This window comes from Mastigoproctus giganteus, chromosome 3 (genome assembly GCF_048544385.1).
Source record: "Mastigoproctus giganteus isolate SK-2022 chromosome 3, ASM4854438v1, whole genome shotgun sequence".
NCBI lineage: Eukaryota > Metazoa > Arthropoda > Arachnida > Uropygi > Thelyphonidae > Mastigoproctus > Mastigoproctus giganteus.
The window spans coordinates 219,630,183-220,206,898 of NC_143577.1; the positions used below are offsets into that span (position 1 = coordinate 219,630,183).

Genomic DNA, 576,716 nt, shown 5'->3' on the forward strand with positions numbered 1-576,716 from the left:
TCGCGGGAAGTCTCTACGTACTGGAGATGTGCAAATGTATCCTTTATGCACAAAGAGGATTCAAAGGGTGACACGAGTGATTACAGACCTCTTAGTTTGACTTCTGGTCCAGGGAAAATAATGGAGTCACTGGTTAAAGAAGCATTGCAGAATCATTTGAACAAGACAGCAGTAATAATTCAGACACAGCATGGGTTTGTCAAGGGGAAGCCTTGTCTGATCAATTTGATCGGATACTGTTATGTGGCCACAAAGGAACTGGATGCAAAAAATAATTTTGATATCATGTACTTGGATTACTACTGTATAAATTGGAGCAGTATGGCATTAAGGGCAAGTTGCTACAGTGCATAAAAGGATGGTTGAGTGGGAGAAGACAGAGTGGTAATCAATGGATACTGCTCTATGTGGACGAATGTTATTAGTGGTGTCCCTCAGGGTTCAGTGTTTGGCCCATTGTTTGTTTTTATATATTTATCAATGATATTGATGAAAGTATATCAAGCTTAATGTCCAAGTTTGCAGATAATACAAAGGTTGGCAGGGTTGTTAACAACATCAATGACAGTATTCTGCTGCAACAGGATCTGGAAAAGTTGGGCAGATGGGCTAAGAAGTGGCAACTGAAGTTTAACATTGACAAATGCAAAGTACTGCATATGGGTAGCAGTAAACCCAGAGAAATGTACCAACTGGTTGGTGCTACACTCAGAGTAGTGGAGAATGAAAGAGACTTGGGGGTTTGTGCAGTCAGATATGAAGTTTTCTAAGCAGCGCAGACAGGCTGCCAGAGTAGGTCATGGGGTTTTGTCAATGATATACAGGAATGAATTTTGAAAGCAGGGATAAGGAGGTGATTATCGCTTTTGTATAAGGCAATGATCAGGCCATACCTTGAGTACTGCGTACAGGTCTGGATGCCTCATTTTAGGAAGCATGTAGAGTTCCTAGAGAAGAGCAACAAGACTGGAGAAGGAAACAAAGGGGTACTCTTACGAAGAAAGGGTTCAGTTCTGCAAATTGCAGCTTCTGGTGACTATGCACCTGCGAGGTGATCTGATTGAGGTGTATAAGGCCTTGAATGGATTGAGCAGGCTCAATGCTGATGGGATTCTTCTTCTTGCTCAGATTACAAACCTGAGGGGGCATAAACTGGAATTGAGAAAAGACAGTTGTAGAATAGATGTGTGGAAATTTGCCGTTAGCCAGCAGGTAGTTGATTGCTGGAGCACACTTCCATCTGTTGTTGTTGTGGAAGTTGATAGCTTAAATAAATTCAAGGCAGAACTAGACAGACATTTAGAGTGACCAGATGGGTGATATGGGAAGGGTTTTTTTTTTTTTTTTTTTTGGCTGATGCTGTATAAGCTTGCTTTCTTGCATCATATGTCTTTACTAATGCTAATGCTAACAGATGGAAATTTATTTCAAATGTCTTTCCTCGATTTGAATCTATGTCCACTCAGGTGAGTAATATGAGTAAGAGGAAGGATCCCATCGGCATTGTGCATGCTCAAACCATTCAAGGCATGATACACCTGAATTAGATCGATCACCTCGCAGGTGCCTAGTCTCCAGATGCTGCAATTTGTAGAACTTAAGACTTTCTTGGTAACAGCAACCCTGTGTTCCAGTCACCAATCCTTTTGCCCTTCTCTGTACTCGTTCTAGCAGTTGTACATCCTTTCTAAAATGAGGCCTCCAGATCTATATGCAGTACTCAAGATGTGGACTTACCATTGCCTTATACAAGGGGTCAATAACTTCCTTATCCCTGCTCTGCACTGCTCAGAAAACTTCATATCTGACTGCACTCATATAAACTCCAGAAGGAAGGGGATGAATCAGACTGGTCCACTTGACATCGACGGTTCGATTGTTGATGAACCTGCTGAGGTAGCAAACAAATTGAATGACTATTTTTCATCTACATTCACTCATGAGGAAGTCTGTAGGGAAGTGGAGTGACCAGAAGCTTATCAAACTCTGGGAGGGAGCTAAATGATTTTGTAATAACTGAGAAAAAAAGTGGAGGAGAAATTGTTGAAACTGAACATAAGAAAGGCATCTGGAGTGGATGGGATCTATCCAGTTGTATTAAAGGAAGTAAGCAAACCGTTAGCCATAATTATGAAAGATTCCTTGGACTCAGGGGAGGTCCCCATGGACTGGAGATGTGCAAATGTGTCCCCAATTCACAAAGGGTGATACGAGTAATTACAGACTTGTTAGTTTAACTTTTGTTCCAGGGAAAATAATGGAGTCACTGGTTAAAGAAGCAATGCAGTAACAAAGGAACTGAATGCAAAAAATAAATTTGACATTATATATTTAGATTTTAGTAAAGCTTTTTGATACTGTTTGACACAAAGGTTACTGTAGAAACTGGAGCAGAGTGGCATTAGGGGCAAATAACTGCTGCTGTGTATAATGGGATGATGAGTGGGAGAAAGTAGAATGGTTATTAATGGATATTGCTCTTCATGATCAATGTTATTAGTGGGGTCCCTTGGGGTTCAGCACTGAGCCCCTGACTGTTTTCAATATTCATCAACAATATTGATGACACCAAGTTTAATATCTACTTTTACTGGTGACACAAAGGTTGACAGGTGGTTAATGACAGAACTTAGGGTGTACTACTCCAACAAGATCTAAAGGAATTGTCAGACAGGCTGAGAAAAGGCAATCGAGGTTTAACAACATTGATAAAGGCAAAGTACTGCATATGGGCAGCAGTAATCCCAGAATAACATACTAATTAGGTGGTATTACGCTCAAGGTGGGAGAACAAAAGAGACCTAAGGGTAGTTGTAAAATTAGACATGAAGTTCTCTAAGCAGTGCAGCCAGACTGCTAGGCCAGCTCATAAGGTTCTGTCAATGATAAACAGGAACTTTGTCAGCAGAGAGGAACAAGTGTTTATCCCACTGTATATGGCAACAGTTGGGTTTTTTTTTTTTTTTTTTTAGGAGCATTAGCAACTAAGGCCATATTGCTCCGGTGATATGCGGTGGTCATTCCCTGACCTTTCCGCATCTGCCGTATTTGGTGGTCACAGGCTCGAACCCCGGTCTAATCAAGAAGCGTGTGCTGCTCCTGCCCACCTGGCTACGGAGGCGCCACACCTTGAGAACTGCATACAGGTCTGGAAGTCTCTTAAGAATATAGATCTGTTGGAATGTATGCAGAGAAGTGAATCAAGATTAGTCAGGGGACACAAAAAGGCACTCATATCAAGGAAGACTACAGTTTGCAGGAACTGGAAACTAGACACCTGTGAGGAAACCTGATTGAAGTGTTGCAGGCTTTAAATGCTGATGGTATTCTCACTGTTTCTCAAATGACCAATGTAAGGGGATATAAATTTAAATTGAAAAAAGCATGCTTTCATACACCATTTGCCATGACTAACACTGAAATTTAATTATGATTATGATATTACAATGCAGCAGTAATTTTTTATTAAAATAAATTAATTTATAACAACTGTTTAACTCAGTGCTCTGCATTCACCCTGACAGTATTTATGTGATATCTGTTACCCAGGGGATCACATCTGGTGAGTATGGGCTTGGCACACCCAGGGTCCTGAGCTGGATATCATCATTCTTCTCTTTCTTGGTGATTCCCTTCTAATTTTGACTCTCTCTCTCTCAGGATAACTCGGGAATTTTTTTTTTTCCTGGTGCAGCATAAACCTTAGGCTTCCTTGCACCATATGGCCATTAATATTAATAGTAATATCATATCAACCTAGTTCTATAATTCCACTTCTTTGCCATTTAAGTTTCTAATGCTCATGGTATGGCATTAGAAACTTAAATGACAACTATATCAAATTTCCAAAAATTTTACAAAATCATCAACTTGTATATTTATAGGTGAATAGTAATAAAATATTTCGATTAGTTTATCAAACTGCCTGTATATATTGTAAACTATATATTTAAGCGCCAAGTGTATCTTTTAATATGATTAATACAAATATCTATGAAAAATAAAAGGGAGAATGCATTCCCCCTTTTATTTATTATAAACATTTCTTATACTGAAATTTTTGTGGTGAAAAAATAAGAAATTTTTAGAAATTTAAAATTTCAATGATTTAGTTAATTTATTGAATATTACATCAATGATAAGTTTATACAAAATGTACTCATTTACTATGAAATCATGATTTTTGTTTCTCCCACTGTTCTGGAGTTAGTGTTTTTTGTGTAAAGGCATGGATACTCTTCATTTCTTCAGCTAAAATTGTGTTTACCAATCTGCAACAAAAATAATTTAATTAAATTTTAAAAATATTTATCATTTATCATTTATCATTTTAAATATAGTGGACACATTTATTTATTGTAGCACATATTAAATTTAACTATCAATCTTGAAGTTGAATGCTAATACCTCTATACACTTATATGCAACACACCTGATTATTCATATGTATTGATACACCAAAGAAAATAGAAACTGGTTTCAGAAAACAAAATTTAATCTGATATGGCCAAAAAGGACTTCAACAACTATAGCAATATTGATGGATATGTGCTTAAAAAGATTTCTACAGAAAGAAATCTTGTTATGCACAAGACTCGCATTCTGCACTGCTCATTCCTCAAGACATCTCAGGGGTGCTACCTTGATTTTAACAGAATACAACATTGTACAGCCCAATCTATTCTCACCCTGATGGGATATAATAGCAGATGTTCGGATATGAAGTTATCCAGAAGTCATCCCTTTGGATAACCTCATATCACTGACAATTATGACTTGCACGGTGCCAGGAATGCTGTGATTAGTGCAGTGACAAAAAAAAAAAAAAAAAAATTATGTTCATTGCTAGATTGGATGATCAGAATCTTTATCACATTAATATTTCAAGAATAACATTGCATCTTTATATCTGCATTAATTGAATTGGTTTATTCTGGAAAACTTAACTGAACATTAATTTTGAAGGTGAATCACATATTTCAGTATGATTAAACTGAGAATGCCAACAGCGCAGATAAAATCTTCATATGCTGGAAACACAGACCTACAAAATATATGATCTAATATAAAACAACGCTGATATGGACTCTTTTTTTATGTATGTATTTTATTTATGCAGAACAGACTTTTCCTAATTGAAAATTTAATGATATAGTTCCATATAAAATGCTAATATTGCTATTGTTAGATTTATTTTTCGATAATTCTTACAGTGAGAAGGGCACAGGAAGGAAAGCAATTGGCCAATAAAATTAGAACATAACATGTGCTATTTATAACATTCATTCTAAATGGTAGCTGCCATTTAGAATGAAGAAAAGCAGAGTATGATAGTAAGTGCATGGAAAATGCTGTTAGATGATAAGCATCAAAATGTGTTGCATAACAGCAGCAAAAAGGATATTAATTTAAAAGATTTAAGATTACAACTAGAAAAATCAGGAAAAATGGTAATGGAAGAAGAAACAGCAACAATAGTTCACGGAAAAAAAATCTGCAGGTGAAGCAGAAGGAAAAGTTAATTATATGAGAAAAAAATGTTTCTTCGATACTCTTATTATCCACATTTGGGGAAGGTGAACTTTTAGAGAGGGGCATAACAAAATGTATAATAGTTCTATTTAATTTTTCCTTTCTTTACATAATTACAATTTATAATACAATGCCCAAAGTTATGTCAAATTATATACAAAAAAGTTGGTTTGCTGGCACGATTTTTGTTATGTCAATGATACCATAGGTCCCTTTTTTCCAATAAAATTATCTTTTCCCTCACAATTATCTGAATTTTTATACTGAATGTCTATACTACATGAGAGATGATGGGATGTACTACCTATAATCCCTTTTCTTTATCATCGTGCCATAAGGAATTGATGGGGGGGGGAGGAGTTCCAATGCATTGAGTGCTTTCTTGCCATGTAAACAGTGATATAAAATCCAGGCATTGGTCACAAACATATCTAAAATTTATGGAAAAATGGGTCAATACTGTTTTTTACCATTTTCATCTATACTCCATATTTTCCTATCAACCAGTCATCACGATCAACTTTGTCCATATTGTTATTGTAGGAATGGAGTATTTTGGGCTGAGTGACATCAATTCTCTCCTCAGATGAACAGGAGACCTTCCCAATTGATTTTATATTGTCATAGTTTCCCACAATAAACAGTATCTTGCCAGTGATCAAATACTTATTATCATGGAATTGCAGAGATAGCACCTTGTCATTTATATAAATCTGTAATTGTATAAATGCTTGGGTTGGGTGGGTTGATTGATCTTTTTATTTTATTTGAGTGGATATCTTTCAGTTCTATTTTCATGAACTGAACTGCTAGCTCAAAAACTATTTTTTTTTTAATGTGGATCAGTAAATCTCAGTTTGTAAATAAAAAAAAATAAAAAAAACTGCCAAAACAATCACTCAGATTTTCCACACAGTTGAGCAATTCAATAATGATTCATGATGGAATATCACATCAAGTTCCTTTGCTGTATAAAGCATAAATTTTGAGTTCCTTTGCTTTGTAGAGCATAAAGTTTTAAACCGTAACCATCTGCTTTGCAAAATGCTCAAAATTTAAAACCAAATCTGACTGGCTTTCCCCCAGATAAATTGTTTTAATTTATGATGTCCAGAGTATTTTATTATCATTTCATTAACAGATAGACGAGTTGCAAATGCTAGAAAGAATGAATTTTATTTTCCTAATAGTCTTACTTTATATGTCCTCTCACCTTGATGGGTATTTTATGTTTTAGTGTCTTAAAAATAGAACAGTGATTTATTTATTACAAGAAACCTATCAACAAAATAAACAATTTTAATGTATAAATACCAAGTCTATACTCCCCCATTAAAAGAAAAAAAAAAAAGTAATAAGATCTATAAGCAATCATTGTTTTATTTCAAAAACATTGATAGAACCTCAGAACAGTGAAATTAAATAGTGTTCAAAAGTGATTATAAAATTTATCATATATTTTTAACACTGTAAATATCTGATTAACATATAAGCAACACATAGAAACTATGGATTGAAATACAGTGAATGTAACATTTTTTTATAAAAATTATGTTGTGCATATCTTATAAACATATCAATAAGCATTAAATGGGTTAAAAACAATTTTGTTCATAACGACTGCAACGATACTACACCAACCATTATAAATTTTTATTGAAATAAAATAAAATAAATTAAAATTGTTAATAATAATAATAAGATAAAATAAGTAAAATGAATAGTATAATTAAGCTGGATAAAACTGATAAAATAAGATACACTGTCTGTACAATAAAATAAAAATAAAATATAACAATGTAGATTACGGGATAAAAGCGATTAAACACTGAAGCTTTCAGAGGTGTCCGCCTCCTTTATCAACAGTAAAGCTTAACGTACAGTACATCCATCCTTAATTATCAGCAAGCTCACAGCATGTGTTTCCACAGGCGCATGGGTAGTACTCTCCATATGTGCACTGGAATGGGAAATGGCTCGGGAGCGTGCCAAGCAGAACCATTCATCCTGTCCAAGAAAGTCCAAAGTTTCGAAGAAAGGATGAATGTGGACTTCCCTATCTCTATTAATATTGTTATGCTCAGAGGAACAAATTCGCAAGCTCTCGAGTCACTTGCGGTCCCAAAATGTGTGACTGGATGATGATAACAGCTTCGTCAAGAGAGATTTGATGGTTCTTCAAAAAATGCCCCACCACAGCAGACGTCCCATAACCCACGGTCTTTATCACACTGATATGCTCCCCTATACGGTCTTTAAACTGATGCTTTGTTTCACCAACATAACATTCCCCACAATCCAGGCATTTTATTTTGTATGCCTGAAAAATGAAATGAAAAACTGAAAAATGTGCAATGATTCAATTCACTATCATGATACTTCTTTCCCACTCAGGGGAAAAAAAATTAAGAAAAGTTTTATTTTGAATTACAGCACTCCAGCTCAGGCTGTGCACTGTGTTCTACTGTTTTATTTCATATCCAAGCAAAAGCTTTTTTAGTCTCAATATGGAATGAAACAATCCTGTAAATATCCGAGAGGAAACTTTGTATCTTTGCAAGAGATCAGCTAATTTAGCTTTGCTTGAAAAGGCCCCTAAGTTCTTTGTCATCAATGCAGTTCAAATGCATACTTTTCAACATAAAAGTTAACTCTTTCATTTTCTTGAAATAATTTAACTATTTTTTTTTCTTCCTATAGAAATATGTTAAATTGATGCATCATTATGATAAAACTGATAAAGTATTATGTCAAAATGTAATAAATTTCATTAATATTTGCAATAGATATTGGTCATGTACTAGGCAGGTAAAAATTATTTTATCAGTTAGACTTTATAAAGAGTGCATTTCACTCATAAGTAACAGGATAGTGAGTGAAAATCCACATGATCTATTTATATGGAACAGGAATTAATGTACAGTTTTAAAATCAAAGAGCACTTATGAGGTCTGTTACCAAAATAAAGACCACTGCTTGGGACTAAGCCATTTCACAGTTACATATACATATATAATAATTGCACTGTTTTACATTAAGAAACTGCATAAGATTTATTACCTGTGTCTTTCCAAAAGAGATTTTCCTTCAAATCGTGAAGAAACAATTACTGCATTAAATTTAGCTCCACAACCATCAGAAAAGTCTTCTACTAACTGTAAGGAGTGAAAAATAAATAATAAAAAATTATATCACCTATATATAATTCAGTCTATTAACATTAAAATTACTTGCAGTTTCCAGTAAAAAAAATTCATAACATTAAAATTTTGTTGTTTAGTTGTTAGAAAATGTTTTTCAACTCTATATCTTTCTTTTTATAACTTATCACATTCATCATACAGGTAGCAATAAGATCTACCCTAGATATCTGATAACATTTTCTGTTTAGCCTGCAAATGCGAGCATGAAATTCTAAAATATGTGTGCATGGAGTAAAAAAAAAAAAAAAGCACACATATATGCTTATATAACTGTTTTGAAGACATCTTGGTGAATATTTTTTTTATTTGATCAATGCAATTTTTGAGGCTGACCCCTGTCTCATGGGGTGGGATTTTATTGGTACAGAAAAGTTGCTTTCTGGATCTTCGGGCTGTAACCCGTCAGTGCAGGATTTTTCTTAGGTGTCCCCTCTCCACTTTTTTAGTGGTCCCAGGGCAACCACTAAGAGTATCTTGTAGATTGCTTGCCACTTCCTGGTTCTTGTCCGCAGCTCTCCATTTGATCGTTGCTTCCTGGTCTGGTTAAGTGGCCAGTCAAGCAAACAGGTCAGCACAGAATATGACAGTGGATATGAAATGACTTTCAGGTACCATCTTATATTAGATACATATGTGTATGGTATTTCACTGTAACATTAAAATATTATAATCACAATAGCAACAATCTTTTCCCCCCCCATAATCTAGTCATCAGGGGTAGCATTATAAACTTTTTGAAGCTTACAATGCTATCTCGTAAAAGAATTCTGTTGAGATCAGACTGCTGGAATCACTGATTCTTTTCTGTTTTAGCAGAGTTAATAAGTGACCTAAGCAATATGCTAAATCACATATTTCATATATAATATAATAGTATGCAAGTTTTAAAGTAGTCATGCTGATCTCATGGTAAACATGTGCTGATCACCGGTTACCATGAGAAGCAAAAGGGTACTTTTTTACAAAGAGTAAACAAGTTGTTTACTCTGAGGTTACTTAAAAACTCCAGTAAGTATTACTCACATGTGAGGACTGACATTCCTATTGAGATAATCAACTTCTAACCATTTGGGAGCCAAAATGTACCTCAGACTCACCTATGGATAACAGTAGTAAAATCATACATCCAATATAATAATACAGTGGAACCTCACAAATACAGAAACACTCAGACTTGGCTGTTTCAAGATTTTTAACTTTCATATTTTCACTTCATTGCTCCCAAGTGGAGTGACAAAGCAACATTGCCATAGCTACAATTATAGACTGGTAAAGTTTTCCAAGTGAGGAATAAAAATATTGCAAATATCTATAAAGGCCAAACTATTTCACAATAGCCATCTGGGATCCTGAACCCTTACAGCTTCTGCAGAGTTTCCCACTGCTGAGGAGCAGATTCTGAATCTTGTAGAGGAAAATCCAAATAACAGCACACAAAGGAGAGCAGTGGAAGGTGTAGAACACATAATTATGTACAGAATTTTACAGACATACCAGGCTTATCTGTATCATGTTCAAAGATTATACGGTTTTACTGAAGCTGATTTCCAACCACAAGAAGCTTTTTGTACTTGGTTCATACAACAGTATGCACAAATCCTCTTTTTCAACTGCATGTATTGTTTTCTGATGAGTACAGATTTAAGAGAAATGGTATGATCAATTGTCATGACCTATAACTGGGCAGAAGAGAATCTGCACATCATCATCCAGTCACGGCACCAGCAACAATTTAGTATTAATTTATGGGCAAGAATTATTGCTGACTGCTTAATCTGCCCTTTGTTTTTCTTGGAAGATTAACCAGAGAATCCTATTCCTTTTTTAAGGGACGATTTATGTGATTTACTAAACAAAGGTCTTGCTGTCTGACATCATATGTGTTTTATGCAAGGTGCTCTGCCTCATTTTAATTGGGTGGTCAAACACTATTGGGATAAGCATTTCCCTGATAAATGGATAGTGAGCAAACCAACAGGACCTGCTCACTCTACAGACCCGAACCCACTCAATTTTTTCCATGGAGAGTCATCTGAAATCCAATGTTTGTGCAACATCCAAATAATATAGTTAAAAAATTATATTATAAATATAATTTCTTAAAAGCTACTTTCTTTGATATTTAGTAAATTTAACAATGGTTGTGACAAGATAAACCTTGAACACTCCATAAGAGGGTATCATGACTCATACAGAAAGAGCTAATGGCAATTTCTGGGTGAAACATGATTTCATCGTTTGGAGAACCTGTGACATTCGCTCAAAGGTCAACATAGCCGATAATCATAGCTCACCTGGTGATTCTTTTCTTTGTCACTGTTGTACAATAATTCTTTTAGTAATTATTGTACAACAGTGTTAAATAATTTTTCTAGTTCTTCCTTGAATTTATTCAAACTACCCACATCCACAACAACAACAGATGGAAGTTTGTTACTCTTATCAAGAAAGACCTGTTTTGCAAACTAGGTACCTGTGAGGAAACCTGACCAAAGTGATGAAAGTTTTAAATGCTGTTTTTGAAAGACACACATAAGGGGGACATAAATTTAAACTGAAAAATGATGATTGCAGAATAGACATGCAAAAATTTGCTTTTAACCAGAGAGTGAATGTCGGAACAAACTTACAACTGGTGTTGTGAAAGTGGGTACTTTGAATAAATTTAAAACGGGATTAGATAGATTAGAGCAGATAATCAAATGATGTGGGTAGTTTTTTTTTTTGTTTTGTCTGGTGCTACATATGCCTGCTTCCTTGTGACATTTTACACTACTAATACTGAAAACATTTATGGAAGTCTTCTTTTCTGAATGCTTTTAGGTGTCCATTGTGATTGAATCAATTTCTTAGATTAACTCAAACAGCTTTCTTTCCATGTCTGGTCTAATTTTGGATGGCTAAATGTTGCATGGCACCAAATCAAGTCAACAGATGCCAATTCACAGGAACAGTGTCCACGGAAGTATCCATTGAAAAAGCATGCAGCAGAAACAGAACATCTATGAGACAGAGTGAAGAGACTTTGTATGAAATAGGTCATTAATTAGCACGCATGCCCTCTTCTGAATGGATTCTAGAAGCTTGAGAGAGGTTTCGAAGTCACTGCGGCAGATGTGGAAAAAATATTCCATGGTAGGACAGATTTGAAATTTGTACAGAGTGATGGCTGTTTAGAAGAAAAGTAAAGCTAAAGGCAAAAAAGAAAACCCAATTTTTCTGATGCAGAAGAAGCAATATTTGTGATGTGTTTATGCCAAGAGAGATTAGAAGTAAGAGTAATCCCTAATAGAGATATGTTATCTTGTCTAGCAATCTGACTGTCACTAAAGAATATGCATAAGAGCAGCAGACTCATTTTTGCAAGATACAAGACGGGGCTGAGTTTAAGGACTGAAATTAATTAGATTTCTTTGTCCCATTGGAGAATTACTTGGAGATCAGCATTTAAGGAATTGGAGGGGAATATTCAAGAAGTTGAGAAATTTTTTGTGTAGGGCAGGGTTTCTCAAATTGGAAGGTGGGATGCAATGTGCTATCATCAGGAAAACTATAGATATATAAATAGATAGGATTTTCAGTCAGTGGAAGATCATTAATATACAAGACGAAAGGGTGGAAGAAAACTAAACCTTGGGGAATACCAGCCTTAGTGGAGAAGCTACAAGACAGAGAGCCATCTACCATCACCCAAAGAGGGTGGGTGGAGAAAAAATTGGATACCCAACTACAAAAACCAAGTTGGAAATACAACTGTTTAGAAGACCTTTAAGCCGAGTATGATTAGACAGATGTCAGGAGTAAATGCTTGAATTGTCAAGAGCAACTGCTTGAGTTTTCACTTGAAATTCAATGGAAAAGTTTCTGTGAAACTTTTCCATTGAATTTGTCCACTGATGGAGGGTGCTGACTCTCTTTAAAAATTACAGCTGTAACTACAGGCTCCAAAAAAGCAATGTGTTTGCTATTTTATTTACCTAATTGTTATTTTATATTGTACTTTATAAGTAGCCTTATAGTTCTAGTTACGCTGGTTATTTTTATTTTAGATAAGAGTTTTTGTAGATTACTACTTAACATACGTAAAACCGTTGTTTCATTCAAATTTTGCAGCCATTGTTTTTGTATAGAGTGGTAGGAAATTCAAATTTTTAATTGTGGTAACTAGGTAGCTCTAACGTAAAAATATATAGCATAAACCGCATCACTACATTTAGGATTCTATTAAATAGTGTAGTATTGACAATTAATTAATTAAATTTATTGCTTTTATTAATTTAAATTATCATACCCCAGACTAGAGCAGCAAAGCAACGGGCACAGAGTGGTAGGAGGAGAACTAAGGGGGGGGGGATTCTCCAACGCATCACAGTCTAAAAAAAATGTGAAACTTGTGAAATGTTTGCCAAACTCTCTGGAACGGAACATGATCTAGCCAAGGAGGATGTCTTTGTGTGTGCCAGTTGCAGAGAGTGTCTAGAAATTAGGCGTCGACTCAGAGTTCTAATAGGAGTCTATGAGAGCTTGAGGTGTAGGGTAGATTCCCTCAAAGAAATTAATATGAGGGGCGCATCAAGCTCTCAGCTGCCCAACTCAATGCCAGAGCTCACTCCAGGGCATCAGGAAACACAGCGGCAATCTCCAAGGCAGAATAACTGGTCCCACAGGAGTTAGTTATTGTTGGTGACTCTATTGTCAGGAAGACGGGGAATATATTGTGTAAAAAGGATAGATGGAATAGGACCAAGGTACGTCTGCCAGAGGCAAAAGTTGATGACATTGGGAAGCATATATCATATTTTAAGGGTACAAAGGGTGATACTGCTGTACATGTTGGCACCAATCACATTAAGAGTAGGAGATCCACAGATTTACTTAACAAGTACAGGTCAATGTTGCAAAAAAAGTCTTGAGTTAGGGTTAAATTTGAAAGTGTCTGCAATTCTGCCTAGACATGATAGGAAGGAGTACATGATGAGAGCCTTCTCAATCAATTCGGCCCTGGAGAGGTTGTGCAGGGCTCATGGGGTAGAATTTTTCTCAGTATGGTCTTCTTAACAGGAGGGACTGCTTCTACATAGATGGAATACACTTAAATAGAAAGGGTGCAAGAATATTTGCTGATGGTATCGAGGCAGTTTTAGGCAGGTCGGAAAACTGCTAGCTTGGGGGGATTCACAGACTAAAAGGTTAAAAGTAGCTGCAGGCAGAGGTGAAAGTGATTCTTGCACTACTTCTATTAGAATAAGCAGTGGCCTGGAGCGAGGGGTGCTGGGGATTTCAGGGACTGAGGGCAGTCATCATGAAACAGGTGGATATATGGGATGTGTTAGGGTAACTAAGAATAAGAATAGGTGCATGTATACCAATGCTAGAAGTATAGTAAATAAATTTGATGAATTTTAAGTGTTGGTCAAGACATCAAAGGCGGATATTGTTGGGATATCAGAGACGTGGTGTCACACAGATATTAGGAATACAGAATTGGAATTTGGGGAGTACAATGTGTACAGAAAGGATAGACAGGGAGGAGGTGTTATGCTGTTAATTAAGAAAAACAAAATCAAAAGAAGTGCATGTAGTTGATATAGACGAACGGTATACTGTTGAGTCAGTTTGGTGTGACAAGCACTGTGAAAGCAAAAATACGAGTAGGAGTGTGTTATAGCCTAATGACTCGAATGAGTACAATGGACAATTGTACAGAGAAATAGAGTTGGCTAGTAAATCAGAATGTCTTATAATGGGGGATTTTAACTTCCCAGATATTGATTGGAACTTGTGTGAATTGGTCACTTGTACACTAGTAAGACTTTTGTGGATTTATTTGATGATTGTTTTCTGCAGCAGCATGTTCGAAAGGCAACCAGGGAGGGTAAATACTCTTCATCTGGTTATCAGCAGTGTATTGATGTGGGATTTACTTAAAGATATAATTACCATCAGGAGTAAAGGAAAGGGTTTTTGTTTCCGTAAAGGTGACTACAGTGGTCTCAGACAGTTTTTAAATTCTGCACAGTGCGATCAACTGATGATGTTACCAACAGCAAATTCTAAGTGGGAAGCATTCAAGGAATTAATTGTGGAAGCTACTAAAAGTTTCATACCTATTAAGAAATATTGTTCAAGGTTTAGGCCAAAATGGTTAACAAATGAACTGAGACTCGTGGCGGAGAAGAAAAATGCATGGGATGCATATAAATTATCAGGCGACACAGAAAACTATGGCAGATATAAGCTAAGTCTTAATTAAGTCACAAAGGAGGTTAGGCAGGCAAAGGCAGATTATGAGAAATCTTTGGCAAAGCATGCTAAGAAAAACAGCAAGGATTTCTTTACTTATATAAACTCTAAAAGGAAGGGGATGAATCACACTGGTCCACTTGATATCAATGGTTTGACTGTTGATGATCCTGCTCAGATAGCTGCCAAACTAAATGAGTATTCTGCATCTGCATTCACACATGAGGAGTTATTAAGGATTGAAAATGCCAGAAGGTTATCAAATTGTAGCAGGGTGCTTAATGATTTTGTAATAACTGAGAACAAAGTGGAGGAGAAATTGTTGAAGTTAAACATAAGAAAGGCACCTGGGGTGGATGGGATCTATCCAGTTATATTAAAGGAGGTGGCAAATGAAGTAAGCAACCCCTTAGCCATATTTATGAGAGCATCCTTGGCTTCAGAGGAGGTCCCCACGGACTGGAGATGTGTAAATGTATTTCCAATTCACAAAGGGGGATTGAAGGGTGACACAAGTAATTACACAACTGTTAGTTTAACTTCTGTTTCAGGTAAAATAATGGAGTCACTGGTTAAAGAAGCATTCCAGGATCATCTAGACAAGACTACAGCAATAATTCAGACACAGCATGGGTTTGTTAAGGGAAACTCTTGTCTGACAAATTTGATTGGATATTATGATGTGGTTACAAAGGAACTGGATGTAAAAAAAAAAATTTTGATATCACATACTTGGATTTTAGGAAAGCTTTTGACACTGTTGCACATGGAAGACTACTGTACAAATTGGAGCAGAATGGTATTAAGGGTAAGTTGCTACAATGGATAAAAGGATGGTTGAGTGGGAGAAGACAGAGGGTGGTAATCAATGGGTGTTGCTCTTCGGGGACTAATGTTTTTAGTGGAGTCCCACAGGGTTCGGTATTGGGTCCACTGTTAGCATTAGTAGAGGAATATGATGCAAGAAAGCAAGCTTATGCAGCATCAGCCAAAAAAAAAAAAAAAAAAAACTTCCACTTTACCCTTCCATTCGTTCAAAATACCTGTCCTGCTGAGCCTTAAATTTATTTAGGCTATCAACTTCCACGACAAGGAATGGAAGTCTGTTCCACCAACCAACCACCCGGTGGTTAAAGGCAAATTTCCGCACATCTATCCTACATCTGTCTTTCCTCAATTTCAATTTATGCCTTCTCCGGTGATTATTCTGAGCAAGAGGAAGAATCCCATCAGCATTGAGCATGCTCAAACCATTCAAGGCTTTGTACACCTCTATCAGATCACCCCGCTGGTGCCTAGTTTCCAGACACTGTAATTTGCAAAACTTAAGCCTTTCTTCGTAAGAGAACCCCTTTGTCCCATTCACCAATCTAGTTGCCCTTCTCTGTACTCGTTCCAGCAGCTCTACATCCTTCCTGAAATGAGGCCTCCAGGCCTGTATACAGTACTCTAGGTGTGGCCTGACCATTGCCTTATACAAGGGAATAATCACCTCCTTATCCCTGCTAGAAAAATTCCTATATATCATTGACAATACACCATGAGCTACTCTTGCAGCTCGTCTGCACTGCTCAGAGAACTTCATATCTGCCTGCACCACCACCCCCAGGTCCTTTTCATTCTCTACCACTGTCAGTGTAGTACTACACATTTGATACGTTGCTCTGGGGTTGCTGTTACCCATATGTAGTACTTTACATTTGTCAATGTTAAACTTCATTTGCCACCTCTCAGCCCATCTGCTCAACCTTTGCAGATCCAGTTGCAGCAGCATAGCATCAGTAGTGCCCTTAACAACCCTGCCAACATTTGTATTGTCTGCAAACTTGGACATTAAGCTTGATATAACATCATCAGTATTATTTATAAATACAGAAAACAATAATGGACCCAACACCGAACCCTGAGGGACTCCACTAATAACATTGGTAAAGAACTTACATAAGTTCTTTACATAAATTTACATAAGTAAAGAACTCTTTGCAGTTTTTCTTTGCATCCCTTGCCAAAGATTTCTCGTAATCTACCTTCGATTGCCTAACCTCCTTTGTAACTTGGTTACAGGTCAACTTATATATATCATAGGCTTTTGTGTCACGTGTTAATTCATATGTATCCCATGCGTTTTTCTTCTCTGCCATATGTCTCATTAGTTCATCTGACATCCATTTAGGCCTAAACCTTGAACAATATTTCTAAGTTGGTTTGTAAAGCCTATTAGCTTCCAAGATAAGTTCTTTGAATGCTTCCCATTTTGAATTTGCTGTTGGTAACATCATCATTTGTCCCACTGTATAGAATTTAAATACTGTCTCAGACCATCACAGTCGCCTTTACAAAAGCAATAACCCTTCCCTTTACCCCTGATGGTAGTTACCTCTTTGAGTTAATTCCACTTCAGCACACTGTGATCACTGCCACCTAGTGGTTCCTTTATCTGCAGATTCTTAATGCATGAAGAATCACTGCTGATAATCAAATCAAGAGTATTCTTCCCTCTAGTTGCCTCCTGAACATGCTGATGTAGAAAACAATCATCCAATAAATCCACAAAAGCCTTGCTAGTATGTTAGTGACCAGCCCCCAAATTCCAGTCAATATCTGGGAAATTAAAATCCCCCATTATACGACTCTCTGATTTACTGGCCCACTGTAAATCCCTGTACAATTTCTTATTATACTCATCAGAGTCATTAGGCCTATAGCACACTCCTACTCTCAATTTTGATCTCCCAATGCTTATGTCACACCAAACTGACTCGACACTGCACTGTCCAGCGATGTCCACTGGCTTCACTTCCTTGGATTTTATGTATTTCTTAACTAATAGCATAACCCCTCCTCCCTTCCTATCCAGTCTATCCTTTCTGTAGATGTTGTACTCCCCAAATTCCAGTTCTGCATTCCTTATTCTGTGTGACACCATGTCTCTGATATCCCAACAATATCCGCCTATGATGCTTTGAGCAATACCTCAAATTCCTCAAATTTATTTACCAAATTCCTAGCATTGGTGTACATGCAAGTATACAAGCACCTGTTCTTTTTCTTAGCTACCCTAACACAAACCCATGTGTTTACTTGTACCGCAATGACTCCCAGCAGTCTCTGAAATATCCTGCATCTTGTTTTCGAGGCTTCTGCTCATTCCAATAGAAGCAGTGCAAGAATCACTTTCACCTCTGCCAGTGGCTACTGTTAATCTATTAGTCCTTGTATTCCCCCAAGCTAGCAGTTTTCTGACCCTCCTAACACTGCCTCGATAGCATCAGCAAATATTCTTACACCCTTTCTATTTAAGTGTATCCCATCCCTGTAGAAGCAATCTTTTCTGTTAACAAGTACAGACCAAGCTGAAAAAAATTCTACCCTTTGAGCCTTGCACAATCTTTCCAGGGCCAAATTGATCAACAAGGATCTCATCATATACTCCCTCCTATCGTGTCTGGGCAGAATTGCAGACACTTTCAAATTCAACCCTAATTCACGGCTTTTTTTCAACAGTGACCTGTACTTGTTAAGTAATTCTACCGGTCTCCTACTCTTAATATCATTAGTGCCAACGTGTACAACTATATCACCTTTTGTGCCCTTAAAAGATGATATCCGCTCTACAACGTCATCAACCTTTGCCCCTGGCAGACATACCCTGGTCCTGTTCCACCTATCCTTTTTACAAAGCATGTTTCCCGTTTTCCTTGACAACAGAGTCACCAACAATTACTAGTTCCTGTGGGATCAGCACATTCTGCCTTGGGGGTTGTTGCTGTGTTGCGTGATGACCAAGTGCAAGATCTGGCGTTGATGTGGGCAGCTGAGAGCTTGATGGGCTCCTCACTTTAGATCCTTCGAGGGCATCCACCCTGTCCTTCAAGCTCTCATATAGGCCTATAACAACGCTGAGTTGTCGCCTGATCTCATTACACTCCTTGAATCACGCACACACAAAGACATCCCCCATGGCAATATCATGTCGCGCATCCGATTGCTCCACAAACATCATGCAAGCAGTGCATTTTAAAAGGCTGTGATTCAGAGGGCAACTGCCCCCCTCAGTTCTCCTCTGAGCCACAGCACTCCTATTAGCTTAAGCCTTTTGCTTTGCTGCTCTTGTCTGAATCATGATCTCGATTTAATTTCAATAAAATTTCAATTTCGGTGCAAAATTATAACCCTAAACTTGTATCCCAACAGTTATAACGGTATATATATTTTTCAGTATCAAATATTATCTGCGAGTTCTGTTTATATAACTTCCATATCAAGTTATGTATTAATTAATTATGTTACGTTTGTAATCTAAGTCGTTATATGAATTTGTTTAAAAGTACAATTTAATTGACAACGAAGTTTAACAAAATTAATAGATTTTGCTGATTAATTGACAATATTATATTATATACTATACTATACTAACGCTATCTAGTTCGGGATATAACATTGTAACCTATAACAATGGCGCAAGTTACGAACAGTAAATCTATGGACACTTAAGTATTAATTAACTTCCAAATCTCACTGTCTCAATTCAGAATAATCTAACGATCCTGACTAGGTCTATAAGCTACTTATAGAAAATAATTTGATGTATCAATTGATCAATAAAATGGCTAAATATGGCTAAAAAACTACTCGTTCAGTGGAGCTGCAACTTGTAACACGTGGATATGATATCTTACCGATACATTTATGCAATTACAAGGCCGAATAAAGAATAAATACACCAGATTAATCAGAAAATCACAAAATAATGCTATACTACTGAATTTAAATCAAAAGTTTTAGAAAAACAATAATTTCAAATCAATAAATAAGAAAATCCACTTAGCGGCTTTGAACACGTCTAACTCCCACTAGCCTCGCCAGCAGACTGTCATTTTGTATATTTATCAATGATATTGATGAAGGTATATGATGCTTAGTGTCAAAGTTTGCAGATGATACAAAGGTTGGCAGGGTTGTTAATGACAGTAATGGAAGTGTGCTACTGTAACAGGATCAAATGCAAAGTACTGCATATGGGTAGAAGTAACCCCAGAGAAATTTACCAACTATGTGGTACTACACTTAAGGTGGTAGAAAATGAAAAAGACCTGGGAGTAATTGTGCAGTCAGATATGAAGTTTGCTGAGCAATGCAGACAGGCTGCCAGGGCAGGTCATGGGGTTTTGTCAATGAGATACAGGAATTTTGCTAGCAGGGAAAAGGAGGTGATTGTCCCTCTGTCTAGGCAATGGTCAGACCACGCCTTGAGCACCACTTCATACAGATCTGGAGGCCTCATTTTAGGAAGGATGCAGATTTGCTTGAGCGTGTACAGAGAAGGGCAACAAGATTGGTAAGAGGAATGAAGGGATCCTCTTACCAAAAGAATCTTAAGTTCTTCAAACTGCAGCGGCTGGAGACTAGGCACCTGCGAGGTGATCTGATTGAGGTGTATAAGGCCTTGAATGGGTTGAGCACGCTGAATTCTGATGGGATTCTTCCACTTGTTCAGATTACGAACCTAAGGGGGCATAAATTCAAATTGAGGAAAGACAGATGTAGAATGGATGTGCGGAAATTTGCCTTTAGCCAGTGGGTGATTAATTGCTGGAACAAACTTCCATCTGTTGTTGTGGAAGTTGATAAGTTAAATAAATTTAAGGAGGAATTGGACAAACATTTAGATGGAATAGTTGTGTGAATTTTTTTTTTTTTTTCGCTGATACTGCATAAGCTCATACACTTGCTTTCTTGCATCACATGCCATTACTACTACATAAGCCAATATATCACCAGTGGATTGATACTGATAAAATCCATACTGGCAATCATTGATATGATAAGATGGAAGGTTTTGAGATTAGGAGTTTGCAGTTAATGGATTTTTCCATTACTTTTAAAAGAATAGAGGTAAGTGGAATAGGTCAATAATTGGTTGGGAATGATTTGTCATCCTTTTTAGCAACTGGCTAGATATGAGCAAATTTCCAAGTTGAAGAAAAAAACCCTGGTGGAATATGAAATTGTCAAAAGGTGAACAGAACAGGACCAAGCTCAGGAGAACAGGTTTTCAGAACAAGTAAAGAAATGCCATCAGTACCTGGAGGTTTCTTGGCATTCAAGATTGTTCAAAATTCTTTTTACAGAAGACCACGGGAGGCAGTGGGTGGGGATGTAATGGGAATTGCAGGAGGTGGTTCACCAAAAGGTTTTTGCCAACACAACAGTTAATAAATAAAATATGATGCTATTAAGTTGGCTTTATCTTTAGTTAAGGGGGCAGTAGAACCATTAGATTTTAACAGCAGTGGAAGTATAGATAGGCAAAAGTTGTATCCAACAGCTTTGGCGACAGCCCAGAATGGTTGTTTACTGTTTGGATAAGAAGAAAATTTTTCACTCTTAACCTCTTCAAAACCTATTTGGATTGGTTAATAACTGCTTTACAATTGTTGAGAGCTTTAGTGTAGGCAGAAAATGAACCTGGAGATTTGGATATGACTCAACTGTAATATGCAACATTCTTATCTTGAACAGCCTTAGCACATTTATCGGAACTCCACGGTTTAGCTGAGTATGAGATTTTAAGTTGGAATGGGAATAAAAGATTTCATCCATACAGAGATAATTTAGCATTTATCAGAAATCCAAGGTTTAGAAAAAGTACAAGGTTTTAAGGTGGAGTGTGAGTGCGGAATAAAGGATTTCATCCCTACAAGAATAATTTCACTAACTGAATCCAAACAAACATTGACATCAGAAGATTTAAAACAATAATCCAGCCAAGGAAAAGAAGAACAAAAATCTTGCAGATACAATTTTGCATTCTTATAATGCCAAACAACACAATGCTGAGAATGACCTCATAAGAAAGGCTCCATTCGAGAAGAGACCATCACTAAGTTGCGATCTGAAGTGCTCAGAGGACCACTTGCTTTGACTGTGTACTTTGAAAGGTTGTTTGTGAGAAAAAGATCGAGAGTGTTACTATTATTATAAATAATTTTTTCTCTTTTATGGGATTTTTTCCGCCAAGTGATGGGTACTAGTAGTAAGTGCATGGGTAGTTGGCTGTGTCCAGTTACTATTATTATTACTGTTGGTCAAGGAACTCTCTTACTATCCTACAGCTGTTCAGGATTGCAGCTTTCTGGAGTTCCATGTATGTGTTCTATGGAAGGCCTATTGCTGCTAGATTCTTATGAAGGCTCTTTGGCACCATGACAGTGGTTGACATGGTGATTGGGATGGTTCTTACTTGTTTCATATGCCATATTTCTTTGACTTTCTTTCCATCTCTTAGGTATATGTACTTCCTGATCTTTTCTTCATAGGTTTTCTGGAGGTTGTTGGTGCTGGGCACTGCTCAATCAGGTAGGTAGCTTTTTCCTTCTTACCAATAAGGGTTATGTCTGGTCTGTTGCGTGGGATCATCTTATCCATTATTATGGCACGGTCCCAGTATAGTTTGAAAGTAGGGGTTTCTGGTACAGCTGTGGGTTCATACTTGAGATATGGTATACTGTCTTTGATCAACTGGTATTTTTGCGCTAGCTTCTCATGTATTATCCTGATTGTGCCTGTGAGTATATTTCATCTGGGTGATCACCCTGCATCCCGTGGTGATGTGCTGGATTGTTCCTGGGGCCAGGTGATATTGTCGACATGTGTCATATGTCACTTCAGGGTTCTTGGCAATGTATTTCCTGGCATTGATTACCTGGTCTTGGATGGTGAGAATGAATCCTTTGGTCTCGGAGAAGAGCTTCTGTTCATGAGTCAAGTGCTGGAAGCCATCTTACCTATGTAGTCTTGAAGGAGTCTCCTTGTTAAGGTTGAGTGTTACATGCCATATATCTATCTTTCTTATGGCTTGGTAGATTGATGCTGTATTTTGCTGAAAGTAACTCCACAGGTTCTTAATTATTTTCTTCTCCTCTTGTTCAATGAGGTCAGTCAGTCCCCTCCCTCCTTTTTAGGCTATGGTCAGTCTCTCAATGGCCAAATTCGGGTGGTGTTGGTGGCTCTTCGTCATCATTATCCTAGTCAATCTCAATCTCCTCCAGCTTGGTGTTGGTCCAATTATAATCTTGAAAGAGTACGTTAGTACTGGAACTGCTATTACTATTATTGTTATATTATTTCTCCCTTATGGAGGGTTCCACCCAATGACAGGTGCTGGTACCAAGTGCAAAGGGTGGTTGTTATGTCTGGTGTTACTGTTGGTCGAAGAACTCTCTGACGATTGACTATATACATATGACTATTCTACAGGTGTTCAGGATGGCAACTTTCTGGAGTTCCTTGTATGTGTTCACTGTTTGGAATCATGGCAAACATGTACCTGACTACTTATCTGCTCAAATACAAACCTACATATCGCTTAGCAAATTACACATATTAATTCTGCATTAGCTAAGTGTAAATAGCCCTTTTAGTAAATAGATGTAATGTTCAAACATCAGTTTGATGCACTGTTATAATTGCCTTAACATCTGTCATTTACAGAATGTAAGTTCAGGAAGGATGTAGATTTGCTTGAGCATGTACAGAGAAGGGCAACAAGATTGGTGAGAGGAATGAAGGGATCCTCTTACCAAGAGAGGCTTAAGTTTTGCAAACTGAAGCGGCTGGAGACTAAGCACCTGCAAGGTAATCTGATTGAAGTGTATAAGGCCTTGAATGGGTTGAGCACGCTCAATTCTGATGGGATTCTTCCACTTGCTCAGATTATGAACCTAAGGGGGCATAAATTCAAATTGAGGAAAGACAGTTGTAGAATAGATGTGTGGAAATTTGCCTTTAGCCAGGGGGTGGCTAATTAGCATTAGTAGAGGCATTTGATGCAAGAAAGCAAGCTTATGCAGCATCAGCCAAAAAAAAAAAAAAAAAAAAAAAAAAAAAGTAACATAAATAAATAAAAATAACCACTTCCACTTCACCCCTCTGTTCGTTAGAAATACCTGTCCAGCTGAGCCTTAAACTTATTTAGGCTATCAACTTCCACGACAAGGGATGGAAGTCTGTTCCACCCACCAACCACCCGCTGGCTAAAGGCAAATTTCCGCACATCTATCCTACATCTGTCTTTCCTCAATTTGAATTTATGCCCTCTCAGGTGATTTTTCTGAGCTAGAGGAAGAATCCCATCAGCATTGAGCATGCTCAAACCATTCAAGGCTTTGTACACCTCTATCAGATCACCCCGCTGGTGCCTAGTTTCCAGACACTGTAATTTGCAAAACTTAAGCCTTTCTTCGTAAGAGAACCCCTTTGTCCCATTCACCAATCTAGTTGCCCTTCTCTGTACTCGTTCCAGCAGCTCTACATCCTTCCTGAAATGAGGCCTCCAGGCCTGTATACAGTACTCTAGGTGTGGCCTGACCATTGCCTTATACAAGGGAATAATCACCTCCTTATCCCTGCTAGAAAAATTCCTATATATCATTGACAATACACCATGAGCTACTCTTGCAGCTCGTCTGCACTGCTCAGAGAACTTCATATCTGCCTGCACCACCACCCCCAGGTCCCTTTCATTCTCTACCACTGTCAGTGTAGTACCACAGAGTTGATACGTTGCTCTGGGGTTGCTGTTTCCCATATGTAGTACTTTACATTTGTCAAGCCTGTAATTTTGTTAAGCATTTGTTAAGTTTGTTTTGTTTTACATTTGTTAAGCCTAATTGCTGGAACAAACTTCCGTCTGTTGTTGTGGAAGTTGATAGCTTAAATAAATTCAAGGAGAAACTGGACAAACTTTTAGAGGGAATGGTTGTGTGAATTTTTTTTATTTATTTTTTGGCCAATGCTACATAAGTTCATATGCTTGCTTTCTTGCATCACATGCCTCTATTACTATTACTATAATATTGCCAGAAGTAACTGGACATCTGAATGTTTCAAAGAACCTTTTATTGATCAATGTCAGCCCACCTTTAGTGATACTTTAATCTCAACCCACTTTTGACCTTAACTGCACACCATATCCTCATTAGCCAAATATGAACCAATTTTTGATATCATGGAGGCAGTATTCTGGTCCATCCTTCCTTCACCATGGTGGTCAATTCAACTAGTGATTGTGGGCTTCTTAGCCTACATGAAGCCAATGTTCCAGTTCATCTCAAAGGTGTTCAATGGGGTTAAGATCAGCATGCCCATGCCTTCAAACCAAGTCACTACAGGCTCTCCAGTACAATATGATGTACTGTTGTGCTGAAACAGAAAAGATACCTCTCTGTATTGCTGCCATAATTCTGTTAAGAGCAGAATTGTCCAGACTGTCAGTGTAGTATATGGCAATCACTGTTCAAGAATAACAATATACGTCCATGAAAAACAACCCAAAACAGTTAAAGCACCTCTACTAACCTTCAATGCTGCAGTGAATAACGTTTTCCAGATATCTGCCAGATCTAAACACATCTATTAGATCATAAAACAGTATACCTTGATTTGCATTCCATAAGACAGTTCTCCAATGTACGCAGACCAGTTACAATGGGTTGTATATCGGCCCAGTTGATGCTCTGTATTATGTGATACAGGTCTTCTGTAAAATCTGATACTAAGCAGTTCCCTATATATTTGTACTAATATCAGTTCCTGTGACCTCTCTGAACTCTTATAATGTCTTATAGAGTGTCTTATAATGGGAGATTTTAATTTCCCAGATATTGACTGGAATTTGGGGACTGGATACTCACACACTAGCAGGGCTTTTGTGGATTTATTGGATGATTGTTTTCTACATCAGCATGTTCGGGAGGCAACTAGAGGGAGCAATACTCTTGATTTGATTATCAGCAGTGATTCTTCATGCATTAAGAATCTGCAGATAAATGAACCACTAGGTGGCAGTGATCACAGTGTGCTGAAGTGGGATTTACTCAAAGAGGTAACTACCATTAGGGGCAAAGGGAAGGGTTATTGCTTCCGTAAAGGCGACTACGATGGACTGAGACAGTATTTAAATTCTATACAGTGGGACCAACTGATGATGTTACCAACAGCAAATTCAAAATGGGAAGCATTCAAAGAACTTATCTTGGAAGCTACTAGGCTTTACATACCAACTAAGAAATATTGTTCAAGGTTTAGGCCAAAATGGATGTCAGATGAACTAATGAGGCATATGGCAGAGAAGAAAAATGCATGGGATACTTACAAATTAACACATGACACAGAAGCCTATGATAGATACAAGTTGATATGCAACCAAGTTACAAAGGAGGTTAGGCAGGCGAAGGCAGATTACGAGAAATCCTTGGCAAGGGATGCAAAGAAAAACAGCAAAGAGTTCTTTACTTATGTAAACTCTAGAAGGAGAGGGATGAATCAGATTGGTCCTCTTGATATTGATGGGTCAAGTGTTGATGATCCTGCTCAGGTAGCTAACAAACTAAATGAATATTTTGCATCGACATTCACACATGAGGAGTTATTCAGCGAGGGGAATGCCAGAGGTGTATTCAACTCTAGCAGTAAGTTACAGAATCTTGAAATAACTGGGAGTAAAGTGGAGGAGAAACTGTTGAAGATAAACACAAGAAAGGCACCCGGGGTGGATGGGATCTATCCAGTTATATTAAAGGAGGCAGCAAAGGAAGTAAGCAAACCCTTAGCCATAATTATGAGAGCTTCCTTGGACTCAGGGGAGGTACCCATAGACTGGAAATGTGCAAATGTGACCCCAATTCACAAAGGAGGATCAAAGGCTGACACAAGTAATTATAGACCTGTGAGCTTAACTTCTGTTCCAGGAAAATTAATGGAGGCACTGGTTAAAGAAGCACTGCAGGATCATTTAGACAAGACTTCAGTTATAGCTCAGACACAGCATGGTTTTGTTAAGGGGAAGTCTTGCCTGACCAACTTGATTGGATACTATGATGCAGTCACAAAAGAACTGGATGCAGGGAATAACTTTGATATTATATACTTGGATCTTAGAAAGGCTTTTGATACTGTTGCACATGGAAGACTGCTACACAAATTGGAGCAGTGTGACATTGGAGGCAAATTACTGCTATGGATAAAGGGGTGGTTGAGGGGGAGAAGACAGAGAGTGGTAATCAATGGACACTGCTCATCGTGGACTGATGTTATTAGTGGAGTCCCTCAGGGCTCAGTGTTGGGTCCATTATTGTTTTCTGTATTTATAAATGATATTGATGATGGTATATCGGGATTAATGTCCAAGTTTGCAGACGATACAAAGGTTGGCAGGGTTGTCAAGGACACTACTGACACTATGCTGCTGCAACAGGATCTGGAAAGGTTGAGCAGATGGGCTGAGAGGTGGCAAATGAAGTTTAACATTGACAAATGTAAAGTACTACACATGGGAAACAGCAACCCCAGAGCAACGTATCAACTCTGTGGTACAACACTGACAGTGGTAGAGAATGAAAGGGACTTGGGGGTGGTTGTGCAGGCAGATATGAAGTTCTCTGAGCAGTGCAGACGGGCTGCAAGAGTAGCTCATGGAGTATTGTCAATGATATACAGGAATTTTTCCAGCAGGGATAAGGAGGTGATTATTCCATTGTATAAGGCGATGGTCAGGCCACACCTAGAGTACTGTATACAGGTCTGGAGGCCTCATTTCAAGAAGGATGTAGAGCTGCTGGAACGAGTACAGAGAAGGGCAACAAGATTAGTGAATGGAACAAAGGGGTGCTCTTACGAAGAACGGCTTAAGTTTTGCAAATTACAGTGTCTGGAGACTAGGCACCAGCGAGGTGATCTGATAGAGGTGTATAAAGCCTTGAATGGTTTAAGCATGCTCAATGCTGATGGGATTCTTCCTCTAGCTCAGAATAATCACCTGAGAGGGCATAAATTCAAATTGAGGAAAGACAGATGTAGGATAGACGTGCGGAAATTTGCCTTTAGCCAGCGGGTGGTTGGTTGGTGGAACAGACTTCCATCCCTTGTGGTGGAGGTTGATAGCCTAAATAAGTTTAAGGCTCAGCTGGACAGGTATTTTGAACGAACGGAGGGGTGAAGTGGAAGTGTTTTTTTTTTTTTTTTTTTTGGCTGATGCTGCATAAGCTTGCTTTCTTGCATCAAATGCCTCTACTAATGCTAATGCTAATGCTCTTGGTTAACAGTATTTGATGAGGAATGATAGGATCTGCTGTCACTTTCTAAGAGCCTTCCAGCCTCTTTCTGTAAATTTCCATAGTCCACCCAAACGTTTTCCAGCCATACAAACACCATGACATTTCCATTTGGGGATTATGTCAGCCACTCTTTATCTATGGTGTCACAGTTTTGTTGCAATGGCATGAACAAGATTAACTGCAAATGGCAATCAATTCTGATGATCTTCCATTGAAGTTACTAAACCCATTGCCTCAACCCATTTACTGTATTTCACAAATATGCTTACTTTAAACATGAACACAGTTGTTTTATACTTTTCTTGAAACATGAATAGTAGTAGATGTGGTTTATTTTTCCCAAATATAAAGGGCATATGGGTATCTTTTGAAACACAGAATGTGTGTGGAATACATTTCCAGGGACTCTCCAGATCAAATGATTACTGGTTGAAACAGTGAAAAGAAAAGATACTCCCCCCCCCCATTTCTCTCACCAAAAGGTGTGCATTTCAAGAATATAGGAAGGTGGGAAAATAACAAATTAAACAGTTTAAGCACTATGTTACATTGTATACACAAATTCTTTCCCTTTTAAATTAATATTTTTAAATAATTAATTTTGTGTGCCATCCTAAATAGTGTTAAGAAATTTAATGAAAAATAACCCACAATATATATTATAAAAACTTTTGGACTTTTATTTTGTCTGTTTTTAAGAAAATTTTGAAATGACTTGACAAATGTTTTTAAAAGAGCAAAATATAAAATTTTGTTGAAATTCAAAGGAAATTGAGTTATTAGGGGTAGATAGAACATGCTGACAGTTAGGCAAAAATAGCTGTGATTAATTGACTTTGTTATTATTATTTGATTAAAACATATAATAAAGAAAATAGAATGGGGGCGTAAGCAGGAGTGTATTAATAGCAGAATATAACATTGGATCATCAACATGTTCAAGTTTTTATATGCAGTTAATAAAATTACATTCTTAATCTCTGTATTTCTTATTTAGCCTCATTATTTCTGCATTAAATATATTAAAAATAAAACTTTCTAGATAACAGAAAAATCAAAATAATGGCACCTTGAATCCCCGAAGGTGCCGTTATTCTGAAAGTCTACTGTACAAGGGGATAATTACCTCCTTATCCCTGCTAGAAAAATTCCTGTATATCCTTGACAAAACACCATGAGCTGCTCTTGCAGCCTGTCTGTGCTGCTCAGAAAACTTCCATATCTGACTGCACAATTACCCCCATGTCTTTTTCATTCTCTACCACACTGACTGTAGTACCACCTAGTTGATACATTACTCTGGGAGTTACTGCTACCCATATGCAGTACTTTACATTTGTCAATGTTGAACTTCAGTTGCCACCTCTCAGCCCGTCTGCTCAACTTTTCTAGATCCTGTTGCAGTAACGTACTGTCATTAGTGTCATAAACAACCCTGCTAACCTTTTGTACCATCTGCAAACTTGGACATTAAGCCTGATATACTTCCATCAATATCATTAATAAATACAGAAAACAAGAATGGACCCAACACCAAACCCTGGGGGTCTCCACCAATAACAATCTGCAAAGCAGCAGTATCCACTTATTACCACTCTCTGTCTTCTCCCACTCAACCATCCCATAGAAGCAATTTGCCCTTAATGTCCTATTGCTCCAATTTGTACAGTAGTCTTCCCTGAGCAACAGTATCAAAAGCTTTCCTAAAATCTAAGTATATGATATCAAAATTATTTTTGCATCCAGTTCCTTTGTGAGCACTTCCCATTAACAAACCCATGATGTGTCCGAGCTAGAACTGCAGTCTTGTGTAAATGATCCTGCAGTGCTTCTTTAACTAGTGACTCCATAATTTCCCAGGAAAAGTTAAACTAACAGGTCTGTAATTACTTGTGTTGACCTTTGATCCTCCTTTGTGAATTGGGGTCACACTTGCACATCTCCAGTTTATTGGTACCACCTCTGAGGCCAAGGAAGCTCTGGTAATTATGACTAAGAGTTTGCTTACTTCCTTTGCTGCCTCCTTTAATATAACTGGATAGATCCCATCCACCCCAGGTGCCTTTCTTATGTTTATCTTCAACAACTTCTCCTCCACTTTGTTCATAGTTATTACAAAATCATCTAACTCACTGCCAGAGTTTAATTCACCTCTGGCATTTACCTCCTTGAATAACTCCTCATGTGTGAATGTAGATGCAAAATACTAATTTAGTTTGTTAGCTACCTGAGCAGGATCATCAACAGTTGAACCATCAATATCAAGTGGACCAATCTGATTCACCTCCTTCCTTCTAGAGTTTACATAAGTAAAGAACTCTTTGCTGTTTTTCTTTGCATCCTTTGCCAAAGATTTCTCGTAATCTGCCTTTGCCTGCTTAACCTCCTTTGTGACTTGGTTACAGACCAGCTTATATCTATCATAGGCTTCCACGTCACCTGTTAATTTATATGTATCCCATGCATTTTTCTTCTCTGCCACGAGTCTCATTAGTTCATCTGACATCCAGTTAGGCCTAAACCTTCAACAATATTTCTTAGTTGGTATGAAAATCCTAGTAGCTTCCAGGGTATCCTAATATAAATACTAAAAATAAAAGTTCTTCACCTCTGTGAAGTTTAGGATCTATTACTTATTACTAATACTGATGGAACAAATGACAGAAGCAAGACCTGAAAATAGCAAGAAAGCAAACTTATAAAGCAAAAAAAAAAAAAAAAAAAAAAAAACCCCTTCCTGTCCATCCTATCTCAATTTGAATTTATGGTCCCTCATGTGTGCAGTCTCAGCAAGAGGAAGAATGCCATTAGCAGTGCAGTGGGTTTACTCAATCGGATCAAGGCCTTAAACAACTCGATCAGATCCCCTTGCAGGCACGTTGTCTCCAGATGCTGCAGTTTGCAGAACTGAAGTATTTCTTGGTAAGAGTACCCTTTAGTCCCTTTACGAATCTCATTGCCCTTCTCTGCATCCATTCCAGCAGATCTGCATCCTTCCTAAAATGAGGCCTCCAAACCTGTATGCAGTATACAAGATGTGATCCAACCATGGCCTTGTACAAAGAGATAATCACATCTTTATCCCTGCTGACAAAGTTCCTGTATACCAATGACAAAACTCCATGAGCTGTTCTGGCAGCGTGTTTGTACTGCTCAAAGAACTTCATATCCGACTGCATAACTACTGCCAGGTATTTTTCATTTTTCTTGAGTGTAGTACCACATAGCTGTTACATTAATCTGGGATTACTGCTATCCATATGCAGTACTTTTTTGTCACTGTTAAACTTCAACTCCCATTTCTCAGCCCATCTTCCTAATTTTTCTAGATCTTTTTGCAGTAGCTTACCCTGATTATTGTCATTAATCACCCTACCAACCATTGTATCATCTGCAGACTTAGATATTAAGCCTGGTATACCTTCATCAATATCATTAATAAATATAGAAAACAGCAATGGCTCAGTACTGAACACTGGGGAGACTCCACTAATAACATTATTCCACAAAGAGCAGTGCCCATAATTACCACTCTCTATCTTCTCCCACTTAACCATCCGTTCATTCAAATCAATAGCTTTCCCTTTATGCCACCGTGTTTCAATGTGTTAAGCAGTCTTTTCTGTGCAACAGCATCAAATACTTTCCTGAACTTCAAATATACAATATGAAAATTATTTTTTGCATCCAGTTGTTTTGTTACCCTATCACTGTATCCAATCATATTGGTCAAAAAGATTGCTCCTTTAACAAATCCATCCTATGACTACAGTACAATTGCGTTGCTGTCTGCATGGTTCTGCATTACTTCTTTAACCAGTGACTCCATTATTTTCTCGGAAACAGATTTAAGCTAAAGGGCCTGTAATTACTTGTGTCACATTTTGATCCCCCACTGTGAATTGGGAATACATTTGCAAATATCCAGTCCATAGGGACCTTCCTCTAAATCCAAAGATGCTATCATAATTATGGCTAATTGTTTGCTTACCTCCTTTGCTGCCTCCCTTACATAAGCAAGTATTAACCAGAGAAATATATATTGGGAATACTAGGTACAAATCAATTTAACAGTGTCAAACAATCCTAAATTCTAAATTAGAAGCATTCAAGGAATTAATCTTGAAAGCTACTAGGCTTTTAATACCAACTAAAAAATACTGTTCAAGATTTGGACCTAAATAGATGTCAGATGACCTAATAAGCCATGATCCCAAAGAACTAGAGGAAAATCTTAATCAGTTATGCACAGTTAGTAAGGATTTTGGACTAAAGATGAATATGGCTAAAACAAAAGTAATGATGAACAAGTATGCCACAGAAAGGGAAATAATGATCGAAGGAGCAGTAATTGAAAAGGTGGAGTCATATACAGTACTTATCTGAGACAAGTTATTAGTTGTAATAATGATAAATGGCTGGAAGTCAAGAGAAGAATAAACTTTGGATGGATAGCATTCAGGAAATATAGTCACATACTGAAGAGCAATATCCAAGTTTGTCTGAAACGTAAAATAATGAACCAATGTATATTCCCCCACCATGATTTATGGAAGTGAAACTTGGGCACTCACCAAAAGAATGGAAGAGAAGCTGAGAACTACACAGCGAAGAATGGAACGAGTTATATTGGGAATCAGACTGTTAGATAAGAAGAGAAACACATGGATTAGGCAGCAAACTCAAGTAAAGGACATTCTTATCAAAACTAAAGAACTAAAATGGTCTTGGGCAGGACACATAGCTCGAAGACATGATGACAGATGGACTAAGAAAATAACAGAATGGTACCCAAGAGGAGCTAGAAGAAAACCTGGAAGACAAAGGCAGAGATGGATAGATGAAATTCATGAGTTTGTGGGTAGTAAATGGATGGCCAGTGCTCAAAACAGAAGGAACTGGAAAGTTGCTGGAGAGGCCTTCATCCTGCAGTGGATTGAAAATGGCTGATGATGATGACCTAATGAAACTCATGGCAGAGAAGAAAAATGCACGAGACACAAATTATCAGGAGAACACAGATGTCTATGGTAGATAGAAGATAGTCTGTAATCATGTCACAAAGGACGTTAGGAATGCAAAGGCAGATTATGAGAAATGTTTCGCAAACAATGCAAAGAAAAACAGTAACAACTTCTTAACTTATGTAAACTCTAGAAGGAAGGGCATGAATCAGATTTGTCCACTTGACATTGACAGTTCAATTCTTGATGAACCTGCTGAGGTAGCTGACAAACTGAATGAGTATCTTGCATCTACATTTACACATTAGGTCTGTAGGGAAATGGAGGCCAGAAGGTTATCAAACTCTGGCAGGGAGCTAAATGATTTTGTAATAAATGAGAGCAAAATGAAGGAGAAATTGTACATAAGAAAGGCACCTGGGGTGGATGGGATATATCCAGTTATATTAAAGGAAGTAAGCAAACTGTTAGCCATAATTATGAGAGCTTCCTTGGAATCAGGGGAGTCCCCATGGACTGGAGATGTGCAAATCTGACCCTAATTCACAAAGGAGGTTCAAAGGGCGAACAAGTAATACTGACCCATTAGTTTAATTTCGGCTCCAGGGAAATTAATGGAGGCAGTGGTTAAAGAAACACTGCAGGATCAGCTAGACAAGACTGCAGTTATAGTTCAGACACAGCATGGGTTTGTTAATGGGAAGTCTTGTCTGACCAATTTGATTGGATGCTATGATATGGTTACAAAGGAACTGATGCAAAACATAATTCTGATATCATATACTTGGATTTTAGGAAAACTTTTGATAGTGTTGAAAATGGAAGGCTACTGTAAAAATTGGAGCAGTATGACATTAAGGGCAAATTGCTGCTTTGGATAAAGGGAGGGTTGAGTGGGAGAAGACAGAGTGGTAATCAATGGACACTGCTCTTGATGGACTAATATTATTAGCGGAGTCATTCAGGTTTCGGTGTTGTGTCCATTGTTGTTTTCTGTATTTATCAATGATATTGATGAAGGTATATCAGGCTTAATGTCCAAGTTTGCAGATGATACAAAGGTAGGCAGGGTTGTTAATGACAGTAAAGACAGTACGCTACTGAAACAGGATCTAGAAAAGTTCAGCAGATAGACTGAGAGGTGGCAACTGAAATTTAACATTGACAAATGTAAAGTACAGCATATGGGTAGCAGTAACCCCCAGAGTAACGTATCAACTAGGTTGTACTACACTCAGGGTGGTAGAGAATGAAAAAGACCTGTTGGTAATTGTGAAGTCAGATATGAAGTTTTCTGAGCAGTGAAGACAGGCTGCAAGAGAAGCTCATGGTGTCTTGTCAATGATAAACAGGAATTTTGCTAGCAGGGATAATGGGGGTGATTGTCCCCTTGTATAAGGCAATGATCAAGCCACACCATGAGTACTGTATACAGGTCAGGAGGTTTCATTTTAGGAAAGATGTAGAGCTGCTGGAATGAGTACAGAGAAGGGCAATGAGATTTTTTTTTTTTTTTTTTTTTTTTTTTTATGTGAACCCCAAACACGAGAGGTATTAGAATCTATAGTACTAAGTACTGTGCTCGGGTTGGAGGTTGAGAAGACGAAAGAAGATATTTGTTGACATTGGACTTTAACTTCTGTAGATTGTAATTTTCAGGAAATACATATGAAGGAAGGTTGTTCCAGAAAATGGCAGTTGAATGAATAAATGAGAAGATGAAAAGTTGGTTCTGTGGGTTTGAAGTTGGACAGTAAATGGATGTTGGCTGGTGGCGGCACGCGTTCAGACTGTTTTGAAAGAGAGAGCGGGAATTATAGAAGCCAATTCAGAAGAATAGTACCCATGGAAGTATCTGTAGAAGAGGCATGCAGCAGAAACAGTACGTCTATGAGAAAGTGAGTGGAGAGACTCTGTTAGAGATGAATCATTAATTAACCTAACTGCCCTCTTCTGAATGGAATCAAGAAGCCTGAGAGAGGTTTTGGGGGCACCACCCCAGATGTGGGAACAATATTCCATGGCAGGGCGGATTTGCGATTTATACAGAGTGAGCAGCTGTTTGGAAGAAAAGTAACGCCGAGAGCGAAAGAGAAAACCAAGTTTTTTATATGCAGAGGAAGCAATATTTGTAATGTGCTTGTGCCAAGAGAGATTAGAAGTCAGGGTAATCCCCAAAAGAGATATATCATTTTGCCTAGAAATCGGAGTGTCACTAAAGATAAGCATAGGAGCAGAAGAATCCTTTTTGCGAGATATAAGAGAAGACTGAGTTTTAGAAGGGTTGAAATCAACTAAGTTGTCTTTGCCCCACTGGAGAATTACCTGAAGATCGGCATTTAAGGAATTGGTAGCAGATTTTCGACAAGTTGAAGCTGATTGAGCAGGACAAGGTTTCTCAAAATGGAAAGTGGAATGCAATGTGCTATCATCGGCAAAACTATGGATAGGATTTCCAGTCAATGGAAGGTCATTAATATACAAGAGGAAAAGAGCGGGAGAAAGAACTGAACCTTGGGGGAAACCGGCATTAGTGGAGAAGTTAGAAGACAGAGAGCCATCTACCATCACCCTCAGTGAGCGATCAGAGAGAAAACTGGATAACCAATTACTAAAAACAGTTGGCAAACCATAAGATGGAAGCTTGTTTAGAAGACCTTTATGCCAAACACGATCAAAAGCCTTTGAGATGCCAAGAGCAACTACTTGTGTTTCACTGAACCTTTCCATTGAATTAGTCCATAAATGGGTAACATAAGCCAGAATATCACCAGTGGATCGACACTGACGGAATCCATACTGGCGATCGTTGATCAGACGGAAGGTTTCTAGGTAGTTTAAGAGTTTGCAGTTAATTGATTTCTCCATTACTTTAGAAAGAGTAGAAGTAATTGCAATGGGACGATAATTGGATGGGAGGGATTTGTCACCCTTTTTAGGAACTGGCCGGATATGAGCAAATTTCCAAGCAGAAGGGGTGCGCCACCGTAGCCAGGTGGGCAGGAGCAGCAGTGCGTAGCACACGCTTCTTGATTAGACCGGGGTTCGAGCCCGTGCCCACCAAATACGGATGATGCGGTATATTAATGACCTTCTTCCACCGCATATCTCCGGAGCAATATGGCCTTAGTTGCTAATGCTCCTAAAAAAAAAAAATAACAAATAACCAAGCAGAAGGAAAAACACCTTTGGAATAAGAAAGTGAAAAAAGGCGGCAAAGAATAGGAGTAAGATCAGGAGCACAGGTTTTGAGAACAAGTGAAGAAATACCATCAGGACCTGGAGCTTTCTTAGCATCAAGATTCATCAAAATCCTTCTGATATCCTTTTGACGAAAGACCACAGGAGGCATTGAATGGAGCGTGTTGGGAATGGTGGGAGGTGTTTTACCAAGATCATTAATACATGAGCTGGAAGAAAAATGGGATGCTAGCAGGTCAGCTTTATCCTTGGCTGAAGTGACAACAGAACCATCTGGTTTGGACAGAGGTGGGAGCAGAGATGGGCAAAAGTTGCGGCCAATAGCTTTGGCAAGAGACCAGAATGCTCGGCTACCATTAGGGCAAGAAGCAAGTTTTCTACTCTTAGCCTGTTCAAACTCTAGTTTGGACTGATTAATAACTGCTTTACAATTGTTGCGAGCTTTGGTGTAGGCAGAAAATGACACTGAAGAATTAGAAACAAGCCAATTACGATATGCAACATTCTTTTCTTGAACAGCCTTAGCACATTTATTGGAAAACCAAGATTTAGATAAAGGATGAGATTTTAAAGTGGAGTGTGGGATAAAGGATTCCATTCCTGCTAGAATAATTTCACTGACACAATCTGAGCAAACGTTGACATCAGAAGTTTTGAAACAATAATCCGACCAAGGAAAAGAAGAAAAGAAGTCTCACAGGTCATCCCATTTTGCATTCTTGTAATGCCAAACAACACGAGGTTGCGAATAGCCATGAGATAAAGGTTCCAATGGAGAAGAGACAATCACCAAGTTGTGATCTGAAGTGCATAAAGGAGCTCTGACTTCGACCGTGTACTTAGAAGGGTTGTTTGTGAGAAAACGATCAAGCATATTGGCTGTATGATTAGGATTGTCCGGTATTCTTGTAGGTAAATGAACAATCTGTGCATTAGTAATTGCAAAAGCCTCAGCATCTCAACCTGCTGGGTCGGTGTGACTAGAAAATGGAAGCCAGCTAGAGTTGTGAACATTAAAATCGCCAAGGAAAATTACCTCACTGTTAGGAAAGTTGGACTGGAGAAAGTCAAGTTGCAAAGAGAGGAAGTGAAAGAACTCCAAGTGATTCGTGGAGTTGGGAGAACGGTAGAGACAACAGATGAATTTGACACAATGACGTAGAGAGATTTTAAGCCAGAGAAGATTCCAAATTGCCAAGTCTCTGACGGGGGATATCAGAACGGACATATGCACAAGTACCACCTTTGAGGCGAAAGGAATCATACAGCGAATAATTTGGGCATCTGAGATGAGCAGTAGTTGAATCAACCGATAACTGAGATTCTGTCAGAAAAAGTACATGGGGTTTGGCAGACTGCAAGTGGAAGTGGACATCGTTGAGATTAGAATTGAGACCACGTATATTTGTGAAATGAATTAGGAAGTGCTTGGGAGGTTTAGATCTTTTCGTAGATAAGCTTGCTCTATTAGTTTGACAAGTCATGGTATATTCAATGGTAAGAAAAAGTGGGTGGGACATGCTGTATGAAGTAATGAAATTTTTGGATATGGCATACACGTGGTAAGACTATACCCAGATCCTTGACATAACGTGGCCTCGACAATGCTCCCTGCATACACTCTACTCGGACTCCCTCCAGTCACTATCTGGCAGAGTAGAGGTAGCAAGATTATTCACTAGCTGATCTGGAAGCCTCCTAGAGAGTTACCAATAGGTTCGGTCCGGTGTACTAACTAGTGGCCGGCCTGCGAAAACTGTTTTAGAGCTGTACCCTCGAAATGTAAGGAATATTGGATCTCGCCACGACGTTCATCATAACCTCAAAAGTCATCAATCATACTGCATGATGGAAGAGATAGGGAAGGGTTGACCGGAACTTAGCTCAAGAGACTAAACATGGGTTCCACCACTTCAATCCTCCAATAAGCAAAGTGGTGGTATTTCACCGGTTGATGAGAGTCATCTACCACCTTGTACTGCCTGGTAACATAGAGGGTTGGCGTTCCTCCATGTGGTGTGGGCGCCACACCTCGACCCCTGCTTACGTGGGTTCACACCTGGATGGTCACCCACCATGTACTTGTGCATGGAGGTTATACCCAGGATTACTAACAGTCCCACCATCATGAAGGTGCAAGCAGAGGATTTGGTTGTCACAGACCGTCCGGACTTCGCCGAAATTGGGTCCACTTGACTTGAATGTCACCCGAATATCAGTTCTATCAGCGTTTTAGACTCCCAGGTAGCAAGTACAGCTTGTCTGGCATATCTGAGAGAATGTCTGTGACAACCTCAAGGACCAGATTGGTAATGGAACAAAGGGATGGCTGTTACCTACCAAGAAAGTTCTGCAAATTGTAGCTTCTGGAGGATAGGCACGGCAAGGTTATTTAATTGAAGTGTATAATAAGGCCTTGAATGGTTTAAGCAAGCTCAATGCTAGTGGGATTCTTCCTCTTGCTGAGATTACTCACCTGGGAGGACTTAAATTCAAATTGAGAAAAGACAACTGTAGAACAGATGTGAGGAAAAATGTCTTTAGCCAGTGGGTGGTTGATAGTTAGAACAAATTTCCATCTGTTGTAGTGGAGGTCAACAACTTAAATAAGTTCAAGGCAGAACTAGACAAACATTTGGAGTGATTGGATGGGTGAAATCGGAGGTGGTTTTTTTTTTTTTTTTTGGCTGATTGTATATAAGCTTGCTTTTGTGCATCATATACCTTTACTAATGCTAATACTAATCCCTAAGATTCGTTGGTAAACTCAAGAAAAATGCAATTTGTCACTAAGATCAAAGTCCTCTGATATTATCATTCCATTAGTATATAAATAAAAAACTTGAGGTTTTGGTACATGAGCAGGATAAAAATCATAATCAAAATCACTCTCTGCACAAAACTGTATTAGTTGATAAGTTAGGAAGCTATCAGTTACAATATATATATACTGGATAAGCATTAACACAGTGATAAGCAACAAATAATGGATTCTAACTGGATTTTACACTGCATTAAAAAAATATTACAGGTAACCCTCGTATAACACAGTAGTTAGGTTCAAATAAAATCTCGTGTAGTTCGAAACCATGTTAAATGGGACTAAGAAATAGTACGAAAAAGAGGGTTACGTTCCAAAAGCTAACAAAAAATACACAATTTTTTTTAATTATCGGAAACTTCATTTGTATTAAAAATAGTAATAACTGAACAAATGCTTTACAAACTGTGATACATATATGTCAGATAATGCATGTTCATTTAATTTTCTTACTCTTTATTGCTGCTAAACACAATCAAACAAGAACAGTTTCTCTGTTGCAGAATATCTTCACCTTCTGAACTTTCTTCAGCAACCATCTAGATTTTGTGTATCTTTTGCTCTCTCTAAAAAATCAGTAATCTGGGATTGTTTGCTTTTGCTTGATAGATCTTTCTTGCATGGTATGGAGCTAAGCATTTTTGAAACTCCCTTTTGAACTTTGTGCTTCTTAGTTATGCCTTCCCGTATTCTTTTTAGTGTAAAATTTGGAACTTCAGAATTTTCGTTAGCACTACCATCCTCTGAATTGATTTTGTTTACCCCAATGCCATTTCCACAAAATCTGCTTTGCCAACCTCTTTCTACCAATAATTCGTGAACATCTTTAGTAGTCATATAATCAAAACCTTCCCCTCCTACTGACTTAGCAAGTTGTACTATTGCACTGATTCCATTTTTCTGCCGGTTCGGCCATATTTTCTGAACGAACTGACTCTGGCCATATATTTTTCCAACACTCAGTTAATGTTGATGGTTGGTTTTACTTTGAGCGATAAAGCTATGATTCCGATAAAGTCCACAATTGAAAAATGTTTTCACGCCTCCATCACGTCGATAGATGAATCCATTTTTTCCAAAATCCAATATAATGATTTTCTGATGTAATGAGTTTTAAAGGTAAATTAAAGAAGTTGTATTAGGTGGTAGGAATACAGTATTACTTCAACGTTTGAAGGACTTAAATCTTTTGGATGGCCTGGAGCGTCATCCAATAGTAATAAAACTTTGGAATTTAGACTTCCCATCGTAACATGGGGATTTCCCATCCCGTGTCAGGATGGGAAATTACAAACCCCCGTGTAAGGGGTTTGTAGTAACGAGGTTTGTATGGGGGGTTTTGACACTTTTGGGGGACCTCGTTACTATAAACCCCCATGTAGGGGGTTTGTAGTAATGAGGTCCCCCAAAAGTGTCGAAATTTTACTGTGTTTTTTTTTTTGGTACATACTGTATACCTAAGAATAATAATAAATAATAATAATATCAAAAAAAAATTAATAAAAAAAATAATAAAAATAAAAACAAAAAAAAAGCCTTGTCTAACAATACAGTAATAGGAATAACATATTTTTTAAAGATTTTATTTTATTTGTAAGATAAACTAAGATAAAAGCAATATTAACAGAAATGAAAATATTGTACAGTATATATTTTGATATATAACAATCTTAATATAAAAGGAGACATACAAACCATTAACTTTTTAATAAATTAATCTAATTTAAAGAAAGAATCCAATGTTGTTTGCACAGTTTTGTCCTATAAAAAAAAAAAAAAGGTAAACTGCAGCCATTATCAAACCACTGCAAAATGGAAGCCTCCTCAACAATTCATGCTGAGGGAAATGGACCATAATCTGCCATGCTTGTCCAGTGCGGGTTGGCAGATTGACAGTATTTAGCAGTCAGGGGCTTGAACCCCGGTCTACTCAAAGAGCATGCGCTACTGCACTCCTGCCCCTGACCACTCGGCTACATGCATTTTTAACTACAGCACAGACGTTATCAAATGCAATAGTTGTTTCTTTATCAACATTACTGCAGGCCATCACATTCTCTATTGTTCAATGCATTTTGGGCATCTTTTTTAGATAGCAGTGTGTGCGCTTCTTCACTTTCGCTGGTAACAAAAACATCATCGTTTTGTTTGGTACCCAGCAGCTCTTCTAATGTTGGCATTGAAGTGGCAGCAACTTCATTATCCACCTTCACAAACTCTTCAAATTCGTTAACAAAATCCATATGCTCCTTCAAATTCCTCACTGTTGCTATCACATTCGTCTGCTGGACCATGTTTTTCGATGATGTTCTCTCCAAAGAACCACCCTTTCTGAAGCAGTTGATTATTTCACTTGATGTAATACTTTCCCAAGCAATAACAAGATTACGGATAGCATCCAAAGACATTCCAATTTGGCCGCAAATTGTTCCCTCCTTCTATGTTGCAGCTCAAGTACCTTATCAGGCGGTCTCTATATGTTCTCTTGAGGTTATAAATAATGCCTTGATCCAGTGATTGCATTAAACTGGTGGTATTGGTGGGTAAAAACAACAGCCGTATATTTGTTAAACTTAAATGTCTCAGCTGAATGTGCTCTACAATGGTCTAGAATCATCAAAATGTTCCTTTTTTCTGAAGCCATTCTTCTGTCCAATTTTGATAACCAAGACTGAAAAATTTTGACCATAAGCCAAGCGCTTCTATTGGCCTCATAATCACAGGGATGATGGTTAACTGTGTTAAAACATCTTGGCTTGGAAAACTTACCAATCACAACTGGGTGTAGTTTTGTGCTGCCATCTGAATTGCAGCATAACAGAACGGTGAATCTTTGTTTACTTAATTTTCCACCATTACAAGACTCTTCGAACAGCAAATGTTTTGTTTGGCAGCAAATTATAAAATAAACCTGTCTCATCAAGATTAAAAGTATCCTTTGCCTATTATTTTTCAAGGATCAACTGTACAGAACACAACCAGTCTGTAGCCTTTTCTTTGTCAACTAATCCAGACTCACCACAAACATTTCGTGAAACCAAGTTATTCCTGTCTTTAAATCTTTGGAGCCAGCCATTGCTGCATTTGAAGTCGCTAAACCCATGTTGCTGAGCTAGATAATTTGACTTTTCTTGCAAAACCGAACCCTATATTGGCAAATTAGATATACGCATTTGTTGGTGCCACTCGAAAAGTTTTGTTTCAAGCTCCTCGTGTTTTGCACCATGAATTTGTTTCCTGTTTTTCATCGCTGCTCCAGTGTCATACACTTCAAGTCTTTTTCAGTTTTTCAGTATTGTATATTAAAGTAGGTAAAGGGATAGGGGCTCACATCTGGTGAGTATGGGCTTGGCACACCCAGGGTCCTGAGCTGGATATCATCATTCTTCTCTTTCTTGGTGATTCCTTTCTACTCTCTCTCTCTCTCAGGGTAATAGGAAAATTTTTTTTTTTTTTTTGGCCAGTGTAGCATAAGCCTCAGGCTTCCTTGCACCATATGGCTAATAATAATAATAATAATAATAATAATAATGTTGTATTCCTTTGCAATGTCCATTTTGCTTGTAAATGTGTGCGTCTCCCCCCTTCACCTGGTAGGTTCCCCACTGCCAGCTAACATATCCCACCCCCAGAGCGGGATGGGCAGCTGGACCTTCATACCGGATTCGACACTCCTTGGACAAGACACCGACGAAGACATTCTGCGGCTTTGCTGCCAACACACCATTGGCGATCCGAACTGGGTACTCTAACCTGGTTCCCTTTAAAACCCCATCCCCAGGCAGGGAATGGAGGAGACGGATCTCTGTCTCCTCTCCTCCCTGCCTACCCCCCATATTTCACCTGGTGGGGCTCGTCTCCACTGACCTCTTTGGGGATGCCTACTCTATCCGTCCCTATTCTTCTATCTGTTTCCTCCCCAGTCTTCAATCTCCCCCCCTCTCTCTCACCAAATCGACCGAGTACACCCCTTAACAATGCCGCCAAATTATAACCAACGTCTAAATTCTACCGGTTTTGTGCAAATCTCTAAGATATCTAACACTATCAGCTTTTATAAGATATCTAACACTATCAGCTTTTATCTAGCGTTACATGTCTAAATTTAATAACATCAAAATTTTGCCCGACCTAATTGGCCTTTAACACATCTCTTTAGTGTTCAACCCTAACCAGCGATTTCCTAACAGCAATCCCATTAAGCATTAATGTCAAATGCATAAACTTTTATTTTATTTTATTTATTTTTTAAATAGGCCCAGGCCACTGAAATCCCAGGAAACTAGGTGGCAGGACCTGCCAGAGCAAATTGTTGTGATACTGGATACACCCGGCTAGCCTCCACGTGGCAGGGTATGGGCAACGTCGGGCCCCACTAGGGGCCTGGCGGCCAATAAGCCGGATAAACAATGGGCACAACATATCACACTGCACAGACACGACCCACACACTTTCAAGTCTCTGGCTTGACAGTGTACTGTCCTCGATACAGCGAAACACACGCGGAGATGGGAGAAATCCCAGGTGCCGTCTGACACGAACATACCTTATACCTTGTCCATTTTGCTTCTTTCTATCTTATTAGCCTCTTGCATAATTTCTAGTTTAATTTCCAGGCTTAATTCTGTCCGTCTATGTTTTGTCGCCATAACACTGCTAGATAAGATTTATTATAAACAAATTTTAAATTAATTTAGAGATACAAGTTCCGAAAAAGACATCAGCTCAGATAAAACAGCACAAAAAATAGATTGCTGTATACGATAGCAAAAGACTCTTTGAATTGGGATAACAATTGCAACTAACCTTATTCCCGTGTAGAGTGAGGGAGTGCATGTAAACAACTTAGAAAAACTTTTTATTCTTTTGTTAATTTAACAACTCATCCTTCAGAAGGATGTTTTTCTGAGTGCACTTGACGTTATAGCTACCATAAACTACTTTTGTTTATACAAAACTAATTTCTAACAAGTCAGTGCCATCCTTTGGGAAGTAGGGAGCCAGGTCGCCGGGGGGTAATAATCGGATCACTCTGCCAAGATTTGTATTAAACATACAAAATGACAATATTTATTTCTCATGGGGTGAAAAAGAACTTTGTAATACATAATAACCGAATTTTGTAATAAACAAATATATTTACAAAGAAACTTAAATCGCAATTACAACTTTTAGTAATTTCTGCCCAGCCATTATTAATATTTAAGATGGCGTGGTAAATATTGTAAGATTTCCAAAAGTCTCTTAACGTAAAATTTTTCTCATTGTCTACTGCAGACAATCCCTCAGCAAATGTGGGCAAATAGTATGCTTTTAAATTCAAAATAACACCCTGATCGATAGGTTGGATGAATGAAGTCGTGTTTGGAGGTAAAAATATGACTGTCACGTTCAAATTGAAATCATCTAGATGCGTAGGATGTCTAGGAGCATTACCTAATAGAAGCAAAATCTTGAAAGGAATGTCGTTGTTTTCACAATATTTTTCAACCATGGGAATGAAGCAGCATTTAAACGAATCCTCAAAGAGAGATATCGTTATCCATGCTCTCTGGTTCGATTGGAAATGCATGGGCAGGGTGGCTTTATTGATGCCCTTAAATGCACAAGAATTTCCAGAATGATACACGCAGTGGTATTGATCAGTAATCTCCCGCTGCATTAGGCCCAAGCAAGAGTGCGGCCCTATCTTTTGAAGCCTTGAAACCTGGCATTGTATTTTTCTCTTTGGAAATGTATGTTCAATCCGGCATTTTTTCCCAATACAGTCTTGTCAATGTTAAAAATTTGCTGCATTGAATAGCCACCTTCATCAATAATTTTTTCCAACAGATCACAAATTTTCTCTGCAGCTGCAGAATTGGCCCTGGCGACTTCACCGTATAGTTGTGGAAACCAGTGCGATGCTTGAACCTATTAAACCACCTGTTGCTTGCCACACTTGGGTTGGGATTTGCCATACTTATCCTTAATAATTTTATAAATACTTCTTCCTTTTGCTTGAATGGCCATTGGACTCGGGGCACTTGCTTCTGAATCTGATTTTCCATCCATCGCTTTTCCATCTTCAATTTAGCACCTGAACGCTGTTTTGTGATCATTGTTGATCTTAAATGCATTGATTCTTTGACATGGTCTTTTATATGTGCACTGTCCTTTAAAATAGTATTCAGTGTTGAAGCAACGAGATCTAATTCCGTGGTGCCTCCGTAACCGGGTGGGCAGGAGCAGCGGTGCATAACACACGCTTCTTGATTAGACTGGGGGTCGAGCCCGTGGCCACCAAATACGGAGAATGCGGAAAGGTCAGGGAATGACCACCGCATATCCCGGAGCAATATGGCCTTAGTTGCTAATGCTCCTAAAAATCAAATAACAACAACCTAATTCCGTTGCAATAGATGACAAACTTTGTCCTGCTTCGTACTACTTAATCATTTTTATCTTCATTTCTAAATCAATTTTGTTTCATTTCCTGGCACTACCACGACTTGCACTTTCAGTTGGTCCCTTTCCCTTCATCATTGTAATACTTAAATAGGAATGAAGAGAAGAGTTTCTGAAAATTTGTGTTTTATATGAATGAAGATTTCAGTGAAGGGCAACACATTTCACCATGATACCGTACCGTAGTGTAAAAATCTACAACTTTTCCAGTTATCGGGATAACTCCAAACTCAGGGAAATCCAAAGGTAACAGTCTAGTGTGGTATCATATATCACCCACTGTTGTATGGACCTTTCATTCTGTGAGACAATGAATGCCAAAAGATATCTCAAAATGTTGCAAGATCATGTGTGGCCAGTTATTTCACAATGGAACAACATTGAAACTCTTCATTTTATGCAGGATAGAGCCTCATTTTTCAAACAATGTTCGTATGCGGATACAATCATATTCCAGGGTGATAGATTGACAGACATAAATGGCCTGCCCACAATGCTAATCTGATGCCTTGTGATTTTTTGTATAGGGGTGGGCCAAGGAAGAAGTTTATTATAAAAAAAGCACGCAACTTGGATGAACTGGCAGATATACATGGAATTTTATAATGTACTGTCAAAAGATTCTATCAAGTTATAAATCATTTAACATTAGTTTCAATAAAATCAGCTAAAATAATTTAAAAACAGGGAGTGACTTAGACACCCTGTAGAAGAGACAGTTGACTCATTGGACAATTTTTCATAATTTTCATTAGAAAACTTCATTTTATTGGTACTTTCAGATGCAGTCCATAAAATATATTACAGTTATGGGATAATTCCAAAGCATACTAGTTGACAATGAGTAAATAAAACTGTTTATTCTAATAAGTCAAAAATATTCAAATAAGAGATCTTTTCTTCCTTCAATGTTTGAATTTTTTTATAAATCTTTACTTTCATGAATATGGCCTATAAAGATAACTGCATATGAAGAAAAGTTAGCTTCTTTTTAACCTAAGTTTTCTTTTTTGTTTCACTTATGTGTTCTATTTCTTTATTTTTAATGTAATAAAATATAATGCAGTTCTTATTTCTAAAAAGAAATATTTCTTCAAAATTGATATATATTACTCATATGTTGGAAACCAATATCTTAACACTTTGTTAAATGCACATAAATATTGAACATAGATGGTTCCATGATGAATATCTACAAATAATATTCTATTGATTCATAGAATAATCATCATAGATACAAATTTTCATTGCTTTTTCTCCAAGGAACTTAAAACTGTGTATTGAATATATCAATCACTGCGACCCTATGTGCCGCCTGAAAGCGAAATAAAATTTGCTGCCACAAAATATTTGGATTAAAAAAATAGAATAATTATTATTAATTTATTGAAAAAGAAAAGAATTACAACATACACTGAGTGATCACGGAATTATGACCACCCCTATGAAAACTGAATGCTACCTGTTGACGACGTGACGTACGAGAGTGCAGAATTATTCGACCTACGTAGCATAGATAAGGTGTCAGTGGTTCAGTAGGTAGTAAAATTCTGAGTGTGATGGGTAAAAGGAAGGATTTATCGGACTTTGATAAAGGACAGATTGTGGGTGCTCGACTAGCTGGTACCTCGATTCCCCAAATGGCTGAACTGGTGGGGTGTTCGAGAGCCGCCTTATTTAAAGTGTACCAGGACTGATGTCAAAATGGTCAAACAATGACTCGACAGCAAAACTGCAAAGGTCAGTGAAAGGTTGATGTTAGAAGTGAGTGCCGGGTCCGATGACTCGTACAGGCACAGCACCGTTGAAGAAGTGACTACCCAGTACAATATGGGCCAACCTGAAACAATATCTGGCATGACCATGCATTGCACGCCTGAATGTATGGGCTATACCAGCAGATGACCCCTATGGCATCCTCTTCTAACCAAGGTTCATCAGAGTAGAAGACTCGCCCGGTGCAGAGAGCATGCAAGTCGGATGTTAGAAGACTGGAAGAAGGTGTGCTGGTCAGATGAGTCACGTTATTTACTCCACACCGTGGATAGTCGTGTACGGATTTGGCATCAACAACAAGAGGCTCTTCATTCATCATGCATGGTATCAAAAGTGCAGGCCGGTGGAGGCGGTTGTATGGTGTGCAGTATGTTTCACTGGCAGGAACTTGGACCACTGGTGCATGTGGAACAACATATCAGTGGTCTCCGCTATCATCAACTGCTTGCTGACTGTGTTCACCCCACTATGTTACACTTTTTCCCGAATGGCGATGGTGTCTTCCAAGATGATAATGTGCCGAGCTATCGGGCACTTGTTGTGCAGGAATGGTTTGAGGAACACAGTTCTGACTTCCAGCATATTGATTTGCCTCCGAATTCCCCCGATATCAATCCCATTGAGCACTTGTGGGACACTATGGAAAGGCATATCAGGCGTTTGGATACACCAATCATCTCCATTACCGACCGCATTACACACAGCTTGGTTGGCCATACCTCCCGAACGCTTCCGACATCTTGTTGAATCAATGCCACGTCAGATAGTTGCTGTCCGACCTACGAAGGAAGACTTACGAAGTATTAGATAGGTGGTCATAATTCAGTGATCACTTAGTGTATCTCACATATAATATAATTAAACAACAAACAAAAATAGAAGACCTACGAAATATTAAGTAGGTGGTCATAACTCAGTGTATTTCACATATAATATAATGAAACAACAAACAAAAATCATTGTGAAATTCTGGAAATGAACTGTAAATTTTAAATCACTGTAATGTACCCACAATAATAAAATTTAAAAAAAATTATTATGTTAAAAAAAAAATTTAACATTATAATTTTCCTTGCTTTAAAATGTGCGAATTTATTAATTATTCCATTTATGTTTATTTGTTCCCAAAGATCATTTTCTATTGAAATGATTGCAAAATTATAGATTCATTGTTGAGACATCATTGATCGTAAATAATTTTTGATTAATTTAATAAATTCCGTTTACCCGAGACAATTGAAACTGGTAAAGTTAGAAAAATTCCAAATGGAGCAGCTTAAAGCAGCTACTCCATTTGGAAAAGTATCTGTAAAATTGTTTTTAAAAATATATTGTAAACTTGAAAAGGAGCAATACTGTCTTTAATATAAATCTGAAGTACTCTAAGTTCTTCAGATAATGCTAAACCATCAATAATCAGACTCATTACGATCAATGTCACTTATTTTAATATGTAAATCTTTGCAATGATTTAATAAATCGTCATCTGACCATTTTTTTTAATTCAGAAATATTATAAAACATTTTAAATATTTCTCTGTGTTCTTTCATTTATGTAAACCTTTTAGTTGAGAAAATTGCTGTGTCCATAATTTAAAAGAAAAAATTAATTTTGAAATTTTGTTGCGGGTTGCGAATAGCTTCTCTACTTTCATAATCGAAATGACATTTTTTTTTAATATTTTCATTGACTGCTTCTGGAAACGACGCTTCAATGCCAATGAGAGTAGACATATTTTTTGACTGCTTCCTCCATTCTATTTTCTTTAAAATATTCCGTGATATTTTGTAGACATTCAAGAGCTTTGTGTATATCACAATCCATTTTTTTTTTCTGAGCATTTTACTTACCGGATTAATTTTATTTAAAATTATAACCGAACAAGGAAATTTATAAGATGTTATTTTTAATGCTATTGATTTAACGATTCCTTGTATCCACATCTGTATTTTCGTCTTCAGTGATAATACCAAAATCATAGCAAAATATTTAGCTTCCGTAGTCATTTCTAGTATTTTATCTTCAATATTTTGTGAAATTATTTCCATAATTTCATTTTGTATTTGATCACCCAAATAACGCATGATATTTTTCAATTAAGATTTCTGAATACAGCGAATATGTTCTGCCATAACCGTATCAAATTTAGCAATTGTTTCAGAAAGTTTTAAAAAGTTACCATTTTCATGTTCATGTAGATCTTTTGAACATCCCCTGAACACTATACATTGCCTTGCTAAAAATAGTATCATACATATTATTCTGGCTGAGCTAAAGGACATGGCATCTCCGTTGTGGGTGTGGCCGAAGAACGGAGTGATTGTCCAGTCAAGTTCTGCGATTGGCTGATTATTGGGAATGCGTAATTTATCTCTCAAGTTATTTCTTGACGATTTGGTGTTTTTTGCAGTAATTCAGGTCTCTTTATACTGGCTGGGTCTGGACAAAACCTCCTCACTTAAACTGCAGTGTAGGACAAAATCCCCTCGGACAAATAATATCACGAAATGTTCTTTAAGTGCTCATTCTTACAATGCCGCCTCCAGAGCTAGGTGGGAAGGAGCAGCACTGTGTAGCACACACTTCTTGATTATACCGGGGTTCGAGCCCGTCACCACCAAATACGGAGGATGCGGAAAGGTCAGGGAATGACCACGGCATATTCCCAGAGCAATATGGCCTTAGTAGCTAATGCTCCTAAAAAACAAATAACAAACAAACAATCATTCTTACAAATACTGTAATAAGAATAAAAATTATGGTATAAACATTTCGTATTATTATTTGTCCGAGAGTGTTTTGTCATACTTTGCACTTTAATTGAGAGGGTTTTGTCCTGAGGAGTTGTCCTACACATGGGGGCAGTAGTGCCCAGAATGGGGAAAAAAAAAAAAAAGCATTTCTGTTGACGTGCATGAGCAATTCTCATTCCTCGCCCTAGTAATTATTATTATTATTAGCCATATGGTGCAAGGAAGCCAGAGGCTTATGCTGCGCCAGCCAAAAAAAAATTCCCGAGTTACCCTGAGAGAGAGAGAGAATCAGAAGTAGAAAGGAATCACCAAGAAAGAGAAGAATGATGATATCCAGCTTAGGACCCTGGGTGTGCCAAGCCCATACTCACTAGATGTGAGCCCCCGGGGTTAATAGTAATGTACGGATGGGGGGGGGGGAGACTCAGTGGTTGTATGTGGTGTTCATTTTTGTTAGCTGTTTTAAAAAAAATTACCGTTTCTTTTTCTTTCGTCATTTAAACTCCGACATATTGTGATGTCAAGTGACAAACTCTGGTAACATGCAGGTGAGGAGGAGAGGGGGAAAGCAGTGAGTGGGAGGTGCCTTTATGTCCTATTATTGCCTTCTTCCTCTTTCTGGCTGAAGTATGGGGTTATACCCATGTCTGGATATAACCCTACGAAATATAAATATGAATTATTTGCCTGCCATTGAATACTGATAAATTAACCAATCAGATGACTAGCGCGACTTCTGAGTACGTGGGAGAGGCGGCTGGATAGGTTTTACGAGTGCCCTAAGATGCAGACTAGTAATCCCTTTGGCTCTTAATTTGTGCTTAGTAGCAGCACTAATTGCCTGAATGCCAGAGGTGTGAACAATGCGTTCCCAGTAAAGTCTCTCGTAATATATGTAAATTTTCTTTGTTCTACGAAAACTATTTTAAATGTGATTACCAAGGGGAATTCAAAAAATATCGCTATAAATAAGTTTGTTAAACAGTGGTCCGACTTGTATAAATCAAAAAAAAAGATTGGCGCCCGTAAGCAAAGCTTACTCGCCTACCCACTTGCGGCGGCCTTGCACTAAGGGTTCACGAAAGAAAGAAAAAAAGAGTCGCGAAAGAAAGTTAGGACATTCTGAATACCATTCGAATACACAACCATCATGCGGTCATTGGGGTAAAGGTAATTGATCAATGACTATGATATATGGAAAAAACGTTATTGTATGTGCAAGAGTCCGTGTTCGTAGGCCAATCTGCATGTCTTACAGGCTGAAAAACATGGAATATCTTAAGGAAGCAAACATACATCCTATACCATTAGGTGGATGTGTAGGGTCGACATCAGCCACGAGCGAAAATGCCTTTATAAGAAATTCTTCGACGAGAGATGGGATTCGAATACCATAAATATATATCAGAGGAAAAAATAGTAGAGCCACCTTTTGATACACAAAAATTCATAAGGATTATAAATTTGATTCTGAGCGGTTCAATGAGATACATGGGTTGACATGCCCTTTGCCGGCTCTGAGAAAAAGAACTGAATCAGAGCCAGCGAAGAGGTCAGATCCAAGATTATCGATATCTCTTAGTAATACTAAAATAAATATCTGGATTCTCAGCAGATAAATATATCATTTACTTTTTATAATATTAAACAAAATTATAGCACTTACAATATATGAAGTGTCCAATTCTGTCTTTAATTTATTTTCAATATACTCCTTCGTATAACCAGACATTTTGAAACAACTTTCGGCTGTCTTTTCCACTCGTGGGCGCTTCGTATAAGCAAACTTCCGACGGACATTACGGAAATCTCGTTTAATACTTCCGTCACGATGCACTGCGAGAAAATTGATAGGGATACGAAGGTTAAGGTGGCATGAGCGAAGTGTTCTGTGGTGTGTGTGAAACTTGCTGAAGTGTAACTGATGTGTAGTAAGAAAGTTGATGTTTTGCTACTTTCTTACTATGAATATGTATGACACTGTTTGCACCTTCTGAAAATCGGAGCAATGGATCATCAAGTTATTAAAAATATTACATCCAGTGGTTGTTTATTGACTTTATGGTACTCCCTTCTAGTGGTATCCTGACTTTCGGATATTCTAAACATGGATAACAGACCCAAGACTTCGGCACATGGCTTAAATATTCCAGATTCTACTCCAGAAAATGGAGTTGAACCTCCCGGTTGTGTTGTAGGAGAGCTTGAGAAAAAGTTATTTAAAGCTCTAAAGCAGGTTTTTAACTTCGACAGTTATCGTAGTTTAGTTCAAAAACGGGCTGTTGAGGCAGTGGCAGAAGGAGGACAAGATGTTTTCGTATCAATGCCTACAGGAGCGGGAAAGTCGTTATGTTACCAGCTGCCAGCACTTATAGGAGAAAGAAATGGTATTACAGTTGTAGTATCACCTCTTATAGCACTAATGACTGATCAGCTACAGCATATGAGATCATTTGGCGTATGTAGCGAAACCATCAATTCGTCAATGTCAGCATCAGAACGCGAAAGGGTAAAAAAAGATATTACTAACTCTAAACCATCTACGAAACTGCTTTATATAACACCCGAATTGGCCGCAACACCCGGATTTCGTAATATTTTAGACCAAATACATTCAAGAGAATTGTTAGCACGCATTGTAATTGATGAGGCACACTGTGTTTCCCAGTGGGGGCATGATTTCAGACCAGATTATATTCGTTTAGGAGAGCTTCGAGACAGGTATCCATCAGTTCCATGGGTGGCTCTCACAGCAACAGCTTCTGCCAAGGTCACAGATGATGTACTAATTCAGTTGAAACTTAGTCAACCTGTTGCTATATTTAAAACTTCATGTTTCCGTCCAAATTTATTTTATGATGTAATATTTAAGGAGTGTTTAGATGATAAATATGAAGATTTGAAAAGTTTTGCAATTTATGCACTTGGAGAAGGATGGGAGCAAGTACATCCAAGAGAGAGGGGTTGTGGAATTATTTATTGTAGGACTCGAGATGGGTGTGAAGAAGTTGCATCAAAACTTACAAAACTAGGGTTGCCAACTCGTCCTTACCATGCAGGAATGAAACCTGTATTACGTAATCAGATACAGGCTGAGTGGATGGAAGGTAAAGTGCCAATTATTTCTGCCACTGTAAGTTTTGGCATGGGGATAGATAAAGCAACAGTTAGATTTGTCGCCCATTGGAGTGTTGCCCAATCTGTAGCAGGATATTATCAGGAATCTGGTCGAGCTGGAAGAGATGGACTTCCAGCAAAATGTCGAATCTATTATTCTCGTTCTGATCGTGAAACTATTTTATTTCTGCTAAAAAAAGATGAGAGGGGGGCAAGAAACAAACGAGAACGAGTGAAATCAGGAGCTGCAATAAAAAGTTTTCACATGATGATTAAATATTGTGAAGAATCTGTTTGTAGGCATTCTGTACTTGCTAGGGAGTTTGGAGATGATATTCCTGATTGTAGAAAATGCTGTGATGTTTGTTGCACCCCAAAAATTGTTCAGAGGAAGATTGAACAATTTCAGAATCATCTACTTTTTGTTAAGACAGGAGGGCATCGACCAAGAGACCGTACAGATGATGAACTGTATGGTAGTGGCAGAAGAGGTCAGAAACAGGAGACTGAAGAATATGAAGGAGAAACATCTGAGGATATAGAGAAAAAAGCTGCCAAAGCTCTGACAAATTTCATTCAAGCTGAATTCAGTCGGCGAAGAGGAGATAAGAAGAAAGAACAGCCTTGTAATAAATTGGGAAAAAATAGTATTGTTCTACAGCCTTTCAGTAAAACAATTCCCGAAGTATCACTTACGATGAGAGAAGACTACATGGCAAAAGTGGAAGAAGAACTTAAGTCACATTATCAGATTTGTTTATCTAATCCACAGTGCCCTAGATTTAAAGATGAAGATTTTGTGGATTGTGCGGCTAGTCTAGAATATAAAATCTACCAGTCTAAAGGAAACATTCATATGTATAAACGGGAAATTGTGCACATATTAAAATCTTTAAGAGAAGCTTCCAGACAAGTGGAAGTTCATCCAGTTATAGCTAAGTTTGATCCAAATCAATGTACAGCAAAAGTTATGAGAAATCAGTTAAAGGATTCCAAGACAAAGGATAGATTACATACAATATTGGATTTCTTACCTAAGATGAATAAATTGGCAAATGAAAGTAAGAGTGTAATGAGCATGAATTCCCATATTGTAGAAATGGGTAAGGATTCTGATTCAGGAAGTGACTTAATGGTTGATGAAAAAACTGATACCAGTACTTATGGTAGTTATGCTGGTGATGAAGCATCGTTTATAAAAACAAAGTCACCTAGGCGCATTTCATCATCCAGTTACCAGCCACTTTCTGAATCAGATCTGCTAAGTACTAGTCCACTTGATCAAGAATATGATACAAAATATTTGCATTCAGGTTTTGATAGCCAGCCAACTACTTCAGGTGGTATGATATCAAGCCATGGTGGATTAGAAACATCACGAAAAAGCATAGAAGAGGCAAGGCCTATGATAAAATATTTTTTTGAAAGTTGTGCAAGTGTAAGTGACAAAGACATTATTCCTCAGAAGCACACAACAGATGAGCTGACTAAAACTGGTTCATTGGCAGTAAAAAGACCTAGTAGTAATACATTCCAAGATGGAAGTGAAAAAGTTAAAAAGCTGGATGATGCATCATCTTCATCAGGATCTGATAGAAAATTCAGGCTGTCCTGTGACACACCAAAAAATTCAAAGACTATTGTTCAGGCTCACAATGATAGTCTCAGGAAAGCAGCTGACTTAGTGAGAAAATATTTAAATCCAAAATATAAGGAAAAGAAAATAAGCAAAGACCTTTTTAAGATAATTTGTAGAAGTATTGCTCATAGGCTAGTGGATTCTGGTTCTCTAACAGATCATGCAGCAAAACATGAAGTAGATAAACTATTTCAGCAGCAAGTGGAGTCAGGGAATCGCTAGTTGCAAGTGACCGGTAGCTCATTTACTTCATTTGTTATTAACGCAAAACAGTCTGGACACTGTATATTCTCATATACACTAAATAATCATCTTGTTTGCAACTGGTAACAGGTCCTCTAAGGATCTGCCAAGTTATGACAGGGTAAGAATTTAAAATATCATGATTAAAAACAAAAATTACAAAGAGTACTATTTGCTATACTGTATGTTTTTAACTAATGGAATTTAGAAATGTAAAAAAAAAAACAAAAAAAATTCAACAAAATACTGGACTTGGAGGTTAATGTGAAGAAATTGTACATGGAATTTGTGCATAGACTGCCTTATAAGACAGTCTTTTTTTCTTGTTAATATGTTGATTTGTACATATTGTTTGAAAAAATATATGTATTTAAGCATTTTCTAGAGCACTTTCAAAGTTATTCTGATAATCCAAGCACATATATTATTTTATATTTGCCAATCAGCCATCCTCTTGGAACAGATTTATAGAAAACCATTATTGAAATAATCTATTTTGATATCAGGTGATGCTAAAATTTTGTTCATGAAACAAGTTTTCATAAATAAATTATGAAAAAACTTTTAGTTGCAAACGTATAAGTTTGTAATTACAACCAGGATTTACTTTTTAAACGTCAGATTTTCTTAAATTCAGTTTTTAAACTGTTGGTTTTTAGTTGTTTTATTATATACATAGCAAATCATATTGAAATTGTTTTGTTTGTTGCAGTCCAGCATCCTCATTGTTTGATATTTAGGTAATTCTTTAAAAAATAATTTTTTTTAAATGCAATAGCTGTCTCATTTTTCCATGTTGCCATTTAGATGGAATCTCTGTTTTGGATATTTTACCTACAAATAATAAGTCAGTTTCTTCATTCTGGCAGTTCAAATCTGGATTTTGTCAGTGTGTTGTTTTAAGCTGCATGATTATTTCCATTGGTGACCGGTTTAAATGGTTACATTTAAATACAGTATCAAAGACTAAACAGCTGTTGTGAACCAGTCTTTATACTGTAAGTATTTAATTATTTTTGCTAAGAGGTCAGACTTTAGCATTTGTAAGTATTTGCTATAAGCAGTTAATTTTTTTCCCCTGTAATTATTGTGTGTACGTGCACACTACTTTTATCCCTTTCAGAATTGTGCCCAGGATTTCTAAATCCCTTAATTTTGAAATACAAGTTAGGTAAAGAATACCAATAAAATTACTGAAAGGAGTATAATATAACTTGGGAATTAAAAAACAATTCAAAAGTTAGTGTTGTAACTAAATTATGTAATATTAGGTATACCGTATTCAATTTTTCATTCAATGATTATATAGATATTTGAATTTGGGTTCACTGTGAATATCTTTGCAGAAAAAGATTTTGGTTTTAAGAAACAAATTATGATCTGAAATAAATGGACCATAATTTATGCCAGGAAAAGTTTTTGATTTAACTTTTTAAATTGAAAAAAAAAAAATCTTTAATGTTGTCTTAGGAGGTTGAAAACATCAAAATTACTTTTTTTTTTTTTTTTTTTTTATAACTCATTTGGATTGCTTAATCTGTCATAGTGAAATTTAATATTGACAATGTCTATATACATTATTTTCATAATAATGTATATATCTTTATTCATAATATTGAATACTATTGATGGCATACCTAACTTGCCCTTTTCATTCAAAGTTTTAGTAAACAGTAGTTTTAATTGCAACAATGACATGCTCAGCATTTCAGTTTTATGATTAACTAATTACAAAATGAAACTAGGTAAGATAAATTACAGAAAAAAAAATTAAATTTGATTAATTATTACAAGATATATTTTATAATTTCTCACATTAGTTCTAGGTATAAAATACTATTTTTTGAATTATTTAAAAATGATTTGAGTTATTATTAAATAAATGCAATAAATTGTAAAATAAATTTATTTATTATTGATAAAAAATATATTGCTAAATTCACAGACACATTAACAAATATGTGTAGGTCTGCATGCTTTGTCCTTTTACATAGTTTGAGTTTTAATTGTAGTGTTAAAATGATCAGCATGAAATATGAGAAAGAGGGAGGGATATTAATGGCAATGAAAATATTGAATTTGATTGATTATTATATATTTTAAATAGTATTTTTTTAATTATTTAACAATGAATTAATTTTATAATGGATGTGATATATTATAAAATGAACCTCTTATTTGTCAATAGAAAAAATATTACTATATTCACAGCTTAGCAAACACATAAATATATATATATATATATATATATATTTGCTTTAAAGGTTTGAAGAAAAATTAAAGTAATTTACATCTTTAGGTTTATTTTAGAATATTCAAATCACACATCAAGCCCTATTAGTTTTGTGTAGCATTATTTTATCCTGCACTCCAATGCCCTTGCCTTTGTGTGTGAGAGAGATAGCACAATAACATTACATGTCATATCAATAACTTTATTTATACTCTAAACATAAGGAAAGCATCCTGTGTTCAGTGATCTTGAATTAAAATATAACTAAAGAAATCCCCCCTGTTTACAATGTATTTTTAATGGAGATATCTGTTTATGTGTATTCAGTCTTGTACACATTATAACAAGAACTTGCTGTATAAAATAGTAGTTTGCTTTGCATTAATAACTTTTTTTATTTATGCAGTGAATGACACTTTTGAATTTATTCGAATTCATTAAATTGGTCTGCTGAATTCTGTAGCCATTATTGTGCATTTAGTTTTATTCATTGCCCATTCTAATACACATTCATTTAAAATGATAAAAATAATATTCTTAAGTTATACAAATGAATAAAAATATATTTAAATTCAAATTGAGTTAAAAATAATCCTCATTAATTATGTCAATTAACACGATACCCAGTAAGACATGTTACGGTGAACTGACTTATTTTAATCCCAGTCATATAAAAAAAACCTTTTTTTTTTTTTTTTTTTTTTTTATAATTTGAGTGTTGAAACAATGTATGTGTGTGTGTGTGTATATATATATATATATATACACACACACACACATTTATACAGTGCTTGAAATGGGGCAGGATACTGCTCTGCTTCTTTTCAGGTGGCTTCAATCACCTTAAAATGTTTTGTGCAAATTTAAGAAATTTTCAAAATATCCTGCCACTTTTTTTCAGCTAAAATATTCACAATTCATCACACTTTTTTTTGCACTACTTCAAGCATTGTAAATAACCACACAAACGTATCCTTAAACTTTCTCATAGAAGCATTGGGAAAAGGTTTCTGTATGCATATTATTATTTTATAAATGCTAAACATAAAGGGGTTAATTTTTATTGTTATATATTGCAACCATATTAGCCTGAAATTGTTGATCCTCATTTTTCATCCATGTTTTTCTTATTTATTTATTTAACAAAAAGTGTTTTTAAATGCCTGCTGGTATTGAATGTTACCACCATTTCTTTGGGAAACATCACCATTTGAACTGTATAGAAAAGACTCCTAGTTCTTTAAGTAATGGAATAAAATGTGTATTTCCTGAAGAAATTAGACATTAATTTTTTAAGTGTGTGCTTATAAACGTATGAAATGTTGTCTATTTTTTTTATTTTTTTTTATTTTAGAGTTATGAGGAAGCAAAAATAAACTCAGATGCTATGAAAAAATAACTTTTGTTGACTGATTTTCTTATATTACAAATATTAGTTATAAAATATATGTACATGTGACCTATGTTTTTCTTCAGAATTTTCCACAAAAAAATTAATGCTGCCTACTCAAATAATTAGTAATTGTACACCTTGCAAGCTAATGATATGTTTTATGTAAATGTAATTAATTGCTTAGTGTTGTCAAAGTGCAAGATGCATTTTGGAATTTGTCTGCCAAATGAAGAAGTCATTTCTTCAGACTACCTTTCCACATTCTAGTGTGCAGATGTCTGCACATGAATAAGAAAGAAAGAAATTCAGTCACCCTGTGTGTGTGTGGTTTTTTTTTTTTTTTTTTTTTAGCTACTGCTATTGGCATACTGAAATATTCAGTGGCTTCAAAAGGCCATTCTTTACCTATGATGTGTTACTCTTTTGTTGGCCTAGTGTGCTGTCATTTGTGCATTTAACAAACTCATTGTAACAGGTAGCAGAATGAAGTTCACTCTGTTACTTGTTTATAATGACATAAATCAGCATGATTACTTAATATAATATAATTTATAAAAAAGAAAATTGATAGTGATAGCAATTAAAATTCACAAGAGTGATATATTTGAACATGGGGTTAAGTCAATTATGAACTTTACTATGCTAAATGAGGTTACCTAACTTTGACTTAATAATTAGATTGCATAGGTTTGGTTAGCTTGATTAAATGAATTTCAGTAAATTGTGTAAGATGGAATTGAAAGGAAATAAAAAAAAAAAAAAAAAAACTGTGCTCCAGACAACGACATAGATTAGAATTTACAACTAATCATTAACTATATTTGGTAGCTACGTAGGCTTGAACCATGGTCAACTCAAATGTGTATATGATTTCACTCCTGCATCTGACCACTTGGCTATATTAGGCTACCACCACATATATGCATTTTGTAACTGCTGGTCTTGTCTGTCCCTATCCTAAGTTAAGCACAGAAATGTATATGATATTCTGTCTGATTGGTAGCATACCAGAATGCAGCCAAAAATCTCTTGCAATGGTAGTGATGAGGATGATTGTGGTCTTTTTTGATACATTGAAAAAAAATAAAATATATATGTATACTCCTTTTCAAGTTGTTTATTTTTATTAGAATAAGTACAAGGTACTGCTAATATTGCAGACCATTCAGTCACTATTTCAGCAAAATGCTTACAATACCATAACACTTGTGTATGGTAACTCTCCAGCAATTAAAATGAAAGAAATCAAAAATCTTACATTACAGTAAAAAATAATTAAAAATCAATTGAACACAAAAATCAATCAAAAGAAATTTAACGAAAAAATTACAAAAACAATTTTCTTTCCTGTGATCACGACATACGGTCAAAAAGCATTGTCAGCTTCGGGAAGGAAAATAGTTTTGCAATTTTTTCATTAAATTTCTTTAAATTCATTTTTAATTATTTTTTTACTGTAATATAAGATTTTCGATTTTTTTCATTTTAATTGCTGGAGAGTATCATACGGAAGTGTTCTACGTATTATATTGAGGTAAACTTCTTATTATTTTACAAATATTGATATCATCAACGTAGAACGTATTGAGCATTACAGCTTTGGTTCATACTATCAAATTACAATACCATAATATATTCAAAATGAGTGCCGTTTGCCAATAGCAAAAATCATGATGTAGTAATAATTTGGGGCCCCACGTCATACATTTTACAGAATCCTGATAGGTATTCAATTCATACCTGGTTTTACCTAAGTAAGAAGTGGGCAGGACATAGCATTGCTGAGTAGGTATGAACATAACTTTCTACATAATCAGTATTGGACTGTAAAATATATTTAAAAAAGTCATTAGTTGTGTAGAAAATTCAGTGTGTGGATGCTGCTTTTCACTCAATTGTGTACTGTGTTTTCAAGTAATGAGAATGTTTACTTTTCATTTTATGAAATGGGCACATATTAACTTGGTTGAATTAGGATTTTTTTCTTGCCTTGAATTTTACTGAGGCAATATATATGCAGATGTTGAACTGCCTTTTGAAATTGTTCTGTAATGCTGATCTGGTCACAAACTGTTTTTCCATGTGGACTATTAAAATGTCAAAAAAGTCTTTAAAATGAATATGCAATTTCATTGTTAATAATCAGGGTTATGCAAATTAAAGTATGACTTAGTTGCATTTCAAAAATTTCACTGTTCAGAATTATGAAATTTCTAATAGCTACTTCCTTAGGTAGGTATTGGTTCATTTGTTATTTTATAATTCTTAGCTTGTGGTGCCATTGCTAGATTTAAATGAATGAACTATAATCTCCTAAATATTTATAATATTTAGGGGATTATAGTTAATATGAACATTTTCTTCTTTAGATGGAACATATTAAATATATATACTGTTGGCCAGTTTATTAGGTACACCAGCAATGGCAAATCTTTTTCGCCTGCATGCTGAAAAAAAAAAAAAAGATAAACTAGCAAATAGGTTTTATTGATATTATAAAGTCAAACCTTTTTTGCTGCATAATTTTTCACACATTTACCTAACATTTTCACTGCTAGATGTGGTTGGAAATCCAAAAACAAAGTTCTCTTCAAATAAAAAAAATATATATTTTTTTATGGCATAAACAACTTATGAGTGGCACATGTGCCATTGGTTTATCATTGTTGAGGTATACCTATCATCCAAAGGAATTGACAGCTCTCTCAGAAATAATCTGTACCATATTATATAAAAAAAATGGTCAGATACTGAGGATTTGTGTGTGTATGCAAATGGTTCAGTAGTGCACTGTTGAGTACTGTATGATAGTTGGCAACAGATGTGTTATGGACACTTCCATCTTGTTGGAGTGTTTGCACACAACATTGTCTAGAGCATAACAAGAATGATGCAACAACTAGAAAGCATCCTGCCAACAGCTAGCATTAGTAGAGGCATATGATGCAAGAAAGCAAGCTTATGCAGTATCAGCCAATAAAAAAAAAACCACTCCCATTTCACCCCTCCGTTTATTCGCAATACCTGTCCAGCTAAGCCTTAAATTTATTTACGCAATCAATTTCCACAACAACGGATGGAAGTCTGTTCCACCAACCAACTACCCGCTGGCTAAAGACAAATTTCTGCACATTTATCCCAAATCTGTCTTTCCTCAATCTGAATTTATGCCCTCTCAGGTGATTATAATGAGCAAGAGGAAGAATCTCATCGGCATTGGCCATGCTCAAACCATTCAAGCCTTTATACACCTCAATCAGATCACCTTGCCGGTACCTAGTCTCCAGACACTGTAATTTGCAAAACTTAAGCCTTTCTTCGTAAGAGCAACCCTTTGTTCCATTCACTAATCTTGTTGCCCTTCTCTGTACTCGTTCCAGCAGCTCTACATCCTTCTTGAAATGAGGCCTCCATACCTATATACAGTACTCAAGGTGTGGCCTGACCACAAGGGAATAATCACCTCCTTATCCCTGCTAGAAAAATTCCTGTATATCATTGACAAGACACCATGAGCTACTCTTGCAGACAGTCTGCACTGCTCAGAAAACTTCATATCTGCCTGCACAATTACCCCCAGGTCCTTTTCATTCTCTACCACTGTCAGTGTAATACCACAGAGTTGATACATTACTCTGGGGGTTACTGTTTCCCATATGTAGTATTTTACATTTGTCAATGTTAAACTTCATTTGCCATCTCTCAGCCCAACTGCTCAACCTTTCCAGATCCTGTTGCAGCAGCATACTGTCAGTAGTGTCCTTAACAACCCTGCCAACGTTTGTATCATCTGCAAACTTGGACAGTAAGCTTGATATACCATTATCAATATCATTTATAAATACAGAAAACAACAATGGACCCAACACTGAACCCTGAGGGACTCCACTAATAACATTAGTCCACGATGAGCAGTGTCCATTGATTACCACTCTCTGTCTTCTCCCCCTCAACCATCCCTTTATCCATAGCAGCAATTTGCCTCCAATGCAACACTGCTCCAATTTGTGCAGCAGCCTTCCATGTGCAACAGTATCAAAAGCCTTTCTAAGATCCAAGTATATAATATCAAAGTTATTCACTGCATCCAGTTCTTTTGTGACTGTATCATAGTATCCAATCAAATTGGTCAGGCAAGACTTCCCCTTAACAAAACTATGCTGTGTCTGAGCTATGACTGAAGTCTTGTCTAGATGATCCTGCAGTGCTTCTTTAACCAGTGCCTCCATTAATTTTCCTGGAACAGAAGTTGAACTCACAGGTCTATAATTACTTGTGTCAGCTGTTGATCCTCCTTTGTGAATTGGGGTCACATTTGCACATCTCCAGTCTATAGGTACCTCCCCTGAGTCCAAAGAAGCTCTTATAATTATGGCTAAGAGTTTGCTTACTTCCTTTGCAGCTTCCTTTAATATAACCAGATAGATCCCATCCACCCTGGGTGCCTTTTTTATGTTTATCCTCAACAATTTCTCCTCCACTTTCCTCTTAGTTATTACAAAATCATCCAGCTCACTGCCAGATTTTATTTCACCTCTGACATTCCCCTTCCTGAATAACTCCTCATGTGTGAATGTAGATGCAAAATACTCGTTCAGTTTGTTAGCCACATGAGCAGGATCCTCAACAGTTGAATCATCAATATCCAGTGGACCAATCTGATTCATCCCTTTCCTTCTAGAGTTTACATAGGTAAAGAACTCTTTTCTGTTTTTCTTTGCATCCTTTGCCAAGGATTTCTCATAGTCTGCCTAATCTCCTTTGTGACTTGGTTACAGACCAGCTTATATCTATCATAGGCTTCCATGTCACCCATTTTCTTTTCTGCCATATGTCCCATTAGTTCATCTGACATCCATTTAGGCCTAAACCTTGAACAATATTTCTTAGTTGGTATGTAAAGCCTAGTAGCTTCTAAGATAAATTTTTTGAATGCTTCCCATTTTGAATTTGCTGTTGGTAACATCATCATCAGTTGGTCTCACTGTATAGAATTTAAATACTGTCTCAGACCATCGTAGTCGCCTTTACGAAAGCAAAAAACCCTTCCCTTTACCCCTGATGGTAGTTACCTCTTTGAGTAAATCCCACTTCAGCACACTGTGATCACTGCCACCTAGTGGTTCCTCTATCTGCTGATTCTTAATGCATGAAGAATCACTACTGATAATCAGATCAAGAGTATTGCTCCCTCTAGTTGCCTCCTGAACATGCTGATGTAGAAAAAATCATCCAATAAGTCCACAAAAGCCTTGCTAGTGTGTGTGACCAACCCACAAATTTTAGTCAATATCTGGGAAATTAAAATCCCCCATTATAAGACTCTCTGATTTACTGGCCCACTCTTATTTCCTTGTACAGTTTCTTATTATACTCATCAGAGTCATTAGGCCTATAGCACACTCCTACTCTCAATTTTGATCTCCCAAAGCTTATGTCACACCAAACTGACTCGACACTGCACTGTCCAGCGATGTCAACTGGCTTCACTTCCTTGGATTTTATGTATTTCTTAACTAATATCATAACCCCTCCTCCCTTCCTATCCTGTCTATCCTTTCTGTAGACATTGTACTCCCCAAATTCCAGTTCTGCATTCCTTATATCTGTGTGACACCACGTCTCTGAAATCCCAACAATATTTGCCTTTGATGTTTTGAGCAATACCTCAAATTCATCAAATTTATTTACCAAACTTCTAGCATTGGTGTACACTCAAGTATAAGTGCACCTGTTCCTATTCTTAGCTACCCTAACACAACCCATGTGTTTACTTGTACCGCAGTGACTCCCAGCAGTCTTTGAAATACCCTGCATCTTGCTTTCCAGGCTGCTGCTCATTCCAGTTTTACCTCTGTCAGTGGCTACTGTTAAGCTATTAGTCCTAAGCTATTAGTCCCCCCAAGCTAGCAGTTTTCTGACCCACCTAACACTGTCTCTGTAGCATCAGCAAATATTCTTGCACCCTTTCTGTTGAAGTGTATCTCATCCCTGTAGAAGCAGTCTCTCCTGTTAACAAGTACAGACCAGGCTGAAAAAATTCTACCCCTGTAGAATATTCCAGCTGTCTTATAGCTGGAGATGTTGATGAAGGATGAAAAGAACAATGCAGTCTAACAGATGGGTTACAATTGGTCAAATTACTGGAATACAACAGTTGTATGTTACAGCGTACACTGGAGACTGGCAACCTCACTCATGTCTGCTCAAAAACAAGCAACTACCAGTACAGTGGAAAAAGGAACACAGTGTTTAATGTGTGGAAAAGGTTGTCTGATGTGATGAATACCAGATCCCATTCAAAACTGACAGCTGGCAAGCTATGGCAAATATAGCAGCATGAATCAATATTCCACATTGCTAGTTGTCATCACTGCTGGCTGATCGTGGGAGTGTTTTCATCGTGTACATTAGGTTTCCTGATACTAGTGGATCAACATCTGAAACCATAGCCTACTTGATCAGTATTGTCTACCACACATATATGCATCCTTCATGCTCAACGTTATCTAACTAGTAACAGGTAGATAACATTGAGCATGAATGTTATTTAAAAGGTAGCAGTAACATGCTTTGTGTTGGTAATGCACCATCACAATGCAGTGTTCTCCCCAGAACCTATCGAATGGGCGCACCACCCGGCTAAAATTTAAGTAAAGATTGGCCATTGAAATATTGCGCTAATACAATTGTACCTTTTATTAGAAATTGTTCATTGAATAAATATTTAAGCATTTAAAGTTTTGGTTCTTGTTTCTCCGATTTCCTTATACCCCTATAAAAGTCACCCTTCCGTCCTGGACCAACAATGTGCTCTCAACTTCCACCAATGAAAAGAGTCGAACTGAGGTCTCTGTCATACAATTCTGGAATGTGAGAACAGCGACGCCATCTTTACGCTACTCTTGAGGGATGCTCATAGAATTAATTTGGTTGCGATGTGTTTATTGACTCCAATACTGTAGTTCTTGTTTCTGTAGCCTTTAATTGAATTTGTTCAAGATGGAGATCCTTATTTTCGCGATCAATTTTAGCTTTTGCTTTCATTTCTGCCTCAATCTTCTTTAATTCATTTTTATATCAGACATCCATTACATGTTCCAAAGCAGCTTTTTTCAGAGCTTCTTGTTTGGCAACTGACTCTTCTTGTCTTTTCAGATTTTCTTCATTAGCTCTTCGCTGTTTCAGAAGATGATCATCGTACCTCTTTCTGAACAGTTGATCTTGATACTGTGCCCATTGTTGATCTTGTTTAGTTTCCTCGATCATTGTCTTCCATCTCTCTTCTTGCTGGGCTTTGATTTGTTCTATCTTTGCACTCTCAATGTGAGCTTCATATTCCTTAATCTTAGCCTGGTATTCCAAATGACGAGTTGATTCCTGCAACTTAGAAAGTTCCAATGCCTCTTTTGCATGACCTGGAATCCTGTCTTTCACTAAGCCTTGGGCTGTAAGACTAAGCCAAGGAAACGCAGCAAGGTGCGGAACAGGGTCAGGATAATATGCTGGCAATCCTATTACAGTCCCATGACCTCTGCTGTGCAGAGAGTCGTAGACAGGCATCATCCCAGGTAACAAAGTCTTTAAGTCAGACAGGTACTGCTGAGTGACAGCGGTGCAGCACCCCACCAACGTGGCAATTGCTGACAGTTTCGGTTTGTTCGCACGCTGCCGGGGCACTAGGGGTTTTCCCCATCTATATGCTACTGATCTCTGTCAGTATTAATTTGAACTTACTATGTGAAGTATTACACTTCCCCAGCCACTGTGAGGAGAACATGGCAATGCATGAATTATTGGGGATATAACTTTAGGATCATGAGGGTGACTTTAACATACATCATTGGCCTGTTTAGCCACTGGATCTTAATCTAAATAAGCATCTGAGGTAAAGTGGAATGAGCTATTTGCAGCAGGGTCCATTACCACTATCTGGTGCATTGTGATGGCTTTAGGCTATCTGGGACAAAGGAGGTGGTGTTACTTACTGTTAGGTTGTAACCCTAATAAAGTGTTCACTCAATATATTTTGCTATAACAGGTAAGTGATAAATACAGTAGAACCTCATAAATCTAGCATCCTCAGGACATAACCCATTCAAGATTTTTTGAAATTTTCATTTTTTTTTTTTTTTTTTTTTATGTTATGCACCTAGTAGTAGTAGTAGAGGCATATGATGCACGTACGCAAGCGTATGAATGTAGCATCAGCCAAAAAAAAACAATTTCACACATCCATTTCCTCAAAAGTTTGTCCAATTCCTCCTTGAATTTATTTAAGCTATCAACTTCCACAACGACAGATGGAAGTTTGTTCCAGCAATCAACTACCTGCTGGCTAAAGGAAAATTTCTGCACATCTATTCTACAACTGTCTTTCCTCAATTTGAATTTATGGCCCCTTGGGTTCGTAATCTGAGCAAGCAGAAGAATCCCATCAGAATCGAGCATGCTCAACCCATTCAAGGCCTTGTACAATCAGATCACCTCACAGATGTGTAGTCTCCAGCTGCTTCAATTTGCAGAACTTAAGCCTTTCTTGGTAATAGGACTCCTTCATTCCCCTCACCAATCTTGTCGCTCTTCTCTGTACTCCCTCAAGCAACTCTACATCCTTCCTAAAATGAGGCCTCCAGACTTGTACGCAAGGGCTTTCAGTACCAGGATCCCGGTCATTTTTTTTTGGTACTAATTTTAAAAAAAATAGGTTACAATTTAATCACATAAAGGTTATAAAATCACCTTTATGTGATTATGACGTCCTTACCTCTACTAGCAGATGTTCGATAAATCATTGATAGGACACCATGCAACATTGCAACCTGTCCACAATTCTCGGACAACTTCATGTCTAACTGTATCGTAACTCCCCAAGTCCCGTTCCTACACTACTGATTTTAGTTCAACTCCACCAAGTGTAAAAGTTATTTTGGGGTTGCTGTTCCCCAGGTGTAAGACTTGCATTTTGCTGAATTAAAGCATATAGCTGACACTTTTTTGACCATCCCGGAAGTCTATCTAGGTCACTCTGAAGAAGTGACCTAGATAGACTTCCGGGTGGCGATCAATAACTACTCTACTGATCTTTTACATCATCTGCAAGTTTAGACATCACACTCTATATCCCTTCATAGATGTCATTTAAGATAATCAAAAACAGCAGTGGTCCCAATACTGATCCTTGGGGAACCCCGCTTCTTACATTAACCCAATCTGAGGAATAACCGTTTATCACAACCCCCTGCCTGGTGCCATCGTGCTATCCATTTAAGGATTTTCCCTACGATTCCAGCCTGCTCCAACTTATAAAGTAACCGCTCATGTGGGACTGAATCAAATGCTTTGCTGATATCTAAATAAACAATGTCGAAATTATTTTTTAAATCCATCTCACGAGTGACCTGTCAAAATGGCTAACCAGATTTGTTAAAACATTATTTTCCCTTTACAAAACCATGCTGTGGTTTTGTAAAGTTTTGTAAACTATCCTACAGAATTCCATTTCCATCTAATTGAACCTGAATTCCACCTTTGATCATTGCCTCCATGATTTTCCGTACTAATAAGTTAGACTGGCCGGTCGGTAATTTCCCATTACACTCCTAGAATCGCCTTTATGTTCCAATTTATACCAATCCAGTGGAATCTCTCCTGAGTCCAGTGATGCTCTCATAACTAGCCTTAATGGTTCAATGCACTCACTTTCCGCCTCCTTTAAGATTATAGGGTATATGCCATCAACCACAGGAGCCTTACTCACCTGTGGGCGTTAAAGTTTTCTCATTAAATCAACGTGAAATTTCAACATCATTAATTACATTTTTTCAACTTTGCCCCCAGAATTTCTCATTGACATAAAGGGTTTTTCTTCTGTAAATATCGATGCAAAGCAACTGTCGAGTTCATCTGCAACATCAGTTGGGGTATCTAATACTATCCCACACAATTACATGTGTCTGATCGGGGTTCAATCCCGTCACCACCAAATACAGAGGATGCGGAAAGGTCAGGGAATGACCACTGCATATCCCGGAGCAATATGACCTTAGTTGCTAATGCTCCTAAAAACCAAATAACAAACATGTGTCTGATCTGATTTGTCCTTCTCTTCTTTGCATTTATATATGTGAAGAATTCCTTAACTGCACTCTTTGTTCTCTTTATTCCTTATCGGTTCGAGCCCGTCACCACCAAATACGGAGTATGCGGAAAGGTCAAGGAATGACCACCGCATATCCCGGAGCAATATGGCCTTAGTTGCTAATGCTCCTAAAAACCAAATAACAAAACATATTCCTTATCCCCACTCTTTGCTCTCTCCCAGATTCAGTAAAGATACTGTAGTGTAAATTATACTTCGCTTAATAAAACATCTTACTCCTTCAAAAAATGATGAACATAATTCAACCTTGGAAGACCAACATGGAACAGAATAGTGTACCGCAAATTCTTTCTAAAATAAGAATTGCGACTCCAATGAGATTTTAAAAGATGAACTTGAGTCTTAAATTAATGAAATACTTGTAACTATTTTTGCTAAAAAAAGTTCAAAGCCTAGAAAATATGGACTTAGATTGTCTGTGGTTTTCTCAGTACAATAGTACCAGAACAGAATCTGAAAGGGTGTTTTCTGCCGCTAATCAAATATGTACCAAAATTAGATCCATTTTAAACGATCATACTCTTGATTGCTTATGTTTCTCAAGAGCTCACTTTATTCGGACAGGCAGTGTGGATGCTTAAACATAACTAAACTTTGCAGTAACAATATGTATTTTTTTGTTTTTAGAATAACTGTATTTTCAATGATTTTTTTTTTTTCAGAATATTTATTATTGCAATAAATGTTTATTTAAAACTTGATTCAAGTAATTATAGTACTTGTTTTATTCTTGCTTTATTGCACCTAACTCTCATCAAATTTATTGAGAAAAACGTTTGTTTTTGGAATACTAGTATCCCAGTTTCATAAATTAAAAATACTGAAATACCGGTATTAAAATTTTAACCGGTATTGTAAGCCCTACTGTGCCCAGTACTCAAGGCGTGGCCTGAATATTGCCTTATACAATGGGATAATCACCTCCTTTTCCCTACTAACAAAATTCTTGTATAACATTGACAATACCATGTGACCTGTTCTGGCAGCCTGTTTGCAATGCTCAGAAAACTTCATATCTGATTGCACTATTACTCATAACACTTAGGGTGGTAGAAATTTTTCATTTTCTACCACCCTAAGTGTAGTACCACACATTTGGTATGTTTCTCTGGGGTTACTTCTACCCATATGCAGTACTTTGCATTTGACAATGTTAAACTTCAGTTGCCACTTCTCAGCCCATCTGCCCAACAACCCTGCCAACTTTTGTGTCATCTGCATACTTGGACATTAAGCCTGATATACCTTCATCAATATCATTAATAAATATACAAAACAACAGTGGGCCCAACACTGACCCCATGCTGGGGGCTCCACTAATAACATTAGTCCATGAAGAGCAGCATCCATTGATTACCACTCTGTCTTCTCCCCACTCATCCTCCCTTTTATCCATTGTAGCAACTTGCCCTTAATACCATACTGCTCCAATTTGTACAGTAGTCTTCCATGCATAACAGTATCAAAAGCACAACAGTATCCTGAAATCCAAGTGTATGATATCAAAATTATTTTGCATCCAGTTCCTTTGTAACTACATCATAATATCCAATCAAATTTGTCAGACAAGACTTTCCTTAACAAACCCATGCTGTTGTATGAATTATTACTGTAGTCTTGTCTAGATGATCCTGCAATGCTTCTTCAACCAGTGACTATTATTTTTCCCCGGAACAGAAGTTAAACTAACAGGTCTGTAATTACTTGTGTCACCCTTAGATCCCCTTTGTGAATTGGGGATACATTTGCACATCTCCAGTCCACAGGGACTTCCCCTGAGTCCAAGGATGCTCTCATAATTATGGCTAAGGGTTACTTACTGCCTTTGCCACCTCCTTTAATATAACTGGATAGATCCCATCCACCCCAGGTGCCTTTCTTATGTTTAACTTCAACAATTTCTCCTCCACTTTGCTGTTATTACAAAATCACTAAGCTTCCTGTTACAGTTTAATAAGCTTCTGTCCTTCACTTCCCTAAAGAATTCCTCGTGTGAATGTAGAAGGAAAATACTCATTCAGTTTGTCAGCTATCTTAGGAGAATCATCAGCAGTCGAACCATCGATATCAAGTGGACCAATTTGATTCATCCCCCTTCCTTCTAGAGTTTATATAAGTAAAGAAGCCCTTGCTGTTTTTCTTAGCATCCTTTGCAAAAGATTTCTCATAATTTGCCTTTGCTTGCCTAATCTCCTTTTATTAGCAATTAGTAGAGGCATATGATGGAAGAAAGCAAGCTTATGCAGCATCAGCCAAAAAAAAAAAAAAAAAACAGCACACTTCTATTTCACCCATCCGTTCGTTCGAAATACCTGTCCAGCTGAGCCTTAAATTTATTTAGGCTATCAACTTCCACAACAAGGGATGGAAGTCTATTCCACCAACCAACTACCCGCTGGCTAAAGCCAAATTTCCACATGTATCCTACATCTGTCTTTCCTCAATCTGAATTTATGCCCTCTCAGGTGATTATTCTGAACAAGAGGAAGAATCCCATCGGCATTGTGCATGCTCAAACCATTCAAGGCTTTATATACTTCTATCAGATCAGATCACCTCGCCGGTGCCTAGTCTCCAGACACTGTAATTTGCAAAACTTAAGCCTTTCTTCGTAAGAGCAACCCTTTGTTCCATTCACTAATCTTGTTGCCCTTCTCTGTACTCGTTCCAGCAGCTCTACATCCTTCTTGAAATGAGGCCTCCAGACCTGTATACAGTACTCAAGGTGTGGCCTGACCATCGCCTTATACAAGGGAATAATCGCCTCCTTATCCCTGCTAGAAAAATTCCTGTATATCATTGACAAGACACCATGAGCTACTCTTGCAGCTCGTCTGCACTGCTCAGAGAACTTCATATCTGCCTGCACTGCTCAGAGAACTTCATATCTGCCTGCACAATAACCCCCAGGTCCTTATGAGTTGATTACAGACTTGCTTATTTCTACCATAGGCTTCTGTGTTGCCTGATAATTTATATGCAACCCATGCATTTTTTTTCTCTGCCACAAGTCTCATTTTAAAGTATTTGTGAATAATTTAAATTATGTATGTATTATTATACTAGGAAAGTGAGCTAATAGCATATTTAATATGGTTGTGATAGCTTTCAGTTGCATAATAAAATATGTCTGTGCTATGCTATGTTTGTTTTTTGTTATTTGGTTTTTAGGAGCGTTAGCAACTAAGGCCATATTGCCCCGGGATATGCGGTGGTCATTCCCTGACCTTTCCGCATCCTCCGTATTTGGTGGTGACGGCCTTGAACCCCTGTCTAATCAAGAAGTGTGTGCTATGCACTGCTGCTCCTTCCCACCTGGCTACAGAGGTGCCTGTGCTATGCTAACCAAATAATCTAAAACTGTTACTGATAATTATATTTGAATAGTTTTATTAGATAATACAGTGGCTCTGATCCCTATAACCTCCATAGGGCAATAGCTATCAGCATTAAGCCAAAATGTGAACTTGTGTTGCCGGATTGGTGTAGTGGGTAGCATGTTTGCCTAAGAAATAAATGTCACAGGTTTGAACCCTGTCCATTTCCAGTATAGATGATTGCCCAGTTGTGATTGTACAATATTTTTTAATATGAAGTATAAATAGTGCAATATGATTTCAGCAACTGAATCCCTTAAAAACTAAATATTTACTGCTAAACACTATACTGTTAACTAGTATCGAATGTCTTGCAAAATGAATGATTTTATATGTTGCATATACATAGTAACGATGATGTACAGTCTAGGAAATATGTAAAACAGAAATTGTGTTTGGAAATTATTAATGTAACAGAATGCATAAATCGGGCACCTCTGGTGGTGATGGTTTTATTTTTTTAATAAGTTCAGACAGCCTATTTTTCCTTTCTGCCCTTGTATGGTCAACTCCACTTAGAGAAATATTCAAGAACTGCTGGATTTATGATGTACTACTGTGTGTGTTTTTCTTTCTTTTTTATTTTATTTACTTTTTTTTTTTTTTTTTTTTTGTGAAAGTAGTCATTTCCACCAGGAATGCATAAGTTGAAGTTTAGACTGTAGGCTTACCATAAACAGTATTAGAGTAAACTTCATTCCATATTATCAAATGTCTGACTCATGTTAATAACAAATCAGTATTTATTGTTATAAGTTTAGAAATATATTGTAACTGTACATAGTCAAAATTAGCATTTTGGTTTTCTATTTGTTATACCATTTATGTTTACAGAACTGTGTCACAAAAAAAAAGCACTATGAATATGTATTTATTGTTTCGTTATTTTACATATGCTTGTAAAACTTTTGAAAGTTTTTTTTTTTTTAATATCTTGTAAAATTACCTTTACTGACTTAAAACTTTGCAATAAATTATTGTTATTTGGTACTATTATAAGTTTCGGACTGATGGCAACTTTTGTAGCTACAAAAAATTATAGCACATTGTTATTTTTCTCCCATTGTATAGTGGCCTTATTGTCTGAAAATATAACTTAGATTTGTGCCTTGTATATAAAATACATCTGTCCATAATGTTCCATTTTGTACCAGAATTATTTGCATACATTGAATTCTGTGATATCCAAAAATATCTATACTGTGAATGATTCAAATGATGTCCTGTCCATGACACCATTTTCTTTTTGCATATTTTATTTCATGTCGTTCTCAGATGTTTGTATTTCATTTCGATTACATATTTGCCACCTATAAAGTTTCCTTTAAAGATGTAGTCTACTTTTATGTGATAATTGATTTACTTTGTTTTCCCAAATTTTTTTTTTGTAGAATTGTATTATTGTGGTAACCATTCCATTTGTATATCAATCCTGAAATGTCTGTAATTAAAATTCTTTCAGTTGTTAGTAAGAAAGATATATACTTTTATTTAAATGTTTCTTATAAAAATCTCAGTAAGATGAGTGGTATTTTAATCTACATATTTTTGAATTCTCTTATAATTTGATGTATAAAGTATATTGAAGAGAGTAATGATCATAATAAAATGTACAAATATTAATGTATAAACAAATTCAGATATAATCAGTAGGGTTGAAAGATTATGTAATGAAAATTTCTATATAAGTTAGTTGAAAAATCCAAGATCGAAATTCTCTATAAATCAAAAATTTAGATTGTGAACATTCTAAGCATCTATTTTTTTATTTGAGTTAAAGTTTATTGCATGAATAGAGAACTGTACAGAGGATAAAGGTGGAGAGATGCAAAAGGTCAGTCTTGACTAAGCTTTTGTATAGTCCATAAATGTGAAAATATGAGAGTATTTAAGAGATAGTTTGACATGCTATGAACATTATTTTTTATTACAGTTGCTTAAAGTTGTAAAGGTAATTTTGTAATTTTTTTTTTACCTTGCAGCTTCTACAGTTTACATGGCCAGAGTAAAAGTCATTTCTGGTACAAATATCTGCTACAATGTGATATCACTGCTCTTTGTTGGGGATTCATTGTGCTCATTCCATTATTCAGTTTTGCTGCTTCACGTCTACAGGATCTTTTTTGCCTGCCCCCTACTTAATATTTTTGTGCCACTTAGTGACCAGGATTTCCAGTAGATGCTCACATCTGGTGAGTATGGGCTTGCCACACCCAGGGTCCTGAGCTGAATATCATCATTCTTCCTTTTACTTCTGACTCGTTTTGTTTTCTCTCTCTATTTCTCTCGGGGGAAATTCAGAAATTTTTATTTTTTTTTGGTTGTTGCAGCATAAGCCTCAGGCTTCCTTGCACTATATGGCTAATAACAATATTTTTAGGTGCATTAGTTATATATGCACAATGCTCCCCTTGTCTTCACCATATCTGTTTGTCTGAATGTAATAACTTGACTTTCAGGGGATGGATTTTCATGAAATTTTATAATTGGTCCTTTTTGATAGATTTCGCAAGCTATCCCAAATTTAATTAAAATCAGACCAATAGAAATCCGACAGTTATTTCTTTGTCCATCCATCTGCATGGTAATAACTTGACGTCCAGTGGATGTATTTTTATGAAATTTTATATTTTGCTCAATAAATCACTCTTTTCCAATGATTTATTGAACAAATGTCATTTATATCATTTTCTTATTTCTTCTAAACCTCTCTCTCTTCAGTTGGCACAAATGAGTTCTTCTCCTCAGTTTTTATAAGGTGGCCAATTCATCAACTGATTTGCTTCCAGTTGGAAAACTTACTTGATTATATTGTGAGTTGCAATTAATCTTTCCTATTTCCTGTCCTTTTTGGTATCTCATCGTCATAGTTTGAAAAATTCCTTTGATAAACTATCTGTTTCACAAAGCAATCTGCCTACTGTCAATTATTGCCAAATAATATTGTTGTTTACATTAAACTGCCAATCACATTACAATCCAGAATTCGTTAATCAGCCAATTTCACAAAGAAAATATTTTAAAATCTGGAAATATTAGCAAGCATGCATATCAGCACTCATATCAGTGATCACATTGGTTTTTAAGAATCCTATATAAAAAAAAAAAAAAAGTGACATTTCTGTCTTTATAAGGTGCTTGCAGGACTGTTTTCTCCTTTAAACTGTTTTTGCAACCATCAAGATTTAAATTGCATAGATAATACAGTAGTCTTAATTCTAACACTGGAACAAACTTGTCTTTGCAACAAGTTTCCTTGGTATTTTCAAACAGATTGCCTTGCCAAAAGTTTAATTGGCGATTTGTTTAAAAGATGACACTGATAATGACAGCCTGTTTCAGGACTACTTGGTCCATCAGATAGCAGGTAGTTGTTAGTATCAACACACAGACAGAACGGTTGTAAAGAAGTTGATGTGAGCTGCCATGCAGTATACAAAATATGAGTTTTAAAGTTGTGATAAAGCTAAATCTGTCTGAGCATTATCACTAGAGACACCTATTATCTGATGAGGGAATGGTTAGTCCGGAAACAGGCTGTTGTAGCTGTCGCATTTTTTAAACAAATGGCCAGTGAACTTTTTGGGAATGCCGTCTGTTTAAAAGTGGTGCAACATCAGGGCAACCCATTACAAAGGCAAGGTTGTTCTGCCATAAAAATTAAGACCACTGCATTATCAATATAGTTTTAATCCTACTGGCAGCAAAAATAGATAAATTCACCAGTCCGTAGTCATCCTTTGTATCTTTAGGTCTACCTTTATGGATTGCTGAAACATCATCACTTCTTAAATCTGCAGAGGGATCATCAGTGTAAATTAGAAAAGTTAGTTACACTGAGGAACAGGAGATGGGAATTTCAATGGATATATCTTGGAGATCATTATATTCTAGGTCCTGTAGCCATTCCTACCAGATTATGCAATTTGTGTTGTAGCATTCCCACTCACTCTTATATTAACCATTATTACAGTAAAAAAATACAAAAATATTACAATATTCGGTACAATAATAATGCAACGGCCCTTGATTTAATGGACTTTTAACTTAACGGACAAAATGAATTTGACTGTCACTGTAAATTATCTTCCCACTGATACTTCTTTGTAGTATGTACTACAATGTAGTGTCAGTGGGAAAATGGATGTCAGCCAGGCATCAATTTTCCCACTGACACTATTTTCACCCATTTCCTATTTTTTTTTTTCAAATTAGGAAATAGGTGCAAGTTTTATGGTGCTAGACCTGATGAATATGGTGGGTAGTCCAGGTTCCCAAGCCACACTTATGTAGTCTTGAGAGCAGACATGTTTTCATGGTAGAACAAGACTCCTTTGCTAAGTTTCTCTCTGCATTTGTCTTTGATGTTTTTCACATAAATGCCTCATGATGTCTATATAATATGCCCCTGTGATTGTCTGGCCTTTCTGAAGATAATCCACTAGCAATACTCCATCAGGTGACAGCATCCCAAAAAACTGATGCTATCACCTTGCCAGCAGAAGGAATTGACAGCTTTCTTTGGAAGAGGAGAAGGGACGTGTTTCCACTGTTTGGACTGCTCCTTTGTCTCTTGCTGACCTGTCTCATCCATGGTCACAAACCTTGCAAAGAAATTTGTTGGATCTGCTTGAATACAATGTAAATGTTCACTTGACAACTCTTGTGTATTTTTGATCTGCCATAAACAACTTTGGACCCATTGTGCTGACACTGTTTTCATAGTGAAAACATTATTTGGTATGCACATACAGATGATGTGCCTATGATGCTGGCAGTGTACCAAACTCTCACTCATCACCAGATCATTCAACACTGTCAACAACTGTTGGAGTGACGGATGTTGCAGGCAGGTTTCCACAGCATGCATCATCTTCCAGGCTCTCCCTCCCTCATTTAAATTGTTGCCTACTTCTTAACTATGGAATAGGAAGGGACATCCTCCCCTAATGTTGTAACTATACTATCATGAATTGTCTTTGGCATTAGTCTCTGTTTTTTTTTTTTTCCCCTAAATATTGGATGACTTTGGAACCTGTAATTTAAAAAAAAGACCTTGTTGTAACTGTATGAAACTTGGTGGGTTACTATTTGAAGTGTTATGCATTAAATACAGAAATTTTTAACACTCTACCACTACAAATATTTCAAATTCCTCTTGTATATAGCAACCGATAAAGTCAAGGCAAATAAAAACACATTTTTTTATTGTTTAACTTTATTTCAGTGTTTCTAATGCATATCATACAGAATAGCTATTTGAATTTTAAATTATGTGGAGTACAGATGGTCTCAAAAAAAGTAACTTTTGATTTAACAGACAACAACAGGACTTTTTGAATATGAAGATTAACAGGTTTTTTTTATAATTCATCTTGAACCAAAGAACTTGGGAAAATATCGTTTTGCTAGGCAAAAACTGTTTTGCACAAGTACTTCTCTATAACTGCATTTAAATAATGATTTATGAGTGCAGAACTGGTAAATTCCATTTCTGTGTAATTCACATCCATAATATTCACATAGACGTGAATTGCATTTTATATCATGTTTCCTTTCCATCTACACAAGGGAATAGAAAAGCAAACATGGATGTGCTAGCTGTTCAGTTTGTATATCCACACTGCTTTTCTTCTTCCTTCAGAAGAACTTTATTTGTCATAAATTTTAGAGACAAAAGAATACATACAAAAATGAAGAGAAAGTAGACTCAACAAACTGTCACTCACTATGAAAATCTCTTTTCTCCATGGCTAAATTTGTTGATGCAGCTGTTAACTATGTTCTGACCATTGTTGCAAACTTGGTTTGATTTTAAAAAGTATTTTTGGTTGCATTATTTTTATTTACCATATTTCCCACCATATAAGACATGCTGGGCTATAAGACTCACCCATAATTTAGCAAAGATTATTTGGGTTGGGGAGGGGGAACATTTCTGAGCAAGTGATTTATTTTATTGCACATATCACATCTAATTATTTTTAAACAGAAGCATTATATTAGATATTATTTTTATACCATACATACCCACAGTGAACCCAAAATATTATTCTAATTTATCTTTAAAGAACAATGAGAAAATGGGACAAGGTTTTATTCATCTTCAAAGAAAAAAGGTTTTATTCGTCTTCAAAACTTGGAAAACTGCCACTGCCATCATCCTTATCATGATGATCAGCACACTCCTCATTGTTGTAGTCATTGGTGCTGCCTGATATTGAATTGTCATTCTCATCACAGAATATCATCATCTGTGCCATCCAAGGTGTTACTGATGCCACACTTCTTAAATTACTTCACAGCTGTTTTGGTCTTTACTGAATCCAAAGAATTTTTTAGCCATTGGCATTCCTGAGAAATTGTTGGTCTCTGTACAACCAGTAAGTGTTAAGTTGTGTAGTGCTTTCATTCATTCTTCTTTCATGAAAGCTTTAAAAGGCTAGGTAATAGAAACATCCAGTAGTTGGCCAGTAAGTCTACTTGAAATTACAGCAAGTTGCATTTTTAACTTTTCCATCGTCCACTTTGTGGTCTCTGTTTTATGTGCACCAAATTGGTCCCCTACCAGTAAGGTTGGCGTCTTGAGAAGGACACCATGACTGCACTTTTTCCAGCCATAGTTTGATTCTATCTTCATCCATTCATCCCTTATGATGAAAATTGATAAAAATACTGGTGGGATTTTTTTCTTTATCAGGGTTTTTCTCTTGATAAATTGAATAGGTGGGCGATTCGTTCCATCACCACAAGCCAAAATACGGTGTGTCTTTTCATGACCTGATGTCTTCACAATTACCGATTTTGTACCTTGAACCTCCACAGTTCTATTTAAAGGTACATCAAATGTTAAAGGTACTTCATCCATATTACCAATTTGGCCAAGCTCAGTTTGTGCTTCTTATCATTAATTATAAATCTGTGAAATTCCTAGATTTGGTTTTCATATTGTTCTGGCATTTTCTGGGCTATCCATGTTTGTGTCCTCATAGCTAACCCATTTCAATTCATAAATCTATAGCACCAACTTGCTTTTCCACCAAAAGCATCATATCCCTTTGCTGCTGCTGTCCTGACTTTTGCCTTGAAAATGATGGTTTTTGTTGACACAGATTCTCTGCTCTATTACCTAGCGTTCAATTCTTTCTCAAGTCCTGCCCATCTTGTTGTTGGTTGATGAACGTTATGCTTGTTTTTGATTGCCATACTGAGTTTATCTTCTTATTTCTTCCACTCCCGGATCATCTTCTGTGTTGGCGGTTCTTTCTGCAGTTCTGTTTCTTTGCATAACTGATGACTTGTAACTTGTATCCAATTGTGTAAGCAAGCCTTTTCTTTTCTAGTGCCATTGTAATAAGAGTACTGATAATCTGAAATTTATAGTTCAAGTTGAATAAGTATGTGCACGTTGTGCTATGGTTACACTATGAAAACATTCATTACAGCTACACCATTGAAATATTCATTATACTACCTTAACAAAACCAGCAAGGTGTTTTTCCCAAAGGCCAAATTTATCAGTAATTTATATGGAAATTTTTAACATTTTAGCAAGAGTTTTATAAAATTACTAATATATTTGTAAAATCTCTAAAATTATTGGCAGGACAAGACATAACGACATGCTTGTTTAGGATAGCCTTGACTCTCACATTCAGGGTGATTTTTCAAAATAGATTTCTGGGGGAAAAAAGTGCGTCTTATTTGGTGGGAAGTACAGTACTTAAAAGTTAATAGTGAATAAAGAAATACAAGTTTCCTTTGTCAGTTTTAATAGTTAATAGCAAATTTATCTCAACACCTGTTTGTTTTAAATACAAAGTTATTTCCCTTTAGAAAGCACAGTTTGAGTTGGTGGCAAATAATATAGTTTTGTTGTTAACCTACCCAAGATAGTGATAAAAGTTGAAATAGTATTTAGTATCTAGAATACATTTCTCCTTTGTTTTTTTGTCTGCATATTTTTCCTGCTTAATATCTGTATGATTTGGAGGCTGTGCTTAAGGGAGCACTGGTCTTGTGTTATTTATGCAATATAACAACATTTGAACCAGATATTCAGCAGACTCCCAATTGCCTGTGAGTGAATAATCAGGAGTCATCTTATCACTGCTCTCACTGAGGGATGATGCTTTAAAAGCTATGTAGCTTGCTGTATTCACAGCAAGGTAAACACAAGGCAAAAAAAATAGACTTCATTGTTTTTGTTCTTTTTCAAAGAATTATGTACATTATACAGACATTAATATGTTCCTCAGTAGTATACTTTTATAACTATGACTGTATATGTCAATCTATTATACTTTATTAAAACTAGTCTTGAATATGTGTTTTTTCATGATATCGGCCTTGAGTTTTGCATCATTTGATAGGTCTCGGCCAATTTCGAATTTGATATTAACCACAATTTAAGGAGTTAATTTGCGTAAATATAAAATTAAGTAATTTGATGCATTTGCACAAATAACTAATTAACATTGTAAATCAGTATAAGTATAATGATGATAGTTAAATGAGTAATATAATGGATAAGAGAGTTTCACATGTATCTTTTATTCCTTTCGTTGTACAATGTAGGAATCCTCCCCCCCCCCTCTTACTTTGACAGAAAAAATGAATGCAGTGATATAAATTAAAAAGCATGTCACTTGCAGAGGGAATTTACTGAATGAATATAAACTAACCACAGTTTATTCATTCAGTAAATTCCTTCCATTTATTCATTCAGTAAATTATGAGATTCATTATATCATATAGGATATTCACATTATTTTTGATCTTGCACCCAACCTACAGCATTCTGCAGTACACTTGGATCACATACTGTATATCAAAAATTGATCACAGGATCTGGCATACTTCTGGTACTAACTTCTAACATTTATAACATGTATTCTGAAATATCTTTGAATACATCCAACTTCCCAAAAAATTATAGTTCTCCACATCTTATTACTATAAAATGTTAAGGACTATCATTCACTATAAGGTCTAAAATACCTATCTCTGGAGTGTTTTTTTAATTTTTTTATTGCCAAATTAAAGAAATAAATAAATATTATGGAAGAACTCTTGTATGCACTTACTCCTGTGTATGATGGTTAGGTCAACTTCTAAATTTACATTTCCTTTTTTTTTTCACTTTTGATTTTGTGGATTATCTGAGGTTTCAGTTATCTGAAAAAATTATTTTCAATCAACCTTGATAATTTCAAGTCTGCTGTAACCAAACAACCATTGAAACAAATTACCAATGTCTACTGCATGTACTGGTTGGAGAGAGGGGAATATACCTATTTGGTTATACTATGTAACTCACAGTACCCATCAAAAATGTGTTTTCTTTGGTTTCTCTATTAAAAATTTGAGAAATCTTTGGGAGTTATGAGTATTTGTGTGATTGCCACCAGCTTAAGAACCATGAGATTAGATGACTAAGCTGTGACAGATGAATTTATTTTCAAACAAATTCATATGAAAACAAAATGATTTTAGTAATAATTATCTTAAATTTTAACTGAAATAGGTTATTAAAAAAAAACTAAGCTTGCAAACTTAACCTACGACTGGTTGCACCACTTTTTTGGTCATCACATGCATATGATTAAATAAAGTAAAAAGTTACCACATTTATAACTTTTAAAATCTGTAAGAAATAATTCAGAATTGTTCACTTTTTGATGCTACGTGAAGTAATAGCAAGCATAAGATAAGGGTGAGAAATTTTGGTTATATGTTCAAGAAAGGGGTAGAGAAATTATAAAATTAAAATCTGATGCTAGCTAAAAATAAATATTGATACATAATTGGATATGTCCATACTTTTGTCTATCTTGCCCATATTTTTGTGGAAGTTCTACTGCTTTATTCCCCTTATTTTCTCTCACTTAATTTTATTCTTAAATTTGCTTTTCTTCCACAGGTATGGACAAGTATAGAAACACAGTTTGGATACATGATCAGGTGTAGTCCCCTGATGTAATACCTGACTATGTATCAATATTTATTTTTAGCTAGCATCAGATTTTAATTTTATAATTTCTCTACCCCTTTCTTGGACTTATAAACCAAAATTTCTCACCCTTATCTGATGCTTCCTATTACTCCATATATTAATTTAATCTTTTTTTGCTTTACAGTTCCCTTCTCTCTAATTGGCTATCCAATTCAGCCTATAATTTTGCTTGATTGATTATATCGTACAATTCTTTCTCACACCTTCAACAACTCCAATGTCTGCTTATCCTTCTCCTATTAGTTTTGGCATTTTGTGTAATTTACACATCCATCACTTGTTAATTTTAGCTGACTTGTTAATTTTACCTCACATATATAAACTTTTGTATCCTTTGCTGTTGTTTTGTGCACTAAGGTACAAATGTCATTATTTTTCTCTCTCCTTTACAACTTAACTTTTCACCCCATTTGTATACTTATAATACAAAAATAAAGAAAATAAATGTAAAGCTATCATTAGAGGCAGCAAAATGCACATTCCTCCACATGATGCCCAATGTATAACTGATATTAAATCAAAACTAATGCCAGTAGCATGGCAAAACTGAGCAAAAATAATAAATTAAACATAGTGATTAATAAACAGGGAGGGAGAAGAATAGGTAACAAGACTAAAAATTGTAGCATTTTTGCCATGCTACTGGCATTAGTTTTGATTTCATATTTAATATCAGTTATATATGTATGTATGAGGGGCATTTGATAAATTATCTACCTAAGGTACTTCCCATAGTTATATTTTAGTGATTCATGATTTATCATGTTCCTACATATCTCAACTTGAATCATACTAATTCATTTGATCCCACTATGTTTTAAGGTTGTGCTGCTGTAACAGAAAGAAGGAAGATACCTGTATCAAATTATGGATTTTCTGAAATTGGGGCAATGTTCAGTCAAGTTTCTCACCAAAGAAGGAAATGGGCCAAAGACATTCATGGAAGGATATGGTGGTTGTATATGACAGCAGTGCACCTTCAGAGTAACACGTGAAATTCTGGTCAAAACAGAGGTAGAATCCATCCAAGATGATCCACATCCAGGAAGGCCTGTGACAGCAACCACTCCAGAAGTGCGCCAAGCTGTGAAAACCATTGTGCTGAATGACAGGCTTTTAAAGGTGTCCTAAATCTCTAGGGAATGTGACATATCTGAGGGAGCAGCTATAACCATTCTCCATGGACATTTTGTGATGAGTAAGGTCAGTGCAAGATGGGTCCCAAGATTTCTGACTTTTGGACAGAAATAATTCAGTGTTGTGAGAATTTAGAGCTCTATGGAAGAGATCCTGAAACTTTTATCTCCAGAATTATGAGTGATGAAACATGGATTTATCATTGGGATCCTGAGACCAAGCAAGAATCAATGCAATGGAATCACAAAGATTCTTCCCCACCCAAAATAAAAAATTTTGTACATAACCTTCAGCTGGCAAGATTATGGCTACCATTTTTTGAGATGCTGAGGGAATTTTGTACATTCACTACTTGAAACACAAGCAGACAGTCACTGGGGAGTGATGTGTATCCCTACTGTACAACCTAAGGGATGTCATAAAGGAAAAATGGCGTGTTAAACTTTCCAGAGGTGTTCTGCTGCTTTACGACAACGTTAAAGTGCACAGATCACATGCTGTTGCTTTGAGACATTGACTTCACAGAACTTACCCATCCACCTTACAGTTCGGATTTTGCTCCCAGTGACTATTTCCTGTTTCGACACCCCAAGAAAAACATACGTGGATGTTGCTTTGCTGATGACAATGAATGAAGTCTGCTGTTTCTGCATTCTTTGATGAACAAGACAAAGAATTTGTCTGGTATTGCCTAATTGCTAACAAAATGGAACACGTGTATTGAAGTTCAGGGGAGTTATATTGAAATATAAAAATAGGTTGTTGCCTCTATCTCCTTTCCTTTGTAGGTAGGTAGATAATTTATTGAACATCTCTTGTATATGCATCTATTGTCCTCACTATGTTTGCAAGTAACATCTTGACTCCCAGTGGACAGATTTTCGTGAAATTACTATATTTGGGCCTCTTAAAAATATTTGTTGAGCCATTCCAAATTTCATTAAAATTCAACAAATAGAAATCTGGCCGTTATTTCTCTTTCCCATACAATTTGTATGTAAAAAAAAGAAATTCATAGATTAAATGTAGTTTTACTGCAATATTGATAGCTTTAGATGGCACATGCATGCTTTGATTGTATTGTTATGTAACAACCACAAGCATTAGAAGAGGCACGCGATGCAAGAAAGACACTTATGCAGCATCAGCAAAAAAAAAAAAAAAAAGCTCAGAGATTTCACCCCTCCATTCATTCCAAATACCTGTCCAGCTCAGCCTTAAATTTATTTAGGCTATCAACTTTCACACATCTATCCTACAACTGTCTTTCCTCAGTTTGAATTTATGCCCACTCAGGTGATTATTCTGAACAAACAAGAGGGAAAGTCCCATCAGCATTCAGCATGCTCAAACCATTCAAGGGTTTATACACCTCAATCAGATCACCTCGCAGGTGCCTAGTCTCCAAACACTGTAATCTGCAAAACTTAAGCCTTTCTTCGTAAGAGCACCCTTTTGTTTCTCCCACCAACTCTTGTTGCCCTTCTCTGGATTCATTCCAACAGCTCTACATCCTTCTTAAAATGAGGCCTCCAGACCTGTATACAGTACTCAAGGTATGGCCTGACCATCACGTTATACAAGGCGATAATCAGCTCCTAATCCCTGCTAGAAAAATTCCTGTATATCATTGACAATACTCCATGATCTGCTCTGGCAGTCTGTCTGCACTGTTCAGAAAACTTCATATCTGCCTGCACAATTACCCCCAGGTCCTTTTCATTCTCTACCACTGTTGGTGTAGTACCACAGAGTTGATACGTTACTATGGGGTTACTGCTTCCCATATGTAGTACTTTACATTTGTCAATGTCAAACTTCATTTGCCACCTCTCAGCCCATCTGCTCAACCTTTCCAGATCCTGTTGCAGCAGCATAGTGTCAGTAGTGTCCTTGACAACCCTGCCAACCTTTGTATCATCTGCAAACTTGGACATCAAGCCTGATATACCATCATCAATATCATTTATAAATATAGAAAACAACAATGGACCCAACACTGAACCCTGAGGGACTCCACTAATAACATTAGTTCACGAAGAGCAGTGTTCATTGATTACCACTCTGTCTTCTCCCAATCAACTACCCCTTTATCCATAGCAGCAATTTGGCTCCAATGCCGCACTGCTCCAATTTGTGCAGCAGTCTTCCATATGCAACAGTATCAAAAGCCTTTCTAAGATCCAAATATATGATATCAAAGTTATTCCGTGCATCCAGTTGCTTTGTAACCACATCATAGTATCCAATCAAACTGGTCAGACAATACTTCCCCTTAACAAACCCATGCTGTGTCTGAGCTATAACTAAAGTCTTGTTTAGATGATCCTCAGTGCTTCTTTAACCAGTGACTTCATTAATTTTCCTAGAACAAGTTAAAATAACAGGTCTATAATTACTTGTGTTGCCCTTTGATCCTCCTTTATAAATTGGGGTCACATTTGCACATCTCCAGTCCATGGGTACCTCCCCTGAGTCCAAGGAAGCTCTCATAATTATGGCTATGGGTTTGCTTATTTCCTGTGCTGCCTCCTTTAATATAACTGGATAGATCTCATCCATCCCAGTTGCCTTTCTTATGTTTATCTTCAACAATTTCTCTTCAACTTTCCTCTCAGTTATTACAAAATCATTTAGCTCACTGCCAGAGTTTAGTTCACCTCTGGCATTCCCCTCCCTGAATAACTCCTCATGTGTGAATGTAGATGCAAAATACTCATTTAGTTTGTTAGCCACCTGAGCAGGATCATCAACAGTTGAACCATTGATATCCAGTAGACCAATCTGATTCATCCCCTTCTAGAGTTTACATAGGTAAAAAACTCTTTGCTGTTTTTCTTTGCATCCTTTGCCAAAGATTTCTCATAATCCGCCTTTGCTTGCCTAACCTCCTTTGTGACTTAATTACAGACTTAGCTTATATCTGCCATAGTTTTCTGTGTCGCCTGATAATTTATATGCATCCCATGCATTTTTCTTCTCTGCCACATGTCTCATTAGTTCATCTGACATCCATTTAGGCCTAAACCTTAAACAATATTTCTTAGTTGTTATGTAAAGCCTAGTAGCTTTGAAGATTAATTCTTTGAATGCTTCCCATTTTAAATTTGCTGTTGGTAACATCATCAGTTGGTCCCACCGTATAGAATTTAAATACTGTCTCAGACCTCTGTAGTTGCCTTTACAAAAGCAAAAACCCTTCCCTTTACTCTTGATGGTAGTTACTTCTTTGAGTAAATCCCACTAAAGCACACTGTGATCACTGCCACCTAGTGGTTCCTTTATCTGCAGATTCTTAATGGATGAAGGATCACTACTGATAATCAAATCAAGATTATTACTCCCTCTAGTTGCCTCCTGAACATGCTGATGTAGAAAACAATCATCCAGTAAATCCACAAAATCCTTGCTAGTGTGTGAGTGACCAACCAACAAATTCCAGTCAATATCCAGGAAATTAAAATCCCCCATTATAAAACTCTGATTTACTGGTCCACCCTATTTCCCTGTACAGTTTATATTATACTGATCGGAGTCATAGTAGTAGTAGCAGTGGAATGTGATGCAAGAAAGCAAGTGTATGAGCTTATGCAACATCAGCCAAAAAAAAAAAAAAAATTATAAAACAATCCCTTCTAAATATTTGTCTAAATAGTTCCTCCTTCAATTTATTTAACCTATCAACTTTCACAATGACAGATGGAAGTTTGTTCCAGCAATTAACCACCCGCTGGCTAAAGGTAAATTTTCACACATCTATTCTACATCTGTCCTTCCTCAATTTCAATTTATGCCCCCTTAGGTTCGTAATCTGAACAAGTGGAAGAATTCCATCAGAATTCAGCATGCTCAACCCATTCAAAGCCTTATACACCTCAATCAAATCACCTCGCAGGTGCCTAGTTTCCAGCTGCTGCAATTTGCAGAACTTAAGCCTCTCCTGGTAAGAGGATCCTTTCATTCCCTTAACCAATCGTGTTACTGTTCTCTGTACACGCTCAAGCAAATCTACATCCTTCCTAAAATGAGGCCTCCAGACCTGCACGCAGTACTTAAGGAGGTAGAAAATGAAAAAGACATGGGAGTAATTGTGCAGGCAGATATGAAGTTTTCTGAGCAATGCAGACAGGCTGCCAGGACAGGTCATGGGGTGTTGTCAATGATATACAGGAATTTTGTTAGCAGGCAGCCTGTCTGCATTGCTCAGAAAACATCATATCTGCCTGCACAATTACTCCCACATCTTTTTATTTTCTACCTCCTTAAGTGTAGTACTACACAGTTGGTACGTTTCTCTGGCGTTTCTCTTCTACCCATATGCAGTACTTTGCATTTGTCAATGTTAAACTTCAGATGCCACTTCTCAGCCCATCTGCCCAAATCTTCTAGATCCTGTTGCAGTAACACACTGCTATTACTGTCATTAACAACCTTGCCAACCTTTGTATCATCTGCAAACTTTGATACTAAGTCTGATATACCTTCATCAATATCATTGATAAATATACAAAACAACAGTGGACCCAACACCGAACCCTGTGGGACTCCACTAATAACATTAGTCCACGAAGAGCAGCACCCATTGATTACTACCCTCTGTCTTCTCCCATTCAATCATCCTTTTATTGATTGTAGCAACTTACCCTTAATAAAATTCTGCCCCAATTTGTACAGTAGTCTTCCATGCGCAACAGTGTCAAAAGCTTTCCTGAAATCCAAGTATATGATATCAAAATTATTTTTTGCATCCAGTTCCTTTGTAACCACATCATAATAACCAATCAAATTTGTTAGACAAGACTTTCCCTTAACAAACCCATGCTGTGTCTGAATTATTGCTGCAGTCTTGTCTAGATGATCCTACAATGCATCGTTAACCAGTGACTCCATTATTTTACCCAGAACAGTAGTTAAACTAACTGGTCTGTAATTACACGTGTCACCCTTCAATTTCCCTTTGTGAATTGGGGACACATTTGCACATCTCCTGTCCATGGGGACCTTCCCTGAGTCCAAGGATGCTGTCATAATTATGACTATGGGTTTGCTTACTTCCTTTGCTACCTCCTTTAATATAACTGGATAGATCCATCCACCCCAGGTGCTTTTCTTATGTTTAACTTTAATTTCTCAGTTCAAACATAATTCAAAACTCAATTCAAAAATTGAATTCAAACATAAGAAAGGCACCCCAGGTGCCTTTCTTATGTTTAACTTTAATTTCTCCTCCACTTTGTTCTCAGTTATTACAAATTCATTAAGCACCCTGTTACAATTTGATAACCTTGTGGCATTTTCAAATCTTAATAACTCCTCATGTGTGAATGTAGATGCAAAATACTCATTCAGTTTGTTTGCTATCTGAGCAGGATCATCAACAGTCGAACCATCAATATCAAGGGGACCAATCAGATTCATCCCCTTCCTTTTAGAGTTTATATAAGTAAAGAAATCCTTGCTGTTTTTCTTAGCATCATTTGCAAAAAGATTTCTCGTAATCTGCCTTTACCTTCCTAACCTCCTTTGTGACTTGATTACAGACTAGCTTATATATATCATAGGCTTCTGTGTCACCTGATAATTTATATGCATCCCATGCATTTTTCTTCTCTGCCACGAGTCTCATTAGTTCATTTGACAACCATTTAGGTATAAACCTTGGACAATATTTTTTAATAGGTATGAAACGTTTAGTAGCTTCCACTATTAATTCTTTGAATGCTTCCCACTTAGAATTTGCTGTTGGTAACATCATCAGTTGGTCCCACTGTTCAGAATTTAAAAACTGTCTGAGACCACTATAGTCACCTTTATGGAAGCAAAAACCCCTTCCTTTACCTCTGATGGTAATTATATCTTTAAGTAAATCCCACATCAGTACATTGTGATCACTACCACCTAATGGTTCCTTTATCTGCAAATTCTTAATACAATGATCACTGCTGATAACCAGATCAAGAGTATTACCCTCTCTGGTTGTCTCTCGAACTTGCTGCTGCAGAAAACAATCATCCAATAAATCCACAAAAGTCTTACTAGTGTGTGAGTGACCAACTCATAAGTTCCAGTCTATATCTGGGAAGTTAAAATCCCCCATTATAAGACATTTTGATTTACTAGCCCACTATTTCTTTGTACAATTGTTTATTGTACTCATTCGAGTCATTAGGCCTATAACACACTCCTACTCTCATTTTTGCTTTCACAGTGCTTATGTCACACCAAACTGGCTCAGCTGTGCGCTGTTCATCTATATCAGCTGGATGCACTTCTTTTGAATTTATGGTTTTCTTAATTAACAGCATAACACCTCCCTTCCTATCCTTTCTGTTCATTAGGCCTATAACACACTCCTACTCTCAATTTTGATTTCCCAGTGCTTATGTCACACCAAACTGACTCGACACTGCATTGTCCATCGATGACTGGCTGTACCATACCTCCTTGGATTTTATGTGTTTCTTAACTAATAGCATAATCCCTTCTCCCTTCCTATCCTTGCTGTACACATTGCACTCCCCAAATTCCAGATATGCATTCCTTATATCTGTGTGACACCATGTCTCTGATATCCCAACAATATCAGCCTTTGATGTTTTGATCAACACCTCAAATTCATAAAATTTATTTACCAAAATCCTAGCATTGGTGTACACGCAAGTATACATGCACCTGTTCCTATTCTTAGCTACCCTAACACAACCCATGTGTTTACTTGTACTACAATGACTTCCATCAATCTCTGAAATCCCCTGCATCTTGTTTTCCAGGCTGCTGCTCATTTCAATAGAAGCAGTGCAATCACTTTCACCTCTGTCAGCTGCTACTGTTAATATATTAGTCTGTTTATCCCCCCAATCTAGCAGTTTTCCAACCTGCCTAACACTGCTTCGATAGCATCAGCAAATATTCTTGCACCCTTTCTACTTAAGTGTATTCTATCCCTGTAGAAGCATAAAGAGATACAATATATATATATATATATATATATGTATATATATAGAGAGAGAGTGAGATAGAGAAAAGAGACAAAAAAAAAAAAAAGTTCCAGGGAGAGAGAGTAATAAATATCCATTACTATGTTTAGAGAACATAAAAGTATAGTTTTTTTCCTTAAATTAAGAAAAAAAATTGAATGTGCCCGAAATGTAATGCACTACATACACTAACTTGTTTTATGTTAAAAGCATATTTTTAATTATTATTTTTTTTAAAATAAACTACCCCATAGCACTTTAGACATTTTAATTACCTCACTTGTTTGGGAGTTTTGATTATTAGCTCCTTTATTATCTTGACTGACAGTAAGCAAAATATCAATTGAAAAACCCATGTGCTTCAACAACAGTATTCCAGCGAGACTGTTCCATGATGTGAAACTAGAAACTGTGCTGCCATAAAATGTAAAGAGGATGTGCTTCAATAATTGGATGTAAGATGTCAGTAATTTTAAATTCGTGTTTCTCAGAATGTGCATATTGATATTGAGAATAGGCTTAACGGCTATTTTTCCTGTTTGCATGATGTCTAATTGAAATTTGTGGAATTTTCAGTGGAAAAAATCAAAGAAAACACTTGTTGAAAGGTATTGGTAGTTTCAGGTTGAAGGTCATCCTTGATGCATAAGTCTAAATAGAATAGTGAGCCATATGTTAAGAACCAGAGTTTCTTTTTATGTTCCGGTATGTTCACCAGAGGCAAGAAAAGCTTTATGACTTCAATGTTTTATTATGGTAGCACTCCATTAATCAGTGGGCTATGCATTTTTCATGGTAGCATACAGATTTCAACATAGACTGTGTAGATGAGTTCATGTATGCTACCTGAGGTCCCACATACAACCAATGATTTAATTCCTTTGCTATACATTTATTGTTAATAATAATAATTTATAAGATAATCTATCCAGCTTGCATGGGATAGAGTTACTGGATACTAAGTTTTGCCAGAATTTGGAGCACAAGATCTAAAATGTACCAAAAACACTGTAGCCGAGTGGTCAATTACAAGGATGCATAAGTAGAGGTGCTTTGGGCACCTATGGTCCAAGTCTATGTGACTGCTAAATATGGTGCTGTTTCTAGTATTCTGTCTTGTTAACTCCTCTGAGCATGCAGTCTTTCCGGAGATTAAAGAGAAAATTTATTTATTTTAAAAAATTATACTTTTATTAACTTGCCTTCCATTTCCACTGTTTTACTTTCAGATGAAGGAATGATGACTTGGTTTTATGTCAATTACATGGCATCTGTCAGATATGAAGTTCTCTGACAGTGCAGACGGGCTGCCAGAGCAGGTCATGGAGTTTTGTCAATGATATATAGGAATTTTGCTAGCAGAGACAAGGAGGTGATTATCCCTTTGTATAAGGCAATGGTTAGGCTGCACCTTGAGTACTGCATACAGGTCTGGAGGCCTCATTTTAGGAAGTATATAGAGTTGCTAGAACAAGTACATAGAAGGGCAACAAAAGTTGGTGAGAGGAACAAAGGGGTGCACTTACGAAGAAAGGCTTAAGTTCTGCAAGTTGCAGCATCTGGAGACTAGGCACCTGTGAGGTGATATGATTGAGTTGTATAAGGTTTGAGCAGACTCAATGCTGATGGGATACTTCCGCTTGCTCAGATTAAGAACCTGAGGGGGCATAGATTCAAATTGAGGAAAGACAGTTGTAGAATAGATGTGTGGAAATTTGCCTTTAGCCATCGAGTAGTTGATTGCTGGAATGGACTTCCATCTGTTGTGAAAGTTGATAGCTTAAATAAATTTAAGGCTGAACTAGACAAACATTTGGAGTGACTGAATGGGTGAAAAGGGAACAGTTTTTTTTGGCTGATTCTGTATAAGCTTGCTTTCTTGCATCAAATGCCTCAACTAATGCTAATCTGAGGAAAAGATCATTTGGGATAGCTCTACACATACAGAATCTGGAAGTTGAAAGTTAAGGCTCAGGTTTGAATCTTATAAAAACAGTTTGCTTAGAGGCGAACTAATGAAACAAATCTTGTAAATTAATTGTTTTTAGATATTTTGGGCTTTCTTTTAGCAGTTCTTGAATTTTAAAAATAGATATTATATTGTATTCTGAAATGAAACTCCTGTGTTCTGTTGATGAATAATTTTCTAATGCATATCATCCTTCAGTAGAATTTTTTTTCTTTTACAGGTATGCTGGCATTCACATGATCATTGTCATTACTGATGTGGGATTTACTTAAAGATATAACTACCATCAGGGGTAAAGGGAAGAGTTTGCTTTTGTAAAGGTGACTGCAATGGTCGCAGACAGTTTTTAAATTCTGTATAGTGGGCCAACTGATGATGTCACCAAGAGCAAATTCTAAGTGGGAAGCATTCAAGGAACTAATCGTGAAAGCTATTAGGCTTTTCATACCGATTAAGAAATATTGTTCAAAGTTTAGGCCTAAATGGATGTCAGATGACCTAATGAGACTCATAGGAGAGAATAAAAATGTATGGGATGCATATAAATTATCAGGTGACACAGAAGCTAGTCTGTAATCAAGTCACGAAGGAGGTTAGGCAAGTGAAGGCAGATTACAAGAAATCTTTGGCAATGGATGCTAAGAAAAACAGCAAGGACTTCTTTACATATATAAAGTCTACAAAGAAGGGGGATGAATCGGATTGGTCCACTTGATATCGATGGTTCAACTGTTGATGATCCTGCTCAGGTAGCTGACAAACTGAATGAGTATTTTGCTTCTACATTCACATAAGGACTTCTTTAGGGAAGTGAAGGACAGAAGCTTATTAAACTGTAACAGGGAACGTAATGATTTTGTAATAACTGAGAGCAAAGTGGAGGAGAAATTGTTGAAGTTAAACATAAGAAAGGCACCTAGGTTGGATGGGATCTATCCAGTTATATTAAAAGAGGTGGCAAAGGAAGTAAGCAAACCCTTAACCATAATTATGAGACAATCCTTGGACTCAGGGGAAGACCCCTACGGACTGGAGATGTGCAAATGTATCTCCAATTCACAAAGGGAGGATTAAGGGTGACATGAGTAATTACAGACCAGTTAGTTTAACTTCTGTTCCAGGGAAAATAATGGAGTCACTGGTTAAGGAAGCGATGCAGGATCATCTAGATAAGACTGCAGTTATGGTTCAGACACAGCATGGGTTTGTTAAGGGGAAGTCTTTTCTGCCCAATTTGATTGGATACTATGATGTGGTCACAACGGAACTGGATGCAAAAAATAATTTTGATATTATATACTTGGATTTTAGGAGAACTAAAATACAGTAGTCTTCTATTTGCAACTTTTCATACTGTTGCAAGTAGAAGACTACTGTTAAAATTGGTGCAGTATAACATTAAGGGCAAATTGCTGCTTTGGATAAAGTGATGGCTGAGTGGGAGAAGACAGAGTGGTAATCAGTGGACACTGCTCTTCTTGGACTAATGTTATTAATGGATTCCCCCAGGGTTTGGTGTTGTGTCCATTGTTGTTTTCTGTATTTATCAATGATATTGATGAAGGTATATCAGGCTTAATGTCGAAGTTTGCAGATGATACAAAAGTTGGCATGGTTGCTAATGGCAGTGTGCTGCTGCAACAGGATCTAGAAAATTTGGGGAGAGTGGCTGAGAAGTGGCAACTGAAGTTTAGCATTGACAAATGCAAAGTACTGCATATGGGTAGAAGTAACCCTAGAAAAACATACCAACTGTATGGTACTACACTTAGGGTGGTAGAAAATGAAAAAGACCTGAGAGTAATTGTGCAGTCAGACATGAAGTTTTCTGAACAGTGCAGACAGACTGCCAGAGCAGGTCATGGAGTATTGTCAATGATATACAGGAATTTTGCTAGTAGGGAAAAGGAGGTGATTATCCCATTGTATAAGTAGAGGGGAACAGGCATTCTGTGTGTTATCAGACACTCATTCTAAAACTCTGATGGATCCAATATCTTTCTATTTCAGGAGATTTAGGAGAAGTCTGGTTAGCCTGTCTCCCCAAAATCCACTCATGCATTCCTTCTCGATGGTAAGCCTTGTTACATCACTTAAGTGGCAACAAACGTGTAGAGTGGTTCTCTTCAAGATGCCTGGTCAGTGTGAAGAGGAAAAGACAAAACCCTCCAGCACATGACAGAATGACGAAACAAATGGCCCTCAGTCCCCAGCAGCTTTCACTTTCTCTCTTACGGCAGTGAGAGAATCAAAGTGATAGTAGAGGGTGCTAAGAATCTCTGGGTACGACCAGACTGCCATGCACGGAAACTGAACTTGGTCTGTTATCACATAAGATCGCTCATCGGTGATCTTATGTGATATTAGGATAGATCTGAGGATATTAGAGCTGGAAAAGGAATTAGAAAGTGTGAATTGGAATATCATCAGTATGGCTGAAACAAGAAGAAGAAATGAATCACTTATAAGTTTATCAAGTGGAAATCTGCTGTACACTAATGGAAACAGTAAAAGGAGCGAAGGTCCATAAAGATATAATGGTCCTTAAAGATATAAAGATATAATTCTGGTCCATAAAGATATAAAAAACAACATTTTGGAATTCAAAAGTACATCACCAAAGGTGTCAAGACTAGTATTCAGGATTTCTAAGAGATCCAAGCTAAAGGTTATAATGATTTATGCACCAACATCGAGCCACGATGATGAAGAGGTTGAAGAAATGTACACAGAAATTGAGCCTTCTAGACGAGCAGAAAACCCACTACACTATCATTATGGGAATCTTCAATGCTAAGGTTGGAAAGAGACAAAACAGTACAGAAAGGGGAACTATAGAAAATTTTGGAATTGGTGAAAGACTTGTGGAATTTGCTGAATCTCGAGGATTTTCGGTAATGAACACTTTTTTCAAGAAAAGGGTGAACAGAAAGTGGACATGGAAGAGCCCAAATGGATTAACAACCAATGAAATTGACTTCATCCTCACTAACAGAAGATATATTGTGAATGATGTTACCATCCTGAACAAGGTAAATGTTGGAAGTGATCACAGAATGATAAGGTACACACTTGATATAGATGTAAGAAAAGAAAAAAAAACTGACTCGAGTAAATAATATGAAGGTCTTTGAGATAACAGAAGAGGAGAAAAAGCAGTATGTACTGGAACTTAAGAACAAGTTTGAGCGTCTGCAGACTGCTCAAGACCAAGGTATCAACAAGGAATATTACAACTTTCTGAAAGTGATAAAGCCCAAGAAACCTATAACTAAAAGGAAATAAAAAAAAAAAGAGAAAAAATTAGTCAAGAAACACTTGTTGTGATGAACCGAAGACAACAAATGAAGAGCAAGATAAACACTGACAAGGAGAAAATTGAGTATACTGAGTCATGCAAAGACATTAGAAGAGACTCAGAGAGGATATAAGAAGATTTAACACAAGAAAAGTAGAACAAGCATTAAGGAAAAACAAAGGACTTAAATCAGCAGCCATGAGTAGTAATACAGAAAGACAAATGATACTGAAACTGAAGAATACCGATGGTACTTATAAATAGCAGAGAAGGCATAATTCAAATAGAGAATTATACAAGGAGCGAGGGAATGATGCTAGCAGTGGGAAAGATGGATTGCAAATTAGTAACACATACGACATAGCTGATGAGGTAGAACATGCATTGAAGAAAATGAAGAATCAGAAAGCCCAGGGGGAAGATGAAGTTACTGTACAGTTGTTAAAATTGGGAAGAAGAGACATGGCACAACAACTGGCAAGACTCTTCACAAAATGCATTAGAAAAGGTGTAATGCCTAAGAAGTGGAATAATGCAATCATAGTTTTGCTGCATAAGAAAGGAGATAAATTGGAAATTATAGACCAATTAGCTTGTTATCCCACATTTACAAGCTGTTCACAAGGGTTATTACTACCAGATTAGAAAGAATACTTGATGAGAATCAACCGAAAGAGCAAGCTGGCTTTAGGACAGTATTCTCAACTATGGATCAACTTCACGTAATGTCACAGCTAATGGAGAAAGCAAATGAATATAAAACACCATTATGCTATGCAGAGTTAGTAAGGATTTTGGACTAAAGATGAATATGGCTAAAACAAAAGTAATGATGAACAAGTATGCCACAGAAAGGGATATAATGATTGAAGGAAGCAGTAATTGAAAAGGTGGAGTCATATACTTATCTGGGACAAGTCATTGGCTGTAATAATGATAAATGGCTGGAAGTCAAGAGAAGAATAAATTTTGGATGGATAGCATTCAGAAAATATAGTCACATACTGAGGAGCAATATCCCAATTTGCCTGAAACGTAAAATAATGAACCAACGTATACTCCCCACCTTGACTTATGGAAGTGAAACTTGGGCACTCACCAAAAGAATGGAAGAGAAGCTGAGAACAACACAGCAAAGAATGGAACAAATTATATTGGGAATCAGACTGTTAGATAAGAAGAGAAACACATGGATTACACAGCAAACTCAAGTAAAGGACATTCCTATCAAAACTAAAGAACTAAAATGGTCTTGGGCAGGACACATAGCTCGAAGACATGATGACAGATGGACTAAGAAAATAACAGAATGGTACCCAAGAGGAGCTAGAAGAAAACCTCGAAGGCAACGACTGAGATGGACAGATGAAATTCATGAGTTTGTGGGTAGTAAATGGATGGCCATTGTACAAAACAGAAGGAACTGGAAAGTTGCTGGATAGGTCTTTATCCTGCAGTGGATTGAAAATGACTGATGATGATGATAAGTCAATGGTGAAGCCACATCTATAGTACTATATACAGGTCTGGAGGCCTCATTTTAGGAAGAATGTAGAGTTTCTTGAGTGTGTACAGAGAAGGGCAACAAGATTTATGAGGGGAATGAAGGGGTCCTCTTACCAAGAAAGGCTTTAAGTTCTGCAAATTGCAGCAGCTGGAGACTAGGCTCCTGTGAGATGATCTCATTGAGGTATTAAGGCTTTGAATGGCTTGAGCACGCTGAATTCTAATTGGATTTTTCCGCTTGCTCAGATTATGAACCTGAGGGGCCATAAATTAAAATTGAGGAAAGACAGTTGTAAAATAGATGTGTGGAAATTTACCTTTAGTCAGTGGGTTGTTAATTGGTGGAAAAAACATCCATCTGTCATTGTGGAAGTTGATAGGTTAAATAAATTTGAGGAGGAACTGGACAAACTTTTAGAAGCTATGGATGTGTGAGATTGTGTTTTTTTTTTTTTGGCTGATGCTACATAAGCTTATATGCTTGCTTTTATCCAAAAACTAATGTATACATACTTGTAAACAGCCACAAGCTGTGCTATCTATGAATTAGTGCATTGAACAATGTTGTTCCAGGCCTTGCAGCATTCCAGATTCTGGAGGCTATTATCTGCGGCTTTAACGTCATCTCTGGTATTATTAACTTCAGAGAGCGACTTTGGCATTAAAGTTATAATGAAATTCCTTTATTCCTTAAACTTTATTGCATTGGCATTTTTTTAAAAAAATTCTTCCCCTACAATGTGATTTGAATGGCTATGGAATTCCTTGATCAAAAACATGCAATTAGGAGGTAAATACAAGCAAACACATTTAGATATAGTGTACAAGGTAAAATACATGGCCAGTTAAGTATACACTGCTCAGGATAGAATGAGTTCTATTATTCAGAATGTTCCAAGATGGTGGGGAGGGGGAGTGCCAGATGTGCACTTCTGTCAAATTAGTTCCATACTATGTATACTTGCTTAAGTATGAAATTTACTGTGAGTTGTTTTAAAGAAAGAATAATCTCAGCAGATGTTTCTTTAAAAGTTTCCAAAATAGAAATTTCCAAATGAAATATTCTAGAGATTGAAATCTAAGAACATATTATTATTAACCATATAGTGTAAGGAGGCTATTGGCTAAAAATAAATAAAATAATTAGATAAAAATTAAAAGAAGATAACCTGTGTGTTTCCCTCCTCACATAGGTAAATCATCCAGCTGACCTTTGAATTTCACCAAGCTTTTGGCAACTATCCCTGGAGGTAAATTGTTTCAGTAAACAAAACACTAGCTAAAAGAAATATGTGGAAGTGGGGGTGAGCAAACAAATTGGAATGTCTTACTATGGAAGAAAAAAACTTAGGTTTCCTAGGGTCATTCCCACACCAAATTGCACATTCCAGGACATCACAGATGATACCCAGGGCCCCACTTACTGGGATGGAATGACCACCTCAGAAAATCTGAGTTATACTTGATTTAAGCCTTTCTTTCTCTTCCCTTGTGATATCTGTGTTCTTTCCACCTCCTGAAGTATTAGGAAGTTTCGAGGGGAATGGAGGTTTCAGCTTTCCTGGAACCCACTATATTTTGCCTACTTTAGCATAACTGACAGACAAAAACTCTTGCCTTTGTTTACTAGCCCTCTAATGCAACTGGAGTGTCTCACCTGGTAAACCTCTTTATACCTTTATTGCTATGAAATAACACTTCTGTCAAATTAAAATGTGCTTCTAAAATAAATATATATATATATATTTATTTTATATTCCAAAAAAATTGTATCAGTATTATTTTTTTTATTGCCATGAAAGACTTAGGCAGCATGAAGAAGGGTTTATTTTCTTGCTCAAGTACTACAACTATCAGGTTTTATTAGTCATTTAAAAATAATGAAATGTTTGAAGCTTAGTTAAATTAAAATTTTGTATTATTTATAGGCTATTTTCCAATGTGTTTACCACTATCCCCAGTGAACATTTTAGAAATTTGTGGGGGTGTTTGGTTTGTCAACTGATAATAGGGCACCACTGCAGAAGCTGACATTTGTAAACTAGCTGAGTCATATCAAGTTAAACTATCTTATTAGAGTCACTTGTTTAAAATTAATAAAAGTATATCATATAATGCATTTCATTTTTGAATATTTATATTACAAATACAAACTGTATATTTAATCTACCAGTGTTTCGTAGTTATAATATAAACATTGATTAAATCTGTAATGCATGTGTATTTCTTGAGTTTTCAGTAGAAATAGATTAAATAGAATATCGAAATTTGTGGACACACTGCCAAAATACTTGTAAATTTGTGTACGTGTATAAATATTTTTTCAATTCACTTTACACTGGAAAAATTATTTTGATTTCCATGCATGGGACATTAGAAATACACTGGAAAAATTATTTTGATTTCCATGCATGGGACATTAGAAACTAATACTTGGTGAAAGGAGTCATTGATCTCACAAAGGTTGGGGACCACTAGTCTAAGAGATTCTCAGATGTATCATTAAATAAATATTAATTTGTACAGTACAGTAGATTCCAGTTATCCAAAAAGTTCTTAATTTTTTTTTTTTTATTTTGCTTTTATTTTTTCCCCTAATTTCACTTAAAGAAACTTACACATTTAACTGTAAGAAACTATCACATGATATAATAAAATCATAATTCCACTTATATAAAGCATTTTTGTCTAACACCACTATGCTGCTTTCATGTATAAAATCTTCACTGTAAAAAAAAAAAACTGTACTAATTCACCATTATATAAATTACTAGAAATAAAATTTACATAATAATCAATTTGTAGATGTTTTTTTTTTTTTATCCCCGACAAAGTTTTTATGCATCACATCAGTGTGATTGGTGTTATATAGAAATGGCATGGATAATTTACCCAACCACTTTTTTTTTTTTTAACAAGCATATCAAACCGCTTAGCTTGTTTCAACACATCTTTTTTCATATGATACAGATAATGATTCTTTAAATTTTTATATGTATAGTATCTCAATTAAACATTCCAAAAAAGGCATTTTCTCTGTATCCAATGAAAAGAATTTATTACAGAATTCAATAAACTCTGTAATAAATTCTTAGATATTTTAATAGAAATGCACAAAACCAGAGAAAAAGTGTGAACTGTGCATTAGCTCCAGGGTTTGAAGTATTTGATAACCTTTAGATCATCACTTCTAGATGGACTGCATCACAAGAATTTATTGAGAACCAATTTGATGCAAATGCAAACTTCAGCAGTGGAAAAAAAGACTAACATCTTTCACATAGCAGAATACTGGTAATTATTTTTAAACTGTATAAGCATGTCGAGTATGCAATGTGTAAATAATAAATACAAATTACTCTAATTTTCTATCAATATGTAAATTTTTTTGCTGCTTCCTTTTATATAGAGAATGCATTTATAATTAATTATTTGATTCAAAAAATATCTTTGGTTCCAGTTGTTTCAGATAACCAGGATTCTACTGTACTTTCTTATATATATATATATATATATATAAGTTATGGTGAACAAAAGTATTTTTCTGGATACCATAGAAAAGGGCACGTAGGCCTTTTCCCCTGATAGATTTTTTCATATTGAAGACGTACTGCAGATTGCACTATGAATAGTCATTTTACAAAGTATATTGTTCTTTATTTGTAATGCCACCACCCATCAGCCTTTTAGAATTAACATATTCTCATCAACATGTAGGTGGGCACCCATCAGTGCATTAGCTGATGTACTGATTAGTGCAGCACTTGATAACCCAGTGATGATTTAATCATATACATAATCAACTAACCAGCAGGTAGTTGGTTGGTGGAACAGACTTCCATCCCTTGTGGAAGTTGATAGCCTAAATAAATTTAAGGCTCAGCTGGACAGGTATTTCAAACGAACGGAGGGGTGAAGTGAAAGTTTTTTTTTTTTGGTTGATGCTGCATAAGCTTGCTTTCTTGCATCATATGCCTCTACTAATGCTAATATATAATAAAGAGATGCCAAAAAGCATTTTTATTAATTTTTTTTAATGAAATCTTAATTTAAATTCTGAAATGTATAATATCCTTCACGTAACATATCAGAAACCTAAAAATTATTCAGGGAACTCCCAAACTATATTGGAGATGTGTCTCTTGAAAGTGCTGTGTAATTGAGATAATTTCCCTGTGAGAAATAACAAAAAAGAGGTAACTGCACAAAACAGTACCAAGCCAGCACATAGTGGTGGACTCTCAAGTGGTAGTCATTTATTTGTGTAAGATATCTCAAGTAGTACCAAAAATTATTTTTTTATATATTTTTTTAATGCATATCAGTACAGAAATTTTGTTTGTTAATGAGTTCTCATTTCATGTTTTTTTTTTATTTTGCAGCTTAACATCACTACCTCCATAACTCTCCGACGTGGCATGCTGATCAGCATCCATCACACAGTTGCCAACCATCTTTTTTATCAGCCACATTAAAGCAAGAATTAAGACATCCTAAATTGACAAGTGGTGTACTTGTATATTGTTTGTGTTAATCCAAAACTGCATAAATGCAAAGTGTGTAAATCAAGAAATGATTGTATGTATATATATATATATATATATATGTAAATTATATAGGAATCCGTAGGAATTATATAGCAATCTTAGGAATACAGCTATGCAAGAGGCTGTTGTGTGGGTGTGTACATAGGACATTTTCAAGTGCCTTCTTCCATTTGGTTGAGGGTTGCATGGGATTTCATCCAGCAAACTAACCACGGAATACCTGCGATTTCTAGACACAGTGTACTGACCCCATATGTAAAGTAACAATACATACCAGCTTTACCAGGACGGTACTGCATTCAGAGTGTTTGTCCCAACATCCAGAAAGTCTAAATAAAACATTATTACATAGCAGTTTATGTATTGGCTTTTCTGCATATTGATACAAGAATACAAAATAAATAAATGGCCATCCATGATGACAATGCAGAATAATACAGCTGGGTAGTGCTAGTATTTTTGTAATGCTTATTTGAATTTATAAAATCTTTATTGCCTTTAAGTATACAATAAAAGGTAGTTTTACAGTGGATAATTTAAATAGAAAGAAAGAGAAACTAACAATGAATTTTGTTGCTTATTCTGTGCCACAGTGAGATCCCTTCTGTTCTTGCTTATAATCCACTAGTCAGCTGGCTAAGTTTCTTAACTTAAAATTGGATCAAGCTATAAATAAATTAAAAATGCCCTGAATTATCATTCAGGGTCCCAAAAAGAAATATAAATTCAATACTAATTTACAGAAGTTCAATTTTTATTAGGAAAATAAGACTTAAAGATAAAAATTAAGTGCAATGTGATATTTGTAGAACAAAATTTTCTAATGTTCATGGCAGCGTGGTCTGATATTGGTGACTAGACAATTGCTAAACTAAAATCCTACCTATTATTGAATAGATGAGATTGCAATATATCAATTCTTTTTCAGTTACGACGCAGTTTTTAGTATCAATAAATTGTATGGCTTCTTAATGATTTTTTGCTTACCCTTTTTTAGGGTCTTGATTTTTACTTTCAGAATCAGATCTCGTTATGATGTGGCTACATTATAATGAGGTTTCTTATCTTATTAAAAGTAATCAACAACAGACTTCTTCTGGGTGATCCAACTACTATTGATTTTTCCTCTCTTAAATAGTCATAATTCAAAATTATGTGCATTCACTTCTGCACATAATATTCAATATAATTTTTTATTTTACTTTGCTGCTTTTCTTTTTAACTTGTTCCTTAAGTTTTGTTCTTGTTATTGAAATTGCAGATATTTAAAATAGACGTTAAAATAGGGGAACATCAAAAGATATATGTTACAAGAGCCAGAGAACTGAAATATCTTTACCATAATCAACAAAAGACTGAATTAACTATAAAAATAGTCCAAACTTCCTTTACCATTATGAAACTTGGGCCTGCCTTTGCTCCTTAAGAGAATTAATACTTAGTTCCATTTTTGAAGTGCAGAATTCACATTATATCATTAATGTTTATTGGAATTTCTTTAATGGAAGTTTAGTTTGTTTTGTGTCATATGTGAGAATGTCTGTTTGCATGTACAACCAAATATAAAACTTAAGTAACTCAGAGAACAGAATTACTGGTACAGAAGTATAAAAGGTGAAGTTTCCTGGTTGAAATGCAGCACAGAATTGAGCTATACTGTAGTTTAGTCAATTCAAGTTCAAATTTTTCTGGAGCAATCACTGCTTTAAAGAAGAATGGGTTCTCAAAGATATGTTTATGTATATTTGTAGAACAGACATGAAAGTCACTGAATCTCATTTTAAAATTCTCCGCGAAGAAATCAGTCATTTCTACAGCACAAACAAATGGAAAGGGAAGTTTGTTGGTTCATCCTTACGAAGCAAACCACAAGAAGAAAAACTGTTTTTAAAGACATTTTCCTCACCATATGATACCAAGAAATAAACTAATCTAATACTTTATACTTATATATTGAGTGTGGTATATAATATATTAGAATAGGTAATTTCTTGAAAAATGACAGGTTAACATTTATCAACTATTTTCTGAAATAATTTTACTTAATTTTAAAAACTGTGACAGCACCAAATGTAGTAGTAGTAGTGGCATGTGATGCAAGAGTATGAGTTTATGCAGCATCAGCCAAAAAAAAAAAAAAAAAAAATCACACCATTCCCTCCAAATGCCTGTCCAGTTCCTCCTTAAATTTATTTAATCTATCAACTTCCACAATGACAGATGGAAGTTTGTTCCAGCAATTAACCACCCTCTGGTTAATGGCAAATTTCCACACATCTATTCTACATCTGTCTTTTCTTAATTTGAATTTATGCCCCCTTAGGTTCATAATCTGAACAAGTGGAAGGATCCCATCAGAATTCAGCGTGCTCAACCCATTCAAGGCCTTATACACCTCAATCAGATCACCACGCAGGTGCCTAGTCTCCAGCCACTGCAATTTGCAGAATTTAAGCCTCTCTTGGTAAGAGGATCCCTTCATTCCCCTCACCAACCTTGTTGCCCTTCTCTGTACATGCTCAAGCAAATCTACATCCTTCCTAAAATGAGGCCTCCAGACCTGTACGCAGTACTCAAGGCATGGCTTGACCATTGCCTTATACAGAGGGACAATCACCTCCTTTTCCCTGCTAGCAAAATTCCTATATATCATTGACAAAACCCCATGACCTGCCCTGGCAGCCTGTCTGCATTGCTCAGAAAACTTCATATCTGACTGCACAATTACTCCCAGGTCTTTTTCATTTTCTACCACCTTAAGTGTAATACCACACAGTTGGTACGTTTCTCTGGGGTTACTTCTACCCATATGCAGTACTTTGCATTTGTCAAGGTTAAACTTCAGTTGCCACTTCTTAGCCCAACTGCCCAAATTTTCTAGATCCTGTTGCAGTAGCACACTGCTATTACTGTCATTAACACCCTGCCAACCTTTGTATCATCTGCAAACTTCGACACTAAGCCTGATATACCTTCATCAATATCATTGAAAAATATATAAAACAACAGTGGACCCACCTGACACCGAACCGTGGGACTCCACTAATAACATTAGTCCACGAAGAGCAGCATCCATTGATTACCACCCTCTGTCTTCTCCCACTCAACCATCCTTTTATCCATTGTAGGAACTTACCCTTAATACCATTCTGCTCCAATTTGTACAATAGTCTTCCATGTGCAACAGTGTCAAAAGCTTTCCTATAATCCAAATACTGTATATGATATCAAAATATATCAGAAATGAGCTTCTGTTCACCTTTAGTTTAGTTATTTAAGTAATTAATATTTTTCGCTGAAGTGGCTGACTGAAACCATCTTATTAAAACAAAATCAAGGGCCTTAGCCACCTGTCTTTGTGGCTATTGTAGTAATGGCAAATGATGCAAGAAAGCAAGTTTATATAGCATCAGCCAAAAAAAAAAAAAAAAAACCAATATGTCTAGTTCTCCCTTGAATTTATTCAACCCGTCCACTTCCACAACAACAGATGGAAGCAGCCTGTTCCAACAATCAATCACCTGCTGGCTGAAGGCAAACTTCCACACACGTATCCTGCAATCATCCTTCCTCAACTTGAATTTATGCACCCTCGTGTAGTATCAGCAAGTGGAAGAATACCATTAATATTCAGCTTACTCAATCCATTCAAGCCTATAAACACCTCAGTCAGATCTCCCTGCAGGTACCTGGTCTCAAGATGATGCAGTTTGCAGAACTGAAGCCTTTCTGGGTAAGAGTACCCTTTTTTTGTTCCCTTCACCAATCTGGTTGCCCTTCTCTGCACCATTCCAGCAGATCTACATCCTTCCTAAAGTGTATATAGACATGTATACGGTACTCAAGATGCAGCCTGACTTATCTCTGCTAGAAAAGTTTGTGTATACCATTGACAAAACCCTATGAGCTGTCCTGGCAGCATGTTTGCACTGCTCTGAGAATTTCGTGTCTATCTGCTCAATTACCCCAGGTCTTTTTCATTCTCTATTACCCTGAGTGTAGTTCCACACAGTTGATAAGTTACTCTGGGCTTACTGCTACCCATATACAGTACTTTGCATTTGTCAATATTAAATTTCAACTGCCTTTTCTCGGACCACTGACCTAATTTTCCTAGACCTTGTTGCACTAGCTCACCTTCAATTGATACCTCAATCTTCATAAAAAGCGAACTTACTACTTGAAAAAAATCAACTCGATTTCAGTTGTGGAACTATGTCATTTTCCTGGATTTTCCATACTATAACTATGAAAATATGCTTATCAATAAATAAAAATAAGCATTTTTATCATTTATGGCTATATTTGAAACCTTAAATCACACTGCAGTAATCTGCATAGAAAATTAACTGCTGCTTCTTTGAGTGGAAGTGATATAAACGTTAATCATTAAAAATAATTAAAAATTACTGAGTGTGTGAACATAACTTAATAAAAACTGAGCCGGATATCATCATTCTTCTCTTTCTTGGTGATTCCTTTCTACTTCTGAATCTCTCTCTCTCTCTCTCAGGGTAATTCAGAAATTTTTTTTTCAGCTGGTGCAGCATAAGCCTCAGGCTTCCTTGCACCATAGGGCTAATAATAATAAAATGCAGTACCAGATATTGCAATTGCATTGCAAATTTTTTTATCTTCCTGTGTCTGTTGCAACCAGAGAAAGATATTTTTCAAAATTCTATTTCAGTAAGAATTATTTAAGATTGACAGAGCTTCAGGAAAGACTGTGATATTGCGATCAAAATAGGTATTTTGGAAAATGTTGGAATGACAACATAATTAAAGAATTTCAACAACTAAAGCATGAAAAATTAACATGTTAAATTATATCTTATATTTTTCACAATATTTTTGTAAAATATTGAAAAATACAGAATATACAGTAAACCCTCGATTTAACAGACTAATAGGGGAGAAGGGGTGTCTGCTAATGCCAAAAGTCCGTTAAATTGAATGTAACCTGGGGGGGGGCATTTTTTATTGTTCTTAATGTAAAAAAAAAAAGCTTGAAATGTAATTAATGTAAAAAAAAAAAACAGTACTCAGCATGAATTGTTGAGGAGGCTTCCATCCTGCAGTGGGTTGATAATGGCTGCACTTTACCTTTTTACAGTACTGTACAATATAAAATTATGTTGCAATTTGGCCTTTAATTTACAAATATCAGAAAGTTTGTTTTTTTATGCTGTAAATTTCACAAACACATGCTACTGAGAGACTCCTTGTTCAGATTTCTCAATTAGCTGTAATTTCAGTGCCACATTTAAGTTCACATGCTTTCTCATAACTCCTCAATCACTTGATGCCATTTTAAATTGTAAGGACTGCAAAATTATTTAATAAATAACGTCACAATTCAGAAATCACAGAAACACTCTGTATACAACCTGACCACACGATAGCTTGAGGCAGACTGAGACCAAAACAAAGCGAGTCGGTAGACCTGCAGTTTAGTGTCCTGAGTCATATTCAGCTCGCAAGTTACCGCCTGCTCTTATCTGTTATTCTGGGTAAACCGCTATTTGAACACGTTTTCAGAAAGAATAAAAAACAATTTCCTGAATTTGATTATAAAAATAAAATTAGGTAATTATCAGAACAATAATGGAAATATGTAATTATTATTAATTTTTAATTAACAATAACACTGAAGTTTTGTATAACCTAAAAAAAAATATGGTCGAGATTAATATGTACATTACTGTATTATTATTTGTCTGGTCTATTTGTAAATCCAAAATCTGTTATATCGGGGTCCATTAAATCGAGGGTTTACTGTAATACTAAATATGCTTCCATTTTAATATGTTCCATTTGTAGTATTTTATTTTACAGTTCTAATTATTTTGAAATTATAAGAAAAAATTTGTTTTATTTATTTCAGAGGGTGAATTTTTAAATTTACATGCAGGTGTGTTTAGCCCTAGGAATGAGCCATCAAATTCTCAGCTCACAAGGTGGGACTGTTAGTAACCCTGGATGGATATATATCCCATTGTGCAAGGGCTAAAACTGCTATGCTGATGGTAAACCACCTAAGAGTGAACTAATGTAAGCAGTTGTTGATGTGTGGCATCCACATCACACAGAGGAACTGTGTTATGTGGATAAAACAAATAATATGAGAAATGTTCTCTAACAAAAAAAGCTCAAATAAAAAAAATTAAATTTTGCTTGTAATAAAAGTTTAGTATTTCATCTCCACGAGCGATCCTTGCTGCTATCAGAAGTCATAAACATTGCTGCTCCAAATGATGTGCTGCATCATGGGAGGTGTAGTCAAACCGTTTCACAAAAAGTCGCACAAATGGACTTGGGGATGGAGATCTGCCAAGGTTTCTTGAGCATGGCTCTTTGCACAGTTGCTGAGTTTATTTCTACCTGTCCAACTTGGACATCTAGTATCCTTCTGAAGTGGGCCATTGAAGTGGTTCACTCCTTTAATTTCTTTTCACTTTCTTTTAGTGTTTACTTGTGCAGAGAACCCTTTATTGAATCCTTTTCATAATCTCCCTTAGACTGACTCACTATCTAAGTAACCACATTATACATTCCATACTGAGCAGAATCTCTTGTTAAACTGTAGATAACCCAAGCATTCTTCTTGACTGTGATGGCATTACAGGAATACCTGACATAGCACGGTTAATTCGTGCCAAAAAATACCGTTCTATGCAAAACCGTGCTGATCGAAGTATTATTTGTATGTATTTTAATGTAATGCATTCCAACAATTCAATTATATGGGTCGAGTTGCAAAAATATATAGGTGTTTGTTTACCATAAATTGATGCACACGAAGTTTTTGCAAAAAAAAGAAATTAAAATGATAAAAATGAAAAATACTAGTAAGTACAGCAGAAATGATTTTTATTGCAGTATGTACATACCAAAAGAATATAAGTGAAGTATGTACTGCATTTTTATTTTAAAAAATAACTGATCAGCTTAGTTTGCACAGTTTTTTCTTCTTTTTATCTGCATACATCTCTTTATAATATCGAATGTCATTTTGCAACGCCTGCCTTACTTTCATACCTTGTTCAACGTTTGGATCTAGAACTCTCAGCACCATTACATTTCTTCTTTCCACTCATATTTCCATATAAAGGTGTAACGTTTTTAAAAAATCATCTTTAATAAAAATACACAGCGAAAAATATTTTGTACAGCTTATGCACAGTGAACGATCTCACCACTTGGAATCTAGAGTGTTTACTAATGTATGAATGCTAGCAGAGTCAGTATATATGGGAGTTGCGACAACAGTCAGTGTGGCCTTGAACCCATAATGCATTGGTATATGTGCTGGCATTATAATACATATATACATATCAAATGTATTGGTGTGTAACGCAGTTAATTTTTTTTCAATTTGTAAACCGCACTATAGCGAAACCCACGCTGTTCGAAACCGCGCTATGCAAGGTATTCCTGTAATTCTTTGCTCATCCATTTCAGTTTTTGCCTTGTGCCATATCTTTTCAAAGGTATAAAAGTATGTAGCATCTAAGATTTATTTTCTGAAACTTTTCTCATTTAGCATAAGTATCCCATTTCCTAGTTGCCCCCACTGACTCAAATGATGTTTAAGGCCAGTATAATCCTCATTTAAGAAACTAAAAACTGTTCCCTTAACCCTTGATAACTGTAATATCCTTTGATACCTTCTATGCAAAAACACTAATTACTGTCAGCTAGTGCCACCTTAACTTTAAAATTTTTAATGGAAGATGAATCTAGTAATGAGTTAAGAACACTGAACCCCTTGCTAGCATCCTTAACAAGCTGGTGTCTATGTGGTCCATTAACTGACTGTTAATAGGCAAGTATCCTCTCCACAAATACTCCATAATAAAATATGCTGATTGATTTGCTTGCCCTTTCCAGTTGCATATATAGTTGGGCTTAATATTCAATACATTCATTAGGTCTGCAGCCCACTCCTACTCAGTGTTTTGACTTTTACTGCAAAGATGGTTCAACAAAAAATAATTAACAGCAATTTACATTGACTGTCCAGTTTATTGAATACAGCAACTTAATAACAAGTAGCACCTTCTCTATCTCCTAGAACAGTGCAAGTCATCAGGTCATGTATTTCACAAGGATGCTGGCCCATGCAGACTTGCATAGCATAGTTGCCTCAGATTGGATGGCAGTGGATCTCTGTGATCATCCCAAATGCCAAATTGGGCTGGACTGATAATGTATGGCAGTCTTCCTCACCCTTGAATCATTCTTAATGATCTATGCCCTGTGACATTAGCATTAGTAGAGGCATATGATGCAAGAAAGCAAGCTTATACAGCATCATCCAAAATAAAAAAAAAAAAACCTTCCCATTACACCCTTCCATTCACTCCAAATGTTTGTCCAGTTCTGTCTTGAATTTATTTAAGCTGTCAACTTCTACGACAGATGGAAGTTTGTTCCAGCAATCAACCACTCGCTGGCCAAAGGCAAACTTCCGCACATCTATCCGACAACTGTCTTTCCTCAATTTGAATTTATGTCCCTCAGGCGATTAATCTGGGCAAGACACAATCCCATCAGCATTGAGCTTGCTCAAACCATTCAATGCCTTATACACCTCAATCAGATCACCTCGCAGGTGCCTAGCCACCAGACACTGTAATTTGCAAATCTTAAGCTTTTGTTCCATTCACTAATCTTGTTGCCCTTCTCTCTACTCGTTCCAGCAGCTCTACATCCTTCCTAAAATGAGGCCTCCAGACCTGTATATAGTATTCAAGGTGCGACCTGACCATTGCCTTATACAAGGGGGTAATCAATTCCTTTTAACTACTAGAAAAATTCCTGTATATCATGTAAATACTCTTGCAGACTGTCTGCACTACTCAGAAAACTTCAAATCTGACTGCACAATTACCCCCAGGTCATTTTCATTCTCTACCACCTTGAACATAGTACTACACAGTTGATATGTTGCTCTGGGGTTACTGTTACCCATATGCAGTACTTTTCATTTGTCAATGTTAAACTTCAGTTGTCACCTCTCAGCCCATCTGATCAACGTTTCTAGATCCTCTTGCAGTAGCGTACTGTCATTAACAACCCTGCCAACCTTCGTATTGTCTGCAAACTTAGACATTAAGCCTGATATACCTTCATCAATATTAATAAATACAGAAAACAACAATGGACCCAACACTGAATCCTGGGGGACTCCACTAATAACATTAGTTTTTTTTTTTTATTATTATTAATGGCCATATGGTACAAGGAAGCCTAAGGCTTATGCTGCACCAGCCAAAAAAAAAAAAAAAATTCCCAAGTTACCCCCTGAGAGGGAGAGAGAGAAGTAGAAAGGAATCACCAAGAAAGAGAAGAATGATGATATCCAGCTCAGGACCCTGGGTTTGCCAAGCCCATACTCACCAGATGTGAGCCCCCGGAGTTAAATTCATGAAGAACAGTGTCCATTGATTACCACTCTGTCTTCTCTCACTCAACCATCCCTTTATCCATAGCAGCATTTTGCCCTTAATGACATACTAGTCCAATTTGTACAGTAGTCTTCCATGTGCAACAGTATCAAAAACTTTCTTAAGATCCAAGTATATGATATCAAAATTATTTTTTGCATCCAGTTCCTTTGTGACCACATCATAGTATCTAATCAAATTGGTCAGACAAGACTTCCCCTTAACAAACCCATGCTGTGTCTGAACTATAACCAAAGTGTTGTCTAGATCAGCGTTATTCAACGGAGGGTATTCGAGAGATTAACAAGAAACAAAAATATTTTGGAACAATTGAAATATATTTTTCCTAAAAACCAAATAACAACCATCTCTGGTACTGGATTTTTTTCCACTTCCCAAATTTCCAGTGTAAATGTTCCTATGTCCTTTGGACTTATAGCTGCTTGTTTTTAGCTGACCCAAATGGAATGTGGTGAAGTTTTAGTTGCTACTCCCCATCTATCAGGCTTTGATATATTGCAAGTTCCAATGCTTCTTTGCACACCATTGTTATACTGTTATACCATTTAATTGAATGTTGCTTATCTACTTACTAAGACAGTGCACTTCATGCTTTTATTCACCTCTGTTGACCTTTCTCCTCAATAAGCTGTCTACAACTGTCACTGGCCGGATATAATTCTAACTGCTGGGCCATTCTCAGTACATTCAAGCCATTGTTGTGCATGCATTAGTAGAGGCAGATGATGCAAGAAAGCAAGCTTCTTTAACCAGTGACTCCATTATTTTCCCCAAAACAGAAGTTAAACTAACAGGTCTGTAATTACTTGTATCCCCCTTTGTGAATTGGGGATACATTTGCACATCTCTAGTCCGTGGCGATCTCCCCTCAGTTCAAGGATGCTCTCTTAATTATGGCTAAGGATTTGTTTACTTCCTTTGTTGCCTCCTTTAATATAACTAGATAGATCCCATCCACCCAAGGTACCTTTCTTGACTTCAACAATTAAAACAATTGAAATTTAACTTCAACAATTTTTCTTCCACTTTACTCTGTTATTACAAAATCATTTTGCTCCCTGTTAGAATTTATTAAGCTTCTGTCCTCTACTTCCCTACAGAACTCCTCATGTGTGAATGTAGATGCAAAATACTCATTCAGTTTGTCAGCTATCTGAGCAGGATCATCAGCAGTCGAACCATTGATATCAAGTGTACCAATATAATTCATCCCCTTCCTTCTAGAGTTGATATAAGTTGATACTTATATCAACTTATATAAATATAAGTTGATATAAGTTGCTGTTTTTCTTTGCATCCTTTGCCAAAGATTTCTTGTAATCTGCCTTTGCTTATCTAACCTCCTTTGTGATTGATTACAGACTAGCTGATATCTACCATAGGCTTCTTTGTTGCCTGATAATTTATATGCATCTCATCAGTGGTGGGAATCAAAAATTTTACGTTTTTTTTATCACCTTACTCGCCCTTTTAAAGGAGGAGTAAGGTGATAAAAAGAAAAACCAAACAGTAGCATAACTCACATGCCGTTTAGTGCGAAATGGCATATAGGGACCACTTCAGTGAACTCGGGAAATTCTAGGAACAGGTTCGTGCAGACTGGCTGAATCCCACCACTGCATCCCATGCAAAATGCATGGGATGCCACAAGTAGTTCATCTGACATCCATTTAGGCCTAAACCTTGAACAGTATTTATTAGTTGGAATGAAGAGCCTAATAGCTTCCAAGATTAATTTCTTGAATGCTTCCCATTCATAATTTGCTGTTGGTTACATTAACAGTTGGTCCCACTGTATAGAATTTAAAAACTGTCTGAGACCACTGTAGTCACCTTTATGAAAGCAAAAAGCTCTTCCCTTTACCCTTCATGGTAGTTACATCTTTAAGTAAATCCCACATCAGTACACCGTGATCACTGCCACCTAGTGGTTCCTTTATCTGAAAACTCTTAATGCATGAACAATAACTGCTGATAATCAAATTAAGAGTATTACTCCCTCTGATTGCCTCTCAAACATGCTGCTATAGAAAACAATCATCCAATAAATCCACAAACGTCTTGCTAGTGTGTGAGTGACCAATCCACAAGTTCCAGTCAATATCTGAGAAGTTAAATCCACCATTATAATACAGGAATACCTCGCATAGCACGGGTTTCGCTATAGCGCGGTTTACAAATTGAAAAAAAATTAACTGCGTTATGCACCAATACATTTGATATGTATGTATGTATTATAATACCAGCACATAGGCCAATGCGTTATGGATTCAAGGCCATTCTGACTGTTGTCGAAACTCCCATTATATATGGACTCTGCTAGCATTCATCCATTAGTAAACAGATTCCGAGCGGTGAGGTCGATTGTGCGTAAGCTGTACAAATATTTTTCGCTGTGTATTTTTATTAAAGATTATTTTTTAAAAATGTTACACCTTTATACGCAAATATGAGTGAAAAGAAGAAATGTAATGGCGCTGAGTGTTCTATATCCAAACATCGAACGAGGTATGAAAGTAAAGCAGGCATTGCAAAATGACATTCGATGTTATAAACAGACGTATGCAGATAAAAAGAAAAAAACTGCAAACTAAGCTGATCAGTTATTTTTCAAAATAAAAATACAGTACATACTTCACTGATATTCTTTTGATATGGTCACACTGCAATAAAAATCATTTCTACTGTACTTATTAGCATTTTTCATTTTTATCATTTTAGTTTCTTTTTTTGCAAAAACTTCGTGTGCATCAATTTATAGTACACACTTATATATTTTTGCAACCCGACCCATATAATCAAATTGTCGGCACGCATTACATTAAAATACATACTAATAATACCTCGATCAGCACGGTTTTGCATAGCGTGGTATTTTTTTGGCAAGAATTAACTGTGCTATGTGAGGTATTCCTGTACATTCTGATTTGCTGGCCCACTCTGTTTCTCTTTGTTGTACTCATCTGAGTCATTAGGCCTAGAACACATTCCTACCCTCATTTTTGCTTTCCCAGTACTATGTCACACCAAAGTAACTCAACTGGATGCACTGCCTTACATATTGTGTGTTTCTTAACTAACAGCATAACCCCTCTTCCCTTTCTATATACATTGTACTCCCCAAATTCTAATTCTGCATTCCTTTTACCTGTGTGACACCACAACTCTGATATCCCAAAAATATCTATCTCCTTTTGATGTCTTGACCAGCACTTCAAATTCATCCAATTTATTTACTGTACTCCTAGCACTGGTGTAGATGCCAGTATACATACTCTTGTCCTTACTCTTAGTTACCCTAACACAGCCCATGTATATACCTGTTTCATGATGACTCCCAGTTCATGCATGCATGAACATTCCTAAAAGTTTGGCAATGTCTGCAGTCAAAAAGTATACTGGTAGGGGGGGGCAGTTGAAAAGTTTTTAGCCTAATATAGATACCAAAGGCTTTTGTGAAAGACAATATTGCCAATCTGTGCTGTGACTCATGTTTGTTCCCAGAAAATTTCAGGTTTGTAACTGTATTCTTCTTTACAGAGTGCATCGAAGAGTGGAAGATGGATGACACTGGCGACTGTTGAGAGAATCGAGCACTGTGCAGTCATCGATTACCTTTATTTAAGGAAATGTCAACAAAAGAAATTCGTGAAGATATGCAGCAAACACAAGATTCGGGGAATCTTGTCCTTCATAAGTCATGGTCAAAAACTGGGTTGCAGGATTTAAGCTTGGATGAGACAGTGTTAAAGATGCACCCTGCAGTAGGAGATCTGTTACTGTGTGGATGCCATTCGTGACCTGATCATGCAAGACCACAGAATAACATCAAAGCACATTTGAGACAACATTGTCCATGAACACGCTCATATTGTTGTGATGAAATGTTTAGGATTGAAGGAGGATTCTTCAAGATGTGTCCTTAAAGCACTCAATACATATCAGAAGAAGAAAAGTGAGGTGTTATCATGAGATTTTGCAGCATTTTGAAGCTAATGAAGCTCAGTTTTGGGTACGGTAATGCCACCATGGACGAAACATGGGTGCACTACTTGAAACAAAACAACAATTAGAACAGTAGAAGCATCCCTCTTCTCTTCCTAAAAAGTTTCTGGGATGCAAAAGGAGTACTCATAGTTGATTTCCTGCAATGAGGTGCCACTATCGATGCTGAGATTATCCTAACCTACTAAGACATTACTCAGAGGAACTGAAGCTCGAGAGGCATGGAAAATTGACTAATGGAGTCATCTTGCATCAAGACAATGCACCCAGTGCACACAGCATTTGTGACTCAGTCAACACTGTGATTGTGAATTCAAGCTATTACAGCATCCACCCTCCTCACTGGATTTGGCTCCATCGGACTATTTTCTGTTTCCAAATCTTTGAAATGATAGAAATTGGACAGTGACAATGCAGTCAACAACTGGTTTGAGTCAAAGTTTTCTGAATTCTATTTGAGCAGATTATGAAAGCATTTAATGGATCATGCCAGAAGTGTGTTGACTTTAGAGGGAACTGTGTTGAAAAATCAATGGGTTTTCACAACTTTCCAGTGAAAGTTTCTTTTCTAGAAACCTTTGAACCTCCCTTCGTACATCTGGTGGACACCATTATACTATTCTCAATGTCACTTCAGTCTTGTTATTAGTCTATTCTCTTATTGAATTTCTTTGACACTATCCCTCCATATATTTGTGTTAATAGTGGCAAATAATGCAAGCTTATACAGCATCAGCCAAAAAAAAAAAAAAAAAAAAAAAATCCCATTTCATCTATACATCTCCAATGGCACTGGTCAACAAGGTTTTGTTAACATGGGTGAAAGTAAGTATTTTTTGTTAATTTTTATGTGCTGATTACAAATATGACAGTAAAAAGTTTCTATCATGTCACATTATTTAGAAAAATGCAAAAACAAAAGTTTCAAAATAAACGAAATTGTCCAACATTGCACAACATTGTACCTTTCCCAGTCAAATTTATTGTAACAAAAGAGACATATCTGTGTTGTTTAATGGTATACTAATATTTCTTTTTAGTTTTATGGCCCTGAGGAGTGACCGCTCTGAATTATATTGCTATAGTCCTTATTATTCAGTAGTACCCTACTATATTTCTGGCGGCCAGGCGCCTCTGTCAAAGGAAAACTTGTTTACATGCTGTCCTTAACCCTTAAATGTACATTTTTGGAGTTAGTTTCGATTTGTAAGATCTAGTGGTAGGTTAAGGTGTTTAAATTCCCGTTTTGGTCTTGTGAAACAGAGCAAAAACAGAGTGTGTGCATTAATTCGCCAAACAATTTTTGCTATCTATGTGGACAATTTACAGTGAAGTTGCATTGTCAATCAATCACAGACAAGGTGAAACAAGCTTATTATTTTTATTTTGGTTGTCATGGGTGATCAGGATAAAAGGTGGGCACCGCATATGTGCTGTATAATGTGCTATGTAAATCTGACTGAATGGATGAAGGGGAACAATTCTAAAATGCCTTTTGCTGTTCCGATGATCTGGCGAGAAGCAACAAGTCACCTTGAAGATTGTTATTTCTTCCTCACAAATACTAAGAGGTTTTCAAGGAAAAATAGAGTTAAAAGAAAATACCCCAACTTGCCATCTGCAATAAGACCAATGGCCACACACATCTGAATTCCCTATTCATCCATCTCGTTGTGAAGAAATCACTATTCTGGAAGAAGAGCAAGAGTCACTAGAGCCCATACCTGCCCCCCTCAACATCTGCCGATCCTAGTTACAATCCTGAAAATGACAAAAACCCCGCACTTAATTGAGCAAAGTGAACTTAATGATTTGGTTAGGGATTTAAATCTTTCAAAGCAACATGCTGAGCTATTAGGATCCAGGTTGCAACAGTGGAATTTGCTGGCAAAAACCACAAGGATTTCTGTTTTTAGAAACCGAATTGAAAAGTTTGCGGGTTTTTATCAAATGGAAGGTTCTCTTTGTGTCTGCAAAGATGTAAATGGATTGTTGTTGTTGTTGTTGTTGTGTTTAACGACACAAAGGCTACTTGGGCCATATTGTGTCTTTCTAATGGTGAATATTCAATAATAACTATATTTTATGATATAATCCTATCCGGTTTAGGAAAGTAAATAGTTCTTTTTTATTAGGATCATCTCCCAGAATCTGCATTAAATTTATTGATCTCTGCATATTAGTAATTGATTTAAAAGTGTCTAAGCGGATGTTTTGAAATCGGGGACAGTCCACTAACAAATGGCGAATGGTCAGTTGTACTTGACATGATGTACATTGGGGAGCGCTGTCATTAGTTAATAAATAGAGGTGAGTGAGATGAGTATGCCCAATCCTGAGCCTTACTAAAATTGTTTCTTCTCGTCTGCTTTTCTGGAAGCTGGAGGGCCACAGCTTTGGTTCTGGTTTTATTTGGTACAATTTATTTCCTGGATGGCCTTTCCAGATTAATGACCAGCTATTATAACATGCTTTACGGATAATATGTTTATAATCAGTATATGGAATTTGAAAAGTTTGAAGAAGAGTATTATCTGGTTGTTTGGCTGCAAGATCTGCTCTTTCATTTCCTGCAATCCCAGAATGACCTGGAATCCAGCAGAAAGTGACAGTTTGGTTTGACTCTTTACACACAAGTAATTTAGAATGGATTTGTTTTATTACAGGGTGAGAGGAGTTGGTATTACTATTTATGGCAGAGACAGCACTGAGTGAGTCAGTGTATATTAAGGCAGACGAAATTAGAAGTTGAGTAATGTGACCTAGAGCCAAGTTAATAGCATAAAGCTCAGCAGTGAAGATACTGCATCCTATGGGTAATGAGACAGAAGCGGTGAATGATGGAAAGATAGCCGCAGTGCCTACTTGGGTCTCGGTTTTTGATCCGTCTGTATAGATCTTACAGGCCTGTGAATTGGAAGCGGAGTGAGTTTCATGTAATTGTGCAATATTGAAGGGACACAAGGTGTTCTTTCCCCACTGTTGGAAATAATCATCAAAAATTGCACGGATATTTGTCCACGGTGGATCAGGCGGTGTTATGTCCTGATATATATTGCCGATTTCAATATTCCACGTTTGAGTTAGTTCTTTAAGTCTAAGTGCAGCAGGTCTGTTTTCATTTGGTTTACTGTTGTAAAATGACTCCCATTCGGTATTGTACAGACATCTCCAATTCGGGTGAGAGGGAAGACTGCGGATTTTTGCGGCGTATATCAAAAGCAATGTTTTCCTCCGAAGATGTAAGGGAGGTTCATGGGCTTCGATGTAAAGACTCTGGACTGGAGAGGTGTAAATGGATTGATGGGTGAACTAGGGTTTGAACACAATCCTGAAGAATGGAGATTATTCATAAATTCTTCTAAATTCAGTTTAAAAGCGGTTTTGCTACACAATGGTAATATCAAACCGTCGGTCCCAGTGGCTACGAAAGAAACTTATGATAGCATGTCATTGGTATTAAATGCCTTAAACTATAAGAAATATTGTTGGAAAATTTGTGGTGATTTAAAAGTAATCACTTTGTTGCTTGGACTACAAGGTGGTTTTACTAAGTATTATTGTTTCCTGTGTTTATGGGATAGTCGAGCAGTAGAACATCATTATTTTGTGAAGGAATGTCCCATCAGAGAAGAATACGTTCCTGGGAAACTTAACATCAAATGCACGCCTTTAGTAAAACCTGAAATGTGCTTCTCCCACCTTTGCACATTAAGGTGGGTCTCATGAAAAATTTTGTAAAAGCTCTGGACAAAAATAGTGAAGGTTTCAAGTACTTAAAAAAAAGCCAGTTTGTAAAAATTAGTGATGCAAAGTTAAAAGAGGGTATATTCGGCGGCTTTAAAAAGGATGAAATCTTTAAAGCTAAAGCCCACTTAACGCCACTGAATTAGCTGCGTGGAAAAATCCTTCAGAGCTGTTGTTAGTGGGTTTTTAGGAAAAAAAAAAAAGTAGAGAACTATAGAGAGTTAATAGAAGAATTGTTGCATAACTATCAAAAGTTAGAATACCGAATGTTGCTGAAAATACACGTCCTACATTCATACCTGGACTTCTTTCCAGACAACTTGTAATCTGTCAGTGATGAGCAGGGAGAATGATTCCACCAAAATATCCACACTATGGAGCAGAGGTATCAAGGATGATGTGATCCAGCAATGATGAGTGACTACTGCTGGTTTCTGATAAAGGAGGACCATTCTGCTCATAAGAAGAAAAAATAACTAAGTAGTGCAATTTCCTATTTTTGCCTCACTTTTGTGGGTTAATTGCTTACTTAAATCCAAATAGGCATTTATAAAGTTTAAATGTTATTTTTTAACCATTTGGAATGTTTACTGGTTGGCATTTATATTTCAAGCAATTAATTTAAAAGAGAAGTAGTCAAGTACATTGAAAGGAGCATGAAGCCATAACATGAAAAGGTGACATACTACGAACTTTCTACTGTCACTTTCATTTTCAGCATGCGATTTAGCCAAAATCAGTTTATTTCATTTGTGTTATTTAAAAAATAGTTTAAAATTGTTGGCTAGTCTAGTTTGTTTAGTTCTTTCTTGAATTTTTTCAAACTACTTCCACAGCAAATGATGGAAGCTTGTTCCAGCAATCAACTACCCTTTGGCGAAAGGCAAGCTTCTGCACATCCATTCTGTAACCATCCTTCCTCAATTTCAATTTGTGCTTCGTGTGAAGTCAGCAAGAGGAAGAATCCCATCAGCATTGAGTTTGCTCAAGCCATTCAAAGCCTTAAACACCTCGATCAGATCATCTCCCAGGTGTCTAGTCTCCATATGCTGCAGTTTGCAGAACTGAATCCTTTCTTGATAAGTTCACCCCTTTGTTCCCATCAGCAATTTCATTGCCCTGTTCTATACCTGTTCCAGCAACTCTACATCCTTCCTAAAATGAGGCTTCCAGACCTGTGTGCAGTACTCAGAATATGGCCTGACCATTGTCTTATACAGTGGAATAATCACCTGCTTATCCCTGCTAGCAAAATTCCTGTATATACTGACAAAACCCCATGAGCTGACCTGGTAGCCTGTCTTCACTGCTCAGAGAACTTCATATCAGACTGCACAATTACCCCCAGGTCATTTTAATTTTCCACTACCCTGGCTGCAGTACCACACAGTTGATACATTACTCTGGATTACTGCTACTCATATGCAGTAGCTTGCATTTGTCAATGTTAAACTTCAATTGCCATTTCTCAGCCCATTTGCGTAATTTTTCTAGATCTTATTGTAGCAGCATGAAAGGAGAACTCAACTCTTTGTCTTCTCCCACTCAACCATCCCTTTGCCCATAGCAGTAATTTTCCCTTAATGCTACACTGTTCCAATTGTACAGAAATCTTTTATGTGCAACAGTATCAAAAGCTTTCCCAAAATCGAAGTATATGATATTAAAATTATTTTTTGCATCCAGTTCCTTTATCAGTGCATCATAATATCCAATCAAGACAAGATCTTCCCCCCTTTAACAAACACATTCTGTGACTGAATTATAACTGCAGTACTAACAGAGATGATCTCGCATTACTTCTTTAAACAGTAACTCCATTATTTTGCCACAGATGCAAGAAAGCAAGCTTATATAGCATCAGCCAAAAAAAAAAAAAAAAAACACCTCATTTCACCCATCCACTAGCTCCAAATGTTTGTCTAGTTCTGCCTTGAATCTGTTTCAGCTATCAACTTCTACAATGACAGGTGGAAGTTTGTTCCGGCAATCAACCACCCACTGGCTAAAAGCAAACTTCCACACATCAGTCCCACAACTGACTTTCCTCAATTTGAATTTATGCCCTCTCAGGCGATTATTCTGAGCAAGAGGAAGAATCCCGTCAGCATTGAGCATGCTCAAACCATTCAAGGCTTTATACACCTCAGTCAGATCACCTCACAGGTGCCTAGTCTCTAGACACTGTAATTTGCAAAACTTAAGCCTTTCTTTGTAAGAGCAACCCTTTGTTCTATTCACTAATCTTGTTGCCCTTCTCTGTACTCATTCCAACAGCTCTACATCCTTCTTAAAATGAGGCCTCCCGACTTGTATACAGTACTCAAGGTGTGACCTGACCAGAATCTAAAGATGCTATCATAATTATGGCTAAAGGTTTGCTGCCTCCCCAAATATAATATCTGACTACCTGCTTTATATATTCTAGTATGGACACACAACACTTATAAACTGGCCACTCAGCATATATTCATTTAAATGCATTTATTTCATTTTAATGGCTTCATTTACAATTTGTTTTTTGGACACTAAAAAGCATTTGAAAGGGTATTGATTTCATGGCATAACTGAGTAATGGGAGCAGTGGAAATGTGACTAGACATGCTGAGTAAAGGGTTCTTTTACACGGAATAAAATTGTTTGTAAAGAAATTTGTGTTAAAAAGAAAATTAATAATTTTGAGTTTAGGCTCCTTTTTGAAAAATCTTTGTACTTTTATTTCTGTATAGTTATTTTGTATTTTAAATCGTGTATAAAACACCATGAAATACCAAATTTTCAGGGAATATAAATAATATTAACCACAGGGGCTCACATCTGGTGAGTTATGGGCTTGGCAAACCCAGGGTCCTGAGCTGGATATCATCATCCTTCTGTTGGTGATTTCTCTTTCAGGGTAACTCAGGAAATTTTTTTGGCTGGTGCAGCATAAGCCTCAGGCTTCCTTGAATCATATGGCTAATAATAATTAGCTATGAAACCTGTATTTGTAGGTGCTATTCCCATTATTCAGTGCAATCTTATCTACCCATTATCACTCAGCATTTATATTATGATTAATTAAAATAAGATAAAACACCATTATAGCATTTACCAGTAAATAAGTAAACAGTACATTTATTAAATTTAGCCATGCTAGGCAGTGACACAGAAATGTACATGTTTATGATTTGTATGGCAAAGATGGTTGAGAAAAAGAAGTTGGTCACAGCACTCCTTCATCCGCTATTATGAAAAATATGTAATTAATGATACTGAAATTTCACGATTATTTAATGAAAAAAACTTTTGAGCCTACAGGAAAGTAAGGCTCTGGGGGTTGATGGAATATACCTTATAGTTTTAAGGTAGGCAGCAAATGAGTGCATTGAACCATTGAGGCTAATTGTAAGAGCATCACTGGACTCAGGAGAGATTCCATTGGATTGGAAAAGTGCCAATGTACCTTTGCATCCACTCCAACAAGGATGACTATTAAAAAAATTTAATATATGTAAATAATTTTTAACATTGCCTTTTATTAAACAGATAAGTACTGTATTTCATCTTGTAATAGTTTTTTATACTTTTCTTGTAAATTTATCTTATGCTCATGTGTTGTAATGAGATAGTCGAAATCCCTAATTCATACACTGTTATTTGTATTATTTTAAAACAAATGAGTGATTTTTAAAAACTAAATAATTTTACATTTCATAAATGATTAATGAAAATATATTAATGAAACATTTTGCTGGATAGTGAAAAAGAAATATATTTCTTTTTTTACTATTCATTAAACTTAACATAGTTTAATGAATTATTAAACTTTTCATAAATTAAAAGAGAATGGTCCCTTTAGACTGGATAGTATTTAGTAATAAAGCACATTTCCTTTGCTTTTCTAATAAAAGCTTGAAATAGCCAATAATTATTGTGCTTTTTTTCCCTGCTGTTTTATTATTTTATTTATACCTGACTTTTTAGGGCTTGTAGCCCTAAAACAAAGGATATTTTAGGGCTTGTAGCCCTAAAATATCCTTTGTTTATACATGAACTGCAAAAGAAATCATTATGTAACAGCTTTTAAGTAGAACAGTTTCTGAAATTTTGTGTATATACATATAATAATGTATATATGTACACACAGTGATCAAAAGTTGTGCAACCCATAATGGTTTCATTAACTTCAATTTTTTTCATAGCATGGCAATACACATATTCAGAAAAAATGAACAGCATAAATTTGCTTTCTTTTCCTTGAAACATGGCCATTACACCACTTATGTTTAAAATGTACATTTTAAATATAAGTGATCATTGTGCATCCAAGCTATTGATACCACTTTCAACTGATGATATTACTAACAATATAACCTCCCTCTGCTGTGTTTGGTTCTCTAAACCAGTGGTCTCCAAACTTTTTTGGTTGTGCACCCTTATTTTATTAAAAGGACTAGTGCGCACCCCGAAATAAAAAAATTAAATATATATATGTTTAATTTTTTTTTCTTTATAAATCATTTACATGGAAGGTATTATATCTAAAATCACATAATTTTAAAAGATAAAAAAATACAAAACAAAATTAAATTGAAGTTCGAGGACAAAATGATATGAAATCATTAATGTCACAAGTGTAGTAAAGGTAATGTAATACTATTTGTTTTATTTATAAATAATTTACATGATATGCATTATATCTAGAATCACATATAATTTGAAAAGTCCACAATCTAATTCCATACAAAACGAAACAAAATTTAAATTAAAGCACAAAGTGATATAAATCAAATCAACAGCATTTTTTAGTGGGAACAATGTGCTTGAATATTTTTCATTATTGCTGTGTATCTTGGTTTCACATTTTGTGACACAGCTACCCGAACATCTGGTTCCAAGTTAAGTTTATTTCGAAATGTGGTTTTAATAATAGTCATTGCAGGGAAAGTCACCTCACATAGGTACTTTGATCCAAATGGAAGGATTGCATTGCTCGCTCTGCTTACCAAATCACCCCATGGATCATCTCACGCACCCCACTTTGGAGACCACTGCTCTAAACAAGGATAAAACTTCAAAAGTTGTGTAGCCTTCTGTGCATTCCTGTAGGACAGTGAGCAAGCTATTATATGACTGCAGCACTAACAAATGTTATCCATCATTTCATTACTGAGCACTGATGGTCAACAAGATTTTTTTTATCAATGCTATTGTCTCACAAAAATGACCAACGAAGACAGCTTACTGCCAAGATATTTTGAACCAGACAATTTGTAAATACATGTATATGCATTTTGTGCAAGAACAAAGCATAATGCTCAACAATAACACCACCCTTCTATATATACTGTTATATTTGCTGCTTAGCCACTAGCGTTTCAAGTATTATTATAGATGTTAAGTCAATGTATTTTTTTTTTTATGGACTATCTGGTTTCCTAGGACTTTCTTACTGTGAGAGTGGGGGTGGCGGCAACCTTGTCCAAATCAGAGTCCCAATTTTAATCCAACAGAAAGTCAGATGAGACACTACTTTAACCTTCGATTTTCTCACAAACTGTCTGACAGACCACTTTTTTAAATGTTTCTATTATTATTTTTTAAATCTGTAAATGAAATCAAATCCTCCCATGTATCTTTACCCACCAGTATAACTGATTATGCAGTGCAAGTAGTTCTCAACTTTACGAGTTAATTCATTCCTAGTGCACGCTCGTAAAGCAGGAATTTATTTCCCATAGACAATGTTAAAATTTGGGGTTACATTATCAACAATGAAATTAGCTAATTAGTTTGTTTAAACAATGATTGATTTATCCAAAGAAATGAAAACATAGCCTGTAAAATCAAGCAAATTATAATAATAGAGAAATTATTTGACTTACAAATGTTAAAGAATGTTTATTCTTCATCATCATCGACTAAATGCACACTCGTTTGTTTGTTGCACAAGGAGCCGTCTTCTTCAGAAATGCTTCAAGAGGCATTTATTTCCAAGATAATCTTCTCTTTTCTTTATAAATTTCAATAGCATGCATAAGCATTTTTTAGCGGAACGCACAAATAACACGATTTTCACGGAGTAACAAGTTTACGAAGCTTAAAAAAAAAAAGGAATGAAGAGAAACTTCTGAAAATTTATGTTTTTTGTACAATTGAAGATTTTAGTAAAGGGCAAACACATTTCACCATAATAATGTAAAAACCCACACAATTCCCGCTATCAGTATTTTCACAAATGCAATAACATTGAGTTTACTACCTGTTTATAATTGCTTGCAGTAATAGAAAAGCCCAATAAACTGGAAAGTGCAAATTGTTTTTGTTTTATGGTCGTGACTTCCAGAAATGTGCTTTAGAAAAATATCACAAAGCTGTTCAAAATTGGTTCTTATAACATATGATAATGATGAAAGTGTAGTGCATTTAATGATTTGAATTGGTAACTAATACAATTTACGCTATAAAACGACCTTTTAGGGTGTTATATAGTGAAAATTTGAACTTCTGAGGTCCTTGGAATGAATTACCAAAAAACAATGTGTTATTGGGTTCATATTACGATATTTTTGCGATATGATGGTAACGAATTAATATTGTAAAGTGGGGTACACTGTATTGTATAGCTATGCGCATGGTTTGAAATGCAGCATTTATGAATGTTTAACATTCATTTTTTGCAATTAATGTTCGTAATATTTTCGATTTTGTTGATACTTGAAAAGAAAAAAAAAACTTGGAAACCCAGGAACTCATAAAGCGAGAACTGCCTGTATTTTCTGCTTTCATTTTAATTATTAGACAAATTTTTATTTGGTGTTTAATAGATGCCAGGTGAGCAAAAGCATCTTTCTTCTCGACAACTCCCATTCCCATATGGCATTGTGAGACTTCCACGACAGGTGTCTGATCTTTCCATAGAGCTTTGGTTTCTTCGGATTAACATGAACAGCTAACAAAAATACAGATGTTCCTGTTGTGTTTGTCAGGTGACACGAGCATTTGTGTTTCAATCCAGGGGCTGAATGACCTTGAGAATGTTAAAAAATATAAAAACTTTTATTTTTGGTTTCACTTGTTTATTTTCATTCATTATTTTTAAACTGAGTTTAGAAGGTCATAATAGATCACTGTTTTCAAATCAGTAAAAAAGCTGAAAATTGTTTTTTTATAATTAAAACAAAAAGGGTGACTCACAGATGCCACCAGAGCATCTTTGTTAAATTGAGGATACGAGAGACAGAACATTAAGAAATGAATGGTTGGGAATAGAACATTAACAAATGCATCTTTGTTAAATTGAGGACACAAGAGATAGAACGTTAAGGAATGAATGGTGCAAAATTTTAAAGATGGTCCTGCAGGATATGCTTTCTTGAGAATGCATCCTGCAAGTTTGCTGCATTCATTAAAGCCTATAGTAGCCATAAGATATTAAATCTTGCTTCTCTTAAACTGCAGCCTCCCTTGACATCTCAATGCATGTTGAGAGACATTACCGAAAGTACAGTTTCTGCCAAACAGACTACTGAAATGAAGTACATACTTTATTTCAAATAAGATCCAACTACTTACATAGTTTTAAAAACCTGAGGCAAAATTATTACAGTTTGAAAATAATTTTTGTTTAATTATATTCAGTATATCATGCAACTTATAAAAAATTGGAGAATTAATGTATTCCATGATGACTATCACTTTCAAAAAGAAAGGATTACGATAAACAATATATGCCTTCTAATAAAATATAACCTCAACCTGAGATCCATTATACTTTCACATATGAAACTGTTATGGGCTACAAAGCAACAGATGACTCGACAAAATGTACTACTTTTCCTCTGCACTGCATTACATTATCTTGTATCATAGGTGTCAAAGCAATTACCTATGATATTACTGCACAGTATTATCTTTAACAGAAATATTTGTACCTAGCTCTACATTTCTGAGACAATCAGAATTTTTTTTTTTTTTTTTTCATTCCCTAACACTTGAATATAAAAGATTAAATTTTTAGTTAGGTAGATTTTTTAAGAATAAGCTTCGCTTTCTTCATCCTGAAGATACTTATTTCACTTCCAAGTTAGAGATTTGTATAACCTTTACTTACGTTGGTTGCTACTTACATCAATATCACACTTTGAACACATTTTATGCATGATTTATATACAAATAGTATTAAATATCACAACAGGTGAAAAGTGTCGATGTACACTTTAAGTTATGTTGACTGTTGGTTCTTGTTCTTCTGATTAATCAAAAACTGTTTGAATGATTCGTATTCTTTCTTTTCTTCTTCATCTGAAATGACAGAAAGAGAAATTCACTAGTTACATAAAATTATGAATTTAAAACTTTAACTTTCAAAATATAAATAAAACTGACTTTTAAACAAGGGTTATATGGTTTTTTATTTAATAAGGAGAAAATAACATGAATCAGCATTTTCCAGGCTTGCCTTTTATATCCTGTTTGTTAATACATGATTTTTTTTATGTAAACCCCAAACACGAGAGGTATTAGAACCTATAATACTTAGTACCGTGCTTGGCTGTAATTTTCAGGAAATACGTATGAAGGAAGGTTGTTCCAAAAAACGGCAGTCGAATGAATAAACGAGGAAAATGAAAAGTTGGTTCTGTGAGTTTGAAGTTGGACAGTAAATGGATGTTGGCTGGTGGTGGCACGTGTTCGGACTGTTTTGAAAGAGAGAGCGGGAATTATAGAAGCCAATTCAGAAGAACAGTGCCCATGGAAATATCTGCAGAAGAGGCATGCAGCAGAAACAGTACATCTATGAGACAGCGAGTGGAGAGACTCTGTTAGAGACGAATCATTAATTAACCTAACTGCCCTCTTCTGAACGGAATCAAGTAGCCTGAGAGGTTTCGGGGACACCTCCCCCAGATGTGGGAACAATATTCCACGGTAGGGTGGATTTGCGATTTATACAGAGTGAGCAGCTGTTTGGAAGAAAAGTAACGGCGAGAGTGAAAGAGAAAACCAAGTTTTTTAGATGCAGAGGAAGCAATATTTGTAATGTGCTTGTGCCAAGAGAGATTAGAAGTCAGGGTAATCCCCAAAAGAGATATATCATTTTGCCTAGAAATCGGAGTGTCACCAAAGATAAGCATAGGAGCAGAACAATCCTTTTTGCGAGATATAAGCCAAGACTTAGTTTTAGAAGGATTGAAATCAACTAAGTTGTCTTTGCCCCACTGGAGAATTACCTGGAGATTGGCATTTAAGGAATTGGTAGCAGATTTTCGAGAAGTTGAAGCTGATTGAGCAGGGCAAGGTTTCTCACAAAATGGAAAGTGGAATGCAATGTGCTATCATCGGCAAAACTATGAATAGGATTTCCAGTCAATGGAAGAAGGTCATTAATATACAAGAGGAAAAGAGTGGGGGAAAGAACTGAACCTTGGGGGACACCGGCATTAGTGGAGAAGTTAGAAGGCAGAGAGCCATCTACCATCACCCCTCAGTGAGCAAACTGGATAACCAATTACAAAAAACAGTTGGCAAACCATAAGATGGAAGACTGTTTAGAAGACCTTTATGCCAAACATGATCGAAAACCTTTGAGATGTTAAGAGCAAATGCTTGTGTTTCACCGAACTTTTCCATTAAATCAGTCCATAAATGGGTAACGTAAGCCAGAATATCACCAGTGGATTGACACTGACGAAATCCATACTGGCAATCATTGATAAAACGGAAAGTTTCTAGGTAGTTTAAGAGTTGGCAGTTAATTGATTTCTCCATTACTTTAGAAAGAGTAGAGGTAATTGCAATTTGATGGGAGGGATTTGTTACCCTTTTTAGGAATTGGCTGGATATGAGCAAATTTCCAAGCAGGAGGAAAAACACCTTTGGAATAAGAAAGTGAAAAAGGTGGCAAAGAACAGGAGTAAGTTCAGGAGCACAGGTTTTGAGAACAAGTGGAGAAATACCATCGAGACCTGAAGCTTTCTTAGCATCAAGATTCATCAAAATCTTTCTGGCATCCTTTTGACGGAAGACCACAGGAGGCATTGAATGGAGTGTGTTGGGAATGGTGGGAGGTGTTTTACCAAGATCATTAATACATGAATTGGAAAAAAAATGGGATGCTAGCAGTCAGCTTTATCCTTGGCTGAAGTGACAACAGAACCATCTGGTTTGGCCAGAGGTGGGAGCAGAGATGGGCAAAAGTTGCGGCCACTAGCTTTGGCAAGAGAACAGAGTGCTCGGCTACCATTAGAGCAAGAAGCAAGTTTTCTACTCTTAGCCTGTTCAAACTCTAGTTTGGACTGATTAATAACTGCTTTACAATTGTTGCGAGCTTTGGCGTAGGAAGAAAATGAAACTGAAGAATTAGAAACAAGCCAATTACGATATGCAATGTTCTTCTCTTGAACAGCCTTACACATTTATTGGAAAACCAAGGTTTAGATAAAGGACGAGATTTTAAAGTGGAGTGTGGGATAAAGGATTCCATTCCTGCAAGAATAATTTCACTGACATGATTTGAGCAAACATTGACATCAGAAGTTTTGAAACAGTAATTCGACCAAGGAAAAGAAGAAAAGAAATCTTGCAAGTCATCCCATTTTGCATTCTTGTAATACCAAAAAACACGGGGTTGGGAATAGCTATGAGATAAAGGCTCCATTGGAGAAGAGACAATCACCAAGTTGTGATCTGAAGTGCCTGAAGGACCTCTCACTTCGACCGTGTACTTAGAAGGGTTATTTTGTGAGAAAGAGATCACGTGTGTTCGCTGTATGGTTAGGATTGTCCGGTATTCTTGTAGGTAAATGAACAATCTGTGCAAGGGTCATTAGTAATTGCAAAAGCCTCAGCATCTCGACCAGCTGGGTCGGTGTGACTAGAAAACGGAAGCCAGCTGGAGTTGTGAACATTAAAATCACCAAGGAAAATTATCTCACTGTTAGGAAAGTTGGACTGGAGAAAATCACCAAGTTGTGATCTGAAGTGCCTGAAGGACCTCTCACTTCAACCGTGTACTTAGAAGGGTTGTTTGTGAGAAAGAGATCAAGCGTGTTCGCTGTATGGTTAGGATTGTCCAGTATTCTTGTAGGTAAATGAACAATCTGTGCAAGGTCATTAGTAATTGCAAAAGCCGCAGCATCTCGACCAGCTGGGTCGGTGTGACTAGAAAACGGAAGCCAGCTGGAGTTGTGAACATTAAAATCACCAAGGAAAATTATCACACTGTTAGGAAAGTTGGACTGGAGAAAGTCAAGTTGCAAAGAGAGGAAGTCAAATAGCTCCAAGTGATTAGTGGAGTTGGGAGAACAATAGAGACAACAGATGAATTTGACACAATGAGGTTGAGAGATTTTAAGCCAGAGATGATCGAAAAGAGAAGATTCCAAATTACCAAGTCTCTGACAGGGAATATCGGAACAGACATATCACAAGTACCACCTTTGAGGCGAAAAGAATCATACAGCGAATAATTTGAGCAACTGAGATGAGCAGTAGTTGAATCAATTGATAACCGAGATTCTGTCAGAAATAGTATGTGGGGTTTGGCAGACTGCAAATGGAAATGGACATCATCGAGATTAGGTTGGTTGTTTGTTTTGTTGTTTATTGGCGCATTGACAACGGAGATCATAGTGTGTCAGTTCATTTGTTATATTATGTCTTTTCACTGAGATTAGAACTGAGACCAAGTATATTTGTGAATGAACTAGAAAGTGTTTGGGAGGTTTAGATATTTTTGCAGATAAGCTTACTCTATTAGTTTGACAATTCATGGTGTATTCAATAGTGTGGAGGGGACATACTGTATGAAGTAATGAAATTTTTGGACATGGCATACACATGGTAAGAATATACCCAGATCCTTAACATAATGTGGCCTCGTCAATGCACCCCATATACACACAACTCAGACTCCCTCCAGTTACTATTTGGCAGAGTAGATGTAGCAAGATTATACACTAGCTGATCCGAAAGCCTCCTCTCTAAGAGTCTTCCGGATCAGCCAGTGTATACTAATAGGTTTGGTCTAGGAGTATAGGCTAGGAGTTACCTATCCTAGTATAGGATAGGTTCGGTCTGGCGTACTAACTAGTGGCCGGCCTGCGAACACCGTTTTAGAGCTGTACCCTTGAAATGTAAGGAAGATTGGATCTTCCTTAGATTGCAAGGAGATTCCGAATTACCAAGTCTCTGACAGGGAATATCAGAACGGACATATGCACAAGTACCACCTTTGAGGTGAAAGGAATCATACAGCGAATAATTTGGGCATCTGAGATGAGCAGTAGTTGAATCAACCGATAACTGAGATTCTGTCAGAAAAAGTACATGGGGTTTGGCAGACTGCAAGTGGAAGTGGACATCGTTGAGATTAGAATTGAGACCACGTATATTTGTGAAATGAATTAGGAAGTGCTTGGGAGGTTTAGATCTTTTCGTAGATAAGCTTGCTCTATTAGTTTGACAATTCATGGTATATTCAATGGTAAGAAAAAGTGGGTGGGACCTGCTGTATGAAGTAATGAAATTTTTGGATATGGCATACACGTGGTAAGACTATACCCAGATCCTTGACATAACGTGGCCTCGACAATGCTCCCTGCATACACTCTACTCGGACTCCCTCCAGTCACTATCTGGCAGAGTAGAGGTAGCAAGATTATACACTAGCTGATCCGGAAGTCTCCTAGAGAGTTACCAACAGGTTCGGTCCGGTGTACTAACTAGGGGCCAGCCTGCGAGCACGATGTTCATGATAACCTCAAAAGTCATCAGTCATACTGCATGATGGAAGAGATGGGGAAGGGTTGACCGGAACTTAACTGTGGAGACTAAACATGGGTTCCACCACTTCAAGCCTCCAATAAGCAAATAGATGGTATTGCACTGGTTGATGAGAGTCATCTACCACCTAGTAAAAAAAAAAGTAAAGTGCAGCCATTATCAACCCACTGCAGGATGGAAGCCTCCTCAACAATTCATGTTGAGGGAAATGGACCATAATCTGCCACACTGGTCCAGTGCGGGTTGGCAGATCGATTGTATTCAGCAGTCAGGGGCTTGAACCCCGGTCTACTCAAAGAGCGTGTGCTACTGCACTCCCGCTCCTGCCCACTCGGCTACGGAGGCCTTTTGCCTGCTAACACAGAGGGGCAGCATTCCTCCATGAGGTGTGGCCGCCACACCTCGACCCCTGCTTACGTAGGTTCACACCTGGGTGGTCACCCACAGTGTGCTTGCGCATAGGGGTTATACCCAGGATTACTAACAGTCCCACTATTGTGAAGGTGCAAGCAGAAGGTTTGGCTGTCACAGACCATCCTGCCTTTGCTGAAATTGGGTCCACTGGTTGTGGTTGTTGTTTGGTTTTTGGAACTAAGGCCATTTGGTTGTTTGGTTTTTGGAACTAAGCATTAGCAACTAAGGCCATATTTCTCCGGGAATATACGGTGGTCATTCCCTGACCTTTTCGCACCCTCCGTATTTGGTGGTGACGGGATCGAACCCCAGTCTAATCAAGAAGCGTGTGTTACGCACTGCTGCTCCTTCCCACCTGGCTACGGAGGCACCTGGGTCCACTTGACTTGAGTGTCACCCGAATATCAGTTTCATCAGCGTTTTAGACTCCAAGGTAGCAAGTACAGCTTGTCTGGCATATCTGAGAGAATGTCTGTGACAACCTCAAGGACCAAAAATAATTTAAAAATAGTTTAAAAATAATGGTAATGTATTGATAAACATTTGTCCTCATACTACATCATTTTAAAAAAATGTAGTATGAGGACAAATATTTCTTTAATGCTCAAAGGTTTCCTAAATGTGGGGTGTACCCCCCCTTGGGGGCACACTTGGTTTTGGGGGGGGAGCACTTATTGTCTTCATAAAGCAGTTTTTTAATGAAATATAGACAGAACATCCCACTAATCCAAGTACAAAGCATTTTTTTATTTATTCCTATTTGTATTTTATTTCTTTGAGATTAAATGTTTATTTCATTTTGAGATTAAATGTTTAATAATTTATAAAAAGTATGTAAAAAAGTTTAAAAAAAAAGACCTATAAACTGTTCCTACAAACTAAAGATCTACATCTACACATAAAATATAAAAAGCTTAGAGCAGAAGTCAGAAAACTAACCAGAAGAATCCGACGAGATGACTGGGATAAATTTGTTAAATCTTTACGTGATATCACGGGCCCACAGAGAAGAGGTTTTAAAACTTTTAAGAAATTACAACTAGACACAAAGATCAAATAAAAACCAACTCCATCTCCCAAGCAGAATGGAAGCAACACTATTCCAAACTATGGTATAACCCAGGCACTAGGGAAGTGGAAGATGAATCCGTGATAACCAAAGAAGAAGAAAATATAACAATGGAAGAACTAGAGTTAATATTACAAAAATCAAAAAACCGAAAAAGCCCAGGCATAGACAATTTGAATGTAGAACTGTTTAAATATGGAGGCACCTTACTAAAAAATGCACTACTAAAATTATTTAACATCATATGGCATAACAACAGATACCCAAAGATTGGGAAACAGGAATAGTAATCAATTTACACAAAAAAAGGCTCCAGAAATAACCCTAACAAATACAGAGGGATAACATTGCTGTCAACTGCTGCAAAGCTATACTCTAATATACTAAAGAATAAACTTAATAAACACAGTGAACAATTCTTAAAAGAAGAACAATGTGGGTTCAGAAAAGGGAGAAGCACAATAGACGCCATTTTCTCACTACAACAAATTTTGGAGAAAAGAAGAGAATTCAATCTACCAACATTTCTGCTCTTTATTGATTATGAAAAAGCATATGACAATGTAAACCGGGAAAAACTCTGGCAGATTCTACGAGAAGAAAATATCCCAACCCAACTCCGGAAAGCGATCCAAAGCCTATATAAAAATTCAAAAGTCTGTATAAAATATTCTAATGGCCAACTATCAGACCCAATTAACACCAATAAAGGAGTGAAACAAGGATGTGGACTATCACCAAATTTATTTAATATCTACATCAATAAAATTCTTAAAGAATGGAAACAAACAATTAACAACAGAATACAGTTGAACAACAGGAATAAAATCCAAACTATATTATATGCTGATGATCAAGTTATAATCGTAAAATCCGAAGATGAACTACAGATAGCAGCAAATAAACTTAATAAAATAGGTAAAAAGTATGAGGTGAAAATCTCCACCTCAAAAACAAAATCAATACGATTATGTGGAAAGAACATACAAAGAGTCAAAATTGTTATTGATGATAAAATAATAGAACAAATATCTGACTTCACCTATTTGGGAAATCTAATATCAAATGAAGGGAAATACATCCACACTAAACTACAAAAATATAATAAAATGAATGGAACGATTAAACGCCACTTCGGAAAACAAATGACAACCGAAACAAAATTATGACTGCACAACATCACTTCAAAACCAGCACTCTTCTATAGCTGTGAGACTTGGGTTATAAATAAGAAAGATGCACACAAACTAGAAGCAGCACAAATGAAATTTTTAAGACCATTATTAGGCTTTACAAGACTAGACCACCAAAGAAATATAGATAATCTGCGAGAAATTAAAAGTAGATAACATTGTAAATGACATAAAACGGTATTAGGAAAAATGGATCAGCCACATAGAAAGAATGAACCCAGACTGGATCCCAAAATTAGCCTTTAACTACAAACCTACAGGCAAGAGAGATGTGGGTCGACCACGACAACAATGGCGAGATCAAAACCACCCTGACAAGAGCTACAACGGAACAGGTCTTAAAAGACCTAAGCCGGACCAAGTTCATGATAATGATGAAAAGTATGTATATTCATAGCTAAATTTTATGTTAAATCTGTTTATTTGCATTTCTTCTGGAACTTGGGGTTCATGAAATTTACGAAAAATTTTAAGCGGACTCAAGGTATAAAAGTTTGGGAACTTCTGCTCTAAAGTAAATACGAGGGGGTATCAAAACGTTCGTACCCTTACCTAGAAATAATAGCCCTAGAAAGGTGAAACTTCAAAGGAACTTTAATCCTTTTCTGTGTACTCTCCATGTATAGTAACACATTTCTCCCATCTATGGCCCAGTTGTTTAATGCCCTGATCATAGAAGTCTGCAATTTTTGCCTGAAACCACGATTCCACTTCATTGATGACTTCTTGAGATGAATCAAAGCAGCGTTCACACAATGGTTTCTTCATTTCTCAAAACATGAAGTCTGACGGTGCTAGATCAGGAGAATTAGGTGCTGCAGTAGTTCAAACATTACACAAATCCAGTTGGCAAGAACACTGCATTCGACATTGCTTCTGCAAAGGCGTCAGTAATCTTGGAACCCATCATGTGCAGATGGTCGTGTAAAATGCTGTGGGCAGACCCATAACTAATTCCCAATGCATTTGTGATGAAATGAATTGTCACACATCTGTCACCCAGCATCAGCTGCTCAACCTTTGCAACCGTCTCACTGTCTGTGGATGTTGATGGCCTTCTTTCTCTTGGCTCGTTAAAGACACTTGTACGGCCGCACTGGAACTCCCATTTCTACTTTTTTACAGCACCATAGGATGGACAATTCTGCCATACACAGCTTTAATTTTTTCAATTTCCTGGACTTTCTTGCCCTGCAAATGCAGGAACTTGATCATTGCTCAATACTCCACTTTGCCAACCATAATGTCCTTCCTCAGATTCCGGTCTCCACCTCTGGTGTACGATCACATACAGGAATGAAATTTCACATATTAGTTATTGAATATGTAGACAACTTATATTAAAAATGGCATCTTCCTACTGATGTTTTATCTTGGTCAAGGTACAAACTTTTTGATACCCCCCCCCTCATACAGTGAATGGGGGGGAAAGGTGTATGTTATACATCATTCAGTTTTTTTTTTTTTTTAGGCAACAGTTTAAAACTGTGTGCTTTATCATTTTTCTTTACTCTGACACTATAACAACCTCACTTCACTAGAACAAGATCAACTGAAGATGAAACCAAAGCTCTGTGAAAAATCAACAGTCGTAGAGAATTTTTATGGTTATACTTCTCCATTTAAAAAATAACCAATGATCCATATCAAAATTGAATATCATATTGGAGGAATACAAAAATTCACACCAATAATTCTCATGAAATAAAAATTAAAATATAAATTTCTCTGTTTTTGGTTGATAAGATTCACAATATACATTCAATGGAGAGCTGATTGTGGATCATTTATATCAAATACAATTGCTAAGGAACTATTCGAAGCTAGTTATCTGGAATTTGGACAGTTTCCTAAAAAACCTATTTTGAATTTTGGTTGCTGCTGAAGAATGAATTTTCAACATTAGTCATATGTATTTCTTCCATTCCTCATTTGCAATTTTTAAAGGTGTGATAGGATTTTAAGTAAAAACAAAATACAGATCTTGATGGACTGCTGAGTGAGAATTAATTTTACCATACTGAATTGTAACCAAATCTGCAATGTTAAGCATGTATATCCATATAATTTAAAATGCAATGTTCTCTTTCATTATTGTTAGAGACGTAAAGTATAATTTTTGTTTGCTACAAAATGTACACTGCTGTACTTTCTATGGTAAGGCATATACAGGGTGTCTCAAAAATATTAGTAGAAATGTTTAGGGGAGATAGGTAACATCTAAAGGAATGTGAATCGTATAGGAACCCATAACCGGAAACATCACGGGAAAGTAGTAGCAGAGGCACAAGAAGCAGAAATGACACAAGACAGTAATCAGTGGCAAACATTTATTTGAAATAATATTAACAATGGAGTACGAGATGGATGCATTTCGTGATGTTACAACAGATGCTTGAAGGTTCCACCATGAGACACGATGCATGCGTGACACCGATGCAGCATGGATTGGCGGACAGGGTTGAACACACCTGTTGTTTCTTTGACAGTAGCAGCAGCACAGATGAGTCTCGCCAAGAGATCCATTTCCGCCTCCACAGGCGATTCAAACACGATAGATTTGAGGGGGCCCCCACAGAAAGAAATCAAGGCTCGATAAATCAGATGAGCGTGGGGGCCAGGCAACGGGTCCACCACGGCCAATCCATCGACGCCCAAAATACCTGTTCAAATGGTCACGAACACACCTTCCATAATGGGCAGGCACCCCGTCATGTTGAAACCAAATGTTGGGTCTCACATTTGCTGGAACATCGTCAAGTAACCCTGGTAGAACGTTTTCAAGAAAGAGCCGATATTTAGTGGAGTTCATGCGGGATGGTAACAGGTATGGGCCGACTAAGCAGTCACCAACCATACCTGCCCACACATTTATTGTGAAGCAATGTTGTGCCGCATAGGGGTGCACACCGTGTGGGTTGTCGTGAGCCCACACATGAGCATTGTGCTGAATGAATAAGCCTTCCTGAGTGAAATAAGCCTCATCCGTGAACAAAACATAGGCTGGAAAATTGAAGTCTTGTTGAACACTTTCTTGGAGAAACCACTGTGCAAAAGCCACACGTGCAGGATGATCTTGGGGGGAGCAGTAACTGAACCCTTTAGAGATGAGAGGGGTATAAGGAATCATTGTGCCAGACAAGCTGTACACCGCAACGAGACACTCCTAAGGCAGTGGCAATGGCACGTGTGCTGGTAGTAGGATTACTCTGGACAGCATTCGACACATTTTTTTCCATGGTGGGAGTTCGCGTTGAACATGGTCTGCCCGCACTACTCCTGTTACCTCTAAATGACCCATAATGGCACAAATTTTGATGCACACGCGCAAACAAACGATGGCCCAGTACATGTCTGTCTGGGAAGCATTCTCCATAAATTTGTTGAGCAGCTCATCCATTGCCCTCTGCTAATCCATATACTAGGTGCATGTCTGCCAGCTCACCGTTCGTATATCGATGCATGCTCTTCGTGCGGCGACTACTGCTTGAATGAGTAAACCAGAAATTTTCCCTCTCACAAACTGATGAAAAGCGCCGTCTACCGACTTACAGTGACGTTTCCAGTTATGGGTTCCTATGCGATTCACATTCCTTTAGATGTTACCTACCTCCCCTAAATGTTTGTACCAATATTTTTGAGACACCATGTATCTACACAAATGATAGTTTCTTTATACCTTAGCTTCATATTAATTTCAAACAAAATTTTCAGCCTTTATTTTACCAAAAAGTAATGAAATGCTATAAATACCAGATATGAATGCATTTAACAGCTCCTAGCATTAGCAAAGGCACACGATGCGACAAAGCAAGCTTATATAGCATTAGCTAAAAAAAAAAAAAAAAAAAAACCCTTATTTCACCCATCCATTCTCTTCAAATGTTTGTCAAGTTCTGCCTTGAATCTATTTAAGCTATCAACTTCTACTACGACAGATGGAAGTTTGTTCCAGCAATCAACCACTTGCTGGCTAAAGACAAACCTCCACACATCTATCCTACAACCGTCTTTCCTCAATTTGAATTTGTGCCCTCTCGGGCGATTATTCTGAGCAAGAGGAAGAATCCCATCAGCACTGAGCATGCTCAAACCATTCAATGCTTTATACACCTTAATCAGATTACCTCGCAGGTACCTAGTCTTCAGACACTGTAATTTGCAAAACTTAAGCCTTTCTTTGTAAGAGCAAACCTTTGTTCCATTCACTAACCTTGTTGCCCTTCTCTGTACTCGTTCCAACAGCTCTACATCCTTCTTAAGATGAGGCCTCCAGACCTGTATACAGTACTCAAGGTGTGCCTTATGCAAGGGGATAATCACCTCCTTATTCCTGCTAGAAAAATTCCTGTACATTATTGACAAGACACCATGAGCTACTCTTGTAGCCTCTCTGCACTGCTCAGAGAACTTCATATCTGCCTGCACAATTACCCCTCAGGTCCTTTTCATTCTCTACCACTGTCAGTGTGGTACCACACTGACAGTGGTAGAGAATGAAACTTACTGCTTCCCATATGTAGTACTTTATGCATGAAGAATCACTACTGAAAATCACTACTGAAATGAAGTTTAACATTTGTCAATGTTAAACTTCATTTGCCACCTCTCAGCCCATCTGCTCCACTTTTCTAGATCCTGTTGCAGCAGTGTACTGTTGTTATTGTCATTAACAGCCCTGCCAACCTTCGTATTGTCTGCAAACTTGGACATTAAGCCTGATATACCTTCATCAATATCATTTATAAATACAGAAAACAACAATGGACCCAACACTGAACCCCGAGGGACTCCACTAATAAGATTAGCCCACGAAGAGCAGTGTCCATTGATTACCACTCTCTGTCTTCTCCCATTCAACCATCCCTTAATCCATAGCAGCAATTTGCCTCCAATGCCACACTGCTCCAATTTGTGCAGCAGTCTTCCATGTGCAACAGTATCAAAGGTTTTCCTAAGATCCAAATATATGATATCATATCTAGTGGTTCCTTTATCTGCAGATTCTTGATGCATGAAGAATCACTACTGATAATCAGATCAAGAGTATTACTCCCTCTAGTTGCCTCCCGAACATGCTGCTGTAGAAAACAATCATCCAATAAATCCACAAAAGCCTTGCCTGTGTGTGTGTGAGTGACCAACCAACAAATTCCAGTCAATATCCAGGAAATTAAAATCCTCCATTATAAGACACTCTAATTTACTGGCCCACTATTTCTCTGCACAACTGCTCATTATATTCATCAGATTCATTAGGCCTATAACACACATCTACTCTTATTTTTCCTTTCTCAGTGCTTATGTCACACCAAACAGACTCAACATTGCATTGTCCACCAACATCAATTGAATCCACTTCCTTAGATTTTATGTGTTTCTTAACAGCATAAACCCTCCTCCTTTCCTGTCCTCTCAATCCTTTCTATACACATTGTACTCCGCAAATTCCAGTTCTGCACCGTTTATGTCTGTGTGACACCATGTCTCTGATATCCCAACAATATCTGCCTTTGATGTCTTGACTAGCACATCAAGCTCATCAAATTTATTAACTATACTCCTAGCATTGGTGTACATGCAAGTATATAAATGCACCTGTTTCTACTCTTACTTACCCTAACACAGCCCATCTATTTACTTGTTCCACTATGACTCCCAGCAGCGTCTCTGTAGCCAGGCGGGCAGGAGCAGCAATGCGTAGCACACGCTTCTTGATTAGACCGGGGTTCGAGCCCGTGACCACCAAATACGGATGATGCGGAAAGGTCAGGGAATGACCACTGCATATCCCCGGAGCAATATGGCCTTAGTTGCTAATGCTCCTAAACGCCAAACAACAACAACAACATGACTCCCAGCAGTCCTGGAAATTCCCATTGCCTTGCTTTCCAGGCTGTTGCTCAATTGCATTTCAATAGAAGTAGTGCAAGAATCACTTTTACCTCTGCCAGCGGCCACTGTTAATCTATTAGTCCGTGTATCCACCCAAGCTAGCAGTTTTCGAACCCACCTAACTCTGCCTCGATAGCATCAGCAAATATTGTTGCACCCTTTCTATTTAAGTTTATCCCATCCTTGTAGAAGTAGTCTCTCCTGTTAACAAGCACAGACCAGGCTGAGAAAAATTCTACATCTTGAGCCTTGCACAATCTCTCCAGAGCCAAATTGATCAACAAGGCTCTTATCATATACTCCCTCCTGTCATGTCTGGGCAGAATTGCAGACACTTTCAAATTCAACTCTAACTCACGGCTTTTTTTCAGCATTGTCTTATACTTGTTAAGTAATTCTGCCGGTCTCCTACTCTTAATATCACCCTTTATGCCCTTAAAGGATGATATCTGCCCTACAAAGTCATCAACCTTTGCTCCTGGCAGACATACCCTGGTCGTGTTCCATCTATCCTTTTTGCACAATATGTTCCCCGTTTCCCTGACATTAGCATTAGCATTAGTAGAGGAATATGATGCAAGAAAGCAGCAAGCTTATGCAGCATCAGCCAAAAAAAAAAAAAAACCACTTACACTTCACCCCTCTGTTCGTTCGAAATACCTGTCCAACGAAGCCTTAAATTTATTCAGACTATCAACTTCCACGACAAGGGATGGAAGTCTGTTCCACCAACCAACTACACGCTGGCTAAAGGCAAATTTCCGTACGTCTATCCTACATCTGTCTTTCCTCAATTTGAATTTATGCCTTCTCAGGTGATTATTCTGAGCAAGAGGAAGAATTCCATCAGCATTGAGCATGCTCAAACCATTCAAGGCTTTATACACCTCTATCAGATCACCTTGCTGGTGCCTAGTCTCCAGACACTGTAATTTGCAAAACTTAAGCCTTTCTTCGTAAGAGCACCCCTTTGTTCCATTCACTAATCTTGTTGCCCTTCTCTGTACTCGTTCTAGCAGCTCTACATCCTACTTAAAATGAGGCCTCCAAACCTGTTTACAGTACTCAACGTGTGGCCTGACCACTGCCTTATACAAGAATAATCACTTCCTTATCCCTGCTAGAAAAATTCCTATATATCATCGACAATACACCACGAGCTACTCTTGCAGCCCGTCTGCACTGCTCAGAAAACTTCATATCTGCCTGCACAACCACCCCCAGGTCCCTTTCATTCTCTACCACTGTCAGTGTAGTACCACAGAGTTGATACGTTGCTCTGGGGTTGCTGTTTCCCATATGCAGTACTTTACATTTGTCAATGTTAAACTTCATTTGCCACCTCTCAGCCCATCTGCTCAACCTTTCCAGATCCTGTTGCAGTAGCATAGTGTCAGTAGTGTCCTTGACAACCCTGCCAACCTTCGTATCGTCTGCAAACTTGGACATTAAGCTTGATATACCATCATCAATATCATTTATAAATACAGAAAACAATAATGGACCCAATACTGAACCCTGAGGGACTCCACTAATAACATTAGTCCATGATGAGCAGTGTCCATTGATTACCACTCTCTGTCTTCTCCCCCTCAACCACCCCTTTATCCATAGCAGCAGTTACCATAGCAGTAGTTACCTCTTTGAGTAAATCGCACTTCAGCACACTGTGATCACTGCCACCTAGTGGTTCCTTTATCTGCAGATTCTTAATGCATGGAGAATCACTACTGATAACCAAATCAAGAGTATTACTCCCTCTAGTTGCTTCTTGAACATGCTGATGTAGAAAACAATCATCCAATAAATCCACAAAAGCCTTGCTAGTGTGTGAGTGACCAGCCCACATATTCCAGTCAATATCTGGGAAATTAAAATTCTCCATTATAAGACTCTCTGATTTACTGGCCCATTCTATTTCCCTGTACAGTTTGTTATTATACTCATCAGAGTCATTAGACCTATAGCGCAGTCCTACTCTCAATTTTGATCTCCCAATGCTTATGTCACACCAAACTGACTCGACACTGCCCTGTCCAGTGATGTCGACTGGCTTCACCTCCTTGGATTTTATGTGTTTCTTAACTAATAGCATAACCCCTCCTCCCTTGCTATCCTGTCTATCCTTTCTGTAGACGTTGTACCCCCCCAAATTCCAGTTCTGCATTCCTTATATCTGTGCGACACCATGTCTCTGATATCCCAACAATATCCGCCTTTGATGCTTTGAGCAATACCTCAAATTCATCAAATTTATTTACCAAACTCCTAGCATTAGTGTACACGCAAGTATACATGCACCTGTTTTTATTCTTAGCTACCCTAACACAACCCATGTGTTTACTTGTACCACAATGACTCCCAGCATTGTCTGAAATATCCTGCGTCTTGTTTTTCAGGCTTCTGCTCATTCCAATAGAAGCAGTGCAAGAATCACTTTCACCTCTGCCAGTGGCTACTGTTAATTATTAGTCTTTGTATCCCCCCAAGCTAGCAGTTTTCCAACCCACCTAACACTGCCTCGATAGCATCAGCAAATATTTTCGCACCCTTTCTATTTAAGTTATCCAATCCCTGTAGAAGCAGTCTCTCCAGTTAACAAGTACAATCCAGGTTGAAAAAAATTCTACCCCTTGAGCCTTGGACAATCTTTCCAGGGCTGAATTGATCGACAAGGCTCTCGTCATATACTCCCTCCTATCGTGTCTGGGCAGAATAGAGTCACCTGCAACAACTAGTTCCTTTGGTTCCAGCGCATTCTGCCTTGGGGGTTGCCAGTATGTTGCGTGATGTTCAAGTGCAAGCTCTGGCATTGATGTGGGCAGCTGAGAGCTTGATGGGTCCCTCAATTTAAATCCTTTGAGGGCATCCACCTTGTCCTTCAAGCTCTCATATAAAAGCCCATAACAATCGCGTGAACGGGATATATTGCCACAGGCAATATCATATCCCGTTCCTGATTGCTCCACAAACATCAAACAAGCAGTGCATTTCAATAGACTGTGATTCAGAGGACAACTGGCCCCCCTTCCTCAGTTCTCCCCTGAGTCACAGCACTTCCACTAGTTTGAGCCTTTTGATTTGCTGCTCTGGTATGAGTCATGATTTCTATTCAGGTTCAATAAAATTCCAATACAAAATATAACCATAAACCTATATCCCAATGCAGTTATAACACTATATATATGTATTTTGGTATCAAATATTATCTCCAAGTTACATTATATGACTTCCTTATCCCCTGTCAACTTATATGTATTAATTTATGTTATGTTTGTAATAAATAGGGTGCTATATTTATTTAGTTAAAAAAGTACAATTCAATATTTATTTATTTAAAAAAATATTTATTTAGTTAAAAAAGTACAATTCATTATTATTTCATTGTATTATTGAAATTTAATTCAATAATACAATGGAATAATAATGAAATATAATGATTAATTGATACTACTATACTCGCTATCTAGTTTTCTGTTAAACCTTACGCTAGCACACGTTGTATCGTATAATAATGGTGGCAAGTTACGAACGGTTAATCTACGGACACGAGGTATTATTTACTTTCCAAATCGTGATATCTAAATTCAAAATAAACCAAGGAGCTTGACTAGGTCTATAAGCTACTTATAGGAAATAATTTAATCTAACAATTAAGTCAATAAAGCAGCTAAGTATAATTAAAAACTCTGCGTTTGTGGGAGCTGCAAAACCTGTCCACAAGTGTATTTGATACCCTTACCGATACTAAGTAATAACCTAAAAATCTCTATCTAAATTCAATTTAAACTAAAGTACTGTTACTAGGAATATAAAGAAACTCTAAAATATAAATTAATATGCCAATTTAAGTCAATAAAAAAGCAAAAACTTCTCTATTTGCTGGAGCCGTAAAAACTTTGCCTGTTCACATGGACTCTTGCACCCACTGCCCTTATATATTTGTCCCTTTTTTATCCTTTATTCATATATCATTGAGTTTAGATATCCCATGCCATCAATTATCTAGCGGTAAGGTGATGGCGTCTTTGTTAACGGAATAAACACTGCCTCTTGCTCATCAGCTGACAAGTTTTAAAGATGTTCTGCTGATGCTGTTGTTCAATCATAATCATATGTAGAAATAAAACCTATTCTCTCTCTCTCTCTCTCTCTCTCTCTCTTTCTCTCTCTATAAAATTAAAGAAAATCATCTAGTTAAATCATGCCATGGTTTAACTGGATGATTATTGCTATATTGAAATTACTGATATTGTTTCAACTTCCACAGATTGTGGTATTTTCTTGTTTTAACACAGGTATTTAAAATGTCCTGTTTTTGACACATGGAAAGAGCCGACCGGGATAGCCAGGTGGGTAAAGTGCCTGCCTGGTAACCCAAAGGTTGCGGGTTCGATTCCCGCCTCGGGCTTGGATCAAAGTACTTTTTTTTTTTTTTTTTTTTTTGATTTGGTAGTTGTTGGCGCATCGGCTTCTGTGGCCATATTGCACCTCCCAAGGTTTTTGCAGTACTTTGATCCAAGCCCGAGGCGGGAATCGAACCCGCGACCTTTGGGTTGCCGGGCAGGTACTTTACCCACTTGGCTAGCCCGGTCGGCGATCAAAGTACTGCAAAAACCTTGGGAGGTGCATTATGGCCACAGAAGCCTATGCGCCAACAACTACCAAAAAAAAAAAAAAAAAAAAAAAAAAACACATGGAAAGATGCAGCTGGGACAGTCATGACTCAATGATGAGAACAGACTATCAGCTACAATCAACTACATTTCAGAAAGCTGTCATAGAAATGAATGCCACAGATGGTTTAAGTATCTATGGCATCCATGGGGATGTGGCAGAACTAGATTATTGGATATTCTAGACTAAAAATACAAATACGATAAACTTGAATACAATAAATGATAAACTGAGAATACAGATCTTTGGATGCACAGCAGGTTACACTGTTAGAAAATGTGCATAAGTCAAAACAGACACATCAAAACTGACTTCTCAACAGGAGAATCAATGGTACAATAGGTGGACTCCTGACCAAGAGTCTGATATGCAACTTTTTATATATAAGAATATTAAATGATTTGAGTACATTCATTAAATACATTTTTTATCAACATAGTTAATTTTGTTTACCACAGTATTATTAACTACTTTGCAAAAAAAGATGACCTATGATTTATTCTGTGGGACTCCTTCAAACTCGGGAATAACTGTTTATCTTTCAGTTAACTAAAATGATTTCCCCCCCCCCCAGCAAAATTACTAGAAATATGCTAGGTGATATTATCCTAACAGCCAAAATGACAACTATTTGTTGACATTTTGGTGGTAAATATCAGATAAATCACACCAATCAGATAAATTACACAATTTCTCAAGTAATCGTGATGTACTAAAATGCAATTACTTCACTAAAAACCTTGCTCAAAGCTTTAGAACAGGGGGTATGGTATAGTGCAGGGGTCGGCAACCTTTTTTGAGTGAAGAGCCATTTTTGATCTAATTAAAAAAAAAAAAAAAAAAAAGAGAGAGAATCTGAAGATCTGCACCTCGGCTCAAGCTGGGGGGAAGGGGAGTTAAGAAATGGAACAGAGTGGGAAGGTGTTTTATTAAAAAAATATATATTTTTTTAAATATTTATTAATACTGAAAAAACATAACAAACATCCAATTAGGTACATATTAATGTGACTTTTTCTGCTGAACTTCTTGAGCGAGTCTCTCAACACCACGCAAGTATGCCATAATTTTCATCTTTAAACATGCTGAGAGACTTGCATCATTCAGACGGTTTCTTGATTTATTTTTAATATAGTTCATGTTCGAAAATATTTGCCCGCAGAAATACGTCGAACCAAAAACTGAGAGAAGTCCAAACTCAAATATTTTCAAATTTATATACGTGTTACAATTTTATAAATTTTTATATACATTTATATACGTTTCAAGTTTATATACGCATCAAACATAATTTGGTCTTGCATTTTCAATTCATCTATAGCCATCCATTTGTGTAGAATTGCAAGGGCAGCCTTTTGCCTCTCCAAATCCTCAATTTCAGTTTTAAGGCATTTTAGTCAAAAGTGTTTGCCTGCAGCAATACGTCAAACTATAGAAATATGTTCGAAACTACCACAGAAATATGTTCGTCAAACTACCACAGAAATATGTTCGAAAATATTTGCCCGCAGAAGTACATCGAACCAAGAATTGAGAGAAATCCAAACTCAAATATTTTCAAATTTATATACGTGTCCAGTAAATCCACGCATCAAACACAATTTGGTCTTGCATTTTCAACTCATCTATAGCCATCCATTTGTGTAGAATTGCAAGGGCAGCCTTTTGCCTCTTCAAATCCTCAATTTCAATTTTAAGGCAATTTAGTCTTGAACTCCACATGTCCTTGATTTTTAAGTCCTCTAATGCCATTTCAAACTGTGCTTCATGTGGGCTAAAAGTTAAAGAGCTGCAGTTATATGTTCAAAGAGCCACATGCAGCTAGTAAGTTGCATGTGGCTCTTTTAATTCAATTAATTTTAATTAAATGAATTAAAAGAGTTAATTAAAATTCAATTAATTTTAAGGAATATTTCTTGAGAAACCATTCATTTTTTTATCCAATTGGTTACTTGACAACAGTTGTCGTCATTTTTTTTTTTTTTTGGCTGTACTTGGCATACTCTTGTAATGGTGGATCACTTCAAAATGATTCCCCCAATATTGTCATTTGAAATGCAAACAATAATATTATTCCTGATTTTGAAGAAAGAATAAGTCATGGGCAGTCCTTTTTTGGAAAATACATTTCTTTAAGAACTGCTTGCATGGTTGCAATATGCCCACTGCCTACAGACTTCGACAAACCTCATTATGTATTATCACTTTTCTCATCACATTTCTTTTTAAAAATAAAATATTAAATCCAAAATACATAGGCATTCATATTGGGGTACAATATGAGAACTAGATTGGGTAGGAAATGCTTTTTTTTTTGTTGTTGTTTATTTTTTATTTATTTTTTTTTTTATGCAGTGCCAAAAGTGACACTGGATCAGCATTATGAAGTGAGTTAGTAACAACCTTTTTTTTATATATATATATATATATACCAATTCTGAGGATGAAATATTCAACAGAAAATGCCAAAAACACATACGAAGCAGAATGATTAGGATGATACGTTTTGGTGTTCCAACTACTGTAGAAATAAAAACATATCAGCAACATGCCATAAGTAAACTGTACGATTCTTTGTAAGATTCTACAATCCTAATTAATTTGATATCAGACTTCAAGATGCAATGTAATTTGAAGTTGGTACTCTTTACTGTTTTTTTTGCTATTGTTTTTAATCAGTCAAAAGGTTTGTCCAGTTCTTCCTTGAATCCATTTGAGCTATCAACTTCCACAACAACTGATGGAAGTATGTTCCAAATCAAACGCTCACTGGCTAAAAGGAAAATTACCACATATCTATTCTGCAAATGTCTTTCCTCAAGTGCGTAATCTGGGCAAGAGGAAGAATCCCATCAGCACTGAGCTTGCTCAGACCATTCAAAGCCTTATACACCTCAATTAGATCACCTCACAGGCGCCTAGTCTCCAGACACTGCAATTTGCAGGACTTAAGCCTTTCTTGGTAAGAACACCTCTTTGTCCCCTCACAATCTCATTGCCCTTCTCTGTACTTGTTCCAGCAGCTCTACATCTTTCCTAAAATGAGGCCCCCATACCCTGTATGCAGCACTCAAAGGTGTAGCCTGACCATTGCCTTATACAATGTGATAATTACCTCCTTATCCCTGCTAGCAAAATTCCTGTATATTATTGACAAAAACCCTATGAGCTGCTCTGGCAGCCTGTCTGCACTGCTCTGAAAACTTCATATCTGACTGCGCAATTACCCCCAGGTCTTTTTCGTTCTCTACTACCATGAGTGTAGTACCACACAGTTGGTATGTTATTCTGAGGTTACTGCTACCCATATGCATTATTTGCATTTGTCAATGTTAAACTTCAGTTGCCAACTCTCAGTCCATCTGCCCAACTTTTCTAGATTTTGTTGCAGCAGCATATCATTATTACTGTCGTTATTATTATCTACAAACTTGGGCATTAAGCCTGATATACCTTCATCGATATCACTAATAAATATAAAAAACAACAACGGTCCCAACACCAAACCCTGGGAGACCACTAATAACATTTGTCAATGAAGAGCAGTATCTATTGATTACCACTCTCTGTATTCTCCAACTCAACCATCCCTTTATCCATAGCAGCAACTTGCTCTTAATGCCATACTGCTCCAATTTGTACAGCAGTCTTTTATGTGCAACAGTGTCAAGTTTACCTGAAATCAAAGTATATGATATCAAAATTATTTTTTGCATCCAGTTCCTTTGTGACCACATCCAATTAAATTGGTCAGGCAAGATTTCCCCTTAACAAAACCCATGCTGTGTCTGAACTATAACTGCAGTCTTATCTAAATGATCGTGCATTGCTTCTTTAACTGGTAATTCCATTATTTTCCCGAGAACAGAAGTTAAACTACCAGATCTGTAATTACTTGTGTCACACTTTGATCCCCTCTTTGTGAATTGGGGATACATTTGCACATCTCTACTCCATGGGGATCTCCCCCTGAATCTAATTATGCTCTCACAATTATGGCTAAGGGTTTGCTTGCTTCCTTTGCTGCCTCCCTTAATATAACTGGATAAATCCTCTCCACCCCAAGTGCCTTTCTTATGTTTAACTTCAACAATTTCTTCTCCACTTCCCTCTCAGTTATTATAAAATCATTTAGCTTCCTGTTAGATTTTGATAAACTTCTGGCCTCCACTTCCCCACAGAATTCCTCATGTGAATGTAGATGCAAAATACTCATTCACTTTGTCACCTACCTCAGCAGGATCATGAACAGTTGAACCATCAATGGCAAGTGGAACAATCTGATTCATTCCCTTGCTTCTATAATTTACACAAGTAAAGAAGTTTTTGCTGTTTTTCCTTTGCATTCTTTATGAAAGATTTCTCCTAATCTGTCATCGCTTGCCTAACCTGCTTTGTGACTTGATTATAGACTGGTTTATATCTACCATAGCCTTCTCTGTTGCCTGATAATTTATATGCATCCCATGCAGTTTTCTTCTCTGTCACAAGTCTGATTAGTTCATCTGACATCCACTTAGCCCTAAACCTTGAAGAGTATTTCTTAATTGGTGTGAAAAGTCTAGTAGCTTCCAAGATTAATTCCTTGAATGTTTCCCATTTATAATTTTCTGTTTGTAACATCATCAATTGGTCCTACTGTATAGAATTTAAAAACTATAGATTTTTATAATGCAGAGTTTTATACGTGTATACAGATTACTCAAAATACATCTACAAAGGAACATGAAGTCTGAATTGAGTTCCATAACTTGTGTAATTCAAAAACTGCCCAAAACTACTAGAGGCAAACACCATTATAACAAAACAATGGAACTATAATGAAAGTTTGCTAGTGTATTGTGTGCAGTATCATTATACAGTATATGGCACCTTTAAATTTTATATCTATATTCAGTTATCCAAGAACTGAGTACAGACGCATGGAGAAGTCATGTTGTTGTTGTTATTTGGTTTTTAGGAGCATTAGCAACTAAGGCCATATTAGAAGTGTGTGCTACGCACTGCTGCTCCTTCCCACCTGGCTATGGAGGTGACACGAGAAGTCATGTAACTACAACTCACTTTATGGGTGCACATGTAATCCATTTTAATTACACCATGGGAGAGTAAGAACACTGACTGCTAACAATACATAATGCATGATTTTCAACAGTAGATACTGGGATCTTCAAGTTACTGTATATATGTGCTTAATTTGAGAGAGAATAATGATAAATATGCTTCATAGAAAAAAATATATAGTGCACCCATAAAGTGAGTTGTAACTACAACTCACTTTATGGGTGCACATGTAATCCATTTTAATTACACCATGGGAGAGTAAGAACACTGACTGCTAACAATACATAATGCATGATTTTCAACAGTAGATACTGGGATCTTCAAGTTACTGTATATATGTGCTTAATTTGAGAGAGAATAATGATAAATATGCTTCACAGAAAAAAATATATACAGGGTGTCTCAAAAATATTGGTACAAACATTTAGGGGAGGTAGGTAACATCTAAAGGAATGTGAATCGAATAAGAGCCCATAACCGGAAACATCACGGGAAAGTAGCAGCAGAGGCACAAGAAGCAGAAATGACACAAGACAGTAATTAGTGGCAAACATTTATTTGACATAATATTAACAATGCAGTATGAGATGGATGCATTTCATGATGTTACAACAGATGCTTGAAGGTTCCACCATGAGACGCAATGCATGCATGACATTGACGCAACACGAATTGGCAGACACACTCGAACACACCCGGAGTTTCTTTGACAGTAGCAGGAGCGCAGACGAGTCTCGCCACGAGATCCATTTCCGTCTCCACAGGCGATTCATACACGATTGATTTGAGGGGCCCCCCCACAGAAAGAAATGAAGGCTCGATAAATCAGGTGAGCGTGGGGGCCAGGCAACGGGTCCAACCCAGCCAATCCATCGACGCCCAAAACGCCTGTTCAAATTGTCACGAACAAACCTTCCATAATGGGCTGTTTGTTTGGTTTTTAGGAGCATTAGCAACTAAGGCCATATTGCTCAGGGATATGCGGTGGTCATTCCCTGACCTTTCCGCATCCTCCGTATTTGGTGGTGACGGGCTCGAACCCCCGTCTAATCAAGAAGCATGTGCTACGCACTGCTGCTCCTTCCCACCTGGCTACGGAGGCGCCTCCCATAATGGGCAGGCGCCCCGTCAAGTTTAACCAAATTATGCATCTCACATTTGTTGGAACATCGTCAAGTAACCCTGGTAGAACTTGTTCAAGAAAGAGCCGATATTTAGCGGAGTTCATGCGGGATGGTAACAGGATGGGCCGATTAAGCAGTCACCGACCATACCTGCCCACACATTTATTGCGAAGCGATGTTTTGCCGCATGGGGGCGCACACCGTGTGGGTTGTCGTGAGCACACACATGAGCATTGTGCTGATTAAATAAGCCTTTCCGAGTGAAATAAACAAAACATAAGCTGGAAAAATCAAGTCTTGAACACTTTCTTGGAGAAACCACTGCGCAAAAGCCACACGTGCAGGATGATCTTGGGGGGAGCAGTAACTGAACCCTTTGGAGATGAAAGGGGTGTAAGAAATCGTCATGCCAGACACGCTATACACTGCAATGAGACACTCCTAAGGCAGAGGCAATGGCACGTGTGCTCGTAGTAGGATTATTCTGGACGGCATTCAACACATTTTTTTTTTCATGGTGGGAGTTCGCGTCGAACGTGGTCTGCCCGTACTATTCCTGTTACCTCTAAATGACCCATAATAGCACAAATTTTGATGCACATGCACAAACAAACGGTGGTCCGGTACATGTCTGTCTGGGAAGCGTTCTCCATAAATTCGTTGAGCGGCTCGTCCATTGCCCTCTGCTAATCCATACACTAGGTGCATGTTTGACAGCTCACAGTTCGTACATCGATGCATGCTCTTCGCGTGGCGACTACTTCTTGAATGAGTAAACCAGAAATTTTCCCTCTCGCGAACTGATGAACTGCGCCGTCTACCGACTGACGGTGATGTTTCCGGTTATGGGTTCCTAGGCGATTCACATTCCTTTAGATGTTACCTACCTCCCCTAAAGGCCTCCGTAGCCGAGTGGGCAGGAGCGGGAGTGCAGTAGCACACGCTCTTTGAGTAGACCGGGGTTCAAGCCCCTGACTGCTGAATACAGTCGATCTGCCAACCCGCACTGGACCAGCGTGGCAGATTATGGTCCACTTCCCTCAACATGAATTGTTGAGGAGGCTTCCATCCTGCAGTGGGTTGATAACGGCTGCACTTTACTTTTTTTTTTTTTACCTACCCTAAATGTTTGTACCAATATTTTTGAGACACCCTGTATATACTTTCACACTGAAGGATATATAAAAAATTAACTATTCTCCTTAAAGAATTTATAACATGGAATATAAATTTTTTTTTTGATTTTGTGCATATAATAACAAATTTGTAAGTTTTGTTTTTTGCCATCATAATAGTCATGCGGCTCGACTATACAAGTGCCTGTTATTTATATATTTATAATTGAATACACTTTCTAAGCAGAGAATATCCATAAAAAAGGAGATATTTCTCTTTTCTAGCACTGCCATTCATTCAGTAAACTTGGTAACAGCTCTAAACTACTCTTCCTAACTACAGCTATGAATACATTAGTTTATAGCAGCTGAGAGTAAAGAGTGAGTGAACGCTGTGCGTGGATAGCGACAGAACTTTAATCCAGCATTAGTGACTGCTCCTAACAGGTGCCCCTCGAAAATAACATGTTAATGTTATAATGATGATTAAAAAACTGAATTTTTTTTCTGCCTTCCTAACTAGACACGAACTGTTACTGCAATAGTTTCTGAAGCGGCTTTCTTATAGTTTTGAAATATGAATTGGATGCAAGAACCTGTCAGGTGCTCTGCCACCATTTTTGCAACTATTTGGGTTTTTCTTGAAGAATGGCATGGTACTGGACAAACACCAATGCTATGTTTGTTTAATATCTAATTTTACTTGTTATTCTTATCCCACTAGATCAATAAACATCTACTGTTTTACCCTAGTTTTTTTTTTAAAGATTTATTAAGCCTGAAGGAAGCAACTAATAGTAACGAATATGCTTAAGTTTATTTTTGATAATGTTTATACAAGGAGTCCTCATTATCCGAGGATAATTGGTTCCAGAAAATTCCACTTAAAACGTATCCACTCAAAATGGGGACCAAATTTTCATAATGTTTATTATGTACTTGTACATAGTAAAAAAATGGATTGAAGGAATTGAAAAATGAGACAATTATTTTATTAGACATTTTTTATTATAATCTGTTTAAAAATGTAAGGTTAAGTAAAGTTCACTGAAGTTACACTATATTTAAATTTAGTAGGTAGAGTTGCTAGAACAAGTACAGAGAAGGGCAACAAGACTGGTGAGGGACAACAAAGGGGGTGGTCTCACCAAGAAAGGCTTAAGTTCTGCAAATTGCAGCATATGGAAAGTAGGCACCTGCAAGTCTATCTGACTGAGGTGCATAAGGCTGTGAAAGGATTAAGCAGGCTCAATGATGATGGGATTCTTCCTCTTGCTCAGATTACAAACCTGAGGGGACAAACTGAAACCGAGGAAAGACAGTTGTTGAATATATGTGTGGAAATTTGCCTTTAGCCAGTGGGTAGTTGATTGCTGGAACAAACTTCCATATGCCTCTACTAATGCTAGAATTTTAGTTTTACGAATAAAGAATGAATCCAGAGCTGGTTGTTTTTTGTTTTTTTTTGTTGTACTTTTTCTGATAAAATTGTGACATAGCATTTAGTTATGTCTTTAACTTTGTGCTTAACTTTTGCTGCACAATCACGTTCTCACAAAAATATTCAAGTGCCTGGTCAGTTTTCTCTGGGCTTCCTTTAATTTTCAGATCTTTATCCTTTGGTGATTCCATCACGTCATCATTTTCAGCTTCCTCTTCTTCTGCGGGTAGTTGGTCCAATTCTGCTAGCTCCTCATTTGTAAGTGGTTTTGCACTTGATTCAAGAAATTTTCAATATCCCCATCATCAACTTCATGGAATCCCACTTTTTTTTGCAAGACTAACAATTTTGTAACCCAGTCACATTGCTTTCTTCATATTCACGAACAGCATCAGGGTATAACTTTTTCAATGAGCTTTTCATTAATCTACATGAAATTTCTTTCCAAGCTTCTCCAATCATTTTTATACTGTATAGAATATTAAAACTTTTCCAAAAATCCTCCACATCATTTGCATTGCTTGTATCGGTTTCAGAAATTAATTCTCGTAATTGCGGGGACTCGGAAAATGAATACTCGGATACCGGGGACCCCTGTATACATAATAAGCAGAAATATATATACATTTGCAGTTTGAAATTTCATGCATGTAATGAATATTAAATTAGAAAATGGTAGCGACAGATGCTTCTGTTTTAAGTCTAATATGTTTTTTTATAATATTTAGCAAAATTAATTTTCATTTTCTATTTCTTTTGTAAATAAAAGACATAAAACACAGCTTGTTTTAATATTTTTTAAAGCTTAAATTTACATACAATGAACACTACAAATTATTGAGAAAAAATGAAATATTCAAGGTACTATTCAAGCCAATTAAAAACTATATATTTTTTTCCAAAAAATTAAAAGAAAATGGGTATCTATTAGGTTCCCTGCCACTATTTTTGCTACAAATGGGGACACCACCACTGCTGGATTTAAATTTGTGTGTTTTATTAGTTTGATTACAGTTGTGAAATTGCCACTTCATTGTGTGGAATTAAATCTACCTTTTCTTTGTGTAAATTAAGTCACTATTTACAGAGGCGATTAATCGTGAAGCTGCTTCAGAAGCTTTAATCTTATTTTCAATAATAATTTGCTGAGCCAACTTAAAAGACAAAAGATAAAAATTTGATCACATGCCTCCATGTTCAAATTGAGCAGTTCTATTGTCCTGAAATTTTTTTCTTATACATTAATTATTATAGCACAGTTGCATATAATATTTTTCTTTCATGCAGTTTCCATAGTTAATCTTTTCCATAAATAGCAATTTATATATTTAAAAAATATATATTTCAGCTCAAACATTGGGCATTTTCTGCCTACTATTCTCAGCTGTTCTAAAGTGATGTCAAGCTGGTCACCAGCTCATGAAGTGTAATTAGCAAGAGCAGTTCATGCTTCATTGTGAAGTCTGCTGAAAGCAATAATGTACCAAAAGAAATGTCACCCTTTTTTTTACTTGATTACAAGTATTAAACAGTAAATAACATCCAAAAATATGGATACTCTCTCTTTAGAAGGTATGTACATTTATACTTAATAAACAATACAGCAACTGTAATGGCAGCAAAAACAAAACTTAGCATCTTGTTACCACATGTGAAAAATTTACTGTGGCATGATTATCTTTCTCATATTGCTTAAATTAATAATTCATGAACAGATGGATTAACCATCTCATAAATGTCTACCAACAAAGCTACAGGATTATTAATATTTTAAATGATAATTATGAAAATTCTGTGCAGCATTAAAGAGTATTAACTAAAAATTTCTTGACTAATTAATACCAACATATTCTGAATCTGTATGGATATTTTGAACCCATTTAAAATCAAAATGGATGTATTTTGGTCCCTTGAACTTCAAAATTAATGAGGTTTTGCTGTATTAACTAATAATGTGTAATAATTGATTTTGTCCTATATAAAGGCTAAGTAAATGAATATGAACCAGTATGTGGTACAAATATTTCCACATCTGTATACAGAAAGTCGAAACAATATGCCTGATTGCCACTGATATTTTGTGTATGGAGTGGCAAATTCATATGCAAAACATTTTCCCATCTAAAGGAGAGAAGGGTTTGTTATTTAGAACAAATTTCTACTGCATTATGAAAGTTTTTTTGGCAAAGGTAAAGAAAGCCAACACGAGAACCATGGGAAACTTCAGGAAACTTTTAGCGGTCAAATGCATTCCCTGGTACAGCAGCTTCTCCCTGCATTCTCGGTAAACCAGATAGTGCATGTTATCGGTAATGGCGGTAGAAGTCGATAACGATGTATTGATTAGTTTTTCTCATTATTAAAAGCAGATTACTGGAGTTCGTGAGTGTAACGCCTTCGCAGCTGAAATTTACTTACGGATACACTCTCCAGACTGCTTCAGTCTTAGGGTGTTTATCCCCCCTTCCCGCTGTTTTAACTCGATAGGAAAATGACTTCTACTGCAACTACTAATAACGCGCACTGTCTGTAGAAGTCATTTCTGTATCAAGTTAAAACAGCGGGAAGGAGGGATAAACACCCTAAGACAGGCAGTCTGGAGGGTGTACCCATAAGTAAATTTCAGCCCATTCATGAACTCCAATAATCTGCTTTTAATAATAAGAAAAAACTAATCAATATATCATTATCGACTTCTACTGCCACTACTGATAACACACACACACCATCTGTTTACCGAGAATGCAGGGAGAAGTTGCAGTACCAGGAAATGCTTTTGACTGGTAAAAGTTTCCTGCGGTTCTCGTGTTGTGTTTCTTTACCTTAGCCGGTTTTTTTTTTTGTTTTCTGGAAAAATATACTGTTTTGTTTTTCTCAATTTCTTCCCAAATGTTGAACTTTGCAAAGTGAACTCTAAAATGAAAACTGATTTACATGAGAAGCTAAACCTAATATTCCTTTTTGTCTTCAGTGTAATAATACAAAAAAAAAAAAAAAAAAAAAAAAAAAAAAAAAAAAAAAAGAGAGAAAAAAAAGTAGAATTAATTTGTTAGTTTTAGAGAAGTATTTACACTGTTGACTTTGAATTCTGTATACAGTCATTTGTTACAGCACATGCAATCATTTGCCATAAGAAGTCTCCCCTCTAATTTTATATATCTAAATTTATAAAAGATTAAAGTTATTTCTAAGAAATGAGAAGTGAAGTAGCAATTTTTCAGTTGGATAGACTGTTTGGATGGCTAGAGTCTTCTTGGTACAACAACTACAATATCTACAGTGTACAAGATCTTCTGGTAATAGCAGTCATGCTATGTGTATAAACTTAAAAGGATTATATTAAAATTTTTATTAGCAAACCATGACAGATACTGAAGTGACTAAATCAGAATTATAAGTACTGATAGTACAATACACCCTTAAATCTGGTAATTTGGACTTAGCCCTGCTGAATTTTTGAAACCTATAAAACCAAAACCATATGACTCCACTGGCAGTAAATCATCAACTACTGTAGAAAGAGTGCTTTATATTCTGACTGAATGGCAAAACAACATTGTTACCACCACAATTAAAGAATACTGCTCACTTTGAAAACTTTCTGGAACATCACATTTTATGGCTTAAAGAAATTAAAAAAATAATAATAAAAAAATACAGAATAAAGAAACTGCCAATCATAGTTTCCTGATGTTAAATTCATGCTATGACATGATTTGCTGGTAATCAATAGTTACTCATAATAACTAACTTACAGCTACTGCTATTTATATTTATTTATTTTATCTTATTTAATTTAAGGCTCAGAATGGAAATTTAGCAGCCATGGAAAGTTTCCCAAGGTGAGTGTTCACCTTGGGAAACTTTCCATGGCTTACCACAAAATCACACATACAACAAAGTTGAAATGTTTGTGGACTGCTAATTTTTCAAGTTTTTATATGACATAGAGTTTGAAATAACTACAGTTGTATACACAATAAGAATTTTGACTGATGTTGGAAAACATGCCAATTCGGAAAGCTACAAAAGTTTCTGTGGTGGTCAGATAAAATACTTGATGGAACAGAACTTGTGACATAATTTCTAAATTACTGAGCTCTTTTTTGTACAAATTTTCAAAAAGTGCTGAATTTTTTTAAATTGAAAAAATAAAAAAAAATAAAAAAGTTCATTTTACAACGTTGCCTTCTATCTGACTAAACTTTTTAAAATTTAGATGTGTACCACCATCTTTTTTTACCTTAGCCTGCACCACCTGTTTTCTGTGATACTAAATAAGAATAGCAACTACTTATAAAGAATTCAGATATAAATGATACCACTGACAGACAAACTAATAAAAAAATTAACTTATTATTCAGGAACAATGTACTCTTTTCAAATTTCATAACCCGATCTTCCTATTTATATTATGAAAATATATTATGACGTTTTATGATATTTATGAGCAGATATTTATATTCATGAAATTAAATTTTTCATTCAATGAGAATTCATCTTAAAGTAAACTGAAAATTCTTAAGTTTACCTTCTTCTTCGTGTGGTGTCAGCTTACGTTCTTCATCAGAAACATCATCATCCTCATCAGCACCAATATCTAAATAGATCTCTGCACCATCCGTTTGCTGTGATACTAAATAAGAATAGCAACTGCTTATAAAGAATTCAGATATAAATGAACAACACAGAAAATATAAATGCTTGTACATGCATGCAATTACACTATTCATCTAAAATAGAATGAAATATAAAAGTACAGTCAAACTTGGTTATAAGGAGCATCAAGGGACTGACAAAAATTTTCCTCATTATAACCATTACTCACTATATCAGTGATGAGTTAAATCTACTCCTTTTTTAATTCTCAATAACTCGATAAAAAGATAGATTCAAAAAACAAGAAATATTATAGAAAAAAAAAAATAATATAAGTATATACCTACATATTATTTGTATTAATATGCTTGAATAAACTACAATACACTTAATATTAAACACAATTTATTTCTCTGTAATTAAAAACAATACTAATTAATAATAAACATGATTTCAATTAGTCTATTTATGAACCTTAAAACTGATGTCTGTTTTAAATATTTCACTTTGATATTTCTCAAGTTTCCCCTTAAAACACTCAATGCATTAAAATTCTCGTTATTTGCCACAGTTCCTTCAAAAAAACTGACTAATGTGTCTATTGCACCTTGAGCTTGGGAGATTGTCAGCACTGATTTTGGTTTCACTTGTCATCACAATCATCGTCTTTATCATCTTTGTTGAGCACAGCATCTGCAATGTCACTCTCTGTAGGAAGACCACTAAGTTGTCATCGACTCATACAAATTCATTGATGTTATCTGTATTAAAACCTACAACATCGTTATGTAGCAACCATTTGGATAATGGTAAATTGTTTTCTTCTTTTCCATCATCTTCATCTACGATTGAAATTTCATTTGAATTTAATTTCAATTTCTTGAGACAATTTGATATGGTTGTTGAAGTAACGTTGTTCCACGCATCATTCAATAAATTTATAGCATCCAATATCAATATAGACTCGTTAAGTTTCTGTTCTCTTTGACTGATCAGATGTAGAACTAGAAATCTTTTATAAAATCCTTTCAAACTCTTGATTAGACCTATGTCCATTAGTTGTAAAATTGATGTCGCACTGGGAGGCAGAAACACTAGCTTAATTTGAAAAAGAAGAATACAGTAGAACCAGTGAATATGGTAATTAAATTAATTTTCACAAGGTAAAGAAGCTTTTGTGGTAATGAACCCCTTCCTCAGCAAGTAAACATAACATAAAATGTTAGGAATGGAATAAACTAAATAAGCAGTGCGGGCTCAAATTGCTGGGAGAGCGCACACATGAACGCGAGAGTGTTCAATCATTTACTATGTCAGATCAGGTGATTGTTGCTGGTACCCAGCGCGTATATGGAATGACTGCCAGCATCATTTGTCATGCTTTGACACTACGGACTCCAAAATTGGTAAATTGTAATGGTAAATTGTTTTCTTCTTTGTAGTCTTGTACCTCTGCTGTGATTTAAAACTTTGTGACAGCTAGATATGTTTAGAGACTAACCATAGGCAGTGGGTGGTGATAGTAGTATTGAGATTGGTTGTTCACTGATTTTGCTGCTGCATCAGCCAAGTCATTGGCTCTGATACCAACATGGCTAAGGATCCAGCAAAAGCGAATATCAAAGTTTAACTCTGAAAGGGAGTATAATATTTGCTGCACCCGACATAATATTGGGTGAGTGCTTCTCACATTGAATAAGGCCTGTAATACGCTTAGGGAGTCGGTATATAACATGCACCTTTGGTACTGGTGGGTTTTTATATGATCCAAGGCCAGTTCTACTGCGTGTAGCTCTGCAGTGTATATGCTACATTTGCTTGGAATACGACTGCAGATTGTTTTGCTTGGAAAGACACAAGCAGATCCCACAAACTCTTCAGACTTCGAGCCATCTGTATAAACTGGCAAGAATTCAGAGTATTCGGCAAGGTGTGCTGCAAAGAGTTGCCGATATATACATGGCGATGTGTTAGCTTTCAGCCAACTCCTAAGAGTGAAATCACAAGACGGAGATTGTATATTCCAAGGGGGAAGAACTTGCTTGACTGACGTGGATATATTATTCAACGTGAAGTTAATATCATGAACCAGCTCTTGAATCCTGATACCAAAAGGCCGACTGGCAGTTTTACGCGTATTATACAGATTTTCCCACCGTGGCATATAAACAGATGTCCATGTAGGATGGTCAGGCAGGGATTTTATTTTTATAGCATATTGTAATGACAACTGCTGAGTCGAAGCATCAATGGTGGTTCGTTGGCTTCAATGTATAGACTTTGGACAGGCGAAGTACAGAATGTCCCCGTGGCAATCCGAATGGCTTTATGATGGATTGGGTCAAGCCATCAGAGTACAGAATTTCTAGCAGAAGAATAGGCTTGGGAACCATAGTCAAGTTTAGAGCGAACGAATGCTTGGTATAGACACAATAATGTGCTTCTATCTGCTCCCCCAAAAGTTGGAGGAGATAGCAATGAGCATGTTCAAATCCCTCATGCATTTTGTTCTAAGCTGACGGATATGGTGTAGGAATGTCAGTTTTTTTATCAAAGATAAGTCCCAAAAATTTTGTTTCTGCTACCACAGGAATTGGATTTTGTCCAATTCTGAGTTCCGCGAGGCAGAAGTGCATGCAAATGGTCTTTTGGGCAGAAAACTTAAACCCATTGGTTAAAGCCCAGGAACTAAGGTGATTGACTGCTTGTTGCAATTGTCATTCAATAACTCTCATGCTACAGGAGTGACAAAAAATACTAAAATCATCAACGTACAAGGTACTATTTACTGAAGGAGGAAGCTGTTTTGTAATGGAGTTAACTTAGACTGCAAACAGCATAACACTGAGGACAGAGCCTTGGGGAACTCCTTCCTCTTGACAAAAAAGGCAGGACACACTGGATTTAACACGAACCTGGAAGAGTCGTTTAGATAAAAAAATTTCTGATAAAAATAGGGAGGTGGCCTCTCAGACCAAAACAATAGAGGTCTTTTAAAACACCATACCTCCAGGTTGTGTCATAAGTTTTTTCCATGTCAAAGAAGACTGATACCAAGTGCTCACACTTTATAAACACATCGCGAATTGTTGTTTCCAGTCGGATTAAATGGTCCAAAGTGGATCGATTCCTTCAGAAGCTGCACTGAATCTTGTTCAAATGGTTGTTTGCCTCAAGGTAATATATGAGGTGGGCATTCACCATTTCTTCCAAAATCTTACATAAGCAACTGGTCAAAGCAATTGGACGATAGTTGCTAGGAATTTTGAGGTCTTTTCCTGGCTTTGGGAAAGCGAGAACAGTTGCCCTATGCCAAGAAATGGGAAATTGATCCTCCAAATAAATTCGGTTGTAGAGATGTAGCAACAGCTCTAGAGAGTGAGATGAAATATGTTTTATCATCTCATACTGAATTTCATCTGGACCTGCGGCATTCACTTTCGAGGTAGCAAGTGCAATGGTTAATTCCACTTCATTAAAAGGCAGGTTATAAGTTTCGGCTTTGCTTGGAGGGAAATTGAGTTTTTGTTTCTCCACTTTCTTCTTTAAAACCAGAAACTCAGCAGAGTATGAAGTTTCGGCAGATATAGTGGAGAATACTTCTCCTAGAGCGTTGGCAATAGCAGTTGGGTCTGCTAATGTACAACCATTATGTTGTAACATAGATGAGGGAACTGATGTGTATTTACCCTTCATCTTCCGAATTTTATCCCAGATGACTTTGGCACTGGTCGTCTGGTTAACTGAGGATGTAAATTTGACCCAGCATTCCTTTTGGCTCTGTCGGCATATAAATCGTGCTTTGGCACAGGCATGTTTAAAGGCTATAAGATTTTCGGTTGTGGGGTAACGTCGGAATTTTCCCCAAGCCCGGTTTTGTAACTTTCTTGCTTCTTTACAATCTTGATTCCACCATGGCTTTGGAAAACGTGGAAATCGGGAGGATGTTTCTGGAATTGCAATTGCCACTGCGTGGATAATACACTCTGTGATATACTTCACTGCTTCATCAATTGACTCCTGTTGAATTTGTACAGGATCAAATTCAGTAAGCCGTGAAAATTTACTCCAGTCTGCTTGATCATACTTCCAACGTGGAGTTCTAAATGGATGACAAGGTTGTCCATCCACTATGGTAGATATTACGGGGAAGTGATTGCTTCCATAAGGATTCTGTTCTTCCCAGGAAAGTACAGGTAGCAGAGAAGGCAAGCAGATGGAAAGATTGATGGCAGAGAAAGTACGGGTAGGAATATGGAAATAGGTGTTTATTCCCATATTTAGTAACGAAAGGCCATTATTGTCGAGCACACGTTCAACAATACGACCTCGTTCATTAGTTTCTGCACTACCCCACAGGGTACTATGTCCATTAAAGTCTCCAAGAAGTAAAAAAGGAGAGGGCAATTGCGTAATAAGATTGTTGAGATCTACCTGGGAAATGTGTGTGTTCCAGGAGGCAAATATATAGAACATATTGTAAGAAAAGACCCTATTGCTAAGCGAATGGCTACTGCTCCTAAGTTAGTGTTCAACTGAACTTGTGAGAAAGGGGTATGGTTGCCCACAAGGATTGCGACTCCTCCATGGGCCGGGCCATCCCCGTTTCTGTCTTTACGAACAGCAGTAAAATTTCGCAAGATGGGGTCATCATTTGCCTTCAGGTATGTTTCTTGCAAACAAAAGCAACCAGGTTCGTGTTTGCGCATTAGCATTTTGACATCCTCCATATTTCGTCGGAATCCAAGACAATTCCATTACAGTAATTTAGCCATTATTACTTGGAATTAGTGGAACCATTGGCTGGCTTCCGAAGTGATGCGGGTTTTGATTGGCCTGCTTTGGGTTTTATTCTACCTTTGGGAAATTGAGGGTGCCCAATATCCATTTCTTCCTCCGGATGAAGATCCAGAATAGATTCTTCCACACTTTCAGCTTCTTCATTTACCTTGATTTCCTCCTGTACCTCACTAATACCAGGTGGGGTTTTAGTTGGAGGTGATTTTTCTTTAGGTGCTACTTCCTTGGTTGGTATTGAAATGGGAGTAGCGACTGCTTTATCTTGCTGTGCTTGTGTCAACAAGTATCGGGCTTGGGGTGTAAAAGAATCACATGGCGAGACTGAAATATCAGTTTGCGTTGAAATTGGAACCTTCCTCAAAACTGCTTGTGCATAAGATTTTCCACTGTTTAGTGATATTACCTGTTTCTTTGCTTCCACATATGGGATGTTCTGTTCTGTCTTGATTTTTTGAATTTGTTTTTCACCTTTCCATCTTTGGCATGCTCTTGAATATGCAGGGTGTTCACCGCCACAATTCAAGCATGCTGGTTTCGAGGCAGAACATTCCTTTGTGTCATGTTCTTTTGCTCCACAGCGGGAACAAGCAGGTGATCCATGACATGACATCTGAGAGTGGCCATATTTTTGGCATTTGAAACATCGCAACAGGTTCGGAATGTACAGCCTTACAGGACAGTTCAGATAACCAGCCTTGAAGGAAGTAGGCGGTTTAGAAGTGTTAAATGTAAGAACCCTAGTTGGGACTAGGGTTCTTACATTTAACTCCTTGATCTCTCAGTTCGGTGCATATCTCCTCCTCAGTTGTCTCAAGGAGATCCCACTCAACAATTACACCACGCGATGTATTCAATGTCCTGTGTGGTGATATCTTAATTGGAATGCCCACAAAGCCCAATGAGGGTACGCCCACTCGTGAACTAGCAGGTATTGCGTACGCAAATGGGACGCCAAGTTCGCTTAGGAGCACCATACACACGTTACCAATAAGTCTTGATCCCGTCCCAGGACCAAAGGGAGGGACACTTACTGGAATGCAGTTGACCATAGCAGTAAAAAATCCACCCGCCTATTGATCCCAGTTGGGCCGGTCCGGGACCACTTGTCTTGTTGAAGCAGGGGCCAAATTGGTATATTAAGGGCTGGGCCCCTCACCCACCAGGACCCTCTTTCCAAGTTTCCACGGGTCGCGGTGCACAGCTGCACAACGATGTAACCCTGGAACCAAGGTAGGGGCGTTAGATCCCAGTGATACTAATCTGGAAGGCCAGCAGCATCACTGGGAGGTCCCCTCACCACGTACAGGTGCCGACGCCGAGGGGGTGAATACAAGACAATCTGTAAATAGCATTAGCATTAGTAGAGGCATATGATGCAAGAAAGCAAGCTTATGCAGCATCAGCCAAAAAAAAAAAAAAAACTTCCACTTCACCCCTCCGTTCGTTCAAAATACCTGTCCAGCTGAGCCTTAAATTCATTTAGGCTATCAACCACTACAAGGGATGGAAGTCAGTTCCACCAACCAACTACCTGCTGAGCAAGAGGAAGAATCCCATCAGTAATGAGCATGCACAAACCATTCAAGGCATTATACACCTCTATAAGATCACCTCGCTGGTGCCTAGTTTCCAGACACTGTAATTTGCAAAACTTAAGCCTTCCTTCGTAAGAGCACCCCTTTGTTCCATTCACTAATCTTGTTGCCCTTCTCTGTACTCGTTCCAGCAGCTCTACATCCTTCTTGAAATGAGGCCTGCAGACCTGTATCCAGTACTCTAGGTGTGGCCTGACCATTGCCTTATACAAAGGAATAATCACCTCCTTATCCCTGCTAGAAAAATTCCTGTATATCAGTGACAATACACCATGAGCTACTCTTGTAGCCTGTCTGCACTGCTCAGAGAACTTCATATCTGCCTGCACAATTACCGCCAGGTCCTTTTCACTGTCAGTGTAGTACCACAGAGTTGATAGGTTGTTGTTTCCCATATGTAGTACAGTCGGTCCTCGTATAACACGTGTTTACATTACACGAATTCAATCATACACGATTTATAAATAGGGGAACGCTATCTTATATAGCACGAACCGAATTCGCTTATACACGATTCGCCTTTGTGTTTACAAGAAATGGCAGTCGAACGCGGAATCACCCCAACTGAACGCCACACGATAGGAATGAAGAAGATTCTGAAAATGTATTTGTTTTTTTTTTTATCAGTGAAGGGGAAACACATTTCACCATAATAACGTAAAAACCAACACAATTCCAGCTATTGATATAATCGCAAATGCAATTAGATCGAGTTTACTACCAGTTTATAACAGATTCCACTAGCAGAAACGCAACAGGAAATTGTTTTTATTGTTTTATGGTAGTAATCCCCAGAAATGTGCTTTAGTAAAATGTGAGGTGTTAATAGCGTATCTCGGCCTTTACGGTGTTGTTTATTCAGTTGCTATACACGCGCAGCTTTGTTTATGTGTATCAAGCGTGCCTCCTCGTTTTGTAATTGTGCTTTATTCCCTAAAAATGAGTAAAATGCTTAAAAGGTGTGAAAAGGAAGCATCCTGGTGAAGCCACTACAGATTCAGAGAGAAAAAGAAAAGCAATATCGATAAACAGAGGCGGACTGAGTCAAAAATTCTTACCCGGGAAAATTTATAGTGGCCTCATACTACGGTTTATGGCCAAAATCACACCGGCCTCCGGCCCACTGGGATTTCCCGGGTAAGGCTTATGGCCAGTCCGCCTCTGTCGATAGAGAAAAAAATATGAAATTGTGAAACGCTTTGAGCGAAATGAAAGACCGTGTGATATTGCACGTGCTACAGACCTAAATGAGGCAACGCCGAGAATTACAAAGAATGCAGAGAAAATAAAAACAACTTTCATAGCAGGAACAACTCAAAGTGTAATTAAAATCCATTAGATTAAGACACAAGAATTGGGAGAGATGGAACGGCTGTCATCTGTTTGGATAGAAAATCAAACAAAAAACAAGTTTGCTTACAATAGAAGCAAAAGCAATATTTTATTACGTAATAAAATACGTAAGCATTTTATTACGACTTACGTATTATAATTTATACTTACGTATTTTATTACGACTATTTTATTTAATATAATAAATTTTTTACGAATAAAATACGTATTTTATTCGTAAAAAATACTTTTTTATAATATAATAAAAATAAATATTTTTTATTATTTATTATATTATAATAAAAATAAAAAATATTATAATATTAATTTTTATTACATATTTTAATCATTATAAAATACGTAAGTATTTTATAAAGATTAAAATTACCCGATTATTTATTGTGTTTGGTAATGTTTTGGTTCCAAATGTGTGTTCAATCTTGGGGTCGGCACCTAACCCCACTTTTCCCATAGGGCCTGTTGTTTATATTGCACGATTTTGCATTGCACGAGGGTTTCTAGGAACACAACTATCGTGCTATACGAGGACAGACTGTACTTTACATTTGTCAATGTTAAACTTCATTTGCCACCTCTCAGCCCATCTGCTCAACCTTTCCAGATCCTGTTGCAGCAGCATAGTGTCAGTAGTGTCCTTAACAACCCTGCCAACCTTTGTATCGTCTGCAAACTTGGACATTAAGCTTGATATACCATCATCAATATTATTTATAAATACAGAAAACAATAATGGACCCAACACTGAACCCTGAGGGACTCCACTAATAACATTAGTCCACGATGGGCAGTGTCCATTGATTACCACTCTCTGTCTTCTCCCCCTCAACCACCCCTTTATCCATAGCAGCAATTTGCCTCCAATGCCACACTGCTCCAATTTGTGCAGCAGTCTTCCATGTGCAACAGTATCAAAAGCCTTTCTAAGATCCAAGTATATAATATCAAAGTTATTCCCTGCATCCAGTTCTTTTGTGACTGCATCATAGTATCCAATCAAATTGGTCAGGCAAGACTTCCCCTTAACAAAACCATGCTGTGTCCGAGCTATAACATAGGTCTTGTCTAGATGATCCTGCAGTGCTTCTTTAACCAGTGGCTCCATTAATTTTCCTGGAACAGAAGTTAAACTCACAGGTCTATAATTACATGTGTCAACTGTTGATCCTCCTTTGTGAATTGGGGTCACATTTGCACATCTCTAGTCTGTGGGTACCTCCCCTGAGTCCAAGGAAGCTCTCGTAATTATGGCTAACGGATTGCTTACTTCCTTTGCTGCCTCCTTTAATATAACTGGATAGATCCCATCCACCCCAGGTGCCTTTCTTGTATTTATCTTCAACAATTTCTCCTCCACTTTACTCTCAATTATTACAAGATCATCTAGCTCACTGCCAGTGTTCACTTCAACTATGGCATTCCCCTTCCTGAATAACTCCTCATGTGTGAATGTAGATGCAAAATATTGGTTTAGTTTGTTAGCTACCTGAGCAGGATCATGAACAGTTGAACTGTCGATATCAAGTGGACCAATCTGATTCATCCCCTTCTTTCTAGAGTTTACATAAATAAAGAACTCCTTGCTGTTTTTCTTTGCATCCCTTGCCAAAGATTTCTCGTAATCTGCCTTCGCCTGCCTAACCTCCTTTGTAACTTGGTTACAGATCAACTTATATTTATCATAGGTTTCTGTGTCACATGTTAATTTATATGTATCCCATGCATTTTTCTTCTCTACCATGTGTCTCATTAGTTTATCTAACATCCATTTAGACCTAAACCTTGAACAATATTTCTTAGTTGGTATGTAAAGCCTAGTAGCTTCCAAGATAAGTTCTTTGAATGCTTCCCATTTTGAATTTGCTGTTGGTAACTTCATCAGTTGGTGTCACTGTATAGAATTTAAATATTTGCTCAGACCCTCGTAGTCACCTTTACGAAAGCAATAACCCTTCCCTTTACCCCTAATGGAAGTTACCTCTGAGTAAATCCCACTTCAGCACACTGTGATCACTGCCACCTAGTGGTCCCTTTATCTGCAGATTCTTAATGCGTGAAGAATCACTACTGATAATCAAATCAAGTATATTACTCCCTCTAGTTGCCTCCCAAAACATGTTGATGTAGAAAACAATCATCCAATAAATATGAGTGACCAACCCACAAATTCCAGTCAATATCTGGGAAATTAAAATCCCCCATTATAAGACTCTGATTTACTGGCCCATTCTATTTCCCTGTACATTTTCTTATTATACTCATCAGAGTCATTAGGACTATAGCACACTCGTACCAGTGCGTAGCACACGCTTCTTGATTAGACCGGGGTTCGAGCCCGTCACCACCAAATACGGAGGATGCGGAAAGGTAAAGAGAATGACCACCGCATATTCCTGGAGCAATATGGCCTTAGTTGCTAATGCTTCTAAAAACCAAATAACAAACAAACAACAACAAGCACACTCCTATTCTCAATTTTGATCTCCCAATGCTTATGTCACACCAAACCTACTCAACACTGCACTGTCCAGCGATGTGTTTCTTAACTAATAGCATAACCCCTCCCCCCCTTCCTGTCCTGTCTATCCTTTCTGTAGACGTTGTACTCCCCAAATTCCAGTTCTGTATTCCTTATATCTGTGTGGCACCACGTCTCTGATATCCCAACAATATCTGCCTTTGATGTTTTGAGCAATACCTCAAATTTATTTACAAAACTCCTAGCATTGGTGTACATGTAAGTATACATGCACATGTTCCTATTCTTAGCTACCCTAACACAACCCATGTGTTTACTTGTACCTCAATGACTCCCAGCAGTCTCTGAAATACCCTGCATCTTGTTTTCCAGGCTGCTGCTCATTAGAATAGAATCAGTGCAAGAATCACTTTCACCTCTGCCAGTGGCTACTGTTAATCTATTAGTCCTTGTATCCCCCCCAAGCTAGCATTTTCCGACCCACCTAACACTGCCTTGATAGGATCAGCAAATAGGGTAATGCAACAAGCAAAATGTCAATGCACTACTGTATAGCCCCCGTCCCTGAAAGGACAAAGTCATAAACCAGCCGCTAATCCGATGTGGGTGGTCATAAAAGGTAAGCCGAACTTTTCATTTTTGTTTAATCCAAGAATTGGGATTTTTGGACTACCCGAGCAATTAAGAATATTTGCATAGTTACCAAAATTTGTACAGTATATCCGTGTAGTACACTCATTATAACAGTGAGCGATTGTTTGGGAATGCACATAAATTAAAATCATTATGGCTTTTTTGCTCGTTACAGCCATAATCTCGTTATTTCCATGCTCGTTATAACCAAGTTCGACTGTATTTCTAAAAAAACATCTTGAAAATGGGTGTTTAATGCGTATTGTTGATTTTAGCAAACCATGGGACTATAACTATTAAAAGTTTGTAACTAATAGGGCCACAAGTCTATCTATTAAAGAAAAAAAAAATTAGACTGGCAACACTGTCTTTTTCCACTCCCAGGTAGAATGGCATTCTTTCATTTTATCCACCTCCCCAATCTCCTTGGGGGAAAAAAATCAGCATTTTTTTTTCACTGGGAGGGCAGAAGAGACAATGCTTGTTCTTATCAGTCTCTGGTTAAATAACTTTTAAAATCTGTGCAGTTAGTACTACTACCTCTTGAGTCTGCTACAGAGAAACACATGTTACTGGATATGGACATGCAAGCAATTCCTTCTACAGCCATTCTAACCCCTCACAAAATTCTTAAGATTTTTTGAGCGATTAGAGCATGATTTCAAGACAATTTTGGATTTTTTCCAGTAAATTCCTTCTTTTGACACACTTGCAACAAGGAAGTGGAACAGAATTCCTTCACTACTGTTTATCAGAGTTTGAAGTTTTGGTTGGAAACATTTTACACCTGAAAACAAATTAGTTTTCCTTTCTCCTGCAATCAGCTATCCAGATCATTTCATTTAGGTGAAATTTGCTAGACAGGCTAAATCCCATATCCAGTCTAAGTTAGATAATTTCTTAAACATTTCTTTTTCTCTGAAGAAAATCTGGATTTCGTGGGGGTTCAAAGAAACACTGCAACAATTTTCCTCTACTTAGCCACCTGATTTCACTGTAGTACAGACATTGGCAATCTTAGGTCTGGGTATCACCAGATGGTCCAAGGAAGATTTTCTGTGGCAAGCCAGTACCTATTCGAATTGCTATTCCAATTGGCATGCCTGTAGATCCTAATTATCGTAATGAACAAAAATGTGCCCACAAGGAAAAAGATTGCTGATCCCAGTTGTAGATAAAATACATCTTTATACTTTGCTTCAATTTAAAATTAAAAAGAGTTCTGAAATTGGAAATTTGTAATGAATATTTTCTAATTAAATTGACAGTTAGTACAACTGTAAAATTAATTAGAAAATATTCATCACACATTCCCAGTTCAGTTTTGCTACATAATGCTTGCTTCTTCAAGTCATGTATAGCAGAAAGCTGTGAAGTACTGTTTGGCTTGATGTTAATGAATAAGTTGTCAAAAGCTGCATTTGAATACTAGTGTGAAAGATGCCAATTCATTGTGATGTTACAAGAGGAAATTGTTGAATTGTGTATTTTTTTATTTTTATTATTATCTTTTTTTTTTTAAGAGGCTGCCGGATGATCGGTTGCTAACCTCTGCTTAAGGACACAAAGAGGTATTCATATGAAAAGTGATTTGACAGTTGTGTAAGTTACAGAGTTTGGACAATAGGCATATGCACCATCCCACAAGGTTTGGTTGCAGAAGAAAATACTTGGAAGTAAATACACCATATTAAATAAATTTTCTGAACACTGTAGATAGCTTCTAGGACAGCTCATGGAGGTTTTGTCAGTGATACACAGGAAACATTCCAGTATTGATAAAGAAGTGATTATTCCATTATATAAAGCAATGGTTAGGCTGCATCTTGAATATTGCATACCAGCTTAGGAATCCCATTTTAGGAAGATGTGGAACTGTTGGAAAAGGTACAGATAACAGTGATGACATCAGTTGGCACAGCAGAGACGATGGCAGAGTGATGGCACAACAGAGACGAGTTTTGTAAGATACGGTGTTTGGAAACCAGCTATCCTGTAGGGTGACTTCATTGAGGTGTTTAAGGCCATCGAAGGTACGAGTAAACTAAATACTGAAGAAATTTTTATGCTTAGTCACGTGACACTAATTAAATAAAAAGCATAAATTTAAATTGAGTGCAGATAATTGTAGCCTGGATGTCCAAAAATTTTCTTTGGCTAGAGTGGTTGATTGTTGGAATAAACTCACATCTACTCTTGTGAAGGTTGGATGTTTGAAAACCTAAATTTAAGGAGGGATAGGATAAATACTTGAAAGAAATAGATAAAATTTTTAAATTTACTTTTTTTTTTTTTTTGGCTGTTGCTATATAAGACTGCTTCTTTGCATCATTTTGACAATACTAATTACATCCATAATACTTTTTGCTGAAAACCAACAGATAATACTTTTATTATTATTTGTAATTTATTTATTAAATTACAAATACAGGTACAATAAATTAAATTACGATAAATTACAAATACAACCTAGTATTGATATAGAAATAACAACACACCATACCAGGACCCTATACTTGTTTGTTTTGTTATTTGGTTTTTAGGAGCATTAGCAACTAAGGCCATATTGCTCCAGGGATATGCGGTGGTCATTCCCTGACCTTTCTGCATCCTCCGTATTTGATGGTCAAGGGGCCGAACCCCGGTCTAATCAAGAAGGTGTGCTATACACTGCTGCTCCTACTCATCTGGCTATGGAGGTTCCCCCTATACTTGTGCAGCACTTCTAAATAGTATTCGGAGCTAGTGCAAGTAACCCACAATTTAACAATGTATTTCATTACCATAATCCCCAAAGCTATTCAAAAAAACAATTTCCAACCTCTGGAGTATACACAAAAGCCATCATTCCTCTTTACCAATCCATCCTGAAATGGGAAAAAATGGTCAGCATAGCCAGAGGGATATAATATCAATCTCCTACAAAGAAAATATCAAGTTAAAAACAGATCCTCAACTAAAACAAAGGAGCATGCTAACACCACTGGGCAAAGATAAATTCTGTGTATTGAAAGCAGCATTAAGGAGGGAAGAATATATTGAGCATTCCACACACTGCAACAATTCCCCACCTCTGTCTAGCTTTCTTTTCTATCATTAGGGGTTTCTCTTTTTCCTTCCCTACTCCTTGTTTCTGTCTCCTTTCTACCACAGCTACAAGCAATGCCTGCCAGCCAACAGTTAATGAGGAATTAATCCCAGAATTAGAGGGTTGGAAAGAATAAGGGTGGCACATACCCACCCTTATTCCAATCCAAGTGACCGATTCAAGGTGTTGCTGCAGATTAGGACATCTCTGCTTTATTTTATTTCAACGTATAATTTTTTTGCTCCCATAATATGTAATTTAATTTTTTTTTGTTTCTTTTGTAATTAATAGTGGCACTAATTATAAAAAAAAAAAAAAAAAAAAAAACACATGATATGAACCAGAACATATGGTTCCATATTTATATATTTATTTAATAATCTCATTAAATTTTCTTTCTAGTGAATGGAAGCAGAGAAGTGTTTTTTATAAAAAAAAATATATATATATACATATACAGTAAACCCCCGCTATTTGCGATATCTGTATTCGCGGTTTCTGATTTAATATAAAATGAAACCTAAAAAAATGTGAATTTTAAAGTGCCGTGAACATTTTCCGCCATAAAAAAACATGGGTGTGGCTAAAATTATCTTTCACAGTCAAAACAGCACTCAGTGGGTGGGGGAAGACGGGTGACAAAATCGCGAGCGTGGATGTTTCTGGCTAATCCTTGTTCAGTATGTGTTATGCGCTTGTCATGGAAGGTTTCATCGTTTGCTTTTAATTTATATGCTTATAAATTGAATGAATTTATAAATTCATATGCTTACAAAATTGATAAATCTACCATTTTGCAGAGTAAAACAGTTTTTTTCTAGGGTGTTAATGGAAGAAAGTGACTTTATTGCGGACAAGTTCTTTCTAACCCGTACAAAAATATGGCTACGAATAACAAGGGAAATGTGAAAAGATCAAATAAGGTGATGACATTAGCGAATAAAATTGAGTTATTAGACAAAATTTCTAATGGTGAAAGTGTTTCCTCGGTGGCAAAACATTATAAAATCAATGAGTCAACGGTACAATCAATCAAAAAATCGGCAAGAAAAAATCCACCGTACTGACCGTGAAAAAGCACTAATTGCTTCAAAAAATTTGCTCTGTAACTCGTGATGTTAAATTATAAAAAATGGAAAAGGCTTTAAATCTGTGGATAGAAGGCCGAACTCAAAATAAAATTCCGTTAAGTTCAACTCATCATTCGTGAAAAGGCAAAACTCCTTTATCAACACTAGCGAAACTGGTGATAGCACTGGCAAGATAAGTTTTTAGCTAGCAAAGGAGTTATTTTGAAAGATTTGTTTGAAATTTCTAATAAATATTACATTTAATATTAAATTGTTTCTTATTTTCATTTCGATGCCATATGCTTGCATTTCACTATGTACTGTCTATGTACAGTCATATTATGAAGGTACATATAATACATACATAGACAAAATTTTAGACTAGTTTTTCTTTATATATTTCATACTTTGGAACGGAACCCCTTTATTACTATGGGAGCCATAACCCAGTATTCGCGTTTTCGGTATTCACGGCATTTCTCAGGAACGTAACCCTCGCGAATAGCGGGGGTTTACTGTATATATATAAAATTAATTTTAATTTAATTTAATTTATAAAAAATATAAAATTTAATAAAAAAATTCTAAATATATAATTATTATAAAATAATAATAATATATTTTTATTATAATATATTTTCTGTTGTAACAGAACAGAGATTGAACTAGATTATTAAACAGCACTATTACAATACACATCATAAAAACTAAAATAATACTCTCACTCTGATGATTTAATGTGCAACATTTAATAAAAAAACATATCTTGCATAGTAATAATGAAATCATGTCTTTACATTTACATGAAGGTATTACAGATACATCCTCTCCCTGCCCGAAATCTTCCTCAAAGGCTTTCAGTTGTTTTTCTTGTTCTTGTTTCTCTGCTGCTTTCTAATACAAACAAACCAGTATTAAAGTAAGCAATCATGAACAGAATACTGAAATAACATTTACTGTCAATTAAAAAATATTATATATTATACACATATGAATAATATTTACAATGTGGCATCATTCATTTGCACATTATATCTTTATTTTGATATATAAGGTATCTTTATGATTAAAATATCAGATTTTGTGGTTTTGCACTAAGTTTATAAAAGTTTAGTAAAAAAAAAAAAAAAACTGCAAATATTTTTTAATTGAAATTATTTTTAAATGTAATTTTCCTTGCATTTTAATGCAAGGAAATTTTTGGTGAAAAAGTTTGAAGATGAGGAAATGCAAGTAGCAAACTTTTTCACAATAAGTGACATTAATAGCAGCTGTGAAGGATTTAAATTGGAAATCTGAATCTTTAATCCACTTGGTCACTGTTTGAAAAACGGACTGAATGAACTGAAATTTCATCACAGATCGAGTGTTGCAAAATGTATGGTGTGTTCACAATTATCATGGCGAGATCCACCGTCCTTACATGTTGAGGATAAGTTCTAAAATGGTATTTGCAAGCCAGTGATTAGACAGTCCACTGGAATGGACAGAACCTATTAGTAACTTGCTAGGAAGCCTCCAGATCATCATCTAGTGTATAATCTTACTACCTCTACTCTGCCAGTTAGTGGTTGGAGGGAGTCCAAGTAAAGTGTATGCAGTGGGTGGAGGGGCATTGTCGAGGCCACATTATATCAAGGAGCTGGGTATATTCTAGGAAACTAACCTATTACATTAGAGTCACCCAGAACATTAATTCAGCTACTCATGTGTATTGTGTATGTAAACTGTGTGTGTTCTCTGGTCGATTTGCCTGCTTTGCTGGATGAAAAACCTTACAATCTACGCCTCATACTGACTAACTCAGCCATGGAATGAAAAAACCCATAAAACTTCCTCGCATCATCAATGGGATTTGAATTTGGGCCTTTTCCACCCAGTGTAGAAAGGACGGTGACGATACCATGTCATGTGTATGCTATATCTAAAATTTTCATTACTTCATACATGTCCTCCCCACCATTTTTTACTATTGAACACATCATGAATAGCCAAACTTATCTGTGAAAAGATCTAAACCTCCCAAATACTTTCTCATTCATTTCACAAATATACATGGTCGGTTCCAATCTCAATGATGTCCATTTCAATTTACGGTCTGCTCAGCCAGTGTACTTTTTCTGACAGAATCCCAGCTATTGGTTGATTCAACCACTGCTTGTCTCAGTTGTCCTAATTATTCACTGTACGATTTCTTTCGCTTCAAAGGTGGCACCTGTGTATATGTCCCCTTTGATATTCCCTGTCTGAGACTTAGTAATTTGGAATCTCCTCTTTTCAATCTTTTTTGGCTTAAAATCTCTCTATCTCATTCTCAAATTCATCTGTTGCCTCTATCGTTCTCCCAACTCCACTAATCACTTGGAACTTTGACTTTCTCTCTTTGAAACTTGACTTTCTCCAGTCCAATTTTCCTTGATGATTTTAATGTTCACAACTCCAGCTGCTTCTGTTTTCTAGTCACATGGACCCAGCTGGTCAAGATGCTGAGGCTTTTGCAATTACTAATTAAACTTGCATGGATTGTTCATTTACCTACCAGAATATTAGCCAATACTCTTGATCTTTTTCTCACAAAGAACACTTCCAAGTAAACGGTCAAAGTGAATGATGCTCTAGGCACCTCTCACCTCAAAGCGACCACTACGTCTCACCTTGGTGATAGGCTCTTTCCCAATGGAGCCCTTTTCGACCTCATGTTCTTTGGCATTACAAAAATGCAAAATGGGATGACCTGTGAGATTTCTTTTCCTCTGTTGGATTACTGTTTTAAATCTTCTAATATCAATGCTCAGGTGTCAGTGAAAATATTCTTGTAGGGATGAAATCCTTTATTCCACACTCTACTTTAAAATCTCGTCCCTTATTTAAACCTTGGGTTTCTAATAAATGTGCTAAGGCTTTTCAAGATAAGGATGTTGAATATTGCAAATGGCTGGATCCACTGGTGATATACTGGCTTACATCCCATCTATGCACAAATTCAATGGAAAAGTTTAGTGAAACTCAAGCAGTTGCTCTTAACATTTCAAAGGCTTTTGATCATGTCTGCCATAAAGGTTTTCTAAATAAGCTTCCATCATATGGTTTGCCAAATGTTTTTTTATATTGGATATTCGGCTTCTGACCGCTCACTGTGGGTGACGGTAGACAGCTGTCTTCTAACATCTTCACTAATGCTGATGTTCCCCAAGGTTCACTTCTTTCTCCAACTCTTTTCTTCTTGTATATTAATGACTTTCCATTGATGGGAAATCTATCCACAGTTTTGCTGATGATAGTACAGGGTGTCCCAAAAAGGTTGTTGTTATCTGGTTTTTAGGAGCATTAGCAACTAAGGCCATATTGCTCCACGGATATCCGGTGGTCATTCCCTGACCTTTCCGCATCCTCTGTATTTGGTGGTCACGGGCTCGAACCCCAGTCTAATCAAGAAGCATGTGCTACGCACTGCTGCCCCTGCCCACCTGGCTACGGAGGTGCCCCCAAAAAGGTGTAACCAATTTTAAATGTTTGTAACAAATGTAATTTTAACGATAGAAACACAAAGCCTGTGCTAAATGTGAGAAAAACAGTTGAAGTTTTTACTTCAATAATCCGTTCTTTTCTTTTGCAGATTGTGACGGTTGTCCTGAAGTTTAACTAGAGAGGTAACAAATGGACCCCGTGACCAAATCACGGGTAGTGGAGTGGTTTATTGAAACCCGGTCTGAAACACAGGTTCAGCGTAATTTCAGGAGTAAATACGGGATAAAGTCACCAACCCGTACAGCATCGAAAGTGGTATCAGCTATTCAAGGAAACAGGTAGCGTCCATCCTAAGAAAAGCTCTGGTCGACCAGCGCTGATACAGGAAAGAGTGGAAGTTGTGAGAGACACATTCGTTTGTAGTCCTCGAAAATCCGTTAGAACAGCAGCACAGCAACTCTCCATCCCCAAGACTTCAGTGCATAGAGTGTTGCAAAGAAAATAGAAAATGCACCCTTATAAACTGCAGATTCTCCAGCACATAAACCCAGGATGATGTTTGTTGTTTGGTTGGTTTTTTTAGGAGCATTAGCAACTAAGGCCATATTGCTTCGGGATATGCGGTGATCATTCCCTGACCTTTCCGCATCCTCCGTATTTGATGGTGACGGGCTCGAACCCCGGTCTAATCAAGAAGGGTGTGCTATGCACTGCTGCTGCTCCTTCCCACCTGGCTACAACCCAGGATGACCGTGTGAAAAGTAAACAATTCGCAGAAGACATGTTGGAGAAAATGGAACAAGATGAACGTGAAATGACATGGATTTGTTTCACGGATGAGTGCACATTTCATGTTTTTGGAAAGGTGAATAAGCAAAATGTCAGAATTTGGGGGAATAAAAACCCAAACTGCATGCAGGAGTATCAGTGAGATAGCCCAAAGGTAAATGTGTGGCGTGGCATCATGGTTGATCGTGTTATTGGACCCTTTTTCTTTCAAGAAGCAACTGTGAGAGCGGATAATTACCAGGACATGCTTGAGCTTTATGTGTATCCTCAATTGGATGAACTGCCAAATGGGGTTATTTTCCAACGGGATGGAGCGCCACCACATTGGGCTTTGAGTGTGAGGAGGTCTCTTGATGACAAGTTTCCTGGCTGTTGGATTGGGCGTGATGGTCCCATTGCATGGCCATCACATTCATCAGATTTATCCTCTTGTGATTTCTTCTTATGGGGATTCATCAAAGACACAGTCTACAAGACCCCTGTTGCAGACACTGCAGACTTAAAGCACAGGATTACAAATGCAATTACCTTGATTAAGCGTGACATCCTTGAAAAAACTTGGGATGAAATTTATTACCGATTAGATATTGTTTGTGTGACAAGTGGTGCACATGTTGAATGTCAGTAAAACCTCAACTGTTTTTCTCACATTTAGCGCAGGTTTTATGTTTCTATCATTAAAATTACATTTGTTACAATCATTTAAAATTAGTTACACCTTTTTGGGACACCCTGTACATTTCTTTTCATCTTCCAGTTTGAGTAACCTTGCCCTGCACAAACAGCTTCAAATTCTTGAATATCCACCACCAGTTCCTTAAATGTTGATCTCCAGTGGGGAAAAGATAACTTAGTTGATTTCAATTCTTCTAAAACTCAGTCTCTTGTCTTACATCTCACAAAAAGGAATCTTCTGTTCCTATGCTTATCTTCAATGACACTCAAATTTCTAGATAAAACCACATACTGTATATCTCTATTAGGGGTTAACCTGACTTCTAGTCTCTCTCTCTCTCTCTCTCTCTCTCTCTCTCTCTCTGCATAAGCACATCACAAATATTGCTTCCTCTGCAGCTAAATAGCTGGGTTTCTCTTTCTCTCTTGGTGTTACTTTTCTTGCAAACAGCTGTTCACCCTGTACAAATTGCAAACCCGTCCTACCATGGAATATTGTTTCCACATCTGGGGTGGTGCCCCCCCAAAACCTCTTAGGCTTCACAACTCCATTCAAAAGACGGCAGTTAGGTTAATTAATGATCCATCTCTAATAAAGCCTCTCCACTCTCTTTTACATGGACATTCTGCTTCTGCTGCATGCCTTTTCTAATGATACTTCCATGGGCACTGTTCTACGAATTCACTTCTATAATTCCCACTCTCTCTTCCAAACCACTCTGAACACATGCCAAAACCAGTCGGCATCCTTTTACTGTTGAACTCCGAACTCAGAACAACCTTTTCTTCTTTCTCAATTATTCCTTCAACTTCCATTTTCTGGAACGACCTCTCTTCATACGTATTTCCTGAAAATTACAATCTATAGAAATTCAAGTGCAATGTTAACAAGCATCTTCTTTCACCTTCTCAACCTTCAACCCATACAGAATACTAAGCACTATAGGTTCTAATACCTTTCATGTTTGGGGTTTTGATTTTAAAAAAAAAGCATTTCCAAATGAGTGGTATATTTTACAGGCCAATTCAAACTGAAACTGAACTTAAATTATTTCTTCAGAAATGTATTGCAGCAAACAATTTACAAATATTTCCAGAATTTTATCCTCTAACATATGATATACAATTTCCTTGCATATAATGTCCTTAAAAATAACAAGCAATTTATTCGTTGATGATACAGGAGAGGGAGAAATGCTATTAATAAGTATACATAAAGAAAAAGCTGGGGAAGGGGGACAAACTGTTTTGTAAGCTGTGTTGTATTTTTGTTTCTTCTTGCTTGGTAAATCTGGCTAAGTAGGCTAAGTGATTAAATTGCTGCTTAAATGGCACTTATGAGTCACGATGCAGTATCCTCTTGGTAACTGAAAAATCACCCAATCCTGCTCTGTGAAGTGAATCAATAAAATATTCCCTCTCATACACATTTTGAGGAAACTTTCTTCTCCGCTTTTCAGTGTTACTGTGTTGAGTGGTTTCAGATATTAAGAACATCCTTGAACCTGTGGATAGTACAAAGACTTTATTAGATCTAGATCTAGATTGTAATTGTTCTTTCATGCAGGCAGCCATTATTGCTACTGATAATCGCATGGTACAATTAAGTATTTATCTTGTAATAGAGGTGAGTGTAATTACTCTATTATATATTATCGAAATCATTCTTGAATATATGTTTTCTCATGATATTTGCACTGAGTTTTCCATCTACAAAGATAAATCATATATCGTTCAAAAAGTCTGAACTAGGAACCGAGTTTGTGTTGTTAATCGGAATTTAATTAGTTAATTTTTAACTACGAAATTGGCTGATATTCATGGAGTTTCCAAGAATAGGTAACAACAGTCTTCTCTACTGGGGAAGCGTTGCCTATTTGAGGAATTTATGAGTTGAGTGGCGTGAGTTGAAGGAGTTACTGTCCCTTTCATTCTTCTACACCGTTTCTTTTCTTCTTCCACTCCTACTATAACTTTCCCTCTACTTTTTGCTTTGCTAAGTCTAATAGGGATAAGTGGATAGTAGAGTTATTATCCCACACATATACAAGCAAGACTTGAAATGGTGCCATCTGGGTGGTGGTGGTGCCCACTGAGAATAAGTAACAATAGCCTTCTCTTTTAGTGAAGTGTTACTTATTCAAGGTAGTGCAATACATGGTAACTCGTTGTGGAGGAGCACAATATGAGATACAGATAAAATGATGCCCTTCACACTACTAATGTAGTTTTTTTGTTTAAGAGTTGTCTATGGTGTGTTTACACCAATATTATATAGATTATTATACTCTTAAAGATATGATGCCTTGTTGCATTTAATTTTTACTTAGATGACACTATTATACAGAATATTCCACAAATCGATAAACTTCATAAGGTTAATTGAGTGATTTTGAGACAAAGATGTTATATGAAAACAAAAGGTACACTTGATTACCATTCAAAAGGCATAGAGAACAGTATCTTACAACTTACTAAGAGCTGGTGAAAACCTTGTCTTATGAGACTTTTCTTTTTAATGGGTTGGGTTTTGATTACTCATTAAACCCCTCTTTGTCAAAAAATAAAAAAATAAACAAATAAATAATATTTTTTGTAATAACTATTAATTATTTTATTATTTGTTAAATAATATTTAACAAATAATAAAATAAATAGAAATATATATGTATTTATTGCAATATACAAGGTGCTACCCAAAAGTTCCTGAAATGTATTTATAAAATAAATCAGACTTACCCTGGGTGTTATTTGTGAAATTTGATGCAAGCACATTGCTCTCTCACATCAGTCATCACAACAATCACAAACTACACAAAACACCGCCAAAGAACTGCACATAAATATTCAATGACTCTATCCAGCCCAATGCCACGTGGCACACTGATTCACAAAAGATGCATGCAGTGTTACTTATCATCAGAAGTCCATACTAGATGTAGTTCCTGCACAACATTCATATTTCAGGAACATTTGGATAGCACCTTGTATATTGCAGAAAAAACTCCTGGTGGTAATAGGGAGGAAGATAAACTTATTTAGACAAAACCCTTTCATTATTAATTTTTTTCCACTTGCATAGTTGAAACTCTCTCTCTCTCTCTCTCTCTCTCTCTCTCTCTCTCTCTCTCTCTCTCTCTCTCTCTCTCTCTCTCTCTCTCTCGTTATTCTTATTTTAAGATTTACAAAGTTGAAACCCTCTCAATATTCACATTTAACTAAACAGCACATAATTCAATGATAAGAAACTCTTAAGTTTTTATTCCTGCTTACTTTTTCTTTCTTTAATCTTTCATACTCTGGTCGATATAACCTATAAAAGAAACATGATTAAATGCTAAATTTCTTCCTTTTAAAATGAAATAAATGTTCCAGTAAAATTTATATCAAACAGTATTATATGAACATTGCAAAACCTAAAATATAAAAGGTAAAACAACTATATCTAAAGAAATAGGGTTGTCGGTGGTGGCATTTATTTTTTTTAATGAAAAATCAGCATCTTGGGCCATATTGTCTCAGTCTTCACGAATGTATGTTCCTGGGCTGATTTGCATGCTGTGCAGGCTAAAAAAAAAAAAAAAATCTAAAATAACTGAAAAAGAAAAGCCTACTCTTTGAGAATGACTAACTAGAGCCTCAACAGAAGCGTCCTTATCCAGTCTCTGATGGGATCTGAACTTTCACGTTTTTAACAGAGTGCCAAGTGGAAAACCACTATTCTGTATGGTGTGAGATAGTTGGAAGCAAAGGTATAATGAGAGTGAATTTATAGACCAGGTGATTGTGAACATTATGATGAGAGCCTCTACATGCAAATGGAATGGGCAAGCAAGCATGAATGTCTTATTATGGGTGATTTTAATTTGCCTCTAATTGATTGGAGCAAACAGGAAGGAAACTCAACATGTGGGACAAAATTTTTAAGTCCCATGAACCAGATGACATAATAGGGCTGACAGTACAGGAACCAGTAGCAGGAAGTGATCATGGAGTTCTACGGTGGACAATGAAAGGAAATTACGACGACTTTAGGTGCTACATGGCCTCTATTAACTGGGTGGATATCTCACAGAGAGCGAATACAATTGAATTATGGTACAGCTTTAAAACATTAATCACAGAAGCCTAGAGTGTGTATAAACCATTAAAAAAAATACTGGAATTGGAAGCTTGAAGTAGTGAAACCCATGTTAGTCCCAGAGCAAAGTTCTGCTAACCCCCATCTCTTCCATCATACAGTATGATTGATGTCTTGAGGTTATGATAGGCATCACAATGATATCCAATCTTCCTTATGTTTCGAGAATACAGCTCTAAAGCAGTGTTCACCGGCTAGCCACTAGATAGTTTACCGAATCGAACCTATTGATAACTCTACAGGAGACAGCATCCGGACTTCAGCTAGTGTATATAATTTTGCTGCCTCTACTCTGCCAGATAACGACCAGGAAAGTCCAAGTAATGTGTATAGGGCATTGTCAAGGATATATTGTTAAGGACCTGGGTATATTTCTGTTGTATGTATGTCATGTCAAAAAATTTCATTACTTCATACATGTCCCCCCCTCTACTTTTACTTTACTTAACCATTGAATACATCAAGAATAGTCAAACTAATTGAACAAACTTCTGCAAAAAGATGAAAACGCTTCCTTGTTCATTTCACAAATATATGCTGTCACAGTTCCAATCTTAATGATGTTGGCAGACTAAGTTTCTACTTACTGTCAGCCAAGCCCCACTTACTCTTTCTGACAGAATCCCAAGTATTGGTTGTTCATCTCAGTTATCCTAATTACTTGCCATACTATTCCTTTCATTTCAAAGTGGTACTTGTGCCCACTCTGATATTCTGTTTCAGAAATTTAATAATTGCCAATCTTCTCTTTTGCACCTTTTCTGGCTTCACATCTCTCTTCCCCATTCTGTCAAATTCATCTGTTGCTTCTATTGTTCTCTCAGCTATTCACTTGGCACTCTTTGACTTCCTTTTTTTGAAAATGAGTTTGTGATAATAATCAGAATGTAATATGTTAATTTTTAAATATGAAAAGTAATAAATGCATTTGTGCACATGATTAATTGACATTGTAAATCAGGTTAATATAACTATGACAATAGCAAGTGAGACTGCAGCATAATGGATAAGAGAATTTTATGTGTGTTTTGTTTACATGCCATCAGATGAAGGTGTGATTTTTGTTATTTTTCTATTCCTTGATTCTTTTGTCAGAAAAACTGAACAAAGTGATAAACAAGAGTTATAAATAAAAAGGTATGTCACCAGGAAGGGAGTTTACTGAATATGTAAACTAACCACAACAAACTTAGAAATTAAACTTGAAATACCTACATCAATATCAATAATAAATATTAAAAATAGTAAAAGGGAGTCAACACCTTTGGAACTGCACTCATCACAATGTCCACTGCTCTTCATGGACTACTGATAACCTTGCTCTGTCTCCTACCACTTAACCATTCCTTTATCCATAGCAGTAACTTTTCCCCAATGCAATACTGCTCCAATTTATATAACAATCATACGTCTGGTATGTATTAAGGTTTTACTGAAATCTAAGTATATGATATCAAAATTATTCTTTACATCCAGTTGCTTTGTGATAACCTTATAATAACTAATGAGATTAGCTATTAGGACAACACCATAATAACTAATCAGATAATGGTCTCCCTTTAACAAACCTATGCAACAATTGCCTTATAGCTCTACTCCTATAAATATTATCTTGCATTACTACTTCTAGTGACTCCATTATTTTCTCTGGTATAGAGGTTAAATTTACAGGTCTGCAATTACCCACTTCACCCTCTAAACCACCGTTGTGAATGGGAAATACATCTGTACATCTCCACTATGCAGGTACTTCTCCTGAATCTAAGGATGCTCTCATTATTATGGCTAAAGGGTTAACTACCACTTTTGCATCTTCTCTTAATATGACTAGATATATTCAATTAGCTGCAGATGCTTTGTTCACAATTAGCTGTGCAATTTCTGTTCCACCTTATTTTTTGCTATTATAAAATAATTTAACTCCTAATCAGTATTAAACTTCTGATAATCACATCCCTAAAAACTTTGTTGTGTGTGAACATATATATATAAAATATTTATTCGGTTTATCAGCAACCTGTAAAGGATCCCAAAAGTTATGCCATTCATATTCAGTGGACCAGTGTGATTCACCCTTTTCCTTCTAGTGTTAACATATGCAAACAATCCTTTGTTGCTTTTCTATGTACTCTTTACCAAAGATTTCTCATAATCTGCCTTAGGCTGTCTACCTCCCTAAGTAACTTGACTGCACACTAGTTTGTATTTATTGTAGGGCTCTTTATCCCCTGACAATTTATAACATCCTATACATTTTTACTTTTCACCACTAAGTTCATCTGTTAGTTTTATATCTATATCCCTAATTAGTGGTCTCTAAGATCCTCTCTGAGTATATTTTAACATCAGTTGAACAACTGAAAAGAGTTTTAAAAATGTCTACAGTCACTTCTGCGAAAACAAAATCCCTTCCCTTTATTCTTGACAGTAGTTATTTACTTTAATAAATCCTTCATTAATACTAGAGAAGAGGCTTTGAGTGCCAGGAATAGTCATAATGAAATAAATATTGCTTCTACTGATGAGTCAGTCAAAATAAGTAAATTTATTAAAAATAAATTAAGTACACGGACACCAATAGATAGAATAAAATATAAAAAAATAAATACACTATGTACAAATTAAACAGCCAATAAATATACAAAAAATAATAAAAGATTAAATTAAAAGATATCAAGCCACTAAATACTGACAAGAACACAGATTTTATATAATAAGCAAAGCAAGTCTTATTACAGTTCAATAGCATGTTGAACTATTATAATTATATTGTAACTTACAATTCATATTCCTCAGCAGCCTGTTGAACTGCCACAAAAAAGTCCTCCACTCCAATTCCAGTAACTGCTGATACACCAACAGCTTTCAGATCTTTATAAAACTCATCAAGTACCAAGCTAAGAGAATGGCTCAAGTTGGAAACGTAAGAAGTCTCTGAGGAAAGTGCTTCTTGGAATGCCTCAAAGTCCCGCATCCATTCCACAGCAAAGTGATGACTAACTAAATCGACCTAATAATATAAGTTATTCTTTAAAAGGTGTAATTTTATAGTTCTGCATATACAGGCAGTTTCTGCTTTATGAGTTCCCAGGTTTACATTTTTTTTTTTTCAAGTATCAACAAAATCAAAAATATGAACATTAATTACAAAAAATGAATTTTTATGTAATTCAAAATTCAATGGGTACATTGTATTGTATAACCACGCCTGTAGTTATACAATACAATGTACCCGGCTCTACGATATTAATCCATTCCAGAGACACCACTGTATCGTGAAAATATTGTAACGTGAACCCAATAACAAATTGTTTTTTGGTTATTCATTCCAAGACCTTGGAAGTTGAAATTTTCGCTATATAACTAAGCTATTTATCTCTCTAAAAGGTCATTTTTATAATGTAAATTGTATTAATTATCAATTCAACTCATTAAAATGCACTATACTTTCATCATTATCATATGTTATAAGAATCAATTTTGAACGCCTTTGTGATATTTTTCTAAAGCGCATTTCTGGAGGTCACGACCATAAAACAATAAAAAAAATTTGCACTTTCCGGTTTATTGGGCTTTTCTGTTAGTGCAATCTAATTATAAACAGGTAGTAAACTCAATGTTATTGCATTTGTGAAAATACCCATAGCTGGAATTGTGTGGGTCTTTATGTTATTAGGGTGAAATGTGTTTCCCCTTCACTGAAATCTTCAATCATATAAAAAACAAATAAATTCTCAGAATTTTCTCTTCATTCCAAGGTTGGTTTTCGCATCACTTTGTGCCTGAAGTAAAACAATATTGTGAAGATAAAAATATTCCTTTTCATGTGATTTTGATTTTAGATAATGTGCCTGGTCACCCACCATTTCTGTAACATCAACACCCTAATGTTAAAATATTTTTTTTTTGCCACCAAATACGACACCACTTTTGTAGCCAATGGACCAGGGCATTATTTTAATGTTTAAAGCGCATTATCTTCTCAAGACATTTGAAATGCTAATTAATACAACGGATAAGGAGAGAGATCTGACTCGTAAAGAATTTTGGAAAGAATTCCATATTTTAGATGCAATTAAAATAATAAAACAAGCCTGGGATAAAATTACAGAAGAACGTGAAAGATGTTGGGAATAAACTGTGCCCTCAGTTTATTGATAATTTTGAGGGATTTCAAGAACCAGTAGAGATCATACAAAATGAAACAGAAGCAGTCGTTACTATTGCTACCAATTGCAGCTTGATGTTTCTACAACTGATGTCACTGACCTGCTTCAAACACACAATGGAGTGCTCAGAAATGAAGACCTTTGAAATGGCAAAATGTGAAGAAGCTGAGAAAGAAGATTTAACAGCTGAAACTCCTGTTCGTTCCTTCACTCTCAAGGGGCTAGATGAAACTTTTCAACATATAGAAAAAGCAATTGAGATTTTCAAGTCACAAGGTTCAAATCTGGAGCATACTAGGAAAGTTGCTAAGAATTTAAAATAATGCTTATGCATGCTATCATGAAATTTATAAAGAAAAGAGAAGACTATCTTGGAAACAAATGCCTCAATGCATTTCTGAAGAAGACAGCTCCGTGTGCTTCCAACAAACCAACAACGAGTGTGTATTTACTCAATGATGATGAAGAATAAACATTCTTTAACATTTGTAAGTCATAAATAATTTCTTTATTATTATAATTTGCTTGATTTTACAGGCTATGCTTTCATTTCTTTGGATAAATCAATCATTGTTTAAGTTTAAACTAATTAGCTAACAAATTACCCCTATTTTCAACATTACATCTATGGGAATAAATTCCCACTTTACGAGTTTTTGCTTTACGAGCATGTGCTAGGAACGAATTAACTCATAAAGTCAGGAACTACCTGTACACACACATACATGCATGTATGCACACCAGGGAATGATAAATGACCAATGCAATCAGAGGATGTTTCTATCCATTCACAATGTCCTAGTATAATGATGAGATATTCACAGCATATATCTTGCAAGAATCACTTATGAACATTAAACTAAACCAATTAATGTAGCAAAGAAGATATACCAAATCACAATATCTGAACACTAGAAAAACTATCAACAAACAGAAACAACTGCTGACTGAATCAGTCATTTGTCATACCCAGATGAGTGGGCAATATAATAATCAAAACATTCTCATTTGACTTTTAATCAATAATATGACTTTAAATTACCACTTTCACCTTACTACACCCTTGATGGGCAATAAATCTTCTAAGCTGATCCATGGTTAGTTTTCATTTCAAATTTAAGCACCACATTCACCTAATCATACTACACAGCTGACAACTTTTTTCATATTTTATGATTGACTCATCCCCCACACAATAGATATACATATGTTTTATACATTTATTTATATGAAAATATTTGTAAATACTAAAACAGGTAAGATGATTATTATTTTTAATATGAATTTTCCGGTAAACATTCAATAAGTAAACATTGACAGAAAGAAACTCACCACATGCATCAGAAGTGTGAATTAAAAATGAAGTAGCAACTCATGAATGGAGTTGGCCATCTTCAAAGTTTCCAGGATAAATTTGTGGCATTTAGTTCAAAATAGCAATTTATGCTAAAAAAAAATATTCAATACTGATGGAAAACATTAACTTTGCATACTGTAAATAAACCCATGCCCCTACCACGTAAGCTCTTGAATGCTTCTCAACTGATTTCAGTTCCTCTGTTAAACACAAGTGAAACTGCTTATATGGATTTTAATAATGTTTTCCTTTTCAAAATCTGACTAAACCTTCTCATTATTTTTGCTCTTGGACCAAAGTGCATACTAACTTTACTTTCAAGCCACCGACTATTATTCACAATCACAAAAGTAATACTTGTCTCTTCTGATTTTTACATGGGACAAAACACTAAAATTCACACAAAGTTGATTTTTAGTGTTTTCTGTTTGGTAGCTCAATAAGCATTTTTTATAGAACTGTAATTGCAAAGGAATAATTTTTTTTTAATTCTTTTCAAATAGGAAGTAAATAATTCATTCTACACTGATGCACATATCAAGTTAAAAAAAAAAAAAAGTTGTCACAGGTATTGGTGGCAACGGTGCATCTGTGCACCGTTGCCACTAATTCGTTCAAAGATAATAAAGCACTCAAAACCTATGTTGATATTAGTATGTTTATTTCCAACTTGGAAATGTGTACATAATGGGTTCAAATATTTCATGGTATTTTCTGACCACCTCTTCATTGATTACAAAGACAGTAACTAAGGGTTATTATTATGAAATTCTTAAAATTTTTAGTAGCATTAAAAGTTTTAGTAAATCAAACTTAGATCTAATTTGAAGAATTTGGTTCAAAAGTAAATTTTTATATAATAAATAGCAATAATAACAAAAATATGTAAACACTTACCAACTGTCTTTGCCATATCACCATCAAAAAAAGATCACTTTGGTCACAAGAACTTGTTGATTTGTTCATAAGTGAAACACATATATACTGTGGTTTATTTAATTACTTAATATCATTACCATGTGGTTTGGTGGGAAAGAGTCTGAGGGATTATCTTAAGTCTCAATCTGAGAGGTTACTTGCGCACTGAGGGTATCATTACTGCAGGTATTGGCTTAATAGGTAATGGAGGATGTCGATACAAGTTTAAGGATACATGATACAATTAAATAAAAACAAATAAAAATAAAAAATATTTTAAATTAAAATAGAATATAAGACAAAATTAAATAAATGAACTAAATTATATAATCTAAATAATACTGTTAGAAAACTTTACCGGTTAAGATCTTCTATTTCTAGGATGGTTGAACTTTATAATTTCGGTTGGGACTCTATTCTTAAAGATGTATTTGTGGCTGTTTTTAATCTGAATTCCTTTCTTGCAGTTAATGTTATCTGTAGTTCCTATTAAAAAGGCTTCTTTGTAGAAGCTACAGTTATGGTATCTGTCATTGGCCAGTAGAGATGTTTAGGAAAATGTCAATTTGTGATCCTTTGTCCATGTATGGATGGAAAACTGGGTCTGAATTCGTTACTCTGCCTTTATCAATGTCCTTGTGTTCTTTTACTCTATGAGTTTTCTCTTGCTTTGTCCTATATAGGCTTTAGGGCAATTCCTGCATTATAGCCAGTATATATAGGGTTTTAAGTGGTGAGGGTCTTGGAAAGGAGGGGGAGATGGGGTTTTTAATGTCTTGTATGGTTGTTGCAGTTTTAGTATACCTGATAAAAAATTTTTGTTTTTTAACTTTTTCTTCACTGATAGATAGTGCGCATAGGGGATGGTGATGAATTGTTTATCCTCGTCAAGAAGACTGTTGGAGAATTTTTCTACTGTGGTTTTTATTGTTTTTGATATGAGTTTATGTGGATAACCACAGTTACTGAAGATGTGTATTATGTGGAGGATTTACTCCTTGAGAGCCTAGCCTTTCCACAGGCAGTAAGCCCCTAGGAAGAAATCCTTTGGGGCACCTATTTTCGTGTTTAAGGGTTGATTGGATAAGAAACGGATGATAGATCCAGTGTCGGTAGATTTTCTATAAATTTATGTTGTAATAGTGTTGTTGGTTCTGCTTAGTAGTAGGTCAAAAAATGGTAGTTTTTATCTTCTAATTCAATTTTGAATGATGGATGTGGGATACTGATATGTAGATGAAAGTTGTTCGATTCCTCAATGCCATGTGGCCAAATGGTAGGGACATCATCTATAATTAATCCATACTTTTGATTTAAAGATAGTTTTTTCTACAACCTTATTTTCAAAGGAATTCATAAAAATCTCTGCTAGTGAAGTGGGGGGGGGAGTGAATTGCCCATAATTATACCTTGATTTTGTTTATATAGGCTATTTTGAAGCTGATGTAACCTTCTCCTATTGACAAACCTATTAAGTCAAGAATGTCTGAAATATCTAGAGGTTGGTGGAGGATGGTCTTAGTCTCTTCTAATTAGTGACCTTGTTATCAACATAAAAGGAATAGAAGATCTTCATTACTGATGTTACTGTTTTTTTAGCTGGTTGAGTAAATGTTGAAAGTTCTTTATCATTCTAGGGCTTGTAGGTAAGGCTAATGTGATGGATTTTATAAGCTATTGGGCTACATTTAGCCCTGGATGGTTTCTACAATTAATTATGGGTTTGATGGAAAAGTTAGGTTTGTGTGCTTTGATATTTCCAAACAACATTGGAGGCTCAGGATTTGATGGTAAAAGATGTTTGTAGGTGGTGTCATTAATTTTATTCTGTGCGAGTAGGAGTTTTAATTTTGTTTTTATCTCTTCAGCTAGGGAATTGGTAGGGTCTCTGTTGATGGTTTTATAGATGCTTTCACCTGCTAATAGGAACAGAATTTTATTGTTATAATCTTCAGTATTTATAACTACTACTGCATTTCCTTTGTCATTTGCAATTCCTTTGGTTATATATGTTGCTGTATAGCTTACATTGTTTCACTACTTCCGGCGGGTGGATGACAGGTTGTTATATTTTTTGTTAAGTTCATTCATATTTAATGATATTAAGTAAACCACAATATATATATATATGTTTCTCTCATAAACAGGCACCTCCGTAGCCAGGTGGGAAGGAGCAGCAGTGCGTAGCACACGCTTCTTGATTAGACCGGGGTTTGAGCTCGTCACCACCAAATACGGAGGATGCGGAAAGGTCAGGGAATGACCACCACACATCCTGGAGCAATATGGCCTTAGTTGCTAATGCTCCTAAAAACCAAATAACAAACAAACAACTCTCATAAACAAATCAACAACTTCTTGTGACCAAAGTAATCTTTTGTGATGGTGATATTGTAAAGACATCTGGTAAGTGTTTACGTATTATTGTTATTTATTATATAAATAACAAATTAGATCTAAGTTTGATTTACTAAAACTTTTAATTCTACTAAAAAACTAAGGATTCCATAATAATAACCCTTACTAAGAAAGATATTCAGTTTGTCCAGTAAAAGCAGTAGCTAAGTATATTTAATGACAGTAGCTTTCGAGATAATGAATCTCTTCATCAGATGAGAAGTACATACATACATGGCGCCTCCGTAGCCAGGTGGGAAGGAGCAGCAGTGCGTAGTACATGCTTCTTGATTAGACCGGGGTTCGAGCCCGTCACCACTAAATACGGAGGATGCGGAAAGGTCAAGGGAATGACCACCGCATATTCCCGGAGCAATATGGCCTTAGTTGCTAATGCTCCTAAAAACCAAATAACAAACAAACAAACATACATACATGAATATATAAATATAAATGTAACATAAAAAACGTTAGGAATGGAATGAGCAGTGCGTGCTCACACTGAGTGAAAGAGCGCATACATAGATGCACAAATGCTGAATCACTTAATACGTAGAATTAGGTGATTGGCATTCAGCCCATATGTGTATATGGGCTGAATGCCAGCATTTATCATGTTGTAACACTACAGACTCCAAAATTGGGTGTAGTCATGCATCTCTATTGCAGTTTAAAACATTGCGACAACTGGATATGTATAGTGATTCTAACCACAGATGGCAATAGTAGTGATGGGATTGGTCAATCACCTCACCATTGTGACTGGGATTGAGGTCCAACTGAAACTGGGACCAAAAATGCTCTGCGACTGCAGAGTGTGTAGATTTGCCTTGGCGAATACCCTATCGTGTTCGATGAGGTGGTCCTGGAGCTTTCCCCCCCACAGTAGCTGCCACAATTTTGGCATGTGATCCGGTATATAGTACTACTACGTAAAAGAGGGTAGGGACGGGTTTTTCACCCTCGAGATAAGAGGTCGCAAACCTCTACCAGGAAGTTGCAGGCACTTTATATGGTACCCACGTAAGATCCGAAGCGCCCAGGTAATGTGGGATATAAGCAGTAGACGTTGTCTCGTTGCTACTGGGGACGGGTCTTGGATGTGCGGCAAGCTCTCGGGTTTGTAAATGCATCTGTCCAAGACATGGGTAGGGTAGCCACAGTTGGTGCGGTCAGTGCTTACCTTAGAAACTTTGATGCCCTTGGTTTCCACAGAGTTGGAATGGCTCCAAGCTCGAGAGAGAGAGAGTAGTGTTCGTGCAGTGCTGTACAGCTGGCAGGGGACATGCACTGAACTGAAATTTGTGAATTGACCACAGTACATGGGCTTTCAGTATTTCAAGTTTCCAAATGTGAGCCCACGTGCCTCACTAACATCCGGGAAAGAAAGGGTCTTGTTCGACTCTAATTTGAATGTGAACTGGATGAAGGGGGATAGGGAGTTGAGGTGTTGTAGTAGCTGTGTTTCTGAACCTCGGGGGATGATGAAGCTGTCATCGACATACCAGCACCAGAGGGTGACCGGTACCAGCAAGTTCAGAAATATGCAATCCTCCAACTCCTCCATTTTTTTTTTTTTTTTTAATTTGGTAGTTGTTGGCGCATCGGCTTCTGTGGCCATATTGCACCTCCCAAGGTTTTTGCAGTACTTTGATCCAAGCCAGAGGCGGGAATCGAACCCGCGACCTTTGGGTTGCCGGGCAGGTACTTTACCCACTCGGCTAGCCCGGTCGGCCAACTCCTCCATCGTGATGTTAGCAACGACAGAGCTGACAGGGGGTACCCATAGCCGTTTTGTGTATTTGTCTGTAGAGAGAGAGTCACCAAACATGACAACACTGCTGGTCAAGGACGGTACAGATATCTTCTGCAGATAGAGATGTTCTGTCCAGTTAGTTGGTGTCATTCTCTGAAAGTTGCCTGGTACATTACGATGGCCTGTTGAACAGGTATGGAAGTAAATAAAGAGATGTCAAAGGACGCCATGATCTTGTCTTCAGGAACTGTGAGGTGCTTGATGAGGCATAGGAATTCCTCACTGTTCGAGATGGTGTGACTGGTATTTCCTACTAGGTGTGTTACCAAACTGGTGTCATGTTTTGACAGTTCGTATGTTGTAGAATTGCAACAAGAGACAATGGGCCCAAGAGGGATGCCTGGCTAGTGCACTTTTGGTAGGCCATAGAACAGTGGGAGCTGGCAGTCTGTGGCACGCAATGCCAACGTGTGGACTTGGAAACCTTCCTGACCAATCATTGATCAACTTATTCACCTTTGACTATAATCGTCCCAATTACGGGAGGGTCCTCCACCAATTCATAGACATTAGGATTGAGTAGAAGGGAGATAGCCTTACTTAGATATTCGAGACAATCCATCACAACCATATGGCGTCCCCTGTCAGCCGGTAGAATGATGATGGTATTGTCGTTTCTGATAGAATTAAGTGCTGCATGTTGGCGACAACTGAGGTTAGGGTTAGTAGGGTGCACAAGCTGAAGAACAGAAGCTGTCTTGAAGCGGATGGAATTAGCAGTCTCTTCATGGAGGTGGACCATAGATGCCTCTACCCGCATGGCAATTTGCGTGATTGGGGGTCTAGGCAGTAGAACGGCAAACTTCATACTGAAAGTGAGAAGTTCGATCTGGTCGGTAGGTAACTGCCTGCTGCTGAGGTTTAAGACAAAATTAGCATTGTCTGCTGTGGGATCCGTGCAGATTCTGGAAGAGTGACCCTCTCGGAGTAGGCCAATGAACTTACCCTGCTGGTGTGAGCGGTAAGTTATGTGATTTTTAGGAGCATTAGCAACTAAGGCCATATTGCTCCGGGGATATGCGGTGGTCATTCCCTGACCTTTCCGCATCCTCCGTATTTGGTGGTCACGGGCTTGAACCCCGGTCTAATCAAGAAGTGTGTGTTACGCACTGTGCTCCTGCCCACCTGGCTACGGAGGCACCAAGCAGTAAGTATCAGATACTTGGATAGCCTGGGAACAAAGGATGTAAATTAGGTTTGAGAATGTTAACAGAGAAACCAAACCTCTGAGTTCCTGGGTAAGCTTGTAGAGAGTCATACTGACAATGGCTCTCTGCTGTTCTAGGTGTAGGCAACCAATCCATACTTTGAGGCTTGAAGTCCAAAGTTGAAACAAGTGCGCTTCATACGGGCATAGTTGAAGGGTGCCTTGTAGCGGAAGCCTTTAGGGATGATGTGATGTGACTTGCATTGATGCGTGAAGCGTAAGTATTGCTTGTTTTGAGCTATCGAGATAAAGGATTTCTGTAGTTCCACTGTAATGCTGTATGTATGTTGACCATAGTTAGAACAAATAAAATAGAAGAGGCCTATGGCACTGGGTTCCATAACTAAGAAATAAATTCAGTTCATCCAATAAAAGCAATAGCTAAGTATATTTAACGAACGTAGCTAAGTATAATAATGACAGTAGTTTTCGAAATAATGAATCTCTTCAATGGCTGAGAAGTACATACATACATGAATATATAAATATAAATATAACATAAAAAAATGTTAGGAATGGAATGAGCAGTGCATGCTCATGTTGAGTAAAAGAGCATGTACGTAGATGCACGAATGCTGAATCACTACATAGAATTGTCTCGTTCCTATTGAGGGTGGGTCTCGGACGTGCGGCAAGCTCTCAGGCTTGTAGAGCACATCTGTTTATTAATTCTATCAGAAACGACAATACCATCTTCACTTGTCTGGCTAACAAGGGACATCGTACGGTTGTGATGGATCATCCCAAATATCTAAGTAAGGCTCTCTCCCTTCTATTTGATCTTAACGTCTATGAACTGGTGGAGGACCCTCCCATCAGCAACTTGGGATGATTAGAGTCAAAAGTGAATAAGTTGGTCAATCATGGGTTCATTCAAGTCTGAGAAGATTTTCAAGTACACACGTTGGCAATTGCATGCCACGGGCTGCCAGCTCCCACAGTTCTATGGCCTACCAAAAGTGCACAAGACAGGCATCCCTCTTAGGCCCAGTGTCTCTTGTTGCAATTTTCTAACACCTCTAGTAGGAAATACCAGTCACACCATCTCGAACAGCAAGGAATTCCTAAGCCTCATCAAGCACCTCACAGTTCTTGAAGAAAAGATCATGGCATCTTTTAACATCATTTATTTACTTGAATACCTGTTCAACAGGGTGTTGTATGTGCCAGGCAACGTTTGGAGAATGACACCAGCTTACCATACAGAATATCTCTATCTACAGAAGATCTATATCTACAAGCCCTTGATTAGTGCTTGACCAGCAGTGTTGTCATGTTTGGTGACTCTCTCTACAGACAAATACACAGAATGGCTATGGGCACCACTATCGGCTCCATTGTTGCTAACATCAGGATTGAGGAGTTGGAGGATCGCATATTTCTGAACCTGAAGGTACAGTCACCCTCTGGTGCCAGTATGTCAATGACAACGTCACCATTATCCCCCGAGGTTCAGCAACACAGCTACTACAACCCCTCAACTCTCTATCCTCCTTCATCCAGTTTAAATTAGAATTAGAGTTGAACAAGACTCTTTCTTTCCCGGATGTTTTAGTGAGGCATGTGGGCTCACATTTGGAAACTTTGTTATACCGAAAGCCCATGTGTTGTGGTCAATTCACAAACTTCAGGTCAGTGCATGTCCCCTGCCACCTGTACAGCACTGCGTGCACACTACTCTCTTGAACTTGGAGCCATTCCAGCTTCATGGAAACCAGGCACATTGAAGTTTCTAAGGTAAGAGCTGACCTCACCAACTGTGGCTACCATACCCATGTCTTGGACAGATGCGCTCTATGAGCCCGAGAGCTTACTGCATGTCCGAGACCTGCCCCCAATAGCAACAAGACTACACCTACTGCTTATATCCCATATTACCCAGGTGCTTTGGATCGCATTTCTAAGATATTACACTGGTACTGTATAAAGTGCCTGCAACTTCCTGGTAGAGACGTTGCAGGCACTTCTCAGTTTGCGATCTCTTATCTAGAGGCTGAAAACATCCGTTCTTCCTCTTTTACATAGTGATACTATATACTGGATCACATGCCATGATTGTGGCAATTGCTATATGGGGGAAAGCTACAGGAAGCTCCAGGACTGCCTCACGGAACATGATAGGGCCATTCGTCAAGGCGAATCTACACACTCTGCAGTCGCAGAGCATTCTTGGTCCCAGTCGGACCTCAAACCCAGTCGTGATGGTGAGGTGGTTGCCCAATCCCATCACTATTATCACTGTCTGTGGTTAGAATCACTATACATATATAGTTGTGATGTTTGAAACCGCAATAGAGGTGTCCGACTACACCCAATTTTGGAGTCTGTAGTGTTACAACATGACAAATGCTGGAAGTCAGCCCATATACGCACCCTGTACCAACAACAATCACCTAATTCTACGTAGTAAGTGATTCAGCATTCGTGTATCTACGTAAGTGCTCTTACACTCAACATGAGCAAGCACTTCTCATTTCAGTCCTAATGTTTTTTATGTTACATTTATATTTATAAATTCATGTATGTATGTATGTACTTCTCAGCTGATGAAGAGATTCATTATCTCGAAAGCTGCTGTCATTAATATAGTTAGCTACTGTCATTAATATAGTTAGCTACTGTCATTATGTATTTAGCTATTGTCATTAAATATATATAGCTACTGCTTTTACTGGACGAACTGAATTTATTTCTTAGTTATTGAACCACAGGGCTCTTCTATTTTATAATAGCCTTTAGTTACTGTCTTTGCAGTCACTAAAGAAGTGGTAAGAAAATACCATGAAACATTTCACTTCATTATGTACATATTTCCAATTTGGAAATAAACATAATAATACCAATGTAGGCTTTGAGTGCTTTATTATTATCTTCAAACAACACAGTTTACCTACGCATAATGCCACTCGAAGAATGCACTAGTTTTTGTAAGAGAAAAACTGGTGTAATCCAGAGGGACTTTTCTATCACAGCAGCAACAATCAAACAACTCTGCTGTCAGCAGGCAAGTGTGGATGTGCTACCAATTTAGTAACATGTGATCATTTTCAAACCATAAATTGAAAATAAATGCAATTCATAATTAAAATAATCAGTTAGCTTAATTCTAAAAAGAAGACTTCAGATTATAAAATAAATAACTACCACTGACCAAGAAAGCATATTTAATATATTTTGTATTAAACTTCATGCATCAATTTAATGGAATCAGAGAAAAACTTGGACAGAATGCCAAAGGCAAACACCTAGAAATTTTATCACCTAGACAAGTTATGTGTATTTATTTAATCAAGTTTCATATATTTTTAAGTATCACTATAAACTTTTTAAATGGTAAAAAAATTTAAGATTCAATAGAAATTATACCTTATTCATCACCACAACAAATGGCAATTTAGTCTTGTATAAAATACTGCATGCATAGAGCATATTAGACATAAAAGTCACAGGATTCACACTGCGTGCTGTGTCCATTACATATATCACCACAGTGGGAAAAATTGAGGCCTGAAAAAAAAAAAAAATCACATAATGTAGACTGTAGCTATGTACAGAGTGATAATAAAGTCCTTAGCTATTTATAAAAATAAATTAAAACTGTAAAATGAAGCTTCATAGAAAAAAACTTTTTACAGTTAGGAATAAAATTTAATTGAGTTTTCCGAGAAACAAAAATAACAGTTTCCACCACCAGACAGCCATGGTTTTAATGTAATACAAAACATGGTTATTGTTAACAGAAATTGTCATTACACAGTATACCAAAATTGTTCTTTGGTATACTGTATACTTACAGTGGGATCAACTGATGATGTTACCAATGGCAAATTCTAAATGGGAAGCCTTCGGGAACTTAATTTTGGAGCCTACTAGGCTTTTCATACCAACTAAGAAATACTGTTCAAGGTTTAGGCCTAAATGGATGTCAGACGAATTGATGAGGCTCATGGCAGAGAAGAAAAATGCATGGGATGCATATAAATTATCAGGCGACACAGAAGGCTATGGCAGATATAAGATAGTCTGTAATCAAGTCACAAAGGAGGTTAGGCGGGCAAAGGTAGATTACAAGAAATCTTTAGCAAAGGAAAACAGCAAAGAGTTCTTTACTTATATAAACTCTAGAAGAAAAGGGATGAATCAGATTGGTCCACTTAACATAGATGGTTTGACTATTAATGATCATGCTCGGGAAGCTAATAAACTGAATGTGTATTTTGCATCTACATTCTCACATGAGGAGTAATTCAAGGAGGAGAATGCCAGAGTTTATCAAACTCTAACAGGGAGCTAAGTGATTTTGTAATAACTAAGAGCAAAGTGGAGGAGAAATTGTTCAAGTTAAATGTAAAATAGGCAACTGGGGTGGATGGGATCTCTCCAGTTACATTAAAAGAGGCAGAAAAGGAGGTAAGAAAACCCTTAGCCATAATTACAAGAGCTTCCTTGGACTCAGGGGAAGGTCCCTATGGACTGGAGATGTGCAAATATATCCCCAATTCACAAAGGGGGTTCATCAAAAGATGACACAAGTAACTATTGACCTGTTAGTTTAACTTGTGTTCTGGGGAAAATAATGGAGTCACTGGTTAAAGAAGCATTGCAGGATCATCTAGACAAGGTATTTTTCTCAGTAATGTGATGAGTGTGCTTTTTTCACATGAATGCATCAACTGTTTATGCACTTCTGAGTTTAATACACAGTTTTTCAAATTCCTCCATAATCAAAAATCTGCAAAAGTCTGGCAAGTGCAGAGGCCAAGCGTTGAAAAAAAATTCCTAAAAATTATTTTATCAGGCACAAATATTTCACACAGAGGAGTAGAATCTGGTTGAGTGATATGTGGCAGTATTCCATCATGCAAGAAGAATATACCTTAAAGGCACTGGCATCCTCATAAATTTGGTATAATCATAGTACCGAAGATTATAAGATTATAATCCTCAGTACTATTCAAGTTTTATCAGATCTAGCATTCCATGATTTCTTTTTCTTAAAATTAAAATGTGCACTGAAAGGGTAAAGATACTGTGAGATTTCTAAAATCCATAAATTGCTTTAAACAGTGACAGAATGACTGGTTTGCTGCATCAAGTTTCAAGGGGGGCCAATTCACAGGTGAGGGGACAGAATAACTAATAAATGAAAACATTTTTTAAGACTGTCTTGGAACTTTTTTTTATTACATAATTCACACTATAACACATCAATTAAGGTATAAAACTATTATTCAACTCTGCTGAGGTCATGACACAGAAACTGTACTAACCAGAGCTTCTGTAATGATGGATCCTGATGCAGACCATGTAAATACTTCTATTTGTCCTGGGGTGTCAAAAATTGCATATCTGGAAAAGCAAAATAAGAACATTTTCTAATTCAATGATAAAGTTTTGTTACTTAGAATACTGATTTACTACCTATAGAACTTTTTTTTTTTACACTAGTTGCTTAAACTGAAAGAAAAAAAAAAACAGTTCACCATACGTTTAGCAGTGCTGAAGTTTGCCATCAGCCAACAGGTGGTTAACAGTTGGAATAAACTTCCATCTTTTGTTGTGGAAATGGTTAGTTTCAATAAATTCAAGGAAGAACTAGACAAATTATTGGGGGGGATGGACAAGTGACAAAGGATTTATTATTATTATTATTAATTTTTTTTGGCTGATGCTTACTTTAAGGCTTTGAATGGATTGAACAAGCTCAATGCTGATGGGATGCTTCCTCTTGCTAAGACCACACAGATGAGGGGAAACAAATTCAAGTTGCAGAACAGATGTGCAGAAGTTTGCCTTTAGCCAATGGGTAGTTGATTGTTGGAACAAATGTCCATCAGTTGTTGCAGAAGTCTAGTTTAAATATGTGGAAGTTGATAATTTAAATAAATTCAAGGAAGAACTAGACAAACTATTGGAGGGAATGAACTGGTGAAATGGGAGGTGTCTTTTTCTTTGCTTTTATTTTGGCAGATGCTGTATAAGCTTGCTTTCTTGCATCATTTGCCATTGCTAATGCTAATTAATGCTCTTCCTTAAAAGTTATATGTTCATAAGCTAACAAGACTTTAGATGCAAGATGACAAAAATTTAAATGAACTTTATCATTTAAACTATGATCCGTAAAGATATGAAATTCAGAATATCCATGGAGGACCCAAGAAGTTAAAAAGGCAGTAAGAAAAAAAGAAAAATGTTATAAACAAGCTAGTTAATGTACATATTACATTACATTTTAGGTGCATTCAATCTATTTTCTTAAATTAAATTAATTTTTTTTTCTTTTTCTCTCATTAATAGAAATGAAAAGTAAATATAGTTATCTCCTTATCAATTAATTACTAAGATATTATTAATTAAGATATTAATTACTTTATAAAACTCTTAATAAAACAATATAACTTATTAAAACTGTATAGTTTTACATTCTTTAATATTAGCCACTCATTTTAATTACACCTGTATGATGTTGATTACTCACCTCTTGTATACTATTTTTTATTTTTTTTCCCTCTATATATTTTATTCTCTGATTGTCATGCCTGGTGTGGTGGATGCCTAGAGAAATATATCTGACAGACCATATCATTCCAACAATAAAGTTTGGCGGAGGCAGCGTGACAGATTGGGACCACTGGTTGTTTAGGACAAAATGATAAATGCTGAGGTCTATCTAAACACCACAACATAGGTAATGCATTACCTACATTGTGGCAGCACATCAGAGAAAGCCCATACCCCTGTCAGCAAAACAACACTCCGTATCATTACTGCTCATGTTGTAACAGATTGGTTTGAGGATGTGTTGAAAACCTGAACTGGCTTTTTTATATGATAAATCACATCATTTCGCACGTGTGAGGAGAGACTGCACAGAAAATGGCTAAACTGGTAGCCATTTTGAAGGCTAAATGGTAGAAAATATCAGAGGACATTTACAAAAAATTGGTGGAGTGTTCCACATAGTCTGGAGGCTGTTGTAAAGGCTAAAGGTTTCAGCAATACTGTTAGTAGTTAGTTTTCCATAAATAAAGATTATCTGTTGATATACTAGACCAGGGGTGGCCAACAAGTCGATCGCGATCTATCAGTCAATCGATCATGATGAATTTTAAATATATATAAAAAAAGATCCCCAGGGGCTAACATCTAATGAGTACGGGCTTGGCACACCATGATCCTGAGCTGGATATCATCATTCTTCTCTATCTTGGTGATTCCCTTCTACTTCTGACTCTTATTTTCTCTCTCAGGGTAATTCAGAAAGTTTTTCTTTTTTGCCTGTTGCAGCAGAAGCCTCAGGCTTTCTTGCACCATATGGCTAATAATAATAATAAATAGATTAGTCAAAATCTAAATGTTTTATTATTATTAAGCACCCCACTGCATACGATTATTACAAATCCGTTGAACCACGTGACTACTCTTGTCGCCATGCAGCCGCTAGGCTTGTCTAGTGAAAATTCATGCAGTTTGTTGTGGAGAGGATAGTGTGTGTCGAATTCTTATTTAGGTTACTTAATATTAATAACTGGACAGTACTTATTATATATTTGATGTGGTTACAAAGGAACTGGATGCAAAAAATAATTTTGATATCATATATTTGGATTTCAGGAAAGCTTTTGACACTGTTGCGCATGGAAGACTATTGTACAAGGTATTAAGGGTAAGTTGCTACAATGGATAAAAGGATGGTTGAGTGGGAGAAGACAGAGGGTGGTAATTAATGGATGCTGCTCTTCGTGGACTAATGTTATTAGTGGAGTCCCACAGGGTTCGGTGTTGAGTCCAGTGTTGTTTTGTATATTTATCAATGATATTGATGAAGGTATATCAGGCTTAGTGTTGAAGTTTGCTGCAGATGATACAAAGGTTAGCAGGGTTGTTAATGACAGTAATGGCAGTGTGCTACTGCAACAAGATCTAGATAATTTGGGCAGATGGGCTAAGAAGTGGCAACTGAAGTTTAACCTTGACAAATGCAAAGTACTACATATGGGTAGAAGTAACCCCAGAGAAATGTACCAACTGTGTGGTACTACACTTAAGGTGGTAGAAAATGAAAAAGACCTGGGAGTAATTGTGCAGGCAGATATGAAGTTTTCTGAGCAATGCAGACAGGCTGCCAGGGCAGGTCACAGGGTTTTGTCAATGATATATAGGAATTTTGCTAGCAGGAAAAAGGAGGTGATTGTCCCTCTGTATAAGGAAATGGTCAGGCCACGCCTTGAGTACTGCGTACAGGTCTGGAGGCCTCATTTTAGGAAGGATGCAGATTTGTTTGAGTGTGTACAGAAAAGGGCAACAAGATTGTTGAGGGGAATGAAGGGATCCTCTTACCAAGAGAGGCTTAAGTTCTGCAAATTGTAGCAGCTGGAGACTAGGCACCTGTGCGGTGATCTGACTGAGGTGTATAAGGCCTTGAATGGGTTGAGCATGCTGAATTCTGATGGGATTCTTCCACTTGTTCAGATTACGAACCTAAGGGGGCATAAATTCAAATTAAGAAAAGACAGATGTAGAATAGATGTGCGGAAATTTGCCTTTAGCCAGCGGGTGGTTAATTGCTGGAACAAACTTCCATCTATCGTTGTGGAAGTTGATAGGTTAAATAAATTTAAGGAGAAACTGGATAGGCATTTGGAGGGAATGGTGTGATTTTTTTTTTTTTTTTTTTTTTGGCTGATGCTGCATAAGCTCATACACTTGCTTTCTTGCATTACATGCCACTACTACTACTACTACATTAATTTGATTTAAAATGAATACTAGGAAAAAGAGTAAAACGTATCATTTTCATCAAGAGTGGGAACTAGAATACTTTTTTTGTAATGATAAAAGAAAAATGTTGTTTGATTTGCAATGCTTCCGTGGCTATACCCAAACAAGGAAATTTAGAAATGCACTTCGTGATAAATGCCAATCAGATTTTCTGACAAAATAAATTAGAACTGAAATCCAGATTATTAGCACAACAAAATTTCTTCTAAGTTACAATCTAAAGCAGTAACTGTAGCATCATTTAAAGTAAGTCATCTTCTTGAAAAAAATACAAACCATTTTCTGATGATCAATTCATCAAAGATGCATTTTTAGAAATAACAGATTCTCTTTTTGAAAATTTTAAGAACAAAAATGAAATTAAAAGTGCTCAAGATCTGCAATTATCTCGAAATACTGTGATGCGACGCATTGACAAAATTAGTAAAAATGTGAGCGAACAATTGCGTGCTCATATTGCTAATGGTGCTAATGAATCTACAGACGTCAGTGATACAGCTCAATTGCTCGTTTTTATTCGTATGGATTTCGTTAAAAGAAAGAACTAGAGGTCTTGATATATTTAACGCATTCAAAAATTTTATTGAAAAAAATTAAATTACCACTATTTAAGCTCAATATCAATAACAATGTAGTTGTAGTAGTAGTAGTAGTACTACTACTACTACTACTACTACTACAACGGATGGAGTTAAAACAACAATGGGGGCATCTTAACAGATTCATCACATCGTGCCAAAAGGATGATGAATTTCCAGATATTTTAAGTTACCACTGAATCATCCACTAACAAGTGTTAGCCAGAAAAAGATTAAATACTAAAAGTGTTATTGACATAGCTTTCAAAAGTGCAAATTCCATCAGAGGACAATCTCTTCAAAGGAGACTTTTCAAAATGCAACTCAATGAAAATAAACCAGATCTGATATTACACACAGATGTGAGGTGGCTGAGTCGGAGTAAGTTTATACAGAGATTTCGAAATTTGCTGAATGAAATTAAAAAATTTGTTGATCAAAAGGGAAATGATTATCAGCAGCTGCAAGATAGGGAGTGGTTTTGTAATCTGCAATTTTTTTTTTTTTTTGGCAGATTTTACCAGTAAATTAAGAAATCTGAATTTGGAATTACGAGAAAAAAATAAAATGTGGGTGACGTGATTAATAGTATTTATGCATATAAATATCAATTTTTGGCAGTGGCTAAGGATCTAAAAGAAAAAGAATTTGATCATTTTGCAAATATGCAAGATAGTTTGCAAAAATATCCTGTTTTTGAATGTAATAGTGAGAAATAGGTTTCTGAAATTGAGAAAGTTGTGGATGATATTAAAACCAGATTCGGTGATTTTAAAACAATTGACATTGTTCAATATATTTCTTATTCATTTAATGTTGACTTAGATATGAAAGACAGGAAATTTAAAATCGAGAAAGGAGTTCGACAAGGAGACACAATATCTCCGAAGCTGTTTACTGCTGCCCTTGAGGAAGCTTTCAGAAGATTAGACTGGTCGCAGAAGAGAGTCAATGTGAATGGAGAATACCTAAACCATTTACAATTTGCAGATGACATTGTGGTCATAAGCCACGATCCCAAAGAATTAGAGGAAAATCTTAATCAGTTATGCACAGTTAGTAAGGATTTTGGACTAAAGATGAATATGGCTAAAACAAACGTAATGATGAACACGTATGCCACAGAAAGGGAAATAATGATTGAACAAGCAGTAATTGAAAAGGTGGAGTCATATACTTATCTGGGACAAGTTATTAGCTGTAATAATGATAAATGGCTGGAAGTCAAGAGAAGAATAAATTTTGGATGGATAACATTCAGGAAATATAGTCACATACTGAAGAGCAATGTCCCAGTTTGTCTGAAGTGTAAAATAATGAACCAATGTATACTCCCCACCATGACTTATGGAAGTGAAACTTGGGCACTCACCAAAAGAATGGAAGAGAAGCTGAAAACTACACAGCGAAAAATGGAACGAATTACAGTGAAACTTCCCTTTAACGGACAGCCACGGGGAACGAAAATTTGTCCGTTAGAGAGAAGTGTCCGCTAACAAGTCTGAGGGAGAAAAAAAAAAAAGAAAAAAAAATCGTTAACGTTTAAATGTAAAATTAAATTAAAATATATACAGATTTTGAACAATATTTTTGTAAATAATATACATACAATTGTGCTATGCATATTATGACTTTATCTTAAGAAAAATACATACAGTAATCACTTATTTTCTTCTGCACCTTCTTCCGGCTGATAATTTTGTTTTCAACATTTGTTTGGAGTGAAGAAACCATCGAAAGTCCTTCAGTATCTTCTTCAGCGGCGAAAAACATTTTTAAACGATTGATTTGTATGAGCGCTTCTTCTATTTTCATCGGTGGTTCGTCGTTAATATGTTCTTCGACAGAATGACCTCCTTCCATTTCTTCATCCTCGTGAGGAACTTCTTGAAAAATATCGATGATAATGTCGTTGATATCTATAGCACCATCTTCTGTAGCGAGGTTCGAGTCTATATCTTTGTAGCCAGAGTCACTTGTAGCGGAAATATCGTACATTATCAATAGATGTTGAAGTTCTTGTTCTTGGTTTTCCACATTGCTGTTCACAACTTCAATTTTTGCGTTTGAGAAGCCAGACTTTACAAAACAGTTCACAACAGTTTGTTTTCTAATTGCGTTTACTGAAGAGGAAATCCATTGAATCGCATCTAGGATGCTGATTTTCTTTGCAAGGTCACTCGCACATGTTATATCGTTCATGTTTGCAATGAGATGTCTTAAAACACGTTTTCTGTAGTGAAGTTTAAAATTTTTTATTATCCCTTGATCCAAGGGCTGACACTCTGCAGATGTGTTTGGTGGCAGACAAACGATTTGAATGTTGGACAATTCAATGTGCAGGTGAGATGCAGCATTATCCATGAAAAGAATAATTTTTCTGTTTTGACGAATCATGTTTTGGTTAAAGTGACTTATCCATTCGCTCATGATATCTCATGTCATCCACGCTTTTTTATTATACTTTCAGTCAACATTCAAAAGATTCAACTTTATGCCCTTGAAACAACGAGGATTTTGTGGTTTTCCTATAACAAGAGGTTGTTCAAAGTCTCCCAGCATATTTGTACACAACAGTACAGTCAAGCGTTCCTTAGAAATTTTTCCGCCCTGGCACGTTTCGTTTTTTAGACTCATTGTTTTTTCAGGAAGAGCTTTAAAAAACAACCCTGTTTCGTCACAGTTGTAAATATCCTTAGCTTCAAAATCACGACATAAATCTTCCAATTTGACGGTCCACTCTGTTACAACCCCAGTATCAACAGATCCACCTTCACCACTTACGGTTTTCCAAGAAATTTTATGCCGAGTTTTGAACTTGTCTAGCCATCCCACAGAAGCTTTGAACTCATTTACTCCCATAGATTTCAGAACCTCCAAAGCCTTTTCCCTAATAATAGGCCCATTAATGGGAATTTTTTTAGCACGTGCACGACAAAACCACTTATACGTAACATTGTCAATTTGAAGTCCAACAGTTTTCGGGAATGATTTTTGAACCTGATCATTTCTGTGTTGCCAAAATTGTTTGAGCAGTTCATTTTTTTTCTTTAGGATGTCGCTTACCTGCGTCTTCCTGATTTTGAATTTTGCAGCGAGATTGCGAACACTATTTTTTTGCAGATCATATGCATTAATGAGTTTGACTTTATCTTTTAAAGTTAAATGTTTACGAGAAGACATCGTGCTCTTCACACGACACTGAACAAAACTGAAAACTGAAACTCAAAAGACGAAAGGCCGACCAAATCCCCCCCGCCCCTGCACACACCGAATTCATCAGAAGTTTTACACGTGCCTTAAAATTCTTGAAAAAGGGTTTAGAACCGCGACGTAAACCTTAATAAAATTCAGAGTATCGGAAATAGAAAATAAACACACGATTGAGGCTATATGTGGAAGAAAAGTTCCTAGAAAAAGGGCCGTGAGCTCTTCCACAGTCCGTTATGAGGAGATCAAATTAAGTGCTAATCTAAACGAAACAGTGCAGATTGCCTGTCCGCGTCCGTTACAGAGAATGTCCGCTAGACAGAAGCTGCAAACACGTTAAAACCAATAGAGGTGAGTTGGGGAATTTGAAAATGTCCGTTGTACAGAGATGTCCGTTAAAGAGAGGTGCCCATTAGGAGAAGTTTCACTGTATATTGGGAATCAGACTGTTAGATAAGAAGAGAAACATGGATTAGGCAGCAAACTCAAGTAAATGACATTCTTATCAAAACTAAAGAACCAAAATGGTCTTGAGCAGGATACATAGCTCGAAGACATGATGACAGATGGACTAAGAAAATAACAGAATGGTACCCAAGAGGAGCTAGAATAAAACCTGAAAGACAAAGGCAGAGATGGATAGATGAAATTCATGAGTTTGTGGGTAGTAAATGGATGGCCAGTGCTCAAAACAGAAGGAACTGGAAAGTTGCTGGAGAGGCCTTCATCCTGCAGTGGATTGAAAATGGCTGATGATGATAGATATGAAACAAATTGCAGAAAAATCGCTGAGATTTTTGGCATACTGCTCCAAATATTACTTGAAAATGAAATTATTACATTGTGAAATGATATCTTCCTAAAAGCCAGCTCATCCAAAAAAGACTTTTGGAAATATGTTTGCTGAGAAAATTACCCAAATATAAAAAAAAAAATGCAGTGAACTTTTAAATTCCTGTTTTGGTTCCACATATCTATGTGGATTGGCCATTTTGTATTTGAAACAAACAAAGACGAAGAATCGCTCTACTCTTACAGACTTGCATATAGAAGATTCTTTACGGTTGGCCTTATCGCAGTATATCTCCAATTTTGACAGCTTGGCAGATAACATGAAGACACAAACTTCACATAAATTAAAAATTGAAATACGTATAAATTTAAAATAAGAATTCTGAATTGTATTAAATTTTAAAATTTATAAACAACATTTTTCAATATGTGTTGATTAACTTTTTAAACCATGTGCAATGAAATTCTTGAGATGGTAGATCACGGCACATTTTGAAGAAAAAAAGTAGATCGCATCACAAATTAAGTTGGCCGCCCCTGTACTAGGCAAAAGTCTGTCTAGTTCAACTAGACAAAAGTCTAGTCTAGTCTAGTTCAATGGTGAATTTATTCAAGCTCTCAACTTCCACAACAACAGATGGAAGTTTGTTCCAGCAATCAACCCGCTGACTAAAGGCAAATTTCTGCATATCTATTCTACAACTATCTTTCCTCAATTTGAATTTATGCCCCCTCAGGTACAGAATCTCAGCAAAAGCAAGAATTCCATCACCATTCAGCTTGCTCAAACCATTCAAGGCCTTATGCACCTCGCAGGTGCCTAGTCTCCAGACATTGCAATTTGCAGAACTTAAAGCCTTTATTGGTAAAAGGCCTTTCTTCATTCCCCTCACCAAACTTGTTGGCCTTCTCTGTCAAAGATTCAGGCATCCCCCTCCCCCCCATACTTCTCCTTGAACCCATGCATGGTACTAAGTACAGTACTATAGGTTTTGATACGTTTCGTGTTTGGGGGTTTCATAAAAAAAAAAAAACATGCTCAAGCAAATCTACATCTTTCTTAAAATGAGGCCTCCAGACCTGTATGCAGTACTCAGGGTGTGACCTGACCACTGCTTTATTTCATACACTTTATTTTTATTTTATACAAGGGGATAATCACCTCCTTATCCCTGCTAACAAAATTCCTATATATTATTGACAAGCGCTACAACTGAAGCCTGTCAGCAATTCTGCTCAAAAAATTTCACATCTGGCTGCACAATTACCCCCAGATCTTTTTCATTCTCCACTGCCCTGAGTATAGTACTGCCCAGTTGGTATGTTACTGTAGAGTTACTGCTAACCATATGCAGTACTACTTTGCATTTGTCAATGTTAAACTTCAGTTGCAACCTCTCAGCCCATCTGCTCAACTTTTCTAGATCCTGTTGCAGTAGTATGCCATTCTTACTGTCATTAACAACTCTACCAACCTTCATATCGTCTGCAAACTTGGACATTAAGTCTGATATACCTTCATCAATACACTGATAAACAAAGAAAATGGGCCCAACACCGACCCATGGAGGACTCCGCTAATAATAATAGTCCACAAAGAGCAGCGTTCAGTGATTATCATTTTCTGTCTTCTCCCACTCAACCATCCCTTTATCCATAGCAGCAACTTGCCCTTACTGGCATACTGCTCCAACTTGCAGAGTAGTCTTCCATGTGCAACAGTATCAAAAGCTTTCCTAAAATCCAAGTATATGATATCAAAATAATTTTTTGCATCCAGTTCCTTTGTGACCACATCGTAGTATCCAATCAAATTGGTCAGACAAGACTTCCCCTAAACAAACCCATGCACTCTTGTCTAGATGATCCTGCAGTGCTTCTTTAACCAGTGACTCCAATATTTCCCCCAGAACAGAAGTTAAACTAACAGGTCTCCAATTACTCGTATCACCTTTCAATCCCCCCTTTGTGAATTGGGAACACATTTGCACATCTCCAGTCCATGGGGATCTCCCCCTGAGTCCAAGGATGCCCTTATAATCATGGCTAAGGGCCTGCTTACTTCCTTTGCTGCCTCCTTTAATATAACTGGATAGATCCTATCCACTCCAGGTGCCTTCCTTATGCTTAACTTCAACAATTTCTCCTCCACTTTACTCTCAGTTATGACAAAATTATGTAGTTCCCTGTTAGAGCTTAACAAGCTTCTGTCCTCCACTTCCCTACAGAATATTTCATATGTAAATGTAGATGCAAAATACGCATTCAGTTTGTCAGCTACCTTAGCAGAATCATCAACAATCCACCACTGATATTAAGTGGACTGATCTGATTCATCTCCTTCCTTCTAGAGTTCATATAAGTAAAGTCTTTACTGTTTTTCTTTGCATCCTTTGCCAAAGATTTTTCTCATAATCTGCCTTTGCTTGTCTAACCTCCTTTGTGACTTGATTACAGACTATCTTATATCTACCATAGGCATCTGTATCTTGTGATAATTCATGTGCCTCCCATGCATTTTTTTTCCAATTCCAATTGAAGCAGTGCAAGAATCACTTTCACCTCTGCCCTGTGGCTGCTGTTAATCTATTAGTCTTTGAATCCTCACAAGCTAGCAGTTTTCCAACCCACCTAACACTGCCTCGATAACATCAGCAAATATTCTTGTACCCTTTCTACTTAAGTGTATCCCATCCCTATAGAAACAATCTCTCCTCTTAACATCAAAATTCAGTCCCTCTTTCCCACCAATGGAAATCAGTTTACTTTTGGAGATGCAGAAGCTCCCCCTTGCTTAAAAGTATTGCCAGCAGTGTATCAGCAACTATAAGCTGACCAGTGTTTCACTGCAAGCCACAATAATAGCCATTTGCTAATCCACAATCTTCATTCATTAGCAGAACTACAGACATCAATATTCAAATGGCCACACATACCTAATGCAGGATCTTTTAAAAATATATATATCATATCTGTTATTTTTTCAATTTTGTGAGATGACTTTGATTAGGTTGTCCTTGTATCTGGCTTTATTTCCCATCCCTAATGAACATAAGAATGAAGTTATGATAATGTATAGGTCGTACTCTAAATGCTTTCAGTGTATGTACTTGATCCTTCTAACCTAATTCATCCATCAAGCACTAATAATGCTCCCCTTAGCTCATTAATAAGCACATTTTTTCTTCTATGAGAAGTTCTAACTAACTCAATATTTTCAGGTATGTCTATTCATCATCAAAACCATATACAGTAAAAATCTGACATGCCAAATAAAGCATAACAGATTTTCTTAATCTGTTTTGCTTTATATGACAATTGTGCAATTTTAATCTTTAAATTGACTATAGCAATAATCCACTATAACAAGCATTTTTTAAGATTTTCTCAAACATCACTATTAGCATTAGCATTAGTAGAGGCATATGATGCAAGAAAGCAAGCTTATTCAGCATCAGCCAAAAAAAAAAAAAAAAAAAAAACACACACCACTCCCATTTCACCCCTCCGTTCGTTCGAAATACCTGTCCAGTTGAGCTTTAAATTTGTTTAGGCTATCAACTTCAACAACAAGTGATGGAAGTCGGTTCCACCAACCAACCACCCGCTGGCCAAAGGCAAATTTCCGCACATCTATCCGACATCCATCCTTCCTCAATTTGAATTTATGCCCTCTGAGGTGATTATTCTGAGCAAGATGAAGAATCCCATTGGTATTGAGCATGCTCAAACCATTCAAAGCCTTATACACCTCTATCAGATCACCTCGTCAGTGCCTAGTCTCCAGACTCTGTAATTTGCAAAACTTAAGCCTTTCTTCGTAAGAGCAACCCTTTGTTCCATTCACTAATCTTGTTGCCCTTCTCTGTACCCGTTCCAGCATCTCTACATCCTTCTTGAAATGAGGCCTCCAGACCTGTATACAGTACTCAAGATGTGGCCTAACCATTGCCTTATACAAGGGAATAATCACCTCCTTATCCCTGCTAGAAAAATTCCTGTATATCATTGACAAGACACCATGAGTTACTCTTGCAGCTCGTCTGCACTGCTCAGAGAACTTCATATCTGCCTGCACAATTACCCCCAGGTCCTTTTCATTCTCCACCACTGTCAGTGTAGTACCGCAGAGTTGATACGTTACTCTGGGGTTACTGTTTCCCATATATAGTACTTTACATTTGTCAATGTTAAACTTCATTTGCCACCTCTCAGCCCATCTGTTCAACCTTTCCAGATCCTGTTGCAGCAGCATAGCGTCAGTAGTGTCCTTAACAACCCTGCCAACCTTTGTATCATCTGCAAACTTGGACATTAAACTTGATATCCCATCATCAATATCATTCATAAACACCAAAAACAACAACGGACCCAACACTGAACCCTGAGGAACTCCACTAATAACATTAGTCCACGTTGAGCAGTGTCCATTGATTACCACTCTCTGTCTTCTGCCACTCAACCATCCCCTTATCCATAGCAGCAATTTGCCTCCAATGCCACACTGCTCCAATTTGTGCAGCAGTCTTCCATGTGCAACAGTATCAAAAGCCTTTCTAAGATCCAAATATATGATATCAAAGTTATTCCCTGCATCCAGTTCTTTTGTGACTACATCATAGTATCCAATCAAATTGGTCAGGCAAGACCTGCCCTTAACAAAACCATGCTGCGTCTGAGCTATAACTGAATTCTTGTCTAGATGATCCTGCAGTGCTTCTTTAACCAGTGCCTCCATTAATTTACCTGGAACAGAAGTTAAACTAACAGGTCTATAATTACTTGTGTCAGCCTTTGATCCTCCTTTGTGAATTGGGGTTACCTTTGCACATCTCCAGATGGGTACCTCCCCTGAGTCCAAAGAAGCTCTCATAATTATGGCTAGGGGTTTGCTTACTTTCTTTGCTGCCTCCTTTAATATAACTGGATAGATCCCATCCACCCCAGGTGCCTTTTTTATGTTTATCCTCAACAATCTCTCCTCCACTTTCCTCTCAGTTATTACAAAATCATCCAGCTCACTGCCAATGTTTACTTTACCTACATCATTCTCCTTCCTGAATAACTTCTCATGCGTGAATGTAGATGCAAAATACTCGTTTAGATTGTTAGCCACCTGAGCAGGATCCTCAACTGTTGAACCATCAATATCCAGTGGACCAATCTGATTCATCCCTTTCCTTCTTGAGTTTAAATATGTAAAGAACTCTTTTCTGTTTTTCTTTGCATCCTTTGCCAAGGATTTTTCGTAGTCTGCCTTTGCCTGCCTAATCTCCTTTGTGACTTGGTTACAGACCAACTTATATCTATCATAGGCTTCCATGTCACCCATTAATTTGTATGTATCCCATGCATTTTTCTTCTCTGCCACATGTCTCATTAGTTCATCTGACAACCATTTAGGTCTAAACCTTGAACAATATTTCTTAGTTGGTATGTAAAGCCTGGTAGCCTCCAAGATTAGTTCCTTGAATGCTTCCCATTTTGAGTTTGCTGTTGGTAACATCATCAGTTGGTCCCACTGTATAGAATTTAAATACTTTTTCAGACCATCATAGTCGCCTTTACGAAAACAAAAACCCTTCCCTTTACCTCTGATGGTAGTTACCTCCTTGAGTAAATCCCACTTCAACACACTGTGATCACTGCCACCTAGTGGTTCATTTATCTGCAGATTCTTAATGCATGAAGAATCACTACTGATAATCAGATCAAGAGTATTGCTCCCTCTTGTTGCCTCACGAACATGCTGATGTAGAAAACAATCATCCAATAAAGCCTTGCTAGTGTGCGAGTGACCAACCCACAAATTCCAGTCAATATCTGGGAAATTAAAATCCCCCATTATAAGACTCTCTGATTTACTGGCCCACTCTATTTCCCTGTACAATATCTTATTATACTCATCAGAGTCATTAGGCCTATAGCACACTCCTACTCTCAATTTTGATTTCCCTATGCTTATGTCACACCAAACTGACTCGACACTGCCCTGTCCATCGATGTCGACTGGCTTCACTTCCTTGGACTTTATCTGTTTCTTAATTAATAGCATAACCCCTCCTCCCCTCCTGTCCTGTCTATCCTTTCTATACACATTGTATTCCCCAAATTCCAGTTCCGCATTACTTATATCTGTGTGACACCACGTCTCTGATATCCCAACAATATCTGCCTTTGATGTTTTGAGCAATACCTCAAATTCATCAAATTTATTTACCAAACTCCTAGCATTGGTGTACACGCAGGTATATATGCACCTGTTTCTATTCTTAGCTACCCTAACACAACCCATGTGTTTACAGTGGACTATAGTGGACTTTTCTTGCATGTATACAATTTTTAGAACTTTGATCATGCAAGATTAAGTTCTATATTATCCTTTTAAGTAAATATTGCACAATAAAAAAATTTATCAAATGTTTTCATTGAAAATGCAAAGACATACATGAATAGTAAGAATACACATATGCATACAGAACTTTTCAAGATATTGATGCCTGCTTTTAAAAATAGTTCACTTATTCCCAAAAGTGAAATCATTCAGAGTTCTGCACAATTAAAGTGAAATGTTACTGCAATGGCTTCTGTTTTTATATATTATACTGACTAAATAAAAGAGCAAAATATAACTGTATATTGTACTGACTAATAAGAGAGAAATATACATGTCTTAATGTCATCATTACATATAATTTTGTATATCTATATAATATCGGTATGGATACACCATAGATAACTCTTAAGAAAAAACTACAATAGTAGTGTGAGAGGCATCATTTCCTCTGTATCTCACATATTATGCTCATCCTTCACAATGAGTTACCATAGTATTGCACTACTTCGAATAAATAGCGCTTCACTAATAGAGAAGACTATTGTGCAATTATCTTCACAACTGGGTTCTCAAGTCTGCAATACCACGGTACCTGCCCACCCACCAATGATAGGCCAATAGCTTTGAAACAGTGCCATCTGGGTGGTGGTGCCCATTGAGAATAGGTAACAATAGTCTTCTCTATTAATGAAGCGTTACTAATTCGAAGTAGTGCAATGCCATGGCAACTCGTTGCGAAGGATGAGCACAATATGAGATACAAAGGAAATGATGCCTCTCACACTATCGTAGTTTTTTCTTAAGAGTTATCTATGGTGTATCCACACCAATATTATATAGATATAAAACTCTTACTCTTAATATATTATGCTTTGTTGCATTTAGTTATTTTAAATATAATTTTATAAAAACCGCAACTACTAACAGAACAAAAAAAAGACACTCACTCACATTCAGAGCTCCGTTTTTCAAGTAGCTTCATTACCTATAAAAATATAATTGTGAGACATTTTTTAAATTTGTATTAAGGCAGGGTTGCAAATGAGACAATCCATCAAGAAAATTTTATTCTCATTTATTCATCAAAAGAAAAACAGTATAACCTCACTTTTAAACTGTACAAAGATCCAACCTTTTTCGAGTCATGCTTCGGTGTTTAAAAAATTATTTGAGAAGATTTATCTATATTACATTGACGTAAGACAGGTGAGAAACACAAATAACCCAAGATTTACTCAATGAGGACACATTGTTGATTTCATTAAAGGAGCAGATTTTCTATCCGAGACTTTACTCCTTTCCCTCACTTTCACCTGAAGACAGGATTCCACAGAGAAGAGAATCCAGAAATATAGCCAATGTGCTATTTAGCGGTTATTTGTACTGAGAAGCAGGGTCTATGTGCCTTTCTGCAAGTATAACAATAAAGTAAACATATCTTACTTTTATGCAGATTTGGTATTTCCTACTTGTCATATGTACTGCATTTTTTTGAAACTTTCTGCACTGAGACATAAAAGATAACTTTAAAAGAAAGAATGCATACCAGATGTTTTTAGTTGTTTTATTATTACATTTACATTGATCTTTGGATAGCACAAAAGAGTGTATGTAAACAAGTTGCATAGTTCACAGGAACTGCTTAATGTATGTTCAATGTACATTTAACATATCCACCAATACATATGCCCAGTTCAAGATGTGGTATCAGGAGAAGGGTGGTTGCAACTTTGGTTTGATTTTAAGCATTCTAGTTTTTTTTGCTAATTATATAACTAATGAAAAATAAAATATATTTTCTGAAGTTTACCTTACTTAATCCTATCACACATGAGTTTCTAGATGCACATGACCTGCAGCAACACACTCTGTGGAGTGAGTTCTTTTTGGGGAATTTTGAAGCAAAAATTAACACTTTGTACATAAACGCTTTATCTCATCCATCCTTAAATTTAAAACATTTTTGAATAGTTACTGTTTATTGTTACATACACACAGTATTTCATGACATGTAGTCCATACTTTCAGGACTGATTCAAGATCTGAAAACAACAAAAGTATTTTATATAAAAGTGTCATGGTTACAGAGCTATAATTGTTTGAATTTTAAAAAATGACTATAACATTTTCTATGGCAAAAAACAATAAAATAAAAAATAATACGCAGACACATACAGTAGACTCTCAATTTTCTGGGATAGATGTAAAAAAAAAATTCCTGGATAATTCAAAAATACAGCAAGTCTCCGACATACGTAAGAGATACGTTCCAGGACTTCTTACGTAATTCGGGAATGACTAATAAAATATTGCTACTATATCCCTGATATTCTAAAATTACAAAAATCATGTATCTTCAGAAGAATGAAGAAAAATAGTTATATATTTTTAATTAGTTCAATAAAAAACTTTATCTGGGGATGGCAGTGAAGCAGCCAGAGTGGCACATAAGAAAGGAAAACATAAAAGAAGAAAAAAACGCATGTTAGTACTATAAAAACTGATACGTGTTTCATAGCTTTGGTTTTTATAGTTGACTTCATTGGTACCGATCCCTTCACCGCTTCTCGTATTCTGTCTTTCTCCTTTATTATCGTGTTCACCGTTGCCACTGACAAATCTGAATTCCCAGCAATACTTGTTAATGTTTGGCCATTTTCATACATCCATATTATTTTAATTTTCTGATCCAACTCGATTGCTTTCCTTTTCTTGATAGATTTACTAGATAGAGTTGCTCAATATGGTGAAGTATGGAAGAACATAAAAGATGTAAAGTTACTAAACTAAAAGCAAACATGAATGTCATGAAACTGGAGCAGCAGGCCATTATCAAATTTTTGACAAAAGGAGGGAATGGACCAAGAGTTATACATAAATCATAAAAACTGTATATGGTGATACTGCCCTCTAAATACCAGATAAAATTTTAGTCTAAGCAGTTTACAGGTTGAGAATCCACAGAAGATGACTCCCACCTGGGACAACCAAAAGAAGCAACAACTCCAAAAATGTGCCAAAAAAAAAAAAAAAAAAAAAAAAAAAGGTGAAGCATGGGTTATGCAAAAAAGGTTATGCAAGACAGATGTATTAAAGTAACAAAATGTAATAGATTTACATTATATTACAGAGGAAGTAATATTTATGAGGGGTCAGTAGTGACCTGACCAACCTCTAAACACTTGGCCATGTTAAAGGTCAGCTTTTGTTGGGTGCCTAGGATGTTCACACCTCTTCAGAAACAAGGCTCAAATTTGTGAAAAAAATTTACACATGAATGATGCAAATCAAGAGTTCTTTTAAGAATAGCAATTTGTGATGACACATGGATTCATTACTGGTATTGGTGATGAAACAAAACTGGAGTCCATGCAATGGAAACACCTAAATTTTTTGGATAATAGCGAAAACTGCATGGTCACCATAATTATGTAGTTGTGATCGTGCAATGGTCACCACTGCCAAAAAATTATGGATTCAGTCCTCTACTGGGAAAACATTGGCCACAATTTTTTGGGATATATAAAGAATTCTTTGATACTCTACATGCTACATAAGAAAGCAATCACTGAAGACACCTATTCTGCTGTTCTCAAAAATAAAGAGGGGAGCCACAAAAAACAAAGAGGGAAATTGAAATGAACTGTCTTGCTCCTTTATGACATTGACCTTGTACACAAGTCCCATAAAGCAATTGCTACTCTGACAGATTGCAGATTCCAGCAGTTAAACCAGCATCCCATAGTCCAGATATGCCCTCCCCGTGATTATTTATGCTTCAGAAATCTAAAGAAATACCTGCGTGGGTACTGATTTTCAAGTGATGATGATCTCAATGAACTCTGAATGGCTTATGTTTTTTTCAGGTATTTCCTCTTTGACCTCTAAATGGAGGACACATTTAACTCAATAGGATACATACTGAGAGAAAAAAATATATATATATATTGTTTCTTTAATCATTAATTTTCTTGCAATTTGCACAAACAGAAAAAATTCAAATCTGTTATGTCTCGGAGTTGGAGTCCTGAAAACTAAACTGAATAAAAAAGTTTTAGTAAAAATGATGGCCACCTACAAGGCAAGGAGTCCAATTCAAATGAATTGAGCACTCTGCTGTTAAATGGTTTATTGCTTTATTTCATGAAATTATATCCTGTTTTCATTTACCTGATCAAATCTTGTAGTAAAAAGATTTAAAGATGTGATGATAGCACCATTTGGACCTAAGGAATATCTGTTATCTGGTTATGGAAATCAATTACAAAAATATAAAATCGTGCTATTTTCAACTGTGCACAATAAGCAACCAAAAGCAATATGCATATTTTATATAAACACACACGCATCCAAAAATACAATGCAAGGTTCTAAATACCAGCGTATACCAGACTGCATAATGATCCTAGGCACCTTGATATGAAAAAAATTGATACTTTTTGATTACAAGTGCCAGCAATAAGGAATGCATCTTTAAGAAACTGAAGGATATAGAGTGAGAGACCATGGTCATGTAGCTCTTTGCCAGAAAACGTCACACATTCAGAGTGGCGTGGATAGGTCCACTCAAAAGTAAAGAACAAGCTGATCACATTTTTTTATAGTAAATAACAATAACATAGAAATACTTAGCAGCTGTCTTTGTAATATCATCGTCACAAAAGATCACTTCAGTCACAAGAACTTGTTGATTTGTCAATACTGCAAAGACAGCTGTAAGTGTTTACATATTTTTATTGTTATTTCCTATATAAAACTTAACCTTAAAACAAAATTCTTTGAATTAGATCTAAGTTTGATTTATTAAAAACTTTTAATTCTACCATTTACTTCTAATAAAAAAAAATTTTAAAATTCCATTATAATAACCCTTAGTTTACTATCTTGGCAGTCACTGAAGAAGCAATAAGAAAATACCACAAAACATTTGACTCCATTATGTACATATTTCCAATTTGGAAATAAACATAAAATAATACCAATAAGTTTTGAGTGATTTATTACCTTCAAACAACACAGTTTACCTATGCATCATGCTGCTAATTACCTTAAGCATGGCTTTTATGCAAGCTGCTTTCACATCACCCAAAGGTTGGTATGGAAGATCCTGTATGGGTAACAGTTTCTGTAAGCCCAAGAACAGTTCTGGCTGGAGCAGTTCAACATGTTCCCGGCTTATTGAAATAACTACAGAAATAAGTGGTAAATCATGGCATGGTCTTAAGCTCACATAAGAGGTGACATAGTTATTCATGGAATGACCTGTGCTGCTAAAATCTTAAAAGAAATCTTTAAATACAATAGGACCACCAAAATATGAATCAGCCATTTGTTTAAAATTTGAAGCTCCATCATGGCAGCCATTTCAAGATTACTGGTCTCTTATCAGACAATGGGTGGCCTCAATTAGTAAACAAATGCAGGCCTGTGAATAACATATTGAATTTAAATGAGAAGTCAAACAGTGCTTGGAAGGAAAACTTTCAAATTAAATACACAACAAAGGTTACGTGTAGCTTTACCCTAAAATAAAGAATGCATTTGCCCTACACAACTCAATAGTTAAAATTTTAGGGTTATACAGTGAGTGATCACTGAATTATGATCATCTACCTAATACTTCGTAGGTCCTCCTTTTGCCCTCAGTACAGCAACTATCTGACGTGGCATTGATTCAACAAGATGTCGGAAGCGTTCGGGAGGTAGGGCCAACTCCCTGACCATTACGTATTTTTAATGCTGACTGCGTGTAATGCAGTCAGCAATGCAAGTATGGAGGCGATTGGTGTATCCAGACACCTAATCTGCCTTTCCATGGTGTCCCACAAGTGCTCTATGGGATTGATATCGGGGAAGTCCGGAGGCCAATCGATATGCTGAAAGTCAGAACTGTGTTCCTCACACCATTCCTGCACAACAAGTGCCCGATGATTTGGCACACTGTCATCTTGGAAAACACCATCGCCATTCAGGAAAAAGTGTAACATAGCGGGGTGTACACAGTCAGCAAACAGTTGACGATAGCAGAGACCACTGATATGTTGGTAACCACATGCACCAGGGGTCCAAGTTCCTGCCAGTGAAACATGCCCCATACCATACAACTGCCTCCACTGGCCTGCACTCTTGATATCATGCATGATGGATCAAGAGCCTCATATTGTTGACGCCAAATCAGTACACGACCATCCACGGTGTGGAGTAAATAATGTGACTCATCCGACCAGCACACTTTCCAGTTTTCTAACTTGCATGCTCTTTGCACCAGGCGAGTCTTTTACGCCGATGAACCTTGGTTAGGAGAGGTTGCTGTAGGGGTCATCTGTTGGTATAGCCCATACATGCGTGACACATGGTCATGCCAGATATTGTTCTGGGTTGGCCCATGATGTATTGGTTAGATGCATTCTAACATCAACCTTTCGCTGACCTTTGTAGTTTTGCTGTCAGGTCATTGTTTGACCATTTTGACACCAGTCTTGGTACACTAACTATGGTGGCTCTCAAACACCCCACCAGTTCAGCCATTTGGGAAATCAAGGCACCAGCTTGTTGAGCACCCACAATCTGTCCTTTATCAAAGTCCGATAATCCTTCCTTTTACCCATCACACTCAGAATTTTACTACCTACTGAACCACTGACACCTTATCTATGCTACGTAGGTCGACTAACTGCACACTCTCGTACCTCACGTGGTCAATGGGTTGCGTTCAGTTTTCATAGGGTGTGGTCACAATTCAGTGATCCCTCAGTGTATTTCAATAAAATATATTAAACCTTCAATTTTATGGACAAATAGGATGATGATATTGTCTGTTATTGCTAAAAAGTCCACAAAATCAAGTTTTTTTGAGACCATTTGTACCCCACATAATTTAAAATTTTAACTGTTACTCTCTATTAGACACACTGAAATAAAGTTAAAGGATAAAAACAAGCTTTTATTTACCTTGATTTACTGGTTATGTGTACCTGTAATCACTAACACACAGTAGAAGATAATTTACTGTGCACTGATACCTGGAAAAATTATATTCAGAGTTGGAGCTAAGAAGCTGAAATACTGGTGAATCTTCAGAGTCAGACTCCTTAAGCTTAGCCTTGCTTTTGACAATATCTAACACAGTTTGTTTTTTTTAACACCACATTCCTCACAGACATGCCATAGTCCAACTTCCCTAATGGCTTTAATTTCTGCTCAACACTCAGACACACATGCTTTCTATTTTTACCGCTTTTCACAGGAACATGATGATGTACCGTAAGAGATTATAATAAAGAATCAGGTCATGATACGGCAGCAACTGTATCCATAAACAAATTGGAATGTTTGCTGTTAGATGCCGTGATTCATGAGTTCCTGGTCTTTCCCATCTCAAAAGTACACTCAAAATCAACCTAGTGCCAATGAAATTTTTGTGTCTGTTAAATCTGTATTCCATTAAATCAAGGTCTGTAAAATTGAGGATTTACTGTAAATGAAAATCATATGCATGGCTGTGTTTGAAGATGTTTCAGTTCCTCCAATGCCAGTGGTTAAAAGTTAGTCTGATTCAAGGACCAGGCTAATGTTCACAATGATTACTGCTGAAATCTAGCAAATGTGCCCAGTATTAGGGATTAAAGGTACACATAACCATTGTTATGTATTTAATTGGAAGGTTTTCTTCCATTCACCACTTGTCTGCTCACTTAGATTTGATACATTATTCACTGGTTGGCACAGATTCATTGATTAAGGTCTCCTGTCATATGATAAGAGACTAATAATCTAGAAACAACTGTCATGGTGATTCTTCGGGGTTTAAAACAAATGGCAGATTCTCCGTTTAGTGATGCCATTTGTTTAAAAGATATTAATTAGTAAAAAATAAAAGTTAAAAAAAAAAAAAAAAAGTAAAAAATAACATATTAGAAACATAGGTCAACCATGGATAACGGCATCATCTCTAACGTGAGGCCAAGCCTTGACAATCAAATTTTGGCTGCCATTGCTAGAGGGTCTGATAAGAGGTTAACTTTCAATTCCTTACTTCCCAAGCTGCTTATTAAAGGTGATCTCTTATAAGTATATGTTCCTTTCATATTCATTGCCTTTTATTTAAAAAGTAGTTATTACATCATGCTAGAAATGATGCTTGTTATTTCATGTAAACACAATTCATATGTGTATCAAATGCATGATCCACATGTCATTTGCATAATATGTTTCAAAGATCCTCTTGCTTCATACATAGTGAATGTCAATTTGAAAGTCATATGCATCTCTTGAGGCTTGGGCTAATTATAGAGATGACACCACTAGCCATGGGTTAATCTAAGCTGCTAATATCTATTTTTTTTACTCATTTTTTAACTTGTATTTTTTACTAACTAATATCTTTTAAACAAATAGCATTACTAAAACAAAAATCTGCTATTTGTTTGAAACCTGAAAAATCATAATGACAACTGTTTCAAGACTACTAGTCTCTCACTGTATGGCAAAAAGCTTCAATTGGCAAATGAATGCCAACCTGTGAATAATACATCAAACCTAAGTGAGCAGCCAAGTAGTGCATGGAAGAAAACCTTCCAATTAAATAGATAACAAAAGTTGTGTACCTTTAATTCCTAATATCAGGCCCATTTGATGTACAGAGCATAGTAGTAATCATAGTGAACACATAAGAATAATCCATGATTTCTAACTTTTAATTTGCACTGCTGAGGGAAACAAAACATCCTTAAACACAAAAATTAAACACAGAGATGCATATGATTTTCATATTATTTCAATGCCTGCATTGAAATATAACCTCACATCTTTTACTATTGAGGTATGGAGGGAAAATGGAGTCCTGTATTAGAGGCTAAAGTTACAAAAAACCTTTGTTATATATTTAATTTGAGGAGTTTTTTCCATTCACTACTCACTTAAATTCAATATATTATTCACAAGTTGGCATGGTTGCTAATTCAAACCACCCATTTAGAGCAAAAAAGTGCTAAAAGAACAAGTTAAAAAACATCTCATACAATTACTAATGGGTTAAAGATTAAAAAGAAAAATTGCATATGTAACTATGCAGCAGGCATAACTCAGAGAAAGTACAATCCACTAGGAACGAAACAAGTTAGTTAACATAGTAGCGCATTACATTTCAGGAACGTTAACAAATAATAATAATTCATGATTTATAAACAAAATAACAAATTTTCATTGACATGAAAATTTGTTACAGAGATTCCTAAAATATTCTAAGTAAGCATGAAACTTTGAAATGGATCAGAGCTCTGTTCCAAATTTATAGTAATATTTCTGTAGGGAAAATTGCAAAGGGAATGCTATGAAAACTGAATTGAACTTAAAACCACCCCAGGGACCAAAAAAATATATTGAAAATTTGGTAGCAATCCACAAATTTCTTGTTGATTAATGCAAAAACACTTTCATTTATGCAAATTTTTTGTGTGGGAGGGTAGGGAACAAGCGCTGAGAAAAAAGGCTGTGAAATCATAACTGTACCTGAAATTTTCCCAAGGACCAACAGAACTAAGATGAAAATTTAGCCTCAATCCAACTTTCCATTCTAGGGTAATACACAAAATATACTTTCATTTATATGAAGAGATTTCTGTGATCTTAAAAGCTTTCCAGGGACCAACGAAACACACGGAAAATGTGATATCGATTGAACTTTTTCTTATTAAGTAATGTCAACTCATCCAATAACATACTTCCATTACAAGTTAGATAATGTACACAGTATAACATTGTAGGGGCATTATATTTTTTTTTCTTAAAATTAATTGAATTTTTTTTTCAGTTGTATTTTTGAAACTTAACCATTGAGTTTAATTATAACTGTACAATATTTATTACTGTCCAGTATACTCTTTTTTTTTTTTTTTTTTTTTTTTTTTAGCCTCTTCTGTCTACATATATATCTCTCCACAAGCAACACCATGTTCATGAGTCTTACACAACAATATATCAATACATGCAAAGTGTAAATGGGCTGTGAAAAGCTGCATTAACACATTATTCAATCTATGAATTTATTTTTTTCTATACAAATTGTTTGGAAAAAAGAAATAATAATTAATGAATTTCTATTTTTTTTTAAATTTTAATGAAATTTGGGAAGGCTCAGCAAATCTTTCTATGTGAAGTAAATATATAATATCATGAAAATCCATCTACTGGGAGTCCTACTGTTACATGCAAACAGACAAACATGGTAAAGACAATAGGTACTTATGCATATATGCTAACGTGCTTCAGCATCAACAACTGGGAACATACTGAGCACAAAGTCATTACTTACCAGACTAATAAAAATGTGTAACCATATACAAGTGCTATCACCAGCACCAAAAATGAGTACACTGCTCTGTATATTGCTTATATATGGCCAATGGTAAGCAATTCCACTTACCACTGGAAAAATACAAGCTTTCAACTCTAAAACATAACGTCATGAATTGAATGTTGTTGTTATGAGCATGTTACAATGCAAAAGCAACACAGGTTACAATGCACCTATCTTTTGGTAATCAGATGAGAAAGTTTCTAATGTCATTGTTGTAGGGTTTTAGGGGCATTGGCAACATAGACTATATTGCACTGTTGTCCATTGTCTTTACAAGTATCTGTTCATGCTCTATTTCATGCTGTGTGGGCTGAAAAATTTGGAATAACTCTCAGGGATATGCGGTAGCCATTCCCTGACCTTCCTGCAATCTCCATATTTGGTGGTGACAGCTCGAACCCCGGTCTAATCAAGTAGTGTGTACTACGCACTGCTGCTCCTTCCCACCTGGCTACGGAGGCGCCACTCCTCTGCCAAAGAGTAGTTAACCACAGCCTCGACTGAAGAGGACTTTAGAAATACTGTCACAAAAGACACAAGTTTCTAGAGAAATTATTTAGGTGTTAGTTAGTTATTTGGTTTTTAGGAGCATTAGCAACTAAGGCCATATTGCTCCAGGATATGCGGTGGTCATTCCCTGACTTTTCTGCATCCTCCGTATTTGGTGGTGATGGGCTTGAACCCCAGTTTAATCAACAAGCGTGTGCTACGCACTGCTGCTCCTTCCCATCTGGCTACAGAGGCGCCTATTTAGGTGTTAGATTGCAATTTATGACAAGTTGAAAGTAAGATGTTGCTTTTCCTGCTCATCACACATTATTGAACAAAATGAGTTTAATGACCTAGTATGTGATTTAAATCTATCAAAGAAACAGGTGGAACTTTTGGGATCAAAACTGCAATGAGGGAATTTTCTGACTGCTGGTACACGATATTTCGAAATAAATAAAAACTGCTGATACTTTGTGATATGAAAATTCCTTTGTGTGTGTGTGTACCTGGATATAAATTGATCAAGGGAAATAGCGGAATATGAACAAAGGGCTGAAAAATGGCAGCTATCCAATGATTCATGTGAAGTGTTATTGTTATTTGGAGCATTAGCAACTAAGGCCATATTGCTCCGTAAATATGCGGTGGTCATTCCCTGACCTTTCCGCATCCTCCGTATTTGGTGGTGAGGGGCTCGAACCCCGGTTTAATCAAGAAGCGTGTGCTACGCACTGCTGCTCTTTCCCACCTGGCTATGGAGGAGCCTGATGATTCATGTGAAGTAAGTTTAAAGACAGTTTCATTACAGAATGAAAATACAGAGCCCACAAGACCTGTAATCCGTTTTGTTGGAATAAAACTTAAAAGAATGTGTCCCAAATACTGAATGCAACCAACTATGAGAAATATTGATTATGGTGAGTTAAAGGGCATCACAATTTTACTTGAACTGTACACTGGATTTACCATGTAGTGCTGTTTCCACTGCTTGTGGAATAGTTGAGCATCAAGGATTAGCCAGTGTGAGAGGAGCCCATTCCTGAGAAAAGTAATGTAAAACAAGCTCCACTACAGGATCCTCAGTTGGTATGTCTTCCATTTCATATAAACCTGAATTTAGGGAAGGATGGCATGAAAGCTTTGGGTAAAGGACATGATGGTTTTAAATATTTAGAGGAAAAATTTCTGAAATTAGCTGATGCACAATTTTAAGAAGAAATCTTTGTTGGATCACAAATCAGAAATAAATTACACGATAACAGTTTCAAACAAAAAATATACCTCATTAATTTAGTCTTTTAAATCCTTCATTCATGGGTTTTCAGATAATAAAAAAGTGAACTAAAACCTTAGGTTGTCAGATGGCTCTTAAAATACATTTTTCACATTCACATCTAAATTTTATTTCTCTGACAACTTGGGTGGTGCTAGGTAAGAGGTTCCACTAGGATTTAAGTATAATGGAGTAACACTATTAACAAGGACGAGATTAAGCCACGACAGGATTGATTTTTGCAAAGAGAAACTGTACATAAGAAAAATTATTTTATTTTTTATTAAACTTTAAGTCACGTTTGTATTTTTTTGTCTTAATAGTTTTACATAATGTAGGAATATGATGTTTTATTAATAAATAAAAGTTTATCCATTTTAAATAGTGATTATTTCAAATTGCATAATAAATATATGTGCACTCATCGGTCTTGCATAAAAATAAAAGATAATGTAAGAACAGAGACGGAACTAGGCAATCCTGTGCCTGGGGCAAAAGTAATACAAGTACGCCAGATTATATTCAGGTAGTCAATCTTTATGAATTTATAAAAATTTCTATTGCAGTGAACTATGATTTGCATATCTCTCTATACATTAAAAAAGTTTTCCTCCTAGCGATATTTCTTCGAGCCAGTGGGAGAAGAGGACGAGGCAATTATGTCACTAAAAATGCAATTAATTATTGACAACTGCTTCCACAACATTCACCACCTTGTGCACGTGCATCATTTGATGTTCCAATATAATGTTTGTTGTACATTAATGAATATTGTATATTTGTAAAATATACAATACTAAATACTAAAATAGTTTAGTATTTTATACAATACTAAAATATTGTAAAATTTAGTAATATATACAATAAAAATACTAAAATAGTTTAGTATTTTATAAATATTTTAAATATTTGTATATATTTCAGTTAAATATTTTAATCCTCTTTCGGATGCAACAATATTCCTCATGCATTATGGAACCTGAATCAAAAAAGCCTTTTCCAAAGTGACCATTGTAAACGCAGGTAAATAATTACATAGCAATATTTATTTGCCCTTGAGAATGCCTCACACTACAAATGCACAGGTAAATAATTCCATAGATCATTTCCTGATTAGACATCGATCATAGTGATTTTTGCCTGGCGGCACCAGGGGTCTCCTCCGACTCCACATTTTTACTCTGTGTAAGGCCAGGGTGTGTGTTTTGCAAAGTATTAGTGTGAGTTGTGTTGTTCTTCTGGCCACTTAGCCTGGTGGCCTGTGGAGAGCCAACACCCTCAGTTTCCGTCACCGCCGCAGGGAGGCAACTCAGAACACATTAGGAGAGAAGAAAGCTCTGGCAAGGTGAACCCTGGGGTAGCCTAAGCATCCAAAGAAAAGTGCCAAAAAAAAATTTTTTTTTTATTGGAAAGGAGATAATGGGAGATAGGAAGAGGGTGGGATAAAAGTGGTAGAGAACAGAGGGAGACAGTAGTTGAGGCACCCGCCTGATTTTAAAGGGGAGACAGTAATGGAACCCTTGGTACAGGATGCCCATCCTGGTCCAGAGGGTGGGAGTTAAAAGTGGGTGGTGGTGTGAGCACCAGGAAAAAGGGTGGTAGGGGCCACCCAGGGTGGGGGAAGGAGACTCAACCACCCCAGATGGTAGGAATAAAAGAACTTAGGGAACGAGATCCCTATGGTGGACCATGCTTTCTGCAGCTCTGTCCCACGCTGGCCTGGGGACAGTGGGGCCAGCCAGAATGCACTGGAATGACATTCCGGTACTTTTTTTCTAAATGTCATAATAGAAAATCATTAAATTTATACACCTAATATTATGAAACAATGGCATAATCAAAGGGGAGGGAGAAATATCTATTTTACCCATTGCTACTAAAAATATATATTAATAGATTTATTTAAAAATTTATTTAAAAACAAAAATATAAATTTCGCAATGAAACCTGAACGTTTCTTACTAAAGTACGTGTTAGATAAAGAGATCCAACGAATGAGATATACTCTGATGCGTGCGAACACTGCATTTTGATTCGCCATGAGCTGAACGCTAGAACTGGTTGTTCTACGAACAGTGAGTCTGAAGTCTGATTCAGTTACTGTACAGTCGATGTGGCGTTATCATATAGTCTTCTGAAGAACGAGTGTTCCGGTACCATTTTTTTTTTTTACGACGAGCATTCCGGTACTATTTTTTTTAGCAATACACCTCTGCCTGGGGATTACCCAAATGATTATTTGCCACGGGGGATGTCATCATCCCACACCATGCTAGCTAGTAAAAGTTACAGCATGGGATCAGCTTGGATAACCATGAGGCCCCTGAGGGCCTGCACAGCCATCAGTCTGTCCAGTCAAGAGGGTAAGATAGAACATGCAATTATTAATAACTCTCATTCACTCAACAGTTACACCATTTTACTTTTTATAGTTTTTTCTTACACTTTCTATTTCTTTTATAAATTAGTCATCGATCAGTGTGTTTCTACAGGTGTGTCTTTTTTTTTTCGCAGAAAAAATTTGACTTACTCCATCATATCTATACATATTATGTAGAAAAGAGTGTGTCAGATTTGGCAAGCAGGGGTGGAGCCCCCTAGTACTTATTAATAAAGTAATTTAAACAATATAATGAATATAGCAAAACAAAAATATCAAAGAAAAAGAAACTTAAAAATATTTGTTTATATCTACAGAGACTTTGTTCTATATAAACTACAAAGAAAATACATATAACTAGAAAGAAATAAAAAAAATCGCAGTTCATGTTTATATACAGTAGACTTTCAAAATAATGGCACCTTCAGGGAGTCGAAGTGATGTTATTTCGATTTTTCTGTTATCTAGAAAGTTTTATTTTTAACATATTTAATGCAGAAATAATGAGGCTAAATAAGAAATAGAGAGATTAAGAATGCAATTTTATTAACTGCACATAAAAAACAAACATGTTGACAATCCAATGTTATATTCTGCCATTAATACATTCCTGCTTACATCCCCGTTCTATTTTCTTTATTATATCAAGTTTAGTCTGTGCAGTAGCACAGTAGTATCGACACCGTCCTCCCCACATCGGGTGGAAAAGGCCAGAGTTCAGATCTCATCAATCATGTGAGGAACTTTTATGGGCTTTTTTCACTCCATGGCTGTGTTAGTCAATCTGAGGAATAGATAGCAAGGTGTTTTCCCCCCAGAAACTGGGGCTTTTCATCCAGCAAAACAGGCAAATTGACCAGAGAACACATGCAATTTACAGACACAATACACATGGTTATATGAATTAACTTTCCGGGCAACCTTAATGTAATAGTTTGGATTATATCAAGTTTGTCACTAAGCTTTAATGTTCTTCTTTTCTTCTCTTTATGAGTTTTATTAACTTTAGGATCCATAGTGAGGGATTTTTAATTTAAAATAATGTATAACTCTTGATATGAGTACAGAATTCACTTTCAAAATGGCAAAGGTAAACAAATACAGTAATCAAGTGACTTGCTGTTTTCTTTTTTCAGCACTGCAAGACATCTGCGCTGTATGTAAACATCTGATCTTAATGTGTTGTTAGCTCGAATGTTCCGTTATTTGGGGTGCCATTATTTCGACAGTCTACTGTATCTAGAATAAAATCATAGAAACAAAATATTGCAAAATATAATATAGAGTACTTTTAACATTATAACAAACTAAAAATATGCAATGATGTATTATTTTCATTGAATTTTTCTCTTTTGCCGAAGCAAAATAATCAATAATTTTATCTTAATTTATGTTTTGTTCAATGTAATTTTCAACAAATATGTTAGTTGTTGATATAAGGTGATTTTTAATCAATTTAAATTTACTGAAGGACCTTTCACAAGAAGCTACTGTTACAGGTAGGGTAAGAAAAATTTGTAACGCTATTTCTATATTTGGATAAGATTCTAGTACACAACACTCAGGAATAAATTGTAGAAGTTGAAAAGGAATTACAGATTTTATATCCTGCAGAAAGATAAAGTGTGATTTTAGAAAAGTTCAATTTCTATTGAAATATCCGAGGCATTTAAATCTTTGTTTTATTTTAAAGCAAGGTCAGAAGCATCCTTCTGCAAATCACATTTATTAATTAATGGAAGTGAAGTTCTAAATAGAAAATCAAAATCTGAAGAAATAGCATTCAGTTTCAAATCTAGTACTTAAGTCATTCACAGGAACATCCAAACGTATTTAATTTCAATACAAAATTGTTGTTTGGCAGATAAATTGAAATCATCCGAAGATTCGTAAAGTGTCATTCTTTTTTTCTTTCTTCTTCTTTCATTTGGAAATGTAGATGGTATATCCATTTTTTCTGCTGTGGCGGCAGAAAATCTGAAAATATCTTTAAATTCACTTTTCCGTACTTTTTGGAAATTTTTTATGAATCCACTTATTAACTGGGAAGAGTCACGTCCGCAAAGATTTTTAGCTTGCAATGCTTAATTTACACAGTCAATATTATGAAGAATTTTATTCCATATAGCCAATCTGCATAAAAAGGGATAGTCTATTCATAAAAGCAGACTTTGTGCAATATTAATAGTTTCCACATTTGCAGACATATCCAGTGTTAATTAAGACTTCATGAACTTTTGTCATTTGTAAAAAGAAAGATTTTATAGCTCTTTCTTTGAACGACCGTCTTGTGTCTGTATGTCCTTCAAGTGAAAGCTTCAAATTATTCATTAAAATTTCTCAGCTACTAGTGGAACCAGAAAAAAAACAGAAGAAAAGTAAATATTCTTTGAACAATACCAAAAAAAACTTATCACTCCAGACATTATTGATGCTGTATTTACACCAGCTAAATTAAGACTATGTCCCGAACGTGGTACAAAACATTCAAAATTCAACACAAATATACGCAATTATATTTTCTCACCATATTGTCCCCATTATCATATCCCTGCTCCCTTACATTTTTAATGTCAAGTCCATCCTTTTCTAATTTAGTAAGGATTTCTTTCACCAATCCATTGGCAGTCTTTTCTTTCTTCTTTTGATGCCATCTCCTATTAGAGGGTGGTGATCACCACGCTGTACTTCTCTCTGAAAATTCCAGTCACATAGTTCCCTGAGGAGCTGTTGTGGCCACCAACAAATTCCTCCAACTGCATCGATCATGTGCTATACGAGCGGCATTGCAAAATGTCACGCCCAAAAGTTCACTGATCCCATCCTTCCACCTAGTTGCAGGTCTTCCTTTAACAGCAGTTTTTGGATTTGTTTTTGTTATGGTCTCTGTGGCAACAGATAATGTGGTGGTATGCCATTGCCTATCACATGGCCGATTTTGAAAGGGGCCGGCTTTAATCATAGGAAGAGTCATCGTGCATCTCATGAGATGCTCTTGAAGAGGAAAGGTAACAACAGAGCCCTGCTTAGTGCAGAAGGCTGAGCACAGCTAAATAAATAACATCATTTATTGTAGACATTTCTTAGACTAGAATTTTAGAACAGTATATGTTTTATGTGAACCATACATTGCGGAACAGTAATCCCTTTTACCCTTAAATTGTGCTTTTCAATTGCCTAATTGCCTAAAAATCAGAAGTGGGAACAATATGTACAAAGTTAAGGCTTTCATAATTCATTCGTTATATGAACTCTTCATTCTACGGAAACTATTTTAAATGTAATTACCAGAGGGAATTCAAAACTGTAATTAAATCAAAATTAAGCAATTTTAAAATACATAACTGGACAGGTGCACCCTTAAAATGTTCCACCTGAGGCTGGGACCCCGCTCACCCCACAGTAGTTCCGGCTCTGCATAAGAACCACGCATGCTACAACTTTCTGCTTAAATTTTCATGATCAGCATGGCAGTTTTAATCAAAAATTACTTATTTGATGTTTTAACAAATTCTTAAAATTTGCTAGCTTGTATAATCCTTGATTTCAGTTAATAAAATAGATGGAGCCATTCATTTTATATAATGTATAAAATGAAATTCAAAATATTACATTTAGTTTTTGCCTAAAATGCAACACGAATATATGCATTAGTACGAACCATTTATCTCGTGTACAAGATACTCTAGAATGAATGGTTCTCATTCTAGAGTATCTAATGGCAAGAGGAAACTTGAAAGAGAGGAATAACTGAAAGATGACAACAACAACAAAAAGCATACTCAGAACAGAACATTTTCAGTATGGCTTCCACGCACTGTGATTCAGTGCCTACTAATGTTAAATTAGCTTGATGTTACATTCTATAAAAATATTCTTTGCTTTCACTTATATACACAGATTACGCTGTCAATGAATACCACACACAGACACAAACACCACTGCAACTTGCGCTAAAAGGATACTGTTTCATCACTTCTTTATATTTCACGGTATCACGAATATCTAGGAACAAAAAATTTAAGTGGCATGAATATTTAAGCAGCATGAAAAAGTTTAACTTCTTCCATTCTTAAATAAAAATTGTGGATTATCAGGTATCTTGGAATACAATTTATTCAGATATCTTGGAATAAGAAATCATATAACTTACATCTAAGAAAATAAAGATTACTAACTTCAGACTTTTATTCTTAAAATAAATTTGCATTAACACTGAGACATCTCAATGCACTGATGGGGAATAAATGATGGAAATTTTTTTACCTTGACATTTAATGATAAGGAATGAGGATAGCTTAATGAAACAAGTGGAATTTGCTAAGCCATAAAATTATAAATACAGGCTGGTTTTGGTTTTTTTTTTTTTTTTTTTAGGAGCATTAGCAACTAAGGCCATATTGCTCCGGTGCGGTGGTCATTCCCTGACCTTTCCGCGTGCTCCGTATTTGGTGGTGATGGGCTCGAACCCCGGTCTAATCAAGGAGCGTGTGCTACGCACTGCTGCTCCTTCCCACCTGGCTACGGAGGTGCTCTTAATAATAAATACAGGCAACTCTCAGTTTACGAACATTCGCTATAACAAATGTCACAATCATTCAAAATTTCTTAAAGTCACCAATAGATAGAGTTCCTTATAAAACAAAATGCCAAATGTATAGTGAACATAATTGTAAGATTTAAATAAATAAACTTTTAAAAAATGTATTTATTACAATAATTATCAGTAAATTGTTGAACTGGGCAATAAAATGGACCTCGACCTTGATGTGACTGACGTGAGAGAGCTTTTGGACTTGCATTTTGAGGAATTAACAACCAATGAAATAACTGAAATAGAGACGCATCTAAATTCTGAAGTAACCGAAAAACCTGATATTCCACAGCCTCCCAGAACATTTATAAGGCAGAAAATGGCTGCAGCTTTTAAATCAATTTCTGAGGGGTTGGCAATCATTGAAGAGGATGCAAATATGGAAAGAATTGCAAAAGTGAAAAGAGGCATTTATGACTGTCTAGCATGCTATAGTGAGATTTTTGAAGAAAAAAAAAAAAAAAAAAAAAAAGAATCTAACTGTGCAATCTTCTATAAAAACATATTTTAAAAAAGTGGAAAACCCAGTTGTTTCTTCATTATCAGATGCACTTCCATCTACTTCATCTGCACCTAGTGTCACTTATGTGGAAAATATTAAACTCTGATGAAGATATTGAAGAATAAAAGTTGAATACATGTGTATGTACAGTACATTATGTTAGTACTCATTTTCTTTATTTCTATTTTATAACTCTATGTTTTTAATTAAAATTAAAAAGTACGATATCTTGTTTTTTTTTTTTTTCTTTTTTTATTTTATTTTACGTTATATATCGTATACGATAAACCATAACACATATATACATTATAATAAAACGTACTGTATAGACCATTCGATGTTTAGTACATGGTTTTAAGCTTTAAAATGGCTGTTAATTTATATGATATGTATCATAAAAGCTCAGGAATGCAAGATACACATACCGAACAAAATATACAATGAACAACGTCTTGGAATGGAACTCGTTCTTAAACCAAGAGTTGCCTGTATCTAAAAACTCTGTACCTTCTTAATTTAACAAAAGTAATAGCCTTCAGATATGCAACTGTTGATAATGACTGATACGTAGAAACAATTTTTAAAGTTGTGGAAAGCATAGAGCAGACAAAACAAGCTTTAATAATAAAATAACTATAACTTTAAATTAAAATAAAGAGAAAATGCTTTTTACATGTTAAAAAAATATATATTTTTTTATACAGTTGCAAAGCATGCATCACTTCCCATAAGGCCTGACATAGCCCAGTGGTCAGGAGCGAGAGTGCATAGCACGCGTTCCTTGAGTGGACTGGGGTTCAAGCCCGTGACTACTAAATACGATAAATATTTGTATTGACGATTTATTGTAAACTCTACTGACTTGGTTGTCGTGCCGGAGTATAAACAGAAAATTTATTTATTTTTATATACTAAAATAACTTGCCAAACTAAGTGTTGCAAATCTGTAAAGAAGCAGGTACAAAGCAGGTATTGAAATGGATTTAAAAAAATAATACTATTCAGTGTTACGCTTTTCTGTCTATACTGTCTGGGGACATTATTATCCCTCGATGATGATACCTACTTCTTTACTAATTTGCAGCACTGGGCCAATGCAACTCAGTATAGGTGTTATATTATATGCACATAACAAAAAAGATGTCACTAGATAGACAATAGCATCTTCAGAAAGTATAGACAGAAAAACATAATGCAGAGGTGTGTTATATTCTGAACTAACTGTTACAGGATATGTTTTTATATTATCAGGCCAGGAATGAGGAAAATTCTATAATTAATTACATGTAAATACTAATTAGAGTCATTGAAAATTAAACACGTTACAAGGAATTAACATGTTATGTAATATAACATTAAAGAAAACCAACTTACCAAATACATCTAAGAACATCAACACCATCAAGACAAACTGAAATGTGAGGCGAAGGGAGTGTTGGGGTTGTGTGTGTTTTTTTTTTTTTTCGTAGTTGTTGGCGCATCAGCTTCTGTGGCCATAATGCACCTCCCAAGGTTTTTGCAGTACTCTGATACAAGCCCGAGGCGGGATTCGAACCCGCGACCTTTGGGTTGCCATGCAGGTACTTTACCCACCTGGCTAGCCCGGTTGGCGCTATGTGTGGTGAGAATTGTAGAGATGATGTTACCATACAATTATTATTGATAGAGGGATTGTTGCTGTTGGGTTTGTTGGTGCATCAGCAACAATGGCTATAATGCACATATTTCTGGCTAGTATATTTTTCTTGTTTGTTTTGATTCTGATATAAGAGTTCAGACAAGGTGATATTTATCAATCGATTTTAGAAAAACAAAAACGTCATCCATATCCTGACGATCTCCTAGAACATTCTGTAGTGTTAATTGATTGCAATTTTTGAAATGTGAAGAGAAAGCAGTTTTTTGTTCTCTTAGATATAGTGGGCATTCTACGACAATATGCTTTACAGCAAACGCATTATGGGGCATCTTCCTTTCTTAATAGGTAACTGTGAGTGAGGTATGCATGACCAATGTGCAGTCGTGCTAGTACAGTCGCTTCTTTTCTATTTCCTCTTAGACTGGGCTGCCACTGTTTGGGTTCTCTCTTTATTTCAAAAAGTTTGTTTGTTTCTTTTTCCCATATACATTTCCACTGTTCTTTAGAGGTCTGTTATATAATGGATTTATAGTCAACATATGGTGTCCTGAAATTGAATAATCTTCAAATCTGAAATTGATCAGATCTGAAGCACTTTTAGCAGCTAAATCTGTCTGTTCATTCCTGGGATTCCAGAGTGTCCAGGAATCCAACAAAAAATTATGCGGTAGCCACGTGTATGAATTTCCATTAACTGAGACCAGATTTTCTGTACCTGAGGATGATTGCTGGAGCATTTACATTATATACATTTCACAGCACTTAACAAATCGATATATATGATGGATTGAGTATATGAAACTTCTTTTATGTTCTCCAAGGCTAATAGGATACCATATAACTCTGCGGTATAAGTACTACATTCTGAGTGGAGCTGATTGGCGATGATAGCATCCGGCAAGACTACAGCTGTACCAACTTTATTGGCAGTCTTGCATCCATCTGTGTATAGCTGTACGTAACTTCTAAACCGAGTGGAGTGGGCCAGATGTAGTTGTCTAATACCCCACAATACACGTTGACAGATATTTTCAGAAATTTTCATTTCTGAAAATATCTGTCAACGTGTATTGTGGGGTATTTGCCATGGCTGGATTTCCATGCTAGTATCCTGCAGTATGTTATTCATGTTGAGTCCCTAGCTAGTGTTTAGAGCTTGAAGCCTAATGCCAGATGGTTTGTTGAGACGTGATTTAGTTCGAAAGAGGTTTTCCCATTTTGGTCTGAAAAGATATTGCCATATCGGGTGATATGGAAGGCTGCTGATTTTAGCGGCATTTAGGAGAATAATTTATCATCGAAGGTCTAGCGGTGGTTCATGGGCACATAAGAGATGTACGAAAGGCCCCCAGGGCAACTTGAAGTGCACTATGATGAATGGGATCAAGCCATTTCAGTACACTTGGCCTGGCTGAGGCATATGCAGGAGATGCATAGTCTAAGCGAGATCTAATTAATAAGCAGTATAAATGTAGCAACATGTAACAATCTGCACCCCATGACATAGAGGAGATTACTCCGAGAATATTTAGTTTCTTAAAATAGCCCGGACAAATATATTTTATATGTTCAAAGAAGTTTAGTTTTTTATCAAGTATTATACCAAGAAAATAAGTACTTGGCTGAAATGTAATACAGTGGATTCCGGTTATTTGGGCCATCGGTTAATCGGAGCAGCCGTTTATTTGGAGCAAATCTTAAAAAAACAGAAACCAATCGAGAAAATAGCCAGGGTTTACTTCACTTAATTGGGACAGCATGCTGTTTAATCGGGGCAGGAGACCGCAGTACTGGAGATTACCCTATGATTGTCTCCAATGGTACCACATGGTTCGGTTGAAATTCTGGAGGTCACAACCATAAAACAATAAAAACAATTAGAAGTCACCTGTTTATTGGGCTTTTCTGTTAGTGAAATCTATCATAAATGGACAGTAAACTCGATTGTATTGAATTTGCAATAACACCGACAGCTGGAATTCTGTAGGTTATTATGGTAAAATGTGTTTACACTTCCACGAAATCTTCAATCATATAAAAAAATTCATTTTCATAATCTTCTCTTCATTCCTATTTTTAAAGCTTTGTAACTCGTTACTCCTTTCTCACTTGCTTGTTTTGTGTTACTTGCAATTTGTGTGTGCCGTGTTCTTTGTTATTGATTGCTTATCTTTTTACTGTTTTAAATTTTAACCCCCACCCACAAATGTCAGTGAACAGAAATGTCAACTAGTTTGTATTAATTATTCCGATTATCACGTATATTCTTCCAATTTTCACGTATCATTTAATTTTTTAATTGGTAAAGTAATAAAAAGTAAATTTGTGCTTAATATATCTTTACTTTTATAGCCTGTGGATAAATTTCCTCCTATTTTTGCTAATTAGAATCGCCGTTTAAGAGAATTAAAATTCAATTCACAAACGTGATCACAATGACTGGCGCTTATTACACATCGTATAGTGAACGGTACTTTATTATGGTGACTCCATCATAACGTGATTTAATTGTACAGTGAACCAATTGTAAAGGGGGGGGAGGTACATTGCATTTTTAACTATTTACATGAAACTTCGGATAATTGGGGCAGCCGCTTAATCGGGCCAAAATGCACTTGTCCCGATGTGTCCCAAATAACCGGAATGGACTGTACAATGAGAGTCTAACTGATGGACTGGATCAGGAAGCAATGTACATTTAAGACAGAAGTGCACTGCAGTTGTTATGGATTTAGAAATTCTGTAACCATTGTTTTTGGCGCAAGAGACTATTCTATTAATGGTGCCTTGTAGTTGTCTCTCAATAAGTCGCATATTTTGAGAATGGCATGAGATGGCAAGGTCGTCAACATATAGGTATGCATCAACTGTGTTAGGTATACACTTAGTTATAGAATCGATCCTGATGGCAAAAAGTGTTGCGCTCAGCAGTGAACCCTGGGGGAACTCCCTCTTCTTGTACATATGTTCCAGAAAGTGATGAGTGGAAATGGACTTGGAAGGATCTGTTAGATAGAAAGTTCTGAATAAATTTCGGGAGATGACCCCGAAGACTAGATTTACGTAAGTCACAAAGAAGAGCATAAAGCCAAGTTGCATCAAATGCTTTTTCGATGTCAACTCATATCAAAACAAAGTGCTCATTTCTTAGAAAAGCATTCTGAATATTTGCTTCCACTTTGATAATGAGATCAAACATCGATCTACTTCTCCGAAAACCATATTGGCTTGGACCCAGAATGTTTTGAGTCTCCAAATACCATGTTAGTCGGGCGTTAACTATTTTTTCCATAGTTTTTCCCAAGCAACTTGTTAGGGAGATAGGCCAATAGTTTGTTGGATTTGTGTGGGTCTTTTCCTGGTTTTGGGAAGGTTAGCACATAAGAATGGCACCAGCTAGTGGGGTAATATTCCTCTAAAAAAATTCTATTATAGAGTCGTAAGAGAGCACTTAATGATCTTTCACTTAAATGGGAAATAATTACGTAATAAATTCCATCAGGACCTGGAGCACTGTTTTTCACTTTTGTGAGCGCATTAAGCAATTCAGTCATGGTCAGTGGCAGATTGTATGAATGTTGGAGAGCAGTATTAAAATTCAGTTTATACTTTTCTGTACTGCATTTTAGCAACTGAAAGGCTGGTTCATAGGCAGAAACAGCTGCGAGTGTTTCAAAAGATGAGCCAAATGCATTAGCAATTTCCACAGGTTCAGAAATTTCCTTCCCTTTCAGAAATAAAATCGGAGAAGTAGCAAGTGAGTATTTGCCAAAAAAGAAGCATAGGCAGCATAATGTGCCTATGCTTCTTTTTTACTCATTCGTCTTAGCCCTTTCTCTCTTAAACTGTAAAGGGATTGTTGTAAAGATTGTCTAGCTTTAAGATAAAGCTAGACAATCTTTACAACAATAGAGAGACAAGGTAAAAGTGCAGCCTTATCAACCCACTGCAGGATGGAAGCCTCCTCAACAATTCATGCTGAGGGAAATGGACCATAATCTGCCACGCTGGTCCAGTGCGAGTTGGCAGATCGACCGTATTCAGCAGTCAGGGGCTTGAACCCCGGTCTACTCAAAGAGCATGTGCTACTGCACTCCCGCTTCTGCCCACTCGGCTACGGAGGCATTTCTACAAGGTACTCTCTATTAATTCATGCAATAATTAATAGAGAGTACCTGGTTATAAGGCGAAAAGAGATGAAAATATGGTGATATCAGGAGGATGTCACATTACAAATATTACACATCACATTACAAAAACCTAATCGTTGAGCTCTTTCCAATGGTGTATAATAAAGTTATAGGTTATGTGGATGGACAAAAATGTGGATGGACAAAATTTTTTATCCATCCACATTTTACCCCCCCCCCCATTTCACAGACAAATTTTTGTCAACAACGATCAATATGGCGTTATGTTGGCCCACATGATGTACAAACCCTTGCAAAATTTCAAGTCAACAGGTTGAGTGGTTTCAGAGATACAATGCTGTGACAGATGGAAGGACAGACAGATAACCGAGTGACATTATAAGGGTCCTTCATTAGACTACGGCCCCTAAAAAGGATGGCTACAGGAATTTGCCTTCAGCCAAAAAGTAACTATTGGAATAAACCTCAATCCAGTATTGTAAAAATGACTAGTTTGAATAAAATTATTGGAGAAATTATTAGAAGAATTGGGCAAGTACCCAAATAGAACAGGAGGGCACACACGATGGGAGCCTTGTTAATCAATTCAGCCCTGGAGAGAGAGGGAGGGAGGGAGAGAGAGAGAGAGAGACCAATTTGATTGGATACTATGATACAGTAACAAAGAATTGGATGCAAAAAATAATTTTGATATCATATACTTGGATTTCAGGGAAAGTTACTGCTATGGAGCTTAAGGGCAAGTTACTGGACACTGCTCTTTGTAGACTAATGTTATTAGTGGAGTCCCCCACAGTTCGATGCTAGGCCCACCATTGTTTTCTGTATTTATTAATGATATTCATTAGGGTATATCAGGCTTAATATCTAAGTTTGCAGATGATACAAAGGTTGGCAGGGTGGTTAAAAGTAATCAAAGTAAGCTACTGCAATAAGATATAGAAAAATTAGTCAGATGGACTGAGAAATTGCAACTGAAGTTTAAAATTGACAAATTTTAAATTGTATCATGGATAGCAATAATCCCAGATTAAAGTATCAACTGTGTGGTATGACATTACAAGTAGAGGAAAAGGATAAAGACCTGGGGTTAATTCTGCAGTCAGATATGAAATTCACTGAGTATGCCAATAGGCTGCCAGGACAGCTCATTGGGTTTTGTCGATGATATACAGTAATTTTGCTAGCATGGACTATCCCATTGTATAAGGCAATTATCAGGAGGGTATAAGCAGGTATACGCCGTATACCCTCTGGATTCTTAGGCAATACTTATAGTTTTATTATTTTTAATATCTGTGCCATATATAGAGTAAGTAAATATGCCGTGTGTGTGTGTGTGTGTGTGGGTGTGTGTAATTATACATATATTTGAATAGTGTTTAAAATAGTTGGAAACGGAATCTTTCATAATAAAATAAAATAGTACAGCATACATCAGAGGCAGCAAAAAGCATATTCCTCTCATATGCATTTAGCATATAAACAAGAATAAGAGTTAAAATAAAATAATGCCAGCAGTATGGCAAGACAAGAGCAAAAATAATCAAAATTAAATCTAAATCAAATGGGGGGGGGAAGAGAAGGGTAACAAGAGTAAAAATATTGCAGTAGAATCTCTCTAAAATAATTTAGAAAATCTAAATGAAAGAATAATAATTCATTGAATTTTGAAAGCCAATTAAATAGAAATTTAGCAGTACCCCCTCTGATGGGTACCAGGTCCAAATTTATGTGAAATATCACCAACAGAGGTGTTAACCACTACAAAAAATAAAACAAAAAGAAACCAAAAATAGACTGACCATTATACCCCATCTCGACAGAGGAACACAAGGCCAATAATGGTCAGGGAATCGCTGTATTTCGATCGCTGGACAAATCGCCGCAAAGGAGAATCGATCGATATTTCACATAAATTTGGACTGGTACCCATCAGAGGGGGTACCGCTAAATTTCTATTTAATTGTCTTTCAAAATTCAATGAATTATTATTCTTTCATTTAGATTTTCTAAATTATTTTAGAGAGTTTCTACTGCAATATTTTTACTCTTGTTACCCTTCTCTTCCCCCCCAGTTTGATTTAGGTTTAATTTTGATTATTTTCACTCTTGTCTTGCCATACTGCTGGCATTATTTTATTTTAACTCTTATTCATATGGTTTTATATATATATATATTATATGTACACTGGTATGCATTGTATACCCTCTGGAATTCAATGTAAACATTTACAGGTATACCTTCTGCTAATTTTATGACTATAACACTGGATACAGGGCAGCTGGAACAGTGCAGAGAAGGGCAACAAGAGTGTTGAGGGGAGAAAAGGAGTGCTCTTGCCATGAAAGGATTCAGTTATACAAATTGCAAGTCCAGAGACAGCACCGATGAGATGATCTGATTATAACTTAAGGCTTTAAATGGAGTGAGCAAATTCAATACTGATGGGATTCTCCCTCTTGCTCAGACTATGCATATGAAGGGGGGGGGGACAATTTCAAATTGAGGAAGGATGGTTGCAGAATAGATGTGGAAGTTTACCTTCAGCAAGCAGGTGGTTGATTGATTGATTGTTGGATCAAACTTCCATCTATTGTTATGGAAATAGATAGTTTGAATAAATTCAAGGAAGAACTAGACACGCTACTGGAGGGGATGGACAGACAATGTGGGAAGGGTTTTTTTTTTTTTTTTTGCTGATGTTGTATAAACCTGCTATCTTCTTTCTTGCATCACTTGGCCAATATATCCACTATTATTATTTGCATCACTTGACCAATATATCCACTATTATTATTTCTCTTATATGTTATCAAATTTCTTCTCTGAACCACAATAATTCAATGTTTTTGCATTTCCATGAAGGTGCCATTCCGTTTCTTTAAACTGTGAAAATGTGCTCAGCAACAACAAAAAAAAGTTTTTCCTTCTGCTTTCTTGTCATTTCATTTAGCAAATTATTTTCAGTTTGATCAGATCAGATGTATTACTATTTTTATTTTCCAATATAACATCCCTTACACCTTCAACTAAAAGCAAGTCATGCAAAATTTATGACCTTGATATATGAAGGTTTACAAAAATTATTAGGGAAAAAACACTTCACTCCATATGCTTCAATCCCACTCTGAAGGGTCTTCAACACTGGACATAAATAAGAGGGTAATAAATTTATATTATATTAAAAATGAAGTTAACACAGATAAAACACATAAGACAACAAAGTTGTAGTCTCAACAAAAATTACACAGTAAAACAAAAAACTTTAGTTTTAACTTTCAAGGTTTGAGTGTGAAAATTGAACAAATAAATGGGTTATAATCATTAATGCCACACTGTAACAAAGAATATAACCCATATTTACTGCCCAATATATTAAGAGCAGAAAAGGAACTAGTTTTCCATTTTGATTATCTTATTCCTTCACCTAAACAATGAAGAACAGGAATAAGTAAACAGTTAATAGTTACTGTATAGATACGCTGTTAATCAATAGGCAAAGAATTTAATATCTAATATCAATGTATTGTCTTAACCATCATGACTGCTTGACTGTGAAAGCTAATGTTATAAGCAGCATTAAGAGTAAGTTATAAGCTTAATGTTAAGAGTGTTTACAGATCAACCAAAATTTTAAATCAGGCTCAGAAAGTTTACTAACTTAATAAAATTAAATTCCAGATGCTTACCAATGTTTGCTGGATATGGTACCTCAAGACAAGCAGGATCTAAATTGATAACATATGGTGGATTCTTCTTGGCATGCAGATGGGCTACAACTCTCTGCATAATAAATCATTTTTTTTTCTTTAAGTATATAAAACAAATACTTAGAAACTTAATATACACAATGAATACACATATGCTAAACAAAATACAGGGGTCATAAATGTTCCAGATTCAGGCACTATCTGCCAAATTTAAGCACCAGGATCAAAGGGGAGAACCCTATATAATTAAAAAAAAACATCTTTGATTATAAAGTCCCATATTGAAAAAAAATTAATTTTAAAATATAAAATAAAATCCTTTCTATATGCTAAGACAGTGGTTTCCAAACTTTATGTGACTATGCCCCCTTTTAAAAAAAAATCTAATCTTGGCACCTCCCCCCCCTTTTATTTCATAAAATAATACAGACACATTTTTAAATGGTAAAAAATTTATTAATACAAAAAATGAAAAAAACGTAATTGACAGAATAATAACAAGGTTTTACTATATATATATTAATTTTTAAATTAATTTGTTTTTAATGTGATGAGTGTGCTTGTTTATTAGCACAAAGTTTATCAAATCTAGGTGTCATTGAGGAGAGTGCTACTCGTAGCTCTTTTTCTACTACCAAACGGGCTCGATATTTGGATTTCATTGCAGCTAATGCAGAAAATTCCATTTCGCATAAATATGATGTTACTAATGGCAGCAGTACTTGCACTGCTTTGTTTGACAAAGTATTATATTCTTCACTTCGATTCAACCAAAATTGAACTAGGATTTCACTCTGAAATTTGTTTCAATGAAGTATCGCATGATAATTCTATCAATTTTTCCTTTTCAATAGTTGTCAATCCAAATTCATCATCTTCTTCATTGACAAATGGATTCTGTATCCATGCGAACTTTGTAAAATCAAGATCTTCGAAATAATGTGAAAAGTGCATTATCAAACCATCCAAGTGTTCAGTAAATAGATTTTTGTTTGCTTCAATATTAACTCTGGCGCAAAAATCATTTAAAGGTGGAAACATGTCAAACTTATTTTTTTGTAAATTTGATTTCCATAGCTCCAATTTTTTATGAATGCTTTCACTTTGTCTTTTTAAATCAGTGAATGCATTTGTGGTCTTTGCATTGATTTATTCAAAACACTCTTCCAAAAATTTCAACCAAATAGGCAAGTTTAACAATAAAGTTATCATTCCTAAATAAATTTGCCTCTTCATTATGATTTTCATCAAGAAAAATTGCAATCTCTTCTTTGAGTTCAAACACCCTTTGAATCACTTTGGCACGAGATAGCCAGCGCACTTCACAATAGTATAGAAGTGAGGTATAATTAACTTCCATATCTTCACACAGCTTTGCAAACAACCTAACTTTTAAAGGACTGTTTTTTTATGTAGTTTATAACTTTCGTAACTTTTGTAAAAATGTTAAGTTCCTCGCTCATATTTTTTGACACAAGAGCTGCTCTGTGAAGCATGCAGTGCGTCCAGATAACTTTGGGTACTTTCTTTTTAACTAATGCTTGAAGACCTGCCTTGTGCCCTGACATTGACTGTGCTCCGTCAGTACAGAGTCCAATGCAGTTATTCCACTTTATGTCGCCCTCATCAAAAAAAGTGTCAATTGTATTAAAAGTTTCATTGGATGTGGCCTTTCCAGGAATGGGGCTGCAAAATAATATATCTTCCATTATATTAATTTCTGCAACATAATGAACATATGCAATTAAATGAGCATCTTTAGCTACATCAGTTGCCTCATCTACTTGTATGGCGAATTTCGAAGTACGCAGTTGAGAAACTAACTGATCGCAAAGATCTTCAGATATACCATCGATTCTTATGCCAACTGTATTATCAGCAAGCGGTATTTGTCGCAACTGTTTCGCATATGATTCGCCGAACATTATTTTAACCATATCAATAGCTGCTGGCAAAACTAGTTTCCCCTATTGTGCGTGGTTTTTTACATTTCACAATTCTGTAAGAAACTTGGTACGACGCTAGCAATACATTTGATGGAACAGAAACTATTTTTTTGAACGTTTGCTTTTGTTTATTAAACTCATCTAATTTTCTTTGAAAAAATTATATGGGCTTACCAACGTATTCAGAATGCATAGTTTTAATTTGACTGGTCTCATACTATCTGCAGCCAAAACTTTCATACAAAACAAACACATTGGTTTTTCCAAGCCATCTATAATAACACTTGTGAATCCTACTGATAAATAGGATGAATCATATTTTCTTGTCTTGAGAGTTCTACCTCCTTGTTCCCTGTTGCTTGTATTCCCACTACCTTTACTTGTATCAGCATCAGTATCTTCATTATTAGTGGATTTTCTCTTGTAACCAGTCAAAAATTTATCCATTCGTCTAATTAGGATTAAATTTGTATTCTTAAAAAATACAACTTCTAAATTACTAACGATTATTATCAGTAAGTAATCACGCCAAAAACAATAAAAAACACAATCGCACACCGCTGAAACCATATTTTCAACCATGCAGCTAATGCTATACTATGCAATCTACCTATATATGTCATACATAGTACGCACTAAATTATATATATTACATTACATCATATCAATCATAATTCATCAATCCATTTCAGCAAAATATAATATATTTTTTCCAAATAAATGTTTATATCGAAGTTAGAGTGAGATAGGTGGCGGTAAATGCTTTAAAAAATAGGTTACAAAATTTAATGTTATGAAAGTTTATTTATATGTATATATATATTTTTATTTATATATATTATGTTATGAAAATTACATTTCTGTTAAACTTTTTGCACCTCCTTTTGCACTAGTCCGTGCCTCCCAGTTTGGAAATCGCTGCTCTAGGACAACACATGCTACCCAAGCTGGCCCAATAACAATCGGGTCTGTTTGGGAAGTAAAAATTACCCAAACAGACAGTTGTAAATTACATATAGCCCTGAAAACCTACCATAGCATCCCACAGCACTTATCTGTATTTCCTAATATCAATTAGAGTTTGAGTGGCCCACATCACTTTACATGGTAATCAAACTATTAATCAAATTGTATATTGTACTTAGAACTAAGGATCAGTGATTTTCACTCTGGATTTAACAGAGAATGAAAGAATATGTAAGGCTGAAGAAAGGGTGCTCAATTTTTTTGTATATAATTTATAGTAACTAAAGATTCAAACTAGTGCACAGAGCCATGTGCACTAAGCAAATTTTTGAAATAACATAGCCATACTATAAGAATGCATAAAATATTCTTATCAGTGCATGCAAAGGTCAATGGGTTGTAAAAAGCTTAGGGCATAAAATAAGTCTCTCAAATTATTTTATCATTTTCTTAATTAATTAAAATGAATTAAAAAAGGACTTTTTAAAATTATTTCTTTATGGTAATCCCAGCATGAAAAGCATCAACCTGCAATACTCTAGTACTATGTATGGGCTGAAGGTTAAGAAAACCTGCACCCATGTAGTTTTTCCATCTTACCTGCACCCATGTAGTTTTCCCAGATCCAGCCATTCCTAATACAATAATACAAATAGGTCTCTTGTGGTACTTAATGTCAAGCACATCAGACTGTATGAGTGACTTCTTTGCTGATTTTGGGCTCGGATTAGTCTTCACTGATGCCTCTGCCATTCTGAAGGTTTGTTATAGTTATCTGAAATAAGAAAAATATTCATCTTTGATTTTAGTTATCATGGCATTTTTCATGGATTGCTATCTTTTTTCTAAAAATATATGAATTGAACCAGGGCTGTGCAAATGGGGGTGCATTGGATGTACCGCACCAGGGCCCCCAGTTGAGGGAGTAATCAAATCCCAGCATAAATAAACAAGGCTCCTTAACACCTTTTGCATCCGGGCCCCCCGAGTACCTTTGCACAGCCCTGAACTGAACAATATTTCATTCAAATAAGAATGAACATAATGTCTATAATCAAAGAACTATTATTTCTACATCTTGGATAACAATATATTATTAAAAGTATTCTCTAAGAGACTGTGTATAAAACTAAGCTAAATATGCTCTTCATCTATTTAATAACTGCGGTCATTTCCTCTGCCCTCACTCTCATTCTTACAGTACAGAGGGAAACACAAATACCCCCATGTAAATTGTAACATATATATCACTATCTGGTACGTAAATGACATTGGATAGCTGTTTTTTTTTTTTTTTTTTAATTTGGTAGTTGTTGGCGCATCGGCTTCTGTGGCCATATTGCACCTCCCAATGTTTTTGCAGTACTTTGATCCAAGCCCGAGGCGGGAATCGAACCCGCGACCTTTGGGTTGCCGGGCAGGTACTTTACCCACTCGGCTAGCCCGGTTGGCCTGGATAGCTGTCTGGCATTTTCTTGTTTATACTCGATACGGCCGTCCCCAGAACAGCCAGAGAAGTATACCTCATTGTAACTGCTTATGACAACTAAGGTTCCGGCATAAGCGAACGGATTCGGTAGTGTAATAAGCATTAGTGACGATTTACTTCAGTATTCCGTAGTTCTTATAAATGGTCGTTGTCTGTGCAGAACTAAAATGGACTGAAGGGTCGGTATACAGGACAAGAAAGTGTGCTTTAGTATATTGCTTTCTATTGTTTTCATTATTCTCGTTACCCCACGCATAACTTTGTTGCAACTGTTCGCATACCAATATCATTTACCTGAAATGGTGCTGTCAGTGACTTGGTATTTCCGCGATCTCTTTTTCTCTATTAAGTATTTTTCGAGGACATATTAACACTGAAAGCCAATGAACGATACCAGCATATGTCACAATATACATACTAATCTGCATACACAACTCATTATTCTCTAGTAATAAAACAAACTACTGTAATCACTCCAAAAGTCCACACGAGTTACTACATGCTGCGTACACGTAAAACAGTACTGCCATCTGTGATGCGCAGTTCTAATTCTGCAAAACGTGACATTATTATTTGTTTTCAAAAGTGATGTATGGACTGATCGTTTGGGAAAAAAACATCCTGAACGGAAGCCCCAAATTTTGATTTATTTTCTCTTCTAATGTCCTGTGTACCCAACCTCACAATATTGTTGTTGTTGTTAGTCACAAGGAATAGGAATAGGTTCATGTATGTTTCCATGTATACCAATGCTAGAAGTATAGCAAATAAATTTGATGAATTTGAAGTGTTGGTCAAGACATCAAAGGCGGATATTGTTGGGATAGCACAGACGTGGTGTCACACAGATATAAGGAATACAGAAGTGGAATTTGGGGAGTACAATATGTACAGAAAGGATAGACAGAATAGGAAGGGACGAGGTGTTATGCTGTTAATTAAGAAAAACATAACATCAAGAGAAGTGCACCCAGTTGATATAGATGAACAGTGCACTGTTGAGTCAGTTTGGTGTGAGATAAGCACTGCGAAAGCAAAAATATGAGTAGAAGTGTGTTATTGGCCTAATGACCCGAATGAGTACAATGAACAATTGTACAGAGAAATAGAGTGGGCTAGTAAATCAGGATGTCTTATAATGGGGGATTTTAACTTCACAGATATTGACTGGAACTTGTGGGTTGGTCACCCACACACTAGTCAGACTTTTGCGGATTTATTGGATGGTTGTTTTCTGTAGCAGCATGTTCGAGAGGCAACCAGAGAGAGTAATACTCTTGATCTAGTTATCAGCAGTGATCATTCGTGTATTAAGAATTTGCAGATAAAGGAACCACCAGGTGGCAGTGATCACAGTGTACTGACGTGGGATTTACTTAAAGATTTAATTACCATCAGGGGTAAAGGAAAGGGTTTTTTCTTCCGTAAAGGTGAGTACAATGGTCTCCGACAGTTTTTAAATTCTGTACACTGGAATCAACTGACGATGTTACCAACAGTAAATTCTAAGTGGGAAGCATTCAAGGAATTAATCGTGGATGCTACTAATGGATTCATACCTATTAAGAAATATTGTTCAAGGTTTAGGCCTAAATGGTTATCAAATGAACTAATGACACTCGTAACAGAGAAGAAAAATGCATGGGATGCATATAAATTATCAAGCGACTCAGAAGCCTAAGGCAGATATAAGCTAGTCTGTAATCAGATCACAAAGGAGGTTAGGCAGTCGAAGGCAGATTACGAGAAATCCTTGGCAAAAGATGATAAGAAAAACAGCAAGGATTTCTTTACTTATATAAACTCTAAAAGGAAGGGGTGAATCTGATTGGTCCACTTGGCATCGATGGTTCGACTGTTGATGATCCTGTTCAGATAGCAAACAAACTGAATGAGTATTTTGCATCTACATTCACACATGAGGAATTATTAAGGCTTGAAAATGGCAGAAGGTTATCAAATTGTAGCAGGGTACTTAATGATTTTGTAATAACTGAGAGCAAAGTGGAGGAGAAATTGTTGAAGTTAAACATAAGAAAAGCACCTGGGGTGGATGGGATCTATCCAGTTATATTAAAGGAGGTGGCAAAGCAACTATGCAAACCCTTAGCCATAATTATGATAGCATCCTTGGACTCAGGGGAGGTCCCCACGGACTGTAGATGTGCAAATCTATCCCCAATTCACAAAGGGGATCGAAGGGTGACACGAGTAATTGCAGACCAGTTAGTTTAACTTCTGTTCCGGGTAAAATAATGGAGTCACTGGTTAAAGATGCATTGCAGGATCATCTAGACAAGACTGCAGCAATAATCCAGACACAGCATGAGTTTGTTAAGGGAAAGTCTGGTCTGACAAATTTGATTGGTTATTATGATGTGGTTACAAAGGAACTGGATGCAAAAAATAATTCTGATATCATATATTTGGATTTCAGGAAAGCTTTTGACACTGTTGCGCATGGAAGACTATTATACAAATTGGAGCAGAATGGTATTAAGGGTAAGTTGCTACAATGGATAAAAGGATGGTTGAGTGGGAGAAGACAGAGGGTGTTAATCAATGGGTGCTGCTCTTCGTGGACTGATGTTATTAGTGGAGTCCCACAGGGTTCGGTAGTGGGTCCACTGTTGTTTTGTGTATTTATCAATGATATTGATGAAGGTATATCAGGTTTGCAGATGATACTTTTACATCTGTTGTTGTGAAAGTTGATAGGTTGAATAAATTTAAGGAGGAACTGGACAGGCATTTGTAGGGAATGGTGTTTTTTTTTTTTTTTGGCTGATGCTGCATAAGCTCATACACTTGCTTTCTTGCATCACATGCCACTACTACTACTACTACAAGAGCGACTTGTACATTATATCTGTTAAAGTGTGTGTCAAAAGCCGATTTACATGTTGTACAGGCTGAGAATAAATTAAGGAGGACACCTATTTCCACCGCCTGAGATCGGCTAACTACAGACTCAAATTAAGACCTTAGAAATTCCTCTTGGCATGGATAGAATTTTAACCCAGACCTCTCGAAAGTCCTCGTTGGTAAAACAGTTGGTATAATCCCGTCTTCTTCACACCCGGTGGAAAAGACATGAGTTCACATATCATCAATGAAGTGGAAATTTTGTGTCGGTCTTTTTCATAACGTAGCTGAGCTAGTCGGTTTCATGCGAGAGCAGCATGGTTTTCCCCAGGAAACTTTACTTTTTTGTCCAGAAAACAGCAAATTGGTCAAAGAACAGACGCAATTTACAGCATATTATATACATCGCAATATAGCCTAAATTGCTCATGCAACAAAAACCCCGCAACAACCAACCAACCAACCTCTTGAAATGAGTGACAAGTTACACCTGGCGGAAAAGACCTGAGTTCAAATACCATCAATGACGTGAAAAATTTGTGTAGGTTTTTTTCATAATGTAGCTGAGCTAGTCAGTTTCAGGCTAGAGTAGCATGGTTTTCTCCAGGAAACTTTAGTTTTTTGTCCAGCAAACAGCAAATTGATCAAAGAACAGACGCAATTTACAGCATATTATATACGGCGCAATATAGCCTAAATTGCTGATGCACCAAAAACCCCGCAACAACCAACCTCTCGAAATGAGCGACATGTTAATCACGCAGGATTCCTTGGTATGTACAGTGCAAATGTACATTTCCAGTGAAAAAGGGAAATGTATCTGGTGGGTTTTCCAGTTCATCAGAGGCCGATTAGCCGACTACATACAATAGATTTTACTTTGCATTCTGTAACCGCCAAAGTTTTTTTTTTTTTTTTTTTTTCAGATATCTGCAGCGCGATCCCGAAAACCGCTCTCCTCTACTACCACACGCAAAAACGTAAGGGAGAACATGTAAAAATTAACTGCTGGTGAAGGTCGGTGCAAAAGTATTCCATAATAACCCAAAAGGTATTTTTTAAAACAATCCTCCTCAGCAAAGATTTTTCAACATAACTATCCGTTCTAGCCATTCCTCACTTCAATAAGTTACGTTTCGTATTTTAACTAGTAAATGATTTTATGTAAAGTGAGGGGGAAAGTGGTAGAAAAATTGTTGAATAAGGTATACGGAGCTGATGATATCTATTAAATTGTATCGAAAGAAGCGGCAAACGTTTATCGATAATTATGAGAACATCCTTGGATTCAGGAGAGGTTCGTATAGATTCGTAATGCACATACCTGTATGCCTCTCCTATTCGCAAAGAAATGGATGATCAAAGGAATTTAGTAATTATAGACCTGTAATCTCAAATTTTATTGCAAGTAAAGACTGTAAAGTAATGAAACGAGTGGTTAGAGAATATAAAACAATTTGACAGGAATGTCATCATACAGCAATCACAGCGCGGATTTATTATGGGAGATTTGTGGGGATATTCATGGGACCAATCTGATTAGCTGCTATAAGTAGTCTCGAAGAATTTAATTTAAAAAAATATATATTTTTGGGCCAAATGCTTAGAATTCAGATTTTTGATACTGTTACAATTGAAATATTGCTGAACAAATTGGAACAATGGCACTAGGGGAAAATTACTATATGTTAGGATATATGGTTGGTTGATTGGAAGGGGTTATTAATGGTCACTACTCTTCATGGACTAATGCCATTCGTGGATTCCCTTAGGGTGTAGTGCTTGGCCTTTAATGTTTTCGATATTTTTAACGATACTGAGGAAGGCTTACCAAGTCAATGTCTAAATTTTTTGCTGGCAGGATGATGAGCAAGAGGAAGCAGGGTATACTACTTCAACAAGACCGGGACAAATTATAAAGATGGACCAAAAAGTGGCAATTAAAGTCTAGCATTAATAAATGCAAGATTGATAAATGCATATGGGTAGAAAAATCCTAAAAGAACATTCAAATTGGGTAGTACCACACTCAATATAGCAGAGATTGAAAATGACATTGAGATATAATGTTGAGCCCATTGTTGTTTTCTACATTTATCAATGATATTGATGAAGGCATATCAGGCTTAATATCCAATTTTGTAGTGATACGAAGGTTGGCAGGTTGGGTAATGACTAATAACAGTATACTATTGCAACAGGATCCAAAAAAGATACGCAGATGGGCTGAGAAATTACAATTGAAGTTTAACATTAATAAATGCAAAGTACTACATTCAGGACAGTGGAAAATGAAAGAGACCTGAGGATAATTGGCAGCAGCTATGAAGTTCTCTGAGCAATGTAGGCAGGCTGCCAGGAGATCTCATATGGTTTTGTCTATGATATACAGGAATTTTCCTACCACGGATAAAGAGGTGATTGTCCCATTGTATAAGGCAAGGATTAGTCCACATTTTGAGTACTGCATACAGGTCGGGAGGTCGCATTTTAGGAAGGATGTACAGCTGCTGGAACAAGTATAGAGAATGGCAACGAGATTGGTGAGCGGAACAAATGGGTGCTCTTACCGAGAAAGGCTTCAGTTCTGCAAATTTCAGCATTTGGAAACTAGACACCTGCGAGGTGATCTGATTGAGGTTTTTAAAGCTTTGAATTGATTGAGAAAGTTTAATGCTGATGAGATTCTTCCGGTTGCTCAGACCACACATTTGAGGTTGTTTTGCTGCTAGCTCCTGCATTATCGATCGTATCTTTGGTTTATTGTGATCTGACTGTGGAAGTATTTCTTTAGGTGTTATTAACAGTTTCAAGGTGAAATATTACTTAGCTTTGTGATACAAAGACAGCTATCTGATTAAGTGAGTGTGGTTTACCACATCGGCAGAGCCAATATGGCTGCCATGTGGTAAAGATTGTCGTCGAAGGATCTAGTTTTGGAGGGAAACGTATTAGCATTAGCATTAGCATTAGTAGAGGCATTTGATGCAAGAAAGCAAGCTTATGCAGCATCAGCCAAAGAAAAAAAAAAAAAAAAAAAACCCACTTCCACTTTACCCCTCTGTTCGTTCAAAATACCTGTCCAGCTGAGCCTTAAACTTATTTAGGCTATCAACCTCCACCACAAGGGATGGAAGTCTGTTCCACCAACCAACCACCCGCTGGCTAAAGGCAAATTTCCGCACGTCTATCCTACATCTGTCTTTCCTCAATTTGAATTTATGCCCTCTCAGGTGATTTTTCTGAGCTAGAGGAAGAATCCCATCATCATTGAGCATGCTTAAACCATTCAAGGCTTTATACACCTCTATCAGATCACCTCGCTGGTGCCTAGTCTCCAGACACTGTAATTTGCAAAACTTAAGCCTTTCTTCGTAAGAGCACCCCTTTGTTCCTTTCACTAATCTCGTTGCCCTTCTCTGTACTCGTTCCAGCAGCTCTACATCCTTCTTGAAATGAGGTCTCCAGACCTGTATACAGTACTCTAGGTGTGGCCTGACCATCGCCTTATTCAATGGAATAATCACCTCCTTATCCCTGCTGGAAAAATTCCTGTATATCATTGACAATACTCCATGAGCTACTCTTGCAGCCCGTCTGCACTGATCAGAGAACTTCATATCTGCCTGCACAACCACCCCCAAGTCCCTTTCATTCTCTACCACTGTCAGTGTAGTACCACAGAGTTGATACGTTGCGCTGGGGTTGCTGTTTCCCATGTGTAGTACTTTACATTTATCAATGTTAAACTTCATTTGCCACCTCTCAGCCCATCTGCTCAACCTTTCCAGATCCTGTTGCAGCAGCATAGTGTCAGTAGTGTCCTTGACAACCCTGCCAACCTTTGTATCGTCTGCAAACTTGGACATTAAGCCCGATATACCATCATCAATATCATTTATGAATACAGAAAACAATAATGGACCCAACACTGAGCCCTGAGGGACTCCACTAATAACATCAGTCCACGATGAGCAGTGTCCATTGATTACCACTCTCTGTCTTCTCCCCCTCAACCACCCCTTTATCCATAGCAGCAATTTGCCTCCAATGTCACACTGCTCCAATTTGTGTAGCAGTCTTCCATGTGCAGCAGTATCAAAAGCCTTTCTAAGATCCAAGTATATAATATCAAAGTTATTCCCTGCATCCAGTTCTTTTGTGACTGCATCATAGTATCCAATCAAGTTGGTCAGGCAAGACTTCCCCTTAACAAAACCATGCTGTGTCTGAGCTATAACTGAAGTCTTGTCTAAATGATCCTGCAGTGCTTCTTTAACCAGTGCTTCCATTAATTTTCCTGGAACAGAAGTTAAGCTCACAGGTCTATAATTACTTGTGTCAGCCTTTGATCCTCCTTTGTGAATTGGGGTCACATTTGCACTTTTCCAGTCTATGGGTACCTCCCCTGAGTCCAAGGAAGCTCTCATAATTATGGCTAAGGGTTTGCTTACTTCCTTTGCTGCCTCCTTTAATATAACTGGATAGATCCCATCCACCCCGGGTGCCTTTCTTGTGTTTATCTTCAACAGTTTCTCCTCCACTTTACTCCCAGTTATTTCAAGATTCTGTAGCTTACTGCTAGAGTTGAATACACCTCTGGCATTCCCCTCGCTGAATAACTCCTCATGTGTGAATGTCGATGCAAAATATTCATTTAGTTTGTTAGCTACCTGAGCAGGATCATCAACACTTGACCCATCAATATCAACGTAAATTAGTTTTTCTTTTTTGCGTTGAACCTAAAAGGAATTGTTCAAGAACACAGGATTTAGAAGTTAGAATTATTGAAATACTGTAGTTTTTTTTTACTAATATATTTGGAAGTTGCTTATTTAATACTACTAATATTAATCTATTTGTGAGTTTTTGATATCAAAGAATTATGGAAGATAGAAATCCTAATGGTAAACGATCTTTAGACAGATCCAGCGGGGAGGGAGATGATACTTCACCCCTACTGCCACCTAAAATTCCTCAATCTCATGGCGATATACGAAGGTTAGGTGAGTTTGTATATTCCAAAAGTATTGGTCACGAATAGTAATATAGAGCGTTGAATCCATTCAACGCTCTATATTACTTACGACTACCAGAGCTTGCTGCACTGTCAGCACCCACGCGCTCCAGGTTCTGGCTGGAATTCCTTCCCTTGGACCTGGAGGTTTTGTGCTGTGGGCTGCTGTACCAAAACTCGAAAGGAAGAGCAAGTACCCACATGGATTTCACTGTTGATCCAGCAATCAGCAAAACCTTACAACACAAAAGGCTTACAGAACACCTAAAAGACACCTGGCAGAACCGATGGAATTTATCCACCAAAGGAATCATTACCAAGAAGTTCCTCCCAGATATCAGCAGGGTGTATCCACTCTCCCCGGCATGGCAATCTCCTGGACTATACACCACATTTTTACTGACTGGGCACGGCTCCTTTAGAAGAAAGCCACACGAATTTGGTCTCACAGACACCCCCATTCTGTACCTGTGGACAAGAAGAATCCTGGGAGCATTTCCTTCATGAGTGCGTCCTCTTCGAAGACCTGCGTGGACAACTATACACGACTATCCATTCACTACTCAGGAATGTAGAGCACGTCATTTTACTGGAGCAAGACAACTATAGGGCCTTCACCCACTTTGCCCGGTTGCTATTTACAAGATGAAGAACCTGTAGTTGTCTAACTTCCATAAAGAAAACGACACACCATAATAGCAGTAGGGCCCATCTTTTGGACCCAAATGCTGGACATGACACTAAGTTAACATCTTGCGACGTATAGAAGGCCGTTTGGCGCTCTCTATCCCGCACTAGCGAGGTATCTTTTAACCCCTCCCCCCCGCCGGGGTAGAGGAACTTGGACCGTTCCCTGCCTCTCCCATTTTCCTCCTGGTGGGGCATGGGCATGCTTCACTGCTAGCAGAGACCATCTACTCTATCGGCCCCTTACTTCCTTTTCTTCACCCCGGCCTTCAGTCTCCCTACCCTTCTTTCAATTCACACCGTGTCTGCCCGACACACGTCCAAATTTAATTAACACCGAAATTCTTGCTCGACCTGTTAGGCCTCAAAGCTTGATATTTCCAACGCATAACCCCATCTAGAGAAATTTCTAAAGTTATCGGCAGAATAGACCGCGTTCACCTTTTACTTCTCAGGTCCTAGCCACTGAAATCTCAGGAAAGTAGGTGGCAGGACCTGCCAGAGTAGATTTGTCTTAGTGGTACACCCGGTCGGCCTCCCCGTGGCTGCGTATGGTAACGTCGGGTCCCACCAGGGGCCCGGCGGCTAACAGACCGGATGAACAATGGGCACAACGCACTACATATCACATTATCCATACCTTTAAAATCTTTGACAGGGTGCTGTCACTGGATACATAGAACATACGCGGAGATGGGAGAAATCCCAGGAGCCGTTAGACCTTCAACATACCTATACCTATACTACTGTACTGAGACAATCCTTCCCCATGTGCCTCTGTTCTGAGGTGCCATTGGACCCGACTTCGTGTTTATGGATGATAACGCCACACTCCACCGCACTGCAGCTGTTGATATGCGTTTGGAAAGTGAGAACATTGTTCGTATGGATTGGCCTGCTTGTTTCCGCTGATCTAAATCCCATTGAACACATACGGGACGCTCTGGGGAGACGCCTAATGGCACGTCCACACTCACCGGAAAATGTTCACCAGCTGAAGATGGCGCTGACAGAGGAATGGACGATGTTACCGCAAGAATTTATCAACAACATTGTTCTAAGTATGAACAGGCGGTGCAAAGCCTGCATCGACATTAGGGGTAGCCATATCTCCTACTGAGAACCACCTTTTCCCTTTGTTCCATCGTGATGCATCTGTATCATGGCAGCTAGTGCTATGTTGCCAATTTTGAATAAAGTCTCTCTGTACCGTTTTGTTTCTGTTGTTGTGTCGGTGTTGTTTCCTTCATCATTTCTGTACCTCACGAAGGTTCCATTGGTATGCTTTTCCCATATCCAGGCCACTCCTATGAGAAGCTACAGGTGAAAACCTGACTGGTCATTAAATTTTGCACACCAGTGTAGTATGCTGATATCAATTGATGTTATGCCTAATTTGTAGTCCTGTTTGTTTTAGTTACGATTAATTTTTCTATTCTGATATTATGTTTTTAATGGTTATTTTTTAGCTTAACTTCGTATTTCTATACTTGGGCCACTTGTATATTTTGTATTTTGTAAGATTCCTCTGATTATCTGTGCATGGAATCACAAATGTATATGCTTTAACTTATTAAAGAATTTTATTTTTATCAGTGTTTCAATTCTGCACATTTCAGCGTTCCGAATCTAAGAGTGTTCTTGTTTATACTGTCGCACGACGACCAGATCGCAGGAATTTGCAAAAATCATGAATACAATTTTTAATTGTATTTAGCAGTCACGGGATTGAACCACTGTCTACTCAAAGAGCATATGCTACTGCATTTTTGCTCATGACCATTCGGCTATATCCGATCTAGGTACAACGGGAAGATGTATGTGTGTATGTGAGCGAGTGGGTATTAACAGTCAAAGAAAATAAGGCTATGGAACATCAATGTATTGTGTTTGTAAACTGCGTGTATTTTGTTGTTAATTTGCCTGTTTGTTGGACAAATCTCCCGTATTTCTGAGAGGAAAAATTATTCCATCCTGTCCTGATGCCAATTAACTCAAAAACGTTATGATAATGTCCCCGAAGGAAATGTTGTATGGTTTCAGGTCCATCAGCGACTCAGACCATATTGTCTGAGTCGCCATATACACTGTACATTAAATTTTTTCAGCATTAGCGACATCTACCTATGATACCCCTAAATGTGGTGTGTTGGCTGTATACCTAATACAGTCCGTACAGCTCTTGGCATGGACTCCAGAAGGTGTTGCAGGGTGTTCTGCGGTAGTACCATCCATACATTGCACAATGTGAGCAATAATCTCCGCACATTGTCAGGGGGACAGTCATAGTACCAGAGGTCCTTTTCGGTAGGCCCCAAATGTGTTCAATTGGGTTGAGATCGGACGACAGCTGGGCTGCCATGGAAAGACGGAGAATTCATTCCCATGTTCCTGAAACCAGTTAGCAATCTGCAGGGCCTTGTGGCATGGCGCGTTGTCTTCTTGATAGACACCTGTATGCACTTTCATCATGTGGATGGTGGCGGGAAGAATTGTCGGCGACAATAGAAAGATAGGCATTCCAATCGAGCTGTTGACTAACTGTGATCAGAGCACACAGGGCATGCCACGAAAACAGTTCTCAAAGGCATAACGCCACTGGCTCCCGCTTGAAAAACACCAACAACGCACCCAAACGTCAAGGCCTCACCTTGTTTTCTCCAAATGCGAATACGCCCATCAGCATGAGACAGTTGGAAACAGGATTCATCATCAGACAGGCGACAGAGTTTCACATATACGTAGTCCAGTGTTAGTGCTGACATGTCCATGCAAGGTGCATCTTGTGTTTCACAATAATCAGATATTGGTTTTCTTGTTCCTACCTTCTACTAGGTGGTTGGTCTCCTCTGTAGCCCTCATAGGTAGCACAGTTTGAAAAATCGCCGTCCTCTCCATACAGCGTGGAAAAGACCCGAGTTCGAGTCCCGTCGATGAAGAGAGGAATTTTTTATGGGCCCTTTTCACAACGTGGCTGAGTTAGTCGGTCTCAGCAAGGCTAGTATTGTTTTTCTCCTGGAAAAGGGGTTTTTAGTCCAGAAAACAGAAAAATCGACCTCAGAACACACGCAATTAATAAACAATATACACGGAGCAATATGGCCTGAGTCGCCGATGCTCCTAAACTCAAGAACAACAGACACAAGAAGTGTCCTCTGAAACCCAACTGCGTCGCGGCTTTAACAGAGATGAGGCACACGAAGATCGCCACGGGCGCAGAAGATGTGACAGTCCTACGGTGTGACCTTGGCTAGTTGTTCGACCTCTGTTGAGCCAGTCACGGTAGGCTCATGACACAGAAACCTGCACATCTTGTCGCCACAGTCATTTCTCGTTCGAAGTCAGAAAGTTCTTGATGCCAACCTATTCTTCCTTGCAGACATTCAAAAACTGATCGCCATGTGTGCAAATTACAATCTTATATCAGCCGTTCTAAACTTTGCGCCTTCGCCACCATCACAGACCAGTGCATTTCTACACAAGGGGATGTTTCTAATGCAATGTTAACTCAGTGTATAGCAATTTTATTAATATTTCTTAAAGGCACTGATGAAAGCATAGCAAGTGTCGAGTCAAATTTTTGCTGACGATTTAAAGTTTGGGAGAGCGGTAAACAATAAACAAGTACCCAAGTAAACAAGATGTGCTGTTTCAGCGAGACTTGAATTATTAAATCGTCTAATAAAATGGCGATTAAAACATTATATTGATGAATGCAATCCAAGATAAATTTACTACTCAGAAACAGTGGCAAACCTATTGTGCAATCAGGTTCCTCTCTGAGAATATCAAAAGCGTCATGTAGTCGATGGGAGGCGATCGAGAATTTGTAGCTACTCTGATGTAGACGGAGTGAACAAATTGATGGTAGTTTTAATTAAACTAATTTTAATTAAAGTGGCTTAGGAGCCTGACGTAGCCCAGTGGTCAGGAGCGAGAGTGCATAGCACGCGTTCCTTGAGTGGACCGGGGTTCAAGCCCGTGACTACTAAATACGATAAATATTTGTATTGACGATTTATTGTAAACTGTACTGACTTGGTTGTCGTGCCGGAGTATAAACAGAAAATTTTAAATGCTTTTCCTGACGATGCAAAAGTTCAGAATGAAGTAAGTTACTAGCTACGGCATCAACCGACATCTTTTTAAAGGCCGCCGTAGCCTAGTGGTCAGGCGCGCGGGTGCATAAGTACACGTGCCTTGAGTGACCGGGGTTCAAGCCCGTGACTACTGAATACGGTGCTGTTTCTTGTATTCTGTCTATCTTGTGAACTCCTCTGACCGTTTGGTCGTCCCGGAGTATAAACAGAAAAATTTATTTATTTATTTGAAGGATCTAACTGATATGAAAAAAATAGTAGAGCTGCACCTGCGCCCTGAGTTTTTCAAGGTTCCTATTTTCTATACAAGAGGTCACGTTAATACATGATATTTAACTGAACAATGCAACTCATAGTAGGATTTATGCACAGGTACATTAAACGAAATTGTTTTTTAAGAGAAATAGAGCTTTTCACTCATATTCAGAGACAAAGCTATATATTCTTACCCTCCAGCCAAAATATCCCAACGGCCCCACGCGATCTTTAAAAACTACACTAAATCACATATTGGCTTTCTGATTCCTTGGGCTCTGTCAGTAGTTGCCAATGTAGCGGTATGGTAGTTTCACCACTGCTCATATCCGTATCGTATGGAAGTGTGTTCACGTGCAGATTAGCATGTTGCTCTGGCTAAGAAAAAAGAAATCTTAGATGGGGGGTTAGGGTTTTCCCAATAATTCACGGGAGAACTCTCCTCCATCCACCTGAGCACCTATCTATTGGAAAGGACTTTAGAAATCCTCCAGTCATCGACAGAAATCGAACCGAGAACTCTCCAAAGGAATGGCAAACGGCGATGTATTGTGCCAACTATGATGAAAAAAAAAATAAATAAAAAACTCATCATTGATGAAAAATCAGCGATGAGAAATTATTATTATTATTATTATCATCATTAGCCATATATTGCAAGGAAGCCTGAGGCTTTTGCTGCACCAGCAAAAGAGAGATAGAAGAGAATCAGAAGTAGAAGGGAATAACCAAGGAAGAGAACAATGGTGATCTCCAGCTCAGGATGCTGGGTGTGCCAAGCCCATACTCACCATATGTGAGCCCCTGGGGGCTCACATATGGTGAGCTGAGTTAGTCGGCTGAGTTGGTCTCAGGAAAGGCTAGTATGGTTTTTCTCCTGGAAAAGGGGTTTTTAGCCCAGAAAACAGAAAAATCGACCTCAGAAGACACGCAATACATAAAATGCCTGAGAGTGCAGAAGTTTTAATAACATCATCGATGGTCGTCAGGTGCCTACTCCCCCCCAACCCCACTCCTCGCCCGATCTGGCTGTAGAACGAGCCGAAACCCAAAAATCGGAAAATGACATGATTTTTAAACAAATAGCAATACTTCCGCCCAGGAGTATTTATTTTTCTTTAAAATGCGTAGTGCGATATCAAGGCTCCCCGCGGTGAAACCTGTCCATAATGTGAGCACTCTTATTAGCAAACCTGGTTTGTCGGGCGTACAGACTGAGGTACAATTGATCAGATGAGATTGGTACAATTTTTTAATGACACCAATTAATTAATAATAAAGAATTTTTAGAAAAAAATCTCATTGAAAAATAGAAATTTTATTGCAAAAATAATACTTTTAGTAACACTTTTTTGTTCTGTGTGTCTGTGCTTTTTTTCAAAATTGCATTCGACAAGGAATGCCGAATTTCATTGACGGAGGTTAATTTGGAAATTCTGTTAGAGTTGCTAGTACAAAAGTTTGACACTGAAAAAAAAAAAAAAAAAAAAAAAAAACGAGAGTAACCGAGAGCATCAGCGATTAAGGCCATATTACTCTCTGTATACTGTCTGTAAATTGCGTGTGTTCTGGGGTCGATTTTCTGTTTGCTGGAAGAAAATCCCGAGTTCCGAGAGAAAAAAAAAAAACTATGCTACCATCGCCTGACCGAATGACTTATCCATGATGTGAAAAAAGCCCATTGACAGGATTCTAACTTGGATTTTTTCCACACCGTGTGGGAACGACGGCGATTCTAGCAACTGTGCTACCACGAGGGCCTGTTGAGAGAGAGCGAGACACACACACACACAGATTTGGGTTTTCTAAATCTGCTTTAAGCCATGGGAAACTACACTTCGATCACAAGAAATGTAGCCTTTGTTAACAAGTTAACAATTCATATGAGACACCGCGCGAATATGCTATAATTTAACAATGCAATAATAAACAATTAATCTGCAAGATGACATATATAACGTCTACAAAACGAACCACTGTTCCATTTTTAACTGCCCACTTATAAATTTTAACAGCTGGCTACAAAACATGCCAAACAAGGGCAGTCGCAAGAGTAAAAAATCTGGCGTGAACAAGCGACTGCCGAAGGTTACTTTGAAAGGTAAGGTTAGAAAAAGGGAATCATTCAGCAGATATGTGTATAAGATCCTAAAACTAATTCATCCAGAAGTAGCTATATCGAAAAATGCAATGGCTATTATGAACAGAATTATGTTCAGTTTATTTCTACGGATTACATCCGAGGCTGGAAGAATTGTATACGCTCATAAAAATGTCGTTCTGACTACACGTGATCTTCAAACAGCTGCAAGATTACTGCTACCCAACGAATTATCGAGGCATGCCATAGCAGAGGGAACTAAAGCTGTAACCAAGTTTATAAGTAAACATGTTAAGTAACCAGTAATTAGGTTCTTCTCATTGTAAGTGCAAATCCAATTAAGAATTGGTTAAATTTGTCTTCTATATTTTAATCGAAAATGACGGCCAATGTATGCATTACATAAAAAAATGGACATTTCATTCATTAGACGTGTACGTATTTTAAACTAGATCTTTGAAATAGTAAAGTCTGAAAATCCACTATAAACTTGTCCTCATTTATAGATCAAACTGTAAAAAAAATTTCTTGAAATAATAAATTTTTTTAGTTGAGAAAAACCTTTGTCTTTTCATTGCCATTCTTAATTTTAATGAACTATTTTCTAAACTAGATTATGTAGTCAGTCTCTGGTGGAAGCATAGGTTTTTAACAAAAAAATGATTTATTTTATTATCTGTTATCTTAGTGGCGCAGTTTTTTAAATATTTCTAGAATTTATTTTTATAGTCATTATAACGAGGCGAAGGACATTACAAATCGAACATTCCCAGTAATTTTCCATTGTCTTTATAATGAAATGTCGTTAAACGAAATAATTTTAAGTGAGATGTATCTGTACGCGGCTAATAGACATACTGATGCCTTGTACACCTAGTTTCCTTAGTGCTTACATTAAACGATAATACTACGGAAGAGGTAATACCAGCGGAGATAGGGGTAAATAGAGTAATTGTCCTCTAATATTATTCCAAAAGCATTTTCCTGCACGTTATTTTTTTGAATTATCTGTAAACGGAACAGTTCTCAACTGCCACTACTCTCCTATACTAGATTTCCATTAATAAAGATAAAATTTTAAAGGTTTTATAAATGACACTAGAACTAGGGCCATCAGCCATAATTACAAATATAGGCTGAAATCCAGTATTGGTACACCGATCAAAGCGAGGAAAGACGGCGGTGATTAACAGGTGAAGGCACCTCCCACTCAGTGTCTTCACCTGTCAATCACCATTGACGGTCGAGTTCTGTGATTGGGTGATTATTGTGGAGGCATTTTCCTTTTGATTGTTTTATGTCATCAAGGAGGGGGTGCATAGCTTAGGTAGGGTGTTTATCCCCCCATCCCGCTGTTTTTGAATCGGAAAATGAGTTCGCAATCTAAAAACAGCGACAAGTGGGGGTAAAAACACCCTAGGCATATCAACCTAGGACAGTGGGCGGAGTCACAACTTGTCAATCACTGCTTTCCCACTGTTTTTCTAGCCGCCACGTTGGACTGGGTACCCTAATCTGAATTTTACCTAAATATATATAAGGTGTTTCAATTAAAACGCACCGAGTCTATTTCGCTTATTTCTAGACAGACTATTTGTCGTTTGGACCTCATTTGACATATTTCGACTTTTAGAAATTTTAGAATTTGTTGTTAAAATTATACTAAGGGCACCATTTTACAATTTCTACATTTAAATTTTGCCAAATCAACTGCTTTTTGGGGAAAGTTGTTCCCCGTCGTCGGTTTAGTCTAAAAATATCATCGTCATACTTCTGAAACTGACTTTCATTTTAACATCGGTTTAGTTACCCCTTTGGATCAGTAGTGGATCCGGATTTTTCTTTGGAGGAGACAGAGCCACATTATACTTACAGAAAATTTATATTTCGTTTAGCTCGAGTCTTATTTGTAGGACTGAAGCATGGCAACTCCCCCAGTGGGTGGGTGCGCTACTGCTTTCGACATTCATTAGTAGTTTAACAGAACGCTGTGTCCTTTGTAATGCCTACCAGAGGTTTTCAAGCTCCCTCTGCCAACACAGGTTTAGTTATTATTATTATACTGTACTTGTGTTATTATTTCTCCCTGATGGGGATTTCCACCTCGTGATGAGTACTGGTACCAAGTGCACAGGGTGGCTATGTCTAGCTGTTATTACTGTTGCTTGAGGAACTCTCTGACTGGGAGGCATATCACGCAGACGGAGTACACTCAGATACGACCAGGTCGCTAAGATAATACATCAGAAGCTTGCGAGGAAATGCCAGTTGATCAAAGAAAGTGTACCCTATTATAAGTAAGAACCCCAGGTCGTAACCTGCGGTGAAGTGCCGGATTTCTGGGGCCAGGTGGTATTGACGGCATTTGCCATCTCTTATTCCAGGGTCCTTGACGATGTATTTCCTGATATTGATTACCTAATCTTCGATGGCGAGCAAGAATCCTTCGGTCTCTGGGAAGAGCTTCCCACTCGTGAGCCAAACGTTGGAATCCATCTTATCTATGTAGTCTTGATGGAGGTGATTGCAGTGTCTGCCATAGAGCGTCTTCTCTTTATTTGTTTTTTCTGTGTGAGCGTGGTCTCCTTGTGGAGGTTAGTTGTTGTGTGCCGTTTGTCTGTCTTTCTTGTGGCTTGGTATATTGGTTGGTGCTGTGTTTTCCTGGAAGAAATCATGCAAGCTCTTAATCGTATTCTTTTGTTCAATAAGGTCAGTCAGTCCCCTCCCACCTTCTTTACGGGCTGCGGTCAGTTTCTCGATGGCTGACTTCGGATGGTGTTCAGGGCTCTTTGTCATCATTATCCTGGTCGATCTCATAATATCCTCTAGCTCGGTGCTGTTCCAATCTATGATCACGAAGGAGAACGTCAGTATGTAAACTGCGTAAGTGTTTATGGCTGTGACCATGTTCCTACCATTCAGTCAGACAATTAGTATTCAACTCTGATTTTAGCAGACTTAGTCTCTGATGGTATTTCTCAGTTAGGCAGGCCTTGACCTCCTCATATTCTAACTGGTGTATTTGCATCATCCTCAGGTATTTGTATGTCTCTCCCTCTGTCATGGTTTCAATATCTTCTTCAGCTGGTAGTTTTGTCTGACTTGATGTCCTTAACGCAATCCATGGGTCTTACAGTTGTCTATGCCAAATTGCATCCTGATGTCTGTGCTGAACTCTTCAGTGATCTGAAGAAGCTGTTTTAGTTGATTCTCTTTTGCGGCATAGAGTTTGATTTCATCCATTTATGTTAGGTGAGAGGTATGTACAGATCCTTCCTGACTTCTTTTAGGGTATATCCATACTTGCTATTATTGAGCAGAGTGGAAGTCGGTTGAGTGCTAAACAGAATCATAGTGGGCTCAGAGCATCTTCCTAGAAGATTTCCCTTCTGATAGGGATCGGTCTGGTTGTGATATTGTCGACCTTGATGGTGCTCCTCCATTTTGCCATGGTTGTTTCTAGGAAGTGTGTCAATGTCGGGTTCACTTTGTAGATCTTCAGTATCTCTATCAGCCAACTATGGGACACGGAGTAGGAAAGCCTGGCAGTAGTTGATGTAGGTTGTATACAGGTTGCAGTGTTTCTTGAGTAAGTACAGCCTCATTGGAGAATTGCTCCTTGCATCCTTTGCTCATCTGCTTACATCCCTTTTGCTGCTCGGCTATGATGTTCTGGCTCTCCAAGTGCTCTGAAACCTTAATTACGTAGCTTGTTAGGATCTTATACATTGTTAGGAGACAGGTGATTGGTCTGTACTTTGCCAGATTTGTTGTCTTTGTCCTTAGCCTTCAGTCAGCTAAGTGATTCCTTAAGTCAGAGACACTGGGACTGTTTAAGGTGCCTTATTATCTAAACTATTATTATGTTAGGGTCACCTATAAAGTCACTTCAACTACCTGTGTGTATTGTGTCTGTAATTTGAGTATGTCTTACTCAACCAGAGAGTGAAAAAAGCCTATAAAAGTTCATGTTATCGACGGGATTCGGATCCGTGCCTTTTCAATCCGGTGTGGGTAGGATGGTGACGATACTACTGTGCTACCCATGCAGCGTGTCTTATTATCTGGGTGAACTGTTCTGCTATATGCCTGTGTGTGCAGCTGAACTTCTTGTACCAGTAGTTGTGGATGTTATCTATTCTTGGTGTTGCCAGTTGTGGGACTTCCTGATTGACTGTTGTACCTCTTCCTTCTGAATCTTTCATTCTGTCATCTCTTGTGCCTTTTTGGTTTTCTTCCTTTCTAGATCTATTCAGGGGCATGTTCATTATTGCTATATTCCCTGCTCCAAAGGTTTTCCCAGAACTCCTCGAGTGCTTCTGGTTGGGGGGGTCCATTGCGTTCCTTCTCCTCTTGTCCAATTTTTTCTAGAAGGTTCTAGGCTCTCTGGTCTTCATCAAATATCCTGTTATCTGTTTTACTCTGGACACTTTCCCTGCAACAGAAAAGTCTCTTGCTGAGTGCCAGAAGTTTCTGCTTGAGGGTGTCAAGCTATTCTTTGACCCTCTGATCATAGGTCGTCCTGTTATCTTTGCTGTGGATGTTACATGTAATTATGTTACTCCATTTAATTATGTCTATCCTGCTGTAACCTTCTTTCACAGCCTGGTGGTTCCTTGTAGTTCCGTTGTTTTCTAGTTTCTCTTCCGTTCATTCTGGTGACTGCTACAGCAGAACAGTAAATGGCTGAGATGATGGTGTCTAGTGTTACTTCGGCGTTGAGATAATCTGATAGTTGCCTATTGAGGTGGTCTGTGACTTGCCACAGAATTATGTTGGGCTCTGCTTCAGTATAGTTTGGACTCTTTGTAGGGGCCTTCCAGATATCGCAATCTTGTTTCCACTTCGAATACTACGGGCTGTAGTTCTTGTGCTTGTTGTTCCTTCTCCAGTTCTGGTTCCGTTCTGTCTGTATTTGTAGTTGGACGTTCCACATCTTTTTTTTTTCCAGGATTGCAAGTGCTATCAGGTTCTGCTTGACGATATCCATCTCTGGTCTGCTATTAGCTGAGTCGAACAGTCGGGAATCGTTCCAACCACTTGATGTGTAGTCATGGCCTATACATTGTCATGTCTGTCTCTTACTTCGTAGTATGCTCACATGATGAACGTATTCATTTCGATGCTCCACTTCGTGCATTGGTTTCTTCTTCCCTCCTGGGTTGTCACTAGCGCGGTTCTGTAGGAAGAACTTCCAGTTGGTTAGGCTGGATGGTATTGTCCTTCAGATTTGAGCCATGTGAAAGATAGAGCCAATCGCTCCACTTTCATCCACTGTCTCCGACTTTTCAAACCAGTCCCTCTGCCTAAAGCCTAAACACAAACGACTTTATCCTGCGCCACACTCGATGCAGTATGTTCAATATTTCTATTTCTCATTTTCATCCAGCTATGGAGGTTGACCTGTTTTAGCCTTGGCTTTTTCTATCCAGGTAGTAGTTATGGGAGTGACACTAGATGGCACTACTCCTTGCCTCAGTCGACACTTCGACCTTAGGGAAGGTAGTCCAATGAAGCGATTTTCGCCACTTCTTTCCGCTCGTGATTTTTTTCCCAAGGTGGGATTCGAACCAAGGTCCATACTCCTGGCAGTCCATTGTCGTAACCACTGGGCTAATCGTGTCCTTATTATAATAATAATAATAATAATAAAAAAAAAAAAGTCGCGATTAGCTCAGTAGTTAATTTCGCTCTTAAAAATTTTCAAAGTAGACCTTTGAAGGTCTACTTTGAAACAAATACATTTAATTTATTGAAAGTTGTCTAGTTTCCAGGGAAATAATAGCTGTTTCAATAGAATCATAAATTTTCAACCTTTTTCATTCACTTAACTAGCTTAAGAAGAAAGTTTCTAACAGGGAAAAGTTATACTTGGTTTGCTTCGAGTTTTTTTTTTTTTCTTTTCCATAATTCCTGTGGACAATATTGCATTTACAATTGTATTACTGGCTTCTCAAAGGCCTACAAACATATTTACAATGCTATAGCATTTATGTCCAGACAACTATAAATATGCTTGTAAGCCTTAGAGGAAATAGCAGTACAATACTGAATGCAAAATGCAGCAATGGACAGTTTAACAGATTTCCTGTGCAGAATTTCCATTCTGAGCTGGAAATTTGTCATTTAGTTACTAAAAGTTTTCAATATATCTTTTAAAGCTATGGCAAAGTGCCAACAAAAGCAGTCGGTTTGTATGTGGCACTTCAAAGGCACTGAAAATCCCTAGGTCGAAGATTGCTGGTGTGACCTGCAAATGGAAGAGGAGTGGTGTTGAAACCATCACGAAACCTTGAAAACATCCAATGCTAACGAAATGTGTTCACTTACATATGCAAGTAGACACATTTCGTTAGCTTCGGATGTGTCAACTTGTCCACTTGCGTGGGCAAGTTGACACATTTGAAGAAGAAAGTTTCTAACAGGAAAAGGTTATACTTAGTTTGCTTCGAGTTTTTTTTCCCCATTTCTCGTGGGCGATGTTGCATTTACAATTTGTATTACTGGCTTCTCAAAAGCCTACAAAAATATTTACAATAGTTGAGCAGTGTATGCTGTGTTACCTGCACCCAAACCTGATGAAGTAGGTACCTGGGAAAATTAAAATTATGCCTTTTGGTGTTTTTCTGTTGTGGAGAGAACTATGTAAACACATTGACGATTGCTAATTTTGAATGACAAAAATACCAAGGATGTCCAGATAACTCAGGCACTGCACCAAATATCCTAACATATTTTGTGATAAGGCATGTTTCACATAATGGAGACCTGCTAAAATGAAATTTCTGAAATCAAGGGATAAAGGAAGCAGTGATGAACATAAGGAGGATTCTTGAGTTGCTGGACTGTCCACTTCAATAAAATAAAAAATAAATTTTCTATTTATACTCCAGGATGACCAAATGGCCAGAGGAGTTCACAAGATAGACAGAATACAAGTAACAGCACTGTATTCAGCAGTCATGGGCTTGAACCCGGGTCACTCAAGGCACGTGTACTTATGCACCTGCGCACTTGACTATGGGATATTTGGACTACCAACTAGAAAATTATAACGCACAACATTTAATTAAGCAAGAAGAGTTAAATGAGTTAGTCCGTGATTTAAACTTATCTAAAGAGCAAACAGAACTGGTTGGTTTTAAGTTACAACAATGGATGGTGCTTGGACCAGCAACTAAAATTATATTGAAAACGTCACAAAGTGTTTTCAAAATATTTCGTTATGGAAGATTACATGTGTTTCTGTAAAGATTAGAAATGTTTGTCACTTAGGAAAACTGGGAGTAGCAAACATTTCTAAGGAAACAGAATATATGTACTATGTTGCACATGGAAGACTGCTGCACAAATTAGAGCAGTCTGGCATTGGAAGCAAATTGCTGCCATGGATAAAGAGATGGTTGAGAGGGAGAAGACAGAGAGTGGCAATCAATGGACACTGCTCTTTGTGGACTGATGTTATAAGTGAAGTCCCCCAGGGTTCAGTGTAATGTCCATTGCTGTTTTCTGTATTCATTAATGATATTGATGATGATATATCAGGCTTAATGTCCAAGTTTGCAGACGATACGAAGGTCGGCATGACACTAATGACAGTACGCTGCTGCAACAGGATCTAGAAAAGTTGAGCAGATGGGCTGAGAGGTGGCAACTGAAGTTTAACATTGACAAATGTAAAGTACTGCATATTGGAAGCAGTAACCCCAGAGTAATGTATCAACTGTGTGGCACTACACTGACAGTGGTAGAGAGTGAAAAGGACCTGGGGGTTATTGTGCAGGCAGATATGAAGTTTTCTGAGCAGTGCAGACGGTCTGCATGGTGTCTTGTCAATGATATACATTGACAAGACACCATGAGGAAACTTTTCTAGTATCCCCTTGTCAGGCAATGGTCAGGCCACACCTTGAGTACTGTATACAAGTCTGGAGGCCTCATTTTAAGAAGGATGTAGAACTGTTGGAATGAGTACAGAGAAGGGCAACAAGATTAGTGAATGGAACAAAGGGTTGCTTTTATGAAGAAAGGCTTAAGTTTTGCAAATTACAGTGTCTGGAGACTAGGCACCTGCGAGGTGATCTGATTGGGGTGTGTAAAGCCTTGAATGGTTGATTTGATTTTTATTTTATTGGTCCTTGAATGGTTTCAGCATGCTCAGTGCTGATGGGATTCTTCTTCTTGTTCAGAATAATCGCCTGAGAGGGCATAAATTCAAATTGAAGAAAGACAGTTGTAGGATAGATGTGCAGAAGTTTGCCTTTGGCCAGTGGGTGATTGATTGCGGGAACATACTTCCATCTGTCATTGTAGAAGTTGATAGCTTAAACGGATTCAAGGCAGAACTAGACAAACATTTGGAGCTAATGTATGGGTGAAATGAGAAGGGTGTGTGTTTTGTTTTTTTTTTTTGGCTGATGCTATATACGCTTGCTTTCATGCATCATATGCCCTTGATAATGTTTTATTAAAGTATTTTAAAATGAATAGGACTAATTTTTAAGATAGCAAGTGTATTATTGAATGATGCTTGAAATTACTCATTCATTAGGTTACTAAAAGTTTTCAATATATCTTTCAATGGAGACATGAAGATACATTAAGTTTGGTATTTTTGGATTCAGCAGGTCAATTTCCTTTGGAATCTGCAACTTCTGTTCTGGACTTAGAATAGGTATTTTTATTTATTTTTTAGTTGTCCAGAGTAACTTGTGTAGTTTTCCTTGAATTAATTCAAACTACCCACTTACACAACAAGAAAAAAGATGTTTGTTCCAACAGTCAAGTACCCAATGGCTGAAAGCAAATTCCCACATATGTATCCTGCATCAACCCTTCCTTAATTTAAATTTATGCCTCAAGTGTGTTAACTGAACAAGGATAAGGATGTCATCAACATTAAATAAATGCACTATCCTCCTCACATCAAATAAGCAACCTCGCTGTCTTCACTTAGGATGGACTAACTCAGACAGAGTGAAAAAAAAGAAAACTTTGTCATTGATGGGATTTGAAGCCAGGCCTTTTCCACCTGGGACGAGAAGACAGTGATTATATACTCCCACACTGGGTAGAGAAGGCCTGAATTCGAATCTTATCAATGCAAAGAATTTTTATTGGCATTTTCATAATGTGGCTGAGTTAGTTGGTGTTAGCCAAAGGTTTTATGGATTTTTCTTCCATAAATTATTCAGGTTTTTGTCCAGCAAACAGGCAAATCGACCACAGAATACGTACAATTTACAACCAATGTGTTGTCAACTTACAGCCTTCATTGCTTTGCATGCACATGAAGACAACTAACCTTAGTGATAGGACACACTGATGTGTATTGAATGGGAAAGAAGAAAAAATAGTGGGAGAAGTGGAAAATAGAAAAAAATTAAGATTTGTATACCAACAGGAACTAAAAAGAAAGGAAAAGATATAATAAATATGCAGGAAAGTATATATTAATGTATATTAGGTTGTTGTTGTTATTTGGTTTTTAGGAGCATTAGCAACTAAGGCCATATTGCTCCGGGATATGCGGTGGTCATTCCCTGACCTTTCTGCATCCTCCGTATTTGGCGGTAATGGGCTCGAACCCCAGTCTAATCAAGAAGCGTGTGCTACACACTGCTGCTCCTTCCCACCTGGCTACGGAGGCGCCTGTATATTAGGTTACAGAAAGTTGAAAAAGGAACTAAAGGGGCCCTCGTGGAGGGCACAGTTGGAGTTGGTATTATCATTTTCCTCCCCACACTGGGTGAAAAAGACCTCAGTTCGAATCCCATTAATGATGCGAGAAACTTGTATGGGTCTTTTTCACAAAGTAGCTGAGTTAGCCTCAGGCAAGGGTAGCATGGTGTTTTTCTCCCAGTAACTTGGGTTTCTTGTCCAGCAAACTGATCACAGACATAATCATATGCATACAGCACAATATGGCCTAAGTTGCTGATGCACCTGAAACCCTACAATCAACCTACCAGCTCCTAAAGAGTAGGTTGGTGGTTTTAATGTTTATTAAAATGGTTGTTTTAATGTTGTTAAATGTTTTTTGATTGGTTGTTTTAATGTTTATTAAAATAAAACTGAAATTGGAAAAGAAAGCACTACACATGAGAAGCATGTATGGTCCTGGAAGATGGAAAACCTAAAGAAGAAATCAATAAATTCTATAATCAATTACAAGATTTTACTAATAAGATAGTTAATAAGAATGAAGTAATGAGAGTTCTGATATAAAGAGCATACAAAGTGATGCATTTTGATGTGATAATGAAGTTCATAACTACATCACTGTAACAGATTTTTCTAATTTTGTTATCAGTGTCCTTTATGTAGCATCGCACTCCTGCTGAAAACGATTAAACATCAAAATTAAAAATAGTGAGATATATAAGCTAGGTTGAAAAAACACTATTGGAAGATGCAACTCTTTCACAATTAGTGATGGGCATAATCAAATTATTAGTTACTAACTACTAATCATTTGATTGTATCATGTGAGTGATATAATTGAATGATTGCTATAATTGAAATAATTATGACCTCTGGAACATGTAATTCATGTACCGCAGTGGTTATAATTTCCATTATCTCCACACCATTTTAAAAAAATACAGATTCAAATCCTGCCAATGATGTGAGCAAGTTTCACGGATTTTTTTTCTGCACTCTGTGGCTGAGTTAGCCGGTCTCAAGCAATAATAGCAAGGTTCCCTTCTTCACAGAAACTTGGCTGTTTCATCCAAGAAAATACGCAAATTGACCAGAGTTTATATGCAATTTATGGACATAATACACATGGGTGGATGAGGTTTTTCTCAACTAACCCTAATAATCCTAAATATGGCTTTATTTCTTTTTCTGTGAAAGTCGGAATATTTATTTACAAAAAAACCTGTTATATTATATGTGACAGTCCCATTTCTCCTGATCATAACATTATGCTTTACTTCACTCCTGTGTTGCTTAACTTGTGAATAGCCCTACTTGATTCTGAAAGCAATCATTCAGGTGCTACACCAAGTTCAGTCTGGTTTAGAAACTCTGATGCCAATAATGAATTTCTGATTGTAGGGAAGAGGGATGGAAAGGAATCTATGTGCAAAAATAACTTGCTAATTTGTATTAAATGACAAAGTTTAATTTCAAAGTAAAATTATTTTACTTTGAAATTAAGCAGCCAGCAGGTAGTTGATTATTGGAACAAACTCCCATGTGGTATTGTAGAGATGGGAGTTCAGGTAAATTCAAGGAACAACTATGCAAACTTTTAGAGGGGATGGACGTGTGATAAGGGGAAGTGTTAGTTTTTTTTTTTTTTTTTTGATGCTGTAAAAACACACATTACTATTCTTTTTGAAATAGAAAATTCCACTACTACTTTAATTATAATACTAATACAGAACTCTGAACTTGGTGCTTGGCTTCTTTAAAGTATAGGAAAAATTTGGATTCATCAGACTTCACAGCTTTCCAATCATTTAACAGGTCTAATCGTTTGCAGCTGTTCTTTTCATGTTAAAAATCATTTTTAATTTATTAGATGCAATATTCATCACCAATTATTACTTAATTTAATATAAGCAAAATTTGGATTTGTCAGACCACATCACAGCTTTATAATCATTAACAATACATACATATTAGCTGGGCTATTTTATGTACAGTTATTAACAGTAATCTGTTTTGGAGGGGCACTACTTCAGAAATGTTATGCAATTCTCCTAGAAATTGGCTGATGTGGTCTTTGGTTAACTATTTGCAGATCTTTTTTTTTAGTCACAGCTAGTAAAGAAAAAAACGATTAAAATCTTTTTTCTTTACTAGCTGTGACAATCATTGCTGGTTATCATAATTTAGTACAGACTCTCAACCACAAATGTTCCACTGATTTCTGGTTGATTTCGGCACATCATTCCATAAAAACACATATTACTATTCTTTCTGAAATAGAAAATTCCACTACTACTTTAACAGGATTTCCTTTTAAGACCTGACAAATGCTCTCAGTCCTTTTGCCACTCACTAATATCTTTTCTGTATTCCGCATTAGCATTAGTGGAGGCATATGATGCAAGAAAGCAAGCTTATGCAGCATCAGCCACACAAAAAAAAAAAAAAAAAAAACACTTCCATTTCACACCTCTGTTTGTTCGAAATACCTGTCCAGCTGAGACTTAAATTTATTTAGGCTATCAACTTCCACAACATGGGGTGGAAGTCAGTTCCACCAACTACTCGCTGGCTAAAGGCAAATTTCCGCACATCTATCCTACATCTGTCTTTCCTCAATCTGAATTTATGCCCTCTCAGGTGATTATTCTGAGCAAGAGGAAATATCTCATCAGCATTGAGCATGCTCAAACCATTCAAGGCTTTATACACCTCAATCAAATCATCTCGCAGGTGCCTAGTCTCCAGACACTGTAATTTGCAAAACTTAAGCCTTTCTTCGTAAGAGCAACCCTTTGTTCCATTCTCTAATCTTGTCCTTCTCTGTACTCATTCCACCAGCTCTACATCCTTCTTAAAATGAGGCCTCCAGACCTGTATACAGTACTCAAGGTGTGACCTGACCATTGCCTTATACAAGGGGATAATCACCTCCTTATCCCTGCTAGAAAAATTCCTGTATATCATTGACAAACACTATGAGCTACTCTTGCAGACCATCTGCACTGCTCAGAGAACTTCATATCTGCCTGCGCAATTGCCCCCAAGTCCTTTTCATTCTCTACCACTGTCAGTGTAGTACCACAGAGTTGATACATTTCCCTGGGGTTGCTGTTTCCCATATGTATTACTTTACATTTGTCAATGTTAAACTTCATTTGCCACCTCTCAGCCCATCGGCTCAACCTTTCCAGATCCTGTTGCAGCAGCATAGCATCAGTAGTGTCCTTAACAACCCTGCCAACCTTTGTATCGTCTGCAAACTTGGACATTAAGCTTGATATACCATCATCAATATCATTTATAAATACAGAAAACAATAATGGACCCAACACTGAACCCTGAGGGACTCCACTAATAACATTAGTCCACAATGAGCAGTGTCCATAGATTACCACTCTCTGTCTTCTCCACCTCAACCATCCCTTTATCCATAGCAGCAATTTGCCTCCAATGCCACACTGCTCCAATTTGTGCAGCAGTCTTCTATGTGCAACAGTATCAAAAGCCTTTCTAAGATCCAAATATATAATATCAAAGTTATTCCCTGCATCCAGTTCTTTTGTGACTGCATCATAGTATCCAATCAAATTGGTCAGGCAAGACTTTCCCTTAACAAAACCATGTTGTGTCCTAGTTATAACTGTAGTCTTGTCTAGATGATCCTGCAGTGCTTCTTTAACCAGTGCCTCCATTAATTTTCCTGGAACAGAAGTTAAACTCACAGGTCTATAATTACTTGTGTCAGCCTTTGATCCTCCTTTGTGAATTGGGGTCACATTTGCACATCTCCAGTCTATGGGTACCTCCCCGGAGTCCAAAGAAGCTCTCATAATTATGGCTAAGGGTTTGCTTACTTCCTTTGCTGCCTCCTTTAATATAACTGGATAGATCCCGTCCACCCTGGGTGCCTTTTTTATGTTTATCCTCAACAATTTCTCCTCCACTTTCCTCTCAGTTATTACAAAATCATCTAGTTCACTGCCAGAGTTTACTTCACCTCTGGCATTCCCCTTCCTGAATAACTCCTCATGTGTGAATGTAGATGCAAAATACTCGTTTAATTTGTTAGCCACCTGAGCAGGATCCTCAACTGTTGAACCATCAATATCCAGTGGACCAATCTGATTCATCCCCTGCCTTCTAGAGTTTACATAGGTAAAGAACTCTTTTCTGTTTTTCTTTGCATCCTTTGCCAAGGATTTCTCATAATCTGCCTTTGCCTGCCTAGTCTCCTTTGTGACTTGGTTACAGACCAGCTTATATCTATCATAGGCTTCCATTTCACCCATTAATTTATATGTATCCCATGCATTTTTCTTCTCTGCCATGTGTCTCATTAGATCATCTGACATCCATTTAGGCCTAAACCTTGAACAATATTTCTTAGTTGGTATGTAAAGCCTAGTAGCTTCCAAGATAAGTTCTTTGAATGGTTGCCATTTTGAATTTGCTGTTGGTAACATCATCAGTTGGTCCCACTGTATAGAATTTAAATACTGTCTCAGACCATCATAGTCGCCTTTACGAAAGCAATAACCCTTCCCTTTACCCCTGATGGTAGTTACCTCTTTGAGTAAATCCCACTTCAGCACACTGTGATCACTGCCACCTAGTGGTTCCTTTAGCTGCAGATTCTTAATGCATGAAGAATCACTAATGTTTAATCAGATCAAGAGTATTACTCCCTCTAGTTGCCTCCCGAACATGCTGATGTAGAAAGCAATCATCCAATAAATCCACAAAAGCCTTGCTAGTGTGTGAGTGACCAACCCACAAATTCCAGTCAATATCTGGGGAATTAAAATCCCCCAATTTAAGATTCTCTGATTTACTGGCCCACTCTATTTCCCTGTACAGTTTCTTATTATACTCATCAGAGTCATTAGGCCTATAGCACACTCCTACTCTCAATTTTGATCTCACCATAAATGACATAAATGCATATGTCACACCAAACTGACTTGACACTGCACTGTCCAGCGATGTCGACTGGCTTCACTTCCTTGAATTTTATGTGTTTCTTAATTAATAGAATAACTCCTCCTCCATTCCTATCTGCACACATTGTACTCCCCAAATTCCAGTTCTGTATTCCTTATATCTGTGTGACACCACGTCTCTGATATCCCAACAATATCTGGCTTTGATGTTTTGAGCAATACCTCAAGTTCATCAAATTTATTTACCAAACTCCTAGCATTGGTGTACAAGCAAGTATACATGCACTTGTTCCTATTCTTAGCTACCCTAACACAACCCATGTGTTTACTTGTATCGCAACGACTCCCAGCAGTCTCTGAAATACCATGCATCTTGTTTCCAGGCTGCTGCTCATTCCAATAGAAGCAGTGCAAGAATCACTTTCACCTCTGCCAGTGGCTACTGTTAATCTATTAATCCTTGTATCCCCCCAAGCTAGCAGTTTTCCAACCCACCTAACACTGCCTCGATAGCATCAACAAATATTCTTGCACCTTTTCTATTTAAGTGTATCCCATCCCTGTAGAAGCAGTCTCTCCTGTTAACAAGTACAGACCAGGCTGAAAAAAATTCTACCCCTTGAGAGTTGCACAATCTTTCCAGGGCCAAATTATTGCTGCTTCAGTTGCAGCTGGTGTATCTGTAGGGAAAACTGGTTAACCATATACTAATTTTGGTGCTGTTAGGAAACAGGTGGAGAAAATACACATGTTAAATCCATTATTTTCCCTAAATGTCACAAGTGATTAATTTTTCGTTTGGTGTCTGTAATTATACCATTCCTATACACCAGGGATAGTAATTTTTCAAAGGAGAGGTAGTTCAATGACAGTCATATTCTAGTAAGCTGACTCACATACAGATGCACCTAAAATTGAAATAAATTTCTCTACCATTAAAAAGAACATTCTCCAGTAAATATTTTAGCATAATCAAAACTGTAAACTATAAAATGACACTCCAATATGTAGAACACGTTCATTTTCTGTTGCACATATAAAATGGAATATCCTATAGTGGAATATCAATATAGTGCAGGGTAGCTACAACAGATCCTAGGATTGCAAGGGCCCAACAGCACAAGAGAAAATTACATAAAAAATATATTATGTTGCTCCAAGTCCAAGCTCATGATAATGCATTATTTCCCAACAGGTTGTTCCCAACTGGAAAAGCTTTCCTTTATACATATTTCCTGAAAATTACAGTTTACAGAAATTCATGTCTAATGTTAACAAATATCTTCTTTTGTCTTCTCAACCTCCAACCCATGCATGGCATGAAGTACTATAGGTTCTAATACCTCTTGTGTTTGGGGTTTTCATATAGGGGAAAAAAAAAAAAAAATGGTACTGGGACACTAAATGTAAAAATATCTGGTCAAAAATAATAATAAAAATAATAATAACAAAATAATATCAAGAATGACCTCATCGGCTTAATGTCATCAATAAACCTCTTAGAGGTACTTTCTACAAGTGTTTGCCCTGTAGAGACTGGAAATTTGGCTCACAACATTCTGAAATCTCCTGTAAGGCTGTGACTAATTCTTTGCTTGAACTAGGACATCTTGTTTTGGCTCTGAAATTTTGTTCAGAAATTCAACAGTAACAGTATTCAGATGGACTGAAATCTGGACTCTTGTGTGGAAATGGTAGCAGGGCAGCCATAACACTTGTGGACACCCATGTGCTAATGAAAATTTCTCTCCCTCTAACCAAAAAGAATGGTTTCAGGACTTTTAGTGAATTGAGTGTAATTCTTTTGGTGAGAAAACCCTTAATAGCCTTGCTTTGGCAATGAACCGGTTCATTTTATTAGCAAGGTGATATAGAATATAAATCACATATATGGGGCATAACTTCAGGAATGAGTTCCTCATATGTAGACAATAAAAAATATTTTATATCAACATAGTTCCGGAAATGCTTGGTTTCCGTGTTTTGAAGGTCTGTCTATGACACTTAGCTGTTCACATCACCTTATAGTAATTGTTCAAAATGTCCACCTTCTGCCTGAATACAGGCCTCGCATCGATGTCTCATGGAGACGATGCCAAATTCCTAGCATGTTTCATATCGTCTCACAACATGCCACAATTCAATTGTGGAGAGTTTCCACATAAGCTACTGGAGTTGAATACAACAATGACTTTAAATGGCCTCACAAGAAGAAATCTAGTGGGTTTAAATCAGATGAGAATGGAGGCCAGGCAGTTGGTCCACCTCTACCTATCCACCAACCAGGAAACCTTCGATTCACGTAATTGTGGGCTAGGTGGCTGAAATGTGCAGGAGTGCCATCGTGCATGAAGTGTGCTTGTTGACGAATGATCAGTGGCGTGTCGTCCAAGAAATCAGGCATGTTGTTTTCCAGAAAGTTTCTGTATGCCTGCCCTGTGAGTTTGTTTGGAAGTACATGGGGCTGAAATAACTTATCACCAAAAACAACTGCCCAGATGTTGAGGCTGAACTGCTTTTGGTGATGTGATGGAAGAAATGCATATGGGTTTTCCTCAGCCCATACATGCTGATTGTGAAAGTTTTGGATTCCATCTCGTGTGAACTGTACTTCATCTGTGAATATCACTAAGGCAGGAAAGTGAGGAGTTGTACCACACTGCTGCAAGAACCAATGGCAGAACATTACTCATGCAGGGTAATCTGCTGGTGACAAGGCCTGTACCCGTTGCAGATGGTAAGGATACAGTTGGTGTTCTCGCAACACTCTCCAAATAGTCAAATGTTGAACAACCAGTTGCATTGCTATTCTGCGTGTGCTGATTCCAGGAGTGGCATCCACAACATCCAAAATCTTCTCTTCTACTTCAGGAGTTGTAGATCTTGGTTGTCCTCTGTCGGCAGCATGAGGTGTAAAGGTACCATATTCACAAAGGCGGTGATGGATACCTTCAAACGTTTTCCTGTTTGGACATCTTCATTCTGGGAACCTTTTGTGGTACAAATGACGAGCCTCCAGAGCATTGCCGTCCACCAAACTGTACATAAAGTGCATATCCGCTTGCTTCTGATTTGAGTATATGGTCGGAATGGAAAACCACCAGATTCTGTCAGTACCTTGTGATAAAGGAAATCACCTGCGGGAGATAAGACATTCCGGTTAATAACTCGGGAACCAAGCATTTCTGAAACTATGTTGATATAAAATATTTTTATTGTCTACATATGAGGAACTCATATGTAGAAGTTATGCTGTGTATTTTTGAGACACCCTGTATATTTTTCCTGCATTACTTTCTCTTCTTTGAAGCAGATTACATGATTAATATTGTAAAATTTAATGCAGTAGCAATTGAGTGATAATGAAAATGAATATTTTTCAAACAGGTATAGGTCGCAAACTAACACATATTCGGAACTTAACTGCTTGTTAGTGCAATGAACCAGTCCATTGCAATATAACAGCATCGGTGCTGTCTTATATGTTTTATAATCAATAAATAAATAAATAAAAAGGACCTAGTTTCACTGTTCACATAAGTTGCTTTGTTTTAACTAGAAATGACTCCTGAAATTAACTTTCCATGAGGTAGCAACTTTAGTTACAGCTTTTTTTGAAGTTCTTAAAATGAAAGTTATTTTTATTAAAATTAGTGGTAACCTACTCAGATAATAAGTTCCTACATAAATTAAAAATTCCTCCTTGAAAAGTTTAATGCAATAGCAATTCTATAAACTTAACACTTTCACAAAGAGATAGTGGAAAAAGTGGACAAGCAGATTTGCATAGCACTGGATTTTTAATGGTCAGATGTCAAGAATATATTCTTTGGGTACATATTGACATCCTAGTTTTTATTATAAAATTAAAATAAAAACAAACAAGAAATCTTAATACTAAAATCATTAGTTTAAAACTAATTTTAAGTCTGAATTACAATAAAATTAGTATTAGTAGCAAATTATGCAAAAAAAAAAAAAAAAAAGCCATTTCCTATATAATATGTTCATCCCATCTAATGGACTGTCTAGTTCTTCCTTGAATTTATTCAAAATACCCACCAATACAACACCATATGGGAGTTTGTTCCACAGTCAGCTAACTGATGGCTGAAGGCAAATTTCCATATATGTATCCTACAACCATCTTCCTTCCTGAATTTGAATTTATGCCCCCTTGAATGTAGCCTGAGCAAGACAAAGGATTCCATCAGCATCAGGCTTACACAATCCATTTAAAGCCTTAAATATCTCAATCATTTCCTAGCAGATGCCTAGTCTCCAGATGCTGCAGTTTGCAGAAATGAAGCCTTTCCTGCTAAAAACACCCTTTTGTTCCTCTTGTTAATCTTATGTGCTCTTCTCTGCACCTAAATCCAACAGATCCACATCTTAAAATGAGGCTTCCAGACCAGTATGCAGTACTCAAAATGTGGCTTAACCATTGCCTTATACAATGGGATAATCACCTTATTAGCATTAGCAGAGGCATATGATGCAAGAAAGCAAGCTTATGCAGCATCAGCCAAAAAAAAAAACACCCCTTATTTCACTCACCCACTTGCTCCAAATGTTTGTCAAATTCTGCCTTGAATCTATTTAAGCTATCAACTTCTACAATGACAGACAGAAGTTTGTTCCAACAATCAACCACCTGCTGGCTAAAGGCAAACTTCCGCACATCTATCCTACAACCATCTTTCCTCAATTTGAATTTATGCCCTCTCAGGCGATTATTCTGAGCAAGAGGAAGAATCCCATCAGCACTGAGCTACTCAAACCATTCAAGGCTTTATACACCTCAATCAGATCACCTTGCAGGTGCCTAGTCTCCAGACACTGCAATTTGCAAAACTTAAGCCTTTCTTCGTAAGAGCAACCCTTTGTTCCATTCACTAATCTTGTTGCCCCTCTCTGTACTCATTCCAACAGCTCTACATCCTTCTTAAAATGAGGCCTCCAGACCTGTATACAGTACTCAAAGTGTGGTCTGATCATTACCTTATACAAGGCAATGGTCAGACCACATTGCCTTATACAATCACCTCCTTATGCCTGCTAGAAAAATTCCTGTATATCATTGACAAGACACCATGAGCTACTCTTGCAGTTGGTCTGCACTGCTCAGAAAACTTCATATTTGCTTGCACAATTGCAGGGTCGGTGTGACTAGAAAACTGAAGCCAGCTGGAGTTGTGAACATTAAAATCACCAAGGAAAATTATCTCACTGTTAGGAAAGTTGGACTGGAGAAAGTCAAGTTGCAAAGAGAGGAAGTCAAAGAGCTCCAAGTGATTAGTGGAGTTGGGAGAACGATAGAGACAACAGATGAATTTGACACAATGAGGTAGAGAGATTTTAAGCCAGAGAAGATCAAATAGAGGAGATTCCAAAATGCCAAGTCTCTGACAGGGAATATCAGAACGGACATATGCACAAGTACCACCTTTGAGGCGAAAGGAATCATACAGCGAATAATTTGAGCATCTGAGATGAGCAGTAGTTGAATCAACTGATAACTGAGATTCTGTTAGAAAAAGTACATGGGGTTTGGCAGACTGCAAGTGGAAATGGACATCGTTGAGATTAGAATTGAGACCACGTATATTTGTGAAATGAATTAGGAAGTCCTTGGGAGGTTTAGATCTTTTCGCAGATAAGCTTGCTCTATTATTTTGACAATTCATGGTGTATTCAATAGTAAGAAAAAGTGGGTGGGACATGCTGTAGGAAGGAATGAAATTTGGTGGTGTATATATGTCAGTTGAAGTAGCCCCGGGTGGAGGGAGGGGAGGGAAGGTGTAAAATCATAAACGTGAACTATACCCGTGTGACAGGGAAGTAAGCGATTAAGCAGATGAAGCAAAAAGCCAGCAGAAGGAGAAACAAAAACTAACAAAGTAGTGTTGAAAAGCCACTAAACTCTTGTTATAGAAGAAACAAGTAGCACAATTACCCCCAGGTCCTACCACTGTTAGTGTGGTACCACAAAGTTGATACGTTACTCTGGGATTACTGCTTCCCATATGTAGTACTTTACATTTGTCAATGTTAAACTTCATTTGCCACCTCTCAGCCCATCTGCTCAACTTTTCTAGATTCTGTTGCAGCAGTGTACTGTCATTAGTATCATTAACAACCCTGCCAACCTTCGTATCGTCTGAAAACTTGGACATTAAGCCTGATATACCATCATCAATATCATTTATAAATACAGAAAACAACAATGGACCCAACACTGAACTCTGAGGGACTCCACTAATAACGTTAGTCCACGAAGAGCAGTGTACATTGATTACCACTCTCTGTCTTCTCCCACTCAACCATCCCTTTATTCATAGCAGCAATTTGCCTCCAATGCCACACTGCTCCAATTTGTGTAGCAGTCTTCCATGTACAACAGTATCAAAGGCTTTTCTAAGATCCAAATATATGATGTCAAAGTTATTCTTTGCATCCAGTTCCTTTGTGACTACACCATCATAGTATTATTAATATAATATTATTCCTGCTAGCAAAATTTCTGTGTAATGACAAATCCCCATGAGCTGTTCTAGCAGCTTGTCTACACTGTTCAGAGAACTGCGTAGCTGACCCAACCACAATTACTCCTAGTTCTTTTACATTCTCCACTATTCTGAGTGTGGTACCACATAGCTGATACATTAATCTGGGATTACTGCTATCCCGGTGAAGCAACTTGCATTTGTCAATATTAAACTTCAATATTCACTTCTCAGCCCATCTGCCTAATTTGTCCAGATCTTGTTGTAGTAGCATACCCTGCCAACCATTGTATCATTTGCAAACTTAGACGTTAAGCCTGATACGCCTTCTGTAGTATAACTTCATTCCTGTTTAGATGGTCGTGTATGCTTCTATAACCGGTGACTCCATTATTTTTCTTGGAACAGAAGTCAAGCTAATATATTTTGCTAATTTTTGTATTGTGGTAGCGAGAAACCATTTTTGTGGGAGGAACAATTTAAATATTAAAGTCTGGGCATGAGTCCAAGTGCATTAATATTATTTGGTCCATTTTTTATTGCTAAAAGAATATTCTTGATAACTCAAAATTGAAAGAAAATGAAACACATTTCGAGTTAATGAAAATTTGACTTATCAAAGTCTACTGCTTTTCCATAAAATGAGTTATGTATAAACAAAGCTTCAAAACGATCGTCTAGAGGCTAGTTTGTGAATTGTTTCATTCAGATGTGTTCTACTCGTTCTGAAGGTTGAGGAAAGTGTCCGATCGTATCAAGAGGTTAGCGGCGGTCCTTTCAGCTGAGGTTACACCGTTGTGGGGAACCTCCTTTAGGAGGGTAGTAAGTGATTGATTTTCTTCTGTTTTACATGTCTTTGAAATTTATTTCTGCCAAGTTAGGTATTTTCTTTTTTCGTTTTGCTGGTGTCAGGCAGGATTCATTTTCCTTAAGGAACCGAGATTAATTATGGCACAGTTCTTTTTTAGAGAAAGAACAGTGGAGTTTCAGACTACAGAGGTTTGTCCAATTAGAGAGGTAATGCGGGGAGTGACTCAGGTTGTTTCGGTTCACGAGATAAAAGGATTAACTCCATTACCGAGGCAAAAATATCAGTTGGTCTTGAAAACAATAGAGGCAAGAGAAAAGGTTTTGAAAGGGTTTTCTATTAGAAATGTAATGATCAAACCTGTGCAAATTGGTAACATATGCAAAGTGGTTACTATTGACAGGTTTCCGGTAGAAATGTCTAATAGTCCTGTCGAGAGCTTTTTTAACAAGTTTGGTAAGGTTGTTAAGATTCACAGGAAAGAATATGAGGAATGGCCAGGCGTAGAAACAGGTATGGTGCAAATTCATATTGACATGAAAACACCTGTGCCAAACATCATCGATTTGATGGGTCATAGGTTATTAATAAATTACCCAGGAGTTCAGAAAGTTTGTTTGAGGTGTGGAGGTAAAGACCATTTGGGAGCAGAATGCCAAAAATCACGTTTTATTTGTAATGGCACATCATATTATGGCCAACTACCTTACACTACATACATAGTAGTATGTAGTGTAAGGACTACTATGTACTACATACATAGTAGTCCAAAAATTAATATGAGGTGTAGCTGTAAGAGACTGCTGGATGTGGCTAATATGGTGCAATCTAACCATTTAGTAGCGGTACTGATAAAATATTTTATGGGATTTAATACAGCCTTAATTAAAGGTGGCAATTATCTAGGGCTAAAAGCAGAGACAATTCCTATATATTACAAAAAAATTCGGGATATGTGCATGCAGTTAAGGGAGAAAGATATAGATCCTTTTAAGGGTGGTTTAAAACGACTCTACTGGACACTGTTTAACTCAGAAAATCCAGTAAAGCCAAATTTAGGAAACCATAATGCGCAGTTATTTTTTAAAAATCTAAAAATTGGCGGAAACTACCCATCGCGTATTGATTTTTCGTGGAGGGTTGGTTACAGAAACATACCAGTGAACGATTTCACATATAGATTTAGTCAGACAGGCAACAGATTATGCGAATTTTGTACTGAAATTGAAACAGTACCATTTATTTTATTACTGTCGATTCGCGCAGGAAGTTTGGAAGAGAATTTGTAGATTTTTGAGGATAAGACAGTTCACACTGGAGGAGGTAATTTACTTGCAATTCGATCATCCCTTGGGCAAGAAAAAAATGTTCACGATATTTTTAATTACAGAGGCAAAATATCATGTGTGGAAGCTTCGAAAACGGAAAAGGTTTGGGACCTTTAGGGGATATCTTTGGGACTTGAAACAAACAATGTCTGCTTCCATGCAAAGGTTTTTACAGTTGGAAAAATGGCATTTAGGGTCTGATAAGTTTCTGAAAAGGTGGGGAGAGCCACCTCTTCTGTGCAGTTTGGTTGGAGATGAGGTTCATCTTAAGTACTGGTTTTAGTTATTTGGAGGAAGGAAAAAAAAAAAAACACCTGGGTTTTTTTTCATTTATTACAAAATTCAGTTTTCTTGATAAAAATCTAGATCCCTTAGGCTCTCATCAAAATAGTTCCATGATGTAGGTTTAAATTTTATAACTCATTTGTTTGGTTTAATAGATCTGGTCCAATGGGTCATTTTTCAAATTAAATTCACAAATAGCTTTGAAATGATCGTCTGAATTAAGATTTTTCATGATTTAGGTTTGTATTTTATAATTCATTTGTTTGGTTTAATAGATCTGGTCCAATGGGTTTTTTTTCACATTAAATTCACACTGGCTTCGAAACGATCGTCTGAGTGGTGGTATCCTCTGAAAAAAAATAACAGTAGTCTTCTCTACTAGAGAAGCATTATTTATTTGAAGTAGTGCAATACAAACTATCTCGTTGTGAAGGCACCCACAATATGAGATACAATTAAAATGATGCCTTTTACACTACATACGCAGTTCAAATTTATGGATTAACTATGGTGTATCTACACCGATATTATATATTTAATTACCTAAATCCATAAGGAATTATGCCTTGTGCATTTCGTCTTCTTATATATATATAAACTAGTTCTCTTTATACTCTGTATGAGTAAGTCAGCAGAGTTTGTAACTAATTATTTTGATAAGAATACAATCATTACCATACTTAGTAGTCACGTGAGCTTGAACCACAGTCAACTCGAATGTGTCTGCAACTGTACTCCCATACATGTCATGCCTGAGGAAAAGTACTTTTTATTTAAAAAAAACCAGATTAGCTATGAAATTAAAAGACAATAATGTATTAAAAAATAAATATACAGTGCAGTTTTATATTTCTGAATAAAACTCATGCTAATTAGTTTCGGAAGTACTTTTATCTCTTCAGACAAGTTATGGTGATGAATAAGACAACTCAAAATAGCACAGCTTTTTAATTATATGGTGGAATGGATTTTAATTACATATTATAATTATATGTATAATTATACAGCTGATGTATCAGGTAATCAAAATAAAGGCAAGATATATTTAATTATATTAATAACAGTTTGAAAACGACAATAAATAATCCTATTAAAATTTTTATAAAAGAAAATAAAATTAGTATAATATCTTAAATTTTTTCCTGTTGGGTTTTACCAGTGATATTAACGGCTTGTAGTGTCCTGCCAAGGAAAGAAAAGAATATTTAATACTTAATACTAGGAAAATAATTTGTCTGAATAATTTTTGTCATTTTCAAGTAATGTTAAAAAGATCAATTTTATATATTAGTTAGATAACATTTGCAGACAAATGAAATTAAAGCCCCACAATTAATTATGATACAGTATCCCAGAAATTCTACATGCAACACAGTATATGTAAACAATGAAGCAGCATCTGCATAAAAAAGCTAATCAACTTTGCATTTCTAACCCTTACCTCCATGGTTGTGGCTTTAATGAAAAAAAATATTACAATCATAAAAATGCTTACATGTGTAGATATCCACACTACTTTGTGTTCATAAGCTGCTGGTAGTTGTAATCACACTGTTCACTTATTACCAGCAACAAAGTACACATTATGGAATTCAGCTGAAAAAAAATTAGTAAAAGGAAAATTTAGTTGCTAATTAGCTGAAAATTTAGTTTGCTAAAACCATTAGCAACTACAGTTGCTAATGGTTTATTGATTTGGTTTGTGAACTTTGCATGTACATGATGACTTTTTGTCTCTCTTGTATAAGGATTTGTTTGCACATATAGCAAGGGTACAATATAAAAGAGTGCCAAGTAGTATCACTTATCAGCACCTCCACCACTGACTGTTTCCAATCAGAAAGTCCACAGACTACCAGTGAGTTCATGTGTTTAGAAGACTGGTATGCATGTGTGAATGCAGACTATTGTTGCGTATAGATCCAAATATACAGCTAAACCATATAGCTATACATCTGGCAAAGTGCTATCTCACACCATACAGCAAGAGGAGTGTGAACTTGGAAGTAGCTGTCCTTTGCTGAGAATTGAAGTAGTTCTGTCCCTATCAAGTTTACTTGCTATAGGCGGGTTCTCTTGCATAACCTTAAGCACAGGGTTCTCCTGTGACTTTCAAAATCCCCATTCACTCTTTTAGGAGTGAATACATTGATCAACATTTTTCACACGTGGAGTCTGGTGAATGGCCAGACAGATCTATTTTTTTGAAGGTCATTTCAAATACATTTCAAATAACATGTCCATTTATGTATGAACTGTATTGAAATTTGTTTCCAATACATGCTTGCTGCTATCTGTTATCTATGTTTCCAATTAATAGTACACAGTTTTAATAAATGTCACTGTAAAAATAGTTTTGAAAATCAGAGGAGACATCACCACCTGTTGGCCATTGTTGTTTGATTTTGGCTTACAGTTGAAATCCTCTGAAATTCAGATCCAGAAGTTCAAGAAATTTAATTAAATTATACATAAATAGATGCAGAGTGTATTATTCCTAAAAAAAAAATCATGGTTTCATTTTTACATTAATTTTTACAATAATTTTAACATTAGCATTAGTAGTGGCATGTGATGCAAGAAAGCAAGCTTATATAGCATCAGCTAAAAAAAAAACAAAACATTTCAAATTTCACCTATACATTAACTTCTGTGAACCAACTGTGTGGAATTACACTGTGGTAGTTACTGCTATCTATATGCAGTACTTTACATTTGTCAATGTAAAACTTCAGTTGACGTTTCTCAGCCCATCTGCCTAACTTTTCTAGATTGTGTGGCAGTAGCATATTGTCATTACTATCATTAAACACCCTGCCAAACTTTGTATCATCTGCAAACTTGGGCATTAAGCCTGATATACCTTCATCAATATCACTAATAAATAGAGAACACAACAATGGGCCAAACACCAAACCTTGTGGGACTCCACTAATAAAATTAGTTCATGAAGAGCAGTGTCCATTGCTTACTACTTTCTGTCTTCTCCCACTCAACCATTCCTTTATCCATAGCAGCAACTTGCCCTTAATGCCACACTACTCCAATTTGTACAGCAGTCTTTTATGTGCAATAGTATCAAAAACTTTTCTGAAATCCAAATATATGATATCAAAATTATTTTCTTCATCTAGTTCCTTTGTAACCACATCATAGTATCCAATCAATTTGGTCAGACATGATTTCCCCTTAACAAACCAATGCTGTGTCTGAAGTATAACTGCAGACTTGTCTAGATGATCCTGCATTACTTCTATAATAACTAGTAACTCCATTATTTTCCCTGGAGCAGAAGTTAAAGTAACATGTCGGTAATTACTTGTGTCACCCTTTGATCTCCTCCCTTTGTGAACTGGAGATATATTCGCACATCTTCAGTCTGTGGAGACCTTTCCCCCGAATCCAAGGATGGTCTCATAATTATGGCTAAGGGTTTGCTTACTTCTTTTGCTGCCTCCCTTAATATAATTGAATAGATTCCATCCACTCCAGGTACCTTAGCATTAGCATTAGTAGAGGCATATGATGCAAGAAAGCAAGCTTATGCAGCATCAGCCACAAAAAAAAAAAAAAAAAAAAAAAAAAACTTTCCACTTCACCCCTCTGTTCGTTCGAAATACCTGTCCAGCTGAGTCTTAAATTTATTTAGGCTATCAACTTCCACAACAAGAGATGGAAGTCTGTTCCACCAACCAACTACCCACTGGCTAAAGGCAAATTTCCGCACATCTATCCTACATCTGTCTTTCCTGAATTTGAATTTATGCCCTCTCAGGTGATTATTCTGAGCAAGAGGCAGTATCCCATCAGCATTGAGGATGCTCAAACCATTCAAGACTTTGTACACCTCTATCAGATCACCTCACCGGTGCCTAGTCTCCAGACATTGTAATTTGCAAAACTTAAGCCTTTCTTCGTCAGAGCAACCCTTCGTTCCGTTCACCAATCTTGTTGCCCTTCTCTGTACTCGTTTCAGCAGCTCTACATCCTTCTTGAAATGAGGCCTCCAGACCTGTATACAGTACTCAAGGTGCGGCCTGGGAATAATACAAGGGAATAATCACTTCCCTATCCCTTCTAGAAAAATTCCTGTACATCATTGATAAGACACCATGAGCTACTCTTGCAGCCTGTCTGCACTGCTCAGAAAACTTCATATCTGCCTGCACAATTACCCCCAGGTCCTTTTCATTCTCTACCACTGTCAGTGTAGTACCACAGAGTTGATACGTTGCTCTGGGGTTGCTGTTTCCCATATGTAGTACTTTGCATTTGCCAATGTTAAAATTCATTTGCCACCTCTCAGCCCATCCGCTCAACCTTTCCAGATCCTGTTGCAGCAGCATAGCGTCAGTAGCGTCCTTAACAACCCTGCCAACCTTTGTATCGTCTGCAAACATGGACATTAAGCTTGATATACCATCATCAATATTATTTATAAATACAGAAAACAACAATGGACCCAACACTGAACCCTGAGGGACTCCACTAATAACATTAGTCCACAATGAGCAGTGTCCATTAATTACCACTCTCTGTCTTCTGCCACTCAACCATCCCTTAATCCATAGCAACAATTTGCCACCAATGCCACACTGCTCCAATTTGTGCAGCAGTCTTCCATGTGCAACAGTATCAAAAGCCTTTCTAAGAACCAAATATATAATATCAAAGTTATTCCCTGCATCCAATTCTTTTGCAACTACATCATAGTATCCAATCAAACTGGTCAGGCAAGACCTTCCCTTAACAAAACCATGCTGTGTCTGAGCTGTAACTGAATTCTTGTCAAGATGATACTACAGTGCTTCTTTAACCAGTGCTTCCATTAATTTTCCTGGAACAGAAGTTAAACTCACAGGTCTATAATTACTTGTGTCAGCCTTTGATCCTCCTTTGTGAATTGGGGTTACATTTGCACATCTCCAGCCTGTGGGTACCTCCCCTGAGTCCAAGGAAGCTCTCGTAATTATGGCTAACGGATTGCTTACTTCCTTTGCTGCCTCCTTTAATATAACTGGATAGATCACATCCACCCCAGGTGCCTTTCTTGTATTTATCTTCAACAATTTCTCCTCCACTTTACTCTCAATTATTACAAGATCATCTAGCTCACTGCCAGTGTTTACTTCAACTATGGCATTCCCCTTCCTGAATAACTCCTCATGTGTGAATGTAGATGCAAAATATCGATTTAGTTTGTTAGCTACCTGAGCAGGATCATGAACAGTTGAACTGTCGATATCAAGTGGACCAATCTGATTCATCCCCTTCCTTCTAGAATTTACATAAGTAAAGAACTCCTTGCTGTTTTTCTTTTCATCCCTTCCCAAAGATTTCTCGTAATCTGCCTTCGCCTGCCTAACCTCCTTTGTAACTTGGTTACAGATCAACTTATATCTATCACAGGATTCTGTGTCACATGTTAATTTATATGTATCCCATGCATTTTTCTTCTCTACCATATGTCTCATTAGTTTATCTGACATCCATTTAGGCCTGAACCTTGAACAATATTTGTTAGTTGGTATGTACAGCCTAGTTGCTTTCAAGATAAGTTCTTTGAATGCTTCCCATTTTGAGTTAGCTGTTGGTAACATCATCAGTTGGTCCCACTGTATAGAATTTAAATACTGTCTCAGACCATCGTAGTCGCCTTTATGAAAGCAATAACCCTTCTCTTTACCCCTGATAGTAGTTACCTCCTTGAGTAAATCCCACTTCAGCACACTGTGATCACTGCCACCTAGTGGTTCCTGTATCTGCAGATTCTTAATGCACGAAGAATCACTACTGATAATCAAATAAAGAGTATTGCTCCCTCTAGTTGCCTCCCGAACATGCTGATTTAGAAAACAATCATCCAATAAATCCACAAAAGCCTTGATAGTGTGTGAGTGAACAACCCACAAATTCCAGTCAATATCTGGGAAATTAAAATCTCCCATTATAATAAGACACTCTGATTTACTGGCCCACTCTATTTCTCTGTACAGTTTCTTATTATACTCATCAGAGTCATTAGGCCTATAGCACACTCCTACTCTCAATTTTGGTCTCCCAATGCTTATGTCACACCAAACTGACTCGACACTGCACTGTCCAGCGATGTCGACTGGCTTCACTTCCTTGGATTTTATGTGTTTCTTAACTAATAGCATAACCCCTCCTCCCTTCCTATCCTGTCTATCCTTTCTGTAGACTTTGTACTCCCCAAATTCCAGTTCTGCATTCCTTATATCTGTGTGACACCACGTCTCTGAAATCCCAACAATATCTGCCTTTGATGTTTTGAGCAATACCTCAAATTCATCAAATTTATTTACTAAACTCCTAGCATTTGTGTACACGCAAGTATACATACACCTGCTCTTCCTCTTAGCCACCCTAACACAACCCATGTGTTTACTTGTACCCCAATGACTCCCAGCAGTCTCTGAAATATCCTCCATCTTATTTTCCAAGCTGCTGCTCATTCCAGTAGAAGCAGTGCAAGAATCACTTTCACCTCTACTAGTGGCTACTGTTAATCTATTAGTCCTTGTATCCTCCCAATCTAGCAGTTTTCTGACCCACCTAAAACTGCCTTGATAGCATCAGCAAATATTCTTGCACCCTTTCTATTTAAGTGTATCCCATCCCTGTAGAAGCAGTCTCTCCTGTTAACAAGTACAGACCAGGCTGAAAAAAATTCTACCCCTTGAGCCTTGCCCTATCTTTCCAGGACCGAATTGATCGACAGGGCTCTCATCGTATACTCCCTCCTATCGTGTCTGGGCAGAATTGCAGACACTTTCAAATTCAACCTTAATTCATGGCTTTTTTTCAACAGGGACCTGTACTTGTTAAGTAATTCCCCTGGTCTCCTACTCTTAATATCATTAGTGCCAACGTGTACAACTATATCATCTTTTGTGCCCTTAAAATCTTTTGTGCCTATAAAATTATTTAGCTCACTGTTAAAGCTTGAAAAACTTCTGGCATCCACTTCCCTAACGAATTCCACATGTGTGAATGTAGATTGACAATAAAATCAAAATGAAAACAAAATATATTTAAAAGTATTTATGTACAATTTTTGTTTGATACAAAACTTCAAAATTTCATAAAGATGCTCCACAGAGAGTCTCCTCTCCACAGAGAGACCTTCTCATCAAAAACTCACTACAAGAAGCTCATACATGTTCAGGAAACTCACTGGTGTAAGGGTTATGCAGGGTGTGTTTGTTAGTCGATTTTTTTTTGCACCAAGGCAACTAAAGCCCTAAGGTATCACTGTATTGTATCGGAAAATTGTATGTGCTCTGTAGTCATTTTGCCAGTATTAGTATTAATATTGGACAAGTGATACAAGAAAGCAAGCTTATACAGCATCAGCCAAAAAAAAAAAAAAAAATCCATTTCACCTACTGATCCCCTCCAATAGTGTCTAGTTCTTCTGTGAATATATTCAAACTATCCACTTCCACAACAACAGAAGGAAGCCTGTTCAAGCAGTCAACCACCCATTGGCTGAAGGCAAACTTCCACACATCTATTCTGCAACCATCCTTCCTCAATTTGAATTTGTACCTCCTCATGTACCCCATCAACATTAATTTTGCTCAAGTCATTCAAAATTTTAAACACATCAGTCAGATTTCCTTGTAGGTGTAGTCTCCAGATGCTGCAATTTGTAGAACTGAAGCCTTTCTTGGTAAGAGAACCTCTCTGTTCTGCTCACCAATCTTGTTGTCCTTCTCTGAGCCTGTTCCAGAAGTTCTACATCACTCCTAAAATAGGCCAGACCATCGCCTTATACAAAGGGATAATCACTTCATTATCCCTGCTGGCTAAATTCCTGTATATCATTGACAAAACTCAATGAATAGTCCTGGCAGGCCCATCTGCACTGCTTAAAGAACTTCATATTAGACTGAAAATTAAGCCCCTGGTTCTTTTCATTTTCCACTACCCTGTTTGTAGTACCAAACAGTTGATATGTCTTGGGCATATCAACTGTTTGGTACTGCATGTTGGCACTGCATGTGGGTATTATTAGTGATACCCACATGCAGTACATTTTACCTCCCCCATTTCCCAGACAAATTTTTGTCAACAACGATCAATATGGTGTTATGTTGGCCCACATGATGTACAAACCCTTGCAAAATTTCAAGTCAACAGGTTGAGTGGTTCCAGAGATACAATGCTGTGACAGATGGAAGGACAGACATAACCGAGTGACATTATAAGGGTCCTTCATTAGACTACAGACCCTAAGAAGGATGGCTACAGAAATTTGCCTTCAGCCAAAGTGTAACTATTGGAATAAACCTCGATCCAGTATTGTGGAAATGACTAGTTTGAATAAAATTATTGGAGAAATTAGTAGAAGAATTGGGCAAGTACCCAAATAGAATTTGGGTACTTGCCCACCCCCTTCTGTATATATTGTAATCTCATATTCAAATTCTGCATCCTTTATATTTGGGTGACACCATGTCTCTGGTATCCCCACAATGTCTGCATATGGTGACTTGGCTAGCATTTCAAATTCATTAAATTTATTTACTGACAATAAACATTTTTACAGAGGCCCCAAAAATACTTTTGCCTAGTGCCCACATATCCTCATTTTAGGCCATGGGAATACATGATGAGAGCCTTGTCAGTCAATTTCTATAAAAAAATACATGAAATCTTTTCTCAAGACTAATTAGCTTCTCCGTGGTATGAAAAAAAGTGTATAAAAGTTACTCCTAAATGGGACTCAAATGTTTTTGAGTCTCATCTAGGAGTAATTTTCCTCATTGTGTAGAAAGATAGTGATTACAACTACTGTGTTAGCTGCTACTAATAAAGCAGGATTTACACCGATATAAAATAATAATAACACTGAAATAATACTATCTGAACTAGAGCACCCAAAGTATCCTCATGATGAAAATCAGATATAGTGCTGCATACAGTTTTCAAATTATTTCATATCTACACTGAAATAATCTTAACCTTTACTACTTTGATGTGTGGGGCATATGCAGCAACCTTTACTTCTATATTGTGTGGGACATACACCGATGAGCCAAAACATTATGATCAGTGAGTTGTTATGCAAATCGAAGCAACTGCAGGTGAACTATGGTGTGTGCGTGGGTCGGGACATGGTAAAAAAACACCTGATACTGAGCTCCATTAATCAGTGTTACTCTCTTGTTCTTCAGGTGGAAAAGACAGCAGACTTAAGTAAGTTTGACAAAGGCCAAATTGTAATGGCCAGACGACTGGGTCAGAGCATATCCGAAATGGCACGGCTGGTGGGGTGCTCATAGTCAGCCGTGGTTATTACCTACTGAAAGTGTTCTGAGGAGGGAAAATCCACAAACTGCCGCCGAGGTGTTGGATGGCCACGGCTCATCGATGCTCGAGGTGAGCGGAAGCTCTTCCAGATGGTATGTGGCAACAGAAGGGCAACTGTGGCACAACTTGCTGGTAATTGATTGGAATACTGGTGATGGGAGTAATGTGTCACAACACACAGTACATCGAACCCTGCTGAAAATGGGGGTGCATAGCAGCTGGCCGCTCCGAGTGCCCATGCTAACCACGGTTCACCAGTGACGGGGCCTACAATGAGCACGCAAGTATCGAAACTGAACCTTGAGTGATTGTAAGAAGGTCGTCTGGTTTGATGAATCACACTTCCTGTTGCACCATGTGGACGGCTGGGTATGTGTGTGCCATTTACCTGGGGAAGTGATGCCGCCTGGATGCACCATGGGACGAAAACAAGCCGGTGGTGGCAGTGTCATGCTTTGGGCGATGTTTTGTTGGGATACCCTGGGTCCAGTCATCCATGTGCTGGGCACTCTGACGTCTACCACCTACCTTAACATCATTGCTGACCAGGTACACCCTTTCATGGCAACGGTCTTCCCCTCTGGTAGTGCCGTCTTTCAGCAGGATAATGCGCCATGCCACACCGACCGGATTGTTCGAGACTCGTTCGCATTACATGAGGAAGACTTTCAGGTATTGCTCTGGCCTCCAAATTCCTCAGACATCAATCCCATTGAGCATCTGTGGTTTGTGATGGAACAGCAACTCCGATCTGCGAATCTCAACCACAGACCTTACAGGAGTTAAAGGATCTGCTGGTTATGTGTTTGTACCAGATACCACAAGACACATTTAGAAATCTTGTAGCATCCATGCCTCGCTGGGTACAAGCTGTTTTGGCTGCATGTGTAGGACCAACATCATATTAGGTAGGTGGTCATAATGTTTTGGCTCATTGGTGTATGCAGCCCAGTATCAATGATTAAAGGTACATATATCCTTTGTTGTGCTTTTGACTGGAAGTTTTACTTCTATTCCACTTTACTGCTGCTCACTCAGATCCAATACTTATTCACAAATCTGCATTTGTTTTCTAACAGGGCACTATGCTTCATAATGATAGGAGTCTAGCAAATCTCACTAGAGCTGCTACAGTTCTACTCTGAGTTTTGAACACATAGTGGATTTATTCTTCTGGTGATATTGTTTGTTATCTGTAGTCAGTTGTTATCCACAAGTTGGGCTTCTGGACAAAAGCTGAATCAAATGCAGAAATGATGTACAATTTTAAAATCAATTGATGAGTTGAAAAAAAGCATATTAGTAAAAATTATTTTAGAAAAGCAATACTGAATACCTTCATAATAGTACCTCTCGTTTCATAGGGAAGAAAGAAAGTTGCCATTCCACACATAAATATTACCACACCAAGTATTATAATAGCTACTTCTGGTTTTTCTAAAAGCAGAACCTGTTAGATGAGAAGAAAAATGAAAATATTAAAAATGAATTGGTCTTATTATCTCTATAAATTCAAGCACAAATTGATGTGTGTTATATATGGCACATACCTTGTTATCTAAGACATAATTTTCTTTTAATTATTATTTTTTTTAAATTTAATTCTATCCTTTAATTTAAATTCAGCTATTTTTTTTCCCCATAAAATTTAAAACTATCCCTACATATAAATGGAGTTTCATATAATAATTCCCACCATGTTTCAGACACTGGGCATTATTATATATATGGTGGGCATTATTATAATAATGCCCACCATGTTTCAGACATTGGGCATTATTATATAAGGAACGGCCAGAACACATTTTTCTGGTCCCTGACGAGGTTTCAGATCTAAGTAGAAGGAAGTATAGAAGGCAGAAGGTTCTGCTTTATACGTGATTTTTTTAAATTTACATCTTTCTTATTTAATGTATATGTGCAGTGTTTACTAAATTTCCAAAAATACACATTCAAGTGCTAATTCGCGATGGACTTTAAACACTAGCCCATTTGAACATGTGATTTATCTGCAACATACCCAAAGTTTATAACATTAAATGAAAACAGAAATCATAATGCAGAGTATGTGCTCGACATTTATGTTAAGCTTGATTAATCTCTTTTACTGTGTCCTCTTGAATTTTCTTCACATTTATCTGGGTATTTCTTCTTCTTTATCAGCTAAAAACTTTGTACTTTCCATGGGTTAGAACAAAATTTTCTAAAATAATTACTGCATTTTGTGAAAAATAGAAATATATGGTATGTATAAAATATATACACATATATATAAATTTAAAATCTAATGACTGACCTGTGAAATATAAGGGCTGAGAAGAGATCCTATGTGACTCCAACCATTACCTGCACCTGTAGCCACAGCACGCAATACTGTAGGATAGGACTGTTAAATACACAAGAACATTTTTGAAAAATTTCAAATGAACATTAATAATAAAAATAACAGTATGTAACAAACTTGTAAAAAAAAAAAAAGGTTATTTATCTGCATTTCATGCCTTTCTTTATGAATTTGATTCAGAATATGACCTTTTTTTTGCCCAGTGTCAATGGTTTATCCAGAAATGAAAGAAAAGTAAATATGCAATAATATTATATCAGATTTATTAACAATGTTTAGCTTCTGTACAGAACAGAGTATTAATTTTTGCTACAAGTAAACAACAACAAGCTAAAAAAATTACAAATTAAAATGTAAACACCCTCCTCAGATTCATCAAAAAAAAAATTTCCTTAAAAATGTATATTTGAATGTCTTTATCTTTTGCAGTTGGTGTGATTACCCCCAAACCAAGAACCAGATACAGTATCCATCACAGTTCCATCCCACTTTCCTCTTCTCCACTGACCTTATATCTTGGGAGAATGTCTCCCCATTATTCACTAACATTGCCCAGATATGGTCTGAAAAAACCTAGGTGAGAGTGGAAGTAATAGAGCTTGACTGAAATTCTTTATCCCATTTTCCTATAATGTTTTATCAATTTGTCAGTTATTTCTTTGTAATTTTCACTCTTAGTATTACCGAGGTGGCCATTCACTATAAGAAAAATGAATGAAAGTCATTTTGGCAGCGTAATTCAACTTGTCTTCCAGATCTTGTGAAACTGACATCTTAACTCGAGGACTGATAAATATGCTATCATTAAATTTTGTATCAGACAACTTTAGAAATGTATATGCTTGAAGGTGTCAACCTTGAGAATACGATGCTTTAACAAATTATTTGATCAGTTCCAGTTCAGCTGTAGGCTGGTGGAAGCAAGGCTGCTTTTTAGAACCAAGGGAGTGTTTACTGCATTGTGTGCACCAGGCTGCAACTCAATTCTGGAAGACCATTCTTTTCTCCTGTGTTGAACTACTGCCCTGCTGCCTTAGAGGTAGAGGAAGCAAGGGAACGTGAAATCACAGTGCAACCCAAGAAGGAACTCCAGCATCTTGAAGTCCCCCACAGAAATCCCATTTATACAGGTCATACTTGACTTTCTATAACATATGCTTCACATTTCTGTAGTCTTCTTTTATACAAATAAGGTGCTGTTTTCAAAAGATGCCACTCTTCTGGATTCTGAATAATACCAATTTCTTCATTCTGGATTCTGAATAATACCAATTTCTTCATAAAGACCAATTAAGTCAAAACTGTAACAGAGGGATTCCGCAACAGTGTAAAAACATGCACATAAGTGATGTGTCTTATTATGTATGTAGTGTGGAAGAAATGCATTCCTAGTTTAGTGATCTCATGCATAACAAACAAGACAGCACTAATTTCTTCCACAAGATTAAAAATAGTGATAAATCGACATTCAATATCATATTTATATTGATAAGTAAAATTACTTAGTTTAGTAAAATTAAGTAATTCTTGAAACTGTTATTTTAATGTAAATAACATTGTAAAGATAAGAAAAAATATTATTGTACTTAGTTATAAATGAAGTGTAAATATGCTTTTTCTTCTGAAAGTTTCAATACTGTAAACTTAACAGACTTATGTATAAAATGAAATATGCTCTCTCAGCATTGAAAGTTCACTGTCAATACCAAGAGTGAGAGAGGTTGGTTGATTGGTTATTGTATAGTTTTAGGCATATCAGCAACTTAGGCCATATTGTGGCATATAAAATATGTCTGTAAATTGTGTGTTTTGTGGCTGATTTGCTGTTTGCTGAATGAAAAACCCGAGTTTTCGGGAGAGAAAAACCATACTACCCTTGGCTGAGACCAACTAACTCAGTCATGTTGTGAAAAAAGGCCCATAAAAATTCCTCATGCCATTGACAGGATTTGAACTCAGGTCTTTTCCACCTGGTTTGGGGAAGACAGTGATTATACTATCTGCTTCCCACAAGGGCAAGAGAGAAAATACATGATTATCACTAGCATTAGAGCATAGTTCATGTGCTGGCATAACAGAATGTTACAATATGGAAAAAGGAGAACGTTAACTAGGGAGAAGATAACAGCTGTGATTGTTGTTAAATGTTTATCGTAAGATGAAGTTTGATATTTGGTTATTGTGTGCAAGATTAACATTGAGTTAATATTTACAAATTTTGTTTTCATTGCCATTTTTAATGAAGATCCATAAAGTAACTTCTCTTGGTGAGGAATGTGGGATTTGAAGTGATTTCGATCATTTGGCTGAAGTGCCCAGTATTCAGCAAAATTATATACAACTCAATTAGGTATTCTTTCACAACACTACACATTTTTATAGTAAAAAGATGAAAAATGAAGAGAAAAGGTATGTAAACTTTATTTCTCTAAAATTTTGCCAATCTACAAAAAAGATTAAAACCATCTGTAAAAAGTCTCTTACTTTTAGATTCAAGAATTTGCATTTATTCTTTTGAAAAAATGTTCTCTCAAAAATAAGTCATGCACATATCTCAAGGAATCTGAATAATGGGGAATAAACTATTGGATTCTTAAAATGTATTTGTTTTCATTTCATTTAGATTCAAGAATTTGTCATTTATTCTTTTGAAAAAATGGTCTTTCAAAAGTATGTCATGTACATATCTCAAGGAATCTGAATAATGGGGAATAAACTATTGGGTTCTTAAAACATACTTGTTTTCATTTCACTATTGTAATTAAAAGGGAAACACTAAGTAAAACATGTGCAGTGGAAGTCATGCAACTAGGATCCAGTAGATTCCACTCTTTAAAATAAGATGACAGAAGCTCTGCACTGGATTTGGTTATATCCAAGTCCCTCAACAAATCATCCAATAAGAACAGGCTTCTTATGTGTAATCCCAATTATTCTGTTCACCAGATTCATCATCCAATTCTGCAGACTCTTTTCTGGAAAGAAGAATGGAAATTGGTAAGTCTTCATTGCAGCATCAATGCAACAGAGGATGGTATGTCAGGATATACTATAACATTTCAATCTACAGACTTTTTAAACTTTGATGTATCCACCATATGAGCATAACAGTCATAATGATGGTTTGTGGGTTCTTACATATTTATGACTACCATACACTTATGACTACCAAGAAACCATCCCTATAATGTTGACATGCAACTGTCACAGCAGAAATGAGCTCATCATTTGTCTTGATCATCCATAAACATTCCAAAAGAGACTTCATATAAACTGAAAACATGGTGTCAGCAATAATTAGCATTAACAGTAGAAAATGATACAAGAGAGCAAGCTTATACAGCAGGGGTGGCCAGCTAGATGACCTTGTGAGCCGCAATAGTGAAATGCATATTGGAAAGAGCTATACAATAAAATGAGTATGTGTGACTCCACAAGCTGATGGCTCCATCTGCCGTGCATAGCATCTCTACGATAAAGCACTTTAGATGTAAGTGTGGTTCAATCATTTTTTTACAGTGCACAAGCTAATTTGTGTGAACATTATTAGTTTCTTTTTAAGTGAGACCCTTTAAAAGTTATTGTGCTGTCTGGAAATGTTTGGTAAATATGAAGACAAAAATAGGGGATTTAAGGCAGAGTGGGAAGAAGAGTTTGTTTTTGTGGAGAGAAACAGTAAACCAATGTGGCTTTTGCGTCAAATAACACTGTCACAATTCAAGGCCAGTACGAAATGAATCACAGTTCTTTCACCAAACAATTTCCTGCTAGAAATTGTTGACACTGATTTCACCTTAACACTGATTTACAATCTGTGTTAAGGTGAACTAAAATATTGTCTTTTAAAGAAAAATTTAATAGTCAAACTAAAGTTATGTCAATATTTATTAAAGAGGCAGTGGTAACAACAGAGGCTGGATTTATTTTGGACTTCAATATCGTTTGGGAAAAGTGCCCTTACATGGAAGGAGAGTTCATTAAGAAAAATACTGCTCAAGTAATTTCAGTTTTAGACCCAGAAAACTGCACAAAATGATTGAACAAATCCCAGTGTCCAGACATACAGTGGAAAGATCAATTTCTGTAATGAATGCTGACATCATAAATAACTTTCAACCTGATTTAAAGAAGTGCTCAGTACTGAGTCTGGCCTTGGATGAATCTATAGACATTGAAGATAAACCACAACTAGCCATATTTGTTTGTTTTGTAACAAATAATCGAGACGTGAAAGAAGAACTATTATATCTGATTGCTTTGAAGGATACGATCCGAGCTTTAGACATAAAAGGAGTCCTTGATCTTGCACTTGGCAAAGCTTCTGTACCGATTAAGAAGATAGTCAGTGTTGCAACTGATGGCACCCCGGCTATGAGAGGTGTCAATTTAAAGGGCTTGTGGGACTTTTTACTGCTGACGCATTTTATCCCTATCCATTGTATTATTCATAGGGAACACCTAGCAGCTAAATATTTTAAATATGAACATGTTATGGAGGTAGTTCTGAAAATTGTTAACTACATACACTCAAGCACTAAAACACATTGACAGTTCAAAGCCTTCGTGGAAGAAATAGACAATGATCAGCTTCCAGATAACGTATCGTGGTTCCGTTTAGTAAGGTGGCTCTCGGTAAGAAATGTTCTAACAAAGTTCTTTCACTTGATGGAGCCAATCAAACAATCTGTCAAAGAAAAAGGGAAATCTTTCCTTCAACTTGAGGATGCCCAATGTTTAATAGATATGACATTTTTCACAGCTGTTGTTCAACATTTACAATCATTAAATGTATCTCTGCAAGGACAAGGAAAACTTATTTCTGATCTAGCACAAAGTGTGTTCAGCTTCCACAACAAACTGAAACTCTTTGAGAAGGACCTGGTTTCTAAAACCTTCACTCATTTCACATGTTTGAGTAAAACTTTTCAAACTCTACCCAGATTTAGTTAGTTAATTAGTTATTTGGTTTTTAAGAGCATTAGCAACTAAGGCCATATTGCTCCGGGATATGCAGTGGTCATTCCCTGACCTTTCCACATCCTCCGTATTTGGTGGTGACGGGCTCGAACCCCGGTCTAATCAAGAAGCATGTGCTATACACTGCTGCTCCTTCCCACCTGGCTACAAAGGCGCCCTACCCAGATATGAAACAATAACTAGAGATTGTGCATGCAAGTTACAGACTGGCAGAAGAAATTAATGGTAGATTTTGTGATTTAAGAGCACTTAAACCATCATTTGCATTTTTGGAAAATCCTTTTCTTGTTGACATTATAAAGAATGGCTGTCCCATCTCACTGCCAATTACTAGGGATATGGCAGCTGTAGAGTTAGAGCTGGAAGAGGAGGAAGGACTGAAACAACTAAAAGGAAGTGGCTGCTCGACTATTGAGTTTTGGAAGCAGGTTATGGAACAAAAATATCCTAAAACAAAAAGAGTGTGCACAGAGATTAATCTCTATTTTTGGTATGACATATTCTTGTGAGTCTTTGTATTCAATACTTAAATTTATTAAAAATAAGTATTGGACTGTTCTGACTGATGAGCATTTAAATGAGCTTGTACGTACTGCCCTAGCAAGTCATCAACCAAACTTTCAGCAGCTAACTGCTAAGATGGATAACACCCGTAAAGCATTGACAAGCAAACCTAATATGTAAATATCTTATGTGAAGTACTGTCTATCAGAATTAGTATTTTGAGAAACCTGTGTATCTTTTTTATGTTTCTGAAAAAAATATTGTAACAAGAAATATGCTTGCTTAAAAAATAAAGTTATTTTTAAACTTTAATCAGTGTTATATATAAAATTTTAATATAAATAAAAATCAAAATATATCTGCATGAGAGCTGCGCTACAAGCCTGTGCAAGCTGCGTGATGGCCATTATACAGCCCCTATTATACAGCATCAGCCAAAAAAAAACATACACACGACACCTTCCATTTCACCTATTCATTCTCTCCAATAGTTTGTCTAGTTCTTCCTTGAATTTATTTAAATTATCAACTTCCACAATTACAGAAGGAAGTTTGTTCCAACAATCAACCACCTGTTGGCTAAAGGCAAACTTCAGCACATCTATTCTACAACTGTCCTTCTTCAATTTGAATTTGTTCCTCCTCATGTGTGTGTGTGTGTGTGGTCTGAGAAAAAGGAAGAATCCCATAAGCACTGAGCTCACTCAATCCATTCAAAGCCTTTAACACCTTAATCAAATCACCTTGCAGGTGCGCAGTCTCCAGACACCACAATTTGCAGAACCGAAACCCTTCTTGATAAGAGCACCACTTTGTTCCGCTCACTAATCTCGTTACCCTTCTCTGTACTCGTTCCATCAGCTCCACATTCTTCCTAAAATGAGGCCTTCAGATCTATATGCAGTACTCAAGATATGGCCTGACCATTGCCTTATACAATGGGATAATCACCTGAGCTAGCAAAATTCCTGTATCATGTTGACAAAACCCCATGAGCTGTCCTGGCAGCATGTCTGCATTGCTCAGAGGACTTCATATCTGACTGCGCAATTACCCCTAGGTCTTTTTCATTTTCCACTACACTGAGTGTAGCACCACACAGTTGGAACACTACCCTGGGGTTACTGCTACCCATATACAGTACTTTGCATTTATCAATGTTAAACTTCAGTTGCCATTTCATGGTAATATTACCATGAAATGGCAACTGAATCTCTTTGCCTTACTGCTTTGTTCCCAGTCAAGGTCATTCTCAGTGAATTGGTCTATTATTTATTTCAATAAATTTATTTTAACTCAGTTTGTTGGTTGTCTCTAGAAAATTTTGTGATAACATACCTTTATTGAATAATGTCCAGTAAATATCATGAATAAGTCATTTGAAGATTAATTTTTCATGAAATAGGAGTCAAGAGTTGACTGTCTTCTCTTAAGTTTCCTCACAAAAGGAAATCATATCAAGAGCACTTCTCTTTGCCTTACTGCTTTTCTCCCAGTCAAGGTCATTCTCAGTGAATTGGTCCATAATTTGGGAGGTTGCAGCAATAGTACCACTGAGGAATTCTGTGGTGAGGTTTGTCACTGGTCTTTCCTCCTCTACATCAGGACTGTTGTCCTTGTGGGTAGCAGAGTTGGAAGAATTACAGTCCTCCCCACACTGATTGGAAAAGACCTGAGTTTGAGTCCATTGATGATGTGAGGAATTTTAATGGGCCTTTTTCCAACGTGGCTAAGTTAAGTTGGTTTCAAGCGAGGGTACTGTGGTTTTTTCTCGGAAACTCGGGTTTTTCATCCAGCAAACATGAAATAGACCACAGAACACATGCATTTACAGGATCATTCGGATCTTTAGTTTCTCTGTAGGCACTGCTTTACCAATTCATGAAGTGTATCATTAGTTTATCATCATGAGACTGCAGTAATTCCTCAACATCGTCCACATCGACAGACACCCCCCCATTCCAGCTTCACAGGCTAGTTCAATGATGTTTTTGATGACAGGTTCCTTGTCACATTCTATACAGTCATTGCACACTCTTGGCTATAGCTTCCTCCACACTCTGTTCGTGCAGTTTTGAGTCACTTCATGCCAGACTGCTGTGATATTATCTATAGCATTCATGAAATTGTACTTTTTTCCAAAATTGCCTGATGGACTGTTTATCTTCACCATCTGTTTCCTCTATGAGCTATCTGAATGTGTGGTGAAGGTAACAGACCTTAAAATTCAATATGACTCCTTGATCCATTAGTTGGAGGAAAGAAGTGGCATTGGGTGGAAGGTAAACCACTTTACAGGAATGCAGGTCTCAAATGTGTTTAGATTCTCAGAGTGGCCTGGGGCATTATCGAGCATTAACAATGCCCTTGGTTTAAAGTTGCACTCTTCACAATAGCAATTTACTACAGGGCAAAAACATGAAACAAACCACTGCTGGAAAATATCAATCACATTCAGGCCTTCTTGTTTGATTTTCAAATCACTGGAAGATGTAATTTTGAAAATCCTTTCATAGCTTGTGGTGTTTCTGAATGATACACAAGCATTGGTTTTATCTTAAAATGACCTGAAGCATTTCTCCATAGTAAGAGAGTTAATCTGTCTTTTTCTACCTTGAATCCAGGTACTCATTTCTCTTTTTGGGAGATGAAAGTATGAGATGGCATTCTTTTCCAAAAAAGACCTGTTTCATCAACATTGTAATCTCAGGTGGGTAGTTTCCACGCTTGATGATGGCTTTCAGGGTTGCAGGAAATTGCTGGACTGCCTTTGCATTCACACTAGCGGATGCACCAGATATACGTATGCTGTGGAGGTTAGTGCTGAATCCATCAAACCAACCTCTGCTGGCTGTGAATGTTTCTGACACATCTTCTTCCTGAAGGTGTCTGAAGATGCTCCTTGCCTTTTCCATTATTATCAGTTAACTTATGGACATGTTCCATTGTGTTTGGTCCTTCACCTAAATACTAAGCCATCTTTCCATTTCTTTAAGCAAGTGGCTCCTTGAACGAGTCACCCTTGTTGCAGACAATTTCAAAATTGATCATTCATTGCTGAAGCTTTTATCTTCTTTTGCATTTTTGATAATTGTTCTAATTGTTAATGTAGCCAAGTTCAAAGAGGCACTCACATCCACCTGATGCTCACCAGCTTCCAATTGCTTCAACACTTGCAGTTGAAGGAAATGCTTTTCCTTGACACCTCAGACACATTATTAGCATTTGAACTTGTAGGCTGTTTTCCAGACATGATGAATAATAAAAATAAAAAAAAATTATGCCTAAATAAGAATGTGTACACAGGTGATTGTGGCAGAACTTGAGGTAAGAGCTTGAGAGGAGAGCATTGATTGCTTGTGAGCATGTACATATGTATGTATGTGTGAAGTGCTCTGATTGGCTATGTGAATGGATTTTATCATTTTGGCCTTAACCCACTGCCATGTTGCAGTTAAAGGCAAATGGTTGGACTCACTTGAACAACTGCAAATTTTAAAATCAGAAATTGACCAAGATGTTAATATTGTTAACTAATTATTGTATGTATTAGAAAAGAATAGCGAAAGCTTAAAAAGCGGTACTCACCTTGAAATTAATCTGCGATGGTTTACTTAGGTAGCGTGGTTAATGTTTAAGTGGAATTGTTGAATTGAAAAATTAAAAGGGAGGGAAGTAGGTAAAAGTTGACTGAGTTAAATAGGCGCAAGGAAATAGAAGTGTACACATCCAATCCTTGGTTGTCATCGAAATAAAGAGAAGAATAATTGAAAACTATGTAAGTGAATCCGATGATACATAGTTTACATAGTTTACATCCGATGTTTACATAGTTTACATCCGATGTTACATAGTTTTTAATTATTCTTCTCTTTATTTCGATGACAACCAAGGATTGGATGTGTACACTTCTATTTCCTTGCGCCTATTTAACTCAGTCAACTTTTACCTACTTCCCTCCCTTTTAATTTTTCAATTCAACAATTCAACTTAAACATTAACCACGCTACCTAAGTAAACCATCGCAGATTAATTTCAAGGTGAGTACCGCTTTTTAAGCTTTCGCTATTCTTTTCTAGTCTATTAACACGGTACTTGAAGATTTCTAAAAATTTCGTATTATTGTATGTATATATTTGACTTTTTATGAATTGCATTACACAGTGTATGAATTTTTGTAATTTCTTTTAATTTCAAGTAAAAATTTAATTTCCCAAATTGCAAGAGCTTTATAACAAAACAGTGCTAACTGGGGCATGCCTGTATTCATACATGCCCACAAAAACATAAAACCAATTTGGAAGCAAAGTATTGACATTAGAGAAAAACCAATGGTACTGTTCGATTCAATGCAAAATAACATGAGCAGCAATTAAATGTAAACAAACTTTTTTGGTACACAGTATAATTTAATGATGGAAATAAAATTGAAAAATATCTCATTCACAGAATTTTAAAAGAATATGCAGTGCTATATTTTAAGGAAAAATTATTAAGATGGAAATCTTTTTTATTCCAATAATGGGATAAGCTGATTCAACATGCATATATAGGTACAGGCAGATTTGCTGCAAAAAGATTAGTACTAATAATGGCTTTACTGTGACTTTTTTCTTTAGCTAGCATTATTCCTCTAAAAAGAAAAATAAATTCTCAAAAGATCTTAATGCCCAAAACAGACCAAATCCTTTATAAACACACCAACCTCAACACTTCTGCACCTTTCAACCTCATTATCTTTGGAAGTATGAATGCTAACAAGTCTGGACACTTCTGGTCCACTCCATTATCAATCGCTAATAACACTCGGAATAGGCTCTTGCCAAGCGGCTAGCAGTATAATTTAATGAAGGAAACTATTCAATATATCAACCCCAGCCCACCCTCTAAAAACTCAAAATATTTTTCTCAAAGGCTGAAGCAAACTGACATAAAAAGAGGACATACTGACATTCAGTCAAGATCTAAAATGCTAGCCATTGAGATATGGATTCAAAGGCAGGCATTTTGACATGACACACAGTAGCAAACAAAGGACTGCAAACAGCATTAAGTTTTTTTTTATTTTTCAGTTCTTTTGTACCATAAATGAAGATCTTGAAAAATTGACTAATGTATGGTGTTAACTTAAATTCAACTTTCTGTTTTAGTGATTATGCTTTTATAACTCTAAAGTTATTAAACCACCATTAATTACATACACTGAAGTGTTTTTCTTTTCCTGAAGTTTTCCCTTTCCCTTCAATTCTTATATTAGAAATTACCAGCAAATTTATACAGACTTAAGACCAGAAAGAGACTTTCTACTGATTATGTACTCCCTGACATGTCAGAGCAAATGTGGCACATGACTTTTATTGGGATGTATGCTGCATGATACATATGTTGGTTAGTCACAGTAAGGTGTTATAGATAAATATTTGAGACCACAGCTTTCAGTCAGTGCTTGTTATGTTTTACTAATTTCAAAATACAGTCAGTTCTGCTACATGGTACATGTGTTCCTAAAAATCTCCACGTTATGATATTTCATGCATTAAAAACAATAGCGCTTATGTTTAAACCTGTGGTAGCAATAAAATTGCTAACAAAGGTTTAAACATCTTAATTTTCTAATAAATAAATAAATATTACAGTAAATATAGCACTTTACCTTGACAAGATATGAAGTTTGATTGATATTTCTGTTCACTGACATTTTCTTTTTTTTTTTTTTTTTTTTTTTTTTTAGGATTGTAAAATTTAAAACAGTAAAAAAGATAAGCAATCAATAATGACGAACATGGGATGCACAAATTGCACAAGTGAGACAAGTTTATGAAGCTTAAAAAATAGGAATGAAGAGAAGATTCTGAAAATTTATTTGTTTTTATATGATTGAAGATTTCATGGAAGGGGAAACACATTTCTCCTTCGTAGAAGGCCGCCGTAGCCTAGTGGTCAGGCGCATGGGTGCAAAAGTACACGTGCCTTGAGTGACCGCGGGGTTCAAGCCCGTAACTGCTGAATACGGTACTGTTTCTTGTATTCAATTTATCATGCAAACTCCTCTGACCGTTTTGGTCATACCGGAGTATAAACAGAAAATTTATTTTATTTATTTTATCCCACAGAATTCCAGCTATTGGCATTATTGCAAATGCAGTAAGATTAAGTTTACTACCATTTATAATTAGATTGTACTAACTGAAAAGCACAATAAATCGGGAACTGCAAATTGTTTTTATTGTTTTATGGTAGTGATCTCCAGAAACGTGCTCTCTGCTCATGCTATCCTGCCTAACGAAATTTCATTTCTGTTCAAACAGAAAAATGTGAGCTCCTGAAAACGCAAGTCGGCCTACAATATCGTGTTATCTTGTGAATGCAGCGAATGACAACAGTGTGTCTCCGACCAATGTAGCTATAGTAAATGGGAAATATAGCTCTCACACATTCAACATTTTTTAAGCTTTGTAAACTTGTATGCATTGCTGCGCAGGTCGTTACGTTCAGGTTGGTGCTGGATTTTGTGTTCACCTAGTGTTATTCACAGATGAAATCGCGCATGAGCAAATGCGAAAATCATATTATACTCACATTGTTCCCTAATATATCAGCAGCGTTGGAGTAAATTCGCGTTGCAAAATGCACATTACAGCAGAACTGACTGTACACAGTTTTAAGCTTACAAAACTATGAACTATTTTTGAATTACTTTGTAAATTTATAACATTAAAAAATTATAAATATACAAAGTATATTTATAATTTTCTTTAAAATCCCACATTCATATTACGTTATGAAAGCTATAAATAAAAATTTTAAAACAAAAATTAAATGTGAATTCAACCATACTGATTTAACATACCTCTGCTGTAATTAAAAAAGTAAGTTGATATATACAAATTAGAAGTCCTCTCATAATGAACAATAAAATCAGAGAAATTGATTTACTGAAAGTAGAAGTACATGAAAACAGTTAAAATGTATTCAAGGGCTATATATATTATCACATTCATAAAATTTTACATATTTAAATTTGTAAATATGATTATGTAGAAATTATATTAAAAAGATTAAATGTAGAATAATTTTCTTTTCATTATAATTCTGATTATATGGAAAGGAAAGTAAACGACTGCTATTAAAACATAGAGAGTAATAGAAAGTATTTGAATTACAGGAAATGAGAGATACAAATTCATGCAGAATAATATTCCTCTTTCTCAGACTAGTCTTAGTCTGAGAAAAAGATAAGTCTCGTCGGTTTTAGTTCTTTCATATACAGCTAAACTGTTATTACTGAGAAGATGTACTACTGCTCTATACTACTCTTCGTTTAAGAGAATGTCACTACTTTAAAAGCTGTTTCATTGGTACTGTCACCAGAGATTTGATGGATTCATTATTGTACTGACAAAACTGTTGACAAAAGTAGCTTAATGACAGATATCATGAGGTGCACAAAATTTGTTCTAAAAAATATACATGTATACAGTGAGCTATAAATTCATGTTCAGGATGTATTAAAGTGCCATTACTGAGTTACCACATATAAACATTCTGCATTTTCTCTCATATTTTGTTTTGAGTTTTATTTCAAATTAAATTCTCAGTTATTTTCATGATGCATTATTGTATCATGCAAATGTATATTTGACACACCATATGAACTGGTGTGTTAAAAATGTTAAACCATTAACATTTTCCAATTAGTAGTGGCAAATGATGCAAGAAAGCAAGCCTAATAGTTTCTCTAGTTCTTCTTCGAATTTATTTAAATGATGCATTTCCACAACAATGGATGGAAGCTTGTTCCAGCAATTAACCACCTGTTGGCTGAAGGCAAACTTCCACTCATCTATTCTGCAATCATCCTTCCTCAATTTTAATTTATGACCCCTCGTGCGTAGTCTGAGCTCGAGAAAAAATTCCACTAGCACTGAGTGTCAAGTCGTTCAAAGCCCTAAACATTTCAATCAGAGTACCTTGCAGGTGCCTAGTTTCCAGATGCAGCAATTTGCAAAACTGAAACTTTTCTTGGTAAGAGCACCCCTTTGTTCTCCTAACCAACTGCATGACCGTCTCTGTATCCTCTAATTCCTTCCTAAAATGAGGCCTCGAGACTTGTACGTAATACTCAAGATATGGTCTGACCATTGCCTTATACAATGGGATAATCAACATCTTATCCCTGTTAGCAAAATTCCTGTATATCATTGACAAAACCCCATGATTTGTCCTGGCAGTCTCTCTGCTGCTTGGAGAACTTCATACGAGTGTAGTACCACACAGTTGATCCGTTACTCTCGATTACTGCTACCCACATGCAGATTAATGCTACCCACTTGCATTTGTCAATGTTAAACATCAACTGAGATTTCTCGGCCCCATCAACCTAATTTTTCTAGATCTTGTTGCAGTGGTATACTGTCATTACTGTTGTGAACCACCCTTCCAACTTTTGTAACATTTGCACACTTAGACATTAAGCCTGATATACCTTCATCAGTATCATTAATAAATATTGAAAACAACAATGGGCCAGCACTGAACCCTGGAGAACTCCACTAATAGCATTAGTCCATGAAGAGCAACACCCATTGATAACCATTTGCTGCTTTCTTCCACTTAACCATCCCATTTTCCAGAGCAGCAACTTGTCCTTAATGCCACATTGCTCCAGTTTGTACAGCAGCCTTTTACGTGCAACAGTATCAAATGTCTTCCTGAAATCCAAGTATATGATATCAAAATTCTTTTCTGCATCTAGTTCTTTGATTACTGCATGATAGTAACATATCAGATTGGTTAGACAAGACTGCTCCTTAATAAATTCATATTGTGACAGCAATATAATTGTATTCCTGTCCAGATAGTCCTGTATTATTTTTTTAACCAGTGATTCTATTATTTTCCCTGAAACAGATGTTAAACTAATAGGTTTAATTTAACATCTCATATCTGTAATTACTCATATCAAATTTTAATCTCCTTTATTAATTGTGGATGCATTTGCACATCTCCAGTCTGCTGGGGCTTACCCTGAATCCAAGGATGCTCTCACAATTAAGGCTAAGGATTTGATTATCTCCTTTGCTGCCTCCCTTAATATAATTGGATAGAATCAATCCACCCCAGGCGTCTTTTTTACGTTCATCTTCAACAATTTCTCTTCCACTTTCCTTTCAGTTATCACAAAGTCCCCATTAGAGTTTGATAAACTTCCCCCCCACAAAGAATTCCTCACATGTGAATGCAGGTGCAAAATACCTATTCAATCTGTCAGCAACCTAAGTGGATCATCAACAGTTAGCCCATTGACGTTAAGTGGCTCAATGTGATTCAATTCCTTCCTTCTACTGTTAATACAAGCACAGAAGTCTTTGCTGTTTATTTTGCATTCTTTGTCAGAGACTTCTCATAATCTGCCTTAGCTTGCCTAGCCTCCTTTGTGACTTGATTATATGAGGGGGTATCATAAAGTTCGTACCCTGACCTAGATAAAATAACAATAAGAAGATGCCATTTTTAATATCAGTCGTCTACATATTCAATAATTAACATGTGAAATTCCCATAGGTGATCGTACACCAGAGGTGGAGCCTGGAATACGAGGAAGGATGCAATGGTTGACAAAGTGGAGTATCAAGCAGTGATTAAGTTCCTGCATTTATAGGGCAAGAAAGGGACTAAAGGGACATAGAAAGGGACTAAAGTTCCTGTGAAGTTTCACCTTTCTAGGGCTATTATTTCTAGTTAAGGGTACGAACTTTTTGATACCCCCTCATAGACTAATTTATATATATCAGAGATCTCTGTACCATCTAATAATTTATATGTATCACATGCACTTTTCTTCTCTGTCACATGTCTCAATAGTTTATCTGACATTAATTTAGGTCTAAGCCTTGAACAGCACTTCGTTGGTATGAAAAGCTTAGTTGCTTCTGTGATTACTTTCCTGAATGCTTCTCATTTAGGATTTACTGTTGGTAACATCATCTGTTGGTACCATTGCACAGAATTTAAAAACTGTCTGAAAGCACTGTAGTCACCCTTATGAAAGTAAAAGCCTTTCCCTTTACTCATGAGAGTAGTCACGTCTTTAATTAAATTCCACATTAGTACACTGTTTTCGCTGCCACACAGTGGGTCTTTTATCTACAGATTCTTAATGCATGAAGAATCATTGCTGACAACCAGATCAAGAGTAGTGCTCCCTCTGGTTGCCTCTCTAACATGCTGCTGTAGAAAACAGTCATCCAAGAAATCCACAAAAGTCTTGCTAGTGTGTGAGTGACCAAACCTCAAATTCCAGTCAATATCTAAAAAGTTAAAATTCCCCATTATGAGACATTCTGATTTGCTGGCCCACTCTATTTCTCTGTATAGCTGTTTAGTATACTATACTCATCAGGCTTATAACACACTCCTACTCTCAATTTTGTTTTCCCAGTGGTTATCACACCAAACTGACTCAACACTGCACTTGTCACCTCAAATGGATGTACTGCCTTAGATTTAATATGCTTTTAACTAAGAGCATAACCCCTGTGTGCCCTTCCTGTATACATTGTACCCCACATATTCAAATTTGGTATCACTTATATCTGTGTGATGCCATGTTTCTGCTTTCCTACAATGTCTGCATTTGATGACTTAATCATTACTACCCCGGGGGCTCATATCTGGTGAGTATGGGCTTGACAAACCCAGGGTCCTGACCTGGATATCATCATTCTTCTCTTTCTTGGTGATGCCTTTCTACTTCTCTCTCACAGGGGGTAACTCAGAAATTTTTTTTTTTGGCTGGTGCAGTATAAGCCTCAGGCTTCCTTGTACCATATGGCTAATAATAATAATAATGATAATTACTTCAAATTAATAAAATTTATTTACAATGCTCCAGGCATTAGTGTACATGCACATTCACATGTTCTTACTGTGAGTTACGCTAACACACCCATGTATTTACTTGTTCTATGATGAATCACAGCAGGGCCTGAAATCCCGACACCTTGCTTTCCAAAGGCTGCTGCATGTTAGCATGTTAGAAAGCAAGCTTATGCAGCATCAGCCAAAAAAAAAAAAAAAAAAAAAAAAAAAAACGCTCCAATTTCACTCCTCTGTTCAATCCAAATACCTGTCCAGCTGAAATGAATACACCCATGTATTATTTAGCCTTAAATTTCTTTAGGCTATCAACTTCCACAACAAAGGATGGAAGTCTGTTCCACCAACCAACTACCCACTGGATAAAGGCAAACTTCCACACATCTATCCTACATCTGTTTTTTCTCAATTTGAATTTATGCCCTATCAGGTATTTATTCTGAGCAAGAGGAAATATCCCATCAGCAATGAGCATGCTCAAACCATTCAAGGCTTTATACACCTCAATCAAATCACTTCGCAGGTGCCTAGTCTCCAGACACTGTAATTTGCAAAACTTAAGCCTTTCTTCGTAAGAGCAACCCTTTGTTCCATTCACTAATCTTGTTGTCCTTCTCTGTACTCATTCCAACAGCTCTACATCTTCTTAAAATGAGGCCTCCAGACCTGTATACAGTACTCAAGGTGTGGCCTGACCATTGCCTTATACAAGGGGATAATCACCTCCTTATCCCTGCTAGAAAAATTACTGTATATCATTGACAAACACTATGAGCTACTCTTGCAAACTGTCTGCACTGCTCAGAAAACTACATATCTGCCTACACAAATAGCCTGTGAATTTAAATTCTCAACCAATGTCAGTGTAGTACCACAGAGTTGATACGTTACTCTGGGGTTACTGCTTCCCATATGTAGTACTTTACAATTGTCAATGTTAAACTTCATTTGCCAACCCTCAGCCCATCTGCTGAACTTTTCTAGATCCTGTTGCAGCAGCGTACTGTCATTAGAGTCCTTAACAACCCTGCCAACCTTCGTATTGTCTGCAAAGTTGGACATTAAGCTTGATATACCATTATCAATATCATTTATAAATACAGAAAAAAACAATGGACTCAACACTGAACCCTGAGGGACTCCACTAATAACATTAGTCCACGAAGAGCAATGTCCATTGATTACCACTCTCTGTCTTCTCCCACTCAACCATCCCTTTATGCATAGCAGCTATTTGCCTCCAATGCCACACTTCTCCAATTTGTGTGGCAGTCTTCCATGTGCAACAATATCAAAAGCTTTTCTAAGATCCAAATATATATACCAAATATATATATCTGCATCCAGTTCCTTTGTGACCACATCATAGTATCCAATCAAATTGGTCAGGCAAGACTTTCCCTTAACAAAACCATGCTGTGTCCGAGCTATAACTGAAGTCTCATCTAGATGATCTTGCAGTGCTTCTTTAACCAGTGCCTCCATTAATTTTCCTGGAACAGAAGTTAAACTAACAGATCTGTAATTAATTACTTGTGTCACCCTTTGATTCTCCTTTGTGAATTGGGTTCATATTTGCACATCTCCAGTCCACAGGTACCTCCTCTGAGTCCAAAGAAGCTCTCATAATTATGGCTAAGGGTTTGCTTACTTCCTTTGCTGCCTCCTTTAATATAACTGGATAGATCCCAACCACCCCAGGTGCCTTTCTTGTGTTTATCTTCAACAAATTCTCCTCCACTTTCCCCTCGGTTATTACAAAATCATCTAGCTCACTTCCAGAATTTATTTCACCTCTGGCATTCCCCTTCCTGAATAACTCCTCATGTGTGAATGTAGATGCAAAATACTCGTTTAATTTGTTAGCCACCTGAGCAGGATCCTCAACTGTTGAACCATCAATATCCAGTGGACCAATCTGATTCATCCCCTGCCTTCTAGAGTTTACATAGGTAAAGAACTCTTTTCTGTTTTTCTTTGCATCCTTTGCCAAGGATTTCTCATAATCTGCCTTTGCCTGCCTAGTCTCCTTTGTGACTTGGTTACAGACCAGCTTATATCTATCATAGGCTTCCATTTCACCCATTAATTTATATGTATCCCATGCATTTTTCTTCTCTGCCATGTGTCTCATTAGATCATCTGACATCCATTTAGGCCTAAACCTTGAACAATATTTCTTAGTTGGTATGTAAAGCCTAGTAGCTTCCAAGATAAGTTCTTTGAATGGTTGCCATTTTGAATTGGCTGTTGGTAATATCATCAATTGGTCCCACCGTATATAATTTAAAAACTGTCTCAGACCACTGTAGACTTACCTCTTTGAGTAAATCCCACTTCAGCACACTGTGATCTCTGCCACCTAGTGGTTCCTGTATCTGCAGATCTGATTCTTAATGCATGAAGAATCACTACTGATAATCAGTTCAAGAGTATTTCTCCCTCTAGTTGGCTTCTCAACATGCTGATGTAGAAACCAATCATCCAATAAATCCACAAAAGCCTTGCCAGTGTGTGTGTGACCAACCCACAAATTCCAGTCAATATCTGGGAAATTAAAATCCCCCATTATAAGACTTTTTGATTTACTGGCCCACTCTATTTCCCTGTACAGTTTCTTATTATACTCATCAGAGTCATTAGGACTATAGCACACTCCTACTCTCAATTTTGATCTCCCAATGCTTATGTCACACCAAACTGACTCGACACTGCACTGTCCAGCGATGTCGACTGGCTTGGCCTCCCCGGATTTTATGTGTTTCTTAACTAATAACATAACCCCTCCTCCTTTCCTATCCTGTCTATCCTTCCTGTACACATTGTACTCCCCAAATTCCAGTTCTGCATTCCTTATATCTGTGTAACACCATGTCTCTGATATCCCAACAATATCTGTCTTTGATGTTTTGAGCAATACCTTCAATTCATCAAATTTATTTACCAAACTCCTAGCATTGGTGTATACACATGTATTTATGCCCCTGTTCTTTTTTTTAGCTACCCTAACACAACCCATGTGTTTACTTGTACTGCAATGACTCCCAGCAGTCTCTGAAATACCCTGCATCTTGTTTTCCAGGCTGCTGCTCATTCCAATAGAAGCAGTGCAAGGATCACTTTCACCTCTGCCAGTGGCTACTGTTAATCTTTTAGGTCATGTATCCCCCCCCCCAAGCTAGCAGTTTTCTAACCCACCTAACACTGCCACAATAGCGTAAGCAAATATTCTTACCCTTTCTATTTAAGTATATCCCATCTCTGTAGAAGCAGTCTCTCCTGTTAACGAACACAAATGGGGCTGAGAAAAATTCTACCCCTTGAGCTTCACACAATCTCTCCACGGCTGAATTGATTGACAAGGCTCTCACCATATACTCCCACCTGTCATGTCTGGGCAGAATTGCAGACACTTTCAAATTCAACCCTAACTCACAGCGTTTTTTCAACAGTGACCTGTACTTGTTAAGTAATTCCACTGGTTTCCTACTCTTGATATCATTAGTGCCAACTGTACAACAATATCACCTTTTTTGTATCCTTAAAAGATGATATCTGCTCTACAATGTCATCAACCTTTGCTCCTGGCAGACATGTTCCAATAGAAGCAGTGCAAGAGTCACTTTCACCTCTGCCTGTGGCTCTAGTTAATCTATTAGTCTGTGTTTCCTCCCAAGCTAGCAGTTTTCTGTTCCACCTATCATTGCCTCAATAGCATCAGCAAATATTCTTGCACCCCTTCTATTTAAGTGTGTCCCATCTCTGTAAAAATAGTCTCTAGCACAGACCACACTGAGAAAAATTCTACTCCATGAGCCTCACACGCTTTCTCCAGGACCGAACTGATTGACTAGTCTCTCATGTTCTCCCTCCTATTGCATCTGGACAAAACTGCAGACACTTTCCAATTGAATCCTAACTTGTGACTTTTTTGTCATCATTGCCCTGTACTTGTTAAGTAAGTTCTCAGATCTCTTACTCTTAAATCATTAGTGTTAATGTGTATAACAATATCACCTTTTGTACCCTTAAAAGATATCTGTTTCAAGATCGTAATTTTTGATTAACTAAAACTGAACAGGTATGTAATCTAAATCTGAAGTAGTATCACAGTTTAAATGTTTGCTAAAAATCAGGCACTAGATTAATCATGAAAGGCTATTATTACACACACCAATTGTATTTTTGAAATAAACAGTCTATCTTTCATTTTAACATGAGTATAAAGGAAGATTTCTTTATAAAAATTTGAAAATGTTATAAATATTAACAAATTCCTTTAAATCACTCACATATTTGTTGGTATTAACATGCATAAAATGACACAACAGCTTGTAGCACATCCAAAATACATCATCAATTTTCTGCTAAATTTCTCTATGCAAAAGAAACATACCAACACAGCTAAAGATTAAAAAGAAAATAATAACACTTTACCATTTATAATTTAAATGCTACATATCAATCAATAAATTAAATATAAATACAAAAAAAAAAAAAAAAAATATATATATATATATATATATATACACAGGATGTCTCAAAAATATTGGTACAAACGTTTAGGGGAGGTAGGTAACATCTAAAGGAATGTGAATCGCATAGGTTCCCATAACTGTAAACGTCATGGGAACGTAGTAGCAGAGGCACAAGAAGCAGAAATGACACAAGACAGTAATTAGTGGCAAACATTTATTTGACATAATATTAACAATGGAGTACGAGATGGATGCATTTCATGATGTTACAACAGATGCTCGAAGGTTCCACCATGAGATGCAATGCATGCGTGACACCTACGCAGCATGGACTGGCGGACACGGTCGAACACACCTGGAGTTTCTTTGACAGTAGCAGCAGCGCAGATGAGTCTCACCACGAGATCCATTTCCATCTCCACAGGCGATTCATACACGATAGATATGAGGGCCCAACAGAAAGAAATCAAGGCTCGATAAATCAGGTGAGTGTGGGGGGCCAGGCAATGGGTCCATCACGACCAATCCATCAACGCCCAAAACGCCTGTTCAAATGGTCACGAACATACCTTCCATAATGGGCAGGTGCCCCATCATGTTGAAACCAAATGTTGCATCTCATATTTGCTGGAACATTGTCATGAACAACTAACCCTGATAGAACTTGTTCAAGAAAGATCTGATATTTATTGGAGTACATGCGGGATGGTAACAGGTATGGGCCGACTAAGCAGTCACCGACCATACCTGCCCACACATTTATTGCGAAGCGATGTTGTGCCACACACCGTGTGGGTTGTTGTGAGCCCACACATGAGCATTGTGCTGATTGAATAAGCCTTCCGAAGTGAAATAAGCCTCATCCGTGACCAAAACATAGGCTGGAAAATTCAAGTCTTGAACTTGTTATTTTGTTGTTGTTATTTGGTTTTTTAGGAGCATTAGCAACTAAGGACATACTGCTCCAGGGATATGCAGTGGTCATTCCCTGACCTTTCTGCATCCTTTGTATTTGGTGGTCATGGGCCCAGGTCTAATCAGGAAGCGTGTGCTACGCACTGCTGCTCCTGCCCACTGGCTACGGAGGCGCCAAAGTCTTGAACTTTCTTGGAGAAACCACTGCGCAAAAGCCACACATGCAGGATGATCTTGGAGGAGCAGTAACTGAACCCTTTGGAGATGAAAGGGGTGTAAGGAATCGTCGTGCCAGACACGCTGTACACTGCAACGAGACACTCCTAAGGCAGAGGCAACGGCACGTGTGCTGGTAGTAGGATTATTCTGGACGCCATTCAACACACTTTCTTCCATGGCGGGAGTTTGCGTCAAACGTGGTCTGCCTGCATTACTTCTGTTACCTCTAAATGACCCATAATCGCACAAATTTTGATGAACGTGCGCAAACAAATGGTGGTCTGGTACATGTCTGTCTGGGAAGCGTTCTCCATAAATTCGTTGAGTGGCTCTTCCATTGCCCTCTGCTAATCCATACACCAGGTGCATGTCTGCCAGCTCACAGTTCGTATATTGATGCATGCTCTTTGTGCGGCGACTACTGCTTGAATGAGTAAACCAGAAATTTTCCCTCTGGTGAACTGATGAACAGCGTCATATACCGACTTACGGTGACGTTTCCGGTTATGGGTTCCTATGCGATTCACATTCCTTTAGTTGTTATCTACCTCCCCTAAACGTTTGTACCAATATTTTTGAGACACCCTGTATATATATATATATATATATAAAGACCAGAGTCAACTGATTTCTGAACTGACATAGATACGCACTTCACTTTGCATTCTGGATTTCATATTATAAATAAATGTTTTCTTTTATAATCATATTTAAATTCACCTAGCCATTCTCTTTTTGCTACACAACTTTTCTATAGGTATTTCCATGGGCACTGTTCTTAATTAGCAACTGCAATTCTACCTCTTCCTTCCAAAATAGTTTCAACATGTGTATACATTCATTCTCTATTCAACTTCAAACTCACCAAATAAACTTTTCCTCTTCTATTCTTTCTACTTCTGTTCTTTGAAGCAAACTTCCTTCCTATTTCCTACAAATCACAGTTCAATATCAAGTATATTTTGTTTTCTCAACTCACTCAGAACTACAATATTTTAGATTCCAAATTTTTTTTTTTGTTTCAAGTATTTACAAATTCCACTTGTATCAAATCTGCATTCGAATTTGATAGTTATGTCCAAAATATTTGAGAGTAATTATTTAATGAAATGATTATTTATTTATTAGAAAATTGCTACATATAATATTGTATAGCCACACTGCATTCACGCAATAAAAGAGTAATTATTAATGATTAATAATTATTTACCAAGTTATTTATATCTAATACAGAACACAGATCAGAACAGTATTGAAACAATGTATCTCACAGAATTATCTTTTCCTTGTGTAAAATTACTAGTTAACTAGATAATGTAATCCATCATAAAACCAAAATTATCAGTACACAAATTTTTATACAATGTAATGAATGCATAAAGATGGTGTGAAAATAAAATAGTTCTAACTTCATCGGAGAGAGTGGAGGAATGTGGCCCACACAAGCCAAGTAAAAAGACATGGGGGAAATAAATTCCCACAGATTCACCTTTGTATTCACCACTAATATGCCCTCAACCACTGGTTTTTTTTTCCATCTAATGGATTATTTAATGTGCCAAATATTTTACAATAAAAGAAGTAAAGATTTTTCAAAAAAAACAGTAATTAAGTCACCTTCTAGCAATTTGTTCTCTGTTGCATAATTTTATGTATTAACATATCTATTCAATTCATCTTAAAGAAATTTTAATTAATTTATTTCATTTTTATTTGTCCTGCTTTTCTACTATGTTTTCTAATTTTATTTAGAAGCAGTCAAAACAGTAGACCATCTAAATATTAAACTGTTTTCCTCACATGTATATACATCTTTATTTAGCGCTGCTGAGCATATCTATTGCTTAAACTTTTTCTAACTCAATAAGTTGGCTACAATTTTCAAAGTAATCCTATTCAGCTATACTGGATTTAATTTTTTTTTCCCTCTTGAAATGGTTTTGTTGTGTAATAGTATTGAACTGCTGCTGGAACCCAAGTTTTCAATGCTATTATAATATTTCTGTACATGTCTAGTATGAGAGTAGCTCAGATACAAACCAATCTCATATGATTAACATTGAGAAATGTAATCCTGTTATTCACATACTCACTCCAAACTGTCATAACTTAGTAAAACATAGTCATTCTCTACGTTTAGTGAAATACCTTTTCTATCATTTATTTGTTGATTAAACAAGCTTATTGATCATAACACAGATTTTTCCCCCCTTTATTTACAATATTTAATTGGATAATTACTAACATCTTAGCATTTATAGAATACATAAGATAGATAATAGTTCTAATTCCAAGAACAGAATTAAAATTCTTTGCTAATTTGCAGCATTATCAGACCCTGAAGCCATCATGTAGAATGCTTTTACAGTTTATAAAAAATTAAATCATGGGTTTGTATATAAAAAAAAAATCTATAACCCTGTCTCTCATATTAGTTCAATAAAAAATATGAAACTGAAAGGAAACAAAATTGGGACTTGAAACAAAAGGTAACATATTTTTGTCCTTTTTCTTACCAACAATTTCTGCAGCAGTTGTCCACAAGAGATTTAAATAATCATAATTGCCCATAATTGCACATTCTTCTTCTTCTTCCTTGGTTACAATTGTTTTATTCCCTATAGAAATAAAGTGATTATGTTAAAGGGATGCAAAACTATTAAGCTTTTTGTACTATAAGAATAACATATTAATTTATGGTTAATGTTAATTAACCATAAATTAATGTTATTAATTTATGTTATTATATATTTATGTTATTAATATATAATAACATATTAATAATATGTTATTAATAATGTTAATTTATGGTTTCTTCACTATTTTTATAGCAAAGAAACCTCTCAATATACTAAATAAACGTTTACACCAGTATAAACTGTATTTAATGACATATACATATATTATCCAGATTTTTAAGGTTTTAAAGTTTAACTTTTAATCTGAATATAACTTTTCATATTCATTAAAAATCGGTTTCATAACCATGATTAATCCCATAATGGTAAACTTATATAGTTTAATGTACTGAGAGGATAGATTTCTCCAGTGTAAAAGCAATTCATTTATCAGACGAAAATTAATACAGAATTTGGGGGAAGGGGGGCAAAAATAATAATAAAACAAACTAAAACCAAGTGACTGGTAGATGAATCTCATCAACCAGTACAATACCACCACTTTGCTTATTGGAGGCTTGAAGTGATGGAACCCATGTTTAGTCTACAGAGCTAAGTTCTGGTCAACTCTTCCCCATCTCTTCCATCATTCTATTTGGGTTTTTTTTTTTTTTTTTTTTTAAGGATCATTAGCAACTAAGGCCATATTGCTCCGGGATAATGCGGTGGTCATTCCCTGACCTTTCCGCATCCTCCGTATTTGGTGGTGACGGTCTTCCATCATGCAGTATGATTGATGTCTTTTGAGGTTAGGATGAACACCATGGCGAGATCCAAACTTCCTTACATTTCGAGGGTACAGCTCTAAAACACTGTTCATATGTTGGCTGCTAGTTAGTACACTGGACTGAACCTATTGGTAACTCTCTAGGAGGCTTCCGGATCATTTAGTGTATAATCTTGCTACCTCTACTCTGCCAGATAGTGACTTGAGGAGATCCGAGTAGTGTGTAAGTGGAGGGGGGGGGGCATTGTTGTGGCCACGTTATGTCAAGGATCTGGGTATATTCTTACCATGTGTATGCCATATCCAAGAATTTCATTACTTTATACAGCATGACCCCCCACCCACTTTTTCTTACTATTGAATACACCATGAATTGTCAAACTAATAGAGCAAACTGCAAAAAGGTCTAAACCTCTCAAACACTTCCTAGTTAATTTCACAAATATACGTGGTCTCAGTTCTAATCTTGATGATGTCCATTTCCACGTACAGTCTGCCAAACCCCATGTACTTTTTCTGACAGAATCTCAGTTATCGGTTGATTCAACCACTGCTCATCTCAGTTGCCCAAATTATTCGCTGTATGATTCCTTTTGCCTCAAAGGTGGTACTTGTACAGATGTCAATTCTGATATCCCCTGTCAGAGAGATAGTAATTTGGAATCTCCTCTTTTTGATTTTCTTTGGCTTAAAATCTCTCTACTTCATTCTGTCAAATTCATCTACTGTCTCTACCATTCTCCCAACTCCACTAATCACTTGGAGCTTCCATTTTCTAGTCACACTGACTGAGCTGTTCGAGATGATGAGACTTTTGCAATTACTAATAACCTTGCACAGATTGTTCATTTACCTACAAGAATACCAGACAATCCTAACCATAGAGCCAACACACTTGATCTTTTTCTCACAAACAACCTAAGTATATGGTCGAAGTGAGTGGTCCATTAGGCACCTCAGATCACAATTTGGTGATTGGCTCCTCTCCAATGGAGCCTTTATCTCATGGCTATTCCCAACCTCATGTTGTTTGGCATTACAAGAATGCAAAATGGGATGACCTGTGAGATTTCTTTTCTTCTTTTCCTTGGTCGGATTACTGTTTCAAAACTTCTGATGTCAACATTTGCTCAGATCGTGTCAGTGAAATTATTCTTGCAGGAATGGAATCCTTTATCCCACACTCCACTTTAAAATCTCATCCTTTATCTAAACCTTGGTTTTCCAATAAATGTGCTAAGGCTGTCCAAGAGAAGAATGTTGCATATCGTAATTGGCTTGTTTCTAATTTTCCAGTTTCATTTTCTGCCTACACCAAAGCTCGCAACAATTGTAAAGCAGTTATTAATCAGTCCAAACTAGAGTTTGAACAGGCTAAGAGTAGAAAACTTACTTCTTACCCTAATAATAGCCAAGCATTCTGGTCTCTTGCCAAAGCTATTGGCTACAACTTTTGTCCATTTCTACTCCCACCTCTGTCAAAACCAGATGGTTCTATTGTCACTTCAGCCAAGGATAAAGCTGTCATGCTAGCAGCCCATTTTTCTTCCAACTCATGTATTAATGACCTTGGTAAAACACCTCCAACCATTCCCAACACGTTCCATTCAATGCCTCCTGTGGTCTTCCATCAAAAGACGTCAAGATTGCTGACTAGGCTAGTGGGAGCCAGACATGTTCAAAGTCACTGAATGAACTTTTTTTATTTATTGATTTGAAATTATTGTTTTTGTATAACTCTTGATTTAAATAATAGTAGTATAGTTTATTAGTGATTTACTGATTAAATTGGTGCATTTATTTTTTACTTGGCCTTGTAACTGTATAGAAAACCAAAGTCAATTTCTGCCGGCATTGTATCGATAGTAGCATTCGAATCTACTGCCATTGTTTTCATATCGATACAGGAAATACTAGTAGTTCTACGTAACTTGTAGCAGTGTAATCAGTATCAGCAGAGGATTATAAATCATAAATTATAGCACTACCTACATGATTTAATAATTTAACTTGTCAAACGTAAGACAGTAATATTTGTAGAGTTTTAGAATTTCTGATTTGGCATAGATAGCTAATGGAGAGTTCGAACCACACGGGTGGCAATAGATAGTTAAATTTATTTCTATTATAACTACTTATATTTTACAAACGTAATTTTTTAACTAAATACATATAATGACTTAGATTTTACAAACATAAAATTATAAATTAATAGCATTAGCATTAGTTGAGGCATGTGATGCAAGAAAGCAAGCTTATACAGCATCAGCCAAAAAAATTCTTCCCATTTCACCCATCCGGCCACTCCAAATGTTTGTCTAGTTCAGCCTTAAATTTATTTAAGCTGAACTAGAGATGGATTTATTTAAGCTGAACTACAGATCAACTTCCACAACAACAGATGGAAATCTGTTCCAGCAATCAACTAATTGCTGGCTAAAGGCAAACTGCTACACATCTATGTCTTTCCTCAATTTGAATCAATGTCTCCCTCAGGTTCTTAATCTGAGCAAGCAGAAGTATCCCGTCAGCATTGAGCCTGCTCAAACCATTCAAGGCTTTATACACCTCAATCAGATCACCTCGATACATATAACTTGATAGGAGATACGAAATTCATATAATGTAACTCGGAGATAATACTCGATACTGAAATATATATATATATTTGTATATATATATTATATAGTGTTATAACTGCATTGGGATATAAGTTTAGTGTTATATTTTTATATTGAAATTGAATCAAAATCATGACTCAGACCAGAGCAGCAAAGCAAAGGGCTCAAGCTAATGGGAGTGCTGTGGCTCAGGGAAGAACTTAGAGGGGTGGTTGTCCTATGAATCTCAGCCTTGTGAAATGTACTGCTTGTTTGATGTTTCAATCAGGAATGGGACATGATATTGCCAAAGGGAATGTCTTTGTGTGTGCATGATGTAAGGAGTGTGAGGAAATCAGGTGCCAACTCAGCGTTGTTATGGGCCTATATGAGAGCTTGAAGGACAGGGTAGATGCCCTCAAAGGAATAAACTGCGGGGTCCATCAAGCTCTCAGCTGCCCACATCAATGCCAGAGCTTGCACTTGAACATCATGCAACACAGCGGCAACCCCCAAAGCAGAATGCGCTGGTCCCACAGGAACTAGTTGTTGTTGGTGACTATTGTCAGGGAAACGGGGGATATGTTGTGCAAAAAGGATAGGTGAAACAGAACCAGGGTATGTCTCCCAGGGGGAAAGGTTGATGACATTGTAAAGCAGATATCATCTTTTAAGGGCACAAAAAGGTGATATTGTTGTACATGTTGGCACTAATGATATTAAGAATAGGAGACCAGTGGAATTACTTAACAAGTACAGGTCAATGTTGAAAAAAAGCCGTGAGTTAGGGTTGAATTTGAAAGTGTCTGCAATTCTGCCCAGACACAACAGGTGGGAGTATATGATGAGAGCCTTGTCAATCAATTCAGCCGTGGAGAGATTGTGCGAAGCTCAAGGGGTAGAATTTTTCTCAGCCCGATCTGTGCTTGTACAGGGATGGGATACACTTAAATAGAAAGGGTAAGAATATTTGCTGATGCTATCATGGCAGTGTTAGGTGGGTCAGAAAACTGCTAGCTTTGGGCATGGACTAATAGATTAACAGTAGCTGCTGGCAGAGGTGAAAGTGATTCTTGCACTGCTTCTATTGGAATCAGAAGCAGCCTGGAAAACAAGGTGCAGGGGATTTCAGAGACTGCTGGGAGTCATTACGGAACAAGTAATTTAGTTTTTCAGAGACTGCTGGGAGTCATTACGGAACAAGTAAATTAGTTTAGAAATGGAAGATTTACCTCTATGATGTCTTGTAGAACACTTCAGTGCTAATACTTTCCATAGTTGAATAATTATAAAAATAGATTACATGTATTCCACTCCCTCATAGAGAAGATCAGCGATCCAATGCACCCTGGAATCGGAGACCTGCAAACCCCAAGCCCGATCCCAAAAATACATTGAATCGCCGCCCCAATCTTTGAGCGAGAGAATACAAAATGTCCGTATTTTAAAAACAATTTAAATGATTTGAGATCAAATAAATACATAGTGAATCCATACTCTTAATATTTTAAAAACTAATATTAAAACATAAAAAAATTAAGAATCCTATAAAACATTAAGAGACCCAAGAATTTTGTAATTCCCTGAAGCGGACAGGGCTTTCTGACCAGGGTTATGATCACAGGAAAGTGAAACCAGTGGTAATGTGGGGAAATTTTATAGCATGGGGATTAGTTGCAATCCTGGCGCATGTGCATGAAGGACCATGAATCTGAAATGTGGTAGAGGTGATGTACATTGACTGAATTTTAATGTAATTTAATTTCAAGTGTCTCCAAAATTTTATAGTGATTACACCAAACTGTTTTAACAGTTTAGTGTAATCACGTTGGATGCTGAGAATTTTTTCTTCATTGAATAGAAAGGTGTGGCCATCACTGATTGCATGGAATGTAGTTCCGAAGCCGAAAAGCGGGATTTTTTTTTTTTTTTTTTTTTTTATGTGAACCCCAAACACGAGAGGTATTAGAACCTATAGTACTTAGTACCGTACTTGGGTTGAATTGGGATGAGAGGACAGATGTTGAATGTTGTCTCATTCTCGTATTGAGTGTAGAAAGAGTGAATCCCTGATATGAGGAGTTGCAATCCTTGCAAGATACATTGTAGACTAAGTCATTTAATTGGAATGTGGAAGAGGATTGGACTTCGTGGTTTTTTAGGGCAGCATGTAGTTTCGTTGTGGGTTTGGCTATGAGTTTGAATTGTGTGTCATTGAAAATACTATTTAGTTGTTTGAACCATTGTTCAATATACGGTAAAGTAATAAAATATTTTTTTATGTTATTATTGTTGATAATTTATTGTTGTTTATTATTGTTGATTACTGCGTAATCTGTTTTTTGCTTGTATCCTTATTTCATTTATAATAGGTAAGGGGTAACCTCTATTTTGAAATCTGTTTTTTTGTTTGTATTTCTGTGTTTAGGGCTGATTCAGATGTTGAGTATTTGTAAGCATTAAGAAATTGACTATTAATTAGGAACAAGTAAATACATGGGCTGTGTTAAGGTAGTTAAGAATAGGAACAGGTGCATGTATACTTGCGTGTACACCAATGCTAGGAGTTTGGTAAATAAATTTGATGAATTTGAGGTGTTGGTTAAAATATACTGTTGGGATATCAGATATGTGGTGTCACACAGATATAAGGAATGCAGAAATGGAATTTGAGGAGTACAATGTGTACAGGTAGGATAGATGGATAGGCAGGTGGAGGGGCTATGCTATTAGTTAAGAAACACATAAAATCCAAGGAAGTACAGCCAGTTGACATGGGTGGACAGAGCACTGTCGAGTCAGTTTGGTGTGACATAAGCAGTGGGAAAGCAAAATTGAGAGCAGGGAGTGTGTTATAGGCCTAATGGCTCTGATGAGTATAATAAACAACTGTACAGAGAAATAAAGGGGACTAGTTATTTTGTTATTTTGGTTTTTTTTAGGAGCATTAGCAACTAAGGGCATATTGCTCCGGGATATGCGGTGGTCATTCCCTGACCTTTCCGCATCTCTGTATTTGGTTGTGATGGACTCGAACCCCGGTCTAATCAAGAAGCATGTGCTACGCACTGCTGCTCCTTCCCACCTGGCTACGGAGGCGCCAAGGGGGACTAGTAAATCACAGTGTCTAACAATTGGGGATTTTATTTTCCCAGATATAGACTGGAACTTGTGGGTTCATCATTCACACACTAGCAAGATATTCATGGATTTATTGGATGATTGTTTTCTACAGCAGCATGTTCAGGAGGCAACTAGAGAGAGTAATACTCTTGATCTGATTAGTAATGATTCTTCATGCATTAAGAATCTGCGGATTCTTAATGCATGAAGGGATTTACTCAAAGAGGTAACTACCATCATGTTCCTAGGGATCTACTCAAAGTGGTAACTACCATCAGGGGTAAAGGGAAGGGTTTTTGCTTTCATAAAGGTGACTACAGTGGTCTCAGATAGTATTCAAATTCTATATGGTGGGACCAATTGATGATGTTACCAACAGCAAATTCAAAATGGGAAGCATTCAAAGAACTTATCTTGGAAGCTACTAGGCTTTACATACTAACTAAGAAATATTGTTCAAGGTTCAGGCCTAAATGGATGTCAGATGAACTAATGAAACATGTGGCAGAGAAGAAAAATGCATGGGATACATAAATTATCAGGTGACACAGAAGCCTATGATAGATATAAGCTAGCCTGTAACCAAGTCACAAAGGAGGTTAAGTAGGCAAAGGCAGATTACAAGAAATCTTTAGCAAAGGATGCAAAGAAAAACAGCAAAGAGTTCTTTATTTATGTAAACTCTAGAAGGAATCAGATTGGTCCACTTGATATCGATGGTTCAACTGTTGATGATCCTCCTCAGGTAGCTAACAAACTAAATGAGTATTCTGCATCTACATTCACATATGAGGAGTTATTCAGGGAGGGGAATGCCAGAGGCGAATTAAACTCTGGCAGTGAGTTAAATGATTTTGTAATAACTAGGAGCAAAGTGGAGGAGAAATTGTAGAAGATAAACATAAGAAAGGCGCCTGGGGTGGATGGGATCTATCCAGTTATGTTAAAGGAGGCAGCAAAGGAAATAAGCAAACCCTTAGCCATAATTATGAGAGCTTCCTTGGACTTGGGGGGAGGTACCCATGGACTGGAGATGTGCAAATATGACCCCAATTCACAAAGGAGGATCAAAGAGCGACACAAGTAATTAATTACATATCTGTTAGTTTAACTTCTGTTCCAGGGAAATTGATGGAGGCACTGGTCAAAGAAGCACTGCAGGATCATCTAGACAAGACTTCAGTTATAGCTCAGACACAGCTTGGGTTTGTTAAGGGGAAGTCTTGTCTGACCAATTTGATTGGATACTATGATGTGGTCACAAAGGAACTGGATCCAAATAAGAATTCTGATATCATATATTTGGATCTTAGAAAGGCTTTTGATACAGTTGCACAAACTGGAGCAGTGTGGCATTGGAGACAAATTGCTGCTATTGATAAAGTGATGGTTGAGTGGGAGACGACAGAGAGTGGTAATCATTGTACATTGTTCTTTGTGGACTAATATTATTAGTGGTGTACCCCGGGGCATAGTGTTGGATCCATTGTTGTTTTTTGTAGTTATTAATGATACTGATGATGGTATATGAAGTTATTACCACACTGACCACGATTTTTGCAGCTCTGGCGAATGCTAAGTTTTCATTTATATTTAGTTGTTTTATTGGCTTAATTCTTATACTAAATTATTTTCTATAAGTAGCTTTACAGTTCTAGCTAAGCTCCGCATTTTATTTTTGAATTTAGATAGTGATTTTTAAAGTTAATATTTAGTGTTCGTAGATTTTACGTTCGTAACTTTCCACCATTGTTATACGATACAGAATAGCACAAGGGTTAATGTAAAACTAGATAGCAAAAAACATAGCACTGTATTAGAAATCTGTTAGATTAGTATAGTATTATCAATTAATCGGTAAAAATTATTACTATTAAAATTATTAGAGGACTGTATACAGGTTTTGAGGCCTCATTTTAAGAAGGATGTTGTAGAGCTGCTGGAACGAGTACAGAGAAGGGAAACAAGATTATTGAATGGAACAAAGGGTTGCTCTTACAAAGAAAGGCTTAAGTTTTGCAAATTGCAGTGTCTGAAGACTAGGCACCTGTGAGGTGATCTGACTGCAGTGTATAAAGCCTTGAATGGTTTGAGCATGCTCAGTGCTGATGAGATTCTTCCTTTTGCTCAAAATAATCATCTGAGAGGGCATAAATTCAAATTGAGGAAAGGCAGTTGTAGGATAGATGTGCAGAAGTTTGCCTTTAGCCAGCAGGTGGTTGATTCCAGGCAGAACTAAACAAATATTTGGAGTGAGTGGATGGGTGAAATCAGAAGTTTTTTTTTTTTTTTTGGCTGATGCTGTATAAGCTTGCTTTCTTGCATCATATGCCCTTGCTAATGCTAATGCTAAAAGGATATCATAAGGATTTTTACAAATCTTGATGCTAAGAAAGCTCCAGGTCCTGATGGTATCTATCCACTTGTTCTGAAAACCTGTGCTCCTGAACTTACTCCTGTTCTTTGCCGCCTTTTTTCACTTTCTTATTCCAAAGGTGTTTTTCCTTCTGCTTGAAAATTTCCTCAATATCCAGTTCATTCCCAAAAAGAGTGACAAATTGCTCCCTTCCCATCCAATTATCGTCCCATTGCATTACTTCTACTGTTTCTAAAATAATGGAGAACTCAATTAACTGCGAACTCTTAAACTATTTAGAAACTTCCATCTGATCAACGATCGCCAGTATAGATTCTGTCAGTGTCGATCCACTGGTGATATTCTGGCTTATGTTACTCATTTATGGACAAATTCAATGGAAAAGTTTGGTGCAACACAAGCAGTTGCTCTTGACATCTCAAAGGCTTTCGATCATGTTTGGCATAAAGGTCTTCTAAACAAGCTACTATCTTATGGCTTGCCAACTGTTTTTTGTAATTGGTTATCCAGTTTTTTCTCTGATTGCTCACTGAGGGTGATGATAGATGGCACTCTGTCTTCTAACTTCTCTACTAATGCTGGTGTCCCCCAAGGTTCAGTTCTTCCCCCACTCTTTTCCTGTTGTATATTAATGACCTTCTTCCATTGACCGGAAATCCTATCCATAGTTTTGCTGATGATAGCAGATTGCACTCCACTTTCCAGTTTTTAAAACCTCGCCCTGCTCAATCAGCTTCAACTTCTCGAAAATCTGCTACCAATTCCTTAAATGCCGATCTCCAAGTAATTCTCCAGTGGGGCGAAGACAACTTAGTTGATTTCAATCCATCTAAAACTCAGTCCTGTCTTATATCTCGCATAAAGGATTCTTCTGTTCCTACACTTATCTTTTGTGACACTCCGATTTCTAGGCAAGATGATATATCTCTTTTGGGGATTACCCTGACTTCTAATCTCTCTTGGCACAAGCACATTACAAATATTGTTTCCTCTGCATCTAAAAAACTTGATTTTCTCTTTCGCTCTTGGTGTAATTTTATTCCAAACGGCTGTTCACTCTGTACAAATCGCAAAACCATGGAATATTGTTCCAACATCTGGGGTAGTGCCCCCAAAACCTCACTCAGGCTTCTAGATTCCATTTAGAAGAGGGCAGTTAGGTTAATTAATGACTCATCTCTAACAGAGTCTCTCCACTCTGTCTCATAGATGTACTGTTTCTGCTGCATGCCTTTTCTACATATACTTCCATAGGCACCGTTTTTCTAAATTGTCTTCTATAATTCCTGCTCTCTCTTTCAAAACAGTCCAACCATGTGCTTCCACCAGCCAACATCCATTTACTGTCCAGCTTCAAACTCACAGAACCAACTTTTCATCTTCCTCGTTTATTCATTCAGCTGCCGTTTTCTGGAACAACCTTTCTTCATATGTATTTCCTGAAAACTATAGTCTGCAGAAGTTCAAGTCTAATGTCAACAAATATCTTCTTTCACCTTCTCAACCTCCAACCCATGCACAGTACTAAATACTATAGGTTCTAATACCTCTCGTGTTTCGGGTTTTCATTAAAAAAAAAAAAAAAAAAACACCTGACCTCTCAATTTCTCCATGCTGTCAGCTTCAACCACGAAGGCAACTTATTCCAGTAATTAACAACTCACTGGCTAAAAGAAAACTTTCTAATCCAGTCCAAACGTTTTCCCCCGTAATTTGAATTTATGGCTCCCAGTTCTGGAATTATTTATAGCACTGAAAATTTCAACCTCATTCGTTTTACCTGTCCCTCTTTCCTTAGAGACCTCAATTAGGTTCCCTTTAAGGCTCCTAAATAAACAAGCTCTTTAGCCCACATATTCAAAGTCTTTCCTCATATGGATGCCTTTTTGCAGATCTTGCTAAACAGGTTACTTGCCTTTAGACCCTTTCAAGAAGCTCAATGTCTTTTTTTTTTTAGGAGCAGTATCCATACTTGGACAGAGTGTTCCAAGTGGATTTAAAACTGCCTTATACAGCGGGAATTGTAATCTCTCTCTCTAACTGTACAAGCAAATTTTTGATAACTCATCAACATGGCACCATGGGCCTTCCTTTCCAGCTAAACCCCAGGGGCTTACATCTGGTGAGTATGGGCTTGGCACACCCAGGGTCCTGAGCTGGATATCATCATTCTTCTTTTTCTTGGTGATTCTCTCTTTTTCTCTCTCTCTCTGGGGCTAATTCAGAATTTTTTTTTTGGCTGGTGCAGCATTAGCCTCAGGCTTCCTTCCACCATATGGCTAATAATCTTCTTCTTTGTCCTCGCCTTCTTCCCGCGTTCATATGGGGTCAGCAACCATATGGCTAATAATAAATAATAATATCCACACTGCTCAGAGAACTCCATGTCCACCTATGCCATAACTTTCAAATTATTTTCTTCCTTCTACTGTTTTCAATTCAGCATCACCAAGGGTGTAATTATTTTGAGGTTACTATTCACACAAATATATGACATTGCATTTTGCTGCATTAAAAAAAAACACAGCTACCACTTCTCTTGACCTCCTTGAAGCCTATCCACGTTGTCCTGAAAGAGCACTGCTCAGTATTGTTCATTAACCACTCTCCCAATCTTTACATAATCATCAAATTTTCACATCATATTCTCTATCCTGCCATTGATTCATTTAAGAAAATCAGAAACAAAAATGGAGCACCAATCCATGGGGGACTCCACTTCTTATGTTAGCCCATTAATCATAACCCTCTTCCTCCTGCCCTGCAGAGGCTCTGAAATTCATCTACAGATCTTCCCAAAGATCTCAATATGTTCCAACTTATATAAGGTATGATCAGATAGTATGAACCAGAGCTGTAATGCTCAATACATTCTACATTGATATCAATATTTGTAAAATAATAAGAGAAGTTTACCTCAATATAGTACATAGGACACTTCCGTATGATACTCTCCAGAAATTAATCAATTTCTGGAGAGTATCATATGGAAGTGATTGATTTTTAGTCGTGTTAAATTGATTAAAAATCAATTTAACACGACTAAAAATCAATTTAACATAATTAAAATAAGAAAATTAATTAAAAGAATTTAACATGACTAAAAATCAATTTAATGCAATTAAAAATAAGAAAATTAATTAAAAGAATTTAACAAAAAAATTATTTTTTGAAGGAAAATCGTTTTGCAATTTTTTCGTTAAATCCTTTTAATTAATTTTCTTATTTTTAATTGCATTAAATTGATTTTTAGTTGTGTTAAATTGATTTTTAATTACTTGTTACTCTAATGTAAGATTTTTGATTTTTTTCGTTTTAATTTCTGGAGAGTATCATACGGAAGTGTTCTACGTACTATAAATAAGGTATGATCAAACAGTTTGGAAAGCTAACTAATATTTACGAAATGATGCTTACCAGCTATTTAGGCTGATCTCTTTCAAGTAGCTCCCTGTCACTGTATACATCAATTCTAACATTCTGGAAGCATTCCTGATAGGATCCTTTTGGAAATGCAAATAGTTTCTGTGCTCCCATTCTGAATAATTGCTTCAGTCATTGAAAGTCTGCAACTTTTCAAGTGTAGCATTAAGCTTGGGAAGAAAAATAAATCATCATCAGCCATTTTCAATCCACTGCAGGATGAAGGCCTCTCCAGCAACTTTCCAGTTCCTTCTGTTTTGAGCACTGGCCATCCATTTACTACTCAAAAACTCATGAATTTCATCTATCCATCTCCGCCTTTGTCTTCCAGGTTTTCTTCTAGCTCCTCTTGGGTACCATTCTGTTATTTTCTTAGTCCATCTGTCATCATGTCTTCGAGCTATGTGTCCTGCCCAAGACCATTTTAGTTCTTTAGTTTTGATAAGAATGTCCTTTACTTGAGTTTGCTGCCTAATCCATGTGTTTCTCTTCTTATCTAACAGTCTGATTCCCAATATAATTCGTTCCATTCTTCGCTGTGTAGTTCTTAGCTTCTCTTCCATTCTTTTGGTGAGAGCCCAAGTTTCACTTCCATAAGTCATGGTGGGGAGTATACATTGATTCATTATTTTACGTTTCAGACAAACTGGGATATTGCTCTTCAGTATGTGACTATATTTCCTGAATGCTATCCATCCAAAATTTATTCTTCTCTTGACTTCCAGCCATTTATCATTATTACAGCTAATAACTTGTCCCAGATAAGTATATGACTCCACCTTTTCAATTACTGCTCTTTCAATCATTATTTCCCTTTCCGTGGCATACTTGTTCATCATTACTTTTGTTTTAGCCATATTCATCTTTAGTCCAAAATCCTTACTAACTGTGCATAACTGATTAAGATTTTCCTCTAATTCTTTGGGATCGTGGCTTATGACCACAATGTCATCTGCAAATCGTAAATGGTTTAGGTACTCTCCGTTCACATTGACTCCTTTCTGCGACCAGTCTAATCTTTTGAAAGCTTCCTCAAGGGCAGCAGTAAACAGCTTCAGAGATATTGTGTCTCCTTGTCGAACTCCTTTCTCGATTTTAAATTTGCTACTGTCTTTGTCTAGTCTAATAAAGGATGTAGCACTCTCATATATTTTCTTCAAAATCATAATATATGGAGTATCTATGCCTTGTCTTTCCAGTGCCCGAAACATTGCCTTATGCTGTATGGAGTCAAATGCCTTTTCATAATCCACAAATGCCAGGCATAATGGTGTTTTATATTCATTTGCTTTCTCCATTAGCTGTGATATTACGTGAAGGTGATCCATAGTTGAGAATCCTGTCCTAAAGCCAGCTTGCTCTTTCGGTTGGTTCTCCTCAAGTATTCTTTCTAATCTGTTAGTAATGACCCTTGTGAACAACTTGTAGATATGGGATAACAAGCTAATTGGTCTATAATTTCCAATTTCTGATTTATCTCCTTTCTTATGAAGCAAAACTATGATTGCATTATTCCACTGCTTAGGCATCACACCTTTTCTAATGCACTTTGTGAAGAGCCTTGCCAGTTTTTGTGTTATGTCTCTTCCTCCCAATTTTAACAAATCTACAGTAACTTCATCTTCCCCCGGGGCTTTCCGATTCTTCATTTTCTTCAATGCATGTTCTACCTCATCAGGAAGAATATCGGGTATGTCGTATGTGTTGCTACTTTGCAATCCATCTTCCCCACTGCTGGTATCATTGCCTCGCTCCTTGTATAATTCTCTATAGTAGTCTTCTGCTATTTGAATTATGCCTTCTCTGCTGTTTATAAGTACACCATTGCTATTCTTCAGTTTCAGTATCATTTGTCTTTCTGTATTACTGCTCATGGCTGCTGATTTAAATCCTTTGTTTTCCCTTAATGCTTGTTCTACTTTTCTTGTGTTAAATCTTCTTATGTCCTCTCTGAGTCTCTTTCTAATGGCTTTGCATAACTCAATATACTCAATTTTCTCCCTGTCAGTGTTTTTCTTGCTCTTCATTTGTCGTCTTTGGTTCATCATGACAAGTGTTTCTTGACTAATTTTTTCTTTTTTGGATTTCTGTTTCCCTATAGGTTTCTTGGGCTTTATCACTTTCAGAAAGTTGTAATATTCCTCGTCGATATCTTGGTCCTGAGCAGTCTGCAGAAGCTCAAACTTGTTCTTAAGTTCCAGTACATACTGTTTTTTCTCCTCCTCTGTTATTTCAAAGACCTTTGTATTTTTTACTCGAGTCAGTTTTTTCCTTTCCTACATCTATATCAAGTGTACATCTTACCATTCTGTGATCACTTCCAACATTTACCTTATTCAGGACGGTAACATCATTCACAATATATCTTCTGTTAGTGAGGATGAAGTCGATTTCATTAGTTGTTAATCCATTTGGACTCTTCCATGTCCACTTTCTGTTCACCCTTTTCTTGTAAAAAGTGTTCATTACTGACATTCCTTGAGATTCTGCAAATTCCACAAGTCTTTCACCTCTTTTATTTCTTTCACCAATTCCAAAATTTCCTATAGTTCCTCTTTCTGCGCTGTTTTGCCTTTTTCCAACCTTAGCATTGAAGTCCCCCATAATAATAGTGTAGTGGGTTTTCTGCTCATCTAGAAGACTCTCAATTTCAGTGTACATTTCTTCAACCTCTTCGTCATCATGGCTCGATGTTGGTGCATAAATCATTATAATCTTTAGCTTGTACCTCTTAGAAATCTTGAGTATTAGTCTTGACACCCTTGGTGATGTACTTTTGAATTAAAAAATGTTGTTTTTAAAATCTTTATGGACCAGAAACCCAACTCCACCTTCACTCCTTTCACTGTTTCCATTGGTGTACAGCAGATTTCCACTTGATAAACTTATAAGTGATTCATTTCTTCTTCTTGTTTCAGCCAAACCGATGATATTCCAATTCACATTTTCTAATTCCTTTTCCAGCTCTAATATCCTGTCTTCACCGATGAGTGATCGTACGTTATAACAGGCCAAGTTCAATTTCCGTGCATGGCAGCCTGGTCGTACCCAGAGATTCTTAGCACCCTCTGCTTCCACTCTGATCCTCTCGCTGCCGTAAGAGGGAGAGTGAAAGCTGCTGGGGACTGAGGGCCATTTGTATTGTTGTGCTATCATTGCTGGAGGGTTTGGTCTTTTCCTCTTCACGCTGACCAGGCGTCTTGAAGAGAACCACTCTACACGTTCGTTGCCACCTAAGTGACGTAACAGGGCTTACCATCGAGAAGGTGTGCATGAGTGGATTTTAGGGAGGCAGGCCAACCGGACTTCTCCTAAATCTTCTGTAATAGAGAGATATTGGATCCATCAGTGTTTTAGGCTGAGTGTCTGATAACATACAGGATACCTGTTCCCCTCTAAGCCAAAAATAAATCACAGGGAGTTAAATCCAGTGAGTATGACAGATGGGGGACCACAGTGTTGAAGTGCATTGCAAGAATTTTTTGAATGGAGAGTGCTGAGTGTTATTATGATGAAAGTGCAAAAATTTACAGAACAATGTCCTGTGAGTCAAAAAATATAACAAGCATGATCTTCATATTTAATTGAGATTATCTTGCTTTTTTTTAGACCTTAGAAGATGGGGTCTTCCATTGATGAGAATAGGCCTTTGTTTTCTGGTCACAAACATATACCCACAATTGGAGGTGCCACCATAGCCAGGTGGGCAGGAGCAGCAGTGCGCTGCACATGCTTCTTGATTAGACCGCGTTGTTCGAGCCCGTGACCACCGAATACGGAGGATGCGGAAAGGTCAGGGAATGACCACCGCATATCCCTGGAGCAATATGGCCAATAATAATTGCTAATGCTCCTAAAAACCAAATAACAACAACAACCCACAATTGGTACTATTAACAGCAGCATGTTGACAAGTATTCATACATGCGAGAACTTTCTACAGTGTGATCATTAGTGAGGATGCGAGGCATAAACTTTGTTGAATCAAGTTAGTTAGTTATTTGGTTTTTAGGAGCATTAGCAACTAAGGTCATATTGCTCCGGGATATGCGGTGGTCATTCCCTGACCTTTCCGCATCCTCCATATCTGGTGGTGACGGGCTCGAACCCCGGTCTAATCAAGAAGCGTGTGCTACGCACTGCTGCTCCTTCCCACCTGGCTACGGAGGCGCCTGTTGAAACAAGAATCAGTTCTGACAGACAAAGGTCCCTCTTTAAACCTGTGAATCAATGAAAAGTCTATGAACAACATATAGCATCATCTCTGAAAACTGTTTTTGCCATTTTATGGGTTTCTGTTGCATGTTTCCCAAATTTGAAACAAAATGTGTTGCAAACCCATTGCTCAATAACATCACTCATTTTAAAATAAAATGGAACACATAAAACACCTATTGAACACCTACTAATTTAGACTGCAGATGAATGGGTGATTCATGTGTTACTATGCCTAGATGAGCCAATGAACATGTTGCAACTATTCACAACCCACTATGATGCTGCAATTTCGAGAAACAAAATCAGTCCAAAATCTTTTTGTACACATACCTTGCACAGGGTTTTTGTTGCATGAAGAATCAGAAAGCCCCGGGGGAAGATGAAGTTACTATACAGTTGTTAAAATTGGGAGGAAGAGACATGACACAGAAACTGGCAAGACTCTTCACAAAATGCATTAGAAAAGGCATGACGCCTAAGGAGTGGAATAATGCAATCATAGTTTCGCTGCATAAGAAAGGAGATAAATCAGAGATTGGAAATTATAGACCAATTAGCTTGTCATCCCACATTTACAAGTTATTCACAAGGGTCATTACTAACAAATTAGAAAGAATACTTGATGAGAATCAACCGAAAGAGCAAGCTGGCTTTAGGACAGGATTCTCAACTATGGATCACCTTCACATAATATTACAGCTAATGTAGAAAGCAAATGAATATAAAACACCATTATGCCTGGCATTTGTGGATTACGAAAAGACATTTGCCTCCATACAGCATAAGGCAAATGTTTTGGGCACTGGAAAGACAAGGCATAGATACTCCATATATTATGATTTTGAAGAAAATATATGAGAACACTACCTCCTTTATTAGACCAGACAAAGACAGTAGTAAATTTAAAATTGAGAAAAGGAGTTTGACAAGGATACACAATATCTCCGGAGTTGTTTACTGCTGCCCTTGAGGAAGCTTTCAGAACATTAGACTGATCACAGAAAAGATTCAATGTGAATGGATAGTACCTAAATCATCTATGATTTGCAGATGACATTGTGGTCATAAGCCATGATCCCAAAGAATTAGAGGAAAATCTTAATCAGTTATGCAGGGTTAGTAAGGATTTCAGACTAAAGATGATTTCGGACTATAAATAAAACAAAAGTAATGATGAACATGTATGCCACAGAAAGGGATATAATCATCGAAGGAGCAGTAATTGAAAAGGCAGATTCATATACTTATCTGGGACAAATCATTAGCTGTAATAATGATAAATGGCTGGAAGTCAAGAGAAGAATAAATTTTGGATGGATAGCATTCAGGAAATATAGTCACATACTGGAGCAATATCCCAATTTGTCTGAAACGTAAAATAATGAACCAATGTATACTCCCCAACCATGATTTATGGAAGTGAAACTTGAGCACTCATCAAAAGAGTGGAAGAGAAGTTAAGAACTACACAGCGAAGAATGAAATGAATTATATTAGGAATCAGACTGTTAGATAAGAATAGAAACACATGGATTAGGCAGCAAACTCAAGTAAAGGACATTCTTATCAAAACTAAAGGGCTAAGGTAAAGAAAGCCTGCACATGAGAAGCACGCAAAAGTTCGATGAAATTTACCGGTAAAAGTACTTTGCCGCAACGGCATTTGTATTGTTGCTCGCTCTGTAAACAGACGGTGGGTGTTATCAGTCTGCAGTAGAAGTCGAATCCCACGGGAGCTTGAAACCCTTCCGAAGTAGGGGGGGGGGTTACCTGACCTTTTTTCTTTAGAATTACTAATTAAATTAACTAACTGAATCACGAACGGAGTCATAATGGAAGTTCTGGCATTGTAAAAAATTTTTGTAATGTAGTTTCGCTGGTAAACCTTTTGGAAGTTTGCCGTGCTTCTCGCGTGGACTTCCTTTGCCTTTTTTTTTTTTCCCTTAATAAACAATTTATCTACTAGTCCACCAGTGATTCTAAAGAAAAAAGGTCAGGTTACCCCCTCCACTTCGGGAGGGTTTCAATCTCCCATGGGATTTAATTTCTACTCCTGACTGATAACACTCACTGTATGTTTGCTGAGCAAGCAACAATACAAATGCCGTTACAGCAAAGTACTTTTACTGATAAATTTATTGAACTTTGCGTGCTTCTCGTGCAGGCTTTCTTTACCTTCGCCAACTAAAGAACTAAAATGGTCTTGGGCAGAACACATAGCTCAAAGACATGATGACAGATGGACTAAGAAAATAACAGAATGGTACCCAAGAGGAGCTAGAAGAAAACCTGGAAGACAACGATGGAGATGGACAGATGAAATTCACGAGTTCATGAGTAGTAAATGGATGGCCATTGCACAAAACAGAAGGAACTGGAAAGTTGCTGGAGAGGCCTTCATCGTGTAGTCATTTGTAGTGGATTGAAAATGGCTGATGATAACCTTGCACAGTGACTTCTCGTGTGGGGCTGAGTCAAATGCTTTGCTAAATTCCAAATAAATAAATTATTTCCTAGAGTGACTGTCAAAATAACTAACCAGGTTGGTTAAATATGATTTTCCCATTACACATTGTGCTGTGTTTCCTTCAGAATTCCATTTCTATCTAAATATTCCTGTATTGTATTGTATTGTGAATCACTGCCTCCATGATTTTCCCTACCAATAAAGTAGACTGCCCGGTTGGCATTATCCATTTTACTCTTAGAATCACTTTTATGTACTGGTAATATGTTGGCACTTCTCCAGTCCAAATGAATATCTCTTGAGTCCAATGATGCCCTCACAATTAACCTTAATGGTTCAATGCACTCTTTATCCACCTCCTTCAAAATTACTTGGTATATGTCATCAGCTACCAGTCTTGCTTACCTTTAGGTTTGAAAATTTTTCTAATAAACAATCTTCTGTGAGATTGTTTACTAGAAAATTAGCTTATTATTAAATAACTTAAAATTAATTTATTAGAAAATTATAATAATTTCATATGGCTCAGGCTAACTCGCAAAGCCTCTCCTTACTCTGTGCGGGCTTTTGTCAGCAAAACACATACAAATATGTTCAAAGGACTCAAAAGTGAAAGTGATAGAAATCACTGAAATGAATTAACACATCTGTAGCATTATAGTAAGGTCACCTGGAATAGCAGGATTGAAAACCTCACAAAGTCAGCTAGGAACACATCAGCTCCATTTTTCCTTAACTAATCATATTTGTATAACACCAACATTGCCAGTAAGGTACAAAATAATGTTTTTATTCAACTGTAATAAGGGTACAGACCTCAACAGGCCTCCAACAAAAGCTATGCAATGCACTGGGTGATAAATGACTGACAGAGTACAAGAGATAAGAGAACACATGAACATTGTGATACTGATCTTGAAAAGTATTTTAGCAGTAAAAACTAAAAAAACACTTTAATTATATGTCAAAAAATGTTAATGTATAAAATTTAAATTCTATAACTTTAACAAGGAGAGTGCCCAGAGGACCACAGGAAATAAATATATCCAAGATTATTACATTACAGGTAAAAAGAAGTAGGAAATAAGCAGAAATTCTGCTTGCTGCCAAAGAATATTAAAATAAATAAATTTTCTGTTTATACTCCGGGACAACCAAACGGTCAGAGGAGTTCACAAGATAGACAGAATACAAGAAACAGCACCATATTCAGTGGTCACGGGCTTGAACCCCGGTCACTCAAGGCACGTGTACTTATGCACCCGCGCGCCTGACCACTAGGCTACGGCGGCCTTAAAAGAAAGAATCTACCTAGGCATCGGTGGGATTTGAACCCACGATCTCCTGTTTACTAGACAGGCGCTTTAACCAACTAAGCCACGACACCACGTCTGAATCTGCAAAATATTGTATATGTAAAATTAAATAGACACAATATTGAAAATTTTAGTAAATTTTGTAAACTAACTATAAGTAATTTACCATTCATAATGGAATGCAAGCTGTACATGCTATACAGAAGCAAAAACCATTTGGCTGAATAAATGAATAATAAATAAATAAAAAGAACTATGAATATTATTATTAGTCACTGATAACTAAAAGGAAGAGAAAAATTTACTTACCTCTCCAAATACTTTCTTTTCTTACTATATATGGGCTCATTAAGATGACAGTATAATAACCTAGACCAGTTGCTGCCCTAGATATTAAAAAAATTATGATCCTTGTAAAATATTAATGTAACTATTGACTTAATGTAAAATTAGAGGAGAAATTTTAGGTATTTAGTGCATAATGAAATTAAAAATGAAAAATTTAGCAGAATATCTGAATTTGTCATATCATATCTTTTGTATTTTTCAGAAGATAAGTGCACCCATATTTTAGAAGGCAAATTTTAGGAAAACATATTTTATTGAATATATTTGAAACATAAATTCACAAGATTATTAAACAAGATTATGGTTTAAAATGAAGCTCTTACTCATTGTATAATGCCAATAAATTGTCACTGCTGCCATCCTATTATCATTACTGATGCTATGGTCTGAACTTTCACTTTCTTCAAAGAATGAATCATCTTCAGGACCATTAAGCACATTGTTTATTCTACATTTTCTTGAAAGATATGTTAACTATTTTGTGTTTCACCAACTCCCACTCATTTTTCATCTATTCAAAAGTTGTTGTTGTTGTCAAATCATGATTTGACAATTCCATCCATTTGGTCCACTCCTCACACAAAAAGTTTAAAGGATTTGTTAATCGAGATCCCAGTGAGTGTAGATGGCCAAGACCTAGAATTATAGGTAACTCCATGTTTAATTCAGCAACTGTCCTTTTTGATGCCTCTTGTGTGTGATCTGAAATTGTCACACACAAGAGGTTATTGTCACATAACCTTTTCAGAAGGCCAACTGGACATTTTGACCATACTCTCTCTAGTCACAACTAAAGGCAAAGACTCCACTGCAAGCACCTGGTGTCGCTTCAGACTATAAAATCCAGGGAAATTTTAGGCAACATTTTTCAGGAAAAAAAAAAAAATGTATCTTACATTCCAGAAAATACAGTATGTATGTATATATATATATAAACTATAAAAATACACAAATGATAGAGTAGCATACTAGAGGACTGAGTGAAAAAAATATCTGTACAGTTATTGCAGTTTTTTTCTTTGGTACAATTTTTTAGTATATATATATATATATATATATATAATTATTTTCTTTCTTTTTTCTTTTCTTCATTATATTCTTATTTATTTATTTTTATGTTATTTGGTTAGTAACGAGTTGTGATACTAATGTTCCGCTCATACTTTATTTAACTGTCATTTGTGTCAGTGGTTTGGCATTGCCACGTGAGTGCACTGATCTGTTATAGTATAATTTTTCACTGCATAACAGCTGCTATTATTCAAATCTATTAAATTGGTGGGCTGATTTGTGTATGTGTGTGTGTGTGTCAGTTTGGTGATGCACTGATTTGTTTAATATTTGAAATGCAGTGATTTCCTGACCATTGTTGGCCTTGTGGTCTTTTGATGAGATGAGAATGGTCAGTCTATAGCAATATTTCATGCAATTTGGACCAGGTGCATCAATGGGGAAATGTTAAATTTTAAATAATTGGCATTTTTATAAATTTGTGACATTTGCTATTTTTATTTATCGTCATTCTTTCTAAATTATTTTAGGAGTACTTTCCTTCTGCAATACCTTTTATCTTGATTTATTTCTTCCCTTCCTTCTTTGTTGCTGTAGTTACATACTATTCTACTTTCTATTTGCTACTTACTTTGCCTGCCATACGACTGGCATATTCTCATTTTATATTTTAATTATGTTATCGTGGAAGCGACTAGACTTTATATACCGATTAAGAAATATCGTTCAAGGTTTAGGCCTAAATGGTTATCAAATGAACTAATGAGACTCGTGACAGAGAAGAAAAATGCATGGGATGCATATAAATTATCAGGTGACGCAGAAGCCTGTGGCAGATATAAGCTAGTCTGTAATCAGGTCACAAAGGAGGTTCGGCAGGCGAAGGCGGATTACGAGAAATCTTTGGCAAAAGATGCTAAGAAAAACAGCAAGGATTTCTTTACTTATATAAACTCTAAAAGGAAGGGGATGAATATGATTGGTCCACTTGACATCGATGGTTCGACTGTTGATGATCCTGCTCAGATAGCAAACAAACTGAATGAGTATTTTGCATCTACATTCACACGTGAGGAATTATTACAATTTGAAAATGGAAGAAGGTTATCAAATTGTAGCAGTGTGCTTAATGATTTTGTAATAACTGAGAGCAAAGTGGAGGAGAAATTGTTGAAGTTAAACATAAGAAAGGCACCTGGGGTGGATGGGATCTATCCAGTTATTTTAAAGGAGGCGGCAAAGCAACTAAGCAAACCCTTAGCCATAATTATGAGAGCATCCTTGGACTCAGGGGAGGTTCCCACGGACTGGAGATGTGCAAATGTGTCCCCAATTCACAAAGGTGGATCGAAGGGTGACACGAGTAATTACAGACAAGTTAGTTTAACTTCTGTTCCGGGTAAAATAATGGAGTCGATGGTTAAAGATGCATTGCAGGATCATCTAGACAAGACTGCAGCAATAATTCAAACACAGCATGGGTTTGTTAAGGGAAAGTCTTGTCTGACAAATTTGATTGGTTATTATGATGTGGTCACAAAGGAACTGGATGCAAAAAATAATTTTGATATCATATACTTGGATTTCAGGAAAGCTTTTGACACTGTTGCGCATGGAAGACTACTGTACAAATTGGAGCAGAATGGTATTAAGGGTAAGTTGCTACAATGGATAAAAGGATGGTTAAGTGGGAGAAGACAGAGGGTGGTAATCAATGGGTGCTGCTCTTCGTGGACTAATGTTATTAGTGGAGTCCCACAGGGTTCGGTGTTGGGTCCACTGTTGTTTTGTGTATTTATCAATGATATTGATGAAGGTATATCAGGCTTAATGTCGAAGTTTGCAGATGACACAAAGGTTGGCAGGGTTGTTAATGACAGTAATGGCAGTGTGCTACTGCAACAGGATCTAGATAATTTGGGCAGATGGGCTAAGAAGTGGCAACTGAAGTTCAACCTTGACAAATGCAAAGTACTGCATATGGGTAGAAGTAACCCCAGAGAAACGTACCAACTGTGTGGTATTACACTTAAGGTGGTAGAAAATGAAAAAGACCTGGGAGTAATTGTGCAGTCAGATATGAAGTTTTCTGAGCAGTGCAGACAGGCTGCTAGGGCGGGTCATGGGGTTTTGTCAATGATATATAGGAATTTTGCTAGCAGGGAAAAGGACGTGATTGTCCCTCTGTATAAGGCAATGGTCAGGCCATGCCTTGAGTACTGCGTACAGGTCTGGAGGCCTCATTTTAGGAAGGATGTAGATTTGCTTGAGCGTGTACAGAGAAGAGCAACACGATTGGTGAGGGGAATGAAGGGATTCTCTTACCAAGAGAGGCTTAAGTTCTGCAAATTGCAGTGGCTGGAGACTAGGCACCTGCGCGGGGATCTGATTGAGGTCTATAAGGCCTTGAATGGGTTGAGCACGCTGAATTCTGATGGGATCCTTCCACTTGTTCAGATTACCAACCTACGGGGACATAAGTTCAAATTAAGAAAGGACAGATGTAGAATAGATGTGCGGAAATTTGCCTTTAGCCAGCGGGTGGTTAATTGCTGGAACAAACTTCCATCTGTCGTTGTAGAAGTTGATAGGTTAAATAAATTTAAGGAGGAACTGGACAGGCATTTGGAGGGAATGGTGTGATTTTTTTTTTTTTTTTTTGGCTGATGCTGCATAAGCTCCTACACTTGCTTTCTTGCATCATGTGCCACTACTACTACTACTACTACTACTACTAACAGTCACATTTCTGGACTCACCAATTTAATTTCATTTAAATACTATTAAAAAAGAAAAAATCAAAAAATATTAAATATCAAACAAATAAAATCAATATTAAAACAAGAAAGCAATAAAAATACACACATGCACTGATTCACACAGATATTTGTACTAATCATAACAATGAAAATCCGAAATAAGAGAAAAAAAATCTTATATATCATTTTATTTATTTTTATTAACATTTTATATTTAATAACTTAATTAACAAAAACTGAAATATGAAAACATTGGAAATATACACATGCTCATTATTTACTAATTTACAAAATTTCAACACTCGTAGTTATTCATACATCACATAAAACAAGTAATACAGAAAATAAATCCCGCCCGGTATTTTGTTGTTTATCCTTTTTGCTGTATGTATGTATATATTTAATTCTATTTGGCATTGATTTTACTAATTTTTCACACAACTGAGCCTCACTATTATCTCATTCTTCTTTCAATAATTCATTTTTCGAGGTTCATTTTTATCTGGAAAGTGTTTATGGATGCATATCCAATGGTGCCAAAATTTTCAATGGGATTCATACTTGGTGACTGGAAAGGAGTATCTAACACTTTATAACAATTGTAAAGAAGCCACTCACTCACAATACATGCACTGTGCTTTGGATCCTGATATATGAGGGGGTGTTATTTAATTTACAAACTGGTGCAAGATATTATGTTTACTGTGCAAACTTTCCATAACTGCTGCTAGAGGCACTCTCCCTGATTGCTACTGAGCAGATGCTGTGTGCACATGCCAGTACTTGTCGAGCTAGTGTTGCGCTAAGAGAGTTTTTTTTAACTGCATGTCACTGACAATCATTTGAAAGCAAGTATAATGTCAGACATACAGATTGAACAGCAATATATGATTTGTTATTGTGTCAGACTGAGCTTAAATGCATCGGAAGCAGTTAGAGATGAATGAAGTGCATGGTAACAAATGTCTTGGTAGGACGGCCATATTTTGGTGTGACCAAACTTTTCGGTGCGAAGTGGTTTCTCTATCAAGAAAATGCCAGGCCCCATATGGCTAATATTGTGCAGGCAGTAATCACTGCCACAGGTGCCGAGGTTCTGCCACATCCCCCTTATTAACCGGACTTAGCCCTGTGTGATTTCTTCCAGTTTCCACATCTGAAGAAAGCTCTGAAAGGCAAGCGTTTCACATCCAACACAATGATGCTTGAAGAGCCACAACAGATGCACTTTGCAATCTTTCAAAAAATGGCTTGAAAGAAGAAATTAATGCATGGGTACAATGGTGGAGAAAGAGTGTAAAGTTCAAGGGAGAGTATTCCAAGAAGGAGAAATCCACAGAAGATTCAGATGAGGACAATTAAGATAAGATCTTGCACCAGTCTGCAAATTAAATGATCAACCCTCGTAACATAAACCTATCTGAAATTCACACTTTTATGACACCTTCTTTTGAATTAGTATATCAAGATATGCATACAGTAGAATTAATTTATAATGAGCATGGTTCAGCTATTGTGAGCAAACAGAGAAGAGTTGATTGGAAATGATGTATTTTATGAGCAACATTTCATGGTTAAAGTGATCATGGTAGTTAAGAGCTTCATGGGTATAACAAGCAAATCTTTAAGCCATTACAAGCAGTGGCTGAACTGACGTATGAGGGACTAAGATCCATTACTGCTTTGTCCATTTATGACATTGCCCCCTTATCACTTTCCATATCCCTGCCGACAGCAATTTATGTATAACTCTTTTAATGATTCTCAGAATATTTTTAGTGCAGTATGCTACCACAAAGAGCATAGTCCTTGTTCTAGTGGCATAGCAGAAATCACCAAACATCCGGCGCATGATAGCCTTAGTTGCTGATGCGCCATTAAACATCCAATAACCAACCAACCAACCAAACATCCTGTGTGACAGGGGTGCTGAAGACCTAAGGATTATAATGGTTGCTTGTGGTGGGGATGGGGAGCAGGATAATTCTGTGACACACCACCGCATTTAGCTTTTTGTTTTCCTTCCCCAATCTCTAAATCCTCTTTTGTACTGTATCTCTTCCCTATTGTTATGGATTCCCAGAAGACTTAGGGTGAGAAATTATGCAGCAACTTAACTAATGAAATTTTTTCTGTATCGGTATGAAACATTCAGCTTTCAGATTCGGTTGAAATGAAGAATTCAGTGCAATTTAAAATCTTTATATGTGAATATGTCTTTTTAAAACTTGGGAGAAACACTTCACATTTTTAAAAACGATTTTGCTTCTGTAGTTTAGGTTTGGTTGTGCTGCATTAAATTCAGTTCTTTTTTTTTAATTGAACTTATGACTTATGTATTAATTTGACTGAACGTTCAATGTACTTGAAATAGTAGGAAGAAAAGAAAAATTTTGACAATCAGTGAGAAAGTGAAAATTATACGTGACTTAGAGAATGGAACAAGCAGTGTCCATTTGAAAAAAAGTTACGATTAACATCAACAACTTTGTCAAACATTTGAAAAAAATCGGGAAAGAATACTAGTGCTTTTAAAAAAGAAAACATCATTGTGAAAAAGTTACATAAGTGTGATAAAAGTGATCTGGATAAAGCTCTTTTCAGATGGTTTGTATTGAAAAGAAATTGTATTCCTATTAGGAGCCCTCTACTGAAACTTTAAGCTGAAAAATTGGCTCATCAACTTGGATATATTATTCTTGTTTATATAATATTGTTTATGGTAAGTTAAGTGGCAAATCTGGTAGTTTGAATGAAGAAGTGAGAAATGACTGGATTGAAAATTTGTGGCCAGATATAAGATAGGAAAATTAGTCAAGAAACACTTGTCATGATGAACTGAAGATGACAAATGAAGAGCAAGAAAAACACTGACAAGGAGAAAATTGAGTATACTGAGTTATGCAAAGCCATTAGAAAGAGACTCAGAGAGGACATAAGAAAATTTAACACAAGAAAAGTAGAACAAGCATTAAGGGAAAACAAAGGATTTAAATCAGCAGCCATGAGCAGTAATACAGAAAGACAAATGATACTGAAACTGAAGAATAGTGATGGTGTATTTATAAATAGCAGAGAAGGCATAATTCAAATAGCAGAAGACTACTATAAAGAGTTATACAAGGAGGGAGGGAATGATGCCAACAGTGGGGAAGATGGATCGCAAATTAGTAACACATACAACATACCTGATATCCTTCCTGATGAGGTAGAACATGTGCTGAAGAAAATGAAGAATCAGAAAGCCCTGGGGGAAGATGAAGTTACTGTAGAGTTGTTAAAATTGGGAGGAAGAGACATGACACAAAAACTGGCAAGATTCTTCACAAAATGCATTAGAAAAGGTGTGACGCCTAAGGAGTGGAATAATGCAATCATAGTTTTGCTGCATAAGAAAGAAGATAAATCAGAAATTGGAAATTATAGACCAATTAGCTTGTGTTAAAAGATAACTTAAACCTTTTTTAAACCCAACTAAACTATTTTTTCAAATATTTTTCTTTCCCAGGCTATATACACACATAAAAGTGCTCAAATTTATTAAGATAATTATAAACCAGATATAAGACAATTTGCTTTCAAACAAGTAGCATTTTTCAAGGACAAATTTGCATAATCATGCAGATCCTTGCAGGGTCTGCAAGATTGGTGGATTACATGAATCTAATAATTCCATTAATATGATACAGCTTAAAAATATGGAAACAAAGGAAATATGGGTTACAATTAGCAGGTTTTTTTTTATTATTAATTTTATTATTATTTTTGGCTGTCAATTAATGATAAAATTTGCTTGCCGGATCATTTTTGTAATTACTAATATTAAATTTCAATTCTAAAACTACATGAAAACTAAACTAAGTTCTACTTATTTAATATTTACCATATATACCAAAGGAGTAGTGTGGATCGACAATAGGTATTTTTAAAAAGAGATGCAATTTGTCCACGTCTAATATTACCAGACAGGCCAATAAGAACACCAGGTGGAAGGGTTGCTTTATTATTTGCTGCCATTTTTTTTAAAATGTTGACAGCTTGGAAGTTCTCACGGCTAACTAGAAAAAAACGGGCACTTTCTGGAAGCCACTAAAGAAACACAACCATAAATAAAGGTAAGGTAAAGAGAAATATAAAATACAGTAACTGAAAAATTTATTGTATCATCTATCCATATTCAATTATATTACACTGAATATCATACATTCCCTATGCTGTTTACATCATATGTAATACCTGCAGTAATAATTGTAAGTGAAAGGTGCATTTACAAGGTGACTTGTTGATATCAAACATCATTTCACCATGAATATATTGTAAAATCAATGTTTACTTATAGCAGTCAAAACTTTTCTGGCTACCAAACACATAAATGATTCACTGAAATATACAGACAATATATAAGATTTAAGATTGACTGAATTTATTTCAAATACTTTCTAATAGAGGGTTTAACTCCTCTGTAGCACAAGGAAACACATAAAACAGTATGTGGAAAATTCTTCAAAAATTCCACTGTCTGGGAAACAATTTTTCATAAAACATTTTTCACAATCAATTCTTCAAAGAGTAAAGACTTGCAAGTTCATACAAACAATACCACTTTGGAAGGGTCCCATGATCTTTGCAAGGGACCTGCTATAAGACTGTTTTACTATGACCAGAGTTGCAGTTTGGCAATAAACAGAATTAAAAACTGAATGCTTTAGTGCCTGTATTATATGCAATGCTATACCAGAGCTAATGTCAGCCCACCCTGTTTGTGGGATGAAAATTCTGTGATTGTGGCTACCATAATAAAGCTGATGTCCTAGTTTGCAAGAAAAAAAATCGGGGCCAACTTAAATTCTCAGAATATAGGTTTAGACTGGAAAGTCAAATAGAGAATGTATGAAAATCCAAGATTCATGGATACAACAGCCGCTAATAGTTGCACAGTTAGGTATTGGTATAACTAAAAACAAATATAGAATCCTATATAGTCTGAAGAACATAAAGGCACAATATGCCTTAATAATCACAGAGTCATGAATTTTGTTTTAGGCACAATATGTCTTAATAATCACAGAACCATGAATTTTGTTTTACTAATCATATGTAACTAAGTTAAGATTGTGCCATTAAATACAACATAGATCCTTATAAGAGTAAAGAAAGAATGAAGAGAATGAATTGTGGGATTACTTTTTTTTTTTCTGCCACAACAGCCATGATACCCAAATAAACACTTTACAAGATGTCCTTAGAGGTACATCAAACATAACCACTCAAAGTGAAGAATTAAACTATAACATTAGCATTATTATCATTGGCAAGGCAAAAAGAGAATACTATTGGTGCATAAAATTAATTTTTCATTCTTGTAGATTTTTCTTTTTTGCACTTTTGATATTCTGGTTTATTGGTTGCATATAAGACTGAAATTTAAAATCACTTTAAAATAATACTAAACCATATATAATACATAATGAGGAGCAACCTAGAAAACAAGATACAGGGTATTTCAGAGACTGTTGGGAGTCATTGCAGTACAAGTAAACACATGGTTTTTTTTTTTTTTTTTTTTTTGTTAGTTGTTGGTGCATTGGCTTCTGTGGCCATAATGCACCTCCCAAAGTTTTTGCATTTTATTGTGATCCAAGCCAGAGGCGGGATTTGAACACGCGACCTTTGGGTTGCCAGGCACGCACTTTACACACCTGGCAAGCGCGATCGGCCATGGCTTGTGTTAGGGTAGCTAAGAATATGAACAAGTGCATGTATACTTGCGTATACACCAATGATAGGAGTTTCGTAATTAAATTTGATGAATTTGAGGTGTTGGTCAAAACATCAAAGGCAGATATTGTTGGGATATCAGAGACATGGTGTCACACAAATATAAGGAATGCAGAACTGGAATTTGGGAAACACATAAAATCCAAGGAAGTACAGCCAGTTGGCATGGGGTGGACACAGCACTGTTGAGTCAGTCTGGTGTGACATAAGCATTGGGAAAGCAAAATTGAGAGCAGGAGTGTGTTATAGGCCTAATGACTCTGATGAGTATAATAAGCAACTGTACAGAGAAATAGAGGGGACCAGTAAATCACAGTGTCTTATAATTGGGGATTTTATTTTCCCAGATATAGACTGGAACTTGTGGGTTCATCATTCACACACTAGCAAGACATTTATGTATTTATTGGATGATCGTTTTCGACAGCAGCATGTTCAGGAGGCAACTAGAGGGAGTAATACTCTTGATAAAGGAACCAGTAGGTGGAACCACGCAGATAAAGGAACCACTAGGTGGCAGTGATCACAGATTAGAATCAATTGATGGTTCACACACAGATCAGAACCACTAGGTGGCAGTGATCACAGTGGTTCCTAGGGATTTACTCAAAGAGGTAACTACCATCAGGGGTAAAAGGAAGGGTTTTTGCTTTCGTAAAGGTAACTACAGTGGTCTGAGATAGTATTTAAATTCTATATGGTGGGACCAATTGATGATGTCACCAACAGCAAATTCAAAATGGGACGCATTCAAAGAATTAATCTTGGAAGCTACTAGGCTTTTCATACCAACTAAGAAATATTGTTCAAGGTTCAGCCCTAAATGGATGTCAGATGAACTAATGAGACATGTGGCAGAGAATAAAAATGCATTGGATACACATAAATTAACAGGTGACAGGGAAGCCTATGATAGATATAAGCTGGTCTGTAACCAAGTCACATAGGAGGTTAGGCAGGCAAAGGCAGATTACGAGAAATCTTTGGTAAAGGATCCAAAGAAAAACAGCAAAGAGGAAAGGGATGAATCAGATTGGTCCACTGGATATTGATGGTTCAACTGTTGATGATCCTGCTCAGGTGGATAACAAACTAAATGAGTATTTTGCATCTACAATCAAACATGAGGAGTTATTCAGGGAAGGGAATGCCAGAGGTGAATTAAACTCTGGCAGTGAGCTAGATGATTTTGTAATAACTGAGAGGAAAGTGGAGGAGAAATTGTTGAAGATAAACATAAAAAAGGTACCCGGGATGGATGGGATCTATCCAGTTATATTAAAGGAGGCAGCAAAGGAAGTAAGCAAACCCTTAACCATAATTCTGAGAGCTTCCATGGACTTGAAATGTGCAAATGTGACCCCAATTCACAAAGGAGGATCAAAGGGCGACAAGTAATTATAGACCTGTTAGTTTAACTTCCGTTCGAGGGAAATTAATGGAGGCACTGGTTAAAGAAGCACTGCAGGATCATCTAGACAAGACTTCAGTTACTCGGACACAGCATGGTTTTGTTAAGGGGAAATCTTGTCTGACCAATTTTATCGGATACTATGATGTGGTCACAAAGGAACTGGATGCAGGGAATAACTTTGATATCATATATTTGGACCTTAGAAAGGCTTTTGATACTGTGGCACATGGAAGACTGCTGCACAAATTGGAGCACTGTGGCATTGGTGGCAAATTGCTGCTATTGATAATGGGATGGTTGAGTGGGAGAAGACAGAGAGCAGTAATCAATGGACACTGCTCTTCATGGACTAATATTATTAGTGGAGTTCCTCAGGTTCAGTGTTGGGTCCATTGTTGTTTTCTGTATTTATAAATGATATTGATGATGGTATATCAGGCTTAATGTCCAAGTTTGCAGATGATATGCAGGTTGGCAGGGTTGTTAAGAACACTAATGGCAGTACGCTGCTGCAACAGGATCTAGAAAAGTTGAGCAGATGGGCTGAGAGGTGGCAAATGAAGTTTAACATTGACAACTGTAAAGTACTACATATGGGAAGCAGTAACCCCAGAGTAACATATCAATTCTGTGGTACTACACTGACAGTGGTAGAGAACAAAAAGGATCTGGGGGTAATTGTGCAGGCAGGTATGAAGTTTTCTGTGCAGTGCAGACAGTCTGCAAGAGTAGCTCATGGTGTCTTGTCAATGATATACAGGAATTTTTCTAGCAGGGATAAGGAGGTGATTATCCCCTTGTATAAGGCAATGGTCAGGCCACACCTTGAGTACTGTATACAGGTCTGGAGGCCTCATTTTAAGAAGGATGTAGAGCTGCTGGAACGAGTACAGAGAAGGGCAACAAGTTTAGTGAATGGAACAAAGGGTTGCTCTTATGAAGAAAGGTTTAAGTTTTGCAAATTACAGTGTCTGGAGACTAGGCACTGGCGAGGTAATCTGATATAGGTGTATAAAGCCTTGAATAGTTTGAACATGCTCAATGCTGATGGGATTCTTCCTCTTGCTCAGAATAATCACCTGAGAGGGCATAAATTAAAATTGAGGAAAGACAGATGTAGGATAGATGTGCGAAAGTTTGCCTTTAGCCAGTGGGTGGTTGGTTGGTGGAACAGACTTCCATCCTTTGTTGTGGAAGTTGATTGCCTAAATAAATTTAAGGCTGAGCTGGACAGGTATTTGGAACAAACGGAGGGATGAAATGGGAGCGTTTTTTTTTTTTTTTTTGGTTGATGCTGCATAAGCTTGCTTTCTTGCATCTACGAATGCTAATAACTGAAATGCTTTATCTTCTTTAGTAATACTGTTACATGCATTAAAATACATTGTGCCTTTTTATCTTGAATATACTGTGCAATAATAATTCATTGTAAGGCCCAGAGAAAGAAAGGCCCAGTGTACTGAAGTTTCTTTGCATATCCATGAAATTCCTTGCCTGAATGATGGAATTAACATAATGCTATCATTCAAGTAAGAAATTTTTATAATAGTGCATGCTGAGCTGGCTAAATGATCCTACTTGTATTATTGTACCAGCATAATTGTACCAGCATACATGTGTGAAGTAACTGCTTGAGCTGCTTGCACCTAATGCTATCACTGTTAGCAGCAAAATTTTACTGAGTAAAAGGTTCCTTACCCTCGTGACTATTCACAATGTTCTCCGTAAAGTGTAACTTCTTTTTTCCATTTAGGGAAATATCTGCTGGTACAATAATACAAATAGGATGATTTAGCCAGCTCAGCATGCACTATTATAAAAATTTCTTACTTGAATGATAGCATTATGTTAATTCCATCATTCAGGTAAGGAATTTCATGGATATGCAAGGACACTTCAGTACACTGAAAAGTCTGGAAAATAGCAATATTCGTTGTGGGGGGGGGGGGAACCAACTAAGATATATAAAGCCAAAAAACGATTGAGCAAACTTAATAATGGAAACATATTTTCTACTTCTAGGATAATACAAACAAGGAGACACTGTATTTTGTTTAATTCAAACTAAGAAAAGATGTTGACCGGATACATAAAAAAAATTTCCATTAGTTAAGAGTAAAAATTACTGAAAAAACTTCCCACCTAGTTTTGTAGAGGTAGGGAGCTTATGTAGATTTAAAGCATAATTAGATAAATATTTGGAAGGGGTAGATAAAATTTAAAACTTGGGAGTCATTTTATTTTATCTAATTTTTATTTATTTTTTATGGTAAATGCTATATAAAGGTTTTGTTTCCTTATATCATTTTGCCATTTTAAAACTAATACTAAAAGTGCATATTTTTTTATTTTATTTATTTTTATTTGAAGCTATCCATAAGACATTAATAGAATATTACTATTCTACATGTCACTAATGAAGGGTGATCACAAACTTCTTCACAATAAGGTGTTAGGCACTGACTTATTAAAATTGATTAATTTTCACATACATGCAATTTAGTAATTTAGCATTATGCAATGTAATTTTATTCTTTGCTGAATTATAAAAATTTTCAAGGACATTTAACTTTAAAAAGAGACATTTATTGTTAAATCATATCACTGCTACAATAAATTATGTTCTTGATACACTTGGTCCTATCAGTGACTGATAACTATTGGTTGTTTTGATAAGAGCCTATCATAGGGACTGGATCACAGTTAGGAACAATATAATACCTAATAAAAATCAATACAGGCAACCCACATATAACATTTTTCTTCTACAACATGGTTTCACTCTAACGTGATTGATAAATTGTGGCAATTCTAGCACAACACGGTACTTATATTACACAATTTTGCTCTAACACAGTTAGAGAATTTCAGTAAACCTCACATAACAGGGCATTTTTGGAGCTTTTGTGCAGGAGAAACCATACTATTTTTATGTTGGATGTAATTTTTCAACATTTCCACTCTTTCTGAATTCTCACTTTTGACTCGCTAGTCAAAAAAAATTGAGAAATCCCCGTATTTTATTTTGTTGGGAAATCCCCATATTATGTTCTGTGCTATTGAACTTGTGGAAAAATCTAGATTTCAAAGGTTTATTACTATTGGATAGCACACCAGGCCATCCAAATGATTTAAGTCATCCAAACATTGAAGTTATGTTCCTACCACCACAGTTGTACTTGGTTAATACAACTTCTTTCATTCAGCCATTTGATCAAGGCATTATATCCACTTTTAAAACTCATTACATCAGAAAATCATTGCGATGGATTTTGGAAAAAAATTGATTTCGAATCTATCGAAGTAATGGAGGCATGGAAACATTTCTCAATTGTGGACTGTGTCAGAACCATAGCTTTACTGCTGAAAGAAGTAAAACTGTCAACATTAAATATGTGTGGAAAAATGTATGGCAGAGTCAGTTCATTCAGGAAATATGGTCGAACTGGCAGAAAATGGAATTGGTGCGAAAGTAGAACTTGATATGTTGGTAGAAGGGAAAGGTTTTGATGATATGACTAATCAAGCCCTTGTGGGTAGCACAGTTGATAGAATTGCGCTCTCCCCCCACCACAACAGATGGAAAAGACCAGAGTTTGAATCCCATCGATGATGGGAGGAATTTTTATGGGTCTTTTACACAATGTGGCTGAGTTAGTAGGGCTCAGGCAAGGGTAGCATGGTTTTTCCTCATGGAATCTCGGGTTTTTCTCCAGCAAAACAGAAAATCTACCTCAGGACAGACAATATACAAAGAGAAACATGGCCTTAGTTGCCTATGCTCCTAAAAAAATAGAGATATGATTACTGAAGACGTTCAAGAATTACTGGTAGAAAAAGAGGGTAGTGAAGCGAATTGGTGGAAATGGTATTGGAGGTAAAACCAAATAAATTCAGAGAATGATAGCGCAGATGAAAAAATTCTAAACTTCCAAATTTTATACTAAAAAGCATATGGGAAGGCATAAACTTAGCTGAGCAATTAGAATCTTATTTTTGAATGAAGATTATTAAATGAAAGGAGCCCAAAGTTCAAAAGGGAGCTTCAAAAATGCTTGGTTCCATACAATGAAATTCACAAAGATTTATCAAGAAAAAGCAAACAAACCCAGGACCCAGATTACTGATTTTTTTTTAAGACAGTAGAAGATACACGAAATCTAGAATGGTGTATTTTTTTTAACATTTTGTTAATGAAATATTTCTGTATTTTTGTTAGCTTTTGGAATGTAACCCCCTTTTTGTACTTTTTCTTAGTCCCGTATAATATGGTTTCGCACAACATGACATTTTATAGGAACTTAACTACCGTGTTATATGAGGTTTACCTGTATTAGGTTCACAGAATTCAGACACAGCATGGGTTTTAGCAATAGCATTAGTAAAGGCACATAATGCAAGAAAGCAAGCTTAAGTAGCATCAGCCAAAAAAAAAAAAAAAAAACTTTCTCATTTCACCCATCCACTTGCTCCAAATGCTTGTCTAGTTCTGCCTTGAATCTATTTAAGTATATCAACTTCTACAATGACAGATGGAAGTTTGTTCCAACAATCAACCACCTGCTGGCTAAAGGCAAACTTCCACACATCTATCCTACAACTGTCTTTCCTCAATTTGAATTTATGCCCTCTCAGACAATTATTCTGAGCAAAAGGAAGAATTTCATCAGCACTGAGCATGCTCAAACCATTCAAGGCTTTATACACGGCAATCAGATCGCCTCACAGGTGCCTAGTCTTCAGACACTGCAATTTGCAAAAATTCAGCCTTTCTTCATAAGAGCAACCCTTTGTTCCATTCAATAATCTTGTTTCTCTTCTCTGTACTCGTTCCAGCAGCTCTACAACATCTTTCTTAAAATTAGGCCTCCAGACCTATATACCGTACTCGTGATGTGGCCTTATACAAGGGGATAATCACCTCCTTATCCCTCTGAGAAAAATTCCTGTATATCATTGACAAAACTCTATGAGCTACACTTGCAGACCATCTGCACTGCTCAGAAAACTTCATATCTGCCTGCACAATTAACTCCAGGTCCTTTTCACTCTCTACCACTGTCAGTGTAGTATCACACAGCTGAAACATTACTGTGGGGTTACTGCTTCCCATATGCAGTACTTTACATTTGTCAATGTTAAACTTCAGTTACCACCTCTCAGCCCATCTGCTCAACTTTTCTAGATCCTGTTGCAGCAGCTTACTGTCATTAGTGTCATTCACAACCCTGTCGACCTTAATATCATCTGCAAACTTGGACATTAAGCCTAATATACCATCATCAATATCATTAATAAATACAGAAAACAACAATGGACCGAATACTGAACCCTGAGGGACTCCAATAATAACATTAGTCCACAAAGAGCAGTGTCCATTGATTATAACACTGTTTTTTCCCACTCAACCATCCCTTTATCCATAGCAGCAATTTGCCTCCAATGCCACACTGCCACAATTTGTGCAGTCTTCCATGTGCAACAGTATCAAAAGCCTTTCTAAGATCCAAATATATGATATCAAAATTATTCTTTGCATGCAGTTCCTTTGTGACCACATCATAGCATCCAATCAAATCGGTCAGACAAGACCTCTCCTTACCAAACCCATGATGTGTCCGAGCTAGAACTGCAGTCTTGTGTAAGTGATCCTGCAGTGCTTCTTTAACTAGTGACTCCATTAATTTCTCAGGAACAGAAGTTAAACTAACAGGTCTGTAATTACTTGTGTTGCCCTTTGATTCTCCTTTGTGAATTGGGGTCACACTTGCACATCTCCAATTCACTGGCACCACCTCTGAGGCCAAGGAAGCTCTGGTAATTATGGCTAAGAGTTTGCTTACTTCCTTTGCTGCCTCCTTTAATATAACTGGATAGATCCCATCCACTCCAGGTGCCTTTCTTCAACAATTTTATCCTCCACTTTGCTCTCAGTTATTAAAAAATCGTTTAGCTCACTGCCAGAGTTTAATTCACCTTTGACATTTCCTTCCCTGAATAATGACTCATGTGTGAATGTAGATGCAAAATACACATTTAGTTTGTTAGCTACCTGAGGAGGATCATCAACAGTTGAAACGTTGATATCAAGTGGAGCAATCTGATTCATCCCCTTCCTTCTATAGTTTACATAAGTAAAGAACTCTTTGCTGTTTTTCTTTGCATCTTTTGCCAAAGATTTCTTGTAATCTGCCTAACCTCCTCTGTGACTTGGTTACAGACCAGCTTATATCTATCATAGGCATCCGTGTCACCTGTTAATTTATATGTATCCCATACGAAATTTTTAGAAATCTTCAAGTACCGTGTTAATAGACTAGAAAAGAATAGCAAAAGCTTAAAAAGCGGTACTCACCTTGAAATTAATCTGCGATGGTTTACTTAGGTAGCGTGGTTAATGTTTAAGTTGAATTGTTAAATTGAAAAATTAAAAGGGAGGGAAGTAGGTAAAAGTTGACTGAGTTAAATAGGCGCAAGGAAATAGAAGTATACACATCCAATCCTTGGTTGTCATCGAAATAAAAGAAAAGAAAAGAATAGTTAAAAACTGTAAGTGAATCCGGTGAAGCCAATAGTCTTTACGAGGACTTTCGTTAGTTAAAGAACGTCTTCAGTTGGCAATGTGTGGGGAGAGAACGCGCATGGTATTTTAAGAATAAAAAATTATACTCTCGTGATGCCTTTTTTGACATGTGGGAACTTTAATCTCGAGAGGTTCCAAATTGGGGAAAGATTGAAGGGGAGTTTAGAATTTAGAATTTTGAGGTTAGAGTGGTGCTTGTACCATTCAATAACTAGGGCTTCATATTGGAGTATTCTGTAGCTGGATTTTAGTTTAATGATGGAAATGGCAGAGTCGATGAGCGGGTTATGGTTGTGAGTCTGGGCACGAGTTGTAAGTTCTGTGGCAGATTGGTTAGACATGAGACTATGGAAATGGTAGTAGGCACGGGTGTTGGATGTTTTTGATGAGCCAAATTTAGTAGTGGTACTTCCGATATAACATGTGTTGCAGTTTTGTTGACAATTAATGAGGTATATAATATTATTAAGGTCGTTTGTAGGATATTTGTATGTGTCTTTATAGGTGCTGAAGAAGGATCCTAATTTGTTGTAGGTGGAAAAAACAAGGGAGATATCAGTGTTGTTAAATAGGCGTCGGAACTGTCCTGCTAGTTCATTGTGGTGAGGGAGGACTATGCGGATGTTTCTTTTTTTTTTGTCTTTAGTTGGGGTGTTAGATTTAATTTTATTTTTAGCATTAAGGATTGTATTTAAAATAAGTTGGTGGGGGTAACCTCTGGATATAAATTTGTCAGTAATATACTGTATTTCATTGTGAAGGTCAGTGGGCAAGGAACTATACTTTAGTGCATTGTGAATTTGGTTATATAAAACTGCCTTTTTAGTGTTTAGAGGGTGATGAGAAGCAAAATGTAAGTATTTGCCGGTGTTTGTATTTTTCCTGAAAATTTTCGTATTTAATTTTGTGCCTGTTATATAGATAGTAAGATTAAGGAAATTTATCTGATTATTTTGTCCAATTTCAAGGGTGAATTTAAGTCTATCGTGTACAGAGTTAAGTTTTACGAAGAGGTTATCAATAATGGATCTGTTGCCTATTACAAGAATGTCGTCGGCATAGCGCATGTATAGTTTTAGTTCAGGGGGAAAGGGGTGTAGAATTTGGCCTTCAATGGCGGCTAGGTAGATTTCGGATAATGGGGCCGAAATCCCCAGTCCCATTGGTAAGCCAAATATTTGTTGGAAGATTTTTCAGTTGAATCTAAAAAATCTTGCTTCTAATAGAAGGGTGGCGAGTTCAAGGATATGGTCTATAGAAAGGGAGGTACGTTTTGTTAAGGTATCATCTGTTTCTAAGAGTTTGCGTAAGGCTTGTAAAGTAAATGGAATATGGACATTTGTGTAAAAAGAAGTAACGTCATAGGAAGCTAGGATGTCTGTATCGGATATTATGATATTATTAATTTTTTGAAAAGCTTGATTGGTGTTATTGATCTTGAATGTGGAAAATTTAGTAAGGGAGGTTATAATTTTGACCAGGAAGGAAGATAAATTAGCGAAAGCTGAATTGCTGTATGATACAATTGGTCTTAAAGGGTGGTCAGCTTTGTGTAACTTGATAATCCCAAACATGTGGGGGAGGATGTTATTGCGAATTCCAATTTGCTGTAGTGTGGAAAGGTTGATTTCCCTATTTTGCCTGAGTTTCCTGAGAATTATGTCGAGTTTATTTTTGAGTCTTACGATGTTATGGTTATTAACATTTATGTATGTGTTTGGGTCTGCTAAGATGGATTCTAATTTTTCGGTGTAGGTGTCTTTATCTATTATAACGATCGTATCACCTTTATCAGCTTTTTGAATAATAACGTTAGAAGTTTTACTGAGTTTGTGTAAATCCATAAGCTGTTGTTTTTTTATATTAGAGCAGGAAGAAAGTTTGGTATTAATAATACTATTTGTTTGGTGCATTAGGCGCCATTTATCGGGCTGATGTTCGAGTTTGGACTGGAGTTCAACGATGCAGTCTTTTATAGGGTAATGTTGATTTTTGATGGCAAAATTAAAGCCATATTCCAGGCCAGAAAGTTCAGCGGGTGTAAAAGATTTGGAAGAGAGGTTAACGGTGGTGATTTTTGCGGGGGAACGAGTCGTAAGGGAATTCCATTTTTTATTATGTCTTTGTATTATTTCTTGGTTGGTAGCATTAATACGCGTATTGTTTTTGTTGGTGAACTCGATCCAGGCATGAGGGGGTCATTTCTTTTTTAAGGTAAAATCTGAGTTGGTGTATACTATTTAAAAGGCTATATTTTTTGTTATATCTCTTCCTGATTTCTTCACGGATGATCATAATAGAAGTGCGGTGTACGATATGTGGATATTTTTTTTTTTGCAATTATTTTTAGGAAAAAGGCGGGCAAATTTGGGGATGATATTGTGGTGGAGACATTTTTGTAAAAAGGCAATGTGTAACTTATTGGAAAAATATTTGATGAGTATACTAGTTAGTTGAGTTTTTTTATGATTATTAGACATGTCTAAAGGCATCAGAGAGAATAAGGAATGTGAAAAAAATTAATTAAATTAATTTTATAAAGACACATACAAATATCCTACAAACGACCTTCATAATATTATATACCTCATTAATTGTCAACAAAACTGCAACACATGTTATATCGGAAGTGCCACTACTAAATTTGGCTCATCAAAAACATCCAACACCCGTGCCTACTACCATTTCCATAGTCTCATGTCTAACCAATCTGTCACAGAACTTACAACTCATGCCCAGACTCACAACCACAACCCGCTCATCGACTCTGCCATTTCCATCATTAAACTAAAATCCAGCTACAGAATACTCCAATATGAAGCCCTAGTTATTGAATGGTACAAGCACCACTCTAACCTCAAAATTCTAAATTCTAAACTCCCCTTCAATCTTTCCCCAATTTGGAACCTCTCGAGATTAAAGTTCCCACATGTCAAAAAAGGCATCACGAGAGTATAATTTTTTATTCTTAAAATACCATGCGCGTTCTCTCCCCACACATTGCCAACTGAAGACGTTCTTTAACTAACGAAAGTCTCGTAAAGACTATTGGCTTCACCGGATTCACTTACAGTTTTTAACTATTCTTTTCTTTTCTTTTATTTCGATGACAACCAAGGATTGGATGTGCACTTCTATTTCCTTGCGCCTATTTAACTCAGTCAACTTTTACCTACTTCCCTCCCTTTTAATTTTTCAATTTAACAATTCAACTTAAACATTAACCACGCTACCTAAGTAAACCATCGCAGATTAATTTCAAGGTGAGTACCGCTTTTTAAGCTTTCGCTATTCTTTTCTATGTATCCCATGCATTTTTCTTCTCTGCCACATGTCTCATTAGTTTATCTGACATCCATTTAAGCCTAAACCTTGAACAATATTTCTTAGTTGGGATGAAAAGACTAGTAGCTTCAAAGATTAATTCTTTGAATGCTTTCCATTTTGAAATTGCTGTTGGTAACATCATCAGTTGGTGCAACTGTATAGAATTTAAATACTGTCTCAGACCACTGTAGTTACCTTAACAAAAGCAAAAACCCTTCCCTTTACCCCTGATGGTAGTTACCTCTTTGAGTAAATCTCACTTCAGCACACTGTGACCACTGGCAGCTAGTGGTTCCTTTTATCTGCAGATTCTTAATGCATGAAGAATCACTACTGATAATCAGATCAAGAGTATTACTCCTTCTAGTTGCCTCCTGAACATGCTACTGTAGAAAACAATCATCCAATAAATCCAAAAAAGCCTTGCTAGTGTGTGACAAATTCCAATCAATATCTGGGAAATTAAAATCCCCCAATATAGGACACTCTGATTTACTGGCCCACTCTATTTCTCTGTACAGTTGTTTATTATACTCATCAGAGTCATTAGGCCTATAACACACTGCTACTCTCAAATTTGATCTCCCAATGCTTATGTCACACCAAACTGACTTGACACTGCACTTTCTTGGATTTTATGTGTTTCTTAACTAATAGCATAACCCCTCCTCCCTTCCTATCTTGTCTATCCTTCCTGTACACATTGTACTCCCCAAATTCCAGTTCTGCATTCCTTATATCTGTGTGACACCACGTCTCTGATATCCCAACAATATCTGCCTTTGATGTTTTAACCATAATCTCAAATTCATCAAATTTATTTACCAAACTCCTAGCATTGGGGTACACACAAGTATACATGCCCCTGTTCCTATTCTCAGCTACCCTAACACAGCCCTTGTTTACTTTTTCCACAATGACTCCTAGCAGTCCCTGGAATCTCCTGCACCTTGTTTTCCAGGCTGCTGCTCATTCCAATAGAAGCAGTGCAAGAATCACTTTCACCTCTGCCAGCGACTACTGTTAATATATCCCCCCAAGCTAGCAGCTTTCTGATCCATCTAACACTGCCTCGATAGCGTCATCAAATATTCTTGCACCCTTTCTATTTAAGGAGAAGTCTGTGATACTATGATGTGGCCACAAAGGAACTGGATGCAAAAATATTTTGATATGATATACTTGGATTTTAGGAAAGCTTTTGATACTGTGGCACACAAAAGACTACTATACAAATTGGTGCAGTATGGCATTAAGGGCAAGTTGCTACAAAGGATAAAAGGATGATTGAGCGGGAGAAGACAGATAGTGGTTATCAGTGGACACTGCTCTTCATGGACTAATGTTATTAGTGGAATCCCTCAGGGTTCAGTGTTAGGCCCATTGTTGTTTTTGGTATTTATCAATGATATTGAGGAAGGTATATCAGGGTTAATATCTAAGTTTGCAAATGATACGAAGGTTCTCAGGGTTGTTAATGACAGTAACGATAGTATGCTACTGCAAATGGATCTGGAAAAGTTGAGCAGATGGGCTGAGAGGTGGCAACTGAAGTTTAACATTGACAAATTTAAAGTACTGCATAAGGGTAGCAGTAACCCCAGGGTAATGTACCAACTGTGTGGTACTACACTCAGGGTAAGAGAATATGAAAAAGATCTTGGTTTAATTATGCAGTGAGATATGAAGTTTTCTTAGCAGTGGAGACAAGCTGCTAGGACAGCTCTTGAGGTCTTGTTAATGATATATGGAAATTTTGCTAGCATGGATAAGGAGGTTATTATCCCTTTGTATAAAGCAATGGTCAGGCCACACCTTGGGTACTGCATATAGGTCTGGAGGCCTCATCTTAGGAGGGATGAAGAGCTGTTGGAACAAGTACAGAGGAGGTCAACAAGATTGGTGAGAGAAACAAATGGGTGCTCTTACCAAGAAAGAGCTTAAGTTCTGCGAATTGCAGCTACTGGAGACTAGGCACCTGCGAGGTGATCTAATTGAGGTGTACAAGGCCTTGAATGGTTTGAGCAAGCTTAATGCTAATGGGATTCTACCTCTTGTTCAGATTACTCACCTGAGGGAACATAAATTCAAATTGAGAAAAGACGTAGAATAGATGTGCTGAAATTTGCCTTTAGCCAGCAGGTGGTTGATAGTTGGAACAAACTTCCATATGTTGTCATGGAGGTCAACAACTTAAATAAGTTCAAGGCAGAAATAGACAAACAACTGAAGTGAATAGATGGGTTAAATGGGAGGGGTTTTTTTTTTTTTTTTTTTTTGGCTGATGCTATATAGCTTGCTTTCTTGCATCCTATGCAACTTGCTTGCATCAAATGCTAATATTATGAAATTTAAAGGTAACTAAAGATTTTATGAAAAGATAAATAAGATTTGATAATGTAAATGAGATTTATTTTATTTACATTATCAAATTAATTGATACTCTACATTTAATATATAATACTACATAAGAATGCCAATTACAGCAATAACCCGGATAGCACTGATAATTGGTATCGAAACTATTCCGTGTTATGTTTTAATTGAATGCATACCAGAGAAATAGTCTATAAACAAATTATAATAAATCTATGAACAATTTGCACTTGATAGCCAATTAAAAGGATTTGAAATAAAAACAATTGCAAACATTTTTTTAATAAAAAGGTAACATCATAAGAGACGAGAAAAAAGCTTTAAAAAAGGTGGTTGTTTATTTAGGTATTTCGATAATGAAGTCTGGTGAAGTCTTTTCTTTTTCTTGACATTCAAGTCTTTGTAGCATCGAATCCCATCTTGTAAAATTTGCTGTATCTTGATGCTATGTTCAACATTGGATCTCCATTCATAATCGCCTCGCAGGCCATGTCAACCCCCTCCCCCAAAAAAAACTCTCCAATCTTCTGTTGAAAACATTTTTGGTGCCATTTCAGAATTGTTTTCCTCTTCTTCATATGCAGCTTGCTCATCAATTTCAACGAGAGTTGCTGTTGTTGTTATTGTTGTTAGTTTGGTTTTTAGGAGCACTGGCAACTAAGGTCATATTGCTCTGGGGATATGCAGTGGTCATTCCCTGACCTTTCTGCATCCTCCGTATTTGGTGGTGATGGGCTCGAACCCCGGTCTAATCAAGAAGCATGTGCTACGCACTACTGCTCCTTCCCTCCTGGCTACGGAGGCACCTAAGGAGAATTGCACCATCTAAGTCACTTGCATGTGAGTCAATGCAGTCACATACATTGACAGTGTCCAAAGTTTCGAATCCCAAGTCTTTTCCAATCTTCACAATGTTTTTGGCAGTTGTCTGAACTTGCGATTCAAAACCAGCGAAATCATTTACCAAATGGGGCAAAAGATGCTGCCAAAAGAATGCATGTTGTTGGCAGTGATTTCTAGCCAAGATGCAGATATATTTTCAATTGTATTTAAAGGGGTAAAAAAATGTGAAATGAAAAGTTTGAAAAGCTGTCACGTCTTCTCAAAAACAAGGTGAAATTAAGAATACTGAATACTGTTGCATGTTGCAGTTGACTGACTGAGGGGAGCTATTGTCACATGCACATATGAGACAATAGGGTTGGCACAGCTGAATATTGTACCATACCTAGACTACGACAATGCAGCATATATATATGTAGACTGTGTCTAGGCTATTGAATGAGTTTTAATATGCACACTAAATTTTTGACTTAAACTTAATTGAAAACCGTGTTATAGTGAAACCTGTGCTGTTTGAAACCGTGCTAAGCGAGGTATTGCTGAATAAACTTACCCTGCACAATATAATTGCCATGAATGGTGGAATAGCAATCAGAGCAAGTAAGGCTCTCCATGACTTTATGAAAACCATAACAACCCAAGTTAGCAAGATAATAAAGCATGTACCCACTGACCAAAATCCCTAAAAATAAAATCATAATTATCAGTGAAAGATGCAAAAAAAAAGTATTAAAATTGAGAAAGTACTTTGTAAAACAGAAATAAATTAAATAAAAATCTCTATTATTCTCTTATTAAAAGAGAAAATAATGGGGATGATTAATATTTTAAGTAACATCTCTTGCCACGAAGGAAGATTAGAGTTGGGATGAGGTACTTCTACACCAAAACCTGCCTTTTCATTGTCTGGCAGTTACACGGAAGTGTGCTGCTCTGGTTTTCAACTAACCATAACACAGAATCTGCATCATCATTCAAGTCATTAAATCCCTTAGCAACTGCACCCTTTCTAGCCTTATGATTGAGGAGAGTGCCTCTGTCATAACATCCTTTTCCTAGCTCTGAGCAAAATGGTTATTTTGCATATTCCAATCTATTTGGGATGAAATAAGCAAATTTTACAAGAATATTACAAGAGTATTACAAGATACTATCCATTTCCATTCCACCAAATGAAAATTTGTTCCGATTATCAATTACTCTCTAGCTGAAAATAAATTTTTGTACATCTATCCTGCAATCATCTTTTCTCAATATAAATTTATTCCCACTTATGTGTGTTGTCCTCGAAAGAGCAAGGATGCCATCAGAATTTAGTTTACTCGATTCATTTAAAGCCTTAAACATTTCAGTCAGATTTCCTTGCAGACACTTGGCTTCCAAGTGATGCAATTTCAGAACTGAAGTCTTTCTTGGTAAGAGTACCCTTTCTCTCCTTGACTAATCTTGTTGTTCCCCCCCCTCTCTCTCTCTCTCTCTCTCTCTCTTCTCTCTCTCTCTCTGCACTCATTAGAACAGAGACAGATTCTTCTTAAAATGAAGCTTCCAGACTTGTATGCAGTATTTAAGATTTGGCCTAACCATTGCCTTATACAACTGGAGCCGACCAGGCTAGCCAGGTGGGTAAAGTGCCTGCATGGCAACCCAAAGGTCGTGGGTTCAAATCCCGCCTTGGGCTTGGATCAGATTAGTGCAAAAACCTTAGGAGGTGCATTATGGCCACAGAATCCAATGCGCCAACAACTAACAAAAAAAAAAAAAAAAAAAACAACTGGATAATCAACTCCTTGTCCTTGCTAGCAAAATTCTTATATATCATTGACAGAATCCCATGAGATGTCCTAGTAGCCTGGAGGCTAAACTGCTCTGAGAACTTCATGTCAGCCTGTACAATTAACCCTAGGTTTCTTTCATTCTCGATAGCCCCGAGTGTGATACCACCCAGTTGGTATTTTAGTCTGGGCTTACTGCTGCCCATATTGCAATACTTTCCATTCATCAATGTTAAACCTCAACTGTCACTTCTCAGCCCATTTGTCCAACTGTATTACACCTTGAATCATGTCATTAACCACCCTGCTATCCTTTGTATCATCTACAAACTTAGACAATAGGTTTGATATGCCTTCAAAATATTGTTAATTGATGCTGAAAACAGAAAGGGGCACAGTATTGCAATGTGATTGCACAGTACTGCAATCATATAACCGTCTTTCTGTCAAGATAATCTTGACAGAAAGACGGTTATATGATTTAATTTAATCACTGAATCCATTATTTTCTCTGGAACAAAATTCAAGCTTAGAGGTCTCTAATTATTAAGTTTCCCTTTTATCCCCTAGGTGAATAGGAGAGACAATTGCATATCTCCAATCTATAAAGACCACCCCTGAATCCAAGAATGAACTTGTAATTATGGCCAAATGCTTGCTAACCTCTTTTGCTGCTCCTTTTAATAAAATTTGACGTAGCCCATGACCCTCAGGTGCCTTATTTACTTGTAGCATCAATAATTTCTCTTCTACTTTATTTTTAGTTATCACAAAATCATTTAACTCTCACTTTTAGCTTGGTATACTGGTATACTTGGTATACGAGTATACAAATGTTAACTTGGTATACTTCTGGTGTTCCCATCTCTAAAACTTCTTCATGCATAAATGTAAATGTAAAATATATTTATTCAGTTTGTCAGCAACCTAAAAAGACATCAATAGTTGTGCTATTCATATCTAGTGGAGCAATGTGGTTCATTCCTTTCCTTTAACATAATCAAAGAGCTCTTTGATACTTTTCTTAGTCATAATCTGCCTTAGCTTGTCGAATCCGTTTAGCAACTTGACCAGAGACTAGTATGTAGTTAGTGTAGGTTTGTGTTTGTCCGATAATTTATAATTATCCAATGCATTTTTCTTCTCTGCCACTATTCTTATCAAGTCATTTAATATCCATGTACTTCTAAACCTTGAGCAATATCTTTTAGTTGGTATAAAAAGCTTAGTAACTTCTGCAATTACTTTCCTCAATGCTTCCCATTTAGAGTTTGCAGCTGGCAACATAATCAGTTGGTCCCACTGTAAAGAATTTAAAAACTATCTAAGACTACTGTAGTTACCTTCATGAAAGCAAAACCCCTTGCCTTTAACATTGACAGTAGTTGTATCTTTAAATAAATTGCACATCAATATATTATGATCACTGCCATCTAGTGTTTTTTTTTTATTTTTAGTTTCTTAATGCATGAAGAGTGACTGCTGATAATAATATCATGAATACTGTTTTCTTTTGTTGTCTTTCTAATATGCTGCTGTAAAAAAACAGCCATCTAATAAATCCATAAAAGTCCTGCTAATGTGTGAGATTAATTGCTGTATAGTTGTTTGTTATACTGTTCACAGTCATTTGACATATTACACTTTCCTACTCTCATTACTGTTTTCCCACTGCTTATGTTACAGCAAACTGAACCAGTATTGTACTGGCTACCCTCATCAAGTGGGTAAACTACCTTAGATTCTATGTGCTTCTTAATGAATAGCATATGTATCCCCTCCTGTCATGCCTGTCCTTTCTGTATACATTATACTCACCATATTCAAAATCCACATCCCTTATGTTGGAGTGGCACCACGTTTCCAGTATCCCTACAGTGTCAGCATTTGATAACAACCAATATTTAAAATCCATCAAATCTGTTTACTATTCTCATAATGTTAGTGTACAAGCAAGTATATGTGCACCTGTTTTTATTCTTAGGAACCCTAAAACAGCCCATGTATTTGTTTGACCTATGGTGATACCTTGTAATTCCCAACATTTTGTTTTCAGAATACTGCAAGTCCCAATAAATGCAGCACAAGAATAATTTCATTTCTGCTTGCATCTGCTGTTAATCACTTTTTTTTTTTTTTAATGAAAACCCCAAACACAAAAAGTATTAGAACCTATAATACTTAGTATTGCATATGGGTTTAAAATTTAGAAGATGAAAGAAGATATCTGTTGAAAACAACTCTAATTTCTGCAGACTGTAATTTTCAGGAAATATGCATGAAGGGAGATCATTCCAGAAAACAGAAGCTGAAGGAATAAATGATAAAGAAGAAAAGTTGACTTGGTGAATTTGAAGTTGAACGGTGAATGGATGTTGATCCACTGTGGTACATGTTCAGACTGGTTTGAGAGAGAGAGAGAGAGAGGGGGGGAAGGGGGGATTACAGGAGCCATTGCATCAGAATAGTGCCCATGGAAGTATCTATAGGAAAGGCACACAGTAGAAACACAACATCTATGAGACAGAGAGTGCAGAGACTTTGCAAGAGATCGGTTGTTAATTAACCTGACTGCCCTCTTTTGAATGGAGTTTAGAAGCCTGGTAGAGGGTTTGGGATACCAACCCAAATGTGGCAACAATATTCCATGGTAGGATGGATTTGACATTTGTACAGAATGAGTAGTTGTTTAGAAGAAAAGTAACAAGAGCAAAAGAGAAAACCTAATTTTTCAGAAGCAGAGGAAGCAATATTTGTGAGTTGTTTATGCCAAGCGAGATTAGAAGTCAGGTAATCTGTATTAGAAATATGTAATCTCGTATAGAAATCTGAGTGTAATAGAAGATAAGCACAGAAGCAGAAGAATCCTTTTTGTGAAATATAATACAGGACTGAGTTTTAGAAGGAAATTAAATAAGTTACCTTTGCCCCATTGGAGAATTACCTGGGATCAGCATTTAAGGAATTGGTAGTCGATATTTGAGAAGCTGAAGCTGTTTATGCAGGACAAGGTTTCTCAAGCTGGAAAGTGGAATGCAATGTGCTATTATCAGTAAAACTATGGATAGGATTTCCCGTCAATGTAAGAAGGTCATTGATATATAAGAGAGTAAAGAGTGGAAGAAAGAACTGAACATTGGGGAACACCAACATTAGTGGAGAGGTCAGAAGACAGAGAGCAGTCTGTCGCATCACCTGCAGTGAGCGGTCAGAGAGAAAACTGGATATACAATCGCAGTAAAACAGTTAGCAATCCATAAGATGGAAGCCTATTTAGAAGGCCTTTATGCCAGATGTGATCAAAAGCCTTTGAAGTGTCAAAAGCAACTGCTTGAGTTACAAACTTTTCTATTGAATTTGTCCATAGATGAGTAACATAAGCCAGTATATCACTAGTGGATCGACACAAACAGAATCCATATCAATGAAAACTGTCTATGATATTTATACTGTTTTTATTTTTTGTAGTATTCATCCATTTAATGCTTTGGCATATATATTGCTAAATATTTAAGCCATTTTTGGAAACTCTATAGGCTCAAAGATGCTGTGTGAGCCTATCTTGTTTTTCTTGATATAAGCAGGAAAAACTGCATAGACAAACACTTCATCTTAAGTACATGGTAAAATGAACTCAGCCTATCAGGTAAGTTCCTTGGCACTGCACTACTTTCAAACAAATGATATCACCAAAAGGTTACTCAGCTATTTTGTAATTTTTGAAGTACCCTTTTATACCTCAAGGCAGCTCACATTGAACAATTTATTTTTGTTTTTTCTAGGTTTTGTCACTAGAGACTATCTGCTATCTGATGCAGGATCAGTAAGTTACCAAGTATGCTGTCATAGCAGTGTCTCATCATTTAAAAGAAATGGCAAAATAACCTCCTCCCAGTGATGTCATTTGTTTGAAAGTAGTGCAGTAACAAGGCAGCCCATAAAAAAGTTGCAGTTTATTTTACCATGAAACCTAAGACCATAACATCTTATGCAATTTAAATTCTGCAGGGGAAAAAAAGGGAAAAAAAAGACAGTTGTATGCTTTTTACAGGTATTTTTTCCTTTTTTTCATTTAAAATAAGTGTCTAAAATGAAATGAAAGCTGGTGTATGAAAGAGAGAGAGAGGGCAAGAAATTTATGCAAATGAGGTTAAATAATGGATGTACTCTGAACAGTGACAAAGTTTTTTCTTTAGAATTTTCAAGACTGAGTCACACACAAACCTGCTAATGGGTATAGTTAAATTCATTAAACCATAATCAATAGATGCAAGCTTTGCATCAAGAAGTGGAAGTCACAGATTTTTGTTCAATTTGTGTAAGGCATTTCTTGATTAGGTATTCTTCAGTGGAAGCTAGAAAATTAATAGCTCTAAGACATTTCCAGTAAAACTAAATTAAGGAAGAATTATTTGGATATAGAACCATTAACCTGGTAGCAGTCCTGACAATAATAAACATGGTCGCACAGCACCTGTTGCCCAACAAATGTTTTTTTTTTTTAATTCTGTTTAAAGTAGACCAATGCTTAACCTTTTAATAATAGATTGCAAAATTTGAAATTTTAAAAATGTTGTGCTTTTCTTACATGTTATTTCAATGAATGAAACTAAACTTTTATTAATTCTGCTGGATATGAATAAAAAATGTTAGTGATAAAATATAAACATGAAACTAATAGACACTATCGTTTTACAGTCATCTTAGAAGGAAATTAAATTTATTCCAATCATATACAACATGCTGCCTGAAGGCAAATTTCATGTCATCTGTAGCTCCCTACAATTCTGTGTTCATGTCCCTGGTTCTGAATCTCCTATCAATGAGACAGCACCTAACTAAGCTGTTTCTTATATGGATGAATGTTATCCATAATTTAAGTTATAATTTAAGATGAATGTTATCCATATTTATGTTATAATTTAAGATATCTGCCAATATCAAAAATTATAACATAAAAATTGTTATTTACATGTGGGTTACAAGATGGAATGAAGTAAAGTAGCATACAATAGTAAGTGCATGGAAAAGAGCTATTAAATGATGATGATATTCTTGTTATGTTAGATAGAATCAAAGATGAAGAGTCTCAAAATGTGTTACCCAACAATGTAGAAAAGGATATTATTAATATAATTAAATATTAACTATTAATAATACCCTGGTTCCTTATTAAAAGGATATTAATTTATTGATGAATAAATGTAGCCAGTTGATTAAGACAAGCAAAATTATCATATGGTGCTGGAATAAGAAATAACAATTTCAAGGGTAAAATTCTGAAGGTGAAGCAGGAAGTAAAGGAGAAGGAAGTAAGGAAGCAAGAGCTAACTTAGACAAAGGCAAAATCTGTTTTGATACTCTTATTAAGTTTTTAGTTTCAATGAAGAATTCAAAAACTATTTCTTGAAATCCTTAACTTAGCTGAAATTTGCAGAAAACCTCTTTTAATGTAACTTACTTCAAATTCTGTACATGATGTTTGATAATTGTAGCACACTGAAAGGATTAGCATTACTAAATGCTAATCCTTTAGCAGTAAATAATTATCTACTAAATAGCATTTAGTAATTCTAGAAAAACAAAATCTGCATAAGAGATGGAAAGAGTCAGGCACTGTACAAGATCACATTGCCTTCTCCAGAGCCCGGGCAATGTTCAACCTCCAAAAATCATCTGCAAGTAAAAAGCATTTAAATGCAACCCTACGAAAAGGCAGATCATTTTGTGACTCTCAGTACACAGGAATTCCTAAAACACTGGACAGTGGACGGACCACATTGCACGGATCTCAAACACTGTGGCCCCGATGTATCCAGGCAACTTACCCATCAGCTACTGATATGCTCGTCACTGTTCACAACACCAGGAAGCAGCTTATAGAAATAAATTTTAATTGATATGTAGATCTTCTTTGTTTATGATATGATTTATTGTAAAACTGAAAGTGATGATCCAAAAGATGCTATACTGCACTTTCATCCATCACAGGTAAAAACATTTTTTTCATTATTAAATAAATTTTATTGTTAAAATGATTTAAGCAGAATTCTTTGTGCAGGAATTGTGCACAGAATTATAGTATTATTATTATTATTAAAATCTGTTCATTAATCAAAATCCTAATACAGCCATTATGTAAGAGGATGTATGCATTTTAGCCAATCAAGGCTTTTGTAAAAACAAATGAGACATTGTAAATTTGCTTTACATTGTATATTTTTCATAGTAAATAATAATAATAAGCATCAAATAATAGTTTAATAGTTATCAATTGATAGCAAAAATTAAATAACTTATTTTGTATCCTCAAATCTTACAGTTTATTAAGGTATAACAGGTTGATATTTCAGATTTTATATCTTGAAATTTCTTTCAGTGTTACATGCTATTACATAATCCTCTCTGACAGTATAATGACTTGGCCACCTTGTATCTCACATGTAGAGAGGGTTTGATTCTGTTAGATATCACTGGAACTTAAAACCACTTAAATTTGGGATGAGGGTAGCCAATCTCAGTTAGAGGGAATAGTCCTTCCTGTGAATTATTCCAAGCCTCTGAACTGTGCAGATCTCCTATGGATGTACAGTGAAGGTAAAGAAAGCCAAGATGAGAACCACGGCAAACTTCGGGAAACATACTAGAAAAACTGGTTTTCTGTATTAGAATTATGTAATCTCGTATAGAAATCTGAGTTATCTCCCTGCATTTTCGGTGAATGGACGGTGCGTGTTATCGGTGGTGGCGGTAGAAGTCAGTAATCATGTATTGATCGGTTTTTTCTCATTGTTAAAATCAGATTGTTGGAGTTCATGAGTGTAGTGCCTTCATGGCTGAAATTTACTTATGGGTACACCCTCCAGACTGTCTCAGTCTTGGGATGTTTATCCCCCCCTTCCCGCTGTTTTAAAATAGGAAAAATGACTTCTATTGCCACTACTGATAACATGCACCATCTGTAGAAGTTGTTTTCCTATTTTAAAACAGTGGGAGGGGAGGATATGAACACTCTGGGACTGAGGCAGTCTGGAGGGTGTACCCATAAGTAAATTTCAGCAAAAAAAAACCACTTGTGAACTCCAATAGACTGCTTTTAATGATTAGAAAGAGCTAATCAATACATCATTGTCGACTTCTGTTCCCACTGCCGATGGCACATACCGTCTGTTTGCCGGGAGTGCAGGGAGAAGCTGTGGTGGCGAGAAGCCAATTTGTCCTGTAAGTTTTCCCGAAGTTTGCCATGGTTTTCGTGTTGGCTTTCTTTACCTTAGCTGGATGCAGTTATATAAACATGATGTGTGACAAATTACATTCAATTGGAATATCATATGAAGTGATGAACTGTGACCTGAGTAGTTGCTGCAGCAACAAAAATTTCCAAGAATAACACTATTACAATCAGCTATTGTTTACTAATTTTCTGCATTGGGTTTTGTTTAAACCCTTCAGTGAGCCCATCAAAAAGCACTTAAAAGCACAAGCATTTAGTGAATTTTGCATATACATTCAGTGCTTTTAAAATCTATAAGAAATAACTTAAATATTGTAATTTTTTATTTTAATATTATAATTTTTTATTTTAATATATTAAATTAATATATTTTTGTTTAACTGAAAATATACTGTTCAAGATTTAGACCTAGTTGGATGTCAGATAAACTAATGAGGCTCATGGCAGAGAAAAAAAATGTGTGGGATGCATATAAATTATCAGGTGACACAGAAGCCTATGGCAGATAAAAGCTAGGCTGTAATCAAGTCACAAAGGAGGTTAGGCAAGCAAAGGCTGATTATGAGAAATCCTTGGCAAAGGATGCAAAGAAAAACAACAAAGACTTCTTTACTTATGTAAACTCTAGAAGGAAGGGGATGAATCAGATTGGTTCACTTGATGTTGGTGGTTCAACTTTTGATGATCCTGCTCAGAAAGCTGACAAACTGAATGAGTATTCTGCATCTACATTCACACATGAGGCATTCTGGGTTCGAGCTTCTTGTTCAGCAGCATCAGAATTAGCCTTTCACGCCGTTAATGAAAAGCATACTTTTTTATTTAATGAGGCCAAAATAGCAGAAACTGTCAAAATTAAATTACATGAGAATTCTATTAATGTTTGCCGGCCTTATCTAAACTCCGATTCATAGTCTTTTACGAGCATGCGTGAAGGCAAATAATCCTTATTTAAGTTTCATGCTCGCCCCTATTCGATAATTTTCATTCCTGTGATCACAAGATACAGTCGAAAAGCATTGTCAGCTTCAGGAAGGAAAATTGTTTTGCAAATTTTTTGTTAAATTAATTTTTTTGCTTAATTTTTAATTGTTTTTGTTTTAATTTCTGGAGAGTATCATACGGAAGTGTTCTACATATCATATTGAGGTAAGCTTCTCTTATTTTACAAATATCGATATCAACGTAGAACGTATTGAGCATTATAGCTCTGGTTCATACTATTAAATTCATTTTTAAACTCTTATTGACTATTTCATTCACTTTCTTTTTCTCCAGGTATAACCTATCGATACACACAATTATGGGGGATTTTTTGAACACCTTGGTGCAAAATTACATTAGATTAACACTAAGATACTCGGCCCAGAGTTACTATATTTCTTTTCTAAAATATTGCCTTCAAAACAACATTGTTCCGAAGTTTTCCAGGGTCAATTTAAATCATAAAATTTCGGGCGTTAAGCAACTAGCGCTTGCCACATCGCGTAATATAGTTAAACTTAAGATCTCGGTTCTAATAAACAAAAATACCTTTTCCAAGTTAGAAAACTTCTCAACAAATTAAAAAATTATCTGCATCCTAATGATTGATCTGTATTGAAGACCTACATAGATTTGCAATGTGAAGCACAGGCCTCAGAAATAAAAAGCAGACATGTTGACAAATATTAGGAGCGTCAAGACACGTTCATACAAGTTCAAATACATTGTCACGAGCTTGCTTCTGAATTCATACGAGTTGGCTGATGCCCCCCCTGCATACAATGGTCTACTGCAGAATACTTCAGCCAGTTTGCAAGCACTCCCTCGCCCAACATTCAATGAACCAACGTATCAACAGGTTACAAATCTTTCCTTGTACACGCTATTGCAGGACCAGATTTCACTTTTATCCAAAGGATTAAATTATAATTTACCACCTCAAAAATTCCCTAAAAAAACAGTGCGTAATTGATATTGAATTTGGATTTTGTAATGTTCCACAAAAAGATTTGTTTATTCAACAAGTTAACCAAGTGGTGAATAACATAAAAGAAAAGTGACTTCCTAAATTGCTACTATCAGTAATAACTAGAACATTGTCTAAATACCTCCCATAGTATGTGATATGGGGTAGAAAAGGTGTCAAATGTATATGCTCAATCGTTGAGAGATAGACACATGACAGTCAAGCTTTATGTGAGCTTTGGGAAAATAAAGACATTATTATTCAGAGAGCTGATAAAGGAGATACTGTGGTAATACTCAATAAACCTGATTATATTAATAAGTTAGAGTCGGTTGTATCAGATACCTCCACTTATCTTGAAGTAGACCCGGCACTATTTACCAATTTGGTCAATCAATACAATAAAACGTTAACCCCGTATTGAAAAAATGACTACATTACTATGGCTCAGTTAAAGGAATTGAAGGCCAGAGCATACAATATTTCTCACTTTTCGGTCAGGTAAAATTATGTAAGACCTAATTTCCTATTCGGCCTATTGTTTCCTAGAGAAACTCGGCATTTTCATCCTTGGCCGCACATGTAAATAGCATTATAAAACCCTTTAGACAGGTGATACAATTTGGGATTAAGAACTACGATACATTATTTAATAACCTTAGGGACTGCAGACTTAACGATAATTTATTCTCGCTAGATGTTACTTCATTATATATGAATGTAAACATTGAATACACATTATATATTCTTTGGGATATGTTAAATAATAACTCGATACAGATTAATTGTACGAAACTTCCTATTAATGACATTTTTTGCTTAATTAAACTCTTAGTTAGGCGCCTCCATAGCCAGGTGGGCAGGAGCAGCAGTGCATAGCACACGCTTCTTGATTAGACCGGGGTTCGAGCCCATCACCACCAAATACGGAGGATGCGGAAAGGTCAGGGAATGACCACCGCATATCCCCGGAGCAATATGGCCTTAGTTGCTAATGCTCCTAAAATCCAAATAACAAACAAACAAACAAACAAACAAACAACTCTTAGTTGAAGACAACTATATCACCTTTGGAGACAAAGTATACAAACAAATTTTTGGTTTTCCAATGGGTTTGAGCCTGAGCAGCTTAATATCGGAGATCTATCTCTCAACGATTGAACATATACATTTGACACCTTTTCTACCCCATATCACATACTATGGGAGGTATTTAGACAATGTTCTAGTTATTACTGATAGTAGCAATATCCAAGACATTTTACATTTGTTTAATAATATTCATTCTAGACTCAAATTTACATTGGAAAGGGAGAATACGGATATTAAGTCATTAAATTTTCTAAATTTCACACTTACTCGGGACTCGAATAAAATCCAATTTAACATCTATTGTAAACCTACAAATACCGGTATGCTTCTGCATTATAACAGCTATCATCCGTTCACCTACAAAAGATTGATTATCTTTAATCAATTTCTCAATGCTTATAAATATTCAATGACGGAATCTGCTTTGGGCTCAGAAATACAAATATTAACCAGAAGATTCTTAAACAGGGGTTACTCCCTTGCTACAATAAACCTTGCTACAACTCCCTTGCCTTGTCGATCAATTCGGCCCTGGAAATATTGGGCAAGGCTCAAGGGGTAGAATTTTTTTCAGCCTGGTCTGTAATTGTTAACAGGAGAGACTGCTTCTACAGGGATGGGATACACTTAAATAGAAAGGATGCAAGAATATTTGCAGATGCTATCGAGGCAGTATTAGATGGGTTGGAAAACTGCTAGCTTGGGGGGATACAAGGACTAATAGATTAACAGTAGCCACTGGCAGAGGCGAAAGTGATTCTTGCACTGCTTCTATTGGAATGAGCAGAAGCCTGAAAAACAAGATGCAGGATATGTCAGAGACTGCTGGGAGTCGTTACGATACAAGTAAACACATGGATTGTGTTAGAGTAGCTATGAATAGGAACAGGTGCAGGTATACTTGCGTGTACACCAATGCTAGGAGTTTGGTAAATAAATTTGATGAATTTGAGGTATTGCTCAAAACATCAAAGGCAGATATTGTTGGGATATCAGAGATGTGGTGTCACACAGATATAAGGAATGCAGAACTGGAATTTGGGGAGTACAATATGTACAGAAAGGATAGATGGGATAGGAAGGGAGGAGGGGTTATGCTATTAGTTCAGAAACACATAAAATCCAAGGAAGTGAAGCCAGTCGACATCGCTGGACAGTGCAGTGTCGAGTCAGTTTGGTGTGACATAAGCATTGGGAGATCAAAATCGAAAGTAGGAGTGTGCTATAGGCCTAATGACTCTGATGAGTATAATAAGACACTGTACAGGGAAATAGAGTGGGCCAGTAAATCAGAGAGTCTTATAATGGGGGATTTTAATTTCCTAGATATTGACTGGAATTTGTGGGTTGGTCACTCACACACTAGCAAGGCTTTTGTGGATTTATTGGATGATTGCTTTCTACATCAACAAGTTCGGGAGACAACTAGAGGGAGAAATACTCTTGAACTGATTATCAGTAGTGATTCTTCATGCATTAAGAATCTGCAAAAGGAACCACTAGGTGGCAGTGATCACAGTGTGCTGAAGTGGGATTTACTCAAAGAGGTAACTACCATCACGGGTAAAGGGAAGGGTTTTTGCTTTCGTAAAGGCGACTACGATGGTCTGAGACAGTATTTAAATTCTATACAGTGGGACCAACTGTTGATTTTACCAACAGCAAATTCAAAATGGGAAGCATTCAAAGACCTTATCTTGGAAGCTACTAGGCTTTACATACCAACTAAGAAATATTGTTCAAGGTTTAGGCCTAAATGGATGTCAGATGAACTAATGAGACATGTGGCAGAGAAGAAAAATGCATGGGATACATACAAATTAACACGTCACACAAAAGCCTTCAATTGAGAGTCTGCTGACGAGGCTACTAGTGACGGTCGTGTTCCAAGCCGCTAAGTGGATTTTTCTTATTTATTGATTTGAAATTATTGTTTTTCTAAAACTTTTGATTTAAATTTAGTAGTATAACATTATTTTGTGATTTTTTGATTAATTTGGTGTATTTATTCTTTACTCGGCCTTGTAAAAGTATCGGTAAGGGTTTCCACGTGTTCGTAACTACCGCTACCGTTATTAACTTTCCCGCCATTGTGATACCATACTAGATATACCGTAGGTTATATACCGTACTAGATAGCGTTAGTTGAACTTCGTTAGCAGTTGAATTGTACGTTTAAATAAATACATATAACGACTTAATTACAAACGTAATATAATTAATAACATAACATAATTAATTAATAAATTAATAGAATCATGACTCAGACCAGAGCAGCAAAGCAAAAGGCTCAAGCTAATGGAAGTGCTGTGGCTCAGAGCAGAACTGAGGGGGGCAGTTGTCCTCTGACTCACAGCCTTATAAAATGCACTGTTTGCTTGATGTTTGCAGAGCAATCGGGTACGGGACTTGATACTGCCAAGGGGGATGTCTTTGTGTGTGCGCGATGCAAGGAGTGTAACGATATCAGGCAACAACTCGGCGTTCTTTTGGGCCTATATGAGAGCTTGAAGGACAGGGTGGATGCCCTCGAAGAAACTAAATTGAGGGGCCCATCAAGCTCTCAGCTGCCCACATCAACGCCAGAGCTTGCACTTGGGCATCGCGTGACACAGAGACAACCCCCAAGGCAGAATGCGCTGGTCCCGAAGGAACTAGTAGTTGTTGGTGACTCTATTGTCAGGGAAACGGGGAACATGCTTTGTAAAAAAGATAGGTGGAACAGGACCAGGGTATGTCTGCCAGGGGCAAAGGTTGATGACGTTGTAGAGCGAATATCATCTTTTAAGGGCACAAAAGGTGATATAGTTGTACACGTTGGCACTAATAATATTAAGAGTAGGAGACCGGCAGAATTACTTAACAAGTACAGGTCACTGTTGAACAAAAGCCGAGAATTAGGGTTGAATTTGAAAGTGTCTGCAATTCTGCCCAGACACGATAGGAGGGAGTATATGATGAGAGCCTTGTCGATCAATTCGGCCCTGGAAAGATTGTGCAAGGCTCAAAGGGTAGAATTTTTTTCAGCCTGGACTGTACTTGTTAACAGGAGAGATTGCTTCTACAGGGATGGGATACACTTAAATAGAAAGGGTGCAAGAATATTTGCTGATGCTATCGAGGCAGTGTTAGGTGGGTCGGAAAACTGCTAGCTTGGGGGGAGACAAAGACCAATAGATTGACAATAGCCACTGGCAGAGGTGAAAGAGATTCTTGCACTGCTTCTATTAGAATGAGCAGAAGCCTGAAAAACAAGATGCATGGTATTTCAGAGACTGCTGGGAGCCATTGTGGTACAAGTAAACACATGGGTTGTGTTAGGGTAGCTAAGAATAGAAACAGGTGCAGGTATACTTGCGTGTACACCAATGCTAGGAGTTTAGTAAATAAATTTGATGAATTTGAGGTATTGCTCAAAACATCGAAGGCAGATATTGTTGGGATATCAGAGACGTGGTGTCACACAGATATAAGGGATGCGGAACTGCAATTTGGGGAGTACAACGTCTACAGAAAGGATAGACAGGATAGGAAGGGGGGAGGTGTTATGCTATTAGTTAAGAAACACATAAAAACCAAGGAAGTGAAGCCAGTCGACATCGCTGGACAGTGCAGTGTGGAGTCAGTTTGGTGTGACATAAGCATTGGGAGATCAAAATTGAGAGTAGGAGTGTGCTATAGGCCTAATGACTCTGATGAGTATAATAAGGAACTGTACAGGGAAATAGAGTGGGCCAGTAAATCAGAGTGTCTTATAATGGGAGATTTTAATTTCCCAGATATTGACTGGAATTTGGGGGCTGGATACTCACACACTAGCAGGGCTTTTGTGGATTTATTGGATGATTGTTTTCTACATCAGCATGTTCGGGAGGCAACTAGAGGGAGTAATACTCTTGATTTGATTATCAGCAGTGATTCTTCATGCATTAAGAATCTGCAGATAAACGAACCACTAGGTGGCAGTGATCACAGTGTGCTGAAGTGGGATTTACTCAAAGAGGTAACTACCATTAGGGGTAAAGGGAAGGGTTATTGCTTCCGTAAAGGCGACTACGATGGACTGAGACAGTATTTAAATTCTATACAGTGGGACCAACTGATGATGTTACCAACAGCAAATTCAAAATGGGAAGCATTCAAAGAACTTATCTTGGAAGCTACTAGGCTTTACATACCAACTAAGAAATATTGTTCAAGGTTTAGGCCAAAATGGATGTCAGATGAACTAATGAGGCATATGGCAGAGAAGAAAAATGCATGGGATACTTACAAATTAACACATGACACAGAAGCCTATGATAGATACAAGTTGATATGCAACCAAGTTACAAAGGAGGTTAGGCAGGCAAAGGCAGATTACGAGAAATCCTTGGCAAGGGATGCAAAGAAAAACAGCAAAGAGTTCTTTACTTATGTAAACTCTAGAAGGAAAGGGATGAATCAGATTGGTCCACTTGATATTGATGGGTCAAGTGTTGATGATCCTGCTCAGGTGGCTAACAAACTAAATGAATATTTTGCATCGACATTCACACATGAGGAGTTATTCAGCGAGGGGAATGCCAGAGGTGTATTCAACTCTAGCAGTAAGTTACAGAATCTTGAAATAACTGGGAGTAAAGTGGAGGAGAAACTGTTGAAGATAAACACAAGAAAGGCACCCGGGGTGGATGGGATCTATCCAGTTATATTAAAGGAGGCAGCAAAGGAAGTAAGCAAACCCTTAGCCATAATTATGAGAGCTTCCTTGGACTCAGGGGAGGTACCCATAGACTGGAAATGTGCAAATGTGACCCCAATTCACAAAGGAGGATCAAAGGCTGACACAAGTAATTATAGACCTGTGAGCTTGACTTCTGTTCCAGGAAAATTAATGGAGGCACTGGTTAAAGACGCACTGCAGGATCATTTAGACAAGACTTCAGTTATAGCTCAGACACAGCATGGTTTTGTTAAGGGGAAGTCTTGCCTGACCAACTTGATTGGATACTATGATGCAGTCACAAAAGAACTGGATGCAGGGAATAACTTTGATATTATATACTTGGATCTTAGAAAGGCTTTTGATACTGTTGCACATGGAAGACTGCTACACAAATTGGAGCAGTGTGACATTGGAGGCAAATTGCTGCTATGGATAAAGGGGTGGTTGAGGGGGAGAAGACAGAGAGTGGTAATCAATGGACACTGCTCATCGTGGACTGATGTTATTAGTGGAGTCCCTCAGGGCTCAGTGTTGGGTCCATTATTGTTTTCTGTATTTATAAATGATATTGATGATGGTATATCGGGATTAATGTCCAAGTTTGCAGACGATACAAAGGTTGGCAGGGTTGTCAAGGACACTACTGACACTATGCTTCTGCAACAGGATCTGGAAAGGTTGAGCAGATGGGCTGAGAGGTGGCAAATGAAGTTTAACATTGACAAATGTAAAGTACTACACATGGGAAACAGCAACCCCAGAGCAACGTATCAACTCTATGGTACAACACTGACAGTGGTAGAGAATGAAAGGGACTTGGGGGTGGTTGTGCAGGCAGATATGAAGTTCCCTGAGCAGTGCAGACGGGCTGCAAGAGTAGCTCATGGAGTATTGTCAATGATATACAGGAATTTTTCCAGCAGGGATAAGGAGGTGATTATTCCATTGTATAAGGCGATGGTCAGGCCACACCTAGAGTACTGTATACAGGTCTGGAGGCCTCATTTCAAGAAGGATGTAGAGCTGCTGGAACGAGTACAGAGAAGGGCAACAAGATTAGTGAATGGAACAAAGGGGTGCTCTTACGAAGAAAGGCTTAAGTTTTGCAAATTACAGTGTCTGGAGACTAGGCACCAGCGAGGTGATCTGATAGAGGTGTATAAAGCCTTGAATGGTTTAAGCATGCTCAATGCTGATGGGATTCTTCCTCTAGCTCAGAATAATCACCTGAGAGGGCATAAATTCAAATTGAGGAAAGACAGATGTAGGATAGACGTGCGGAAATTTGCCTTTAGCCAGCGAGTGGTTGGTTGGTGGAACAGACTTCCATCCCTTGTGGTGGAGGTTGATAGCCTAAATAAGTTTAAGGCTCAGCTGGACAGGTATTTTGAACGAACAGAGGGGTGAAGTGGAAGTGGTTTTTTTTTTTTTTTTTTTTTTTGGCTGATGCTGCATAAGCTTGCTTTCTTGCATCAAATGCCTCTACTAATGCTAATGCTAATGATAGATACAAGTTGATCTGTAACCAAGTTACAAAGGAGATTAGGCAGGCGAAGGCAGATTACGAGAAGTCTTTGGCAAGGGATGCAAAGAAAAACAGCAGGGAATTCTTTACTTACGTAAACTCTAGAAGGAAGGGGATGAATCAGATTGGTTCACTTGATATCGATGGGTCAACTGTTGATGATCCTGCTCAGGTAGCTAACAAACTAAATGAATATTTTGCATCGACATTCACACATGAGGAGTTATTCAGCGAGGGGAATGCCAGAGGTTTATTCAACTCTGGCAGTAAGCCAGAGAATCTTGTAATAACTGTAGTATGGAGGAGAAATTGTTGAAGATAAACACAAGAAAGGCACCTGGGGTGGATAGGATCTATCCAGTTATATTAAAGGAGGCAGCAAAGGAAGTAAGCAAACCCGTAGCCATAATTATGAGGGCTTCCTTGGACTCAGGGGAGGTACCAATGGACTGGAGATGTGCAAATGTGACCCCAATTCACAAAGGAGGATCAAAAGTTGACACAAGTAAATATAGACCTGTGAGTTTAACTTCTGTTCTAGGAAAATTAATGGAGGCACTGGTTAAAGAAGCACTGCAGGATCATCTTCAGTTATAGCTCAGACACAGCATGGTTTTGTTAAGGGAAAGTCTTTCCTGACCAATTTGATTGGATACTATGTTGCAGTCACAAAAGAACTGGATGCAGGGAATACCTTTGATATTATATACTTGGAACTTAGAAAGGCTTTTGATATTGTTGCACATGGAAGACTGCTGCACAAATTGGAGCAGTGTGACATTGGAGGCAAATTGCTGCTATGGATAAAGGGGTGGTTTTGGGGGAGAAGACAGAGAGTGGTAATCATTGGACACTGCTCATCATGGACTAATGTTATTAGTGGAGTCCCTCAGGGTTCAGTGTTGGGTCCATTATTGTTTTCTGTATTTATAAATAATATTGATGATGGTATATCAAGCTTAATGTCCAAGTTTGCAGACAATACAAAGGTTGGCAGATCTGTTAAGGACACTACTGATGCTATGCTGCTGCAACAGGATCTGGAAAGGTTGAGCAGATGGGCTGAGAGGTGGCAAAAGGTGGCAAGAGGTGAAGTTTAACATTGACAAATGTAAAGTACTACATATGGAAAACAGCAACCCCAGGGTAACGTATCAACTCTGTGGTACTACACTGACAGTGGTAGAGAATGAAAAGGACCTGGGGACAATTGTGCAGGCAGATATGTTCTCTGAGCAGTGCAGACGAGCTGCAAGAGTAGCTCATGGTGTCTTGTCAATGATATATACAGGAATTTTTCTAGGAGGGATAAGGAGGTGATTATTCCCTTGTATAAGGCAATGGTCAGGCCACACCTTGAGTACGGTATACAGGTCTGGAGGCCTCATTTCAAGAAGGATGTAGAGTTGCTGGAATAATGAGTACAGAGAAGGACAACAAGATTAGTGAATGGAACAAAGGGTTGCTCTTACGAAAAAAGGCTTAAGTTCTGCAAATTACAGTGTCTGGAGACTAGGCACCGGCGAGGTGATCTGATAATACACCTTGAATGGTTTGAGCATGCTCAATGACAATGGGATTCTTCCTCTTGCTCAGAATAATCACCTGAGAGGGCATAAATTCAAATTGAGGAAAGACAGATGTAGGATAGACATGAGGAAATTTGCCTTTAGCCAGCAGGTGGTTGGTTGGTGGAACAGACTTCCATCCCTTGTCGTGGAAGTTGATAGCCTAAATAAATTTAAGGCTCAGCTGGACAAGTATTTCGAACGAACGGAGGGGTGAAGTAGAAGTGTTTTTTTTTTTTTTTTTTTGGCTGCTGCTGCATAAGCTTGCTTTCTTGCATCATATGCCTCTACTAATGCTAATAACTGCAATAAATGGATTGTTGCGCACCACAATTGCAGGCCCTCACCTTGTGCTGCAATTTATGATCAAATGCCTTACGGCACATTTATCATTGCTCCCCTACTATCAATTTTTGACCATGTCTTAACACAGAACTACTTTTCTTCCTCTCTGGAATAGATATGCTGTGAGGCAACATCCTAAATGCCAATCTGCACCCCTCATTAAACAGTTCAAGCCAATCTCTTGCTCTTCTATCCTCTTGAAACTTATGGAGAAGACATTACTTTCAACCATCACCAATCAAATCATGCCTCACAAACCCCCACAAATTCACTATGCCATTCCTGGAAGATCCACAGTCACCAATTTAACATCCATAACCAGCACCAGAGGCTAAAGCAGAGCTTGCCATCACATACGGCAACCTGGAAGCTGCCTTCAACTCAATCAGTATTCCCTTGCTTGTTCACCTCCTAGAAAATTACTTCCACATAAAAGGTGATATGTTGTAGTTTATCACAACCTTGCTTTCTTTCTTGATCTGCTGTAAGAAGAATCATTCTGACCATGTCTTAACACAGAACTACTTTTCTTCCTCTCTGGAATAGATATGCTGTGAGGCAACATCCTAAATGCCAATCTGCACCCCTCATTAAACAGTTCAAGCCAATCTCTTAAGAAGAATCATTCTTCTTACAGCGGATCAAGATATAATCTCAAGAAAGGTCACTGCGGGAGTTCCCCAAGGCGGAGTCCTCTTCGGAGCATTATTTATTGCAGTTATTATTCCGTTTGTGCAACAGAGAGAAGACATAATCTACTATGCTGATGATATTAAGCTACATACCCAGATTAACCCCGGCAAACATATCTCAAACGTAAATGAAAAGATCAATCGAAAGTTACATGACTTAGGATCCTATCTGCATAAATTTGGACTACTGATTAACCCTGCAAAATCAGCCCAAATTGTCTTTTCTCTGAAGCACCAACTCACTGAAGTCCAAGCTTCTCTAGATAGTATTTTCCTTCCAGTGGTCAATATGCATACAGACTTGGGAGTCATTTTCGAAGTGTGAGTTATTCTATGTACATTAAAAGATATTAAAAACTGCTGGAAGAACAGTAACATCAATTAAATTTAACAACCAAACTTAAGCATAAAACAATATACTTACTGAAAGAATAAAATGTGCTTTTCCTCTCCAGTTCACTGGACAATATTCGGCTACTAAGGTTTGGCTGAAATTATTTGGTATACACTTTTATCAAATACATTACAGATACAGTTATTACCAAAATAATAGTCTTTTAACTTTTAAAAGCAGGAAAATTAAGAAAAGTTAATAAAAGTTAATAGTAGACAAAATGATTTTATTACACTTTCTCTGTTTTTTCAAGTATAGTATTAATGTATATACAGGAATGCCTCAATATGTGTTTTTTCAATACATGAGTTTTGGTAAGAAATGAAATTTCCATAGCTGGGACTGAATCACATTTATAACTGTGGGAATACCATTCCCATGTATTTCCCAATGAAAACGTAAGCCCCACCTATATTACAGTTTAATTGCACAATGTCTAATTAACAATTGTATAAACAAATGTGAAATGTTTGTTTAGTCAATCACCAAGTAGAAAGGACTATAGATTGCTGTTGTTTGCATGTGTTCTTACTGCTGTTTTAACTGGGTAAATATAAGTAAATTTATAACCAAATATCCGTAGAAAGGAAATCAGGTAATGATGCTGATAGAGCAGAACAATTAAGGCAAGTCATCACAATAGAAAAGAAGCTGAATGTTGTCCAGAAAATTGAAGATGGTGGGTCAGGTGGATGTATACAAGAGATTTGGTTTCTTTAGCTCTACAGTTAAAACAACTCTGAACTGCAGTGATAAAAATTGTTGGTTGGTCTGCCACTCCTTTAAGTACATCAAAATTCAAATCACAATTTTCATATGGATAAAATGGAGGGAATCTGATCCAAAGAAACTTGCCTTCAACTTCCATTTTGATAACAGCAAAGACAGAGCATATTTAAAAAACTCTGAAGGGAGGTTGAGGGACAGTGCCACAGATTTTTACAGCTAGCAGGGGTTGGTTTGATATATTTAGGCAGAACAAAAACTGCCACTATATAACCAGCAAAGGGACTGGTGCAGACATGCATGCAGAAGCTGAATTTTTTCAAATGCAGAAGTATGTACATAACTAAAGAAGCAAATATGCTTCAGAATTAGTTTTTAACTTTGATGAAACTGGTCTTTATTGAAAATGAATGTTTCAATGCACTTATATATTGAAAGATGCAAAGCAAGTTCCAGGATTTAAAGCTGCCAAACATAGTTTAACAGTGCTGTATGGGGTTAATGCACTGAGATTACAAATTAAAACCTCTGCTGGTCTAATTGTTCTAAAACCCAAAAGTTTTTAAGGGATATTCAGAAGAGAAGCTTTCTGTCGTCTAACAGTCTGGGTAACACAAGACATATTTCAAAAGCATTTGTGATGCAAGTTTTATCGTAGCATGTTGGAATATTGTAAAAAAAATTGGAAAAAAAAGTCTTTGTTACTGCTTAATAATTTATCACACTATCTGAAAAACTAGGAAACATTAATGAGATTATTAAAGATGACTGTGAAAAGGTTTAAAAAAATATTATTAGTAGTAGTGGCAAATGATACAATAAAGCAAGCTTGTGCAGAATCTGTGGGGGGGGGGGGAGAACAAGCCAACAATTCCCATTTCACTTGTCCATTCCCTCTAACAGTATATCTAGCTCCTCTCTGAATTTATTCAAACTACCCACCTCTTCAACACCATATAGGAGCTTGTTCCAACAATCAACCACCCTCTGGCTGAAGGCAAATTTATGCACACTGACCTGCAACCATCCTTCCAGAATTTTATGTTCCCTCAAGTGTGAAGTCTGAGCAAGAGGAAGGATTCCATCAGCATTGAGATTATCAATCCATTCAAGGCCTTAACCACCTGAATCAGATCTCAACTTAGAAGCCTTCCAGACACAGCAATTTGTGAAACTGAAGCCATTCTTAGTAAGAACACCTTTTTGCCCCCTTTATCAATCTTGTTGCTCTTCTTGGCACCCATTCCAACATATCCACATCCTTCCTTAAATGAGGCTTCCAGACCTGTATGCAGTACTCAAGATGTGGCCTAACCATTGCTTATACAATGGGATAATTACCTCCTTATCCCTGTTGGCAAAATTCTGTATATCACTGACAAAACCACATGGGCTGTCCTGGCAGCCTGTCTACATTGCTCAGAGAACTTCATATCTGGCTGCACAATTACCACCAGGTTCTTTTCATTTTCCTCTACTCTGAGTGTAATACCACATAGCTGGTACATTAATCTGGGATCACTGCTCCTCATAAAGTTCTTTGAATTTGTCAATTCAATTTCCACTTCTCAGCCCATAAGGAGGTGATTATCCCCTTGTACAAGGCCAAGGACATCTTGAGTATTGTACAGTAATACCCCGAAGTTACGCGATAGGTGGGTCCGACGAAAATCGCGTAAGTCGGGGTACAACTTTGCATATAAATACATATAAATTTTGCTTAATTGGGACCAAGGACTAACAAAAACACTAGTTTAGAAGAAAAATATTAATAAAATTGCAGTTCTTTATACATATTAATACAAAATATGTATTAAAAAAAACAAATGACTTACGTAAAACAGTTATTTCGATGTCGATGGCTTCATAAAATCTAACAAATTCGTCTGACGACACAGCGCGTTCTTTTTTTCACGCAGAATTTCTTCGTAGCAAGCTAATAATTTTTTTATTCCTTTCTTTGTAGCTATAACGCGTTCTTCGTTGTAGTCTATGTTTTCTAAAATTTTTAAGCCCTTTACAATTGAGCCCTTTGCAATTTTCAACCTGTCAAGTTTGCAATTGTCATGTGCTTTTCGTCGTTGCTTCATTTAGGCCTGTAGCACGTGCAATATCACATGGTCTTTCATTTCGCTCAAAGCGTTTCACAATTTCATATTTTTGCTCTATCGACAGAGGTGGACTGGCCATAAGCCTTACCGGGGAAACCCCGGTGGGCCAGTGTGATTTTGGCCATAAACCATAGTATGAGGCCACTATAAATTTTCCCGGGTAAGAATTTTTGACCCAGTCCGCCTCTGTTTATCGATAATTGCTTTTCTTTTTCTCTCTGAATCTGCAGTGTCTTCACCAGGACGCTTCCTTTTCACACCTTTTAATTAAGTATTTTACTCATTTTTAGGGAATAAAGCACAATCATAAAACGAGGAGGCACGCTTGATACGCATAAACAAAGCTGCGCGCATGTAGCAACTGAATAAACAACACCATAAAGGCAGAGATACACTATTAACACCTCACATTTCTAGGGGTTACTACCATAAAACAATAAAAATCCAGTTGCGTTTCTGCTAGTGAAATCTGTTATAAACTGGTAGTAAACTCGATCTAATTGCATTTGCGATTATACCGATAGCTGGAATTGTGTTGCTTTTTACGTTATTATGGTGAAATGTGTTTCCCCTTCACTGATATAAAAAACATAAAAGCAGCAAAGTTGAATTTTGTTCATCTTTCACTCTCATTCTCCGCCGTCGCACCGTATATATCGATAACATATGAAAAACGACCTTGAAGATAGTGGGCGGCAGCGTTACCAAACGAAAAAAATCAAGAACCGCGTAACTCCGAGTTCGCGTAAGTCGGGGTAGCGTAAGTCGGGGTATTACTGTATATAGGTTGGAGGCTAGAAAGGCTTCGGTTCTGCAAATTGCAGCATCTGGAGACTAGGCACCTGTGGGGAGATCTGATTGAGGTGTTTAAGGCCTTGAATTGATTGAATAAGCTAAATGTTAATAGCATTCTTCCTTTTGCTGAGACCACACATATGAGAGGGCATAAATTGAAGTTGAGGAAGATTGGTTGCAGGACAGATGTGTGGAAGTTTGCCTTCAGCCAGCATGTGGTTGATTGTTGGAATAGGCTTCCATCTGTTGTTGTGGAAGTGGATGGTTTGAATAAATTCAAGGACTAGACAAATTTTTGGAGAATGTGAATGGTGAAGTGTGTGGTTTTTTTTTTTTTTAGGCTGATGCTACATAGCCTTGCTTTCCTACATCATTTGCCACTACTACTATCTACCACTACTATATGTGAGGCTGTGTGGCACAAATTTTGCACACTTTCCTTTTCCCTAAATCTTCCTGCAGTACTTGATGAATTATCTCCTATTCACATTCAACTCATCAACCATCATTCTGAAGGTCAATCGATGACAAGAGATTCCCACACAATTTCCCGCACTTTTGCAACTCCGTCCTCATTTCAAGAGGATGAAGGATGCCCACTTCTTGGGTCATTGTGAAAATCCTCATGCTGTTTTTGAGCCACTTATATCATTCAAACACACTAGTATGACTTAAAAGTTCACCACCTTAAACAGTTTTTCACATTTTATATGTTTCTGTTGCAGCTTTTTCCAGTTTAAAGCAAAATCTGATATTTGCTCATTGCTCCATTGCAAAATTGTGACACGGAATATTAACGTTACTAACAAAACTGATTACAATAACAACCTGTAAAAATACTGGACAGTCTCTTTACCACCATCTGTTGGAGGAAGGTTGCACTACAACATACCCCTTTCATTTATTTTCAAACTCACTGAACATAACTGCAACAGCACCAGTCCAGGATTTTATTGCCACACCTTGTATATAGCAGCCTTCCATAAGGGATGGTATCAAAAGCTTTACAACAGCCTAGTTATATATGATGTCAAAATTGTGATTCATATCCAACTGTTTAATGACTATATCACAGTAATTTACCAGCTTGGTCAGGCATGACCTCCTCTTAACAAAGACATGCAGGACACTATTTGAGATACCATTCTTGTTGAAATAGTCCCAAGCTCTCCTTAACAGACTCCATATAGGAAAGCCACCTACAGGATAGTTACCCAAATCCTCTCTAGCACTATCTTTGTGGACTGGAGAGACATTAGCACTAATCCAGTCCAAGGAAACCCTCACAGTTTTAAGACACTCCCACTAACATTCCCACTTTCATTAAAATAACCTTGCATTTAGACTTTTTAATTATAACTGAATATATATAACATCCTCTCTCTGAGCCTTGTCCTTCAACCTCAACAGTTTTCCTAACAAATGCTTCTCTTAATACCATTGCTATATTAAGTGATATAATATCAGGGACCAATTGCTGTATTATACTTACTTAATACAGAAAATGGGCTCCTCAATGTTCCCCAGAGTTGTGAGTTTGCTTGGCCTATGCCAAGCAAGGCCACATACTTTGACACAGGCCAATATGATTCAGGCACAGAAAGAGTTTACTTATATTTGCATAATTTCTAAGCAAATGAGAGAATAGAAGGCATGCAAGAACTTTTCCGAAGCAAGTACACCCTTTAATCAAGTACACCCTTCAATCTTCAAAAATTTACCACTGAATACAAACATATCTCTTACTTTAGCAAACTGGAAGATCTTATAGACTACGATATAAATAAATAGACAAGCGTGCAAAAAGTGCCTTTGAACAAAGCACTGCACTCTACAAGTATACACAATTGTATTAAAGAACGTAATTTATTAGGAATATTCCAATTCACTACTTATGCTTTCTTACTGACATCATATATTTGCAGTTTACTTAATTTTAATTATTACAACATTCAGGATTTAATTATTTATGAGAAAAATGTACAAATAAAATATTTTAGATTAAAAAAAAAAAATCCTACGTACGCTTGATTTATACCACCAAGGGCAAAACCAACTATACCACGAAAAGGAACAAACCAGACAAATGAAGGCGAAAGAGAAGATAATTCACCGAATAGAAAGGTAAGGAGTAGGGCAGCAATAATAATCTAAAATCATAAAAAAAACAAAAAAAAACATGAATAGGTAACATATAAAGTAAATTAATAATAAATTACTGATACTAATAACAAACACATTCAGTACTAAAGCCTACCTTCTTTCTTCCAAATTTATCTGCCATTATGCCAAAGATGAAAGATCCTGATGTCATGCATGCCAAAACTATCTAGAAAATTTCAAAATGAATTCATAGTATGAACCATAGCTGTAACGCTCAATATGTTCTACGTTGATATCAATATTTGTAAAAATAATAAGAGAAGTTTACCTCGATATAGTCAAATGATTAAAATAATTAAATAATTAAACACAATTAAAAATTAAGAAAATTAATTTTAAAAATTTAACGAAAAAATTGCAAAACGATTTTCCTCCTGAAGCTGACAATGCTTTTCGACCGTATGTCGTGATCACAAGAATAAAAATTACTGAATAGGGGTGAGCATGAAACTTAAATAGGGATTATTTGTCTTCGCGCATGCCGACGAATCTGAGATCAGATATGGCCGGCGAACAGTAACGGAATTCTGGTGTAATTTAATTTCTACGGTTTCTACAATTAATAGTCGCATATAATTATGTTGGACACTAAGTATTTTGGCCACGTTAAATAAAAAAGTATGTTTTTCGTTAACAGCATGAAAGGCTAATTCTGACACTGCTGAACGAGAAGCACGAACTGAGGCCGCATGTTGTTTAACGTGAATATTCAGAGGAAAATGCGTTGAACCTTGGTAAGACGAGTCACAATCACCGCAAGAAATGTTGCATACCAGGTCATTAATTTGTGTTGTGAACAAGGAAAGGACTGAGCAATTGTTCGGTACAGTGTGTAATTTCCATATTGGCCTGGCCACAATTTTAAATTTGGTATCTTTAAAGAATCCGTTAAGCTGTTTGTGCCATTGTTCAACATATGGGACAGAAATAACGTATTTTTTGATATTACTATTGTAAGATTTTCGATTTTTTCGTTTTAATTTCTGGAGAGTATCATACGGAAGTGTTCTACGTACTATATTGAGGTAAACTTCTCTTATTATTTTTACAAAAAAATGAATTCATATATTTTAAACCAATTCCAGTTATTTTTAGCACTTTATAACATTCCACAATTCACATTTGAACAGAAAATGTGAATTTATCTGCCATTATGCCAAAGATGAAAGATCCTGATGTCATGCATACCAGAACTATCTAGAAAATTTCAAAATGAATTCATATATTTTAAACCAATTCCAATTATTTTTAGCACATTATAACACTCCACAATTCACATTTGAACAGAAAATGTAATAAGAAATGGGAAACAAGATAATCCAAGTAAACTGTTGTTTGAATGCATAGATGAACTTCATAGTATCGTAATGAAATATCCACTGATAAAAACCAATTCATATTTGTACTTTAGAAGCTTTCAAGACTGTTGAGTCTCTTTATCAACTAACAGATTTAAATTTGAATACAACTGTTATAGTTATGTGTGCAGTGAGCTGAGAGTGAAGTCACATTATTCATTCAAGCTGGTTTCCTATTGTTGTCGCACAGACATGCACTGTTTTACTCCAGCGTTTGTCGAGGTGTAAAATGGTTGTCTCCAGGATGGGGTGCATTCTCATGCCTTTGCAGTGGTTTATGGCCTTCAGATTGTTCAATATATTAAGTGACTCTAGCCATGCGCGGTGGCAAAAGTGTCGTGAGTGGTCCATTATTTCGAAGTCACGTTTGGGATCGAGATCGTGGTTGGTGGCCCAAAAATGCTCCGCAACTGCGGACTGGTCAGTTTCGGCAAGCCGGATTGCTCTGTCATGCTCCATAAGGCGATCTTGAAGACGTCTTGATGTCTCACCTATGTAGCAGCTGTCACATTCTCTGCAGGTGATGGGGTATATTACACTGCTGCGTAAGAGAGGTGTGACAGGGGTCTTCACACTAGAGACAAGCGAACATAGGTTTCTGCAGGGTAACTGTACGCATTTGATGTTGTAATTTCTGAGAATTTTTGAGATCCGACCTGATATGCCTGGATAGCAGGGAATGTAGGCGGATTGTATACTGTCTTGGTTTGAGGGTCTTGGGTGGGATGCGAGTTCTTGTGCTTGTAATAGGCATTTGTCTAGCACACAGGATGGATATCCACATTTGGTCAGGTCTGTCCTCATACGGGAAATCTCGTTGCGTCTGATTGCATCAGTGCTGGAATGGCTCCAAGCCCTGGAGAATAGGGTGCAGGCAGTGCTGTTGAGATGACTGCGTGCGTGGCCAGATCTGTAGTTTGTAAACTGTTCGCACCACATAGGTTTACGGTATACCCAAGTCTCTAGACGTGGGCCTACGCGTTGCACTAAGACATCCAGGAACGGGAGCGCCTCGTTGACTTTTAACTCTAGAGTAAACCTATGTGGTGCGGACAATTTACAAACTACAGATCTGGCCATGCACCCAGTCATCTCAACAGCACTGCCCACACCCTATTCTCCAAGGCTTGGAGCCATTCCAGCACTGATGCAATCAGATGCAACGAGATTTCCCGTGTGAGGACAGACCTGACCAAATCTGGATATCCATCCTGTGTGCTAGACAGATGCCTATTACAAGTACAAGAACTCGCATCCCACCCAAGACCCCCGAACCAAGACAGTATACAATCCGCCTACATTCCCTACTATCCAGGCGTGTCAGGTCTGATCTCAAAAATCCTCAGAAATTACGACATCAAATGCGTACAGTTACCCTGCAGAAACCTACGTTCACTTGTCCCCAGTGTGAAGACCCCTGTCACAGCTCTCTTACACAGCAATGTAATTACCGCATCACATGCAGAGAATGTGACAGCTGCTACATAGGTGAGACATCAAGATGTCTTCAAGATCGCCTTACGGAGCATGACAGAGCAATCCGGCTTGTCGAAACTGACCAGTCCACAGTTGCGGAGCATTTTTGGGCCACCAACCACAATCTCTATCCCAAACATGACTTCGAAATAATGGCCCACTCACAACACTTTCGCCACCGTGCATGGCTAGAGTCACTTAATATATTGAACAATCCGAAGGCCATAAATCGCTGAAAAGGCATGAGAATGCACCCCATCCTGGAGAAAACCATTTTACACCTTGACAAACGCGAGTAAAACAGCACATGTCCGTGCGACAACAATACGAAACCAGCTTGAATGAATAACGTGACTTCACTCTCAGCTCCCTGCCCACATAATCAGTTGTATATCAGTTGTATTCAAATTTTAATCTATTAGTTGATAAAGAGACTCGACAGTCTCAAAAGCTTCTACTGTATATTATTGTATTTATTGTGTTATTAAATACATTCACTGGATTATACTGTATTTTCTTAACCATGGACCCCAGTACACCAGGCCCTTTCGTGATAGCATTCTTTTGTGTTAAATAACTGTTCCCATTCTCAGAATCCTATTTGAACAGCAAGAATTATCACTATTTAAGAATACAAGGAGACACAATAGTAAATGTTTGAAAAAAGCTTAGTAGCACTTATTATTTTGAAATTTTATTCATAACTATGACTTCTCTATCTCTTCATGGAAATGTTTGATAAATTACTGACAGGAACCATGGGGCTTCCCTGCTGCCTGTATACCCTTCACCATGTCTCTATAAATCATTTACAACAGCCACTGTAGCCACTGATAAATGAGGCGCCTCCGTAGCCAGGTGGGAAGGAGCAGCAGTGCATAGCACACGCTTCTTGATTAGACCGGGGTTCGAGCCCGTCACCACCAAATACGGAGAATGCGGAAAGGTCAGGGAATGACCACCGCATATCCCGGAGCAATATGGCCTTAGTTGCTAATGCTCCTAAAAACCAAATAACAATAACATAACTGATAAATGAAAAAAGCACAACAAAGCTAAGAAAGGCAAAAGCTCCAAACTACTTGACATCGATGGTTCGACTATTGATGATCCTGCTCAGATAGCAAACAAACTGAATGAGTATTTTGCATCTACATTCACACGTGAGAAATTATTAAGGTTTGAAAATGGCAGAAGGTTATCAAATTGTAGCAGGGTACTTAATGATTTTGTAATAACTGAGAGCAAAGTGGAGGAGAAATCGTTGAAGTTAAACATAAGAAAAGCACCTGGGGTGGATGGGATCTATCCAGTTATATTAAAGGAGGCAGCAAAGCAACTAAGCAAACCCTTAGCCATAATTATGAGAGCATGCTTGGACTCAGGGGAGGTTCCCACAGACTGGAGATGTGCAAATGTATCCCCAATTCACAAAGGGGGATCAAAGGGTAACACGAGTAATTACAGACCAGTTAGTTTAACTTCTGTTCTGGGTAAAATAATGGAGTCACTGGTTAAAGATGCATTGCAGGATCATCTAGACAAGACTGCAGCAATAATTCAGACACAGCATGGGTTTGTTAAGGGAAAGTCTTGTCTGACAAATTTGATAGGTTATTATGATGTGGTTACAAAGGAACTGGATGCAAAAAATAATTTTGATATCATATATTTGGATTTCAGGAAAGCTTTTGACACTGTTGCACATGGAAGACTATTGTACAAATTGGAGCAGAATGGTAGTAAGGGTAAGTTGCTACAATGGATAAAAGGATGGTTAAGTGGGTGAAGACAGAGGGTGGTAATCAATGGGTGCTGCTCTTCGTGGACTAATGTTATTAGTGGAGTCCCACAGGGTTCAGTGTTGAGTCCACTGTTGTTTTGTATATTTATCAATGATATTGATGAAGGTATATCAGGCTTAGTGTCGAAGTTTGCAGATGATACAAAGGTTAGCAGGGTTGTTAATGACAGTAATGGCAGTGTGCTACTGCAACAAGATCTAGATAATTTGGGCAGATGGGCTAAGAAGTGGCAACTGAAGTTTAACCTTGACAAATGCAAAGTACTGCATATGGGTAGAAGTAACCCGAGAGAAAAGTACCAACTGTGTGGTACTACACTTAAGGTGGTAGAAAATGAAAAAGACCTGGGGGTAATTGTGCAGGCAGATATGAAGTTTTCTGAGCAATGCAGACAGGCTGCCAGGGCAGGTCATGGGGTTTTGTCAATGATATATAGGAATTTTGCTAGCAGGGAAAAGGAGGTGATTGTCCATCTGTATAAGGCAATGGTCAGGCCACGCCTTGAGTACTGCGTACAGGTCTGGAGGCCTCATTTTAGGAAGGATGTCGATTTGCTTGAGCGTGTACAGAGAAGGGCAACAAGATTGGTGAGGGGAATGAAGGGATCCTCTTACCAAGAGAGGCTAAAGTTCTGCAAATTGCAGTGGCTGGAGACTAGGCACCTGTGCGGTGATCTGATTGAGGTGTATAAGGCCTTGAATGGGTTGAGCACGCTGAATTCTAATGGGATCCTTCCACTTGTTCAGATTACGAACCTAAGGGGACATAAACTCAAATTAAGAAAAGATAGATGTAGAATAGATGTGCGGAAATTTGCCTTTAGCCAGCGGGTGGTTAATTGCTGGAACAAACTTCCATCTGTCATTGTGGAAGTTGATAGGTTGAATAAATTTAAGGAGGAACTGGACAGGCATTTGGAGGGAATGGTGTGATTTTTTTTTTTTTTTTTTTTTTTAGCTGATGCTGCATAAGCTCATACACTTGCTTTCTTGCATCACATGCCACTACTACTACTATCTCTCAATTCCAAATACACAACTTCTAAGCCCATTTTTTGCTGGATTGGATAGGGCAAGAAGAGAAAAAAAACAAAAATAAAATAAATAAATAATAAATATAAATTACCACAAAGACATACAGAAGAATAAAATTAGTATACATTTGTATATTCTTACACCAGTCATAAAAGAATTCTGCCATGCTGAAATGTTCCAACTGCATGCAAGATGTGGTCCAATAAGCGACTGCACTATTATTTCAAAAGAATCTGCCATCTAATTTTAAAAAAAAAGAAACATGTTAGAGAAGTCATAAAAGCTAGATACTGTAAATTATATTATATAATTTTTTTTCAACTGACAAGCAAGTTATATAATATAAATTAGCATGAATAAAATCCAATCCAATAATATGTTAGAGAAATGATAAAATAAAGATATATCTTACCTTCGAAAAAAGTTAAATTCATAAACTATTTGAGTTAACTGAAAATATATGTATTCTTTTTGTCTCCTTTTGTCCTTTAAATTTGGTGATTTCTTAAAAATAATCTCACACAAACATTTTTAACAGGAAATTTGAAAGAGATAACATTCTCTGAGCTGTGTAACTGTTTAGGAGACTATTACTCAAGACCTAGAACAGTTTTAATTGGTAAGTCATGTTTCTTAAAATAAATATTACCGTTTTAAACTGCTCCACCTCTAGTAGAGGGGAGTAGCTGATAGTTTGAGCCTTTTATAAATCTTAGAAACCATTTATTGTGGATTTAAGAGGTGTTACAATAAAGTTCCTGGACTGGGGCTATTGCCCTAATGTTCGATGAGTTTGAAAATAAACGGAAGTGGTATCTTGTAGTTCAAACTTCCTCCAACAGACAATGGTACAGAGATTGTAGGCTGACAGGTTGATAGTAATAACCAATTCCATTAGTAGCATTCTGTCATGATTTTGCAATGGAGCAACAAGAAAATATCAAATTTTGCTTTAAACCAGGAAAATCTGCAACAGAAACATAGGAAATGTTAAAAACTGTTTAAGATGATAAAATTTTAAGTCATACCAGTGTGTTAGAATGGTATAAGTGGATCACAGATATGTGTGAGGAAGTTCACAATGACCTAAGAAATTGGCATCGTTCAACCTCTCAAAATGAGAACAGAGTTGCAAATGTTCAGAATATTAGCATTAGTAGAGGCATATGATGCAAGAAAGCAAGCTAATACAGCATCAGCCAAAAAAAAAAAAACTTTCCCATTTCACCCATCCATTCGCTCCAAAAGTTTGTCCAGTTCTTCCTTGAATTTATTTAAGCTATAAACTTCCACAACGACCGATGGACGTTTGTTCCAGCAATCAATCACCCGCTGGCTAAAGACAAATTTCCACACAGCTGTTCTACAACTCTTTCCTCAACTTGAACTTATGACCCTTCAGGTGTGCAATCTGAGCAAGAGGTAGAATCTCATCAGCACTGAGCTTGCTCAAACCATTCAAGACCTTAAACACCTCAATCAGATCACCTAGCAGGTGCCTAGTATCCAGACTCCGCAAGTTGCAAAACTTAACTCGTTCTTGGTAAGGGCAACCCTTTGTTCCCCTCACCAATCTCTGTACTCGTTCCAGTAGCTCTGTATCCTTCCAAAAACGAGGCACTTCCAGACCTGTAGGCAATACAATACTCAAGCTCTATCCTTACCATTGCCTTATACAAAGGGATAATCATCTCCTTAACCCTGCGAGCAAAATTCCTGTATATCATTGCTAAGATCCCATGACCTACTCTGGAAGCCTGTCTGCACTGATCAGAAAACTTCATACCTGACTGCACAATTACCCCCAGGTCTTTTTCATTTCACTCCACTACCCTGAGTGTAGCACTGCACAGTTGGTAAGTTACTCTGGAGTTACTGCTCCCCACATGCAGTAATTTGCATTTGTCAACATAAAACTTCAGTTGTCATCTGTCAGCCCATCTACCCAACTTTTCTAGATTCTGTTGCAGTGTGCTGTCATTACTGTCATTAACAACCCTGCAAAACATTGTATCATCAGCAAACTTGGACATTAAGTCTGATATACCTTCATCAATATCACTGATAAATATACAAAACAACAATGGACCCAACACCGAACCCTGGCAGATTCTACTGATAACATTGGTCCACCAAGAGCAGTGTCCACTGATTGCTACCCTCTGTCTTCTCCCACTCAATCATTATTTTATCCATAGCAGCAACCTGCTCTTAATGCCATACTGCTTGAATTTGTATGGCAGTCTTCCATGTGCAACAGTATCAAAAGCTTTTCTGAAATCCAAGTATATGATATCAAAATTAATTTTCACGTCTAGTTCCTTTGTGAACACATTGTAGTATCCTATCAAATTGATCTGACAAGACTTTCCCTTAACAAACCCATGCTGTGTCTGAACTATAACTGCAGCCTTGTCTAGATGATCCTGCAATGCTTCTTTAACCAGTGATGCCATACTTTTTCCCGGAAAATAAGTTAAACTAACAGGTCTGTAATTACTTGTGTCACCCTTTGAATCCTTTTTGTGCATAAGGGATACATTTGCATATCTCGAGTCTGTGGGGACCTTCCCTAAATACAAGGGTACTCTCATAATTATGGCTAAAGGTTTGCTTACTTCTTTTGCTGCCTCTTTTAATATAACTGGATAGATCCCATCCATCCATCCCAGGTGATTTTCTTATGTTTAACTTCAACAATTTCTTCTCCACTTGGCTCTCAGTGATTACAAAATCTTTTACCTCCTTGTTAGAGTTTGATAAACCTTTGGCATTCCCCTCCCTAAATAACTCCCCATGTGTAAATGTAGATGGAAAATACTCATTCATTTTGTCAGCTATCTGAGCAGGATCATCGACAGTCAAACCATAGATATCAAGTGGACCAATATGATTCATCCACTTCTTTCTAGAGTTTACATAAGTAAAGAAGTTTTTGCTGTTTTTCTTTGCATACTTGCTGAAGATTTCTCGTAGTATGTTTTCGCTTGCCTAACCTCTTTTTGTGACTTGATTACAGACTAGTTTATATCTGCCATAGGCTTCTGTCACCTGATACTTTATATGCATCCCATACATTTTTCTTTTCTGCCACGAGCCTCATTAGTTCATCTGACATACATAAAGGCAACCTTGAACAGTATTTCTTAGTTGGAATGAAAAGCCTAGTACTCCCAAAATTAAGTCCCTGAAGGTTTCCCATTTAGAATTCAACGTTGGTAACATCGTCAGTTGATCCCACTGTAAAGAATTTAAACACTGTCTGAGACCTTTATGAAAGCAAAAGCTCTTCCCTTTAGTCTTGATGGTAGTTACATCATTAAGTAATTCCCACATCAGTACATTGTGATCACTGTCACCCAGTGGTTCCTTTATCTGAAAATTCTTAATGCATGAATAATCACTGCTGATAATCAGATCAAGAGTATTACTCCTTCTGGTTGCCTCTCAAACATGCTGCTGGAGAAAACAATCCTCCAATAAATTCACAAAAGTCTTGCTATTGTGTGAGTGACGAACCCACAAATTCAGTCTATATCTGGGAAGTTAAAATCTCCCATTATAAGACAATCTGATTTACTGGCTCACTATTTCTCTGTACATTAAGTATTTTCTACATGTATTTCTAAAGGTATTTCTATGATTGCTGCTTTTCTGAATTAGCAACTGTAATTTACCGCTTTTATCATTTTTCTAATACCCTTTGTAACGAATATATAATCCTATTATATTCAGTACCAGTAATTCAAAGAATACCTTACCCACACTATTCCAGCAATAATTAGGAGCCTGATCTGGAACCATCCAAATCCAACTGAATTAACTGCATCATCTACTGTGTATGTCAGAACTATAGCAAAAACAAAAATATAGTTATTAATAAGGACTATTCAAAAAAATAAAAAAAGTTTCCAGTTACTATCAATTTTAGTTCAAGAAATTTACTGGAAGAATCTGAATAATATGAATTTATTTAATTACTTAACTGTGGTGAGCAAAGAGGATACCCTTCTTTTAATCCCACACGAAACAAACTGAAATTGGTACAAGATTTCTGGAAAACACCTGTGAGTTTACCACTTCATCAAGTTCATCATGAATTTTCTTAAAAGAAATGATTTTGACTTTCTTCATAAAAGACTTATGGTGTAAATCAAAATATTTGCCTTTTAGCAAGAAATTTTTACCCATGTTTGCCAGCTTCTCAGAGAATGCATGGATACTATCAGTTGATGTCTAAAGTTCATTGAAATGAAAATGAACCATTGGAATATTCAGAAAACAATGCAAAATTAAAGAAGTGACAATTATGCCTTCTATGATCAAAATGTAGGTATAGGCGTCAGAAACTCAATGAAAGGCAGAAACTGCAGTTTTATTGCCATAATGTAGATGAATGGATGGTATGTGAGAAGTTCAAACAGAAATAGCAACCTTCATAGGATCTGCCACATCTTGGTCAAGCACACAAAGGCTGTCAATGAAACAAATATTGGCTGGGTGCAGTGCTGGACCAATGTATTTCTTCCCCCCCCCCCCAGACAGAATGATTTTTCGGCACTCTCTACTAAGGATATATATATTTCTGCCTCTTGTTCTTCTGTTTTTGGCACCCCTTAAAGAATAGCACCCTGGGCAAAGGCCTTGCTAGCCTGTACCTTAATCTGGCATTGGCTGAGTTGATAAGCTGGTGCAGGGTCACAAATATGTTAGCTTTGCTAGTAATCTCCCACACAGTTACATGACGATTGACCCTGAGCATCCACATCATATTGAGGGCCCAACTTTTTATTACAAATTGTATGCCCTTGGTAGTGAAATGTTTGAGTAAGGAATAGCATGTGCTATACATGGGTGCATATGTGAGTGTATTATGTGAACAGAACATCTGGTGCACTATAATGAGGAGAGTGAAGATTTTCTGGATCAAATCATTGCAACAATGATTAGAAACGTTTTGATTTGGTTTGGTGTTCGATGTACACTGGCAGCTGAAGTCAAAATGAAACAAGTCAAGATTAGAAGAGTGCTATCACTGTTATTCAAAGACTAAATGCATGAGTCAGCAAAGCAAGCATTGCAACTCTCATGCCCAACAAAAAAGATTCATCTGTTACTGATCATAGAAAGCATTTATACTCGGCAGAGAGAAAGTGATGTTAACATTCCATTTGATTTACATGGCCATTACCAATAATCTAATTTCCCAATGGCACCACAGTTACTGCTTATCACTACAGCAAGACAATGAAGTGATTACAGTGGGCTGTAAAGGCAGAGTGATCAAGAAATGATAAACCAAATCCCTTCCACTCACTCCAATGTGGGCATTCTTGGGATTTAAAATATACAACTGTCTCCTCCATAGACTTCCTATACCACAGATGGGCTTTTAAGGAGGGTTTTTTTAACATAACATGAAATGCTTCTTGGAAGTCTGCAGCAACAGGAAGTAGGGGGTTAATATCAACCCACTGTATTTTTCTTAAGGAAAAATTCTACATGATCAAGGCAACAGTAACATCTATAGTAGCTCCCAGCCAACTACTACCTCGAGTCACACAGACAGAACTCGCACACCTCACTGCTCTTAGCAACTTTCAATGGGGACTTATCATTCAATGAACAGTCATCAGTGATATCAGTAATCAATCTGTTCAAGGCATTGCAGCAAAACTGTAATACACTAGACCTAAAAATAACTAGAAATTCACTGGGAAAAAAAAAAAAAAAAATTGCAACCGTCTCTCTCTTTTTTTTTTTTTTTTTTTTTAGGAGCATTAGCAACTAAGGCCATATTGCTCCGGGATATGCAGTGGTCATACCCTGACCTTTCCGCATCCTCCGTATTTGGTGGTGACGGGCTCAAACCCCGGTCTCATCAAGAAGCGTGTACTAAGCACTGCTGCTCCTTCCCACCTGGCTACGGAGGCACCAACAACCGTCTCTCATAAATATTATAAATTAGCATTAGCATTGGTAGAGGCATATGATGCAAGAAATCAAACTCATTTAGCATCAGCCAAAAAAAACCCCTTCCCGTTTCACCAAACGTTTGTCTAGTTCAGCCTTGAATTTATTAAAGCTGTCAACTTCCACAACAACAGATGGAAGCTTATTCCAGCAATCAATTACCCGCTGGCCAAAGGCAAACTTCTGCACATTCACTCTACAACCATCCTTCCTCAACTTGAATTTATGTCCCCAGGGCCGCATTAATGCTATGGCCAAACTAGCCATGGCAGGGAACCTCACCTGAAAAAGGGCCTCATTTTCAGTGTAAATATTTTTTAAAGTACTGATAAAAAATTCTAATAATAATAGTTTTTACAGATGACGGAAAAAATATGTATCAATGTATGGATGAATAAAACTCTGTAAAAACAAGTTGTTTTAAAAACCTATGGGCTCAGGTAAAGAAAGCCTGCACGAGAAGCATGCAAAAGTTCGATGAAATTTACCGGTAAAAGTAGTTTGCCATAACGGCATTTGTATTGTTGCTCGCTTGGTAAACAGACAGCGGGTAGCAGTCACCCCAGAATCCTACGGGAGCTTGAAACCCTCCCAAAGTGGAGGGGGTAACCTGACCTTTTTTCTTTAGAATCACGAACAGAGTCATATTGGAAGTTCTGGCGTCGTCAAAAATGTTCATAACGTAGTTTCACTGGTAAACTTTTTCGAAGTTTGCCGTGTTTCTCGTGTGGACTTCCTTTGCCTTTTTTTTTTTTTTTTTTTTTTTAATAAACAATTTATCCACTAGTCCACCAGTGATTCTACAAAAAAAAAAAAAAAAAAAAAGGCAGGTTACCCCCTCCACTTCAGGAGGGTTTCAGTCTCCCGTGGGATTCATACTCCTGATCGATAATACCCACCGTCTGTTGACTGAGCGAGTAACAATACAAATGCCATTATGGCAAAGTACTTTTATCGGTAAATTTCATTAAACTTTTGCATGCTTCTCGTGCAGGCTTTCTTTACCTTTGCAAACCTATGTAGTATTCGCCTGGATAAGGGCAGTCACATGGCAAGGCACTGAGCCCACTAGCTCATAAAAGTGTTCCACAGGTATTTCCATCCATGCTTGCTGCACCGCTGTCCATAATTCTGTCTCATTCTTGGGTGGAGAATTCAAAGCTCGAGTGGACCTTTCCACAGCATCCTAAAGATGCTCCACAGGGTTCATGTCCAGTGAATGGGGAGGCCATTCCATGGTGGTAAAATCTGTGGAATGTTCTTAGAACCATTTTCTGGTCACCATGGCTCTGTGGGGAAGCACACTGTCCTGTTGGAAGACCTGATTGCCCTGTGGGTGCATAATGACCATGAAGGGATGCAGATGGTCTACAAGGATGGACACGTAACCTGGACCTTCAGAGCTACATCTAGATGTACCAGAGGTTCCAAGGTGTGCCAGTTGAACACGCCCCAGACCAGTGGTGTAACAACCATGTAGGCAGGCAAGGCAATTGCCTCCGGGCCCTTTAGTGGCCCGGTGTCTTTGGCTGTCTCCTGTTTTTGCAATTTTCATTAATTCAGTAGGAGCCTGAACGTGTTCTTTACCTCCAGGCCCGAAAAAGGGTAGCTACGCTAGTGCCCCAGACCATTACCAACTGTCCACCTACCTGAATAGTTCCTTGTTGACATGACAAGTAAATAGCTTTGTGTGGTTTCTGCCAGATACGCACCCTCCCATCCACTTGAAATAATTGAAAACGGGACTCATCGGACCAGGAGACCCATCTCCAATCATCCAAGGTTCAGTAGCAATGTTCTTTTGTCCACTTGAGGCGTAGAGTCCTGTGTCATGGTTTTTGCAATGGGACTCTGATGAGTCAGCAGCTCCCATAACCTACTGTGGCTAAAGATTGCCTAATGGTCTTGGTGGAGATGTTTGTGGCACATACCTTGTTGAAGCTGGCGGTGATTTGTACCACTGTTGCTCTCCTCTTGGCTGAAAGAATGTGAGACAGAAGTTGACAGCCACGTTCAACTGCCACCTTTTTCCACCCACAGCGCTGTCCACAATGAGACGTTATTCCGGAAATGGCGTATTCCTGATACACTCTTGATACTGTTGAATGGGGATAGTGCATTTTCTGTACAACCTCTGCGATAGAGTGATCCATGCGTCACGCACCCAATAAGTCATCCCTCTTTCAATGTCGGTTAACTCATGTTTATCCACACTGACACCGAATTACTGTCTAGGTGAATGCAATGATGCAGTGTACCTGCCAAGCGGTGGGGTTCTTTCACTAGAAAGAGGGGTGATGAAAAACTATTATTTTTAGGCCACTCAAATAACTAAATTCACCTACTGTGCTGTGCATCTTATGTCTGTTAATTGCATGTGTTCTATTGTCAATTTCTCTGTTTTGCTAAATGAAAAACCTATTTGTGGAGGAAAAACTTTGCTATCTAAGCCAGAGACTGACTAACTTAGCCATGGAGTGAAAAAAGCCCATTAAAGTTCCTCTGTTATCAATGGGATTCGAATCCAGGTCTTTTCCACCCAGTGTGGGAAGGACAGTGATGATACCACTGTGCTACCCGTGTAGACCCGAGAAGGGTGACAGCGGCACATTGCCCAGGAACCCCATGAATTCTGTCCTTTCAGTGTATATATATTAAAGGGACTTCAAATTTAAATATGACCGGGGGCCAATTTCACCCTTAATCTGTCCCTGATGCCCACTCAAGTGCAGAATCTGAGCAAGAGGAAGCATCCCATCAGCACTGAGCTTGCTCAACCCATTTGAGGTCTTATACACCTCAATCAGATCACATTGCAGGTGCCTGGTCTCCAGACACTGCAATCTGCACAAGTTAAGCCTATCTTCGTAACAGCAACCCCTTGTTCCACTCACTAATCTCATTGCCCTTCTCTGTACTTGTTCTAGTAGCGCAACATCTTTCCTAAAATGAGGCCTCCAGACCTGTATGCAGTACTCAAGGTGTGGCCGGACCATTGCCTTATACAAGGGGGTAATCACCTCCTTATCCCTGCTAGCAAAAAATTTCTATATATCACTGACAAGGATTTTTTTTGATTTGGTAGTTGTTGGCGCATCGGCTTCTGTGGCCATATTGCACCTCCCAAGGTTTTTGCAGTACTTTGATCCAAGCCCGAGGTGCGAATCGAACCCGCGACCTTTGGGTTGCCGGGCAGGTACTTTACCCACTCGGCTAGCCTGGTCGGCTCACTGACAAGACACCGTGAGCTACTCTTGCAGCTTGTCTGCACTGCTCAGAAAACTTCATATCTGACTGCACAATTAAACCCAGATCTTTTTCATATTCCCCTACCCTGAGTGTAGTACTGCACAGTTGGTATGTTACTCTGGGGTGACTGCTACCCATATGCTCAACTAAATTATATAAATTAACAGTGAATAAATATATAATAATATAGTTTGTTATTAAATACAGTACATAAATAATGAATAATATGATATGCAATAAATAATATGAATTGGTAATGAAATAATAAAAATTGTGTATTACACTCACTCACTTTGTGGTATTTGAAAGTTAAAAAACAATAAATAAATACATGCATATTATTTTTATATCCTGCGATTTTGCGCCTTGGCTGCTCTATGCACTCAGGCCAACTTCCTCGCTTGCTTCACCCTAGTTACAACTCTGCTGTTACAGCATAAAAAGAAGGCAGGCGTTCGAATCCCGTCACTGACGCGAGAAAAGTTTATGGGCTATTTACACAGTGACTGGATTAGTCAGTCTCGGGCTAGGTTAGCAAGGATTTTTGATCTTGGAAACTTTTTTTTTTTTTTTTTTGTCCAGTGAAGCACGCAAACCGACTATGGAATGCACATAATGAGTTCACTCTTCGGTTTATGAGCGGTAGCTCATAAACCGAAGAGTGAACTCATTATGTGCGGTAATAAACCTCTCTACCGCTCATAAACCGAAGAGTGAACTATGTGCGAAAAAATAATAGGTTGGGGTTCGCTCATGAACCCCCAACCCTAACTTATTATTTTTCGATGTTCATTATCTAAATCTGCGAGTTTTCTCTAACTTGAGGCTAATATACAGTGTGTATTGCTTATATTATATAATTTATTTACCTGAGCTTCGTTTACCACACACCGTCGGCAAATCAAATCCAATATCGCCTTCTCTTAACTCTTCGGTGCCAGTTAATTTTTCGAAACTTTCATCCATGCTCTACCTATTAACATTCCTAGGATATTCATTTCATATGTGAAGAATCAAATGTCTATAAAAGACGAAGATGCAAACAAACCTTCGTATTATTTATTTGCCATAGAATACAAAACGTCATTGTTCCAACAGAACGACTAAATTAAATTTTACTAATAAAAAAAAAAAAAAAAAAATCTATATTGTACATATTTGAACAAAGTTCGGAATCGGGATTGCCGGCTCTCGCTACACGCCTTTTCATTCAATAAAAGTAGCAAAATGAAAAAAAAAAAACAGAAAATTTGAGTTTACTATTAATGTAGCAAAATTAATATAGCAAGATCAAAAAAAACAAAAAAAACATTATAGACTGAAAAAAAAAAAAATTCATTGTAATGAATTAACCCCAGGGGTAGTGGCGTAGCTACCCTTTTTCGGGCCCGAAGGCAAAGAACATGTTCGGGACCCTACTTCATTAATGAAAATAGCAAAAAAAAGGAGACAGCCAAACACACCGGGGCCCCAAGGGGCCCGGAGGCAATTGCCTTGCCTGCCTACATGGTAGCTACGCCACTGCCCAGGGGCTCACACCAGGGGAAAACATTATATACGGCTCAATATGGTCAAAGTTGCTGATTCACTACAACAAATGCCCAACCTATTTTAGCCTATTAAACTATAGATCGAGACAACAAGACGTAGGGTGTGACAAGACTATACTCTCCAGATGTGAGCCCCTGGAGTCATTGATTGATTGATTGACATATTGATTCCTGATGACAAGTGTTATGCAAAATATGGCTAAATAAGGACATTATTAAGTGATGTAGATGAGATCTCGACTTCATAATAGACAATAAGAGCTACAAGACATCTTCGATACTGCTATTAGCATGTACTAAATTATTATTATATTAGGGTTACCCGTAATTGATCATATCTACCCATATCAGCCCCTGGCATTCCTGCCATGAAGGGTACATTGTATACATCCTTTTGTACACAATAAAGATTATATATATATATATATATATACAAAGGGTACTAGGAAAGTTTTGCAATAGAGCTTCATTTATTTAATTTTTTCAAAGTAATTTCCTCTACATTCAATACACCTCTCCATCCTCCGAAACCAATCTTTAAACCAGTTCTGCCAAGTTTCACTAGGGAGTAAAGCACAATCGTTGTCCCAAGCCCGTAGAAGGTCCTCATCACTGGAAAACCGCCTCCCTTTTAGCTTCATTTTCACATGCGGGAACAGTGCAAAGTCGCAGGGAGCAAGGTCTGGACTGTAGGGAGGGTGCTCGAGAAGTTTCAGTCCTGTCGTGTCAAATATTCGGTGCAGGCTTTGGCGCAGTGAGCTGCAGCATTATCGTGATGGAGGTACCAGGTGTCCATTCTTGACTTTGGCCGCAGGTTCTTCATAGATCCAATGACTTTAGGCAGGCATTGTTCAGTATACCACTTAGCTGTGACTGTCTTCTGCGTGTCCAAAACGACACGTTCCACAATTCCACTCGATTTGAAAAATACAGCTATCATTTTCTTCTTTGCAGATCGGGATTTTCTGACAATTACGGGTGTGTCGTCAACATCAAAGACCCAAACTTTGTTTTGAGCCTTGGTCGGCAGATCGTAATAGTACAGCCAAGTCTCGTCACCTGTCACGATGTTGTTCACATACCGAGATTGTCCCTTATCAAACTTTTTTAACATCTCCCGGCACCAAGTCACACGTCGTGTCATCTGCTCTTCAGTCAGTTGAAGCGGCACCCAGAGAGAACAAAGTTTCTTCACGTGCAAATGATCTTGCAGAATCGAACGAATTGCTGGTGCATTTAGGCCCAAAGTATCCTCTATCTGTTGGTAGGTCACTCGCCTGTTTTCGTCAAGCATTTTCCTCACAGCAGTAACGTTTTCCTCCGTAACTGACGTTCGTGGCCTTCCCGGCCTCTCAGAATCCTCCAGAGTGAAATTTCCCCTTTGGAATTCTCTATACCACCCGAATATCGTTGTATGATGTGGACAATCATCATCTAGTGCAAGAGTCATTTCTTCTAAGCACTGGTCTATGGTTATGAGACAGTATTTAAGTATTTAAATACTGTCTCATACGGTCTATGAGACAGTATTTAAATTCTATACAGTGGGACCAACTGATGATGTTACCAACAGCAAATTCAAAATGGGAAGCATTCAAAGAACTTATCTTGGAAGGACTCAGGAGAGGTACCCATAGACTGGAAATGTGCAAATGTGACCCCAATTCACAAAGGAGGATCAAAGGCTGACACAAGTAATTATAGACCTGTGAGTTTAACTTCTGTTCCAGGAAAATTAATGGAGGCACTGGTTAAAGAAGCACTGCAGGATCATTTAGACAAGACTTCAGTTATAGCTCAGACACAGCATGGTTTTGTTAAGGGGAAGTCTTGCCTGACCAACTTGATTGGATACTTTGATGCAGTCACAAAAGAACTGGATGCAGGGAATAACTTTGATATTATATACTTGGATCTTAGAAAGGCTTTTGATACTGTTGCACATGGAAGACTGCTACACAAAGTGGAGCAGTGTGACATTGGAGGCAAATTGCTGCTATGGATAAAGGGGTGGTTGAGGGGGAGAAGACAGAGAGTGGTAATCAATGGACACTTCTCATCGTGGACTAATGTTATTAGTGGAGTCCCTCAGGGCTCAGTGTTGGGTCCATTATTGTTTTCTGTATTTATAAATGATATTGATGATGGTATATCAAGCTTAATGTCCAAGTTTGCAGATGATACAAAGGTTGGCAGGGTTGTCAAGGACACTACTGACACTATGCTGCTGCAACAGGATCTGGAAAGGTTGAGCAGATGGGCTGAGAGGTGGCAAATGAAGTTTAACATTGACAAATGTAAAGTACTACACATGGGAAAAAGCAACCCCAGAGCAACGTATCAACTCTGTGGTACTACACTGACAGTGGTACAGAATGAAAGGGACTTGGGGGTGATTGTGCAGGCAGATATGAAGTTCTCTGAGCAGTGCAGACGGGCTGCAAGAGTAGCTCATGGAGTATTGTCAATGATATACAGGAATTTTTCCAGCAGGGATAAGGAGGTGATTATTCCATTGTATAAGGCAATGGTCAGGCCACACCTAGAGTACTGTATACATGTCTGGAGGCCTCATTTCAAGAAGGATGTAGAGCTGCTGGAACGAGTACAGAGAAGGGCAACAAGATTAGTGAATGGAACAAAGGGGTGCTCTTACGAAGAAAGGCTTAAGTTTTGCAAATTACAGTGTCTGGAGACTAGGCACCAGCGAGGTGATCTGATAGAGGTGTATAAAGCCTTGAATGGTTTGAGCATGCTCAATGCTGATGGGATTCTTCCTCTAGCTCAGAAAAATCACCTGAGAGGGCATAAATTCAAATTGAGGAAAGACAGATGTAGGATAGACGTGCGGAAATTTGCCTTTAGCCAGCGGGTGGTTGGTTGGTGGAACAGACTGCCATCCCTTGTGGTGGAGGTTGATAGCCTAAATAAGTTTAAGGCTCAGCTGGAGAGGTATTTTGAACGAACAGAGGGGTGAAGTGGAAGTGGGTTTTTTTTTTTTTTTTTGGCTGATGCTGCATAAGCTTGCTTTCTTGCATCAAATGCCTCTACTAATGCTAATGCTAATGCTCTGTAGGATAGCCACATGTTTACTACCCAGGACGGCAAGTCATCGTCTTTTAGATGACTCTTTGAGATGATGGGCCGTTCGACGACTTGAAGCCTGGCCGTAGCAGGCGTAAGTGGCATGTTGGCTTAATATGCCATGCACTGCTGTCTCGTGAGAGGAAGTGCTGGCCAGGCAAGGTCAGCATCGTGTTAAGACGGCTCAATTAAAGTGGGCTCTACGCAAGGAAGTCAGTGGTTTGTATCCTATTAACTCCAAACTACCACAGAGCTCGTCGAAATTAATGCCATGAACATATGACTTGGAGCTCTGATAGTCGATTAACTGAAGAAAAAATGTTGCCACGTTGTTTTGTGCTTATAGCCAACCAAAATGGTGATTCCTTCAATAGCTGAAGTTGCTTCTGTTTTTTTTGGAGTGAGTGATATTGACAGAATTTTGGGAAATTTAAGAAAAGAAGGTGATAAAAGCATTCTTGAACATAACAATATCCTCTGCACTGCGACTTTTGGGATAAAATTTTATATAATAACAAGACAATGACCCGGAGCACAGCTCTAAGTTGTGCAGGGGCTTTCTTGCAACTAAACAACAAGAGGAAGGGGTTTTGCAAATCATGGTGTGGCTACTACAATCGCTTGATTAAACCTAACACATCTTTTATGGGATCATCTAGACCGTGAAGTCTTCCCATCTTCACAAAATGTATGGGGAACTTTGTAGGTCGCTTTGAATGTTATAGCATATAATAGTCAATATGCTATTATAAAATTAATCACCAGCACGCTACGTCTGTGTAAGGCAGTGATAATTTCGGAGGATATTTTGATCAAAAATCAGTATAGTTGTTAAAGAATAATCATTCAATATTTTTGCTTTAAATTTTTCAATGTTTAATAAAAATCTTAAAATACTTTCTAGGATGTTTTTTTTTATATTAAACTTTACAATGTCATAGATAATTTAAACAAAAAAAATTAACGAAACGAAAATTGGTGTCGTACACTGTGATCCCAAACTTTTAGGCGGGCGTGTACTTTAATTGTCACAAAATCTTCACCCGGTTTAGCCACTTAATCCATATATGAAAAAAAAAAAAAATTAGGACCATAAACATATATACACTGCCGCTTGTTTTGGCAGAATCATTTTGCTTTCTTAGTGCATTCATTAAACCAGGGATGGCTCCCATTCACAGAAAATATTAGGCCTCCACATTAATATCTCATAGATTCTAGCAGTTTTGTTTAGCAGGGATTCACAGAATATGACAGGAGTTTTCGTTAATTTGCTTGAAATTTGTAACAGCAGTGTACTTAACCTAAAACAAAATGATTCTTTCATACAGCTAAAGCATATACTGTAGTTGTATGAGTGGAATTCCATCTACTTTAATTATTACAGAACTCAGGAGAGTAACTAGAAATTCTGGCACTCTTATGAAATTTTTGGCAAGCGTCCCTGCTCTTTAAGGACTATAGCATGCAACAATCGGACCACTTCACTTTTTGGTTCCTTTCCACTCCTCTTCGAAGTGGCGGAACTGGCGATATGGTAGTTTCTCCACGCAAAGCGGCGTGAGGAGCTCTAATGACAGATGAAAAGTTTGTCCCATTCCCATTATGCTAAAAAGTCCCAGTAATAGTGTGTTCATGTTGCCATTGCTACTTACATGAAAATGTGTCACTGGTATTATAATTTTATTTTTTCCCCTGAGATCTGTTCCCTGATAGGAATGATTCGAGGGTTCCATCTTAACACAGTCGTGTTTCCGCCAATATAGACAGATTTAGGCTGTCATTGACCCGAGGCAGTTAATCAGTAGGTCCCCATAAATACATCTCATGTACGGTCCCTTCATCTTTGTTGTTGTTGTAGAAGGGTTTTAGGATCATCAGCAACTAAAGCATCCGTGTATATTGTATGTAAATTGCGCGTGTTCTATGGTCGATTTTTGTGTTTGCTGAACGAAAAACTGAAGTTTCCGAAAGGAAAAATCATGCTGCCCTCGCTGGAAACCGACTAACTCAGCCACGTTGTGAAAAAGGCCCAAAAAAATTCCTTACGTTATCGATAGGACTCGAACTCAGGTTTTTTCCGCCTGGTGTGTGGAGGACGGCGACACTACCAACTCCTGAGGGCAGGCTCTCCAATTATGTATTTTTTTGCTATTTATTTCTTTTCAACTGTTGGGTGTTTTTCTCTTTCAGATATATTTTTTTCTGTTTACATTATTTTTTTCTTTTCTTTCCGATTTTTTTTCCCTTTTGTTAGCTATTATCGAACCTTGCTGAAAATGGGGCTGCGTAGCCGCAGGCCTCTCCGAGTGCCCATGCTAACCACGGTTCACTGCTTACAGCGCCTGCAATAGGCACGCGAGCAACGAAAGTGGACCTTGAGTGATTGGAAGAAAGTCGTCTGGTCCGATGAATCACGTTTTCTGTTGTACCATGTACGTGTGCGTTGTTTACCTGGGGAAGTGATGGCGCCTGGATGCACCGTGGGCTCTACTCGGGCAACCTAAACACACAAACACATACAAAGCTAAACATCATTGCTGACCAGGTACACCCTTTCATGGCAACGGTCTTCCCCTCTGGCGGTGTCGTCAGCAGGATAATGCGCCATGCTACACCGCCCGGATTGTTTGAGACTGGCTCGGGGAACATGAGGAAGACTTCCAGGCATTACCCTGGCCTCCCAGTTCCTTCAGACATGAATCCCATCGAACATATATGGTTTGTGTTGGAACAGCAACTCCGATCTTCGGCGTCTCAACCACTAACCTTACAGGAGTTAAATGATCCGCTGGTTACGTGTTGGTACCAAATATCACAAGACATATTTAGAATTCTTGTAGCGTCCATGCATCGCTGGGTACAAGCTGTTTTGGCTGCATGTGTAGGACCAACATCATATTAGGTAGGTGTTCATAATGTTTTTGGCTCATTAGTTTATATCCCATCTAACAAATGCATTTCGAACATTTCTGCAACCAGAATTCAGTTTTTTTTGTCCGCTACTGTAATTTGTACTACACTGTCTTCGGGAAATTGGACTGTATAGTACAGTATTCTGTTTTTGGAATGCAGCACTTTTATTGATTTATATTTTCAAATACTGTACACATATCGAAAAGGCTGGTACATCATAATGTAAAATTTACGGTAGAGTCACTGATTTTATTTTATTGTTAGTATTGTGTTTTTAAAAATTGACCGAGTGAAATTAAGTATATAGTACTGAAATAGGAGGTAATATTTTATTTAGTTGTCTAATAATTTTCTTTATATGTTTTTTTTTTTTTCACCGGAGTTTATATCTCCAGTGAATGGCAGGTAGCGCTTTCATCACATACGCTCACTGAGTGCTGGTGGAAAAGTAGATTGATGTAAGGTTGTTTTGCTCGATAAGTTTTGTGCGTTAGTTTTTTTTTTTTACTGATAATAAATATCAGTAAAACTGATATTTATTGTAATGAATTGCGAAGGCATAATTGGTGAAAGAATTATTGCATAAATTTCAGCATGCCAGGAAACAGATATACATACATTAGAGGCCAAAACTACACACGTGAAGTGTACAATATAAATTGTATGTTTACTAATCGATTTGCCAAAATATCAAACAACCAATCATTGCATATTATTTCAAAATCGGGAAGGACAATTTAACAATTTTTTTTTCTCGATTTAGGTTAAAAAAAAAAGAAAGTAAATGAGGTTACAATAGCAATAGAACATTATCTATTTCAAGAATTTTTGTTAAGTTTTGAGTACTATGTGATTACCGTATTTGCCTCATGATAAGACGCACCGATTTTAGATGAATTTTGGGAAAAAAATTTATTGTATATATTTCAAAAGGAATTCACAAGTAAAGGTATCATTTTCATGCTTGGAGTGGAACTAAAATGGCCTTTAGCTGCTCTATTTCCATGTTTTTAACATGATTTAACACACTTAAATTTGAAGAGAAAGGTTTACAAAAACCTGTTCTGCCCTGTACCCATTTCATCAGGATTACAAATTTATAACAAATTAAAACTACCATGCTGCACAAAATATAGAAACAGGGGCTGTGAAAGTGATGCTTTTCTCTACTTCTACTGGCAGCTAATTGATTAGTAGAGGATATTGATTCTGGAAAATACAAAAGATCACAGATAAAAATACGGTTAATCAGATTATGGATACTGGGGCGGGGGGGATGAGAATGGTATATCATATATTAAAGGTAAGGCAGAGCACTTCTACTGGCAGCTAATTGATTAGTAGAGGATATTGATTCTGGAAAATACAAAAGATCACAGATAAAAATACGGTTAATCAGATTATGGATACTGGGGCGGGGGGGATGAGAATGGTATATCATATATTAAAGGTAAGGCAGAGCTATGTGGTAATTCCCTGTAAACCTTTTCAGAAAATAGATTCTAGAAAGAAGTAGAGTTTACTGATTTTTTCTTTTTTATGTATGGATATAAAAAAAGGATGAGCTCTAGGTAATCAGGGGTGGCCAACATTTTCCTTTAGCATGTCACCTATCATGAAGGACATTGCATCCCACCTAGGGGCATATCTATCTGCTAATGGAATTAGCATTCCCACTACTTATTTGTGCCACCAAGCGTTTATGCTAAGGACTTATAAAAAAATTACAGTTTTTGCATTTGTAAAATAAATTTATTATTGATTAACGATTAAATGTTTGTCCTTACAGAGCTGTTGTCACGAATAGCCCACAAATGCCTTATGAGGGGCTCACATCTGGTGAGCATGGGCTTGGCACACCCAGGGTCCTGAGCTGGATATCATCATTCTTCTCTTTCCTGATGATTCCCTTCTACTTTTGTCTCTCTCTCTCTCAGGGTAACTAGGGAATTTTTTTTTTTTTTTTTTTGGCCGGTGCAGCATAATCCTTAGGCTTCCTTGCACCACATAGCTAATAATAATAATAATAATAAATAATAATGAGCATTGAATTAATGCTAGAAGATGTTGCGTATGAATATGGGTTCCTGTCGTGTTGCAGAACAGATTATATTTCAGCAATAAAAGTGGAATTTAAACTATATTCATTTCTGATTTTTTTTGTGTTTTTTTTTTTTCTTCTTCACATTGGTAGGTGTGCTATTAACAAGAGCTGCAGGATTGGCCACTCCAGCAATATATATATGTATATATAAAAGTGCATGCACCTAGAATACATTTGGACCATAAGATACAGGGGAATTTTAGGCAGCATTTTTCAGGAAGAAAAGTGCAATTTATGGTCTGATAAATACGGTAATTGCTTAGCTATATGCAAGAATGGATTGGTATATCATAAGGAATAGTTACAGATTCTACTACAACATTAACACATTGGGTTTGCATGAAAATTAAGAAAGGTTAATTATATATCTTGATCAACATTTGATCTCTTTTGGATGCTGGTTCTACTGCAACTGTTAGCATAGTTACACTTCTTGTCATGGCTGCAGTGGTATTTTGGGTGTTACCCCTTGTGGGTAACACAGTGAATGTAATACTATCCCTTCAGGTGGAAAAGGCCTGGGTTTGAATCCTGTCAGTAACACAATATTTTTATAGCCATTTTTTCACCTGGATGAGTTATTATTATTGTTGTTGCTCTTATATTATTTCTCCTGATTCGGGGGGTTCAACTCTGTGATGGTATTGTTACCAAGTACATGGTGGTTGTTATGTCTGGTTACGTTTGGTCGAGGAACTCTCTGACTATCCTACAGGTCTTCGGGATTGCAACTTTCTGGGGGTTCCCTGTAGGTGTTCTCTGGGTGACCTATTGCTGCTAGGCTGTTATGTAGGGTCTTTGGCACCATGCCAGTGATGATCAGGATGATCATTATTATTAGTAGTAATAGTGATAATAATAATAGCAACACAGCCAGGATGTGAAATTGATTAGACCAGGGTTCGAGCCCGTGACCACCAAATACGGAGGATGCGGAAAGGTCAGGGAATGACCACCGCATATTCCCGGAGCAGTATGGCCTTAGTTGCTAATGCTCCTAAAAACCAAATAAACAAACAAACAGGATGTGAAAAAAAAGCTCATAAAAAATTCCTTGTCATTGACATATCTTGTTTCAGGTAAAAGTCATGGTATTTTCTCCAGAAACTTGAGTTATTTTTCCAGCAAACTGACTGAAGGACACTCAAAATTGCAGGCAATATACTTATGGTGCATATTCTTATTTGCTTTGGCACTTTAACACACACTTAATGCAGATGTATGTTTAAGTTTGGGAACTCCCCCTGCCTTTTATTATAACAGTAGTATAACAATTTAACAAATGTTAAGGCCCTTCTCTGTTGAGGCCTGTTTGCTTTGCATCTACTGCATTTCCCTTTGCATGTCCTCATACAGGGCCATGTTAAAACTTAAGTGTCCAGATATACCAAAAGAATGCTCTCCTTCTCACCACACAAAAAGATTACATTAGTACCATAATCATTTTCCTCTCTGCTACCACATCAAGAAGTCCCATTGATACCGTTTATTTTGTTGCATCTGAGAGCTCATGCCTGGATATAATTTCTTCCAGGTTTAACATCGTTTTGGCCCTGTCCCAGATCATAAGTAGATATTAAGTAATAAATATTTTCATGATAACAACTATATGTTGTATAAAATGTTCATATATTACAAAAATTGCTTTCTTTATCTCTGTTAGCATAGGAAATATGGTTAATAAGACTGAGAACTTATTAGGCATCCACATTAATATCTCATGTCTTCCAGCAGTTTTTTTGCAGGATTGATTTTTCTTAGTGCATTCATTAAATCAGTGATGGCTTGCATCCACAGAATGCTAATCTGACTGAATTACAGATACCTAGTTGCCAGAGACTGCAATTTACATAACCAACCCCAATCTTTCTTGGCAAGAATATCTATATTTCCCTCACTCCCCATTTAATTTTGTTGCTGTTTTTTGCATCCTTTCTAACAGATCTATATATTTCCTAAAATGAGCTTTCCAAACATTTATACACCATTTCAGATGTGATCTAACCATTGCTTTATACAATGGTTTAGCAGCTGTTTATCCTTTCTATCCTTACTGGCAAAGTTCCTGAATATCATTGATAGAATCTCACAAGCTCTTCTAGCAGCATGTTTGCACTGTTGCAATGCTCGAAGAACTTCATATCCGACTGTATACGATTATCCCTGAGTTGATTTCATTATCAACTACTCAAATGGTATGTTACTGTAGGATTGCTACTAAACTGTGGTGCCTTTCATTTAGCAATGTTACCTCAGTTGCCATATTTCAGTCAGTCTATCTAATTTATCTAGAGCTTCTTGAAGTAACTCACCTTCATTAATGCCATTAAATAATTATCATGCAACATTGAAAGTATCTGGGGTCTGGGGATCCGCAGACCCCAGTTTGACAAATGCTGACCTAGCACATTGCTAGATGCTTCAGTCCCCAGTTTTATTTGTCTGTAGGGCATATACTTGTTTCTTCAGCGATTAACTTTCATCCAGTAATGCACCAAGTTTTCATTTAAGATTAAATACACCCCTTGCATCAGAAATATCGATGTCTTGATTATAATACCAAAGACAAATAACTCTTGATTATAATACCAAAGACATTTGTTGTTTGGCCTTCTGCTTAATTCTTCTGTGTTTATTGTGCTACATTACAGCACAATAAGTGTTAAGCAAAATAATAATTGGCAACATTGATTCTTCTATTTTTGTGGGCTCCTTAGAAACCTTTACATCCAGAATGAAAGAATCATCTTTTCCATTGTTTTTTTTTTCATTCATGTAACTTCAAGTTTTAATTCATCTGATTTGGAAATATTCAGTACTAGCCACACTTTGAAAAAAGAGTAAAAGTACATTAAAGGAATGCAATAAAATGATTTTTTTCTTTTCCTCTCATTCAAAAGTTATTTAGCACTACTACTACCATTATCGAATGTAATTTTGTAAAACATTTTTTTTTTTTTTTTTTCAATTTTTATTATTTACAAGGAAATTGCTGATATTTCCATGAAGTGCTAGTGAACATCATTTATATTTATACTTTGTATTGTTTTTGCTTGTTATGGAAGTGTACTTCATTGCTGATATTTGCAAATTGTAAGCAAAATGTGTCTCTATATAAATTGAAATTTAAAGTTCATTTACTGTAATATAGAAATTTTGTCTAAGCAATTTTAAGTTTGTAATTATGTTATATATTATATTGCCTAAAGTAACTAGATACCTGCACATTTCAAAGAATGTTTTACTGATATAATATTTAATAACATGTTGGCCCACTCTGGCCTTTATTGTACCCTATGTCCTCGTTGGTCAATTTCCAAACTATTTTTGATAGTAGGAAGGCAGTATTTTGATTTTGGTCTATTCCTCCTTCAACCCACTAGTTAATTCAGCTTCTGACTGTAAGCATGTTAGCCTGTCCCAAAATTGACATTCCATCTGCAAGTGGTTAACTGGAGTTAAGGGTGGGAAATCTGAATATGCCATTGAAGCTTTTGCATTCCTGTACCTTCAAACCAATTCACTGCAGGCTGTGCAGTATGACACCATGCCTTTTCATGCTTAAACATATGTCGGTGTACTACATGGCATTAATTGTTCCTGGAACAGATCAATAGTCCAAGCCCAAACCATGAGAAACAATCCCAGAATAGCAAAAATGCTTCTGCCAAGCTTTACAATTTGGAATGACACACACACCGGTAAATAACATATTCCACTATCCACCAGACCCAGGTATGGCTGTCAAATTGGAAACTGCATACCATGATTCACCAATCCATAGTACAGCTTTCCAGCATTCCAAGGATCAGTTACAATGGGTTGTGTATCAGGCAAGTTCACGCTGCATTGTGTTCCGTAATGTTTAGTTCATGTGCTGCATCTGTTCCATAAAATCGGATGCTGTGCAGTTCCCTATTATCAACTTCATACCAATATCAGTTTCTGTGGCCTCCATGAACTTCTTGTTGCGACAGTATCAGTGAGGACCATGACATTTCCATTTGTCAGTTATGTCAGTAACCATTGATATAGGGTGTTGCAGTTTTGATGATGTGTTGGATAAATACAGTGGCATACCAAAGAAAAAGCCATGAGTTATGTCAGATGTATTTGTGTTGGCCACGCCTCCGTAGCCAGGTGGGCAGGAGCAGCAGTGCATAGCACACGCTTCTTGATTAGACCGGGGTCCAAGCCCGTGACCACCAAATACAGAGGATGCAGAAAGGTCAGGGAATGACCACCACATATCCCTGGAGCAATATGGCCTTAGTTGCTAATGCTCCAAAAAACCAAATAACAAACAAACATTTGTGTTGGCAATTATGTTAGTAAATATTGATATAGGGTGCTACAGTTTTGCTGAAATGGCACAAATAAATTGATTGCTAATAATGCATCCTATCTACTGCATTTCATTAACCTGCATATATGTGGATGGCAGGTATAGTTTATTTTACCCAAATCCCAGGACCAGTGAAGGTGTCTGGGTACTTTCGGCAATGTTTTTGTGGTTGTGTAAATGAGATGAGTCTAAAATTTTTGTTTCAATAAAATTTTTAATCTGCTTCACTGCTTGCATAGAGTTAATATGTTATTCATTCTTTGAAATGAAGTTGCTATTTAAGGCCATCTGTTATCTGATGTGGGGCCAGTAAAACCTGAAATGGCCATAATAGTGGTTTTGATGAATAACAGATTTACTTATTTTGATGCTGTAATTTAGTTAAAAAATGATATTAGCATTTTTAGGTTAACCCACAGATAATAGTATTAATTTTAAAGTGAGCATAAGTCTGAGCCTGTTGCTGGTGGGAACAAAGCATTCCCAGGACTGCAACAGAAAAATAGAATATAGAGAAGTGGTTGTCATCTATTTGTTTATTTATCTATTATTTTAACAGCAACCTTTTTAATACAATTAAAATTTAATATTTTAACTATATTAAAAAGGTTACTATTAAAATAATAGATAAATAAACAAATATATGACATCCACTTCTCTTCAACACTTCTCTTTAATTAATACATTAATGGAGAATTTAAGGTCTAGCTGGGTTTGTATACTTATCCTCTGTAAAAAAAAAATTGAACACATAAGAACAAGCAACTGATTCCAATGAAAATGAATACACACACACACACACACACACACACACACACACACACACACACACACACACACACACACACACACACTCTATTCTGGTATGTAAATGTGGCTGATTTTAATAGTTGGTTTAAAAAACCAACTACTGTATTTAAAACAGGCACATATGAAGTTATATTGGTCTAATGGCACTTTATTAGTGAGTCTCAGTGGAGTTGGCAGTCCAATTATAAGCAGAGATAGAAAAGGTTCTGAATGTCCATTCAAATATATTATTACAGTCGTGGAAAGGGTTCTAGTTGACAGCATTTCCCTTAAGAGTTGTACAAGGTTGAACAAGGATCACTAGCTGATGACTGTTATCCATTGGAAAATAATGGCACAGCAAGTAACTTCTGAATTTGTAACTGCCACAGGATGGAATAACTTCAGATTGTATCTCATAGACTGTGTGTGTAAGAGAGAGAGATTTCTGTGAAATACAATTTGTGTGAAATAATGCTCATGAATAAGTCCAGATTCAGTTTATTGTGTGGTCTAATTCTCGATTTCAGATCTATATCCTGTTTAGTATGTATGCAATGCACTTGGCAGAAAAAATTGAGTTGTAATCCCCCCACCTGCTCCAGAACCTTACCCAAGTTATGAACTACTTGCCATAAGATTGCACTTCACTACCAGTGGATTCTTGAATACTGTTGTTAAGAGTACATTGTGTGTGTGCTGCCTGGATAACATGGGTATTCATACCCTCCCCAACCTTGTTGGGGAGGGTATAAATACCTGTGAAATTATTACTAAACACGCAATTTTTGATAATTCAAAAATTGCATGCTTTAGTAATAATTTCAAATACTGTATATTTGCATCATAACATAATAGCATTAGTATTAGTATTGAAAAATGATGCAAGGAAATAAAGCTTATATAGCATCAGACAAAAAACTTTATTTATTCACATTTCTTTTGCTCACTCCTATTCTGAATGCAAATTTTTGCATGTCTATTCTGAAACTGCCTTTTTTAAATTAAAAAGTATGAATAAATTATGAAAATTAAAAATTATGAATAAATTATGAAAAAAATATAATTAAAAATAGGAAAAATATACTTTTATACCAAATTTCGTTGATTTGTATTAATTATTTGCAAACTACTGAACTTTTTTCTAATATATATCATAAATTTTGGCCAGTTAGTGTAGTTTGCTCTTTATTAGGAAAAATGATTTTATAACTAAATAAATTTTAGTTATATTTTGTATGACTCAAATATATATACAGTATATGTATTTTTTTTTGCAGCATTATGTAGCAATCTGCTGGTACATCTGTTGCTAATATATACTTTATGGCCAAGAATTTTGATGAAGAGAGAGAATGACAGTGATTATCTGAAGGTGTGAATAATGTAGACATGACACCAAATTGGGTTATGATTTTTTTACTGATAGATATGTACAAAGGAGAGCCAAAATTTCCTGATTTACCAGGTAAGCATTCATATTTTTTTTTTTGCTTTTTTAATTCATAAGTTAAGAGTTTTTGCAAAATTTCATGGCATTTAAAATATTTAATTTATTATTATTATTATTAGCTATATGTTGCAAGGAAGCCTGAGGCTTATGCTGCAACAGCACAAAAAAAAAAAAAAAATTCCTCGAGTTACCCTGAGAGAGAGAGAGAGAGAGAGAGAGAGAGAGAAAGAGAGAGAGAGAAAGAGAGAGAGAGAGAGAGTTAAAAGTAGAAGGGAATCACCAAGAAAGAGAAGAATGATGATACCCAGCTCAGGATCCTGGGTGTGCCAAGCCCATACTCACCAGGTGTGAGCCCCTGGACAAATTTTCTTTAAGTTTCATTGAATCCATAAGGCAAAGGCGTAGTATTTAGCACATGTTGAATTTTGGTAGATATGTGATTAAGGACATTGGCATTGTACATATTGATTGTGATTTTACCTGAAAGCTTCCAGAGGCAAAAGCAAAGAACTGATGACTTTCACAGTTTTTGCCCGTCAAACAGCATATTTTATTGGTTGACTTGAGATATTGACAGGTACGGTGTATATACAGTGAAACTTCAATTTTTGAATTTTGAACGGACTAAAAGCTAAATAAAAAGTTTGGGAAGTACAAAATTGAGGAAATATTAAATTAATTCTCAGCAAAAAAATAAATAAATAAACACTGATAAAATAAAGTAATTAGCTTTCTTTTTTAAATTTTAATTTTTTAAAAAATTGTGTAATTTAAATCACAGGCAGAGTATGTTACATTATGTCTTTACTAGTAAACTATGCATTCATTGGACAAAAAGTTGAATCACATTGTTGTTGATATGTTTTACAAGATTGAGGATATAGTAAATAACCAGAAATGTGAGTTCAATGAAAATTTAGCTTGTGGAATTTTTATTAGGACTATTAAAAATATATATAACATTGTGAAAAAATGTAAAATTAGTGATAACATAAAATCTGAGTTTCACCATTTATTGATTTCCATTATGTTTCAAACATTGCTGTAAGATTCATTTATCTGAATTTGTTTAATGAAATTAACCTGACTTATCTAACAATCAATAAGTTCAAGCTAGGCTACATAACCATACTTCAGCCTTAACTAGTACAGTATGGTTTTTGTTGCATTAACAGTGCAATGTGGTCTCACAGATTGCAGTTGTTTTTCAAATCTGATGCTTGCAGATGTAAAAAAACTACAGTAATCTGTGGTTGAAAAAATCTTTGTTAAAAAATGTTTTGGTACAATTGGAATATTTTCAGCTATATAAAATAATGTTGAATACCTTTTACAGAGCCGACCGGGCTAGCCGAGTGGGTAAAGTACCTGCCCGGCAACCCAAAGGTTGCGGGTTCGATTCTCGCCTCGGGCTTGGATCAAAGTACTGCAAAAACCTTGGGAGGTGCAATATGGCCACAGAAGCCGATGCGCCAACAACTACCAAATCAAAAAAAATCAAACCTTTTACAGAAAACTTTATTTACTTTTTCTTTATTTCATTTTAATATAAAATGTGTTACATAAAACCTTTAAAAACCAAATTCCTGTATATCATTGACAATACCCCATGACACTCTGGCAGCCTGTCTGCACTACTCAGAAAACTTCATATTTGACTGCACAATTACCCCCAGGTCTCTTTCATTCTCCACTACCCAGGGTGTAACACCACCCAGTTGGTATGTTACTCTGGGCTAACTGCTACCCATATTTAGTACTTTGCATTTGTCAATGTTAGACTTCAGTTGGCACCTCTCAGCCCTTCTGCCCAACTTTTCCAGATCCTGTTGCAGCAGCATACTGAACCCTGGGGGACACTACTAATAACATTAGTCCACGAAGAGCTGTGTCCATTGATTACCATTCTCTGTCTTCTCCTGCTCAACCATCCTTTTATCCATTGTAGCAACTTGCCCTTAATGCCATACTGCTATAATTTGTACAGTAGTCTTCTGTGTGCAACAGTACCAAAATATTTCCTGAAATCCAAGTATATGATATCAAAATTATTTTTTGCATTCAGCTCCTTTGTGACCAAGTCATAGTATCCAATCAAATTGGTCAGACAAGACTTCCCCTTAACAACCCATCCTGTGTTTGAATTATTACTGCAGTCTTGTCAAGATGATCCTGCAATGCTTCTTTAACCAGTGACTCCATTATTTTCCCTGGAACAGAACTTAAACTAACAGGTCTGAATTATTCATGTTACCCTTTGATTCCCCCCCCCCCTCTGTGAATTGGGGACACATTTGCACAACTCCAGTCCATGGGGACCTCCCCTGAGTCCAAGTAAGCTTTCATAATTATGGCTAAGGGTTTGCCTACTTCCTTTGTTGCTTCCTTTAATATAACTGGATAGATCCCATCTACCCCATTTGCCGTTCTTATGTTCAATTTCAACAATTTCTCCTCCACTTTGCTCTCAGTTATTATAAAATCATTTAACTATCTGTTAGAGTTTGATAAACATCTGTCCCTCTCCTCCTTGAAGAACTCCTCATGAGTGAATGTAGATGCAACATACTCATTTAGTTTGGAAGTTACGTGAGAATATTCATCTACAGTAAAACCATTGATATCAAGTGGACCAATCTGATTCATTCCCTTTCTTTTATAGTTTATATAAGTAAATAAATCTTTGTTGTTTTTCTTTGCATCCTTTGCCAAAGCTTCCTCATAATCTGCTTATATCTACCATAGGCTTCTGTGTCACCTGATAATTTATATGCATCCCATGCATTTTTTTTTCTCTGCTATGAGTCTCATTAGTTCATCTGACATCCATTTGGGTCTAAACCTAGAATAGTATTTCTCAGTTGGAACAAAAAGCCTAGTAGCTTCCAAAATTACTTCCTTGAATGCTTCCCATTTAGAATTTGCTGTTGGTAGCATCATCAGTTGGTCCCACCATGTAGAATTTAACAAATCTCTGAGACTACTGTAGTCATCTTTACGGAAGCAAAAACCCTTCCCTTTACTCCTTAATGGTAGTTACATCTTTAAGTAAATCCCACATCAGCACACTGTGATCACTTCCACCTATTGGTTCCTTTATCTGTAAATTCTTAATGCATGAATAATCACTACTGATAATCAGAGCAAGAGTGTTACTCCCTCTGGTTGCCTCTCAAACATGCTGCTATAGAAAACAATCATCCAAGAAATCCACAAAAGCCTTGCTATTGTGCGAATGACCAACACACATGTTCCAGTCAATATCTGGAAAGTTAAAATCCCCCATTATAAGACACTCTGATTTACTGGCCCACTCTATTTTTCTGTATAGTTGTTCATTGTACTCATCAGAATCATTAGGCCTATAACAAACTCTTACCCTCATTTTTGCTTTCCCAGTGCTTATGTCTCACCAAACTGACTCAACATTGCACTGTCCGTCTATGTCAACTGAATGCACTTCCTTAGATTGTGTGTTTCCTAATTAACAGTATAGCCCCTCCTCCCTTCCTATCCTTGCTGTACACATTGTACTCCCCAAATTCCAATTCTGCATTCCTTATATCTGTGTAACACCATGTCTCTGATATCCCAACAATATCTGCCTTTGATGTCTTAACCAGCACTTCAAATTGATCAAATTTATTTACTATACTCCTAGCATTGGTGTAAATGCAAGTATATATTCACCTGTTTGTACCCTTAGTTGCTCTAACACATCCCATATTTTTTACTGGTTTCATGACCCCCAGCAGTTCCTGAAATCCCCAGCAACTTGCTTTCCGGGCTGCTGCTCATTCCAGTAGAAGCAGTGCAAGAATCATTTCCACCTCTTGACTGTGGCTACTGTTAATCTATTAGTCTGTTAATCCCCCCCCCAAGCTAGCAGTCTTCCGATCCACCTAATATTGCCTCAATTGCATCAACAAATATGCTTGCACCCTTTGTATTTAAGTGTATCCCATTCCTGTAGAAGTAGTTTTTCCTATTAACAAGCACAGACCACTCTGAAAAAAATTCTACCCCATGAATTGATTGACAAGACTCTCATCATATACTCTCTCCTATCATGTCTGGCCAGGATTGCAGACACTTTCAAATTTAACCCTAATTCGGTATTATTATTTTTTTTTCAACAATTTTTTTCAACATTGACCTGTACTTTTTAAGTAAATCCGCAACAAAAGTGAGTTTGAAGTTGGACAGTAAAAGGATGGTGACTGGCTGCAGCATGTATTTGGAAGAGAGAGAGAGAGAGAGAGAGAGAGAGAGAGAGAGAGAGAGAGAGAGAGAGAGAGAGAGAGAGAGAGAGAGAATTATAGAAGCTAATTCTGAAGAATAGTGCCCATGGAACTATCTGTGGAAAAGGCATGCAGCAGAAACCGAATGTCTATGAGACAAAGAGCAGAGAGATAACTTAATCTGGGGTATATTAAGGTTTTGTAACTAAATTAATCAACATTTAAGTTTTGACTTCATAGCAGAAATAACAAGTTAATTAATGTAATGTAAAAAATCAAACGTGCCTGAAATGCAATTAATTTCAGGCACGTTTGATTTTTTTCCTTAAATTGAATGATTATGTCTCTTTTTCACTCTATATATATTAAAATGAAGATTGATGCAATAAAGCATCATATATTTAAGAGTGTAAATATTCTATATAATATTGGTGTAAATACACCATAGAAAACTCAAACGAAAAAACTACATTTGTAGTTTGAAGAGGCATCATTTTATCTGTATCTCGTATTGTGCTGCTCATTCACAACGAGTTGCCATGTATTGCACTACCTCGAATAAGTAACGCTTCACCAAAAGAGAAGACTATTGTTACTTATTCTCAGTGGGCACCATCACCCAGACGGCACCGTTTCAAGGCTTGTTGGCCCTTCATCGGTGAGTGGGCAGGCACCCTGGTATTGCAGACATGACAATCCAGTTGTGAAGATAATCACACAATATGAGAAATGCCAGAAGTGTACATGATTATGTTAAAATGAAGATTGATGCAACAAAGCATCATATTTCTATGGTGTATTTACACCAATATTAAATAGAATATTTATACTCTTAAACATATGATGCTTTATTGCGTCAATCTTCATTTTAACATTATCATGCACACCTTCTGGCATCTCTCATATTGTGTGATTATCTTCACAACTGGATTGTCATGTCTGCAATACCAGGATGCCTGCCCACCCACTGATGAAGGGCCACCAAGCCTTGAAATGGTGCCATCTGGGTGGTGGTGGTGCCCACTGAGAATAAGTAACAATAATCTTCTCTTTTGGTGAAGCGTTACTTATTCGAGGTAGTGCAATACATGGCAACTCGTTGTGAAGGAGGAGCACAATATGAGATACAGATAAAATGGTATCCCTTCAAACTACAAACATAGTTTTTTCATTTAAGAGTTTTCTACAGTGTATTTACACCAATATTATATACTCTATATATATGTATCTCTTAACAAGCAACACCATGTTCACGAGTCTTACCTAAGCATACATGCGAAGCATGCATGGACTGTCTAAAGTTACCTTGGGCTCACATCTGGTGAGTATGGGCTTGGCACATCCAGTGTCCTGAGCTGGATATCATTATTCTTCTCTTTCTTGGTGATTCCCTTCTATTTCTCTCTCTCTATCTCAGTGTAACAGGGGAATTTTTTTTTGGCTGGTGCAGCATAAGCCTCAGGCTTCCTTGCACCATGTAACTAATTAGTAATAGTAGTAATAATAAAGGTAATAGTACTGCATTAAAACTACATTTAATCTATAAATTTCTTAGTTACATACAAATTCAATGGAAAAAAGAAATAATAATTGCTGGATTTCTATTTGCCCCATTTTAATGAAATTTTGGAACAGCTCAACAAATGTTTCTAAAGGAATTAAATATAAAATTTCATGAAAATCTCTCCACTGGGAGCCGAGCTGTTACATGCAGACTGATGGATGGACATGGTGAAGACAGTAGATGCTTAGCATATACAGGGTATTTCAAAAGTGATGGTCAATAATTTAAAGGTGAACTGTACAGACTACAATATGCAAAAAAAGCCTAGTAAACGTGGGTCCTTAAGTGAATCGTTTTTGAGATATTGCACATTTCTAGTTGGGATCCACCACTGACAAGGTGAACTTTACAGAGTTGGGATCCACCACTGACTTGTTTGTTTAGGTTAGATTATGCTCATTCTCTCCATTTTCCCTCTCTCAATGCTCTGAGATGTAGCAGGCATACTAGTACTTGTCAAAGGATAGTCAATGCAGAAAGAGGTTACAGCAATGAAAAGTATGTGGACATGCACTTCATGTATGGTAAAGCCAACGGCAGTGCACTCGAGGCTGCACATTTGTACCAAGAAGTATTTCCCAGCCCAACAGGTGCACATCAATGCCTTAGAGAACATTGGTGCTTCGCATATGGAGTATGAGCAGGTAGGCCAGAAGCATAACACCTGATGTTGAGGAAAGGGTGTTAGAAAGAACATCCTGTAACATGTAACATCCTAAGGTGTTGAAACTAAAAATTAAAAATGTATTATCTTATGTTTAATAAAACCACCCTTATCTAAGGATTCACAGCTTTTTGTTAAACTAGTGCTCCCATAGTCAGTGGCGGACCTTAACAGAAAATGTGCATTATCTTGAAAATGGTTCATTTGTGGCCCGATGTTCACTGAGACTTTTTTGCTTATTTTAGTTTGTACTTTTCACCTTTAAATTATTGACCATCATTTTTTGAAACACCCTGTATATATATGCAGACATGCCTTAATAATACATTTTTATGTATGGAACTACATTGTATAAATAGTTATGCTGATGGTAATTGGAGTGCTATTGTTGCTCTTGTCAATGTCCAACCACTCAGTGTGGTATCTAGTCAATTAATGCAAAACTCCCTTAAAGGGTTTTGAAGGGCACAAATTGCAGTGATCATTAATCATTTCATAAAATCATTTAGTAATCATTTCACAAAACAGACACCAAAATTATAAATAACTACTGGTGTAACCACGATAATGAGAAAAGTAGAGAGGCTAATCTTGAAAATAAGAGTGTACAAAGTTTCAAGCACAGAAAAAGTACAGTGGTTGTTCAAAACAAATGAAATACATCTGTGTATTTTACTTGCATTGAAAGAGATTACACAAAACACTTTTTGTGTAGATTTAGTCTCGGTGCTGCATAAGCAAATCCACACGTCTGGAATTTAGGTGATTTCTCTTTAAATAACATCATTAACTGTTTGCTTTTATGTTTATGTATGAGAAAACATATCGCTCAGAACTACTTTTTAGGAGACCAAAGATTGGTAATCACAGAGAAAGATTACACTTGAGACTACTTATTGTTAACTAGACAAACATTTGGAGCAAATGGATAGGTGAAATGAAAAGAGGTTTTTTTTTTTTTTTTTTGGCTGATGCTGTATAAGCTGTCTTTCTTGCATCATATGCCTCTACTAATGCTAATGTTCTCACTGACTGTGTATGTAAGGAGGGAGTGATCACTGTCATGCAGTAAGTCAGCATCAGCACTTAACATGACTGGGTACTTTGTATTTATTTTCTGCTGCAAAAGTCATTCGTCTTGACATTTGTATTTACTTTCATACATGATTTATATGATTTATTGCTATATATGTATGTATAAAAATTATGTTCTAATTTAATGACTGTATAATTTCTTGTTTTGAATAAATCTGTTACTAGGGAAATCACTTGCAGATTATGAGATGTAAATAAATATCACATTTCTGTTTTCCTTAACATGGCTAGGCTTTCTTTTTTGAACCCAGTATTATATTTTTCTTTACAAATGCAGTTACTTCTACCATAGTATACTCTTTCTCTATTTAGAGTAGTCCATCTAAACCCTTACAAAAATCCTAGACTTGGGTAGAATAAATAGATGATTAGAATAGTCATTCTAATTAATTTATTTTGCTCAGGAATACAGCTTGATATTTCATATGAAAAATCGGTATAATAATATGTGTTGTATCAATTTTTTTCAAAATATAAAATTTTTTTAAAATGTGATACTTATACCAACACTTTTAAAATTAGCAAATTTTTTAGGTACTGAAAATCTAAGATTTCCAGATGCTATAGTGGTACTAGAAACTTATGGAATGGTAAACTTTAAAGTGAGTTGAAACTCAATTTGTTTGATTCTTATAATTTTTAATATGTAATTATTCTGACAGTGAGCTATATTTTACTTTTTATTGTGTTTTTTTTTATACATGTTTTTATCTTCTCTGTTCATTCTTTTTGTTATCTTCTCTGCTCAAGTAGTCATTTCAGAAGTTTCCCTATAGAAATGTATTATTTCTGATAATTAATAATCAACAATAAGAAATATTATTTGAAAAGCACATTTGATATGATGTTTCATTTTATTGTTTTGTGAAATAGCACACATATAACAACGATATAGTGGTTTTACCACTTGTTACTTGTTTGGGGAGTATGGGTTCAAATCCTGCCAGAGAGACACGAACACTTATGCAGATGTGATGCTCTGGTGAAATATGGCATAAGATGCTCATATGCCTTAAAACTAACAACAAATATATATAACAACATGATTCACTTGCAGGTAATGGAATCTTCACCACTTTCAATGCAATTGTGATATTCACCAACTTGTAGATTTGCTTTTGACTTTACATACTGAACTGACATTCACAATACATTTTGGTGTTTTACCTCTTCTGCATTCAGAAACAAATTGTAGCTCATATCTTGATTTTTGTGCATGATTTCAGTAGAGCCATCATCTTTTAAATTATCTGTTTAAGGATGAAATCAGTGAATTGAATAGTGCATGTACATGTTAAGGAAATATGTTCCCCATTCACCATAATTTATGGTGACTGTGGTTTCCATACTTTGGTGTGTCTTTGCTGTTTATAGATTTTTATAAGTATATAGTGTTTTATAGTCATCATGTGTCATTTTTTCCTTTTCTTATTTTACTAAACAAATATATTTTCTTTTTGTCAGGTGCATTTTCTTTTCTCTATTTTCTTATATATATTTTTTTTTTATTTTTATCTATATATTTTTTTTATTTTTATCAACTTCTCTTGGTGAACAAAGTACTTTTCTGTTTTTCACATACGTTACCATACTGATTTCCTATTTTCTAATAATTTTTTAATAATCTATTATCCATTTTTATATTTACCTCAAATAATTAGAATATTCCTTCTGTTTTATTATTTTTCAGTTATTATAATGTATTTGTTTTCATTGATAGAAATTGTCATATAGCCTTTTACATGAATTTATTTTGTATATAAATTGTTTCTTTCAATTGATGGTATATAAATTAATTGTCCTTCTCATTGCTATTTTGGTTTAGCATTAGTAGAGGCATTTGATGCAAGAAAACAAGCTTATGCAGCATCAGCCAAAAAAAAAAAAAATAAAGTAAAATAATAAAAAAGGCCTACGTGCTATGGATTCATTACGAAAATTTATTTTGTTTCACAGAGCAAACTAGAATTACAATTAATAAGCTTTCGGCTGGGAGGCAGCCTTCTTCAGATTGAAGAAGGCTGCCTCCCAGCCTTCTTCAATTTTCGTAAAGTAAAATAAATAAATAAAAAATAACCACTTCCACTTCACCCATCTGTTCGTTCGAAATACCTGTCCAGCTGAGCCTTAAACTTATTTAGGCTATCAACTTCCACGACAAGAGATGGAAGTCTGTTCCACCTACCAACCACCCGCTGGAAAATTTCTGCACATCTATCCTACATCTGTCTTTCCTCAATTTGAATTTATGCCCTCTCAGGTGATTATTCTGAGCAAGAGGAAGAATCCCATCAGCATTGAGCATGCTCAAACCATTCAAGGCTTTGTACACCTCTATCAGATCACCTCGCTGGTGCCTAGTCTCCAGACACCGTAATTCGCAAAACTTAAGCCTTTCTTCGTAAGAGCACCCCTTTGTTCCATTCACTAATCTTGTTGCCCTTCTCTGTACTCATTCCAGCAGCTCTACATCCTTCTTGAAATGAGGTCTCCAGGCCTGTATACAGTACTCTAGGTGTGGCCTGACCATTGCCTTATACAAGGGAATAATCACCTCCTTATCCCTGCTAGAAAAATTCCTATATATCATTGACAATACACCATGAGCTACTCTTGCAGCCCGTCTGCACTGCTCAGAGAACTTCATATCTGCCTGCACAATTATCCCCAGGACCCTTTCATTCTCTACCACTTTCAGTGTAGTACCACAAAGTTGATACGTTGCTCTGAGGTTGCTGTTTCCCATATGTAGTACTTTACATTTGTCAATGTTAAATTGCATTTGCCACCTCTCAGCCCATCTGCTCAACCTTTCCAGATCCTGTTGCAGCAGCATAGTGTCAGTAGTGTCCATGACAACCCTGCCAACCTTCGTATCGTCTGCAAACTTGGACATTAAGCTTGATATACCATCATCAATATCATTTATAAATACAGAAAACAATAAAGGACCCAACACTGAACCCTGAGGGACGCCACTAATAACATTAGTCCACGATGAGCAGTGTCCATTAATTACCACTCTCTGTCTTCTCCCCCTCAACCACCCCTTTATCCATAGCAGCAATTTGCCTCCAATGCCACACTGCTCCAATTTGTGCAGCAGTCTTCCATGTGCAACAGTATCAAAAGCCTTTCTAAGATCCAAGTATATAATATCAAAGTTATTCCCTGCATCCAGTTCTTTTGTGACTGCATCATAGTATCCAATCAAATTGGTCAGGCAAGACTTCCCCTTAACAAAACCATGCTGTGTCCGAGCTATAACTGAAGTCCTGTCTAGATGATCCTGCAGTGCTTCTTTAACCAGTGCCTCCATTAATTTTCCAGGAACAGAAGTTAAACTCACAGGTCTATAATTACTTGTGTCAGCCTTTGATCCTCCCTTGTGAATTGGGGTTACATTTTCACATCTCCAGTCCATGGGTAACTCCCCTGAGTCCAAGGAAGCTCTCATAATTATGGCTAAGGGTTTGCTGCCTCCTTTAATATAACTGGATAGATCCCATCCACCCCGGGTGCCTTTCTTGTGTTTATCTTCAACAATTTCTCCTCCACTTTACTCTCAGTTATTACAAGATTCTCTAGCTAATTGCTAGAGTTGAATACACCTCTGGCATTCCCCTCGCTGCATAACTCCTCATGGGTGAATGTTGATGCAAAATATTCATTTAGTTTGTTAGCTACCTGAGCAGGGTCATCAACAGTTGACCCATCGATATCAAGTGGACCAATCTGATTCATCCCCTTCCTTCTAGAGTTTACATAAGTAAAGAACTCTTTGCTGTTTTTCTTTGCATCCCTTGCCAAGGATCTCTCGTAATCTGCCTTCGCCTGCCTAACCTCCTTTGTAACTTGGTTACAGATCAACTTGTATCTATCATAGGCTTCTGTGTCACTTGTTAATTTGTATGTATCCCATGCATTTTTCTTCTCTGCCATATGCCTCATTAGTTCATCTGACATCCATTTAGGCCTAAACCTTGAACAATATTTCTTAGTTGGTATGTAAAGCCTAGTAGCTTCCAAGATAAGTTCTTTGAATGCTTCCCATTTTGAATTTGCTGTTGGTAACATCATTAGTTGATCCCACTGTATAGAATTTAAATACTGTCTCAGTCCATCGTAGTTGCCTTTACGAAAGCAATACCCCTTCCCTTTACCCCTAATGGTAGTTACCTCTTTGAGTAACTCCCACTTCAGAACACTGTGATCACTGCCACCTAGTGGTTCATTTATCTGCAGATTCTTAATGCATGAAGAATCACTACTGATAATCAGATCAAGAGCATTACTCCCTCTAGTTGCCTCCCGAACATGCTGATGTAGAAAACAATCATCCAATAAATCCACAAAAGCCTTGCTAGTGTGTGAGTGACCAGCCCCCAAATTCCAGTCAATATCTGGGAAATTAAAATCCCCCATTATAAGACTTTCTGATTTACTGGCCCACTCTATTTCTCTGTACAGTTTCTTATTATACTCATCAGAGTCACTAGGCCTATAGCACACTCCTACTCTCAATTTCGATCTTCCAATGCTTATGTCACACCAAACTGACTCGACACTGCACTGTCCAGCGACGTTGACCGGCTTCATTTCCTTGGATTTTATGTGTTTCTTAACTAATAGCATAACCCCTCCTCCCTTCCTATCCTGTCTATCCTTTCTGTAGACATTGTACTCCCCAAATTCCAGTTCTGCATTACTTATACCTGTGTGACACCACGTCTCTGAAATCCCAACAATATCTGCCTTTGATGTTTTGAGCAATACCTCAAGTTCATCAAATTTATTTACTAAACTCCTAGCATTGGTGTACATGCAAGTATACTTGCACCTGCTCTTCCTCTTAGCCACCCTAACACAACCCATGTGTTCACCTGTAACCCCATGATTCCCAGCAGTCTGAAATATCCTGCATCTTATTTTCCAGGCTGCTGCTCATTCCAATAGAAGGAGTGCAAGAATCACTTTCTCTTCTGTCAGTGGCTACTGTTAATCTATTAGTCCTTGTATCCCCCCAATCTAGCAGTTTTCCGACCCACCTAACACTGCCTCGATAGCATCAGCAAACATTCTTGCACCCTTTCTATTTAAGTGTATCCCATCCCTGTAGAAGCAGTCTCTCCTGTTAACAAGTACAGACCAGGCTGAAAAAAATTCTACCCCTTGAGCCCTGCACAATCTTTCCAGGGCCGAATTGATCGACAGGTTTCTTTTTAATTTTTTTGGACCTCTTCCATTTGTTTGTTTCTTTTGTTTTGTGATTTATAATATTATTTTTTTGTGTTTTGTAATGGGTATTATGTGCAGTTTGCACCCTTCAAAACCCTTAAAGGTTTTTGAAGGGCACATAGTAAACTTTCGAAATAATGGCACTTTCGGGGATTCAATGTGCCGTTATTTCAATTTATCCGTTATCTAGAAAGTTTTATTTATAATGTATTTAATGCATAAATAATGAGGCAAAATAAGAAATAGAGAGATTAAGAATAGAATTTTATTAATTGCGCATAAAAAAAACATAAACATGTTGATGATCCGGTGTTATATTCTTCCATCAATACACTTCTGCTTACAATCCATTCTATTTTCTTTATTATACCAAGTTTAGTCTGTGTGGGTAGCACAGTGGTATCGTCACCATCCTCCCCACACCAGGTTGAAAAGAACTGGGTTCGAATCATGTCGATGACGACTTTTATAGGCTTTTTTCACTCTGTAGCTGAGTTAGTGGGTCTTGGGTGTAGATAGCAACGTTTTTTCATCCAGAAAAACAGGAAAATTGAGCAGAGAACACGCAATTTACAGACACAATACACATGGGTATATAAATTAACTTTCCTGGTGACATTAATGTAATTTTATTACATTAGGGTCACCAGGAAAGTGTGGATTATATCAAGTGTGTCACTAAGCTTTAATGTTGTTATGAGGTTTATTAACTTTAGGAGCCACAGTGGGAGGTTTTTAATTTAAAATAAATGTAAAACAGCAGTATAATCTGTGATATCAGTACAGTATTCACTTTGAAAATGACGAATGTAAACAAATACAGCAATCACATGACTTGCCATTTTCTTTTTTCAGCACTGCAAGACATCTGTGCTGTATGTATACATCCGATCTCAATGTGCTGTTATTTGGGGTAGCATTATTTCAACAGTCTACTGTAATTGTGGTTTCTATATCTATCATTTTGCACTGTAGAGTCTCTAATTTTAGCCTAATTTCTCCTACAAATATAATATATTTGGCTTTTATAACCACGTGTAATCCTTTGCCCACTCATTTCATGTAGTCATTTGTTTTTGCTTAACAGTTCTCTTATATGCTGATATTTTTCATTTTATTTGTCATTATGACTTGTGCATGACAAAGGCTGATGTAATATTTAAGAACTTCCTCCAAATACTTTTATTGCCAATAAATAAATTTTTTTTAAAATTTTCATTACTTCATTTTTAAGATGTTCAGAATAACTTCAGCTTCACTTTTTCTCATGTTTTTGTTATGATAGTTTATTTTATAACCATCTCTAACCTTCTTTCTTTTCTTTTTCATTATTTTCTTCAATTTTTTTCCCTTCTTAATTCTTTAACTCTTCTTGAAGATTAAAAAGGAAGAGTGTGAAAAAAAAGAAGAGTTGTGTTAACTTTTAATTCTGCTTTGTTTTTAGGTAAGGCTGTATGGAAGATATTTTTTTCATTATCTTTAAAATTGCTGCTAGTTTTCTTTCCTTAGCTGTGTGTCTTCTAGTATTTAACCTCATCTATTTTACATAATAAAACACACCTGCGTGCTCTGGATTCATAATTTATTTTTATTTTTGTTACACAGAGCATTAAAACTATGATAAATGAATTAGCTTTCGGCTGGGTGGCAGCCTTCATCAGATTAAAATACTTTGAATGGCAGTTGGAATAGAGATGCACTGCCAGGATGGTGCGTGAGGCACGTGGTTAATTGTTTGTTGATGTTTGTGGCTGTGACGTATGGTGGTGACGTGGCCAGCGTTTGTCTATGGACAGAATCACTGCTTCTGTGATGGGGTTAAGTTGACAACCACTGTTCCTGTTCAACGAGGTATCCAAGCATTTTATACTTAACGATTCCAACCAGGTGCGCCTTAGGTAATGGTGGGACTTGTCTACAACCACGACATCGCGGTGTGGGTCGATGTCGTGGTGGGTTGTCCAGACATGCGCACCTGGTTGGAATCGTTAAGTATAAAATGCTCGGATACCTCGTTGAACAGGAACAGTGGTTGTCAACTTAACCCCATCACAGAAGCAGTGATTCTGTCCATAGACAAACGCTGGCCACGTCACCACCATACGTCACAGCCACAAACATCAACAAACAATTAACCACGTGCCTCACGCACCATCCTGGCAGTGCATCTCTATTCCAACTGCCATTCAAAGTATTTTAATCTGATGAAGGCTGCCACCCAGCCGAAAGCTAATTCATTTATCATAGTTTTAATGCTCTGTGTAACAAAAATAAAAATAAACTCATCTATTTTTTTTAAATTTTTTTATAAAGCAAGTGTGGATTTATTTGATTTGAACAAATAGTTAAAATGGACACAACTAGACTTTCTGGCAGAAATGAATCTTTCTAATCATGTGTTTCTTTTCTGCTGCAATGAGTGGCGAGTACTTTTTTATATGTCAAATTACTTTTGTATGTTATTTTGGGTCACTAATTGCAGCTCATAGTTTAGTTTAATTCTGCCTCTAAAGAGAGGGAAGTAGCTTCTTTTATGTTAGACTATGTTATAAATCTTTTTCCAAATTATAAATCAGCAAATTCTGTCAACCAGAAACTCACAGTTGTGTATTAATTTCTCAGCTTTGTTACCTGCATTTATCTGGGAAAATTGACCTTTAATTGCTACATCCATTTAAATTATGTTTATACTTCTATTTCAGACATTCCTTTTTGGCACAGAACTTTCATTAGGGGTGTTACTTTGTCACGCACAAACTGTTCCTACATATCATGAAGCAATAATGTTGTCTCGTGATCAAGCATGTTTAATAGGTTAGTAATTTAATTTATTATAACATAAAGTTCTAATATAATATAAAATTCATTTAATGAAACATACTTGTAAATTTGATTTTTTGGCTGTTTTTTATTAATTGTTTCAAAGAACTAAAATATAGAAATCAGTATGAGAAAAGAAGTGTAGATTATTTTAAATTTTTATATTTATGCAATTATTATGCATCTTTTGACTTTTTATTTTATATTTAATTGATTTATTAGCATATATTTCTCTTTCAGCTTATTTTGAAATGTGTTTCAGTGATGAGAGGGTATTTTTTTAACTTTGTTGATAATATATTTTTAATGATTCCCATAATTTCAGCCTAAATTCTAAATTGCAAAATTCTCTGGTACTCTTGAAACTTACTTTTAATTATACTTTTTTATCTAATGGTCTATGAATGCTAAAATATTTGTACATTTAAAGTCTTATGAAAAAGGGATTTAAGTGAATGGATCTGTACTCTGTAATGTTTATCAGTGTTTCTTTAACTATGTTACAAGGACCCCTCCTCCTTCCAAAGACCATCGAGGTATTTTAGGGGCTAGCAAATAATGCCAGAAATTTCTTTTAAAAATCTTATGAAGAGTTTTGGTGGAGCAAACAATCTTTGAAGCTCAGAGAGAGTCCTTAGGACATAAAAATTTTGGGAATCATTATTTTGCAGGGTGTTTGGAAAGCATATCCTTTCCTCACTATTAAAATGAATTGTAATAAATGTAAATAATAAAAAAATGGTCACTGGCAACAATTATCCAGCCTAGATAAGTGTATGCACTGCCATTTTCCTATTGTAAAATTATGTCTTCGAAAGTGGTATGATAATTTATGTAGCATTCCTGGAGCAGTGCCATTTATCATTGGGGCCACTTTTTTTAATGAACAGTTCCATAATGCATTGTCATACGATAACAGATCTAGGCTTCATGGCTGCCAGAAAAGAGGGTCAGGTGAAATTTGCAAGCTACAACCTGTCCACTTATCTCAGAACCCCCTGCTAATGAATTCTTGCACATTGATTGTAAAATGAATAGTGTCCCCCATCTTGTTAAAACCACACCTGATCTAGTAACCCTAATGGGAATATAGTGCTTTGTAGCTTCCCCTTGAAAAGATTGGGCATTGGCAGTCAAATTAATTCTTCTTTCCCAGGTATTTCCATTAGTTTTTTATTAGGCAACTTTCATTTTATTCATTCTAATTATTGAGTCACATACCATCTTACTAATTTTTATATTTTCCTTCTTTTTGTATTATTTTTTTTTCAATGCAGGTGAATTTTATTTTACTGCTTTAAAATTGTTAAATCATATTTCCTGTCTGGTTGGTGTTGACAAGAACGTTGTTTGTATAACAAATATTCTTTCCCATGATTAGAACAGCTTTAACTTCAAGTGTTGCAATTTCAGAAAGAGTTACAAAAAGATTTTATAATATAAGGTATATTTTTCTGCCACTTAAAACAAATGTCAGCTTGTTAACAGTTAAGTTTAGTGGCATTTTGTTGTTGGTCATGGATTTTTTGCTTTTCTGCTTGATAATAAATGGAGATTGCTCAAATTTTTAGTTATGTAGACAAAAAAAAGTTTGAAATATCCAAAAAGAACCTTTTTTTTATTATTATTAAAGAAGGCTGTCCCAATTAGCTTTCCTGGTAACCCCACCATCCATTGCAGTACTGTACAGGTAATTTATAGCATATACTACTGCTAGTTGTTTATCGTTCCCGGTACATACAGACAGCCGGGGATCATTTTCCAGCGTATGTTCTGCCGGCATACTGATAACGTTATACACAGCAGCAATACGATGCCCTAAATTTGAAGGATATATCAGTTTATTAGTTCATATTTCAATGAAACAGCAAATACAGAATAAATATAATACCCCCAATTTGGAGGGTATATCAGTTGATTAATTCATAATGAGACAGCTATTTTGCACTAAAACTGATCATGGGTCTGCTGATCTTGATTAGAGGATAAGTCTTTCTCACGGAAATATTAAATATTTCCGTGAGAGGAAATATTTAACTGTTTCACCTTGCCACAGAAAGTCGACATAAAATCACAGTAGTCCTGAAGCCAATTTGACCCATGTGATGTGATTGATTGATTGATTTGGTAGTTGTTGGCGCATCGGCTTCTGTGGCCATATTGCACCTCCCAAGGTTTTTGCAGTACTTTGATCCAAGCCCGAGGCGGGAATCGAACCCGCGACCTTTGGGTTGCCGGGCAGGTACTTTACCCACTCGGCTAGCCCGGTCGGCGCCCATGTGATGTACTGAAGGTGAATGTCAATATTTGACTCTCCATCTTCTGTCCAGAAGGTGGTATGTTCTGATGGTCTGTTGTGAAGCACCAGTTCCCAGCAAATTATCACCTCCTCCAGTGCACATCCTCTCTCATCAGTAAAGTGGCTGTACCAAAGCTTATTCTTAGAGTTGCTATCCATAACAGAATGAGCCATTCTCCTCTTAGATGTTCCAATAAACTCTCATTGTGATCAAGATGCAGAGCAGTATCCTCATTGTGTCTACAATACACAGAGGCCAAATAGAATTTTTGATTTTCATACTCAACACAGACACTGCAAACAGTCCAGAAAGAATCTAGTGCTGTCATAGTCGTTATTAAATATAACTAATGCAGTTTGGAGATGACTCTGGTTGCCAACGAGAATTTCATCACTCCTCCCTCCAACTCATATGGCTTCTGTTACAACATCAAGCCCATTAGCATTAAAGACTACTCTCAATTCATCAGCCACCACCTGAGAATATTGGCCATGTATTTGCACTATATGCAACCCATTCCTCTCATCACCCAAATTTTTTGCTCATACTCCTGCTTGATCGTTCGACTCATAGTTTGAAATGATAACAAATTGTGACTAAATGAAATGCATTCAGCCTGTAAGACATCAAGCCTAAGAACCCTTCCCTGATTCAATAGATATTTGTAGATGCGCCCAGAAACTTTAGTATCCAGTTTCTGTCCATCTTTGCCTTGTTTGTGCTTCCAAACCATAATATCACCTCACTGTCCATCTCCAATCTGCTTATGCCCATATGACTCAGGTTCATATCACAATTCTCTAAAGAATTCCTCCTTGTTTACCTCAGTATCCACATCATAAATAATAACTTTGGGTCCAGGGTGCTTTGGTTTTGAAAAATTCACACTTAAGCACCAGATTCTCTCTCATTACTCTTTACTTGTTCCACATCATATTCGTTCTTCATTTCCAATACAATTCCTTTTTCCACTATCTGTCTTACTATGTTTAACATTCCCTTCATCGCCTTCTCCACTCGAACATCTTTACTGGTTTTAAAGGTTGAATTATCCTTAGCTTTGATAATAATGCAATGATTTTCACCAGGAGGCTTAATGTTAGTCTGCACTAGACCTGTCTTAGTAGTAGTAGTAGTAGTAGTAGTAGTAGTAGTAGTGGCACTTGATGCAAGAAAGCAAGTGTAGGAGCTTATGCAGCATCAGCCAAAAAAAAAAAAAAAAAAAAAATCACACCATACCCTCCAATTGCCTGTCCAGTTCCTCCTTAAATTTATTTAACCTATCAACTTCCACAACGACAGATGGAAGTTTGTTCCAGCAATTAACCACCCGCTGGCTAAAGGCAAATTTCCGCACATCTATTCTACATCTATCCTTTCTTAATTTGAACTTATGTCCCCGTAGGTTCGTATTCTGAACAAGTGGGAGGATCCCATCAGAATTCAGCGTGCTCAACCCATTCAAGGCCTTATAGACCTCAATCAGATCACCGCGCAGGTGCCTAGTCTCCAGCCACTGCAATTTGCAGAACTTAAGCCTCTCTTGGTAAGAGGATCCCTTCATTCCCCTCACCAATCGTGTTGCTCTTCTCTGTACACGCTCAAGCAAATCTACATCCTTCCTAAAATGAGGCTTCCAGACCTGTACGCAGTACTCAAGGCGTGGCCTGACCATTGCCTTATACAGAGGGACAATCACCTCCTTTTCCCTGCTAGCAAAATTCCTATATATCATTGACAAAACCCCATGACCTGCCCTAGCAGCCTGTCTACATTGCTCAGAAAACTTCATATCTGACTGCACAATTACTCCCAGGTCTTTTACATTTTCTACCACCTTAAGTGTAGTACCACACAGTTGGTACGTTTCTCTGGGGTTACTTCTACCCATATGCAGTACTTTGCATTTGTCAAGGTTAAACTTCAGTTGCCACTTCTTAGCCCATCTGCCCAAATTATCTAGATCCTGTTGCAGTAGCACACTGCCATTACTGTCATTAACAACCCTGCCAACCTTCGTGTCATCTGCAAACTTTGACATTAAGCCTGATATACCTTCATCAATATCATTGATAAATATACAAAACAACAGTGGACCCAACACCGAACCCTGTGGGACTCCACTAATAACATTAGTCCACAAAGAGCAACACCCATTGATTACCACCCTCTGTCTTCTCCCACTTAACCATCCTTTTATCCATTGTAGCAACTTACCCTTAATACCATTCTGCTCCAATTTGTACAGTAGTCTTCCATGCGCAACAGTGTCAAAAGCTTTCCTGAAATCCAAGTATATGATATCAAAATTATTTTTTGCATCCAGTTCCTTTGTGACCACATCATAATAACCAATCAAATTTATCAGACAAGACTTTCCCTTAACAAACCCATGCTGTGTCTGAATTATTGCTGCAGTCTTGTCTAGATGATCCTGCAATGCATCTTTAACCAGTGACTCCATTATTTTACCCGGAACAGAAGTTAAACTAACTGGTCTGTAATTATTCTTGTCACCCTTCGAACCTCCTTTGTGAATTGGGGATACATTTGCACATCTCCAGTCCGTGGGAACCTCCCCTGAATCCAAGGATGCTCTCATAATTATGGCTAAGGGTTTGCTTAGTTGCTTTGCCGCCTCCTTTAATATAACTGGATAGATCCCATCCGCCCCAGGTGCCTTTCTTATGTTTAACTTCAACAATTTCTCCTCCACTTTGCTCTCAGTTATTACAAAATCATTAAGCACACTGCTACAATTTGATAATCTTCTTCCATTTTCAAACTGTAATGATTTTCTCATCAGACACCACTCCTGCAGAATCAGAATTCCTAACAACATCACTGTACAGCATTTCCCTTCCCAGTTTGTCATTCTTATATGAATGTGTATTGAAGATATATTCTGTAAGTCTTATTTGCATCTGGTACATTTTAATCATACTATTGAAATTCAAAATTTTCTCTTTAAAGCTTTCATTTTGAACTGCTAACTCAATTGCAGCACTTTCCAGATTCTCCCACTGTGATAGGATTTTACTTATTACCACTCCACTAATACCATTCTCTTTATCGAAAAGAAAGTTATATGTTAGTCATCTCAGTTATCGTGCACAAGCATGGCCTGCCACAACTATCACCACTAGTAACACTGTGATCATCTTCTGAGTCTTGAACGCTCTCATCCAGTTTGAAATCAGGCATTAACTTCACATTCACTTTTTCAACCACAGGCCAAATCTCCTGCACAGAATCAGGGCATTGAATTCTACTTAAATCTTCAATATTTGTCATTTTTCATGTTGATCGTGCTCAGTAAGAGCAAGATCCATATCAATATTTCTGATAGACAATTTAAGCATCGAGCTTCTTGAAAGGGTGCAAAGACAGGTAACTCGCCTGGTGAGATCGGCAAAAGGGCGTCCTTATGAAGAAAGACTTCGAATATGTGGGTTGCAGAGTTTGGAAACTAGACACCTTAGAGGAGATTTGATTGAGGTGTTTAAGGCTCTGAGAGGCATCAGTAAAATGAATGAGGACGAAATTTTCAAGATTATAAATGATGTTAGAACTAGGGGACATAAATTCAAGTTACGGGGGGAAATGTTTAGATTGGACTGCAGGAAATTTTATTTTAGCCAGCGAGTTGTAAATTACTGGAATAGGTTGCCTACATGGGTGGTAGAGGCTGACAGTTTGGGGAAATTCAAAGGTCATCTGGATAGTACCTTCGGGTGAGGGAAGCGCATAGGATGATAGATTTAATTTCCTTTTCTTTTATTAATTATTATTATTTATTTATTTATTTTATTTATTTATTTTTTATCATTGTTTTATTTGGGTTTTTTTTTTTTTTTTTTTTCTTTTGGCTGGTGCAGCATAAGCCATAGGCTTTCTTGCACCATGCGGCCATTACTAATACTAATAATGCTATCAAGAACTGCTTGCACCTCCTGCAATTTATGATCTCATTTGCATCATGCTTGGCATGTTTCTATCTCTAAGATTCATGTCTCTAGTTGATGTGACCACCAGTGAGTCTGGAGTCCTGGTGAGAATTTCACTGTCTGCTCCTTTTTGATCATTCCTTGTTAATACTATTGCAGAGTATGGTTCATTCACCTGAACACATAGACTAATAGCTTAACTAGAGCTGCAGGCAGAGGCAAAAGTGATTCTTGTACTGCTACTACTGGTATATGCAGTAGTCTGGAAAGCAAGGTGTCTAGGACTTCAGGCCCTGCTGCAGGTCATCATGGAACAAATAAATACATGGATTGTTTTAGGGTAATTAAGAGTAAGAATGTGTGCATGTACACTAATACTAGGAGCACTGTACATAAATTTGATGAATTTGAAGTACTGTCAAATGCAGACATTGTAGGAATAGCAGAAACAAGGTGTCACTCAGACATAATTAATGTCTGAGTGACACCATGAATTGGAATATGGAGAGTACAATGTATACTGGAAGGACAGACAGGAGAGGTAGAGGGGTTATGCTCTTAGTTAAGAAGCATATTAAAACTAAGGCAGTGCATCCAGTTGACATGAGTGACAAGTGCAATGTTGAGTCAGTTTGGTTTGATATAAGGAAAACAAAACTAATGACTGTGATGAGTATGCCAAACAGCTATACAGGGAAATAGAGTGGGCCAGCAAATCAGAATGTCTCATAATGGGGGATTTTAATTTTTCCAGATGTTGGCTGTAATTTGTGGGTTGGTCACTCACACCCTAGCAAAACTTTTGTGGATTTCTTGGATGGCTGTTTTGTAATGCAGCATGTTAGGGAGGCAACCAGAGGAAGCAGTACTCTTGATCTGGTTATCAGCAGTGATTCTTCATGCATTAAGAATCTTCAGGTAAAACCTCCACTGGATGGCATTAATCACAGTGTACTGATTTAATTAAAGACATAACCACTGTCAAGGATAAAGGGAAAGGCTTTTTCTTTTGTAAAGGTGACTGCATTGGTCTCAGACAGTTTTTAAATTCTGGGCAGTGGGACCAACTGACAATGTTACCAACAGCAAATTCAAAATGGGAAGTATTCAGGGAAGTAATCAATGAAGCTACTAGGCTTTTCATACCAACAAAGAAATACTGTTCAGTGCTTAGACCTAAATATGTCAGATGAACTATTGATACATTTGGCAGAGAAGAAAAGTACATGGGATGCAGGTAAATTATCAGGTGATACAGAAGCCTATGTTAGATATAAATTAGTCTATAATCAAGTCACAAGGAGTTTCAGCAAGCTAAGGCAGATTATGTGAAGTCTCTGGCAAAGAAAAACAGCAGACTTCTATGCTTATATTAACAGTAGAAGGAAGGGGTTGAATCATATTGGGTCACTTGATCTCTGTGGGTTAACTGTTGATGAGACTGCTCAGGTTGTGGAAAAATTGAACAGGTATTTTGCATCCACAGTCACACATGGGAAATTCTTTAGGGGAGGGGATGCCCAAAGTTTATCAAACTCTTTTGTTATCACAAAGTCACTCAGGAGCTAAATGACTTTGTGATAACTGAAAAGAAAGTGTAGAAGAAATTGTTTAAGATGAACATAAAAAAGCACCTAATCCAAATGAGCCAGCATTTATTTATTTATTTTTAATGCTGGTGCCATAAAATAATTACAGTAAGTGCTGGTTAATGTGATTATGTTTGCAAATTGAATTTTGATTCTATTAAACGGCAATTCTAATAAGCGACAATCGGAGAAATATTATTCACAGGCTATAAAAATGAAGATATGAAGCACCAGTTTACACTTTTATTACTTTACCAGTTAACAAAATTAAATGATACATGAAAATCAATAAACAAAACTGAATGATGAATCGCCAAATGACCAAAACTGAATGCTGTCCAACTCAACTACTGTTGCTGAAAAGAATGAGAGATCTTGCAATAAAGAAACTAAGTTCAAAAATGGTGCAGCAAAAAATATGTAATTATTTTCATTAAAGGCCTATAGATATGTGTTATCGTTGCCGACAAGTTCCATTTGTTTTATTACCTAGTGTTTTTATTTCTAAACTTAAACAATTTTTTTTAGTCTTCATAACAGTATTTTTGATAAGTTCGAAAATCCGAACAAATCGGAAGTACGAACTACCCCCAGTCCCAATTAGTTCGGATTATCAATGCTCTACTGTATATAAATGATATTGATGAAGATGTATCAGGCTTAATGTCTAAGTTTGCAGATAATACAAAGGTTGGCATGGTGGTTGACAACACTCATCAGGTTAAGCTACCACAACAAGATCTAGGAAAATTGGGTCAATGGGCAGAGAAATGGCAGTTGAAGTTTGACATTGACAAATGCAATGTACTGCACATGTGTAAGCAAGGTACAGTCATTAGCAGTAACCCCAAGTAACTTATCAACTGTGTGGTACTACACTCAGGGTAGTGGAGAATGAAAAAAGACCTGGTGGTAATAGTGCAGTCAGACATGAAATTCTCTGAGCATTGCAGATGTGCTACCAGGACAGTTCATAGGGCCTTGTCAATGATATACAGAAACTTTGCTAGCAGAAATAAGGAGGTGATTATCCCTTTGTATAAAGCCATGATTAAGCTGCATCTTGAGTACTGTATACAGATCTGTGGCCTCACTTTAGGAAGGATGTAGATCTGTTGGAATGTGTGCAAAGAAGGGCAACCAGACTTGTGAAGGGAACAAAAGGGTGCTCTTATGAAGAAAGACTTCAGTTCTGCAAATTGTAGTGTCTTGAGACTAGGCACCTGAGGAGCTGATTGAGGTGTTTAAAGCTTTGAATGGATTGAGTAAGCTGAATGTTAATGGCATTTTTTCACTTTCTGAGACTACACATGAGGGGGCATAAATTCAAGTTAAGGAAGGATGGTTGTAGTATAGATGAGTGGAAGTTTGCCTTCAGCCAGTGGGTGGTTGATTGTTGGAACCGGCTTCCATCTGTTGTTTTGTGTAAGTGGATGAGTTGAATAAATTCAAGGAAGAACTAGACAAATTCTTGGAAGGTATGGATAGGCGAACTGTGTAGGTTTTTTTTTTTTTTTTTTTTTGGCCGATGCTATAAAAGCTTACTTTCTTTCATTTGCCATTACTACTACTATATGTAGATTGCAGGCTGTTTTCCAATGCAACACCAGACACAACATCCTTCCAGTACTTACTCAATGTCTGTGTTTCATCAGCAACCAGCTAATGAGATGTCTTAGTCACCTTCACCAAGGTTCTAATGTAGTTGTCATCCTTGTGCTTGGGCTAAAGTTTCCATTTTAGCTTTTTCTTCCTCTCATTTTTTTTTCTTAAATCTATTTTCATGCCTGTAGTCCTCACACTTATCCAGACAAATTATTAGCATGTCTGCGATACCTGCTAGACATCACGTTTATCCTTTTTGAAATTTGCGTACCAGTTCTTTAGTTCTTTCTCAACTCCACTTGAGACTATCTGATCAAGTTGAGACAGTCCTAAATCCTCATTACTTTTAATTTCAACAATGTGATCCATTTCTTTATTTAGAGTTTGAGCTCTGTTAGCTGCCATTATTTATGAAAAATTGTACAGTTCAATGTATCAAAGGGGATGAATATGATTGGTCCACTTGACATCGATGGTTCGACTGTTGATGATCCTGCTCATATAGCAAACAAACTGAATGAGTATTTTGCATCTACATTCACACGTGAGGAATTATTACAATTTGAAAATGGAAGAAGGTTATCAAATTGTAGCAGTGTGCTTAATGATTTTGTAATAACTGAGAGCAAAGTGGAGGAGAAATTGTTGAAGTTAAACACAAGAAAGGCACCTGGGGTGGATGGGATCTATCCAGTTATTTTAAAGGAGGTGGCAAAGCAACTAAGCAAACCCTTAGCCATAAATATGAGAGCATCCTTGGACTCAGGGGAGGTTCCCACGGACTGGAGATGTGCAAATGTGTCCCCAATTCACAAAGGTGGATCGAAGGGTGACACGAGTAATTACAGACCAGTTAGTTTAACTTCTGTTCCGGGTAAAATAATGGAGTCGCTGGTTAAAGATGCATTGCAGGATCATCTAGACAAGACTGCAGCAATAATTCAAACACAGCATGGGTTTGTTAAGGGAAAGTCTTGTCTGACAAATTTGATTGGTTTTTATGATGTGGTCACAAAGGAACTGGATGCAAAAAATAATTTTGATATCATATACTTGGATTTCAGGAAAGCTTTTGACACTGTTGCGCATGAAAGACTACTGTACAAATTGGAGCAGAATGGTATTAAGGGTAAGTTGCTACAATGGATAAAAGGATGGTTAAGTGGGAGAAGACAGAGGGTGGTAATCAATGGGTGCTGCTCTTCGTGGACTAATGTTATTAGTGGAGTCCCACAGGGTTCGGTGTTGGGTCCACTGTTGTTTTGTGTATTTATAAATGATATTGATGAAGGTATATCAGGCTTAATGTCGAAGTTTGCAGATGACACAAAGGTTGGCAGGGTTGTTAATGACAGTAATGGCAGTGTGCTACTGAACAGGATCTAGATAATTTGGGCAGATGGGCTAAGAAGTGGCAACTGAAGTTCAACCTTGACAAATGCAAAGTACTGCATATGGGTAGAAGTAACCCCAGAGAAACGTACCAACTGTGTGGTACTACACTTAAGGTGGTAGAAAATGAAAAAGACCTGGGAGTAATTGTGCAGTCAGATATGAAGTTTTCTGAGCAGTGCAGACAGGCTGCTAGGGCGGGTCATGGGGTTTTGTCAATGATATATAGGAATTTTGCTAGCAGGGAAAAGGAGGTGATTGTCCCTTTGTATAAGGCAATGGTCAGGCCACGCCTTGAGTACTGCGTACAGGTCTGGAGGCCTCATTTTAGGAAGGATGTAGATTTGCTTGAGCGTGTACAGAGAAGAGCAACACGATTGGTGAGGGGAATGAAGGGATTCTCTTACCAAGAGAGGCTTAAGTTCTGCAAATTGCAGTGGCTGGAGACTAGGCACCTGCGCGGTGATCTGATTGAGGTGTATAAGGCCTTGAATGGGTTGAGCATGCTGAAATCTGATGGGATCCTTCCACTTGTTCAGATTACCAACCTACGGGGACATAAGTTCAAATTAAGAAAGGACAGATGTAGAATAGATGTGCGGAAATTTGCCTTTAGCCAGCGGGTGGTTAATTGCTGGAACAAACTTCCATCTGTCGTTGTGGAAGTTGATAGGTTGAATAAATTTAAGGAGGAACTGGACAGGCATTTGGAGGGAATGGTGTGATTTTTTTTTTTTTTTTTTTTGGCTGATGCTGCATAAGCTCCTACACTTGCTTTCTTGCATCATGTGCCACTACTACTACTACTACTACTATCTGTATGTGTTAGTTTGTCATATATAGAAGAAAACAGAGACAACATAACATGCTATGTAATGGGAAGTCACAACAAACTCTGTGAAATTCAGGCAGTGCTAAAAGTTCTCTCTTTTTTTTCATAAATATTTCATTTACTGTACCATAATGTTATGCTGCCAGTTAGAATCATATGCCTCAAAAGTGCTAAATAGATATGTCTATATCCTTAGAATCAGAAAGGCACTATTTCAAGATCCAGAATAGCCCACAGCTCATAGATAGTGCCATATCTCAAGTCACGAAGCATATGAACCTGCCCATCATGGTTGAATGACCAGTAACAGCTGCAGTATCTGTAACTATTAGAAATATTGGTTGTGAAATATTAGGTTGTAACCCAAATCTTACTGATATATTTCAATGTGAATTATTATTATAAATATTCATTTTCACTTTAAAACAACACCCAAGGTGGCATCAGCATCACTCTCTCCTAGCTAGCAGGTACTATTTAAAGTGCTAATGTGGCTTCCAAGCTTCTATATAAGGTAACTGAAATCCATTCAGGAATTAAAATCCAACCATTCCTACTTCTTTGAAGTCTATAAACACAATAAGTGTCATCACCCGCACAACCCTTATAAGAGGCACTACATCCCCATTTGGAAGAGTCATCCCAATTCAAATTATAAGGCAACAATCCTATCCAATTGACTCCTTATGCTAAAGCATAGGTGGCCATTACCTGTAAAACAGTTGGAGAACTTTCTAGGCATCTCCGTAGCCAGGTGGGAAGAAGCAGCAGTGCGTAGCACACGCTTCTTGATTAGACCTGGGTTCGAGCACATCACCACCAAATACGGAGGATGCGGAAAGGTCAGAGAATGACCACCGCATATCCCAGAGCAACATGGCCTTAGTTGCTAATGCTCCTAAAAAACCAAATAACAAACAAACAAACAGAACAATACCAAATTCAACATAAAAAATATCGCTAGAAATAGTCCTTCACTTCCTGAATCAGAACCATATATTTATTTTAATTTGTATCATCACTTTACTAACAAAATTGCCATTTAAAAGAAGAGCTAAGATTAACATGACTGTCACTATGCAGAGATGGTTCTAAGAAATTTCAAGTATAAAAGAATGTACTCTGTCAAATATAAGAGATGTTAATTGCTAAGCGCCAATTGTCACAGATCATTCTAAATATTTCTTAATTTGGTACTTAATTTGAATTAAACCATCTCACAGAAATTTATGCTTGAATGAATTATACTATGTGTTTGTTTTTTAATTAGGGGAAAACTTTGAAGGATTTTCATTTGCTACCTTCAAAGTATTTTATCTGTGTGAATATTTAGGCAGTACAAAAGAATATGCTTTACATATAAAAAGGTTAAGCTGTATAAGTGTTAACTTATAAAGCTTTTTACTTATTGAGTGTTGCTCATTTTCCTTTTCAGAGCTGGAATGACAGTGTTGCACCAAAAGCATTCTCAACTCTTGCACTCCTTCCAGCTTTGATTGCATGGTTGGAAGGAGTGCAATCAAGTTGAGGGATTTAATGGTTTGAGTTTATATAATATTGTTAGTTTGGAGAGATAGGGGGGCATGCTTTCAAATAACTGCTTCAAATACAGAATGGCTTTTCCTTGCCCTGTTCCTTTTTTTTCTCTATAAAGATAAATAATGAATAATGACGTTTGAAAGTGTTTCTTTTCATTTTATTCTCTATTGTACAGATAGTGTGAATATTGAGAGTCAGTCCAATATAACCACTGGTGAATTAGAAATGCTTATGACAGAAAATAATCAAGAGTCCTGGAGGATATTATTCGAAAAGGTTAGCTATAGCAAACTTTTAATTTATGTGATAAAAACAAAACAAAACAAAACTATGAAATAAATGGTTAGTGTGAGTTATTAAGATAAAATTCATAACTAGTACAAGTTTCTTATTGTTTTGTTATTTTTTGATATATTTTATTAATATTTTGCCTCCTGTGAATGGTTATAAGAAGTATTTCAATTAAGAGTGGTCGAAGTTCAAAAATTAAGATTTTTTGTTGATATAAAAGGAATGCTACTCAAAACTCTAAGAAGGTTATTAATTATTTCATCTTATTAGGTAATGTTTTTATTAACTTAGGATAATAAGCAACTTTTGTAGAGTAATTATCTTAAAGTTATTATTAATAATTAAAATTATTTTTAAAGTTATTATTATTATTAATAAGATAATAGTAATTATCTTAAAGTTATTAGTAATTATCTTATTAATAAACAAACTTACATAGAGTCTTAAATGTTACTCTTTTCAACTGCTAAATTAAAGTTTGTTTATATGATTTTTGGAGCACTTTTAACATTTGCGTAATTATTTTTGAGTTATTTAAAGCCTCCAGAGTGGAAACTTGTATATTTGATTTAGCTTATTTGAAGTAACAAGTTTAAAATTTATTTATATATCACTAACTGCTGCATCAGTCCTTCAATTAGTATGAGGCATTCTTACATGGTTATTCCATATATTTTGCACATTGTATAATTCTTCAGAATGTAAAATTTGACTTCCACACCTGTGTATTATGTATTTATATACAGTAGAAGTTCAGTTATCTGTCAGCTATGGAGGGTGTAGTTACCAGTTGCATAAATGTGCTTGGTCGATGAGCATTACTCTCTTATAGACGCTATGCAGTGAAATGCTGTAATGGGGTTAAACTTCTTATTCACACCAATATATACATCATATTTTATTTACTTTGACCAAATTTTAAAATACTTCTCACACTTCATAAAAGTGAACCTTATTGTTGATTGTGCTTTTATGTCATAAAGTGTTGCAGAGCCAAGATCATACTCCTTTGTAAGTAATTTACGATTTTCACCTTTTTTTCTCTTAGGTATCTACAAATATCCAGTTTCTGCTTTTAAAGTTGACACAAGGCATCTATGTTTTTCACTAACTTTCTGATTTTTTTTTTTGGATACCATAATAGGTGGATGAGTTACTCTTACATGATAATATAAACATACTTACTCAAGTAACTAATACAGTAAACCCCCGCTATTTGAGGTATCTGTATTTGCAGTTTTGCTTATTCATGGTTGTTGATTTAATATAAAATGAAACCTAGAAAAATGTGAATTTTAAAGCTCTGTAAACATTTTCCGGCATAAAATACATGGGCGTGGCTAAAATCATCGTGCCCGGTCAAACCGCACTTGGTAGAGAGGGGTGACAAAATCGCGAGCGTGGATGTTTCCCACTAATCCTTGTTCGTTATGTGTTATGCGCTTGTCATGGAAGGTTTCATCGTTTGATTGTAATTTATATGCTTATAAATTGATATGCTTACAAAAGTGAAAAATCTACCGTTTTGCAGTATGTTAGTGTAAACAGACTTTTTCAAGTGTGTTAACTGTTAAAATAAAGTGACTATTGTGGACAAGTTCTTTTCTAACCCCTGCAAAAATATGGCTACGAATAACAAGGGAATTGTGAAAAGATCAAAGAAAGTAAAGACAGTAGCGAGTAAAACTGAGTTATTAGACAAAATTTCTAATGGTGAAAGTGTCTCGTCAGTGGCAAAACATTATAAAATCAGTGAGCTTTAAATCTGTGGATTGAAGACCGAACTCAAAATAAAATTCCGTTAAGTTCACTCATCATTCGTGAAAAGGCAAAACACCTTTATCAACACTAGCGAAATTGGTTATAGCACTGGCGCGATAAGTTTTTTAGCTAGCAAAGGCTGGTTTGAAAGATTTGTTTGAAATTTCTAATAAATATTACATTTAATATTAAATTGTTTCTTATTTTCATTTCGATGCCTTATGCTTGTATTTCACTATGTACTGTCTATGTTTGTCTATGTACATTGTCATATTATGTAGGTACATATAATACATACATAGACAATATTTTAGACTAGTTTTTCTTATATATTTCATACTTTGGAATGGAACCCTTTTATTACTATGGGAGCAATAACTCAGTATTCACATTTTCGGTATTCATGGCATTTCTTGGAAAGTAACCCCCTTGAATAGCGGGAGTTTACTGTATTTAAATGACTGCAGCTGGGTTTAAGAAAGAAAATTTCAGTATCCCTGGTGGACACTTCTGATGTTTGTAATGTAAACAGTAAAAAAACAGTATTTTCCAATTTTCTAAAATCTTTTTTCAAGCTATTTTTTAATATAAATTGTTGCTTTGTTAAATATTACTGATTTTGTTTAATGCATTTTTGTGGTACTTAATTATTTAATTCAGTCTCTCTGCTACATATTGGCAGTGCAGCTATGTTTTTTTTTACTATATATGGTTTTTAAAATGTGTTGGTTGCATGAGCTTTCTGGATGAGTTTTAATATATTTTAGGGAGTGCTTCTTCCAAAGTGCATTTTAGTATAAAATCATTAAAGTGTTAAAAAAGACATTATCAAAATAGAGATAAACACATATTGGCTTACCTAATTTGATCTGATTTCTTTGTTTTAAACTTTAACTAAAAAAAACTCCATTGTTATTGCAGAAACCAAAACTTAAATATAACTCACCAAAAGGTATAAATAAATTTCTTAGAAAGATGAATTATCCTATAAATAAATATCACTAAAACCTAATTAAATAATGGCAAAGGAGGAAAAAAGGAAGCGGAGAAAAAAATAAAACGTCAAAGCACTCATGAGTGTGAAACTCAACGACAAAAATGGTATCTGCATTGTAGGTAGTCTATTCCCAAAGTTATGATAAACTTTTATTTTATGCATAATTAGGGAAATGAAAGTGTTTTAAATATGTTAAATAACATTTAACAATGCAGAAAAAATAATCCTGGGCACTCAGTAGGAAGGTGGACAGGATACTTGTGTGTTCTTTACGTTTGAAAATATTTCAGAAATCTGAAATTGATGCTGGTCTTCTCCAATTTAAGCAGTTTAAATTTAAATTGGGTATGATTTCAGTATTTTCAGATAATAGCTTTAAGAATACAGACTGGTAATCTGTTATGAGAGTGTAAGATATTTATTTATGTATTAATTTGTTTAAAGCATGTGTTGAAAAATGTGAGTAATGATTTTTTTGAACATAATATGCAATCAATTCTACTTCTTTTTTGCAAAATTAGATTGTTTGCATTGTTTCAAGCATTTTTTGTGGGTTTCTCATATACACCAAACAGAATTACAATAGAGTAATGAACATATAATGAAATATATCATATTATTAATTTCAAGAATCTGCATAGTATTAACAGGAGCAGATAATTTTACCAAATGTCTCAAATCATCTAACTGTTCTGAAAGTTAAATATTAAGTAACAGTTTATTATTGGGGAATTAAAATGTGGTTATATCATTTTAAATTAAATTAAATTGAGGCAATACTTCAACTATGAAATAAATACAGCAAATTAATTAATTCTGTTAATAGGGTTACAGGTAAGGCAACATGCTATTCTGCTCCTATGAATCTAACCACCCTTATATCAAAACAAAAATGAATAAACATAATAAACATAAATTAAGATTAAGAGTAGAAAAGAAAAGAGATGGATCAAAGCAATGCTCATTCTCAGAGGAGTGAATACATGACTCCTTACCCAAAGAGACACACATCCACACCCCAAATGAATAGCTGCTACTAAAATAATAACACAAAAATAGCACAAAAAGAAATAAAGAGCCCACAAGCACTCTTTTCAAGGGACACTAACACTTGCAAACTTTAAAAAGGGGCCATATTTCAATCACTGATTGCTATCCCATCCAAAAAGCAGTGGATGTACTGATATGTTCCAGACATTAAGAGAAATAACAAACTAACTAAACATAAAATATGCTGTGATCACCACCCTCTGTAGAATAAATAAAGAATTTTCAATTAATTAATAAACAAGAAAAAAGGAATATTTATTTTATAGAAGGTGGTGGTCATAGCATATTTTATGTTTAGTTTGTTATTTCTGGTAATGTTCAGGGTGTATTGGGACACCACCGATATTGGCTGGGATAGTGATCGGTGATTGAAATATGATACCTTGTTGGAGTTCACTAGTTGGTATCCCTTGAAAGGGTAGTGCTTGTGAGCTCTGTTTCTCTTTGTGGTATTTTTGTGTTATTTTAGTAGTGCTTCTGTAGAATGTGGGAGTGGCTTTCTTTTTAGGCAAAGAGCTATGAATTCCATCTTCTTAAGGCGAGTGTTGCTTTGGTCCTCTTTTCTTTTCTAAATCTAATTTTTATGTTTATTTTATTTTATTTATTTATGTTATTTATTTATTTGCGTTTTGTTTTGATATAGGGGTAGCTAGGTTCATAGGAGCTGAATAGAACCTTGCCTTACCTATATAACTCTATTCATTATCATCATCATCATCATTCTAAGGGCCAAGCCCTGTTGCAATAGAGATCTTTTTCTCCACTCATCCTGAATTTGGGCTTTTTGTTTCACTGTAGTTCATTCTTGAGAGTTGGAGCACGTCATCAAGTGGTGTGATTCTTGGTCGTCCTCTGCTTCTTTTCCCTTCAAGCTGTCCTTCTAGTATGTTTACTATCCAATCATTGTGTCTCCAGAAATGTCCTAGGAACTACATCTTCCTTTTTATTATAGTTTTCTTGATTGTTCTTTGTTCCTCAGCTACTCTGAGGACCTCGTCATTTGTCTTTTTGTCTCTCCAGTCGATACTCATCAATGTTCTCCAGCAAAACATCTCAAATGCTTCAATTCTCCTCCAGTCTATTGCTGTTATTGACCATGTTTCACATCTATACAGCAATGTACTCCATATATAGGTTTTCACGAATCTCTTCCTCTTTTCTTCCTGTTTATCTTGCTTGCAATAAATGATTTATTTTTCCTAAGCACTTCTTTCGCTATTGCAATTCTTCTTTTTATTTCTAAATAACTTTTTCCATCCTCTTGTATGTTGCTTCCAAGATATACATAACCCTATTAACATGTTATTTAAATAACCCTATTAACAGCATTAATCAATTTGCTGTATTTTGTGGTTCAGGTGTTTCTTAAATTTAATTGAAGATATCATTGTTTATTAATTTTTATTTTATTATTTTATAAAATAAAATAAATGTCAGTCCATTGTTTGTTTTCAGAAAATTACGAACTGTCTTGTATGACCAAGACTAGAAGGTTATACAGGAGGAAAATGTTCATAATAAAGCCAGTTAACATCAAGAATGAGTAGTTAAAATTTAAAGAATGTAGGGAAAAATTACAGGACTATTAACATTATAGCATTAAGATATAGGCTCCCAGGTAGCAAGTACAGCTTGTCTGGCATATCTGAGAGAATGTCTGTGACAACCTCAAGGACCAAAGTACTCTCCAGTCACACCTATGCAGATTCCATTCACAATGTCCAGAATCAGAATTTCTCTATTGTATTCTTCTGGATGTCTGCTAAGTCCTCAAATCACATTCTTTAAAGTGAATTTTAATTTTTGAGAACAGGAAAAAGTCACATGGTGCCAAATCTGGTGAATCAGGCAGCTGCTCCAATGTTAAGACTTGTTTTTCATTAAAAACTCTTTTGCTGTGACAGAGGAATGACATGGTTTATTGTCATGATGCAAAAACCATTTGTCTGGCCATAAATTGGGTTGTCTCTTTCAAATGTTTTCATGAAGTCTTCATAAAATCTCAATGTAGAGTGTTTGATTAGCATTAGCAGTCTGATTTGGTGGAACAAATTCATGATGAACAACACCATAACAATTAAAGAAAATGACAAGCATGAACTTGATATTCGATCAAGACATTCTTGCTTTCTTTGAATGAGGAGAAGAGGGAGTTTTCCACTGAATGTTTTGACACTTGGTTTGTGGATTGTACTGACGATACATTTCTGTACCATTTTTACTGAGTTTCACTAAACATTTAATAATAGGCTGATGTTGTATAAACTTTTTTTGGCTGATGCCATATAAGCTTGCTTTCTTGCATTATATGCCTCTGCTAATGCTAACAGTTCTTTGCTCTAAATTACAATCACTCTTTTTTTTGCCAAGAATTAAAACACTGATTCACTTAAAGAGCACAGTTAAATCAAAACATAATTGATTGCAATGAAACAAAAATTAATCTGTACAGGAAAACGCAAGCTACAGCATGATATGAATGTTGTTGGTGTACACAGTAGTAAGGCATTGGTAAGCAATGATTCTCATTTTATTTTAGCTACACCTTGCGTGGTGAAAGGTACTCTGTGTGTGTGTGTTGATGCTGATTAAAAAAAGGACCTGGGTGTTTCTATCAATTAGGTTTTTGAGAAATTTAGAATTCTTTGTATTGGCAAAAAGTGATTTTGGACTTAGTTATATTTAAAATTTTCATCACATAGGAAGGTGACTTTGCCTATTTAATTTTACATTCCACTAAAATCCTTATTGTTCAAACTAACAAATTGCATTTTAGAGTTGGGAATGATTTCTCTGCCCTTTCTTTGATTAGGGTCATTATAGAGCTTATAATATGGGGTGATCCCAGATTAGGAAATGCGTGCCTTTTTGCTGGAGGGGTATTTTTGAAACTGAGCAGTCTTAATAACTATATATCTGCATTCAGCCCTTGATAAAATGCAGTTAGCTGGCTTAAACATTCCATTTTTTTAAAATTTCAGTCCATATTTGTTTATTTATTAATATGTGTTTAAAATATATATTAAACATAACATGTTTAATATATTTTTAATATATATTTAATATGTATTATGATGATAATGAATTCTTTATTAGAAGGATGACAGCTATGCAGAAGTGAGGCTTCAGAGAAGTTTATCATCTAGTGATATTTTGGAACTGGTATTAGCAACCTGCTGTCATTGGATGGATTCTAAAAGCAACAAGACTGAAAACTTTTATCATGCGTCATTTCTACTTGTGGCTCAACTGTTTGCTCCATTGTTGTTAAATAACTCACAAGGTAAGAATTTGGAGATAAAGAGAAATATGTTTTGTGAGTTGGAATTTTTATTAATATTTCAAATTTAAATGTTAATATTACATTTTAGGAGTAACACTAAATAATTTTATGACTGATATGTAATAGTAGTAGTGGCATATGATGCAAGAAAGCATGTGTATGAGCTTATGCTTTTGCAGTGCTTATGTCACACCAAACTGACTCAACAGTGCACTGTTCATCCATATCAACTGGGTGCACTTCTTTTGATTTTATGTTTTTCTTAATTAAAAGCATAATACCTCCTCCCTTTCTATTCTGTCTATTCTTTCTGTACACATTGTACTCCCCAAATTCCAGTTCTGCATTCCTTATATCTGTGTGACACCACGTTTCTGCTATCCCAACAATATCCGCCTTTGATGTCTTGACCAACACTTCAAATTCATCAAATTTATTTACTATATGTCTAGCATTGGTATACATGCAAGCATACATGCTCCTATTCCTAGTTACCCTAACACATCCCATATACCCACCTATTTCAGGATGACTGCCATCCATCTCTGAAACCCCCAACACCCCTCGCTCCAGGTCGCTACTTATTCTAATAGAAGTTGTGCAAGAATCACCTTCACCTCTGCCTACGGCTACTGTTAAACTATTAGTCCTTGTATCCCCCCAAGCTATCAGTTTTCCGACCCACCTAACACTGCTTTGATAGCATCAGCAAATATTCTTGCACCCTTTCTATTTCAGTGTATCCCCTCCCTGTAGAAGCAGTCTCTCCTGTTAACAAGTACAGACCAGGCTGAAAAAAATTCTATCCCTTGAGCCTTGCACAATCTTTCCAGGGCCAAATTGATCGACAAGGCTCTCATCATATACTCCCTCCAATCGTGTCTGGGCAGAATTGCAGACACTTTCAAATTCAACCCTAATTCTCGGCTTTTGTTCAATAGTGATCTGTACTTGTTAAGTAATTCTGCCGGTCTCCTACTCTTAATATTATTAGTGCCAACGTGTATAACTATATCACCTTTTGTGCCCTTAAAAGATGATATCTGCTCTACAATGTCATCAACCTTTTCCCCTGGCAGACATACCTTGGTCCTGTTCCACCTATCCTTTTTACAAAGCATGTTACCCGTTTCCCTGACAGTAGAGTCACCAACAACTACTATTTCCTGTGGGACCAGCGCATTCTGCCCTGGGGGGTTGCCGCTGTGTTGAGTGATGACCAAGTGCAAGCTCTGGCGTTCATGTGGGCAGCTGAGAGCTTGATGGGCCCTCAATTTAGATCTTTCAAGGGCATCCACCCTGTCCTTCAAACTCTCATATAGGCCCGCAACAACGCTGAGTTGTCGCCTGATTTCGTTACACTCCTTACATCGCGCACACACAAAGACATCCCCCATGGAAATATCATGTTCCGTTCCAGAGAGTTCTGCAAACATTTCACAAGTTGCACATTTTTTTAGGCTGTGATGCATTGGAGAATTGACCCCTTAGTTCTCCCCCAAGTCACAGCACTCCTGCCACTTGGTGCTGGTTGCTTTGCTGCTCTAGTTTGGGGCATGCTATTTTAAATTTTCCATGGTTAACCTGTTATTCTCCTGTAGTTGCAAATTGAATCATGCATATGGTGGTAAGTGAAGTATCATATTTAAGCATGTAAATATTTTCTTGATTAAGTAATGAAAACCTAGAAAGGGGATTCTGGGATCAAAATTTCATTTACATATACACTGGTGTTCAAAGAAAGTGCATCACCCCATAAAATTGTAATTGTCGTCTGAATAACGTAAGTATATGGCAATATTTCTTACAGATTGCATCAGATAAGATTGATATGCATAGGTGATGATGTAATATTGCATCAGCTGTTACTTCCAGCTATATAAGCATGCTCTGCAAGAGTTGCAGTCATTCCTTGCTTGTGTCAGGATGACGAGTTACGTGCAGTTGACACTACGAAGAAAGCATGCTATTGTTGTTTTACGTGAGGAAGGATGTTCTTCCCATCATATTGCTTATAGAGTGTATTGCAATCAGTTGACAGTGAGTAGATTTCTTTCCAAACTCAAGAATACTGGTTCTGCTGATAGGAAAAAAGGAACCGGATGCAAATGTGAGTCTCTACACCAAAACAGGATTGCATTTTGAAGCGCTTATGCCTTGAAAACCGTAAAGCTTTTTCGTCTGAGCTGAAAAGAGAATGGGAAGAACATACAGGAGTGGTAGCAAGTGCAGTAACAGTCAGAAGATGCCTCTTCAAAAATGGACTTGTAGCCCGTTGTCCTAAGAAGAAGCCCCTCCTCACACAAAAAATGAAAGAGGCCCGATTAATTTGGTGTAAGGAGCATGTCAAATGGACCACCGAGCAGTGGGAGTCAGTTATTTTCTTGGATGAGAAGAAATTCAACTTGCATGACTCTGATGGGAGACAAATGATTCACCGTAGATGTGGTGAAGAATACCATCCAGACTGTATAGTGTCTACAGTGATATTCCCTACCAGCTAAATGATATGGGGGTGCATTTTGTATCACCTGCAGTTTATAAAAGGTTCCGTAAATGCCAATGGTTACTTGGCTATATTGGAAGGTAAATTGCTGCCAACCATTAGAGACCATTTCAACCTGCCAAATAACTGCATCTTTCAGGATGACTCTGCTCCTTGTCATCAGGCGAAAAGTGTAAGTAGGCACTTCTGTAGTTACTTTAGCTTCATTTCTGCATTAGAGGTTCAACAGTAATGTGTTTATATTTGTTACAGGTATAAAAATGGTTGGAAGAATGGTCCATTAAAACTTTTAGCTGGCCAGGAAACAGCCTGGACCTGAATCTTATAGAGAACTGTTGGCATCGTGTGGAATCTGCAGTTGCCAGAAAGAAACTAAAGACCCTTCGTGAACTTCAGCCATAATTCGTGTTTGGAACTATGAACTATCAATTGATTATCTTCAGAAATTGATCTTGTCAATACCTCGCTAGTGTGCTGCTGTCATCAGGGGCAGAGGCAGTTCAACTAAATATTAGTTTGTACCCGGTGAACTTTTCGTTTTGTTTTCCATTTAAAATGATAAACTGAAGCAAATTGAGGGCTTCTGATAACATTTCGGTCATAATTGTTGTGTTTACTGAAACTGTTGTATAAAGGTTGCAAATGATCATTTTGGAATATTTTGAGAGCACCTGTCAAATATTACTTAGTTTTGCTTAACTATTAATAAATATCTTTTGTTTATATTTATATTTGTGATGCTAGTCATTAATGTAACATACCATTGCAAAAAAGGTTAGAAATGTGAAATTCCTAGGTGATGCACTTTCTTTGAACATCAGTGTATGTGTTTTTGAGATAGTAGGCAGTTCTAAAAATTTTGTAAGTCACATCTAAGTTATTTTGATTTACATTATTGACCTATAGTCCCTGTTCCTCCAATTTTATATTGCTTATAATCAAAGTCTTGTTTGGAATTAGTGATATGGGTATGTAATTTAAAGATGCTTGATATGATGACCTTCTTGCACCACAAAAAAAATAATCCATATGGGTAAACCACTCCTGGCAGATTTTCTGTAGTATGATGGGGTGACGATTCTGCAACAATCCATAGTGTATTGTTGTGTACTTCGGATCAGATGCAAGGACTTAGCCAAGGCCATTCAGTGGTTCCTCTTCAACCAGTCCAATTAGGAAAATACTCATTGAGCAAATGCATAGGGAAAAGTGGGTTGATGCATTATCTCGATGGAACCACCTGGCCTGGGATTGAACTTCAACATTGCAATTTCTGTCTCCCATCATGGTGAATTATGCCCAACTATCAACAGTCAATTTGAAAAAGTATCACCCTATTAGTGAGATACAAGGGCAGGCCTTGCTCTCACATCCCACTATCAGTAGGCTACCCCCAATCCACATTGGATTGGGGGTAGCCTACCACTGATATGACTGTTTATTGCAGGGCCATTGAGGATGAAACATTGTCTTATTACTAAAGAGCATATATTCTGGGAAGATGGGATTCTCATTAGCCATGTTACAGGACCAGTTACAAACTTAACCCTCCTACCAGGGTCATTTCAGTCAGCTTGTGCAAAATTTTCTTACAATATGGTTGCACATTCATTGTTCCTTTTCTGAATGTGACATATGCAGCTTTGAGGAACACTGGCTTCTGCTGCCTTATGGATTTCTCAGGGCTTAGGTAATTTTAGCAATGATATCTGTTGTTTTTTCATTGTTTGTCACTGACCAATGTCTACCAGTGTGGGCTTGTTGACCACGGAACCTGTTTCTTTGAATTATTGCAAGTTTTGAAAACTGCCTTTTGTGTTATTGGTACACTTTTGGGATTTGCTGTATTGAATTCATCCATTACCTGTCTCTGCACGACACCCTCATGCCCACACAGAAGAATCAGTTTCACTTGTTCATCATTTGTCAATGCCATGTCACTAAAAATAAAAATAAAAAAATAAATGTTCAGTATTTTCCCATTAAAAAAAAAAAAAATCCCTACATGTATCATCGATTTCAGACATTTGACTCATGCTGTAGTTATTCACCTGGAGTTCTGTGGGTAGTTGCACACTGTTTAGCAATTTAATGGGGAGAGCATTCCTCTGTGAGTCTATCAGAAAATATTCTGGGGAATGGCATTTACTTTTATCTATATTAGGGTGGGTACTGCAGAGCTGCCTTCTGTTGACTTTTAAATTGACAGATTCTGATTTCATAGTATGGATAAGACTATGAATGACATCAATCAGTAATGGGTTCAAGACAACAAGATTTCACACCATATATACTGAATGCTCCAGACACCAAGCAGTCCCTTATCTGCTTTTATGGGCTCCTGAAGATCACTGGGACTAGTTTGGAAGAAAAAGTTGGAACTATAGGCATTGATTCAGAAGAGCAGTGCCAGTAGAAATATTTATTGATGAATAGACATACAACAGAAGCTTAAAATCTAGAAATTTTAGGTTCTTAAAGATGAGAGATGAGATGTTTCTTGTGAGAAGTAAGACAAGTTTGGGTTTGGAAAAATTGAAATTAACTAAATTTTCTCTACTCCATTGGTGGTGGATATTCTAGAATTTGAAGTTGTTTGTTGGAGAGGAAGGTAGAGTGTAGTCTGCTGTCATCAGCACAATTATGAATATGATTTCAAGTGAATGCAAGGTCATTAATATACAGGAAGAAAAGAGTGGGTGAATGTATAGGACCTTGGGAGAACTTCAGAACTATTTGAGAAGAGAGAGAGCTGGTTTATTCAGTTGTAAAAAAAACAGAAGGCAAATTGATGTCTCAAGTTTTCTTTTAAAGTATTCCATAATATTATTTTTCTGATTTGAAGAGAGTAATTGGAATACGGTATTACAGTTGAATGATAATTAACTAAATTTTACTAAACTGCGTATACAAAACATATTCCTTTATCTTTTGGTATACCTTTACATGTTAATAATTTTTACAGATATTATTAATAAAGAACGTAGTTATGATGATGCAGCTTATGTGGATATTGCTCCTTGTACCTGTGACATGACCTTTGGCCACTGTGATACATTTTGTTGCTGTGATAAGGTATGCTATAAAACTAAATGATTTTATATTTCAAGTAGTGTATACGTCGACATTTTCTATAAATTGTGTCGGTGTACTATATAATTTTATATATTGTATATACACACATGCATATACAATGGATGTTTCAATTAAACAGCACCGGGTCCATCTCACTTATTTTTAAGTTTAGGCTGTTTTGATATCTGGATCTTTTTTTGTTTGGACCTTGTCATCTGGACTTTTTTGTCTCTGAATTTTATATTAAAATTGGGCTGAGTATTACTGTTTAGATTTTACAGTTTCTAAATTTAAATATGCCTAATCAATTTTTTTTTTTTTTTTCATAGTGGGAAAGTTGTTCTTCCCACTGACTTATTTCCCATCTTTGATTTAGTCATTGATGTTCTTCTGAAACAAATGTAAACCAATTTTATTTGAAGAAAAAGAAAAACAAATACAGTGATTTGTAATGCAAGAAGACATGACACAACTGTACTTGTAAAACTAGCTGTTTTACACAGTTGAACATTCATTAGTTAACTAAACTGATGATGGGAAACAACTTTCCCATTTAACAAAAAACAGTCAATTAAACAAAATTTAAATTTAAATGTAAATCTAAACAGTAATACTAAGTCCTCTTTTAACATTAAACTCAAAAATTCCAGTCCAATTATGACAAAAAATATCTAGTCCGGGAAATTTGCTATGGTAGTTTACACAGCACATTTTAAAAATCTACAGTAAAGTAAAAAACCATAATAGTGAAGTGTCAAAAGAGATTGCCAAAGTTGGTCCACCTCATCTAATATTCCAACTTGGAAAGTTGGAATATCATCTTGAACATTTGTTAGCATTTAGCATTAGCATTTTTAGCATTAGTAGAGGCATTTGATGCAAGAAAGCAAGCTTATGCAGCATCAGCGAAAAAAAAAAAAAAAAAAACCCACTTCCACTTCACCCCTCTGTTCGTTCAAAATACCTGTCCAGCTGAGCCTTAAACTTATTTAGGCTATCAACCTCCACCACAAGGGATGGAAGTCTGTTCCACCAGCCAACCACCCACTGGCTAAAGGCAAATTTCCGCACGTCTATCCTACATCTGTCTTTCCTCAATTTGAATTTATGCCCTCTCAGGTGATTTTTCTGAGCTAGAGGAAGAATCCCATCAGCATTGAGCATGCTTAAACCATTCAAGGCTTTATACACCTCTATCAGATCACCTCGCTGGTGCCTAGTCTCCAGACACTGTAATTTGCAAAACTTAAGCCTTTCTTCGTAAGAGCACCCCTTTGTTCCATTCACTAATCTTGTTGCCCTTCTCTGTACTCGTTCCAGCAGCTCTACATCCTTCTTGAAATGAGGCCTCCAGACCTGTATACAGTACTCTAGGTGTGGCCTGACCATCGCCTTATACAATGGAATAATCACCTCCTTATCCCTGCTGGAAAAATTCCTGTATATCATTGACAATACTCCATGAGCTACTCTTGCAGCCCGTCTGCACTGCTCAGAGAACTTCATATCTGCCTGCACAACCACCCCCAGGTCCCTTTCATTCTCTACCACTGTCAGTGTAGTACCACACAGTTGATACGTTGCTCTGGGGTTGCTGTTTCCCATGTGTAGTACTTTACATTTGTCAATGTTAAACTTCATTTGCCAGCTCTCAGCCCATCTGCTCAACCTTTCCAGATCCTGTTGCAGCAGCATAGTGTCAGTAGTGTCCTTGACAACCCTGCCAACCTTTGTATCGTCTGCAAACTTGGACATTAAGCCCGATATACCATCATCAATATCATTTATAAATACAGAAAACAATAATGGACCCAACACTGAGCCCTGAGGGACTCCACTAATAACATCAGTCCACGATGAGCAGTGTCCATTGATTACCACTCTCTGTCTTCTCCCCCTCAACCACCCCTTTATCCATAGCAGCAATTTGCCTCCAATGTCACACTGCTCCAATTTGTGTAGCAGTCTTCCATGTGCAACAGTATCAAAAGCCTTTCTAAGATCCAAGTATATAATATCAAAGTTATTCCCTGCATCCAGTTCTTTTGTGACTGCATCATAGTATCCAATCAAGTTGGTCAGGCAAGACCTCCCCTTAACAAAACCATGCTGTGTCTGAGCTATAACTGAAGTCTTGTCTAAATGATCCTGCAGTGCTTCTTTAACCAGTGCCTCCATTAATTTTCCTGGAACAGAAGTTAAGCTCACAGGTCTATAATTACTTGTGTCAGCCTTTGATCCTCCTTTGTGAATTGGGGTCACATTTGCACATTTCCAGTCTATGGGTACCTCCCCTGAGTCCAAGGAAGCTCTCATAATTATGGCTAAGGGTTTGCTTACTTCCTTTGCTGCCTCCTTTAATATAACTGGATAGATCCCATCCACCCCAGGTGCCTTTCTTGTGTTTATCTTCAACAGTTTCTCCTCCACTTTACTCCCAGTTATTTCAAGATTCTGTAGCTTACTGCTAGAGTTGAATACACCTCTGGCATTCCCCTCGCTGAATAACTCCTCATGTGTGAATATCGATGCAAAATATTCATTTAGTTTGTTAGCTACCTGAGCAGGATCATCAACAGTTGACCCATCAATATCAAGTGGACCAATCTGATTCATCCCCTTCCTTCTAGAGTTTACATAAGTAAAGAACTCTTTGCTGTTTTTCTTTGCATCCCTTGCCAAGGATTTCTTGTAATCTGCCTAACCTCCTTTGTAACTTGGTTGCATATCAACTTGTATCTATCATAGGCTTCTGTGTCATGTGTTAATTTGTATGTATCCCATGCATTTTTCTTCTCTGCCATATGCCTCATTAGTTCATCTGACATCCATTTTGGCCTAAACCTTGAACAATATTTCTTAGTTGGTATGTAAAGCCTAGTAGCTTCCAAGATAAGTTCTTTGAATGCTTCCCATTTTGAATTTGCTGTTGGTAACATCATCAGTTGGTCCCACTGTATAGAATTTAAATACTGTCTCAGTCCATCGTAGTCGCCTTTACGGAAGCAATAACCCTTCCCTTTACCCCTAATGGTAGTTACCTCTTTGAGTAAATCCCACTTCAGCACACTGTGATCACTGCCACCTAGTGGTTCATTTATCTGCAGATTCTTAATGCATGAAGGATCACTGCTGATAATCAAATCAAGAGTATTACTCCCTCTAGTTGCCTCCCGAACATGCTGATGTAGAAAACAATCATCCAATAAATCCACAAAAGTCCTGCTAGTGTGTGAGTAACCAGCCCCCAAATTCCAGTCAATATCTGGGAAATTAAAATCTCCCATTATAAGACACTCTGATTTACTGGCCCACTCTATTTCCCTGTACAGTTCCTTATTATACTCATCAGAGTCATTAGGCCTATAGCACACTCCTACTCTCAATTTTAATCTCCCAGTGTTTATGTCACACCAAACTGACTCCACACTGCACTGTCCAGCGATGTCGACTGGCTTCACTTCCTTGGTTTTTATGTGTTTCTTAACTAATAGCATAACCCCTCCTCCCTTCCTATCCTGTCTATCCTTTCTGTAGACGTTGTACTCCCCAAATTGCAGTTCTGCATCCCTTATATCTGTGTGACACCAAGTCTCTGATATCCCAATAATATCTGCCTTCGATATTTTGAGCAATACCTCAAGTTCATCAAATTTATTTACTAAACTCCTAGCATTGGTGTACATGCAAGTATACTTGCACCTGCTCTTCCTCTTAGCCACCCTAACACAACCCATCTGTTCACTTGTACCCCCATGATTCCCAGCAGTCTGAAATATCCTGCATCTTATTTTCCAGGCTGCTGCTCATTCCAATAGAAGGAGTGCAAGAATCACTTTCTCTTCTGCCAGTGGCTACTGTTAATCTATTAGTCCTTGTATCCCCCCAATCTAGCAGTTTTCCGACCCACCTAACACTGCCTCGATAGCATCAGCAAATATTCTTGCACCCTTTCTATTTAAGTGTATCCCATCCCTGTAGAAGCAATCTCTCCTGTTAACAAGTACAGTCCAGGCTGAAAAAAATTCTACCGCTTGAGCCTTGCACAATCTTTCCAGGGCCGAATTGATCGACAAGGCTCTCATCATATACTCCCTCCTATCGTGTCTGGGCAGAATTGCAGACACTTTCAAATTCAACCCTAATTCTCGGCTTTTGTTCAACAGTGACCTGTACTTGTTAAGTAATTCTGCCGGTCTCCTACTCTTAATATTATTAGTGCCAATGTGTACAACTATTTTATTGGTTTCCAACAACAACCTCATTTCCAACAAAATATTTGTTGGAAATGAGGTCTTCCTATCCAAAGGGAAATGAGGTGTTTCCATCCAAAGGGAATTGCTGTGTTCCTGCTGGAACACAGCAATTCTCTTTCTACCTTCCTTTAATTGTGTTCTCCCCTGTTAAAATTTCCCTTAATTACATTAAGTTTTGGTCTGAACTTTTGTCTTAAGATCTTAATAACATCATACATCTTCTTAGTGTTTTGTTTTTTGTGGTATTCGATTTCTTTACACTTTTTATTGATATAATCCTGTTTGTCTTGGCTTAAACAGCACTTGATGACTTTGCTTAGTTCCTGATACTCTTTGTTCCTTGTACACCCTGGGCTTTTGCAGTTCTCTGTTCAATAAGTTTAAAAGTGGCTTCTGTAATCCATGGCTTCCCGATCTTTGACCTTTCTCCAATGTATCTATTTGCTGAATGTTTAATAATGCTTTTCATATTTTCCCCCATTTCCTCAGGCAGCATATCATCGTTTAGTTCTAATAGAGCTTGAAAACGATTGCCTGTTTCAAGTATATAATCATTTGGAATATTTCCTACATCCAATCATCTAGGGAAAACCTTATTCATTGATCTTTTTCAGCTTCAGCTTGAGAATGATGTTGAGTAGCTGATGATCACTGCCACAATCTGCTCCAGGAAGTGTTTTTGCTGTGAACACCACTTTTGCTGAATAAGGATGTAATCAATCTGATTCCTTGTTTTATAATCAGGAGATTTCCATGTGTAGAGCCTTCTTGGGTGTTGCTGAAAGAAGGTGTTACATATGATAAGCCTGTTCAGATGACAAAATTCAATTAAACCTTCACCCTATTCATTTCTAGTGCCATGACCAAACCTATCACATTCCGGACTAGAAGAAACTGTCTTACCTACTTATGACATTAGTGAATGCATAATGCAGGCATGTATGATTGAGGGAGGAAAACTTTTATCCATAAAACTGTTTTCTCATAGAAATTTCTTATTAAATGGGTTTTAAAAACAATACCAAGCCTTATTTTTCTGGACCAAAGATCAGTTATAACTAAAAAAGCACCTTTTTTTTCCCTGAAAAATTAAAAAAATGATGTTAGTATGCTTGCATCACCAAGCCCACTTTTATTACTTACTCTTCAGCAGTTTTTGTCATAAGCAGAATTTTTCATTATTCAATCAGTCTTCAAATTGTCCTTGAAAGCTATCAGGAAGCTGATAGCTTTCAAGTGACCTCTGTTTTTGAATGAGAAAGGGTTTTATTCCAGTGGAATAAAGCTATCTGGAATTATCTTTATAAAACTTCTATGTTGGTAAGGTATTTTATTTGTAAAGTTAAAGCAGGAATATAGAGAATTTTAACTATTGTTTGAGAATAATAGGAGTTATTATAAAAATATGATTGCGAACCCTTTGTACACATAAATGGCATACCAGTAAAGCAATTAACAAATAGATTTTCAATGATGTAAAAGTGCTATATTTTGATGACATGCAATTTTGCTTCTTTTAATGATCTGTTTAATTTTTATGATGAAACAAAAATACTCTTTCTCCCCCCCCCCTCTCTCTCTCTCTCACACACACACACACACACACACACACACACACACACACACACACACACACACACAATAGTAGTGTTTTAATAAAATGAATATGTGCAGGGGTTAAAACTGAATAAATAATAATAACTGTGCTTCTTTAAGAATAATATTTTTTTATTCTTAAAGTAAATTTATTCTTTTGGTAGGATTGTGAACACAGCTCAAGAGGATTTAACTGTAGACAGGATTTATATGGAGGATTTAAAAGTCAGAAATTTCTGGAATGGAGATGTAATTATTCTGCACCTCACCCTCCAACAGACTTCCATCCATTTTTATGTTTACATTCAGAGAATAGTCCATATCTTGGTAATTACTTCCGTGATAGGAAAATAATGAAAGATTTGTCTTCATTAAATTCTTTGATTCACAATAATGAGCATAAAGATATGTATGATTTCTTTCCATCATTTGACTTCAAAAATCTTGCACATGAAAAGAATGCATTTTATTATCATGGAGAGGAGTTAAAGGTTACCAGAAGTGATGTTGAAGGCAGTTTACAAGTTGATTCCTTTTATTTACCATTTGGCATGTATAATGGATATTGTACTGCAATGGTTGCTATTCAATACTTAGTTCCATGGAAATCTCATTGCAGTATAAATATAAATGAATATTGCATGTCATCAACTATATCTGATTCTGTGGTTACTGCTTCAAGATTTGTTTTGAGCAATGATATAGAAAGTGGGCTTCCTCGTCTTTTGAAATGGCCCTCTTCAAGAGATGCTGTTAATGTGGATGTAAATTTTCTATGTAAGAAAAATCTCTTTTCATATTTGAAGCCAAACAACTTTAATACCACTACTTTTCATCAAACTTTTTTCAGAAAAGACAAGGATATAGAAAGACATTGTGTTTCTGAAAGTGAAAATGAAGGATTTTTGGTACCATACTTTGATGGCAATACATGCCATAATATAGTAGTAGAAGTGAAGTATGATATATTTTGGAAAGGAAAACAAGTTGTATATGTTAACATTTCTATGATGCTTGGAAATGTTTCTCTTATGGGAAATAGTACAATTTTAACACAGCATTTTGAGGTGGATTTTCATTACCATATGCTTTTAAATGTTTCAAAAGAAAATTCTACAATCTATTTAAGATCAGGAAACCCGGGATATGAAATAGGTGCTTCACTACTAAGTGGTGTATTAATTAAAAGTGGCGAAAGTTTTGAAAATTTTACAGTATATGGTGATGATGATGATGATGATAGTAATAGCTCTCTTGAGAATACTGTTATGGATTTTGGACCGTATTTGAAGCTTTGGAAATCAGGTATGTTTTCTTTTAATTTTGTTATATTGATTAGTTATTGATTGAAAGGGTGTTCCAGAAATATTCATTTTTTGGTACTGAAAACAATATTCATTAGAATAACATAACATGTATAATGTGGTAGTTGGATTTGGTTTGAGAATTTTCTTAAAATATTAATTTGTAAATAGTTATCTCTTAAGTTAATTGCATACCCTTCTGAATTTGGCTATCTTAATAATAAACAAAAATTTATTTTTTATTATTACGTATTGTATTTATTTATAGTGAATGCAAAGGGGTTAGCTTTTAAGCTTATACCTTTATGCTTTACATTATGCAGCCTTGATTCAGTGACTCATTGAAATTGATTTGTCAGTTTCTTCAGAGAGAGAGAGAGAGAGAGAGAGAGAGAGAGAGAGAGAGAGAGAGAGAGAGAGAGAGAGAGAGAGAGAGAGAGAGAGAGCATGCAAGCAAGCATGCTAGAGTTTCAGTATTCTTAGTATCAAAGCAAAATTCATTTTTATTTAAATAACTGAAATAAGCATAATAAAATTATAAGGATGTATATAAATAAAACAAAATATAACTGGAGTTTGAAACTGATGATTTTTTTAAGAACAAATTGCATCACTATGATTAAATGTTATTTTAATTTGCTGTAGTATAGCAGCTGTTATGAAACTTTCCTCTTGCCCCTGGCAGTAGTCAAGGGTAAGAGAAGAGAGTTCATAGTAAGTGTGAAGGTATTCACATGTATAACAAATGAAATAACTATTATCAAGGCTAAGAGAAGAGTTCTTACTTTCTCAAACTACAGTAGAATTAGGCATCGTACATTTCTATTTAGAAATTCTCTGTGAGCTCTATTAGAAATGAGTTCTATTCAGAAATGTTCAAGTGAGACTTTAATTGTATTGTAATTGCCAAAAAAATGGACTGGAAGAGTAGTTATCACAGTTATAATAATAGGAACATTCTCAGAATTGGGTGAAGTCCCTGTAGCTTTAAAACGTGTAAATGTTTTCTCAGTTCACAAAGATACCTTTAAAGAGTGATTAAAATCTGTAATTATGTGCCTGAGAGCTAACTTTCTGTGACAGAGAAAATTATAGAGTCTGTTAAGGATTTAATGTGGGGTCAGGTAAACAAGATTGAAATTATATAAGAATCACATCTATGGCTTTATTATGGGGAGATTGTGTCTGGCTAATCGATAAGCTACTGGAAGTTTTTTACAAAGTACTGGATAATAATTAATTTTGAGTAATGTAATTAGATTTTAGTAGAACTTTTAACAAAATTCCACATGAATGCATTTTGTGTAACTTGCAACAATATTGACATTACAGATAAGGTACTACTTTAGATAAAAGTATGGTCGATCTGCCAACCCACACTGGACCAGCGTGGCAGATTATGGTCCATTTCCCTCAGCATGAATTGTTGAGGAGGCTTCCATCCTGCAGTGGGTTGATAATGGCTGCACTTTACTTTTTTTTTTTTATTTATGGTTAAATGGTAGAGGCATGAGGGTTATAAATGACTATTACTCTACGTAAGCTAAATAAATAAATAAATTTCCATTTACTGGAAGGTTTTTACAAAGTACTTGATAGTAATTAATTTTGAGTAATGTAATTAGATTTTAGTAGAACTTTTAACAAAATTCCACATGAATGCATTTTGTGTAACTTGCAACAATATTGACATTACAGATAAGGTACTACTCTAGATAAAAGTATGGTTAAATGGTAGAGGCATGAGGGTTATAAATGACTATTACTCTACGTAAGCTAAATAAATAAATAAATTTCCATTTACTGGAAGGTTTTTACAAAGTACTTGATAGTAATTAATTTTGAGTAATGTAATTAGATTTTAGTAGAACTTTTAACAAAATTCCACATGAATGCATTTTGTGTAACTTGCAACAATATTGACATTACAGATAAGGTACTACTCTAGATAAAAGTATGGTTAAATGGTAGAGGCATGAGGGTTATAAATGACTATTACTCTACGTAAGCTAAATAAATAAATAAATTTCCATTTATATCATGTATGGCTAGGGCCAGAAAAACTTACAACCTCCTTAGCTGTTTTATTGCAGCTGTTATACTGGCACAACTACTAACAGTTGGTCATTTTTGTGGCACTGTACAGGGTTTATCTCACAATGAGTGCATGCACACACACACGCACACACTGACACAAACCCTATTATCCACATACATTTTCCTGAAACTGCAGCCAGTGTCAAAAATGAAGTCTCACTGGATTCACTGTTAGGTCCCATATTGCTTCTAATATTCATTAGTGATATTGATGAAGATACATATATATTATTAGATGTATTAATTTTGATTTATAAGTTTGTCAGTGGTGATACAACGGTAATGGTATCTATGCTGGGTAACAGTATTAACAAGTGTGTGCTACTTAAACAAGACCAAGATAAATTATTTGGGTCTGAATAATGGTAGTTAAGATATTGATAAGTTAAGACATTGATAAATGCAAAGTCTTGCATTTGGGCAGCAGTAATCCTAAGTTAATTTATTACTTAGGAAGTAACAAATTTAAGGTAAACTTCTGATATATGCATTATCAAATTATAAAATCTTTTTCTTTTTCTTTTTCTTTTATTTTTTTTTTAATTTTTTAACACAGCACAGTGTTTATATTTCAAGGGTAATTTGTCTTTCTTATTATCAGCTTGAGGTAGCTGATAATAAGAAAGACAGGTTTAATTTTAGAACCTAGCAGGAAGGTTTATCATCAAAACTGTCATATTAGGATCAACTGAGAATAACCTCATCTACTGATGTGTATTATGTCCACAAATTGCATGTGTTCTCTGATTGGTTTGCCTGTTTTTCTGAATGAAAAGCCCAAGTTTCTGGGTGGGGAGAAGGAACCTTGCTGTCTTTACATGAGACCGGTTGACTCAACCACTAAGTAAAAGTAAAAAAACACTCTGTGTACCCTGTACGCATGAAAGATATTTTATTTTATGTGAAAACATCCTTGGCTTGGACAAAGTTAAAGGGTTAAAGAATGAAAAGAATCTGAACACCTTTAACATTTTACAGCATTTATTTATTTTTTTGTTCTCTATGTTTTTGAACTTGTTCTTTTGTTGATATGGGAGGCTTCATCGGTGGCTTTGAAGCTTTTATTCTTGCACGATCTGCCTGATTCTGCTCAGCTGGTGTTTTACTCATCTTTGAAATACCCTTGTAGGTTGTAAACTTTTTTTCAACACTTGAAATTAGATTTGGTATATTTAAATTTTTAAAATCGAACAGCTAGAACCAAAGTTATGAATGATGTAATCTTTTATGCTCATCCGCTACTTACTCTACCAAATAAACGTTAGTGACTGAGGTAGGAGAAGTGAGGCAGAATGGAAGTAGGTAAGCCAGTTCAAAGTCAGAGACTAGTTTGGAGTGACATAAGTGTTTCTGTCTCGCATTTTTGTTACCAATTGGTTTTACTTCAGTTTAAAAAAGTTTAGTAGGTGCTGCCAAAGATGTTTTCACATCAAAAAGCCCATAAAAGTTCCCTGCATCATTGACAGGATTTGAACTCTGACCTTTTCCACCCTGTGTGGAGAGGATGATGATTATAATTACTGTGATACCTGCAAAGATGAAGCCCTGTCATCAGTGAAGACAAGCTACTAGGATAGCACAAATGGTTCTTTGAATAATACACAGAAACTTTTAAAGTAGAAACAAAGATGTTCTTAGGCATTTTGAATGCTTCTGAAAGTTTTTGGAAACTACATTTTACGAAGGAAGTGTATTTGCCAAAAAAATTGGGTACGGCAATGAGCAAAGTGCAAACAGTTATTCTTCTTACAGTGTAAGACTCTGTAAATTATAATGTCTGAGAACCAAGCATCTACTCAATTAAATAAACTAATACACCAAACACTAAATAAAGGATAAATAAAGGAATAAAGGATAATTGTAAACTAGATAAAAGAAAATCGGTCTTTGAACAAGAGTACTTGGCTATTGGAATATAATAAAACTCCACTAGATCTTTCAGAAATGGAAAGGATGAACATTTAAGGAGAAATTATATGAATACTTAGATAAAATAGTTAAGAGAAATAAAGACACATGGGTTACAGATAGAGTATTTTTATTTCTTCTTTTATTCTATTAAGGTTGGTATTATATTAATTTTGTTTTAACACTAATGTTTATTTTTCTTTGTTTGCATAAGAATTATGCTAATGATATTAGTTATTGAAAACAATGTTTTCTGCCCCTCATGTAAAGTTTATTAATATAATGATTGAAACACTGAAGCTTGTGCTCCCCAATAAAAAAATTGGCAAGCAGAAATAAATTAAATAAATGAATAAATTACTGAAAAAGTTACTAAAAAGAATTATTAAAAATGGTTACTAAAGGATTATTAAAAAAATAAATGAAAAGGATTACTGCATACTGAATGGGAACTTTGAAACTTGGATGCTTTGAAATACAAACCAGTGCAAAAAAACAATCTGAATCAATGAATTGACATTGATTTTTTCTTGGCTTGACAGATTATTGATTAAGGAGATCCCAAAGCTTTTATGCTAAAACATCTTTATTGTTATAGTAATGTCATTTTAAGTAAATAAAAAATAAAAAGGTCAAATCAGACCGTTTAATGAAAGCTTCTGTATTTCGAAACCAGTTTGTGAAAAATTAAAAATGAAGCTAATTTGAAATTTACTAGTAGAGGACATTCATTTTAAATAAATATTTATTACATTTTCAGTATTTTATAAGGATCAAAGGACATTATGCATTACAGAATAAAAGTTAAATGTAACTTTTAAGCTAATTCCTCTTATATGTATATATGCATCCTAGGAAGTAAATGCACAATTTTAATTATGTTAGGGAAAGGTTCTATATTTTTAATTTTTACAACTGTTTGCATCATATAGCTAGTGTATTAGAATTTTATATCTAAGATTGGATTTATGTCAATAATTTCATTATGAAAATTTAAAGATGTATCAGGCTTCTTTTTATCTACTAATAGTTCATTTCCAACAAGACAGAGTAGGTCTTTTTTGTTGTGCTGATATGAAGTGCAGCATGCAAAGTAATCATTCTCTATTTTTTGTCAATTTGTTATGTATTTTGAAGTATATAAATCATATCCAAATCAAACCAAACAGCTAGAAAGTATGGTTATGTATTAAGCTAGCGAAACAATCATAAAAAGCATTTAGTAGTAAAATTAGAAATGTGAGAAGAGTTGTGGGTGGGAGAACATGCAATGGACATAGGAGAGGCTAAGCCTCTCCTTAGCATCTTCCTGACAATGGCCCTAAAATATATTGAAGCAGAGACTGGCCACTGTACAAAACTGCAGTGACACTTTGGTGGCTTTTGTTTCATAAACTTTGTTACTTCTTGTTTAGCCTATAATAGAAAGTTTTATTTCTTTTTAATCAACGATCTTCTGGTAACTGGGAACATGTTCATAAATTTTGTTCTAAATTAGTATAGTCATCAACTGCTCTTAATTCTTAAATATACCAATTACTTAGAGCGTTCTTGTTATATCAGTGGTGGAAAACAAAGTTTTTACTGTACTTAAGTTATAGATATAAAAAAATGAATTTATTTTATGATTAAGGTTTGTTATTTTTTCTACATAAAAACAAGTTCTACATATAAACAAGTATTCCTAGACTTTTCTGTAAACATAAACAGTATAATTTAGTGGCAGTTTATTTGGTGGTAGTACTGTCACATGCAAATTTGTGCTCTCAGTTTTAACTGGAATAAACTGAGCAGAAAATGTCAGTACATCACTAACAAATGGCCACTTTAATTGTACCTGAATTTGAGAAAGAATATACAAAACTAATCAACATTAACATTCTTTAAGCAATCAGAGAAACAAGTGCCTGCAACTATTTTGAAGGATTTTTTTTTTTTTTTTTTGCATTTTTATCAATATACCTAATAACTTACATCCTATAACTTATAAAAATAATTTATTGCTATGCCACTGTTTTTTTTAATAACTCAAGTTTTTATTATTATATTGGCATTGGCAGTAATCATGGTTATATATATATATTTTTTTCAATATTTTCTGATTAAATGATGTTTGAAAAAAAAAAAAAAAAAGTAGTAATTTGACTTTTAAAAAGCCTTCCCTAAACTTCTGTCAGATACCTCTAAAATTTGTATCTGGTAATAGTCCTATATGGACTGCAGAGAAAACCTTTAGTTAGTAATCACCGTGCTAGAACTTAAATATACCAATTACTTAGAGCGTTCTTGTTATATCAGTGGTGGAAAACAAAGTTTTTACTGTACTTAAGTTATAGATATAAAAAAATGAATTTATTTTATGATTAAGGTTTGTTATTTTTTCTACATATAGTTGCATGTAAAATGAAGTTATTGTATAATGAGATCAGCATTAGTAGAGGCATTTGATGCAAGAAAGCAAGCTTATGCAGCATCAGCCAAAAAAAAAAAAAAAAAAAGCACTTCCACTTCACCCCTCTGTTCGTTCAAAATACTGGTCCAGCTGAGCCTTAAACTTATTTAGGCTATCAACTTCCACGACAAGGGATGGAAGTCTGTTCCACCAACCAACCACCCGCTGGCTAAAGGCAAATTTCCACACGTCTATCCTACATCTGTCTTTCCTCAATTTGAATTTATGCCCTCTCAGGTGATTATTCTGAGCGAGAGGAAGAATCCCATCAGCATTGAGCATGCTCAAACCATTCAAGGCTTTATACACCTCTATCAGATCACCTCGCCGGTGCCTAGTCTCCAGACACTGTAATTTGCAAAACTTAAGCCTTTCTTCGTAAGAGCATCCCTTTGTTCCATTCACTAATCTTGTTGCCCTTCTCTGTACTCGTTCCAGCAGCTCTACATCCTTCTCGAAATGAGGCCTTTAGACCTGTATACAGTACTCTAGGTGTGGCCTGACCATTGCCTTATACAAGGGAATAATCACCTCCTTATCCCTGCTAGAAAAATTCCTATATATCATTGACAATACACCATGAGCTACTCTTGCAGCCTGTCTGCACTGCTCAGAGAACTTCATATCTGCCTGCACAACCACCCCCAGGTCCCTTTCATTCTCTACCACTGTCAGTGTAGTACCACAGAGTTGATACGTTGCTCTGGGGTTGCTGTTTCCCATGTGTAGTACTTTACATTTGTCAATGTTAAACTTCATTTGCCACCTCTCAGCCCATCTGCTCAACCTTTCCAGATCCTGTTGCAGCAGCATAGTGTCAGTAGTGTCCTTGACAACCCTGCCTACCTTTGTATCGTGTGCAAACTTCGATATTAAGCTTGATATACCCTCATCAATATCATTTATGAATACAGAAAACAATAATGGACCCAACACTGAGCCCTGAGGGACTTCACTAATAACATTAGTCCACGACAAGCAATGTCCATTGATTACCACTCTCTGTCTTCTTCCCCTCAGCCACCCCTTTATCCACAGCAGCAATTTGCCTCCAATGCCACACTGCTCCAATTTGTGCAGCAGTCTTCCATGTGCAACAGTATCAAAAGCCTTTCTAAGATCCAAGTATATAATATCAAAGTTATTCCCTGCATCCAGTTCCTTTGTGACTGCATCATAGTATCCAATCAAATTGGTCAGGCAAGACTTCCCCTTAACAAAACCATGCTGTGTCCGAGCTATAACTGAAGTCTTGTCTAGATGATCCTGCAGTGCTTCTTCAACTAGTGCCTCCATTAATTTTCCTGGAACAGAAGTTAAACTCACAGGTCTATAATTACTTGTGTCAGCCTTGTGATCCTCCTTTGTGAATTGGGGTGACATTTGCACATCTCCAGTCTGTGGGTAGCTCCCCTGAGTCCAAGGAAGCTCTCATAATTATGGCTAAGGGTTTGCTTACTTCCTTTGCTGCTTCCTTTAATATAACTGGATAGATCCCATCCACCCCGGGTGCCTTTCTTGTGTTTATCTTCAACAATTTCTCCTCCACTTTACTCTCAGTTATTACAAGATTCTCTAGCTTACTGCTAGAGTTGAATTAATAATCTGTTACTTAAATGTGGCATAGGACTGAGTTTTAGACTTTAAGATTGTTTATGACTAATTATTTTAATTTTAGATGGTTCATGATATGCAAAGATTTTTGTAGAAGAGATTATAAATGACAGATTCTGGAACCAGTGAAAGTACCAATAATTTTCCACCATGCTCTCATAAATGTGCTATTCTTACTATTTTTTTTAATGGAGTCCAAAGGTGAAAGGGTGGTAAGCTTATAGTAAAGGAGTTACTTTGTGAGGAGGTTGAGAAACCAAAAGAAATTCTTCACATTGGATTCAGATTTCTGTTGGTTGTAATTTTGTTTTGCTTTGAAATGCTTTAAGGTAAAGTAATTAGTTGCCCCAATAGAAGTTGTATTAAAACCACTGGTTGCAATTTTATTCTGTTTTCCTCTGATTTCTCATCATAATAGTTCTCATCATAATAGTTCTCTTGCAACTTTATTAAAGGATAAATTTGTTGTAATGGTACCTTACATTTCCCCTGACTCTTACACCGAGGTGAAATTTTGATCTTATCAGAATTCTTCCTATTTACAATTTACACTAAACATATCCCTTTGATTATATGAAGAAAGATTGAAGATATTTGAACAGTTTTGATATTAATAATTGTTTTGGTGTTGATGGTATTTCTGCAGCTGTTTTCAAAACTTGTGCTGCAGTGCTAACTGCCATTTAATATTGCATGTGTAGTCTTATTCTGGTTCATGGAAATTTGTTGATTCCTAAATGGAATGGGCAATGGGTTATTATGTTTATTTGAAAACTCTCTCATATGATTAATAATGGCCATTATATATTCCATTACTTTTGATCCATAGGGGCTATTCTGGCCTGTGTCATCATCTAACAGCTGTGGTTGGCATTTTTACAAACCATGTGGAAAAATGCCTGCTTTTGATTTATTTTGGAATGAGAGGAATTTTTATGGGCTTTTTCTTATATTGTATCTAAGTATAATTTACTGGCAGTAAGTTAGGAAGGGCATAGTAGCCCAGTGGTCAGGAGCGAGGGTGCATAGCACGCGTTCCTTGAGTGGACCGGGGTTCAAGCCCGCGACTACTAAATACGATAAATATTTGTATTGATGATTTATTGTAAACTCTACTGACTTGGTTGTCGTGCCGGAGTATAAACAGAAAATTTATTTATTTATATAGTTCTTATACATATTGACTATCAAATACATGAAGTTGCAGGCATGATATATACTGATACCTCACAGACTTAGCCATCTTTACAGTTATACTAAGCAACCGACAGGCAACTGTCTGGGTTGCTCTCAGGGAGATGGTCAATATACTGGAGTCAACATCAGCTGTATTAGCCATTGGTTATGATGCTATAATGGAGAGTTCAACTCCAATTTCATAACATTAGTCAAGGGGCTAACTTGTAAGTCCACAAATCTATAAATTTCGATTTACCAAAACTAATATACAGTAAGTCTGATTTTTAAGTGAATGCAAAAATATATGATTGAAATTGTTTTTGGTTGATAAACTGACTTTTCATCAAAATCATACTCTGACCTTAGGGCTAGGTGACTTTGTGCTTCATGCTCCAGTTGACAAAAAAAAAAAAAAAAAAAAAAAAAAAGTTGAAATTTTATAAATAGGAAGAGAAATAACTCCTCAAATAGGCCTCTGAGGTTGGGTATAATCATAATTATTGTAAATATAGTTATCAAGAATTTGTTGTGTTTTATTTTATTTTATTTTACCTTATTTTATTTTATTTTATTTTATTTCATGAAAGGTTGGTGAAAAAACGCTAAGAACGTGTAATAGGAAGAGAAAGTTGATGAAAAAAAAACTAAACTTGCATGTGGTTAAAAAATTAAGTTTCAAGAATGGATAAACAACTTGGCTATTCTGTTGATTGAAAAATGACATTGCTGGTGAATTAGACTAAGATGAAATTATAGCTGATTTTGCAAGTAGTCCTGCAAAATCAGCAGGACTACTTGATTAGGCTGAGCAAGCGGAAGTATCCCATCTGCATTGAGCCTGCTCAAACTATTCCAGTCCTTATAGACCTCAGTCAGAGTCACCTTATAGAAATTATATGAAAAATGCAGATATGAAAGTAATTGGAACACTGCCTAGGGAAATTGCTAATCTTCTTGCAGCCTGTCTTCTCACAGCAGGGACTTGAATTTCTGTTGATTGTCATTTTCAGGAAGCACATGTAAATCGAGGATGTTCCAGAGAAGAGAAGAAAAGTAGACAGGATGGAAGAGAAAAAAGTTGGTTATGTGAGTTTGGATTTGGATTACGAATGGATTTTGAATAGGATGTGTTTGTACTGGGAGGTTTATGGTTTGAAAGGGAGTGGTGGAATTACAAATGCCAATTCAAAACAGTGACCATTGAAGTATCTATAGAAGAGGAAAGCATGAGAAACTGAATGTCTGTGAGACAGAGAATGGAGAGAATATGTAACAGACAGGTCAATAATTAACTCAACTGCCCTCTTTTGAATAGTCTAGAAGTTTGAGAGAGTTTGACCTCAGATCCACTTGGGATTTGTCTCCAGCAGCACTCCTTTATTTCTGATTGGCCAGAGGGACTTAACCTTTAGGTTCTTATGTTCCATTCTGATGGTGTTCTGTATCAGCTGTTTTACCTCGCTGCTTGTTAATTCTGAGTTGTCACTCACTCATAGAAGGAGATGCTGTTGTCTCTTCTCTGCAGGCTGGGACTGTAGGGTCCTCACCTCAACATGGGTGGAAGACCTAGGTATGCCAGATTTGATGGCTCCAGCATAGGATTTGGTTCCAATGGGAAGTCCAGAGGTGGTGGGATCCTTGGCAGCTACACATTTCCATGGTCGGTAGAGGCTGGAAGTTTAGTAAAGGTGTTGATCGCTTTCTCCAGCACTGAGGTTTTTGATCTGAGCTCATCATTTATGGCTTTTAGCCTTTCATTGTCTCTTAGCAACTCAGTTGTTATGGACTACAGGCTAGACCAAAGTTCCTGGATGTAGTTCCCAGCTACTTTAGTAAATATATTTGAGTAGTTGTTTAAGAATGCAATTAGATGTCTCTGGAGCAGTGAGATTGTTTGGTGTAGTGACACCGGCCCAATCATGAGTCCCCCATCAATTTCACTGCTGGGTAGTGGAATTCCTAATCTCGTAGAGGGTTTTAGCCCAGCTGCAATGGCATTTGCAAGGGCTGTTGGAGTTTGAACTTGGGTGGTGCCTTTGGCTTCCAGTTGAGCAAGAGCTATGGGATGAGCAGGTGCTGCTGCAGATGCAGCTGCTGTGGCAGATGGAAAAACTACAGCAGGAACGGTGGCAATGGGTGATTCTGAGGCCATGGCCCCTTTGAATACCGAATCTCAAGGAGATGTATCATCTGGACCTTGATCAATCGCCAAGGGTTTGGCATGCCCCTCATCCTGCACTGATTGTTCCACATGAAGTGTGGCCCAGGCCACCTTTGATTCCTTGCACTTCTTGTTACCTTTCTTTTTTTTTAGTGACAGCCACTTCAGTGGGGTCTTAGGAGTAGTGGTCTGTGGAGGGAGGGCTTCCTGAATGGGGTTCCTCCTCACTTGGGGGACTTGAGCTTTCTCTTGCACTCATTTAAAACAGTTGCCACGTCTCAATATGAAAATAAGGAGTATATAGCCAAAAGATTATCAATCAGTTGTGTATTTGGGCTATTATACTTTAGTCATACCAAAATCTACCAATTTTTCTAAGAGGTCCTACTGAAGCCGCCAGGGTACGTACCGTATTTCCATATTCAAATTAATGTTCAGGGCCATAACTAATCTAAATAAGCACAACTTAATACACAGCACAGTTAGTTCACTATATAAAACAGTTCAACAAGCAATCGAATTAATAATGTTAATTACTGCCAGAGTGTAGGAAATTTGTTCCCCAAAAATGCATGGGAAACAAGGCCGCTGCGATTGATAGAATAAACTGTTGTGTTCCGTTAATCGCCTTCAAATAGGAAGGTCACCATGATCCCAAGTAAGGCTATTAACAGGGAGGTAGGATGACACTTTTAACACCTGCAAAAATAGGAATGTTTGACCTTGTGTTTCCCCGCCGTCGACTATAAAGCCTTTGTAGCTGAGAACTTTGACCTTGTGTTACACGGCAGCGGACAGAGTATCTTAGCTCATTACATATCATATAGGAAAATTTTAAAATAAAAGGTTACCTGATGACAATCTGCATAACATAAGTTGAAGGACGAGAACATCCAATAAGGCATATATTAGTATGAGTTTAGATTTGATAAACGGGAAGAAACTATTTAAATTTTTAAAAAGTTGAAGAGCATACAAATCACTTGTCTACACACTACACGCGCATGCGCTCGACTCAGCCTCACTCACACAGCCTCTTCTCAGCATGAAGGGCCTTTCTTTAGTAAAGACAGACGCAAAATACCTGTTCAATTCATCTGTCACATCAGCTGGGTTGTCTAAAACTTTCCCACACCCAGTGCACAAGGGTCCGATTCGCTTTTTTCTTCCTTGTATTCATATACATGAAAAATTCTCTTTCCCCATTCATTCTTTCTCATAGGCAGCCTTGACCTCTCTAACCTTATCTGTGGTACTCTTACAAATCAATTTGTAGCTGTTGTAGGCTTCAGTACTTTTCATCTATCTGTAACCATTCTATGTTATCTTTATCTGCCCTGTTTGACCGGCCAGCTCTGCATTCATCCATTTCGACATCCTCGTGAAATATTTTCTTAATGGTAGGTATGCAGGGCTTCATGACGTCTGTGATTTTTGCTTTAAAGGTATTCCATAATTCAAATGCATCCGCCCTCCCTCTGCAATCCCACAATTAATAGGTGCCTTATAGCGCCTTAAACTGTCATAGTCCCCTCTTCTGGAGTTAAAACCCATGCCTTTACCTCTAACTATTGCAACATATTTCTTCATCAGCCAACTGATGACTGCGTGATCACTACCTGCCAGTAGTTCCTGTATTTTAAGCCCTGTGATGTCATAAATTCGTGAGTAATGGTGAGGTCAAGAATATTCTCACCCCTAGTATTTTCTCTAACAAATGCCTTAGCTCTGGCCTGGAATCTGCCGTGTCTGTTACTGAAGATCGCACCGCAATTTATGGGATACCCTGTACTGCGTTTCCATTGATCCGTCGACTGAAGTGCAGACTTTTTTTTACCCTATTAATTTTAATACTTGAGTTTTTTTTTTTTTTTTAAGCTGGGCAGAATATGATGTGATATATCTTATAACTGCATCTCTTTTTGAGAATTCAAACCCTTATTCCTTTAAAACTGCATCCTTTCTTCTTAATAACTGGGTCCCTAAACTGATTTTCGTCTGAAAATTTGCACATACAAAGGGTACTAGGAAAGTTTTGCAATATGACGCAACAATGAATCACAGGAAGCTGCTTGTTGCTGCATGTTGAGACATGTTCATACGTGCATAGTAGCCGCCGCGCCAAGTCGATGGGCTCAGTTATTCATTAGTAGTGAGAGTGTGAAGTGCTTCCGATGGCATCGTGGTCACGAAATGAGATAAGGACAGTTTTGCGGTATAATTTCGTGCGTGGTTTAACCATAGACCAGTGCTTAGAAGAAATGACTCTTGCACTAGATGATGATTGTCCATATCGTACAACGATATTCAGGTGGTATAGAGAATTCCAAAGGGGAAATTTCACTCTGGAGGATTCTGAGAGGCCGGGAAGGCCACGAACGTCAGTTACAGAGGAAAACGTTACTGCTGTGAGGAAAATGCTTGACGAAAACAGGCGAGTGACCTACCAACAGATAGAGGATACTTTGGGCCTAAATGCACCAGCAATTCGTTCGATTCTGCAAGATCATTTGCACGTGAAGAAACTTTGTTCTCTCTGGGTGCCGCATCAACTGACTGAAGAGCAGATGACACGACGTGTGACTTGGTGCCGGGAGATGTTAAAAAAGTTTGATAAGGGACAATCTCGGTATGTGAACAACATCGTGACAGGTGACGAGACTTGGCTGTACTATTACGATCTGCCGACCAAGGCTCAAAACAAAGTTTGGGTCTTTGATGATGACGACACACCCGTAATTGTCAGAAAATCTCGATCTGTAAAGAAGAAAATGATAGCTGTATTTTTCAAATCGAGTGGAACTGTGGAACGTGTCGTTTTGGACACGCAGAAGACAGTCACAGCTAAGTGGTATACTGAACAATGCCTGCCTAAAGTCATTGGATCTATGAAGAACCTGCAGCCAAAGTCAAGAATGGACACCTGGTACCTCCATCACGAAAATGCTCCAGCTCACCGCGCCAAAGCCTGCACCGAATATTTGACCACGACAGGACTGAAACTTCTCGAGCACCCTCCCTACAGTTCAGATCTTGCTCCCTGCGACTTTGCACTGTTCCCGCATGTGAAAATGAAGCTAAAAGGGAGGCGGTTTTCCAGTGATGAGGACCTTCTACGGGCTTGGGACAACGAGTGTGCTTTACTCCCTAGTGAAACTTGGCAGAACTGGTTTAAAGATTGGTTTCGGAGGATGGAGAGGTGTATTGAATGTAGAGGAAATTACTTTGAAAAAATTAAATAAACAAAGCTGTATTGCAAAACTTTCCTAGTACCCTTTGTATATCCAGTTTGAGAAACCCTGCCGCAACAGATAATTTTCCACTTGTGGGGGATGGGGAGAGGACTGAGAAATTTCTATGCTGCGAGGAGGTTCGAAGAGTCGGCAGGAAACCCAATTGAATGATTTGATATGGTTGTTAAAAAGCATAGACTTCGAAAATCTCCCAGTAGAGAACAGAATTTGTAGTTACACAACTAGACAGAAAACTTGAAACCTAAAACAGAATCCTATCTTATTTCTCCAAAAAAAAAAAAAAAAATTGTGCATTGATTAACTCAGCATCTTTATCTTCCTTGGCATAAGCATGTTACAAATATCGCTTATTTTACCTAATTAAAATTAGTGAATGATTTGCTTATGTTTAAGCGAATAATTTTTTTTTATAATAATTATTTTACCCAGGTAAAATAATTTGTACGTTGATTAACTCGGACATCTTTATCCAGTGCCGGATTAAGGCACGGGCTAGCAGGTCTTGCCCGGGGCGCCATTCTTTAAGGGGCGTCAAATTTTACAAATCACGAAAAAATCCTTAGTAAAGGGGGCGCTGAAAAATCATTCTGCCCGGGGTACGAAAATACCTTGGTCTGGCACTGTCTTTATCTTTTTTTGGCATAAACATATTACAAATATCGCTTATTTTACCTATGAGGGTGGGGGGAAGGCTTTTCTATTCGCTCTCAGCGTTATTTTGAATGAATAAATGATTTTTGTTATGCATTAAACCGAGTACAGGAACTTAGTACAAAAGTACCCGTCACGATGAAATGCCGGGATCTTATACACAAAGGTACTTTAATTAAATTATAATGTAGGTACATTCAGAAATCTAATATGTATAGACTGTTGTACATGTTCTTGAAAGCTGATGATATCATGCAGGAGATGTTCAGCACGTTTTATTTGAATATACTGCCAAATACTTTATACTTTGCATTATTTATTTAATTTATAATGTCATAGCCAGGAAACTTGTTTAGTATTGTCATCTCATCCGTCTTGTTAACCATTTACCAGAGCATGGAGCATTCATTTCATCTTCTATTGCATTACCCTCACTCAAGGAAGCATTCCATGAGAGCGGAAAACACTCCATTTAGTGAGGTCACAGTACAGTACTTGTTCGACGATGCACGAGTTTGATTCTAAATACAGTAGCTGCTAACTTCTGTATGAATCTTCTCAAAATACTCGATTCTGCACAAAAAGAAAGTGCAAGTTAGTTAATGAGCCTTTTAAATACCTATCACTCTCCCTATCACGTGATATTTAGTTTCTGTATAACATTTTTATAGATATTTTTGTAGCCACTCCTGAATTAGCATTTGTAATCCACGTCTTTCTTCCAACCAGCTCGAACATGGCCATCCACTAGCCAAATGTCCATTCACAGGCAGGAAGAATGTTTAACTATTCAGTTAACTTAAGTCAGTAATATAAGTCCGGTGTTAGAAGTTTCATCTGGTTTTTCATCCCACAACCCATTCCCGGTACTTGAGTATTATAGGTTCTAACAGTGTTTCGTGTCCTGGATTATCATAAAAAAATAAAAAAAATTTTCCTTGTGTATTTACTGAAAATTACAACTCAGAAATTCAAGTTTCTTCAGATTCCCAGTCCACAACGCATCGTCTTTTGTGATTGAGATTATTAAAAAAATCATTATTTTTTTATGGTGTTTCCCTGTCATTCAAATATATTTTAGATATTTTACAAAAAAAAATACAGCCTACATGTTCACAGGTTTCTTTTGGATTTCCACCATCCACATACCAATCGAAGGAACGTTTCAACATTTCTTGTTTGGGATTTGTAAAGCAATCCCCTCTCCCATAGCTAAAAAGCTAACTAAAGATGAAGGTGGTCTAATGTTAAACGATAATTTGATAGTTAATTTAACTAAAATTACCCAAGATAATTTGAATGAACCTAATATTAATGTCATGAAGATATAATCCTGCTTAAGGCTATTTATTTTGATTCTGCACTCTCGAAACAAAAGACCGTAGAAATATGCAGTTGTTATAGCTCGCTCAGTGTCTTTAACCTTTAGATGAATTTGAACAGTCACCTGTAAATGATTTTTCCGATAATAAAACCACCGCTACATTTGATCATACCCATTTCAAGGAAGAAATATTAATAAGTAAAAAAAAAAAGAGACTAAATTAACCTCCGAAATCAAATTTGCTTATCTTTTAGAGTGATGGCTAATCGGAGAATACAGAAGGTTCTCTGTGATTTCCTTCAAAATGACTTCTATCAGAAACGACATGGCATTTTAGCATCTCTTCAAGGAAATTAAATCCAAACGTTGATTGAATTACGAACGTAGAATTACTCCTTAAACTTGCGTATTTTGCTTCAGTTGCACTCTTCTGTAGCTTTGATAAATTGATTTTATTTCAGTTCATTAATCGGTGACAGAATCTCCTAAGAGGAATATGTTAGATTAGCAACCTCTTAGAGCAGTACTTTCCTGAAATTACGAATGCACATTTAATTTATGTACATCTTATAAATTGCTTTTAATTAAATTAGCATGTTTGATCATGGATAAAAATTGGCCATACTATTGCGATCAGATGTAGTGTTAACACTTAAGAAGTTCTACCAATTTCGTGAAACGGGTACTGAGTGAAGGTTAACAGTCCCACATTTCAGTAACTGGAAAAGCTTTCCCCAATATTTTATGGTAAACTTTAATTAATACCAAAAATTTCGGTTTTAATTCCAGTCTTTGTACATCAGCGAACGAAGTAAACACTTTCAGGCTTAGGTCGTAAATTTGTCATTAAACTTACCTACGATTTCCAGTAGCTTTTTATTTTAACCTTTTCTTCATGCTTGCATTAAAACTGCTATTGCAATTAGTTGGTCCTGTCTTTATGGTCTAGCTGAAGTTGGTTTTATACGGAATATTTTTAGAGTTGTTGAATCCATACACTTGCATATATCATTGGTTATACTCGCGAGAGGAGCAACATATAATTTGGTTGACATGTAGATTTAAAGCGTAAGGACAGATACCACCACACTGAGTGGTCATGGGAAAGAGTGCAGTAGCACACGCTCTTTAAGTGGACCGTGGTTCAAGCTCGCGTGATTGCCAAATACGGTTCACAATTGTATTCATGATTTATTGTAAATTCTTTTTTGTGGTCGTGCCGGAGTATAAACAAGAAGATGAGTGCGAATGCAAAGTTACTTGCAGAGTAATGCCATCCGCTTCCCGAGTAAGGAAAGGATGTTAACCCTGGAACAGAGATGCTCTTTTTGCTGAGCGATATTTTGAATTCAATTCATTTGTAGAAGTTAATGTCACTATATGGGAGTTCATTAAAATATTTCATGAGAATACCCGTGTAACAGAAAAACTTGATAATAAATAAAACCAGGTCGCATTTATCACATTTTTTTTTTTTTTTTTTTTTTTTTTTGTAAGCAGTGGTGTCCAACCCTTTCCCCGTACAGGGATATTCAGAGTTGATTTGTTTCGCGAGCCGCACTGAGTGATTCGAGAAAAATTAGTGTTACGTGTACAGTTTCTGTTTTCATGTAGCCGTTTTTTTATTTCAGATTATATAGTATATAAAAAATGCAAATTTCCAACACTTATGTGCAACAAATCTATGTCAGTGATATATTTTTTAGATTTTATTAAAATTATAAAAATATGACTTAATCTTGTTTTTTTTTAAATGTACCTTACTTACTTACTTAAAAAATAAATATAATGATACACCTAAAATTGAAAATATTCGAAAATTTTATTAAGTACAATACACAATTATATTTACTGAACAAAACATTTAATGAAAAATTTTTATTTGATAATTAACAAAGTTTAAAATGCTGTTTTAGTTCACTTTCCGCGCGGGCCGTATAAAAATAATTCGCGGGCCATAGGTTGGACACCACTGTGAGTTTACAGAAACAGTTAACGCCCGCGATATCTGTAAATGTTTCAGAGGTTCGTTGATCAGTTTTAACGCATGAAATGTGGGGAAGGGTAATTACAGTAATCCACACACCTGTGCTGCTGCTGTAGCTAGCGAAATCTGTGTTTGAACATCACGTGATATCCAAGGAACTCTGGCCACCAACACCATTAGAGTACACCTCACCGTACTTGAATTTTTTATTTTTAATACTGTGGGGATTTCTTAAAGAGCGGGCATTTGGTTCATTTGAATTCTGGATCGAGCTTGTTTAGCACAGAATGGTGGACGCTTTCAACATCTCTCATAACGCATTCCGACCTTATAAAATAGGGCTGCACGTCAAACTATATGCAGTTCCCGCATATTCCCGCCTATATGCAGTTCGCCGACTTTAAAAACACTCCATGTAAGTGCATAAATGATTGCTGGGCCTACGTCCGGTTTGGATTGTCGCTTGGATAAAGTTGTATTAGGAAAGAAAAGAAACAACTGTTGTCAATGATGTCCGTTAAATTATGATTGCAAATTGAAACTGGTTAGTACAGTGGGAAAGCCATTATGAGCGGATTATCCTTCAAATATTGAGTAAACAGAGTGGGTTCTGCTACCCAGTATTTGTAGCCCTAGCGTGATGTTCCTGTGAACCTATTCTTTAAAACCAAGTGCGATGTACTATTTTGTTGTGCTATGATCGAAAAATGGTACAAGTGTTGACAACGATTCATTCTGAACTAGTCAGAATCCGACAGTGGCCTGGCTCCAAGGTCAGCAAAAGGATGGTTTCCTTTGCCCAGCCCTCGTGGGTTGCACAGTTGGTAGAATCGCCGTCCTCTCCACACCGGGTGGAAAAGACCTGAAAAGTTCCATCGATGAAGTGAGGAATTTTTATGTTCCGTCCGTTCTGAGTTAGTCGGTCTCGCTGATGCTCCTAAAACCCTACTACTACTACAACAACATCTTTGCCTTGCGCTTGACCTTTTGGTTTCCTTGAATAAAATCACTTTGGAAACCAATTCTGGAACAGTCCACCGACTGTGTATAGCATGTCTTACATTATGGTCTCCTTGTAGTATATGATGGCCTCAAAAGTTTTTTTATGACATCGTTTCGTGGAATTTTCTTCATGATCTGCTTGCCAAGCTCTGGGAAACACAACCATGTTCCCATCTCTTTCTGGATTTGGCATTCCTATCTTTCCTGCTGTGTTCCCACCCTAATTTTTCTCTTCTGCTGTCTTTCTTTCTACTTGCCCCCACATTTTTAAGAGGCTGTTTTCTAGTATTTCCGGTAAGCATAGGCTTGAACAGCATTTTAATATGAATGGAGTATAAAATAATTAATAGAAATAAAAATATTTAAAGACAAACAAAAGAGCAACAATTTTAGTAAGTAAACTCCGAGTAAAAGATAAAAAAAAAACCAAACAAACTGTTCTTCTCGCAGTAATTGCGTTGGTCCGGTGGTCTGGAGCAGCTGCATCCCAGTAAATTTAGACTAGTGATGGGGTTCAGACAAGATGCGGTATATAATTTATTGCTTTTTTTTTTTTTTTTTTTTTGTTATAAATTTATAAATATTGTGAATTATTGATATTTGTTAACTTTTTTTTTTTAAATGGGATCAGCCCCATTATTTTATTTTTGTTGTTGTTTTTCTTTCGTGGTGTACCTTATTTCATATGAAAGTCATAACCATTAAAGGGATTTTCCAGGATTTGATTTCAACACATTTTCTTGAGAAATTTCATGTTGGATTCGCATCCCAATTTGTGTTAACTTTCAGAGACACTCCCCCTTGAGCTGATCTTATTTATAAAAAGTTTTTCATACAAGCGGATATTAATCAGTAGAAAGAAGAAAAAAAATTAAAAGTTCATTCTTTCATGCATGGTTAACTGCTCAGTTTCTTTAGAATTATTTGCAGTTATTACAAATCGAGGTTCAAATCCTTTAATTGATGATTTTTTTCCATATTTGAATTAAATATTCCACAATTTTGGGGAAAATATGGAGGCATTGAACTGATTACTTATTTTTGCATCCTGATATTAATTACCTTTAGAATGTAATTTTTTTAGAATTTGACAACTGATTGATGTTTTTTTTTTTTAATCCACCTTGCATACCGTTTATTTTAGGAATGGTTTTCGACTCATAAAAAGAGGATTCATAAAAAGAGGATTCATTCATTTTCGACTCATAAATTTTCCGGATTCATAAAAAGAGGAGTTCTTTAGAACACTGATATTCTGTAGAATTTTTTAAAAATTTTATTTAGGTGGTGGCGGAAGAACGAGAAACCATCGATCTCGTGTTACACCTATTATTCAGCTTTTAAGTATTTGTGCAGAATTTTATTTTAGCTCACAGGCAGCACTGATAACGTTCTCTTAAAAGGATATGGTAGGCCTGACGTAGCCCAATGGTCAGGAGCGAGAGTGCATAGCACGCGTTCCTTGAGTGGACCGGGGTTCAAGCCCGTGACTACTAAATACGATAAATATTTGTATTGACGATTTATTGGAAACTCTACTGACTTGGCTGTCGTGCCGGAGTATAAACAGAAAATTTATTTTAAATTAAAACATTTAATTTTTTTTTTTTTTTTTTATTGTTTCCCTCAGTTTCGGTTAACATTTTTGCAAGCATTAAATTTATACATACCGTAACATACGTCAGTTCAGAAGTAGCCTACTTGCAGAAAGCGCGGCTCTGGTAAGTGGCACATTTACCGATGTGTAGAAAAAAACCCTAACCAATATTAAATTTACTTTAACAAAGAATTAAATTTTTTTAACGTGATTAGCAAAAATGTTAGGTGGCGCCAGACGCTAATCAGTGGGGGATATTAATTCTCTTTATGAGTCAGACCTCGAATATTATTATGTGGAAATTTTTAAAACTTTTATAGAAAAGTGGCTCTTAAATGTAGCCTCTGATGTTTTTCCCCCTCCCTCTTTCCAAATTCATTTTTCCTTGAGTGGCTGGATCCATCCCTAGGTGGCACCCAATACATTGTAAGAAAAGCTTTGCCACCACTGATAATACATGTATTTTTTTACTGAAACTTGTATCAAACTTATTTCTGTGGAAGTTGGTTGGTTGTTTTAGGATTTTATGACGCATTAGCGTGTAAGGCTATAATGAGGCAAGTCAAACTGTGGAAGTAGTTACTCTTGATTGGATATGTAGGCCGTTGAAAACTGCTGTCCATTGTTACCAGCTTAAATGCAGATAACACACCGAAAATACCATGACTAAATTCATAACGGTGTCCACCAATTGTGTTCCACAATTTTTACCCTTGGCTACTTGACTTGCAAGCAATCAAAGTCCTTTACCATTGAAAAGAATCTGTTAATTATTTCTATTGCCAAATTAAACACTGCGAATTATATTTAATTGCTGTCTTTTCGATTCCAGTAATTTTGTTATTCTAGTACTTTTATTTCTTCCAATTTAAGTTAAGCAATCAAAATTTACTCAAGCTAAAAGTGACATGATAAAATGCAGTATTTGTATCTTCATCATCATCAGCCATTTTCAATCCACTGCAGGATGAAGGCCTCTCCAGCAACTTTCCAGTTCCTTCTGTTTTGAGCACTGGCCATCCATTTACTACTCAAAAACTCATGAATTTCATCTATCCATCTCCGCCTTTGTCTTCCAGGTTTTCTTCTAGCTCCTCTTGGGTACCATTCTGTTATTTTCTTAGTCCATCTGTCATCATGTCTTCGAGCTATGTGTCCTGCCCAAGACCATTTTAGTTCTTTAGTTTTGATAAGAATGTCCTTTACTTGAGTTTGCTGCCTAATCCATGTGTTTCTCTTCTTATCTAACAGTCTGATTCCCAATATAATTCGTTCCATTCTTCGCTGTGTAGTTCTCAGCTTTTGGTGAGTGCCCAAGTTTCATTTCCATAAGTCTTGGTGGGGAGTATACATTGGTTCATTATTTTACGTTTGAGACAAACTGGGATATTGCTCTTCAGTATGTGACTATATTTCCTGTATGCTATCCATCCAAAATTTATTCTTCTCTTGACTTCCAGCCATTTATCATTATTACAGCTAATAACTTGTCCCAGATAAGTATATGACTCCACCTTTTCAATTACTGCTCCTTCAATCATTATTTCCCTTTCCGTGGCATACTTGTTCATCATTACTTTTGTTTTAGCCATATTCATCTTTAGTCCAAAATCCTTACTAACTGTGCATAACTGATTAAGATTTTCCTCTAATTCTTTGGGATCGTGGCTTATGACCACAATGTCATCTGCAAATCGTAAATGGTTTAGGTACTCTCCGTTCACATTGACTCCTTTCTGCGACCAGTCTAATCTTCTGAAAGCTTCTTCAAGGGCAGCAGTAAACAGCTTCGGAGATATTGTGTCTCCTTGTCGAACTCCTTTCTCGATTTTAAATTTGCTACTGTCTTTGTCTAGTCTAATAAAGGATGTAGCACTCTCATATATTTTCTTCAAAATCATAATATATGGAGTATCTATGCCTTGTCTTTCCAGTGCCCGAAACACTGGAAAGACAAGGCATAGATACTCCATATATTATGATTTTGAAGAAAATGTATCTTCATATGGTGCTAAATTAGGTACTCCTTAGCTAGAAAGCTACCTGACAGATTTTGCGTGAAAACCAACGAACTTTTGTCTGTATAAACTGTGTGGTCATGATTACTTCACTTGGTCTAAAGGCGAGAAATTTTACTTATATAAGTGTAGTCGTGACACTAGCGTGACCTGGTCGTCACCGCTGGGATTCCCCAAGGATCAGTGGACCCGGATGTTTGCTTTCGATTGGTTGGGAAAGAACACAGGAGCCCGTTCACGAATTTCGCCGGAGAAGAAAGGTATTTGTAGGAAATTTTGATGTTTTTCATTTCACGTCTTGTTCCTCGTCAAGGAGAAAACTCTTTCATTTAAAGTTGTTTCTTTTCTTGTTCGAGCTGTGACTCTTCCAAATAATTAATTTATTATTTATTCTGTTTATATATGGAAGATAAATTCTCTTCTGCTTCATTTCTCTGTGTATGCAGATGTATACCTACTTCGAGTTTCTTTCTTTTTTTTTTTTTTTTTTTAACTTTTATCCTACATTCCGAATGAAAAAGTGTCTCAAGCTCAGTTGAGAGTTAAATGATTTTATAACTGAATGGAAGGTGGAAGAAAAATTTATTCTGCTATAAGCGAACAAAGCACTTAGGGCTTATGGACTCTATTCAATTATATTAAAAAAGAGTAGCAAAAGAGATGATCAAACCTTTAGTAATGAGAGTATTCTTGGAGCCAGGGACAGCTCCTTCAGATTGGAGATACGCAGATGCATCTACTGCAATATACCCTACAATAAAGTTTTTACAATAGCGATCTTCTATGCTATTCAGAAGATTCATTTGCACGTCTTCAAAGAGTGAATGGGTAACGACAGTCCTGTAAGTTTGACGTCTGTGCAAGGGAAAATAATGGAGTCAGTAGTTAAAGAAGTAATGCAAGTTTATCTTGATAGGATTGCAGCCAAAAGACCATCTTGCTTAGGGAGAGAATGACTGACAGTTTCAATAGCTGCTTGAGATTATAGCTACTTAGACTTCAGTAATACTTTTGATACTGTTCTGCGTGAACGATTGTTGTGTAAATTGAACTGATGTGGCATTAGCTGAAGTTATCACTGTGGGTAAAGGTATGATTAAGTGGTAGAAGACAGAAAATAGCTATAAATGGCCATTGCAGCACTAAATCGACTACTGCTATTAATGGGGTACCACAGGTTCAGGTTTCGGTGTTGGACGTCTTACATTTTAGGTATTTCAAGTTTTATGGCATGGCAGTTTGCGGATGATAGAACAAATGGGCAGGATATTTAATGAAATTAGTCAAGGCATACTACCTCAACAAGATCTAGATAAAAGAAGCAAATGGGGTTAAAAATGGCAAGCAACTCCGATAGATGCAAGGCACTACATTTCGGTAGCAATAATCCGAGAGTAATACAGACACTGGACAAAAATTTCAATTTTTCAACGAGAATTCACTACATGAATTCTCGTTGGTTCTTGGGGATTCAATAAGACCCCTTAAATAGTTCTTATCAATATTAGGCCGTTCTGAAAACAATTTGAGTCCGTAATTCATTCAGGTATCGTGGATGCTGTTGTGTTTTCACTTTCCGTTCAAAGTGGTACCATACATTCTCTATAGGATTTGAATCTAGTGACATATGTCACGCCAATTTAAATGCTCTTACCATTTCTTCATGTTATTTGTGCCAATTTAAAAAAAAAAAAGTAGGGGTCTTGTGAACCGATCAGTTGTGATTCTGGAATACCGAATCACGAGTTTCATTTGTCATCCTGGAATATCCAGTCATGAGTTTTCCAGTCACGAATATTTGTGTAGGGTGGTGATCTACTGAAGTGTTTAAGGCTTTGAATGGGTTGAATAAACTAAATGCTAAGAGCATATTTACCCATTCTCAGATGAAACGCACAAGGGACATAAATTTAAATTGAAAAGCATGGGTGAATGGTTTCGGAATAGATGCGCAGCATATTTTTACTACCTTAGCCAGAGGGAGGGCAACTGATTGTTGGAATAAACTTCCAGCTACTATTGTGAAAGTCGGTTGTTTGAATAAATTTAAAGCAGAATTGGACAAATGAAGTGTGTATTATTTATTTATTTTATTTTTTTTTTTTTTTTTGTTGATGCTATATGAACTTGCTTCCTTGCACATTTTTCCGCTACTAATGCCGAAGTTTGATTTGGATCAGACTTTTAACAGAAAAGTTATTAGGAGGACACATTCCGAGACATCGTTTGGAGTCTCCCATTTGGAACTCTGAATATGAAGTGTGTATCACACCATATTCACACTATATGTGAGGTGTCACAGAGCCATTTTTCGTGAAAAGTAGGCTAAAAAGTCAACAGTGGGCAGGGGAGAATCGAATGGTATCGGACTGATGACTTTAGACCTCTCATTTCGATCCTCCATCTTGAAATAAGCAAAGTGAGCATTATTAGTTCTACTTGAGAACTCTTGCTTAAATTTTCAATGTTGCGTATATCACTACCAGAAGCTATATCAACTTTTTGTTGATTTGCTATTAGATCCTTTTTTTCATAAGTTTTTAACTGTTTATCGCAGTTTTATATAGTATGTATATGTTGTTTTAAGTTAAAAAAAAATAATGTTTTTACTTTTCTGTTTGACTTTTTTGATATGGAAATTTGCCAACTTTGATAACATAGCTAGAGAGAGAGAGAAAGCGCTTCAAAAGTTTCAAAGAAAACTGATTCTGTTTTTTTTTTTTTTTTTTATGTTATGCTGAGATAGAACATTTTCAGTAATTCGCTGCCCAGCAGGCGAGAAACAATTGTCACATGTTTGAACTGTTAGCAGAACAGTCAAGTACACAGAGAGGTCATTTAGAGCAGTTTCATCGATCTGTGGTTCAGTTCTCATCGATCAGCCTTTTAAGGCATCCATCACACAGTTGACCTGTCTTTTTTTATTTTCGTTTTTGAGTCAGCGGTTTTAGCTGTACGTGCACCAAGTTGTCTTAGGCTCTCCTTCGCTTTCTCTTTCCTCAGAGAGAGAGAGAGAGAGAGAGAGAGAGAGAGAGAGAGAGAAAAAGGAAGTGAACTGAGACGGAACTATTCGTATGTTATCGCTGTATTTCATTTTTTTTCCATGTGAAAGATATTTTTCTACTTTTTAAAATACGCCACAGCTATTAATAATCATTTCAGAACTGTTTTAACTCTGTTGGCCCAAAATCAAGAACTACTGGTTCCCCTCATTACGTGGAAGAAGGGGAAACTTCAGTATTTCTGAAGTAATGTGGCATTAAGTTAAATAAAACAGTCACATTAAAACTGAATGTAACTGAAATGGATAAGAGAAACCAGCAGTGATTAAATTATATGAAACTTCTATTTAGTTTCAATTTTGTAAGATTATTGACATTACTTCAGTTAAAAAAAAAAAAAAACGAAAGTTTTAAATGATGATTTATAAGATTACTCTTTTTTTAATTTTGCCTTCTTTTGAAATTTAAAATTACTTTTTTAAAATGCAAATTGAATTAATTTGGGCAAATTATTGAAATTACAAAACTGTTGCAGTTTTCTGTGTGCGTCAATTTTTAATAATTGATGCACACAGAAAGGTTGTTGATGTGGCAAATCACCATCATCCTGCCTTAAAAGTCAGTAGATTTCAATTTACGACCCATACCTGCTTATAACATACTATTGCTGTTGCATAGGCAGACCTGCGAGGTTTATATTGATATCTCTAAGCCGATGCACATGGTATACATTATTCGTGGAACGATGCCCGAATACTTTTGACGCTGGCATCTCTGAGTTGAATCCTTTGCCCCTCCCGTTGATGCGGTACTTGCTGGTACTATTAGTTGGTATTAGAATGCTGACATCCATAGGACTTGCACAGTTACCTGTGGGTGCAGGATTTGGTCCATTTAGGACAGTACGGGAATAGTTGTGGTCCACCTCCTCGTGGCGTCGATGGGAATAGCGTTCCCGGTAATAATAATAAATAAGGAAGCCACAGTAATAATAAATAAGGAAGAAGATACCTGTTGAGATAGTATACTTAAAAATGTGTTACTGTTGTTTGATAATTGATTCAACAAATAATGAAACCCAACACACACAATTACATAATTTTTTGAGAGAGTTTAGAGCCAAGGTTTCTGTTTTTTACAGTTTTACAATGATAAACTTCTGAGTAATATACAGAAACAGCATATGACATTTTTAATAATTTGTTAATGAAAATAACAATCAAAGGAATATTAACAAATTTTTTTTAATAAATGCGATTAATTGAAAAAATCTAAACTTGATTCACGTTTCTGCTGAATGGTAGAGCCCAGTACTCGACAAATACAGTGCATATTTTGTGAATACTGACCTCCAATAATTATTAGTGTATGTTTTTACAATTTTTTATTTATATATTTTTATTAACAACTTAAAAAAAGAGGGCAGGCACATCCTAGATATTGTAATTTTTTTTAAAGTCACTACAACTTCAATTACTGAAATGAGAATTTTATAATTTGATTATGTCAAATAGGTGACTTAAAGCACCTGTAACAAATGCTACATGTGTTTTGAGAAACACTTTCACTACATTATGGACTGTACAGCTATAATGCCTAAATAGCTTAATTCACAATAACTTAATTAGAAGTGTGCGTGCTTGTTTCCTTACTTAGCAGTACCAGGTTAATTTTATCTTTGGTTCAATGTAGTGATTAATTTGAGCGCTGACATATGATCAGATATAAGACTGTACAAAACTTGTTACAGAGGCAAAGTGAAAATCTGGCGATATACATAGTTTCAGGAGAACGGCGTAACACGATGCATTTTCATTCTCATTTACATTTTGTCAAGCTGTTCTTTTTACAGCCCTTACATTTTCTTATTGCTTTATACTTAATCACTTTCGGGTTTTAGACTGCAATTTGGTCGATAAGAAATTCAAATCGATTCCTTCCCTGCTGTGTTTGTCTTCATCAGCAGAATGGAATGCTTCCTATATTGAATTATCAGGTCCATCGAATTTGAACACTCATCTCTTTTTTTGAATAGCGAGGCATATCAGGTAATTCATATTTTGAGATATAATCTGACTGGCACTTAAGAAAAACAAACGAAAAAAAAAAAAAAAAAAAACCTTGAGACTCCACAGATGATATAAGCTGCGATGATTTTAAAGCATATTTAACATTTATCAGAAGATATGTATATATTTGAGCTGGAGATATTAACACCATGCAAAATTTCATTGTCATATTTAACAAAGCTGCGTAAAATAACCCATATACTGTATAATATATTCATATATACGCGCGCACACAAAACAGGAACTCATTGTGTTAACCACGAGAGAAATAATGAAAGTCCAATGTTTATAAACCGTTCTTTTGACCATAACTCATACAGTGGAGCAGAAGAACTGCAACTTCGTTCTGTCGTCGGAATATCCAGAATCGCGAGTCGTTCGAATTCTTGAGGCGTTTGACATCGCGTTTCTCTGGGGAGGTTTACCACATTGGACCCTTCTTTAAGCGCCCAATCACGGAACCAAACTATTTTGCAGTCGCAGTGGAAAGGGTTATCTGAATATTAGCGAAAGAAATAAAAATAAAAATTTCAGTTAAGACAATTAAGCATATTTCATTCTTGTCTGTTATCTAGTAAAATCAGTATATATCAACAGTGTATATTGTTATCAAAAGTATTGGATACCAAGATACATCGGTTGGTTTATAAATCAGATTTACCTGTTGTGTAAGGCTTAGTTTTCGTGGTACACTTCCACCAATTTATATACGTATGTGCTGACTGAAATAGTTGTCCGTTATTCATGAACCATTTTTAACCGCATAACTGACGATGGACGTCATGTGCGAACCATCACATTTCTTTCTAGTTCATCATATAGTTCCATTGGTCTCTGAGCAGATTCGCCCATCAATGCTGCCACCTTCTCTCCAAATGCAATCATTATATACTGAGCTTTTATAAGAGGGAATATTGTCACGTTAAAAAAATGCAAGCTCCTCTGCCATAAAATTGCGTCTATATTAGAAGGGTAGCGGTTATTGAAGATTTATTATTGTTCTTTCTTCAGAGTTCATGAAAATAGACACCCAAGAGCATATCATGAAAAGCAGGCTCAAACCACCAGCATGCCACCAACGTACTTCATGGTTGGGATGGTGAAGACATTTTCAAGATGTTCTCTGAGTTTGGCGCCACACTCGAGTTCCCTAGCAAAAACAGTATATGTATCGAGACCCTCTGTTCCTATAAAGGCCTATTCTGCATAACACCATTATACTAGTTGTTGTTCATTAATTTTTGTGACGAAAGGTTTGAATGTAGCAGCAGTCCGTGGAATTCCCTTGGTAACTTTGAGTGCAGTTCTACTGGACAACATAAGGCCACTTTTCAGAGATCTTTGTTGTCAAAATACGATCTTCCCGATTGAAGTTCAAGCTTATAAAAGCAATACCAATATGTATGTTTGTATGTATGTGTGTATTCTATGGTAGGGCGGCTCCTGGAACATTAGTGCAACTCCGCAAATTCATTCTGTATAAATGTATGTTACTGTAAATTCTGGAAGTAGTGGTGTGTGGATCTGCTTTGGTGTAGTGTAGGATTGTGTTATTCATGTTGTCATCCGGCCACTTTGCTTCCAGGGGATGGCAATCCCAAGAAGCTCAAGCTGCCGACCATGCTACGACAAAGCGGTCCGGGAACTACTAAAACATTTTTGGGTTGCCTTAAAGGCAAGATAAAGCACCCACCGATGGAAGTGCAACATCAGTGGGTGCAATCCCGTGCTGCTGACAGTCTAAGCCAACTGTACCAGCAGAAGAATTCGATCGCAAAAAGAAGGGAGGGGGGGGGCAGCAAGAGAATTCTCGCCACAAGAAAAAACTGGGAGCCAGGAAAAATCCTACCCCCGACAGGACTAGAAAAAAAAAAAAATATATATATATATATATAATGGACGAAATAACACAAAAGGTTATGGAAAACCAGAAATGGTGGCCCGCAACTCAAAACATTCTTCTTAGACAACCAACCTGTTGATTGTCTAAGAAGAATGTACAATCTATAGACATTCAAAGAAGATCCAAAATTTACGACGTCTAAGAATAGAACGCATTTCATCAACAATAATAGTTATATTTTTATCCAATCCAGCAGTCTGACTCTTGTAGGTGGAAAATATGTTATATCTGGAGAAGCACTTTAACATTAGATCCATATTTCAGCCTATTATGATAAAAGTCATGAAATATTTGTGAAACTTGGAAATTTTTCCTAAAATATCTAGTAATGGACGCTGAAAAATGCAGTATTAACAGAACTTGTTTTAAAACTTGAGACAGATCAGAGCATATTGTAGGAAGTATAGGTCAATAAAGAAAAGTTTTCTTTTTCCTGGGCCAAATAGGTCAATTATAGTGATCGCCGTGTCTTCCTAGGCTTGGAAATCAGACATAAGGCTAGGGATAGCGGGGAGAAAAACATTAAGTTTAATAGCAACATTTGAACAATAGTTCCGGCGGACGAGTAAGACCATGTAGACTAACGGTCAGCCATCACTGTATCTTTGTCTGGGACGCGACAGCAGTAATCGAAGTGGCTTGATGAATATTCGGAAGTTATAATAAAATGTAAAATTAGATACACTTATCGTAGGAGCCTTGATTCTGTTAACATCTTGCCAGCTTCTCCAGACTCTGGACAACTGAACAAGCTGTAATATATTAACTGGTCGGCAGGTTCCCATAAACCACTGTTTTAAACAAACAAAAAAAAAAAAAAAAAAGGAAGGAAGAAAGAAACAAAAAAGTCCATGGTATGGTCAGCCGTTCACCGTTTTGAGAAATACCAGTAGTCTTCCATTTGTGTACGATGTTCCAGACGGTGGTCTTCGGAACAGAGACTTTCCAAAATCAGTTATATGTCGTCTGGAATTTCGTCACCTGTCCATGTTAAAATTGCTGAATTTATTTCCACTTGATGTGCCGATCTATGAATAGACTCCTACTTTTTTGTTGCTTCACTGCTTTATACAGTATTTGCATAACCAAGATTTTTAAATTTTGCTCTTATTCGTTTACATTAGCATTAGTAGAGGTATACGATGCAAGAAAGCAAGCTTATGCAGCATCAGCCAAAAAAAAAAAAAAAAAAACCCTCCCACTTCATCCCTCCATTCGTTCCAAATGCCTGTTCAGCTCAGCCTTAAATTTATTTAGGCTGTCAATTCCACAACAAAAGATGGAAGTCTGTTCCACCCATCAACAACCCGCTGGCTAAAGGCAAATTTCCGCACATCTGTTCTACAACTGTCTTTCCTCAATTTGAATCTGTGCCCCCTCAGGTTCTTAATCTGAGCAAGAGGAAGAATCCCTTCAGCATTTAGCTTTCTCAACCCATTCAAGGCTTTATACACCTCAATCAGATCACCTCGCAGGTGCCTACTCTCCAGGCGCTGCGATTTGCAGAACTTTAGCCTTTCTTGGTAAGAGCACCCCTTTGTTCCCCTCACCAATCTTGTTGCTCTTCTTTGTACTCATTCTAGCAACTCTACATCCTTCCTAAAATGAGATATCCAGACCTGTACACAGTACTCTAGGTGTGGCCTAACCATTGTGTTGTATAATGGGATAATCATCTCCCTGTCCCTGCTAGAAAAATTCCTATATATCATTGACAAGACTCCATGACCTACCCTGGTAGCCCCTCTGCACTGCTCAGCGAACTTGATATTTGACTGTACAATTACTCCCAGGTCTTTTTCACTTTCCACTTCCCTGAGTGTAGTACCACACAGTTGGTACGTTTCTCTTGGGTTATTGCTACCCATATGTAGTAATTTGCACTTGTCAATGTTAAACTTCAGTTGCCACTTTTCAGCCCATTTTCCCAACTTATCTAGATCTAGTTGGAGTAGCATACTGTATTTACTGTCGTTAACAACCCTGCCAACCTTTGTATCATCTGCAAACTTGGACATTAAACCTGATATACCTTCATCATTGGTAAATGTACAAAACAACAATGGGCCCAACACCGAACCCTGGGGAACTCAACTAATAACATTAGTCCACGAAGAGCAGTGTCCATTGATTACCACTCTCTGTCGTCTCCCACTCAACCATCCCTTTATCCATTGTAGCAACTTGGCCTCAACGCTATACCTCTCCAATTTGTACAGCAGTCTTCCATGTCAAACAGTATCAAAAGCTTTCCTGAAATCCAAGTACAGTATATAATATCAAAATTATTTTTGGCATTCAGTTTCTTTGTGACCACATCATAGTATCCAATCAAATTGGTCAGACAAGACCTTCCTTTAACAAACCCATGCTGTGTCTTAACTATTACTGCAGACTTGTCTAAATGATTCTGCAATGCTTCTTTAAGCAGTGATTCCATTATTTTCCCCGGAACAAGTTAAACTAACAGGTCTGCTATTTGCTTGTGTCACCTTTTGAACTCCCTTTGTGAATTGGTGATACATTTGCACACCTCCCAGTATTCCAGTATTTTTGCTAACAGTGTAATTTGGACAAAGTTCAAATTTGACATTTCATGATCCTGCTGGACAATTTTTTTTGCATTAGAAACGAAGTCTAGAGTTAAGCCTAAACTGTCATAATGCCAGTAAACGTAGAAATGTTTCCCAAAAGCCAAAATTTTTTAGTTGTCTATCTCTTTTAGAGTGAAACAAAATCAATGACAGTCCCGTGATCCCTCTCCCCTTTCTGATCATAACAAGCCTGATTTCCTTCATTTGAGGTTAAGCTTTGGCTTTTAATATACTGTATTATGGTACATTACTCTCTCTCCTCCTCCCAGGGATGTCATGGGTAAATTGCCTTTACTCAAGCATGCTGCTTGTTATGTTTGTCGAGTTTATTCGTCTTAAAATAATTCGGTAAAATTCTGAGCGCTGGAATTGAGATGCTGTGGTATGCCACAAAAATATCAAAAAAAAAAAAAAAAATCTATTTTTTAATATTATTTAATACTTTCTTGTATTGAGCGAAAAGCATTTCTAGTAGATTTGCTGTTGTCGATCTCTGCGAAATGACTGATTGTAAATGTGTCGGTCTATGGCTGGGAGAATTGCTTTTTCAAAAGGTTTCTTTTTGCTAGGGTGACCGGGTGGTTAAGGCCCCAGTACCTCTCAACCTAGAATTCAAATATCTTAAAAAACAACTGACGGAAATTGGCCCATAATCCTTAGCCAATTTTGGATTTTTAATCTTTGATATTGGGGTTACAATGTCAGTTCTCCAAGTTTTCGGGAACACTCCATAATTGATTATTTTGACAGATGTGTAGCAGTATGTCTATTATAAACGGGCTACTTATTTTAACTATAAAATGCAGACAAATATTATTCTTATGAAAAAAAAAGAATATTATGGAAATGTTTGGAAGATAATAGATTCCTTTCTTTGCTTATTACTTTAACTTTTAGAAAGAGCTAATTTTGCTGGAACAAGGGTGTAAATCTTTGTGACATTTTTTTTTTTTGTTCAGATTTCAAGGCTGCATTATTGTAATTTTTTATGTGTTTTCAGTTTCATTTATTTATGACATCTAATTATTTTTAAGAGGTTTTGTTTTTTATTTATGGTGTTTGCACTGAACTAAATCAGAAGTTTATCATACGAATTTCTAATAAATTTAACGATAATTTTTAACGAATAAATATTTAAATTATTGAAATTTCTCGATTATTTATAATTATATTATGTTCATCCAGTGGCACGTTATACTTTCATGGGCCCCAAGGCAGAATGGAATTTTGGAGCCCCCATCTATACCTTAATGGGGCCCAAGGCAAAATGGAATTTGGGGGCCCCATCTACAAAAAAACTAATAAAGAACATTTTCAATTTCATTTTATTGTGACAACAAAACAAACAAATTATATGACATAAGAACTAAATATAAAATTTCGTCAAAATCGGATATGTAATCTTCAAATTAATCTTTAAGTAAAGTTCAGTTCCCGATAAAAATCATTTAAAAATAGTGAAAAACAGCAATGAGTTTTTGAGACCTCCTCTGATCGAGGCCTTAGGCAGATGTATTTTTTGCCTATAGGATAACGCACCACTGTTTCCATCACTCTACAGCCCAGAGGCAGCAAAATGCACATCCTCCACACGAAGCCCAGATATATCCGATATTTCAAAATAAAACAAAATAAAAATATATACACGTGTATATATATGGTACACACGCGGGTGTGTCATGTAATATGATAGGCTATGACGCCATTCATACTGCATGATGGAAGAGATCAGGGTTGCCGAAGCTTTGCTGTGGGGATTATATATGAGTCTCGCCACTTTAAGCTTCCAATAAGCAAAGTGGTGGTATTCCACTGGATGATGAGGGTTATCTACCACCCGCTATTGCCTTGTGATACAGAGAGGCTTCAATTCCTGTGCGTAACACCTCGACTTCCGTTTCCTTTCGTTCACACCCGTGTAGTTATCTCCAGTTTAGTAGGTGAAGTATTTCATGTCTTGCACATCAGGGGTATGCCCAGAATTAAATACTATATTGAAGAACAGCATGAAGATATTATAATGTCTGCAGATGAAAGAAATTTCTTATGTAATTTACTTGTATTTCATTTAACTGCATTCATAAAAGTATGCGACTGACTGACGTTTGTCTCGCCGTATATTGTGACCCACCCATTGTCTAGTAATGAAAAGCCCAAAACACAAATGAACATGGATAATTCAAAATTAATACGGATAATTTGAATTTAACGCAAGAGTGACCATGATTGAAACCGGCCTGATTGCTAAATACGGTTATCGATTGTATTCATTGTCAAAATGATTAAACTCTGAAGTGCTGTCACGTTGTGGTCATGCTAGAGTATGACCAGGAAGTAAATCAACTTTATTGGAAGTTTCTTGATAATTTTTAATATCTATATAGTAAGTTTGTGTTAATCGTATGTTGGAGGTTAATTCGGTCATAATAAGTATTATAAACAGTATTATCTCGAAAATGTATTTATGAACATAGATTTTGTAAAAAAAATATAAAAAGGGGTGCGATATTCTTCGAGAGAATGATTATCTCACAAAAAAAAGTAGACTACCGCTGAACTGAAGTAGACATACAACTTTGGAATATTAAACAGCACTTTTTTAATTAACACTTAATATTTAATACAGATATGAAGTATATACTTCGTTTAGTGCTGAAAAGTATATTTGAAATAAAAATCCTTGGGGAGGTTTTAGGCCCATTCTGATTCTCCACCCTTCCTCTTTCCTTACAGAAACATGGGGTAAATTTGGAACAGCAATTCTAGCCTTTTCAAAATTTTTAGACATTTAAAATATTCTTCTTCAAGACTTTTGTAACGTATTTCATATCGATAGCCTAACCCATGTCTCCTATACACTCAACTCCAACTCCTAAAAAATGCTGCAGAAATCAGGACTGTCTTTTGGTGTTCGCAGGGTAAGTCCTAGTTACTCTTCATTCTGAGGGCTCACTATGTTATATCAAACATATTAAAATGCTATTGCGTTAAATCTCATTTTTTGTTTTTAAATAAATTTGAATGCCTTTTTAATAAATTTGGTTTTGAGTTATTCCAGCACTAACTTACTCACAATATTAATTTTGATGTTAATGAATTTATTATTATTGTTATTAGTGCTATACGATGCAAGGAAGCAAGCATATAAAGCATCAGCCAAAAAAGAAAACCTCGAATTTATGCCGCTGACGTCTGTATTCTGAGCAAGAAGAAGAATGCCATCCCCGTTGATTGCTCAATCCATTCAAAGACCCTCAATTAATTAATCGCAGGTGCCTGATTTCCAGAAGCTGCAATTTTCAGAACTTAAGCCTTTCTTGGTAAGACCCCCCCCCCCCTTTGTTCTCCTCACCACTCCCTTTAAAGCCATTCTCTGTACTCGTTCCAGTAGCTCTACATTCTTCCTACAATGAGGCCTCCAAACCCATATGCAGTACCCAAGATGTGGCTTGACCATTGCTTTAACCAATGGTCAAGCTTTAACCAATGCTTTAACCTTGCTTTAACCAATGGATAATCACCTTCTTATCCCTGCTAGCAAAATTCCTGTATATAATTGGCAAAACCCCATGAGCTGACCTGACAGCATGTCTCACTGCTCAGAGAATTTCATGTCTGCACTGCACTGTTACCACCAGATCTATTTCATTCTCCACTACCCTGAGCGTAGTACCACACTTTTGATACTTTACTCTGTGATTACTGCTGTCCATATGCATTTACCTTGCATTTTTCAATGTTAAACTTCAATTGCTATTTCTTGGCCCCTCTGCCTAATTTTTCCTAGACCTTGTTGCAACAACACACCTTCATTACGGTCATTAACCACCCTGCCAACCTTTCCAAAACTTCAAATAAGTAACGTTGCCTCGTTGTACTTTCATCAGTGTCATTAATAAATACAGAAAACAACAATGGCCCAGCACCGAACTTTGTAGGACTTCCCTAATTATATTAGTCCAGGAAGAGTAGTGACCATTAATAACCACTCTATCTTCTTCCCACCCAACCATCTCTTTATGCAAAACAGTAACTTTCCCTTAATGCCACACTGTTCCAATTTGTAAAGCAGTCTTTTATGTTCAACAGTATCAAAATTTTGCTTTCCTGAAGTCCAAGTATACGATATCAAAATTATTTTTTGATCCGGTTCCTTTGTCACTGCATTATAGAATCCAATCAGATTGGTCAGAAAAGATCTCCCCTTAACAACCATAACAACTGTATGCTGTGACTGAAGTATAACTGCACTCCTGCCTAAATGGTACTAATCATGACTGACAGCTAATATCAATCAAATATTGGTTGAATTTTTTAAGGTTTATTTCCGTTTGGTGGGCGACGGCAAGAATATCACGTTTAAATCTGTTGATAGTATTACTTCCTAACTTAAAGTACTATTAATTATTAGCTAATCCACCGGAAAACTGATTCACCGGTGATTACTGTAGCTTTTAATGAGTGAGATGCCATTCCCTTTAGGGATGTTCGTAGAAGCTCATAAATTCCATATGTGATCATAATACAGTGTAATTTGGATCGTAATTGTGTGTCCCTAAATTGAGATGGAGTAATTAAACTGGTAATATGCCCTGTGTTTAATTTGTTGGTTTAAATGAGGTACTTTATATATGATAGGTATTCTGTCATTCGTGAGTGATGTGTGATGAATGTTTGATATAGCTTGTTGTATTAATTCATCATTTGAGATATACACGTTAGCGCATATGCATCAGTGCTGTACGTAATTGAAACAAACGGGAAGTTTGTATAAAGTGCATCATTATGAAACATCTAATACTGTGAAATCCTCCATAACGAGTTACTTGTCTCTTATACTTCAAATAAGTAACGTTGCCCCAATACTGGAGAGGTCTGTTGTTATTGGTTTTCAATTGAGTACCACCACCCAGTTCTGCCGTTTCGGTGAAATATATCCAGGGATGTGACACTCACTGTCCTGCAGTGTTCCCAGATGGTTGAAGAATAACTTAAGAACCCAGTGGAAGGAAGAATGAAAGCAGAAGGCCAAAGTATGCTCCTGAAAGTTATTATTTTGTTATTTTTTGTTATTTGTTTTTTTTTAGGAGCATTAGCAACTAAGGGCTCGAACCTCAGTCTAATCAAGAAGCGTATGCTACGCACTGCTGCTCCTGCCCACCTGGCTACGGAGGCGTCACTCCTGAAATAAAAAGAGAACCACATCCATTTGGGAGCGCCTCCGTAGCCAGGTGGGCAAGAGCAGCAGCGCGTAGCACACGCTTCTTGATTAGACTGGGGTTCGAGCCCGTGACCACCAAATACGGAGGATGCGGAAAGGTCAGAGAATGACCACCGCATATCCCCGGAGCAATATGGCCTTAGTTGCTAATGCTCCTAAAAAAAAAAAAAAAAAAAATCCATTTGGGTTCAATCAAACAGATTGGATACCCATACAGACTCGCAAATTGGATTTAAAATCCTTTTATTGTCGACTCCCTAGAGAAGAGTTCGTTTGAGAGATCCAGACCAAAGAAAGATACACTGTTTGGTCAAAACATTATCACCACCTTCCTTTTTCACATACAGGAAGCTTTGAATTCTCGAACTCAGCTCGACAATTTTTCTAGACGTTAAATCTGCATATGACAGGATTTCCATTACATCCTTACTTAACATCCTGAAGAACTATTTCAGAATCTCAGATAACCTCCTCACCGTACTCAATAAAATTTTGCAGGAAAGATGGCTCCTTGTAGAGCACAGTGGTCTCTCCCGTTCCTTTACTGTTTGCAGAGGAGTTCCACAAGGTGGCGTTTTGTCAGCAGCACTGTTTTCAGCTGCTTTGGAACCTCTTCTGGCAAATTTTCAAAACATGATCTCTTACACCGATGATTTGAAGCTCTTCATTCATTCGGATCAGCCGGAACAAGTGCTCGCAGTCCAAAGAGCTGCAATAAATGAGATAAACACCTTTCTACATTACATTGGACTCGAGCTAAATGCCGAAAAATCTGCCCGGATGACCTTCAGTAAGAGGAAAAGATTAATCTAAATGCATGTCTCTATAAATGGACATCAAATAAAGCATGTCAACTCCCACAGGGACCTAGGTTTGGTGTGGGATTCGAACCTGCCTTTTTTGGAGCACTTCAAGGAAGCAAGGAACAATTTCTACGCAGCCCTTTGGTGTGCTCAACAGGAACTGGTTGGTTACGGCATTAAGAAGCCAATATCTAGATTTGTCCAAACTTGTGTTGTACCCGTGGCTCTCTACGCGTCGAAAATTTGGTCCTCCGCTCCTCCAACCTACCTGCAGCAGTTCTTGGGGCTTGAGTATTGGCTGCTGCGATCCCTCAATAGGTCTTCAGGACATCCCCCTTACTATCTCTGGGGCTATACTGCATTCGCTGCATGGAATGACCCCTTAAACAAATAATCACTACTCGCAATATAATTACCCTCTCCAAGCTTATCTCGGGTAGACTAGATGCTCCCATCATCGATAGGCTCATCATTCTACCCCAAGATAACGGAAGAACAACTAATCACCAAACGTCTAAGATCCAACCAGCCCTCAACCAAATCATCTCTCTCAGTAATATGCTTCCGGCAAACACGATTGGTCTCCTGAACGACCTAAATATTAACCCCGAGGTGATTTGCGTGGACAAGACCTACAGATCCAAAGTCCTTGCGGCCACCTACGCAATGTTGGAATTTTAGATGTTTCAGGTCTCCTTCACTCTCTGTAGGCTTCTGTGAGGACAAACTACGCTTCCCCTCCAGTTCCGGACAGCTTTCTAAAACTTTCCGGCTCTCCCGCACAGTGCTTCTATGGATGCGGAATTTATTAAGAACATTTATCTCGAATATTGTCTTAGCTGCTGTAATTTATTTGATCTGTATCCGTTATATTAATGTATATATTGTTAATCTATTATAGTTATGTTTACCCTCATAGCAATTTTCTACTGTCTAGGGGTGGATGTAACCTTTCCTTTTCCTTTACTTGAATAAATAAATAAATAATAGTTGATATGCCAGATATGACCCCCATCCTGTCGGCCTTTTCGACGCAGTATGTGTTGGCCTGACGCTAGCGGTCAGGAGCGTGAGTGCAGTAGCACGCGTTCTTTGAGTGGACCGGAGTTCAAGCTCGTGACTGCTAAATACGATTAAGGTTTGTATTGATGATTTATTGTAGACTCCACTGTTCTGGTGGTCTTGCCGGAGTATAAACAATAACATTTTTTCTTTTTTTATATCCAGGGATGCGACACTTTCCTGTAAGGTTCCCAGATAGTTGAAGAACAGCTTAAAAACCTGCAGAAGGAAGAATGAAAGTAGAAAGCCAAAGTATGCCCCTGAAAGGAAAACAGAACCACATCCATTTGGGTTCTGTCTAACAAATGCGGGGTTGATCTAATCTAACAAACTGGATTTAAAATCCTTTGATTTTCCACTCTCGGGAGAAGAGTTCGTTTGAGAGACCCCAGGCCAAGGAAAGATACACTCTCCAGTCAAAACATTATACTGGGTATGTCCTCTTGCTGCCAGTACTGCTGCCACAGGGCGAGGCATGGACGCTATAAGGCCTCCGAACATTGCAGGAGGTACTATGTTGCAACCCGTAGATCTGATAATCCATGACGGTGGATCAAACGCCAGATCTGTCTAGCCACATATTCTCAGAGATATTCTGTGGGATTCACATACGGCAAATAGGCGGCCTGGAAGTCATATGTGTGTGTTCAGCGAACCACTTGCGAACAATATTGGCAACGTGGCAGGGCGCATTTTCTGCTGGAATACACTTGGCCGACCGGGAAAGGGTGTACCTAATCAGTCACAACGGATAGTAGTAGTAGTGGCATGTGATGCAAGAAAGCAAGTGTATGAGCTTATGCAGCATCAGCCAAAAAAAAAAAAAAAAAAAAAAAAAAAAAAATCACACCATTCCCTCCAAATGCTTGTCCAGTTCCTCCTTAAATTTATTCAACCTATCAACTTCCACAACGACAGATGGAAGTTTGTTCCAGCAATTAACCACCCGCTGGCTAAAAGCAAATTTCTGCACATCTATTCTACATCTGTCCTTTCTTAATTTGAATTTATGCCCCCTTAGGTTGGTAATCTGAACAAGTGGAAGGATCCCATCAGATTTCAGCGTGCTCAACCCATTCAAGACCTTATACACCTCAATCAGATCACCGCGCAGGTGCCTAGTCTCCAGCCACTGCAACTTGCAGAACTTAAGCCTCTTTTGGTAAGAGGATCCCTTCATTCCCCTCACCAATCTTGTTGCCTTTCTCTGTACACGCTCAAGTAAATCTACATCCTTCCTAAAATGAGGCCTCCAGACCTGTACGCAGTACTCAAGGCGTGGCCTGACCATTGCCTTATACAGAGGGACAATCACCTCCTCCTCCCTGCTAGCAAAATTCCTATATATCATTGACAAAACCCCATGACCTGCCCTGGCAGCCTGTCTGCATTGCTCAGAAAACTTCATATCTGACTGCACAATTGCTCCCAGGTCTTTTTAATTTTCTACCACTTTAAGTGTAGTACCACACAGTTGGTACGTTTCTCTGTGGTTACTTCTACCCATATGCAGTACTTTGCATTTGTCAAGGTTAAACTTCAGTTGCCACTTCTTAGCCCATCTGCCTAAATTATCTAGATCCTGTTGCAGTAGCACACTGCCATTACTATCATTAACAACCCTGCCAACCTTTGTATCATCTGCAAACTTCGATATTAAGCCTGATATACCTTCATCAATATCATTGATAAATATACAAAAACAACAGTGGACCCAACACCGAACTCTATGGGTCTCCACTAATAACATTAGTCCATGAAGAGCAGCACCCATTGATTACCACCCTCTGTCTTCTCCCACTTAACCATCCTTTTATCCATTGTAGCAACTTACCCTTAATACCATTCTGCTCCAATTTGTACAATAGTTTTCCATGCGCAACAGTGTCAAAAGCTTTACTGAAATCCAAATATATGATATCAAAATTATTTTTTGCATCCAGTTCCTTTGTAACCACATCATAATATCCTATCAAATTTGTCAGACAAGACTTTCCCTTAACAAACCCATGCTGTGTCTGAATTATTGCTGCAGTCTTGTCTAGATGATCCTGCAGTGCATCTTTAACCAGTGCCTCCATTAATTTTCCTGGAACAGAAGTTAAACTAACTGGTCTGTAATTACTCGTGTCACTCTTCCATCCCCCTTTGTGAATTGGGGATACATTTGCACATCTCCAGTCCGTGGGAACCTCCCCTGAGTCCAATGATGCTCTCATAATTATGGCTAAGGGTTTGCTTAGTTGCTTTTCCGTCTCCTTTAATATAACTGGATAGATCCCATCCACCCCAAGTGCTTTTCTTATGTTTAACTTCAACAATTTCTCCTCCACTTTGCTCTCAGTTATTACAAAATCATTAAGTATCCTGCTACAATTTGATAACCTTCTGCCATTTTCAAACCTTAATAATTCCTCATGTGTGAATGTAGATGCAAGTAGTTATAGATAGGTAGTTTTTAGCATTCAGAGTGCGGTCTAGAGATATGAAGACTCCAAGTGCTCCCCAGAAAAACATCCCCCATTCCATAACACTGCCTCCACCTCCCTGTTTCTGTTGGACTATGAAATGGGAGTGACAACTCTGCATTTTGTTGCCGTACATCTCCACCTACCATCTGCTCGGCTTATCAAGAAACGTGATTCATCGGAAAAGGCAACATTTTGCCAGTTGTTAATGGTCCAGTGACGTAGTTCGGATGCAAACTTTAGGGGTAGTTAGTATTAGTATTAGTAATGGCCGCATGGTGCAAGAAAGCCTATGGCTTATGCTGCACCAGCCAAAGAAAAAAAAAAAAAAAAACTGAATAAAACAATGATAAAAAAAAAAATAAATAAAAAATAAATTATAATAATAAAAGAAAAGGAAATTAAACTTATCATCCTATGCGCTTCCCTCACCCGAAGGTACTATCCAGATGACCTTTGAACTTCCCCAAACTGTCGGCCTCTACCACCCATGTAGGCAACTTATTCCAGTAATTTATAACTCGCTGGCTAAAATAAAACTTCCTGCAGTCCAATCTAAACATTTACCCCCGTAACTTGAATTTATGTCCCCTAGTTCTAGCATCATTTATAATCTTGAAAATTTCGTCCTCATTCATTTTACTGATGCCTCTCAGAGCCTTAAACACCTCAATAAAATCTCCTCTAAGGTGTCTAGTTTCCAAAATCTGCAACCCACATATTCGAAGTCTTTCTTCATAAGGACGCCCTTTTGCCGATCTCACCAGGCGAGTTACTCGTCTTTGCACCCTTTCAAGAAGCTCGATGTCTTTCTTTAGGTGCGGTCTCCATACTTGAACACAGTATTCCAAGTGTGTTCTAACAAAAGCCTTATATAACGGGATTATCACGTTCGATAGATCATCGATAGGACACCATACGCCTTCCTTGCAACCTGTTTACAATGCTAGAGTTCATGTCTGACCGTATCGTAACACCCAATTCCCTTTTCTCCAGTACTGGGTTTAGTTGAACTCCACCAAGTGAATAAGTTATTTTGGGATTGCTGTTTCTCAGGTGTAATACCTTACACTTTGTTGGATTAAAGCATAGCTGCCATTTTTCTGACCATTCCTGAAGTCTATCTAGGTCTCTTTGAAGAAGCTCAGCTTGACAGTGATCATTAACTATTCTACCAATTTTAACATCATCTGCAAATTTAGACATCACGCCCTCCATCCCTTCATCGATGTCGTTTATGAAAATTAAAAACAACAGTGGTCCTATTACTGATCCTTGGGGAACCCCACTTCTTACATCAACCCAATCTGAGGAATAGCCATTTATCACAACCCTCTGCCTCCTGCCCTGAAGCCATCCTGCTATCCATCTAAGGATTTTCCCAGAGATTCCAACCTGTTCCAGCTTATAAAGCAACCGCTCATGTGGGACTGAGTAAAAAGCTTTGCTGAAATCTAAATAAATAATGTCGAAATTATTCCCTAAATCCAGCTCGTGAGTGACCCTTTCAAAATAGCGAACCACATCTGTTAAACATGATTTTCCCTTTACAAAACCATGCTGAGTATCCTTGAGAATTTCAATTCGATCCAAATGATCCTGAATTCCACCCTTGATCATTGCCTCCATGATTTTCCCTACCACTGAAGTCAGACTGACAGGTCGATAATTTCCCACTTCACTCTTAGAGCCACCCTTATGTATGGGGGATACATTGGCACTTTTCCAATCCAAGGGAATCTCCCCAGAGTCTAGTGATGCTCGCATAATTAGCCTCAATGGTTCAATGCACTCCATCAACTCCTGGTATATTCCATCAACTCCAGGAGCCTTATTGGCCTGTAGGCTCGAAAGTTTTTTCATTAAATAATCTTGCGAAATTTCAATATCATTAATTACATATTTTTCAACTTCGCTCCCACAATTTCCCATTGTCACAAAAGGTTTTTCATTTGTAAATATCGATTCAAAATAACTGTTGAGTTCATCTGCAACGGCAGCTGGTGTATTTAATACTATTCCCTTTCCCTTACGTAAAGGTCGGATCTGGTTTGTCCTGCTCTTCTTGGCATTTATATATGTGAAGAATTCCTTATCTCCCCTCTTTGCTCTGTTTGCTAGTGATTTCTCATAAACTGCCTCTGCCTGTCGAACCTTTTCTGTGGCTCTATTACAGATCATCTTGTAGCTGTTATAGGCTTCAGTACTTTTTATTGCTCTGTAACCTTTCCATGCCACCTTTTTCTGCTCAAGTAATGTGGCAACTTCACTATTCATCCAACTTGGAAACCTCCTCGTGGAGTATTTTTTTAATGGTAAATACGCATTCAAGGCATCTGTGATTAATGTTTTAAAAGCATACCACAGTTCAAATATATTCATTCTCTGTGCGATATCTACCCAGTTAATAGAGGCCATGTAGTTGGCGATGGGTAGCGGTAAACATGGGTACCTTGACTGGGTGTCTACTCCCAAGAGGCCCATATCGAAGAGGGTTCGTTGGATTGTGTTCTTGGAAACACCGCTGGTCGTTCCTTGGTTAAATTCATCGCCAGCCATTTCACCATTTTCCCTCTATCGGCTTACAAAGGTAGTTTTAAGAGAGGCCAAAATGCCTTGAAACGGTGCCGTTTGGGTCGTGGTAACAGCCGAGAATAAGTAACAATAGTCTTCTCATGTACCATCAGGCATTTCTTATATCATGGAGTTATATTTCGTAACTGGATTGTCATCATTGCAACAGCAGGGTACGCGCCCACTCACCGATGAGAAGCCAATAAGCTTCTCATCGGTGGGTGAAGCGCTTGGTCGGAAACAATTTCTAAATAACCTGTGGCATTTAAATATTGTTCCACTATTATCAAGTGCAGCAATATGCCCCACAAAAACTCTCCATACCATTACACCACCAGCCTGTATTGTTGACACCTTTCAGGATGAGTACGCGGACTCGTGCTGTTTTCACTATATTCTTCTTCTCTTATAAGGAAACGAACAGATTCTTTAGACTAGGTTACGTTTTTTAAATCCTCCACTATCCAGTATTAGCGTTCCTGAGCGCAGTGCAACTGTACTTTATTGTGTTTGGTTGACAGGAGTAAAACCCGTTCGGTCATTGACTGAGATATGACATCCGGTTCGTGCTGGATTGTTGTTTGACTGACTGTAGCTCTTCTGTTACCATGTACAAGTATTGTCAGCCTTCGTTGGCCTCTTGCTTCAACGAGCTATATTCGACCGTAGGAACGCCGTTGGCTGGTTGTTATTGAACCAATTCCGATAAACTAGAGACCGTTGTACGTGAAAAACCCAGCTGGGTTTGCATTTTCCGAGATACTTATATCAGCGCATCCGGGGCAGACTACCATGTCACATTCAAAATCACATAAATATTTCATTTTGTGCATTCTCGCATTGAATTGCATCATACAGCATCCTACTACCCACTGTTTATATTTCATGGCACGAACACGTGTTACTGTTATTGAAGGAGCGTTTCATTTCATGAAAATGGTGGGTGTACCTAATAAAGTGGCCACTGAGTGTAAATACGAGAGCGAGAAAGAGATAAAATTCATAATAAGGGAAAAGTAGAAGCTTGATACTGTTAGCAGTTATTGGAGTTAATTACTGGAGAAGTAGATAAAGTCTGTATTTTTTAATCACCCGAAGTTCATTGAATTTGGTTTTAAAATCGTGACAATTACTTTCTTCTTTACAATTAGAGATAACAGCTTTGCATTCTTTGCGCGAGTAATATAGTCTCATTTTAAGTGAGCAATTACCGAAAGAAATAGCTGCTACCGTACAACTTTTCCTCAGGTTCCATGAGTATATTTTATTACTCTTCCGCATACATACACATGAAATTTCCAGAGAAACAAGAGGTAAGCCATATTAATTCATATTTTGCGAAGCGGAAAATGGAGCTGAGAAAAATAAAAAGGATGGTGAAAGGTTTACTGTATCCAGTAAGGAACTTAAATTGTTGTATACTTTTTGGAGTTGGGAAAAATGCTGTTAAAGTGGCAAACTTTCCGCCTTGGTCTAATTTCGTTCAGTGATAACTTGTAGACATGCAGCGCTATAATAACACTTTTGGGTAAGTGCGAACTGTTCCCTTTTAAAATTACAGTCTTTTTTTTTTATTTTTTTAAATACTAATTCAGTGCAATACTTAATGTTTTAAATGTTTTGAGATAGCATAAGGTACATACTTGGTTAGTTGGCTCTGGGGGGGGTCAGGAAATTAGTATATATTTTAAGACGAGACTTATCTTCCATATGATTAATCTGTTTTAAGATAACTAAATATTTTGTTTGTTCATCTGAAGTGTTGTTTTATTTTGAAAGCACTAACAAGTCAATTTAAATTTGAACCTGAAAAAAAAAAAATGGGTAAACAAAGAGAAAATTTTGATTAACGTTTACTTTACCTTAGCAAAAATTAAAGTTAACTTTTCCTGCCAGTCCAGATTGAATATTTATTGAATTGTGAAAGGTTATTTTTCAAGGTTTTTCCCTCTCAAGTGATCTTATCTCTAATTTTTCTTCAAGTCGAAGCTCGAGAGCATTTCTTGAACTTTTTAAACAAATTGCATTTTTCCTGTAGAGAAGATTAGTCATAAGTAGACCTTGACAAATTTAGTCAAGATCTAGGAGCAACTTCCAAAGTTAGTGGCTCGCCACATTTGATTGACGCCAATTAAATTCCTGGAAAATCAAAATCTATTAAATTTATTTATGTTATTAACTTTTTTCATACCGTGTGTTAATTTAATTATATGTGATATACGACGTTAACTATTACCAGTGTACCAAAGCGACACAAATCGAAAATCCGAATGTGATTGGTTGGTCTATTATTCTTTGCTTCGTGCTTTCAACCAGTGAGATTCGTTCTCTGTAAGCCCATCGTATTTTATCTTTGCTATAAGTTGTACCAGTCCTCAGAAATGTCGAGAGCTAGCACGGGCCCTTGGCTCAGTCTTATCAGGTCGACCGGGTCTTTTTCATATTTCCCAGACTCCAGTTCTGGCCCCCATGCATGATATCTGAGCCCGGGGTGCTGACCCTACCTCCATTATTGTCCACTCTGCCAGGCTTTTCAAGATATAGACCACAGAGATTTAAAACTAAGAATTGGCAGTTAAACCTCACAGCTGTTAGACCCTGTAAAATGCTAATCGCCAATTCGGATTTCTTAGTCGTCATGGTGACTATGTTTCTTGAGTCTTGGTCATCATGACGTTTCTGATAACAATATATTGAGAATTTATACTGTTGCCAAAGTCTTTAAATTATCAGTGGTAATGTTTTTTTTTATAAATGATTTCGTCACTTTTCATTACGCGTAGCTTAGGTATATTTATCGATGTTTAATATTAAGGTGGAAACTTTTATGGTGAAAGTAAACAGAATAACTTACCATGAATGTCAAGCACCTGCAGAGTGTCTAATACTGGTAGAAATGTTTCTTCTGGTGCAGTGGTCATCTGGTTGGATTGTAGATACAGCCATTCCAATGAATTCAGTTTACAAAGGGCCGTTAGTTCTATCGCATTTAAGCTGGGTTTGGGGCAGCGTGATACATACAGAGAAACAAAGAAAAAAAAAAACAGTGAAGCAGGTACTAAATTGAAAATTTATTTCCATTATGATATATAAGAAATATAGATTTTTTAAAAGAAAAAGAGTTAAAATTCTTTAAGGGCTTTGGGTCAGCTGAAAAATCAAACTGTAAAATTATAAATTCTCCATATATAATTTTACCGACCCAGGCTCACCTTAAAAAAAGTGAACTTATAAAAACTTATACTATGCGGTTAGCGATGCTTCAAGAACAGGTTAACAATTTCGCTGTTTTTGTCCATTGAAAATGACGCTGCTAGCGAATATCAACCGTTCAGGTTTTTATATTTACCAGTCTTAAGTTGTTACTTAAAACTTCTTTTTAATTTTTTTTTTGGAATTAATAATTCATTAATTTGCTGTGGTCAATACTTCACCTAAAATTCTGTTTTCCCTTTTCAAACAAAATTTTTGTCAGAAAAATGTGAACAAAATAGTCTTTCGTTGTGAGTGATAGTTAGTATGTGGGAATCAGTGGATTCGACATAAATTACAATACCCAGCGGAGTGTGGTTGGCCTGCTTTCAACGTGCTCCTTGGGCTTCCGTAAACTGTATGGCATTTTCCGATGCATTTCCGGGGCAAACGCCTCAGTGATATTCTTATTTAATTCCTCTGCTATCCGATAGTGTTGCCGAGCCTCATGTTCCTTAATGAGCCTCCAGAGAGAATTATCACATGTCGATAGGTCCGAGCTACGAGGTAACCAGTCGAGAGGAGCTGACAACTGTAGAGATCCATCTTCCAGGTAAAGCTTCGTTGAGGTATTCTCTAATGGAATGTAATGAACAAGGGCTTCATCCTGCTAGAACCAGCATTCCTCAACCTATACGTAATGAATGAAGTGTTTATTAACCAGTCTCTCAACACAAGCAAATAATTTAAACATTTGGTTAATTCACTGTTTCCTCATTTATATCTGATGAATGAGTATTATTATTATCAGCTTTTCAACATAGTCAAATAATTTAAACGACTGTCTGCGCTGAAGAGAGAGAGAGAGAGAGAGAGAGAGAGAGAGAGAGAGAGAGAGGAAAAAAGGTCCCATGGCTTTCCTCTTTGCATGTCAGTCCTCTTGTATACCATGGCGTGTGGAAGGTTTATTTCCAATTTTCTCACAATAATTGCACTTTTATAAAGAGGTCATTCATCCTTCTTTGAAGGATAAATGACCTTTCTGCTCTTGTAGATGGTATCAAAAACTGAAAGCGTTTTTTGCCATTTGCTTCAAGCCATTTGAGTCATATTTATTTATTTTATTTTTTTATTAGTTTAGTACACAGGATCTCCATCTATGAACAGCAATTTTGCTAGAAGGGTGTTTATTCTCTAACGATATTTCAGTTATGCAATATATCATTTAAATAATGTCCAAAATAGCATATTATCAATACATATACACAATTTACATGCAGGTTGTTAGATAAAAGTCTCTCTCTTCAAATATTGGCAATTCATAGGAGATGATATGGAGACACTGAGAGAGAAAGGTTATTCAATCAAACAAGCTCTTAAGTTATAACTGATAGAATCGCTGGAAATCATCCAGGGGAAGTCTAGAGTTGGAGAAATTGATACATTTCCTGCAGCGTTGACGTTCTTTTATTTTCTGTCGGAACATAAACTCCCGGGATCAATTTGAAGAGAATTACAGTATTCCATTTCGTTGTTTGGGAATAATATATATAAATATCTAACGTTTCTAAATCTGCCGAACCGATTTCCCTCTCTGTCTCTCTCTCTACTTGTAGGATCATATGACACAATATCGTTAACTGCAGGTGATCCATCCATTGGGAAATTAGTTGCTGCCATATACTGTATTTATGTTCCTCGAGACTACAATGTATTTACATGGTGAAATGGCGAGTGTAGCATAGAGGACTAATTTTGATATCGTAGGAGTGCTGAAGCGCCGAGTCGAGCTTATCATCATCCAGTACTGCAACGCATAAACACGCTTTCGGTATGTAGAAGGTGAAGATGACCAGATGACCAATGCATAAAGGATGACGTAGTAAATACACATTAAGAGTTATTGTACTAATAGCTTTTGTTTTGTGACCCGTATTACTTCTTGCTGAAGGCTCCAGTTATAGTTGTAACTGGAGTCATAAAATTTGTTTTTTAGATAATTGAAGTGATAAGTGATATTTTTTAGCCGTTGGACAGAGTTTTGCTTGTAATCCCGATATTTTAAAGATTTCTTTCCTCTCTTTAAACTTGTTCTTGGTATTCAAAGGAGAGACGAGCATTTGCAAATCGAGGTCATCATAAGAGCGATTTTTCCTCTATTCAAAACATTGCTGGATGGCTTTCTGTTTCTTAGTTTGCATTTATTGATCCTCTATTAAATAATTTCTTTTCTCATCTTAGAAGTGTTCTCTTTGGTGGTAGATAATTTCTGAAATGAGCTATATTTCTTTTCAATATCACGAATTCTTTTTCCTATTTTGTGGCGTTTGTGCATCTATACATTCGAAATTGGTAGCGAAGTCCAGAAATGTGCTTTAGAAAAATATCACAAAGGTGTTCAAAATTGATTCTTATAACGGAACATATGATAACGATGAAAGTGTAGCGCAATTTCCGTTATAAAAATGACCCTTTAGAGAGTTAAATATCTTAGTTATCTAGCGAAAATTTCAACTTCCAAGGTCTTGGAACGAATTACCAAAAAAAAACACCAATGTGTTATTGGGATATTTTCATGTTACCTCCATTTATTCCTACGGGATGCAAAATACGTTTCCACGATTTTTTAAAGATTTTTGAGATTTTTGCCGGCCGGCAAAAACTTACGTAAAGTCGAATTTCCGTAAGTCGAGTATTACGTAAGCCGGGGAGTGTGTGTGTAGTATATTTGGGTGACATGACATTTGGCTCATTCTATACTTAGGTTGTTCGTTTTGTTGATCTTCCTGGCAGAGACCTTTGGTTAATAGACGAAGTTATTTATTTTACAGTGCGTCTTGAAGATCTACCTTGCTCTTTCGTATAATCGTGTAGAGTGGCAGTTTTCAGCCAGTATGTTATAAAGAGTTGTAAAGTTATGTCGCCGAAAATGTGAACTTCGCAGTTGACACTTTCAACTTGTCACTTTTTTTTAAATTAAAAGGGCAGCGGATTATAGTATGTATGTGGTGTGTCATGCATGAATATAATCAATTGTGTGTTAAGGCAAAAATTAAAGTAGAAACATGATAATCTAGAGCCGCGTTTCTCAACACCTGGGCCTTTACACTGGTGGGTTGACGCAATTTGAGTTGGACCTTTAAAAGTTTTAAGGTTACTTTAAAATGTTTTATGTATGTTTTAATGATGATAGCATATGTTAAAAATTTTAATAATATTCGAGTATTTTACTACTTAAAGCAGATCTACTATATATAGTAAAGTAATAAGTTAAAACCTGCCAACTCTCCGGCATCGGAGAATTCGTCTTTTTGACTCGATTTGATCCCTTCTTCGTCTCACTGTCTTTTTATTTTCGCAAAAAATAATAAAACTATATTAAAATCGGAATTTTTTAAAAAAGTACTGCGAATTTTTGATTATTTTCGTTAACGAATTGACTATCAGGTGTGCTAGTCTACGTTACAAAATTGGAATGCAGGATAACAGCGTTGTTCTCTGTAACGTGCGACCGTTCATCGTACTTCTGTGGTACGAAGATAATTAATAGTTTCATTCAGATGTCAACAAAATACGACGTGAAATTTCAGAAAACATATATGCAAGATTTTCCATATATTATAAAATTTGGTAAAGGTTGCAGGTTTGCTTTGTATACTATATGTAGATGCAATTTTTCAATTTCAAGTGGCAAGAAATGATTAATCAATCATTTGCGAACAAATAAGCATAACGACAACCTGCACTAAATAGAAAGAAATGCAAAGCAGATGTAGCATTTCATAGTAACGATGATATTGATATACGTGCCGAGTATTTATTTGCATCGTTTATCATAGAACATAATATTTTTCAGAATTTCGCTAATCGTGCAAGCACGTTGTTCAAAAATTTTTTTCTCTATAGTGAAATGGCACGATGCAAAATACAGTTGCGGAAGAACATAAACAGGAAGCATTTATTAGTGAAATTGCACAGACGAGGAGCGAAAAGGTAGTAATGGTTTTGAAAAATGTGCCTTTGATTGATACAGAATGCGGTATCACTTGTTGGTAATAAGCTGTCCTTATCATCTCATTAATTTGTGTTCTGAAAAGGGGGCTGTGTGTCTTCCTGTGAAAGTAGATGAATATTTGGTGAACGTTTACTACTATCTAGAAAGAAGTGCTAAAAGGAAAGGTTGAACTAACGCATGCCACTGAAGTAAAAGAAAAAAAGAAAGATTTTGAAGCATTATGTGTACACGTCTTTGGATAAATGTTTAGCTAGACTGGTAGAACAGTGGCGACCTCGGGCAATTCTGTTTAGTGTTATATACAGCATTTTATCAGCAGGGGCAAAGGTATTCATCCTATTGAAAAATGCTATGGTATAGGCCTCTTTTTGAGTACTGCGTTCAGGTCTGAAATCCTCATTTTAGGAAAGATGTTGATCTGTTGGAATGAATGCAGAGAAGAGCAACAAGATTAATCAGGGGCACAAAAGGGTACTCTTACCAAGAAAGACTTCGTCTGCAAATTGTAACATCTGAAAACTAAGTCACTGCGAGGAGACTTGGTTGAAGGCCTTAAACGGATTGAGTAAACTAAATGCTGTTGGGTCTTTACTCTTTCTCGGACGACATACATAATATGATATAAATTTAAATTGAAAAGGATGGTTGCAGGATAGACGTGCGACAATTGGCTTTCCGCCACAGTAATTGATTGTCCATCTCGGGGTAGTTTGAATAAGATAAGATTAAGCAGGGATTAGACAAATTTTTACGAATTATTAGAGGGGATAAACGGATGATGTGGTTAGTTTTTTTTTTTTTGTTTTGTTGATACTGTAAGCTTGCTTCCTGTGCGGGCAGTTGCAATTGCTGCGTTACTGCAGGATATTTTGATCATTAAAAATGAAATAATTCCTAATTCGGTTACAACTGAATCAGATCTTTGATATAAAATAGTCGCAATCTGTTAAAACCCTATCGTAACTGAAATATTACCAAGTTGCTCATCTCATCTAGTAACTATGATGGGAAAAATTTATTTAATTGAGATTAAATTAAATGAGATTTAATTAAATGAAAAATTTATTTAATTTAATTAACAAATTTCTTCTTCTTCTGACTAAGAAATTTAATATACAGAGGTCCGAGAAATTAAATTTCTCGGGGAAGTTGTAATTAAAGTGCGCAACGTTATAATAAAGTGCACCAAAAATTCTCAACTGAAATTTGAGATTGACATTATGTGGATCGCTCGGAAAAAGATACACAAGAAAGTTCCAAAAGTTCCAAAGTATGCTTGATGCTGCACGCAAACGTTTTGCAAAGTAATTCTCATGGCTTTTCTTCTTACTACACGTCTTACCAGGAAACCTTACTAACAACATGTTGATCTCCCCCTCCCCCCCCACCTCCGAAACTTCTTATTCGGGTAGATCCTGTAAAGGGAAGATAATATGCTAAAATTAGCTGCCGATGCAAGTAAAATGCAAAAATATTTTCCATAATAGGAAAATATGGCATCTTTACTGAAATTTTACTGAACATCTTTACAAGAATTTTACTGAAAAGATAATATACATAAAATTAGCTGCCAATGTAATAATTTTTTTTTACAAATGAGCAAACAAGCGAGCCGCTCAATTTATTTTTGCATTCTCTAAATATTGATATAATTTTTTGGAACTTTTCAGCGCATTTCTTTTCTGCATGGCGTAGACTGGCGGTTAGTAATCTATAACTGCGAGTATACAAAACTGCGGCTCCCATTTTGTATAATAAAAACAAGATAATAATAAAGAAAAAAAATCATATTTTTATCTCAATCATTGATATAATTAAACACGAAGAACGCAGTAAATGGTAATGATACCGATATAGTTGGAGAAGGATATTACGTGATTTTTTCTATGGAATCTAGAATGACCATTCTATAACCTAGAATGACACTATTCCATTCTATTCTATAATGACCACTTTTGTACCACGTGAATATTAAGATAGTTTATTTAGCTATTAACTAAATAACTATACATTAAGGTAACCTTTCGGAAACGTTGCTGTTGGAACCCATCCTTAAACCACACATAGGCTGTTGCCAACCTTCTGCTTGCAGAAGGTGTCAATTCCGAGAACGTGCAGTCGGAATTGAGACTTTCGGCAAGCAGGATGATGGCAACAGCCTATGGTCTGAGGATGGGTTCTGGCAAGATTCCCGAAACGTACGTTAATGTATAATCATTTAGTTAACAGCTAAGTAAACTATCTTAATTTTCACATGGTGTAAGAGTGGTCATTATCGAAATCTAGATAATGATACTGGTTAACTTCTGTTGCGTTGTTTGTCGTACTTATTTCTTTTTGACTTGATCCTGTACTGTGTTGCGGCTCTGAAAAATTTTCCTTTTTTTTTTTCTGATTTGTCTCGTGGCTCAAAAATAGGTTTCAGACCCCTGTCTAGACTGGGATCTGAAATAGTAGCAAACCATAGTAAAAATGTTACTGATTCCTGGTCTAATAACGTTATTAGATATCATTCATTGAAGTTATACACTGAGTGATCACTGAATTATGACTACCCCTATGAAAACTGAATGCGACCCGTTGACCGCGTGAGGTACGAGAGTGCCGAGTTAGTCGACCTATGTAGCATAGATAAGGTGCCAGTGGTTCAGTAGCTAGTAAAATTCCGAGCGTGATGGGTAAAAGGAAGGATTTATCGGACTTTGATAAAGGACAGATTGTGGGTGCTCGACGAGCTGGTGTCTCGGTTTCCCAACGGCTGAACTGGTGGGGTGTTCGAAAGCCGCTGTAGTTAAAGTGTACCAGGACTGCCGTTAAATTGTTAAACAACGACCCGACGGTAAAACTGTAAAGGTCAGCGAAAGGTTGATGTTAGAGGTGAGCGCCCGGTCCGACGACTCGTACAGGCGAACAGGCGCAGCACCGTTGAAGAGTTGACTACCCAATACAACCTGGTCCAACCCTGAACAATATCTGGCATGATCATGCGTCGCACGCTCGCACGTATGGGCTATACCAGCAGACGACTCCTACGGCATCCTCTCCTAACCAAGGTTCATCGGCGTAAAAGACTCGCCTGGTGCAAAGAGCATGCAAGTTGGACATTAGAAGACTGGAAGAAGGTGTGCTGGTCGGAAGAGTCACGTTATTTACTCCACGCTGTGGATGGTCGTGTACGGATTTGGCGTCAACAGCATGAGGCTCTTGATCCATCATGCATGGTATCAAAAGTGCAGGACGGTGGAGGCGGTTGTATGGTGTGGGACATGTTTCACTGACAGGAACTTGGACCCCTGGTGCATGTGGAACAACGTATCAGTGGTCTCCGCTATCGTCAACTGCTTGCTGACTGTGTACACCCCGCTATTTTACACTTTTTCCCGAATGGCGATGGTGCCTTCCAAGATGTGTGTAACGCGCCGAGCCGTCGGACACTTGTGCAGGAATGGTTTGAGGAACACAGTTCTGACTTCCAGCATATCGGTTAGCTTCCGAACTCCCTCGATATCAATGCCATAGAGCACTTGTGGGACACTATGGAAAGGCATATCAGGCGTCTGGATACACCAATCGCCTCCATACCTACAAGGTATATACATTACATACATTACACACAGCTTGGTTGACCCTACCTCTTGAACGCTTCCGAAATCTTGTTGAATTAATTCCACGTCGGATAGCTGCTGTACTGAGGGCAAAAGGAGGACCTACGAAGTATTAGGTAGGTGGTCATAATTCAGTGATCTAATGCAGTGGTTTTCAACCTTTTTTTAATAACGTCACCCCTACTCAATTTTCTGCCTGTTAGATCTGATTATTTGTGTGTGTATATATATATATATATATATATATACATAATATTAAAAAATATATATGTTATTTATTATAGTAATATAATTATAAAATTTACATTTCATAATACAAATTATATATATACAGTATATAATTTTATTCTTTATATAGAGGCACTAAGTAAACATCAATTATAGATCACCACAAAATTAAAAAGATACTATACACTTTTTTATAATGAAATAAAGATATAATTTAAAAAAATAATAAGTTTAAGTAATTTAAACCCAAATTAAGTGGCACCCCTGGAATGTTGTTGCGGCACCCCGGTTGAAAACCACTGTTCTAATGTGTACTTTTTTTATCTAGTGGTGTACTCATTCCTCCACGCGCCTAATTAGTCGCACTTTTTGTAAGCACCCAACATATTTCCTTAGTTAAAATTCTTAACAAGAGTGTACTAGTTGCAAGTTATATACGTTGATATATTTTATTTATTTATTTTTTACTTTCGATCTAAATAGTAATTAGCTATTTGTGTTTTAATATCCCATACGAAATTCACTTGGGCAGGATTCGCGAACTTGAGTAGCTGATACGTATCGCACTTTGGATATTGAAACTCGTTTTAATAAAGGCTTTCTGAATAGTTAAACTGTTTTGTTTTCTTTGATATATACATTTAGACTATGTCCATTCTTTTCTGCAGTTCGCAATATTTAACCCACTTCCATTATTGGCACATTAAGTTGCCAGACCGATGTGGACCCTGTATCGTATTTTTGACGTTATGAGTTTTCAATGCTCAAGTTGCTCCACTTTGGTTGACTTTCTATAAATAGAGGGTTAATCCTCTAGAGATTTTCTGAACTACTCGTTCGATATGTGTTCTTGGAGCTCTGGAGCGTGTGGCATTCGAATAGGATTTCATTTTGAACTAAAGAAGGAAGCAAGTTTATGCCATCGGAATGTGATTCATTGATTTTCTCTCGAGTTACTTTTATGGAGATCACTTAGGACGGTAACGATTTCAGTTTAAGATAGAGAAACATGGTTATTTGGGTCTATGGGCTTAGCTCACTTGACATTAGTGAACATGTACTCTGCCGCAGTTGTGGGATGGATAAGGGAACAAATAATAGTCCATTATCTGTTCATAATGGACTAGATAGTAGATTTTATCATTATAAACAAGTCTTTTTTTTTTTTAGGAAAGAAGACAACTATTCTGAAGTAAAGACTGTTTAACGAAAACGATAATTAATGTCAAATATGATATCAGTTATTGTTTCTGTACGTCAATGGGGTTATCGCAGTTGTTTCACAGCCCTTTCACACCGTTTAGAAAAAAAAAAAAAACATTGGCTTGAATCCCATTTGGACGGAATGGGATCGAATCCACTTTGCACTACAGTACATCCAATTATAAGGCATATACAGTATAAAAGAGTAGTGGTTTTGCTGAAGTAACAAAGATAAGAGTAATAAATTAGAAACTTGTTGGGATAAGATTAAGAAAAGGGGAAGTCTGATTATACTATATAACTCATTGCATCAACGGATGCACACGGGCATTAGTATTATAAAGCATTTTTGTGAGTTGTAGCTGTAAGCAACAGAGAAGATTTGTAGTACTGTACTCTAATTAGCTGATGTAGCACACAGCTCGTCTAATTGTGATACCCTACCCTTTTTTTTAACTGGGCTATATTTTATAATGTCAGTATTGAATAAATGGATCTGAAAAGTTTCATGTCTGGTTGGCTTTGGAGGAATGTGTAGTTCATAAGTTGTAGGAGTTTCGGAGAGAGTTGAGAGGAACTTCAGATCAGCCAGGGAGCTTCTGATATCAGGAGTTTTGAGTCGAAAATAATGAGTACTTCATAGAGATACAATTGGTAGAATGAAAGATTCGTGGAAGAGAGATACCATAAAAAGTTACTCTAGGAGCTTTAAGTATATTAGAGCGAATCTTCTTCCAGACAGCCCTATAAGAAGATTCACCTAAGTGTAGTCAATTATTGGTAGACCAGTTGCTTTTTAGTAAGAACTGTATATCTTTAAAGCGGGAAGTTCTTAATGAACCCAATAATTTTGGATGTTTTACTGATAATGCGGAAAATGTGACTGATTTTATTACCCCATCTATAATTGGAAAAGAGATTAAATGACACCTACATGAATTCATGGAGTGGCCGCTGGGTGAGGCTCACTTCACGAGTTTGTCGAGAGCTTGCTGATTGGGAATCTGGTCGAATGATTTTGAAGTGAGTAATACAGTGCTGTGCCATCTGCAAACTAAGCAGTTTGAATTGATGATTCTAGAACTTTTAAATTAGGAGAGATTCTATACAAGATATACAAGAATAATTGTTAGAGAAAAAGGCTTTAGTGACAGCATACAGATGAACGAACTACCAATATTGAATAAGGCTGGTAGGACAGATTTACCTTTGAGAAAGACATGTTGTTGTCGGACTATGAAAGGTGTCACATAGATAAATATCTGTGAGTTATCGTATCAGAAATCCATGCGATGCCGTTCTGGGAAAAATCGGTCTTTAGTTTCTTATTAACTTTATTTTCTTGTTTATATCTTTGAAGTGATTTGGACAGTTACTTGTAACTTCTTGTAGAGAATGATTGAAGAGCTATAATAGGCAGTGTTATAGATTTTTTTTCCTTCTTAGTACAGAACGGGATGTGATCAGGCCCACAAAATGGTCATTGTTCAGTTTCTAGGCAAACTCAAGCAATTTTCATAAAGGTGAATATGATCAAGTATGTCATCGTTGACAGGATTTGGGTCATGTAAAAGAAGAGAAATTGGAATTAAAAAATTTAAGAGGTAGCAAAGCATTCGGCTGTCGGAAAATTCGCTGAGCTCCAATAGTTTTCGGCACTGTGCAAAAAAAAAAAAAAAAAAGAGAGAGAGAGAGAGACCTGGTTTTAAAGCCCTCTACATAGGAGGAATTTTTTATGCGCTTTTCTTTCTCCCGGAAACACTGATATTTTGTCCAGAAAACGAACAAATCGATCGAAAAATATACGCAAATTAACCACAATATAGTGATGCTTCATGGCCTTTGCTGCCTTGACGGTTAACACACACACACACACACGCACGCATGTAAAGGAGCCGGAGTTCGATTTATTTGGTGACTATGCTGGCGTAGGAGAGAGTCAGTTTGATAGAGAAAGTCAGAGAACGGAATTGACAGTCTTTACTTGGAGAGCAAATGTTAATGATAAGTTAGCGTATGGCTTCGCAGGGCTATCAACTGGGTTTTTCATTCGTGAAAGCAGTTAAACCGACCACAGAATACACGGAATTTACAGGCACAGCATTCTGAGGGCTCATGGCCCTAGCTGCTGCAGTGATTGTTCAAACTATGCCAACAACTATTCACAGATTTGTTTTGAAGTGTACACGACTTCAGAACAAATCTGTGAATTCTTAACAATATTAGGAGTAGTGTCTTATGGCCAAGAAGAACATCCTGAATATAATGCATGGAGATTACGATTTTAAGCTACTTACTGCATATGTTTTATGGAAGCTGCAAGATTTTTCCCCCAAGAAAACCTACAGTCGAATGCGCAGCGTTAACTACTTTAACGTTGTTCATCTCTTATTCAAGCCATTATTATTGTCTAATGCAGGTGGATGTGCAGTATTTCTGTTGTGAGTTTCATCACGATCATAATTGGTAATTAGTTTATTTGTTTTTTATATATAGCGGTAGAGATGTGGTGAAGTATCTAATGCAATGCTGTATAAAGCTCATTACATTCTTGCTTAATATAGTGTTCTCTATGATGTTTGGAAATTATACCATGCGATCGGCGTTCTTTCATGTTGGAAAAGGATTAATTTCGATCCCTGTCGCCAGCCGAAGTTGAATTCTTACTTCTGAAATGGGCGGAACTTTTATTGACTTTTGCCACAGAGTTAATCAAGAGAGAGTTGCATAATCTTATCCTCCTGGAAATTCAGGAACAGTACAGTGGGCCCAATTATAGTGGCCTAGTTATAGGAATTTCCGTAACCTCTCTTCCTAATTATCCGTCTCCCTTTCCATGCCATATTTAAATTATACACAGCATTTATATGTTAATCTGAATTTCTAACATTTCAGTAGTTTAAAACCTTGATAATGGTTTGGAAGAATGTAAAGATAATAACTCCCTTGTTGTGTAATAATAATTTTATAGCAGAAATGTCATAATGATGTTGATGATATTTTAGAAATGATCATATTTAAATTACTGTAAGTCGATAATTTTGGTGATCACACACATGAGGAATGAACAGAATGAGTGTTACTCATTATATTAAGTTTGCCACGCTGCTTTGGTGTTTAACTGCATTTTAGATAATTGCAACTTGTTCCAGGAAGGATAAATATTTAATAAATGGCTACTATACGAGTGCCTCCGTAGCCGAGTGGGCAGGAGCGGGAGTGCAGTAGCACACGCTCTTTGAATAGACCGGGGTTCAAGCCCCTGACTGCTGAATACGGTCGATCTGCAACCCGCACTGGACCAGCGTGGCAGATTATGGTCATTTCCCTCAGCATGAATTGTTGAGGAGGCTCCATCCTGCAGTGGGTTGATAATGCTGCTGCACTTTACTTTTTTTTTATACGATGGGTAAGAGAATCTCTTCTTTCTTTCTCTCATTGGAAATTTAATATAGATTTGGCTTTGTCAGTTAATTCTTTTTTAATGAATTCTCCCTTTCTGTAATACCTTTGCTCACATTTTTCGTGCAGTCTCTAATAAGTCGTCATCGATAATTTTCAAATCTGGTTTTACTATTCCTCTATTTATATTTATCTACAAAATATGTATGTTAGTGGTGTGTTTCTGTAGTTGCACAAAGAAAAAACTTCATTATTAGTCTACGAAACTTGGCGACAGTTCCGATACAGAGTGTTAAAGGAAAGAGAGAGAGAGAGGAGGGATAGAGATGCGTTATGGCTGCATTTATTCAACAACAGAATATAAAATAATTTTTTTTTTTGTTTTTTGCTTGAGGATTAAAATCAGTGGGTATAATTACAAGAAACTTGATCTTTAGAGGGTAGGGTAGGGTGGGCTACTGGCTTCTTTGATTGACCAGTCAGGACTCAGTTGCTCTCGTATGACGTCATCTTCCTTTTCTGTTTTCTTACTTTTCTGGACGTCCAGACTATAGAGGAGTGGTGCATGTGACAAAGGAATTGGCAGATGTTCCCGGAACGTCTAATGATAATCGCGGTGTGTATTGTATGGCGGTCTCCAGGGTTTCCCCTATACGCCAATCGCGGTTTAATGAAAATTTGGAAATAATTCACGAAATAAAGGACTCTTAAAGTCGTGATTAGGGCGACACATGCACTGTATCTAAGGTGTGTTGGGCCTTAAGAAAATAAAGGAAGATATCATTGTTGAGTAAGAGTTTTGAAGCCCATACTCAAAAAAAGTGATGCACGAACATAGTCTGAACTTCAAAATGAATTGTGGAAGCAATAATGTTAAGAACTAGAAACGTGCATCACTATATTGTTCTCTAAATGTCATTTTTCATTATTTTGTCTACTACTTTTCCTCATCTCTCGCAGCAAAATATTTGAAATTTTGCTGCGAGGGATGAGGAAGAGTGGTAAAAAATTTTGCTCTTGAACATTTGAAATCTCCCTCTAAGTCGCTCTTCTTAATGATTGTGGTTTTAATAAAAAAAAACAAAAAACCTTATCATTTGTGCGCAGTATCGATACAGTTGAAACAATCTAGTGATGTCTTGGTGTTTACAGTTTTATGGAGATTTTGCTTTCATTTGATTTGGAGTAGTAAATTAACTGCAAGAATAAATCAAAGGAACTCACTCATTTTTCTGCAGATAGATGAACTTGAGATTAGCCCCATATGCACGAAATCCTCTTCTAGTATCTTAGTGATGTTATTTCCCCTCAAGTCCAATTGTCGAAGTTTGCTCAGGTTCCGAAGCGCCTGAGAGGGATGTAATCCAATTGATTTTCCCCGAGTTTTAGCCATTCCAAGGAATCTAAGAAATAAAAATGGAAATTAAATTAGCAACAGCGCGTTATTAGCCAGTAGCTTTCGATAAAACTGTTTTCTGCAGAAAGGGTTTTGTGGCATCCGTTCTCTGTCTGCAACGTAACTAAGCTTTTCTTTGGTAGTGGTGTGTGAAAAAGAGTTTCTTCTTTGACAATATAAGTACTAATCTGATAGTTTGGGGAGGTACGTTGTTGAAGTCGATAACGTGGATAGAAAACCTACTCTTAGCGAGAGAAGAATGGTAGCTACATTTATTCCTTTTAAAAGGCTTTGTTATCTTGTTATGAGCTAAATTTTTGTTTCTCTTCTAAATTTTAAAAATAAGAAGAGAAAATATAAAAATTTGTCGACAGTTTTCTTTCAAATAAAATATTTTCTAGAACTTTTCCCCTCTCGACTAAAACCCGTTTATTTGAGGAGTCAACAATAGTTATTATTATGTCTAATTTAAATTTAGGGTAATAAGTCCTGTCAAGACTAGTTTTCGAGGGCAAACGAGATACTTCATTTTTAAATTAAAATCAAACTAGCTAATTTGCAAGATTGCTAACTTTTTTGAGACTTTTACGAATATTAGTCGATAATTTTAGAGAAATACCTCATTTGAAACGAGGAAATGAAGGGGCTGTACGATAGGCGACGAATAAGTCCCTCACCTAGAAATATTTGATTTAGAGATTTGAAACGTCTGGAAATTTCATCCTTCTTTATGTAGCTACTTTCTAGAGCTACACATTCTTCCTATATGTGGATAAGATCTCTCAGGCCTCTTAAATAGAATCCCTCACTTTGAACAGAAAAAAAAACCCGACTTTTTTCTACTCCTTTAATTACCTCCTCATCAGTCTGAAATCTACGTCCTCTTAATGGTTTCTTCATTTTAGGGAAGAGGAAGAAATCTGAAGCTGAGCTGTCGGGAGAATAAGGTGGATCAGGGCCGGATTTCCCATTCGGAACCGTAGGCCTAGGGCCTACGAAGGAAGGGGGAAAAACACAGAATTATGTGAAATTAAAACTTCAAAATTATATTTCAAAAAGAGAATTCCATAATGTCTAAGCTACTTATAACATTTCTTAAGAAAGGTTTTTTTTTTTTTGTTTCTCGGTTCATAACGTCCTTAAAGTCCGTATTACGAGTAATATCGCTCTCAATGCACAGAATGGCTAAAAACAATCTTCAATCATTGTTGAGCGCATACAGTTCTTGATTTGCTTAAGTTTAGGAAATGATCTTTCTCCTTCTACATTTGTTCCAGTTATCGATAGATAAATCCTCAAAGTAATATGCATATTTGGAAAAAATGCAACAAGTTTATCTTTTATTTGGGATTATCAGTTCCGCTCCAAACATTTTGTACTTGTACAAAGCAGAAAACATCACAAACTCAACAATAAAGCCTTTTTCCAAGTCTGAATAGATGTTGACTAACTCTCTGGCTTTGGATTGATTTCATCCTTTTATAGAGATTTGTCTACAAGAAAATTGAAGTTATTATGTAATGTGCTGTATGTGGCATGCGTTTTTGTCATTTCTGTGACTAGTATGTCTAAATACGATAAAAAACCCAAATTCGGCCTTGAGGTGGATGCTGCAGTATTTCAAAGCAACATCTGGTTGCAAAGTTCACTGTGAGAGCATTGTATTATTATTAGCTAGGAGGCGGACACCTTTGGACAGCTTTCTACGCCTTTTCAACTTGATAGCCTCTCTTAACTTTCCCAGCAGGTTTCTGTAGTACTCCCCAGTGATGCTGTTGCATTTTTGGAGGTTATCTGTAAGGATGATACCTTTGTAATCCCGAAAGACTGCCAACATGACATCGTTGGTAGGCGATTGAACTTTGGCTTCATTGGGGGTTGGTGAAGGTAAATATTTCCATTTTTTGCTCATCTGTTTTGTTTCTGAATCACAGTGATGAACTCAACGTTCATCCATCGTCACAATTCGGTAAAAAAAAAATCAAAAAAAAATCTGTTTATTTTAACTTCATTACATGTATGCATATATTAAATAACAGTTGTAAATATTATTGTAAATCAATATTGTAAATAATAAATGTTATTTTAATTGCACAAATAACTTATGTTACTATCCTTTTTGCACGCTTCTGACTTTCATACTGTACAAAACAGGCAAAACGACCAGAGAAAAAACGCAATTTATAGACATAATGAACATTGGGTAGGGTCCGGGTTAAGTTTATTCTCTCGGGTAACCCTAATATGAAATATTTCTTGTTATTTTTTTTATGACTTGAGTAGTCGATGCTTAAAAATTCCCAAGGATAAGCAAGCATTGAACGCTTCGATTATATTTAAATTTGACCGTTCCTATTAGAAAGTCAGGAATCTTGTATGAAATTATGTGCTAAAAATAAATACTGCACATCTTTTTCGTTAACCATGCGTTGAAACATACTGGGCTTCAAGTTCGTTTCTTTCGCAATTTGGCTTTTGTGAGGTGAAACAGAAATCTTATCCAAAATGTGTCTAGTATTCTCATTTTTTTGTGACAACCCGATATCTGCCATAATGACATCGATCTTGCTGCAATGCATTACTTGTTTTGGTGAAATTCCAGCACCATTTTAAAAATTGATCTCGTGGTAGTAGGCGTTTCTTTTTTTAAATGATCATGAAATGCAGCTGTTATTATTTTCAAGTTGGGTATAGCATCGCATCCTTTTTCCCTTATGACTGAAAGAAATGTCAATAATAAATCGTTTTATTTAGGCTGTATATATATTTTTTTCATATGTTATATTGATTGATTTGGATTTAACTTTTGGTTTTGTCGAAACGGTGATTTTAATTTATAAATGTAAATAAATGCTATTTACAGATGCAAAATACTGACGCCGCATGGTTTTAGTTCTCTAGGGTTCTTATCGTAAATAGCCCAACAGATCTTCTCAGTCATCAATCTTATCTGCCTTGGTAATTTAATTATCCCGTTAGGTCTTTTTAATGTACTCGCTTTGAAGACGTGTATTGCACTGCATTTATATGACCTTATATTTTCCAAGTGTGAGATGTTAATTGCTCAAAGCCTGTCTGTATATAATAATTTGGTCTGCAGAGTGTTTAAAAATTGCGCGAAACAAATGTATGAGCATATTCTACGTTTAAAAATAAAGAAAATTCCTATAAATATGCCTTAAAAGTCTTTATTTCTGACTTATTAATTTAATCATTCATTATAAATTACAAAACAAAAAAGAAACTGAAATAAAGTAAACACCTAAATCAGATGTACAAAGTTACTTCCATTTTTTTTTAATGTAGTGTTCAGTGTGACGAATACACGATTCCCTGGCATGTCTTATCGTTTCAGTACTATTCGCAATGGTTTTGAGAAGCTTCCACAATATGATTATTCAGTTCGTTTTTTCATGGTATTACGAGTAGAATAAACCATGGATTTTATATGATCCCGCACCAAAGTAATTTAAGGATGTGAGGTCGGTGGTCGTCGTGGCCATTGTGCAGTGCCGTTCTGAACCATCAGTCAGTTATTGTACTTCATATTTCAAAATTCAGAAATATCACGGGAAAAGGTGGTGTGCCGTTATGCATAAACCGCATTCTCTTTCGATTTTTAAGGTCTTCCAGTAGTTCTCACAAATTGTTCTACAGAAAAGGTAGGTATGCCATTCTTTAAAGCCTTGCAAGGACATCATATAGCAAACTTAAAGGAAAATATGTGGTGATAATGAGTACTGACAGTCGTACGTGGATTTTCTTCGGCCCCAGATGTGAGTGTATCGACAGTTGAGAATTCCGTTTCTGGTAAAAATTATTCATCTATAACCAGAGCATGGCTGAGAAATTGAGGATGGCGTATACATTGCAAAATAAGCTAGAAGTTCTGCGCTTATTCATATTTTGCGGTAACTATTCTTGTGTAGGCATACTATGAAATGAAACTGTTGCTGTTCATGTAATGCACTCTATACCACAGTAGGCTCTCTTACCACAATATTGTGCTGTACAAAGTATTCCCTCCTCAATTTTTGAAATCTTCATCTACCAGCGTTTACTCATAATGGTTTCAGCGTACCCGTTGCTCTAAGTCGTCTCTCCACAGCAGCCCAGCTAGTATTTTACAATTTGATATTCGTTGAGTGGGAAATTTTTCGGCGTATCTGCGAACAGTTCATAAGAATTTCGAACTGCGTTACGAAATTCTTATGAACCTGACCATAAATTAAAATCATATCAATTAACTCGACAAAAGTAAACATACTTTTAGTGTCTCCGATGATATTAATTTAACAATTTTCGTTCTGTAAACAACGAAACACTTCGTGGAACCTGAAACACAAGTAACAGCCGCGTTGACAACGAAGTATCTGCTTTGCCTCAGTGGTTACTCACAACTGAGTAAAATTGGTATGATTTACGTAATAGTATGTGTTGTACAGTATTAAAGCCCGTTTTACACAGCCATAAGTTTTATGACAAATTTTAACATAAAATATTTTGCCGTTTTACACGGTTTTGTAATTTCATGTTAATGTTTAATATTTTGGAAATAACGATTTTTTGAGACGTTTGTTTATAAGAACTTTGTTTTCTTATTTTTAACTGTAGAATATGCTCTTACAATTTGTTTTGCGCAATTTTGAAACACTCTAATAGGACTTGCATCCCTTTTTTACGGAAGAGGCAAAAACTTTTCCAGGACATTAATCATTTGTGATTGCTCACATGCTGATCTACAAATAAGTAACACTGCTTAAAAGAGAAGTACAGTAAAACCTCGATTTAACGGACTAGCTGGAAGTAAGGCCAGTATGCTAAATCCGATTGTCCGTTAAATTCGAAAGAAGTACATTTGGAGTCCGAAGTTGCCAGCATGTTATTAAAAAAATGCTATGCTATGGAATAAAACACGTTAAATGTTGAGTTGAAGTTATTGTGTGTAGTAGAAGAACTTGAAATTTTGCTGTACGTTATAACAGAGGAAACTAATTATAGAATATTCCGAGTCTGGAAAGATCTCAAGTGACAATTTTCAACATCGTCATCCACCTTACGAGAATGACGATGATGAAAATTCTGGCTCTCTGACATCATGTTTTATTGTGGATATATTTTAATTGACAGTAAACACCATCAGACTGAGGCTGTTACGTTAGTGGTTTCCGTCATGAAGAAAAGCTGGTTCTGAAAACTTTAATGGATTTATTTATGGATTAATTTTACTTATTCGTAATGTTGTGACACCTTCCCCTGACGGCTGTTTCGATGCTCATTGGGAGACCTCATTGAAGTAAACTTCCTAAAGTGATATATACTTCTCTTTTAGAGAAATGTTATTTATTTGTAGGATTGAGTTCTGTAAAATTTGGAGTAATTTTACAGAACTAATTAATCTGCACACAGCAGATTAATTAGTGCATAATGTAAATAAAGTATTATGTTAATAGTGAAAAGTGTATGTATATTGTATAGACGATTATGTAAAATATATATAACTATGTAAAATGCTGTCAATTGTAAATGGTATACACGACACACATTTTATGTAACCTTTAGCTTCTGTGTTAAACATTATATCCGTGAGGTCTCCTGAAGAATGCTGAAATCTATATATCTGGTAGATCGTTGTATTGAAATGTCCTTGATTTTCAAGTGTACGTAAAGTTTAAACTGTACGGTGTTATGCTGATGTATAATAATGATGTTGTGAGTATGGACGTTAGTCCAGAAAACACAGTATTGGATGATTAAATAAATAAGAGTTTAGCATATTGAAATATGACATATGGATGAGGAAATCGTTATGAGCTACAAATGTCACATAATTAAATTTGGTAGAATTTCAAATACTACCAAGTTTCAAATACTACAAAATTTGTGGTAAAGTGATGCCGAAATTACTGAAAATTAATTGTTTTTAATAAATTTTTCTTATTTTGGCTCTCGCGGAGTAGCACAACGAATATAAATACCGCCCTTCCCACACCGAGTGGAAAAGGCCCTGGTTTGAATCCCGTCAATGACGCAAGGAATTTTTTTTCTCCTCACAGCGTTAGTCGGTCTCAGGTGAGGATTGCATGGTTTTTCTTTCAGCAGTCAAATCGATCACACAGCACATGCAATTTACAGACATAATATATAGGACACATTATGGTCTTAAGTCGCTGACGCGCCTAGTTGGGAAATATTTTCCATGATCACGGAAGGGGATTTTTTTTTAAATTTTATTTTTTATTGTCTTTCAAAGAAAACTGACTAAAGAACACGTGTACTTTACTACATGACAGATAAGGAGTACAGGGAATAATATGCACCAGTTATTCGACGCCCAGTTATAGGGAATTATTGAGTCTAGTTGGAGGGATCATCCCCACTATGGTTATTTCTCTATTTATCGCCTGTGAAAATAATTTTGGAAATAATCGCGTTGGAAATAATTTTTACAAATCATTTCTAAGAGAGAAGAAATTTTTATAGGCTTTTTTAACCGCTTGGTCGAGTTAATCAATCTCGGGTGTGGTAGATACGGTTTTGTTTCGGAAGCTGGAAATTTTCACCCAGAATGCACACATGGGCATAGAAGGCGTTCACTTTATAGACACAGTGCACTTATGCCTAGAAAGAATTTCGTGGTAATTAACCGTAAAAGTTTTGGTTCTGATTTATTTTGCGTTGAAAGTAATTAAATATGAGGAAACTTAATATTTCTCATACATCTAATGAGAACCGTTCGGTTGAGATTTTTACGTAGTACAGTACAATATTTGTCTTCAGGAATTTAGCATTTTGGAATACTCAAATTCAGTAAAATTTCCAAAGTGAAGACTTTTCCTGTAATCATGGGGGGGGGGATAAAAAATTTCTGTAATAACGGTTGAAAAGCATTCCAGTGAATTTCTTTTCTTAAGCAAACCTAATTTAAACAATTTTAAAGCGTATATGAATGAACTATCACTTAGATACGATTTTGTAATTTATCGACCTCATCCAGTAATTATGATTTAGCAGTCCTAAGCAATACTGATTAGGAGTCGGAACGAGAGAGTGAAAGATAATTTTATGAAACATACGCATGTAAAAGCTAATCCATGTAATGAGGTTGCTTTATCTAAATAACGTAACAGAGAAATGTGTAACCTGGAAATAATTACTTGTTCATTATGTCATTTCGTAAACCTCTATTAATGGATGATGTGTGTTTGCTTACTGTGATTTATACCTTCCTAGATTGTTCTCTTTCAAAGAGGAAACTGGAATTTATATTAATTCCAGAAATCTCCTATTTATTCGGAACAATAAAAAATATTCTCGATAGTAACGGCCTTCATTTCACTTGTAGTAACTGTAAATCTAGATATTTTTAGTGAATATTTTGGACCTTCTGCTGTAGAATCCCAGAAGAATTACCAAGGTGCTTAAAAGAAATTGGCAGAAAACAAAACAAAAAAAATAAATAAATAATAATAATTACTTACTTAACATACAAATGGGGGGAACCGCGGGGTCTGTACAAACCTTAACACATTATTTAACATACAGAAGCATAATCTCAACGGAAAAGGTGGTTAGCAGCAAACAATAGATAAGAATTTCGAAATCATACATTTTAGAATTGGCTTCTGATTTCAACTTTGTAGACTGCTAACTTACGTAATGCCTTAAATCGGAATGATCTATTTTCCTGACTGCTTTATGCTTATGTAATTTTCAGTTTATACTTATGTCCCTTTTTCGTTGAATTCTCTGTATTTGTACACATATTCTAATCAGTTTTTCATAATTCGCATAAAAATTATCATGTTGTGGTTACCCGAGAACAATCTCATCCACCCATATGTATTATTCTCTTGGTCAGTTTGCCTGTTTTGCTGGACGAAAATCCCGAGTTGATGGGAGAAAAAAAAAAAAAAACCTTGCTGCCCGCGCTTGAGACTGACTTAACTCAGACATGGAGTGTAAAAAGCCCATAAGAGTGTATTGACTGGATTCGAACCCAGGCCTTTTGCACCATGTGTGGGATGGACGATGATTGTAACCATTGTGCTACCTGCGAGGACCCATTATTCGCATAGCATTCCCAGGTATTTCATGGAAAGGTGCAAACTACGCTGCATGGCCACTAGCACCATGAGTTAATAGCGTGTTATACCTTTACTGGTCAAAATCACTTTACCCGACACGATGTGGCATGAGGTCAACAAACGTGACAAGAAGAATATTGAACTATTTCAGTAATAAAAAGTTAATCGTGGGTTGTGTTGATGAACATGCCTTTCCAGTTCATTCTACAGATGCTCAGTGGATTTGGGATGGCCAAAAAAGATGTGTGAAGTGTTCCTTGTGTCGAACCACTCTTTCAAACATTTGGAGTTGTGTCAGTTGCATTTTCACCTTGAAAGCATCCCCAATCTGTAGAGATAAATATGCAATACTGCCGTGTGTACCTGATCCTCAACGACGTTCATATATCCTCTGGTGTTCACGGCGCCTTCCATTGAAATTAAGGGGAATAAGGGTACATTACGTAAACATGCCGGCACTATTCCACCTCCAACATATTGATCCTGTTGTGTATTTTCGGTACACAAGATGGATTCACTGGGCGATATTCTCCAGTGTTTCATGTAAATCGGAACTCACATGGCTTGCATTCAAGCCTTTCCTTAGAAGCATTAAACTGCAATTGCCATTTTTCAGAGAAATGGCAACTGCAGTTTAATGCTTTTAAATGTTAGGCTTTTCACTTAGGGAACAGAAATTCAGGAGTTTCTTACAAGCTAGGGGATGGATTTAAGAGTGGTCCAGGACGAAAACGACTTAGTGATTACGATTCCATCGGACATCAAAATTTTCGTGTAGTGTAAACAACCGGATAAGAAGGTACACGGTGTCTATGATATGTAGGACTTTTTGCAAGGTAGGGAAAATGTTGTCATTGTACTTTTATGTAAGACAATGGCCAGTTCGCATTTAGAATATTGTGTTAGTTCTAAGGACCACACTTAAAGAAAAACATAGAACGTCTGGAAAGTGTTGAAAGAAGGGCAACCTAATTTGTGAAGAGTGTTAATCGATATCCAATGAAGAACGGCTTAGAAGGTGTAAACTGCAAAGCTTGACAACTAGACATCTTGGGGAGAGGGTATACCTGATAAGGACCTGATGTGAATCAGTAAAATGAACAAAGGAATTATGTTTTCACTGGTATGAGAAATAAGAACCAGGGATCATGAATATAAAATTTTGAGAGGTAACAGACGGCTGTACATCATAAAGTGTACTTTTGGCATCGTGTTTTAGATCTTCCTTCCTCAACCTCAAATTTTTCTTCCTCCCAGCAACTGCCACGGCAGTTGCTGGGAGGAAGAAAAATTTGATAAACTTCGAAGTGTTATTGGATAGCCACAACGGTGAAGGCCTGTGAGTGAGTGAGTGAGAGTTTTTTTTTTTTTTTTTTTTTGGCAGATACAGAAAACATTTGTTTCCTTGCATCATTTTAGCCACTATAATACTGACTCATAACGACAACTGTACCTCTTTTTAGAAGCTTGTGACCTCTTGTTCGTTTGCTATTGATGATGAACTGATTTGGGCTATAGTGAGTCACACACCACCGGACCCTTTTCGGTTTACATAATTTTGTATACATTGTTGCAGATAGCCAAAACATCTGTGGTCCTAGTAACGTGGCCAGGCCCAGTATGATATATTGTTTTGCGGGTCCTAATGAGAACTCGTGGAAAAGAATAAATATAGTTAATGTTTAATATTGAGTGCTGTTTATTTTTCGGAATTTATGAATACTGTCAAGAAAATCTCTTACTACTGTATTATGTATTCTGTGGATATATGTAATATGCTGTATATGAACTGTACATCGATTATTATTCTCAATCTATAATACATTATTGTTAATACTTGTAATATACCAGACAAAACCTTTCTTACCTTCTGTTCCTTCGAAAGCCTGAGGCTGAATACTATAGATTCGGTTACTCTCTAGATCTAGAGAATTCAACATTCGAAGATGAGTAAATGACTTTTCTGGCAGCTCTTCGATCTGATTTGAGGCAAGATCCAGTAGATCCAGACTTTCTCCCATTCCCTCAAACTCATCAGGAAGTATTGTTGCAATCTTGTTTTCGTGAAGTTGGAGGCGTTGAAGTACTGTAAGGTTCCTGAGTGCTTTTGAAGGGACTGTTGTGAGGAGGTTGGCACCGAGGTTTATCCGCGTGAGATTTCCACCAACACCTACAAATGCTCGATTGTCTATGAAAGTTATCATATTTCCATAGAGCGAAAGCCGGAGGAGGGAGATAAGTCCTTTGAAGGCTTCAGCGTGAATGATCTGTATTTTGTTATAGTTTAGGTTGAGAGATACTAAGGAGGAGAGAGTCTCTAAAGCTCTGCTTGGGACCGTATCTAGGGAATTTTGCGCCAAGTCCAAAGATTCCATTTGATCTCCCAGTCCAGCAAATGCACTATCGTCAATGCTAGTGATGTTATTGTGGAGCGCAATCAGATGACGTATATATAGTCCATCAAGGAGAAAGGAAGGAATAGTAGTTAACATGCTGTTTCGTAGCTTCAAATACCAAACACCCTGTTTGGTTTGGGCGATATTCTCCAATGCTTCACGAAGCTGGTCCAGCCTGGCATTCTCACAAGATATATCTAAGCCTTTGGACTTCTCTTGGCATAAGCATGGCCGGATAACGATGCGAGTTGGGCACCCGAGTCGTCCAGCCCTGATAACTGTTAAGATTACAAGCCACACTATCCATGTGGCTATCGTTTCTGTTGTTTTTTGGTTCATGTTGTTGATTAGGAAATGGTCACTGTTCTCGTCATGCTGCCAGGTTCTGCAAGCTGAAAAAAAAAGTTCATTAGAGAGCGTGATCTGTTTCATTTCATCGAATCTAGTGCGATTTATAGCTCAAAATGATTATTACGTTTTTGAATGAAATCAATAGTTGTTCATAAATCTTAGCTCATGCTAGCCACATGTTCATGGTGAAAAAAAATTAAGGTAACACCATTATTCGTATTATGAAGAACAGTAATAATTATTAATTCGTAATTACGAAGAAGATATATCTAAGCAATACATCTATATCTATATCGAACCGGAATGACGAATAACGGTTCAAACCTCATTAAACCCTAACCAGAACAAACCAAACATAAGAGGTGAGCCAAGTCGAAATGAGAATTATTGCCTTTCCAATAAAGCTTACTCCTCACTCGAGCGACGCGATTTAGATTTTTCTCAAGAAAACATCGCGTCGCGTGAGAGTTGCCTAACTATTCTGTCCCGTTGAACTTCTCTCTTTTGTTTCGAAATCCTTAATGCTAATCCAACTTCGATGAGAAACTCGACGCTACCTATAGGCAATAGATGACTTTTCACTTACGACATTCGCTTGGCGTTCATTTTCTAAGTGAGACGAAGTTATGATGAAATATTCTGCTGCTGACATTAAATTAGTGGAAACGATAAATAGGTGTTAGTTGCCGTGAACTGTTTGGAGGAGTGACTGGGCAATGCAGTGAATGCACAGAAACGAAACGTTCTCAGTTCACACATAAAAAGTTTTTTTTCCAACTTTTATTTTTGTTATAAACCAAATTATCGCTATATGCCAGAGTCGGCAACCTTTTTGAGTGAAGAGCCATTTTTGATATAATTAAAAAAAAAAAAAAGAGAATCCGAAGAGCCGCACTTCAGCTCAAGCTGGGGGAGATGGAGAGTTTTTTAAGAAATGGAATAGAGTGGGAACGTGTTTTATTAAAAAAATATATTTTTTGAAATATTATTTATTAATATTATTTCTAATTAATGTGACTTTTGCTGCTGAACTTCTTGAGCGTCTCTCAACGTCAGGAAAGTATGCCGTAATTTTCATCTTTAAGCATGCTGAGAGACTCCTATTGTTCGGACGGTTTCTTGATTTATTTTTAATAAAGTTCATGTTCGAAAATATTTGCCCGCAGAAATTCGTGGAACCAAAAACTGAGAGAAGTCCAATTGCAAATATTTTCAAATTTATATACGTGTCCGGTAAGCTACACCACGCATCGAACACAATTTGGTCTTGCTTTTTAAAATTAAACATCTATCGGCGTCCATTTGTGTAGAATTGCAAGGGCAGCCTTTTGCCTTTCCAAATCCTCAATTTCAGTTTTAAGGCATTTTAGTCTTGCACTCCACATGTCATTGATTTTTAAGTCCTCTGACTCCATTTTCAATTGTGCTTCATGTGGTCCAAAAGTTAAAGAGCCACAGTCACATGCTCCAAGAGCCGCAGGTTTCCGACCCCTGCTATATGCTAACGAGCCTAAAATGTTAACCACTTGCGTAAAACTTGTTTAAGTTTATCAGTGAATCTGGCTTTAAATTGTATTCTGCTAATTCCGTGTAAAAAGTATTACCAACTTCTTTTTATATTGAGGGCCATTTCCAGTGGTGAATTATCCCCAAATACTCGTATTGAGGAATGTTTTGATTTCGCGTGTAGTAATTAGTTTCGAAAATGGATAATTAAGTCTAGGAAAATAGGCAAGAAAAAAAGCTCCAACTACTAGTTAGAATCCTGATTTATATATTTAAAAAGCACAAGACAACGACTTGTAGGAGGCCGTGGATAAGAAAACACAAGAGTAATTATTAAGAGTAATTGTAATTATTAAGAGTAAAGGGATTTGAGATCTGGGAAGACATCACTTTGAAGTAATATCATTGTGATTTCTTTCAGTGATACCATACACAAATGTCTGTGACCTTCGATGGTCGCCATGGTTTCATACGTACTGGAATCCATGGAAGAATTTTTGCATAGAAAGAATTAAATAGAAAAAAATAAAAATGCTTTTATGTATTTACACATTTAAGTAGAGGAATTTTATATTTTACTTAGGAGGGAAACAACATATTTTAATGCATAGTTGCTCAAAACTTAATATATAGAACATGAGTATTGGTGGATAATATCTTGAATTTATTGTAGTTAGTGAACAAAATTCAGCAATATAAATTGTGCAGAATACCTTTGCCTTCGTAATATAGGGCCTTCGAGGGTAGCACAGTCGGTATAATCATCATCCTCTCCACACCAGGTGGAAATGACCTCATTTCGAATCCTGTTGATGAAGCGAGGAATTTTTATGGTCCTTTTTCATAACGTCTCTGGGTTAGTCAATCTCAGGCTAGGGTAGCATAGTTTCTTTCCCCTCCCGGAAACTTGGGTTTTTCATTCATTATACAGAAAATTGACCACAGAACACGCAATTTACAGACATAATACACACGGCGCAATATGGTCTAAGTTGCTGATGCGCTTAAAACCATACAACAGCCATCCGATGAAAATGCCAATAACTTCAGGTAAAGGAGTGTTTATAGACTTTAAATTAACAACTAAGGGCCTTTTTTTTATTCTCTAACGTTACCGTAAACCAGGACAACTTTATGACACTTTTTTTCTGTTTTCTAAAAATAAATACATGTAAGTATAAACGAAATGATATTCCGATTATGATTATGGGTATAATTACCTCTCATTTTCTAAATACCATTACGTTTATTTACAAATTTGCATTAGAACAATTAGAATTTGAGAAATTAGGTGTCACAATGTTACACTCCTTTGTAGGACAACTTTGTGACAACCAACATTCTGCTATCACTCCTTTGTATTTCAACATCTGTTATAGTGTTGCACCTATAAATGACTAATTTAGGACAATTAAAGGATAAACGGAAGCAAATCATTCAGTATTTTCGATGGAACAATGTCATGAATGCATTTTATTAATATGTTAGCTTACAGTACTTCAGCACAAACATTTTTTTATAGAACATAGGGTAGAAACTTTACTAAACACAACAAAAAGAAACCCTTCAAAGCAGTTGGTACATTTCATTACTCATTACGTTGAAAACAACTGGGTTATTTCTGGAACATGAAAAATTGCTCGCTTCCCCCTCTGCTTAGGAGCATTTATTTTACATACAATCTCCTTGCCTTCGTACCAAATTTTCTTTTTCCGCAGGCCATCTCCAGTGTTTACCTGCTGGTTCCATTGCATTGATTAGTGTCCCTTTCTTACTAATTTTAGTTATTGTTCCCGGATAATACTTTTCCTCATAAGTTACAACAACATAGCTTTCAATAACTTTATCTTCTTCAATGAAGGGCACGATGTCAGGTGTGTGTGTGCTGGACTTCAGACTCAGATTCTTCTTCCCAGTTGTCATCTGATTCCGTATACACTGTACTATACATCAGAAGTTTCGAGTTTGCAAATTTTACGACCTAAGTTCTTCGGATTATTTGCGGTGGTTTCGAGCAGCGCAGGAATATTCATTTCTGACGAACTCTGCAGATCCAACTCTGATATGTTTTTGCCTGGTGGGACATTAACCCTTCTCTTTTTCGTTTGCCTTTTTTCAGTCACTTCAGTCTTCTTTCGAACAAGGTGCTCTACGAAGCTGTCACTTACATTCTGTCGAATTGTTTCGGTTTCTTTTTCCTGAACACAACTGCATAGCCGATTCAGGACCTCTTCTCTATTTAGGGGATAAATCCCACATTTTCTGAATCCGGAACTTGGATTCTTTCCCCTATTCTCCTCGATCTTTTCTACCAGCTTATTAAGCAAAGCTGGAAATTCCTGCTTAGGTATCGTGACGCTCCTGGTTCCAACAACCGACTCCTTCCATTCAGTTAAAATGGCCTTCCAATTTCTCTTCAGTGGCCGAAGAACGCAACATCTAACGGCTGCAGCAAGTGTGTAGCATTCGGCGGCAGTGCTATAAATCGAATGTTGTGTTCCTCACACTGTCGAATAACTTCAATGTTCAGATGCGAGCTCAAATTATCACCAATTAACACTTTGGGTCCCTCTTGTCTTCTCAGAATAGGAAGCATTAAATTGGTGAAGAAGTCCTCGAACGTATTGTAGTCAAACCATCCAGAAGGAGTGCAGTTATATCTTGCATCTGCAGGATCAACTTCAGTCTATGTATTCCACAAATGCTTGGACTTGTAGTTCACATAAAGTGGAGCAAGCTGGCCATCTGCATTCCCACAAAACATTATGGAAGTGCAAGCTTTTGTGGAGTTCCTAATTTTTTCAGGGTATTTTGTACCTCTTTTTGTGATTACTTTGCAAGAGTTACTTTGGTCGTCTACGAGGTTCGTCTCGTCGTAGTTCCAAATATTTGCACTTGGAACTCCATCAAGTTCTGCTTGCAAGTGGTCAAAAAAATATTAACAATATCCTCATCAACTGCTGCTCTTGCAATTGATATATTTTGAGCAAATCTTTGGGTAAGAATTTTATGGCGACCCATGAAGGAGTTTTGCCAATCAACTCGTGGAAAATTATTTCTAAAAATAAGCACTGTACGGCCCACGCGGTCCAGATAAGATTTCACTATGCACCTCAGGTCGAATCTTGTCAGAGGAAAACCATAATTTGACATCACAATACAATGAGAAACGAAAGCCTGTTCCTCAGTTTCACTAAAAACAGTTGGATGTCCTGGGGTGGCATCACGTTTCCCTTTCAGCTTTAACCATAGGGTGTTTCTATGTATCCCATACCTAAAAAATAAAATTATTTATTAGTATAAAATTATTAATTACGTAGTGTAAAATTATTAATTACGTAGTGTAAAATTATTAATTACGTAGTGTAAAATTATTAATAACGGTAGTTTTAAATTATTTTTCTAATTTTAAAACAGAATACTGATACAAACTACTTGAAACTTACTTTTCAACTGCTTTCCGTAAGGATATTTTATTTGATTTAATTTTATTAAGGGTCTCTGTCAGCGTAGCATCAGTATAATTTCGGTATTGACGTGACCCAACTATCCTTCTGCATTTTCCGGACATTTTATACTATAAAACAGATAAATTATTATAAATATAGTAAAATAAAATAAAAGCAAAAGTGTTGAAATATCATGGTGCAACTTTGTGACACCGCCATTAACTGTCAAAATGTTGTACTCCATACGTTTACGTTCTACTTATTTTCACGAAAAATAAAGTAAATAAACACTTATTTAAAATTTACTTTTTACAAAATTATCACAAAACAATATATCAAAATAAACTTACTTTCATATCCACTGCACTTGGAGTTTTTCTGTATCAAAACAAACTTTCAACAGCTTCCTGAAAATGATATTCACAAGCGACACCCACAATGGCTGCACTAGGCCGCTTGAAGGTTGTGCTAGTAGTTTTAACAGTTCGAACTGATGGAAGCAATAACTGTAAAAATGCTGGGGGTAATTTTGCCTCTGACGGATTGCAGAATGCCCGGCAAAATCAAAAATAAGTCACGCGGCGTAGGTGTCACAAAGTTGTCTTGGTTTACGGTACTTAATTTTTCACAAAAATTTTGAAAATGATCATCATGGCAATAACCTGCACGACATAGAATATTTGAAAAAACTTCCCAAAATGTGTCGAGAGTAACGTTGGGTATGTTACTTTTCAGTTCTTCCGAGTGTGTGGATTATTGTTGTAGGCATTGCGTTTGGCATAGCTCCACAGAAAGAAGGCTAAGCTATCTTGCTGAAATTATGCTTTAACAATACCCTCCTCAGTGTGGTGTCCCAGAAATTCATGGATAACGTTAATGTACGAGTGGGTGTTTTGGTTTTTCTGAAAAGGTACAGCAATCTTGCAGCCGGTTATTGCACATCACAAGCCAGTCTTCACAGGGAAGTTTTATGTGCTGTACGGAGATTTTCCATATACAAAATAGATGAGTATTCTGAGAGTTTGCATATCCAGCCAGACGAAATAAGGCCTCATGGGAAGAAAGTCCAGTCTAACATATGAGGGTTTTCATCCACTTTTTCCCGGAATCATTCACAGTGTAGTGGCAAAAGTTACTGCATGACATGCACTTGGTACGGAAACAGTTTTCAGTGTATAAGTTTTAATGGAACGGTTTTAACCATAGTCACTTCTGCGGACTGGCCACAAGGCTCTCTCTAACTTGTGTAAATATTTCTCAATCACAACAGCCGATGTGCAAACGCGACTTACAACATTATTATCCACTCCCCTTGAACCTTTTCACCAATTTCCTTGTCGCAGAATTTAATGGTTAATGGTTCCTTACGGCTTCGAAATTGCCTACAGAATGTTGAGTTGTTTTAAGATAATGTTCCACCATGAATTCGCGCTCTGCTCTTAGGTGGTCCTCGTGTGTAGTACAGTTAATAGAATGCCGTCCTCCCTACACCGGGTGGAAAAGACCTGAGTTCCAGTCCCATCTTTGACGTGAGGAATTTTTATGGACATATTTCACAACGTGGCTGAGTTAGTTGTGCTCAGGCGGGGGTAGTATGGTTTTTTTCTCTCGGAAACTCAGGTTTTTCGTCTAGCAAGCAGAAAATTGACCACAGAACACACGCAATTTAGAGACAGTTTACACGGAGCAATATGGCCTTAGTCGTTGATGAGCCAAAAACCCGAATACAATAACAACAGCTTCTCTGTGCTGAACACCATCTTTATGTGCTGCTCGCACTGCGCATACGCATTTGCAGTTTTACAGGTTTTCGGCACAGAATAAAGAATGTTTCTTGTAAATTTAATCTCTTCAGCACTCTTTTACGTGGTTATTTGCATTTTAATGTGTTCGCATATAAAATGATTAACTTGTAGTAAGAACGAATACTGTACTTGTAATTATGTTAAATTAGTGGAATGCAATAACCAGTATATGTAATAAGTTAATACAATAACTTTTTGAATGCTTTATATTTATTTATCATAAAATTAAATTTAAATATTGATAATTCTTATGTTCAGAATTAAATTACAAAACATTTTTCAAATTTTGACTAATCATGCTACATTTCTATATCTTAGTACAATGAGATGGAATTAAACAGTATTGCAGAAATTGCACTGGCCATACAGTAGTAATTCCTTTATATTTCGTTTATTAATTCTGTTTCAAAATCGTATTTTGGGCAACCGTCGTTATGTTATATCGTTTGATGAATGCTTTTCCCTATTGTTATTGCTAGCGAAAGATATTCACTCGCCCCTCTCCTCCCCCACCGTCCAAGAAAGTGATAAGCAGGAGTAGTTTGATCTTTCCTTTCCTGTAGCTTGAAAGTTGCTGAGCAGTGAGATATGACAAGTGTGAGATGGAACATGTTGGGTAGCGAGGTAAGCGCACAGAACGCAAGTGCACGTTGACAATGGTTGTCTTATTGGCAACATCGCGTGCGTGCAGCGATTGCAGGCTGCTGACATAGACGAAGTGGATACGGTGGTGTGTCACGTACAGTTCCGGTACCGAAAAGCACCTATTGAAACTGGGTCCTCCCTTTAGAATTTGTTCTGAAGAACAAAAGTCGAGGATGATAAACGCAGCGAAACCTCTAATTTAAGAGTTGAAATATTTCTTATTTCCGACACAATCCATCTGTTTACATGTCGTCGGTAGGGATGGTGATATAAATTGAAAGCTGTGTTGTTGTATTCCAGCAAGTAAGGCTTCCTTGTGCGCTTTAAGACACCAAATATACATATATATTTCAAGATTTATTCACATATGTACGGTTTCGCTGTTGTTTTAAGCATATGTGAGGGGGGGGGGAAATAAAAATTTATTAGTTTAATTTTTTTGAATATTGATAATAATAATTCTTTATTAAATATTCCTTATTTGTTCTGTTCCCTTATAACTATATAGACCTCTATTTCTTACACCCCCACGTACACATCTGACTTTGCTTCACAGGAGAATTCCAGATATAAGGGAACTTCTCAATTATGTATAATTCCCTTCGGAAAGGCTGAGTGTTCAGGAATAACAAACTCACAAATTAATAAACAACAAAGTTTATTTACATATATATATACAACATAATATACAGTTGAATTAAAAAAAAAACCTGTAATAGGCATACAAAGTTAAATCAAGGATACCTTGCATATATTATTCTTATCCCTGTTTCCCTTCACTAGCTAATCTAAGTTGACCATTATATGAAAACACTGATTCATTCTTCTTGCCCTAACTAACTCCTAACACTTATACACCTTCACCATACCTATTTCACTTACTCCTGGATACAACTGTGTTTCTTATATTGACAATCAATATGCTACTTTCATCATTATACTCTGTGTTCTCACCATTCTGTTACAATACACTGAAGACCAATCTTAACTTTCTTAAAGTCTCTATTTGTTATTAGTCTTTCAGATGAACCAACAATTCTTCATCAATACAAACACTATATTTAATTATCTATCCTCCAAACATATTCATAGTTTCTCATAAAATTCAATTATCTATCCTTAAAACATTCAAAGTTTCTTATATAGTTCAATTATCTGTCCTTAAAACATAATCAAAACTTCTCATATAAACCTTACTACCCTTCTAACACATTATAATCATTTGAACAACAATTTAATCTATTACTCATCCTTCGTTTCCCTTGCATTTTACAATAATCTTTTTTAACATAATAACTCTGTTAGTATATATATAATTTATTTCAGAGATAATTTATCTATCATTTTACTTCTAGTGCTACCCCTTTTTTTTTAATTAATCACTATACTGTTTCACTAACAATCCTTGTTAACTTACAGTACTTACTATATTCTCACCTACTTCTATCTTTTTTCTTTCCTTTCCGGGGAGGTTTCAACCTTCCATTTTTGGCTCTCTGAGGACCTCCTTCATCTGCTTCACCTGAATCTGCTACAGATAATTTTCAGGAACTCTTGGCTGCATAGGACTGGCGTCCTTTCTCCACCTTATTCGGGCTACCTTCCATTCGCTGCTTCCTTCCTACTCATCGAGCTACTAATTCCGCATTTTCGCTCCTTCTCTCTCCACCTTATTAAAACTTATTCACAAAAAGAAAACTCACAGGGCATCTCACACTTCTCTACTTCTCTACTCCACTTTTTACAGCTCATCCACAAGGAGATAGCTCATAGGGTGCCACCCTCGCTACTCTGCTCCACCTATTAAGAACTTCTTATTAAATTAAGAAATATTTCACAGCGCTCGTTGCATTCGGGTCACTACCCTTGACTTTCTTCCGATGTGGATTAGACTATAGCATACGGCCACTGCTCTTGCCTTCCAATGACGGACAGGCTTATTCTCCTTACACTCCATAATTTCTAACACGACAAAAAACTCAACTGTCAATTATTACCAACTCATTTTTTCTACCACGACCAAACACTCAACTGTCCATGTTACTAACTCATTTTTACTTACACTGACGAAATAACTCAAGTGTCCGTCCTAACTTATTTCCATCAACACCCACACAAACTCAACTCGGGGTTCTGTGTCTTTCCTACTCAGTCACTTTTTTAACCCATTTCGACAAACACCGACAAGAATCAAATCAGATTACTGCAAGTTCCTTAAATCACTTGAGAATCGGGATCAGAAGAAGAAAAGCGACAAACGTCCACAGGAAGTAAACAAAGCCACCCGTGTAGTGAACCACACTAATAAGTTGACTTTGTTTCACGAAAGAAATGATCATATTGAACCACACGACAGACATGACCAAGCTACTGAACCGAGAATCGCTGACCAGAGATGTGTTTCGAGAAGCAAGAGCCCCGCCCCATTTTCTCCCCCACTAGAAGGCAACCAAAGAATTCCAACAACATTAGCCAACAAGCGATTATCAAAGACTCACCCTAGTAAACAGACGCTCGCAGAGAAATATGACATCTCTGTCGCTTTGCCCAGAACCAAGATATTTGTCTCCCGGTTTGGACCCTCAACAAGCCCCGATTCCATAAAGAGAATGTTTCGTGTGGAGCACAATGTCCGCATCGAAGTAAAACAGCTTAAAACTAGGCAAACTGGCTACGCCTCATTTCTAGTAAGATGTTCACCCTCTGCCTACGAAAAAGTTCTGGATCCCGACTTCTGGCCTCCAGGCATACTTATCAGACCTTTCTCTGACGAAAAAAGGCCATCCCCTCAGCAATCCCTGCTTACTCGTCCTCTACAATAGCAATCATCTATTCCAAAAAACCTCCATCCATGCCACACAATCAGGGTCTTCTCGCAAAATGTGCGCAGCATTGTTAACAAATTGGCCCCTCTGCAATCTCTCCTCCTGCTCGACGAATATGATTTCATCTGTATCCAGGAAACTTGGCTTAACCATGGAAGACAACTCACCCACTTGGCCACTCCTCACCATTACAAAAATGTTTGCATCGGCAGGGACCACAAACGTGGAGGTGGCGTCTCCATCATTTACAAAGACATCCATCACCTTGTGTGTGCACAACTCAGCGACTCCCCTGCATTTGAAGCCATTTCTGCAATTTTTACAGTTAAAGATGTGAGAACTCAAGTTGTAGCGGTATATTTACCTCCTGACCATAATCCCGACACAAGGGATGAGCTAACTACCTGGATTATAACCCACCTCAAGCCTCACATGCTCACCTTTGTTTTAGGAGATTTCAACATGCCCTCCCCAAGACACGAAGCTGCTTTGAAGGACGTCGTACGCTCCTTCTCATCTCTAGGCCTTAGACTAACCCATACGCAACCTACAAGACGACATCAAAACCTAGACCTCTTCTTTCATAACCTTGACCATCTTACTCTCACAACGCCGATTTTTAAGTTTGCATCAGATCACCTCCCAATTTCCTTTGATAGTGAATGTCTATGTTCTCCCCAACAACTTGAACAACATGACCATAAAGAATCCCAACTCAAGATCTTCTCATTAAAATATATGCAACCTCAAATCATCCTACAAAGACTAAAAGCTACAGACTGGAAAAAAAATGCTGCTAGCCATCCTGATCAAACGCTTACCAATTTAGCAAACTTGTTAAAAGACATCGCCTGTGAAGGGGCCTCCAAATCTGTACGCCTGTCTCCCAGGACCAAGAACTGGTTTACCAGCGACGCAAAACTCGCCTTCATCATGAAACAGAAACTATACAGGAAATGGCAAAAAACACGGGATCTAGCCGACTACCAACTCTATAAAAAACATCGGGCACGCTTCCTACGCATTCGGAGGAAGGCGCAGAATGACTGGATTGCACACAGAATGAAACTTGGGAAAAGAATCTTCACCAACAAGAATCAACAGTCCCCCATGTCCACTGACACCTTCCTTGCATGGGCTAACTCGCTCGCTGTTTGTTTGTTTGTTTGTTATTTGGTTTTTAGGAGCATTAGCAACTAAGGCCATATTGCTCCGGGGATATGCGGTGGTCATTCCCTGACCTTTCCGCATCCTCCGTATTTGGTGGTCACGGGCTCGAACTCCGGTCTAAATCAAGAAGCGTGTGCTACGCACTGCTGCTCCTGCCCACCTGGCTACGGAGGCGCCAACTCGCTCGCAACTAAGCCCCTATCTGCCCCAAACCCCTTTATTAGGGTTAATCCACCAGCTAACCAGACATCACTGGATAAAATAGCCATCACAAAGGAACGCCTTACTGAGGTCATCAACAGTCTTCCCAACAAGTCTACCACTGGCCCGGATGGATTCCCTATTTTCATGGTTAAACTGTGCAGTGTATATATCATTGATCTCTTGCTTGATGCATTCAATTCCGTCCTCGTAACAGGAGTTTACCCTGCTATCTGGAACACATATTATGTTTCTCCAGTTCCAAAAAAGTCTAACCCAAAATTGCCTAATGATTACAGACCAATTTCTGTAGGATGCACTTTTCTCAAAATCTTGGAAAAAGCCATACTTCCTGCTCTCATCCATCACATGTTCGGCCACAAACCTCCATACCTCCATAGTGTACTACCTGGACGTTCCACGATCACCAACCTCTTGGACACACTGTTCAGAATTGAAAGTACCTTAAGCAACAAAGAGCAACTGGATATTGTGTTTCTCGACATTAAGGCGGCCTTTGACAATCTGTCCACCCATGCATTATGTACCATACTGTGCAACTATTTCAAAATCTCTGGCAACATCTTAGTTCTCCTTAGGAAACTCCTTCAGTCCAGGATCCTATGGATCAGAAATCAAAACCATAATCACCACATTCTCTGCTCCAGAGGGCTCCCCCAAGGGGGCGTTCTCTCTGCCGCCCTCTTCGCCGCATCTTTAGAACCCTTCCTATCAAACCGTACTAATTTTACCACCTATGCAGATGATATTAAGTTCTTCGTCATCACAAAATGCCTCCAGTCTCTCCAGTCTATTACTGTGAGCTCCAACCGACAGCTACATGAACTGGAAAACTACCTTCATGCGATTGGGCTCTCCATTAATAAAGAGAAAACTGCACAACTCTCTATCACCAAGAAGAAAAATACCAACGATGTGGACATCATTATTGCGAATTCTCCAGTTAAAAAAGTCACCCAACATAAAGATTTGGGTATCATCTGGGACAAAGACCTTACCTTCTTGCCTCACTTTAATGCCACTCGAACGAAAACATATTCGGCTTTATGGGTAGTAAAACAAGAGATCTCCAACTTCCATAACCCGGACCTTATCATCAAATACATTCTTCGTTGTATTTTCCCAATTCCATTATATGCCTCGACTATATGGTCCTCAGCACCCTCATCATACCAAGCCAGGTTCCTCTCCCTGGAATTCTGGATCTTGAAATGGCTAAATAGGGTTGCCGGGCTAACACCTACAATCTCAAAATCTGTTCTGGTCACCAATCTTAATACGCTTCCTTGGAGGTATCACATCATCTCTAGGAACCTTCTTACCCTCTCTCAGCTTCTATCCGGAAAACTGAGGTCACCCGATATTTGGGATATCATCGACAGACCGTCCGACAGGAGAAGATGCCAGTCCAACACCTCCCCATACAGATCGAAGCTGCGTAGCACGTCCTCCTTGGACAACATGTTTCCACACAACTCCTTCCAAATATTTAACAGATTAGCCATAGACGCTGAGAAACTTTGCAAGGACAGAACCTACAGATCTTCCATTCTTGCAGACATGTATGCCTTAGTCATGCTCTAGGTGGACTCTCTGTGATACCGCAATATCCACGCTTCGATGTATCCGGATGCACTTTTATTTGTTGTAACTTTATGTTTTTGTACTTGTTGTAACTTTGTTTTTGTATTTGTTATAACTTTATGTTTTTGTATCTTCACCAGTGGCTGTTTAAGGCCGTATATTGTATCTGGCTCTGTATGCAATGCATATGTCTGTATTTTATGTTTTTTCTCTGTATATAACTCATGTCCTCTAGCTGCATAGCTGTAAAAGGACATTTCTTCGGAAATAAATTGATATTAATAATAATAATAATAATCTCAACTTTGTCATTGACTATCCCATTTTCAGAAACACCGACAAGAATCTCAACTTTGTCCCTGACTATCCCATTTTCAGAAACACCGACAAGAATCTCAACTTTGTCAACTTTCTTCCCCCTTTCACTCCCTTTTTCATCTGAATTACGTACCGCCCCTATGTGTCAGGCTCGTCCTTGTTCTGAGTCGTAACTAATCTTTCTCATTTTATCAACATTCACTCTGTTCTTATTTGCCCGTTTTATTTTCTCAAGCTGACTCCTTATTGCTCGATCTAACTTCTTATTTTAAGAAATTTGTAAAATTTCTCAGGCTATCTGTACCTTTGAAGTTAGCCGCTTATAGTTATACTTTAGCAGACAAATTTCACACGATCTACAAAACTTGCCATCACCGACAGCCAGACGCCAGTCTTAACTCTAATTCCATAATTTGTCCCGTATTTTCTTCCTGTCTCTTCTCCAGGTGTCACCGATCAAGAAATGTCCCGACAGTACCATGGTCCACCGCACCATTGTTTTCCAGAGTTAACACCTATTACTAACTGCAGTTGCTACTCGTTTCTATTGTTTTGGTTTGTCTGTGTGCTGGGAGTCGAAGTGTACCCAGGTTGCTAATAGCCTTTCAGCTTACCGCTCCCCTTGTATAGACGTTGTCTAATTTAATCCCTTGCGAGTGATCTTAGTAATATTCTTGACTTGTAAGGTTTCGCTCCCCCATATTGCATTATTATAAGTTTTACTTTAAATTAATCTCACTTTTCTATAAAATAATACATTTGTAAGATTTTACGTCTTACACATACTTAGTGGGCCTGATGTAGCTGAGTTGTTAATGCGCGGATGCAATATCACTAGCACACGTGTTTGAGTTGACCATGATTTAAGTCCACGTTTTGGTAAATACGGTAATGTTTTTGTATTTGGTATTTGCTATCTTGTACATTCTTTTGACTTTATATGGCCATCATAGAGTTATAAACAGAAAATTTATTTATTCTTAACTTGGGTCTGCTGAATGTTTAAACGGCTTAGGACTTGAATCCGATTAATGTGGACATGTCCGATTAATAATTGAACAAACTTTTTATGGGCTTCATGGAAGCTCAATTTTTTTAGGAAAAGGAATATTTCCGCAAGAAGATATGTGTGCACTTAATTTTTTGAAAAAAATAGTCAGTCTTCCTTTTTTTTTCTCTTTCTTCTTTGCTCTTTGACTAGAACTGGAATTTTAACTTGGTGGCTTTAGCAGATTCAGTTGCTTACAGTGAAATATCAAATTTTGAATGAATAAGTAATTGCACACAATAAGATGCTGAGAAAAATGATATCCGTGCACTTCGTACTGCCAAGGTAAACGCAGGATTTACCAAGGTGTAACACACAGTTGCTTCAGGGCCCTGTAACAACATAATTACTATTTGTACCAACCCCTATCCCACCATATTTTTATGGCCACTTAAAATATGTGTGCCAGAATCCAAAACTATCTAAATCTGGAATTGGGCAATGTGAAAGAATGTGTACTAAAAACCTTGATTTACTAACATATCACATTGATGTTCATAATTGATAGTCCTTATAATAAAAAGAGAATTTGTCGTTTAATGGCTTGAAAATCGAAAATGATCAGCAATATAGAGAAAAAAAAAAAAAAAAAAAACAGATACAACATTTACAAAGTGCATAATGATGTCCCGGAAACTGAGGTTTTCGTCCTGCAAAATAGGCAGGCTGACCAAGAATACTTGCAGTTCACCGAATGTGCACTGGCACTTCATAGGCTTTGGTTACCTTATTATAAAATCTAAATCTAAACACATCTGATCAACCTGCTTTTCTGGTGGACGAGTTAGAGCCCTCCTACTCACCCCCTCCCCATTTTTTATCTCCATTTCGCTCACACTTCCATACTACTGCTGCTTCAGTATTGTTGGGTAAGATTTTACAGCGATTTTTCGTGGCGTTTGTAGCAAACTTGGGCCATTTTTATAAGAATTCCAGTAGATCGGCCAGAACGTTTCTCGTCGTTGATACCACCTGCATCACAAAAGCTATCAACTAGCGGCATATTTATTATGCTCACAAGAATCCGAAAATGATAGCCTAATTGCATTCTAGAGTACATATAATTAAAATAATGTTCATTGAACATAAACTGTCCTTACGTTTGTGACAAAGTTATTTTTAATTTCAGAAGTTCTGTCAGAGACAGGAGAAATCTTTAAATGACTCTTCAATACAGTCTGTAGTTCACGGGTGGACGGAGTTAGAGCCTTTCTCCTCTTCCCCCTCGCGTTATTCCTGATTTTGCAGTCCTCTCAACATGCAGTCAGCCAGCCAGTGGACAAATACTTGTGTATTTGAACTGGCTTAGTAGGACCAAAGTAGATTGTCTACTTTGCCAGAAATTCCTCCTTCCGATCAAAGAGTCACACAAAACTGATGCAGACTGCGGACTTCGTCAAGGTTATGCGCTGAACCCTATTTGCAGTTTTTTTTTTTTTTTTTTGATTTGGTAGTTGTTGGCGCATCGGCTTCTGTGGCCATATTGCACCTCCCAAGGTTTTTGCAGTACTTTGATCCAAGCCCGAGGCGGGAATCGAACCCGCGACCTTTGGGTTGCCGGGCAGGCACTTTACCCACTCGGCTAGCCCGGTCGGCTCTATTTGCAGTGTTGCTACATACACTTTCCAGCCACTTTATTAGGACCATGGTAGTTTGGGCTGTATGCAGCAATTTATGCAATAATATGTAAATCGAAGAGGTCATATGGTGTGTGACATGTTCAGGAAAGCGCTATAAAGCTTTGTGATCCGACTAGTGCTCAGATCAGTTCTCTGGAATTGTGGGAACGGATAGGATCTCACAGACTACCAAAGCGATATGATATTGGTGCGCTTTTAGCGGGTGCTAAAGCAGAGGTGACAGCTGCACTTTTCGAGCTTTCAACATTACTGCTTCTCGAGTATTTAAGGAATGAATAAACGCCGGAAAAAAATCCGTCAATGGACTACTGCAGGCAAAAATATAAGGTGATGAGACGAGGTACTAGAAGCCCGGAGTGGAATATCAACTATAATCTTCACCAAATGACAGTAACAGTTATTGTCTGCATTTAATGCGGGAATATTACAAGCCATCAGTATCTGCACCAGCCATGTGAACAACCCTAGAAAAAATGTACGTTGTATGATTCCTTTATAGTTTGGAAAGCCAAGGAGACTTTCAGGAAGCTACTGATCTCGGATGCCAGCTGGAAAATGCTGCTGTGTTGGTGCCGGGTGCGCAACGGATGGATGCAACAGGACTGACGATATTTCGCGGTTCCGATGAGTGCCAATTTACCCTTTTCAACGGAAATTTTGAAGGAAACCATATGAGGCACTGGAACCATCCAGTTGTGTACCGAACAGTACAGACTACTGAAGGAGGTGTAAATGTGTGGGGAATGGTTTCATAGCATACTCTGGGACTACTAATTCCATTGGATAGGAACCGTGAACGGTCAGAGCATATCTGAACTATTGCCGATCAATTATGTTGTTGTTATTTGGCTTTTAGGAGCATTAGCAACTAAGACCATATTGCTCCGGGGATATGCGGTGGTCATTCCCTGACCATTTCCTCATCCTCCGTATTTGGTGGTCACGGGCTCGAACCCCGGTCTAATCAAGAAGCGTGTGCTACGCACTGCTGCTCCTGCCCACCTGGCTACGGAGGCGCCACACCGATCGATTATGCCGGCAGGTGTTGCATATTTAGCTCTGTGGACACGGGTACTTTCAAGATAACAATGCAACCATGTCATAATAACTGCAGTGGAATACACCAACAGTATATGACTCAAAGTTTATTAACATACATTAAAATAGAATAAAAAAATTAAATAATAAAATAAGAGAGGATAAAATTTTGATGTAAAAAAAATACACTGACAACTGTAGAATTAAAGTATATAAAATTGAAAGTAATATTTTTAAAATATTACTTTCAAGCTTTCAAACACGACCGCCTCCTTTATCAACAGTGAAACGTGACTGTCACGGCACGTCTTTAAATGACATCAGCAGGATCACGGCACGTGTTACTTAGGAGCATGGAATCTCCTCACTTGCATGAAGACCGAAAATGGCCTGGAGAAATTTGAAGTGGTTCTCTTCCCAGAAGTGTTCAGCCACACTTCTGGGAGGATAGGGCTGGGGATTTCAGCACCTTCGAGGATAGAATGGAGATTAAACGTCTCGCAGGGGATCTCCGAAGGTGCGGCTACCCCCAGAAGATCTTGGACTAGCATATTCGAGAAGTTGAATACGGGCGTAGAGAGGCGTTCTCATCTGCTGTTACCGCATGTATTTCCTACTATCCGGGCTTAATTGAGCAAATCTCTAGAATATTATGCACCTGTCAGACACGCTGTGTGCTGTACAGGGAAGGAGATTGCACACAGTCGTGTCAAAGATAAAAGATCCTGTACCTAATGAGGGTACAAGTGGGATTATATATGAGATCAAATGTCCGGACTGTGAGGGGTGCTATGTTGGAGAGAGAGTACGCAGGTTTAAAGATCGTATGGGGGAACATATTAGCGCAGTAAAGACAGACTGTGGGAAATCTGCTGTAGCTGAACACTTCTGGGAGGAGAACCACCAAATTTCTCCACACGATGCCGTAATGGTTGATCGTTCGCATAGGTATTGGAACCGGAAATGGTTAGAGAGCTTGCGGATTTGTTCTTCGGAACATAATAACATCAGTACAGATAGAGGAGTCCGTATTCATCCCCTCTCTGAAACCGTAATCCTTGGACGGGATGAATTTTGACACGTTCCCAAACCATTTTCGGTCTTCATGCACGTGTGGAGGATAATTCCCCTACAGTAACACGTGCCTTGAGCCGTGATCCTGCTGATGTTATTTGAGGATGCCATGACAGTCAAATTTCACTTGATAAAGGAGGTGGTCGTGTTTGAAAGCTGGATAGAAATCGCTTTTGGATTTTATCGCTTTTAACTCTACAGTGGTCAGTATATTTTATTTTCACATCAAAATTTCATCCTCTCTTATTTTATTTTGCTATTCTATTTTAATTTATGTTAATAAAGTTTGAATCATATACGGTTGGTGTATTCCATTGAATTTATTATGAGCCAGAACTTTCCCAACCACAGAGGCCTATTTGAAGAATGCAACTGTCCACCGTGCCAAATGTACGAAAGAGTGCTTTGAAGAACAGGAGGAAATATTAAAGTATCTATATGTGGTCTGGCTATTTCAGCCTGCTAATTTCAACCCCATCGAGCATTTATGGAATGAACTGGATAGAAATGTTCGTCAGCACAATCCTCCAACGTCACTCCTGGAAATGAGGACAGTTTTGTTACATGAATAAATGATCCAGTATTCCTCGGGTCCTGTTCGAGAGCCCTCTCGGTAGCGCAGTGCATAACGCCACCTCTCCACAACTCGTGGAAATGGCCTGGGTTCAAAACCCAGCAATGACGCGAGGAATTTTTATGGACTTTTCTGTCACAGGCATGGGTTGTATGATTTTTTAATCCTTTGAAACTCATGTTTTCCGTCCGGAAAACAGGCAAAACAACTACAGAATACGTAATTTACTGACATAATATATATGGCACAATATGGTCTAAGTCGCTGATGCTTCTGAAATCCCACAACAACCACCTCTTCGACTCTTTGTTGACACCATACCAGTTATGTCTGAGGAGCAATTCACGCCAGTGTGCTATTAACTCGTAGTGCAAATTAAGTAGCTAGTCAGGGCATGTTGCGATTTATGAATGCTTAGCGCTGATCTGTGATGGAAAATTCTGCTTTGAGTTGCGTGACTTTTTTTATCGCCTATATCTGCGCTTGTATAGAGATAAAGATTTTAAATAATCAAGCCGTTATTCTCATATATTATATTCTGGGATAATTTCCAGAGGTAATCATTAAAGAAATTTATAATTTATTCTTACTAATCTCTTGATATCATTGTGAGAAAAGTAACCCACCTGCAGAAAGATCTGAAGATTATATATTTTCATACCCTCTTTATGCTTTAAGAATATATTAATTGTGCATGTGTAATATTATTTGATTTATAGAAAATGTTCTTTTGATGTTTCTACTAATGGACCAAACTGTTCGTTAAATTTTTAATGAACGTGTTACTAAACTAGCTCTGTCGGTGTATAAAAGAAGTAGGAAAGGAGTTCATTAGCTTGGACATGAAATAAAAATGAAAATTCATTTGGATGTCATTATCAGCATCTTACATGTGGTAGAAGTGAAAGTAATAGTAATTTATATTCTTTACTTAGCATTTTTTTCTCGGTTCTTTTGTATTTTGCATGTCTCTCGTGAAAGCATAATTAAAATCCTCTTTGAACATAAAGAATGATGTTACATATGACTGAGCTGGTTGACTAATGCGGTTAAAAGTGAAGGTTTAAAGTGGGAGTGGTTCTTTCAGCAGAAATATTTAGCTCTTCTTGCAATTACTTTTTATTATAGTGAAGAAGTCTCTATATTTTAACTAAAGGTATACTTTTATTTATTGCTTCCGAACAGATACTAGTCTAGGAACTAATATAGATAACATTTTTTAGTGTTAATAATAATAATATTTATTATACGTAGAGACAAACTAAACATCTTAATATCCTTTAACTTCAAAGACAATGAAGTAAGATGTAAAGGCGGAAGTTTACTTTCCAAATACAGATCATTTACAGATCAATTGTAAAGATAATCTTAATTATAATTTAGAATCTTAAAATAGATCAGAATATTAACACAAAGTAGGATGTTAAAAGTAACAATGATGTAGAAAACGATCAAATATGGATATTTATTAATTTACAAACTTCTCACCCACAAGGCACGTAGACCCCAGATAATGGTAAGAACGCTGAGAATTACAGAGAGTCAATACAAAACAATATTAATCAATACAAAACTAGTAATACAAAATTTGGATTAACAAAACAGAATAAAAGAGCAGTTTCTTATACATAGACGGTTTAAGTGTAAAATAAATATTGTGATTGAAGGAGTTTGTTTATCGATGGGTGATGCACACATAATTTCTACTACCAAGGTAGTTTTAATGCATCGTTTTAATTATCTCTCATATTGTGAATACCTTCATAACCAGTTGCCATGGTATTGCACTACCTCGAATAAGTAACACTTTCCCTATAGAGAAGATTAATGTTACTTATTCTCGGCGGAATAAGTAACATTAGTCTTCTCCATAGGTGAAGTGTTACTTATTCGAGGTACTGCAATGCCATGGAAACTCGTTGTGAAGGTATTCAAATATGATATATAATTAAAACGATGCGTTAAAACTACCTTGGTAGTAGAAATGATGTATGTTCATTACCCCTGCATAAACAAGTTCCTTCATACTCTTAGGCATTTAACCAAAAAATATCTTTTAGAATATCGTGATTATTCCATACCTGAAGAAAACGGAACAGATGACTTACAAGTAAGTGTTGAGTACGAGGGACAGGCACTGAGAAATTAGTTTGTTTCTCCATCTCTTATTTGTTCAATAAGAGATGGAGAACCGATAATAGAGTTTATGACATTGTCGACAAAAAGAAACCCATGGAGTTGTCGTCTGGAGTGAAGAGGAACGATTCTGAAGCAACGACAAAGAGCTCCATAGTTTCGACGATGAAGGACAAGGTGATTTCGAAGCATAAGAATTCTCTTAAGTCTGTGAGAAACATATTCCTGTTGTTGGGACCAAATAATATCACAATAATCAAAAATGGGAAATATGAGCTGCTTTTAGTGAACAATTATTACTTTATCACTTTTGAAAATCGAGGAAGAACGCTTAATTAATCCACGTAGTTTGGAAGTTTGAGATATTATGATCAACATGGGAAGAGGGGTGAAGGTCAAATCGAAATAGGACACCTGAGTCCTAGAATATATCAGTACTTGCAATTAGAGAGTTTCCAAAAAATATATATTTAATTTCTCTGGTAGTCAGTTCCATCTTTCTGACAGGCTAGGGTGATTTTAAAAGCCTTCGATGTTCCAAAATATGTCTGCCTTAATCTCGGAATCGCTTCAGGACCTGAAAACAAGGACAAAAATGTTTATATAATGTTTCAAAATTTCACGAACTGTAGGAGCATATTCTACAGCTAAAAATAAGAAAAGTTCCTTTAAACATGTCTCAAAAGTCTTATTTCCAAGATGTTAAAATTAATCATAAATTATGAAATATAAAAAGAAGCCGAATGAAACCTCTAAAAGGAAAACATTTAAAATAACTGTCCAAAACTATCTCTTTCAGTTCAATGTAGTATTCGCGCTACAGGAATCAACTATTTTCTGGCAAGTCATTGTTTCACGACTATTCATAATGGTTTCAGCAGCTTCCAAAATGCAGTTTCTCAGTTCGCCTTGCGTAGTAATACGAGTGGAATAAACTCTAAATTTTATATCATTCCACACGAAGTAATTTAAGGATGTGAGGCCAGATGATCGTGATCACCATTGTACAGTGCAGTTCCGAGTAGTCCATCGATTATTGTACTCGGTAAGATACATCACGAAAAAAGTAGGCTGCTTTATGCTATCTTGCATAAACCACATTCTCCCGATTTTCAAGGGGCATGTCTTCAACTAGTTCCCAGGAAATGTAGGTGTGCCATTCCTAAAAGCCTTACTTGTAAAAAGATGGACCAGTAAGACCAGAAATCAGTAAGACCAGCAGGAAAAGTATACTAGTAATGAATACTGGCAATCGTATATGGATTTTCTTAAGGCCGAGGTATGAGTGTTTCGAGAGTTGAGAATTTCATTTCTTGTAAAGATGACGCATCTGTAACAGTAGCGTGTTGAGAATCACACGTACATCGCAAAATGAACCACTGTTTATTCTACATTTATTCATATTTTTTGACAACAATTTTTGTAAAGGCGAAATGGATACAACTGCTATTCATGTAATATCCTCCATACGCTTGCAAATTAAACATTTACGCTACCTGACAACCTTCTGGTATTTGTGGTAGGAGATAATTGTACGTCACGAAGTATTTGCTCTTCAACGTTTATAATCTCCTTCTAGCATGTACTTGTGTCCATATTCAGCGTACTTGTTTTTCTGTCCTTTCCTCATAACAGCATATATTTATTTTTATTTATTTATTTCATTTTAAAAATATACTATTTTTAAAAAAAATTATACACGATTTTATTCTACGATTTGTTACTCGTCGAGTTGGAAATTTTTCGACGCATCTTCGAATAAGTTACGAAATTCTTATGAACTTCACCATAAATTAAAATCATATCAGTTAAAACTCGGAAGAAATAAGCAGATTTATGCGATTTATCTCACATATCAGTTTACCAATTTTCATTCTGTAAACAAGGTAGTCGTTGTTGGAACCTGAAACAATTATAATAGACACGTTGACACTTCATGGATACCCACTGGATACTCGCAACTGAGTAATGGATATGATTCCTGTAATAAAACAACTTTATTAATTTTGGTGTTTCGACGTATGTTTTTTTACGTAAAGCTCGTTTTACAAAGTCATATTTTTATGGCGTCAATTTGAACATAAAAAATATTTCACCGTTTTTACACGCTTTTAAAATTACTGATTAATGTTTACTATCCAGGAAATAAAGACTTTCGAGACATGTGTTTATAGGAACATTTTTTTTTCTTATTTTTATCTGTGGATTTTGCAGTTACATTTGTTTCATATAATTTTGTAACACTTACAAACGTTTCCGATTCTGAACAGTTACCGAGCTAAGTCCGTTTTGAAATTTAAAAAAATTACTATGGAAGTTTTAGGGGTAAAAAATAATAAAAACAATGAATACTAAATAAGAATAAGCAGACACATACTTAGTAAAATTTTTATTCATACTAGGTACATGTTTACTTATTATTACTTATTTTTTAATGTATAATCGTTTAGGCGAATAGCTTAATAAACTTTAGTATTAATTTCACCTGGTATATGAGTGGTATTAAATATGGTAATAATCTTATTTTTTAATGTTTTACCATTGAACTTCATAGCTATGTTTTAAAATTCAAACAGCCATCGCTCCGTAACCATCCAGAATCGAGGACACAACAGTTTTCGTTGTTTCCAACCCTGAATCGAGCTTAAAAAGACATCCATGTTAATAAACATCCTTTGTGTGTGTGTGTGCGCGCGTGCCGCACACACACAAACACGTTTATTTTAGAGAAAGGTGCTTGATAATCGCCATCGTGTGTCGCAGTTACACATAGAAAGTAAAATCCATATTTGAATTTCAGTTTCGTGCTGAACTGTGTGACTGAAACAAGTGATGACAACTGACGAAGTCAGTTCGAAAGAAAAACGCCCGAAATTATATCCACATGCATGTCTACATGCATTGTTTTTTGTTTATTCTTGAAGCAAACGGAAAACCTGGACTCCGATTTAGTTATAAAAAGATAATTTACGAAAGAAACTGCTGTCTCCTCTGCCGATCTGTATCACTTCTCTTTCGGTGCTAAGTTCTCTCTTGGGGATGGTGGCATAGAATTTTCTTCTTGGACGACGGTTTTGTGACCGGGGGAAGAAAGTGAAAGTGGCCTTCGCTAGCCATCTGTTTTTATTACATCGGACAGTGTACCTCGCGCTTTCAGAACCTGCAGTCTCACGTGACGATTGCAGACAAAAGACTGTGCCGAACTGCCAGAATGCAGCTGCAGTCGGCTGTGATGCTGTCATTGAATGTGAACGTCTTGAGGTAGTGATGCGTAAACCTTTAGTTGAGGAGAGATTTCAAGATAGAACTCTGCCACGTGGGAAATATATGGTAGGAGATTGAGCTGTTACGCGGCAAGGCTGATGGAGTTGTGGCTCACTTTGTTGTATTTCATAGCGAAAATTTCTTTTATGTGCTCTTTTTCAGGCATTTCGACAATCAGATTAAGAAGGAGAAAGTTGGGAAAGTTCATAATTTTGAGTTTCGCAGTTTCTTTAGTGAATTGGTTATCCATAGATACGTAACGAAGGCTCGTCCTTTTCCGTTTTGTTCAGGGCGTTTTCAGGTTTATAAGGTTGCAGTTGGTAAGAATAATCGCCAAGTCAGCTAAGGCTATGACGTGTTAGTATAGCGGGACTATAAAATGCGTATTCAGTGGTTGGTGTGCCTTGTTAATGGGATGATAGTCTGACCACCCCTAATTTGTGACGACCGACCGACCGACTCATGATATGGAGGGGAAAAAAAAAAAAAAATATATATATATATATATATAAAGAAAGAAAAAAAAAGCGTAAGTTCCTCGTTTCGGGACAGGAATTATTTCTCAAAGTCGGCTAACGACGGGAATCGAACCCAGGTTTTTCCCAAACAGTGTAAGGAACCGCGAGGCAATTCTGTAATTCTGTGCACTACTCACGAAGAATTAATAATGAAGGAAACAATGTAAAAAGCCTTCAAGATATTAAAATACACTTTGAGCATAGTATAAGAATTTGGTTAAGCCCAGACATTTATAGAATTTTCTTTTCTTTTTTCTTGGGCCGATGGAAATAAAAACTGTGGTTTCCAGGATGCAAAAACTAACCCCTTTGACTACTCCTCCTGAGGCCGGCTTATTACAGCCTAAAATAAAAAAAAAATCTTTATAGAGGATTTGCTCACGTTGTGATGGGATTCAAAACGCAAACCTTTTTCGAATAGATAGCAAAGGCTGAAAACAAGACTAGTGCATTTTCTTTCACTTTCTGTTGTTTACTTGATGGAATTATAAAATACTTATTTTCTCTAAGGATCTCCTCAAGTGCCATTTTTGTTTTGTTTAGATTAATTTATTAAAGATTAATTTGCAGTTAATATAATTCTTCTCGATCTCCTGAACTGGTTCCAAGATGTCATTTCTTATGTTCAGTTTACCAAAGTGAGATCCTTCCCCCCAACCAGTGCATTTTCTGCATAGGTATTTTCTTAGTTTTTCCTATCTTTATAGCTTTGCTGTAGAACGTAATAAGTAGTTCAGTACTTGTATTTGGGTTGCCAATGCTTTTCTCAATGAGCGCTGATTTATGGCAGTTTCAATTCAAATCGAAGCTTTATTCAGAAAACTTGGTTTTTTGTACAGTTTAATATAGAGTGGCTAAAAGGAGGTGAGTTTGCACTTGGGAAAAAAGTTAGTTATTTGTACTAATCCGGCACTTTCTTCACGAGAAAATGACAGAGCATAGACTCAGAAAGTTTCAAAAGACCGGTAGCATTGCCTTAAGCGAAACGAATGCTCTGCATTAAGAAGAAGAAGAATCTTTATTGCAAGAATAATTCTCCACTAGTAGCTTCTCCCTCATGGAGAAGGAGCTCAGGATATCATAGGGAATTAGAACTTTCTTTTTGAAATGAAGAAGGGAAATACGCTTGTTATGACGACAAGTAAGGGTTTTTGTGGAATAGTTGCACATTCTGGTTTAATACAAAAAGTGGCCGCCAGAAGTAGGAGGTTGAGAAACCCACAAAAATATGATTTTGAACTAGTCAGCGAAAACGATGTTCGTCGTAGGTAGATTTGAAAAGAAAGATGAGGATCTTCTTTATTGTTAAACCTTCAACAAGACTTTTCTGTAAGAATGAATACAACACTGAAAATCACGCCACTTCAATAAGGCTTTCCACAAACTCAATTGCCCATGAAGGTCTGTTTGATAACTATTAAAGCATAAAAAATAGTTATAAAAACCGATTTATTGTGATGGAGGGAAACTTACGTGGTTGAAATTTGAGAATGAAAATTAATGGCTAGGTGAAACTATTAAAGCCACATGAACATGCGTAAAGTATTATTTTTGTAAGAAAGGTTACAAAAGTGAATTCGAAACTACCACAGTCCTATACTACTTTAACTAAATGTTGATTTCGAGATTCTGCTATGAAGAGAGGGAGATAAAGAAACAAATTAAATACAGTGTTTAAGTGCGAATTGTGAAATTATTATCGATGCTTATTAGTGAATCGATTATCTTGTTCATGAATAGCAATTAGGAGTAAAAGTAAAAACCTATGGCTCTCAAGTGAAATCTTGACCCTGCACAATCAGCTCCAACAGCTGACAGCTACCATGGCGAATGGCCAATCTGAGAACTATTTGCTGATTCTCAGTTGTTTGTTGAATTCGTCCATTAGTATTATCCATATGGGGCAAGTAAATCCGAAACTTTTGCTGGGCCAGCAATGAATAAATAAATAAATATGATTAATTATTAAAAAAATAAAATAAACTACCTATTTAACTCCCTCATGTAGGTAAGCATCCAGCTGACTTGAATTTCCCCAAGATGTGTGGCTCAGCCACCCGTGGAGACAACTTATTTCAGTAATTAACAACTCGCTGGCTAAAAGAAAACTTACTGCAATCCATTCTAAACCTCTTCCCTCATAATATGAATATATGGTCGTAGTTCTGAAATCATTTATAAAAAATGCATATTTAACCCTCATTCATTTTAATTTCACCTATCAGATCCTTATACACCTCAATCAAATCTCCTGTAAGATGCCTAGTTTCCAAGCACCGTAGTCCACATATTAGAAGTGTTTCCTGATATGGACGCCCTTTTTCCGATTTCACGAGGCGCGCATTTCCCGTCTTTGGATTCTTTCAAAAAAAGCTCACTGTCTTTTTTTAGGTGCTGTCAGTATTCTAAAACAGTATTCAGTGCGGTCTTACGATTGTCATAATTACACCGTAGGATTGTGACCTCCCTATATCTAAAAGCAAATGTTTGGTAAATTATCGATAAGACATCGTGGTCCTTCTTTGCCACCTGTCTTCTCTGCTCAGAGAACCTCATACCTGACCGTATCGTAACTCTCAAATCTCTCCTGTCTCTATTGTTTTTAATTCAACTCCACCATATAAGTTATATCGGGATTGCTGTTTCCCAAGTGGTAGACCTTTGATTTTTCTGCCTTAAGATTTAGCTGCTACTTTTCTGACCATCCCTGAAGTCTACATATTACCATTAACTACTTTACCAATTTTGACATCAACTGCAAATTTTGCACATTATGCCCTGTGTCCCTTCGTCCATGTCATTTAAGAAAATCAGAAACAACAGCAGTCTCTGTAACCGATTCCTAATTCACTCAGATTCATCGATTCACCCAGTTTCCTAATGTGGTTGGTGCCAGATTTGGAAGTTCGACTGTACTAGTTATTAAAGTATTCATGTAAAATATCTTTTAGATTTCCATAAATAGTCTTCCCAAATGGCTTGTATAATGCGGATTGAGCTTCCATTAGATATTGTATTCTTCATGACAAATACGATTTTTTTAGCTTTTTGCCATTGCGTTCTCATCAATTTTTGTTGATAAATTTTTCATCTTGGTTTATAAGTACATCTTTTTGCTGAACTTATGAACCTAAAGATTGTCAGCTATAGCAATGCACACAGAATGGAAAATATCTCACATAACACCGGTGGTGGTGATGGACCCTGGAAAGACGAGAGTTTCTCTTTCAGCATTTGTTTCTAGTGACAGTTTTCTATTCTTTCACCTTTGAACGTTTAAAGTTTGTACATTTAAACCTTTGCGCGTTCATAGGTTGAAAGAATAGAAAATGACTTGAAAAATATAAATACTTCATGATTTCATTAACTTTATAAGATTTACTTGAAGTGTTTGATGCAGAGAATTGGAAGGAGCCTAAATTCTTTAAGGGATTATTGTCATAGTTCAGATTATGGTCATCGTTCAGAGCAATAATTATTTATTTATTTATTTATTAAATCAGTTTATTTCCCAAAAAACCTTGGGTCACCCTGGGACGGCTCTGTGCCGGAAGGGTGTGAATATTTACAGACTAAGGTGCGAGGAACACATGCACAATAAACAAGAGTACATGCGTGCTCGACCCGAGACATTTACAGGATTAAATATACAATAATATACAAGATATACAGTAATATACAAAAAAAAAAAAAAAAAAAACAGGTCTGTCACATCCAGGAGCAGGTGAGTATTATAATTTCATAATCTGGTAGCAGTTCTTCAGGATTTCCTTCCTGTAGGGCTTGTCTTCACAGAACCTATCAGGGTGGATCCTAAATTTATTGAAGATCCGAAGACAATTGGCTGGAAACATGTTCCTCAGGGAATCAATGTTTGACAGCATAAGACGTAGAGGGAGACAGGAGTCGGGATGCTCCCCTCTTGCCCTCCTCGGGCCAGAGATTAATGTGGATACCGATGGAGCATCAATTCGCCTCGTTAGAAGCCGTGCGAGCGTGAAGACATTTTTTGTCATGATGATATGTCTCCAGGGAGTGGTGCCCAGATTTGCTTGTAGGATAGATCTGGAGATAGTTAGGGGGTGGCCTACCACCCTGTTCATCCATCTAAGCAACCAGTACTCTAAACTGAGATACTTCTGAAGGTATGAGGCAGGGGCAGACGACCAAATTTCTGAAGCATAGAGAGGAATCGGTGAAATACACCTCAGGATGTGCCGAACAAGCAGCGCTGGCTGATGCACACCAACGAGTTCTTGACGCACTGCCCAAAGAGCAGCGTACGTCTTCTGCCTCATCCTGGCAAAGTGAGGCTGAAAAGTGAGACCAACATCCCAGGTGAGGCCAAGATCAGTAAGTAAAGTGTAAAGTGTGTTCGTGTCAAACGGCACCAGGGGTTTCCCCCATCTCCGCGTGGTTTTCTTTGTGGGTGTAACAGATCACTGTTAAGGCCAGAGATTTAAAAGTGTATGGGATTTGGAAGTATTGTGTTGTGTATCGTTGTTCCTCTGGCCATTTAGCCGCTAGACCCCTGCTGGGGCCCAACGTTGCCCACACTCAGCCCCGTGGAGGCAGACCAGGTACACCCAGCATAATTATTTACTCTGGCAGACCCTGCCACCTAATTTCCTGAAATTTCAGTGGCTAGGGCCTAAAAAAAAAAAATAAAAAAAATAAAAATAGTAATAATAAATAAAATAAAATAAATAAAAATAATAATAATAATGCGATTTTAAGGGGTGGTTCGCTAATGAGGTTAAGTTTCGGAATTGATGCACGATTTGGCTGTTATAATTTGGAAGTTTAAGTTTTTGTCGTGTGGGGCGTACACTGTGATGTATAGAGAGAGAGAGTGGGGGGAAAGACTGAAGACTGGAGGGGAAAGACAGAAGTATGAGGCCAATAGGTTAGACGACCCCAGATATCAGTGTGGCATGCCCATGCC

At 36.9% G+C, this 576,716-nt stretch overlaps 6 protein-coding genes, 1 non-coding gene and 1 pseudogene across 9 annotated transcripts in view; 2 read left to right on the forward strand and 6 right to left on the reverse strand.

The window, feature by feature from the left end:
- Positions 1-4,164: 4,164 nt before the first annotated feature.
- LOC150088733 (bolA-like protein 2) lies at positions 4,165-51,854 on the reverse strand. 2 transcript variants are annotated; one of them, XM_090370885.1, is made up of 3 exons: positions 51,723-51,854; positions 8,593-8,687; positions 4,165-4,271 (listed from the first exon to the last, which is right to left on the reverse strand). In XM_090370885.1, the coding sequence occupies exons 1-3, from the start codon at positions 51,786-51,788 to the stop codon at positions 4,175-4,177; spliced, it is 258 nt and encodes an 85-aa protein (XP_090227011.1). In that variant the 5' UTR covers positions 51,789-51,854; the 3' UTR covers positions 4,165-4,174. The 2 variants fall into 2 exon arrangements, with proteins under 2 accessions (XP_090227011.1, XP_090227012.1); XM_090370886.1 differs by lacking the exon at positions 51,723-51,854 and adding an exon at positions 51,362-51,441.
- An 81-nt stretch (positions 51,855-51,935) lies between these two features.
- Positions 51,936-101,612, forward strand: LOC150088734 (ATP-dependent DNA helicase Q5-like). Its single transcript, XM_090370887.1, has 2 exons — positions 51,936-55,176; positions 101,505-101,612. The coding sequence occupies exon 1, from the start codon at positions 52,164-52,166 to the stop codon at positions 55,032-55,034; it is 2,871 nt and encodes a 956-aa protein (XP_090227013.1). The 5' UTR covers positions 51,936-52,163; the 3' UTR covers positions 55,035-55,176; positions 101,505-101,612.
- Positions 101,613-126,869: 25,257 nt separating this feature from the next.
- On the reverse strand, positions 126,870-247,902 carry LOC150088735 (GPN-loop GTPase 1). The gene is made up of 13 exons (XM_090370888.1): positions 247,698-247,902; positions 246,515-246,689; positions 242,982-243,075; positions 232,368-232,407; positions 218,071-218,137; positions 214,848-214,885; positions 199,473-199,551; positions 197,569-197,709; positions 185,119-185,348; positions 181,471-181,510; positions 174,063-174,159; positions 158,183-158,287; positions 126,870-127,177 (listed from the first exon to the last, which is right to left on the reverse strand). Exons 2-13 carry the CDS (start codon positions 246,665-246,667, stop codon positions 127,098-127,100), a joined length of 1,164 nt encoding a protein of 387 aa, XP_090227014.1. The 5' UTR covers positions 246,668-246,689; positions 247,698-247,902; the 3' UTR covers positions 126,870-127,097.
- Positions 247,903-287,016: 39,114 nt separating this feature from the next.
- Positions 287,017-310,054, reverse strand: LOC150088736 (putative transporter SVOPL). Its single transcript, XM_090370889.1, has 4 exons — positions 309,976-310,054; positions 297,597-297,686; positions 296,637-296,750; positions 287,017-287,143 (listed from the first exon to the last, which is right to left on the reverse strand). The coding sequence occupies exons 1-4, from the start codon at positions 310,027-310,029 to the stop codon at positions 287,126-287,128; spliced, it is 276 nt and encodes a 91-aa protein (XP_090227015.1). The 5' UTR covers positions 310,030-310,054; the 3' UTR covers positions 287,017-287,125.
- An 8,237-nt stretch (positions 310,055-318,291) lies between these two features.
- LOC150088737 (synaptic vesicle 2-related protein-like) lies at positions 318,292-409,963 on the reverse strand. The gene is made up of 11 exons (XM_090370295.1): positions 409,824-409,963; positions 403,494-403,582; positions 399,874-399,972; positions 394,154-394,225; positions 393,922-394,046; positions 388,295-388,358; positions 367,537-367,665; positions 350,546-350,751; positions 342,854-342,930; positions 322,132-322,233; positions 318,292-318,407 (listed from the first exon to the last, which is right to left on the reverse strand). The coding sequence occupies exons 1-11, from the start codon at positions 409,918-409,920 to the stop codon at positions 318,292-318,294; spliced, it is 1,176 nt and encodes a 391-aa protein (XP_090226421.1). The 5' UTR covers positions 409,921-409,963.
- TRNAT-AGU (transfer RNA threonine (anticodon AGU)) lies at positions 342,542-342,615 on the reverse strand. Its single transcript has one exon. It is a non-coding gene; the product is annotated as a tRNA-Thr (tRNA).
- A 15,065-nt stretch (positions 409,964-425,028) lies between the features above and the next one.
- Positions 425,029-576,716, forward strand: part of LOC150088739 (tectonic-2-like) — a 351,050-nt gene continuing 199,362 nt past the window's right edge. The window contains exons 1-7 of the mRNA XM_090370296.1: positions 425,029-425,210; positions 433,294-433,361; positions 440,700-440,811; positions 454,197-454,297; positions 461,217-461,403; positions 466,875-466,984; positions 473,001-474,141. Coding sequence (XP_090226422.1) covers positions 425,135-425,210; positions 433,294-433,361; positions 440,700-440,811; positions 454,197-454,297; positions 461,217-461,403; positions 466,875-466,984; positions 473,001-474,141 — 1,795 coding nt within the window. The 5' untranslated portion in view covers positions 425,029-425,134. The remainder of the gene's footprint in view (positions 425,211-433,293; positions 433,362-440,699; positions 440,812-454,196; positions 454,298-461,216; positions 461,404-466,874; positions 466,985-473,000; positions 474,142-576,716) is intronic.
- LOC150088740 (uncharacterized) overlaps positions 501,629-576,716 on the reverse strand; it is a 165,521-nt pseudogene continuing 90,433 nt past the window's right edge. The window contains exons 2-5 of the transcript XR_016546741.1: positions 546,076-546,989; positions 535,950-536,128; positions 521,935-522,074; positions 501,629-502,951 (exon numbers count right to left, since the gene is read on the reverse strand). The product of XR_016546741.1 is annotated as an uncharacterized LOC150088740 (transcript). The remainder of the gene's footprint in view (positions 502,952-521,934; positions 522,075-535,949; positions 536,129-546,075; positions 546,990-576,716) is intronic.

What these genes read in the sequence shown, in the direction of transcription:
- LOC150088733 (XM_090370885.1), bottom strand. Translation starts at nt 51,788, where the DNA reads ATGTCTGGTTATACGAAGGAGTATATTGAAAATAAATTAAAGACAGAA. An exon ending in AATTGGACACTTCATATATT is followed by an intron (nt 8,688 to 51,722) that starts GTAAGTGCTATA and finishes CACTCCTTACAG; the next exon opens with TTAGTAGAAGACTTTTCTGA. An exon ending in TCTCTTTTGGAAAGACACAG is followed by an intron (nt 4,272 to 8,592) that starts GTAATAAATCTT and finishes TTTTTGTTGCAG; the next exon opens with ATTGGTAAACACAATTTTAG.
- LOC150088734 (XM_090370887.1), top strand. Translation starts at nt 52,164, where the DNA reads ATGGATAACAGACCCAAGACTTCGGCACATGGCTTAAATATTCCAGAT.
- LOC150088735 (XM_090370888.1), bottom strand. Translation starts at nt 246,667, where the DNA reads ATGGCAGAGGCATCAGTGAAGACTAATCCGAGCCCAAAATCAGCAAAG. An exon ending in TTGTTGTGGTGATGAATAAG is followed by an intron (nt 185,349 to 197,568) that starts GTATAATTTCTA and finishes TTATATTATTAG; the next exon opens with GTCGATTTAGTTAGTCATCA. An exon ending in TGTAATACCTTCATGTAAAT is followed by an intron (nt 158,288 to 174,062) that starts GTAAAGACATGA and finishes ATTCTTATTTAG; the next exon opens with TATCACAGCAAACGGATGGT.
- LOC150088736 (XM_090370889.1), bottom strand. Translation starts at nt 310,029, where the DNA reads ATGAGAGGACTTCTAATTTGTATATATCAACTTACTTTTTTAATTACA. An exon ending in CTTTTTTAATTACAGCAGAG is followed by an intron (nt 297,687 to 309,975) that starts GTATGTTAAATC and finishes TGTATTTAACAG; the next exon opens with TCCTATCCTACAGTATTGCG. An exon ending in TCAGCCCTTATATTTCACAG is followed by an intron (nt 296,751 to 297,596) that starts GTCAGTCATTAG and finishes CTCATCTAACAG; the next exon opens with GTTCTGCTTTTAGAAAAACC.
- LOC150088737 (XM_090370295.1), bottom strand. Translation starts at nt 409,920, where the DNA reads ATGGATGAAAGTTTCGAAAAATTAACTGGCACCGAAGAGTTAAGAGAA. An exon ending in GTGTGGTAAACGAAGCTCAG is followed by an intron (nt 403,583 to 409,823) that starts GTAAATAAATTA and finishes TTTTTGCTATAG; the next exon opens with TTCTGACATACACAGTAGAT. An exon ending in TGGCAATTATATTGTGCAGG is followed by an intron (nt 350,752 to 367,536) that starts GTAAGTTTATTC and finishes GTGTTTCTTTAG; the next exon opens with TGGCTTCCAGAAAGTGCCCG.